General features: G+C 33.3%; 31 protein-coding genes, 5 long non-coding RNA genes and 11 pseudogenes across 57 annotated transcripts; 21 read left to right on the top strand and 26 right to left on the bottom strand.

Annotated features, from left to right (window-relative positions):
- The first annotated feature begins 7,014 nt into the window (after nucleotides 1-7,014).
- On the top strand, nucleotides 7,015-11,312 carry LOC146918523 (uncharacterized). The gene is made up of 2 exons (XM_085722066.1): nucleotides 7,015-9,154; nucleotides 9,271-11,312. Exons 1-2 carry the CDS (start codon nucleotides 7,079-7,081, stop codon nucleotides 11,254-11,256), a joined length of 4,062 nt encoding a protein of 1,353 aa, XP_085578192.1. The 5' UTR covers nucleotides 7,015-7,078; the 3' UTR covers nucleotides 11,257-11,312.
- A 64,350-nt stretch (nucleotides 11,313-75,662) lies between these two features.
- Nucleotides 75,663-76,694, top strand: LOC146918522 (uncharacterized). The gene has a single exon (XM_085722065.1). The coding sequence runs from the start codon at nucleotides 75,663-75,665 to the stop codon at nucleotides 76,692-76,694; it is 1,032 nt and encodes a 343-aa protein (XP_085578191.1).
- Nucleotides 76,695-84,239: 7,545 nt separating this feature from the next.
- On the top strand, nucleotides 84,240-85,739 carry LOC146918521 (uncharacterized). The gene is made up of 2 exons (XM_085717442.1): nucleotides 84,240-85,146; nucleotides 85,334-85,739. The coding sequence occupies exons 1-2, from the start codon at nucleotides 84,372-84,374 to the stop codon at nucleotides 85,696-85,698; spliced, it is 1,140 nt and encodes a 379-aa protein (XP_085573568.1). The 5' UTR covers nucleotides 84,240-84,371; the 3' UTR covers nucleotides 85,699-85,739.
- Nucleotides 85,740-88,169: 2,430 nt separating this feature from the next.
- LOC146918520 (uncharacterized) lies at nucleotides 88,170-91,011 on the bottom strand. The gene is made up of 4 exons (XM_085722064.1): nucleotides 90,780-91,011; nucleotides 89,262-89,761; nucleotides 89,046-89,076; nucleotides 88,170-88,909 (listed from the first exon to the last, which is right to left on the bottom strand). The coding sequence occupies exons 1-4, from the start codon at nucleotides 91,009-91,011 to the stop codon at nucleotides 88,170-88,172; spliced, it is 1,503 nt and encodes a 500-aa protein (XP_085578190.1).
- A 4,608-nt stretch (nucleotides 91,012-95,619) lies between these two features.
- LOC146918519 (uncharacterized) lies at nucleotides 95,620-96,791 on the top strand. Its single transcript, XM_085720153.1, has one exon. It carries the CDS (start codon nucleotides 95,761-95,763, stop codon nucleotides 96,355-96,357), a length of 597 nt encoding a protein of 198 aa, XP_085576279.1. The 5' UTR covers nucleotides 95,620-95,760; the 3' UTR covers nucleotides 96,358-96,791.
- A 4,257-nt stretch (nucleotides 96,792-101,048) lies between these two features.
- On the top strand, nucleotides 101,049-102,005 carry LOC146918518 (uncharacterized). The gene has a single exon (XM_085720152.1). The coding sequence runs from the start codon at nucleotides 101,050-101,052 to the stop codon at nucleotides 101,638-101,640; it is 591 nt and encodes a 196-aa protein (XP_085576278.1). The 5' UTR covers nucleotide 101,049; the 3' UTR covers nucleotides 101,641-102,005.
- Nucleotides 102,006-109,647: 7,642 nt separating this feature from the next.
- Nucleotides 109,648-110,755, top strand: LOC146918517 (uncharacterized; annotated as a pseudogene).
- Nucleotides 110,756-129,969: 19,214 nt separating this feature from the next.
- On the top strand, nucleotides 129,970-130,833 carry LOC146918516 (lachrymatory-factor synthase-like). Its single transcript, XM_085720150.1, has one exon. The coding sequence runs from the start codon at nucleotides 130,062-130,064 to the stop codon at nucleotides 130,569-130,571; it is 510 nt and encodes a 169-aa protein (XP_085576276.1). The 5' UTR covers nucleotides 129,970-130,061; the 3' UTR covers nucleotides 130,572-130,833.
- A 10,116-nt stretch (nucleotides 130,834-140,949) lies between these two features.
- Nucleotides 140,950-141,591, bottom strand: LOC146918515 (uncharacterized). Its single transcript, XM_085722062.1, has one exon. The coding sequence runs from the start codon at nucleotides 141,589-141,591 to the stop codon at nucleotides 140,950-140,952; it is 642 nt and encodes a 213-aa protein (XP_085578188.1).
- A 6,288-nt stretch (nucleotides 141,592-147,879) lies between these two features.
- On the top strand, nucleotides 147,880-150,344 carry LOC146918514 (uncharacterized). Its single transcript, XR_015014329.1, has 4 exons — nucleotides 147,880-148,020; nucleotides 148,844-148,900; nucleotides 148,976-149,032; nucleotides 149,893-150,344. It is a non-coding gene; the product is annotated as an uncharacterized LOC146918514 (long non-coding RNA).
- Nucleotides 150,345-185,618: 35,274 nt separating this feature from the next.
- LOC146918513 (dehydration-responsive element-binding protein 3 pseudogene) lies at nucleotides 185,619-186,947 on the bottom strand (annotated as a pseudogene). The gene has a single exon (XR_015016238.1). The product of XR_015016238.1 is annotated as a dehydration-responsive element-binding protein 3 pseudogene (transcript).
- Nucleotides 186,948-208,528: 21,581 nt separating this feature from the next.
- Nucleotides 208,529-210,938, bottom strand: LOC146918512 (uncharacterized). The gene is made up of 6 exons (XR_015016239.1): nucleotides 210,706-210,938; nucleotides 210,099-210,158; nucleotides 209,915-209,984; nucleotides 209,258-209,323; nucleotides 209,061-209,171; nucleotides 208,529-208,870 (listed from the first exon to the last, which is right to left on the bottom strand). It is a non-coding gene; the product is annotated as an uncharacterized LOC146918512 (long non-coding RNA).
- A 10,751-nt stretch (nucleotides 210,939-221,689) lies between these two features.
- Nucleotides 221,690-222,589, bottom strand: LOC146918511 (uncharacterized). Its single transcript, XM_085722061.1, has one exon. The coding sequence runs from the start codon at nucleotides 222,587-222,589 to the stop codon at nucleotides 221,690-221,692; it is 900 nt and encodes a 299-aa protein (XP_085578187.1).
- Nucleotides 222,590-229,099: 6,510 nt separating this feature from the next.
- On the bottom strand, nucleotides 229,100-230,216 carry LOC146918510 (ethylene-responsive transcription factor ERF037 pseudogene; annotated as a pseudogene).
- Nucleotides 230,217-238,364: 8,148 nt separating this feature from the next.
- Nucleotides 238,365-240,182, bottom strand: LOC146918509 (uncharacterized). The gene is made up of 2 exons (XR_015014327.1): nucleotides 239,628-240,182; nucleotides 238,365-238,597 (listed from the first exon to the last, which is right to left on the bottom strand). It is a non-coding gene; the product is annotated as an uncharacterized LOC146918509 (long non-coding RNA).
- Nucleotides 240,183-246,177: 5,995 nt separating this feature from the next.
- LOC146918508 (uncharacterized) lies at nucleotides 246,178-253,249 on the bottom strand. Its single transcript, XM_085722060.1, has 5 exons — nucleotides 252,027-253,249; nucleotides 250,992-251,079; nucleotides 246,820-247,017; nucleotides 246,686-246,777; nucleotides 246,178-246,427 (listed from the first exon to the last, which is right to left on the bottom strand). The coding sequence occupies exons 1-5, from the start codon at nucleotides 253,247-253,249 to the stop codon at nucleotides 246,178-246,180; spliced, it is 1,851 nt and encodes a 616-aa protein (XP_085578186.1).
- Nucleotides 253,250-258,239: 4,990 nt separating this feature from the next.
- On the bottom strand, nucleotides 258,240-259,598 carry LOC146918507 (F-box/kelch-repeat protein At3g23880-like; annotated as a pseudogene).
- A 4,271-nt stretch (nucleotides 259,599-263,869) lies between these two features.
- Nucleotides 263,870-265,105, bottom strand: LOC146918506 (F-box/kelch-repeat protein At3g23880-like). Its single transcript, XM_085717440.1, has one exon. The coding sequence runs from the start codon at nucleotides 265,073-265,075 to the stop codon at nucleotides 263,870-263,872; it is 1,206 nt and encodes a 401-aa protein (XP_085573566.1). The 5' UTR covers nucleotides 265,076-265,105.
- Nucleotides 265,106-269,087: 3,982 nt separating this feature from the next.
- Nucleotides 269,088-270,332, bottom strand: LOC146918505 (F-box/kelch-repeat protein At3g23880-like). Its single transcript, XM_085717439.1, has one exon. It carries the CDS (start codon nucleotides 270,309-270,311, stop codon nucleotides 269,088-269,090), a length of 1,224 nt encoding a protein of 407 aa, XP_085573565.1. The 5' UTR covers nucleotides 270,312-270,332.
- Nucleotides 270,333-276,750: 6,418 nt separating this feature from the next.
- On the bottom strand, nucleotides 276,751-279,421 carry LOC146918504 (F-box/kelch-repeat protein At3g23880-like). The gene is made up of 2 exons (XM_085717438.1): nucleotides 278,046-279,421; nucleotides 276,751-276,990 (listed from the first exon to the last, which is right to left on the bottom strand). Exons 1-2 carry the CDS (start codon nucleotides 279,419-279,421, stop codon nucleotides 276,918-276,920), a joined length of 1,449 nt encoding a protein of 482 aa, XP_085573564.1. The 3' UTR covers nucleotides 276,751-276,917.
- Nucleotides 279,422-285,300: 5,879 nt separating this feature from the next.
- LOC146918503 (sugar transport protein 14-like) lies at nucleotides 285,301-288,663 on the bottom strand. The gene is made up of 4 exons (XM_085720124.1): nucleotides 288,350-288,663; nucleotides 287,348-287,670; nucleotides 286,380-287,009; nucleotides 285,301-285,942 (listed from the first exon to the last, which is right to left on the bottom strand). The coding sequence occupies exons 1-4, from the start codon at nucleotides 288,489-288,491 to the stop codon at nucleotides 285,505-285,507; spliced, it is 1,533 nt and encodes a 510-aa protein (XP_085576250.1). The 5' UTR covers nucleotides 288,492-288,663; the 3' UTR covers nucleotides 285,301-285,504.
- Nucleotides 288,664-298,257: 9,594 nt separating this feature from the next.
- On the bottom strand, nucleotides 298,258-301,509 carry LOC146918502 (sugar transport protein 14-like). Its single transcript, XM_085720123.1, has 4 exons — nucleotides 301,223-301,509; nucleotides 300,463-300,785; nucleotides 299,496-300,125; nucleotides 298,258-298,882 (listed from the first exon to the last, which is right to left on the bottom strand). The coding sequence occupies exons 1-4, from the start codon at nucleotides 301,362-301,364 to the stop codon at nucleotides 298,445-298,447; spliced, it is 1,533 nt and encodes a 510-aa protein (XP_085576249.1). The 5' UTR covers nucleotides 301,365-301,509; the 3' UTR covers nucleotides 298,258-298,444.
- A 12,135-nt stretch (nucleotides 301,510-313,644) lies between these two features.
- On the top strand, nucleotides 313,645-322,635 carry LOC146918501 (protein phosphatase 2C and cyclic nucleotide-binding/kinase domain-containing protein). 2 transcript variants are annotated; one of them, XM_085720149.1, is made up of 15 exons: nucleotides 313,645-315,108; nucleotides 316,161-316,292; nucleotides 316,406-316,636; nucleotides 317,018-317,143; nucleotides 317,313-317,375; nucleotides 318,112-318,194; nucleotides 318,720-318,951; nucleotides 319,027-319,340; nucleotides 319,619-319,694; nucleotides 319,772-319,838; nucleotides 320,156-320,433; nucleotides 320,538-320,603; nucleotides 320,876-320,997; nucleotides 321,305-321,461; nucleotides 321,787-322,635. In XM_085720149.1, the coding sequence occupies exons 1-15, from the start codon at nucleotides 314,083-314,085 to the stop codon at nucleotides 322,030-322,032; spliced, it is 3,219 nt and encodes a 1,072-aa protein (XP_085576275.1). In that variant the 5' UTR covers nucleotides 313,645-314,082; the 3' UTR covers nucleotides 322,033-322,635. The 2 variants fall into 2 exon arrangements, with proteins under 2 accessions (XP_085576275.1, XP_085576274.1); XM_085720148.1 differs by having other exon boundaries at nucleotides 320,153-320,433.
- Nucleotides 322,636-332,237: 9,602 nt separating this feature from the next.
- Nucleotides 332,238-333,892, bottom strand: LOC146918500 (putative RING-H2 finger protein ATL12). The gene has a single exon (XM_085720122.1). The coding sequence runs from the start codon at nucleotides 333,822-333,824 to the stop codon at nucleotides 332,691-332,693; it is 1,134 nt and encodes a 377-aa protein (XP_085576248.1). The 5' UTR covers nucleotides 333,825-333,892; the 3' UTR covers nucleotides 332,238-332,690.
- A 3,994-nt stretch (nucleotides 333,893-337,886) lies between these two features.
- On the bottom strand, nucleotides 337,887-341,548 carry NINJA (Putative interactor of JAZ). Of its 8 annotated transcripts, none has more exons than XM_085720141.1 (4): nucleotides 341,475-341,548; nucleotides 341,115-341,293; nucleotides 338,960-340,197; nucleotides 337,887-338,615 (listed from the first exon to the last, which is right to left on the bottom strand). In XM_085720141.1, exons 3-4 carry the CDS (start codon nucleotides 339,936-339,938, stop codon nucleotides 338,131-338,133), a joined length of 1,464 nt encoding a protein of 487 aa, XP_085576267.1. In that variant the 5' UTR covers nucleotides 339,939-340,197; nucleotides 341,115-341,293; nucleotides 341,475-341,548; the 3' UTR covers nucleotides 337,887-338,130. The 8 variants fall into 8 exon arrangements, with proteins under 8 accessions (XP_085576267.1, XP_085576271.1, XP_085576265.1 ...); XM_085720145.1 differs by having other exon boundaries at nucleotides 338,960-339,956; XM_085720139.1 differs by having other exon boundaries at nucleotides 341,115-341,229.
- A 1,942-nt stretch (nucleotides 341,549-343,490) lies between these two features.
- Nucleotides 343,491-348,246, top strand: LOC146918498 (putative lactoylglutathione lyase, chloroplastic). The gene is made up of 9 exons (XM_085720121.1): nucleotides 343,491-343,768; nucleotides 345,064-345,262; nucleotides 345,354-345,478; nucleotides 345,608-345,672; nucleotides 346,084-346,296; nucleotides 346,386-346,433; nucleotides 347,010-347,117; nucleotides 347,423-347,563; nucleotides 348,016-348,246. Exons 1-9 carry the CDS (start codon nucleotides 343,660-343,662, stop codon nucleotides 348,055-348,057), a joined length of 1,050 nt encoding a protein of 349 aa, XP_085576247.1. The 5' UTR covers nucleotides 343,491-343,659; the 3' UTR covers nucleotides 348,058-348,246.
- Nucleotides 348,247-359,623: 11,377 nt separating this feature from the next.
- LOC146918497 (casein kinase 1-like protein 3) lies at nucleotides 359,624-365,779 on the bottom strand. Of its 4 annotated transcripts, none has more exons than XR_015016236.1 (18): nucleotides 365,542-365,779; nucleotides 365,403-365,443; nucleotides 364,639-364,708; nucleotides 363,957-364,105; nucleotides 363,688-363,783; nucleotides 363,492-363,562; nucleotides 363,239-363,300; nucleotides 363,090-363,153; nucleotides 362,899-362,983; nucleotides 362,680-362,806; nucleotides 362,117-362,199; nucleotides 361,981-362,038; nucleotides 361,775-361,890; nucleotides 361,425-361,613; nucleotides 361,211-361,320; nucleotides 360,644-360,747; nucleotides 360,306-360,393; nucleotides 359,624-360,212 (listed from the first exon to the last, which is right to left on the bottom strand). XR_015016236.1 is itself a non-coding variant. In XM_085720138.1 (15 exons), exons 1-14 carry the CDS (start codon nucleotides 365,615-365,617, stop codon nucleotides 361,437-361,439), a joined length of 1,275 nt encoding a protein of 424 aa, XP_085576264.1. In that variant the 5' UTR covers nucleotides 365,618-365,779; the 3' UTR covers nucleotides 360,908-361,320; nucleotides 361,425-361,436. The 4 variants fall into 4 exon arrangements, 1 of the variants encoding a protein (XP_085576264.1); XR_015016235.1 differs by having other exon boundaries at nucleotides 360,644-360,724; XR_015016237.1 differs by lacking the exon at nucleotides 360,644-360,747.
- A 4,867-nt stretch (nucleotides 365,780-370,646) lies between these two features.
- Nucleotides 370,647-374,813, top strand: LOC146918496 (uncharacterized). The gene is made up of 3 exons (XM_085722059.1): nucleotides 370,647-370,962; nucleotides 372,886-373,449; nucleotides 374,259-374,813. The coding sequence occupies exons 1-3, from the start codon at nucleotides 370,647-370,649 to the stop codon at nucleotides 374,693-374,695; spliced, it is 1,317 nt and encodes a 438-aa protein (XP_085578185.1). The 3' UTR covers nucleotides 374,696-374,813.
- Nucleotides 374,814-375,752: 939 nt separating this feature from the next.
- LOC146918495 (putative xyloglucan endotransglucosylase/hydrolase protein 26) lies at nucleotides 375,753-379,472 on the bottom strand. Its single transcript, XM_085720137.1, has 4 exons — nucleotides 379,013-379,472; nucleotides 378,383-378,483; nucleotides 378,033-378,226; nucleotides 375,753-377,141 (listed from the first exon to the last, which is right to left on the bottom strand). The coding sequence occupies exons 1-4, from the start codon at nucleotides 379,254-379,256 to the stop codon at nucleotides 376,733-376,735; spliced, it is 948 nt and encodes a 315-aa protein (XP_085576263.1). The 5' UTR covers nucleotides 379,257-379,472; the 3' UTR covers nucleotides 375,753-376,732.
- A 2,946-nt stretch (nucleotides 379,473-382,418) lies between these two features.
- LOC146918494 (putative xyloglucan endotransglucosylase/hydrolase protein 26) lies at nucleotides 382,419-385,011 on the bottom strand. The gene is made up of 4 exons (XM_085720136.1): nucleotides 384,785-385,011; nucleotides 384,128-384,228; nucleotides 383,838-384,031; nucleotides 382,419-382,958 (listed from the first exon to the last, which is right to left on the bottom strand). The coding sequence occupies exons 1-4, from the start codon at nucleotides 384,945-384,947 to the stop codon at nucleotides 382,550-382,552; spliced, it is 867 nt and encodes a 288-aa protein (XP_085576262.1). The 5' UTR covers nucleotides 384,948-385,011; the 3' UTR covers nucleotides 382,419-382,549.
- A 3,008-nt stretch (nucleotides 385,012-388,019) lies between these two features.
- LOC146918493 (aldehyde oxidase GLOX1-like) lies at nucleotides 388,020-395,844 on the bottom strand. Of its 2 annotated transcripts, none has more exons than XM_085720119.1 (4): nucleotides 394,541-395,844; nucleotides 390,167-390,342; nucleotides 389,420-389,872; nucleotides 388,020-389,229 (listed from the first exon to the last, which is right to left on the bottom strand). In XM_085720119.1, the coding sequence occupies exons 1-4, from the start codon at nucleotides 395,093-395,095 to the stop codon at nucleotides 388,497-388,499; spliced, it is 1,917 nt and encodes a 638-aa protein (XP_085576245.1). In that variant the 5' UTR covers nucleotides 395,096-395,844; the 3' UTR covers nucleotides 388,020-388,496. The 2 variants fall into 2 exon arrangements, with proteins under 2 accessions (XP_085576245.1, XP_085576246.1); XM_085720120.1 differs by lacking the exon at nucleotides 394,541-395,844 and adding an exon at nucleotides 391,138-391,949.
- A 10,956-nt stretch (nucleotides 395,845-406,800) lies between these two features.
- LOC146918492 (mediator of RNA polymerase II transcription subunit) lies at nucleotides 406,801-409,386 on the bottom strand. The gene is made up of 5 exons (XM_085720118.1): nucleotides 408,917-409,386; nucleotides 408,625-408,735; nucleotides 407,717-407,787; nucleotides 407,474-407,537; nucleotides 406,801-407,170 (listed from the first exon to the last, which is right to left on the bottom strand). The coding sequence occupies exons 1-5, from the start codon at nucleotides 409,130-409,132 to the stop codon at nucleotides 407,057-407,059; spliced, it is 576 nt and encodes a 191-aa protein (XP_085576244.1). The 5' UTR covers nucleotides 409,133-409,386; the 3' UTR covers nucleotides 406,801-407,056.
- A 6,574-nt stretch (nucleotides 409,387-415,960) lies between these two features.
- On the top strand, nucleotides 415,961-417,016 carry LOC146918491 (uncharacterized; annotated as a pseudogene).
- A 6,593-nt stretch (nucleotides 417,017-423,609) lies between these two features.
- EMB2726 (elongation factor Ts family protein) lies at nucleotides 423,610-493,985 on the top strand. 3 transcript variants are annotated; one of them, XR_015016230.1, is made up of 7 exons: nucleotides 423,610-423,770; nucleotides 425,520-427,140; nucleotides 427,302-427,376; nucleotides 427,496-427,684; nucleotides 428,163-428,874; nucleotides 492,209-492,924; nucleotides 493,390-493,985. XR_015016230.1 is itself a non-coding variant. In XM_085720130.1 (6 exons), the coding sequence occupies exons 2-6, from the start codon at nucleotides 425,577-425,579 to the stop codon at nucleotides 492,381-492,383; spliced, it is 2,715 nt and encodes a 904-aa protein (XP_085576256.1). In that variant the 5' UTR covers nucleotides 423,610-423,770; nucleotides 425,520-425,576; the 3' UTR covers nucleotides 492,384-493,005. The 3 variants fall into 3 exon arrangements, 2 of the variants coding, with proteins under 2 accessions (XP_085576256.1, XP_085576255.1); XM_085720130.1 differs by lacking the exon at nucleotides 493,390-493,985 and having other exon boundaries at nucleotides 492,209-493,005; XM_085720129.1 differs by lacking the exons at nucleotides 492,209-492,924; nucleotides 493,390-493,985 and adding an exon at nucleotides 429,809-430,776.
- Nucleotides 427,256-428,222, bottom strand: LOC146918490 (uncharacterized). The gene is made up of 2 exons (XR_015016234.1): nucleotides 428,087-428,222; nucleotides 427,256-427,729 (listed from the first exon to the last, which is right to left on the bottom strand). It is a non-coding gene; the product is annotated as an uncharacterized LOC146918490 (long non-coding RNA).
- LOC146918489 (disease resistance protein Roq1-like) lies at nucleotides 432,451-437,948 on the top strand. Of its 4 annotated transcripts, XR_015016226.1 has the most exons (8): nucleotides 432,451-432,995; nucleotides 433,173-434,289; nucleotides 434,383-434,661; nucleotides 434,775-436,117; nucleotides 436,417-436,525; nucleotides 436,625-436,904; nucleotides 437,045-437,116; nucleotides 437,340-437,948. XR_015016226.1 is itself a non-coding variant. In XM_085720128.1 (7 exons), exons 1-7 carry the CDS (start codon nucleotides 432,496-432,498, stop codon nucleotides 437,543-437,545), a joined length of 3,702 nt encoding a protein of 1,233 aa, XP_085576254.1. In that variant the 5' UTR covers nucleotides 432,451-432,495; the 3' UTR covers nucleotides 437,546-437,948. The 4 variants fall into 4 exon arrangements, 3 of the variants coding, with proteins under 3 accessions (XP_085576254.1, XP_085576253.1, XP_085576252.1); XM_085720128.1 differs by lacking the exon at nucleotides 436,417-436,525 and having other exon boundaries at nucleotides 436,720-436,904; XM_085720127.1 differs by lacking the exon at nucleotides 436,417-436,525 and having other exon boundaries at nucleotides 436,720-436,904; nucleotides 437,021-437,116.
- On the bottom strand, nucleotides 473,832-474,558 carry LOC146918488 (uncharacterized). Its single transcript, XM_085720134.1, has one exon. The coding sequence runs from the start codon at nucleotides 474,404-474,406 to the stop codon at nucleotides 473,876-473,878; it is 531 nt and encodes a 176-aa protein (XP_085576260.1). The 5' UTR covers nucleotides 474,407-474,558; the 3' UTR covers nucleotides 473,832-473,875.
- LOC146918487 (lupeol synthase-like) lies at nucleotides 476,304-484,294 on the top strand. The gene is made up of 15 exons (XM_085720131.1): nucleotides 476,304-476,593; nucleotides 479,353-479,538; nucleotides 479,729-479,818; nucleotides 480,861-481,058; nucleotides 481,152-481,236; nucleotides 481,337-481,503; nucleotides 481,628-481,930; nucleotides 482,246-482,488; nucleotides 482,591-482,746; nucleotides 482,850-482,896; nucleotides 483,010-483,153; nucleotides 483,290-483,467; nucleotides 483,540-483,620; nucleotides 483,727-483,810; nucleotides 483,911-484,294. Exons 1-15 carry the CDS (start codon nucleotides 476,399-476,401, stop codon nucleotides 484,040-484,042), a joined length of 2,289 nt encoding a protein of 762 aa, XP_085576257.1. The 5' UTR covers nucleotides 476,304-476,398; the 3' UTR covers nucleotides 484,043-484,294.
- LOC146918486 (uncharacterized) lies at nucleotides 479,822-486,061 on the bottom strand. The gene is made up of 3 exons (XR_015016233.1): nucleotides 485,425-486,061; nucleotides 484,415-484,531; nucleotides 479,822-480,291 (listed from the first exon to the last, which is right to left on the bottom strand). It is a non-coding gene; the product is annotated as an uncharacterized LOC146918486 (long non-coding RNA).
- On the top strand, nucleotides 486,184-489,823 carry LOC146918485 (disease resistance protein Roq1-like; annotated as a pseudogene). The gene is made up of 3 exons (XR_015016228.1): nucleotides 486,184-486,755; nucleotides 486,984-488,090; nucleotides 488,194-489,823. The product of XR_015016228.1 is annotated as a disease resistance protein Roq1-like (transcript).
- A 14,611-nt stretch (nucleotides 493,986-508,596) lies between the features above and the next one.
- LOC146918483 (disease resistance protein RUN1-like) lies at nucleotides 508,597-513,494 on the top strand (annotated as a pseudogene). The gene is made up of 6 exons (XR_015016227.1): nucleotides 508,597-509,327; nucleotides 509,499-510,600; nucleotides 510,715-510,978; nucleotides 511,094-512,394; nucleotides 512,640-513,104; nucleotides 513,298-513,494. The product of XR_015016227.1 is annotated as a disease resistance protein RUN1-like (transcript).
- Nucleotides 513,495-515,266: 1,772 nt separating this feature from the next.
- Nucleotides 515,267-515,867, top strand: LOC146918482 (polyprotein of EF-Ts, chloroplastic pseudogene; annotated as a pseudogene).
- A 628-nt stretch (nucleotides 515,868-516,495) lies between these two features.
- Nucleotides 516,496-518,499, bottom strand: LOC146918481 (hydroquinone glucosyltransferase pseudogene; annotated as a pseudogene). The gene has a single exon (XR_015016232.1). The product of XR_015016232.1 is annotated as a hydroquinone glucosyltransferase pseudogene (transcript).
- Nucleotides 518,500-519,696: 1,197 nt separating this feature from the next.
- Nucleotides 519,697-521,550, bottom strand: LOC146918480 (uncharacterized). The gene is made up of 2 exons (XM_085720133.1): nucleotides 521,442-521,550; nucleotides 519,697-521,313 (listed from the first exon to the last, which is right to left on the bottom strand). The coding sequence occupies exon 2, from the start codon at nucleotides 521,270-521,272 to the stop codon at nucleotides 520,448-520,450; it is 825 nt and encodes a 274-aa protein (XP_085576259.1). The 5' UTR covers nucleotides 521,273-521,313; nucleotides 521,442-521,550; the 3' UTR covers nucleotides 519,697-520,447.
- Nucleotides 521,551-524,742: 3,192 nt separating this feature from the next.
- LOC146918479 (uncharacterized) lies at nucleotides 524,743-526,062 on the top strand. The gene is made up of 2 exons (XM_085720132.1): nucleotides 524,743-525,000; nucleotides 525,192-526,062. Exons 1-2 carry the CDS (start codon nucleotides 524,879-524,881, stop codon nucleotides 525,928-525,930), a joined length of 861 nt encoding a protein of 286 aa, XP_085576258.1. The 5' UTR covers nucleotides 524,743-524,878; the 3' UTR covers nucleotides 525,931-526,062.
- Nucleotides 526,063-527,961: 1,899 nt separating this feature from the next.
- LOC146918478 (uncharacterized) lies at nucleotides 527,962-528,923 on the top strand (annotated as a pseudogene).
- Nucleotides 528,924-541,855: 12,932 nt separating this feature from the next.
- LOC146918477 (uncharacterized) lies at nucleotides 541,856-542,702 on the top strand (annotated as a pseudogene).
- The last annotated feature ends 6,147 nt before the right edge of the window (nucleotides 542,703-548,849 follow it).

Raw genomic sequence — 548,849 nt, 5'->3', positions numbered from 1 at the left:
TCCTGCAGCTATTACATAATATAACATATAGGCTGCTCAACACAGAATGGTTCAGAAGGCCAATATCCATTTACTTAAGCTTCACTCTGTCGTTGGGAATTTGGTCTTGGTTAGGCTTCAGCCTTACTGGAAGATTAGTGTCACACAAAGCTGTCACCACTAGCTAGCTTTCCTACTCTTTCGGTATGGCCATTATTATTGAAGTCAAACATGTTGGTTTTAAGATCTTCAATTCTTACAATTTTGATTCCAAAAATAGTGTGCGTTTATAGGATTGCGAGGGGCTCACCTCTTGGATCAAAGTGTCTTCACCGAATAGTTTTTGCAGTTTTGTTACTTATTCAAGGTGTGTAGAGAAATTTTTTGTTCCTTGTTTGCTACACAGTGTTGCATCTTTGTTACTTCCACAGTAGTTGGGGTTTAGTAAAATGCTTAGAACATTTTTAACAGGTCCAATTTTAGCAGGAAATACAATTTTCAAATCATTTTTTGTTTTTATTCTACTGAAACATCCTACCGGTATGAGATCAACTGCAACATCTCATTGAGTTTTGTGTTTTGCAAATTTCGTTTGAGTTAACATTTCACATGGAATCATCATCATTTTTATTAGAACCTTAGGTTGGGAGAATTGCATTTAATTTCAAAATTATTGAATGGATTGCATCTTTGGATAGAATGGGAAGGTGGCTGTGATGATGATGTTTTCTTGTGCCGAGAAGAACTGCACATGAAGAACAAGACAAGCCTGTTTCTGCCGCATCCCGCATGGGATATTTTTACTGTCCCACATCGACTGTGCTCAAACAAGAAGAGGAAAATTTACCTATAAAATAGCCTTGTATGTATGTAGCTTTAGTAACTGCATGGATCCAATAATCCACATAGTGATATGCACGGATCATTAGTTAAGATTTTTGGTCCATTTGTTTATGCCAAAATTTTGCATACGAAGAATAAGAATTATTGTTGTTTATAAATCTTTGTATGCAAGTTTTTTCATAAATTAATGCATCGAAATAATCAGAGTTTAAAATTGTTGGTGATATGTAGGGGTTTAGGAATTTTAGACATCTCACTTTATCTTATTTAACATGTGATAAAAAAACAAAATAGTTTTTCCAGCACTAAACAAATTATCTTATTTAACATGTTTGCATACGTCTCTTGCACTCGACTAGAAATAGTTTTTCCAATCCACAGAAAACGATGAATTCTTATTCAAAAATGAAGGTCTCTCTATATTTGTTTTTGATCCGGGAGTCACCTGCTGTGAGGTTCTCATCAATGAGAAGGCTTTCATCCAGCTACGACAAGATACAACAATACTTTCAAGAGCTATACAATTCCAATGAAAACAGTGGTGGCATTATTGCTTTAAGTTACCGAAGAATAGCATATACAAATTATCAGCACCAAGACATATAAAACAAGAACAGACATATAAAATAGTTTGGTTAAGATCCTTGTATACATGTTGTCGAAGTATAACAATTCGGACCCAATATTCACATTGTGATGTCCACTTAACTGATTTATCATTAGTTATAATTTTTGGTTCTATGATGGGAAGGATCTCCCATGAAAAGCAAGTTCTTTCATAGTTGGCTAAGTTGACAAAGAAAACATATCTACATGTGACTTATACACTTTCATATTTACCTATAAAAGTTGCTATGCCAAAGTCTACACTTTCATTTCTGGCCTAATCTATAGTCAATAAGAATTTTGATATGAGCAGAGTTGTTATGAAGAATGTTACATTAATAAAACCTATTTATTTAGTAATTTTTTTGATATATTTTAGGAATCACATGAAGTAGATAAACTTTCTTATTAGTCTTCTGCTCTTGTGTTCCATTTGTCTCGAACTCACAGAAACCTTCAATCCATTATTACCTCTGCTCAGATTCAAGCACACAAAACATGTTGCTAGCTTCGAAGCCATTTTCAATCAATCAATTGAATCTGAATTGAATCAAATGCTAGCTTGTCTTGTCTTTGGATTCACTCAACGAGGCAAGCAAAACCCGTTTCTGCCGCATCCCGCATGGGATATTTTTACTGTCCCACATCGACTGTACTCAAACAACAAGAGGAAAATTTACTTATAAAATAGCCTTGTATATATGAGGCTTTAGTAACTCCAAAGACCCAATTATGCACGTTGTGTTTTTTGGGTGAATTTGTTTATGACAATAATGGTGGTACAAAAAATTGTTGTAATTAATCAATTTTTGTATAACCCAAGTCTTGTCATAAATTAATTCACCGAAATAATGATAGTTTTAAATTTTTTTTTGAAAGAATATTTTAAGTTTGAAATTGTTAGAGATATTGTATCATATCTATATACAAGTTTTTTCATTAATCAATTCACCTAAATAATTAGAGTTTTAAATTGTTAAGAGATATTATATGATATATGTAGAAGTTGAAGTTTGAACTTTGGACATCTTACTTTTTTCTATTTAAACATGTGAGTTTCAGCCAAAATAGTTGATTGTAAAATTAACTTTCCTCTACTAAAACATGGATCCTTAGAGACTATATTCAATAATAAACTGAAATTGAGCTAAAAATGAGACTATATTCAATAATAAACTGAAATTGAGCTAAAAATTAAATTTGTTAGCTAATTGTTTTGAATTTGAGATTTGGCTCATAAATAAAATTATACATATAGTACTTAATTTTTTCAAAAGAAGTTAAATATCTTAGCTCTAAAGTCTCAATGACTTACCCGTCCTAAAGTTACTGAATCTTAATTCAATTATGTTAAGGTTCTAAAAGCACGCTAGTCCAACATAGAAAACATTGACATGTAACTACACTTGGCTTACTTCCTAACTTGGCTCTGATACAAATCAATGATTCCTATAATATTTCTATTACTTTATCAAATATTGCTACCACTTATACTATTCTGGTCTCATTTATATAAGAATTAATTTTTTTAGATTTATTCAATAAATGATGTATGTAATCTATGTTAGGAATTATATACATCATTCATTGAATAAACCTAATATAGACTAGATACATCATTCATTGAATAAATCTAAATAGTAAATTTTCTTTTATTCATTGAATAAGGCCCCGTTATTGGCTTATTTTGAGCTTATGTGAGCTTATCTACTCCCATAAGCCTTTTTAAAGATGTTTGGGTAAATAAATAAAAATAGCTTATCATAGTTTCATAAGCTGCTTATGCCATATTTTAATAAGACTAAATTTTCAGCTTACCCTCCGGCTTAACAAGGAGCTTATGAATTTATGTAACCTCCTTCGATTCTCTCTGGATCCACTTTTTTGAAACATATATTTTAATTATAATGTTAGTTATTTTTGGCGGTGCATGAGTAACAAAATTGCTATATACTTATCTTAAGTAACACACGTAACTAAGATTTTTTTCTTGAAGAAAGATTTTTATTATTTGAAGATTTTTATTATTTTTTTGTTACGTAACAAAATGAAACTGAATAAAAAAACAAATTTAACTTGTCTTTTTTTGGTAACAAACTGTACCCTAATATCTATATATGGTAAGTTTATTTACACCTTTAATGTTAATTTTGTGTTATATGAATATTGATATTTTTTTAAGGACGAATATTGATTATACTATATATATAATTATAATTAATATATTATAATATTGTTTTTTACATCTTGATTAATTTGATAAAAAAAAATCTTGATAATTGTGGTTCGATTCTTTGATTTTTTTTGTTAAATTAAAATTATTTAAAATTTCGATAATTGCTTATGTAATGTCACATCCAAACACTTCAATTTATGTAAGTACTTTTTAGTGTATATATCCAAACATAAATAGCTTATCAAGTATAAGAGCTTATGATGTAAGCTCTAATGTTATAAGCCCTAATGCTATAAGCATCTATATAAGTTGTTTATCCAAACGGGGCCTAAATCTAAATACCAAATTTTCTCTTATAAATGCAGAATTTTCAGTTTTCATAAGCTTACTTTAACTACTGCAACGGTGGAACCATGCCGCCTAACTTATATTTGGTAGCATGTTGCATTATCAAAAGATTCATGTAAATAAGTTTGATTGTGTGATTAATAGATTTCTAATCATTGTGTGCAATATCAAAAGATACATGTAAATAAGTTTGATTGTGTGATTTTAGGACTATAAGAGTGCTTGATTTACCAACTTTTTTTTTTCTCATTGTGCTATACGTTCTTAATCTTTATATCTCTTATACAACAAATGTGTGATTCATTTTTATGAGATTTAGGGATTTGAAATTTAAGGATTTGGGGATTCAATTCGGGATTTAGAGGTTTGAGATTCAATTTCAAGATATTGATTTTCGGTTCAGGGACCAAAGTAACCATTTTCTACTTTCACTTTAGTCTCTATGACAACTCATGCACGCCACCTCATCAGTTAAAAGAAATTTTTAACGTCAATGACTAAACTGATAACGAAAGTGTATATTCTGGGACTACTTTGTATTTAATCCTGAGTTAGGGACCTTTATGACAGCGAGGTGCAGAATCATGGACTAAAGTGATCATTTACTCAAATAAAATAAAAATAGTGTTAGTGACACAACCACATTTCTTTTACCTTTTTCTAATAAAAAAAGTACATGGGTTTTTTTTTAATGAAATGTTTAAATAATGGATCTTGACCAAAAAAAATATTGTTAATTGAATTCTGCCAATTTTTTTTTTTAAATATTCATTTGTACTTACCAGTTTGCATTTATATAGACGACGTTAACCAAAATATACTTAAGCCTTGTTTGGATAAACAACTTATATAAATTATTCTATTTTAACCTCTAAATTTTTTTTATACAAATGATTATAGTATTAGAGCTTATAACACGAGATTTTGAGCTTATAGCGTGGTTTGAACCAAAATAGTCTAGGATCTGTCTTTCTATTCATTTACTTATGTACTTAAAGGCTTAATATGATACATCAAATGAGCATGTCACAATTTACATTTTTTTTAGGGATGATACAATTTACATATCGACTCAATAAAATTTTAACTCAACTATTAGTAAAAAGAAATTCCGACCAAAAACTAATCAAAAAAGCCTTACCAAAAAATCTGCTAGTTTTTAGAAAGAAAAAAAAACTAATCAAAAAGTCTTACAAAAAAAAAAGTCTTTCCAAAGCATTTCAAAAACCGCTATTTTTTAGAATAATATTGCAGAAATTGAGATTGTTTTAAAAACTAATTTTTGAATTTTTTTTAAAGAAATTATGTCAAGTAATAATGAATAAATTTCTTTATAATAAGTTTTAGTTCCTAAAAAAACATGATCCTCCTGGCTCTTTGATTCAGGATATGTTCAACTTTTATATTAGAATTTTAAGTATTGTATCACTATTATGAGCTACATCATCACCCATATACTCAATTTTTTCTTGATCCATATTTTGATTGGATCCACTTCATGGATATCAGAAGCATTCTCTTTGACAAATTTGCAGAGGTAGTAGTGGTTATATCAACATTAGTAATCATTATCGTTTAAGAAGACTTGATGTTCAATTTCATCTATAAACATTTTGTTCTAAATAACAATTATTCGATGCAATGAAGACATAAAACTGCTAGAAACATGAGCAGGTTGAAGAACAAGACATATAAAATACTCCCTCTGGTCCTATTTATAAGAGAAAGTTAGGTCAACAAAAGTTAATGTATTTGGAGTGAATTTTTAACTAGATACATTAACTTTTGTTGACCCAAGTTTCTCTTATAAATAAAACCGGAGGGAGTAGTTTAGTTCGGATAGTCCCACATCGAAAATTCTCAAACAACCAAGAGGAAAATTACCTATAAATTACCCTTATACACATGTTGGCAAAGCATAACAGTTGGGACCCAATAACAGTTCAGTTGGGACCCAATTATTCATGTTGTGTTGTCCCTAATTTTTTTTATTTTTGTTAAATCAATCTTTTCTCTCTTCTATTTAATAGAATGTGGGTTAGAGATATTAAAGAACATTATGCAACAAAATGAATCCTTTGGACCTTGCTTTATATATAAATGCCTGCATTATATGTTAATCAGAATAAATGGTCATTTGTCTAAATCTTTTGTTTAAGAGACTACAATCCATTGAATTTGGTTAATAATCTAAATGAGTTTGTTAACTAGTTAGGTTGAATTTAGTTATATACTCATTTGATTCACAAATTAGCTCATCTACTAATAATTGTAAGGTATGATAATATACCTTAATATACCAAGGCACAATTTTCAGAACATTAACTTGTAACTTACACTTCTCTTCAACATTATTGGGTGCAATGAAGTCCTTGGTCAATTCTGTAGATTTCAAGGATATTGCAATCGAGTGACCAGCTAGGTTGAATCTTTATTTCATCGGGAGAGCTCATACCAGCTCTCTGAATATCAGGCTGAAGTACAACTGTAAGTGTTTGTTCTAGAATAATTCCTGAATCTAACCCATCTGCAGGAGCTCTGGATGCTGTCAGGTGCAATCGTCGTGAATGATAAAAACTCGTGTAAATAGATGGTCTATCCATTAAGGCTGAAAGTCCAGCTTTATCTCGACAAGGAAGGAGCTTCACGCGGCAGTAAACTATATCTTAGGCTCAGAATAAGAGCTAGAAGACTCTAGGAAGTTTATTGAAGCACAGAAGAGACCTGACAGAGAATTTGATGTAGGAGGGCTTTCTTAGTAATTTCATAGTATTTTATTTTAACCAAATCTTAGTAATTTTCTAGAACTTTCTATTATTATTTCGTTTTGTTTTATTTTGGCCCACGGGTTTGTTATTTCTTTCCCTATATAAGCAGAATTTATGCAGCCTAAGAGGCACACTTTTGATTCAATAAAATTATTAGAGATTTTCTCTCAATTCTGGTGGATTCCGGAACCCTTATTTTGATAGGTTTGTCGCTTGCAACCCTATTTTCACAAGTTTGTCGCTTGCAAACTTGTTCTTTTATATCTAGGTTTAGCGTTTGCTAACCCTACGCTTCCGTACTGCGTCAGTTGGCATCAGAGCAGGTTTCTCCTGTTCTTTTTTTCTAACGTGATCAGCCATGGGAGATCAACCAGTTACCAGGACAGATTTTGACGGTTTAGCTGCAACCATCAAAGCTCTTGCAGATCAGATTGCAGTGATATCCACAACAACAACGGCAACGACGGCTCAAATAACGACGTTGACGGCTAGGGTGGACGACCTCGCCAACAAAAACAACAACCGAAACAACAACAACAACCGAAATAACAACAACAACCGCAACAACAGGGGAGGAGGACCAACTCCGGATATTAGGGTTCGTTATGTCAACAACCCTTCTGATGATGATTTGAGTTTTGATGAGGATGAAGTCGTGATCGATGATGGGAGTGAACGTGGGAATCACCAAGATTACCGCGTTAAGGCTGATATTCCCCTATTTCACGGAACGATGGGAGTAGAAGAATTCTTGGACTGGCAGATCGATGTTGATAGATTTTTCGAAGTCATGGGCATCCCGACAGACAAGCAGGTTAAGATGGTTGCGATCAGGCTGAAAAGCACCGCAGCTGTTTGGTGGGATAAGCTCGTTGTTCAGAGGCGTAGACAAAATAAACCCCCTATTCGAACTTGGAGAAAGATGAAACAGTTGATGCTTGACAGATTTTTACCTGAAGATTATGAACAGATTCTATATAAGATGTATATTGAATGTGTTCAGGGCAAGCGATCAGTGACTGAGTACACGGCTGAATTTTTGCGTTTTTCTGAACGTAATGAATTAGGCGAGTCCGAGAATCAGAAGGTGGCTCGGTATATTAGCGGTTTGAAAAGTTCATTGCAAGAAAAAATGGGATTACATACTGTTTGGACCGTTGCTGAAGCGTCCAACCTAGCTTTAAAGGCGGAATTAATAGAGAAATCCCCTAGAAATTTCTCAAATTTCAGAAGATATTCTCCACAGAACCAAGCTGATGACAAAGAGAAAAGTGCAGCAGTCAAAGATTCAAACCATGTTAGCAAAGCAAGCAGTTCTGGCAGTGCACCTCCAGTCAAGGCCCCCGTTCAAAAGCAGAACAACCCTTATGCGTATCCTAGTGGTGATAATTGTTACCGCTGCGGTAGGAAGGGTCACAAGTCCAATGTTTGTCCATCAAGGAGGGTTGCTGGAGTAGCAGAAGGTTTTGATGATGGTGATGAGCAACTTGACGAGGAAGATGAATATGTAGGAGTTGAGTTTGCTGAGGAAGATTCTGAAGAGAGAGTGAACTTTGTGATTCAGCGAACGTTGCTGGCATCCAAAGAGGAAGGCCAACGCAAAAATTTATTTAAGACTCGTTGTTCCGTCAATAACAAAGTATGTGACCTGATAATTGATAATGGAAGCACGGAGAACTTGGTGTCAAAAAAATTGGTGGATTATTTCAAGCTGCCCACGGAGCCTCATGAGAAGCCATACTCTCTTGGCTGGGTCAGCAAGGGATCCCAGGTACGAGTGACGCTGTCCTGCAAAGTTCCTATATCCATCGGCAAACATTATAGAGAAGAGGTACTTTGTGATGTTCTTGATATGGATGTTTGTCATATTTTACTTGGTAGACCTTGGCAGTTTGATAATGATATTACTTATCGGGGACGGGATAATGTGATGTTGTTTACTTGGGGAGCCCATAAGATTGCTATGACACCTGTTTTACAATTTGATAAGAACCCGAAAGAGAAGAAAACGAGTTTCCTAGTGATGACTCAGAATGAAAAGGAACTTGATGATGCTGTTAAGGAAACTGAGTGTTTTTGTCCGGTTGTGATCAAAGGGCTGATGAATGTGGTGAAAGAAGAGATTCCGATACCAAGTGAAGTCTTAGAAATTCTAAAAGATTTCAATGAGCTGATTGCAGATGAGCTTCCAAATGATTTACCTCCTATGAGAGATATTCAACATCAGATAGACTTGATTCCAGGATCTAGCCTACCAAACCTTCCTCATTACCGCATGAGTCCTAAAGAGAACGATATTTTAAGGGAGCAGATTGAGGATTTACTAAGAAAGGGATTCATCCGTGAGAGCATGCCTTTCGGATTGTCAAACGCCCCTAGCACCTTCATGCGATTAATGAATCAGGTTCTACGCCCCTTTATTGGATCCTTTGTGGTAGTTTATTTTGATGATATTTTGATTTATAGTAAGTCCAAGAAAGAGCACTTGGAACATGTGAGGCTGGTTTTGCAAGTTTTACAAGATAATCAGTTGTACATTAATCTGAAAAGTGCACATTCAGTACCAACAAGTTACTTTTCTTGGGGTTTATAGTTGGTGAAGAAGGAATCCAGGTTGATGAGGAAAAGGTGAGGGCTATCAGAGATTGGCCTGCACCCACATCAGTTACTGAAGTACGTAGTTTTCACGGACTGGCCACTTTTTATAGAAGATTTATCAAAGATTTCAGCACTATCACTGCACCAATCACAGAATGTTTGAAGAAAGGAAAATTCAAGTGGGGTTCCGAGCAAGATCAGAGTTTTGCCTTGATAAAAAAGAAGTTGTGCACCGCCCCAGTCTTAGCTCTTCCTGATTTTGAAAAGGTGTTCCAAGTTGAATGTGATGCTAGTGGAATTGGAATAGGAGCTGTTTTGTCTCAAGAGAAGAAGCCAATTGCTTTCTTTAGTGAGAAGTTGAGTGAAGCTCGCCAAAAATGGAGTACTTATGACCAAGAATTTTACGCCGTTTTCAGAGCCCTTCGCCAATGGGAGCATTATTTGATTCATAGAGAGTTTATTCTGTTTACTGATCATCAAGCTCTGAAATTTCTCCATAGTCAGAAAGTAATCAACAAGATGCACGCTCGGTGGGTGAGTTTTCTGCAAAAATTCCCATTTATTATTCAGCATAAATCTGGTGCTCTCAACAAGGTAGCTGATGCTTTAAGTAGGAGAGCTTCTTTGCTTGTCACTTTAGCACAAGAGGTTGTGGGTTTTGAATGCCTAAAAGAATTATATGAGAGTGATGTTGAGTTCAAAGAATTATGGGCCAATTGCAAGGAGCATCCTTGTGCAGATTTTCATATTCGAGAAGGATACCTTTTTAAAGGAGACCAACTGTGCATTCCTTGCTCATCCTTGAGGGAGAAATTAATTAGGGACCTACATAGTGGCGGTCTTAGTGGACACATGGGGCGAGATAAGACCATTGCTAGTCTAGAAGAAAGGTTTTATTGGCCGCACTTGAGAAAAGATGTTGGAACCATTGTCAGGAAATGCTACACTTGCCAAGTTTCTAAAGGTCTGTCGCAAAACACTGGTCTTTACATGCCTTTACCCATTCCTGATGACATTTGGCAGGATTTATCTATGGATTTCGTGTTGGGTTTGCCTCGTACCCAGCGAGGTGTGGATTCTGTGTTTGTGGTTGTGGACCGATTCTCCAAGATGTCCCATTTCATTGCATGCAAGAAGACTGCGGATGCATCCAACATAACCAAATTGTTTTTCAGAGAGGTTGTGCGCCTTCATGGGGTTCCTACATCTATTACCTCCGACAGAGACACCAAATTCCTCAGTCATTTTTGGATTACTCTGTGGAAATTATTTGGAACATCACTGAACAGGAGTTCTACCGCTCACCCCCAGACTGATGGACAAACTGAGGTCACGAACAGGACTTTGGGAAATATGATTCGCTGTGTTTGTGGTGACAAACCGAAACAGTGGGACTTGGCTTTACCTCAGGTTGAATTTGCTTATAACAGCACCGTGCATTCTGCTACCGAAAAAACACCTTTTGCACTTGTTTACACTTCTGTCCCTAGACATGTGGTTGATTTGATTAAGTTGCCTAAAGCTCCTGGAGTTAGCGTAGCTGCTGAAAAGATGGCTGAAGGGATTATGACTGTGAAAGATTCTGTCAAGGCCAAGTTAGAAGCTACCGGGTTGAAAAATAAAGCTGCTGCAGATAAACGGCGAAGAGTCAAGGTTTTCAATGTGGGGGATGATGTGATGGTGTTTCTGCGAAAAGAGAGATTTCCCGTTGGTACCTACAGCAAGCTACAGCCCCGCAAGTATGGTCCGTTCAAAGTGACTCGCAAGATCAATGATAATGCATATGTGGTAGCACTTCCAGATTCTATGAACATTTCCAACACTTTCAATGTGGCAGACATTCATGAATACCATGCAGATGAAGTCCTTTATCAAGATGAGAACTCGGGGTCGAGTTCTTCAGAGGTGGAGGAGACTGATGTAGGAGGGCTTTCTTAGTAATTTCATAGTATTTTATTTTAACCAAATCTTAGTAATTTTCTAGAACTTTCTATTATTATTTCGTTTTGTTTTTTTTTGGCCCACGGGTTTGTTATTTCTTTCCCTATATAAGCAGAACTTATGCAGCCTAAGAGGCACACTTTTGATTCAATAAAATTATTAGAGATTTTCTCTCAATTCTGGTGGATTCCGGAACCCTTATTTTGATAGGTTTGTCGCTTGCAACCCTATTTTCACAAGTTTGTCGCTTGCAAACTTGTTCTTTTATATCTAGGTTTAGCGTTTGCTAACCCTACGCTTCCGTACTGCGTCAGAATTGCTGCCATAATTTTACCAAGAAGCATCAACCTGATGTGGAGGGACATCAAAGACTATACACTTGGCTATTTTACAAAGAAATGATTCATATAACAAGGATTGCTGCCATAATTCTTTTACCACTGTACTTGTTTAGTGATCATAGTCAATAACCAGCTAGTTGTAACCAAATATGAGGCCAATATAAGTTTTGCATATGTTAAAGAAACTATCCATGTGTGCTTAGAGCATCATGTTGGATTGGATCTTTGGATAGAGGACATGACATTATGAATTTTCAGGAGCTGATGAATCTCAGCAAGGATAAAGGATAGATTGACGACTTCTCATTCCGCAATTGAAGAAAACTTGTGAGTCTCATCATAGGTTGTTCTTGTCATCCACTTGGATCATACAGTAATGAGAATATGTCCTTGTAATGTGCTGAAAATAAGGTAACCTTATATCATCTGGCAACTAAAAAAGGATGAATGGTGAAATTGGTTGATTAAAGTGAATCCAATACCATAGGCATTAACAACATTACCATAAACTAAAATTATAATGAGAACATGTCAGTGTTATTATGTGCTGAAAATAACTACATATAATATGCATACCACAATCTATTTTAAGTGGATTGCTGCTAAAAGAATTTGATTTGTTTGAGTAATTGGATTTATTTGAAACATTGATTTCCTTTTCCAATTGCTGATTGAATTTGAATGGTTCAAAGTTGTAAAGAATAAGCAGGAGGAAGAAACAAGACATGTGGTAAAATAGTTAGTTTGGTTTCAATAGCTAGTCCCACATCGATGGTATTTGAAAAACCAAGAGGAAGATTTATATATAAATGGCCCTTGCATACATGTGGTCTAACATAATAATTCATTCACTAGGTGATGATCACTTAATTTATAATAATTAAGTTCTATATAATAAATATAATAATTTACGGTGCATTGATTTTTGAGGATATTGCGAATGGAAGAAAATAATTTTAAAGTAATTTTCTTCCATTTGTAAATATCTTCTAAAATTAATGTACCTAATAACCAGTAGTATTTTTTTTTTTTTCCATATTTCTAACTTGCGCTGGAGTTTGTGGTGTTTATTTTGGCATTTTTTTGACAAAATCTTTTGGCATTTATCTTGCTCTAATTTACTAACTTTGCTCTGATACAAAACAATGGTTACTTTATCATACAACTTAGCGAACTCAAAAATTATCACTAGATAGATATTATTAGTTCATGCAACTTGGTTCAAATTTGAGCTATATTTTGACAGCTTCCTTGACAGCTTTTCTAACTTGCGGCATAAAAGTATATGGTCTTAATATTTGCACCAATAATCACAATCACACAAATAGTGTCTTAATGTTTGTTCTTGTGAGTTGTGAAGCATAGTACTCCCTCTATTTTAAAATACATGTCGCAGTCAACCACTGCACACATGACAATATACAACTTTGACCATTAATATCTTTAATTATCTTGAATTTATAACTACATAAAATAGAGAACGGAGAGTAAGTAAACTTATCGAATTTGATTGACACGTTGAAAAACACCGAGCAGTTGCTCTCAAAGCTAGACAATAAATAAAATTATTGAATTTGATTGAGACGTGCAAAGACACCGAGCAGTTGGTCTCAAAGATAATATTCTTCAAACAATCACTTTTTACTAACACCACACATGAATTGTGGTGAAGTTTGTTAGGAGACAAGCGAACATGGTTGCTCATACTTTAGCTAGGGCGGTCTGTTCTTGGGCTCGTCACCGTATTTTTTATTCTTATCCTTCTTGTATTGAACATTGGTTGATTAATGATAATAGTTAGATTTGCTTTGGTCAAAACAAAAAAAAACACCACACATGAATTAACAATATTTTAGAAATTCATTGTGGATGCTAAAAAAACTTATAATTTGTTATTTGTTATTAGTGATGAAATTAAATAAGAGATAGAAAAACAAAACCATTTTTTTTTTTGAGGGAAAAAACAAAACCATGTTTATATACTATATATAAACTTAAAAAGAAGTTACGATAAGAAAACCGATAATAAGGTAAATAACTAAGGGTAAAAGCTTCCCAAAAAAAAAAAACCTAAGGGTAAAAACTAAAAGTTATATATTGTCAAGCTTGCAATGCTAATGTAACATTGAATTAGGGAAAAAAACAATAACGTGTATGAGTCAAAACAACAACAATTAAAATTTATCCCTAAGAAGGTTCGGCTACATGAATCAAACGATCTCATAATGTTTTATAAAATACCATGTGTTTCCAATTCATTAATCTAGTTTCTCTTATAATTTTTTTAGGTCTTCCCTTATCTGTAGTGATTTGACTCACCTTAATTTGATCTACTTTTCTTACTACATAATTCACGTGTCTTCTCTCTACGTGTCTAACCACGTAAGTCAAGTTTCTACCATCTTTTTTACTATAGGTGCTAACACAATTGTCTCTAATGTTGTTATTTGTAAATATATCTCGTCTAATCTTGTCACACATACAACACAACGTCTTCATCTTTGTTACACTTAGTTTTTTTTTTTATTGGTTCATTTGCTTTTACAATGTCTTGGGATGGTTCAATCTAAGCTAAGCTTATCGCACCGTAATAAATTCTAAAATTATGACCAGATAGATATTAGTTCATACAACTAGTCATGATATAGTTTTCTACAATGTACCAATCACTCAACCCTTTAACATGTGGATGCAATGCGACATAGCACGTGGTTGCTGCTCCATGCGATAAAAGGAATTAGACATAGTATCCTAGTTCTAATTACATAAGTGTTCTCACGTAATTGTTACTAGTAAACTGTTAGAACTCATGTTGGGAGAATGTGAAGATCTATTTGAATGTTGATGGGGCTCTCAGAGAGGGATTGGTTTCTTTGTAATTCTCAACTGTGTATTTAATTAAAAAAGAAAGAGACAAACAACGGATTTGAAAGAAAGAAAGATCAAAGGCATAAGTGAATCCAATGCCATAAACAACCTGATAAATATAATCTAAAGCAATATAACTAGACTTTAAACAAGACATGAAACTTAATTTATCTCTAATATCTCTCACTAATGAAAACTTATTTAGACATTCATTTGCAGAGTTTAAAAAAAAATTGGCACACTATCCTTACCAATACATAGACCGTTGATATCCCCCGCTCGGAGGTTGCTGCTTCTGAGTTCGTAACCTTGTGTATTGTTTGTTTGTCTTTTTATGGTTGCGGATTATGTTATATGTGACAATGTTTTATGTGCATCTAAAACAGCATCATCGTCATTCTCCTCTTCCTTAACATTAGTCTTTCGATTCTCAATATTTTTCTCAAGGACAATTTTTTTTATCACAATCTATATTAACTGAATTGCTGTTAAAAGACTTTGATTTATTCTACAAATTGGATTAATTTAGAACACTGGATTGCTTTACTACTGGCTGTTTGGAAGATTTGGTCAATTTTCCAATGGGAAGCCCTGGGATTGGATTTGATTGAATGGTTCAAACTTCAAAGTTTTAAAGAATAGCATATACATATTCTCGGCTAGCACTATTGAGTTTGGTTTTAATAATCCCACATCGATTGAGCTTTAAAAACCAAGAGGAAGACATACCTATAAAACACCCTTGTATATATTGGTACAAGTATAACAATTCGGGCCCTAAAATATATAGTGTTGTCAATGTAACTGCTTATAAACAGTTCATTAGTAATAATTTTTGGTCTATTAATTTCTGTATACTCATGTGGGATTAAAATTTGATCTTATAAATTAATTCATTAATTTTTAATCCCCTTGTTTTTTCAGAAATTAGTGTACCGAAATAATCGTGCCTAATTTTTTTTTCTTCTGTTTGTATTGGATTAGTATTAGTATTTTAAAAGACAATTTTTGCATGAAAAAGTCTGGTGGATTTTAAAAGATTTTGCAAGATTTTCATGACTTTTATGATTTTAAAAGACTATCAAGATTTGTCATTTGGATTTTAAAGGATTTATATCATAAGATTTTATAAGATTTTAAAAAACTATCAAGATTTCAAAGGATTTATAACAAGAAGGCAATTGTGTTTTTTCTAGATGCTTATGTGTTAAGAATTATGTGTTGTGATGTTTTTATATTTTTCAATACTGTTTTTTTTTTTGAGAGAATATTTTTCAATACTGTTGATTACACTATTATACTCATTTCCGACTTATTACAAAATTTGAAGCCAAGTGTTCAATATTAAGAATGGTTTTATACATTGAATTGTCTTAAAAAAAATTAAGATTGACATAGAACTAATAAATTTAAACAAATAGCTAAAATTTTACGAGAATGAAATTGTAGGAAGCCACCAGCATGATTCCGATGATGGCTCTAACTGTATACGTAGATGGGAAGGTTTATACCCCATTACAGAGTAACAAACAATATTTATTTTGTGCCGAGGAAGTCAATGAGAAAATGAATCTCATAGGACACCACGAAATGAAAATTGTGAGAGTCTCACAAAGTCTTGCAAGTTTTTGTGAGATTGTTGAATGAGTATTTTGTTCATTTTTTTTTCCAGATACATGTTCAGATACATTTTTCTTCTATGTAACCTCGAATGATTGCCAATGCATGTTCAGATACATTTTTCTTTTTTCCACCAAACCTTTTGATTTGTGATTTGTATGTTATCATTGTCCCTATAACTGTGATGAGACATTTTTGTTGTTGCTAGACATCCTTGTATACCTCTAAATCTGTAGTATGTATGCAAATATGAATTATCTGAAGTATATATGTCACAAGAAATTATGTTAGTATATATATGTTAGTATTTAACATCCATGATTTCCTGAAGCTCATGAACTTAAGTAGCTTTCACACATAAAAAGCTTTGTAGTTAATTAGTTTGCTAAAAATTTGTTGATGCTTGGGAATCACTTGTTTGAAAACATATTAATATCATTTTATGAATTAATCAGAACATATTAATACTCTATGCTATTGTTAATACTCAAATATAACTTACGCATATATATGATCCCATTTCAAAGACACTGTAAGTCTGTAACAGGTTCTGTAACTTGATCCAATGTCATGTCTGATTTCTAACTTGCAAGAGTGTGGCCTTTCTCTATTGTCCTCTTCTTTGATTCCGGTAACGGCAACGATGTAGCTGAATCATATAAAATATCTGGAAACATGAGGAGGGGAACTTGACATATAAAATAGTAATTGGTTTGGGTACGTAGTCCCACATCGATGGGTGCTGAAATAGCAAGAGGAAAATTTACCTATAAAAGAACTTTGTAATGTATACATGTGGTCAAAGTAACTATTCTGACACAAACAATAGTCAATGTTTTACTGCCCATAGTAATCATTAATCATAAACTTTGGTGGATTGATTTTTCTATGAATTCCGCTGTTTTCGAGAAATTTGTTTATTTGTTTGACATAAATAATTTTTGGGTAGTGTTAATTTGTGCCCTTGGGTACATGTTAAGAAACTTAAAAAAAGAAACTTTTTCTAAAATTTTGTGCATTTAAATGATTAAAAAGTTAAATATTAAATGCAACGTACATATTTCAATAAGTTTTTTCGAATCATTAACTTGTGCCTTGAGGGCACAAGTTAACATTTTTCATAATTTTTTTGAAGACTTTGGGTTCTTAAAAAAGTCAATTTACTTTTAGAGTCCATAAATAATTTTTCTTTTCTTATAAAATTGCATTAGTTATTGTGACCCTTTATTAAGTCCATATATATATATATATTTTGCCATTCAAAAAAAAATAAAAAATTACTATTACCCTTTATTAAAATCAACGCACAATTATTTTATACATAATCTTATTAATAATTTTTAGATATGCTTTCTCCCATATTATCATATGTTGTTACTTCAGTTAATGAATATGAAAAAACCGTACATCATTTCGAAAGATGCTTACAAAGTTTATGTGAGGAGGAAAAAGAAACTCCAAACATACTAGTATATTACTTAATTTTTCAAGTTTGGATCAATAATTTTAGAAGAAAAAAATAGTGAATTTTAAAAACCATAGGGTGAAAAAAGTAGCTGATCTCTTAAAAAATTCATATTATATTGGTAAGAAAATCAAACAAAAATATCCATGCTTAGATGGATTTCAAAAGGCCAAAATCTTATAAAATTGGATAACTCTCTATCTTTAAGGTTTGCTACTTACTCCCCCACTGTTTTACTTGCCACAAGTCTCTCCACTTCACAAAGTTGATTTTGAGGCCCATATCTCATGCTTTCTTTCACTAAGTTTCTTGCATACCAATTTTTATTTTTTTTCATTTGATATGAACTAATTATTAGTCTTTAATCTTGCTTCTTCTCATCTCAACAAAGGAAGAGAATTGTTCTTCTCTCATCTATTTTTGCTCAATTCATGAATTAACTCATGTTAAAAATACACATGCATGACTTAATTCACGTTCGACTTTTTTTACAGGAACGAACAATTCTAAATGGGAGAAGAGCAATTCTCATAAAAGAATATTAGATTCCACTTTGTATTTAGCCTAGATCCTAAATGTCCTTTTCTCTTTGGTCCAAAAAGAAGAAACCATGATCCTTCCTATTACAATAAGCACCAAGAATCAAATATAATACGCAACCTAATATCTAGCTTCAAGAGATTACCATTGAATTAGTAAAAATAACAATTCTATACAAATCTTAAATATGAAGGGTTCCACATTACATAAAGTATATACATAAGGTTGTTTTATATGAAATGAGCTTTTGTCATTCATATACTACTAACTGTTTATTTTTACTCCTCTGCAGCTTCAAAACTATTATATTATTTATCAGATTGAGTTGTAAATGTTAAAGGTGTCTTAATTTCTTGGTTATATGAAGTGATGTCTATCTAGTGGTTATTTTAGAATTCATTAAAACATAAAAGAAGAAAGTGACATATTCAATTCATCTTCACCGATGAACCATCCCAAAACATTGTAACATCTCATTTTCTCTATATATCTCTCACTCCAAGTTACATCACCAACTTATTACATATACCACGTCACACTTATTTTTATTTTTATATCAAGATGTATACATTCATGTGGGGTGTATAGGGGTGGGCATGGTTCGGTTAACCATGTTAACCGAACCGAACCGAACCAAAGTGTTGAAATGGTTCGGAAAAACTGAACCGAACCGTTTAAAGTTTGGAAGTATCCGAACTGAACCTAAGTTATAGTTTGGTTAACCCTTTTCTTACCTATTAACCAAACCGATCCGAACCAAAACATATTTTTTTATCCAATGAATAAAACCACTTTTATTAAAAAAAATAACAAATTAGAATTAAAAGCTAGAATAGTATATTTCTTCAAAACAAATTATCTTATGCAAAACAACTTATTACGATCTCTTTTATTTGAAAAAAAAATAGCTTATTCAAAACAACTTATTTTATGAAAAACAGCTTATTACGATATCTTTTTAAAAACAATTTATTCAAAACAACTCATTTATGCAAAACAGTTTATTATGATCTCTTTTTTTAAAAAAAAAAACTTATTCAAAACAGCTTATTTATACAAAACAGCATATCAAGATCTCTTTTTTCAAAATAACATATTCAAAACAACTTATTTACGTAAAACAGCTTATTGTGATCTCCTTTTTCAAAATAACTTATTCAAAATAGCTTATTTATGCAAAACAGCTTATTAGGATCTCTTTTTTAAAAAAAAAACTTATTCAAAACAACTTATTTATACAAAACAGCTTATCAAGATCTCTTTTTTCAAAATAAATTATTCAAAACAACTTATTTACGTAAAACAGCTTATTAGGATCTCCTTATTCAAAATAACTTATTCAAAACAACTTATTTATGCAAAACGGCTTATTAGGATCTCTTTTTTCAAAACAACTTATTCAAAACAACTTATTTATGCAAAACGGCATATTAGGATCTCTTTTTTCAAAATAACTTATTCAAAACAGCTTATTTATGCAAAAACAGCTTATCAAGATCTCTTTTCAAAATAACTTATTCAAAACAGCTTATTTACGTAAAACAACTTATTAGGATCTCCTTTTCCAAAACAAATTTTTCAAAACAACTTATTTAACCAAAACAACTTATTAGGATCTCTTTTTTTAAAACAAATTATTCAAAACGGCTTATTTATGCAAAACAGCTTATTAGGATCCCTTTTTTCAAAATAACTTATTCAAAACAGCTTATTTATGCAAAACGACTTATTAGGATCTCTTTTTTCAAAACAACTTATTCAAAACAGCTTATTAGGATATACTTTTTCAAAACAGCTTATTTATGCAAAACAACTTATTAGGATCTATTTTTTCAAAATTACTTATTCAAAACAACTTATTTATGCAAAACAACTTATTACGATCTCTTTTTTCAAAATAACTTATTCAAAACAGCTTATTTATGAAAAACGGCTTATTAGGATCTCTTTTTTCAAAACAACTTATTCAAAACAACTTATTTAAGCAAAAATAGCTTATTAGGATCTCCTTTTTCGAAACAACTTATTCAAAACAGCTTATTTATGCAAAACAGCTTACTACGATCTCCTTTTTCGAAATAACTTATTCAAAAAAGCTTATTTATGCAAAACAGCTTATTAAAAACTGTTTTGAAAAAGGAGATCGTAGTAAGCTGTTTTGCATAAATAAGCTGTTTTGAATAAGTTATTTTGAAAAAAGTGATCCTAATAAGCTGTTTTGTGTAAATAAGTTGTTTTGATAAGTTATTTTGAAAAAAGTGATCCTAATAAGCTGTTTTACGTAAATAAGCTGTTTTGAATAAGTTATTTTGAATAAAGAGATCGTAATAAGTTGTTTTCTGTAAATAAGCTGTTTTGAATAAGTTATTTTGAAAAAATAGATCTTAATAAGATGTTTTGTGTAAATAAGCGGTTTTGAGTAAGTTATATTGAAAAAAGAGATCGTAATAAGTTGTTTTGCATAAATAAGCTGTTTTGAATAAGTTATTTTGAAAAAATAGATCTTAATAAGATGTTTTGTGTAAATAAGCGGTTTTGAGTAAGTTTTATTGAAAAAAGAGATCGTAATAAGTTGTTTTGCATAAATAAGCTGTTTTGAATAAGTTTTTTTTGAAAAAAGTGATCCTAATAAGCTATTTTGAAGAAGTTATTTTGTAAAAAGTGATCCTAATAAGCTGTTTTACGTAAATAAGCTGTTTTGAATAAGTTATTTTGAAAAAAGAGATCATAATAAGCTGTTTTGTGTAAATAAGCTGTTTTGAATAAGTTATTTTGAAAAAAGAGATCTTAATAAGATGTTTTGTGTAAATAAGCGATTTTGAGTAAGTTATATTGAAAAAAGAGATCGTAATAAGTTGTTTTGCATAAATAAGATGTTTTGAATAAGTTTTTTTGAAAAAAGTGATCCTAATAAGCTGTTTTGCGTAAATATGCTGTTTTGAATAATTTATTTTGTAAAAAGTGATCCTAATAAGCTGTTTTACGTAAATAAGCTGTTTTGAATAAGTTTTTTTTTTTGAAAAAAGAGATCGTAATAAGCTGTTTTGTGTAAATAAGCTGTTTTGAATAAGTTATTTTGAAAAAGGAGATCGTAATAAGCTGTTTTGCATAAATAAGCTGTTTTGAATAAGTTATTTTGAAAAATATGATCCTAGTAAGCTGTTTTGCGTAAATAAGTTGTTTTGAATAAGTTATTTTGAAAAAAGTGATCATAATAATCATAATAAGTTGTTTTGCATAAATAAACTGTTTTGAATAAGTTGTTTTGAAAAAAGAGATCCTAATAAGTTGTTTTGCATAAATAAGTTGTTTTAAATAAGTTGTTTTGAAAAAAGAGATCCTAATAAGTTGTTTTGCATAAATAAGCTGTTTCTAATAAGTTATTTTGGAAAATGAGATCCTAATAAGTTGTTTTGCATAAATAAGTTGTTTTGAATAATTTAATTTTAAAATAAGTTGTTTTGCATAAAACAATTTATTTTAAAATAAGTTGTTTTGAATAAATTGTTTTTAAATAGATATGCTTAATGGTTCGGTTTGGTTCGGTTCGGATAATTGTGGTTACTAACGGTTCAGTTCGGTTAGTGAATTGTTATCAAAATAATGGTTCGGTTCGAGAATTGGTTAAATGGTTCAGTTAATTTTGATGTGGTTCGGTTCGGTTAACCGGTTCAAAATGGATTTTGGTTATTTTTGCCCACCCCTAGGTGTACATCAGACATCTTTCTTTCTAAAAAACTAACGAAGAATAATCAATTCCAACGAAGAATAACTTCTCCAAAATTAAATTATTTCATTTTCATTTCATTCTTTTCTTATTAATATTATTATCATTTCTTTTCTTCTCACAATTGAACATAATTAAGAACAATGACTGTGTTATGTGCATTCTATAATCAAAGTGACGTCGTTTTACAATGGACCTTTAAGTGCAACTAAATCTCTGTTTCAACCATGGTTCTATTAAATACCGATGGTAACATAGAAATAGACCAGTAACACTTGTGTGGTCACAACGCCAAATATAATTTATCCAGACACACTCATAAAACTTGAAAAAAGCTGCAATAAAAAAAATAATGTATATTTTTGACATAATTAAATGAAATGTACTGTTATGTTTTTGTGTGTGCGTCTAATTGATTTTTATTTAGGTGACCAGACAAATATTTCTCCTTTGAGACTTGCTATTCTTGCTCTCCACCGTTTTACTTGTCACACATCTCTTTCCACTTTTTAAATTTCTTTTGTCCAACACATATGTCTCTTCGAAAACTAGTTTTCCAATGCATTGCAAAAACTACTAGTTTTTAGAATTATTTTGCAGAAATTTTGAGAGTGTTTTGAAAACTAATTTTTGAAATAAAGAAATTATGTTAAGTAATAATGATAAATTTCTCCATAATAATAAGTTTTACCTCCTAAAAAAACATCACCGTCTTGGCTCTTAGAATTCACGATAGGTTCGGCTTTTATATCAGAATCTTTGATTGGATTCACTTCATGAATATCAGAAGCATTCTCTTTGAGAGACTCATTGTTATTTGCAGAGGTAGTGGTAATATCAATATTAGTAATCATTATTATTTACTAAGACTTGATGTTCAATTTCCTCTTTGACATTTTGTTCTAAATAATAATTATTCGATGCAATGAAGACATATGAAACAGCTATAAACATGAGCAGGGATCAAGAACAAGGCATATATAATAGTCCCACATTGAAAATTCTCAAACAACCAAGAGGAAAATTACCTATAAAAACCCGTATACATGAGCAGTAATTCATATTGTGTTGTCCATTTAATTTATCTAACTGTTTACTAGTAATAACTATTTTGGACTATCGATTATCATAGAGCTCTTTCGGATCAAAATTAATGTTATTAGTTGATTTTTGATCCATTGGCTTTTTGAAAATCAATACACCAAAACAGTCTGAGTCCCTAATTTGTATTTTTTTTTTTGTTGTTAAAGCAATCTTTTTTCTCTCCTGTTTAGCCAGTTTGGTAGCACGGTACAATTGAGAAACGTGCGTCGTCAGGAGTGGTATTCACCGCAATTTTTAAAAGCTACAATTCTAAGCTTCTGCTGCAACGTGGTTTTGGAACGTGGTTTTGGGAAATTAAACGCTAAGGCAAACACACTAATAGTCTATAAGTCTTAACTCAACAATTAGTATAAAAAAAAGACTTACCAAAGCCTAATAAAAAAAGCCTTACCAAAAAATCTGATAGTTTTTAGAGACAAAAAACTAATAAAAAAGTCTTTCCAAAGCATTTAAAAAACCACTAGTTTTTAGAATAATTTTGCAGAAATTGAGAGTGTTGTAAAAACTAATTTTTGAAATACTTCTTTTTTTTTTTAAAAGAAATTATGTTAAGTAATAATGATAAAATTTCTCCATAATAAGTTTTACCTCCTAAAAAAACATGATCCTCTTGGTTCTTTTGGTTCAGGATAGGTTCAGCTTTTATATCAGAATCTTTAAGTATTGTATCACTATTATGAGCTACATCATCATACATATACTCGGTTTTTTCTTGATCCATATTTTGATTGGTTCCACTTCATGAATATCAGAAGCATTATCTTTGACAGAGTCATAATTTGCAGAAGTAGTAGTGGTAACAGCAACATCAATAATCATTATCGTTTAGGAAGACTTGATGTTCAATTTCATCTATAAACATTTTGTTCTAAATAACAATTATTCGATGCAATGAAGACATATGAAACTGCTAGAAACATGAGCAGGATGAAAAACAAGACATATAAATAGCTTAGTTCTGATAGTCCCACATTGAAAATTCTCTAACAACCAAGAGAAAAATTACCTATAAAATACCCTTATACACATGTTGGAAAAGCATAACAGTTCGGACCCAATTATTCATATCGTGTTGTCCTCTTAATTTATTTAACTACTTAGTTTACTAGTAATAACTTTTGGTCTATTGTTTTTTAAGCTTCGGTGTAGGATCAAAATTAATGTTATGAGTTAATTTTTGATCCACTTCGGTGTTTGAAAATCAATATATCAAAACAATCCGAGTTCCTAATTTTTTTTTGTTAAATCAATCTTTTCTCTCTTCTATTTAATAGAATGGGAGGGTAGAGATATTGAAGAACATTATGCAACAAAATGAATCCTTTGAACCTTGCTTTCTATATAAATGCCAGCATTATATGTGAATAAGAATAAATGGTCATTTGTCTAAGTCCTTTGTTCAAGAGACTACAATCCATTGAATTTGAGTTATATACCCATTAAATTTGTACTTATTAATGTAAAACTCTTCATAACACCTCTGCTTTTTCATATACATGCTCTGATTATGTTAAGGTTCTGGAAGCTTGCTAGTCTGACATAGAAAACATTGACATGTGACTGTACACTTGGCTAACTTGGCTCTGATGCAAAGCCCCCGGTGCAATTGGAAACCCGAAAGGACAAAGATAAGTATCTTTTGAAGAATATTAACCATAGTACTTGCAAGGATATTGCAATCAAGAGACCAGCTAGGTCAATTCTGTAGATTTCAAGGATATTGCAATCAAGAGACCCGGTGCAATTGGTCAATTCTGTAGATTTCAAGGATATTGCAATCAAGAGACCAGCTAGGTCGAATCATTATTTCATCGGGAGAGCTCATACCAACTCTCTGAATACCAGCTAGGTTGAATCTTTATTTCATCGGTTATTTCATCGGGAGAGCTCATACCAACTCTCTGAATACCAGCTAGGTTGAATCTTTATTTCATCGGGAGAGCTCAGTACAATTGTAAGTGTTTGTTCTAGAATAACTCCTGAATCTAACCCATCTGCAGGAGCTCTGGATGCTGTCAGGTGCAATCATTAAGGCTGAAAGTCCAGCAGCTTTATCTCGACAAGGAAGGAGTTTCAACCATGGACTGGAGTAAGATTCTCTGTGCAGACAGCTTGATCACGCGGCAGTGAACCATATCTTAAACTACCTACGGCTGTCTGAGATGCCCATTTAGGCGCAGAATAAGAGCTAGAAGACTCTAGGAAGTTTATTGAAGCACAGAAGAGACCTGACAGAGAATTGCTGCCATAATTTTACCAAGAAGCATCAACCTGACGTGGAGGGACATCAAAGACTATACACTTGGCTATTTTACAAAGAAATGATTCATATAACAAGGATTGCTGCCATAATTCTTTTACCACTGTACTTGTTTAGTGATCATAGTCAATAACCAGCTAGTTGTAACCATATATGAGGCCAATATAAGTTTTGCATATGTTAAAGAAACTATCCATGTGACATGACATTATGAATTTTCAGGACCTGAACAATCTCAGCAAGGATAAAGGATTGATTGACGACTTCTCATTCCGCCATTGAAGAAAACATGTGAGTCTCATCCTAGGTTGTTCTTGTCATCCACTTGGATCATATAGTAATGAGAATATGTCCTTGTAATGTGCTGAAAATAAGGTAACCTTATATCATCTGGCAACTAGAAAAGGATGAATGGTGAAATTGGTTGATTAAAGTGAATCCAATACCATAGGCATAAACAACATTACCATAAACTAAAGTTATAATGAGAACATGTCAGTGTTATTATGTGCTGAAAATAACTACATATAATATGCATACCACAATCTATTTTAACTTAATTGCTGCTAAAAGACTTTGATTTGTTTGAGTAATTGGATTTATTTGAAACGTTAATTTCCTTTTCCAATGGCTGATTGAATTTGAACGGTTCAAAGTTCTAAAGAATAAGCAAGAGGAAGAACAAGACATGTAGTAAAATAGCTAGTCCCACATCGATGGTATTCGAAAAACCAAGAGGAAGATTTATATATAAAAGACCCTTGCATACATTTGGTTTGACATAACAATTTGGACCCGACGTTACTAGTTTGTGTTGTCCATAAGTAAAAAAAAATCTGGTTCATTGATTTTCTGTATATTTCCGCTGACTTAATAAGTTAAAGTTATTAACTACTTTTTTGTTTAAAGAAAAAAGAAGTTTTTAGTTTTTCTTTTTAAGTTCATGGTGTATCCAAAAGTCCATTTATCAAAATAACCGATGTCTAATTTTTTGTTTTTTGGTCTAATAGTCACCATTTTTGGTAACTTTTGGAACAACTATGTTATCTCTTTTATTGATAAAAATAATAGAGAGAGAAAAAAGAAGAGGGAAAATAATAAAACAATGTGAGTATAAAAGAGAAAGTTGTTAAATGTTGTATCAAAATGGTTGTTTAAGTATCTTAAATTGATTTTCTAAAGTACAGACCAATTATGTTAATATATGTTTAACTATAATTTATTTTAATTCCAATCTTGTAATTCTTCAGAAACAAGAAGATTCTCCAGAAATAAAATAGCTAGATTTACACAAAAAGATTCTCCAGAAATCCAGAAATAAAACAGCCCGTAATCCCATATTTGACTGTATATTTGAGCTGACATGACACGCTGAGTCATTATTTTTTGATTACGTGGTATGTTCAATGCGTATTGTTGATTCTTTTAGCTATATTTTAATTCCATTTAGCTCTTTCACAATTAAATCAATTAAAAAATTATAAAATTTTCTTCTCTTCTCTTCTTATACACACAATACTTTCTTCTCTTCTATTCTTCTACATAAGAACAACAACAACACATCAACACAATTCTCTTCTAGAAACACCCTTGAAGAACAAAAGTCATCCTTTTTCCACTCTTCAAATCCCTCGCAACCCTTGTCAAATTCCCCTAATAGAAATGCCCAAATCCATCGTAACCAAAAACCTCAAAAACAAAATTGTGAGAGATCTGTGGCATTTGAATGTGTGTGAGAGAAATAAGAGAATGAAAATGATAAAAAAGAAAGAAAAAGAAATAGAGTAAGATCTTGAAGATTCTAGCGAGATAGAAGGAAAAAATCAAATAGAAGTTTCTCAGTGTCGGACACGCGTTGGTATCTGATACCGACACGATATCGACACATATGATTAGACATAATTACATGATTTTCTCAAATTATTAACAATATCTATGTATCGGCATCCGTGTCGTATCTGTATCCGTGCTTCATCATCAGCCCCACAAATTTAGTGTTTTCTTGATCCATATTTTGGTTAGTACGCATGGATTGGTGGTTAGGGTCTTTAATTCCTTTGGGAGAAGGAGATGCGTTCTCTTTGACTAAGGTTGAAGTTTACATTGGTACTCATTTACTAAGACTTGATGCTAAATTTCCTCACATACATCTTTTTCTAAATCCAAAATTGATTAAGTTCAAAGTTGTAAAGAATAGCATATAGATGTTGTCATCAGCAAGACATAATACAAATTTATTTAACAATAATACAAACAACTACTGCACAACAAATACCACCAAAATGTTACCATGTCTTCATTGTATTTCTGGTTTGTCCATTGAACATGAAAATTCAAATTAGATTAAGAGATTTCTAACCATCTGTGTGCAATATCGAAAGGTACATGTAAATAAGTTTGACTGTTTGATTATAGGACTGTAGAAATCTAACCATCTGTGTTAGAGAGTACGATTTGTTATTATCATCGACTTGCATGCTATAGTAATGAGAACAATAGTAATTCAGGAACATAATACTACATATATATGTGCAACTTTCTATTAGTGCCAAAAACTCAAACTGTATATCCTGTATCTATCTTATTGTTCAAGGAAATACAAAACAAAGGATAAAACTTAATAAATCGACCATATTGTTATATTTGAAACACGACAAGCGTTTCCTATTTGAAACTTACAAAATAGACCGTTGATATCCCCTGTGGCTACTTCTGTGTTCGTAACTCCGTTGAACCATATAACTTGTCCATTGTTTTTGTGGCTGCGGATTACATATATATATGATACTAATAAATATGTAAATGTATTTACAATGATTCTGTTAAATGTGACAATGTTTCATGTGCATCTAGAAAAGCATGATCATCATTATCCTCTTCCATTGGAAATTGTCTAGTTATTGTTTGGCCTTATTTTCAAGTTGATCCTTTACTTTTCTTGGGGAAGATAACGGTTTTATGATACTCTTGGCTCTTTCGATTCACGATAGTTTCAGCTTTTATATCAGAATCTTTAAGTATTGTATCACTATTAGGAGCAACATCATCAAACACAAATTGCTTTTATCTTTAAGTGTTTTCTTGATCCTCTTTGGTAATTTGATCAGTACTCGTTATTTGCAGTGGTAGTGGTAACATCAACATCAGTATCAATGTATCATTTACTAAGACTTAATATTCAATTTCATCTCAGACATTTTGTTCTAAATAACATTTATTATATGCAATGAAGCCCAAAATTGAACAAGTTTAAAGTTGTAAAGAATAGCATATACAAATTCTCAGCACCAAGATATATAAAATAGCTAAAAACATGATCAGCGACGAAGAACAACACATAAAATAGACTCCTGTCAAAAGTCCCACATTGAAGGGGCTGAAAAACAAAGAGGAAGATTTACCTATAAAAAGACCCTTCTATACCTCAAAGCCAATTAATCTGTTCTGAACCAATAAATCACATTGTGTAGTCCACTTAATTGATATTAAAGTTCATTAGTAATAACTTTTGGTGAAATTGATTTTTGAGAATCTCAATACAAGAGATAAATTATTGTTATTAATAATAGTATTTTTCTTGTTTGATCTTTTCAACAATCAATTTACTGAAAAAACTAAGAATCCATAATTATTTTTTCTTTCCGTTTAACAGAAGGATTTGCAATTGATTATCAACTTGAATCCTTTGAACCTTTCTTGCCATTATAGATACTTGTCATCCCAAGGAGAAATACACCGGTTTATTACACAAACCAACCAATTTACGTACTTAACTTAATAGTATATCTGAAAATTGTGCTAATGAAGCATTTAAAAAAAAAAGTTTAGACATAGTTTAAAGAGTTTGTGGTAGCGTTATTGCATTAAAATTGTGCTAATGTACATCACAATATATCTGACTAGGTTTTTGCAACTGCTAATTCTTCTTTTGGGTTAGGTTTCAAGAGCTCCAAAGGCGATGCTAAGTTTTGTCAATTTTAGCTTTTTGGAGTTTTGTGTAACTGGTCTTTAAATTATTGGATTCATCTCTGGATAAAATGAGAAGATTTAGTAGGGTCCTGGTGTCATGCTTGATTGGATGACTTTTAAACTTACATTTGGTTATGCATAAAATTTTAAAGTAAACTTAGTTCCTTAAACATGATTTTCATTTCAACAACTAAACTTTTTTTTTTATATGTTTTCATAATCAATGGTTCATTTGCCTTTACAATGATTAGAGCAGATGAACTGAAAAGTCACTGTTCAATATAACTTGATAACTTCAAGATAAAGTGGTCAAATTTCATCTATAATCAGAAGTGGTACTACATTATTATTGAGTCTATTTTACAAGGTGATGATAACTTGATTTGGAAGTTTTCCAATACCGACTCTTTTCAATTTAGAGATGGCTCATTATTATAAACCAACATATATTCCTCCTTCTAAATCTTCGGTTATTTGCATATTCTGGTTTCACAATGCAACCTGCGTTCTATGAGTGAGAAATCTATTCAACATGTTTTCTTGCAGAATGAGGTGACAAGTTATCAAGTTTTTTTTGGGTGCAAATAAGGTAGATTTCATTACTCAATAACAGCAACTCCAATGAGATTTCATTGTTTGGCATCATCAATGAGTCTCCTCCTAGTTTGTTCTTATCATCCACTTCCATCTTATAGTAATGAGAACATGTCACTATATGTGCTGAAAACAATTACATCCAGGTAAGGATTTGAACCACATATATACCTTGTGCATTGTTTGTTTTTGTGGTTGCGGATTAGATATAAGATAATGGTAAATTCATCATGTATTTGAAATGATTTTGAACCATATATATATACCTTGTGACATTTTTTTCTTTCTTCAGTTTCTCTTTTTTGTCACAATCTATGCAACTAAGCCCATCATCTTAATACAAAATTCTCATCACCAAGACATATAAAACAACTAGTTAGTAGAAAAGCAGATAGCAATTTGGAGTTTGGTTTAAACAATCCCAAATCGATGGTGCTTAAACAACCAAGAGAAAAATTTACCTATAAAACACCCTTTTGCTGTAAGTGTTTGGAAAATATAATGCACATTTTGTCGACCACACAATTTTATAAAAGTGGTCATCAGTAATAACTTTTTGGGGCATTGACTTTCGAGAATGCATAGCATCTGAATAATTAAATTTTCATATTTCATATGCTTGGTATTTTCGAAAATCAATTCGCTAAACTAAATAGAGTTTCAAAATTATTTTCTTTTGTTGAAGAGAATTGGCTTTAAACTTTTAGTCCAAAAAATGAATATTGAAAATAGTCAAAAGTCATAACTAGTCTAGTTATATATATAATACTTAAATTATTTGGGAAAAAACTTAAATAATTTAACCTATTTGTTAAGTTAAATATTTTGAAAAAATCCATTAAACATCCTTTGTACGATTGGGATAGTTTCTATTTTATTTTAATTCAATTTGTTTTTATAAAATAAAATTGACTTTTACTTTATGTAATTGGAGCAGAGGAGCTAAAGCAAATTGTTTTCGAACTTGAAACGAGCCAAGTTCAAGCTAAAAAAATATTCGTTTCGAACTTGAGTTGAATTTTGAGTTTGAACTAATTCTTAACGAGTCGAGTACAATTAAGATGAGTTCGATTCGACTCATCTTTAGGGTCTTACCCACAACTTAGAACCCGATACATTGCAGACAACAATGTTTTTCGCTTGGCCAAAAATAAACACTCACCCTTATTAGTGGTGGTCGATTAAAAATATTTCATATTAGTAGCTATTTAATATTATGTCGACTAATCAATATATTACATCTGATCACTATTATAAGAAAAAAAAAACTTTTTAAGTTTATTAAATAATTGACATATATGGTCATCACTGTGCACGTACATAAGGTATTCAATGTACCTAAAAATTGACATTTTGCTTATGATAGTGATTGGAGGGAAAATATATTTCAGATGCCTAAGTTTTTCAATGAACTTAAAAAGTTTCTTATCATAGTGACTGGAAGGAGTACTTTGTTGAAGCTATAGTTACTGATATTTGAGAAGAATAGAGAACTAACGGTGTAACCGATACATAATAGTAAAGGGGAATGGATAGTTTACTTGATTGACCAGGTTTTAAAAAAATGAATGAGTTAAAGTCTTGTAAGAATCTTGACGTAGCTTTGATTTTAGAATGCACACAACACTCCCTTTGTTCTCCATTTGTTCTTAACGATTATGTTCAATCGCGATAATAATAATCATAATGATTTTGAAGAAATTATTCTTGTTTTTTTACCAACTTATATTATTTCATTCATTACAATAGAGGTAATGCATGATGAAATCAAATCAAAAACATTGCGACTAGCATACAATTTTGACATCCTTACTAAAGCATGAGCATTTTGAAGAAATTATTCTTGTTTTTTTACCAACTTATATTATTTCATTCATTACAATAGAGGTAATGCATGATGAAATCAAATCAAAAACATTGCGACTAGCATACAATTTTGACATCCTTACTAAAGCATGAGCGGCAAAATTTGTTTGTCTCCGAGCAAAATTTATCTTAAAGTTTGAAAAATGATAAAGAAGTGATCTATGATTAGATAGAGTACGGCCAAATTCTGACCCGTTGTTAGTGTTATCAACAATACCTTCCACCACTAGCTTGCAATCTAGTTCAATTATTTGCACCCTTGCTAGAGCCAATTGACCAAACCAACATACAATTTTGACATCTTTGTTAAAGGATTCAACCCGAATGAGCCTAATATAGAGCAAAAAGACAGACTTGAAACTACCTTCACCATCGCGTACGACACCACCGCAGCCAGCAAATCCTCTCCGATCGCCACAACTCCATCAAAGTTAAGAGCCACAAAATCTGCTGGAGGTTTTATCCAGCGAGAGACACAAGCAGGTTGTCGGTTCCTTCTAGTATTGGTAGTTCAAATTACAAAACACAAACAAATTAAACAAATCAAGTATCTACTATCTACTCCATATATACATAATCAAGAAATTCCATTTTACTATATACTGATTCCAAAACCCTGTTAAATCTATTTATTAGAAAAGTAATGGAAATGAAAAAATAGTCCAAATTCATATTCTAGTATTCTTCATTGATAAGTACTCAATAACCCAAATACAAACGTAGGAACTAAAGAATAAATACAAACATGCAAGATAAAAATAAGATCAACGTATGGAATTTTAGACAAACAAATGACTTTTCATTGTTTGATATCATCAGAGCTGATCGATCTGTCTACTTCCCTTTCATTGATAAAAAGAAAAAATTGTTCTTATAGTATTAATAATGAGAACATGACACTGTAATGTGCTGAAAATAACTACATCCAGGTAAGATAATGGTAAATTCGTAGTGTATTTGAAATGATTCTGTTAAATGTGACAATGCTTTATGTACATCTAAAAATATATCTTCATCATTCTAAAAAAGCATGGTTATCATTCTCCTTTTCCTTACCATTAGACTTTCAACTGTCAATCACAATCTATCTGGAAGATTGGGTTAATTTTCCAGTGGGAAGGCTTGGGCTTTGGAGTGATGGAGTAATTATTAAGATGAAGTTGAGGTACTTCAGATCCTCCATTAATCCAAAATTGAACAAGTTCAAAGTTCTAAAGAATAGCATATACAGATTCTAAACTTGATTTGATAGATAATTCATTAAACTTGGTTTATAAATTAAATGAGTAGAAGTTGAACTAAAAATTAAGTTATATAACTATGATATAAAAAACAGCTAGAAACTTGAGCATGAGGATGAGGAAGAGTAAGACATAAAATAGTTTGGTTTGAATAGTCCCACATCGAAAGTTCTTAAACAACCAAGAGGAAGATTTGGTTATAAAAGTAACCGCTCGGATACAATCCAATAATTCAATTCACTAGGTGATGTCCACTAAATTCATAATAATAATTAAGTTCAACATAGTAATTTACAGTGCATTGATTTTTGAGGATGTTTGGAAGGAGAAAAAATTAATTTTAAATTATTTTTTTCTCTTTTGAGTCATCTTTTAAAATCAATGTACCCAATAACTAGTAGTATTTTTTCTTTCAACTCTGTAACTTGCGTCAGAGTTTGTGGTGTCAGTTTTTATGAAATTTTGTTTTCCTATGATATCTTTAGCCATTTATTATTTCACCTCAATTATTTCTCTCTACATAATAGGTAAGAGTATTATTTCACTTCATTTTCATTTGAGTTTTTTGTTCATTTAGATTTCATTTCAGTTGCATTTAGTTTGTTAGAAGTTAGTTATGATGAGGTGTCATTTCAAGCTTCTACATATACCTCAAGTTGTAACAGATTTCATTCTATGAATAATAATCACTTTCTTCCATTTTTATACCTTTTCTTGCTTATGGAATTCTCTGAGTGTTCAATTTCCTCACATACATCTAGTTCTAAATCCAAAATTGAACAATTATTCTCTATGAAACGATGCTTATATTAACACAAAAATGGAACAAGTTCAAAGTTCTAAGGAATTCCATATACAAATTCGAAACTTGATTTGATAAATAATTCATTAAACTTGGTTTACACAATCACTTTACTAATTCTACACTTTCATTTCTAGTAATTAGACGATATAATATAATGAGAGACTCTTGTGATCGATAAAAAAAAAACTAGCAGTGTCACTGAAGGTTGATTTTCTACTTCCAATTCTCCTGGAGTTGAACTCTATATTTGAGCTATATAAATGAAAATAAGAATTTGAGCACACCTTATCAAACTCTATACTTTGTCTTCAGAAGGTGAAACACTCATTTTCTCAACAAAGTCTGTGTCTGTTTTAGGCTTTTCATCTACTAATAATTGTAACTTGTAAGGTATGATAATATACCTTAATATACCAAGGCACAATTCATATAACAAGGATTGCTGCCATAATTCTTTTACCACTGTACTTGTTTAGTGATCATAGTCAATAACTAGCTAGTTGTAACCATATATCATATATGAGGCCAATATAAGTTTTGCATATGTTAAAGAAACTATCATGTTGGATTGCATCTTTGGATAGAGGACATGACATTATGAATTTTCAGGAGCTGAACAATCTCAGCAAGGATAAAGGATAGATTGACGACTTCTCATTCCGCCATTGAAGAAAACATGTGAGTCTCATCCTATAGGTTGTTCTTGTCATCCACTTGGATCATATAGTAATGAGAATATGTCCTTGTAATGTGCTGAAAATAAGGTAACCTTATATCATCTGGCAACTAGAAAAGGATGAATGGTGAAATTGGTTGATTAAAGTGAATCCAATACCATAGGCATAAACAACATTACCATAAACTAAAGTTATAATGAGAACATGTCAGTGTTATTATGTGCTGAATTTTGAGTTAAACTAATTTTTATTGAGTTGATCACAAATAAGACTTGTTTAATATGATTAAACTAATTTTCTGTCTGTCCTACCCACAAGTTAGAATGTGGTACTTTGCACACAACAATATTAGTCGCACAGCCAAAATTAAACAATGGCCTTTATTAGTGGTGATGGATATCCTAAACATGTTTTATATTAATGTTTATTCAATATCTTGAGGGTCCATTGTAAAACGACGTCATTTTGATTTTAGAATATACACAACACCAATGTTCCACAAATAGAGTGTTATCTCGTGAACTCGTGCGAATTTACGTTTTTAAGTGTCAAAAACGTGTTAACTCGGAGATAAACTTGGTTTTTGGTGAAATCGGAATGTTTGACGAGTTTGACCGAGTTAACACTCGTTAAACTCCGTAAACTCATGTAAACTCGACCAAATTTACGAGTTTACGTTTAAAAAACACTTTTTTTTTTTTTTGGGCCATTTTTTTGGCCCATATGTCTAAATCCTTTGTTTAAGAGACCACAATCCATTGAATTTGGTTAATAATCTAAATGAGTTTGTTCTTCAAAAAAAAAAAAATCTAAATGAGTTTGTTAACTAATTAAGTTAAATTTGACTTATATACTCATTTGATTCACAAATTAACTCAATTATATATATAATACTCAATTTTTTTGTAGGAAATATAATTCTTATCAGGAGCTATAGTTACCTGCATTCAAAACTGTTGTTTCTAACTTGACATAGGTCCAAATCAATTCAACTATAGAGACTGCACAATGTAGATTATATGTTCCAATACAATCTTACTTTACCTACTGCAAAGGTAAATAAAAATAATCATAAAAAAACTAGCAGTGTCACTGAAGGTTGATTTTCTACTTCCAATTCTCCTGGAGTTGAATATTTGACCAATATAAATGAAAATAAGAATTTGAGCATACCTTATCAAACTCTATATTTAGCACAACAGATTTAATCTCACAAGAAAATGAGTGATAGTTTGTCTTGAGAAGGTGAAACACTCATTTTCTCAACAAAGTCCGTGACTACTGTTTGAGGCTTTTCATCTATCTACTAATAATTGTAAGGTATGATAATATACCCTAATATACCAAGGCACAATTTGCAAAACATTAACTTGTAACTTACATTTCTCTTCAACATTATTGGCTGCAACATACGTAACTCTGTCGTTGCTGATTCCTCGTGTAACTCTGTCGTCGCTGATTCCTCGTATGCCGCTGCCTCTCAATTTATGCAAGTTACAAAATTGAAGACTTGAACCATATGACTTGTGCACCATTTCATTATATGCGCTTCTTCGGAATTCATGAATATAATATTCCTAACTGGTTTTATTTTGGTCTTTTTTCTTAACCATTCTGACAATGATTGATGAAAATTTGTTCCATAAGCCTGTTAAATCCCCTTTATCTCCAGTTTGTTCATTGAACATGAAAATGCAAACTAGATTAAGAGATTTCTAACAATCTAGGTACATGTAAATTAGTTTGATTGTGTGATTTTAGAAAATGTACCAAATTTTTCCTCATTGTGCTATACATTCTTAACCTTTACCTCTATTATACAACAAATGTGTAATTTTAGGACTATAGAGTGCTTAATTAGTGTTAACATGAATGCATTTTTCAAACAAACTAATAATTAATTTGTAGCTGTTACTATATTATCTAAGCTATGAGTTTTGAGTGTTTTTCCGTTATATACATCTACTGTGACATCTTGCAGTAAAACCACCAGGGAGAAAAAAATTGTCGCCACCTCATGAATTAGCAATCAGAATGGACATTGGCACATCACCATGCTGTGTTTCAGTGTGGAATGATTCTCAAGTGGAGATTTTGAAAAACACGATAATGAGATGATTGAGAGAGATCATGTGAAACTTTCAATGAGCATGAGGCTTTAATTTTCACCTTGGACAATAGTCCCACATCGAATAAACTGAAACAACCAAGAGGAATATTTACTTATAAAACAACCTTGTATACATGTGGTTTGAGTAATTACTCGGACCCAGTTATTACTGATTAAGTAGTTCATAAGTAAAAAACTTTGGTATGTTGATCTCTGATGTGTTAAGCTGATTAAAAAATTAATAATTAATTATTTTTTAATTGGCTAACAAGATCAGAATTCAATGTATTGAATTAATCCAAGTACTTAATTTTTTTTGGAGAATAGAGAGATTGAGGAACTAAAACGTTCCCAATGGGCCTGGCTAATGGGCCATATTTTGGGTTGGGCCGAACCTAAAAAAGTTGAAAACTTCTCTTCTCACAACAAAAAATACATACTCTCAATTGAGTGGACGAAAATATTCTTGTGTGATGTAAGTCACGCTAGGTATTATCGGCGAGAGTTAACTCACGTAAGTTATACCGGCGTGACTTGCACGCTGCGTGTTGTTATAATTAACACAGCAAGTCAGAAATATGACCATTCAGTTTCAAAACATCCAAAAACTTTCCAAATATTATTTTTTCCTCTTCAAGTGTGATTTTCGTCATTCTTGCACTATTCAAACTCAATTTCTCCCACAAAATCAAGTAAGTATTTGCATTGCCCTTTTTTGGTTTAAATTTTGGTATTTTTGGAGAAATTTTCAATTTTAGGTTTATATAAATTTGGTTTGCATGTCGTTTTTTTTTTTTTTTTTATGAATTAAGTTATAAATTGTTGTTTAGAAGTTGATTAGAGTAGGTTTGATTGAAATGTGGTAGGTTAGAGTTAGATTAGAGTTTAGGAATTGTTAGAAATTGTGTTGAACTCTAGGTATTTGGTAAAATGTCTCAATCAAAATTTGTTTGTTTTTTTGGATTGTTAATGATGAAAATGGTTAGAATGCATAATTTATGTTTAATGTGAATACTACCATAACATTATACATAATTTACCCTCTAGTTAGAATACTACCATAAATACAGGGTAAGTATAATCTAAAGAAAATCAACGGTGAATACATAATTTATGTTTAATGTGACTGTTTCATGTGCATATAAAAGAGCATCCTAATCATTCTTCTCTTCCTTAACATTATATTTTCTATTCTTAATTTTTTTGTTAAATATTCATTTCTACTTACCTTGTTTAGATAAACAACTTATGTAAATGATTCTATTTTAACCAAAAAGATTTTTTTTATACAAATGATTATAGTATTAGACCATCCACAACAGAGCACCCTAAATTGGGTGCTTAAATTGAATTCATATGTTCAAATCACTCATTTTACCGTAATACTTAATAAGCATCAATTTTCTCCAACCTAGCACCTTAAAAGAAATTATTAAATAGGTCTCACAAATAATTTTATATCATTACATTTTAACAAAATTTATTTATTTTATTAAGATTTATTAAATGAGACCCATGAAAAATTAAGAGAGAGGGTGCTTCTATAGCCACCCTTCTCCATAGCCACCCATGTATTATACTCCACAATGGGGGTGCCTATTTAATGTGGTGCTAAATAGGTGAAACACCCACCATTGTGGATGGTCTTAGAGATTATAACCAGATATTTTGAGCTTATAGCAGGGTTTGAAGGCTTAATAATGAACTTAAAGGCTTGATGTGATACATCAAATGAGCATGTCACAACTTACATTTTTTTTTAGGGATGGCACAATTTACATATCAACTCAATAATTTTTTTTGGACATCTTATGATAAAATTGTTTGTAATTGCAACTGTACAAGGACTAATTAGTCCTTAAAGATCTAAGTTTTATAGCTAAACCTGTAAAAAAAGTTTTATAGACAAAGTAATCTCTAATGTCATGACATAAATGTGAAATTGATGTAAAGAGTCTACATATTTAATTAAAGTGCCATATCATAATCTTTAACGATAAAAATCAACAAATATGATCTATAAGTCTTAACTCAACTATTAGTGTCGCGTCATTTTTTGGAGATCAAGGCTATTTGATTAGCTTTTGACTCACTTATTATTTCACGACTTTGAAAAAATTTATTTAAATTGGGGGGTCCGGGGGTTGGTTATATTTAGGGAAGGTATTAGCACCCTAAATATTCGTAGTACTCTACGAGAACCTTTTGGTTTTATTTAACATTTTGTGCTATAAACTTGCTTGCTTTTATTTTTTAAAAAAATGAAACTTTGAAATGATTAAAAAAAAGAAGACCTAATTATCTACATTTTATTGATTTGGAAGGACGAGTGTCCTCTGCCTACGTACCCGTGAGGGATCAAAACCTCGTAGTTCGGGGTTAAAAAATGACGTTTGATTGGTTATGTGTTTTTTATTAGTTTTGAAAAAAGTTTTAAAGAGAAAAGCCAAGTGGCAAAAAGAATTTGTTTGTGTTTTTTATATTGAAAGAAAAATGACTCAAAGTATGATTAAAATTGATTGAAAGTTTGATTAAGAAAGAAAATAAAAAAGGACGCTCACTTGATTGAGAAATCAAGGTTTATTATGAAAATATTTTTTTGTATTTTTGGTTATTTGAATGTTTTTGTTTTTTTTGAATAATAATAAAAAAATAAAAATAAACTAACGTAGCAATAAAATAAAAGCGTGAGAATTTTGTAGTGACGTTGGATCACCACAAAATCTCCTATCCTAATCTAATTTTTTTTGTATTTTTCGATATATAAGGCAGTAAAAGAAATAAAAGGACACACACACACACACACACACTTTTTCTCATTTATATTTATACAATTGACCTAATTACATTCTAAATTCATGCAATAATATAAATGCCGGAAAATAAATATGCATGATGATATAATAACATAAAATTGATGAATGAGATGCAAAAGAAAATAAAAATAAAAATTCAAGAGAAATGCATGGAAGAAATGAAAATGAAATGCAGGGTCCAATCATAAGGTGGGGTGTGTAGATTAAATCCAGGCCATCTGATTGAGATCATACGGCCTTGATTTAACTACAGTGTGAAGCAACACAGGTCAATTGGATCAAATCAGACGAACAGGGAGCGTGGGTGCATGGTCTTACCATGCACCCTGGAGCACTGGATCATAGGGTTATATATATAACCCCAGCGCCTCTCTCTCCTCATCTTCTTTCTCGTTTTTTCTTCTTTCCTTTTCTTTTCTTTCTTTCTTCTTTTTTTCTTACGGCTTCTTCTACACAAAAACAAAAAAAAGAAAAAAAACTATATATACATGAATAAAAAAGGATGAAAGTGGGTTGTACCCCTTCGATTCAGATCCGAATTTGTTTCAGATTACTTGATTCTGGATTTGTGGTGTTGGTGAAGTTGTGAGTCGATGGCTTGGTGTGATGTGCGAATCTGGTGCTGGTTTTCAATGGTTCACAACGGTGATTCGTGCTGTTGATTATTTGGGACGGTTTTGTAATGGTTTTGTTGTGAGGATGTGTTTCACGATTGTGTTTGTGACTGATGATTAGCGATTTGGTTTCAAAAGGGTTAAGGGTTTGGCCGATTGGAATTTTGTGAATTGGCGGTGGACTTGTTGTGTGTGTCGAAACTGCTTCCTGGTTTTTTTGCTTTTGCAGGTGATGAGGGTTTGTGATGGATTGAGCGTGATTCTTTTTGCAGGTTTGGGGTCCCTCTTCTGTGTTGATGATTCTGTCCTTCTTAAAACAATTTTGCAATCCTCAAATTGGACAGAAATTAACTCTGATTAAAAATGCATTGAATGGGTTTGAAGAGCATTGAAAAGCTGAAACGCGTTTGGAACAGGTTTGGAAAGAATGACTCTGTGAAACTGCCTATAATTGAGGCGTGGAAAAGAACAAGAAAATTGGACCCCTGGACAATATTTTTTCTAACCTATTGACACTTTTTAATTTTTTTGACACTATTGATTTTTTAGGATTTTTGGATAATTGCTAAAAAAAATAAAAAATGAAGTGATCAAAATAAAAGAACAAAAATGACTAATTAAAAACTAAAATAAAAAAATTGAAATTAAGAAGAAATATTAAAAGATGGAAATTTAAAAGATAAAAGTAAACAAAGAGAGAAGATGGTCCGACTCGGAACTAAACATGATGTATTTTAAAATACCTTTCTGCCTAATTTTTCTCTGAAAAGTCAGAGACTAATCAGGTCAAAGGACGCGTGTCGGTGTATGAATGCAGGATCCTTAGGTCAAAAATTGGGGTATGACAGATGCCCCTATTTAAGTTTCTTCGTCCGAGGATTTGAAGATGAAATCTTTGAGTTGACAGGACGAAGAGACTTAAATACAAAAGTACACCAATTTTGGACCTAAGATGCTGTGAAATGATGCAATTATGAATGCAGGACGACAAAGATGATTTGACTGGGGACGAGAAACAACAACGGGAAACCCAAATTCGTTGAAGAAAAGGGATCCGACTCCGCTAGGGAATTGCAGTTTCACTGGGGAAGAGATTGTTTACTACCGTATCAGTTTGGAACGATAGCTTAGTGAAGACAAAACCTTTTTTAGCGACATCACTTGAACAGATACGCTGGGGATGACACTGGAGAAAATAAAATGTGATTTCAAACTGTTCATTGGTTGGAACTGACCGTTTGAAACGTGACGAAAGGTGAACTCAAGCGGTCCGTTGTTTAGGACTGGCAGCTTGAAACAAGACAAAAAGGAAACTCAAGCGGTCCGTTGTTTAGGACTGGCAGCTTGAAACAAGATAAAAAGGTAAACTCAAGCGGTCCGTTGTTTAGGACTGGCAGCTTGAAGCAAAAAGTAGACTCAAGCGGTCCGTTGTTTAGGACTAGCAGCTTGAAACAAGATAAACTCAAGCGGTCCGTTGTTTAGGACTAGCAGCTTGAAATAAGACAAAAAGGTAAACTCAAGCGGTCCGTTGTTTAGGACTAGCAGCCTGCAATAAGACAAAATGAAACTCAAGCGGTCCGTTGTTTAGGACTGGCAGCTTGAAACATGATAAAAAGGAAACTCAAGCGGTCCGTTGTTTAGGACTAGCAGCCTGAAATAAGACAAAAAGGAAACTCAAGCGGTCCGTTGTTTAGGACTGGCAGCCTGAAACAAGATAAAATGAAACTCAAGCGGTCCGTTGTTTAGGACTGGCGGCTTGAAACAAGATAAAAAGGAAACTCAAGCGGTCCGTTGTTTAGGACTGGCAGCTTGAACAAGACTAAAAGGTAGATTCAAGCGGTCCGTTGTTTAGGACTGGCAGCTTGAAACAAGGCAAAAAGTAGACTCAAGCGGTCCGTTGTTTAGGACTAGCAGCTTGAAATAAGACAAAAAGGTAAACTCAAGCGGTCCGTTGTTTAGGACTAGCAGCCTGCAATAAGACAAAATGAAACTCAAGCGGTCCGTTGTTTAGGACTGGCAGCTTGAAATTAGATAAAATGTAGACTCAAGCGGTCCGTTGTTTAGGACTGGCAGCTTGAAACAAGACGAGAAGTAAACTCAAGCGGTCCGTTGTTTAGGACTAGCGGCTTGAAACAAGATAAACATTTGCGAGAATCCACTCGGCGTTTGCGAGAATCCACTCGGCTTTTGATAAAAGTTTGACAGAATCCACTGGGCTTTTGATAAAAGTTTGCCAGAATCCACTGGGCTTTTGATAAAAGTTTGCCGGAATCCACTGGGCTTTTAATGAGTGACATCTCTGGACCAGACACACTGGGGATGACACTTTAATGATGAGAAGGTAAATGTCAGATGTTCATGTGTAGAAACTTGCGGCTTGACGCAATGATAAGTAAAGACCGAACTGAAGAGACACGACCGAAACAAGATTTTGGTGACTAACGCAATCATGTGTGAATGATGCCATGCATGAGTGTATGAATGTGTGAAAACATTAATGTATGAACGTATGATTGTATGAATGTTTGAAAGTTATGAATGTATGATTGTATGAGTGTATGAATGTAACTTGTATGACTGTATAAACTGGATGTGACAGGCGACTCGATGAAACGAGGCAGGACAGGTAAGATGGGAGGCAGACTGACATCGCAGTACAAACACTCGGCAAACTTCCTTGGAGATGATACTATTGTGAACAAATCGAGCCGTTGATGGTGTAAAACCCGGCACAAGGTAGCAACCGATGAATATAAACTGATGAATCTTGAGGAGAAAGCCCATTGTCGTACCAAAAATCTGGAAGAAGCCGCCATTTGTAAACCGACGCAGAGTGCTCTTTACCTAGCATGCTTCAACAGTCATTTTTTTTTGTATATATTTTTTTTGAAAATCCCTAACTTTTGCCTGGACCACCCTTTCGGGTTTTCAGTCCAACGGGAATATATTCCTTTTTTATGCCCCTAATTTTTGCCTGGACCGCCCTTTCGGGTTTTTCAGTCCACCGGGACGCTCTCTATTGCCTAAGCCGCCCTTTTCAGGTTTTCAACTTAGCGAGCATTTATTTTTGTATTTCTTTTTGTATTTTTTTTTTTTTGACTGTGAAAGCATCTTACTCGAAGCAGAGGTCCTCTCCACAGTGTTTAGCCATGTTTCTCTTCTGGAATGTAACCGTTCTCGAGACGGATGTTGATGTACGTTTCAACTACTCACGAGTTCAAAGAGGATGTGTTTGTTGTTCACACTTTTCAAAAGATGTAAAAAAGGTTTTGTATTGTGAAATTTTTTGCTTCAAGTATTGCCATCAAAAATAGAAGAAAATTTGCAAATAGAATAAATGAGAGTTCCAAATAAATGGGCACAGGCTCAAATTTGATGAATTGAGTGGTGGCCTGCCAATGGCGTGGCCCCACTGATCTTTGAAAAATTTGGAAAATGGTAAATATATGGGAAGGTACATTGAACACAATAACCGTTATTCTCCCTAACAACTTTGAATGCCCCAGTTCTGAGTCTTTGGTTTGCAGATGCTTTGAATCGGAGGTTCTTTTGACGACTGGATGCCCCAAGTGGACTGTGCTGACTGATGCAGTTACTTGTCATGATCCTTAACTTTTGCATAGATCGCCCTTTTCGGGTTTTCAATCTATCAGGATAACCATCATTTTTTTTTTTCTCTAATTTTTGCCTGGACCGCCCTTTCGGGTTTTCAGTCCACCGAGACGCTCATTTTTGCCTAAGCCGCTTTTTAAGATTTGCGACTTACAGAGCCTTTTTTTTGACAGAGTATTTCTTGATTGCACCGGCATTCATAGGACGTGTGAGTTTGTCACCATCCATAATTGTAAAAGTCATTGCACATGGGCCTTCGTAACTAGGCATCCACTTGCCCCTGGAGTCTGGTTGGAAAGTAGTACAAAGTTCCATTCTTGAAATTCATGGGGACGAACCTTTTTGTTAGAAGCTTGTTTCAAACCTCTTTTGATATATTTGCACAAGGTCGTCATGCATTTAAATTCGATCAAGCTTGGACTTTAGCAGAAATCCTATTGACGGGACTTCGACCTTCACGGAAAGCACGACCTCCATGTTGCATATTGGGGAAGGAGGGGGGGCTGCCCCTGTTGAAATGTGTACTGAAGTACGATATTTGAGCAAAGCGAATGGTAGCACGCCGAGCCAGTCTTTGTAATTGAATGTCATCTTCTGGACAATCTCCTTGATATTTTGTTTGCAGCTTCAATGGCTAAGAGGCCCCAATATATGAGAGATCTCGTCGGGAATCTCTTCATTTTCCTTCTTCAGCTTTGGACACAGGGAACTCAAAGTTGGAAGAGAGTACATGGTTAACGTGTTCAACGGGTTTATTAATGCATGATTTGATTATTGATTTTGACAAGTGTAAGTTATGATTATGCAGATATTTGAGAATGATTATATTTTTTTGGTTTTTTGTATTACCATTTTTCCAGAACAAAGCACAAAATAAAAACAAAGTCGGGGTCAAAACGACCTTTTTATTAATGATGGAAAATACATGAAGCAAAAAGCCATACAAAACTTCACTTTCGTCTCGGGCGGGATGAAAGGATTTTTTTGAAAAGTAGCAAACAACAAACCAACGCATTATTTGAACAGATAAGTAGTAGAAGGAACATCAAAAACGACCCAAATGTGGCATGCAAGTCTGAATTCAATCCTCGAAGAGCAGTATATTGGCTTCAATCAGCTTTTGGACTTCAATCTTCAAAGAGAGACAGTGTTCAATGTCATGGCCGGGTGCTCCTTGATGAAAGGCACATGAGAGGTCAGGTTGATACCGACCCGACAACTCGTTAGGCACTCTAGGAGGCTTTCTCGTTTGGACAAGGTTCTTCATGAGCAAGATGGGAAGCAGCTCCGCATATGTCATTGGGATTGGATCAAACTGCATCCTTGGAGCCTGTTGTCGAGGCTGCTGTTGATGTTGGCGTTCGGGCCCTTGCTGGAACTGTTGCTGATTCTGTGAAGCTACCAGTTGAACCACCAAGGTGCCTAGTCTCTTTGACCCAGCCTGGAGTGTTGTGATCTCTTGCTCAAATTGATACGTTCTCTCTTTTTTGCTTGCACGAGTGCTGTAAGTGCGAGTTGACTTTGAATGAGGACGTCAGACCACTTTTGACTAAGACCGAATGACCTTTTATTGAAAAGACACAGTGTGAGACTCAGACTTGAAACTATGGATGCAAAATGATGCATGCTATGCCTATGCAAAAACAAACATGAATTTTTTTATTTATCGAAGAACTTGTCAAAGTAATTGTAAACATCATAAGGTACATTGTTTCATTTGATAATTTGAAAAAAAATGGTTCCCTTAGGAATAAAAGCAATGCCAAAGACAAAGTCCCCGATAAAGCTGAGGTCTAGTTTAAGACTTTTGAAATTGTATTCCTTGGTGTTCCTCTTTACAAGGTCCACACCTCTGATGTTTACAAAAATTTATTGAAGTCCTTCGGTATTTAATGAGAAAAATTTTATGAATGTATGCATGTATGCATGATTATGCTGAAGAACATGGAAGGCATGGTGAGGTTAAGTCCACATGTTGGAGTCAAGGGTAACAACGCCATATGGTAAGGACTATGGTTTCATTTGCACTTGTAACAAGGGTTCTACCAAGTTCCCAAAGTCTGCAACCACTTCCAAATATTATCAGGTTACAAGATTACTCTTGATCCAATGACATTTGTAGGAAAGTCTCGTTTGGGTGTAGTATCGCGTATCAACTAATTCAAGATTACTCTTGATCAGCCACCGCACTACGTCCTAAAAGGCCAAGATGGGTTAAAGGTAACTAAAGGTCCTCAACTTCGACGGTTACTTGAAAATAATAGTGCCAAACACGATTACTCATGTCAACATAGTATTACTTCCAAGAACCTCCATTGAGCGGGATTATCACATGTACTAACACTCAAGATTACTCTTGGAATAGCACTTTGATTATATCACCATCCTATCTTAATGTTCCCTCAAGTCCGGGTGTAGGACTTATCTCACCACTCACGTTTAAGAAAGGAGAAAGAAGAAGGATGAACAAATATATACACGGATTTCCATCTTTTATTTTTTGTTTTTTGATTTTTTAAGCAAGTTATAGCACAAAAATTAAATAAGACCAAGTTAGGCTCAACCCTCAAAAGATGTCCCCAGTGAAGTCGCCATTTCTGTCGCGTCATTTTTTGGAGATCAAGGCTATTTGATTAGCTTTTGACTCACTTATTATTTCACGACTTTGAAAAAATTTATTTAAATTGGGGGGTCCGGGGGTTGGTTATATTTAGGGAAGGTATTAGCACCCTAAATATTCGTAGTACTCTACGAGAACCTTTTGGTTTTATTTAACATTTTGTGCTATAAACTTGCTTGCTTTTATTTTTTAAAAAAATGAAACTTTGAAATGATTAAAAAAAAGAAGACCTAATTATCTACATTTTATTGATTTGGAAGGACGAGTGTCCTCTGCCTACGTACCCGTGAGGGATCAAAACCTCGTAGTTCGGGGTTAAAAAATGACGTTTGATTGGTTATGTGTTTTTTATTAGTTTTGAAAAAAGTTTTAAAGAGAAAAGCCAAGTGGCAAAAAGAATTTGTTTGTGTTTTTTATATTGAAAGAAAAATGACTCAAAGTATGATTAAAATTGATTGAAAGTTTGATTAAGAAAGAAAATAAAAAAGGACGCTCACTTGATTGAGAAATCAAGGTTTATTATGAAAATATTTTTTTGTATTTTTGGTTATTTGAATGTTTTTGTTTTTTTTGAATAATAATAAAAAAATAAAAATAAACTAACGTAGCAATAAAATAAAAGCGTGAGAATTTTGTAGTGACGTTGGATCACCACAAAATCTCCTATCCTAATCTAATTTTTTTTGTATTTTTCGATATATAAGGCAGTAAAAGAAATAAAAGGACACACACACACACACACACACTTTTTCTCATTTATATTTATACAATTGACCTAATTACATTCTAAATTCATGCAATAATATAAATGCCGGAAAATAAATATGCATGATGATATAATAACATAAAATTGATGAATGAGATGCAAAAGAAAATAAAAATAAAAATTCAAGAGAAATGCATGGAAGAAATGAAAATGAAATGCAGGGTCCAATCATAAGGTGGGGTGTGTAGATTAAATCCAGGCCATCTGATTGAGATCATACGGCCTTGATTTAACTACAGTGTGAAGCAACACAGGTCAATTGGATCAAATCAGACGAACAGGGAGCGTGGGTGCATGGTCTTACCATGCACCCTGGAGCACTGGATCATAGGGTTATATATATAACCCCAGCGCCTCTCTCTCCTCATCTTCTTTCTCGTTTTTTCTTCTTTCCTTTTCTTTTCTTTCTTTCTTCTTTTTTTCTTACGGCTTCTTCTACACAAAAACAAAAAAAAGAAAAAAAACTATATATACATGAATAAAAAAGGATGAAAGTGGGTTGTACCCCTTCGATTCAGATCCGAATTTGTTTCAGATTACTTGATTCTGGATTTGTGGTGTTGGTGAAGTTGTGAGTCGATGGCTTGGTGTGATGTGCGAATCTGGTGCTGGTTTTCAATGGTTCACAACGGTGATTCGTGCTGTTGATTATTTGGGACGGTTTTGTAATGGTTTTGTTGTGAGGATGTGTTTCACGATTGTGTTTGTGACTGATGATTAGCGATTTGGTTTCAAAAGGGTTAAGGGTTTGGCCGATTGGAATTTTGTGAATTGGCGGTGGACTTGTTGTGTGTGTCGAAACTGCTTCCTGGTTTTTTTGCTTTTGCAGGTGATGAGGGTTTGTGATGGATTGAGCGTGATTCTTTTTGCAGGTTTGGGGTCCCTCTTCTGTGTTGATGATTCTGTCCTTCTTAAAACAATTTTGCAATCCTCAAATTGGACAGAAATTAACTCTGATTAAAAATGCATTGAATGGGTTTGAAGAGCATTGAAAAGCTGAAACGCGTTTGGAACAGGTTTGGAAAGAATGACTCTGTGAAACTGCCTATAATTGAGGCGTGGAAAAGAACAAGAAAATTGGACCCCTGGACAATATTTTTTCTAACCTATTGACACTTTTTAATTTTTTTGACACTATTGATTTTTTAGGATTTTTGGATAATTGCTAAAAAAAATAAAAAATGAAGTGATCAAAATAAAAGAACAAAAATGACTAATTAAAAACTAAAATAAAAAAATTGAAATTAAGAAGAAATATTAAAAGATGGAAATTTAAAAGATAAAAGTAAACAAAGAGAGAAGATGGTCCGACTCGGAACTAAACATGATGTATTTTAAAATACCTTTCTGCCTAATTTTTCTCTGAAAAGTCAGAGACTAATCAGGTCAAAGGACGCGTGTCGGTGTATGAATGCAGGATCCTTAGGTCAAAAATTGGGGTATGACAATTAGTAAAAAAAAAGTCTTATAAAAAATGTCTTGCATAAAAAACTGCTAGTTTTTAGACCAAAAACTAATAAAAAAGTCTTACCAAAAAAAGTCTTTCCAAAGCATTTCAAAAACTACTAGTTTTAGAATAATTTTGCTGAAATTGAGAGTGTTTTAAAAACTTATTTTTGAAAAACTTTTCTTTAAAGAAATTATGTTAAGTAATAATGATAAAATTTCTCCATAATAATAAGTTTTACCTCTTAAAAAAAACATCATCCTCTTGGCTATTTTTGATTCAGGATAGGTTCAACTTCTATATTAGAATCTTTAAGTATTGTATCACTATTATGAGCTACATCATCACCCATATACTCAGTTTTTTTCCACTTCATGAATATCAGAAGCATTAACATCAACATCAGTAATCATTATCATTTACTAAGACATGATGTTCAATTTCATCTTAGACATTTTGTTCTAAATAACAAATATTCGATGCAATAAAGACATATGAAACAGCTATAAACATGAGCTGGGATGAAGAACAAGACATAAAATAGTTTGGTTCTGATAGTCCCACATCAAAAAATTTGAAACAACCAAGAGAACCATTACCTATAAAAACCCTTGTATACATTTTGACAAAGTATAACATTTCGGACCCAATAATTTATACTGTGTTGTCCACTTAATTTAATTAACTGTTTATTAGTAATAACTTTTGGACTACTGATTTCCAAAAAATTGAGTAGGATCAAAATTAATGTTATTAATTAATTTTTGGCTTAAATATGTCATCGGTCCTTGCACTTTCACCATTTTTTGGCTTTGGTCCTTACACTTTTTTTTGTTTGGCTTAAGTCCCTGCACTTTGAAAAAGATTTGGCATTGATCCTTCTGTTAACTTCAAGTTAAAAAAATGTTAAAACTAACGGTGTGCCACGTGGACCAATTATTTCACGCCATGTGGCACAATAAAAGACAAAATTTTCATAATTAAAATAAATAAAATAAAATTATTGATTTTTAAATAGATTTTATATTACTATAATTATTTAATTAGAAATAACAAATTATTGACCTTTGTCCTTAAGGTTATATGAATCAGTGCATTGTATTTCGTAATTATTGGATTGCATCTTTGGAAGATCTAGCTGGGTCCTGATGTCATGTTTAATTGGTGATATATTTGAATGCTTCTAGCAGTATTCTTTGTTCTTTGTATCTGTGTAATTCTCAACTTTGTATTCTTTTCCTTGAAAACAAAATAACATAAACTCTTAATAACATAAAATGTAAATCATGTTAGTATCTATCTTATTCTTCAAGGCAATACAAAACAAAAGATAAAACCTACTAAAACGTCTCTATCATTATATTTCAATGACACCGATCTTTCCAATGACCTGCAGAAGGTTGATATCCCCCGTGGTCTTTGCTTCTGCATTCGTAACTCTGTCGTCGCTGATTCCTTGTGTAACTCTGTCGTCGCTGCCTCTCAATTTGTGCAAGTTACAAAAGTTGAAGACTTGAACCATATGACTTGTGCACGATTTCATTATATACGCTCCATTGGAATTCAAGAATATAATATTCTTATAACTGGTTTTATTTTGGTCTTTTTTCTTAACCAATCTGACAATGATTGATGAAAATTTGTTCCTTAAGCGTGTTAAATGCCCTGTCTCTCCGGTTTGTTCATTGAATATGAAAATGCAAACTAGACTAAGAGATTTCTAACAATCTAGGTACATGTAAATTAGTTTGATTGTGTGATTTTAGAACAATAAAAAGTGCTTGATCTACCATCCTTTTCCTCATTGTGTTATACGTTCTTAACCTTTACCTCTGTTATACAACAAATGTGTGATTTTCGGACTATAAAGTGCTTAATTAGTATTAACATTTCAAATAAAGTAATAATAACTTAGTAGTTTTTACTTTATTATTTAAGCTATGAGTTTTGAGAGTTATTCTGTTATATACATCATGTTGTTTTGGTAGAAAATGTTGTGTTTTTGTGTGTAATGATTCTTAAGTGGAGGTTTTGAAGAACACAATAATGAGATGATTGAGAGAGATCATGTGAAACTTTCAATGAGTATGAGACTACAATTTTCAAAATGAAACGCTTGATGGACTTAATTGACAGTGATCTTGTAGAACATGCAAGTACCAACTTCCCATTTATGATTCACAACTTGGACATTAGTCCCACATTAAAGAAACTGAAATAACCAAGATAAAGATTTACTATATAAAACAACCTTCTATACATGAGCTATGAGTAACTACTCAGACCAACTTTCAATAATTATAATGGATTATTTAGTAGTTCAATAGTAAAAAGATTTGGTATATTAACTTCTCAAGGTCCCGAAGATTCGAAAATTAATGTTTTAAGTATTTTGAATCTTTTGGCATCTTTAGAAGTCAAGGTATTAAATTACACGAGTCTCTATTATTTACTACCTCCGTCCCTTATTAGGACCCTTTTCCATAAAACACGGGTATTAAGAAAGTTGATTATTGTATTAAATTTGTTGACAAATGATATTTTTTTTCCTTTTTTACCCTTCTAATATTTGAAATTAAAACTCATTATTTTCCTATATTAATTGCCCACTACTACTTGAATAATGCACCAAATTATGTTATCATTGTACCAAAAAAATAAAATCAACGTGAATGAATATTGGAAAAGTTTGGATTGAATGTAGACTAGTATTAGAAAGGCCATGGCACAAGAATTTGGAACCTGAATGAACATTCACCTTCTTTTTTTTTTTACTAAAATTTGAAATCAATTATTTTTTTTTCCTTCTAAAGTTTAAATTTTGAAGGTTCCAAAATTTAAACTTTTAGGAATTATTTTGCAAATTTCTGGGCCATTTTTTTTAGGAACAAGGAGCATGAAACAGGAGTATATACATATAGAGATTAGGAGACGCCATTTTGCAAGCTCTTTGATTGACATTAGGAGTAAAACAAAATTATCTTTATAAAGGCAGCTTCAAAGAATGAAGAATAATGCATGAATGAGAGTTACTGGACTACTCTTTTTTCTCATGAATGAAAGTTCCCACGTTAAAATTTAATGTTGTTCTTTTAACAAAGAAAAAAAGAATTTATTGCTTTTCAAAAAAATATGTAGAGTAAATAGGGGTAATTTTGTAAAGAAATCATTAATGTAGTTGACAATTGTAAAAGGGTCTTATAAAAAGGGACAACTATTTTTTCAAAAGGGTCCTATAATAAAGGACGGAGGTAGTATTTTTTTTGTGAATGGATGTGTTATCTAAAAAAATAATTCCTTTTTAATTTAGACAGAAAGGAATTATTTTTTGTTTTAGAGACTCTATAATCTGAAACTCAAACTTGAATTTCGTTAGGGTAGATAGTTAATTGAATTTGGTTGGTTAATAAACCGACTGAATTGAGTTGGGTCGAAGCTGAATGTTATAACGCTTAATTTTTTTTTTGACGGAAATATATTACTTCAATTATTTTCTAAAAAAATTGAATGCATTACCCTTTAATTTGTTAGATTAAATATTTAAAATTACATTAAATTACGCTTGAGATAGTTTTTATTTGAGTAAATTACACTCTCATTTTCTAAGAAAAGTTTGAATTACACTTCTCAATCCATTTATGTTAAAATATACACTCCTCTCCTTCGAAAAGTAAAAGTTATACTCTCTTTTTCTATATCAGCCACATATACAAACTATATAACTAACATTAAAGTTTATAAAGTCCCTTTTATCCCATTCTTTACAAATTGAACCGACAATTCTATGTTTGCCTCCCTTAAACCCCAAAAAAGGTTATATGTTCCTCTTAGTAGATTGTTCATCATTGTCAATTGTTCATTTCCCTTTACAATGTTTTGGGATGATTCAATTAGGAGCATAAGGCAGGCTTTCTACGAGTTTATTTGAAAGTATCATAGTTTATTTTAAACGGTTCATTAGTAATCATTTTTGGTGTCTTGATCTGCCTTATTTTTGTTTTCTCTATTGAACAGAATTGGCTGGAAATTGGAGGATTCTACACTTGATTATCCAAAAAGTGAATCCGTGGAACCTTGTTTTCTCTATGAATGATTGCATTATGCAAATTAATTAAATAACAGAATAGAATATAGCAATTCTCAGCACCAGGACATATAAATAAAACAACTTGAAACATGAGCAAAGGAAGAAAGAAGCAACACCTTGGAAGTTTAGTTCAACAGTCCCACATTGATGGGCTTAAAAGACCAACATAAAGTTTTACCTATAAAACAACCTTCTATACATGTGTGCTAAGTAAATTGTTCCAACCCCAATGTTTAACATTGTGTCGTCCATTTAATTTATTAAGGTGGTCATTAGTAATAATTTTTGGTGCATTGATTCTTGAAGTTGCCAAGTCATCCGGAAAACATTAAATTTTCAGATGTTTGGGATTTCAAAAATCAGTCTGCTAAAATAATTGAGTGCCCAATTTTTCCCCTTCTTTTATTGAATATATTTGGTTGTATACTTTGTACCTACAAAAAGTACTTGATTCAATAATTAATTATTGAGAAGAACCAATGATTCACGTACCATAATCCTTCATATTACAATAAGATCCACTATAAAACTAACATTAAAGGTCCCGTGAGCATAGCTCAGTTGGTAGGACAATGCATTATTATATGCAGGTGCCGGGATTCGAACCCCGGACACCCCACTTATTCACCTTATAAGGTATAAGGTGAATTCTAGCCACTAAACTATCTGACCAAAAAAAAAAAATTTATAAAGTCCCTTTTATCCCATTCTTTACAAATTGAACCGACAATTCTACGTTTGCATCCCTTAAACCCGAAAAAAGGTTATATGTGAGTAGTAAATTTTATGTTCCTTGTAGTAAATTGTTCATTTCTAGCCACTAAATTACCTGACCAAAAAAAAAAAAAAAATTTATAAAGTCCCTTTTATCCCATTCTTTACAAATTGAACCGACAATTCTATGTTTGCATCCCTTAAACCCGAAAAAAGGTTATATGTGAGTAGTAAATTTTATGTTCCTCATAGTAAATTGTTCATCATTGTCAATTGTTCATTTACCTTTACAATGTTTAATTTTGGGATGATTCAATCTAAACTAAGCTCATCGAACTGTAATGAATTCTAACATTATCACTAGATAGATATTAGTTCATACAAATTTTAAGAGTCATGATGTGACATAAAAGTATATATGGTCAGGAGCATAAGGCAGGCTTTCTATGAATTTATTTGAAAGTATCATACTTACATATTTGTTCTTACGTAATTGTTATTAGTGACAAATTTATTCCTTAGTTTATAGATAAATTTGTCTCTAGTGAACTGGACTGTTAGAACTCATGTTGGGAGAATGTGAAGATCTAGCAGGGTCCTGGTGCTTTTGATTGGTGATCTATTTGAAATTTGAATGGTGATGGGGCTCTCATAGACGGATTGGTGTCTTTGTAATTTCTCAAATGTGTATTTAAAAAATAAAGAGATAAACACTAGATTTGAAAGAAAGAAAGATCAAAGACACAAGTGAATCCAATGCCATAAACTACATGATAAGTATAATCAAAAGCAATATCATTAGACTTTAAACAAGACATGAAACTTAATTTATCTCTAATATCTTTCATTAATGCAGACTTATTTTAGACATTCATTTGCAGTGTTTCCAAAAAAATTGGCACACTATCCTTTCCAATACATTGACCGTTCATATCCCTAGCCCCGCGGTTGCTGCTTCTGAGTTCGTAACCTCATGTATTGTTTGTTTTTGTTTTGATGGTTACGGATTATATTAAATGATTATGTTATATGTGCATCTAAAAGACTTTGATTTGTTTCGGGAATTGGATTAATTTGGAACATTGAGTTCCTTTACTACTGGCTGTTTAAAAGATTTGGTAAATTTTCAAGGGCTTCCCATTTGATTGGATTGATTGAATGGTTCAAACTTCAAAGATTTAAAGAATAACATATACACATTCTCAGTTGGCACTCTAGAGTTTGGTTTCAATAGTACCACATCGATGGAGCATTAAAAACCAAACGGAAGACATATCTATAAAACACCCTTGTATATATGTTGTTAAGTAACAATTTGGACCCAAATATTCACATTGTGTTGTCCAAGTAACTGATTAAACAGTTCATTAGTAAATTTTTTTGGTCTATTGATATTAGGGGTGGAAATAGGCTAGGCCGGGCCGGGCTTTGTAAGGCCTAAGCCTGGCCTACTTCAGAAATTATAGGCCTGAGCCTGGCTTATTACCTGTCATAGGCTCATTTTCGAGGCCTGACCTGGCCTATTTAAAGGCCCGATAAAGCCTGAAAGCCTATTTAAAAGCCTATTTTACACCAAAACCTAGCAACACATGTAAGCCTACTACTAAATAGGCCAAAATTTACGAAGGCTTAAAACACATGAATATATCTGCAACTAAATAATGAAATCTTATGAAGGTATAATCACAACAATATATGTGCTACTAAATAACTAATCTTATGAAGGCTTGAGTTTATGAGAAAAAAAACTTCAACGATATCAATAATGGAAGATATATTATACATAAAAAGCTTAATAGGCCGGCCCGACGGGCTTAATAAGCTTTTTTGTAAGCCTTAGCCTGACCTATTTAATTAAATAGGCTTTATAAAAAGCTTGAGCCTGACCTTGTTAATAAACGAGCTGGGCCGAACTAGGCTTTAAATAGGCTAGGCCATAGGCCCCTGTCGGACGGCCTGGCCTGTTCCCACCCCTAATTGATATCTAAAATACAAGTTTGGGATTTAAAATTGGTCTTATTAGTTGATTGATCAATCTTCAATCCCCTTGTTTTTTTAGAAATTAATGTACCGAAATCATTGAGTCTCTAATTTTTGTTTTGATAGAAATATAACACTTTAAAGATATTCTCGAAAAGAATTGAAGATCTTAGCCCGAAATTTGTTAAATTAAATATTTAAAGTTACATTATACTATATCCTTCCTATTATTCGGATTGTTTTTATTTTAATTAAATTTTAACCTTTTAGTGGTGGATTAATTCAACTTCTAATTTTCTTCTAAAATAATTAGACACCTTAGCCTCTTAATTTTTATTCAATATTCTTCGACCGATCCAATATACTCTGTTGGAGCTATAGTTACTTGCATTTAAAATTGTGTTCTATAAAGGGAAGGATCTGATTATGTTAAGATGTACTGAAAGCTTGCTACCCTGACATAGAAAACATTGGCATTGACATGTGACTACACTTGGCTAATATGATACAAAGCATTAATTCCTATCATAATTCTATTACTTTATCAAATATTGCTACCACTTATACTATCACTTTACTAGTGTGAATGAATTTTTAAATATCCAGTTGTAACAATACTTATAGGAAGATCTAGATATGTTGAAATTAGTTAGCTTTTGATGTACTTGTTCTTTCACATATCAATGCCTTGAAAAAACTAAGTCCTTATTTTTGTTTTCTCTATTGAACAGAATTGGCTGTAAATTGGAGGATTCTATACTTGATTATCCAAAAAATGAATCCGTTGAACCTTGTTTTCTCTCTGAATGCATGCATTATTGCAAATTAATTAAATAAGTCATAATTGAAAATGAAGTCCGTTATTGAACTGAGGTTTTATTCCTTAAGCTATGAATGTACTTGTCATTGTTGAACCTGGTTTTCTTTTGGTCTTTTTTTTTTTTTTTAATAAGTATGATAATTATTGATGAAAACTTATTCCTTAAGCTTGTTAAATGTCTTGTATTTCCGGTTTGTCCATTAAACATGAAAATTCAAATTAGATTATGAAGAGTGTTTGATAAGTTTGATTGTGTGTTTTTAGGACTATAGAAGAGTGTTTGATCTACCAACCTTTTCCTCATTGTGCTACATATTCTTAACCTTTACCTCTATTATACAACAATTGTGTGATTTTAGGACTATAAAGTTCTTAATTGGTGTTAACATAAATGAACTTTTAGAATTCAGCAGAGTTTTCTTTGTGGAATTAAAAGAAATGGCTCAAACTCAACTGGAATTAAAAGAAATGGCTCAAACTCAACTGAAACAACCTTAAAGTAATGGTAGTGTTTACAGTTCCAGTTTCATTCACTCGGTTGCAGTTTAATACCAGTCAAGATACAAAAATTATAGTGTACAATGAACCATTTTCCTCCCTAAATTTGTGACTTTTCGGTGAAATTACAGTTTCTTTCTCTCTGTAGGGACCAATTTAATTGTAGTTAGTAGCAAAGCAGCTAGTACTATAGAGTTTTTTCTTCTGGGTTTCTCTTTCTCTTTTCACAAAATTTAACAAGTTCAAAGTTGTAAAGAATAGAATATAGCAATTCTCAGTACCAAGACATATAAATAAAACAACTTGAAACATGAGCAAAGGAAGAAAGAAGTAACACATTGGGAGTTTAGTTCAACAGTCCCACATTGTAAGTGTTTCAATGAGATTAGATTTTAACTTCAAAACGTTTCTTTCTATCTTGATATTGAGACTTCATAATAGGGAGTCATGATATCAAGTTTTGATAAGCTTATTGCATTGTAATGAACTCTAAATCTTAGGAGTAATGATATCAAGTTCGGACTAAATTTGAGCTATATTCCAGCTTCTTCTGATGTCAAAAAACTAAATTAGAATGTAGCAGTCACTGAAGCCTTTAACTTGTGGATGCAATGTGTCATAGCATGTGCGGCCTTTTCTCGATTTCTGCAAGTTACAAAAGTTGCTTCTGCATTTGTAACCCTGCCATCGCTGCTTCCTCGTATGCGGCCTTCTCTCGATTTCTGCAAGGTAGAAAAGTTGAAGACTTGAACCATATGGCTTGTGCACCATTTCATTTTATGCGCTTCATTGGAATTCAAGAATATAATATTCTTAACTGGTTTTATTTTGGTCTTTTTTCTTAACCATTCTGACAATGATTGATGAAAATTTGTTACTTAAGCCTGTTACATGCCATGTATCTCCAGTTTGTTCATATAACATGAAAATGCAAACTAGATTAAGAGATTTCTAACAATCTAGGTACATGTAAATTAGTTTGATTGTGTGATTTTAGAACAATAAAAGAGTGTTAATCTACCAAATATTTCCCCATTGTGCTATACATTCTTAACCTTTACCTCTATTATACAACAAATGTGTAATTTTAGGACTATAGAGTGCTTAATTAGTGTTAACATGAATGCATTTTTCAAACAAACTAATAATTAATTTGTAGCTGTTACTTTATTATCTAAGCTATGAGTTTTGAGTGTTTTTCCGTTATATACATCTACTGTGACATCTTGCAGTAAAACCACCAGGGAGAAAAAAATTGTCGCCACCTCATGAATTAGCAATCAGAATGGACATTGGCACATCACCATGCTGTGTTTCAGTGTGGAATGATTCTCAAGTGGAGATTTTGAAAAACACGATAATGAGATGATTGAGAGAGATCATGTGAAACTTTCAATGAGCATGAGGCTTTAATTTTCACCTTGGACAATAGTCCCACATCGAATAAACTGAATACTTATAAAAGAACCTTGTATACGTGTGGTATGAGTAACTACTTGGACCCACAGTTATAACTGATATTAAGTCACGTTAGTTATTTTCAGCACATTCAGTTGCCGTTAACCAAGGATAAATCGCGCTTGTGCGATGGTCGGTGTGCAATGGTCGGTGTACATGTTCTCAAGCTGGTTCCTCAACTAACAGCAGTGGCTTTGTTGCATGCACCACAACAACTGCATGTTTCTGCTTCTTTTCAAGAGAATATGGACAGTGAATGCAAGAAAATTGCTCTCATGTTCAGTATGGATGTTGGTTTGTGTGATTTTAATGTTATTTAGACGTGAAATAGAAATGCGATGTGTCATCTCTTTCCTGATTATGAAAATATATTAAAAAACATGTTCACGAGGAAGGAGTAATTAAGTCGATGGCTCTTCTTCAAGGTACACTCCAGGAAGCGATAACTTTGCTTTCGTCTCAGACAAGTGTTGAGGTTGATTTAGCATTGGGATATGATTTGACGATACAACTAGGTGTTTGAGTAGTGTGAAAGACTAATATCCCAATGATTTACAAGATGCAAAGGTAGAAGTTGAGAACATAAATTGATGAATGTTATTTGAATAACCACTTTTTGATACAACTTTTGGGACAATTAAATTTTAGAAAGAAATATAGATATTAGCATAAAAATCAAAACAATAGAAAGAGAAAATAAAACATAATGTGAGTATGAGAGAAAATTGTCGCAAAATGAATGTTTAAATATCATTTATCTAAATAAAAATTGGTGCTACAGTCCAAGAATAAACTCACCCTTATTAGTCCCACATCGAAGATGTTTAAACCACCACAAGGAAGATATACCTATAAAATACCCTTGTATACATGAGACTCAAGTAACTGCTTGGGCCCAAATAATTCACATTGTGCCGTCCACTTCTGCCTTTGGTAAAATTTTATTACCAAACTAGTTACAAACCCGTGCTTCGCACGGGGGTTCAGTAACGTATTTGACAAAATATTATATTGGAAGGATAGATTGTGAAATGACAGATAATTATAAACCATATTTAGAGTACTCTTACATTACGGATTACAAAATTAAATCTTTAAAATGGTTTGATCACAAGTAACAAATGAAAACATATTTTGTCAGCTGTAGAAACACTTTTCCAGTAATAATTGATATCTATCTATAAACCAATGAAAACCCTATTACCAAAGCTGCCTGATTTATATCATTTTGACTTTCAGCTTCAACATATATAAATCATTTCACATGATCTACAACAAAGACAGATATTAACTGCAATTTAGTATCTAGTTCTTTCAGGCGAACAAACTTCTGCATCAGATAGATAGCTGAAAGTCTCTCTACCTAATTTATATCATTTTGTGTTTTTAGCTTCAACGTATATAAATCTTTTCACATTATCTACAACAAAGGCTAGGGATGTCAATGGATACCCATGGGTACGGATAATATGATACCCGTCCCCGCCCCGTTGGATAAGTATGATACCCGTGCCCGCCCCGTATCCTCGTGGGTACTCACTATACGGGTACCCGTGGGTATTGAGGTATCCATGGGTACCCATGGAGTTTTGAATTTATTTATTTTTTGGTACAAATAATAACTTTTTTTAATTACCAAAAAACTTCAACTTTTAAACATCCATACATAATCCACTCAAAATTTCATAAATCATACATAATTCATAGAAAATTCATGATTCTTATATAATCTATATGTTTTATGATGTGAATGAAGTGGAAACGGTGAACTTAATAAGATGAATTAAAAAAATTTAAAATAAAAATAGGTTATTATTGAGGATTTTTAGGTGGGGGGTAAAATTTTCTTCAATAAGGTACCAACTTTAAGTAATAAGATATGATATATAAAGATATATTAGTAATTTACTTAATTTATTATCGGGTATGGGTACCCATAGGTATGGATACAATCCAATCCGTGTTTGTGTCCAGATAATAATGGGTAGTCAAATACCCGTTTATTATACCTGTGGATACCAGTTTAGCTACCCGCTCCATACCCGTGACGGATTTTACCCACGGGTACCCGTGGGCATGGGTATTTTTGCCACCCCTAGCAAAGGCAGATATTAAATGCAATTTAGTACCACGTATATAAATCCTTTCACATGATCTACAACAAAGGTAGATAGTAACTGTAATTTAGTATCCATTCCTTTCAGGGGAACAAACTTCTGAATCAGACAGATAGTTGAATGCCTCTCTACTTGATTTATATCATTTTGCCTTTCAGTTTCAACGTATATAAATCATTTCACATGATCTACAGTAAAGGCAGATATTAACTGCAATTTAGTATCGAGTCCTTTCATGTGAATTATACGCACTTTTAAAAACTTGTTTTAAAGGAGAGATGTTCAAATTACGGAATATTACCATTCTTAGTAAATTTGAGAATGAAGTTCGCATAATCCAAATATTTGTGATGCATGGTTTAAGGCATGGGGTTCAGTAACGTATTTTGTAAAAAAATTGTTCCGAAGGAAAAATGAACAAATTAATGAATATTGCACAAAAATTAAGAAACTTTATCAAAATATTTATGAAAGCTTTATCAAGAGCAGGAAAACATCATAAATTACATAATAGTTAAAATTATAAAAGTGAGCGCTACTGTCATAGAGTTACCAAAAAGGGATTAACACCAATATTTATATGACACAAAATGAACGAAAGAAACACATTAAACTCTTTAGCGTCTTGTGTAGGAACTTGTTATTAATATTTTGACCGTTAAAAAATAAAAAATCTCTTTGACGTCAAAAAAGTAATATCAACAGAGCAATATTCAGTCTCTTCACATATGCTTAGTAATATTCAGTCTGGAAGATTACATTGAAAGGATAGATGGTAAAATGACGGATAATTGTGAATCATTGTAATATGTCAAAATATAAACCTTAAAAACCATGAACCATCAACTTAGTTTTAAATAGTTAAAAATAAAAAAATTGTAAAATAGTTAAAAGTTTTTAAAAATATAAAAATTGGAAAATATTTAAAAAAATTGGTGAGGTAGCACTCAACCAAGCAACACTAAAAAAATTATATGCATTAGCGTAACAAAAAAACAGACAGACGGACATAAAATATTACTCTAAACGTTAATGTGTGTATATATTCGCGAGGTTGAAGAAAGGAGATAAAAATATTTGGGATCATTAAATGACAACGTGAATAAAAATATTTGTGACATTGTGATGATTAAACGATATTGAAATTAAATATATAAGTGATAAAAAGATAATAAAATTCCTTTGAAAAAAGGTAATAAAATTAAATGGAATCTCCTTAAAAAATTAATGGAACGGTTAAAAAAAAATAAAGTTAAATGGAAGAAAAAAACATATTGAAATATAATATTAAAAAATAAAGAAAAAGTTTCCGGCGTGAGTTGAAAAGAGGTGCTTGTGAAATAAATTGTCGAGAAGTAGTTTTTTAAAGTAACATTCAACAGCTTTTGGTCAAAGCTCATTCCATTCAATTATGCGTTCAAAAAAAGTACTTTTTTTAGTAAGTACTTAATTGATATTGTATTCGGCCTAACTTCTCCTTAAAAATGTAGAGAAGTTTGAAAAAAAGTCGGGTCAAACGATACCTTAATCTCCCACAATGGCAATGTAGAAGCAATTGAATTTGGGAGGAAAAATTGAAAAAATAGTTAAAAATATAAAAATTGGAAAATAATTAAATGTTATTAAAAATATAAAAATAAGAAAATAATTAAAAAAATTGGTTAGGGGCAAAAATGGAAATTCATAGGTCAAACCTTAAAAAAAAAAACCCTCCAATAATTGAATTACCAAAATGCCCCTCATAGGGGCAAATTGGTAAATTCAATGGACATTTCCTTTCTTATATATATAAGTAGAGTAACTGCTCGGTTCTTTAGTAATATTTTTTGGTCCATTTGTCTTTCGTAAAATATTTTTTGGGTCCTGAATTAATGTTATTAATTAATTTTAGATCCAGAAGTTTTGCGAAAAACAATGTACTAAAATAAAACTAGTTTAAATTTTTGGAAAAATTATAACAATCTCCCCCTCAATTTTATCTAAATGCAACTAAGCTCCCCTTTATTTCTTTTTACAAGCATCACAAACCTCTCTTTTCCTGTTTCTTAAAACATAAAATCGAACCCTTTATTGTCGTGCGAACTTCTTTACCAGGTAGCTTCACTTGTCATTATTCTCGCGATGTTCACACTGTTGTTCTCTTTGTTTGCGTTAGTATTTGCATCTTCGTTCCCCCTAATTAGTGTGGCCGTTATTGATATACGCGTCATTCATAGTTGCGAATTTGAATAAATCAATCGTCACTATATAGACTTTACAGCCAACCCCATCTTAGGATGTACTGCTAGAAAGGTCGCAACCTGTAATAAATCATGAAACAAAGTGTGATTGTCACAGAAGAAAGCCAAATTAATCACTCATTTGTGTTACCATTTAATTGAGCAGCTCCAAAATCCTAATTGATTCACTTGCAGTCTTATTAAGACAATACGAATTCCTTCCTATTACAGCTGAGGTGTTGACTTAATTCTATTTCAACTCTTATGTTTCTAAATCTTAGTTTAATTACCAGTTAGTGGTGGTTATGAAGAGGGAATAAGAAACAAGTGCATGATCATAGATAGTGAGAGACATAAGCACGACCATCGACATTTCTTGAGAAAACAATGACACTGGTTTTGTATTTTATATTACCCAACATTCATTGATCATTCACAGTTGTATCTGACGAACTAGTCTTTCATAATTTTATACGGAAAACAAATTAGTTCTAACTTATTATAATAAAAGGACTATTTTGTCTCCGACAAATTAGTTGAATTTGAGTTATATATAGTTCGACTCAATATTCTGCAACCTAATCAATATACTATGTAGGAGCTATACTTACATTTAAAGTTGTGTTCTATAAAGGGAAGGATCTCCCATGAAAGGTATGTTTGTTTTTTCTGGCCTTCTATCATACAAGATATAAATGCTCTGATTATGTTCTGGTTCTTGAAGCTTGCTAGCTTGACACAGAAAACATTAACATTTGACTACAAGTGTGCATGTTTGCATCAAGTGTGCATGTGTCTGCATCACATACTCAACATTACGTTAAACTATCCATATTTGTTTTGCATATGTTCCTAGTTTAGTATTCATCTTTTTCTCTTCTGTCAGATCAACATTCCTGTTTTAATTGCTATGCAAGAAACATAATGTTGAGTATGTGATGCAGACACATGCACACTTGAGTCTTGAGTATGGAATTCAAGAAACATTGATTTGGAATTCCATTAATTGTTCTCTTATGACCATGTCTTCATTTTTATTCAAAACTGTGCACAATTTCATTCTATTTGCTTCATGGAAATTCAAGAACATAATATTGTTAACTGGTTTATTCTGGTCTTTTTTCTTAATCAGTATGAGAATGATTGATGAAAATCTGTTCCTTAAGCCTGTCTGCATTTCCGGTTTGTCCGTTGAACGTAAAAATTCATATTAGATTAAGAGATTTCTAATCATCTGTGTGAAATATCAGAATACATGTAAGTAAGTTTGATTGCGTGATTTTAGGACTATAGAAGAGTGGTTGATCTACCAACTTCTTCCTCATTGTGCTATATGTTCTTATTAACCACTCTTCTATAGTCCTAAAATCACAAATGCAACAATTACCATCTTCCCATTCCGATGCATACCTTGGACATTAAGGTTCACCCTTTTATTGCTGAATTTGTGTGGGGATTCACAATTGCAGTGGATCTCATTGAATATTTTGTGTTTACAGTTCCAGTTTCATTCACTTGGTTGCAGTTTAATACCAATCTAAGTTACAAAAATTATAGTGTATAATGTACCATTTCCCTCTCTAAATTTGTGACTATTTGGTGAAATTAGTGTTATTTTTATCTATCTGTAGGGACCAATATAAGTGTAGTTAGTAGCAAAGCAGCTAGCACTCTAGAGTTTTTCTTTCTCTTTTCACAAAATTGAACAAGTTCAAAGTTCTAAAGAATAGAATATAGCAATTCTCAGCACCAAGACATATAAATAAAACAACCAGAAACATAAGCAAAGGAAGAAGTAACACCTTGGAAGTTTAGTTCACCAGTCCCACATCGATGGGCTTAAAAGACCAATAGGAAGTTTTACCTATAAAATAACCCTTCTATGCATGTGAGCTAAGTAAATTGTTCCAACCCCAAAATGTTTAACATTGTGCTGTCCATTTAATTTCTAATGGTGGTCGTTAGTAATAATTGAGTGCCCAAATTTTAGTAATGTCCTATGTAGAAAATAAAATAAAAAAATTGCTATTCCAAGCTCTAATTATGTTAAGGTTCTGATAAATGATTATCTTAAGGTTCTGGAAGCTTGGTAGCATGAAATAGAAAACATTGACATGGGTTAACACTTGGCTATAATACAAAGAATGATTCCTATCATAATTCGATTACTTTATCAAAGATTGCTACTCCACTTATTACACTGTCACTTACTATTGTGAATGAATTCTACACTTTCATTTCTAGGCTAATCTATAGCAATAATTAGAGACTAAAATAAAAGTTGTGATCATAGTCAATAACTATAGTTATTCGTATAAGCATATATGAAGCCAAGAGTCCTACCATAATTCTTTCACTAGTGTACTTGTTTTGCATATGTTAAACAAACTATCCATGAAGTGAAATCAGTTGCAATATGAGAAAGCAGAGTTGTTATGAAGAATTTTAGAGACTATGCAATGTAGATTATATGTTCTTAGTAGAAGAATTTTCAGCTTTCATCCGATTGATGCCCCCCATAATCTTAGTTTAAGTACTGCAATGATTAACCCATGTCCGCTAATTAACTTATATTTGGTACTCCCTCCGGTCACTATTATAAGCAAAAATTAATTTTTTTAGATTCATTCAATAAATGATGAATGTGGTCTATATATAGACTACATACATCATTTATTGAATGAATATAAAAAGTGAACTAAATTAGAGACTAAAAAAACATTGCAAGCATTATAGCTTATTGGAAGATAATCAAGTCAATTTGTTTGGAGTTCATAAGTTCGACTCTCACTAAGTTTATTTTTACAAGTAAATTTTTTTTTTTATGTTGTTTATATTATCATGAAAAAATTATTAAAAAAATGCAAAAGTTAAAAGTTGAACCGACAACAGCCAAACACAAACAGAAACACAAATGTCCGCCACTAGACCAAAGAATAATGTCACATTATGTTTCGAAATAGAACATATATATTATATAATTATGCTCTATATATTTCAAAAAAAACATTATGCTCGGTATATAAAAAAATAGTTCGACTCTCACTAAATTTATTTTTACAAGTAATTTTTTTTTATGTTGTTTATATTATCATGAAAAAATTATCAAAAAAAAAAAACGCAAAAGTTAAAAGTTGAACCGACAACAACCAAACACAAACAGAAACACAAATGTCGCGCCACTAGACCAAAGAATAATGTCACATTATGTTTCGAAATAGAACATATATATTATATAATTATGCTCTGTATATTTCAAAAAAAAAAACATTGTGCTCGGTATATAAAAAAATAGGGTTTTGCTAACCAATGCCCTTAGGGCAATGATTAAGGAATCAAAAAAGGAAATAATTGTGAAATTTCATGTAGAAAAAGTTGTTTTTTACTATTTCAATAAGTTGAATGCACAATTTCCAAGATAAAGTTACTACTTTAAGTTTCTTATCAAGTGCCCTGAGGGCACTTGTTAGCATTTTCCAAAAAAATAAAACAAAATTAAAAAAGAATGGGCTGGGCTGGTGTGGCAATAGCCACACTCAGCCTCACACAGATCCGCCCCTGCTTATAACCCGAGATTTTGAGCTTATAGCAGGGTTTGAACCAAAATAGTCTAAGACCTGTCTTTCTATTCATTTACTTATGTACTTAAAGGCTTAATCTGATACATCAAACGAGCATGTCACAATTTACATATCAACGTACTCAATAAAATTTTATAGACATCTTACGATAAAAAAGTTGGTAATTGCAACTGTACAAGGACTAATTAGTCCTTAAAGTGAAATTGATGTAAAGAATCTACATATTTAATTAAAGTATCATATTAATTAAAGTACCATATCACAATGATTGTTCAAAAAAAAAAGTACCATATCACAATCTTTAACGATAAAAATAAAAAAATATAGTCTATAAGTCTTAATTCAACCCTTAGTAAAAGAAAAGTCTTACCAAAAACAAATAAAAAAAGCCTTACCAAAAAAACTGCTAGTTTTTAGGAAGAAAAAAAAACTAATAAAATAGTCTTACAAAAAAAGTCTTACGAAAAAGTCTTTCCAAAAAAATCAACAAATATATAGCCTGTTTGGTAGCACGGTACAATTGAGAAACGCGCGTCGTCAGGAGTGATATTCACCGCAATTTTTAAAAGCTACAATTCTAAGCTTCTGCTGCAACGTGGTTTTGGAACGTGGTTTTGGGAAATTAAACGCCAAGGCAAACACACTAATAGTCTATAAGTCTTAACTCAACAATTAGTATAAAAAAAAGACTTACCAAAACCTAATCAAAAAAGCCTTACCAAATAAACTGATAGTTTTTAGAGACAAAAAACTAATAAAAAAGTCTTACCAAAAAAAGTCTTTCCAAAGCATTTAAAAAACCACTAGTTTTTAGAATAATTTTGCAGAAATTGAGAGTGTTGTAAAAACTAATTTTTGAAATACTTCTTTTTTTTAAAAGAAATTATGTTAAGTAATAATGATAAAATTTCTCCATAGTAAGTTTTACCTCCTAAAAAAACATGATCCTCTTGGTTGGATAGGTTCAGCTTTTATATCAGAATCTTTAAGTATTGTATCACTATTATGAGCTACATCATCATGCATATACTCGGTTTTTTCTTGATCCATATTTTGATTGGTTCCACTTCATGAATATCAGAAGCATTCTCTTTGACAGAGTCATAATTTGCAGAGGTAGTGGTAACATCAACATCAATAATCATTTAGGAAGACTTGATGTTCAATTTCATCTTTAAACATTTTGTTCTAAATAACAATTATAAAAAAAAAACAATTATTTGATGCAATGAAGACATATAAAACTGCTATAAACATGAGCAGGATAAAGAACCTGACATATAAAATAATTTAGTTCTCATAGTCCCACATCGAAAATTCTCAAACAACCAAGAGAAAAATTACCTATAAAATACCTTTATACACATGATATATAAGTATAAACAGTTCAGACCCAATTAATCATATTGTGTTGTCCACTTAATTTATTAAGCTGTTTACTACTAATAACTTTTGGACTATTAATTTCCAACAGACTGAATATGATCAAAATTAATATTTTTTTATCTAAAAAAAAACATTAATTTTGATCCATTCGATTTGTTGAAAATTAATATACCGAAACAATACAAGTACCTAATTTTCCTCTTCTGTTTGATGGGTTAGAGATGTTTAGAACATTATTCAACAAAGCGAATCCTTTGAATCATTTTTTTCCTTTGTTGAATAGAGTACAATTTTTCGATTAGAAAATAATTAAATAAATTGGTTAATAAACTAAATTCGATACTTATTTTTATTTGTAGGAAATATATTACTTAAATTATTTTCTAAAAAAATTTGAATGCCTTAACCTTTAATTATTAAATTAAATATTTAAAAGTAGATTAAACTACATCCTTCAAGGCTTTGAGATAGTTTCTATTTTAATTTAGTTTTTTTGCCCTTTAGTGGTGGATTGAACCTCTAATTATTTTCTCAAAAATTAGATACCTTAACCTTTTAGTTTTTATTCAATTTTCTGCAACCTAACCAATATACTATGCATTTAAAATTGCATTCTATGATGGGAAGGATATCCCATGAAAAGTATGTTAGTTTTTTCTGGCCTTGTTTCATACAACATATACAGGCTCTGATTATGTTAAGGTTCTGGAAGCTTGCTAGCCTGACATAGAAAACATTGACATGTGACTTTACACTTGGCTAACTTGTCTCTGATACAAAGAAATGATTCATATATCAAGGATTGCTGCTATAATTCTTTTACCACTGTAATTGTAATTGTTTAGTGATCATAGTCATTAATTAGCTAGTTATAAGCATATATGAAATCAGCGGTCCTACCATAATTTTTTTCACTAGTGTACTTGTTTTGTATATGTTAAATAAACTATCTATGAATGATTTTTTATTGTAGTGAAATCAACTGCAATATGAAAAAGCAGAGTTGTTATGAAGAGTTTTACATTAATAAGTACATTAATAAGTGTTTCAATGAGATTAGGTTTTAACTTCAAAACATTTCTTTCTGACTTGATATAGAGACTTCATAATAGGGAGTCATGATATCATGTTTTGATAAGCTTATTGCACTGTTATGAACTCTAAATCTTAGGAGTAATGATATCATGTTTGGAGCAAATTTGAGCTATATTCCATAGCTTCCTTGACAGCTTCTTCTGATATCAAAAAACTAAATTAGAATGTAGCTGTCACTGAACCCTTTAACTTGTGGATGTAATGCGTCATAGCATGTGGTTGCTGCTCCGTGCGATGAAAGGAATTAGACAAGGCATAAAAGTATATGGTAAGGAGCATAAGGCAGGCTTTCTATGAATTTATTTGAAATTATGAGAAAGAAGTACTGCACAAGTCAATCAAAGAACTAATTACTAGTTCTAATTACATAATTGTAACTGTTATTAGTGAACTCACATTAATATGAATTGGTATCAAAAGCGGATTAGAGCATTAAGTTGAGAGTATTACATTTAATTTCATAATTATTGGATTGAATCTTTAATTTGGATAGAATGGGAAGACCTGATATTGTAATTCTCAACTGTGTATTATTTTCTCTTGTTTCTTGGACACTTTGTGTTTCAAACAAGTCTTATTAATATTATTTTGCCGTTTAAAAAAGAGATAAACAACATATTTGAAAGAAAGATCGAAGACATTACTCAAAAATAGCAATTACAATGGTCTGTTAAGCAACAGAAGACTTCTCAGGAGCTGATGAATTTCAGCAAGGATAAAGGATAGATTGACAACTTCTCATTCCGCAATTGAAGAAAACATGTGAGTCTCATCCTAGGTTGTTCTTGTCATCCACTTGGATCATACAGTAATGAGAATATGTCCTTGTAATGTGCTGAAAAACCAAGACATGTGGTAAAATAGTTAGTTTGGTTTCAATGCTAGTCCCACATCGATGGTATTTGAAAAACCAAGAGGAAGATTTATATATAAATGGCCCTTGCCTACATGTGGTCAAACATAACAATTTGGGCCCAACGTTACTAGTTAGTGTTGTCCACTAATTCATTCACCACTTAATTTATAATGGGGTTTGCTAGGATACATTTATTAATTTTTATTAAGTTGTGTTTTAGTAAAGATATAATTAAAGTGTAGTTAAATACACTTTAAGGGGTAGCTTGCTAAAACACTTTTACATAAAAATTAGTAGTTGTGTTCTAGCAAATCCCATTTATAATTATTAAGTTTTATATATTAATTTACGGTGCATTGATTTTTGAGGATATTGCAAAGGGAAAAAAAATAATTTTAAATTAATTTTCTTCTATTTGTGAATATCTTCTAAAATTAATGAACCCAATAACTAGTAGTATTTTTTTTTTTCTTCCATATTTCTAACTTGCGCTGGAGTTTGTGGTGTTTATCTTTTGGCATTTTTTTTGACAAAATCTTTTGGCATTTATCTTGCTCTAATTTACAAACTTGGCTCTGATACAAATCAACGATTACTTTATCATACAACTTAGCAAACTCTAAAATTATCACTAATTAGTTCATGCAACTTGGTTCAAATTTGAGCTATATTTTGACAGCTCTTCTAACTTGCGGCATAAAAGTATATGGTCAGGAGCATAAGGCAGACTTTCTATGAATTTGTTTGAAAGTAACATAGTTACAATTGGTATCTAATAAGAAAGAAAGAACTAATTACTAGTCAAACAATTATGTAAGAAAGCATGGTAGTTCTTACATAATTGTTCTTAAGTAATTGGTATTAGTGATAACATAAATGAACTTTTCAAACAAAGTAATAATAACTTAGTAATTGTTGCTAATCTAGTAGTTCTGAGTGTTATTCTGTTATCTACATCATGTTGTTTTGTAAAAATTCTCAACTTACTTGTCTTTTAAGTGCATGATGACAGAACCTGCATCTACTGTGGCATCTTGCAGTGAAACTATGTCCATCTTGACATTGGCACATCACCATGCTGTGTTTCAGCGTGGAATGATTCTCAAGTGGAGGTTTTGAAAAACACAATAATGAAATGATTGAGAGAGATCATGTGAAACTTTCAATGAGCATGAGACTTTAATTTTCACCTTGGACAATAGTCCCACATCGTATGCGGCCTTCTCTCGATTTGTGCAACTCATGAATTGTCAATCAGAATGGACATTGGCACATCACCATGTTGTGTTTTAGTGTGGAATGATTCTCAAGTGGAGGTTTAGAAAAACACAATAATGAGATGATTGAGAGAGATCATGTGAAACTTTCAATGAGCATGAGGCTACAATTTTCGAAATGAAACACTTGATGGACTTAATTGACAGTGTACCAACTTCCCATTTTTTATGCACAGCTTGGACATTAAGGATCACCCTTTTATTGCTGAATTTGTGAACAAAGTTTGGGGTTTGGAGTGATTGAATTGTTAAAAGTTTTAATGGATACAGTATACACCTTCACACCTTGGACTTTAGTCCCACATCGAAGAAATTGAAACAACCAAGAGGAAGATTTACTTATAAAATAACCTTGTATATATACTTGAGGTTATAGTAACTACTCCGGCCCACTAATTCACATCGAGTCTTGTGAGTATTAGTAAACAATTTTGGTATGTTAACTTCTTGAGGGAGAGTCAGATTAAAAATTAAAAAAATTAGTTATTTTTTAATCTACTTTTTAATCTACTTCCTTTAGAAGTCAATGTATTGAAATAATCCGAGTCACCAATTTTTTGGTTAATAGAGATATCGAGGAACATGCAACCTTATTGTCTTAAAAATATAATCCTTTCTTGCATAATGCGTAAAAGGTCATTTCTAAATTCTGTTTTAGAGACTATAATCTGAAACTGGATTAGATTATTAACCGAATTTGGTTTGTTAATAAATCAAATGAGTCAAATTGAATTGAAATGAATTGCTATAACTAAAATTTTGTTTTCTTCATAATGGCGTGCACGATAATTCCAAGAGTGGATCCTCTCTTGTTGAAATAAACATAAGGAAGTCATGTTTCGAATATCTACCTTCAATCTCCCTATCCCTATTTTTTAACATAATCCTCTCTTATAAAATTGAAGTGATGTTTCTAACATCTCCCTTCAATTCATTCCCGGTGATTTCAGCCTGTTGTCGGTAATTTACACAACTTTTCTCTAACTAAAACTAAACAATATTTACCTGTTCTCTGACTGTAAATTGTTAGGAAACCATCTATCGTCATCTGGCTATTTGCATTCCAATACGATATGTCTAAAGGTCGGTTTGATTTGAAGAATGGTGTTTTTGGAGTTTACACTGATAGTGAACTTTGTTAATTATCAGTTTGATTTGCCATGCCGGTGGATGGTTTTGGTAATTTTATCAAGTGATGCCAAGATGCTGTTTTCAGTTTTGGTTCAGCATATTTCCATCATGAGCTTGAGACATCAGAGCTTTTTGTTTCTACTCCTCAACCATCTTTCTCAAACATTGCCAATATGTATCCGTTTACGCGAAACCGTTCAGAAGCTTGGAACCAATACTTTGATTGCCGAGATTCAGTACTACATCTAACGCATGTCCGAAATTTACTAAATGGATGGCTTGCATGCATGACACAGTACTCGTATGATTCGAGGACCCTATTTTTATATCAATGTGACAATAAAAAGTTCCATATTCGAAACACTCCACATGGCCTACTTGATAGAGCTTCATGCAGGTTCTTTTGAAATATTTTAGCATAGTGCTTATATTATTTCATGTTGCTGAAAAGAGATAAGTGATTATATCATGCTTTTATATCTAAGGCATCGATCATAACATGTTTTGCAGTATCAACCGATATAATTCTCAGTTTCTATGTGTTGCCTGACCAAATTATTGCATGCAATCAACATAACCACAGTTTCTAAAAGCTTGTAGAAGCAATAGGAAACATTTGTAACTGACCCAATTGTTGTATGCTTATGTCTCTCTATTTGTGCATCTAAAAAGTTGAAGGCTTGAACCATATGTTTCAGTGCATCTAAAAAAGCACGATCATCATTCTCCTCTTCCTTGACATTAGACTTTCTATTCTTAAATTTTACCTCAACTTCTCTTTCTCTATTACAATCTATTTTAACTGAATTGCGCCTAAAATACTTTTATTTGTTTGAGTATTGGATTTAATTGCAACATTAGATTCCTTTTCTAATGGCTGATTGGAGTGATTTGGATGGTTCAAAGTTTTACCATATCGTCTCAAGGACAGTCCCACATCAAAGGTTTTGAAATAACCACGAGGAAGATTTACCTATAAAACACCCTTGTATACATGTCAACAAAAGTAACTATTCAGATCCAATAATTCACATTGTGATGTCCACTTGATTGATTAAATAGTTCATTAATAATATGTTTTGATGCATTGATCTTTAAGATATTGATAGATTAAAAATAGATGTTATCAATTAATTTTTACTCTATCTGTGTTTTAAAAATTAATGAATCGAAATAATTGTAGTTAATTTTTTTTCTTTCTTTTCGGTTGAATAGAATTGAAAGGGATATTTGAACAATTAAAATAAAATAAAATACAATAACTTTTTATAAAATAAAATACAATAATTTTTTGAGATTGTATAGAAATACAAGTTAAGATGTAGAAACATTTGTTATTAAATTAACAATAATGGTATAAAATACGGTGAAATAACGTTTTAGTTGTAAAAATAACCTTTCTCTTATCCACAACATATAAAATGATTCTCCTCTTCCTTAAAATGATTTTGTAGTGGATAAACAAGAGTGAAGACTGAAGAATGGAGCATTTGGTGTAATTGGTATAAAAAGTGGACTGTTAGAATCTCATGTTGGAAGAATTGCATTTAATTTAAAAATTATTGGATTGCATCTTTGGACATTGAATAACACATGTGAGTCTTCTATAATTTGTTCTTATGAGAACATGTTAGTGTTATTATGTGCTGAAAATAACTACATATAATATGCATAATGTATTTAAAATGATTATGTTGCATCCAAAAAAACATAGTCATCATTCTCCTATTCCTTAACATTAGACTTTTCTATTCTCAACTTTTTCCACAATTTCTCTTTCTCTATCACAATCTATTTTAACTGAATTACCGCTAAAATACTTTGATTTGTCTGAGTTATTGGATTTATTTGAAACATTGAATTCCTTAACCACTGGCTGATGGAGTGATTGATCGGTTCAAAGTTTAAAAGAATAAGCAAAAGGAAGAACATGAGTAGAGGTAGAACAAGACATATGAAATAGTTAGTTTCATTTCAATAATCCCACATCGAAAGTTCTTAAACAACCAAGATGAATATTTAGCTTCTAAGTTTCTGGTTCTGAGATATCAGAGCTTTTTGTTTCTACTCCTCAACCATCTGTCTCAAACATTGCCAATATGTATCCGCTTATGCGTAGAAACCATTCGGAAGCTTAGAATCACACTTCGCATGGATTGCCGAGATTCAGTACTCACCTGATTTTTTACTAAATGGATGGCTTGCACACATGACACAGTACTCATCTTGATTTGAGGACCCTATTTTTATTGTGATATGACAAAGATTTAGCATTGGTCATAGCTATAGCTATGCAAATGCATATTATACTCAGTTGTGGAATAATATTTTCAGGCCAAAAGAACCAAGGAAAGGAAGCCTAGTGCTGAGTGTGTCATGAATAGTTGAGGTGATATTTTCTGAATGTGTGCTGGTAATCATTCTCCCTCTTCGTCAACACTATACTTTCTAAATTCTCAACACTTTATTCTCCTCTTCGTCAACACTATACATTTACTAGTGGTGGATTGAACATGTTTTATATTAGTACCTATTCAATAGTCCTACCATAATTCTTTCACTAGTGTACTTTTTTTTGCATATGTTAAACAAACTATCCATGAAGTGAAGTCAGTTGCAATATGAGAAAGCAGAGTTGTTATGAAGAATTTTAGAGACTATGCAATGTAGATTATATGTTCTTAATAGAAGAATTTTCGGCTTTCATGCGATTGATGCCCCCCATAATCTTAGTTTAATTACTGCAATGATTAAAACATGTCTGCTAGCATGTTGCATTAAATGTGAAAGTAAACTTAGTTCCTTAAACATGCAATACAACACCTAAACTTTATTTATCAGTCAGGTTTGGAGAGATTGAAAGGAGGTGTTGAGTTTTGTCAATTTTAGATTTTTTGGAGCATCTTGTATTAGAACCTTAGGTTGGGAGAATTGCATTTAATTTCAAAATTATTGAATGGATTGCATCTTTGGATAGAATGGGAAGGTTGCTGTGATGATGATGATGTTTTCTTGTGGTATTGTCTTTTCTGGTGCCGAGAAGAACTGCACATGAAGAACAAGACAAGCCTGTTTCTGCCGCATCCCGCATGGGATATGTTTACTGTCCCACATCGACTGTGCTCAAACAACGAGAGGAAAATTTACCTATAAAATAGCCTTGTATATATGAGGCTTTAGTAAACTGCTTGGATCCAATAATCCGCATTGTGATATGCACGGATCAGTAGTTAAATTTTTTGGTTTATTTGTTTATGCTAAATCTTGCATGCAAAGAATTATTGTTGTTAATAAATCTTTGTAGGTAAGGTTTTCATAAATTAATGCATCGAAATAATTAGAGTTTAAAATTTTTAGTTTTTTTTTTTTGGGTTACAGTTATGTAGGGGTTTGTAAATCAATGCATCAAAATAATTAGAGGTTAAAATTGTTAGAGTTATGTAGGGGTTTAGGTTTGAACTTAGACATTTCACTTTATCTTACTTAAAATGTGATAAAAAAACAAAATAGTTATTGTAAAAGTAACTTTTCTCTATCAAAACATGATCCTTTGAATCATATGTATATGGCTAAATCCTCTATTAATAGAGACTATATTCAATAATTAATTATTTGAATTTGATTTGTTAACTAAATAAACTGAAATTGAGCTAAAAATTAAATTTGTTAGCTTGAATTTGAGTTTTGGTTCATAAATTAGATATATAGTAGTTAATTTTTTCAAAAGAAGTTAAATATCTTATCTCTAAAGTCTCGATGACTTACCCGTCCTAAAGTCACTTATTCTCAACCCGATTATGGTGGTTCTGAAAGCATGCTAGTCAGACATAGAAAACATTGACATGTAATTACACTAGATTCATTCAATAAATGATGTATCTATTCTATATTAGAAATTATATACATAATTCATTGAATAAATTTAAATAATAAACTTTCTCTTATAAATGCAGAATTTTTGGTTTTCATAAGCTTACTTTAACTACTGCAACAGTGGAACCATGCTGCCTAACTTATATTTGGTAGTATGTTGCATTATCAAAAGATTCATGTAAATAAGTTGATTGTGTGATTAAGAGATTTCTAACCATTCGTCTGTTGGAACTACCTCAGGAGTATTGGATGGAACGAACTCTACGTGAAATTGCAAGTGCGGTAGGCACTCCGATTATTATTGATAATGCCACTACCAAACGCATTTTTGGCCATTATGCTAGAATTCTAGTGGACATGGATTTTACTCGCAAGATTTTTCATGAAATCGTGGTGGAAAGGGTCGGTTACTCTTTTACTGTGAAGGTTGCTTATGAACGTATGCCGGATTTTTGCACTCATTGTCATAACATAGGCCATGATGTTACTGCTTGTCGGTGGCTTTACCCCCCGAAGGAAAAAGAAAGTGTCAAAGAAAAGGTAGCTCAGGGTAAGAAACAAGTTCCTCAACAGAGACTAGAGTGGATACCTCATAAGGATAACCCCTCATGTATAGGCTCCTCTACAGCTTTTCAAGATCCGAAGCATGTTCCAACTCCCACTGTAGTGGAAAAGCATTCAGAGCCGGTTGTTCCCCCATCACCGCAGCAACAATTGGAAACACATCCAGAGCCGGTTGCTCCCCCATCACCGCAGCAAGAATCACTCGAGAAGGAAGTGCCTGAGCAAAACAACACATCAACCGAGACTTTTATAGCTTTGGAAGCAACTTTGCAAGCTGATGATGTTGCACAACATACCATTGCAGATGAAAATTTGGCGCAACAAGGGGATACATCTTCTCCTCAGGAAAATTTGATCCCTCAGCGTACACTGCCTCAGTATACTGAATCTGTTCTTACTTTAGTCCGAAAGGATGCTTGTAAAGAAGATGATGCGGCTGTTGATGGGGCCTCTTTATTCCAACACGCAGCAAACAATATCACAAATGAGGCAGAGGTAAATTTATCGATTCCGGTCCCACCCGTACAGCAACATGTTAGCAAGAACATTCAAGATGGTCTTGATTTATGGGCCAGAATCCGTGAATATGACCAACGAATGGCTGATGAAGGCTTCACTCAAGTTCTTACCAAGGCTCAGAAGCAAACTCGTAAAAAGCAAGTCCTTGGCACGTCCTATCAAACCCGCGCAAAGGGTGCTCTTCCATCTTCCAAATGATTCTGTTATATTGGAATGTCCGTATCAGCTGTGCAGACAAATTGACGACTATGAGTCATGAGATTCAAAGTTATTTTGGTTAGATACTCTTCCGACTGATCGTCAGTTGCATATGGATTTCTTCGTGATAGAGTTGGTTTGTTTAACTACAGATTTTCTTAGTCTGTAGTAGTTTTTTTTTCAGTTTTTTTTTCTTTGTTTTTCTTCTGAGGGTTTTGGCCTAGTCCCCCCTCTTCTTGTATATATTTTTTTCCTTTTTTTAATAAAATTTTAGAGTTTGGCGGCAAAAAAAAACCATTTGTGTGCAATACATGTAAATAAGTTTGATTGTGTGATTTTAGAACTACAAGATTGCTTGAATTACCAACTTTTTCTTCATTGTGCTATACGTTCTCAACCTTTACCGTTTTTATACAACAAATGTGTGATTCGTTTTTATATGAGATTTAGGGATTTAAAATTTAAGGATTAAGGGATTTGGGGATTCAATTCGGGATTTAGGGATTTGAGATTCAATTTCAGGATATTGATTTTCAGTTTAGGAACCAAAGTGATCATTTTCTACTTTTACTTTAGTCTCAGTGACACTTCATGCATGCCACTTCATCAGTTAAAAGAAGTTTTTAACGTCAGGGACTAAAGTGATAACGGAAGTGCACATTGATGGACTACTTTGTATTTAATCCTGATGTAGGGATCTTGTGGCAACAAGGTGCAGAGTCGGGGACCAAAGTGACCACGTACTCAAAAATTAAATTAAAAATAGTGTTAGTGACACAACCAGATTTCTTTTACCTTTTTTTCAATAAAAAAATATGGGTTTTTTTTTAATGAAATTTTTAAATAATGGATCTTGACAAAAAAAAAATAATATTTTTAATTGAAATGCTGCCAATTTTTTTTTTTTTTAATATACATTTCTACTTACCAATTTGCATAAACATAGACGACCTTAACCAAGATATACTTAAGCCTTGTTTGGATAAACAACTTATATAAACGATTTTATTTTAACCACTAAGAATTTTTTATAGAAATGATTATAGTATTAGAGCTTATAACCCGAGATTTTGAGCTTATAGCAGGGTTTGAACGAAAATAGTCTAGGACCTGTCTTTCTATTCATTTACTTTTGTACTTAAAGGCTTAATGTGATACATCAAACGAGCATGTCACAATTTACATTTTTTTTAGGAGTAAACCCTCAGTTGGGTCCTTGAAAGTGCACCTCGCTATCAGCCACGTCCCTGGATCAATTAAACGAACAAAAAACTCCCCAATGGTTGTTCCGTTAGTCAATTTCGTCCAAAACGTTAAGCTGCTGTTAACATAGTCACCACTTAATTTAGTTGCGATGATGTGTCCGTTAACTTAGCACTTCAGCTGCTTTCATAAAAAATAGATTATGTTTTCTTTATCACCGTCCATATGGTAAATAAAAAGGTAGTACTTCTGCAAAAAATTGACATAGACACCATGTTCTTTATTTATATTATTCTACATTCAACTCTTTAATACCAAGTAAAATATTTTTTCAGATGAATAAAATACTATTTATGTATCTGCAAGCCTATATTATAAACTATTCTTATTATTTGGTACCATTTTTTTAATGGAATTGGTAGTATCTTAAGGTGTTAGGTTTATAGGGTATACGATTCTCCTCAAATGAAAGTTTTTTCATCCACTACTGCTTGCACCGCCGTTGGTGGTGGCGCTCCACGAAACCCGTCGCCTAATTTTGATACAAGGAGTCGATTGAACTCTGTGTTGAACCTCGTCTCTGATACCATTGTTGGGTCATTAGGTGGTCCGGAGAATCATCACATCTGCTTTGAATAATCATACAAGTCAAAGACATGCCACACTTCAACTCAAAATCTTAAGGTGTTAGGTTATCTCCCTTATAAAGTCTTTAACATTCACTTTTCCATCCAATGTGAGACATTACTCGCTTGATATACCAACAATAACATAATGCAATATATAGTAGGTTCGATTCCGACTCAAGATTCTACAATAGTGATGAAATTCTTGTCTCTAACTACTAACAAAAAAAAATTGATTATCTAATAAAAATTAATCCTTTGAACAATGAATGGCTTGTACGAACTTGAATGACTAATTATTTCGTTACGTTTGATCAATGAACTGAATAAGTTGAAAATTAAGTTTGTTTACTATTTGAGCTCAACTTGAGTTATATAAAATTTGATGAGAAGTGGTACATTTTGGAGTCTATTTTACAAGGTTTTTCTACCGTAGTGCAGATGTTGCAAACACTTCCATGTTCCTACTTTTCAAGTGAAGATAAGTTGATTTTATGTTTTTTCAATAATTACTCTCTTCATTGTAGAGATGCTTATCTTTATTATAAACCAACATATTCCTCTTTTTAAGTCTTTGCTTATTTGGAGATTAATTCACAACAAGCTTACCACTATTGAGAATATAGTTAACAATCTGTTCTTGGAGTGTGATTTTGCTACTAGATTTGGACCTGATGGTCCTCAATTATTAGGATTCACATCAAACACTAGTTCGATAATCGGTGTGCTGGATATTTTAAAGAAGTCTTTGGTTCCCTCAGGATTAGTTAATAATATACATTCCTTTCCTATAGAGATATGAAGGGCTGTGGAAGAAAAAAGAGATAAAACAGAAGATATCAAGTGGCCGAGCAATACAGTCGATCACGATGCTTTCGTGATTGTAATATTCACAATATCTAGAATTTTCCTCAATAATTACATGAAATGCACTTCTTCTCTTTCAAACTCACAAAAACCTTTAATCCACATTGTACTGCTGCACCAGTGATCAGATATGTCACCTTCACCTTTGTCTCTTCTGTCATATCAATTTTCTTGTTTTTAATTTCTATGCAAGAAAAACAATCTTGAGCATGTTTAGTTGTTCACACTTGAATATGGAGTTCAAGAAACTGTGCACCATTTCATTTTAGAATTTGTTATAGTAATGAGAACATGTCACTGTAATGTGCTAAAAATAAACACATAAAGTAACCATATATTATCTCGCAACTCAAATAGGATGAATGGTGCATTGGCTTGACACAGTTTCATGTGCATCTAAAAAAGCATTTCATCATTCTCAACTTTCTTCACATTAGAATTTCTATTTCGATTGCAACATTGGATTCATTATCCAATGGCTATTTGGAAGACTTGGTAGATTTTCAGGACTGTTTGAATGGTTCTGACATATAATATAGTATGGTTTGAATAGTCCCACATTGAAGGTTCTTAAACAAGCAAGAGGAAGATTAGTTATAAAAGTAACAGTTTGGATTCAATCCAATAATTCACTGGGTGATGTCCACTTAATTTATAATAATTAAGTTCTGTATAGTAATTTACCGTGTGCATTGATTTTTGAGGGTGTTCTGAAGGAAAAAAAAAAATTAATTTTACATAATTTTTTATCTTTTGGTATTCCCTCTAAAATCAGTGTACCCAATAACTAGTAGTATTTTTTTTCTTCAACTTTGTAGCTTGCGCTGGATGTCCTCTATCATCTTGTATTTTGAACAAGGCAAGTGAAATACGTTCATTTTTCAATTATCATTTAAAGACTAAGTTATAGATCGTGCCACATGGTTTTCCTCTTTACACATATTGTTCGACATGAATGTACCTTCGTCGTTATAGATCCTATAAATATCCTGACTTGTTAAAAGGACTTGTGCTCCTTTGGACGACCATCTTTAACCAGTTTGATAGCATTTAAGGACTCTGATTCAGGGGCGGATCTGAGATTGAATTATTAGTGGGGCTAATTTTTTCTTTGAAGGAAGTAAGACTAAATTTTTTGGAGAAATAAATATTAATAGATAATGCACAAAGTAAGTTACAAAATCTTATTTAGAACTCGTGCGTGCGCGCGCGCGCGCGCACACACACACATACATACATACATACATACATATACACACACACACACACACATATATATATATATATATATATATATATATATATATATATATATATATATATATATATATATATATGAGTTTTGCTAGAAGCCATCCATGAAGATGTCTTTTAGCAATCCACACCTCAAGGTGTGATTTCGACTTTTTAGTTATGAAGGTGTCTTTTAGCAAATGTTCATAGAATAACTTGCTAAAAGACACCTTCATAAAAGATGTCTTCTAGCAAAACCATATATATATATCCGAGAAGTGAACCTAAGTTATGAACAGGTTTCTAGTCCACCTAAGTTATGAACTGGGAAGTGACTACAATGATGTGAACTGGAGAAAGCAAAGAGGAGCATGAAAAGAAGCATCTCGTAGGGAGGTTGATATTTCATCCTTGCTTTGAGAATATATCCGGAGATGAAGCAATAAAGGTTGACCTTAAGTAACTATGTTATATTGACATTTGTCTAGAATCGAAACATTTTCCAAAATAGTATTTACATATTACCACCTAATAAATCTTGTGTTAAACAGTTCTTGTCACACAGGGATCCCGGAGGAAGTGTTTTCCATCCCAGTTCTCTTGGTCCTTCAAATCTTACTCTGACTCTTAAAATTCAAGATGAAGGGTACGCCCACATAAATATAATTGAAAGTGGCAAGTGTCCAAAACGCGTCCATAACATTTTGTCAATTGGGAAGAAACTACAGATCGGAAAGGAGACTTTTGAAGATTTAGACGAGGTAAAGTGCACTTTGGAGGATTTAGGTTCTGGATATCTTTTTTACGTTTTAATGATTTGTTCCTCCATATTCATTCTTTCTTAGGTTATGGACCGTTATGTTGACCCAACAGTGAAGAATATCAAATCAATCTTGAATCATCAAAAATTTAAGAAGGGAATGAAAACTGAAGTTGACGATCAATTAAAGATCGAATAAGTAGAGCATCCCATGCTCATAGTCTACAGCTTTGGCGTATTCTATGAACAGGGCGGATCTGAGATTGAATTATTAATGGGGCTAATTTTTTCTTTGAAGGAAGTAAGACTAAATTTTTTGGAGAAATAAATATTAATAGATAATGCAGAACGTAAGTTACAAAATCTTATCTTAGAACTCGTGCGCGCGCGCACGCACACATTCACGCACACGCACGCGCGCGCCACACACACAAATATATATATATATATATATATATATATATATATATATATATATATATATATATGAGTCAGGATCGTTGACACCAAATCTCAACCATCGATTTTATTTAATCAAAAGGCTCATATTTTCTTAACTAAATCTCACGTGGTCATCACTTCATTGGATTCTTGCTCATCCTTTCATGTTTCACCAATCTTCATCTTTCTCATTTTCGTTATTGCTATTAATATTATTACTGCTAAGATTTTTCCTTCTTTGCCATCGGTTCTCCTATCCCAAATCAAATTCACAGCTTCCTCATTTCAATATTTTTTACGGGTTTAAACTTGAGCATTAAAATACTAAGGGATAATTATAATTTATTCCCCTAAATTACAATTCAAAATTGTGATTTATCAATAAACTGAGTAAATTTCAGATCAAACACAATTGTCACACCTAAAATCATACAAATAAATTAAATAAAACCCATCCAAAATACCCCAAGAATCCTAGATTCATTGCAATTCAATTGCAATCGTTTTCATAAATATGACATAAATTTGACTTAATCATCTATGATCGATAGAGGATCAAGCCAAGAGGGAAGAAGATGCAAACAAAAATATTATTATTGTGCCAGAGAAAGATAGTAAAAAAAAAAAAATCAAGAAGAGAGAATAAGGAGTATCATGAGTTCATGTTTTTCAATGATTGAACAAAATTATATATTATGCGGTTGAGAAAATGGATATGCACAAAATAGAAATATGGATTAGTTACAAGCCCTTTGATCAAATAAAACTGATGGTTGAGATTTGGTGTAAACGGATCCGTTGACACCTGGTGTCAACGGATCCTGACTCTCTCCCTGTATGTATGTATGTATGTATGTATGTATGTATGTATGTATGTATGTATGTATGTATGTATGTATGTATGTATGTATGTATGTATGTATGTATGGGTTTTGCTAGAAGCCACCCATGAGGGTGTCTTTTAGCAATCCACACCTCAAAGTGTGATTTCGACAGATTTCGACTTTTTAGTTATAACTTTGCTAAAAGACACCTTCATAAAAGATGTCTTCTTTTTTTTTTTTTTTTTGGTAGTGGCCGGGGTTTGAACCCCGGACCTTGCATATTTTATGCATTGTCCTTACCAACTGAGATATACTCACGAAGACATAAATATATATATCAAAGTTGCAAGAAAAAAACATTGCAAGCATTATAGCTTATTGGAAGATAATCAAGTCAATTTTTTTGGAGTTCATAAGTTCGACTCTCACTAAGTTTATTTTTACAAGTAAATTTTTTTTTTATGTTGTTTATATTATCATGAAAAAATTATCAAAAAAACGCAAAAGTTAAAAGTTGAACCGACAATAACCAAACACAAACAGAAACACAAATGTCGCGCCACTAGACCAAAGAATAATGTCACATTATGTTTCGAAATAGAACAAATATATTATATAATTATGCTCTGTATATTTAAAAAAAAAACATTATGCTTGGTATATAAAAAAATAGGGTTTTGCTAACCAATGCCCTTAGGGCAATGGTTAAGGAATCAAAAAAGGAAATAATTGTGAAATTTCATGTAGAAAAAGTTGCTTTTTACTATTTCAATAAGTTGAATGCACAATTTCCAAGATAAAGTTACTACTTTAAGTTTCTTATCAAGTGCCCTGAGGGTAGTTGTTAGCATTTCCCAAAAAAATAAAACAAAATTAAAAAAGAATGGGCTGGGCTGGTGTGGCAATAGCCACACTCAACCTCACACAGATCCGCCCCTGCTCTGATTCAACCCTAATGAATATATGTCCCTCTTTGCCACACCAGATTTAGACCTTTGGAAGTCCCCCATATCAAACGTCCTAATGTAGAAGGAAAAGGCAACCTTGATCATAAGCTAGCTCGATTATAAATTCTTACTGTATATATTATATATTTGAGATAGCCTTTATGTTTTACTTTTTTTAATTTTTTTTTATTATAGTTTCACATCTTTCATGCCTATGCTTACATAACCATGACTCTGTATATTATAAATTGAGAGAAATTAATGAATCTCATTGTTTCATTAATTGGAAAGGTTCAATATAACATCTATATATACAAACTAAAGGGCTTATGCTAGTTTACAATAGACTAGCATGTAGGAAAGTACAACTCCACTAGTTACTTGCTAAGCAAGATAACCCTACATACAAAGGAAAGCTTCTATATATTGTAATACTGTACAAGTATTATAAGTATATTATGCTTACATAAATTAAGCCACCTTCATTCCAAAAAAAATTAATGCCACTGTCACTGAATCATTGAAATTGGAATAAAAAAATGGCACTGAACAATCATGCAAAAACAAGACAAGTTTGTTAAAAATAAACACCAATTAAAAGAAACTGAAACAGTATAAATAAATGTTCAAAATCTTGTCTATATATGTGTGTATGTGTTTGAGTTAGCCTTTTTCTTTTTTTCTTTTTTTATAGTTTCAGATCTTTTATTTTTTTAAAAGATCTTTTATTTCTTTTTTAGCAAGAAAGTAGTAATTTATTTGCTACGTACCCTAGTATGGAATCCCTCAAATCCTCAAATATATATCCCCGCCACTCACTCTCCTCTCCAATTTTTTTACTCCCAAAACAAAGAAACAATCTTTCTTCTCTCGCAAGCAAGCAATGGCTGCTTCCTCTCTTACGATTCTCTCCTCCTCCGGTCTCCTCTCAAAGTCTCTCCATCGCCCCATCGTCTATTCTCTCCTTCGCCCCTTTGCTTTTTTCCGCTTACCGTTATTTCAAATCCAATCCCCATCACCTTCGCCCCGTCGCCTGTTCTGCTTACCGCTCTTTGAACACCAACACAAAGCCCCCCCTCCTTCGCCCTGTAGTTGCCTCTTCTTCTTCTTTCGCTGCTTACCGCTTTTTTAACGCCAAGGCTGTCGCCGACCGTCTCTCTCTCTCTCTCTCCCATTGCTCACTCGCTCAAATAGATATGTATCCTCACTTACTCTCCTCTCTTACGGTCTCCTCTGCCGGTCACATCTCAAAGTCTCTCTTTCTCCCCATTGTCTTTTCTCTCATTCGCTCAATCGCCCTCTCCTCTCTTACCGCCTCCTCCGTCGGTCTTATCTCAAAGTCTTTCCTTCGCCCCATCGCCCTCTCATCTCTCACAGTCTCCTCCCCCGGTCTCATCTCAAAGTCTTACCTTTACCCCATGGTCTTTTCTGTCCTTCGCCCCTCTTACCACTATTTCAAAGCCAATCCCCATCTCCTAAGCCCTGTCGCCTCTTTTGATACCAATGGCATGCCCCAAAACGCTGACACTCACCGCAATGGTCTTGTATCAGGTAGATCTTATCGCACATTCTAATCTTTATTTTTTCTTTTATAACCCACTTGGATTGGCCTGATGGTGTTGGTTTGGTATCTTGGATTGTACTCCTCCTCACCTGTGCCAATTTGGGTCGACTAGTTTAATTTCTTCAAAAGAAAAATCTATCGGTATTTAACTTTATTTTTTGAAATTGTTTTTAGCTGTGTTTGATCTGATTTCTCCAATCACGAACCAAGTCGTCTTCAAAAAGGTGATTCGAATCATTCAAAGTCGCTACCATTGGAGAGAGACAGAAGATTATATGCTTATCCGTATGTATATGCCTGAACGCTTGAAGGAAGATGTGAATATCAATGTGTATCAGAACACTCTTAGCATTAATGGCGAGAGAGGTGGTCGTAAATCCTCTTGCACGCATGATTTAACAGGGAGACATTACAAGATTGATCATATTAGAGCTAAGATGAAATGTAGTGTGCTCAAGGTTGTTTTGCCTAAAATGAAGGATGGGGAAACTATAGAGGAAAGGAACAACAATGATGTGATTACTGTCAAGGTTGAATAGAAGAATATGGTCTTTTCATTAGTTATCTTTTATCTTCCTTTTTCAGTCATTTTTTGTGTCTTTCTTTTTAGTACAAATGAATTTAGATTTTTTGTGTGTTTCTGTTAAACATTAATGACTGCTTGAAAACATTCATGTGATTACGCAGTGATTATTATCAGTTTTCTTAGTAAGAGGTTTTGAATGCTATATAACCGATAAATCTTTAATGCATAGTATAACGAAGTAAACAAAATTGTGCATCAGTATTGACTAATCAGTGAATACAAGAGGTATTTATAGATTGTTGATATTGTAAACTCTAATGTAGAATACAATACAACAGATCATAGTAAACTTGTCTAAGCTAAGCTAATGGTGAAAAACGTTTTTGTTGGCTCAGATTAAGGGACATGGAAAAATAATGCAGGAGGAATGAAAACGTTTTTGTTGGCTCATCAATTGGTAATCAAATGTGGGTTATGGACGGATTAACAAGAAACATAAATTTGGAAAGAAAATTTAACTTGATTAGAAATCTTACTTACTAGATTAATTTGTTTCTACATTTCCTATTGACAAATTAGTTACAAATTTAACTTGAGAATCACTTATTTGAAAAAGGTATTAATATCATTTTATGAATTAATCAGAACACATTAATACTCTATGCTATTGTTAACTACTCAAATAGAACTTATACATGTTTATGCTCCCAATTTGAAAGGCACTGTAAACAGGTTCTGTAACTTGATCCAATGTCATTTCTGATTTCTAACTTACAAGAGTATGGTGTGTCTCTAATATCCTCTTCTTTGATTCCGGTAACGGCGGCGATGTAGCTGAATCATATAAAACATCTGGAAACATGAGGAGGAGGAAGAACAAGACATATAAAATAGTTTGGTTTGGGTAGTCCCACATCGACTGTGCTAAAATAACAATAGGATGATTTACCTATAAAAGAACCTTGTATACTTTTGATCAAACTAACTATTCTATTCGGATGACTACCAAAAAACTAACTATTAGGATACAATAACCACGATTTTGTTGTCCACGATGTTAGTTAGTTATAATTTTTGGTGTATTGATTTGTTAGGAAACCCGACATCTAGAAAAAATAATTTTTCGTATAAATTATTTTTTTTAGTATCTGGTTTTCTAAAAAATCAATTTACTTTAGAACATAAATAAATTTTTTTTTGGATAAAATTGCACAATAAAATTGCACTAGTTAATATGACTATTTATAAAAGGGGAAATAGTTATTTTGATCCTTGAATGAGTGACGGGTAGTCATAATAGTCTCTTAAATGTATTAAAATAGCAAAATAGTCCCTGATTGTGTACTTTGTTAGTAAAAATAGTCATTGATATTAAAATATTTCGTTAATATTGTCATGTTAGTCCTTCAATAGACTTACTAATTGTCATATTAGTCCTTATACGTACTTACTTATTGTCATTTTAGTCCTTATATCAAAAGAGTTATTGTGAGTATTAAGGGGTTATTTAAGCTTTAGGGACTATTTTGACTAACAAAGTGGACAATCAGGGTCTATTTTCAAATTTTGATATATTGAAGGACTATTGTGACTACTTGCAACACATTCAGGGACCAAAGTGACTATTACCCCATTTATAAAAATTAATGCACAATTCTTCAAAAAAAAATAATAAAAATTAATGCACAATTATTTTATACATAATCTCATAGAAATATTTTTTACATATATTGTTAACATATGATGTTACTTCAGTTAGCTAATGAATATGAGAAAACCTTGCATCCTTTCAAAAGTATACTTCCAAAGGGTACGTGGGGTGGAAAACGAAATTCCTAACATACTAGTGTATTACTTAATTTTTCACGTTCGGATCGATAATTTTAGAAGAAAAAAAATAGTGAATTTAAAACCATAGGAATACAAAAGTAGCCCTCCTAAAAAATTCGTATTATATTGGATAATTCTTTACCGAGGTTTGCTACTTACTCCCCCACTGTTTCAAGCTTGCTTTTTTGACAAAGAATACTTCCAATTGACATATGGAAATGACCATATTGCCCCTGGCGGTTGTTAATTGCCGCTGGGAAACACGCCGGTAGTTAACTACCGCTGAGTGCCAGCGGTTGTTAACAACCGCCGAATCTGAAGTCAGCGGTTGTTAACTGCCGCTACGTGCTTTTCCAGGAGCTCATTTCCATTTTCCTGATGGTTTCCTAATCAATTTTCATTTTCATATTCATTTTCATCTAAATTTTTTATCAAATAACCAATTGAAAAATTTTCTAAAATTTTCATCTAATAATACCTAAATATATTCATCCAATATTTAACAGGAACATGGTAAAATTAAAACGCAAGAAATAATATAAAACGAACGTACATATATGTCATAGAAATAGGAAAAATGTATGGAACATATGTCATAACAATACATCATGATCATCATACTCAAAAAATACATAAAAAAAATCCTAATACTAATCAGCCCTGCCTACCCTGCCTCTGCTGCCCCTTGCGCCGCCTGGAAATCTGATAAGTAAGGACAGACTCAGTAGCACTAACTATCCGCATGACCTCCTGGACAACCTCCTCTTTGGTCATATCGCCATGCCTGGCCGCAATATCTCGGGCTATGTGAGCCATATCCCGGACGATGGTCAGTGTGTCAGGCATCTCCCTGGAATGCTCCTCCTCAATCAGCTGCTCCACGTTCGCCGGCTTGGGAGGGGATCCCTCATCAGGTGGGAGAATGCGAGGGTGAGAGACTCTGGCATACCAAGCCATGTAGCCAGGAACATGCTGCCATGGTGTCTGACACCCATGTACCCAACCACCTACTAACCATGCAGCAGCGTCCATCAACACAGTAGTCAGCATCTGTGTAGGCACCAGAGGGACAGCTGAAGGATGTCTGGGAACGTCCTGGACAAAGGAGAACTGCCTCTTCACCCGCTCAGGAAAATGACGGTACACCCTCTCCTTCCCGCACATGAGCCATCCCAAGTAAGTCCACAACATATTAAATGGGTGCACGTCTCTGCGATCACCATAGGTAGAAAACCTGACGTCATCCACCTCCATGCGATCCAGGCGTGAGCGGTAATGGTGCACACTCTTATGGCCTTTGCTAGTGAGCCATCTCCCAGCACATGGTGTCCGCGGGTCCCAATCCAGGTTACGCTTCCTTGGGTAAGGACCTGACAAATGCTCCAAAATCCATCCTTGCAACAAAATAAATAATACACAAAAATAATTATTCGATTTAAATATTCAATAAATCTAAAACATTATAAAATAGTCTAACATGATAATAAAATTTAGAAAATAAATTCATAAAGAAATTAAGATAAATATTACCATCAAAAGAGTCGCAGAGCCAGCCATCGTTCTGTTATTCAACATAAGAGAATCATCCAGATAATCGTAGAGGTAGGTTAACGTCATCCCTCCCCACGACCACTTCCCAATCGCCCCCAAGTCCGCCATGCAATCCAGATATATCAAGTCGATGTGTCTGTTCGTTTTGTTAGTGAACAGCGCACAACCGACGAGATATAAAAGGAAACTCCTCACACAACACGCCCTCCTCCTGGCTCTCTCCTGCATCTCCTCCCTCGACTGTGCATGCTCAAGTCGTCTAGTCTCAGTCAGATGCTGCTCATAAAGCCGCTTCAGTGCGGGATAACTGATATGACCAAGAGATTCATCCCTAACCTGAGCTCTGGCATCAACATCTGACATGCCCAACAACCTGGTCATCATATCAATAGATCTGTCCCGATCCATCGACTCATCGTGCTCCAACATGCGGCCGTAAATAGGAATGTGCAGAAGATTATGCACATCGTCCAGAGTGATCGTCATCTCCCCCACAGGTAGATGAAAACTACTCGTCTCCATGTGCCACCTCTCGCATAGAGCACGTATCATCGCATGGGTCACAGTCAAATACCCAACGTGTATCAAACCATGGAGGCCAGACCCCTCCACGGGCTCCCAAAACCACCTCAAAGCCGCGTCCGGCTTATCAAGCTCCTTCAACCTTTTCCCCGCGTTTACGCACTTATAACCCACTGCATCATGCCACATCTGAAATTCAAATTAAATAAGACATTGTCATTATTTTAAATAACTAAAACACTTACGCTACATTATTTTAAATAAATAAATCAGTTATGCTACGTTATATTAATTAATTAAATCACTTACGCTACGTTATTTTAAATAACTAAAACACTTACGCTACATTATTTTAAATAAATAAATCAGTTACGCTACGTTATATTAATTAATTAAATCACTTATGCTACATTATTTTAAATAAATAAATCAGTTACGCTACGTTATATTAATTAATTAAATCACTTATGCTACGTTATTTTAATTAATTAAACAACTTACGCTACCTAATATTAATTAATTAAACCACTTACGCTACGTTATATTAATTAATTAAATCACTTACGCTACGTTATTTTAATTAAATAAATCACTTACGCTACGTTATATTAATTAATTAAACAACTTACACTACGTTATTTTAATTAAATAAATCACTTACGCTACGTTATATTAATTAATTAAACAACTTACGCTACGTTATATTAATTAATTAAACAAATTACGCTACGTTATGTTAATTAATTAAATCACTTACGCTACGTTATTTTAATTAATTAAATCACTTACGCTACATTATTTTAATTAATTAAACAACTTACGCTACCTAATATTAATTAATTAAACCACTTACGCTACATTATATTAATTAATTAAATCACTTACGCTACGTTATTTTAATTAATTAAACAACTTACGCAACCTAATATTAATTAATTAAACAACTTACGCTACGTTATTGTAATTAATTAAACCACTTACGCTACCTAATATAATTAATTAAAACATTTAAAGAATTTTAAACAATTTAAACACTTACATTATTGTGGTTCACCCAAAGAGGGTTCGCCACGTGCCTCGCGTAGTCAGACAACAATTATGTGGTCTGAGGTCCTCCAGGAAAGGGAGCCTCTCCAGCAGGATAGGGCGGTATCCGCGGAACACGACCACCTCGTCGTGGCTGAGGCTAACGCTCAGGCACAACATCCTCCATATAATCTGCCAAAACATCCTCTGGCACCCCCTCACCCTCATCCTCTGCCTCGTCCTGCGGCGGCGGCTGAAAATACATACTCTCCTCCTCCATCCGATCATAGCCAACAAAACCATCATCCGCATACCCAGCATAATCATGCGCTGGTGTCGGATCAACCACCTGGGAGGAGTCATCCACATGTGCTTGTGAGCCCTCTCCATGTATCATCGGGTCCCTGCGCCTCCGAGTCTTAGGACATACGGGTCATCAGCCCTCTTTTCTCTCCGAGCACTAGCGGTACTCGCCTCTTTACCTCTCCACATCCTATCCTCTCTAATAACCCGCTGCTGCTCATCCGTATCCCTAGCCATATCTGTACAAAACACAAATTAAAAGAAGGCATAAATACGTGGGCAATGTATACTTTACGGTAACATGATTCTAAGCCATTGAACATATCATAAAAATCCAAGGCATTGAACCTAAGGCAAGTAACATGTAACATATGACAAATTTAACTTAGGCATTCATAAAAATCCAAACTTAGAATCATTCAACTTGGGCATTTCATAAAAAAAAATTATGTATCGTATAACATTATGTCATTCTTAAACTTGCCAAAAAAATGTCAAAATCCAGGCTTATAATAATTACAACATCTATACATTATAAAATTGAACATACTTGAAAAAAAATTACACAAAAAAAGCAACAATTTCTCACTTAGGCATTTCGTCAAACACCTTATGTGCATTCTAAATTAGGAGCACAATTAGTGTTATTTGAACATCTAAACAACTACATTGTACCTACACTTACTCTAAACAACAATTCCAGCATAAACAATACATTAAAACATCTAAATCATAGTTAATTTTCAATTTTCTAACCTAACCTAAAACTAACATTTTGCTCAAAATTATGAAAACTAACACCCTAAACAAATACATTGCATGTAAATAAGAAGAAGAGAACTTACTTGTGAATTAATCGAAGAAATTGGGCTCAAATTCGATCAAATGAAGTTTGGAGAAATTTGGAAGAGTGTTTTCTTGTGTTTGTGTTTCTGGAAAATGAGAAAATGAAGGTTATGTTCTTGTTTAATCGCAGAACTCAGCGGCAGTTAACAGCCGCTGGTAGCCAGCGGTAGTTAACTGTCGGCGCTTTAACCAGCGGTAGTTAACTACCGCTGGGGTAAAAGCGTCATTTCCATGTGTCAATTGGAAGTATTCATTGTCAAAAAAGCAATTTTCCCACTGTTTTACTTGCCACAAGTCTCTCCACTTTACAAAGTTGATTTTGAGGCCCATATCTCATGCTTTCTTTCACTGAGTTTCTTATATACCAATTTTCTATTTTCATTTTATATATAAAGTAATGAGTTAATAGTGTTATATCCCCTGTAATATAGGTCATTTTTGGTTTTTTTTATCCATTAATTTTTCTTTTTGTTTTCATCCTTATAATTTGAAGATTTTTTTTGTTTTGGATTTTTATTGCAAATTTCGGTTTACCTCGGGTTATGTCATTTATTTTGTACCGTCAAAATTCATGAAGGTCTAAAACCAAAAATCTTCAAATTACAAGAACGAAAGTTAAAAAAGAAATTACAGAGTGAAAAACCGAAAATGACCTATATCATAGGAGATAAAACAATATTAACCTTTTTGTAAAAAAAAAAACAATATTAACCTTAAACTAATTATTAATCTTGCTTCTTCTCATCTCAATAAAGGAATATTAGATTCCACTTTGTATCTAGCCTAGATCCCAACGTCCTTTTCTCTTTGGTCCAAAAAGAAGAAACCATGCTCATTCCTATTACAATAAGCTCCAAGAATCAAATATAATACGCAACCTAATATCTAGCTTCAAGAGATTACCATTGAATTAGTAAAAAATAACAATTCTATACAAATCTTAAATCCATTAAGATACCCTTCAAAAAATTTCTCTTTTGCATAAAGTAGAGAGGGCTTTCCATGTGTTCATAGACAAGCACGGATACGTATACAAGCCACATATACAACTATATAATAAGCAATAAAGTTTATAAAGTCCCTTTTATCCCATTCTTTACTAATTGAAGCAACTATTCCAAGTTTTCCTATACGATAAACCAAAGCAACATGTCTTTTTTGTCTTTATGAAAATGATTCCACTAATGCCACTTCCACTGCTTTCAATATTTCTTTATTGTATAAGAAGTGGACAAACCAATCCACTACTACCTAGAAATAGTTTATCACTAAATAACGGTCCCTTGTCAATGCGACTATTGTAAAGTTTGCTAGATATGAGAAGTCTTATGTCTTCACAATTATTCCCCTAAATATAGGAGTACTTGTTTAATCCAATGTGTGTTTTAATTTTCTTTATTATTTTTTTAATAATACCACTTCATTAGGTTATAGTGAGACAAGTGTGCATATCAATGTCAAATTGAATGTGATTGATGTTCAAAAAAATGATATTGATGTGACTACGTGTCTTAAGTCAAGAATGATTAATGTCCATATAATTTGCATGCCATGTGTTGAAAAATGATTAGCTAATGCAAAAGTATATCTCAAAAATAACTCTAAGAATTAAAAAGGTTAAAAATATCACCAATATCTAAAAGCAAAACTTATGGTTCAAAGTGATAAGTTTGTTAGGTAATTGTATAAGTAAGTTACACGTTGGTTATGTGCATCAAGTATCAACTAGTTTATAATGAATCAATGAAAACAATGAGAGGAAAAAAGTGCCACTTATAGTGATTGCCTTCAATTATAGGGCACTACCATCTCAATTTCTCACTAACTTTTTATTAGAGTAATTTTATCCACTAGCTAGTGTTTTGCTTTTTGCTTTTTCTTTTGTTAAATTGCTACTTTTCTTCATGTATTCTTTTAACGTAAAGCTGCTAACAAATTGCACACAAGTTCCCCTAAAAAAATGGACACGACACGAAATTTTGTTTGTATTTCATCAACCAAATGCCCTGAATTACAATAAATGTCTATTTTTTTTTCGACAAAAATGTATGTGTCTACTTATAAGGAGCCCGAAATACTAATCTAAAAAAAATTAGGGGAAAAAAGAATTAATTGTTTGGATTTACTTCAATTTTATTTATTTTTATTTTTTGACGAAATATCTTCAATTTTATTTATAGCATCTAGCATGTACCAAAAATCTCCATCAAACAGTAAAGTAAACAAAACACCTTCAAATATCAACCCCCATAATCCTCGTATATATCTAAAGCAAACTAAATCGCCAGTCTTATACCAAGCTACAGCAATAGTAGAATTTGGAAGAGTTTCAATATTAATTTGAATCTCTAATAACAACATTAGTGGCGGAGCCAAAAATTAAAAACTCACACACACTCAATGGTGAGACACCAAAATTAACTTTAAAATATAGACGTAAGGCTTATGTTCTAATAAGTATTAGAAACAAAGTTGATCATCAAAAAACTAAATTACATATTTTAAAATTTTAAAATAATACTCTACATGTTTTGAGTGACTTGAAATCATAAATAATAGACTCATAACTAATATTTTCACTAACTTACCCTTCAATATAAACTTTCATGTTATCACTTAGAAACTCACCTCCCATCTTGTTTATCAACCTAATCTTGATAATCCTCATTACTGAAAATGATCTATCAGTTGTAAATATAGAAACCGGAAGAGTCATTATAAGGCAGAGCAATCTATCAATCAATAAGTAAATTTCATTGATGTTAGTTGCAACCAAACACTAGGATAATTCTTTAAATAGTTGATAAATCAACAATCAACAAGTGGAAAACAACAATGAAACACCTTTCAATTCAATAAATCAACTAATGTAAGAGGGTTTCCTTAGTATTATTATTTCATCCCAATTTTAATAATTTCCGCTTTATTTTCTGTTTTGAATTTTCAACCCATTAGAGTTTCATTAGTATTTAAACACTTCAATTGTAGCGAAAGAGGTAGTTTTTATTCATTCAATATTAATAATATTTTAAACGGTTTTCTCAAATTTTGTTGGATTCTGAAACCCTAATTTCACAGGTTTGTTTTGCGTTTGTTATTCCCGCTTCCGACAGCGTCGGGTGCCTGACAAAGGTGATAATGAATCACTCTTTCTCATACTTCTGTGGGTCAAAAACGGTTGACAAAGGCCACCATTCCACAAAACTGAAAAAGGACATATTCAAAACACAATTCATGATCAACAAAATCAGTTACCGATGAAAATTCATGCCATTCAAAACTGCCTTAAGACTATCTAATTTCAATCCCATATAACCACAAATATTATCTAATTTTTAACAAACGGTTAAAAAGGCTCAAGTTTTTGTCATTACTCATCACGTTTAGCACCAATTGAGGGAGATATTATCTTAGATGCAAATGATTAATATCATCGATATTAATTTAACATACATTTTATCTACATATATATATGTATGCGTCCTTATTTTTGATAGAAAATATGTACAAGTCTTTCTTTCAAAAAAAATAAATGTACAAGTCTTGAAGGAGTAAAAAATATAACTATCTATGTAAATAACATTTGTCTTTTTGCTCATGAAGAAAAATATACGTGTACTATTTTTCTGACAAGGTAAAAAATAGTGTGCTATTGTTTTGACCAAATTTTCAACTGTTATAAATAATTTGGCAACTGCGATATAACTGAATTTGTATGGCTATGAATAGTCAATGCTCATTCATTGGAAAAGTTGAACTTTTAAGTTAGGGTTGTTATCTTTGTACAATTAATTATAAATTGATTATAATCTAGTAATTCCTTAATGGATAATTATAATTGGAACCCCTTTATATACCACCAAACTCTAACTCTCCAATCACAAACAATATCAAACAAACATATCCCATATCTATCACACACACATTCACACATTCTTATTCTTTCTCAACAAAACGAAAACAACACAAACTCATCAAATCATTACAACAAACAACAATGGATATTGAAACAAACCAACCAATGGTAGTAACTAAGAAAGTATGGAACACACTACGTATAATTTTGCTGATGTTTACAAAAAACATAGCCAAAAGCAAAATGGTAGCAGAATTAAATCTCTTGCTAAAACGTAGCAAACTCGCCGCCATCAAAGCGATGGCCAACACTCTCACTTTCCGTCACCACTCGTCAGCTTCCTTCGTCTCTCCCCACGACTACGAGTTCAGCTGCAGCAACAGCCCCACCGTCATTAAATTCCACAACAAAAGTAAAAACCACCACCGCAGCCGCGACCACAAGTACAACGATGTTTCCACCATTCAAAAGGTTTTAGAAATCCTCAATGATGTTGATGCTTCTTCATTTTCTTCTCCTTCTCCTTTAGTGACATTTCCTGGATTTGGAAAAAGTCCCATTGGGAAAAAAATTAGAGTCACTGATTCTCCATTTCCTCTAAAGGAAGAAGAAGTTGATGATCATAGTCATGTTGATGTTGCAGCTGAAGAATTTATCAAAAGGTTTTATAAGAATCTCAACTTGCAACAGAAATTAGCAGCGATTCAATCACCTTACACCAACGCTCGTAGTAGATAGAACATTATATTTATTAGCCCAGTCAAATATCCACGGTTGATTTGAATTGATGCTCAGATTCAATTCAACTACCGAGATTTGACCGGACTAAAGGAAAAAAACGATGGACTAGTTTTTATTCTATCTATTTAATTAGTCACAGGTTACAACTTCTTTTTCTTTCTTTTCAATATGTATAAGCACCTTATACATTTTACTACTTTGTTAAGTAAAAAAGTCACGTGACGATGGTTTTCATATCACGTGATTTGATTTAATATGATGGTGTGGTTTTTTCTTCGCCCCCTCTTGGATCATGGTTTTTCAAGATGGAGAGGTGTTGGTGGTGCTTATGATGTTGGTCTTCTTGTAATGGAATAGTGTTTAAATCACATTATGGTTTTGGAGCTATGTAATACTTGTCTCTTTGTATATATCTTATGTATGTTTTTCCATTTTCTTGTGTTGATAGTAAAAAAAAAAGTTTTATTTTCATCAGTTATTATCAATTGATATGAATTAATCTTGCTTTCTCTAAAAAAAAAAAATGAATTAATCTTGCTTCTTCTAAAAAAAAAAGAAAAAAAGGATAAAAAATTTCACTTTGTACCTAGTCTAGATCCCACACATCTTCTCTCCTGTCCAAAAAGGAGAAACAATTCTCCTTCATATTACAATATACTCCACGATCAGATAATAGCTTCAAAAGATTATTATTGAATTAATACAAACAATTTATAAAAATATATTATGCACAAATCTTTTTTTTTTTCAAGAAATATTCTATACAAATCTTAAATCCATTAAGCTACACTTCAAAGCTCCTCTAAAAAAAAAACTCTTCAAAGCTTCTCTCTTTTGCATAAAGTAGAGAGGGCTTTCCATATGTTCATAGACACGCACAGGTACGTATATGAGCCACATATACAACTAGTATAATAAATAAATAAATAAATATAAACTAGAACATTAAAGTTTATAAAGTCCCTTTTATCCCATTCTTTACTGTTTGAAGCAACTATTCCATATTTTCCTATTCGATAACCCAAAGTGTTGTGAATTTGTTGCTTAAAATCACACTAATAAACATAGATGTGTAGAGTAAAGAAAGAATTAATCAAAATCAAAGTAGCTCAAAGCAACAACATCAACAACAACAACAAACTTAGATCTACGTGTGAAGCACCCCACAAGTATAACCAAAGCAACAAAGATAAAAGAGTAGTAAAAACCAACACTAAGAAATTTGTTTACCTAGTTTAGACAATTTTATTTTACATTTATGTGAGAGAGAACAACTCTCCAATCCACTATAAAATGTGTGGTACAAAGAAGTTTCAAGAAATTAGATCCCAAACTCAAAAAGAACAAACCCTAATTTCTATCTATTATTCAAGACACTCAAACCCATAATAATTCCTAAGCAAAAACAATAAAGAAAGATTTTTGATCCTTTCCCTAATGAGATCTTACTATCCAAGGTGTTTGTGAAGTGTTTCACAATTCAAGAATTTCTCCCAAAGATACTAAAACCATAGCCTTTTACCCTAAAAGTTACATCCTTTTGTTTTGACAAGATTCTCTCTTGAATCTCCCTGAAAAATAGAAGAATGAAGACTTCTATAGTACTCCAGACTCAAGCAAATCATGCCACGATTTGCTGGATTGCGTCACGATTTGGAGCGCATACCACATTATAATACTGAACTTGATCCGCAAATCGCGCCACGATTAGATTTCTTGGTGCCAAAAAAATGTGAATCAAAACCTCCAAATTTCAACACAAAGCAACTTGTCTTTTTTGTTTTTTAGAAAATGGTTCCACTATGCCACTCCCATTACTTTCTATATTTCTTTTTAATATAAGAAATGGACAAACCAATCCACCACCACCTCTAAATAATTTCACACTAAATAATGCTCCCTTAACAATGCGACTATTGTAAAGTTTGCTATGTATGAGAAGTTTTATGTCTTTACATCTATTCCCCTAAATATACAAGTACATGTTTAATCCAATGTGTTTTTATATCATTGAGTAGCTATTTCCTTTTTAAGCAGGAATACATGGTAACATATTCTAACTATGTCAAGATAATGTAACATCTTAGCCTAATTACTTTTAGAGGTTATTATTCATTAGTAGCATGTTCAGATACATGAGACATATGCTGATTTGGTAGTACATGAAACATCTGCACATTTAGTTAAAAATTCAATCTCGACCTTACTACTACTAATATTTGCTATTAAAAAAAGTTATACTGTCTAAAAATAGTTTAAAGAGTTGTGGTAGAGGTGTTGCATTACAATTTTCTGCTATAGATTATTTAGTACTTTTTCAGTAATTAAACTTTTATCATTTGCTTCGATAATTTTTCAATTAAAAGCAATGGGATATATTAGATATGCTGGTAAGCAAGAAGTGAGATTGTAAAAATTATTTAGAACTTTATCGTTTCCATCAATAAAAAAATTCAATTTAAATTAAGCAATGTGGTATAGGTTAAGAAGTGGGATTGTTAAAAAAAGAATTCCTCAAAAAGGAAGTGGGATTATTAAAAAAAAGAAAAAGAAGTTGGATTATTAAAAAAGCATAAAGAAAATTAAAACAAAATCAATTTATATACTCCATCTGTTCCTTTTCAAGTGTCTCTTTTCGAGAATTTTTTTATTCCTATTTAACTGTCACTTTCAAACTTCAGTGCAACGTTAAATGTTGTTTTACCAATATTAACATTAGTTATTTATTGTTATTGCACAGAGAGAAATATATGAAATGAGATATTAAATGAATAAGGTCATTATAGTAAAAGATAACTTATTCCATAAAAAATATTAACATTTATTGGTTGTCTTGATTTTTTTAAAATATTAAAATGTGAAAATTAAAAAGGAACGGATGCTTTGAAAAAAAAAAAACGGAACGGATGCAGTAGATTTCAATGAGATAGATTTGCACATCAATGTCAAATGGAATAATGAATAATAATATTGATGTGACTACGTGTCTTAAGTAGTAATGTTTTTTTTTTTTTTGAAGAACTAAGTAATAATGGTTATGTCCATATAATTTGCATGCCATATGTTGAAAAATGATTAGCTTATGTAAAATCAAAATCAACTCCAAGAATTAAAAAGGTTAAAATATCTCCATTGGCTAAAAGCAAAACCTATGGTTCAAAGTGATGAGTTCGTTAAGTAATGTATATGTAAGTTACACGTTGGTTACCTTACGTGCATATCAACTACTAGTTTATTATAAATCAATGAAAAACATTTAGAGGAAGAAAAGAGTCACTTATAGTGATTGTCTTCAATTATAGAGCAACCATATCTCAATTCTCAACAACTTTTTATCAGAGTAATTTTATCCACTAGCTAGTGTTTTCTTTTTGCTTTTCCTTTTGTTAAATTGCTACTTTTCTTGTTGTATTCTTTTAATGTAAAGCTCCTAACAAAATGCACACAAGTTTTTGTTTGTACTTACAATGAATGTCCACTCATATAGGGAGCCCGGAATAATAATTTAATAGAAAAGAATCAATTGTTTTGATTTACTTCGGTGTAATTTATAGTATCTAGTATGCACTGAAAATCCCTTTCAAACAGGGAACAAATCACCTTCAAACATTCCTTAAAAAAAATCACCTTCAAACATCCTCTGAACAAAAAAGTACCTTCAAATATCACCTGGAAGTTTGCCATAGGAAATATCGTGGCACGATGGAAAGGCATCATGACTCAACTAATAGATAGAATGTAGCACTATACTTGCGTAATAACTACAATCGTGGTATGAATGGTGTCTAACATGGCACGAATTCTCTCTAGATCTGACACTATATAAGACTTCATTATTCATGTTTTGAGAGATCTTGAAGAGAGAGAAATTTGAAAAAACCAAATGAGGGAACTTTAAGGTTGAATGTCTTTGGTGAGATTTTATTTCTAGGGTTGGAAAACATTTGAAAACACCTTAGGTAGTGAGATTTCATTAGAGGAAGTTTTCTCATCGAATTCATTATGAGTGTGTGTGACTTTAAAAATGGGAAGAAATTAGGGTTTGTTCTTTGTGAGCTTTTAAGCTAATTTTTTGTAACCTCTTTGTATCACTCTTATCATAATGGATCGAAGAGCTACTCTCTCCCCCATACAATGTTATTTTGGACCGAATTGGGTAAACAATATTGGTGTATCACTTGAAAATGAGTAGAAATTAGGGTTTTCTTTTTTATCTTTGTTTCTTTGAATATGCTTGTGAAGTTGCTTCACACTTGGATCTAGGTTTGTGTCACTTTGCTCATTAATTATTACTTCCTTTAATTTGTTCCACACATCTAAGTTTATTGGTGCAATTTTTGTTTGAATTCGCAACAAAACATCAAATTAATCACAAAAAAATAAATAAATAAACTTGTGTTTTTGCTCATGAAAGAAAAAGTAGTGTACTATTTTTCTGACAATGTAAAAAGCAGTAGTATTATTTTGTACAATTTTCAACTGTTATAATTTGGCAACTGCGATATAACTGAATTTGTATGGCTATGGTAGTCAATGCCCATACCTTGGAAAAGTTAAACTTTCAAGTTAGTGTTGTTATCTTTTGTTTTTTTGACAGGTAGTGTTGGTATCTTTTTAGAAACGCTTAATTATAAATTTATTATAATCTAATTCCTTAATGGATAATTATAATTTATAATTGGAACCCCAATGGAAATTGAAACAAACCAACCAATGATAGTAACAAAGAAAGTATGGAACACACTTCGTATAATTTTGCTCATGTTTACAAAAAACATAGCTAAAAGCAAAATGGTAGCAGAACTAAATCTCTTGCTAAAACGTAGCAAAATCGCCGCCTTCAAAGCCATAGCCAACACTCTAACTCTCCGCCACCGCTCGTCCGCCTACTTCGTCTCACCCCACGACTACGAGTTCAGCTGCAGCAACAGCCCTGCCGTCGTTAAATTCCACAACAAAAATAAAAACCACCACCATGGCCGCCACCACAACGATGTTTCCACCATTCAAAAGGTTTTAGAAATCCTTAATGATGTTGATGCTTCTTCTTTTTCTTCTCCTTCTCCTTTAGTGACATTTCCTGGATTTGGAAAAAGTCCCATTGGGAAAAAAATTAGAGTCACTGATTCGCCATTTCCTCTGAAGGAAGAAGAAGGTGATGATCATAGTCATGTTGATGTTGCAGCCGAAGAATTTATTAAAAGGTTTTATAAAAATCTCAACTTGCAACAGAAATTAGCGGCAATTGAGTCACCTTACAACACTTCCCGCAATAGATAGAACATTATTAGTCCAGTCAAATATCGATAATTGATTTGGATATTGATACTCGGGTTTAATTCAACTACTGAGGTTTGACTGGACTGGTTAATTAGTTAACCGTTACAGTTTTTTTTTTATCATATGTGTAAGCACCTTTTACATTTTACTACTTTGTCAAGTAAAAAGTCACGTGATGATGAGTCTGATAGCACGTGATTTGATTTGCTATGATTTTGTGGTTTTTTCTTTGCCCCCTCTTGGATCATGGTTTTTCAAGATGGAGAGGTGTTGGTGGTGCGTATGATGTTAGTCTTTTGTAATTGAATAGTGTTTAAATCACACTATGGTTTTGGAGCTATGTAAAACTCTGTCTTTTGTATATATCATCATATATGTATGTTTTTCTACATTTATCTCATAACGATTAAATGACACACGTTCTAAGATAAGATTTTGAATTTTATTTTACTCGTTGAATCTTGAAACATGAGTTGGTTGATCGAATGTCTAAAACGACCAGTTATTTAGCATGTATATGCGACGTTGAAAGGATGCATAACACCAATTATTTATGATGTTCAAAATCGAAAATCGTCCACATAACTCAAAATAAGTCGTGTCTAATGCTAACTCATTCCGCCTAAAAATCATAAGGCAGATGCCAATATAACTGAATCATACTAGAAAATCAGTGTACTATTATTTTTTAGTGTGAAATCAGTGTACTATTTATTTCTGACTAATCAGTGAAAAATTCACAATGATATTCATTTGTAGATAGAATTTTCAACTGAAATAATTTGGCAGTCAAACATTGCTATATCACTCAAATTTTATGACTGCCATGTAACTGAATTTTTGTATGACTATGGTAGTCAATAGTCATACATAATTATACATCGTTGTACTCTAGGAGTCCTTGTATATGAGCTGTATTTAAGACCCATAGACATATCATATCCGCATAATGAAACATATAACCGTTGGGTGTAACATTTGCAATAATAATTGTCCAAGAAGAATTGTTTCTTTCATTATTCCAATTAAGGTAGATATAGTTGTTTAAGGTACCAAAAAAAAAAACAGAGAAATTTTTAATTATTTTTTAATTATTGAGTTGTTTAAACTTTAAGCATATTTTGAGGGATTATGTCATTCCCATTAATTTCCATTTTATCGTTATAAATTAACCTCTAAAGATAAATAAGTGAGGTTTTCGAGATTCGAACCGCGACTCTGCATATTACAATTGGTATGGATAATTCACTCTAATATGCAGAGTCGAGGTACAATCAAAGGAAACATTTACAAAGTGTAAACCGACCAAAAAACAAATTAAACGCACAACAAACCGTCCAAACCATAGGTTGTAACGCCACCATCCACAATCCGAGATGCTTCAGATTATATAATTTGAAATCTTCAAAGATAGTTCGGATTATATAATCTAAATCATCCCAAACTGTTTTAAAACTTGAGGTTTAAAGAGTTTTATATATATGGTTCATAGCAAAAAAAAATTAAACGACACAATTCAACAGCATAAAACAACGTAATAAGATGAGTGATGTAAAACAACATAATAAGATGAGTGATGATATAAGTTCATCACTCATATAAGGTGTTTCAAGATATTTTTTTGAGCTTGATAATGCTATCATACGAACTGACATAGGTCTATTGGTAGAGCAGTAAGATTAAGTTCATGACAACCTCTTGGTGTTTAGATCTACTAGATAATTTTTCATAACTTTGTGTTTTGTTTTACATCAGATGAGCCAAACACATCTATTTATACAAGTTTTTGTGCATTGTGAACTACAGAAACTGTCGATGCAATATGGACTACCGAAAAATCATGCAATATGTGCTTCCACCATTGGCCTTTGATACAAAAAATGACTACTCTAATATTTTAAGGGGCTTAAATATGTTATTCGTCCCTGCAAATAGGGGTCGCTTAAAATTTCATCCCTGCAATCGCTAATCCTTTTTTTTTGCCCCTGCAAAGTTTAATCAGTTAAAAATTCGTCCCTTGACCAAGTTAATGACTGCCACGTCATCAAATTAACAAAATGGCATGGGAATTGACGAAAATACCCCTGGCTTATTTTTTTTTTGTTTTTTTTTCCTTCAAAAAAAAATTCAGTTTTTTCCCGAATTTTTTTTACGATTTTTTCCCGAAAATTTTTCAGTTTTAATTTTAACAGTTTTTTTCTGAATTTTTTTTTTACTTTTAATTATTTTTTCAGATTTTTTTAATTTAAAAAAGAATTTTCAAAATTTTGAAAAAAAAAATAATTAGCCCAGGGGTATTTTCGTCAATTCCCATGCCATTATGGTAATTTTGATGACGTGGCAGTCATTAACTGGGTCAAGGGACGAATTTTTAACTGATTAAACTTTGCAGGGGCAAAAAGAAAGGATTAGCGATTGCAGGGACGAAATTTTAAGCGACCCCTATTTGCAGGGACGAATAACATATTTAAGCCTATTTTAAGGGTTGTTTGAATGGTTAAAGGGAAATGTGTCACTTTGTAAATTTGCACCATCCGTGCAGAGGTAAGGTTAATCTGTTTGGGTGTAAGGTTGACCATCAACCTCTCATTCTTCCTAGAGAGAAAAGAAACCTTACCCGTGCCTCCTTCCCTCACAAATTTAGCATTAGGTGTTTAATAATATTATTTTTTTACAAAAGATGTTTAATAATTTTGTGAAGTAAGTTTCAATGTTAATGTAATGTAATAAGAAATATATGATCTATCAATAAAATGAAAATTTGATTCATTTTTGTCTCTTTAAACTAATTTTATTTTTGGTCATTTTCAATTATGTCTTTTTAATATTATATGTCAATGTTGTTCTAAAAATCTAGGCAATATTGTTAGCGTAACTTCAAAGCTTGTTCTTCAAGCTAGGGTTTCTAGGGTTTTGATTTTATTGCAATTGAGAGAATAAGAAGAAATAGAGAATGAGGAGATTAGAATTATGAAGTATGTGTTCATTTAGGTGTGAATCACACAATACAATTGCTTTTATACAAGGTGTTGTTGAGTTGCTTGAGAAACAAGTCATCTCTCAAACCCTAACAACATAATGCTAAAATCTAGCAAAAATGTAACTACTTTCATAACAAACAAAACTAACTTGATTACTATGTGATCTTAACCAAACAAACTTGATTAAGTCACTAATCATTTATTCTAACTTGAATTAACAAACTAACAAATACAAGGTTCCAGATTGTAAAATCAAAAAAAAAAATCACTATAAAAAGTTTTCGATTATATAATCCATACAAATGGTAATTTGATAAAAAATAGAACGTGTGAAAAACTTATAAGGCAAAAAAGATAATACTTATTTTAGTCTTGTCCAATACCAAATTTAGATTGACATGAATTAGTCTAGACTTCTTCTCGAAAAAGGATAAGAGATTCCACTTTGTATCTAGCCTAGCTAGATCCCACACGTCTTTTCTCTTTGGTCCAAAAAGGAGAAACCTTGCTCCTTCCTATTACAATAAGCTCCACGGATCAGATATAACACGAAACCTAGTATAGCTTCAAAATTTTACTATTGAATTAGTAAAAAATTATATTATAGTTCTATACAAATATTGAATCCATTAAGATACCGTTACAAAGCTTTTCTCTCTTGCATAAAGTAGAGATCAGGGCTTTCCATGTGTTCATAGACACACCACATATACAACTATATAATAAATAAATAAATATAAACTAGAACATTAAAGTTTATAAAGTCCCTTTTATCCCATTCTTTACTAATTGAAGCAACAGTTCCAAGTTTTCCTATTCGATAAACCAAAACAATTTGTCTTTTTTGTCATTTAGAAAATGGTTCCACTCCTGCCACTTCCACTGCTTTCTATATTTCTTTTTTATATAAGAAATGGACAAACCAATTCACTACTACCTCTAAATATTATCACACTAAATAAGGGTCCCTTATGGCGACTATTGTAAAGTTTATACATATGAGAAGTCTTGTGTCTTCACATTTATTCTCCAAAATATACAAGTACTTGTTTAATCCAATGTGTGTTTATATCATTGAATAGTCATTTCCCTTTTACAGAGTTATATAAAAATATGTTTTAATTATTTCCAGATAATGTGACAATCTTAGGCTAACTACTTTTACCAGTTATCATGCGCCATTCACGGTGTTACCATAGAAAATACATTATTTGAAGATGATGATGGCGCAAATACATTATGTGCTTTTAACGCAACTTAAGCGGATTCAATGGTCATTGCTAACCACTTTTGGTCACAAATCTTTGGAGTTTCTTTTTCCGGTAAATGTTAGTTACATTTCTCTATGTTATTTGTACCAGTAAGTAATTGGTTTATGGATGAGTGCTCTTGGAGTAGTCGGTCTGACCCTGAACCTACGTGTCTACGACTTCGTTTCTTAAGAAATCCGTGCAACGGAAGATCCTGAATTTGAGACTTTCTACACCAAAAATATTCTCTTAAATGAAGGTATTCGTGCGTGGAAGGCAGCCCAAGAACAACCTCATGAAAGCTTTATACTCCCTGCGGAGGTTCTACCACGTGGAAGCGCTCTTTAATGGAACTTTACCTTTAGCTAGTCGTGACCAAGAAACTATTGTTTTTGCTTGTTGGCCTGCCCGACTTCTCAATTTATCTAATATTAAAATTAGTTAGTATTTTTTCATTAATTAAGACTTTATCTCGTTTCTTTCAATAATTTTTTTTCAATAAGCAATGTGATATATATTTCATGTGTTGGTTAAAAATAAGAGGGATTATATTTGTTTAAGAAAAATGTGAGATCATTTAAAAAATAATTCCTTAAAACAGAAATGGGATTATTAAAAATAAAGAAGTCGAACTATTAAAAACAATAAAATCAATATATATTTATAGGTTGTTACGGTGAGACAAGTTTGGATATCAATGTCAATTGGAATGTGATTGATGTTCAAAAAATGATATTGATGTGACTACGTGTCTTATGTCAATAATGATTGATGTCCATATAATTTGTATGCCATGTGTTGAAAGATGGTAAGTATATATCAAAATTTGAGTAATGATATTTTGACATCCATTTGATGACAACTTTGTTGACAACCTTGTTTTTCTCACTTCTTATTGGTCAAAAACAATGGAGAGAGAAAAAGGAAGAGAGAGGATAACAACATCATGTGAGTATGAGAGAGAAAGTTGTTCAAAAGTTGTCAAAAAGTGGTTGTCAAAATATCATTTCTTTCAAAATTTTAACTCAAGAATTAAAAAGTTTAAAAATATCAACGATGGCTAAAAGCAAAACTTATTGTTTAAAGTGGTGAGTTTGTTAAGTAATTGTATATGTACGTTACACGTTGGTTACGTGTAACAAGTATCAACTAGTTTATAATGAATCAATCAAAACATTGAGATGAAGAAAGAAAGAGCCACTTCTAGTGATTGCATTCAATTATAGAGCACAACTATATCTCAATTTCTCACCAACTTTTTATTAGAGTAATTTTATCCACTAGCTAGTGTTTTACTTTTCCTTTTTCTTTTGTTAAATGGCTACTTTTCTTCATGTATTCTTTTAATATAAAGTTGCTAACAAAATGCACACAAGTTTTTATTTGTATTTCATCAACCAAATGCGCACGTACAATGAATGTCTACACATAGGGAAGTCGAAATAATAATTTAATAAAAAAGTAATTGATTGTTTGGATTTACTACAATGTAATTTATAGTATCTAGTATGTACCCAAAATTCCCTTCAAACAGTAAACAAATCACCTTCAAACATCACCCGCACATATCCAAAGCAAACTGAATCGTTAGCCTTAAATCATCTTTCGACGATAGTAGAATTTAGAAGAGCTTCATTACATTAATTGATCTCTAATAATAATATTAGTGACGAAGCCAGAAATTTAAAAGAAAAGAAATATGGGTGAGCCACTAAAACTATTTTAATATATAAACGTAAAATTTATGTTGTAATATATAACATTAAACACATAGTCGGGAGGATGGTTTAGCCTGATCTTTTTTTTTTTTTTTAAGTCAAAAGTATTTTGATGATTTCCGCTGTAAATTTTTTTTTTTTTTTAGGGTGGGTTCTAACCCATCTGGGCCTATACATATCTCCGTTACTAAGCACAATACCCTGCATATCATTAAATCGGGCGACTATCATCATCATTAACTTTCTAAAATGGTGAACGGCGTGGGTTAAGAAATAAGGGAGTTAAAAGACTTAGAATTATGTTATATTATCTTTATGTTCAACATTAAGTTATAGTCATCCAGTACCGTCCAAATGCAACAAAAAAAATTCTCGACAAGAAATTATTCTCTATCAAAACAAGACTAGTTATTAGAAATCGTGGTTGGGCCTAACACAACCCCACAAAACCGGCTTGTGAGGTGAGCATTGCCCCCACTTATAAACAAATTGTCAGGCCAACTCCTAACCGATGTGGGACTCTTAACACACCCCCTCACGCTCAGGATTGGACGTCTGAAGCGTGACCATAAATGACGGGTAGCCTGGGACTCTTAACACACCCCCTCACGCTCAGGATTGGACGTCTGAAGCGTGAACATAAATGACGGGTGGCCCGATAACGGAAACCTGACAACAGGTGGCCCAGAATCGTGAAGAGGCTCTGAGGTGGCCCGATAACGGAAACCTGACAACAGGTGGCACAGAAATAAATGACGGGTGGCCCGGGACTCTTAACACACCCCCTCACACTCAGGATTGGACTGGACGTCTGAAGCGTGAACATAAATGACGGCGGGTGGCCCGATAACGGAAACCTGACAACAGGTGGCCCAGAATCGTGAAGAGGCTCTGAGGTGGCCCAGAATCGTGAAGAGGCTCTGATGACAACAGGTGGCCCAGAATCGTGAAGAGGCTCTGATACCATATTAGAAATCGTCGTTGGGCCTAACACAGCCCCACAAAACCGGCTTGTGAGGTGCGGATTGCCCGCACTTATAAACAAATTGTCAGGCCAACTCTTAACCGATGTGGGACTCTTAACACAAGTTATGAGGAAATTAAATGTCACGAGAATGAGTCCCAAGTATTTTGATTGTCTCCACAATATTCAAATGGATCCATCTTTGGAAGTTAATTTTCGCTCATTATAAATATTTCTTCTAAAAGAGATCTCCCTGATTTGTCGAAGTTCACAAGTTGACTAGAAGAATATTGTTATAGTTGGAGAATACCTTGAATACCGATATCATTTGGCTGGTTCGCTCTACAAAAGATGAGGTTGTCATATGAAGAAAAAAAATGTGAACATACAAATGCTCCTCTTGCAATATGGATTTCATGGAGAGTGTTCCTTTCAATAGCTCGGAAAAAAAAAATCTGAAAAAACTTCAGCACACAAAATAAACAAATAGGGTGATACTCGATCGCTCTATCTTAGACCTATGTAGGTCACAAATGGTTGACAAAGACCACCATTCAGTAAAACTGAAAAGGACACATTAGAAACACAATTCATTATCAAGAAAATCAGGTGTTGATGAAAATTGATGCTATTCAAAAATCAAAACAACCTTTAGAAAAGACTACTCAATCATGCCATAAGCTTTGGACATATCTAATATCAAGCCTACATAGCCAAAAGAGAGATCTCATATTAGAAAAACAGTAATTGATCAATAATATTAATGCAACATACAATTTTTCTTCATAAAAAATGAAGAAATCTTGAAGGAATAAAAAATATAAAGTTATCTATGTAAACAACATTTGTTTTTTTGCTCATGAAGAAAAGTGAGTGTACTATTTTTCTGACAAGGTAAAAAAAAAGTGATATAACTGAATTCGTATGGTTATGGCAGTCAATGCTCATACATTGAAAAAGTTAAACTTTTAAATTAGTGTGGTTAATCTTTTGTTTTTTTGACAGGTAGTGTTATTATCTTTTTAGAAACGCTTAATTATAAATTTATCATAATCTAATATCTTAGAGGATAATTATAATTGGAACCCCTTTATATACCACCAAACTCCAACTCTCCTATCACAAACCAATCACATACGTTCACACATTCTTATTCTCTCTCTCAACAAAACAAAAAAACACACACATACTCATCAAACCGTTACAACAATGGAAAATGAAACAAACCAACCAATGGTAGTTACAAAGAAAGTATGGAACACACTACGTATAATTTTGTTCATGATAACAAAAAACGTAGCCAAATGTACCAAAAAAAAAAAAAAAAAACGTAGCCAAAAGCAAAATGGTAGCACAATTAAATCTCTTACTAAAACGTAGCAAACTCGCCGCCATCAAAGCCATAGCCAACACTCTCACTCTCTGCCACCACTCATCCGCCTCCTTCGTCTCTCCCCACGACTATGAATTCAGCTGCAGCAACAGCCCTGCCGTTATTAAATTCCACAACAAAAATAAAAAGCACAATCATGGCCGCCACCACAACAATGTTTCCACCATTCATAAGGTTTTAGAAATCCTAAATGATGTTTCCTGGATTTGGAAAGAGTCCCATTGGGAAAAAAATTAGAGTCACCGATTCACCATTCCCTCTAAAGGAAGAAGAAGATGATGATCATAGTTATGTTGATGTTGCAGCTGAAGAATTTATTAAAAGATTTTATAAAAATCTCAACTTGCAGCAAAAATTAGCCGCGATTCAGTCACCTTACAACAATTCTCGCAATAGATAGAACATTATTAAGTTAGTCAAATATCATCGGTTGATTTGAATATTAATACTCAAATTCAATTCAACTACTGAGATTTGACTGGACTAATGGAATGGAACTAGAAAACTTTAGACTTATTTTTATGCCATCTATTTAATTAGTCACACGTTAGAACTTTTTTTTTATCATATGGATAAGCACCTTTTACATTTTACTACTTTGTCAAGTAAAAAGTCACGTGATGATGGTTTTGATAGCACATGATTTGATTTACTATGATGTTGTGGTTTTTTCTTTGCTTCCTCTAGGATCATGGTTTTTCAATATGGAGAGGTGTTGGTGGTGCTTATGATGTTGCTCTTTTTGTAATTGAATAGTGTTTAATTCACACTATGGTTTTGGAGCTATGAAAAACTCTGTCTTTTGTATATGTCATATATGTATTTGGTATAGATGCATATATCATATATGTATGATTTTCTATTTTCTTGTCTTGATAGCAAACAAGTTAATTTTCATCGGTACTATTATTAATATACACACGTTATAAGATAAAATTTCGAAGTTAATTTTACTCGTTGAATCTTGAAACATGAGTTGTCTGATCGAACGTCTAAAACGACCAATTATGTAGCAAGTATATGCATTCTTGAAGGATACATAACACCAATTATTTCTGCTGTTCAAAATCAGAAATCTAAGTCATGTCCAACACTTCTTTAAAAAAAATTAAAAAAAAAAAAAGTCGTGTCTAACACTAACTCATTTGGCGTAAAAATCGAATACACATCACACGCAGTTACAACTTGCGCTGTAATGAATATGAGCCATCTGATATTAAGTCAATGGTAGGGATTGTTTAGTACTGGTTTTATGAAGATGTAATAAGTACCGACCAATTTAAAATCGATGGCTGAGATCTAAAACCGATGGGCTTTTTTTACGGCAAGGGAACCTGATCCCTAAAAATTATAAGGCAGATGCCAACATGGCTTTCTTTTTGCTCATATTATAAAATCAGTGTACTATTATTGTTTAGGGTGAAAATCAGTGTACCATTATTTTCTGACTAATCAGTGAAAAAATCACTGAAATTCTTTTGTAGATACAATTTTCAACTGAAATAATTTGGCAGTCAAACATTGCTATATCACTCAAATATTATGACTGCCATGTAACTGAATTTTTGTATGACTATGGTAGTCAATAGTCATACATAATTATGCATCGTTGTACTCTAGAGATAGAGTCCTTGTATATGAGCTGTACTATATATGACCCAACAGAATTGTTGCAAAAATAATTTGTCACAAAAGAATTGTTCTTTTCATTGTTCCAATTAAGGTAGATATAGTTGTTTAATGTACCCAAAAAAACTAACAGTTTAGCATTTTATCGTTAGAAATTTATCTCTTAAAGATGAATAAGTGAGGTGTTTGAGATTCGAACATCGGCTTTGCATATTACAATAAATTGTCCGTACCAATTAAACTAAGCTCACAATGACGAATGTGGATTTTTATTGACGGCAAAGAAGTTCCATAAAAAAATTTGATGACAGAAAAGCCATATTATTTTTTTCCTAGAACAAATTCAAACCACAATCATATGATACTAAATTTTTATTCATGTCAACGTCTTTAATAATTAAAAAAATTCAGGAATGTTTGTAAAGTTTATTTTGTTTAATATTTGAAATGTTTTGAACTATATCATTTCATTTGCACCATTTAACATCAAAAACCAATTCTTTAAAAAAAATAATCTGAAACAAACATTTTCGTAGCTCATTATACAAAGGCCTTCAGTTATATAAACATATGCATAAAAGTTTTGCGACAATCAAAATACAATAAATTTAATTTATTCATCTTACATATATGTTTGTTTTTTCTCATTGGTTAGCCTTGTAACCAAAAAAAAAAATGTATAAAGAATGTGATTGAATTGGTTTAACTTTTTAAGAATCAACAGTTACTATATTTTTTTATAGTAACAAGTGGAAGAAATAGAAGACATTGGAAGGAGAGGGTTTTGGAGGTTAATTTTTTACTCATAATAAAAAATCCCCCTCATTTGGGGGAACTCAAAAATTGTATTGGGGGAGGGTTTTGGGGGGTTATGGAGGGTTTATATGAATTTTTCAAATCCAGTCTATGTTGTTATTATATTCTTAAAATTAAAAGTATATTAATCATAAGTATTAGTTTATCATTCTCTAAAAAATTGTTCTTTCAAAAAATATGTGAATTTTTTGTCCATTTTTCTATATATTTCCAACCCCCCAAAGCCCTCACATCCCTTCCCCTCCAAACTCCCAAACAAAGCCTTAGAAAAAAAAATTGAATTACGCCAAAATCGTACTAGCCGATGCTAAAAATCGTAGCACGATGAGATTTCATCGTAGCATGATTTTTTACGTAGAAAAAGCTCCCAAAAGCTGTCTAAAATCGTAGCACGATGCCAGAAACCGTACCACGATTTTTTCTTTGCTCCAGTACTTAAAAACTTTCCTTTTGTAGCTTCTAACTCATGTAGAATCATCTGAACTCACCTAACATTGCATAAAAACTATACAAAAATGATATATGACCTAGTGTCATCAGCTGGCTATCTAAAGGACGTGGTTTAAGTTATTTATGTGTTATCACCCTGGAGATAGCGGGTATGTTCATATTCATGTATAACTATCTGATCATATGTCATAGAAATAATCATTTATCTTGTCATAGATGCATTGGAAGTCAGTTGTTTCCATGGATCTCGCATCGTTAACCTTAGCAGAGTACGCTGAGGGATAGGTTGAGTTATATCTGAAGTATAAGAAGTATAAGAAGTATACGATTGATTAAGAGGAAACATACGAGTAATATTTATTGAAATTCGATCTCAGCACAACTTTATCTATTTTGTTTCAGTTTAGTTAGAAAATCTTTGTTACAAACTTAACAACAAGGATATAACATTCCACTCAAACTAAACAACACAACATTGATATCTATTCAAATTATGTTTGAAACAAAGCAATCCCTCTAAAAGTGTCTTTATTTGCATGGAGAAATTTTAAAAGGAGAATTTCAGCTATGGACAATTTAATTTGGCGTGGAATGGTGCTTTTGGTTCTTTGATTTGTTTAGGAGGTTGTGGAAAATATGAGTCAATTAATCTTCTATTGTTCGGTTGTGATTTCTTTGACAGTATTTGATATCATATTCTGCGGTAGCTGGGTATTTACATTGTACACCCAGATGACATTTGAGACCATGCACAAGAATTTGGTGGTGCACACGTGTTCAACAAGGATATTCGTTTTTGTCCTCAAATTGGTTGGATGACTTGTATCTGGATAATTTGGAATGAGTATAATGCTAGGATTGTTTTTTTTGGTAACAATTAACAAAAAACTTACGTTGGAGCAGCTTCTTGCTTGCATCAAGCTTCATTTGTGGTGGTCGTCGAAGATACATAAGTTATTGTTTGCGTCAATTTACAATTGTGGGTGATCTGACCCCTTGGCTTGCATTGGCTATATTTTAGTTTAAATTTTCCCTTCACTGTTTCTCTAGTTTGTTTTTAAGGTTTAATGGTAGTGGGTCGACAATCTAATATATTTTTTATTTTTTTTTACGAACACAACCAATCAAAACATTTAGAATCGTCATATCTATTAGTGTTTTTAATTTATGTGGTAATTCAAAATGTTTTTGTTGGTTGTATATGCAAAGTTATTTTATACCGTCAACCCACCATCATTAAACTCTTTCGGCTTACATGACCTACTTAAACTAAATTAATTTAAGGTCAAGTAAACCGAGTTTCCTCTTAAATTAATGATGGTACAACTTAGTCTTTCAGTTTAAGTAGATTATGTAAACCGAGTTTAAACGTACATACTTAAACTGAATTTAAGTTAACCTCAAAATGATCACTTAAATTAAATCAAGTGCGTGTTGCACCATCAAATAACGTGCAGAACATATCAACGTTAAACATCAAGAAGAAAATAGAAACTCAGCATCATTGAAAAAAAAATGAAATTCACTTACCTATATGCATTAGAGTATGGATTTAAGACGTTTTGATTTACTCCTTAATCTTTCATTTAGATTGACTGAACATTCATGATTGCTTGTGGGTGAAAGAGGTTGAAAGTTTAGAGTGACAATGAAATCAGTGTTTTAAGAAAAATTATACATAAAGAACAATTTTGATATTATTGTAAAATTTTATGTAAATTTAGATGTAACCAGAAATTTATGGGATCTGACTAGAATTATTCTAAATTTGACTATGGCCCCGTTTGGATAAATAGCTTATAGAGATGCTTATAGTATTAGAGCTTATAGACTAGAGCTTACATCATAAGCTCTTATACTCGATAAGCTATTTATGTTTGGATATGTACACTAAAAAGTACTTACATAAATTGAAGTGTTTGGATGTGTCATTACATAAATAATTATAAAATATAAAAAATATTTTTAATTTAAAAAATTAAAGAAACAAACCACGACTAAAAAGCTATAAAAAAACTATTAAATAATTTTAATATAAATAAAAAATTATCAATATTCGAATAGAAGAAATTAACATTAAATAATCAAAACATCACAATTCACAAGAATTATATATATATATATATATATATATATATATATATATATATATATATATATATATATATAAATCAAACGTATGTAAAAGTTTAATAGTCATAGTTCATTGTTGACAAAAATATCTGATAGAAGGAGAGGCATGACAGAGGGATAAATATTGGTCGTGCCTTTTCATTGATATCAGTGCTATATATATACATCATGTGTGTCTCTGATGATTCTCAACAACTAATGAATATCCCTAATAATTCTCAACAAACTAATGAGTAATTATTTACAATAATCTCTAATAATATTCTTTCTATATTTACATAGTCTAATACACCCCGTAGTCGAAACTAGAGGTGGACGAATGTTGAGACTATCCCTAAAATCATCAAACAGTTGTAGCGGAAGCCCCTTTGTGAAGATATCAGCAATTTGATAACGAGAGGGAACATGTAATACGCGCACCTGACCACGAGAAACTTTTTCCCGCACAAAGTGTATATCCATTTCGATGTGTTTGGTGCGTTGATGTTGAACTGGATTGTCGGATAGGTACACGGCGCTGATGTTATCACAATAAACCAAAGTTGCTTTTGTAACAGGGCAATGTAGTTCTAAAAGTAGATTTCGTATCCAGCATGATTCAGACACTACATTAGCCACTCCTCGGTATTCGGCCTCTGCACTCGATCGAGACAAGGTATGTTGACGTTTTGCGGACCAAGAGATCAAATTGTCACCAAGATATACACAGTACCCAGAGGTAGATCTCCTTGTGTCTGGACATCCAGCCCAATCAGCGTCTGTATAAGATATGAGCTTGTCGATGGATGAAGGATACAAGTGGAGGCCGAATTCAACAGTACCATGAATGTAACGAATGATCCGTTTTAAGGCAGACATGTGTTGTGTTTTTGGATCATGCATAAAGAGACACACTTGCTGAACTGCATATGAGATATCTGGTCTTGTAAATGTCAAGTATTGTAATGCACCTGCAAGACTACGATATTCTGTTGGATCACAATAAGAATTGCCTAAAGATCCACTTAGTTTGGATTTGGTATCCACCGGTGTTGGGGATGGCTTACATGAGGACATTCTTGCACGTTCAATAATTTCTTCTGCATATTTCTTCTGAGAGAGAAAAATACCTCCGGAATGACGAGTAACAGAGATGCCTAAAAAATAACTCAAAGGACCAAGATCCTTCATTGCAAATTCAGAACTCGGCTTGGACATGATATTCTCACGAAGAGAATCAGATGAAGCTGTGAGGATAATGTCATCTACATAGAGAAGAATGTAGGCCATGTCATTGCCATTTTGATAAATAAATAATGAGTGATCAGAAATGCTGTGAGAGAATCCCATCGTAGCGACATAATCAGTGAACCGCTGATACCAGGCGCGCGGTGCTTGTTTAAGTCCATAGAGAGATTTTTTGAGCAAACACACGTGGTCCGGAAATTTAGGATGAAGGTACTAAGTGTAGCCGGTTTAACTACGGGGCTGAAGGTTTCACCACAATCAACACCTGTTTGTTGGTTTGCTCCATCACCTACAAGACGAGCTTTGTACCGCTCGAATGATCCATCTGAATTCTTTTTATGCCTGAAAATCCACAGACTTCGAATAACATTAGCATTAGACGGACGAGGAACTAAGTCCCACGTCTTATTTACAATAAGAGCATCATATTCGTCTTTCGTGACCATTTTCCAATTTGGGTCATGTAATGCATCTATTGGGTTTGTAGGTAAGGGAGATATTGAATTTTGAGAGGAGGTATGTAGGTTAAAAAGCTTGCGGGGTTTAACGATACCATGTTGGGCTCGGGTAGTCATCTGAGGTGAGTGTTGTGGTAATATTGGGCTCGGGTATCAGTGCTATATATATACATCATGTGTGTCTCTGATGATTCTCAACAACTAATGAATATCCCTAATAATTCTCAACAAACTAATGAGTAATTATTTACAATAATCTCTAATAATATTCTTTCTATATTTACATAGTCTAATAATATCATGTAATTTTGTCAAGTTGTGAGTTAAGTACTCTTTATACTTCTCTCGTTTCTAATAAATTTGTTTGTAAAAAAAAAATATCAGCAAAAGGGAAAAAAATATAAGAAAAAATGTATGAGAGAAGAAACAAAACAACTATAAAAAATTTACCTGGTATTTGTATTTATATTGTGTCAACTCTCTGTGTAAATTATTTTGAGAAATATGTTTGTATAAATTGAATGAGTGTAACATATATCATATATGCATATACTTTGTAAAAAAAAAATATATGTACATATAGATTAATTAAAGATACGTGTGTTAATTAAAGAATAAGTTATTCTAGTTAGGTATTCTACTCATCATCACCAACGTATAAAAGACATGCATATAATAAATAAAATTAAAAAATATAGGCTTTGAAGAAAAATGGTAAAGCGAGTATCGAAGGAGGTCATATGTATAATTGGCATAAGCTCCGTATAAGTTATGTATAAGCGGCTTATGAAATTGTTATAAGCTTTTTTTATTATTTATCCAAACGCATTTGAAAGGGCTTATATTAGTAAATAAGCTCACATAAGCTCAAAATAAGTCAATCCAAACGGGGCCTATATTTATTATCCGTCAATGCTACATTATCATTTTTATCATTATCAATTGTGATCCTTCAAAAAATCATTATCAATTGGGTTATTATTATTAGAAAATTCACAAGTGCTATAACAAAATACAACTTTTCATTCATAATTAAAAATTGTAGCAAATTTATTTTTATTTGAAATTACAATTTTCCAACTTATTTTTATAAAATTCATAAAGACTATGTTTGAAGATATACGTGTTCAAACATATTGAAAAATTGTAATGATGATCAAACATAAATCTATCCAATATTATTGCAACAACATGTGGAATCGGCATCGTTTTTTGCACACTTTCCTTCATCGATGCCTTTTGTCGTTTTACAAAATTGGTGGCATTTTGAATCATCTGGGACTGAACATGCTCCCAAAACAAAGCAAGGTCCTGGATTTTTCACAACATCTTTTGCTACAGGAAATAAAACACGTTTAGAAATATCATCTAATATTCTGGAGAAATATTTGGCATTTCAAACTTGTTATATAATTTTTCATAAAAAACATAGTTCCTACAATTGAAATAAAGCTAAAGAAATATGCATTTTTGACCAAAAAAATAAATAAAAAATATACATTTTTTTTTTGGTTACATATAAGAAAATATGCATTTAAAACACCACTCTCGTATTATACAATTGTAGTTATTTCATTGAAAATATAACAACATTTAATTATGGAACTGGTTTGTTACCTGCAATCACAACAAAAGCAAGACACATAATTGCCAAGGTAAAATGAAGATAATTGATGCGGGATGCCATTATTCTTTTCAGGGGTTATTTTTTGATAGGTTGACAAGTAACACTTTACAATAGACTATTTAAGATGACTAAAGGTAGTTAATGCAATAAATTAAAATATAATTTGTTAGTAAGTAAGTATTTTTTTTCTTCGTTAGTAAAAAAATATATTTTTTCTTTGACTCAATCAATGTTTTTGAGTGGATATTTAATTTAATAAATTAAATACCTTATTTGAACAATAACTTATTTGACTCAAATATTTTTTTTAAGAAAATATTTGACTGAAATATAATATTGCATTTCTCTTTGAAATATAATATTGCACTTGCTTTTTCTTATTATATGGTAGTATTCATTATAAAAACAATAATGCTAAATATCGCGAGAGATGTCTTACGAATGCATCGCAAATTGATCACAACTACTTACCTTTTATCCCACCAAATCCGGAATTAATTGGGATAATGTGGTTTTGTGCTTCTCTACATAATAACACCCTCGTGAAAATTTCGGGAAAACTGAATTCGCTGCATATAGCAAGGCTCGTATAGAAAATGGAAAATGCTTAACGGTGCAAATTAAATTCGACAAAAACTTGTACCAAAAAAAAAAAAAAAAATTCGACAAAAACTCATGAATGATGTGCACGCTAATGGAAATTGTGGCCAACCTCTATGACACATCATACACCTTCTCTAGTGGCATCAAATGAACAGTTATGATGGAATATTCAATTTTAGAAAGCTGTACGTTTATGAATCATTCACCAAGGCGCCTTCTACCAAAAAAAAACACACAAAGGTGTCCCTTCTCCTTTTATCAATTTACTCACATCCAAACCCATCTAAAATAAAGCCATAAAGTGATTCAAAAAAATTGAAAAACAAACTCGATAGAAATTTATTGGATGAGTTTAAATGTACTTTTGTAACTATCAAATTTTGGATTTCTTTTTCGAAATACATGAAATTGCATTAGGTTTCCTCAAAAAAATAATGAAATTGGATTAGATCAATTTTTTTAAGAAGTTATCTAAACCAAATCGAATGTCTTTAAATTTTTGGATAAGATAAGTTTTTGCTTCGTAATCGATCTAAACCACACTGCGAACACAATAGTTAGATACTCTATCCATTTCATATTAGATGTTCTTTTTTTGTCACAAATTATTTGTTCCGTTTATAATACAAGTACATGATTTATTATTATTTTTTATACTAACACTGTTAATCATTTTCTTAGTAGTTGTGTATATCTCAAATATTACACCAAATGCGAGATAGAGAATAGCTTGATATCATAGCTGAATTCCTATGCAAGCATGAGAGAATTTAATACATATGGAACATAATGAGTTTGATGGAGTTAATTATCTTTCTTTTTGTAGAGTTGATAAATAAGTGATAGACATTGTTTCACTTTCATTGATATGAATCATTATGGCTGCAGTAACGGTGGAGGAAACAAGTTAATGTGTGAGTTGAATACGACGAGCTCTTGACATTGACGCCAGATATTTAATTAGATGTGTGTTATTTGAACAATAATTTGTGTGACAACTTGTGTGACCACCATAACTTTACAACGAAAAGTCAATATTGACACGCAAACCAACGCAAGAGAGATAGAAAGTAAAAACATAGAAATGTGTTATTTAAACAACCATTTGGTTCATAACTTATTTGACAACCATATATTTACAAAGAAAAATCAGGTATTGACATGAAAACCAAAGCAATAGAGAGATAAAGTAAAAACATAATGTTAGTACGAAAGAGAAAGTTGTCACAAAAGTTGTCACAAAATGGTTGTACAAATATCATTTCTCAAAAACATAATATAAGTATAAGAGATAAAATTGTCACGAAGTTGTCACAAAATAGTTGTACAACTATCATTTCTCTTTAACTAAATTACTTCCTGTACTTTTGAAAATTAGAAAACTAAAAGTTTTGCACCTGCGTAACGTTTCGTGAAATTTCGTGGAACCTTGTTCGCATGATATAACAGTTCTGATAAAAAAACATATTTTAGTCTTATTACATAAATAAATTACGTCTTTTATTTAATTTATAATTTTTAATAACACCCTTTTTATTAATGATATGAAATAAAAGTGGTGTTATAAAAGATTATTTAAAGTCCTCAAATAATGTAAAGAAGAGGGTTTGAGAACCACTCAAAATTCATACAAAGTCTTCCTTTTTTCTTAGTTAGAAACAACCTTCAAGAGGTTGTTAGAACAATATTAGTAAAAGAATATAAGCCCTTAAGCTTTGATAATACCAAAGTATATGAGAACAACTATGATACTTTAACATGTTTTCATGTGTACAGGAAATTCTAAGTAAATGAGTTATGTTGATGGACAATTTTGGTAAGTGCATCGAATCGTTCACAATTAATACAGTGATAAGAAAGATCGTCTCTACAAAGTTTGTTGTTTCAACTCAGCAACTAACGTTACTTGTTAGGGTAGAAAATAAAAATAACTAAATTAAATAAAGCGAGTAAATTAGGGGGGTTTTGCAAGTTCAATTTGATTGCGGAAAACAGTAGTGAGTTGGTGATGGTTGGATTTCGGCAAGTGTACCAAATTGTTTACCAAGTAATAAAGTATACGTAGAGTATTTTATCCACATGAATTGTCGTTTCAACTAGGCAATTCGCGTTACTTATTTTTGAACAGAAAACAATTAAATAAAACAATAAAATAGAGTAAATGAGGGGAACATTTGTGCAAATTGATCTGTTTGCTCAGAGCGAGAGTATAGAAGTAACCAGTTTTGATTGTAGAATGTTATCGGTAGTTAGGATTCTTCAAATCCTCTATATTCATTTGTTGGAATTAATTAATGGTCAAACAATATTCAAAAATTGGTTATATGTCTTCTATTTCAGTGATGAGTTTGTTGGGGTGTTATTCCCCTCTAGCTGTCGAGTTGTAACCTTACACCGGAGTTCCTACGTGTGTCAATGCTTAGGGCCGTTAATCCTATAGGGGGACGCACCTTCAAACATAGATGTATGTGGGGTTCTTACTCTCTTAGAGGTAATTGAAACGCAAACTTAAGTTAGAATTCCTAAATTCTCAATGGTCCTAAAGGTTGTCTTGTCTATGAATCTTAGAAGTTCATCAAGATACTCTCCCTCTCGGTAGTTCTACAAAAGGGCAACCCTATCTCGTCTACCTTAGCAAAGATATAAGAGGAGTAAAGTTATTACGCTAGTTCCTAGGTTTACTTACCGTTGTTAGTATTATTCCCCCAATTAAGGTGGTTACACCGTTATCTTAGTTACTTCCTGATTCGGGTAGGTTTTCATCGATATTAGGTATGTCACTTCCCTAATCACCGTTATCTCAGGGTTGGTTCACATTGGGTGATAAAAAGAAGTTGCATAGTAAAATTAAATAGAATTCATAAAATAACTGAATAAAGAACTTAAATTAAAATAATCCAACAAATAAAATAAAGGTTCATCTTATAACCCTACTCTTATAGGGTTTAGTTACTCATGGTAACTAAAGACAAATTACAAAAGAAATAAAACATACCTTAGAGACTTAGAATAAGGAGAGAGACCCCTCCCTTGAAGCTCCCAGTGCTTTCCTACCTCTTGAACCGCTTCGTTCTGAATGAAAAATTATGAAAGAGAGTAGTTGTATTTATAGGTTGGATTTCCACTTGACTTTAGGCCTAGAAATTGGGCCTTTCAACTTAAAAGTAGCGAAAAATAATTATTTCCCGAAGTCAGCATGTCTTGGGCGCCTGTGTTACACGCCTCAGGCGCACAAGTGCTTTTTCAGCATGCTCGGGGTACATGAAATACTCTTGGGGGCGCCTGCCTAGGCGCATGGCTCATACCAAAGGGGCGCGTTAGTGCATTTTCTTGCACATAATCGCCTGTTTCTTCGATTATCATTACTGCCACGAATTTCCGTGCGCCAAATTATGGGTTTACGGATGAAGGTGGTGGACATTGCAATCCTCCTAATAAGCATTTTGTTCTTCTTATTGATGCTTTTGAGAAGATCGCCATTTGAAAAGCTGGTAACATGCCTCTTCAATATCGTAGGTATATTAAATAACCAACTACTCATTCATTTAGAGGTTTGCATTTTGGAAATTGCAATGATCGTTGATTACTTGAATTGAAACTGTGTTTCATTATGAAATGTTTTGATATTTGAAGTTAATCTAATTGTTTGAAATGATTAATGATCGTTGCTAGTATTTAACGGACACTAACACTACACGTCAAGGCTATAATAATTTGAGAAAATGACATATTTCAATGTAATCATATGTGTCGGACACAACACTCTGACACGTCTACGTTTGACACATATTGGACACCTGACACAACCTTGATCATAAGTGTTCAATTACAGATATTTACGATATCACTGAACGACTTGTTTTGTGGCAGGAATCTGTTACATCTGTTTCCCATTCATTTTTATAGGTTTTGAGCGTGACTACACCAATATGGAGTAAAAGAAGGCAAACACACCATTTGATGTAGGAGGGTTTCCTTAGTATTTTATTATTTCAGCCCAATTTTATTATTTGTTTGTTTTGTTTTAAGTTTGTTATTTTTGGTCCATTAGGGTTTTTTTTTGTTGGAGTTATTTTTGGTCCATTAAGGGTTTGTTATTTCCCTTTTTAAGCTTAACAGTTGTAGCCTAAGAGACATAACTTTTATTCATTCAATAATATTTCAAAGAGTTTTCTCAATTTCTGGAACCCTATTTTCACAAGTTTGTCGCATGCAAACCTGTTCCTTTTCTATCTAGGTTTAGCACTTGCTAACCTACGCTTCCGACTGTGTCACCATTGGAGGGCTAAATAAGCTTGGAGACAAGCTTGTTTATGTTTCCTCCACATCTATCAACTCTCTTGTGTTAGTTATGCATCTCATGGGGTAGTGAACTCTCTTTTGTGAAGGAATTGGATGTAAAAAGATTGGAATCTATGTAGTAATCTTAATGTTGTGAATTCGGACTCAAAATCACACCAATACAAACTATGATGTGTGGAGCAAAGGAAAGTAGTAACCAATATCAAAGTAAACACAAGCTATAACAACAATAACAACACCTAGATCTAATCTAGGAATCAAAGTGAAAAGCACAAAACCACAAGCAAAAGATAAAGGGAGAAAAGAAACAAAACACACCAAGAAATGTTCACCCAGTTCAGTCCAACTTGACCTACTTTGGGGGAGAGATTGATCTCTCCAATCCACTATCAATGAGTTCTTACAAAGGGATACAAATGGGTTACAAGAAATTAGCTTAAACAAGCTCACAAAGAACAACCCTAATTTCTACCCATTTTCCCAATCTCACAAATGAACAAGACACTCAATGATTTTCACTCACCCAAGGTGTTTACAATGTTTTCCCAACCCAAGAGAACTCTAATCAAAGACCCTCAACCCTAATGTTACCTCCTTTGATTTCCCAAGTTTTCCTCTCTTGAAGTTCTCTCTCCTCCTTCTCTTCAAAAATGAGCTGAAACACTTAAATAGTACACAGTGACAGACAAAACCGCGTCGCGCCTCTGAAAATCGCCCCACGGTTGAAGCGTACGACCCAGGGTACGACATCCTTATCCACAAATCGCGCCACGCCAGCACAAATCGCGCCACGATTTGACTTCAGCAGAAACCACCCATTCTGCCAGGAAAAAATCGCGCCATGCCTCCCAAAATCGCGGCACGATTTTGGGTTTCACAGCATCACAATTTGAAGTCAAATTCAACACTTAATCTTGCTGGTTGTATTTGATTTATGAATTCAATATAATACTTAGTCTTTCTTAATGTTTTGTCGATGATGTAGTGTTCCGTAATTGATCTTTTGATTTAGGTTGAGCCTAGACAGCCTTACTATCTAAAGGATGTGGTTTAAATTATGTATAGGTATTATCACCCTAGAGATAGCAGACAGGTCTATATTCATGTATAACTATCTGAGCTTATGCCATAAAAATAATAAGTTATTTTGTCACAGATGCATTGGAAGGCGGTTGTTTCTATTGATCTCGCGTCGTTAACCTAACCAAAGACGTACTGAGGGATATGTTAAGTTATATCTGGAGCATATAAAGTATACAATAGATTAAGAGGGAATATACAAGTAATAGTTATTGAAATTCGATCTCAGAACAACTTTATCTATTCTGTTTCAGTTTACTTTGATTCAAATCACTAAAACACTTTTATAAATACTTGTTCAAAAAATCTTTATTACAAACTTAAATCGAGCTTAGCGAGATCTCTGCGGATTGGTTATTTTAATTTTTGATAAAAGCCAACAAGGATATAACATTCTCACTTAAACTGAACAACACAACATTAATATCTATTCAAATTTTATTTGGAACAAAGCAATCCTTCTGAATGTGTCTTTATTTGGATGAAGAAATTTTAAGAGGAGAATTTCGGCTATGGATAAATTAATTTGGCGTGAAATGGTGCTTTTGGTTTTTTGATTTGTTCAAGAGGTTGTGGAAAATATGAGTCAATTAATCTTCTATTTTTCGGTTGTGATTTCTTTGGCAGTATTTGACATCTTGTTCTTTGGTCGCTGGGTATTTACATTGTACACCCAACCGACATTTGTGAGCATGCACAACAATTTGGCGGTGCGCAAGTGTTCAACAAGGATATTCGTTTTTGTCTTCACGTTGGTTGGATGGCTTGTATCTGAATAATTTGGAATGAGCATAATGCTAGGATTTTTTTTTTTAAACAAATAGCTTAAGTTGGAGCAACTTCTTGATCACATCAAGCTTCATTCGTGGTGGTGGTTGAAGACGCATAAAGTTATTGTTTGTGTCGATTTACAATCGTCGGTGGTCTAACCTCTTAGCTTGCATCAACTATATTTCGGTTTAATTTTTGCCTTCACTGTTTCTGATTTGTTTTGAGTAGTTTGTATTGCATACTTTTTGATCCCCTTAAGCACATGCTTCTTCAGAAATCTATCTTCAATTATTTTTTTAAAAACTTGGTATCCGATTCAAGAACCGATTAATTCGAGAAGACTAATCCCACTGTTTACTTGCAGAAGTCCCATTTAAAATCAGAGCAAAACCGCACTTATAGCAATATTATTTTTATTTGAAATTACAATTTTCCAACTTATTTTATAAAATTCATAAAGACTTGTTTGTAGATATACTTGTTCAAACATATTGAAAAACTGTAATGATCAAACATAAATCTATCCAATGTTATTGCAACAACATGCATTCGTGTCTTTGTGACACTTTCCTTTATCGATGCCTTTTGATGTTTTACAAAATTGGTGGCATTTTTCTGAATCATCTGGACATGCTCCCAAAAAAAAGCAAGGTCCTGGATTTATCACAGCAGCTTTTGCTACAGGCAATAAAACACATTTAGAAATATCATCTAATATTCTGGAGAAATATTTGGCATTTCAAACTTATAATATAATTTTTCATAAAAAGAAAAAGAAAACATAATTCCAACAATTTAGAGATTAAAAAAATATGCATTTGTTTAGAAGTCATAACTCAACTGAAAAATGTCAAAATTACATGGTCGGATGTCGTGACTCGAGTTCGAACCTAGGATCACACAGTTATGTGTGAGCTCAATTTCAGTGGATTACCACTTTATCAAAAAAAATATATATATATGCATTTAAAACACCCCTCTCGTATTATACAATTGTAGTTATTTCATTGAAAATATAACAACATTTAAATATGGAACTGGTTTGTTACCTGCAATCACAACAAAAGCAAGACACATAATTGTCAAGGTAAAACGAAGGTGATTGATGTGGGATGCCATTATTTTCTTATAGTTTTTTCAGAAGGAGTTGTTTACTGATAGGTTGACAAATACTAGTAACACTTAACAATAGACTATTTATGAAGGAGTTCTTTGTTAGTAAAAAAATATTATTTTTGTCTTGACTCAATAAATTAAATACGTCATTTGAACAGGATCTTAATTATTTCAAATATCTTTTTTTTAAGAAAATATTTGACTGAAATATAATTATTGCATTTCTCTTTGAATACTTTTCGTTTCACTTGCTTTTTCTTATGGGTTATCCTAGGGTCATGTTAAGGTTTTCATAAAGAACAAATATTATTGTAAAACATTAAATTTCAATTTTGTAAAAAATATATTGACACAATTTCCAACACATAATTTCTATCTTTTGTTTTTAACATATGTCATTCAGGCACACATTGGCATTTTCCTTTTCTTATTATATAGTGGTATTCATTATAAAAAAAATTATATTTTAGAATTATTACATAAATAAATTACGTCATTTATTTAATTTATAATTTTTAATAACTCTATTAATAATATGGAATAAAAATGGTGTTGTAAAAGTTTATTTAAAGTTTTTAAATATTATTTAAATAATGTAAAGAAGAGGGTTTGAGAACCACTCAAAATATATGCAAGGTCTTCCTATTTTACTAGTTAGAAACCACCTCCAATAGGTGGTTAGACCAAAATTAATTAAAGAACATAAGACCTTAAGTTTTAATGATACAAAAGTATACGAGAACAATTATGATACCCTAATATATATTCATGTGTGTTTTGAAAGTGCCTCAAAATTGGAATTCTGGAAGCAGAAAATCGGTGTCCGATTTATGGAAATCGGGGCCCGATTTTGACAGTGTTTCTCAGCCTTTTGGTACGACATAAATCGGCGGCTGAAGAGCAAAAATCGGTGCCCGATTTCACGAAACAGAAAATAAAACAGAATCGTATTTTTGGCTTAGATTTGTTCCAATTTGTTTAGGGATAATTTTACTACTCCCTCCGGTCCTATTTACAAGAGACACTTAATTTTTTAGATACATTAAATAATTTATGTATTTGGTTTAGATTCTTGACTAGATACATAAATTATTCAATGTATCTAAAAAGTCAACTTTCTCTTGTAAATAGGACTGGAGGGAGTATAAATATAGACCTTGTATCAGATGTAAACCTTGATGTAGAGAGTCTGAAAACAAGGGTTTAGAAGTCAACAAGAAAACTAGGGTTTGTATAGAGTTTGCTCTTGGCAACAAACACTAGGGTTGAAATTGATTCACCTTAAGAAACACTATTAGGATTGAGTCTCTTGGTCACAGGAAGAGATTGAGACTTTGGGTAGAATTAGGTTTGAAGACTTATTCTTGTAACTCTTTGATATATCTTTATGTAAAGTTACTCATCATTATATTGGAACGGAGGGCTGCTCTCTCCCCCAGACTAGGTCAGTTTTGGACTGAACTGGGTAAACAAATTTCGTGTGTTCTCTCTTTCTTACTCTCGTTGTTTTCTACTTTTGTTTGTGTTTATAATTGTCACCCACGTTGATAATGGTTGCTTAATTATTTTGCTCCACACATCAAATATTTTATTGGTGTGATTTTTGCAACAAATTGATAACAATGTGCACATAAAAATCTAAGTATATGAAGTTTTACATATGGAAAATTTCGGCAAGTGTACCAAATCATTCACAAGTAACGACATGATAAGTAAGATCGTTTCCATAGAGATTGTCGTTTCAACTCGGCAACTAGCATTACTTATTAGAACAGAAAATAAAAATAATTAAATTAAATAAAGCGAGTAAATTAGGGGTGTTTTGCAAGTTCGATTAAATTGCACAAAACAATAATGAGTTACACAAATCATCATTCAATTATACAACAACAGTTCTATATAACTTTTGAATTTGTGGTGCAATATGCCCCTCCAGCTATAAAGTTTCACATGTTGATCATTCTAAGGTTATATGCAACAGTAAAAGGTGCAGGGTCCTCAAGTCTTACTCTTTCAAAGGTAACTCAAACATAAAAGAATTGAGATTCTTTAATTGTCATCTAAAGAATTAAACTTTGTTTATAAATCTTAGAAGTTCATAACATACTCTTTCTTACTTTAGTCATTCTATAAATGGACAACTTTATCTCATCTTCCTTACCGTGGGGAGAAGAATAAAATTATTATGCAACTTTCGAAAAAGAGTGTTTGATCTGTTTCTATCTTCAGACATATGACTTAGGTATGCACACTCCTTGGTTCAGTGAAAGCCTTAAGACTTTTGTTGATTCAAAGTCTTTTTTAAATAAGACCTAATAATTAATCGAATTTTGCTCTTCACCTGCACATTTTGCTCGCGCCCTGCAAGCCTTCCAAATATACCCTTGTGTTAGTTAAGTCACGCACCACTGGCCTATGCGCGAGTTAACTAACGCACGTTGGCCGGTGGTCTGTCCACAAGAACAGACGTTTTTGTGGAAGGTGGTCACATTTTCAACCTTCAATCCACACGTTTTTAACAAACTTTACACGTTTTTTTTTACCACATTTATGGCAGTTACAACCTAGGCTCCCATTTCTATCTATAAATACATCTACATATTTCCCTATTTCCTCACACCATCTCACTTTCTCCCCCTCCTCACTCTCTCCCTCTATTTCTCTTCTTTTTTTTTTCTTTTCAATATTCTCTTTGGGGTAAAAAGTAATCAATTTTCGTCGGGGTAAAGTAGTGAGTAGCTGACTTGGGGAAGTGATCGACCCGTGGGATAATTTTAAACCTGTTTTTTTAACCGCAGAAACTTTTTACTGTGGGTAAAAAGAACTTCTTGTGGTAAAAAAAAAACCAGATTTAAATTTAGCCCAAGGGTTGATGATGTATTTTTCCCAAGAAGGCTACTCACTATTTTACCCCACGAAGATTGATTACTTTTACCCCAATGAGAAAATAAGTAGATATAGTGAATAAGTTCAAAATTATTGTATGAATTATTGTAATGTATGAATTATTAATAAAATGAGATATTATTTATGCCTCAATTTTGTTCCTTTATTTTATATTTGCTTTTAGTTTCTAATGTTGTATTTACCTTTATTTATATTTGTATTTATTTAAAGAATAATATCGAATCAATAATTTAGAATAAAGTTAAGAAAATAATTTAGATTAATGTAAACAAAATAATTTCAAAATAAAGTTAATAAAATAATTTAGAATAAAGTTAATAAAATTAAGAAAATAACATAATTAAGTTAATATAAACAAAATAATTTTGAATAAAGTTAATAACATAATTTGAAAATAGTAAATAAATTTAAAAAAAAGTAGCATTGCGCCACTTAACTTGCGCCGCGTTACTTAACATGCGCGTTAATTTACACTTGCGCGAGTTAACTAGCGCAGGGGCATTTTGGGCATGGCTGCAGGGTGCGAGCAAAATGTGCTGGGTGGAGAGCAAAATTCTAATTAATCTCTAACAAGGTAAGAGAGCCTTTGAATCACGTGGAACTCGAGACTCGATATGTTCAACAAAAGGTTGGACCGACTACAAAACTAATGTTTGGACAAAGAATTAGTCACACTAAAAACTCGTTGTCCTTTCTCAAATATATATATTATATAAAAATCAAACTTTGTTGATTCCACAACAAAAAGTAGCGTGTGCTGCCAACTGAAGTACAATAATTGGCCAATATCTTTTTATTTGCTTTTAAAATAAATAGAAGCACATTTTAATCAATGATTATATTATAATCATGCATAGATTCTATAGCACACAAATATATTTAGTGCACTACAGCTACCTAAGTTGAAATTCATATATAAAAGCTTAGGCTGATAAGATATGTATAAATAATCCTAACTTATGTTTGTGAGGCATTGCAACTTCCTAACTTGAAATCATGAACACTATTCAACAAACAAAAGAAAAATGGCAAGGCAAGGCCAAAACAGAATTAGTAGGATGCAAAGCAGAACAAGTATGGCCTCTCTTGGAGGATTTTTTTGGTCTTGATAAATGGTTTCCAACTCTCTCTTATTGCATTCCAGTGGAAGGAATATCTGGCAATCCCGGTTGTGTCCGATTCTGTGCCGGTTTCAAGACTCCAGTTGATAAACATGGCAAACAAAACTTGAATTGGACTAAGCAGAAACTTCTTTCAATTGATCCAATTCAAAGGGTGTTTAGCTATGCAATTGTTGATGGAAATGTTGGATTTAATTCCTATGTTTCAACTGTTAGGGTTTTGCCAAAAGATGATGGATGTGAGATTGAGTGGATATATGAAGTTGAACATGTTGAAGGGTGGAGATTGGAGTATCTTGATTTATTCATTGGTTCAGGCTTGGATGAGATGGGTCAGAGAATGCAAGGAGCTTTGAAGACAATGGAAGATGCAATTAGAGCTTAAAATTGAAGTAGTCATTATTTGACCCACGAAGATATGAAATTTAACCGTTGGATCAAAATCGGACGCTAATGATTTTAAACTCGGTATTTTAGTTTTTTTTTTCTTTTCAAATGATCAAATAATGTATTGAAATTTGGATCTATCGATCTCAAATCCAACTATTGTCGACTACATGAATGCAAAAAATTACTGACCGGAGGTAATGTGAATTCCGAAGATATAGTACATTTTATGTTTTTATTTGGATTCCATTGATCATAAATGTGTGTGTGTGTGTGTGTTTTTTTTTTTACGGTAATTGATCCTAGATGTGTTAGAATATTAGCTATTTGATTTATGCATCAATGGTTAATATTACATATTATTAGTGAAAAATTAAGGTGTGTTTAAAGTTGTGTTGTTTTGATGTGTTTTGTATTTGTAGAATAAAAATAAGCTTGATCGATTTCAAAGGGTGTTATGATTCTATTGCCTAAGCTGATTATTTCTTCAATCTGAAGGGGTCCAAATTCATTTAGGGTTGTTGAGATTGCAATGATTTGTTGGAGATAATCAATAGGGGACTCAGTTGTGTACTACTACCTTTTGTTTTGAGATGAACTTGAAATTGAGTATAAACTATGAACTACTATAAAACATTTGCACTTCATTGGTTTGTTTGGCCTTAAGAAGAAACTCATGGAACAAGATAGATAGAGTGAAGAGAAAATGATTAAAAAAAAATAGAGCATCTTCAATTTGATTAATCTTTTTTATTGCTACATTTTTTAATTAAATCGATTTTGGAGATTTAAGATTGAATTTAGGAGTCTTTGAGAGGAGAAGAGATGATGCTTGAGCTTTTTAAAAAAAAATTTGAGTTTTAAATTTTCTGGGTGTTTTGGGTTTAAAAGTTTGAAGATTGACAAATGTTGATGAATGTTATGTTGAAGAAGATGAAGAAGTGAAACATAGAAGATGAAGAAAGGGAAATAAAAAAATATATTAGTGTTGGCACACCGTATGGTAAAATAGACCTGCATAATACAATGATCTTCTTAAAAAAAATCAAATGGTTTAAATTCCAAATATTAATAGGGTCTATGGTGGACCATTTTTAAGGTTGGTCCACATTAGACATTTGGAGTTAAAATTAACATAATAGAACCAAATTGTTTGACATAGTTAAGAGACTATTATGTACGTTTTAAGTGTTTTGAGACGAAACTCAAAAATTAACTAAGGGGCCAAAAGACCAATCAAGCATTAAATATTTGCATTGAAAACATCTACAAAAAATGAACCAAAATATTTCAATAGATTTAAAAAAGAAAAGAAATCATTATTTAAACCTAACAACCGCCACTCACTACTCTTTCTTCTTGATCACTTGAGAGGGGTGGTTTAGAGCCTTTTTTTTTTTTTGAAGCCACCCCTCTAGGTCGTTTTTTTTCCATCCTTTGTTTACATAATTGAGTTTCCATATATTAAATTATTATTTTTTATTTGAGATGTCGTTCTACTTTCCCGTGTTGTTGTAGTATCTGTTAAGTTCAGATTAACTAATTAACTCATATTCAAATCATATTCATTCAATGATTTTGACGTATTCAATGTTATGAATCCGGATGTACGAGTATTCGATCCGAACAGTTTATTGTTACATTTGTAGATTTTACCATAATTGTACACATTATTTCGTTGTAAGCTATTAATCTGGCTGTTGTGCGCTTGTTTGTAGATTCATTATGTACTGTTGTAGACTTTTTTAATTTTGTTTTTTGATGCATTTTTATCAATTTGAATGAATGCCATTTTTAGTAAAACAAAATAAAAATAAGCAGACTACAAATATTTAAAAAAGAACATATTTAAAGTGAAAGGAAGTTTTTCATAATGAAAAAGAAAAAACACTCTATAAAAAATGATTTTACAAGTCAAACAAAAAAGACCCACCACAAATAAACTTGAAATAAAAGTTTCTGTTATTTAGTTTTTCTTATCTTATAAAAGATCCACCGCAATTTTTTTCTTGGTTGCCTTTTTTTCAGTTCTACACAAGGGATCAAAAAATAGTATTTCCCAAAATTTTAACCTCATTTTTATGAATACACCAAATTTACCTTTAGGATCTTGTACAACCATAATTGATTGTGATATGCCAATAGTGAAAAATTATTTACACAGATAATATATAAAATTAAGCTCGTAAAAAATTCATATATTTAATTATTTAACATGTGTATTTGGGCCATTGTTAGCAAAATACTTTTTAACTTAAAATGAAAAGTCAATATTGGCAAACCAGTGGACGACAAGGAGTACAGAAACAAATGTAAGTGGGCATTGTTTTATGAGAAAATGTAAGTAGTTACTTTTAAAGGAGAAAGTGGTAGCAGGAATCTGAGGAAGTGTGGAAATGTCACTTTTTAGTACATGACCAAATTATACTTAATTATTATTAACTTTTATCATTGGTTGTGATATGCCTAAGATATTTATGTGGGTTTTAAACCTTGAGTTAACAAATTCAAACCAGTTAAATTCAATTTTCAAATCAAGATTATAGAGGAATATATTCTTCACAAACAGCATAAGAGAAAACAAGTTAAAACTAGGGAGGTTTTGGGTTTAGGTCTCAAAACATAATCTTACTTAAAACAAAGGTCTTATATGGTAGCAAATGCTCAACTTACCTCTCTCACTTAAAGCAAAAAGGTGTATCGAAATTTGCTTTTGTCTCCACTCACTCTTGAGTTGGCCTTCCATAAGACTTTTGATTTGAGATCGTCATGACCAAAGATTACAACCTACGAAGATTGATTTTTATTATCTATATTTGACTAACCATAGTTAGTATAGAGGTTTGACTTTGTTTGTACTTATTACACCTAGTTAATATAGAGGTCAGACTTTGCCTGTACTTATTACTCCTAGTTAGATATAGTTAATCAGTACTCCCTCCGGTCTCAAATATAAGAAAAGATTCCTTTTTTAGGTTCATTGAGTAGTTAATGTATCTAGTCTACATTGTAAAGCAAATACATTAATTATTCAATGAACCTAAAAAAAGAATCTTTTCTTATATTTGAGACCGGAGGGAGTATATAATTGTACATATCTGACTTCATTTTTTAATTCACAGAGTTATCAATGAGAATATAATTTTCCTTCACTCTCTCTCTTTTCCATCATGTGTGTATGTGATGCTAAGATGGTATCAGAGCTCAAATCTTGAGTTCTGGTTCTGTCATCGTTCTTCAATTTCCTTCTTTCTGCAATTCGATTGAAATTGATTTCTTCAATTTTCTTTCAATCGGTGCAATTTCTTCAATTTTCCCTCTTCTTTCCTTCGTTGTTTTGCAACTCGATTGAAATTTATTTCTCCAATTGTCTTTCAATCGGTTCAAATTCTTGATTTTGTGATTTACATCACAATGACAACGAGCCAGATTCTCAATCCCTATGCCGATTTTGCGACGAACACCACGAATCCCTTTTACCTCCATCCTAGTGAAACTCCTGCAGTGGTTCCTGTCACGCCTTTACTCGAAGGAACGAAGAATTTTCAGTCCTGGATTCTCTCTATGTGTGTGGCTTTGGTTTGCAAGAACAAGTTAGGGTTTGTTGATGGCACAATCCCCATTCCTGAGAAACAGGATTCTCACTACAATCAGTGGCTTCGCTGCAACAGCATGATTCTTGCCTGGTTGCAGCGATCGTGTTCACCAAATGTGCAAAAATCCATTATCTTTTTTCGCACAGCATCAGCAGCTTGGAAGGATCTACATGATCGATTTGATCAAGGTGACATGTTCGAAATTGCTGATCTTCATGAAGACATATACAAATTGTCGCAAGGTAGTCGTGATATTTCAGATTATTACATTCAATTGAAGTCACTTTGGGATGAATTAGAGAGTTTCCGGCCATTACCGCAATGTAAGTGTTCGATTCAATGCTCTTGTGGTGCTATACAATCTATAAGGCTGTTTAGGGATCAAGATTATACCATTCGTTTTTTGAAAGGTCTTAATGATGAGTTTGGTTCATTTTTGCAGAACAATACCAAGAGGATGATTGGTTCAGCTAGCCTAAGTCATGGACTATACATGATGGAAGTTCCTACATCTGAGTCTGGTTCTTGCAGTTCTGCTCCTATTTATAATGTTCCCCAACACAACATTCATGTAATTCAATTTCTAAATCTTCAAAGGATAGTTTTCTGTGGCATAGGAGATTAGGCCATCTTTCTCTTGAGAGACAACAAAGTATGTCTACTCAATTTCCTTTTATTTCTTTTCATAATAATAAAGTCCCTTGTGACGCTTGTCAATTTTCCAGACAAAGGATGTTACCTCATTTTAGTAGTATCAATAAAAGCTCTTGTATATTTGAACTTTTACATGCTGACATTTGGGGACCATATGCTCATACATCTATCTTTGGTCATCGATATTTTTTAACCCTTGTAGATGATTTCAGTAGGTTTACTTGGGTCATCCTAATGAAATCCAAAGCTGAAACAAGAAAACATATCACTCATTTTATTGCATTTATTGAAACACAATTTCATACAAAATTAAAATGTCTTCGAAGTGATAATGGTGTTAAGTTTCTCATGCATGACTTTTATTCCAGCAAGGGTATTGTGCATCAAAGAACTTGTGTTGAGACTCCTTAACAAAATGGCACTGTTGAGAGAAAACATCAACATATTTTAAATGTGGCTAGAGCCTTGTTTTTTAAGCACACTTACCAAAAACTTTTTGGAATTTTGCTGTTCAACATTTTGTGCATCTCATTAACAGAACCACTACTCCTCTTTTAAATAATAAAACTCCATATGAATTACTTTATAAACAACCACCCACATTTTTGCATCTTAAGGTTTTTGGTTGTCTGTGCTATGCATCCACTTTGCATGCTCACCGCACTAAATTTGATCATAGAGCTAGAAAAACAGCTTTTCTTGGTTACAAAGAGGGTGTAAAGGGCTATATTTTGTATGATTTGCAATCTCATCAAATGATCATTTCTAGGAACGTTATTTTCTTTGAGGATGACTTTCCTTTTCATATTTCTTCTTCTACTAACCCTATTGATCCTAATACTACTTCTGCAAATGATATCCCACATGTCTTTCTTGATACTAATGTTACACCTTTAGATTCTTTAGAACCCACACCATTAGAACCTGTTATTGTTCCCCCTTCTCCCATTGAACCCGAAATTACACATTCAGACAATCATGTCCCAAACATAACTGAACCTAATCCTGGACTTCCACTTAGGCATTCAACGAGAATCACGACTAGGCCCAGTTACTTGAATGACTATCATTGTTCATTGGCTAGTTTCTCCAATCTCTCCTCAGGTGATGTTCCTTCCACTCCTTATCCTTTATCTTCTGTCTTATCTTATCAAAATTGTTTTCCTGCATATAAAAACTTTTGTTTGGCAGTTACTATACACACTGAACCCAAAACTTTTTTACAAGCTTCTAAACATGACTGTTGGCAGAAAGCTATGAAGGCTGAACTTGATGCTTTGGCCTTGAATAATACATGGTCCATTGTAGATCTTCCTAATGGTAAAACTCCCATTGGTTGTAAGTGGGTCTATAAAATTAAATATCATGCTGATGGTTCTACTGAAAGGCACAAGGCTAGACTTGTTGCCAAGGGCTACACCCAGCTTGAAGGTGTAGATTATTTTGAAACTTTCAGCCCTGTTGCTAAATTGACTACGATTAGAGTTCTCTTAGCAATTGCTGCTGCCAAAGGTTGGTTTTTGGAACAACTAGATGTGAACAACGCTTTTTTACATGGGGATTTAAGTGAAGAAGTCTACATGACACTTCCTCCTGGATTATCTTCTTCTACCTCAGATTTATCCAACAAAGTTTGTCGATTACATAAGTCATTATATGGCCTTAAGCAAGCTAGTAGGTAATGGAATCACAAACTTACTCACACCTTATTGTCCCTTGGATATAAACAGTCTTCTGCTGATCACTCTCTCTTTATCAAATCCAAAGCTACTTCCTTCACTACTCTTTTAGTATATGTTGATGATATTGTGCTGGCAGGAAATGACATGTCTGAAATTACCTTTGTTAAATCTGTCTTGGATCAGAAGTTCCGTATCAAAGACCTTGGTGCTCTTAGATTTTTTCTTGGTCTAGAAATTGCTAGATCTAGTCGTGGCATAGTCTTAAATCAAAGGAAATATACATTAGACCTGCTTGATGACAGTGGTCTGCTTGCGGCTAAACCAGCCTCCACTCCTTGTGATCCTATTTTTAAGTTCAGCAACACTGGAAGTGGAGTATTTCCTGATGTAACTGCTTACCCGAGACTTATAGGTAGATTGATATACTTGTCTACTACCAGACCTGGCATAGCTTATACTGTGCAACAACTTAGCCAGTACTTGTCCAAGCCTCTACATTCTCATTTTCAAGCTGCCACTCAAATTCTTAGATATCTCAAGTCTGCTCCTTCCCAAGGACTTTTCTTCCCTGTTGCGAATTCTTTTCAGCTAACTGGATTTACAGATTCTGATTGGGCATGTTGTATTGATACCAGAAAGTCAATCACCGGATATTGTCTTTTTCTTGGTCCTGCCATCATTTCCCGGAAATCCAAGAAGCAAGAAACTGTTTCATCTTCATCTTCTGAAGCTGAATACAGGGCCTTAGCCAAGCTCACAAGGGAAATTCAATGGATTCACTATCTTTTGGCAGATTTACTTGCTCCTATTACTGCTTCTTCAGTTCTTTACTGTGATAATAAATCTGCTATTTACCTTGCACATAACCCCACTTTCCATGAAAGGACCAAGCACACTGAAATTGACTGCCATGTTATACGAGAAAAGATTCAACAAGGAATCATCCGGTTACTACCAGTTCCCTCAGCTTCTCAACTAGCTGATGTCTTCACCAAACCATTACATGCTACCTCTTTCAAGTCTTTTATTTCCAAGTTAGGACTTTGCAATCTACACAGTCCAACTTGAGGGAGGGTATTATCTATATTTGACTAACCATAGTTAGTATAGAGGTTTGACTTTGTTTGTACTTATTACACCTAGTTAATATAGAGGTCTGACTTTGCCTGTACTTATTACTCCTAGTTAGATATAGTTAATCAGTATATAATTGTACATATCTGACTTCATTTTTTAATTCACAGAGTTATCAATGAGAATATAATTTTCCTTCACTCTCTCTCTTTTCCATCATGTGTGTATGTGATGCTAAGAATTTTGTCATTCAAAAAGGTCTAGCAGTGCAACTTATTTTCCGCTTGCCTTCTATTTATGTGTAAGTAATCCTTGATATTTTTAATACATGACTGTATAATTAACATAAAATATTAGGAATATAGATAGGTTCTAATCCAATAATTTTATCGATGTTTTCATAATCTAACTAAACAAATATTGATTATGTAATATTAGCCTTCGTTGATATATTTGAAAAACATAATGAGGTTACACCAGTTGAAACATGAGAATTATTTAAAAAAAAATATTGAAGCATGAGAATATCTTTTTCCACCATCGACTCCTCCCATGCACCCTCCAAAATCTTCATTTTGCCTTACTCAAATTCTATAATCAGAAGTATTTTTTTTTTTAGCTATTTCGAATTATAGAATCTAAATTTGCCCATAACACCAAAATGAAAAACTCAACCAAACAACAATGTTGTAATTTGAATGTATTTGGAAATTGCGTAGATGCTTGTTTGCTTGTGAGGAAGAACAGTTGGGGAGCTTAGTTTATTGGTAACTTCTACTATTTTACCACTTGTGAATTTTCACCAAAAAAAAAAAAAAAAAAAAGAAGACAACTTTTCATTAATGATTTAAAATTGTGGCAATATTATTTTTATTTGAAATAACAATTTTCCAATTTATTTTTATAAAATACATAAAGACGGTGTGTATAAATATACTTGTTCAATAGAAGTGCTATCTAGACTCTTCTTAACACTCACTCTTATATTAGGAGAAATCAATGTAGGTCTTTCATTTTAAAAATGAAACCCTATAAAGTGATACGACTTACGTTGATTTCATCCAATAAAAAAATAAATGTTAAAAGAGAGTGTTACTACTCACTTATATTCAAACATATTGAAAAATTGTAATGATAAATATCAATCTATCCTAGGGAAGGCAATGGGTACCCAATGGATAGGGTACCATAGTACCCATCCCCATACCCGCGTTTGTAAACAATACCCGTATCCGGGTCCGTACCCTCGTGGGCAACAACTTTAGTGCCCTTCCCCCATACCCTATGGGCACCTAAGTGCTCATACCCGCACCCATTACCCGCACTTTAACTATGAAAAGACAATAAAAAACATCACAATTGAAATAAAACTATGATAATTTTTTTTAAATCAACTCATAAAATAGTACGAATCGTAGTATTTAGCCAAAAAGCAAAGAAAGGCAGGCAACGGCAGAGATTTAACGCAGCAGGAGGGGTATGGTTACTGTATTAAGTTGTTTTAGGTTTAGGTTTAGGCTTAAATAGTTAAATAAATAAATTAATTGTACACAAAAAATAAATAAATTATTTATCATATTATATAAATACATATATGCGGGTTGCGGGGTTGGGTAGTACGGTGTCCATACCCGTGCTCATACCCATTCAAACTACGGATAACTACCCATACCCAAGCCCATACCCATTAAAGCGGGATTTTACCCTACCCATAGCTGATATTTTTTGCGGGTGCCCATAGGGTATGGGTCCAATTGCCATCCCTAATCTATCCAATATTATTGCAACACCATTTCCCCGTCTCTAGTGAACACTTTCCTACTTGGATGCCCTTTGACGTTTTACAATATTCGAAGCAATAATCTGAATCAACTGTACATGGTCCTATATCAAAGCAAAGGTCATGGATTTTTCACAACAGCTTTTGCTACATGCAATAAAACACATTTAGAAATATTTGGAATTTCAAGCATATTATATAAGTTTTGATCAAATCTACTTTACCATCATCCACTAATTTTGAGATGCTTCTGCTTAAGACATCTTCTGCTAGACAAAATAAGAGAGAGGACAGTGGATCTCCCTGTCTCACTCCTCTATTACAGTGGAAGTAGCCATGCTGGCTACCATTAATGCTAATTGAAAGTGTTGCTGAATTAAGAATAACCTCTATCCATTTGCAAAATTTATCATTGAATCCAAAGCATTTGAGGACTGTTAGAAGAAACTGCCAATCTAAAGTATCAAATGCCTTAGAGATGTCAATCTTTAAGGCTAAATTTCCCCCAAATGACTTCTTGTGGGGAAGATTTGCAGCTTCAGAAGCTAAACAGATGCAATCCTTGATGTTTCTTCCTTGTATGAAGCCTCTCTGCTCAGTTGAAACTATATGTGGCATGATTGTTGCTAATCTGTCAGCTAAAACTTTAGAAATTATTTTGAACTTGAAGTTGGCCATTGCAATTGGTCTATATTGATCTACTGTGTCTGAATTGTTGGTTTTTGGAATTAGAATCAGTGTGTTTGCATTGAAGTTTGGAAGAAGCCAGCTTGTGGTAAAAAACTCAGTAACTGCATTGATGACATCAATTGAGACTATGTCCCAATAAGTTTGAAAGAAATAGGCTCCAAAGCCATCTGGACCTGGTGCCCCATCAGTGTTTAGACCAAAGACTGCATTCTTTATTTCCAAATGAGATGGTAACATAGTCAGCATTGTATTTACACTATCATCCACCAAGTTAGGAATAGCTTCCTGCACAAGTAACTGGTCCTGCAAAACAACAGAGTTAGTACCAAACAAATTTTTATAATATTGAACCACATGATCTGAAATTTGTTCTGGATCTGTGACTAAAGTATCATGAATTCTGAGAGAAGAGATGAGCTTATTGGCATTCTTGATCTTTGTGAGTCTATGGAAGTATGCAGTGTTTCTGTCTCCCTCCACATGCCAGTTAATTTTTGCCTTTTCTTGCCAAAACCACTCCTGTTTTTTCAATTCAATTTCTAACTTCAACTGGGCCTCTTTTTCTTGGTTCATCAATTCATCAGTATGTCCATTTTGTTGGATAGTGTGTTAGATTGCAGCAACTTTACTTTCAGCATCTTCCACTAGAAAATGAACATTTCCAAAAGTGGAATTGTTCCAATCTCTTAAGGTGTTCTTCAGTAATTTAAGTTTCTTGTTTAAAACATACATAGGGCAACCAATGACTCTATTGTTCCAACAAGAAGAGATGACTTCTTTACAGCTATCATGAAGAGACCACATCTTCATAAATCTAAATTGAGACTTGAAAGTGCAATCAGAAAATTGAAAATCAAGAAGTAAAGGATAATGGTCTGAATTGGTTCTAAGGAGAGTGGATCAAGACAGGGATGTGCAAAAATCTAACCAAGCATGATTGGAAATAGCCCTATCAAGTCTTCTTTCAGTGTAAAATCTGCCACCTCTTCTATTTTCCCAAGTGAAACTGGCTCCTCTAGTAGGTAAATGAAATAAATCATTAAGATTGGACCACTGTTGAAAATCATTCATAGGTAATCTTGCTGGAGCAAGCCTACCTCTATGCTCATTGGCTTCTAGGATGGTGTTAAAGTCTCCTATAAGACAAAAGGGAAGGTTAAGTTGGTTGAAAAGGTTTGTAAGATCATTCCATAAGGTTCTTCTTTTGATATAGCAGGTAGAAGCATAGATTGCAGCCATACCAAAAGTTTTATTATGTTCAGTAATAGTAAAAGCAACATACTGGTCAGAGAGGGAAATTACTGTGGGGTTTAAATGAGTAGAACAGATACACCAAAGGTTAGGGTTCAAGTTATCTCTATGGTTCACAGAAAACAATTTTAAACCTAACCTGTTAAGCCATCTGCTAGGGAATTTATCATAAGACATCCAAGGTTCAGCAATAAACACCAACTCAGGCTTATTGACTTTAATCAATCTCATAAGAGCTAATTTAGAGGGGGAATTAGCCAAACCCCTAATATTCCAGAAGAGTGTCTTCATTTAGAAGGTTTGGTTTGACAAACCTTTGATCTGGTTATTGGAATATTAGATGAAGCTCTTTTCTTTTTTGGAGATTTCTTCTTGTTTTGCACTATATGGAAGCCATCAGAAGCGCCAGCCTCATCCTGCTCCAAGTCTTGAAGTAACCTCTTCTCAGCAGGTTCCTCTTCAGCCATATTGGCCCAAGATGCTTTCAAAAACTCCATATCTTTTTGAACTCTAGTAGGGGTGATCTGTTGCTGAAACTGAGATTCCTCACCTTCTGAGCTTTCTTCTTCATCAACAAATTGAGTAGCATCCACAAAGGCTGAATCTTCATGACTTGTATCATCCACTTCAACAGTGAAGTTATCATTGTTTCTATTGCTTCTAGCTATCACCACTTCATGATGATTTTCTGCTTCCTCTTCACTATCATTCTCTAAAGCTGCAAAGCTATTATGCTGTTCCAAATCATATCTATGTGCTATGTCTTCATTGTTATCTCTGTTTTGTGACTGTATCAATTCAACTTCAATCACTGCATTGGCCATCTGCCCCTGACTATTGCTTAAGTTCCCATTCAAATCAGCTTCAGGTTCAACTGAAAGACTGTCTTTGTTTCCTCCATTCTCAATGCCCTGCTGCAGATTACCATTTTTCTTCTGGGCATAAACTTTTGCTTTGGTTCCTCTTGTTATAGGGTTGCTTCTCTTCTCATTTTCAGGCATCCTTTCATCAGCAGCATTTAACTTCTTGTAGTTATTCATAGAATGTCCCACCATATTATAATGATTGCAAAATTGTGGTAAATTCTCATAGTCCAGTTCCACGAAAAAAGCATAACCCTTCCTTTCAACTAGGACTTGATAATTTAGGGTTTGTGAGATGTCTAGATCAAAAAGGACCCTAACATACTGGCCAAAAGTTCTTTCAAACATAGGTTTGAAAGCTATGGCATCTATGGTGATGGGAGAGCCAATACTACTGGCAATAGCTGTAATGATCTTTGGTCTCCAATACTCCTGCGCCAAACCATAGATACGGACCCAAACTTGTGCAGAAGTGGTTTTTTGTGAGTTAGGGCTAAAATCATTTTGCCATGCAAAAAGCTTCAGGAATCCTGGGTTCAGGTTCCAAGAGGCCACTGACCTAACCCTCCTGACATCCTCAACAGATGAAAAGGAGAATTCGTAGTAACCTTTACCAATAGAAGTCACTCCCCATCTTGAAAGATCTTTCCACATCGAAGCAAGCTTGTTTTTCAAACCCAGTGCAGTCAGCGGAGTAGAACCCTTAGGCCAAATGATTCTCCCATGCAAGTTGTGTTTGCAGCCATTAAGACCGGCTAAGTATTCATCTTCTGGAATTTCGATGGCTAAATTTCCTCCTTTAACACAGGGTTGGGGTAGTTGAGATTCTGGAACAGTACAAACATTGTTAAGGGCTTGTGCAAAGGTTTTAGTTGATTTAGATAAGGGTTTAGGTTGGATTACGGCTGGATCAGTGTAGTCTAAGAAGGACCAAGGGATGTTGAAGGGTTGCATGATGGATCGGGTGAAGGAAAAAGATGATCGGTGATGGCGGTGGGGAAGATTACTGTTGAAGAAAGGTTAGTAGGTGGCGGGTGAATAGTGAAAAGTTGATCTCCAGAGCCTCTCTCTCCTCTCTCTAGAATTCATTTTTCTCAAAATAAAAAAAAAAAAAAAAAAAGAAAGAAAGAAAAAATTATCATTAGTGCTACCGTTATTGATAATATTTTTTATTATAAATATTTATTAAAAACTACCAGTAAAATTAAAACAAATAAATAAATAAAAGAAAGAAAAAAATTGCGTGTAATTAAAATTTTGAAAAAATATTCACGTACATTTGCATGTGGAATATAATAGTGAAAAACAGTAAAGATGAAAGAGACATTTTTGCTATTTAGTTTTCTTATAACAAGATCCATCACCAATATTGTTCTCACCTTCCACTTTTTGGTTCTAAACAAGAGATAGAGAATTACTATTTTGTAAAGTTTTTACACATAAACTTCCCTTCTCATATTGTACACACATGAATGATTATTTTTTTTAGGGGACACATGAATGATTCTGTAGCAAGATCCTTTAAATTAAAATGAAACACCATTCATATGGAAAACTGGTGGACCATATAATGGAAGTGATCATTGAGAAAGTGTACTGGGTTTGTTTTGTTCCATATACTAGTGGTGCCAAGAAATTGATGAAGTACTGTCACTTTGTAGTACATGACCATAACATACTTTCTCAATTATTGTTTGATATTATTAACTGGTATCGTTGGTTGCGATAGCTCCAAGATATTCTGTGATTTCAGAAACCTGAGTAAACAAAATTCAAAGCACTTAACGAGGAACTAGGAAGGTTTTGAACTTCTTTACAGACACACATGACATGCATTATGGTTATGCTTTCACTCTATAAAACATAGTCTAATAACAATGAACTAGTGTTTAATTTATTTTTTCAATAGGAAAATGTTTGGTGTACATCTATATGTGTGTTTACACATTGAAAGAAAGAGAAAACGGGAGTAACGTGATAAATGTAATGTGTTGGTTATGTGATAAGAAGAGGGAGATAAAAGATAAAATGAGGTGTTGAATATACGTATGAAATTTAGAGGTGTTGAAGTATCATTGTTGTTTTCTTCGGTTTACGCGAAGAAGCAAGCAGCATTAGTAAAGATTACTAATCTCAACTAGGTTGACACCACCGACTAAAACTGACAAACCACAAGCAAAATCGAAACATGGAAATAGTAGGGTTATGAATAGGCAGCAAAATTTGGAAAACCTAGCGTGGCATGTGTTTTCAATATTATACCTATACAGGTAAAGTGTGTTAGAATTTTGAGAGCACAACTTGAGTTCAATTGTACAAGTGAAAAATGAATCACATATAAGTTCTAGCACTATAAGGATGAGAACATAAGAATAGCAACATGCAATTCTTGAAAGCAAAATACAAGAAATGGTGCAGTTCTAATACTAAAATCACATAGAGAAACCACAACAAAACTGATATTATAACATATCATGAAAGTATGAAACAATAGAGACTTTACTGCAGCACCACTTTGTAACTGAAGTAAATGGACCTTCAGTTGTTGGATAATATGTAAATATTACTTTGCTATTATTATTGTTAATTAGCCTTGTATTTCTAAGAATTTTTGCTTTTGTTATTGTTACTTAGCAGAGCCGTTCTTGGGGGGTGCAAACAGCTCTAAGGAGCTGGGCCTCCAAATTTTAGGGGTCCAATTTTTTATTTTTATTTTTTATATATATAATGCATGAAAAATACGCATATATGTTGGAAGCATCCTAATATTTTCATAATTGAAGACGTGGCCGAGCGGTAGAATTTGGTTGTGGTTGTGCTTTCAACTCCCATCATAAAATTCCTCCCATCATGTCCATTTTCTTATAATTTTTCGTCCATACTTAACTATAAAATAACAAAACTCTTATTTTATTGAAACTTTGAGAGTGTGTTTGGATAAGAAAATTTGTGATGTAATATATGATTTTGTAAGGAAATTCAAATTATTCAATATAAATTATTTTATTTGGATAATAAATTTGGAAAATGTTCAAATGAAGTGATATTCTGAGGTATCCTGTTAAAGTTAAATTTAGGGAATTTTAAATATTACCTAAAAACTAACAATTTTAAATTCTTTCTTTAGCTTATAAAATAAATGAATGAAGAAATATTTTCTACAATTTTCTCATTAATTGGAAGGAATAAAAAACATTTTTCTTAAATTGCAAATTTGTCCTTATACGCTTCAAATTTTGTCGATTAGTCCCTATAAATTTTCCAATTTTGCAAAGCGGTTCCTCTTAATTTTAAAATTTTCAAAATTGGCATCTCCCAACTTTCCCAAAATTTCAAATTTGGCACAGAATTTTAGAAGTTTTCATTTTGAACATCTTTTCTTTACATAGTTATATTTTTACCCAAAACTTTTGAATTTATAAAAAAATAATTCACCTTAGCTAATATGAGTATATGTGAAGTGAATTCACTTTGGCACAGATTACTCTATCCAAACAAAAAAAGTTATAAATGAAGTGAATTCAATTGAAACATTTGAATTACTTTTAATTTAAATTACCTAGAGTTTTCAATTTCTTCATCCAAATACATCGTAAGATATTTACTTTACTTTGTTTTCCTTTCTCTTCTGTTCTATATATCATCACCTTGGCTAATATGATATCTCAAAACAACGTTTGATTTTGGATAACTTTAGAATGATCTTTAAGTTATGCCTGAATTATACTTATGGTATACACTACAAGAAATCTTGCATATTGCCAGGGAACAATGCCAGGAGCAAGTAGTCCTGGCAAATTTGCCAGGAGCTATGCCAGGGAAAACTCCTGGCAAATTTGCCAGGGGCAACCCCTCACAAATGTCGTGGCAAAATGTCTTGATCAGAAAAGATTCTTGTGTGGTCAGGAAAAGCAGGACGGTACAACACTTTGCCAGGGGTTGTGCCACAAAAAACCCCTGGCAAATTGCTAAGCCTGCAAATTTGTCAGCACAGCCTGCAAAGGCTACGTGAATAGCCATTATTGTAGGGCTGAAATGAGTTGACTAGAGCTCTGTGGCGGTTTGCCAGGGGCAAGACCCTCGGATAACCCCTGACAAATTGCATCTATACAATCATTTAGAGAATCGTTCCATTTCATTTCGGTCACAACACTTAGAGGAAAAAATTTCTCTTCTTAACAGAGAACATAAACCACCAAAAATTACTCTCCACAAAACACTCTTCAACAACACTAATTTCTTTCACTTTGGTAAATTACTACACTTACATTTTTATGCTTCTATTTTATTTTCTTATATTGGCATATAATTTTATATATGTTGTTGTATTTAATAATAAATATGCATGTTTTTTTTTTTTTGTGAAACTAAGTATTAATGCATGTTGAATATATGTTTGTTTTTGTCTAGATCATCTCTTGAATATATGTTTTTTTTAAATGTATGTTGAATATGTGTTTTTTTATTAGATCTATTAGTTTTTTTATTAGATCTATTAGTTTCTTTTTATTTGATATATATGTTAAAACAAAAGAAAAACCAGAATCGAATTTTTTTTTTTTATAAAAAATGTTTTTATTATTTAATACCGTATTTTTTAAAGTTTAATTAAAAAATATGTTATTTATTAAATTTTTTAATTTATTGGTGTAATAAGTATTAAACTGATGTTATTATAAGTAAATAGAATTAAAAAATTAATTTAAATGAATAAGTATAAAACTGATTTTATTATAAGTAATTAGAATTTAAAAAATAATTTAAATGAATAAGTATAAAACTGATTTTATTATAAGTAATTAGAATTAAAAAAATAACTTAAATGAAAAAGTATAAAAAGTGTTTATTGAACGTGGATGACAACGAGCAATTCAACGATGAACAATTCAACATGATGAATGATATGGTCGCTGATGCTTTATGGCGTGATCAAACATGTTTAAGAGTTATTTTACAATCAGGATAAAGTGGTGTTATTTTATTGTGACTGGTTTGATCCCTCGCCTAGGTGGACAAAAATGAACAAAATAAGCCACAATGTTGACATTCGAGTGGACAAATAGTATAATGTGTATGATCCGTTTATCATGGCACATAATGTTAGGCAGGTGTACTATGTTCCTTATCCCCCAACGCAACCACGCAAACGAGGGTGGTCGGTTGCAATCAAAACAAAACCAAGGGGTCGCATTGAGACTGAAGATCCAACTGATGAAGTTGAGCAAATTGATGAAATTTCAAATGTTAATGAGTTAATTGAAGTTGAGCCGGTCACAGGTTGGCGTGATGCACAAGTTGAAGGGGATCATGTTGATTCAGCTGTTTTGTTAGCTCCTAATGAAGATGAAAATGACGAGGATGATGTTGGTTTGGAAGAGCCTAATATTGAAGGGGGTCTGGATGAAGGGGATCAAGTCAATGAAAGTGTTTTTGGATTATAATTAATGTATTGTTGTATTATTATAATTGGTGTATTGTTGACTTAGTTTTATATTATTCTAATTGCAATGATATTATTTTTAATATGAATGAATATGTGCGTTGTTTAATTCATAGTAGTTAATAGCGGCCAATAACGGCGCAACGTTACGTAGCGGTTTATAACCGCTATTGCATTTTAAGTGAAAATACAAGGTTGTCCTTGGGTTTAAGAAAAAAACAAGGGTATTTTTGACATTTTCATCAAACCATAAAATCCCTAAAAGCTTCACCGTTTCTCTTCCTTCCTTCATTCTTCATTCTTACCAGCGGCGCCTTCCTTAAGCTTTTCTCTTCCTTCCTTCACTCTCTCAAGAGCGCTGCTTCCTTCTTTCACCGTCAAACGCCGTCGTTGTTCCTCACCGCCGCCGTTCATCAGGTTTGTCACTTATTGACCTCGTGTTTTCTCTCTTTCCGAAATGTTCTCTAGATCTGTAACTTCTTGAACCCTTTCAATGTGATGCTTATTTTAATTTGTTCATAGATCTGTAATGAGTAGCTTCTTTCAATGTTATGCTTATTTTCTCGAACCCTTTCAATGTGTAACTTCTTTAGATCTGCAATCTTCTTTATCCTGATGAAAATGTGATGCTTATTTTGTAACTTCTGTAACTCGTCACCGCCGCTGTCGTTCCTTGTTCACTGTGATGCTTATTTTGTTCATGATTTCTCAATTGCTTTATTTTGTAACTTTTGTAATGTTCCTCGTTTACTGTAATGTTTACTCTTACTGTTATCTCAATTGCTTTTTTGCCCTAAAACTGTGATCTTGAATTAGTGACAATAAGATGGTACTGTGATCTTAGTTTTTTGCCCTAAATTTTTTTTTTCTGTATAAGTTTTTCTGTACAAAATGTGCATGATTCTGTTTAGAGATTATTGTTGTTTTTCTATTTTGGACTGCAGTAGTTGAACATTGTGATGATTCTGTTTCGCTAGTAGTAATCTTCATTATTTATCAATATAACTAGCTTGAATCTATCTTTTGACTTACAACAGTAAAATATTGTGCAAGTTATGTCTTGAGATCAATGCTTTACACCCATATCTTCACACCCATGTCTTGAGATCAATGCTTTACTTTTGGGGATTTACATTTATTATTTTAATTTCAAAGCTGAACTTGATTTAGGCTATTTTAACATCTGATTTTAGTTATACGATTTGTTGAAGCTACATAATGACATGAAATTGCATTTTAGGTTAATCAAGTGAACTTGAGAAAATTCCGAGCGTTGTCGTCGCAGTCGCAGTAGCAGGTAACAGCTTTTTAACATCTGATCTTAGTTATACGATTTGTTGAAGCTACATAATGACATGAAATTGCATTTTAGGTTAATCAAGTGAACTTGAGAAAATTTCGAGCGTTGTCGTCGCAGTCGCAGTAGCAGGTAACAGCTTCTCACATTTGAAGTATCTTTGCTGCTTTTGGTTGCTCTCTTCCTGCTTATGTGGATGGTCATGTGAAATCTAGCATTAACGACATATAATATTTTATTTTGATTCGGTTGATTATCATTAGCATTTATATCTGTGGCTATTTTGATTCGGTTGTTATGTTCATATTGTTGTTATGGTTTTCAAGTATCACTTTTAAAATGAGATTTTTGTTTTTTCTTGTTGTGCTTTCAACTGTAAAGTAGTCAATCAATTCAGAGAAAGTAGTCAATCAGTATAAGTGGCTGCATTTCAACCATTATATTAATTTAGCAACCAAGAGATAATACTCTTAGTTCTAAGATTAACCCAACAACCAAAATGTGATTTCAAGGTTACATAGATAATAGAGAATCCAAGTTTTATCAATCATATTAGTTTCTCAACTATCAGAATTATGCTCATAGTCCTAATCCTAAATGAGTATTTTGAGTCAAATTAGTCCTCAAACTCAAGTCAAGTATTGAAAGTGAAATGAGTCCTCAAGTCAGTCCTCAAAATCATGTTAGTTTTTAATTCAATTTAGTCGAGATAAGCTCAAGTTAGTTAAGATAGAAAGTGGTTAAAAAAGTTTGATTTTGAAGCAAATTTTTGTGTGTATGAAACCTTAATCGTGTTTGATTGCGCTTGTTGATACTAGAATTGTTCCGAATCCTATTTGTTCCAATTGGTATAGGTTTAGGTTCAGTACCCTGCCCTGGATAAGTTTAGTTTTCAGATGATTTTTTTGCCAAGATGTTAGAATTACTATGTTAATTGTGTTATGATGATTTATTGTTTTGATATGATGTTTTTCTTATTGATAAATATCTAGGAATGCCTCCGAAACATAAAGGAAAGAGCAAGGGCAACAACATGAAGCAGTATAGTACACATGTTGTGGACGCAGCAACAGAAGCGGGATTAAACCCCATGCCTGTCAGTTCTAATGCATCTTCTAGCCAGGGATCATCTGCATCCTCCCAGGGTAGTGCAGCTGCTCCTGCTATGACTAAAATCTTCTAGTTCAGTCCCAATGTTGAGCCTTATCCGGTTGATAGAGATGAGGAGGATGATCAAGATGATGAGGAGGAGGATTGAAGTCCCACTGTTATTTTTTTTTTGAAGTCCCACTGTTATGTATGTCTCTTTATCTATTTAATTTCTTGGTCGGTAATATTTGCGGAAGTTTCTTATACTTCCCGGTACAATTTCTACCTATTTGATACTTATGTATGTCATATTTTGCACAATTTTAATTTCAATGCTGCTGGACTTATTATTTTATGTGTGCTATTACTTTAATTTGCATTGTTAACTTCTTTTTCTAAACCAATTAAATTAAAATAACATTTTAAAAATGTTTTTTTAAATAATTTTTATTATTAAATCAATTTTTAAAAAAGAAATAAAAAACAATTTAAAAACGTTTAGTTTAAATATTTTCATAATTAAATTTAATTTATTTTCGAAAATAAAATTTAAATTCTTTTTTAAAATTATTTTAAATATTAAATTTAAATATTATTATTTTTTAAACGAATAAAAAACGTTTTTTTAAAAATTAAACGAACACAATTTGCCAGGGGTTAACCCCTGGCAAAGTCCCTGTCATGTTTTGAAAAAGACTGATGTGATGCTGACACATCTGCAAAAGCCTGCGTTGAGTAGACAATGCGGCAGAGAAGTCTGCAATTGTGCAGATACATTTTGCCAGGGGTTGTGCCAGGGGCTGTGCCAGGAGCGCATTTGCCAGGAGCTAAAGCCCTGGCAGGGTCATTTGCGATGAGCGGATTTGCTAGGTATTCTGCCCCTGGCAAAACTCCTGGCAAACGTCCATTTGCCAGGGCTTTCTGCAGTTTGCCAGGGCTTCCGCCCCTGGCAAAATGCAAGATTTCTTGTAGTGGTAATGCCTGATATACATTATATTATAGTGTATACTATAGTGATCTTTAGACTAATATCTTGAGTCAGATATAACCATCATAGATACCTTAAATATATGGTTTACAATGTTCATTTAAAAATAATTTACAATAACATAAAATACAGGGGTGACAAAAAAGACAAAAAAAATGCATAACAGTATTTTCTAAAAGTGTTTAAAGGCCTATTTAAATAAACAACTTGTTTGCATCTTATAGCACATACGCTTAACATTATATGCACTTACGCATAACCTTACGTAAACTATTTTTATAGAAAAAATAAATAAAGTTAAATTATTTTTGCATATTCAAATACGTAAATTCAAATATGTCTTGAGATTGATAGCTGTGTTTAGTCATTGAGATTTACTTTTCCCATCCTATGGTCTTCTCACGCGCCCTATGCAAATTACCAACATGCCCATTCGGATTATATAATACGGAAACATCTATATGTATTCCGGATTATATTTGCCGGACAATTGCGAAGTATAAAAGGAACTTCACCCACTATTTTTACAGTTTTACAGTTTCACTTTCATCATTCTCTCTCTTCTCTCTCTCTCTCTCTCTCTCTCTCTATCTATATATATATATATATATATATAGAGAGAGAGAGAGAGAGAGAGAGAGAGAGAGAGAGAGAGAGAGTTTTGCTAGAAGACACATTTTATGAAGGTGTCTTTTAGCAAGTTATTCTATGAGCGTTTGCTAAAAGACACCAACTAATTTTTATGAAGGTGTCTTTTAGCAAAGTTATAACTAAAAAATGGAAAACATACATTGAGGTGTGGGTTGCTAAAAGACACCTTCATGGGTGGCTTCTAGCAAAACCTATATATATATATATATATATATATATATATATATATATATATATATATATATATATATATATATATATATATATATATTATCCCAAATTCCGTAAACCAGAGATCTGCACCAAATTTGGAGTTTTCTTGCTTAAAAGGACCGCATTTCAACCCTTGTCAAACATCATGGAAGGTTAGTTCGATTTCTGTACACATGCATGGTTAATTTGTCCGATTTTTTTTTTTTGGAATTCTGGTCTGGAGCAATCCGGGTTTCGTTTTCCGGACTAGATTGTTGCAGTCCGGCAATTGAAATCCGGAAACCCCCAGAATGTTTTTTTTTTGCTTCTGTTTTGTGCTGTTTGATTACCCTAATTTGATTACTCTAATATGCATGTTACAGAAGGTTCGTCCTCTACTCAGCGCGGAAGGGAGGCAGGGCATGCTTCGCGTAGGAGGGAGTGTACCCAACGGATGGAGGAGGAAGGTTTGGTTCCTCCGAGGCGTAGGGTGGCAGAGGACGCCGTGCAAATGTCGAGCCTCAGCTGGAACCGGAGTATGAGCAAGAGCATGACAATATGGACGTTCAACAACAACAAATGGAGGAGGAGGAGTTTCAGGAGGAGCTTGAGGCAATGCAGGAGGATATGGAAGACGCGCAGCCGCTGCGAAGGCGGACGAAGAAGAAGCGTGTGGTAGACCCTGAACCACTTCATGACTACCCCGGTGGTCCACACGACACTAGCCTCCTGTGGAGGTACCATGTGCACGTGGCCAAGAAGGCATTTGATGACGAGGTATTTATTAATGTTAAACTTACTTTAATATGTTGTTAATCTTTGTGAAAATGATGTTTATATTCTTGAAACTGATGTTTATTAATGTTACTTTAATAAATTGTTGAACTGCTCTGTTTGTGAAGCCATGAGTGTAAACTGATGTTTAGGTATCATTTTTTATTATTTGCAGTGGCGTGGCAATATAAAATGCATCAACAACGGAAAGAAGATTATGACGATGCATGATGACGATACAACCCCTATCATGGTTGCACGGTGGTGGGAAGCCAAAATGCAGTGCAGCGGTCTTGGTTGGCTTTAGGATACCAGCTACAGTCTGATTGACCACGGTATGATTTGTGCTTTTGTGGAGAGGTGGCACGAGGAGACTTTGAGTTTCCACCTTCCGTTTGGGGAGATGACAGTGACACTTGATGATGTGTCCAGTTTGCTGCATCTCCCCATTGATGGCATGTTTCTGTCCCATAGTTCTATCACACGGGACGACGCGGTGGAGTGGATGGTGGAGCAGTTGGGGTCTGATCCGGGTGAAGCTCTAGATGAGGTGACTCGCACCAAAGGTGCACATTGCCGATTCAGCTACTTGAGGAGGATTTTCAAGAACCGTATGTTGGAGCAGTTGGCATTGGAGACTGAGTATGGTGTGACTCAGGAGGTGCGGAGGTTGCTGGATCAGGCTGTCCGCATATATTTGCTATACTTGGTGGGGATCACGCTCTTCACTGATAAGAGTGTCACTGCTGTGGGGATCTTGTTGATGGTTATTTATGGGGAGCTGCGACACTAGCTCACTTATATAAGGAGCTTAACAAGGCTACATGTTGGAACTACAGTCAGGTGTCAGGATACCTGACTTTGTTACAGGTATAAATTTAAATTCATGTTTTTCATATTAAATGTAAGTGTTTATTGTTTGTATATTTATATGTGGTTGTCATTGTTGAAGGCTTGGGTGTATCAACACTTCCAAGGTATAGGAAACAAGAATGTCTAGGCATCATATCGGAAGGATCGGGATCCATGTGCGATGCTTTTTATACCACTGTTTGGTTTTGGCGCACCAGACAACTACAGAAATCATCTGGATAAGCTGGATCTGAGTGGGGTTGTCATGGCCCCATATAGAGAGCACCGTCAGGCACGTCCGTTTGAGCGGGTCAGCCTTTTCTCTGGATGGCTCAGATACGGAGACCGCACAGTGAGATATCCTGTTGAGGTGGGTTCTTCGTGAGTTTGGGTGGGTTCAGACCATACCGAGACATCCTGTTGAGGTTGCACCTCCTAAGACTAATTTGGGGACAATCTCACTCCGCTTTCAGCATGCTCTTGTTCATATGCTGACACCTGAGCAGTTGGGGCAACGTTCAATTCATTGCATTGAGGCAGTAGATGGATACATCGAGTGGTTTTACTAGGTGTCTCATTCACGCATGATTCTTCCTGAAATGCCGATACTGGTGCCGAGGCCACCAGAGCGTGAGGTCCTTGATGCGTTTGCTGCTCAGGAGGATGGTGAGCATGGGTACTCACAGCTTAGCGGAAGGATGAACCGCATCAGAGACCATTTGTATGTTGTGATGTCCAGTGGTCTGGTGCCGCGAGGGTCTGAGGAATGGCAACATTTGGAGGATGTGTTGAAAGAGGTGCATGATGGGAAGGTTTACCGTCGTCGGGGAGCTACTGAGGGTGGCATTGGTGCCAGAGGTGGCAGAGGTGGCGGTGGTCCGGGTGTAGTTATTATTGATGTAACATTTGGATAATTTTTAATTATATTTGATTAATGTTATGTTTGAAAATTATGTTGTGTTAATAATTGTTATGTTATTGGTTGAATTTACTGTTAGAACACATGGTTACTAACATGGTATGTCTGTTTAGAAGCAAGCTAAATGCTCTAAAATAGAGGTTCAACCAAAATAGATGGCTTCTGCCTATGTTCTGGTGCAGTTCGGATTACATAATCTGGACAGTTTGACACAATCCGAATTATGTAATCCAGAAACATCATTTCCCACCCCATTTGTTGACTTTCAACGGGGTGATCTACACATTTCGGATTACATAATCCGGAGTTTGTACAGAATTTTCGGATTATGTTCTCCGAAACCATCTATCCAAAACTGACATCATCATCCATCAGGGTGGTTGAAGTGCCAAAATCCACGAATTCGTCCGGAATTTTGTTTCCGGAAGTTGTTCGGATTATATATTCTAGACTAGGGGTATTTTTGGAAAAATAAGGCGCGCGAGGAAAGGCATAGGGTGGGAAAAGTAAAACTCTTAGTCATTTATTGTGAGCCTTGAATTTTCATTCCAAACATTTCTTTGGGCTCATATCTAATGTCCAAGCAAAGGTATGTCTCAAACAAACTCGAGACATATTTTGATTTGAAGTGCTTATTTTCACCCTCCAATATTCTTGCGTATCATATTTTATACTATAAAATAAAATAAAAAATGAAGGGTTTTAAAGACTTTTTTAACGTGTTATATATATATATATATATATATATAGAGAGAGAGAGAGAGAGAGAGAGAGAGGAGAGAGAGAGAGAGAGAGAGAGAGAGAGAGAGAGAGAGAGAGAGAGAGAGAGAGAGAGAGAGAGAGAGAGAGAGAGAGAGAGAGAGAGAGAGAGAGAGATTCTTCGTCTTACAAGAAAAAATAGGATTTAGTTTGATAAGAGCTTTATATATATAGAGAGAAAGACATTCTTCATCTTACAAGACATATTTATAATAATACAAGTTAGATTCAATATAATAATTTAATCAGAAATGATAAATGAACACACAAATACAAACACAATACTGACACCGTCTTTACTGTTCCTTTATACCATATTTAAAAAAAATTAAAAAATCATTTTCTTCTTCCTCACACGCCTCTCTGCCCTTATTCCTCACTCGCCTCCCTCTCTCTCGACCACCGGCGTCGTCACCGGTGTTGTCTTTCTCCGATCTCATCCTCTACGTCGCCGTCGCCGTCACTTACAGATCTGAACGGTTCATCAATGGCGTGAGGAGATGGTGGGAAGGCGGTGTCGCGAGATCACCGGCGGGAGGAGGTGGTGTGAAGGCGGTGTTGCGAGAGGGCCTTCGCCGGCGTGGTTGTGGTGAGGATGGTGAGGACGACGGAGGTGTTGTGGAGCATGGTGGTCTGAGCCTGTGAGGCGTGGCTAGGAGAAACAGAAAACGCAGAGAAAAGGAGAGAGGAGGAAGATGAAAGAGAGAGAAGGGACAGCTGAAAAATCAATTATGCCCCAGCATTTTATTTAAAATTACAAAAATATCCTTGGTGTCGTATTTGTGTTATAAAATTTGTGTCTGGTTATCACTGCTGTAATTTAATAGTAGCCCCAACTCTCATATTATGTGTGACTGTTCTTTAAGATTTAATTAAAACTCCAAAAAATGTCAACATAGTTTGAAATTCTAATCATGAATTTTATTCACTCTGAATTTTCTGTTTGAATAATGACACTTTTTTCCTTTTAAGTTTACTCAAGAGTCACATAGCTATATGAGATTTAGGTTCCACGTGAATAAATATTGTCATGTTAGTGTTAAAAACCAAATCACAAATGAGAAAAACGAAAGGAGATACATTCGTTAAAAAGAAAGTAGAAATCCGAAATCACACAATCACACGAGAGGAGAAAAGGAAATTGCAATTTTTTTTTTTTTTTTGTGTGTGAAGAAAAACAGGAACAACAAATCTATTTATCAGAGATTTGAGGAATGTTAACACGATTGACGATTCTTTTTTAACACTTTCTCTAACAATTATTTTATTATTGGATGAAATTGTTGTATGTCCAACTACTTTACGTGAGTTCTATTTCCAAAATACAGACCCATATTAATTTAAAAAATCAATAAAAAGATAAATGTTAAAGACGGTGTTTAAAAGAGAGTTATGCTAACTCTACTCTATCAAATAATCTAAACTAAGATATCAGCTCCCTCCTTGACTAGTTCGTTAAAAAAACAAAAAATCAGAACATGCATCGACTGAACATCAACCATGACACAATCAATCTAAATAATTTAACGTGCAAGATTATGATAGATACTTGATAGAAGAACACCACCTCAATCTGCACATATATAACACATGCGGCACCAAAAAGGTTCATGAAAACGAAATTAACTTTGACGTTTTATTCATGCTCCTAAAAGGCTATTTAACCATACCGACACTGCCCCATTATTTATGGTCACTTGTTCAACTTGTTAGATTTTTTATTTCATAGTTTAATGGTTAAAAGTTCATCTTTTAAAAACTGAGCTAAAGGGATCAAGATAAAAAAAAAAAAAAAAAAAAAAAAAAAACAATATCAAAATGTCAAATTGTTAGACCGAAAATCAAGATCACGGTTCAAACCTAACTCTTCTACTTACATATGTGGTTTTTAATGGTTTATTGTCACTTGTTCTTCTACCAAAATAATATACTCATGCACGGTTAATAATTTTATACTCCATCCGTTCCAAATTATAAGTCGTTTTGGAGAAAAAAATTGTTCAAAATTATAAGTCGCTTAACAATGTTATAACAATGTTATTACATCATTAAATACTACTTTTCCTACTATACCATCAATTATTTATTCCTCTATCTTGTTTCAATTCTTTAATTTATCTTTCATATATCGTTAATGAAAGATAATGTTGTAAAATGTCTTATAATTACTCCTTTTCATACTTAATTTTTTTTAAGAACGTAAAATGGAAATATATTAACAAACAACTTTACTTACATTCTTATTTTGTGTGGAATGATTAAAACATCAAATAATTTGGGATAAAATATGTATGCATTTTGGATAATATGACGCTATTTTTATTTAACTAAAAGTAAAGGCCCTTGTTCAAAAATATTCCAAAAATTACTAAAATAAAAAGGAAAAATGAATAAGACAATAAAATTTAGAGGTCACAAAAAAACAAAAAATGATTAGGATTATTTTTGAAAATGTGATTAAATAGTATATAGTTCGGAGTTAAGTTTATTAATTACGGGCCTTCCATTTTCATTCCAAACTTTTAGTTGGGCCATGTCTGATGTCCAAGCGAAGGTTTGTAGTAAACTGACTAAAAATATAGATATATAGTTGCTCGATATGCCTCTTGGATTGCTAATATGCCCCCAATCAATTAGATCGTAAATCTCAATCGACTTTCTTTGTGTGAAAACTTCGACCTGGTCGTAACTCCCAATCGATTTTTTTTCATAAAATATGAGCAATTTAAGGGTCCTATAAAGAAATCATCCAAAAATACGCTATGGATTTGTAGTTTTTTTTAACATTCTTAGACCCATTTTATATTATTCCCTCATAATACTTATCAGACTTGTATCTAAATAGGCAACAAAATATGATTGTTTTTTACTACATGTGAAAACTGTGAAAAATAAAAGATTAAAATTGGCACAAAATCATAGCCTTTGGCCCTTCTTGTACCCAAAACAAGCGTAACTGCACTTGACCCAAAAGCACGAAGATATATCGATTTTAGCCTCTACATGTTTTGAGCAATTTTGATTCTTTGTATTTTCCCTCTATGATTTGGTAGTTTCCTTCCATTCTAATTTTTCTATGAAATTTATGTTGAGGTAACATTATTTAGTATTGTCTTGGACTCCAACTCTTATTGTAAAATAAGTGTATACTCACATAATATACTAATGAGAAGTGCTAGCACTCCTCATATACTAATTAAATTCTTATTTCTAAAACTAAGGTGTTGTTTTTTCTGAAAACTTTGAGTACTTCTATGATCTGTCCCCATTCTTCATGATATATTTACAAGAAATGTAATAGTTTTATTTGTTGTTTGTGTTAAACAAAAGTCACAACAAACGTTTAAAAAATCACAAAGGAACTAACAGGAGTTGGGTCTTTTTTTTTTTTTTTTTTATGAGCACAACACTTGTGTCTAGTGAAAAGGGATATACTCTCACAATGTAATAAACCAATATAGTTTGGAGAGGTATTCACATTTGGTGTCTCATATGAATCAAAGAGAATTTCCTCCAATGAAACCATGGGAAAAAAAAACTAAAACATAAAAGAAAGCTTAATGTGGTCTTTCTACAAAAAACAAATTCAATTTTGATTGAAGAAGAAAAAAAAAATTGTTAATAGTAAATGTTAATATGTCAATTGTTATGTTAATATTTTCATTGTCTATATCCTTAACTCCTTTAATCTTTCGGTTGAACTAAGTGAGCCACCCATCTTACACACACAAAAAATATATATAGAATTCACACAAAATATGGGTCTTAGCCCCTTTCTACAAAAAAAAAAAAAAAAAAAAAAAAAAACTTAATTGCACTTGAGCCTAAAAGAATTATGATTGAGCGAGCATTTATGGCTCTCTATGTTTCTCTCATTGTGATTTGGTATTTGTTGGTTTTGGAAGGACGAGTTTGACCAAATATAAAAGCTTATTATGGCATGAGAGTTCATCCACCATTTATATCCACACATCAAGTCCAAAGTGTTTAACGTAAGGGGATATTATGGGAAAAACCTAAACATAAGGGTTTATAAAGAGAGACACACATCACCTTATAAGACAAATTACCTATTAGTGAACTCCAACTCTCATAATCATTGTGACTTTTCTCTAAAATTTAAAATTGAAAACTCCAAAAATGTCAATAAGTTAGAAATTCTAATTATAAATTTTATTCACTCTCAATTTTCGATTTGGATATTTAGATTTTTTTTTGTAATTTAAACAAAATAGAAAACCCTAGAAAAAGCAGCTCCAATCAAGTCAACCTGAAGACACGAACATAATGAAAAACATTTATTGGCAAATCTAAAAACCCTAAGGAAACCGAAACAACATGAAAATTGAAAAACATTTATTTGGAAATATAAACTAAGGCAATATTTAACAAGAGCATCAGCTACTTGATTAGTATTACAAGCAACGTCACCAATGACACGGTCGATCTCAATAATCATAGCAACTTTGTCAAAAAATAAAAACGATTATCATATATAGATATAGATATATATACTTGATGGAGAGAGTTCATGAAAAGGAAATTAACTTTGACATTTTATTCATGCCCTGAAAAGACTATAATCATACCGACAGTACAGTCCCATTATATATTGTCTCCTGTTTAAAAATATGGAAAGATTACCCATTAGTGTTGGCATGGTAGTGTTGGTTTGGACTTTAGAATGTGTTTTTCCCGATATCTTAAATTTAATTTTTTTCGATGTTAATTTTAATTAATAGACTAGTTTGACTTTTTCAAAAGCAAAATCAAGCTTAACGCGACTTTTTTCTTGATTTTTGTTCAAATTCAATTGAACATACAAATAAAATTATTCGAATTTGCACAAAAACATGGTCCTTGGCCCCTCTTCTACCCAAAACAAGCCTAATTGCACTTGACACAAATACGAAGATTTAGTGATTTTAGGCTCCTATATTTTTGAGCAATTTTGACCCTTGTATTTTCTCTCTTTGTGATTCGGTAGTTTTCATCTCAATTTTTCTATGAAATTTACGTTGAGGTGCCATTATTTAGTGCTGTCTTGAACTCCAACTCTTACCGTAAATGTAACTTTTCTTTAAAATTAAAAACTCCAAACTTAAATGTCAATAAGATGCTGCATTAATAAATGTTGTCACATTAGAGTTAAATTTAGAGAAAATTGTCGAGTTTTGTAAAGCAGGTTTGTGACCTAAGTAAGAGCGTTAAAATGTTGAAAGAGGTCATTTGATGTCTTAGAAATCGTGGTTGGGCAATCCTCACTCAAAAGCCGGTTTTGTAGGATTGTGTTAGGCTCAACCACGATTTCAAACATGATATCAAAGTCTATTCTAGATCTATCATTGGGCTTCCCACATCGTCCACGCTTCAGGTCCATTGGGCCGGGTTGAAGCGTGAGGAGGTGTGTTGAAAATTCCGCCTTTATTGCGATCCCCTCCTAGTCACCTAAATTGCGACCTTTGGTTTGCCTTCATTGCAGCTTCCAACACATTCATTGTGTTGGCTTTGAACGGGTGGATTTAGTCTCATATTAGATAGATAAGACTCCTGAGAAAAGTTTATAAAAAGGAGGCACTCATCACCTTACAAGCCGGTTTTGTAAGGATGAGTTAAACCCCAAATTTCAACATGACGTGTCAAAATATTTCTTCTTTTAGAGAAAATTGGAAAGGAGACTACAAAACCACATTCGAGAAAAACATATATGGGTCATAATAGACAAAACAATGGAAAGTCAAAATCGCACAACCACGAAACTTTGATATCAAAATGCAATCAAGTAAACAAAGAAAAGAAGAAATGGCAAGAGATAACACATGCAGCACCAAAGACCTTAATGAAAAGGAAAATAATTTTAACATTTTATTCATTCCCCTAAAAGGCTATAATCATATATACTGACACCGTCCCATTATTTATTGTCTCTAGTTCAAAATTATCAAAAGATACTTTCCATTGTTGCGTGACTGTCATGTTGTCCAACCCATATGGGAGCAACTTGGTTTTAGATTCCACAGGGATCATTCTCAAAATCATTGCATGCAATGGATGCATCAGTTTTTGAAACTAAGTGGTGATCATGTGATTGATTGGTAAGAGGTATTTGACTTTTAGTGTTACTATGTGGTACATTTTGTTATATAGAAACCAAATGATTTTCTCGGGGAAAAGATTTGAGGTGCAGCAACAAATTAGAAATCTTTTTGCTTATGTGATAAATAGCAATGCAGCATACCCTCACATGATTCAAAATCATTCTATGGGGATGGCTGGTTGAGATTTTCCTACGAGACCGGATAAAATGCAATACCAATGGACAGTTAGTTAAAAATAGAGGAATGCTAGCAACACTCTCTTTTGAACACTCTCTCTAATACTTACTCTTTTATTGGTTTAAATCATTGTTAGTCTACACTTTGGAAATAGAACCCACAAAAAGTGATGGGACATACATGGATTTCATCCAATAAAAGAGTGAGTGCTAGAGATAGTGTTTAAAAGTGACTGTTGCTAACACTCCTCTTAAAAATGATCATCACGTTGCTTGTGGAGGAGTTACTTGAGATGAATCGGGAGCGTGGTGAAACATATATTAAATAATAAATATATAAAATAAATTATTAATATGTATTTTATATATAATTCATATGTAATAGATTAGTAATGATGTATTGTTATGTGATCGTACCTGGCTGCCGGTGTGTAATATCCCGCTTATCAGTATCGGAATATTATCAGTCGATCGTGCCAGAGGATTAAGTGCATGAAAAGTATGTGTAATGGAAAATATCTATTATGGAATGTCAGCTTAATACGAGTTAAGTATCAGAGTCGTATTAAACACGCTTAAGATAAGGGCATTATGGTAATTGCACATTGAAGAGATATTTATTTGGTTTTGGCACCAAAATATCTCATTTTTTCCATTTTCCTTCTCTCTCTAGGTTTGAGAGAAAGAATTCTCTCCTCTCTCTCTAGGAGGCCGCCCCTTTTCCCTCTCCCAATCCACTCAAACTCTTCCAAGATCATCAAGTGATAAGCAAGCATGGATCAAAGAAGCTTTGTGAACAAGAAAACATCAAGAAGGAGAAGTTTGGTATGATTAGAGAAACTTGGAAGTTAGGGTTTGATCTTGAACAAGATGATGTTGAAGCTTGTTAGTTGATGCAAATATCATGTGAGTTCTTAGATAGAACCTACCTTGGGTTTATGTGCTTAATTTTGCAAGGAAATCATGACTTTAGTTAAGTTTAGAGAAATATGATTTTTAGTACCCTAGCTTTGATCTTGTTTTGTACATGTTAATATTGCCATGAAAGGTGTTTTATAATGATATATAAGTTGCTAGATGTTCATAGTGCATTGCAGGATCGATTTGAACGAGTTTTGGGTTAAAAATTGGAAATTTTGTACCACAAGCCCGAAGAAACTCGCTATTAGCTCAATTTTCGCTAATAGCGAATTTCTTCAGGCAGCTGCCCAGAAAATTTCGCTATTAGCGCAGCTCTCTAGATGGGCCAGCATGCTTTTGGCATGTTGGTCCATTCCAGGGTCGGTGGTGCATTCCGAGGCTTTTCATTCTTCGTTTTATGACTTTGTAACCCCAAAACAACATCTAGACAATGCACATAACATCAAATGATCCTTGAATCAAGAATCATGGTAATTCTTAACATGTACACCAAGAAAGGCGCCGGAGAGTTTAAGCCAATTTACTCGGGTAGCAAAGAACTAAGCAAGGGAATGAAAGTAGAGCCTTGACATAGCTTGTCAAGAACTAGAATAGCTTGTAAAGAATAGAATTCTATGCATGAGCGTTATGCTTGATGAGACGCGAAGTGATATAGAATATTATCTTCGCATAGGAGCTAAGTGTCGTACGAGTATGGCAAGATGTGAATTGATTAGATATCTCTTCACATAGAAAGTTAAGCAAGCATATAGATTACCTCTAGTGGGATCGTTTTAGGATCCGAGGTAAAAGAGATAATATGTATAGATTTATACTCATGCATTTATAGATTTAGACTTTACTAAAGCTGTGAAGCGATTAGATATCTATTCACATAGAAAGCTTTAACAAGATGTAGGTGTCGTGTCTCTTGTGATCCACACTAGGTTGGACATAAGGGGTTTCCACTAGGTGAAACGGGGTTAGCCGTAAGGAACCCGCACGCCACTGAGGGAGTGCCGTTGGTTATACCTTAGATAGGTTTCCATCGGTTAGTAAGGGATTGTGCTCGGGTTTACTCCACCCCGGGGCTCTCCGTAAAATGAACTCAGTTAATGCTTGTTTGTTAAACGCTAACATAATCAATGAATCTGATTATACATATTTATTAGACATGTTTATGCTATGCCTTAGAGCCTTGGCGTAGATCGTCAAGAACTAGCATGATAGCGAGATAAAATATGTTGTTAGATACAACATAGTTATGCATAGAGCAAGTATAGAGAAAGTTATGCCGATGACGATCCTAGGTTTCCCCTAATCGTCCGGTTTAGAACCGTGACATGATTATGTTATGTTTAGGCCTTGAAACGTAGAGCGTATTCTTGGCAATGCGGTTTTAGATTTCCCTTGACCGCCATGACACGTATAGAAGTGAAGCCTATAACAAGTTAAGATGAGAATATGACGGCCCTAGTATGCACGACCGTCTAAGTAAGCAAGTTCCCACACACGTATAATCAACCGGCAGGTTGTCTTTTAGACACGTGGTGACCGTAGGTTTTCCCCGAGGTTACCTATAGCCTAGGATTAGGTATAACTCACTGAGACATTATGTCTCATCCCAATCCTTATTTGTTTCAGATAAGCAGGTTGGATGGCAAGCTAGTAGCTGAATGGATGTTTCAGCAAGTGTTCGTTTGTACCCGTTGCAGGATGATATGGTTATGCAAGGACACATTTACTACGTTTAGAAAAGTTGAGTTGTAATATTATAGTACGAACGCACAATTGTTGTATAAGATATTCATTCGAAGTTTTTATTGATGTAAATTTTTAATGTATCCAGTACTAAACTAACACACATGCTAGACTTTCTAGATACGTCTAGTGTGGGTGTTACATTTCCTTTTATTGTAACAGCCCAGGCGGGTCCCGGCTAGGCACTGTACCCCCCGGCACTGTTACTCACAAGCTTAATCACTACCCCCCCCCCCCCCCCCCCCTATAGTAGTGTTTTTGCCTCCCGTGGGAATCGAACCTAGTACCTGGGGATAAGTACTAGTTCAATGCATTCCCACTACCAATTGAGCTAGCTAATAATTAAGGTGACATTGTTTGTAGGTATTTTGATTTTGAGAGATACTTAATGGTATGAGACGAAATTCGACGATAGACATGGCAATCATCTTCACCGTTTATCAAACTATCCCATTCACCACATGGCTTTTATTCCGCAAAATCCGACTTTGATAATTTCCAAATTCACACAAAATAAATTTTTGTTGTTCGTGGATTGTAAATATTGTCGTACTACATAGCAGCACTCTTTGATTTTTGGTTATCAAAATTGAAGAATTAATTTCTTTCACCAAAATTGAAGATTTTATTTTAAAATATTTAATTAAAATTCATATTTAAAATATTAAACTTGTGAAAACTTCACTTTTCATTTAAATCTTTTAGTCCAACATATTTCAAAAAGTGGAATAGCAATCATATAAAAACAGGCATATAAAAATATGATATCAGACAACTTTTGAATAATTGAATCAACTCTCTCTTAAAAATTACCCTCGTAGGAGGATGGGCCTAAACTCCACTACAAGTTTATCCTTTTGTTGGGTCCAATATTTCAACTATTCAATCTCTATTAACAACTTGTACAGCCGCAAAAATTGAGTGAAGCAAGACTAGAGAAAAAGAGATAAAAACGACAAGTGGAGAAACTGTAGACAGAGATACAATGTTCTTAGAATCCACAGGAGTAAAGAACCAGAAAAGGGAATGGGCCCTTAAATGTCTAGCTAGCAGTATTAGCAACAGTATTTCTTAGAGCGCGACATTTTTCTACCATTTTCTCCATAGTTTTAAAACTCGGCTCGGTCATCGACTCGGCTGGGGTACTGGGTCACTGAGTTAATGGTCGAACCACTGAGTCACTGGTTGAACCGCATGACTGAATCGGATTAAACCGAATAACTCGGTTAGATGACTCGGTCTTACGATTAATTTTTTTATGGATATTTAACCAAATTAAATCGGATTGAATCAATGACTCGGTCACTTAAAAACCAAAAAAACTGACATCAAATATGTATATTAATAAAAAAAATTGAAAGAATGTATGTTAATATCTTTTTTAATAACGTATACAATATATTAATATTTTATTTGTATAGCAATATTTCAAAGACGAAAAATTTATTGTTTTACATATATATTAATATTAGTATAATATGCAGATATATATATATATATATATATATATATATATATATATAATGTGTATTTTTTTGGGGAGAGATGATATTATTATTATTATTATTATTATTATTATTATTGTATTAATATTATATTTAATAATGATGTGGTCTTTTGAAAAGAAAATAAAATCATGTGTTCATTCCTTTTAGAACATGAAATCGTATTATATTTATACATATAATATATTTCACTTTAATTTGTTTCATTGGTTAAGTTTTCTCCCATTCAAACTGAGGTGCATGGTTCGACTCCTACTCTCCCCATGTTTGTTTTTTCATATATTTTCATATATTTGATTTTTCTACGTTTTAATTTCTATTAATTCTGCTTAATTGAAATAATAAATGACTAATTATGATAATAAATTTGAAAAAAAAATATTAAACCGGATTAGCTCGGAAAACCGGCCGAGTCACCGGTTTTATCCGGGTTTTAGCGAGTTTAACCGGTTTTCACTGGGTCAATTACATGACCGAACTGGCATACCCACCGGTTCCCGGTCGGACCGGTTCGACCGGCCTGTCCGAGCCGGTTTTCAAAACTATGATTTTCTCTAACATTCGTTTCTCTTAAATGAAATAAATACGGGTCTATCATTTTTAAATTCACCAATAAAAAATGAATGTTAAAGATACTCCGTCCGCTTCATATTATATGACATAGTTGACTCTGTTACATATGACAATGCATAATTTTAATCTTAAATATCATTAATAATCTATAACAAAAAATTATAAAAATTCATATTTTGAAAAATATTCATTGAGATAAATCCAACAACATCGTATATGCTACAATTTGTTTTTATATATTATTCCCTACAGTCCGATTTATAAGAAACATTTGACTTTTTTGATTCATTGAATAAATGATATATTTGATCCATATTCTAGACAAGATATATTAATTATTCAATGAATCTAAAAAGTCAACTTTTTCTTATAAATAGAACTGGAGGGAGTAGTAGAAAAATATGATCAAAGTATGTTATATAAATATTACACATTTTTAAATTAGGTTATGGAAAATGGGATGGTGGGAGCAATGTGTTTAATCTTGAATACACAATTTTTTAAAAATACTTTTATCTTTGGTTTATTAGCATTTCCCTTTTATTGATCATTGTTCCATAAAACAAAATATTATTCATCGTGATTTACAACAGTGAGAGCAGCAGGTATTTATCATGGCATGCATGCATGCATGTGCATGTACTTACAACAGTAGTTTCTGCTAATTCCTAAAGGTTTCTAAAAATGCTCACTCAAGACATTATCTTCAATACTTCTATGTTCTATCTTATTAAATGAAAGCTTATATAAGGCATAGTAGTTTTATGTTCAATCTATTCTAAAAATAGTTTGGAATTTTTCTTCATATAACAAGAAGACACTCCTTAATGCTAGTCCTGAAAAAGAAAAAAGACACACTATATTGGAAGAGAAAATGAGGTGGTTGCATGGTGCATGCACGTGCTGTGACGGTTACAATGCCGACAGACACATCATTCTCTCACCTGAGCTTTCTCTTCTTTTTTCGTACAAATGCAATTCTATGTTTGATAGTAACATATTAACCGACGGGGTTCCACCGCCGACGATGTGTCTCTTCCTCGTCACTTCAAACCCCAATGTCCATATAATTGAAAATATAATAAGACACGTTAATATGAGTCCCACGTTGAAAGAAAATTTGTTTGAAATAAGTGTTTTATAAGTTAACTATATCATCCGCTTACAAACCGGTTTTGTAAGCATAAGTTGAATCTAATATAAAATATGATATGGTATTGCAGTCTCTATCAAGATTTGTTAGGTCATTTGCTATCAAGTTTTTCTAATCGATAGAGAAATGCTCCTTATAGCGAACAATTACCTAGCGAAGTATCACCAGCGAGTGTTTATTTAATATTTTTTCCTAATCTATAACAACTACCTCCGTTGTTTTTCGGCATAGTAGTATCTATAATTTATATCTACGCAACAAGATTATATATAATATTCGATAGAGAAATGCTCCTTATAGCGAACAATTATCTAGCGAAGTATCACCAGCGGGTGTTTATTTAATATTTTTTCCTAATCTATAACAACTACTTCCGTTGTTTTTCGGCATAGTAGACATGTTATTAGTTAATTGCTTTTCACTGATATCCGCTTTGTGGCGGATCTAGGACATTACCTTGGTTTTCCCCTGGTGAAAGGTAGAGTCTCTAAAGATGTGTATAATGATATCTTAGATAGAGTTCAAAAGAAATTAGCATCTTGGAAGGGTAACTTGTTAAATAAAGCTGGTAGGGCTTGTTTGGTGAAATCTGTTACTACAGCTATCCCAGTATATACAATGCAACTCCACCACATCCCTACTAACGTGTGTAACCAGCTTGACAAAATAGCTAGAAGCTTTCTTTGGGGCGGTGACGGGGTATCAAGGACTTGGAACCATGTTAATTGGCATACTGTTACTACCCCAAAACGCTTCGGAGGCCTTGGTATTCGTGAGGCTAGGATCATAAATGTGTCTCTTCTTGGAAAACTTGTGTGGAGTATGTTGCATCATAAGGAGAAATTATGGGTCCAGGTTCTAACTCACAAATATTTGGACAAAAAATCTATTTGGATTGCGGACAAGAAATCGAGTGCATCTATTACTTGGAGAGGGATTATGAAAGCTGTTGCTTCTTTTGCTCATGGGTATAAGTTGCGTATAGGAGCTGGTGAAACTTCATTTTGGTATGAGGATTGGACCAAACTAGGCCCTCTATGTAAACTAGTACACTTTGTTAACATAAGTGATACAGAGTTAAAATTACATGATGTGTGCAAGGATGGTGGTTGGGACTTACAAATCCTGGCAACGATGATGTCATCTGATATCGTTCAAGCTATTCAACAAATTACACCTCCTATGATTTTGGATACTCGCCTAAATGATGAGTGGGCTTGGCAACCGGAACAACAAGGGAAGTATACTTGTTCAAGTGGTTACTTTTGGCTTCTTCAACAACAGAGAGGTTGGGATCCTAATTGTGATATGAGATGGATTTGGCGGCTTAAAGTTCCTGCAAAAATACAACATTTTATCTGGCTTTGTTCTCATAACGCTCTTCCAACAAATGCCCGTCGGCACTACTGCAACATGGCAGCTTCACCAGGCTGCACCCGTTGCTCATCCCTTATGGAAGACCATTTACACTGCTTACGTGATTGCCCTCATTCCAAGGAGCTTTGGCTTCGCTTGGGAATGGGAGGACAAAGGGATTTTTTCTCCCTAACAGAAACCACAACTTGGGTCAAGCAGATGGCATGTGGTACTCTATCGCTCTTATTTCTTGCAGGTTTATGGAAGGCTTGGTGCTGGAGAAATAATAGTATTTTTGAGGAACAACCTTGTCAGATTCATGAAGTGGTGAGGAAGACTCAGGCTTTGCATGACGAGTTCATTACTTTCTGTCAACCTACGGGATCTAACACATCTATGGCCCGAATTTTAGTGCATTGGAAACCACCTCCTGAGGGTCTCATCAAACTCAATGTGGATGGCAGTTTTCTTGAAGATGGCTTTCGTCTAGGCGCTGGTGGAGTTCTTCGTGGCCATGAAGGGAATTGGATAGCAGGGTTCACTCATTTTGGAAATGGCGGTGATGCACTCTTGGCGGAACTTCGTGCGATTCAACTTGGGATTGCAACTTGTTATGATCTTGGCTATACACACTTCATTTGCGAGAGTGACTGTTTGGAAGCAATAGACCTTATTCTCAATGTGACAAATGCAAGTTTGCATGTGTATGCCTCTGTGTTACTAGAAATCTCAGATGCCTTGCACCATGGGACTATCAATTTAGTTCATATTCCAAGGGAGCAGAATATATGTGCTGATTTTATGGCTAAGAAGGGTGCCCATTCCGCTTCTTCAGCTCATTGGGATCGTCCTCCAGATGGCTTAGAGTCTCTCCTTCTGAGAGATAAACTAGCTATGTAGTGTTTAGTTTTTTTCCTTTTTTTTGTTTCTTTTTGCTTTGTTACTTTGTAACACCACCAAAAAAAAGTTAATTGCTTTTCACTAACCCTTCAGGACAATTTTCATTGGGATAAATAGCACTGTTGTATTGGATATGATGAAGCGTGTCAGAGTTAATGGATGAAAGATAGTCTCACAAGTGCTTATAAATGACAATAATTCACGGTTCATAAACCGATTTTATAAAAGGATAAAATATGGTTTTAGTCCTTGCAAATACGCCTCGTTTTGGTTTTAGTCCCTGTCAATTATTTTTGTAGTTTTTGGTACCTGTAAAATACTGTTTTTGAAAATAGTCTCTGACCCCACTTTTGTGATGATTTGCATACGTGGCACATTATAACTGAACCAATTTTGTAGTTTTTGGTCCCTGCAAAATATTTTGTTTTGGCTAAAATATGGTTTTAGCCCCTGCAAATATGCCTCGTTTTGGTTTTAGTCTCTGTAAAAAAAATTATTGTTTTTGATCCCTGCAAAATTTTTTGTTTTTATTTTCAAAAACAAAAAATTTTGCAGGGATCAAAAACAATAATTTTTTTTACAGAGACTAAAACCAAAACGAGGCATATTTGCAGGGGCTAAAACCATATTTTAGCCTTTATAAAATTGTGTTAGAGTCAACCACATATTCTAAAATGAAAGCCACATTCAAGATCAGGGGCGTAGCCTTTCACGTAGGAGGGATAGCCTTGGCCACTCCAAAAATATATTATTCTTGAATTGGTCGGTATGCATTTATACCCGGCTACCTCAGATAATAAACATTGAGCTACCTCAAATAAGTTCAGTTGCCAAAAACTAACATAAATAATAAATAAAAAATTACTACATGATTGATAGATTTATTTGTATTATTTTCATACTTCCGGTCTCAATAACAACTATAGCGAAACTTTTTTCAACAATAAAACTTATCAAGACAATAGTCTTAGACATATTAAGAAAACAGAGTTTCTTGCAAATAACCTATTTATTTACATTTGAAAAGAAATTATTAATCTATTTATTAAACAGTCAATTATACATGAAATTGGCTTCTTGAAACGCATTTTGCCCAATGTTTCTAAATAGCGATTTTTATGTTAAGCTCCAAAGATTTGTTAATTTTAGTCCTTAATTTTTTTGTTAGAGATTAAATGCAAGATTAAAAACACTTTTTTTTGTAAATTTTTTAAAATTTGAAACAAAAAATGAATAAGTTTTTTAAGGACTAAGCTTAAAAAATTATAATTTATGGAACTAAAAACATAGTTTATCCTTAAATTTAATGTTTGACTTCAAAAAAAAATCTTTATAGTTGGCCCTGCATAAATTTTTTGCGAGCTTCGCCGCTGTTCAAGATCAAGTAGAATATCCCCTATCAAATTTTTCCATAAAACTGAGTTAGAGTCAACATGAAATAAAATGGTGATGCAATATTACGAAGTTAAAGACAAGAAATGTTGATTAAGTTGAAGTCAAATGTTTCCTTTGGAAGCAATAAGCAATTATTATAAAAGGAAAAAGACATTGGTCAAAGAAAATAAAAAGGATTGCGGTGTTGTTTGCGGCGGTGTGTGGTTGTTGTTGGATGTTGTTTTGTCTCAAAGATTATGAGTTGTATATGTGGCCAGTAACCCACGTCTTTCACAAATTTTCTGTTCTTTCTACCCAAAGACAAAATATGTACTTTTTTTTTGGACAAAATATCCCTGCACTCTTATGACAATTCTTAACCCAAATAGTTGTTCAAACCTCTATAATAGGTAACTACCGACGTGAAATACTTTTATTAGTTTCGTTGATGCATTTAAACTTAGATCACATTATTTATTTATTTATAGATGTTCATATTAAATATTGTTAAACAATCTAGTTAACGTGTCATATTAGGTTTTCAGAAGGTCAGACTCATGTCTAAAAATAAGACTAAACTCAGTGACAACTCGAAGTCATATTTAGAACTTAAATTTTTTGATAGACCAAACTTAAACTTTGCAAAGCCTAATTCAGTCTAACTTATTCCCACAGATATAGGTAAGGCACATAAAATCACGCCTTACTATAGTAATCAAAATCTACTCCCCCAATAGCAAAAAGATAGATATATAATGGCGATAATTAATGCATGATTCTTGCAATGTGTGCAGAATAATCATCTCGATTGGATTGACGTACACCATCACCCCGTTTGAAAATATGCGACTTAGTTTACTGTTTTATAAATGTATAAGTGACTTAGTTGACTGTTTTATAAATTGTTAATGCATGATTTGACCTTTATTATATTTAAGGAGAATGTTAAATAGTGTCATCAGTAGACATGACAACAAAACCCGCCCCCACCAGACCCGGCGGCTCCGCCCCGAATTTAACAGGGAAAAGTCGATTTAACTAGGTGCGGGTGTGGGGGAAATCTGGATTTTTAGTACGGGGCCGGGGGATGCTTAAACCCGCCCCGATCCGCCCAGTTGTCGTGTCTGGCCCTCAGGACATTGGTTAAGCAACCAAAATAAGTACTAACTTTTTATAAAAGTAGTGTAATTATTACTAAATCAAAAGTCAAAACTTATATTTTCAAGACAAATTTTCTATTTATGGTTTCCTTAATCATTGCCATGAGGGCACTGATTAGGGGTGGGAATGAGCCGGGCCGAGCCGAGCTTTGCTTAAATAGGCTAGGCCTAGTTGAAAAAAATAAGGCCTAAGCCTTGACCTTTTACCTGTCAAAGGCTTTATTTTAAGCCTGGTCTGACCTTTTTAAAAGTTTGGCCTGACCTATTAGCCTGTTTAAAAGCCTAGTTTGTGTTACAAATTTCAAACAGAGTATGTTCATCAATTTTTTTTTTCCTTTCAATTTGTGCAACGTACTTAATATAGAGATAAAACATTAATTAGATACAGATTAAACTAATGAAACACAATTGTAAAATTTATAGATGGATAGAAACTCAAGAATAATCATGTCTGATAACAGCAAAGATTTCAATTTCAAACTTAATCTAATAACTATATTGACCGTAGGCATATTAGTAGCAAGCTTTAATAGTTCACACAAATATAAATAAATATATCAATAGCAATGTCATACAAAATAATAATGGTGGTATGAGAATTTGAAGGATCACTAATTCTTTTTGATATATATATATATATATGGAAAAATGTAATATACTCGTATACGGGCCGGCCTGGTAGGCTTGATAGGCTTTTTTATAAGCCTAAGTCTAGCCTAATTAAATTAATAGGTTTTTTAAAAAGCTCAAGCTTGACCCATTTATTAAACGAGTTAGGCCGAGCCGAGCTTTTAATAGGCCGAGTCATAGGCTCCTGACGAGCGGCCTGACCTATTCCCACCCCTAGCACTCATTAACAAGACCCTTTATTTAATTGTCATTTAGCAGAAATTATATAAAAAAATAATATTTTGAAGATATTTTGCATATTTTTGAAGTTATTTTGACCTTTAATATCTTGATATTGTTTCTTTGTGCGACTGATGGAGATTTAACATTAAGCATTCTTAGGGACCATTATATCATTAATGGTAGCAGCTTTGTTCAAATCAAGTGAGTTATTGCGGTTTCTTGCAGGTTTGAATTATGGTAATATATCTTCCATGATTACCAGGAAGGAGATAAAGGGAAACAAAGAGTGTACAAGACAATAAGAAGAACTAAGAGAAACACTTACAAACATAAGAAATAACTACGTTGATCCTAGTTATCACATCGAGAGATCCGTAAATAAACAAGGGAACCAGAAATAAAGCGAACGAGATTGGAGGAAACATAGACGAGCATCAAGAAGAAGGAGAAATAACGGAAAGCGCCGATGGCGATTAGTATATTGGGTTAGATTCATGAGAGATGAATCCAAATCTTGAAAGATGAATATAAATCTTGGAGCATTATGTATTGTTTGCATGTTCCACCCAATTTTACCATTGCATTATTATTTGATAAAGAGTATTGTTATATGTCACGAAATTCATTAAAGTTAATTATGTGTTATTTTTTAAAAGATTAGTCGATCTTTCAACGCATTTTAATAAAAAAATTCAAAGCAGATGAAAACCAACCACCATCTAACGTTAAAAAAATTTAGGCTTAATTACGGTTTTGACTAAGTATTATAAACTTGAGATTTTGGCCCACCATTTATCATATTTTGCAAAAGACAAATTCGCTGCATATCTTTTTCCCCAGGCAAATTTCCGTCAAATATTTAGTGTCAAAAGGTTGGTTAAGGATTCTAATTTTGCAACCTATATTTGGAAATTTGTGGTTGGTTAAGGTTGGTTAAGGGTTCTAATTTTGCAACCTATATTTGGAAATTTCGAATTAACTAAATATGAACATATTAATACATTGAAATTGATGGACCAGCTATATATATGCTTGAAGTTGATGAGCCTTGAATGTGTCACCTATCTTAAGAACTCAAAACCTGAAAAACCGTATTTTGGACCACAATGAAAGTGAGACTTACATAGAGACATCTTCCATGTTAATAATTGCTCACAAAGCAAAAGAAGATGCTGAAAAATTAACGAAGGGCGTTGGGGAACAAAGATCTACACATCTCTATTGCATTAATTTTATACTTCCATTTTTTTATGAAACTAATTTAAACCACCACAAATAGTATGAAAAGTGTCTTCAAAAGAAATTACCAAAAAAAGTGAAACTTCTAATATATATATTAAAAGACTTTAGTTAGTACCCTTTCAACTAACAAGATCCCAAACAAATTACTGAAACTCCTACAAAAACAAGTAGGGCTAGAAAATTTTAATTAATAAATATTTAAAACTAATATTTGAACCCATTCTGGCAATAGTTGTTTTTGTCTATTGAGATTTTGCTCGCACCTAACAAACTAGTATCAGTTAATCATATATGAAAGAGATTTTGCTCGCACCAAATAATTTCATATTGAGATATCTTTTCTTATGTCCTATATGTTACTATTGGAGCCTACTTGTCTTATAATGTCTATTTAGATATCAGATTTTGTGTAGCACATGCCAAATATTTGCCACTACGTTCTTATTTTGTAAAGATATATGTATAAAGTTGATGGTTGTTTATTTATAGTATATCAAATCAAAATGGAAGAAATTTTTTGAAGTTGAAAGAATCAAAGGAGTAATTTTTTTGAGACAAATTAATAGTTTTATAGATTCTGTACTTGCTGAAATTAATTATGAGAGCCAAGTGCTAGTTAACAATTAGTAGGTCAGACAGTGATATCTCATGCATCTTGAAATTATTTATAAGTTATTTTCTAATTCCTAATTAAAGCATATTATACTGATTTTGGTCATTTGGAGCGGTTACAACGGAATGCAGAAGCATGTGACCATGGAATCTCAATGATTCACCATCCTCTTTATTTTTTTGGTGTGAATATATGATTCATCATCCTCTAGGAAACTTGGTTGAACATAATCACATCACATGAATATTTAAAGAAAACATTAGTCTTACATCTAAATCATGGAAACGAAAACATTAGTCTTGAATCTAAATATTTATATGATTTTTTTGGTTCAAAATATTCATATGATTTGCAGATCTCTTTGTCTCGTTTTAAGTGTACTATAAAGTTAATTATGCAAATTTTTAAGAAAAGTATGGAGTGTGTTATTTTTTTATGATAAAATTATTTTTATTGACTAAAATACCCTTATAAGTTATGATGTAGATTAAGAAACACTGGGCCACAGTATTAACCAAAAAAATTGATACTTATAATAATGATAAATAATATGAGACAAAAAAAAAAACCAAATGTTACACTTAAAACATCTCCAATGGTCTTTTTTTTTTTAAACCTACTATAAGTTTCATACACTACTAAAAATCGATCTCTCGATGTTACATCATATTTATGGAACTCTTACCTATATATTGCTCTAATAGTAAAATAATTATACAACTCATAAACAACCCATACATACATACATACATATATGCATACATACATATTTGTATCCAATGTTGGTCTTTAGGGTAAATTTGGTTGGAGAGGAATTGAGGAGAAGAAACAATAAATTTTAAAGGCTTAATTGTATGTTTGGTCTCTTTTGTTTATTTTAGGTTTTAAGTTGGTCTCTTATGTTTTAAACGTTTCAAGTTGGTCTCTTATGTTTTAAAAGTTTCAAGTTGGTTTAAAACGTTACTCACATTAATAAGTCATTTTAAAAATACTCTCTCCAGTTTATAAAAAACAACTGACTTTTTAGATTTATTGTTTAATTGATGTATCCAGACTAGAATATAGACTAAATACATCAACTATTTAATAAATCTAAAAAGTCAATTATTTCTTTTAAATTGGACTGGGGGATTATTATTTTATACTTTTCTTGCATAAAAATTCATCCCCTCACGTCATCAAACCAAAAACAATTAAAAATATCTTCCATTCCCTCTCCCTCCCTTCCCCTTTCATCCAATAAGATCCCTTCCCTCATGTGTTTGTAACCAAACATGCATTTAGAGTAACGACTAGTTTATGACGCATAAGTAAAATAAGTGTTGTATCTTGTATAAGTTGTTTTTTTTTCTTCATTAAATCAGTAAGTCTTTATTATCGGATCAAGTGAAAAATGAATAAACTTAATGACTTGACGGTAAAAAAATAAGTTTGTACATAGTAAATTAAAAAAGTATCTTATTTATGTACCTTTGGTCTAATTGGCTATGATGAGTTACTTCTCTCTACCTCCTTCTTTTTCTTGTAGTTAGGTTATAGAACGGTTGTATTCAGTGAAGTATCCATCATCCACTTTTTTAATATAGTTTCTTTGCTTTTAAAAAGATCCTCACTATATAAACTAATGAATGACCCGTGAGAATTGATAGTGTTTTGTTATTTTTTTATAATTAAGACAAGATTAGACAGTTTCATAATACTAATCACGTCATCGGAATCCATTTCCAATAAGGTAGTACATGACTTAAACTGAATTTAGATGGAAAGTGAGTCAAATAGATCGACCTTTTCACATAGGTCAACTATAAGATGTTGATTAATTTCATGATTTGCGTTTAACACTTTTCTTTTTGTTGACAAATCGTAGTTTCAACAGTATCTTAGTATCAACCGTAAAAAATAAAATATTACTACTAATGCTCATGCTCATGCATGTATGGCACGTGAATCCATTTTAAATCTTAACTATGTTTTTTTTTTTTTTTTTTTACAAATCTTAACTATGTTTTTTTTAGAGAAATGTTAACTACGTCATCTGTCTTTATATCTAAACACTCATTTGATTTCATTTTTTTCCTTAAATGTAAACCCCTTTTCAAATTACTAGATGCATTTATTATTATTTTCCTAAACATGCCCCTAATTAATACTACTAACTTGTCTTGAAATATGAAAAGTCAAATTTAATACACATACAAACAAAGGACAATGTAGTAATATTAACACACAAAATAGACACATTAATTGCACTAACAACTTTTTTAAGAAATATGAAAAATGTAAAAAGTGTTTAGATACAGAGACGGAGGAAGTATGTTGTAATTCCCAAATTATTAATCTAATATGGTGAGTCAACTTAGGCATCAAAGAGCACGAGTGAAACATAAAAAACAAGTTTATGTTTTTTTTTGTTGGTTAAACAAGTTTATGTTTACAGTTGAATTAATATACATTGTCAGTCTATAAAAGTTATCCACATCCACTAAATGATCTAAGCAAGTTCGTCACGTCAATTAATAAATTATGATAAGTTATATGTTTTTTACTTATTAAATGATATACCGCTAAATTATTGAATGCATTTATAAGTGGGATGTTCGGAGTTCGAACCTCAACTTCTGTATATGTTATACCATGTCTCTATCTGGTGAGTTTTTTTTTTTTTTGAGGGACTCTATCTGGTGAGTTAAATTCACGTTAATTGATTTAAATATGATTTATGTAGCCGTTTCCAATTAGTGGAAATAAGCTTGCTTGTTGTTTCCTAAAGAAAAAGCTTGGTTGTCTTTGTCAAAAAATATTTAAAATAATTGAAAAAAATACAATCTGAGTTTCGTATATTGCTATTATCATTATATTAAATTTTTATAATAAATTATAAATTCACTAACACTTTCAATAATTTAAAAATGTATATTAACCTACGTTAAATTTTTACTCATTAATATATATTATTGTAAAATAGAATTGTACTTCCAATCTTCAACCAGGTACAAATAATACATCCAATACTGCTCCGTACTAGAAAACACTAGAAGACAATATTGATGGTATTCAAAGCAATGGGTCCATTAATTTTGATTCACATCTTACAGTTATATGTGATGGGGTCACGGATTTTTGACTTTCACATAGGTGATAGATATTTAGAAATGAATTCAATTAATTAGTTGGGAAATCAAATTTGAGTTGATAAAAAAATACTAGAAAATTGGGTTAAGGGTAGTGCTCAATTATTCAAACAAAAGTCACTATTTGTTATTGAGTCCAGCTACCATTGAGTTTCCTACCAATAATTGTGTTAGAGGTTAGGAAATAACCTTATGAATTCAAATTATATACACCACAAAAACACCTTTTGGGAACAATATTTGTTGTGCTAAACTCTAAAAATATTTAGCAATTTGTTCAAATAGGGGGGTCAAATAGTAAACAAAGGTGTGCGGTGTGCCATTGAAAATGGAAGGCAAAAAAGTGGCATGGTCATGGTATTTGTAGAATAATTAGCAAGATGTTTTTTTTTAAAGCCAAAAGATATATTAAAAACAAGGAAACCCAATTAAGCAAAAGATGTACCCAAAAAAAAGTCAGAACAAAGTTCATAATACAATATTTTTTTTTTTAAGAAGTTAAATTAATCCATCCAGTTTGACACCGTTCATAATACAATAATCAGAGTGCTAAAATCAACAAAAACACCAAAAAAATGACATTAGAATGTGGAGAAGCCTAAGCAAACAAACGACTTACTCCACAAAGCATGAAAATCGTAAAAAACATTAGGCATATGAGCCTTCAACCAACATCAAGATAGAGATTTAATCATGTCAGCCAGATGATGTAGAGACGACTTTTTTTCCTAAAAAATCCAAAGGTTACACTTCTTCCAAATAACCTAAATACAAGACAATCAAATTATTTGAAAACAATAACGAAACTCCCTTCTGAACAACTGGGTCCCACTGAACTGCATAACATGCAAACCAATGTCTGGAGGAGGAACACTACAAATCCCTAACCAATGCAAGAGAGAAGACCAAATTTTGCCAAAAAAATCACAATCCATAAACAAATGATTAATAGATTCTTTCTTCCCAAAACCACCAGAACACTCTAGTGACCCTTAATGAAGAGCTCCACGACGAATTAAATTGTCTTAGTCATTATTCTTGTATTCAATAATCTCCACGCAAGAGGCACCATTTTATTTCAGATCATTATGTGAAAGGCGCTTGAACAAACTGTTCATTAAAGGTGAACATATTATAGACTTCTTTTAACGTATAACCTTGTTGAGGATCATGTTTCCAAGCTTAGGTGTCTGTCACACAATCCTGCAAAACAATGTTATTCAACAAAGAACGACTATACATATAACAAATGTTATCCTTCAGAATTAGCAAGTATTACAATGTACATATAATTTGCTGATCATATTTAAAATCATATAACAAATGTTTTCTACAAGAAATATATATAATGAATTGCATGTTTATTCAGTTATCAAAACAAAATATTGATATGCATAGATATTATTCTTTTTAGACAATTCGTCTATCACCTCAATTTGTACCTTCAAGGAGATCTCTATGTATAATAATGTATGTGTCCATTGGGGGTCTACAGACACATATAATGTACATGTGGTCTACTGATATAGTGTCTGTTTACAAACCTAAATTTTTCTGTGGACTTTTATGGTTGTGTGGTTACTATGAAATTTAAAAATATTATTATTTAGAATATTGAGTACAACAATTTTCCTTACCAAAAAAAAGGTATGCAACTATTTTTAAGAGTTGCAACTGATTAATTAGTAGACAAAAAAATAGGTATTGGAAATAAGCAATAGATTATAAAACAAATAGGTATTTTTAAGAGTAGCAACTATTTCTAATGTGCTCTACCTTTTAGGATGTCTATGGATTAAGTAATTAGAAATAGATTTTAATGCATTGGATTGATGTATCTACTAATACTACACTCTGATTAAAATATTTTTGATTATACAAATCTAAGAACATAAACAACAGCTAAGAAATTAATGACAAAAACACTGTCACTCATAGAACCCCACAATAGCACATTTTGGTTTTAAGAAGTAGACAAGGGTAAAACGGTAGTAGACTGTAGCATTACTTTTTCCTTACGTAGCCATTATTAGTTGCTTCAAGGTGAGAGGCTAATGGGATTAATAAAGTGCTCACCAAAAACAAAAAACTTAATAAAGTACAATCAAGTTACCTTTTCTTTTTTTCTTTACAACAAATTTTTTTATTGAATGAGAAGAAATAAGTTAAAATGGTAGTAGATCTATAGAATAATGTTAAAAGAAATGCCGAAGAGTATTCCATCGACAACCGTTAAACATACAAAACAAATAAGTTTTCATAAAAAAATGGTGTAAGATATTGTTACTTGATCAAAAGTAACACCTTATATTTTAAAGATAAAATTTTTATTTATAGATTTCTTAACCAATGTCCCGGTGACGGCTGGTTAGCAAGATCCTAATATTAAATATAAGCAGTACTCGTACCTCCCAGAAGAACATCCAATAAAGACATATCATCAAAATACATCGTACAATCTATTGGAAACTTGAACCATATTCATAGTAGATACAGGAAAAATATTCATAGTGGCAAATCCCCACACAAAGCAACATCACAACGAATAAGGATTCTCTTCATTTATAAAGATAAATGAAGTAAAGATAAATGAAGAATGCCATTTAAAAAGAGATACACAAAAAAAAAAAAAAAAAAGTTGTGGGTCGTACCATTGAGTGTGTCCCACCATCATTAATGATTTTTTTACTTTTTATGTGTCTTTGTCTCTCTAAATGGAACAAATGGAGAAAATCGTAAATGGAGAGGATCTTAACTCCATACCAATAGTCAGCCCTTCCACAGAGGTGGCCTTGAGTTTGGGCAGGAGAGTCGGCTGCCTAGGGCACATTTTTTTAGGGACAACAAAATTATTGTTTTCCCTTAGCAGTTAATAGTATATTCATAATTTTATATTTAACTTGTTTTGATTAATTCTATTAAAAATATTTTTTTTAGAAAACCTTAGTTATGAATGGACATTTTGCAACTAAAAATATACGAAAATAAATATTTGAATAATTAAAAGAGAACAACTTTATATCGATTCATCCATGACATCAAAAGTCTTCGGATGAATGTTCTCCGTGATTGTACAATTTCCTTTTAATAAACAAGAAGAACTCACATGTATCATGCCTTTTAATTTCTCAAATATATAAGATAAGATTCTTTTCATATCATTGAAAACTTACGTATCCGGTATATAACATATAAACTAAATACATAACTTATTCAATTAATCTGAAGAAAAAAAAAATCTCTTATATTTAGAACCGAAACGTTATTCGATTAATCTAAAAAAAAAAAATTTCTTATATTTAAAACTGAAACGAGTACTTGTTTAAGAGGCAAATCTCCACACCAAACATCCTACCAATACGAGTCCATCCCCCATTGCCTAGTTTCTTTTTTACTAATTCATGGAACCAACCAACCATCGTACCTTTAAGCACTGCAATTGTACACTAGACTTTCCACCACATACATGTCAATCTATGTGGAAGTGAATAGAATCACGTTACTAACATTGTCACATGTATCATGCCTTTCAATTTTCAAATACGCTTCTTCATATTTTGATGCAATATTTTTAATCAAACAACCTCACATCTTTGTAAACTAAATTAGGCTAAATTATATCAAAAGTCTTTAGTTATTTAATTGTAATAAATTGGTATTTTAAGTTTTTTTCATACAACTTAAGTTTTTAAGTTAATTAATTGTAACAAGTTGGTTTTTAAGTTTTTTCCGTACCAATTAAGTCTTTAAGTTATTTAACCGTAACAATTTAAGTGATTTCAGATCTTAAAAATGTAAGTTATTCGAAGCCTAAAAGTTACAATTAAATAACTTAAAACCTAAGTGTTACAAAAATAGTACTATCGGTAATCAAGAGGTCTATTATTTGATCAAATTTAAAAATTAAGTAGACATATATATGCCTTATGTAATTTCGTACCTTCAATATTTGATAATACACAAATCTCAGATATTGGATTAATCTACTAATTGATAAATTAAAGCAATTGATGAGTACAGAGTACATGCATGGGTTGCAATGTACACCCTCCGGTCACTATTATAAGCAAAAATCTACTTTTTAGATTCATTCAATAAATGATGTATCTGGTCCATTAAATATACCACATTCATCATTTATTGAATGAACCTAAAAAGTAAATTTTTGCTTATAATAGTGACCGGAAGGTGTATATATGTTATGCTGATGTAATGCTGATTATGGATCAAAGCAATTTTTGTAGATTAGAGAATAGGGCATCTACAATAATTGGCAGGACTGACCCAAAGGTGAGGTCACTGAAGTCCTTACTCCTTAGGTCTCAATAAGAGATGAACCCCATAGCTAGAGACATTGCAATCAAAATTTAAATAATGGTAATATTTTAAAGTTTCACGTACGTATCAACAGGTGAAACCTGTTCACACATTTTTTCCATGCGACAGTGTCACTGCCACCACATTGCAGCTATGAAATTTTGAGTGTTTGGTTCCAACTTAAAAAATAAAGCTCTAGTAATTATTTACTTGTTATAATTCTTTGCCCTACTAATTGCAAAATCATTAAAAAAAAAAGTGCTAGCTCGTAAGCAAAGCTCTTTAAATAAATCATTTTTGGTATAAATCATAGTAATAAAAAGGGAAATGTTAACTTGTGCCCTTAAGACACAAGTTTAGAAGTCAAATGTAGAAATAATGTATTGGAATGCGTGCATTAAATTTAATTTTTAATGTTTTAATGAATTGAATGCACAAAGTTTAAGACTTTGTTTGCGAGTTGGGTTTTGGAGGGGAAAGGAGGGGAAGGAAAGACATATGGAGAGGTAAACTCTTGTTTGCGAGTTTTAAAAAACAAGGGAAAGGTTTTGGGGGGTTTAGAAGGACTTCATTTGTTCAATTTTAAAGTTCCCCCAAATTGGGGGGTTTTGGGAGGTTAGGCATACAAATTGACAATTTTGCCCTCATAATAATTCAAATTGACAATTTTAGATATAACCTAATTATTACGATCTCTTTTCAAAACAACTTTTTCTAAACAGCTTATTTATCAAAAACAGCTTATTACAACATCTTTTCAAAAAACAACTTATTTATGCAAATCAGCTTTTAACGACCTCGTTTTCAAAATCAGCTTATTCAAAAGAGCTTATTCATCAAAAACAGCTTATTACGACCTCTTTTTCAAAAACAACTTATTGAAAACAGCTTATTCATCCAAAACAGCTTATTACAATCTATTTTTCAAAAACAACTTATTCAAAACAGTTACTTATCCAAAATAGCTTATTACGACCTCTTTTCAAAAAACAGCTTATTCAAAACAACTTATTTATGCAAAACAACTTATTACCACGTCTTTTTCAAAAACAGCTTATTTATCCAAAATAGCTTATTACAACCTCTTTTCAAAAAACAGCTTATACAAAACAGCTTATTTATGCAAAACAACTTATTACCACGTCTTTTTCAAAAACAACTTATTCAAAACAACTTATTTATTCAAAACAACTTATTACAACCTCTTTTTAAAAAGCAGCTTATTCAAAACAGCTTATTTATGCAAATCAGCTTTTAACGACCTCTTTTTCAAAATCAGCTTATTCAAAACAGCTTATTCATCAAAAACAGCTTATTACGACCTCTTTTTCAAAAACAACTTATTGAAAACAGCTTATTCATCCAAAACAGCTTATTACAATCTCTTTTTCAAAAACAACTTATTCAAAACAGCTTATTTATCCAAAACAGCCTAATACGATCTATTTTTCAAAAACAACTTATTCAAAACAACTTATTTATGCAAATTAGCTTAATACGATCTCTTTTCAAAAACAGCTTATTCAAAACAACTTATTTAACCAAAACAGCTTAATACGATCTATTTTTCAAAAACAACTTATTCAAAATAACTTATTTACGCAAATTAGCTTAATACGATCTCTTTTCAAAAACAGCTTATTCAAAACAACTTATTTAACCAAAACAGCTTATTACAACCTCTTTTCAAAAAACAGCTTATTTATGCAAATCAGCTTTTAACGACCTCTTTTTCAAAATCAGCTTATTCAAAACAACTTATTCATCAAAAACAGCTTATTACGACCTTTTTTCAAAAACAACTTATTGAAAACAACTTTTAAGAGAATATTTCTTTTTTTAGATTTCTTAACATGTGCCCTAAGGGCACAAGTTAACACTACCCTGATAAAAAACTCCTTAGCTTATGTTTACTTTGGTGGTGGGAATTTCACATTAGGCCAAAATCACTGCAACTAACCACGTTTGCAGTGAATTTATGAATACCAGCTTCTTAGAATCACGTTGAACTTTGCATAGGGATGCGAGAATACAAGGTTCAACGTCAATCCATGATCTATTTGTGACATTGTATATTGCAAATAGAAATTTCATTTTGTAAAGCTTAAGATCTTTAACGTGATTTTAGTTCGAATGTAAAAATCTCTCTTATATTTGATTTTCAATTCTTCAAATGCATATTCATATTCAAGAACGAGAGGTTAGATAACTCAACTGATTTGAGCTAAGAGTTAAAGACTTCGAGATTCATGGTTCAATTGCTGATTTAAGGAGAGCTCGTTAACGAATTGAATTCAATCACTTGATTTAATTAAAAATGTTTTAGTACAATCACTTGAATTTCAAATTCCCATACATGTAATAGCAAGTGAAAATAAAAACACGAACTTCATCCCTTCGTGTGCTTAGAAGATTGATTATATTAACTAACAACTTATATATAACTAACTTCATTAGTACAAAATAAGAAAAACTTATCACTTGCTTGCTGTATATGGAAAAATAAGGAAATCTTATGTTATATAAATAAAAGGATTTGTCAATCATTCAAATATAATCATTGTTATTTTGTTACCATCTCAAGGTGGAAAAAAAAACAAAAACTGTGCAAGAAAAGGACAAATGGGCTACAAAAATAAAAGATGAAATAGAAAGTCTTTCTTTAACCTTTATTCTTGTCTTTATAAAGCAAAACATAACTATATATAATGTATATGCATGATCAAAAGCACTTTCTATAAATTAAATATTACTCCATCCTTCAAATAAATATATTAATATTAATCCACTTCATTTGCATGTCACACCTAAGACTCCATTTTCCAAGACACTAGTTTTTACTGTTTCAAATTATTATAAAATTATAACCAAAAAAGATAAAACTTAACCACACTAGCTAGTTCACATAACCACGTGAAACTGTCTCCGTGAGCTTAACTCAGTTGATAAGGACAATGCATAATATATGCAAGGTTTGGGGTTCAATCCCTGGACACCACCAAAAAAAATAACCATGTGAAACTAAACATAAACCAAAGAAAAAATGAGTGAAAAAAATTATAATACAAACTAACACAAACTAAGTTTCTAGCTTGAGAAACAAGAAAAGTTATATACTTAAATTTTTGACAATCATGCATGCAAGTGGAAGAATTAAGATCACTGGCTTACATTCAATAATCACACGTATTTGCAAACATAACACATCGATAATGGTTGGATCGAGATCAATTGATCTAGATTTCAAACTCAATATTGAACTTAAAGAAAAACAAAATCATCTTCGAAAATTAGACACCTCGATCTCAACTCAACGACCACTTATATGTTAAATATGTGAAATTATCAAGTTGTCAAACTACACAAATGACTGAGATTGTCGATAGTTGTCAAAAACAATCCACAATACATGCAAAATCGATAAAGTACATTACATAAAACATCCAATCAAATTAAACTTTCTCAACCACATAAATATAAACAAAACCCTTAAAAAAAATATAAACAAAAGTTACATATATTTAGCCCCCTTGAAAGAAAAATTGCCAAAAGGACCCCTATTAAAGGTTAAGTACTAAAAGTAGTACTATATGCAATAATTCAAATAAAAATAAAACCAAAAATAAAAATAAAAATCACACACACAAAAAAAGGGTAGGTGACTAATTAAGAATAGTAGTTCAAGACCACAGTGAAAGTAGCGGGTTTTCTGGGTCATGCATTGATATCATGTTCAAATATCCACCATCACCATAATAACCATAACCATTCTCTTCTTCATCATCATAAATGCTATTATTATTGCTATGATACCAATAATCAACTGGGTCAAAAAACACAAACTCAGGGTCTAGTGACTCAAAACATGTTCCTAGTCTTGGTAACTCAACAATCTCACCAAGATCTTCCGGTGTTGATGAAGAAGACAACGAGGACGAGGACGAGGACGAGGAGGAAGATGAAGAAGATGGTGCTGGAGACGGAGGAGGAGGAGGAACCATAGACGCGGCTTTAACCGCGGCAGCTTGAACATCTCTTGGAGAGTTGGAAGCTGGTCTAGGAAGTGTAGCTGAAAGTTCGGGGAAGTTAAGGATTGCAGATGAACCTTTTATAGTAAGTGCAGCTGCATCATGTGCACGAGCTGCCATTTCAGCAGTTGCGAATGTTCCCAGCCAGATTCGGTTTTTCTTCCGTGGTTCGCGGATTTCAGATACCCATTTTCCCCATGTTCGCATTCTTACACCTCTATAAACTGGATGCTTGGTGTTAGTACTATTGTTGTTGACATTGTTATTGTTGGTTTCTCTTTCTCTCTTTTTTCCTCTTTTTTCTTCATCACTTGAAGAAATCAATGGTTGTTGTGTTGGTGATGAAGGTGAAGAGGGTAAATCATCAACCATTGTGTTGTTTTTGTTTTGTTGATTTTAAGGAATAGAGGGGGTGTAGTTTGTAATGATAGTGAGAAAAGGGGTGTATTAGTGTTTTGGGAGGGAGGGAAAGTTATTTAGGAAAGTGTATTGATGTGTGTGAGAAGAGATGATGGAAAAGGGAAGAAAGGAGAGGTTTTAAGTAGAGAGGGAGAGAAGAGTAGGGTTATGGAATGGAAGAAAAAATAAACGTGGGGTTGAATACTGTAATTTTAAGGACCCCTCAAGAAAGACCCACACGAATGGCTCTCATTTCTAAACCACATCATGGAGTTTGGAACTTGGTGGTGGTTTAGTGTGGAGTGAGATATCGTATCAATATCAAATATTTGTCAAATATATATGGGCATAGACCAAGTATATGTAATATATTCATGCTTCCACATGTATTAATGCATGTGCAATCTCTTTTAATAATTTGATATCTAATTTGTTAGAAGCTTCCTACCAAACAAAAAAGTATGTTAGATGCTTATAAATCAAACATACCAGAGATTTCGGTTTATTCTAATTCAAATATGACACAAAATTTGCTAGTAAAAGGAGTGATATACATTTCATTTTAAGATCATATATATTTCATAAGAAACAATGAATTGATCGAAGTAATAAGAAATTTTAACCCATTAAACATATGGTTGTCAGTCTGATCTTTGACGTATACGTCCTGAAAAGATACACATATTGTTAAATTACAAGAACAAGTTAAATTACAATTTAAGAAATTATAATTAGAGTTTTTTTTACAAAAGAAATTATAATTATTGGTGGGTCAAATGAGAAACACTTGTGTGGATCAGGACCAAGAATTTTGGTTTGGTCACACACACAAATTTTTTCCTTCTCTCTCTTCTCTTCTCTCTTCTCCATTTTCTCTCTCTTCTCTCTTCTCTCTCTTCTCCATTTTCTCTCTCTTCTCTCATCTCTCTCTTCTCTCTTCTCTCTTTGTGTGTGACCAAACCAAAATTCTTGGTCCTGGTCCACACAAGATTTTCTCATCATAGAGGTGGTGAAATAGGGAGGAAGGTGATGAAAATGCCTCTAAATGTTGTCACAAACAGACAGGCTGGCAGATGCAGAGACGGCTCTGGAGACTTTGCATGGTGGCAGACATCAAGTATTATTCATTAATATATACGTAATAAAAAAATATATTAAATATAATAATAACAATAATAATATTGAATATATACAACCTCCGGTCACTGATATAAGCAAAAATTCACTTTCTAAGTTCATTCAATGAATGATGTATGTAGCCTATAATAAAGACTACATACATCATTAATTGAATGAACCTAAAAATTGGATTTTTGCTTATATTAATGACCGGAGGGTGTATTGCATAAGCAATCCTTTTCTCTTTATTCTACTTGGAATATTTCTATCATTATCATCATAATTAATTGATCACTTACCTCTACAACTATTTTAGTATTATTAATTATCTTTACAGTTCAGTGATTATTCAGTCAGAAGCTCAGTGATCGGGTTGAATATTAACTATTCATTAACCTTTCTTTTCCTTTTTCTCACCTATATGTATGACCCCTATGTCTGTGTGTGTACATTATTTGGACAGTGATAATACTATTCTTGTCCTAACCCCTGTCTCTTTAAGATCTGAATTCAGAGCTACAAACTGCATGCAGTAAATATATCAAGGTTATCTGATCTTAATTAGATGGTGTAGATTTTAAATTTTCATTTTTTAAAATTTATACTAGTTCAAACTTAAATTTTGAATTGTTTGATGTGATCAAACGGTTTAAATGTGACTATTGCAGTGCAGCCATAAGGGTTCAAGTACACCCTATTCTGATCCCTCTCTTTATCTCTTCATTTGGGTACCCATTATATAAAAGATTAATGATATTTTTTTTAGGAAAGAGTAATGATATTTAAACAACTATTTTGTGATAACTTTTGAGACAATTTTTTTATTCTCTTTCATCGCTCAAAAATGATAAATAGAGAAAAATGAAGAGAAAGGAATAAGAACACAGCGTGAGTATGAGATAGAAAGTTGTCCAAAAATTGTACAAATAAATCACTATAGGAATTTGAGGAAGAATCTCTTTCTTCAAGGCGTCGCCTGGTATTATTTCTCAACTAGAGTCTCTTTTTGAAAAGTTTATTTGGGGGTGTGAGAGCGAGGAAGCGAGAAAAATATATTGGATTAAATGAGATAAAGTGTGTAGACCAAAGAAAAAAGGGGGGTTTATGAATTACGAATTGGAGTCTTTAATCTAGCCCGTCTTGGTAAGTGGTGGTGGAGAGTGAAGGTATAGACCGATTCATGATGGAAATTGGTTCTAAAGCAAAATATGGTCGTAGATTGATAATGATAAACAAAAATAACTCTTTGTGGTGGAAAGATTTGAAGTCTTCTGTTACTTTACCGGGTAGGAGTAGGGTGTTGGAACAAAATGTGTTTAACAATGAACCTTAAAGGGTTTTGATGATAACAAGGTATTAAAAATTGTAAATTGGACTAGCTAATATTTGTTCAAGTGTACAGGACCATAATTATAAAGTTACATCATCATTGGTTCTGAATGAGCAAATAAAGAGCTATGGAAACAACAAAAATTTGAAGCTTGGACGCTCCTGAAGGCAACTTGCTACTGAAGAGAAAAAGCGCTCCTGAAGTCAAGTTGCTCCTGAAGAAATAGCGCTCCTGAAGTAAGCTGCTCCTGAAGAATAGTGCCTCTGAAGACAAGAGGTCCAGAAGCCACATCATCAGAAGCTGCGTCATCAGAAGCTGCAGAAGTCATATCATCAGAAGCTGCATCATCAGAAGCTGCCTCATCAGAAGCCATTTCACCAGAAGCTGAATATCAACTGGATTTGCAAAGAATCAAGAATTGAAGAATTATCAATGCAAAAGCTGTCTATTGGATTCGAAAACACAAACAAAGGATTAGTGGAGTTTGCAACGGTCATTTCAAAGGTGTTTGAAGGCGTGTGTTTGCAATTTGGACGAAAGCGTTGACATTGTACTTTGTACGAATTGTACAACCACGTTCTCCACTACTCTGTTTTGTGTCCACGCTACAGGACAAGAAAACAGCTCCAGAATACGGTTTCGCCTGCATAGATGTTCCTTTGGATAAGGAATGGATTTCAAATTTGTTCTTCATAGGACAACAACCAAATCAGGCAATATATCATTGGTGAAAGATCAAGCTTCAACAACGACTCTTTGGTGCGCTGGCAATTTCACAACGTCTCTTTCACACCTCTATATAAAGGAGTGAAGACCTAGAGATTTGGTAATGCAAGAACGCTGAACGAAAGACTCACAAGATTTTCACAAGTACCAAACCTCTGCTGAAATTGTTCTGCATTCACTTAGAATTTCTGTGTCTCAAGTCATATCTTAGAAATTCTTAAGTCCATTGAGTCTGTATCTGATTTGTATTGTGAGCACCTCTGATTGTATATCAAGTGTTCAACCTTAAACAATTTTCTGTGTAATTTTGTTTAGTTAAGAAGTCTCTTGCAGTTGTGCTTGAGCAGGAAGTCTCTTGATTGTGTTCTTGAGCAAAGGAAGTCTCTTGCTTGTGTGCTTGAGCATTGGAAGTCTCTTGCTTGTGTGCTTGAGCATTTGTAATCAGATATTACTCATAGTGAAATCTCCTTGGAAGTGCAAGGGGGACTGGACTACTTCCGGATTGTGGAAGGAACCAGTATAATTGCTTTGTGTCGTTCTTCTTCTCTCTCTCTCTGTTTTATTCCGCTGCATTTAGATTCTGATTATCACTTCAGAAGCTGTCTCACTTAGCTTCTGATCAGTGTGTTCAGTTTTTAGGAGAAACGAAGAATTTTTCTAAAACACAATTCAACCCCCCTTCTTGTGTTTTTCTCACCTTCAATTGGTATCTAGAGCACTGGTCTGTTGTGTAACACTTAACCGTGCAACAGTCAAAGATCTGAGAAAAACATGTCTACTCCTCCTCCTACTGGTTCTAGTGATACTAGCTATAAACATGTCTCACATGATTATAGTGATAGTAAGAAAACCAGTGTTGGAAAAGTTCCAAAGTTCAATGGAGATGCTGAAGAGTTCTCTTGGTGGAAGACCAACTTTTACAGTTACATCATGAGCCTGGATGAAGAATTATGGGATATTCTGGAAGATGGTGTTGGTGATTTAGTCCTTGATGAAGAAGGAGCTGCTGTGGATAGAAAGAAACATACTCCAGAACTGAGGAAACTTTACAAGAAGCATCATATTATCAGAGGAGCTCTTGTCACTGCCATACCCAAAGCAGAATACATGAAGATGAGTGACAAATCCACTGCTAAAGCTATGTTTGCTTCTCTCTGTTCAAATTATGAAGGGAGCAAGAAGGTCAAAGAAGCAAAGGCTCTCCTGCTTGTACATCAGTATGAGTTATTCAAAATGAAGGATGATGAAACTATTGAGGAGATGTACTCAAGGTTTCAAACCTTAGTTTCTGGTCTACAGATTCTAAAGAAGAGCTATGTTGCTTCTGATCATGTAAGCAAGATTCTCAGAAGCTTACCTGCCAGATGGAGACCGAAGGTGACTGCCATTGAGGAAGCTAAAGATTTAAACACTTTAAGTGTCGAAGATCTTGTTAGTTCTCTCAAAGTTCATGAGTTAAGTCTTAATGAACATGAGTCTACTAAGAAGAGTAAATCAATAGCTCTTCCATCCAAAGGCAAGTCATCAAAAGCTCTCAAAGTAGTTGAATCTGAAGAGGAAGAACAGTCAAGTTCAGATTCTGAACCAGATGCTGCTGAAATGGCCATGCTCTCAAACAGACTTCAATATTTGGCCAAGAAGAACAGAAAGTTTCTCTCCAGAAGGGGTAACTCCAGAAGCTCAAAGAAAGAAGATCAGAAGGGATGCTTCAACTGTAAGAAGCCAGGTCACTTCATTGCTGAATGCCCTGATCTTCAAAGAGAAAAGTCAAAGGACAAGTCAAAGAGGTCTACATTCAAACCAAGCAAATTCAAGAAGCAGATTAAGCAGAGTTTAATGGCAACCTGGGATGATTTGGGTAGTGAATCTGGATCTGATAAAGAGGAAGCTGATGAAGATGCAAAGGTAGCTGTTGGGTTGGTAGCAACAGCAACTTCAGAAGCTGGGTCAGATTCAGACTCAGAAGATGAAAACGAGGTATATTCCAAAATTCCCAGAGATGAACTTGTTGAGTCACTTAAAGAACTTCTTACACATTTTGAAGTAAGAACCAATGAGTTGAAGGATTTAAAAGAAAAATATGCTGATTTGGTACGACAGCAAAAATCAACTTTATTGGATCTGAAAGCTTCTGAACAAGGACTTAGGGGCTTTGACTTCATGTGTAAAACATATGAAGATCAGCTCAGGTTCTTATGTCAGAAGCTACAAGAAAAGTGTAATGAAAAACCTTTAAGTAACCATGAAATTGCTCTTGAAGATTTTATTATATCTGGCATTGACAGAAGCAGAGTGGCTTCTATGATTTATAGCATTTACAAGAACAATGGCAGAGGAATTGGCTTTCCAGAAGTGAAACTGGAGAAAACCAATCTAAAGTCTTGTTGTGAATGCATCAAGGAAGGTCTGAAAACATTCTTTGTACCAGAAGGGGCTGAGTTGGAAACTGTTGTTCAATCAGAACCTGAAGCTTCTAGTTCTAAGGCTAAGATTACTTCAAAGCCAAAGAACTCTAAGTCAAAGGCTATGATCAAATCTGATTCCAAAACTTCAAAGGTTAGGATCCTGAAAAGATCAGAACCTATTCCTCAGAGTCTGGTGAAACCAAAATCTGGGGTTCTGAAGTCTAAGTTTCAGAAGAAGACAGTTACTGCTTCTGAAGTACCAAAACCTAAGGTGATGGTTAATCAGAAGCAACCCAACTCACAGCACAAGGTACAAGAAGTGAAGAGTAAAGCCTTAAGTACTAACCTTCCAGGACCCATAGAACAATGGGTACCTAAATCTAAAAATGTCAATGATGCAGGTATGTCTAAGAGCAGTGCCAAAGCAAAGATCATGGTACCTAGACAGTGGTTGCTCAAGACACATGACAGGAGACAAGTCCATGTTCCTCAGCCTAACAATGAAAGAGGGAGGAAATGTGAAATTTGGAGGCAACCAGTCAGGCAAGATCATAGGTACAGGAACTATTGGTAACTCCTCTACCTCAATTAATAATGTATGGTTGGTAGATGGTCTTGAACATAACCTTTTGAGCATTAGTCAATTTTGTGATAATGGTTATGATGTGCTTTTTGAAAAACCCAACTGTACAGTAATCAACAAGGAAGACAAATCCATTGTGTTCAAAGGAAAGAGAGTTGACAATGTCTATAAAATCAATTTTTCTGAACTGGCTGATCAGAAGGTGATGTGCCTACTATCAGTGAATGATAAGAAATGGATGTGGCACAGAAGGTTGGGACATGCTAACTGGAGGTTAATCTCTAAGCTTAGTAAGTTACAACTTGTGAAAGGGCTACCAGACATTGACTATCATTCAGATGCACTCTGTGGTGCATGTCAGAGAGGGAAAATTGTGAAATCATCTTTTAAAACCAAAGACATTGTTTCAACCTCAAGACCTTTAGAATTACTCCATATTGATTTATTTGGACCAGTGAGTACTGCATCCCTATATGGAAGTAGATATGGATTAGTCATTGTTGATGATTACAGCAGATGGACTTGGGTGAAATTCATAAAGAGTAAAGATGTTGCGTGTGATGTATTCAGTAGCTTCTGCACTCAAATTCAATCTGAAAAAGAATCAAAAATTTTGAAAGTCAGAAGTGATCATGGTGGAGAATTTGAAAATGAGCCATTTGAAGCTTTTTGTGAAAAACATGGAATTTTCCATGAGTTCTCTTCTCCTAGAACACCACAACAAAATGGGGTTGTAGAGAGAAAGAATAGAACCTTACAAGAAATGGCCAGAACCATGATTCATGAAAACAATTTACCAAAACATTTTTGGGCAGAAGCAGTGAATACAGCATGCTATGTTCAAAACAGGATCTATATTAGACCTATTTTGGAGAAAACAGCATATGAACTCTTTAAAGGAAGAAAACCCAATATCTCTTACTTTCATCAATTTGGATGTACATGTTACATTCTGAACAACAAGCTCTACCTAAAGAAATTTGATGCCAAGGCCCAAAGAGGAATCTTTTTAGGTTACTCTGAAAGGTCAAAGGCATACAGAGTGTATAATTCAGAAACACTTTGTGTTGAAGAATCTATGCACGTTAAATTTGATGACAAGGAGCTTGAAGATAAAACTTCAAAGCAAGGTGAAAGTTCTGCAGAGATACAGGTTCCTGAAGCTACTCCAGAACCTGATCAGATAGCTGAATCTGAAGATAGTTCAGAAGCTGAACCCACATCAGAAGCACAAGATGAAGCTGCTTCTGATGAAGCACAAGATGGCTCACATCAAGCAGATCCTCCCAGAAACACATTCAAACACAAGTCTTCACATCCTGAAGAGCTAATCATTGGAAACAAAGATAGTCCAAGAAGAACAAGATCACATTTCAGACAAGAAGAGTCAATGATTGGACTAATCTCAATGATTGAACCTACAACAGTTGATGAAGCACTTTCAGATGATGGATGGATCCTAGCTATGCAAGAAGAGTTGAATCAATTTCAAAGAAATGATGTGTGGGATCTGGTACCCAAACCTCAGCACAAGAACATTATTGGAACAAAATGGGTATTCAGAAACAAGCTGAATGAGCAAGGTGAAGTAACAAGAAACAAAGCCAGACTTGTTGCACAAGGGTATAGTCAACAAGAAGGCATTGATTACACTGAAACGTTTGCTCCAGTTGCAAGATTGGAAGCAATCAGGTTACTTCTTTCCTATGCAGTTAATCATGGCATAATATTATATCAAATGGATGTCAAGAGTGCATTTCTAAATGGTGTCATAGAAGAAGAAGTGTATGTCAAGCAACCTCCTGGATTTGAGGATATTAAATATCCTGACCATGTTTTTAAACTGAAGAAATGACTATATGGCTTGAAACAAGCTCCCAGAGCTAGGTATGATAGACTAAGTAATTTCTTAATCAAAAATGATTTTAAAAGAGGACAGGTTGATACTACACTCTTCAGAAGGACCCTTGAGAAAGATATTCTTGTTGTGCAAATATATGTTGATGATATAATATTTGGTTCTACTAATGCATCTCTTTGCAAGGAATTTTCTGAGTTAATGCAGGATGAATTTGAAATGAGCATGATGGGAGAGCTGAAGTTCTTCCTGGGCATTCAAATCAATCAATGCAAAGATGGAGTCTATGTTCATCAATCAAAGTACACAAAGGAGCTTCTGAAGAAGTTCAAACTTGAAGATTGTAAAGTGATGAACACTCCAATGCACCCTACGTGCACCTTAAGCAAAGAAGATGAAGGAGCTAAAGTAGATCAGAAGCTGTATAGAGGTATGATTGGTTCTTTGTTATACCTCACTGCATCCAGGCCAGATATTTTATTCAGTGTATGCTTGTGTGCAAGATTCCAATCAGATCCTAGAGAATCTCATATGACTGCTGTCAAGAGAATCTTCAGGTATTTGAAAGGAACAACCAATCTTGGACTCCTTTATAGGAAATCCTTAGATTATAAGCTAATTGGATTCTGTGATGCTGATTATGCTGGTGATAGGATTGAAAGAAAGTCAACCAGTGGCAATTGTCAATTTCTGGGTGATAATCTTATATCCTGGGCTAGCAAAAGACAAACAACTATTGCTATGTCTACAGCAGAAGCAGAATACATTTCAGCTGCAAGTTGTTGTACACAACTACTTTGGATGAAACATCAGTTGGAAGATTATCAGATAACTGCTAACAGTATTCCCATTTATTGTGATAATACTGCTGCTATTTGTTTGTCTAAAAATCCAATTTTGCATTCAAGAGCGAAGCACATTGAAATCAAACACCATTTTATCAGAGATTATGTTCAAAAAGGAATTTTAGATATACAATTCATTGATACTGAAAATCAATGGGCTGATATATTTACTAAGCCTTTAACTGTTGAAAGATTTGATTTCATAAAGAAAAATTTGAACATGCACTTTGTATCTGATTAAATGCTTGCTTGCTCCTGAATAGGATTTTAGGTTCTGAAGTTAGTTCAGAAGCGGTAGTCCATCAGAAGCTCTTTATTGAGGTTCTGAGGAAAACCCGCTTCTGATGATGACGTCAGCATCTGAAGTCCAGAAGCTGGATTTGTTGCTTCTGAATAGTTGAATTAGTGGAAACGTTGGAAGTTACCTTTTAAAAAGTAACTTCTGGCCCACTAACTTGGTAGTTACTCTGTGAACTTCTTACGTGGCCTGTATGTGTTGGTGTATAACTAAAAGGGCAATGATGATTTAAAAGCTTTGAAAGTACTTTTCACGCGCCCCCAATTTTGTCATTAATGTTATGTTTGTTTGTCTCTTTTGAATTGCAATCGTTTTACTTTTAACACTTTGTCAATTCACACACTACTCACTCACAACAAACACATTTGCTCTCAAACCTCTTGCGAAGTAAGCGCATTCTCTCAACCTTAGAACCCTAAAATCTTCATCTTCTTCAAATCTTCGTCAATCATCAAATGGCATCATCAAGCTCAAAAGTTTCAGAATCTACATCAAACAAGCAAAGCGTATCAGAATCTGGGTCCATCTACAAAGAGAAGACTATGGATATTCCATGGAAATCCTTAATCGTCCAAGTAGAATCACCAGTGGACTTCACTTCACTCAAGAAGTACGAAGTGGACATGGAAGGCTACGTAGAAACTCAGAAACTGTCTGGCTACTTCAACATGCTAAATGGGCCAACATATGTGAACTTGGTCAAAGATTTCTGGTTAAGGGCTGAAATTGTCAATAGAAAGTCTGTGAAGGCAGCAGATAAACCAGCTGGGTCGAAGAAAGGAAAGAAGGAGATTGAGTTGAATCCCACTTCCTTCAGTAGCCTTGAGATAAGGTCTGAAGTGATGGGTATTCCCGTAATCATCACAGAGGAGATTGTTGCTAAAGCTTGTAGAATGGATGCAGAAGGGAGGTTTCAAGAAATTGTTAAGAAGGATGATGTCCTGCTGCAAAACTACTACAACACTCTTCTGGGTGGTAACAAGGATGCTAAGCCTTCTGAAATGGAGATTCACAATAGAATGTTGGTGAAATTCAGCAACGATTGCTTCTTTCAAAGAGCAGGTGGGTCTGATCAACCCAACAACCAACAGAAGCTAGCAATCTACTTCATGACCAATCTGGAAAAGATAAACTTTCCAAGATATGTATTGGATCATCTCTGCTGGGCTATTAATGAAAGCACAGTCAAAGGAAGGAAACAAGTGCCCTATGGAAGATTGCTCTCTGAGATCTTTTATCAAGGGAAGGTGCTGGATTTGTTGAGAAGAACAAGGGATGCTTCTGATAAATGCTTCGAAGTTTCTACTGCAGAGAAGACTATCAGTAGCAAGACTTTGCATTCAATGCACTTTTTCAAGACAGCTCCTAAAGATGAGAAATGGTTGGAGTTGACCACAGAAGAATCTGAGATTATCAGGGACTTTCCTTCCATAGTTAAGGAAAGTAATCCTGAACACTTAGCTAGATTAGTAGCTGAGTACGTCTTGGAGGAAGATGCGAGGTCTCAGGAGGAAGCTGCTCTTGCTAAAGGGAAAGGCAAGAAGGCCAAAGCAGTTGCTGTGTCAGAAGCTGCTGTTTCTGATGCACCTAAAGGGAAAAGGGCCAGAACTAGTTCTGAATCTGATGCTGCTCCTACTAAAGGAAAGAAGGCCAGACCTAGTACTGAGTCAGAAGCTGCTAAACCTGTTTCTATCAAGGAAAAAGGAAAGATGCAGAAGGTTGGTGCTGCCTCTATTCCTCAGAAAAGAAGAAAAGGTAAGGCAGATTTGGTAATCACCCAAGAGCAGCTGGAGGAAGCTCTTGAAGAAATGGAGAAAGAAGAGGCTGATCCCAAGCTGAAGAAGAAGAAGGCTCCTCTTCAACTTGTGAGTCCTATGGTTGAGATGACTCCAATAAGGAAAAGGATGGCAGATGAACGTGCTTCTGATCTTATATCAGACAGAAAGGAACAAAAAGCACAATACATTCATCAAAGAGATGAAAAGCTCAAGGCCTTGGGATTGGAAGATTGTGATAGGTTCTACAAAGATAAATTGGCTGAAGTAAGAGCCATTGCTGGTAAGCCTACTGAAGACAATGAGGAAGACGATATGATGCTCATTTTTGAAAATGCTCCAGAAGAGGGAACTTCAGAAGTAGTTCCTCAAGCTGCTGATCCACAAAAGATCACTTCTGAAGCTGGCCCTGCAGATCAGGTAATTCAGATTCCAGTCACCTCTCTCCCCATTTCACCCTCTTCACCATCAGCACCTGAACCAATAGAAGACACTTCTGTCTTAGACAATCTTGCTCTCCACTACTCAGGTGAGTTACCCATAGACAAATTTACTTCAGAAAAGGCCTCTGAAGCAACTCCAGAAGCAGCTGCTTCTGAATCAACAAACACCTGAACCACATAAACCCACAACACCCCCACAATCACCAACAGCTACCATTGACCCCCAACTCAACACTCAAACATCATCTTCACCACAACAACCACCAACTGAAACTGAATTTCAACCTTTACCTGAACACTCCCCAGAACCAACTCCCATGGATGTTGACATCTCTCTAGTCAATGTTCAAGCCTCAACCTCTACCACTCACATTGCCTCTGACCAGCCTTCATCTTCAAACACACAAACACACTTTACCATTCCAGTTCCTAACCCTGTTCAAGATTTGGAAATCAGTGATTCTGATCTTGAAATCCTTGAACAACCACCCTCAAACATCCTGGAATCTAGATATATTAATTCTGAGCTTCTCTCAATCCTGAGTCAGTTGCATAATCTTGTGGATCAACGAAAGAAAATTGATCTCACAAGTGCATATGATGACTCCTGGGCATCTCTTCAGAACCGGGCAACTGAGCTAATTGAAAGCATAAGGGCTAAGTGCATCAGAAGCAAGGAAGCTTCTGTCAGGAAGTTAATGGAGCATCTGAATCAGAGTCTCAGAGTAAGAAGTTCTACACTGCTCCTGGCAAACCAGCCTTTCTTCTCAGAAACGGACTACTTGACCAGAGAAGCCAGGTTGTGTAAGCTTCTGAAGAAACAGATGGCACAGCAGCAGCAAGAAGCTAAGGAAAGGGAACAGGCTCTTCTCCAGAGGCAACAACAGCTTGAAGAACTGTTGCAGAAGAAGATTGAAGAAATGGAGGAGATGAAGAAACAACATCAAACCAACCCTTAGTTGCACACCCTTGTGTTTTTCTTTTTGTTTGTTGTTTGTTTTAAATTCCTAGTCCTTGCTTCTGAAACCATTCTGATTTAATTCTCTTTGCTTCTGAATGCTTACTGATTCTGACTGTTTAGCTGCTTCTGATATTTTAGATATTCATGTTCATTTATTTTTGATCTGATTAATTTCTTGTATACTCTCTTTTGTTTGAGTTTTTCTCAAATCTTTTTGTCTTTTATGCTTATTTTAATTTTGTTTGATAATGACAAAAGGGGGAGTATATGTGACAAGTATTTAAAGGCTCTGAGCCCCATTAATGGCATTTGAAATTTTTGAAAAACTTCTATCATTTTTTCTTACCTTATTGGTATAAGCTATGAACGAACGAAGGAGTATCAAAATTCAAGTAAAATTAATTGAACCATTCTTCTTATCTATAAGTTAATTCTTTCAATGATTCAATTTTGTTTTTAAGCTCTGATAATTTTATTGCGCGAAAAATGAATTTAATTAACCTGGATAGAACTTAGGGGGAGCTTACAAACCTCACCTTAAAGACTATCAGACTCAGGGGGAGTTTGAGCTTACAAACCTCAGATTCTGAGCTTACAAACCTCAGAACCCCAAAGTCAACTTGTTAATTAGATTAACAACAATTGATCAATTTTAAATACTTTTGTTTGTCATCATCAAAAAGGGGGAGATTGTTGGAACAAAATGTGTTTAACAATGAACCATAAAGGGTTTTGATGATAACAAGGTATTAAAAATTGTAAATTGGACTAGCTAATATTTGTTCAAGTGTACAGGACCATAATTATAAAGTTACATCATCATTGGTTCTGAATGAGCAAATAAAGAGCTATGGAAACAACAAAAATTTGAAGCTTGGACGCTCCTGAAGGCAACTTGCTACTGAAGAGAAAAAGCGCTCCTGAAGTCAAGCTGCTCCTGAAGAAATAGCGCTCCTGAAGTAAGCTGCTCCTGAAGAATAGTGCCTCTGAAGACAAGAGGTCCAGAAGCCACATCATCAGAAGCTGCGTCATCAGAAGCTGCAGAAGTCATATCATCAGAAGCTGCATCATCAGAAGCTGCCTCATCAGAAGCCATTTCACCAGAAGCTGAATATCAACTGGATTTGCAAAGAATCAAGAATTGAAGAATTATCAATGCAAAAGCTGTCTATTGGATTCGAAAACACAAACAAAGGATTAGTGGAGTTTGCAACGGTCATTTCAAAGGTGTTTGAAGGCGTGTGTTTGCAATTTGGACGAAAGCGTTGACATTGTACTTTGTACGAATTGTACAACCACGTTCTCCACTACTCTGTTTTGTGTCCACGCTACAGGACAAGAAAACAGCTCCAGAATACGGTTTCGCCTGCATAGATGTTCCTTTGGATAAGGAATGGATTTCAAATTTGTTCTTCATAGGATAACAACCAAATCAGGCAATATATCATTGGTGAAAGATCAAGCTTCAACAACGACTCTTTGGTGCGCTGGCAATTTCACAACGTCTCTTTCACACCTCTATATAAAGGAGTGAAGACCTAGAGATTTGGTAATGCAAGAACGCTGAACGAAAGACTCACAAGATTTTCACAAGTACCAAACCTCTGCTGAAATTGTTCTGCATTCACTTAGAATTTCTGTGTCTCAAGTCATATCTTAGAAATTCTTAAGTCCATTGAGTCTGTATCTGATTTGTATTGTGAGCACCTCTGATTGTATATCAAGTGTTCAACCTTAAACAATTTTCTGTGTAATTTTGTTTAGTTAAGAAGTCTCTTGCAGTTGTGCTTGAGCAGGAAGTCTCTTGATTGTGTTCTTGAGAAAAGGAAGTCTCTTGCTTGTGTGCTTGAGCATTGGAAGTCTCTTGCTTGTGTGCTTGAGCATTTGTAATCAGATATTACTCATAGTGAAATCTCCTTGGAAGTGCAAGGGGGACTGGACTACTTCCGGATTGTGGAAGGAACCAGTATAATTGCTTTGTGTCGTTCTTCTTCTCTCTCTCTCTGTTTTATTCCGCTGCATTTAGATTCTGATTATCACTTCAGAAGCTATCTCACTTAGCTTCTGATCAGTGTGTTCAGTTTTTAGGAGAAACGAAGAATTTTTCTAAAACACAATTCAACCCCCCTTCTTGTGTTTTTCTCACCTTCATAGGGAATGTGGGTTTGATGAGAATTTAAGAAAAGAAGTTGGTGATCGACGGGAAACGCACTAGATCTTGGTTGGATCCATGGACGGATGGAGACATTTTCTGCCATCAATTTAATAGACTCTTTGATGTAGCGGTGAATAAAGAGATTTCACTGGAGGAGATGGTTGTAAATGGTTGGGGGGGTAACCATGTGAGGAGGGGGGGGGGGGGGGGGGGGGGTAACCATGTGAAAGGGAGTTGGTGAAGAATCATGTTTCATTAAGAGGAAGAGTTAATAGAGGTTTAGGGAAAGCTTGATCCTACAGGCTGTTAACTCGGTAGAAGGGGACGATTAATGGAAATGGAGGGAATTTCGTGTACATAGTTAAGGAAGTTTTGTTTTTATTTGAGTGAAGGTGAAATCGGGGATGTGTTGTGGGTTAAATATGTGTGGAACCTAGTGACACCATTGAGATTGGCGCTGGTTTGGAGGTTATTCCTTAATAGATTATCCACTAAGGATAATCTAAGCCTTAGAGGTACGAGGTTGAATTCATCGTTATATTCCGTTGGTGGCTACAATATGCTTGAGACTGTGAACCATATCTTTTTTAATTGTCCTATTTTGTCGTCAATTTGGTATGAGTCGTTGAAGTTGGTGATTATGTTTAACAAATTAATATCAAAGAGGTCTCTATATTTAATAATTTACTATCAATTTAATCTCTAACATATATATTCTATATAAAAAAAAAAAAAATTACGGGTATCATGGCATCTTTAGACACTTATGATGCTTCAGTCGCTGCCTATATGAATGGATTGTGGAACCTATTTAGAGGAAGTAATCTCGATCTACTCCATATGATTTTTTTTATTTTTTTATTTTTATTTTGATGTTTGGTGCTTATTCTTCTCTATTTCTTTGTTAACTCTTTAATTGTATTTGTGTAATATTTAGACATATAAAAAAAGGGACAAATTTTGAGTAAAATATTGTTGAATTAAATACGAACCTACTACAAAAATTACTTTATGAGAAAAAGTTACTTTATTACTATCAATTTTACAATAAAATTGGCGAGTTTTAATTTGTTGTTAGTCCAACAATAAATGTGAAAATTGAGTAAATAATTTGATTAAATTTGGAATGTTTCTAATTACACTACAAAATGAGAAAATTACGTTTAAATAAAATTTAATTTTCAAATTCACCCAGAAAACTAAAGCTTATTCCTTCTTTCTTCTTCTAAAACCTTGAAAACGCCTCTTCCTTCTTTCCTCCTCCAAAACCATACTTCTCCAAACAAGATTTCTTCCTTTGATGGAGAGGACTTCATTCTACTGTAATTGAAATTGAGTGAAACGAAACCTAAAGGAAAAAAAGGACTTGCTTTAACTGAAATTGAATGAAACGGAACCTAAAGGAATAAAAAAAAGGACTTGCTTTAATGATGGAGAAGTCTTGATTCTACTGTAATTTAATCTTAATCTCAGTTTAAGTAGGTCATGTAAACCGAGTTTAAATGTAAATACTTAAACTTAGTTTAAGTAATGTAAACTTAGTTTAAGTGTACATACTAAAAGTTAAATTTTGTTTTAAACTCTTCAACCTTGTTTAATGATTCTACGTAATCTTATTTTTTTAAGTATGTACATGTAAACTCAATTTATGCAGGTTGTGTAAACTATATGTTTACATGTACCTAGTTAAACTGATTTTAAATTAACCTCAACAATGTTAATTAATGTTAACACGTGCGTGCTGCACCATCAAATAATCGTTGTGTTGAGTTTATAAGATATCAACGTTGAACAACAAGAAAAAAAATAGAAACTCTAGCATCATTGAATGAAAAGAAGAAATTCGCTTACTTATATGTAGTATAGTATGGATGACAATTGTTTTGATTCACTCTTTAATTTTTTTATAGAGATTGATTGAACATCCATGATTGTTTGTAGGTGAAAGAGAGTGAAATTTTAGAGTAACAATGAATGAAATCAAGATTTTAAGAAAATTTATATGAAAGGACAATTTTGATATTATTTTAAAATTTTAAATAAATTTAGGTGTAACCAGAAATACATGGGTGTGAATAGAAAAATTCTTAAATTTGTCATCAGTCAATTTCACTGTTAATTGGGATAATTTATTTCTAGTGATCTAACACAAAGTTTGAAATATAAGATTTTTTATCTATAAAAATAAACGATATTTTTTAGAGAAAATATAATAAAAACAATATTTATTCATTCGAAATGATAAACTACATCGATACAATACAAATTCAAAGTCGTTGAAAAAATAAAAGATGAATTTGCAAACAAACTCACATAATCTATGTTAATATCATAAAACGACATAATAAATATGCCTACAAATATGAATATATTGTCTCTGAAATAGTCATTTCTCCGGATCTACAAAGTCAACGACATCAAAGTCATTGATTTTGGATCTACACTTGATCAAAACTGATCTTTCAACCATAACAAATAAACACCGCCCTAAGACAGAAAATAAAGAACATATTGCTCAAATACGGAACATCAAAACAAATAGAGTCATGCTAAAATGACAAAATCACAAAACAAACGAAAAAAACTAGAAAATATGTGGAAATCACTTATTTAAGTAGAAAACAATTTGAATGGGTGATTTCAGGTAGAAATTGACCTTAAAACATCTCTCTTTAATAAATAAAAAGATGAAAAATAGTGACAATCAAGGTTTAGAAGAAGGAGAAATGAGATAGAAAGAGAGAGGAAAAAGGTTACGACTTATAAGAGTATATATTTTTGAGTAAATTACACTCCTCTCCCCTCAAAGATGCTTGAATTACACTCCCCTCCCCTCAAAGATGCTTGAATTACACTCCTCTCCTTTCTTATGTTAAAATATACACTTCCTTCCCCTCTTATTCAAAACATATTAGAAAATATTTCACTCCCCTCCCTTGAGAGAAGCTTGAATTACATCCCCCCCCCCCTTTATGTTAAAATCTACGCTTTAGTCCCTCAATATTTTGTTTTATAATTTTTAATAATCTACCAAAAAAATAATCTAACACACTTGAAAGAAAAATTGCATTGCGGATTCATTTTAATATAATCAAATTTTGAATACATATCTTTCTCTATTTTTTATTCACAATTTCATTAACATGTAGTTTTAAGCCCTATTATAAAATATGAAACAACCCAAAATAAAATTAAAATATGTGAAAAATTACTAAGTATGGTTATTTAAAAATGAATTTTATACTCTAAATTATAAAATTAATAACAAAATATTTAAATTTAATTGTTATTGACATTTAGATTATAAAGAAACGAATTTATATTTTTTAAATGGTGATTCAAAATTAATATATATTATACAAATATTTATTTATGTTAAAGTAGATTAAAGTGTAGTCCATATTTAATTATTAAGGGAGGGAGTTGTAATTCAAGCATCTTATAGGGGAGAGGAGTGTAAATTTTACTTTTCAAGGGAGGAGAGTGTATATTTTAACATAAGAGGGGAGGGGAATGTAATTCAAACATCTTTGAGGGGAAGGGAGTGTAATTTACTCTATATTTTTTTTTGGAAGAAAAAGGTTGTAAGAGTTAAATTATTAAAAATAAATCTTCTACGTTTTAGCTTAATGGTTTCTTTAACATGCATATGAAACATTTCGAATTAGGAGGTCAAATAAATTTACCTTTTCTCTCACATGCGATGTTCCTTAATGGATGATAGACATGACTCTCCACACTTCTTTTGTTATCTTGAAACTATTAAACTTTTTCTGAATGAAGCAAAATGAAGCTAACACTTGTCATATCGACTTCTTGTAATACTGCATAGTAAGTTTCTTTTGGACAAACAAAAAATGATATATCGAAGTTTGGACTTTTTGGTTTAGCCAAAAAGACTACTTCCTTCGTGTTCTGTATGTCTCACACTAACGGGAATCATCTAAGGAGCACTCTTCATTCAAACCCCCCATCAATGTCATATCAATCTTATTTGATAAATTTGAGTTCTGATCAAAACATTGGCTTCCACAAACGACATATTCGGGTGTTGTTGGTTTGGGATCTTTTCTGTTTGCGACTCACGGTTTTGTCCATCGTAGGTGTTTCGGTGAGTTAAGAGTGTAGGTTTTGTTTATAAACTATCATAAATATTAATTCTTAAACAATGTGAGATCTTTTTATGTACTAGAACAGTTGTCCTCCAACTGAGATTAAGGGACTAGATGACATATGGCTACGACCTCAAGTCACATTTTTGAGATATTATATGCTTTTAGGTCTTGTGTGTAAGTCCTAGGTTGTGGATTTGTATGCGTTGTTAAAAAATAACTTAATCGCAATTTTTGAGCAATGTGATACTTTTTGTTGTACCCAAATATAACACAGATACAAGTAAGGAGTTAACAAAGAAAGAGAGAAGAACAAACACCAAAAAAAAAAAAATATGTTAACAAGTGTTCTTAGGACACTTCATAAGAAGTTTAAAGTACAAATTTTTTCTTGAGGTTTGTGTAGTCAGCACATTGAAATATCAAAAATCAACTTTTTCTAGGTGAAAATTATAAATCGTTTAATTTCTACTTTTAAATTTTTAACAAGTGCTTTTTGGGAACTTGTTAACGAGAAAAAAAATCATATAAAATAGGAAGAACGAGATTACTTCCTATAAATACACCATAGGTTCCACAATTCATTCATATGGGCAGTGGCGGAGCATCATAAGTGTCTAAAGATGTCAAAATACCTGTAATAAGTGATTTTTGGGAACTTGTTAACGAGAAAAAAAATCATATGAAATAGGAAGAACGAGATTACTTCCTATAAATACACTATAGGTTCCACAATTCATTCATATGGGGGCAGTGGCGGAGCATCATAAATGTCTAAAGATGCCAAAATACCTGTAATTTTTGAGTATATGGTAGAGATTAAATTGATAGTAAATGATTAAATATAAATACCTATTTGATATCAAGTTTTTAAACATAATGACCAACTTATCAATTCAAAAGTAAATGTTTGATTCAAGGTGATATGAGTAATGTCCAAGTTCTTTTTGAAATATTCACAATCTTAAAAACCTTTCAAAAACATCATATGAAGTCAATAATTCCCTGAAAAAAATGAATTCTATAACAAATTTGATAGATACTCTTTTTTTTTTTCTTTCAATATACTAATTACCCCAAAACAATTGACATTATTTATATTCTAGGTTCACATCTCCTTTTATATATTTTGTTTTGGTTTTGTATTGATTTACCTTTGAATTTTTAATAAAATTATATATGACCTATAGATTTCAATTATAATATTTAAATCTGTATTTGCACCCCCCCTAACATTTAAGGCAAACTCAGTCATTGCATATAGGAGAAAACTTGAAGTTTAATATGTACTTCCTATGATATTCTTACCACTAATCTCATGGATGAAGATCATCACTTTCATCCACATGTAGAGTAATATATAGCAAAGATTCAATAATATATACCACAACCGATGGAATTACAGATAAATTGGCGTTGGCATAAGGTAGTCCACATGAGGATGAAGAAAGTAAGACCCATCATGTCACCAGAGATGTTTCATAATTTCCATTAATTTCATATCCAATCATGCATATTCCCATGCCTTAAATCAACAACCCTTCTATCATCAATCAAATAAAAATAGTACAAGTCTCAGATCATACAAATCTCAAATGAAGCAAATTATTTTCCTCCACATGTACATACAAATAAGATAACAGTAACTTGCTAAAAAATAGATAACAGTAACAAAAATAAATATCATGTCATGTCATACACACTACTATAATTTTGTATGTGGAAAACACCATAGAAAAGGGATACCAAGTTTGTCGTCTCTGTTCATTCTCTAATTTTGTCGTATACATGATTTTATTTGAAGTGTAAAAATCCAAATCAGTACAAATTATTTGATTCCCCCTCTCTTTCAGATCATATGTTTGATTATTTATTTTTTTAATTCGATTTAATTTTAATTGATTTTCTTAATTCACAAAACCTGAAATCCAACTCAGTAAAACATGGATTGGTTCATTGGTGTCAAAATCACGATTTAAATAGTAAAATGCATGGTTTTTCAACTTTACTCACCTTCAATGAGTCTAATCCATTGCAAAATCCAAAAACAAGAAAAACTTTATTAAAATCGCATCGAAATCACAAAATCGTGAAACCCCCTGCGAAATCGCAGACTTTTATAGGATTTTGAAGGATTCTATAGAAAATTTTTTATACGAGTCAATTTTGACCTGGTTCGTCCATTGACTGGTTTATACAAATGACTCTTTCTATAAATTATCTCAAACCAACATTTTTTTTTCATTCTTTCATCACCAGAGTTTCGCTTCACTATACAATCTCATTCAAAATGAATCAAACATAACTAGTTTCATTCTTTCCTTTTGTCTTCAATCATCATCGTCTAGCTTCGTCAAGCTCAATTTCCATTTCACCATCTTCGTCAAGCTAAGTTTTTCAAACATCTTCGTCTTCTTCATTTTGTAACAGTCACTTATGAAGTGGATAAAATAGTCACAAGGAAGGGGGGGGGGGGGGGGGGGGGGGGGGGGTTTGAATTGTGACCCTTTAAAAATTAACCTGTAACTTAAAAAGTAATTTTCAAGTTGAAACTTGGAATGGTTAAGTTAATAACAGACTTCAGAACGTTCTGATGTCTGAGTGCAGAAACAGTTTAACAAGATAAATGTGTATGTGTGTGTTTGTGTTTGCAGTAAATAAAGAGTATATGGAAGAGAGAATAAACACACAGAGATTTATAGTGGTTCCCCCAATGTGGGTTAGTCCACTCCTCACAATCTTGAGAGAGTTTCCACTATGATGTTTGAGATAACTTCTCAAATCCTGCACCTTACAATCTTTGTTCACCTGAACAGTTACAACCCTGTATTCTCTAAGCCTCAGCAGGCATGCACCTTCTTGCTAACACTACAAGAAAAACATTGATTTGGGACGGAATTTTCCGTCGCACAATAATGTAAATTTCCGTCCCAATTAAAATCTGGGACGGAATTTGCGACAAAATTGTTTAGTCGCAAAATCGACTGTCGCAAATTGATAGGGACGGAATTTTATCATCTGTCGCAGATTTGGGACGGAATTTGGGACGGAAATAATTATTTGTTTTAATACAACTTTTTAATTCCGTCCCAATATTGTGACAAAATTCTATGATTCCGTCCCATTGTGGTGACGAATTTTGTGACGGAATTCGTTAATTTTCAATTTGATTTATATTTTAAAATAATTGTTGGGACAAATTTATATAAAATATTTCTCACAAATATATTATGTGTGACAGATGTTATTTATAATATTCTGCCAAAATTTTAATATTTTTATATCATGCTAATTAAATTGTGTGATATCCAATTCAAAAATTCATTCCAAATTACAAATCAATGTGTAAACATCAATTGTTACATAAAGAACATATAATATCTAATATCTAAGTATCTCGAATAACAAAATGTATTATCAACATATCCAACTTCCAAATGTTGAAGTTCTAATCACTTGTATGTCTACAAAATATCAAACTCAATATTTTGTAAATTCCAAAGCCATCAATTAACTCATCTGCATCTATACCATCATTTCCATTGTTTCCACGAGTAGCATTACCAATAGAAGGATCATCATCCAAATACACACCACCCTGACAAAAAAAAATAAACAAGCAGCAAATCCATAAAACTAAACTAAGACCAGTAATGCAGCAACAAAAAACCATAAGGCCAAAACCTGATTCTAAAACTTCCTCTTCAACCCTCTATTAACACCTATAAGATTTTTTTTGATGAACCTATAATTTTATTTTACCAAGCCTATGTGTAATTTTGTCATACCATAGTTGGATTACCAAGCCTATGCAGTATAAGAAAATCTGTTAAGTTGGATAGTAGCTCATTTGAAGAAAGCTTGAAGAAGAACACCCAAATTACAGCCAAACGTGCAAACTACAAAAGAATTTGGTTTCAGTATAAACTCTGCCTTAATTGAAGTGGCATAAAATTACAATATAAACTCACAATTAAGATCTTACACTATACGCTTCCAGTCAATCGATTCCACTGTTTCCAATTTCGTAAGAAAACTTCTTTCAGCCTTGCTTCTTGGTTTCAAGTAAAGTGTGTGAGTTATGCTAATGGAATACTTTATATTCAAGTTTAATCAGATCTAAGAGTAACTAAAACAGGCAAAACATGATTTGGTACACCCTAGTAGAAAAATATCATGCATAAATCATTCTCAACCCAAATAATCCCTGCATAAACCAGTCCCAAAATCCTACACATTAGCTATGTCCAAAGCACTGTTGATACACCCCAGTAGCAACCAAAGAAGTAAAAATTCAACGTGCCTAATGAAACTATTGAATAGTAATTATGTGCCAACTTAACAAGCAGCAACCTTGTCAAAATTTTCAAATTCAAGGTAACAAACCCCTTCACATTATTTATTGTAATGTTACTTATTATGTCATAAAATACATCATAATCACCCACACTACCTCATACACAACCACAGATAGAAGCTTAGTTAAAATTCAAACAAACTATCACATTTGGAATGACAAATCACAACTGATAAAAAAAGTTTCATATGATTATACCTTCTCAACAAGCAAATGAAATTAAGTCTTAGCAAAAAAAACATCACAACAACATAAGAGATTTGAGGGAAAAAGAGCCCAACATACATTAGAGAATCATAGTCTGCCACTGTTCCACCAAGGAAATTTAGGACCAAGTCACCCCTGTTTTCTTAACCTGCATATCACAGAAAATGAAGAGTTTTGACATCACCAGTCCGCACAAGTCAAAACAAAATGTACTTCTACTTTATCCATAAATTGAACCTTTGAATTTGATAGTGATACTCACCATCTGATCCACTTGGATGCCATAAGTATCCAAAATATATTCTGATTCCATGGTCTACACCTGTCACATAGGATAAGTAAACAACATGATGAATAATGCCACTGATATTTTGCACTAATACATGAACTGCAACTTTTACTAAGAATTAGTGGGATTGCAACTTTTTAACCTTGAGAAAGAGAGTGTGTTGTTCAACAACTCGACTAATTATACTTAATGGGTGTAGTTAAACTAACCTACCAAAGACATTCCAAATAAACAGAAAGCTGGAAACATGGCATACATATTAGACAAAAACATGGCTATGGTAACAAATATCCATTAAAACTGGAGAGAGAAAAAAATCACAAACAATTCATAAATCAATTCGAGGATACTGTTTTGAAACCCAATGAAATCGGTAGGGTATGCATTTTTGTTTAGATCTACCCAAAAATAATCACAATCAAAAACAAGAATCAGATTAGATTTACCCAAAAAATTAGTTATTTAGTAAAAACCCTAAAAATTGCATAAACCATAAAAATAAGAATCAAAGACTCTAAACAATCACAATCACAATCACAAACACAAAAAGGGGAATAAATCTGAGATGATGTGAACTAACCATTGTTTTTGCTGTTGGTTATGTGGCCTTGCGGTGATGCGATGGTGAAGAGAGCGTGTTAGATTTACAATGAGAGAGAATGAAGAGAGAAAGGGATCGAAAGAGTGAAGGGTTTATATTTTATTTTATTTTTAATAAAAATAAAACGGAGCGAGAGGGATTTTAGTCCTTTTTTTTTTTGACAAAGAGGATTTTAGTCTTGGTGAGAGGGAAGCCAAATATTTGGCATAAGAGCGCTTTTGAGTTTCAATTTCGATTGCCGCTATAATATTTTTTACTCAGATGTGTGACGGAAATACAAAATCCGTCTCAATATTGAGACAGAATGAAAATTCCGTCCCTAACAAAGAAATAAATTTGTAATAAAATAATTATGACAAAAATTCGTCACAAATTCCGTCTCAATTTAATTATTTTGGGACGGAAAATAATTCCGTCCCAAAATTCCGTCTTAATTTGACTATTTTCTTGTAGTGTAAGTTACCCACTTAGACTTTTACACCTTCCGCTCAAACTAACACTTTAGTACCCCTAAAGCTAGATGAGACTTTCTTTTCTTCTTGCTAAGTTACCCACTTAGACTTTTACATCTTCTGCTCAAACTAACACTTTAGTACCCCTAAAGCTAGATGAGACTTTCTTTTCTTCTTGATAAGTTACCCACTTAGACTTTTACACCTTCAACTCAAACTACACTTTAGTACCCCTAAAGCTAGATGAGACTTTACAAGATGTTTGGAGTTTGAATGTTTGTGAAACAAACAGAAGAAGAAGAAGAAGAAGAACTTATCTTTGAAAAGATAAGAGAAAGAGAATTGATTTACACTTAAAAAGACTTCTTGGAATCTTTGTGATGATCAATTTTTTGCTAAAGCTTCACAACAATGCTCATGTTGTTTTTCTTGTTGCTTTGCAATGATGCAAGTTATGCTGAGCCTTTCACTTCTATTTATAGAGTTCTTGGGCTCTTGTAGCCGTTGGAGGGTGACCAATGGTGTTGTGCCATGTGTCCTGGGCCCCACTGACTTTTACTTGAAATTCTGGGTAAACATTCTGAACTTCAGAATGTTGTTGTGTTCTTGAGAATACTTCAGAATGTTGTTGTGTTCATCATGATATTGTTCCTGGGTTCATGTGGATGAAGGCCAGATGTGTTTCTGGGTTTAATCATATGAATACCACATGAATTTCTGGGTTGTACTATGAAGATTGTTCTTGGACGTACTTCAGAATGTTCCTGGATCAGATCTTCTTTGAAATCTGTCTTGGAACTAGTGCAGAATTGATAAAGTGGAACTGTCACTTCAAGCCCATGCTTTAGGGGATTTGGTTTGCTTTGTACAGTACCAACTCCCTTATGTGTCAAATTCCTGTTGAATCAGACTTGATCTTGCTTTTGGATTTGCTTTTTACTTTCCAACCACTGTACTGTTCATGTCAGAAAAAGCATGTAGCAGGATCGAACTTTCTGAACTCAGGGGACTTCAAAATGTTCCTTTTGTTTCACTTAGGATGATTTGTAAGACTCTTATTTGATGTAATCAAATCCTAATAGTGAAACATCTATGAAGTGCAGTATGAAAAACATCTAGGATGATATTCTTAATGGAATATTCCTAATGTTTTGTACTTCAAATGTTCATAGTCTTGAATGAACATTGAAGATGCCCCTTTTGACTTTAATCAAATAAATGCCTTTATTCCTTGATTGATCTTAGTCAATGTACTTTACTGGGCTTTTATTTAAGTCACGTGAACCTTGCATGTTCTTCATTTGGTTCATGAATTTCTGGGATTGGTTCTCGATGTTCATCAGAACAACCTTCTGAACTCTGTAAAACCTTCTGAACTCTTTTAACTTTCTGAACTCTAACTGAGTTCTTAAGTCTTTATGTCCTTTGATTTCTTGTTTCTTGGTATGATTTAAACTTTGCTTGTGTCTTGGTTAATCACTCAAGAACACACAAATATCAAGAACTATCAAAGTTCATTAATCCTTTAATCACCATAGATGTCTTTAATGATTTCTTGATCCAAAGTCAAAATCATTGTCTGCATAAGATATGTTCATGTCATATCTGTTCTTGCATGTTCTTGGTGTGGACATTTGTTTTATCTTGGTTTTCGGGTGTCAAACATTGATTACGTTTGAACCTTTTTAACCGGTGATATCTTATTTTTTCTTGGGAAGGGAAAAAGTAAGCAAAACCCTTGAGAATCGAGGTCCGGGAGTTGTTTTCGCTATGGGAAGGTGTTAGGCACCCATAACGACTATAGTATCCTATAGGAACCGTCTTTAATTTCTACGCGCGCGCTTTATTTTTAAATTCTATTTGAAAGATGATATTTACACCTAAGAGTTTACTAAGTGAAGAATTGGAGGGAGAAGAATGTTTTTGAATTTTTATTTTATTTGAATTGAAGGAATTTTGTTCCTTGCCTACGTACCCGTTTAAGGGATCAAATCCACCGTAGTTCTTTTCCAAAAATGTTTTTGTTTTTTGTTGGTTGATTTTAAGTTTGAAAATTGGAGTTTGAAGAATGGAGATTGAGAGGCCTCAAGGGCATGAGATTATGAAAAGAGTGAGGTGGAATTAGTCAATTGCAAAAGAACTCAAAGTATGATTAACATTCGTTAAAGTTTGATTAAGAAAATGAAAGGAAAAATTACAATGGGATTTTGATCCCAAGGTTTATTATGAAAAAGAGTTTGAGTGGTATTGTTCATATTTTTTTGGAAAGAAGATTTTTTCTCTAAGTGTAAATCCTAGGCATTCATCTAAACATACAATCCTAGACATACATCTAAACATGCATATTCTAGCTATATACCTAAAGTGAGGTGTGTGCATGTGTCGGTGCTTGTGTCGGTGTACGTTATTAGAGTCCATTGTCCTTATTACATCATTGGCCTAGATACATTCTATGGTCTTGCAAGAAATTTTAAAATTGCATGAAGTAAAATATTACAAGAACTCCTAAGTCTTTACATTCTAATTTTTGCATGAAATTAAATTGCAAGAAAATAAAGCCAAGAATGTGAAATAGGATATGAGATGCTCATGGGATGCATGAAACATGAAACAAGATGGTTAGTAGCACATGATAGAATAAAGGGGAATAAGGCAAAGGATATTATGGCTAAAGTGTAGAAACTAACACAAAATAAAGCCCAAAGCAAGTGCAAACATGACTAAAATTCACCCCAGAATGTAAAAATCCTATTGCCTAAAATCCTCACATTTTCATGCATTTTCCAAGGGCTTAGAATCAATTCTTAAAGTGAGAATTAAGGTAATATGATGGACTTGACTTTTTAAGGTGGATTTAGACATATTTGCATTGTTTATTCACAAATGTGACTTGTAAACCAAGTAATTACCCAAGATACACACACAAACATCAAAGTTATGTACAAACAGTGGCTAAATATTCATAAAAGCACATATCATGTATATCAAGTAGCCTTCAAGAACATGACATAGAATTGAACAAATTTTTAGAGGCTTTTCACATAAAAACAAGAAATAATGCAAGAAAATGTGTCAACACCTCTTGGCAAAATTTTCAGTGAACTAAATGCATAGATGTATCACAAAATTACCAAGAAACATACAAAAATTTTTATAGAAATTTTAAAGGATTTTTAAAGGCTCAAGAGCATATGAAATTCCACTAACTTCAATTAAAATAGTAACAACTAGCAAGAAAATACCACACATATTTTTTAACCAAGGATTAACACATAATAAGGATCTAGAACACATAGGAATTTTTTTAGGAATTTTCAAAGGAATTTTTGATGAGACAGGGGTGTAAAAAGCATCAAGCAGTGTGGAAAATAGCAAAAAAATCAGGTCAAATCGAAGGGACTAAGCCCAACCCAGCCCTGCATGGATCCTGGATCATCCAAACTCATCAGGATCGTTGGATTGATCCAGGATCCACAAACCCTAGATCAAACGGTTAGGGACATGGTTCAAAGGCAAACCAGACTGGTTCAGGTGAACCGGTCTGGTTCACTCCCTCTATATATCCTAAGAGGCCGGTCTAGGCCTCATTCGTTCCATTCACTTCTCTCTCTAACTCTCAGACTCTCTTCTCTCTCTCTAAATACTCTGCAACCTTAACCTGGCCGGAAACTGGGAAGGACGGCGGAGGAACGGCGGAGGAAGATGAATCTTCATCTTCTCCGACGATCTGAAAGAAATTTTTACACAGAAATGTCCGTCTTCCTTCCCTCTTTACGAATCTGAGGTTACTTTTGTGAAATCATAGTGGAAACGAAGTAGATCGGACTTTGTATTCACAGTTTCTAGGGTTTTCAAACTTTCCTAATCTTTTTCGAAACTAAACCCTAATTCGTCCTATTTTCTTCACTGATGATGATTATACACTCTGATTTGGAAAATAAACGGTGAATCTTCATGATTTTTGAAATTAGGGTTTCGACTTTGAAATTTTTCGAAAGCTTTCAGGATCTTCACTTCGATTCACCATTTATCTTTCACTACGAACCTTCGATGATGATTGAAAGTTAAAACGAGAAGGATTTGTGTGTTTACCTGAGTTTGATTTGGAGATTCGAACGAGATAGATCCTTGCAAGCTTTTGGCTCTCCTGGTAAGCTTCGAAACCGAAAATAAATCGGTGTTTGATCTTCTTCTTCTTCGAACTGGTTTGATTTGGCTTTGATTTCTCTTCTTCTCACCTCTTCGAACTGTGATCGCACAATCTCTTTGATTCGTGCTTGAATTGCAGTTCCATCAATTCGATGATGAAGATTCGAACACGAATCTCTGAGGATTGTAGCGAATTAGTCTCAGATTGATTCAATTCTTTGTTTTGGCAACTTAGGGTTCTTCACTGTGTTCTTCGTGTTCTTGGAACTTTTGCTTTTGATCGTAACAGAATAGAGAGAGAGAATGTGGAATCTGTTTGTGTGATGTGGCTTATTGTGATTGATCCTGGACCTGCATTGATGAATTGGCTCCTTTTATAGGCTGCCAAGTGGCCTTGGTGGCCAATGGTTGCTTGCCACCTGTCTGGACTTGTAACTAATTCGAAACTGGACTGAAAATTTGCCTGAGTACCTTTGTGCAATTTCTGGACTTTAAGGGACTAACCTGCAAAATTGTTAAGACTCTGGACTAAAATGTAATTGACCAAAAGAATTAAGAAGTTTGACTTAAAAAAAATTCGAATAAAAAAAAGGACCTAAAAGAAAATAAAGTGACTCAAGGGATAAAAATGCAATTTTTTTGGAATTTTGAGGATTTAAAAGAAAATAAAAAATAAAATTGGATTAAAAAAATGATAAATTTGACCAAACGTAAAGTGAAACGATTAAAATTTGACAAAACGGACTAAAACAAACCAATGGCTTAAATGAGGTACTTTAAAGTAACCTCTCTCTGCCGAAATTTCGTGTGAAATGACCAAAATGCCCCTGGGGCTAACACGACTAAAAATGACTCAGATGCAATTTTAAAATGGATTTTTAACAGAGAATTGAAGCAAAAGTTTACTTAAACCAATTTTGAAAGACTCAGAGACAATTTTGAGAGTTTAAACAGAGTTTTGACACATGAAAAGACCAAAATGCCCCTAGGGGCAAAACTGACTCAAAATGACTTCAAATGCAATTTTTGAACTGGGTTTTGACATAGAATTGAAATGAAGACTTATTCAAACTACTTGAAAGGACTCAAACAAAATTTTTTTTTAAAAGACTGAAAGAAATCTTGACATAGGAAATGACTAAAATGCACTTTTATGTGAATTTTGCAAGTAATTGAAATAAAATGCAAAGAAAGATGTAATTGAACAGAGACAGTTCAAATGACTTGAAATACAAGAAAAGAAGAATTGAGTTAGTATTTTTAGGTCCAAAATTAGGGTATAACAACATTGATTTACGGGTTTGCTCTAATGAACCTTCTGAGCAACCTTCTGACCAACCTTCTGAACTCCTTCTGAGTTCATACATAAGAACTTCAGAATGTTTCTTCTGGGCTCCTTCCTTTTTGACAGTTGTACTTTGTGCTGAACATTCTGATGTTCTTCAACACTTTGAACCTTATGAAGGTTGTTTATTTATTTACTTCAAGAACTACTTGAAGCATATAAATGAGAGATCATTTGTTTTGACAAACAAGATGATTCTTTCTTTGAAGTCCAAAAGAATATTTCTTTGCATCTAGTTCATCATTGCATGCAACTGATGACTTTAAATATTCTTGTTTATCCATGAAGTAATCCTTTATTATTTCTGGATATATTCAAGGTTAATGTTCATGATTATTATGAACTCCATTCACATGAACATTCTGATCTCTGTTCATATGAACATTCTGAACTCTGAACTTTTTATCTTCAGAAGCTTTGGAAGTGTGATACTTTGAGGAGGTTATGAGAATCTTCCTAACTTGTATGCATATTTCCTTTTATCTTCTTTACCCATGGTGGATCTTCAAATCATATAACATAAAACTCAATGTGAGTTTTGTCACATAACTTCAAACACATTCTTGTGTAGCTTGTGATGTAAGTTCTTCCATCATGATTCAAGTTCTTCCATCATGATTCTTGAGCTATGAATCTTCATGGAGATATGATCTTGTTGTTTCAACTGATGATATACTCATTCTTTCATTGTTGAGTAGATATGATGCACTTATCAACGTGGGTGGCTTCTAGCTTATCCACTTATGTGATTCCTGTTCTTTTAACAAAAACTCAAGTGCAAACATCAGTAGATCACCATTCATAAAACTTATCATTTATTCCATGAGGTTTGTTATCATTAAAACATTCATCAAAAAGATTTTTGCTTCAACAACTTACTCACTTATGATCAAATATTTTGTCAGACATCTAGGATTTGCCTTTAAGTATTTTGTCAAGGGTCAAAGGTTGTTTAAGATTATTATGACTACTAAAGAATATTTGACATCTAGGCTTTGAGTCATTTATGTATAAGTATTTTGTGGACTTGAAACTTTGAGTCATTTATGACTATATGCCATTTATAACATATATTTAACATTATTTTTCTTTTGCAGAATCCATCGATTTTGATTGCGATTTTATGATTTTTGATTTTACTATCCTATATCAATTCTACAAAAGTAGTTGAGTAAATCCTTCGATTTCAATTGCAATTTTACAATTTTTAATTTTGTTATTCCCTTTCGATTTGAAGCAAATCCCGATTTCGACAATCTTGAATTGGATGGTCTAAGGTAATGTGTATCACATTTTAAATAGAAAGGAAAACCAAGTTTTTTCCCTCTATTTTTTTCTTCATACTGAAGTGAAATCTAGAGCATAAATTAGCCTTTCTTGTAATTTGCTGCGACAAAATCAAGCTTGTTTATAGGATTTTGGCAAGTGTACCAAAATTATCGAAGTAATACTAAAGATCGTATCACGAGGACCGTTGTTAACTTCTACTTAACAATTTCATTATCGAAAGGATGTGTTAAATTTATGGTTGCCCTAGGCAGTTGGATTGGTTTTTGTAAAATAAACTGTTTAAAAAATGATAAAAACTTTGGTTTTAAAAATCAAAGAGAAATATGGTTAAGACTTTCGAATCCCCTGATGTTCTTATATGGTAATCTGCACCCCAATTCAATCAATGTTCATATAGTTTAATGACAGATTAAAAAAGTAATTATACTCAATCTCTTGAACTAGAATTCTCTCCGCAAGTGACAACCTTAAGTGAATTCGAGGCCTTTGGAGGTTTTAAAGTCCGTTAATCCCTAAGTCATACCGTAATAATTGTCTATCTCTATCTTAATTACTTAGGATAAACATATTACCTAGATTATATTCAAAAGCCAGGGCTAGTGGTCATTCAAATTCTACGATCAATTTACAAATTCAAGATGCTAGTGATAATAGTCAATCATAAACATATAAACAACATTAAATTAAACCCAAGGTAATATGAATTAAACTAGACTTTCATTGATATTCAAGGGAGTTCATACAAATTAGGTATTCATGGAATTACATCAGATTCATCTAAGTCTCAACCACAAGGAGACTAGTTACTCATAGCTAAAGTACAAGATAACTAATCCAAAATAAAGATTCTTACATGTATTGGATAACTGACTATGTGTTTTGATGGTCTCCCACCAGATCTTCAGTTCTTTAGCTCCTAAATATGCCTTTACTCTCCAAAATTTCGAACCCTTCTTCAGAAAATGAGTTTGCCTTATATAGGCACCGTGAAAATTGGCCACCGAAGTCATAAATCGGCCCCCGAAAGTCCTCATAAATTCAAATTTCAACTGCACGCTCATGCGAAATCGGTGGCCGAAAATTGTCGAACCTAAATGGTTCCTGGTGCCTCGAAATCGGCACCCGATTTATGCTTTCTCAAACTTCCAACTTTCTGTTCTTTTTGGCTTTTAACTCCCAAGATCACAATGAATTCCACATTAAAATACATAAAAAATGACTAAGAAAAGACAGATGACAGAGTGTCATCATTTGTTCTAGAATTTTTTTTATCTTTCTTTCCATATTCAGGATTTTGAATGAATGTAAACTGTTGCTTAAAAAAATCTTACCAACACTCATATCTAAAAGTTCATTGGTTTTAAGACCATGTCCAATGGCAAAAAATATTCAATAACCTTCAACACCCACTTTTTCAATTCCCAACACTCCACATCATTTTCTCTCTCTTAATTCAACACCCATTCAATTTTTACCACTCCAATAGTTTTCATTCAACACCCTACCCCACCACTTTTTATTTCTTATTCTTATTTAATTTTTGTTTTTATAATTGCATAAAATTATAATTATCGATTATAATTAAATTAAAATAATACAAATAATTTTTTTAAAAAAACAATATTTTTTTAAATAATTTATTTTTATTTTCTTAACTTAAAATGCAATACAACAAACTACGCACGCGACACACGATTAGCTTAAAATGCAAGACAACAAAAAAGCACACAACACACACGTAATTTATTTAGTACGATACAAATGATCTTCAAACTCAAAACATTCCAAACTTTGTCCATATGTGCTTCACTAGATCTGCCTGCAATGCGTGGTGAACATTTGGATCACGCAACTCGGATCTAGCACGCACATGATTTGCAAAAGTGGGTAACACCTCGGTCGAGTATGGTTGCGGTGTACTAGATCCACTTCCCTCAGATTGCTCAAAATCGCTCCAACGTTGAGCATATGTATCTCGTTCATCCTCAACAATCATATTGTGTAATATGATGCATGACCTCATGATGATACCCAAATCGGCTATGTCCCACAAGCGAGCTGGTTCACGGATGATTTTAAATCGAGCTTGAAGCACTCCAAAAGCACGTTCGATGTCCTTCCTACAGCTCTCCTGTTGTTTTGCAAATAACTTATCGGGTTCACTTTGAGGAAGTCTAATTGATTTGACGAAAGTTGGATAAGAAGGGTAGATACCATCAGCTAGATAGTATGTCATATTATAGGGACGTTGATTCACGAAGAAATTCACCCTTGGAGTCTTTCCCTGTTCCACATCATCAAACACTGGTGACCGGTCTAGAACGTTTATATCGTTCAACGTTCCCGGACATCCAAAAAAGGCATGCCAGATCCATAGATCATGAGATGCAACTGCTTCAAGAATAACTGTGGTGGTTCCCTTATCCCCCCTGGTAAATTGACCTTCCCATGCTTTAGGACAATTTTTCCACTCCCAGTGCATACAGTCAATACTCCCGATCATCCCTGGGAACCCCCGCATTTCACTAACATGTAGTATTTTTTGCAAGTCATCTTCGGTTGGTGCTCTCAAGTACACTTGCTCATACAGTCGTATGATTCCTTTGCAGAATCTAAGTAAGCACTCTAATGCTGTACTACTTCCTATTTTGATGTATTCATCGACCGCATCTGCTGCCACACCATATGCTAACATTCGCATTGCTGTGGTACATTTTGCTAATGGTGATATACCTTCTTTGTTGGTGGCATCAACTCGCTGGGTGAAGTAGTTATCACTACTTGAAAGGTCTCCAACGATTCGAAGGAAAACGTGTTTTTGCATCCGGAACCGACGACGAAACATTGCATCGTCATATGTAGGCTCATTAGCAAAGTAGTCGTCAATGAGTCTTTGGTTAGCTGCTGCATGATCTCTATTTAAATATTTTTTTTTACGAGATCCACTACCTGATCCACTACCTTCCTCTAGTTTTTTTCGACGCTGAATAAATCGGTTGACCATATACGTGTCTTCAGCATCACGTTTTTCGAAGTAGGCTTTCATATCAAAACCAAAAGGATCCATTGATAGTGTTTGGAAGTAGATATTGGAAGTAGATATTGGAAGTAGATATTGGAATGCAATTTGAGAAAGGAAATAGTTTAAACAATATTCAAGTTGGAAGTAGATATGAATGTTATTCAAGTCCCTATATATATAAGCAAATAGGTGAAGCACGGGGAGTGAAGCAATACCATGGGCTATGGCATAGTAAAGCAATACCATGTGTTGTGGCATAGTAAAGCAATACCATGGGCTGTGGCATAGTAAAGTATGCATAATTAAGTTTGTGAATGCATAATACCATGGGCTAGTAAAGTAAAGCAATACCATGGGTTGTAGCAATACCATCACGATATATATTGGAATGCATAATTAAAGCAATACCATGGATGTAACACTGACAAAATAGTGAAAAAAGTTTGTGAAATTAAAGCAATACCATGGGCTAGTGAGGAATACCATGGGCTGTGAAATTAAAGTTTGTGAAAAAAGTCACGGGACAAATATTATGCATAATTATTTAAAGCAACATTGACGACTAGACAACACTGACAATTATTTAAAGCAACATTGAGGACTACACAACACTGACAATTATTTAAAGTAAACATTGGGGACTAGACAACACTGACAATTTTGACCGAATACAAACAAATATTAGTGAATTAATTTCCAAACAGCTCACGCTCCAAGTTTTCCACCATTTTTTTTTTTCCTGTCATCGAGATGCTCTTGGGAAGTTAACTTTATGTACATGTCCATTTTCTTCAATTTGTTTTTCTCTTGTTGCACTGCGGTGTACTTTTCCATTTTTTCGGTGTACTCTTTAAAGTGTTCCATCTCTTGCACCTTCATTTCTTTGAATTGAACCCACTCCTGTTCCACCTCCTCGAAGCCAGCGTCCTTGCTTTTCTTTTTTCCTTTTCCTTTTTTTTTAGCTGCCTCCCTACCCATTGGACGAGCACTAGATCCTACAGAGTCATCGTGAGATCTCTTAGATCCACTACTTCCTGAGCCAACACTTCCTCCCACTTGACTGCCATAACGAGGTTGATCACGGAGAGCACGCCATTCTTCCTTTAAAGTAAATTGAACATTCTTCCCACCTGCATATATTTCTTGGGCTTTTGCCAAAACATCATCTTCCGACCAACCGCTTGCTTGCTGACGCTTAGCGGTATCATAAGCACCAACCCATTTATTTATTAATTTGCTCATATAATTAAAACGGTTTCGGCATGCAATGACATCGCGTGGAGAATCGAATGAGCAATGGTCATTACAATACTCAGCAATTTTACCCCAATATGATTCACTTGTCTGGTTTCTCCCGACAACACTGCATGTTCCATATTTTATCCACCCACTAATTAACACCAAATTTTGTTCAGTGTTCCATGCTGGTTGCTGGTTTTTCTTGCTCTTAGGAGTTGTATCCTCTGGAGTGACTTCATTAGCTATTGTCATTCCATCACGATTTATTTGTGATGAAAATTCAGGATATTCACCAACACTCTGAAAACTTTCATTCATCATTGGCATATAACCGTTAAATGGGGGTGTTTGAGATGAATATCCCATCATAGATCTAGAATATGGATGAAAGTTGTTTGGAACAGAGGATGGGTGATTGAAATTTGAGGCATAACCAAAATTAGGCATGTTTTGAGGATTTTGGTTGGGAAATTGATTTGGGTTTTGAGGATGTTGGTTGGGAAATTGATTTGGGTGTTGATAATTGTTGGGATTTTGGTAGCTAAATGGGTAATTAGAAGAATTTTGGGTGTTGAATTGATTGTTGTTGGGATCCATTTCACTAATCAAAGACTAAAATTTCAAAAGAAAGGCTAATAATAAGATTAAGAGAGTGAAAAACTTGATTTTTTTTTCTGTGTCCAAATCAAATGATCCAAGTCTCTATTTATAGAGAAAAAAAAATTACGAATTTTGGTAAAAAAATAAAAAAATTATTTGCAATGAAATAATTGAGTCCAAATTATTAAGAAGATAAAAATCCAGGCAGCCAACCATGTTGCACCACGTGTCACTGTTTTTATCCAAACAATCTTCTCTCTCCGCGTTCAGTAGCTACTCACGCGCCCTGTCGGGCCGTGTAGTCCACGCGCTCGCCTGGTGCAATAAAACGCTGCCACGTGGCCTGGCTGGTGCAGATTAAACAAGGTTGAATGCTTTCATCACTTCCCTCCTCCATCTCATCTTCAATACCCTCTTCTCCAATCATTCAACAAGTCTAAACACCCATTCAATACCCCCATTGGACTTGGTCTAAGTAAACCACTTATACCCCCATATATGATTATATGTTGGACCATATTTTAGAAAATTTCAGAAATCAAGCTGTTGTCCATCTGCTCCTGCTGGCATACTCACAGTAATAAACATTAAGAGCATATGTTCGCCGGTTATTCATAAATCATGAACGTTAGGAATATAAAATTTTGCTTCGTACATGTTTTTCACATACATATCACGAACGTTATATATAAAATTTTGCTTCGTACATGTTTTTCACATACATATCATGAACGTTAGGAATATAATTTTGCTTTTGTAAAAAAAAGGAATATAATTTTGCTTCGTACATGATTTTCACATACATAGATGAGAAGAATATAATTTTATTTTGCTTCTTACATGTTTTTCACATACATAGATGAGAAATGTGTTTTTTCTTAGAAAGTATGCTTGGACCTAACACAATTTCACAAAACTTGCATATGATATGAGGATTCCAATTGATCACGGATGTTCTGATATGTGGGACTCTTTAACACCCCCTCACGACCATCACTATTGGCTTGGTTCGTGGAGATAAATAGTGGGTTTGGTTCGTGGAAAATGGTGGGTGGCCCGAGAGCGGAGGCTCCGATACCATCTTAAAAATCGTGGTTGCGCCTAACACAATTTTACAAAACGAGTTTGTAAGGTGATGATTGATCCTACTTATAAACACATGTTCCAACTATATTTTATCCGATGTGAGACTGTTTTGCATTTTTTTATACCAAAATCCGACATTAACCCAAAATATTTTAACGCTTTTTAAATTTTATATAATATGATGATGATGATGATGATTTCCCTTTATCAGAGTCTGATATTCACGCTTATTTGTATTTTCATTACCCTTGGTGCTTTTGCTGGTCTTGTTGTAAAACGCTTGCATATATCACTCTTTTTTTTGTTAATATATTTCATTCTGTCAATAATTTTTTTTTATATCTTTTGTCAAAAATAAAAAAATCTATATCTTTTTGAAGAGGGAAAAAAAATCTATATCTAAATAATGTTACACCAATGTTACATCGCCTAATATTGTTTTACTCGATTCATATTTTTAAAATTTTACCTTTAGATTGTAAATTTATATTATATAGATCATCCAACAACACACGTTGGCTCAGTTGGTAAGGAACGGGCCACTTCCTTGCAGAAAGTTGTGTCTTCGATTCCCTCTGCCGATGTGAGGGCAGTGTTAGCGGGTGATCTGTAAGTACCTCTATAAGTGCCCTTTGGGTCCGGAAGCGTGCCCTGACCCTGGTGGTGACCGGAGCCGAACCCACCTAAACTTTTTGTAACAAAAAAAAAAGATCATCCATATAAAATCTTATACAAATATAAAATTATATGATATGTTTTTAAGAAGCACCAAAATTAAAGATGTTTTATAAAAACAAATAAACCGTAATCATGATGAGTCTCAATAACATATCAAATGATTTCGGGTTTATTTAAAATTTTACATAAATGATATATATGATATAAACTTTTTTTTTTGAAAGAATATATGATATAAACTTACAATCTAACGGTCAAAATTAAAAATTATGAATCGAGTAAAACAATATTGAACAGTGTAACATTACATTAGTGTAATTTGAACCCTCTTGTATATGAGACATTTTGATACACCCATGATTTTTTTTCCTATGTGTCATGTAATTTTGATCATGATTGGTACACCCATGATTAAATCATGCTTCTTGTTTTCTTACAATTTTGATTGAAAAATCTGAGAAGAGTACACAAAATTTCATCGTAAGTTCATATGAGATAGGATTCTATTTTGTAAGAGTCACATACTGATGATCAAATTTTGTCAGGCATCTAGGATTCACCTTTATGTATTTTGTCAAGGACCAATATTATTTAACGTTATTATGACTACTAAAGAATATTTGCATCTAGGCTTTGAGTCATTTATGCATAAGTATTTTGTAGACTTGAAACTTTGACTATATTCAATTTATAATATATATTTAGCATTATTTTTGTTTTGGTAGAATCCATCGATTTTGATTGCGATTTTACAATTTTTGATTTTGCTATCCTATATCAATTCTACAAAAGTAGTTGAGTAAAATTCTTTGATTTGCAATTTTACTATTTTCGATTTTGTTATTCCCTTTTGATCTGAAGCAAAATTTTGATTTTGACAATCTTGAATTGGATGGTCTAAGGTAACGTGTTTCACATTTTACACAGAAAAGAAAACCAAGTTATTTCCCTCTATTTTTTTTTTTTTCATATTGAAGTGAAATCTAGAACATAAATTAACCTTTCTTGCTGCCAAAAAATCAAGCTTGTTTTAGAAAAAATTATCTTTCTTTCCATATTCTGGATCTTGAATGAATGTAAACCGATGTTTAAAAAAATCGTACCAACACTCATATCTAAAAGTTTATTGGTTTCAAGTAAACCACTTTTATCCTCATATATGATAATATGTCGACAATATTTAAGAAAATTTCACTAATTAAGCTGTTGTCCATCTGCTCCTGCTGGTATACTCACAGTAAGAAAAATGAAGAGCCCACGTTTGCTGATTATACTTCACAACTATGATGCATAGGTACGGGTACGGTATCAGATACGGGTATGGGTACCGGTACGTAATATGACAAATTTTAAAAAATGAAGGTACGAGTACGTTGGTATAAAACATCAAAAAAAGATTTTTCAAGTGAATTACTACACTTCTATCATCATGTTGCTTGAGAGTTTTATTTTTTTGTGCATCCCCTCTACAATTTTCATCAAAAGCAAGATAATTTTGGTTATTTTTTCAACGCCCGTACATTTTTGCTGCACCAAACTACCATGAAATAACTAAGTAAAAATAGGTACGGTTCGGTACTAAGTTACGAGTACCATACGCGTACCCGGTACGGGTGTGTATCCAGTACCGGTACTCCATGTTTGGAGTACCCATGCTTCAGAGCTTCACAAATCATGAACATTAGGAATATAATTTTGCGTTGTACATGTTTTTTCACATACATAGATGAGAAATGTGTTTTTGACACCAAAATCCAACTTGAATCCAACATCCACACTTATTCGTATTTTCGGGTACCCCTATTGCTCTTGATAGTCTTGTTGTAAAAGGTTTGTATCGCTCTTTTATTGGTAATATATTTCATTTTGGTATTTAGAAAGAAAAAAAAATCTATGTTTAAATAACAAAGTTTTTTTTTGAAAGAATGTTTAAATAACAAAGTTGTGTATATAAACATGGCACATTTTGATACACCCATGATTTTTTTCTTGATGTGTCATGTAATTTTTGATAATGATTGGTACACCCATGATTAAATTATGCTTTTTGTTTTCTTACAATTGATTGCAAAATCTGAGTACAAGAGTACACAAAATTTACAACCACACACATTAGTATTAGTGTACAGTAGTTAGAATAAAGACGTAACATAACTCCTTTTGCTATCTAAGAATATATCCCCCTGTTGTTATGTATCTTAAACAGTAGCAGCTTAATTAGTCTGTGACATGTACACCATAAATCTTCAAAATAAAGATTAAAATCAATATTTTAACAATCATTTTAATATGAACAAATAGTGTGGGTTCTAATACAAAACACTAATGACCAAAAGATAAAAGTATTATATATAAACTTTAAGAGATTAATGAATTTGCAGTTTACTTTCATGTTTCAATTCTCCACTTTGTTTAGTCTGACAAGATAGAAAATTCAAAAAAATCAAGTGTTTGAATTCAAGTGGTTAATGAACTTTCACACTAGGATAAATCGTTCGGGAAAACTCTGATTCAATTCATAGTGGAAACAATTTTTGGTGAGACTTACTGACTGAAATCTAAATATATTTTGCTATTTGATTCTTTGGCTTATAGAAAGAACAAAAATAACATTTAAATCAAATATATTTTGCTATTTTATTCTTTGTCTTCTTCTACGATTTTCAAGAAAACACATATATTCCTTATTGATCATGGCAAGAAATTTTGGTAATATTATTGAGCTTTACCTATTGCAAAACTGTGTGTATACTAATAAACATCCAAATCCTTGATGTCTTTAGCAAGGTTTCTGTTGTTCTCAGCCATATATTCTACCAGATTAATTGTACCATTTTGCATGAACTGCATCATAGAACTCTTTGTTCAATAATAAGTGGTACTATGTACTTATCTTCTCTTGGATTGGACATGGCATTGGATTCATATATTTGGTTTGCAGGCATGTCAATACAAAACAAAACCCTCTTTCTCGTGTACATTATATAAGAGTCAACCATACTTGGGTTTCCATTCAATGAAAGAAGAGATTCAACTCGAAGAAGGATGAAATGGAAAATACAATCCGATAACCTAAACTACAGTTTGAAAATATAATCCGATGTGTCAAACCTCGGTAAGACCATTTCAAAGACGAATTGCAGTGTTTAAATTGAGACATTTCAGATTATTTAATCCAAACCGTATCAATACAGAAACATAAATTTTGTTGATTAGTTGACAACTTTTCATATCAGTAACCACGGAGAAAAGTGTGAACAACAATGATTTACAAAATTTCATCATAAATTGATATGAGATAGGTGAGTTAAGATCCTCTCCATTTGCAAAAAATAAATGGACAATGTCATTTAGTGAGAGATAGATACAAAAAGTATGTAGTAGGTCCTACCACTAAGTAGGTCTCACTCGGGTTAGGATCATCTCCATTTGATAAAATAAATGGAAGTACACAATTTGGAGAGAGATAGACACATAAAATAGATAGTGGGTCCTACCACTAAGTGGATCCCACAATCATTAATTATTTTTTACTTTTTCCAAATTTTTTTGAGTCTATATCTCTCCAAATGGAGAAATGGAGAGGATAAAATGGAGAAGATCTTGACTCGTCTCACTACTATTAATTATTTTCAAACTTCTTTGTGTTTTTATCTCTCCAAATGGAAGAAATGGAGAGACTAATTAATAAATAGTTAAATATTTTTTTGGTCCTTAGAAATATGTCAACTTTAATTTCATTTTAGTCCCTCTAAAATTTGTCTTCACCTTTTAGTCCCCAAAAAGTTTTCCATCTTCACTTTTGGTAATCCTTTAAAGTGAACTCATATGTAGAATTCATATTTTTGAATAAAGTTTTGAAATTTTTTTATAATATTATAAGAATCTCTCCAAAAATAATTTTGAATTTTTTAACAAAACATGAATTAAATATGAATTTTATATTTTTTGCGGTTAAAAATTCATATTAAATTTATGTCTAGTTAAAAAAAATCTAATTTTTTTAGGAGAGATTTTTTTAATATTCTACACATTTATGCACAATTTCATTAAAAAAATACAAAAAATTAATTTTAAAATAGAGACAAAAAGTAGTGATTGAAAATTTTATAGAGACTAAAATTTGAAGGAAAATTTTAGAGGAACTAAAACGAAAAATTGATATATTTATAGAGACCAAAAACATATTTAACCCATTAATAAATGGAGAAGATCTTGACTCATTGAATTTTAATATCGTCTCCTCTGAAAGTTTGAACATTAAACATACTTTTTATGTTAAGATATAAACAAACTCAAATCTATGTATTTTGTTATAAAACTGGCTACAACTTTTGATAATTCTATATAGCATATCCATATTGTAAAATCTATCGTTGAATATTGGAAACTATTATCACATTGATCATGTCTATAAAATTTAATGTTAGTTTAAAATTATTTAATGTGTCAATGAGACACATTAGAATTCACTAAAAAAAAAAAGAGATACATTAAAATTAATTCGGTTGATAAAAGTTCATAAGACACTTTTTGTGAAGGAAAAAAAAAAAAGTTCATAAGACACTTTATTCTTAGACATTCACATACACCTTATTTTATCTATATATCTTTACATACCATCGATCACATATATCACTTCATTCTTTTTTATTTTATTCTTTCTCAAGGTGTATACAATGAACAAAGGGTACACTAAACATTTTCCAAACTAAAAAGGGTAAGTAACATTAAGAAACGTATTTTCTGGGTCATTCATTGATTCCAAGTTGAAGTTGCATCCACTACCATAACCATTATCTTCTTCATCACCATAGATGCTATGATACCATGAGTGAGAATAATCAACCGGGTCCAAAAACACAAACTCGTTGTTCGGGTCGGGTGACTCAAAATAAGTTTCAAGTTGTGGTAGTTCAACAATCTCACCAAGATCATACGGAGTTGAAGAAGAAGAAGATGTTGGCGTCGGAGAAGGAGGCGGAGCCACCATAGAAGCGGCTTTGGCTGCTGCGGCTTGAATATCTCTTGGCGAGTTAGAAGCTGGTCGAGGAAGTGAAGCTGAAAGTTCAGGGAAGTTAAGGATTGCCGATGAGCCTTTCAAGGTAAGTGCAGCTACATCATGTGCACGCGCCGCCATTTCAGCTGTGGCATATGTTCCGAGCCAGATTCGACTTTTCTTTCGTGGTTCGCGGATTTCAGATACCCATTTTCCCCATGTTCGCATTCTAACTCCTCTATAAACTGAGTGACTAGGGTTTTGACTATTACTGTTGTTGTTGTTGCCATTATCTTGCTTTTTTCCTCTATGTTTTTCTTCAATTGAACAAGCCAATGATTGTAGTAGTGAGGTATTAGCATCAACCATTGTGTTTTTATTTTTGTATTTAATAAACAGAATATTTATGTAACTCTTGAGATTTGGTATTTTAATATGTCTGGTGGGTGTAGTTAGTGATAAGTGAGGAGGGGAGTAGTAGTGTTATCAGATGAGATGAGTAGAAAAGGATGGGAGTAGAAAGAGTTTTTCAGGTACCTATATGGAGAGAATGGTTATGGAAAAAAAGGAAAGAAAAACGTGGGAATGAATCTTGTAATTGTCAAGGACCCCTCAAGAAAGACCCACAAAGATGGCTGATCTCCTTTCATAACCACATCGTAGAGTAATTTGGAGGACGTGGTTGTTTAGAGTGGAGTGATATTATTTTTTTGGTGTCAATCAAGTGAGACACGTCATTTTCCCAAAAAAGAAAAAGTGAGACATATCATATCAAATATGGGCATATATATACGTGTGTATTTATATAGATGGAGGATTAAATTAAAATTACACAACTTAATAAGTTTTTAACGAATACATTTTCTACAAAACTTGTTGTTAAACTATGTTTATTTTATATAGATATGTCTATCAAATTTATGCAATTATTTGATATACCATCGAGGCACCGACGGATCCAGGAATTTCGCAAAGTGGGGGCACTATGTATATTACTCCCTCTGGTCCTTAATATAAGAAAATTTTCAAAAAAAGTTTTGGTCCTATTTATAAGCAAATGTCACAACTTTTAAGGATAGTAATTGCTTAAAAGACTTTTTTATCCCTCATTTAATATTTGTCTTTTTAATATTAGTTGATGTATTTAATGTTTCACAACATTCTATAAGGGTATATTTGTAAAAATGTTTAAAAAGTTACAACAATTAATGCTGACATTGGTTTTGATGTTTTTTGGTTTTTCTTCTTATATTAAGGACCGGAGGGAGTAATTCAAAGCATTAAATATACATTTGAAAACAAAGTTGTGTTATTGTGTCATGTGTGATATAAGTGTGGGCTAAAAGAGAAATATTGTATCATAAATGTGGGTCATTTGATCAAAATATCAACTATTACTACAATATACTACTTAAAATTAAAATTATAAATAGTTTGTGCAGGCACAAGCCTACACAAGGATGCACATGCATCCGTCCCTGCATCGAGATGCATGCATAAAGATTAGGGGGCTTCTACGATGTAGTCAGAAAACTGACTATTTTGGAAAAAGTTATCTTGTTTAACCAATAGTACAACTGTCGATGTCATGTCAGCTAGTGTCATGCTGGTGGACCACTCTAAAACTAAACTTTACCTTATTGCAAATCAATCCTCATACATAATATTAAGGGGAATTTCAATCTTAGTGCACAAATTAGAATCTATGTTTAATTTTGATTTAATCAGAGCAATTAATAAGTAAAGATATAGTGACACACCTTATGGGCAAATATGCAATACACCATATAATCTAACGTGACATGAGTTAAAAGAATAAAATAAAAATCTCAATTACATGATCAGGAACAAATTGAAAGTATACAACAGACTAATATGATGAAGATCAGAAAAGTATATATGCATCACTGTGAGGTGAGTCATTATATTACCAACAAATAAGTCCATCTCACAAGGTGTGAGAGAGAGAGAGAATTTAAAAGAGAGATTCACAATTACATTACAATAACATCAAAAAGAGGAAACAGAGAAACTAATTAGAAACAACTGTCAAACAGGAAATGTGATGAACCCTCCAAAATGGTTAATAAAATCAAACATGACATATTTCTAATTCAACCACCAATATATATAGGTCGAGTTTGCTCCCCATTAGGATTATGCATATGACTATTTTATAAGTGGGAAATAATAGGTTGAATTAGTGGTTCTATTTAATTTTGTGGGAAATATTTCATTAATTGGTCATTTTATAATTGTCTTTGAGGGTATTGAAACCTTGAGATTACAAGCTTAAACGCTTCAAGTGTGGAAACAATCCATCGGTTGATCGGAACTATTTTGAAGAAATCATTGAAATGTTCTCTTTGTTTCATTGAAACTTCATATCTGCAAACTTACACTATAAATGACTATACCTTAAAAAGAAATGTTTTCATCGTAAATAAATGTTAACATCACTTGAGAGTGAGACTTCATTAGGTACTTGTCTCCTGCCAACACAACAAATAAAATGATTGTCATATTGAAGCACGATTCCTTCATTTTCAGCATGTGTGACTAGCAATAGAATGAATTTGTTCGTTTTTAATCATCGTTTTAATTAAATTTATGTTCCTTTTAAACCGTCCTTGAGGGGATTGAAACTTATCATCTTAAAGCTATAATGCTTTCAAAGCTTTAAGCCAGATACTGGCTGGCTGAAAAAATGCCCTACATATATAGAAAAATAAAGCAAAAAATAAATAAAAAATTCCATATGTGTATATAATGAAAAAAATTCATGGACATCCTATAGAGTTTATCCACCATGAAAGATGATCTGATACATGTGATATCATATGTTGATGATGTGATATGAAGAGAATTGAAAAGAAATAGAGTTGAATGAATGTTAAAAACTGTCCAAAGTTGTGATGTATGAAACTGACCAAATCTGATCAAATTTAGGTCGGGTTTCAAACACCAAATATAAACGACGTTATTTTTTTAATACAACAAAGATGAAGAAACCAACCTACTTTGAGAGACAGTGGGATATGTGGTATGAACTCGGATTTTGATAATACTTTGGATGGTCTTCGTAGTACGATTTCAGATTTTGACGTTAGCAGTTTTATTAGCAAAGACATTGTCCCTCCTAAAGCACAACATGTTTTGGCGAGTTCTCTTTTTAGTAAAAGTGTTCAAGAGATATGAAATTTAAGTTTGACATGACCACGAGACAGAAGACAATTTTAGGATGTTTGCAAGCAGCACATGCTCAAGATTTTCTTCTAGCTATCCCGATTGATTGGTTAGGTCAGCATATGTCACCAAAGGAGTAATTGTACTATCCTTAGATATCGCCTTATAATTCCACTATTTCCTATTGATGAGGTGTGCCCTGTTTGTCGTAAGATGTGCCTGAATACTTTTGGGGAGCATGTTGTTCATTGTAATAAGCTTCATGCCTTTAAGTACAAACATGACTTTGTTAGGGATGTACTTTTTGATATATTCAGACGTGCGGGAGTATCAGTGAAGAAGGAGACGCCTGTGAATTTCCTGACTGACCCACTAGATAGAAGATCAACACTTAGGCCTGCAGATGTTATAGTGTATGGATGAGTAGGAAGAAAACATGCACGTGTAGACTTGACTGGGGTGTCACCACTTATGGGATTAGTTGTCGGGTCTTTTACGGTAGAACTGATAACCATAAAAACGGCGTCAAGCAAAGTGGCCAAACATGAGAAAGCGTGTTTTGACAATCAACAAGCGTGTTCTGACAATCAACATGCTTTTATACCATTTTCTTTTGACACTTTCGGTTTCCTAGCACCAGAGGTTGTTGACCTTCTACATAGAGTTCAAAAGATCATGCATAGCAATGTCATGTCTCCTAGGTTCATGAATGTTGTGTTTACGAGGATTGAATTTGCCATCAAAAAGACTTGGCGGCGCAGCTTGTTGTTCGCTTGCGTTCTATTCAAGTGTAAATAATGGTTTATAATTTGAACAACATGATATTATGGATGGATTTGTTCGTTTGGCCTATATTATTTTGGCAAGGTGAGTTGAAATTTTTAGCCCACCACTGCTAGTTTGTTGGCCCCGACTAACGTGCTAAAATGCAAAACTGATTAACCCAGTCAATTAAAATAAAAGAAAATATTACACTTCTTTATACTTACAATTTCCAATCTATTTCTGGATTTTCTCCTCCATAAAGCAGGTGTAAAAGTCATTAAAGTTAATCACTTTAGTTTTACGATTTTAGCCTCGCGATTCTATTAGTGTGGTAATCTCATAAAATTTTTGTCACCTTGTTGACATATTTTAGGTTTTTAGATGAGAAATCATAGTTGTTTGAATATAATTTTCATATTTTGAATTGACTTATCGGTTAGATATGTCATTTTTTGTTTATGACAATTTTGTTTATTTTTTACACATTTTATGCTATTTTTGCAACGTTTTAAATTAATATATTTAAAAAAAATATATTGACGGGTCTAACACGGAAAGTGTTAGACACAAGGTTGATTTGTTTTGACATTCTTACCAAATAACCGTTTCCTGTTTGTTTTCTCCTAGAAAAATATTACTTGAGTTTCGTAAACACAAATGTGGAAATCTCTTCTTTTTTTCTCAGTGCCCTACCGTGAGATATGCATAGGACCCAAACTAGTTAAATAGAAGAAAGTTGACATTGAGCTTGCAAGTTGCAAACACCGATTGTTACAGTACATATAAGGACCCAAACGATTCAATGATTGGAAACATCTCTTATTGGCTTTCGTTTTCTTACTATATTGTTATTCACATGCTAATATTGGAGGTTCTCCCGTACAAGTAGGGATGTTATTTTTTTGTTGTTGTTGAGGTAATGTTGTTTCTTTTATTTTATTTTATTTTTTGTTTTTTATAAGAGGATGATGTTAGTTCTTCAAATATGTGTTTTTTTCCAGTTTTCCTTTGTTACACCGACCGTCTAAAACTTCTATTAATATATGTATTCAATCAAATTATTAATAGGCAGTAGGAAATGACAATGAGCATCTCAATCCCTCTTAATATAAGAAAAGAGTATGTTGTGGAAAACTAATTTTTGCCCATCAATGGTTGGCTGCCACATCTCACAATTGAGGGTAAATTATGTCTTAAAATTACTTTTTATGACTGAATGAGGTCACTTAACTAATAGCCTATGTGCTGGTTGGTTTGCTTATTTAAAACATAGTAACATTCAATTGCAACTAGAGATAGCTGAGTCCGTTTGAGAGGGAAAGAAGATAGTTAGCTTTTACTAAAAAATTGCTACTACCAACAATTTCAGCTGATTTGTGTCAGTTTGTCTCAAATCAATACTATATTTTGGGTGTACTTGTTTTATCTTGGTTTTCGGGTGTCAAACATTGATTACGTTTGAACCTTTTTAACCGGTGATATCTTATTTTTTCTTGGGAAGGGAAAAAGTAAGCAAAACCCTTGAGAATCGAGGTCCGGGAGTTGTTTTCGCTACGGGAAGGTGTTAGGCACCCATAACGACTATAGTATCCTATAGGAACCGTCTTTTATTTTCTACGCGCGCGCTTTGTTTTTAAATGCTATTTTGAAAAGTGTTTATTAAACCTAAGGATATTCTAAGTGAAGAATTGGAGGGAGAAGAATGTGTTTGAATTTTTATTTTAGTTGAATTGAAGGAATTTTGTTCCTTGCCTACGTACCCGTTTAAGGGATCAAATCCACCGTAGTTCTCTTCCAAAAATGTTTTTGTTTTTGTTGGTTGATTTTAAGTTTGAAAATGGGATTTTGAAGAATAAGAGAGAGGCCTCAAGGGCATGAGATTATGAAATTGTGAGGTTGAATTAGTCATTTGCAAAATGTGGTCTAAGTATGGTTAAAATCCATTGAAATTTGATTAAGAAAATAAAAGAGAAAATGCAATGGGATTTTGATCCCAAAGTTTATTAAGAAAATGGTTTGAGTGAAGTTTGTTCAAATTTTTTGGAAAATTGATTTTTCTAAGTATAAAGCCTAGGCATTCATCTAAACATACAATCCTAAACATACATCTAAACATGCATATTCTAGTCATATTCCTAAAGTGGTGTGTGTGCATGTGTCGGTGCTTGTGTCGGTGTACATTATTAGAGTCCATTGTCCTTTACATCATGCCCTAGTTTACATTCTATGGTCTTGCAAGAATTTAAATTGCATAAGAAAAAGGAAAATATTACAATATTTCCTAAACTTTACACTCTAATTTTTGCATGAAATTAAATTGCAAGAAGATAAAGGTGAACATGAGATGAGATGGGAATGCTCATGAAATGATGAACAAGATGGTTAGTAACATAAGGCACAAAATGATAGAAGAGATAGGCAAGAAAATATTAAGCAAATCAATGAGAATTAGCGCTAAAAAGTGGCAAAGACATGCCTAAAATTTACCATGATATGAAAGCAAGATCATGACCTATAATTTTCATGTCCTTGCAAATTTCCAAAGGGTTTTATTTCAGCATATGACATGAAAATCACAAGGCCACATCAAGCTTTCAAAGTTTTGGCATACTTTAGACCTATTTTTGCACTAATTTTGCACATAGTAATATTCAAACAAATCACAACACAAGAAAATAATATCATACACTGCAAACAGCACCAAATATTCCAGATCAATAACAAATAATGCCCCAAAATTACTCTTCAAGCACCAATTATCATGAGCCAAAATATTGGAATTAAAATGTGCAAAAAGACTTCACAAAATATGATAAAAAACAACACAAATCACTCACGACTTCACATGTATGTTTTCTAACAATTTTCAACATGCAAAAGGTCACAAGAAACAAGTCTTAATCACTCAAAACAAATGTAAAAGAAATCGCAAGGTTTTTGCAAGTTTTTCATCAAGACTTTCAACAAAAATTAAAGAAAAAACAATAAACCAAAGTAAAAATAATTCTCCAGTATTCCTTGATCAATCTTGACATGCAATATGTCAAAATTGATCAAAAAGTACAAAGAAAATTATAGGAATTTTCCAGAATTTTTAAAGGACTTTTTGAACATGCAGGGGTGCAATTAGCAAAAAAATTAACTAAAACGTACAGAAAAGGGGGGTGTAAACAGCATACTGAAAAAAATGAAGCATTTTGGGCTGCAAGATGGGACCAAGGGAGGTTGGACCGGTTCAGGAACGGGTCGGTTCAACCGAACCGGGCCAACAAGAATATCATACAAGCAGCGCTGCTGCTCTTCTCTTCTCCTTTCATTCATTCTTTTTTTTCACCAAAAACATGTTCATGCTCAAAGTTCCCATAACACATAGATCCAAACAGTCAAATTCAGCACTTTTGAAAACAAATTCTTGAATGAAAATCACAACAAGGAAAGGATTAACATGGTTACCTCTTACACCAATTGGAGAATACTTCTTGCTTGCTTTGCCGGTTCTTCCTTCTTCTTCGTATGGTCCGATTCGTTCTTCTTCCCCCTTCACGTTTTGTTCCTCTTCAAAAATGGCTTATGTGTTGCTGTTCTTGATTTGTTCTTGCTGCACCATTCTTTCTTCTTCCTTTCTCACTTCAATTTCGGTTTTGGAATGGATGTGTTGGTGATGATGATGATTGTGATTGTGTTGAGGGTTGAATGCAGATTTTGAAGATGTTGTTGATGCCAAAAGATGAATCCAGAATTGAAATGATGAAGGTTGTTGTTAGTTGTTGAAGGTTTGGTTATGGAGAATTGGTGAAGGTTGAAGATGAAGTTGTAATGATTTTGTGGTTGTTTATGGTGGTTATGGAGGTTAGAGGAGTTAGTTAGGGTGGAGGAGAAAGTTTGTTGTGGTGGTTGAAAGTTGGTTGTGGTGGTGGAAGTGGTGGAGAAAAAAAAAGTGGTTATGGTGATGGTGGAAAATTGCCACGTGATTGAAGAGAGGAGAGGGAAAAGAAAAAGAAAATTTTGTGACTTTTTTGTGGAATTTGTAAAAAATGATTGAATGTTGAAAATTGACCATAGGTTTGACTTATATAGGTGATGTGGTAAGCCTTGGGCCAATTGGAGTGGGACATGTGGCACTAGACTTGTAACAAACTCTTAAGGACCAATAGCATTTGGACACATGGCACTTGGACCCTAACAAACTAAAAAGGGATTAAAATGCAAATAATAAAAGTGTGAGGACTAAAATGAAAATTAAAACTAAAATTGAATTGAAAAAGTAAATTGAAAATTAACGTAAAGCGAGACGATTAAAAACAACAAAACCGATTAAAATGAATCAGCAATATTATGTGAAATGACCAAAACGCCCCTGGAGGCTTAAAACGACTAAAAATGACTCAGATGAAATTTTAAAATGGATTTTTAACAGGAAATTAAAGCAAGAACTTATACAAGACTCAGAGACAATTTTTAGAATTTAAACAGGGTTTTAACACATGAAAAGACCAAAATGCCCCTAGGGGCAAAACTGACTCAAAAATGACTTCAAATGCAATTTTAAAATGGATTTTGACATAGAATTGAAATGAAGACTTATTCAAACTATTTGAAAGGACTCAACCAAATTTTTTAAAAGACTGAAAGAAATTTTAACATAGGAAATGACTAAAATGCCCTTTTTCATGAATTTTGCGAATAATGTCGAAATAAAATGCAGAGAAAGATGTAATTGATCAGAGATATATCAAATGGCTTGAAATGCAAGAAAAGAAGAATTGAGTTAGTATTTTTAGGTCCAAAATTAGGGTATAACAGTACTCTACACAATTACCAACCAAATTTGGGGGAAAGTTCTCAAATTCAAATTTCAAATTAAGTTTGAATATATATATACAAGTGAATACTCATATACTCTCTCCATCACCATTCTCTTATTTACATCTTCTCTCATTCAACACAATTCAAAAAATGTTCTACACATGAGTAGAAAAGTGGAAACCATAAAATGAAGAAATCATGAAGATTTTTTCAACTCTATCATCTTCAAGCTTCAAATACAAAATGAGCATCACCTGCAATAAACATCAACATCGAAAACAGAAGAAAAAAGAGGTAGCAACATATTTGTTTCAAATAAAACAACTTCAGTATAAGTATTTTCATATTTTTTTCCCATATCATCATGTAAAACTAACTACACTTTTTTTTTCAGCTGATTCAACATGACATGTTCTACATCCAATGTATACAAAACATCAAAAGAAATACATGGGTAAATAAATGATGAGAAAACAACCAATAAGAGTTTGATTACGAATTTGTGAGTTTGTAAATGTAATTTTTCACTTTAGCAAGTACTTTTTTTTCCTACTAAGGAACCCACTGTTATAAAGAAAATAAATATATAATTAAAGAAGAATTTTTATTTGTGGGAAATGATACTGACTTAGTTTGGTTAAAAAATTATTAAATAATCAATAGATAAAAAATCCATTTTTTAGAGAAATAGATAAAGAAAAGTCTATGTATAATATATAAATTGATGATGCAAAAGATTATTAATATATATATATATATATATATATATATATATATATATATATTAAATAAGAGAAAAAAAGTGATGACCTAAAAGGTTTTTTTTTTGTATAAGGTGTGGTTAAAAAAATTCTTTTTTATTTTTTTTGTAGATAAGAGATGAAGTGGGAGATAAATCCATGATACTAACAGATGATTTTTGCAGTAAAAAAAAAGTAAAAAAAGTGAGACACAAGAATATTTAATCATCTGAACCATGTAAATAATTTTTAGAATTGGGTTAGACAAGGGTTGGAATCTCACATTAAAATCAAATATTTATGATTTATATGCACAAACAAAGACAAAATGATATATTAAAACAAAATAATATAACAATAGTTTTTTATTGTTAAAAAAAGAATAGTTTTTTGTATGTTTAGATTTAGATTTCAATCGGGGATTTAATAAAAAGAAAGTTAGAAGTTTACATAAGATCAGAAAACAATCAATTTATATGAGAAATATGAGAAGGTGGAGTTATGGTACCAATAAAATAATAAAATAGAGAATGAGAGGACTTACCAAGAAACAGAAAGAAAATAAGATGGTGTGGTGGTTTCCGGCGATGGCACGGTGGTTTCCGACGAAGTTTGTGAGACCATGGTTTTTCTTTGGGGTTTCTGTTAATCAGCTGGTCAAAAGTGTAGATCCAAATTTTGTTTTCACAAAGAAACGTCGAAATTGCCTGAAATGGCCTCTAAAACTGGCGTTCTGAAAAATCATATTGATAAATCAGAAAAATAAAGTGTGCTTTATAAAGGAGGAAGTGATTAGTTCAGTGGTGGTGGTGGTGCATCCAAAGGTTGTCAACGGTGGCCGGAAATCTGATTTTTAAAAATGAGAAATTATCAAGCTTTTTCCTTTTGAAAATCTAATTTGACAGAAAGATAGAAGAGAAGGAGATGATGAATAATATATAAATTTTTTTAAATAAAGGTCGCCGGAAGGACATGGATCTGGTCGGAAGATGGCCGATGTTGGTGGTTTATGGTGGAGAAGAAAAAGAGATGAAGAGAAAGTGGTGGTTTCCTAGCAAGAGAGTGAATGGAAATAGTGACTGAGAGAGAGTCAAAGATATGGAAATTAATTGGTTTTGTTAAAAGTAAATAAATATGTTAATAAATAAAAAGTTAATTAACATGTCCATTAACGTGTGATTGTCAAAGGAAGGACACGTGAGGATTTAAGAAAGTGAAGTGGCATGATGGAAAGAAATAAACTTTTACTCCCTCTGCCTATCTCAGCCCCATTTGACTTTATTTTTGTCTCTAATTGTAAATCCTTTTTCAAATTACAAGATGCATTTATTATTTTTTTCTTAAACATACCCCTAATTAATACTACAAATGTGTCTTGCTATATGAAAAGTCAAATTTAATACACATACAAACAAAGGACACTTTGGTAATTCTAATACACAAAATAGACACATTAATTACATTGACAACTTTTCTTAAGAAATATGAAAAATGCAAAAGGGACTTACATATAGGGACAGAGGGGGTATTAATTAAGTTAATAAATACACACTTCGATCACTATTATACTCTATCTGTCTCACAATAATTGTCTCTTTACCATTTTTTCTTTTTCTCAAAATAATTGTCACTTTAAAATATCGATGCAACATTTATTATTATTTTCCATTATTATACCCTTATTTATTGAATTTCATCCAACTTAACTACTTCACTAACTACAATTAATAAGGGTGTTTTAGTAAATGATACTAATTTTACCATCAAAATCAACACTTCTTAAAAATCGTAAACGGAGTATTTTCAACACTCCTTAATCAGAGTATTTTCAATCATAAACGGAATGCTACACTTCTTAAAAATCGTAAAATAGAATGGATAATAAATTATCCTTCAAAATTATTCAACTTAATCTTTAAAACTACGCAGCGGAATTAGTTTAACATCATAAAAGTCTTTGGCACGCAGGCCTCATCATAAAAATCTCATAAAGTCTTTGTTCATCATTTATTTCATGAAAATTCAAAGCAATACGTAAGGAACAGAAAACTATAGCAAAATCCCCATCCCGTTACGTATCAGAGCACCTAAGACACACTTGTGAGGAGTCCACTCACGACCGCAACTAATCTTAGTTACCTGCAAGTTACCCATACGAAGAGCAACATTTTCAAGCAAAGGGGTGAGATGTCTTAGTCAACAAATTAAACATATAATTCATCAAAATGCATTTAACAACATAAAACATCATTAACATATCAAACATTTATCACTTAGCATCATATCAAATATCATCATTAATTCATAAGCAAATATCATCTTTAAAACATAAGCAAACATCATCTTAAAATCATCATACATCTTATTCAACTCAACATTTGACTCGACGATGCGACTCAACTTGACAATGCAACTCTTAACATCTTAAACCTTCGTAAAAACTTCTTGATATGCAAATGCATGTGGTACCATTCAGGGCATCAAGCCCCCAACATATATGAGCGTAAATAGGCTCTTCAACAAAGTGAGCATAAAGCTGCCGGGCCTCAAGCCCCCAACGTAGTTTGAGCATTAAGCTGTCGGGCCTCAAACCCCCATCTTTAGTTTGAGCATTAAGTTGTCGGGCCTCAAGCCCCCATCTTTAATGAGTATGCAATGGACTCAATCTTCCTACAACTTAGACAACATCATGAACATCTCTTATAATTCCATTAACATGGACCACTTCTTAGATATTTGCAACTTGGACCGACTCATACAACTTTGTAACATTAAATGGTCAACAACAGCAAACAACGACAAATGCAACATATAACAGTGCTTGAATAACATATCATCATTAAAGGAATGAATCATATCAACTTAACATCATAAAACATCATAATATCATGTATCATACAATACTCACATAATGTATTCCAACATATCAACAACAATAACCACATATACATTAATCAATTACATTCATATCAAAGTCCAAAACATTCTTCAAAAGCAAATCAAGTTTGATCAATGAGACATAAGCTAAATACTCATAAAACACCTCAACTAAATCCCTAATACTTAAGTTGAAGTTGGGAAACCAACCATAAGTTTTTGGACTAACTTAGGATTAATTATGCTAAGTTTTCTTAAAGTTTTCTGAAGACCCACTTGGACTATTTTCTTCATAACTCAAAATTTACACATAATTTTCTAGTCACTCCAAAGCCATTAGAAAGCTAACTCAATTATCTACAACGTCCATGTTTACACCAAAAGCTAATTCAACACGGAAACGGGTGAACAAGACACAAGAACATAAAAATCGAAGTTCTGACAGCGCCCAACGAAAGCACAACAAGCAGTCACCCATGAGGGGCTGCCTTGCTTCGCTCAAGCGTGGAAAGCTGCACCCAGGCGTGGGAAGGCAGTAGCCAGTGACCTGCGCAACAGCTCTGTGCAGTCCTGGTTTTTCCCGGTTTTACCGTTTCGTCCGTAAAAACCTAACCGTTACCCCGATTCCAATTCTGTTTTCGCCTACGCGTTCTATTTGACAAATCCTATCATATTTTACTGAAAAATCATATTTTTAAATCTCCAAAACAGCTTATCCTAGAATCACTTATTTCTCAAAAACACTTAAAATCACTTTTTCTCAGAATCTCAATTTTCATCAAATCTCATGGTTCTATCATCCAAACAGCATCTAATTATCACCCTATGGAATATCTAAGGTAAGGGTGAGACTAACTTTCAAAATTATTAAGTGTATGATTCTGAAAAATGGATTTAGCATGAATTAGGATGAGTTTTGTGAGAATTAGAGCTTAGTTCAGTGGGTATGTACAATGCATAATATATGCAAGATTTGAGGTTCGAACCCCGGCCACCACCAAATATAAAATTGGAGGCAAGTTTTTATTAAAAAATATTTCGTTAATTTTAAAAAATATTTCGTTAATTGGTCATTTTAAAATTGTCACACATACTAAGTCTAGATAATCAGAATCATCTGTAGAACCAACTTAAAAAGTCTTCTAGAACTAACTAAAAAATTAGTCACTTATACATGAATTATACATTATTTTAATCATCATATAGAACTTCACCTTACTAAAAAATAAACAGTCCTATGAAAAACAAATTGACTAATAATAGTGAAATGTTTTCTTTGTTTCATTAAAACTTCATATCTGCAAACTTACACTATAAATGACTATATACCTTAAAAGAAATATTTTCATCGTAGATAAATGACTATATTACCTTAAAAGAAATATTTTCATCGTAGATAAATGTTATCATTACTTGAGAGTGAGACTTCATTAGGTACTTATCTCCTGCCAACACAACAAATGAAAGGATTGTCATGTTGAAGTACAATTCCCTCATTTTCAGTATGTGTGACCAGCAATAGCATGAATTTGTTCATTTTTAATCATCGTTTTAATTAAATTTGTCCACTCAAAAAAGATAATTAAATTTTATGATCCATAAAAAACAACAGAGAGGATGACGTTGGCAGAATTAATAATTAATTTGTTCCATTTTAACAGTACTTGAGGGGATTGAAACTTATCACCTTAAAAATGCCAGTTACTGGTCGGCTGAAAAAATGCCCTACATATATAGAAAAATTATCAGAAATTAGTCGTGTTTGGAAAAAATTATCAGAGATACAAATTTGAAATAAAGCAAAAAAATAAATAAATAATTCCATATGTACGTATAAAAAGAAAAATATTTCATGGACATCCTATAGAGTTTATCCACCATGAAAGATGATCCGGTACATGTGATATCATATGTTGATGATGTGATACAAAGAGAGTGTAAAAGAAATAATGTTTGAATGAATGTTAAAAAAAATCCAAAGTTGTGTGTGATATATGAAACTGACTAGATCTATTCAAGTTTGGGTCGGGTTTTAAACACTAAATCTGAATGACACACCTATTAGATTAAAATGCCTAACCCGCTAAAATGCAGGGCTGGTGAACCCCAATAGATTAAAATCAAAGAAAATATTACACTTCTCTTTAAGTACAATTTACGATCTATTTATACTTCTCTTTAACCCCAATAGTTTAGCTCAGTCGGTATGGACAATGCATAAAATATGCAAGGTCCGGGGTCGAACCCCGGCCACCACCAAAAAAAAATTTACGATCTATTTTTCAATTTTCTCATCCATAAAGTAGGGAGTAAAATTCCATTAAAGCTAATCACTTTAATTTCATGATTTTAGCGGGTGTGGTTATGGTGCATAAGGAGATCCTTATGCACCGTGCATAATTGCTTTCTACACCCAACATAATTGCTTTCTACACCCCAAGTGAAAAAAATTATTTGGGGCCAAGCCCACTATAAAATCTATTTATTTGTGGGCCTAATAAAGCCCTATATTATAATTTTTTTCTTAACAATTTATTTATGCAAAATAGCTTATTCGAAATAGTTTGTTTATGCAAAACAACTTATTAGTATGATTTTTTAAAAACTGCTTATTCAAAACAACTTATTTATGCAAAACAGCTTATTCCGATCTCATTTTAAAAAACAACTTATTCAAAATAGCTTATTTATGCAAAACAGCTTATTCGAAACAACTTATTAGGATCACTTTTTTTAAAACCGCTTATTCAAAACAGCTTATATATGCAAAACAACTTATTTGTTCAAAACAACTTATTTATACAAAATAGCTTATTCCGATTTCATTTTAAAAAACAACTTATTCAAAACAACTTATTTATGCAAAACAACATATTTATGCAAAACAACTTATTCAAAACAGCGTATTTATGCAAAACAGCTTATTCGAAACAACTTATTTATACAAAAAAGCTTATTTGTGCAAAACAACTTATTCAAAACAACTTATTTATACAAAACAGCTTATTTGTGCAAAACAGCTTATTCAAAACAGCTTATTTATACAAAACAACTTATTCCGATTTCATTTTAAAAAACAACTTATTCAAAACAACTTATTTATGCAAAACAACATATTTATGCAAAATAACTTATTCAAAACAACTTATTTATGCAAAACAGCTTATTCGAAACAACTTATTTATACAAAATAGCTTATTTGTGCAAAACAGCTTATTCAAAACAACTTATTAATACAAAACAGCTTATTTGTGCAAAACAACTTATTTATACAAAACAGCTTATTCCGATTTCATTTTAAAAAACAACTTATTCAAAACAACTTATTTATGCAAAACAACTTATTCAAAACAGTTTATTTATGCAAAACAGCTTATTCGAAACAACTTATTTATACAAAACAGCTTATTTGTGCAAAACAGCTTATTTATACAAAATAGCTTATTTGTGCAAAACAGCTTATTCAAAACAACTTATTTATACAAAACAGCTTATTTGTGCAAAACAACTATTTTGCACAAAATAAGCTGTTTTGAATAAGCTTTATATGAGTTAGAGAGAGAAATGAGTATGGATTATGAGTTTCTTTACTGGAACGTTGTTTAACATGTTATACACTGAAATTATTACTGAAACCATAATTATGGTTTAATGGTTTTGATAATCATGTATGTGAAACCAAGATAATTGTGTAATGGTTTTTGATGAAATTATTATTGTTAGATGGTTTTGAATAATGATTAAGATGTTATACACTGAAATTATTACTGAAACCATAATTATGGTTTAATGGTTTTGATAGTCTTCTATGAGAAACCAAAATAATTGTCTAATGGTTTTACTATGGGTATGGTTTCTGTGAGTTGTACTTCAAAACCATTTTGCTGTGAAAATGGTTTCTGTGAGTTGTACTCCAAAACCATTTTGTTGTGGGAATGGTTTTCGTGAGTTGGACTCCAATACCATTTTGCTGTCGAAATGGTTTCTGTGAGTTGTACTCCAAAACCATTAGATGTACTTAATGGTTTTGAATTTTTTTTTCATCAATTCACAGCAAGAAACCTTCGCCGGAGAAGACAGAGGAAACGAATCCATCGCACACAAAGTCCATTTTCGAAAATCAATATCTCCATTGTTCATCATCAAAACCGTAAAACTCTTTGATTTGAACTGTATAAACTCTTTAACACCTAAACCTCATCATTTTGCGAATCAAATCATCCAGAAACCAACATCAATTTTCGCAACTGTTCATCATAAACAACACCTTCTGGTCTATTCTGGTGAAACTCGAGGTCACCATACAAGTCACAGACTGTATCGAGATTTAACCACTCAATATGATACGAAATGTTAACATCGGTATTCCCATCAACAGCAGATTGGAAAACACCTCCACTTGATACACCTTGATTATATACAAAATTGCCCAAGTCACCCGAGAACGAATCAGTTTCTTCTGGACTCCTACAAACCATGGAAGAATACGGCTAAATTATTGCAATTCGCAGCATCATATTCCAATTTTAGTAAATTAAAATAAATTTTGAACAAAAAGAATACTCAAAACAAAGCCAAATAAAAAATTAAACAAATAATGTAACAAAGACTTATACTAGTTTAGAAAGCCTTGATTCGTCGCCATTAACCTAAAGGATCATGCATTTCATCAAAAACTCATAAATAAAATGGTAACATTAAAACCTCGATCGCATTCATACATACCAAACTTCATCATCTTCTTCGTCAGAATCACCTTCACGAAACAAGTCTTCATGCGAGGACCAAAAACCGAGTCCACCGGAGTCACCAAACACCTCAGCATAGTCAAAAGCGTGTCACCGGAAGTCAAACAAAACCTCACCGGCGTCAACCGCCGGAAGATCCAACACCGGAATGGAAGAAGACCGTCCGGCATGAAAGTTGGTGAAAATCTCGCCGTAGTCTTCAAACCTCGGCGAGATGGAAGAACCGGTGAACTTTGGAGGACCACCGTAAACGTTGTATAGAGTACCGTTGGAGGTGAGTTTCTTGGGAAGCGTGAGAGAGACTTTGTTCTGTACAGTGTGAGAGAAGAGGGAGTGGTTGTGATGCAAAACAATGGGAAAGAGCTGAAACACAAGATTATAACACGTGTCCCTGATCTGATGGTTGTGATTAACTTATGCATGGTGCATAAGTTATGGCTTATGCACCATAACTTTTGCCGATTTTAGCCTCACAGTTCTATTAGTTTGTCAATTGGTAAACTCATGAAATTTTTGTTGTCTATTATAGGTTTTTAGATGAGAAATCATAGTTGTCTGAATAATAATTTTTATATATTTAATGGACTTATCAGATAAATATATATTTTTTTGTTTATGACAATTTTGTTTATTTTTTACACTCTTTATATTGTTTTTGTGAAGTTTTTAATTAATATATTTTAAGAAATATTCACGAGTCAACTCATCAATCCGACAAGCCCAACATAAATTGGCTAAGATGAATATTTTTAACCCTACATCTCTAGTTGGTTCTCCCAGTTCAACCTCTTTTTAAATGAATTAATGACGGAACACGGGGTTGGTCTGTTATGTCATTCCTACGAAATATTGACGTACAATTCATTTCTATAAAATAACCTATTCACGTTTATTTTCTCCTAGAAAAAATTACTTGAGATTCTTAAACACATATGTGCAAATCTCTTTTCTTTTTCTCATTGCCCTACTATGAGATATGCATAGGACCCAAAATAGTTAAATAGAAGATTGTTGACATTGAGCTTGCAAATTGCAAACACCGATTGTTACAGTACATTCAAGGACCCAAACGATTCAATGAGTGGAAACAACTCTTATTGGCTTTCGTTTTCTTAGAATTACTTTTGGATGGATACTATATTGTTATTCACATGCTAATTTTGCGGGTCCTCCCGTACAAGTGGAGATGTTATTTTTTGTTGTTGTTGAGGAAATATGTGTTTTTCAATTTTCCTTTGTTACACCGACGGTCTAAAACTTATTTTTTATATATGCATTCAATCAAATTATACTAATGGATATTTACAGGGATGTTTTTGGAAATATGAGGATCAATTTTGGAAAAATGTATAAAAACCAATATGACACTCGCATTATATAAAGAAGGAATTTTAGAATTTTAATTTTGAAGTGGCATTTGAAATTCTATAAATTTAGCCAAACAAAATATTTCATAAATTCCTATCAATTTAAAAATTCTCCTAATTCATTTCCTAAACAATTAAGTTGATATTCAAATTATAGACACAAATCATTAGTTGGTGCAGTGGCTGGTCACGACCACCTAAGCGAGGCTTCAAACCTGAACAAAGAAGTAAAACAAAGTTCCTATGTGCAATATTCAATATTCTGGGTTTCCTATTTTACTATCAGGCATCTAGCAAGGGCTATGGTTTTTTTTTTTTTTTTTTTTACTTATAGGTGAATTGTCGAGTGACTTCTAAGGTAAGGACTCTAGTAAATATATCGAGTAAGTGAGCATATTACATACATTGATTGAATTGTTGTTTGGTGACATTTTAAGCTTCCTAGCACTAGAGGTTGTTGGCCTTCTACATAGAGTTCAAAGAGACATGCATAACAATGTCATGTCTCCTAGGTCCATAAATGTTGTGCTTACGATAATTGGTTTTGCAGTCCAAAAAGACCTAGCGCCGCAGCTTATTGCCCGTTTACCTTCTATTCATGATCATGTGTAAGTAATCATTGATATATAAAAGTTTTAGGTTTAAAATAAAGTTTTATTCAGCTTAAATAACTCTTTCAAGTATTCCTTATGTTTATGTACATACTTGTCTCTCTAGGGTTTCTCTTTTTTTCTTAATGATATTTTCATTCTTCATATAAAATATTAAGCATTAAGGTAAGATGTGGGTTTAGGGAGATTTTTATGCTATGATTTCTTTCCAATGAGTTTAAACCCATTGTTATGCTATGATTTTTATGTTATGATTTCTTTCCAATATATAAATGTAGTTTTGTGATTTGCTTGAATTATATATGTAAAAACACTTGTTATGTGATTTATAGATTCAAGGCGGTGGATTGAGTACAAAAACTCATTGTTAATCCAAATTTTCTAATATATTTCAATTAGTAACATTTTTTTTTGGTGGATTTATAATTTTTTAGTCTAAGCAATTTTGTGACAGTTTTTACAACTTCTCAAAAGGTTATAAAACGTTACGTTTTATTAGCATTACTAGTAATACAAATAGTGTTATAAAAAAATATAAACAAGTAACACATTTTGAATGTTACTAATAATGCTATAAAATACTACTAAAACTCTTTAGTAACACGAGCTTTACCTAACAACTGTTCAAATGTTACTAAATTTAACTAGTAACATTTTTCTGGATTTAGTTACATTTTTTAATTGTTACTAAATCTCAATTATGTTGTAGTGTTTATTAATTGTCTATAGCTTATCGAACAGCAGTTGCAGTACATAAAAGTAAGATTTGGGTTTAGAGATATTATTATGCTCTTGTTTCTTTTCCAAACATACTAAAACGTTCTTTGATTTTCATTTAAGATTTTTGCTATCATCAGTCACTACATATTACAATTGATAATTGACTCAGTGTCATCAAGCAATTTTAAAAGATGCCGAGTAAATTTATGACAGGTTCCTTCTTCGTTTTTGTTACATTAGATTAGATAGTATCATCATGTGCAATGTTATATCCTATTGAATATCTTCATTTTTAAATAAGTTTTTGCCCATTTATATTGCATTATAAATACAACTGATTATGCCTAGCCTTTTTTCCGTAGGCAAAAGGTAAACCTGTACATTTGGCATGGACATCACAATAACACAATTATCCGTCAAAAAAATTAGATATGACACAGACACACAACTTCAACTTCGAACTGGCGAAGAATATGAGATCTAATATATACCTTTACAGTGAGAATCTACGGAACATATTGAATGGAGAAAAAAATAGGAAAACTACATTGATTTTACAAAATGCTCATAGAACAATATTAATGATTTGAGGAGGCATACCGTTGATATATACAGCAGCAAGCATTAACGACTCTTTCGAGTTCACACCGTTCCATTTCAAACTTCTGTCAAAACCGAACCATTGTGTCTTCTCATGACTGACAAATCTCAACAATCCTGAAACTTTGAAACCCTGCAGATCTCAACAAATCTGGAATAAAATCAGGAAAACAAAGCCAATAATGAATCGCAATCATCGTGCAAGTGAAACACAAAACTGTTGCCACCTCTAAGGAAAATATCGGTGACTTTAAACAGCAACCAACGAAACCGACCCAGATGTTGCAGATCTAGCAACACCAGGTTTTCAACCATCTAGGCCAGATATGTAACTCAAGACCACCAAAGCAATCTTGACCTAAAATACCTTCTTTTTGTCAAAAGACCCGCACCTCGAACCACCAAGTGAGAACGACGAGACAGTGTTGTGAAACGAGTCATGGGGTGCAGCACCAATGACTATGAACGAGCTCAAATCGACCGGCGGCAACGTGGGCACCAGATCGACTCTATCCTCACATGCGGAGTGTTGAAGTGGTGCAACGGTGAAATGATCGCAACACTCACACGGCGGCTACATGATGACCTTAAAGGAGAGGACACAGCAGGGAAGGAAGTGGGCAGCAGCTAGGGTTATGTGTTTGAGAGAGATATTCGAGAGAAAAAAAAATTATCAATCGGGAAAAATCTTTTCAGAATACACATATAAGATTCACATCATCTACATACACATCTACATACAAATATAAGATTCAACATGTATTTCCTCCACCCTAAATCAAACAACTGAACAACAATTTGAATAAGAAAATATATAAGTTCATGTGTCATATATGAACATCGACGTAACTAAAGAATAACGATCGAAGTCAAACAAAAAACTGTTTAGGATTGCAAACTACAAAATTCAAGTTTTCAACCCCAAGCTCAATTAATGTCACTTAGTTAAGCAGTATCCTCAAAAAAACAAATCCCATCCATCAACCCCAAGAGCAATGTGACTTAGTGGATCCTCATCCTCTGATAACAAATACCTTTCCTCTTCATCTTTGCCTTCCTTTATACCTCCAGACCTATAATTCAAAGAATCCTTTATACTAGACGTGAAAACACGACATAAAATTAAAAAAAAAACAAGGAAATATTGAATGCATAATGATAATGGTTAAAGGTGCGGTAATACCAATCTAAATAAAAATAAAGAACATAGTTTTAATCATGATATGGTGAATCAAAGCATGTGTAACATGTTTTATCTGAGTCGTGCCATTGACGTGAATCAAAGCATGTGTTACATGTTTTATCAGGGTCGTGCCATTGAAAGATTCTATTACAACATCATTATTGTAAAAAAAAAAAAAAATCATTGTTGCTATTAAAATTAGCATGGACGTAAATAAAAATATACCAAGAAAATCCAATTGGCCCAAGTATACAGCTTAAAATAGAAACAATAGGCAATAGCTGAGCTCTCGAAACTTAGTATTAGGATCACTTTGTTTATTCAACTAATATATAACACAGTTTTGAAGTAAATGAAATTAATACAGCTAAAGTACAAAAATGGGCATCTCGGTGCACTAAAGCTCTTGCATACGCAGGGTCCAAGAAGAGGTCCCAAGTATGAAGAATTTAAATATTTATGGTTTTTGCTGCTCGTTTATCTATAGATCTATCTGTGCAATATATATGTACAAGTCTTCCGCTTGATCATAAACCTGTTTACCCTATCCCCCCTTTCACTTTGTTTTATTAAGGTATTTTTCAGCAATATGCAAGTTTCATTTGCGTTTAGATTTTTCTGTAATATGCAAGAGGGAATAACTCGTCATTTGTGAGAATCATCTTCTAGAGTATAATAATGAAAAAAATCCAATCCAGTAGATTACCAAAATATTGGAAATGACTAATAAATAGCATAGGAAAAATCCACACAGGTTATTATAACATGACAAATATTTTTAAACAACATATGAATTACATAGATTCAAACAATTGTAACCAGTAGAAGAGAACTTACTTCCAAGTAGTCGAAACCAAGCTTTCAGCGTAGCCATAATCAATGACAGAGAACATGCTTACATTGTCGGAAATTGTAAGTCTCTCTACTCTCCTATCTCTCTGATTATAGATAATTACTCGTTTCCCGTCAAAAGTTGTTAATACGAATGTATCTCCATTCATGGAAAGGTACCGTGGCAACAATGTAGTAGTACGTTCCATCAATCCAACAACACAATCTTTGAGATCAGGTTTGTGCAATTGAAGATTAACGTATTCAATTCGAAATAACTGAGTCCAAGACTCTTGAACTCCAAACTCTTTCATTTCCCATAAAACGATTTCAGTTCCCTTAAAATCATACGAAAAACAAAGACAGTCCCTCAGAACCTGAATAGATGGTTCCACATATGGTACCTCATTAAAACCCTTAGGAAGCAAAATTTGTGTGTATGTCTCCGTTGAAAGATCAAGCGAAACAATCACAAATTGTTCAACATGAGGAATATAAACTTTTGATATTTCTCCACCAGAAATATCATTGCCACCGCGAATAGATATCCAGTTAACAGTTCCACACAAATGCACATCATGGTTCCATCTAAGAGGAGCTAAAGGAAAACTTTGAATTTCTCTCCAACAATCATCACCAAAACTAAAAACTCTCGCCTTGTTACTTTCTTTATGAAGCGCTACTACCTTGTAAGTTCCGGTTAAACAATCACAGCCAAAACTGAACTTTACAACGGATAATAAGCTAGGCCAATAGATAAAAACCCCAAAATTTTCAGATATTGTCCTCATGGCAGGGTTCCATAAACAAAACCAATACTTGGTCTGTGTCTTTGAGATATAGTCGAAAAAAAGCAAGCAAATCAATCCGTTACAGAAACCAACGATTTGGCAATTGCCATCCTTCAATTTGTGGCAACTGTTGCCACCAAATGTAATTGGCGGATTCTCGAGTGAAGGATTGATGGGAAAGGATACGGCATTATTCATAGGGTAATATGGAAGAGGTGTTAGTATGTAGTGAGGTATTTGTGACGATTTCTTGAGGTGCATTTTGATGAAAGTTGGATCCGAGATAAGAGTGTTCCATGATTTGCATGCGCACCTGAATCGCGAGATAGTTTTCACGTCAAGGAACGATAGGATTTCGGCGATGAGTTCATTGGGAATGAATACTGACGGCAATAGCGCTTTGAGCGGACACTGATTGTTAATTGGATGTATATCCATTAGAGCTTGAAAACCTGTAGAAAAAAAAAACCTAACACAAGTTATTCGATCCTGAGACAAACCAATTGTGCAATAATAGAAAGAAGGTAATCATAGACACTAATCTTGTTCTTGGTTACAACATGCAATAAAAAAAAATTCTAATAAAAAAATAAAGTTTTCCCTTCCACTGTTACTATTTCCAAATTAGTATAAAATCTCACACATATGCACAAGTAGCAAAGTGTGTGTGCAAAGAGTAACCTAAGGATACACTAACCTGCAAAGAAAAAACGGTTCTGACGTAGAGAAAACGGCAGTGAAGTTTAGGCAGAAGTAGGGCAACCTAAGCATAAGAAAGTAATATTAAAATTTATGTTAGGGTAATTTTGTTCAAATAATACTTGTATCTTTTAGCGTTTAGGATTCGTGTTTGTTACGAATTAAAAAAAAATGACAATCAATAAACCTATTTGTTCTATTTTAATTTTTTTTAAAATCATTTTAAAAAAATTAATCATTTTTTAGATTATTGTATCTGTTTTTTTACTAAGTTTAACAAATTCCGAATCTAACAAAAAAATAATAAAACAATTTGAAATAAAAAGTTTTGTTATAGGTGGCTTCTCAAAAATATTTTTTTAAAGGAGAAAGAAAAGAAGATAGAGCTATCTTCGAAAAATAACAAATATTCTCATCATATACTTTGTTTCCCTAAGTGTTTATCATAATTTTGTGATAAAAAAATACTTTTATATAGTTGTATCGAAATAAGTTAAAAATGACTTTTTCCTAAAACTGTAATTTTTATTATGGTAAACTAACAAAAACAACTTCTGTTTTTTAATAATATAAAAGATGATATCTAAATTATTGATACATGCTCTAATTTGAACTATAAATGGCTATTTTCTTTACTATTCAAAGAGATATACGTTACACATAACATTACCGTTAACAAAAAAGTGGATAGAGGTAACCCATTTGAGTTGCCACAAACCAAAATCATCAATTCATCTATTTATGTTAATAACAAAATATAGTGAGTGAGAAATGAATAGTTTTGATTAATATCAACGCAGGTGAGTAACCTCTATCAACATTTTGTTGATATGTAAATAAGAATTTGCTCACACATAAATGGATAGGTCTATAAAGAACCAAGCAGAGGAAAAGAAATAGAAATATAACTTAAATTCACTAATATATAAATTCTTTCGATAAAAAAAATGTTAATGGGTTATTTATAGGCCATCAAGTATTCTCTATTATCCCTAAAAAAAAAAAAGGATTCTCTATTATCAACTCCTCAATTCTTCCAACACCTAAGTTTTTTGGAAGCTTGTTTTCAAACAGCAAAAAATATTCTGTTGAGAGTATCCTGTCAAAGAAAAATACTATAATATGTTACACTACTTCAATTTCTAGTTAAGGTTTTAGTCTTGCTATTATTTTAGTTTCTCAAAGTGCTGCTTCAATTTATTGACATGATGGTAATAGTCAGTTCCAAGCAGAATAGGTATCCGAAAGGACCGCAAATTTCAACTAGTACTTAAACATGTCTGCTAACCACAACCCATCAGGGATACAACGCATAACAACCAAACACAACGTTCCGGATAAAAAATCCATAAAAATCTGCAGCTGAAACTCAAAATCTTTCTGCAATTCTGGATACAAATCGACCGCTTAAACAAGTTCCAACCAAACACAACGTCACAGACGGCTACTGCACTAAACTAGACGAAGAAAACCATCTGAGCCGGAACAGATCTGAAACAAGCAGCAGCCAACCCCACACTAGGCGCTCACCAACTATCCACACCAAAATTGAGGATAAATTAGCCAACCATACAACTAATCGGATTCCACCGCCATTCTTTTTCGGTTAGCACCAAATTATTGAACAAACGACTGTTCCTCGCCCTCCAAATAAATAGCAAATATCTGACTACAAAAATGAAATCGTTCACATGGACAAGTGGTTTATGTTGGTGAAGATTATGCAGTATCTCCATTAAACTTGTCATGAAAAGTCATTTAAGATAAGAGAGCTTCGTTTACACCCCCGTATGTATTTCAGATGGTTAAATTTGGAAAATACAGACCATTTAACGGTCCTTCAAATTTGTAGATCCAAACAAAAACAGTGTTTTTTCCATCCAAAAATGTACTTACCGACAGTGTTGATTTGGAAGACAAACGTCTCTCAAAGATAAATTAATAAACATCTTAATAAAATGTTGTTCACTAGTTTTTAGATCAATGATATTGCTACTTGATCTGTTTTTCCATATAGAGTGAAGAATCATATTAAATAAGTCATACTTAACAGGAACTTTGTCTCACAGAAAATGTTGCTGAATATGTTTTACTTCCAAGTGCAGTTCCAAATACTTCTCTTATGGGAGTGTCTAAAACTAGGAATATGGAAATTTAGCATAGCGAATAATAGTATTCCATGACTACTATAAAATGTATTTGCATGGCTATAGTTATGACCAATGCTAAATATTTGTCACATCACTATAAAAATAGGGTTCTAATCGCAGTAACGAGTCTTCTTAATTAATCGAAGTGAAGTGAATTCCGACCGTTTCTGCATGTAGGCGACAACATATCAGCAATGTTTGAGAGAGAAGGTCGAAGAATAGAAACAAAATGTTCTATTGTCTCAAAGCCCATAATTGACATATAACTTACAACTGAAAAAAGCGTTCCGGTATGTGTTGAACTTATGCACAATGCATCTTTATTATCCTCTTTTGACCAAATAAAAGGATTGAATTTCGGAAAAAGAAAATACGATCCCCCACAATTTATCAAATTCCAAACAGAAGTATTGACAAATCACAAGATCCAACCACATCACAACAATCTTCAATTCAAATCATAGTCAAGTTAGGACTTTATTTTTAATGAAAAGAAAACTATGAGCATTTTTTAGTCAAACAAGTGAGCAACAGTTTGCATAAGCTAATATATAAGTTCATATGTCATGTATTGACTTTAAGAATATCTAAAGATCCAAGTCATATATAAAAAAAATCACAAAGATGAAAACTCCAAAAAAATATAACTAAATATCCAAGTTATGTAATCATAATTTCGAAAAACTCATCCGATCTATCAATCACAAGATCAATGTCACATTTAGTTGATCTTAATATTCTCAGAAAGAAAACTCCTGCCACTTCCTCTTCTGTCATATCTCTAGATCTATGATTCAAAACGTTATCCATCAGATTAAAAATGAAACAACATAACATAAAACACAGGAAAAAATCAGTGCATAACGATTATGGTTAAAATTGCGGCCATATCCGCTATATGTGCGATAAAAAGTGATCCTTCACCTCTTCACAATTTTAAAGTTTTCAAATCCACATGCATTTGAATAATAGAAAATTATGATTAACTATTTTCAGATTTCTGATTAATGAAGTTATGTTAGTAGTTACTATTTTTTATTACACATTATGTTTAAAATAGAGGAACGTGAAAATAAAACAAAAATCATTTAAAGTGTCTTTGAGTGAATCTATTCTTTATACTTCGTCCAATTTTTTCTTTTTGCAAGAGGAAATTTCATCCGAATTTAGTTAGATTCTGAATTACTTTCTTCTCCATCTCTTTGTAAAAGCGCAGTTGCTTACCAATCTTGCTTGTTTCCCTTACTTTTACCAATCTTGCTTCTCCTTCAAAAGAATATTGAAAAATGAGTGTTTTTATTTTTTGAAATGATATATGTTGGCTGTTATTTTATTCTTAAAGAGAGTTGAATCATTGACATCATTAACATCAAAACATATTAAGAACTAAATGAGATTTCATCAAAACAGATTTCTATATTAAGTACATCATCAACTACTTGTGTTCTAGGTCCTATCAAATCAAAATTGCATTACAAATATAAGTGATTATGCCAAGCCACTTTCCCTAGGCAAAAGGTAAACTTTGTACATTTTGCATAATTGCATTGACATCATAAAAACACAATTATCAGCTAAAATACTGCTTAAGATACACAACTTCAACATCCAATTGTGAATCATTTGATGGGACATACTGCTGATACTAGAATCAAACCATAACTGATGAAGACTTGACATGTTTTATTTCTTTGGAAGCCAAGAATTTTAAAGTAGATAAAAATGGAAACACAAATATTAAAAACTTGTAGTAAATGGTAAGTGTCAAGACACAAATTCTAAGACAACGATACAGGCTACATCAGCAGCAACTTAGGTCAGAGACACTTTTAAGCAATTATTCTACTTCAATACTTTGGTTGATGAAGATATTTTAAAAGAGAACCTTATTAACACTATCCACTCATTTTATAAACCTAAATTCCTCTTAGCTTTGGTTGATGAAATACTGGTTTTCTCCTTCTCTATAATTCCAGAAGAACAGATGTACAAATACACTTCAATTATCTGTTGACAGAACGATATAATCGACTAATATGTGTGCCAACCGAGAAAACTTGCAAATACCCCTCTTGGAATTTTAAACATTGCTAGAAAAGTGAAGAAAATATTGGTTGTATTTCCCTACATCCTAAATCTATAAAACAAAAATATTAGCATTTAAGTCAAACAAGTGAACAATAATTTGCATAAGCTAATATATATAAATTCAAATGTCAACTATTTTCTATTTCCATTCTATGCTTTTGTTATAGTACATAATCATAATTTGCTACAAATCGTCTTATCCGTCAACCTCAAGATCAATGTCACACTTAGTTGATGCGCATCCTCTCATAACAAAAGCCCTTTATCTTCCTCTTCCATTTCCTCTATATCGCCAGACCTACAATTCAAAAGTTATCTATTAGACTACAAATAAAACAACAAAACATAAAATAAAAATACAAAGGGAAAAAAATGAATGCCACTTGTTCAGCAACCACATTCTCGTGCCCCGTAAATTGTAAACATTCTAATTTTAAAACAACACACATGAGTTACCATAGATCCAAACAATTGTAAATGGTGGAGACAACTTACTTCCATGGGGTCGGATTCAAGCTTTCGACGTAGTTAATGGGACAGTACCAATAATTGGGAACTCCAATTCTTTCTGCTCTCTTATTTCTTATATTATAGATAATTACTCCATTATCATCATAACTGTGTCTTAACATCAATGCATTTTCATTCTTAGAATGGTAAATAGGCAACAATGGAATATCAGCTTCCATGTAGTCAAGAAAGTAGTCACTTGATGGAATATGTGTTTGAAGATGAACATATTCAATTCTAAATAACTGAGTCCAAGACTCTCGAATTCCATACTCCTTCATCTGCCATATAACAAATTCAGTTCTCTTGTAATCGTGTGAAAAGCAAAGACAGTCCATCAAAAACCCGAAGAGATGGCTCAACGTAAGGAACCTCGTCAAAACCAGTAGGAAGCAACAACCTCGTGTCTGTCTCGGTTGAGAGATCAACAGAAACAATCTCAAATTGATCAACATGAGCAATAGAAGCTTTAAATATTTCAACAACATTCATTGTTCCGTAGTCACCATGAATAGATAACCAGTTAACAGTTCCACTCAAATGCACACCATCACTCTCTAGAAGAGGAACCAAAGGGAAACTTAGAATATTTCTCCAATAATTATCGCCCAAATTGAAAAATTTGACTTTGCTCACCCATAAACCTTCGTTCTTGATCTTATTCTCTTTATTTATTTTCGTATATAACACAACTATCTTGTAAGTTTCAGTTAAATAGTCACAGCCAAAACTGAACTTGAAAGTGTCTAATTGAGGCTTTTTATCGCAAAAAAGCCCTAATTTATTAGATATTGTCCTAGTAGCAGGGTTCCAAACATAGAACTTGTACTCAGCATGTGTAATTAAGATTGACTCGAAAAGCAAACAAAGAAATCCGTTGCAAGAACCAACAACCTTACCAAGTTCCCTTATGGGACAGTGGAAAGTGTCAGAAGCAACACTGATGGACAGATTCTCGTGTAAACTACGCAAGGATATGACACTAGTATTAGGGTGAGTATCCTCTGTTATCAATTGAGGATTTTGTGACGATTTCTGGAGGTGCATTTGAATGAAAATTGAATCGGAGATGAGAGTGTTCCATGATTTGCTTACGCACCTGAATTTTGTAATGGTTTTCACTGTTAGGAAAGATAGAATTACGGCAACGAGTTCATCGGGAATGAACACCAGCGACGCAGCATTGGATTGAAGGTCTTTCTTATCTGGAAGGAAATCCATTGGAGTAGTGATGTTGAAAAACCTAAAAGCAAGCGAGAAGAAAAATAATTGGGAGAAGAGAAGCTAAATTGAGTAAAGTATTGAAAATATAGAAATTTCTGGTGTATTTAATTTATGTTATCACTATTGGAGCAGGCGTTGAATTTGAGAACCTGTAACCCTAACTCCAAGCCAGCAAGAAGAATTTAGGGTATCTTTCTATTTATAATGTTAATATTTTTTTTGGGTACAAATATTGTTAGTGATGTTGTTACCGATATTATACCCCCTATTTTGCTGATTTTTGGATTAGACTCCTTTAATCGTGGCCCACTAAGGTTTGATTTGTTAAAAAAATTCACGAATTCTAAAGTTAAGTCACGCCGCGAGAATTAACTTACGCTAGTTTTGAAATTCCAAAAGTGCATCATGTATTTCATACACATCAGTTAATGGCATATGATTCTGTTTTGCTTCATAATTGGAAAACGGGAGAGATCCAAAACTGGATCTAAAACAGAAGCACTACAACCAATCTATCATTGATGACACCACAACAGGATCCAATTATGAATTAAATGGAAGACTGTGATGTTGTTCATTCACGAGTAACCAATCATGAATACTTTGATCTCAAGCAGTCTATTAGCAACGATCAAATTTATGATGTCTCACACATACTTACAAGCTATCATTCTTATGTATTAATTGATCGGTTAAGAAAATGAAAGAGAGAGTTGGCTATCAATGTTGCTAACGTGAGTTAACTCACGCAGCGTGACTTAAGTCACGCATGTGTAAAAACTAAGTCACGTTTTTTTTTTTTTATACTTGCGTGTATTTTGGGAAGTTCAGTTGGATGCGAGCGTTTTATGTTGGGAGAAGAGCAAAATTCAAGATTCATAGATGGTTATTTCGTAATAAAATAAAACTATAGATGGTTTCTTAGCCTAAAATTCACATGCGCAGGGGTATGACTTATAAAACCTATTGATAGTAAATTAATTGTTCATCCCCGTGAGTTTAACTCATTTGATAAGGACGATACATAAATGCAAGGTTTGGGGTTCGAACCCCGGACACCACAAAAAAAACTGTAATAGTTTGTTCTTAACATACTTAAAAAGTGTAAGGTCATAACATAATACATTAATTGATTATTTTTTTTAACAATAAAAAATGGTATATATTAACAATCATAGGAGGTCTCTAAAGCACAAGGTGTACCAAGCACAAATGAGCCAAACTAGCTGCAAAAAGGAGCTACGAAATTTTCTACATTTTTTAACATTCTATTATTATGGTCGTCATTCCATATAGTCCAAGCACAAAGTAACCAAACCAGCTGGAAAAAGGAGCACCTTGTACGCAAGCCACATGCCGAATGAGTAAACTGATACAAATGTTTGGAGATACTATGAGGGTCCCGTCCCGACACACCAAGCCAAGACTGCACCTCCTGCCATTAAGAGTCGTAAAAATCACATGATAAAAATAAATGTTGAGATGTCTCCAAGTGATCACAACCCGCATCAACGTCTGTAACAATTTTATTTTATTTTTATTTCTATTTTGTTTACTTGTGAGTGTTCATTACCTATGCATTGTCCAACACAAGTCTCTTTTTTTGTATGTTATCCCTTTGGTTCTTAGAGGAGGCGGCTCTTGTAATCCGAAGTTCAATCGTGAGGTAAGTAGGTATAGTCTGACCATGACGAATTATTCTTTTCCTATAAATAGGTGACGCCTCAGTTAAAAGTTATTTGTTGTATATTTGTGAGACTATATCCCTTTTTTGAGTTTGGATTGGACTAAATCAAGTTTTCTTGTGACGATAGTTCCCTAAAGCTTACCATTCATCTTCTCTCTAGAACCTCGAGTTGAATGTCAATCCCTCTCCATTTCTTTCTTTTTCCATTTTCCTCTTGTTTCTAATTAATCTATCATTTTCACGTTCTTATAATATTTTGTTTCATGGACAATAGAGAAACTAGGGATGACAAGGGTAGGGTACTGCGATTTCGAAAATTGCCTTATTCGAGCCCATAACTGCGTGGGTATCAACATTTGTATTTGTGTCCATATCCCCTGGGTATCCAACTACCCATACTCATTGTTGTCAAAATCGCGACTCAAGTCCCAATATCTAGGATTTTGAGACTTTACTTAGCTTCAATGACTCAACTCCATAGCAGAATCCCAAAAACAGGCAAAATCCTATCAAAATCACAAAAACTCTTGAAATCCATTCAAAATCGCTTGATTTTGAAGGATTTTGTTCATTTTTTGATACGGGTCAATTTTTCGTGATTTAGGATTGCATATAGGCTTTGCCTTTAAGTATTCTGTTAGACATCTAGTCTTTGCCATGAAACTTAATAGCCACTTACTCACTTATGATCAAGTATTTTGTCAGGCATCTAGGATTTTGCCTTTAAGTATTTTGTTTAGGTTGTTTAGCATTATCATGACTACTAAAGAATATTTGACATCTAGGCTTTGAGTCATTTATGTGTATGTATTTTGTGGACTTTGAACTTTGAGTCATTTATGACTATATGCAATTTATAATGTATATTTAGCATTATTTTTGTTTTGGTAGAATCCTCGATTTTGATTGTGAATTTACGATTTGTGATTTTGTTATCCTATATCGATTCTACAAAAGTCTTTAAGTAAAATCTTCGATTTTGATTGCGATTTTGCCAATCCCTTTCAACCTGAAGTAAAATCCCGATTTTGACAATATTGTCCATACTTGTTACCCATATTTCAATTAAAAAAATTTATCAGTCACAGAAATATTGTATGATATTAACACAATTAATATCATCTAATAATGTCGAACTCGAGTCCACAATTAATATCATATGTATAAGCCATTCTAAATTCACCCAAACCAATCGTCCTCCTAGATCACAAATCCTGGATAACAGAACTATTAGTGGTAAACTGGACAAAGCAATATAATGATATACATATTTTAGATTGATCGCGTTTGAAATATGAGGAATATAAAAATTGGTGATCGAAATAAAGATGTGGAAAAATGAACATTACCAGCATGGTGGACTATAATAGAAAAACCATTTGGAAGGTTAACATTTATAGGATTAATCATGTAAAAAGAAGTAATACAATTAAAAGAATTACAATTGTGGTCATTAGCTTATATATGAATCTATTAGTGAATAATCAGATGAAGCATGAGTAAAACAAGAAATAACACTATGTATACTTGTCTGAGAAGCGTCAATAGGTGAATGACCTAAAGAAGAGACAGTGCTTATAAGATTAGAGACATGGTCGGTAGGAGGTGATCTTGAATAGATTAAATTTGTTTGTTGGAGCAAGGAGAGAAGATGATAGCATATGAACAACTACCTGGATAACTTGTTATGCAAGTTATCTCTATAAATGGTACTACTAGCTTTCTTGTCTTCATGGTGCAATACAAGCGATGTATCGTTTTGAATTCTTTTGATAAGTAAATGTTTTAAGATTTCTAATGATTATAACTGATTCTTTGAGAAGTTTGACCTTTATATATCAAATGGTCTAGTGGTATATAAATATACCAAAATTTGGTTAAGTAAATTACCTTAAGGATATACCTTGAAGCCATTGAAATATTTCATAACACATAATCAAAAGGAACAGCAAGAGATTTACCATCATGTCAAGAGCAGCAAACATATACACATGCCACAATAAAAACATAGAAAACTTGCAAATACCACTCTTTGAATTTCCTAATTTGCCAGAGAAGTGGTAAACATAGAGTATTTTTGAATCAGCTAGATTTACATATATCTTTCAGCATATATTTCCGTCCACCCAAAATCTATCATCCTCTTTCAAACAAATAAATTTCCCTCCACCTTATATCTATAATAATCTTTAAAACAAAAAGATTAGCATTTTTTAGTCAAACAAGTGAACACAACTTGAATAAGCTAATATATAAGTTCATAAGTCATATTTGAACTTAAACATAAATAAAGATCCAGGTCATATATCAAAATCACAAAAAAATATGGGCTAGCTGTACAAAGTTTATGTTTCAACCCCTCAAACAAAAATCAAGATGAAAAAAAAAATTAAGATTACTATTTCCTACTTCCAATGCTTTGATCATAATAATCTAGTGCAAACAAGATCAATGTCATCTTTGTCGAACCTCTTCCTCTCATAAGAATTGCTCTTTCTTCTCATTTTCCTCCGATATAATAAAATAGAAACCATTTAATGCAGTAGATTGCTAGTCCATTAAGAACGAATCATTCTCCGATGTAATCGACCTAAGGCATCAGATAAAATATTAAAACATGTTACTATAACATACAAAAGTTTTAAAACAGCATACATGGATTACTATAGATTCAAACAGTTATAAATTGTAGAAGATAACTTACTTCCAAGGAGTCGAAACCAAACTTTCAACGTAATAAAAGGAAGAATACCAGTATCTTTCGTTGGTGATTCTTGTTCTCTCTACTCTCTTATCCCTCTGATTATAGATAATTACTCTTTGATCTTCGTCATCATTTATCAATAATATCAATGTCTCTCCATTCTTAGAAATGTACAATGGCAACAATGAATCCATTTTCATGTATGGAAGGTTTTGCATTTGAAGATTAACATATTCAATTCTAAATAACCGAGTCCAAGACTCTTGAACTCCAAATTCCTTCATTTGCCATATAACAAATTCAGTTTTCTTAAAATCATGTGAAAAGGAAAGGCAATCCATCAGAACCTGAATAGATGGAACCACACATGGCAACTCATTAATACTCGAGGGAAGCAAAAACTGTGTGTATATCTCTGTCGAAAGATCAAGAGAAACAATCACATAAATCTCAACAAAAGGGATAGTTAACCAGTTAACAAAAATTGATTGCATGTCTTCTGGAATAGTTAACCAGTTAACAGTTCCACTCAAATGCACACCATCACCAGCGACAGGAGGACACAAAATATTTCTCCAACATTTATCACCCAAGTTGAAAATTCTAACCTTCCTTCTCCATAAACCTTTGTTCTCTAAATCTTTCTCTGTACGAAGCGCCACTACTTTGTAAGTCCCTGTTAAATAATCACAACCAAAATTGAAGTTGAAAATGCCTAATGATGGTATATTATCGTGAAAAAACCCTAGTTCTTCAGATAAGGTCCTGGTTGCAGGGTTCCAGATTCGTAACCAGAACTTAGCCTGCGAAGTTGAATTAGATGTGAAAAGCAAACACAGCAATCCATTGCATGAACCAATGACCCGAAAAAAATATTTGTTATCCAACCAATTGTTATAAGTGTCACCGGCAACAGGGATTGACGGATGGTCGAGTAAAAGTTGCATCGGTAAGCATACATAATGTATCATAAAATGTGTGAGTATGAGATGAGGCTTTTGTACCGATTTGTAAAGGTGCTTTTGGATGAAAGTTGGATTGGAGAAGAGACTTTTCCATGACTTACATACGCAACTGAGTCGCGCTACGGTTTTCACGTTAAGGAGAGATAGGATTACTGCGATGAGTTCTTCGGGAATAAACACCAGCGGTAACGGCGCATTGGATTGAAGTTGCTCCTTCATTGGAGAGATATCATCCATTGGAGCAGTGGCGTTGAAGTTGAAAACCTAAAACCCTAACGTAAAAGCAAACATGAATTTACATAAATAAATAAAAAATATCAAGAATATATATTACCTATTATGATGCTAATTTTTTAGATTGGACTCCTCTATTTTTATATACAAAAATTCAAATATTAAAAAAAAAATATACAATAATTTTGAGATATTTTTAAGAAAACTAAAAAAAAATATTGTACTCAGTTTATCATAATGAAAATTATTTAACAAAATGAAAAATCAATTTTTTATTAAATGCCAAATATATACACCCTCCGGTCACAAATATAAGCAAAAGTCTATGTTTTAGATTCATTCAATAAATGATGTATGTGGTCTTTATTGTAGACAACATACATCATTTATTGAATGAATCTAAAATATGAATTTTTGCTTATATTTGTGACCGGAGGGTGTATATCTATAGGGGCTGCTAACTTGCACCCACATAAAAACACTAAGGTGCAAGTTAGCAAGCTGCACCTACTAATTATTTACCAAAAAACATATTTATAACCCTGAAACCTGTTTTAAGCAAAAGGGTAGATTTGTCATTATATTATAACCCTGAAACCTGTTTTAAGCAAAAGGGTAGATTTGTCATTATATTATTAAATTAATAAAAACAATTTCACACTGCAGAACATGCATCCTAGGTCGTTTATAGTGGGATGCGGCAGCTGAAGTTTGAATAGGCATGGACCCCCTTTGTCTGAGGGTATTTGTATGTTAGTTTCAAATTAGGATCAAGGTTCTACTGTAGACGTAGTTTCAAATTTTGAGATGACTAATATAGTGAAGCAATTTATTTTGTTGCCAAATTGTGTTATTCTAGTATGTATATTCAGCAGAATATTCCCCGCATTCAAAGATATGTTTCTAACCTTTTTGTATAACTCCAAAGCATCAAGGGTCACAATTTCATAATCCTACTATATCATACCTTGTAAATTTTCGACCTCAATGGATCTCCTTCTACAGTAGGTATTAACATGGGACATGAGATGAGATCTTATAGAACCATCCAGTGTAAATAAGATCGACTTGTTAGATGGTCTCCATAAATGGCCCCTGAATTTCTGCAAAGCTAACATGTAATAAGTAATCTTGAAATGTCTGATCGATGCGATAAGCATTGTGCTCTTGTGTAATGGATGCAGGGTGTGCTCTCAACATGTCCAGATAGCCTAAGCATGTGCTCTGGCAAGCGAGGAAAAACCATTTGGCGGCTGCAGTTGATCTATTCAGAGAACCAGCTGGTGTTCTCTAATGAAAGCGTCTACAGATGCGCTTCATAAGAAGAAAATATAGCATCATCCACCACTATCCAATCCAAGAAATAATTGTACAAATTAGGTGTCCTATGGCCATTTCCAGGAATGAACCATCATGTATGTGGTTTGGCCTCATTATAGTAAGGGTCAAGTATCTGAGGACATATTTCCTTAAAATTCTACCTCCACAATCTAGTAATCAAAAAAATTGTTACAAAAAACATCCAAAATATCTTAAATGTTTAAGTAAATGCTGATGAATTTGTCACATCAACCAAGTAATTACAGAGGAGGGATAAATTTGTGTTGTTTCATATGCTTACATGAAATTTTTGTTTATAAAGTTTTTTTGATGCATGTTGATAGCATTCCGGCTTTATTGAATAGGAAAAAAACGCGTCATTTTATGAGCATAGACTCTGTTTCTATGTTGACACAGTTCAGATTATATAATTCAAACGTGTGTTTTAGGAGCTCGTTTTATATAATCCTAACAATGTCAACTTATAAACTGGAATTGGTCTTTGAAAAAGTCTGTTCAGGGGTATGATGCTTTTCAGATTTTATAATCTGAACTGATATTAGCTTGATTCAAAATTTATTTTCCGAGTCGTACTGAAATAAGATTTGGACAAACTAGAGCAATTTCTAATTTTCTTTTTACTGTTAATAGGATTTGGATTAAATAATCCAAAATATGGCAAATATAGTTTGAGAAATTCGGAGGGCTCGTGAGAATAACAAAATATGGATTTAATTAGGCATTCCTTTCATACATCAGCGGAGTATCAAGTTGGATTTAATTAGGCATGTATTGTAGATTGTTGATGATTCTTTTGCTTAAAGTCCTACGATTATCTAAACTGTTTTTATCCCTATTCTTTTATGAATATTTCAGTGGGAGTATCAAATTGGTCCTAGTGCAGGTATTGAACTGGTGATTATATTTGGGCTTCAAGGTACATCTTTGATGTAATTTACTTAACCAACTTTAGGTTCATGTATCAAGAAATGTAAAGATATGTTTCAATAATTAGTAAGGGTTCTTGTTCATGTGCAGCTAGATTTTAAGAAGTAGCTATTTACATCAAGCTTGACAAATTATACTATGCATCGTTTTTTAACAGAGAATTACTGTCTGAACTAAATATCTTGTTTTTTTTTAGCTTAGTGCTTGTGTACCTTGCTGAAAGCGAAAAAGGATCCATGATTCAACACATTGTTACTTTACCTCGTCGAATAAATATCCAAGGCTGAATCTCATGTTTTGCAATATTAACACAATGTCATTCATGAAACTGAAGGTCTCCTGTTATCAACAAGCTTAAGAGAGAGAGGTAAAGAGTTAGGAAAAGAAAGGAGAGAAATCTGAAGGAGAGGATCCAAGTCCGTTTTTTAAAGTGCGTTGCAATTTCTTGGCATGATGATAAGTTTGTTGCTTCATAATAACCTAAGCAATATGTTTTTATCAGAAGCTTGTTGGTTCAAAATTATCTCTCTCTTAAGCTTGTTGATAATAGTCCGTTCCAAGCACAAGACGTACTCGGAAAGACAGTTTTGCTAAACACAACTGCTACTGTAAGCAGCAAAACTAGCAGAAAAGAGACTATAAAACAGTTAAACTTGATGGAGCTGCCACTGACACTGAAACAAAGAAGCCATAGTAGACCTAAAAACCCTCTAAAATAATCAAAAACAAAACTTTATAGCAGGAAACCGAACCAACAACAACAGCAGGAAACTACACATCCGATCCAAGCTGCATATCAGGGGGAAATACGCAGTTGAAACCATCAAGGATACAACACATAATAACAATACCAACTCCTTAAACATCTGCTGCTTCAACACCCAAAAACCTTCAGCAATTCCGGATACAAAACCGACTGTTACTGACTGCTACTGCACTATACTAGACTGAATCAAACCGCAGCCAACCTATACTTCGATTCACTAAATATATATAAACTTAGAAAACAGAGAAAAAAGAGTCTAACTAATTCCTAAAGAGTCTAAATAATTCCAATAATACTCACAGAGCAAGCTTAGTGTTCACAAAGTAACAACTATGAGAAAACTTGCAAATACCACTCTTTGAATTGCTTGCTTCGCTAGAGAAGTGGTGAACGTATTTGTTAGGGAGATCAAATATGCACACGTATACATATATGCTTCACCATAAATTTCCCTCCACCTTATATCTATAATCATCTTTAAAACAAAAAGATTAGCATTTTTTAATCAAACAAGTGGACACAACTTGAATAAGCTAATATATAAGTTCATATGTCATATTTGAACTTAAACATAAATAAAGATCCAGGTCATATATCAAAATCACAAAAAATATGGGCTAGCTGTACGAAGTTTATGTTTCAACCCCTTAAACAAAAATCAAGATGAAAAAAAAAATTAAGATTACTATTTCCTACTTCCAATGCTTTGATCATAATAATCTAGTGCAACCGAGATCAATGTCATCTTTGTCGAACCTCTTCCTCTCATAAGAATTGCTCTTTCTTCTCATTTTCCTCCGATATAATAAAATAGAAACCATTTAATCCAGTAGATTGCTAGTCCATTAAGAACGAATCATTCTCCGATGTAATCGACCTTCAGATAAAATATTAAAACATGTTACAATAACATACAAAAGTTTTAAAACAGCATACATGGATTACTATAGATTCAAACAGTTATAAATTGTAGAAGATAACTTACTTCCAAGGAGTTGAAACCAAACTTTCAACGTAATAAAAGGAAGAAGACCAGTATCTTTCATTGGTGATTCTTGTTCTCTCTACTCTCTTATCCCTCTGATTATAGATAATTACTCTTTGATCTTCGTCATCATTTATCAATAATATCAATGTCTCTCCATTCTTAGAACTGTACAATGGCAACAATGAAGCTTTTTTCATGTATGGAAGGTTATGCATTTGAAGATTAACATATTCAATTCTAAATAACCGAGTCCAAGACTCTTGAACTCCAAACTCCTTCATTTGCCATATAACAAATTCAGTTTTCTTAAAATCATGCAAAAAGGAAAGGCAATCCATCAGAACATGAAGAGATGGAACCACACATGGTACCTCATTAGCACTCGAAGGAAGCAAAAACTGTGTGTATGTCTCTGTCGAAAGGTCAAGCGAAGCAATCACAGAAAGCTCGACAAAAGGGATAAAAGCATTTAATGTTCCTCCAACAAAAAATGATTGCAAGTCATCCCGAACAGTCAACCAGTTAACAGTTCCATTCAAATGCACCCCATCACCACAGATAGGAGGACACGAAATATTTCTCCAACATTTATCACCCAAGTTGAAAATTCTCACCTTGCTTCTCCATAAACCTTTGTTCTCTAAATCTTCTTCTGTACGAAGAGCCACAACCTTGTAAGTCCCTGTTAAATAATCACAACCAAAATTGAAGTCGGGAGTGCCTAATAGTGGTATATTAATGTGAAAAAACCCTAGTTCTTCAGATATTGTCCTTGTTGCAGGGTTCCAGATACGTAACCTGAACTTAGCCTGCGTAGTTGAATCAGATATGAAAAGCAAACACAACAATCCATTGCATGAACCAATAACCCGAAAAGAATATTGATTATCCAAGCGATTGTTGTAAGTGTCACCGGCAACAGGGATTGACGGATGGTGGAGTAAATGTCGCACCGGTAAGCATACATATACATATTCTATCATAAAATGTGTGAGTATGAGATGAGGCTTTTGTACCGATTTGTAAAGGTGCATTTGGATGAAAGTTGGATTGGAGAAGAGACTTTTCCATGACTTACATACGCACCTGAGTCGCGCTATGGTTTTCACGTTAAGGAAAGATAGGATTACTGCGATGAGTTCTTCGGGAATAAACACCGGCGGTAATGGTGCATTCGATTGAAGTTGCTTCTTCATCGGAGAGATATCATCATCCATTGGAACAGTGGCGTTGAAGTTGAAAACCTACAACCCTAATGTAAAAGCAAACAAGAGTTTAAAAAAAAATAATACAAAAGAATTTAGGGTATATCTATTTATTTATACTGTTAATCTTTTTGTTATCGATATATATATTCCTCCTTTTTTTTTTTGAGGGATATATATTTCCTCCTATGATGCTAATTTTTTGGATTGGACTCCTTTACTTTTACTGGTGAAAAGATGGGCACCTTTCCTCTCTTTTTATTTAGCCAACTTTGAAAATTATTAACTGTGTTTATTTATGAAATTTTGATTTGGACTAAAACTAAAAAAATAAATATTTGTTGCTCTCAAGTTATAACAAACCAAACTAATCAAGATTATTTATATCAATGACACCAACAATATAACAAAAAAAATATAATCTAAATTCTTTTTTTTAATTACACCAACAATCTTTATGATAGAAAAATTTGTATAAGGGTATAATTGAGATAATAAAAAAGTAAGAATAAATATGCTCGTATAGTTTGTTACACTTTTTAAATGATAAAGGAAAAAAAATCAGACATATACATATATTATATATACATACATATCGTGTTTGTTACATTTTTTTTAATATTTAAATTTATACTTATCTATTTGTTACATGTGTTATTTGTATTCAAAAGTGAGTGCATTTTTGGAAAGAGAAAGTCAACCCAAAAAAGCTGAAAGCGGGTGTTTTCTTTATATATAGTTTTTGGAAAGAGAAAGTCATCCCAAAAAATTTGAAAGGAGGTGTTTTCTTTATATATATATATATATATATATATATATATATATATATATATAGTATAGATATACATATACAATAATTTAAATATTCAAAAAATATATTTTAATTTGTCAAAAAAAACATTTAATATACATTATTTTGAGATATTTCCAAAAGAAAATAAAAAAAATTGTATATGTTTACCATAACGAAAATTATTTAAAAAAATTAAAATTATTTTTTTTAAATGCCTAAAACAATGGAATTCAAGGCACAAGCAAAACATGTAGAATCCCATCAAGGCACACGCACTACCACTACCAAGGAAGCAGCAATGCAAGGCGAGCCACCCTCAACTGATAGACAACCAAAATTTGGGCCACAACCAAACTTTTGAGCACAAATAAAAGGCTTAATAGCAGTTTTTGCCCCCTAACTTTCACGAAGTTGCGATTTTGGCCCCCTAAAAAAAACTACAAAACCGCCCCCTAAGTTTTGCAATTGTAGCAGTTTTGGCCCCCCAAGGCAAAAATAAATAAATAAATAACACGTGGCACCTCACTTAGGGTGCCACGTCAGCGTAGACCGAGTCAAAATTGGCCTTGGGGACCAAATCTGCCACAGGTGCAAAACTTAGGGGTGCGGTTTTGTAGGTTTTTTCCTTAGGCGGCCAAAATCGCAACTTTGGAAAAGTTATGGGGCTAAAACTGCTATTAAGCCCAAATAAAAATAAGAGAAATGATATTTTGACAACCACTTTTTAACAACTTTTGGACAACTTTCTCTCTCATACTCACATGATGTTGTTATCATCTCTCTTCCTTTTTCTCTCTCCATTGTTTTTGACCAATAAGAAGTGAGAAAAACAAGGTTGTCAATGAAGTTGTCATCAAATGGATGTCAAAATATCATTACTCTAAAAATAAATTAAAAATCATCAAACGATATTGGGAGACAGTCGTTGTTTCTGTGACAATGTCTTATAGAATAGGGTATAGAGGATGTTTTGTATTCAGCACAATATTCACCGCATTCAAACATATGTTTCTAACCTTTTTGTATAACTCCAAAGCATCAAGGGTCTCAATTTCATTATCCTACTCTATCATACCTTCTTGATTTTCGACCTCGACGGATCTCCTTCTACAGTAGGTATTAACATGGGATATGAGATCTTATAGAACCACCCAATGTAACTATGATCAACTTGTCAAATGGTCTCCATAAATGGCCCTCGAATTTCTGCAAAGCAAACATGTAATAAATAATCTTGAAATGTCTGATCGATGGGATAAGCATTGTGCTCTTGTGTAGTGGTTACAGGGTCTGCTCTCAACATGTCCAAATTGCCTAATCATGCACTCTAGCAAGCGAGGAAAAACCATTCGAAGGCTGCAGTTGATCTATTCAGAGAACCCGCTGATGTTCTCTAATGAAAGCGTCTACCGATGACCTTCATAAGAATAAAATATAACATCATCCACCACTATCCAATCAAAGAAATACTTGTACAAATCAGGTGTCCTATGGCCATTTCCAGGAATGAACCAACATTTGTGTGGTTTGGCCTCATTATAGTTAGAGTCAAGTATCGGAGGACATGTTTCCTTAAAATTCTACCTCCATAATCTAGTTATCAAAAAAATTATTACAAACACATCCAAAATATCTTAAATGGTTAAGTAAATGGTATTCAAGTTTCTTAAAATTTTACTTAAAGAGGGAACAATATCAAACTAATTTGCTTTTCTGTTGACTTTGTCGCATCAACCAAGTAATTATAGAGGAAGGCCAAATCTGCAACATCCGAATACCACTTTAGTGAGGCCTCGGAAGAAGTTTAGGTACATCACACAAACATATTACTACTATTTTTATTTTTATTTTGAGGGAAACAAACATATTACTACTATTGTAAGTGAAGATAGTGCAGCTAACAAGGTAGACCAAATAAGCTTTGATACACTCAGTCTTAAATATTGATCTCTAACAACCTCTATCCCTTGCTATCAATTTGCAAGGCTTTGGACACATTATGGTGGAAGATTTCTTGAAGCCAATTGAAATTTATATAAGCCCCTTTCAGTCGGCCACACTTAATTATCCTGAGCATCTTGTATCTTTAATCTAAGGACCTCACTCATTATAAATAACTCAGAACCTTCATCTTTAAACATTGGTGGGACATGGCTAAGCAGCTTACCATAAATATGCAAGTGCAACAGGCATGGAACATCTCATCCAACGTGATATTTACCAATCGGCATATGAAAGATATTACAACTCAAAACCATACAAGATTGATTGACGATGTTTGGAGGTAGGCTATCTTTTTACCATTGTTGATGTGTTTTATAGGTTAGACGGTCCTGATAAATAGTAACAAAATCATCTAAAGGAGTATGTAAATAAAATAAATATTAAAAGTGGAGAAATTATAAATATGATTATGGTTTCTAAAATTCGTCAAGAGTGACATATTAGACGGACCGCCACCAAATCCCTGATTAGTTGCTACCATCGATCTCAGCATCTTGTGGTGGTGGTGGTGGTTGGTTATGACATGGTGGTGAGATTCGGGGACGAGGACGGGGAATGTGAAATCCGTCCCTACCCCGCCTATTGCCATGCCTAATCTAGAACAGCCAACATGAAAGGGCAAATTAATCTTTAAATCAAACAAGTATATAAAAAAATAGTATTCACATTCCTAAACAAAATATCGATACCACATTTCACTACTTCACTACCTAAACTACATTAACTGTCACATTCTACTTCATCAACAGCTAAAAAACTCAAACCTTCAACAAAAATATGATGAGATGAAGTTAACACTTACTTGTTGGGTTTGAGAAAAAATGTAACAGAAAATAAAATATATTTGGAGCCAATTTGAGGAAAATCAATGCTTGAAGTGGAGAGTGGCTGGATGTCATGAACTCAAGTTTTTTATGCGTTTTGAATCAAGTGCCACACATATGAGAACAAGGCTTCTGTCTTAGTATTATTCTGATACAGATCTGAATGTATCTTCTGATACGTAGCAACCGGCGGATACCTTCTGATCCCATTGGATTGTTACTCCCGGGGTTTAAAAAAAGAGCAATTTCAGAATTTTGAGGGACATGTGAGGAAGTATATTGTGCACATAGAGCAATTTTCAAAATTTAATGTCCAAGTCTGACATGTAGCTTATCCTATACTTATTTTTAGGTCCAAATCTGACATTTTTGAAAGTTTAATATGACTTGCTAGCCTACTTAAATAATGATAATAACAAAAAAGTCATACAATTTCCTTTAATGTCTAGGCATGATGGTAAGCTCATTAGTTTATAATCTAAACAGTGTGATAGCCGTTATTACATAATTGAAATCAATGACAAAGACAAGTACATATACTTAGATTGTACTCTTACAAAAATTTTAAAACAATTTATTTTGATATAGATATCTGTTTTATGTTAATCACAAAACATCATGCTAAGCATTACAAGTTTCCTTCCCATACGAAGGACATGAACTTGCTTACATCAATCATATAATTACATTATTGATAGCATGCCATTTCGGTTTCTTGGAATTTATGGTTGTGTTAATCCAAGATGACATTCAACTTGGATCCCGGTAATTGATACAATGAAGAACCGGCTATCTAGTTGGAAACTGGAATGGTAGATATCTATCAATTGGGGGCAGGTTGTTATTACAAATCGCCCAAAAAAGTACTTTATGAATTGACTCAAATTCTGTTAGGAAACATGATATCCAATGAAAGAATGAGAGAAAACTCAAATAATCTTTGTATTGATGATAAAAGTGAATATTACAAATGAGTAAATTGACCCACTAATGGGGTGGTTACAACTATATATACTACTAGTACTACTTGAAGCTAAACTATATCTCTAATAAATTCAACGAAGATTTCTTTGGAGAAAGGGTTCGGATGGAAATAAGATTAGTTGGGTGAGTTGGGAGAAGGTGTGTCAAACAGAAGAAGAAGAAGGACTCGGAGTAAAAAACTTGTACTTATTTAATTTATCATTACTAAGCAAATGGTTATGGAGGTGCATTGCAGAAAAGGATAAGTTTGGTCTGTTTTAATAAAGTATAGGTACAGTCCTGTTTTACAAAAAATGCTCCGTCCAGCTATTGTTCAGTCAGGAAGGATAGACTCATTATGGTGGCGGGATTTATGTTCTATAGGAAAGGTATGTGAAGTCGAACCAAACTAGTTTACAAATTCAGTTGGGTGGGTAGTCAGAAAGGGTGAAAACGCTTTGTTTCGGCGAGATCTATGGCTTGGCGATCATCCTTTATGTGATAATTACCCTGCTCTCTTTAATTTGGCAGAGAAAATTGTTTATTAAGCAGGGCTTCATAGGTGGCAGTGGAGGTGGTGTCGAAATTTATCTCTTAACGAGGATGCACGAGTGGATGAATTAAATGTTTCTCTTTCCGATGTTCAGGTGCGGGCTGGAATGAATGACGCAATTATTTTGCTACCAGACAAATTCAAAGGCTTTACCGTCAAGGGATGTTATGATTTATTGCACGGTCTGCAATATTATGCAGCAGCTGATGCAGATTTTTTATCTGCAGTAATAAGGTGACTTTGGGCTTGGCTGTTTCATCAAAAATTGCAGTGTTTGGCTGTAACATACTGTAAGAAAAGCTCCCAAACTGAGTCAATTATGGAGGAAAGGAGTCATTCAGGATATTCATCAACAATGTTGTGTATATTTCTTTGAAGGCATAGAATCGACAAGTCATCTAGAACCGTTTGTATATTGTGTGAAAATCCAAAAGATTTGGGATGCAATGTTCAATTGGTTGAACTGGAAACCAGATGGTTGGAGCTGCGAGATAGTAGATAACTTTCTATTGTTCAATTCGATTTTAAAAGGAAAGAAAGGTTGGAGGGTCTCTCACTTAAGCTGGTTAACGAAAGTTTGGTGCATTTAGTTAGAATGCAATGATATCATTTTCAATGGAAAAGTCGCGATTTTAAAAGGAAAGAAAGGTTGGAGGGTCTCTCACTTAAGCTGGTTAACGAAAGTTTGGTGCATTTAGTTAGAATGCAATGATATCATTTTCAATGGAAAAGTCGCTAATGTTCTTGAGGTGGTTGATCATATTAAGAGAATGTCATGGTCTTGGTTCATTTGCGGAGAGGGTAGGAATAAGAATTTAGTATATTCAGATTGACTGGTCATGTCCACTTGTTTGTCTTCAAACTGTTTAAAGTTTGCCTCTTGTCGGAGAGTTATTACCGGTTGCTTTGGATATTTTTGCATTTGGAGCTGTTATGACCAGTTGTTGCTCGGTATACTACATGGCATTTTCATGTTTTTGTTGCATTCTAATTGCTACAATATGTAGTGGCAGCCTAGTTTTTCTGTTCTTATTGGCTGAGGTAGGTTCGGTTACTTAGTGGCTGGGGGATTATAGTGTTTTAGCAGATAATCCTATTGTTCCATTCTAAGTAAAGAATTATATAAAATAAATCATACTAAACAGGAACTTTGTCGAATCATCTTTGATTCCAAATGCAAGCAGTGCCATGTACTATATTTATGTTGTAGAAGAAAATCACCTTTTCCAATCATAACATTCGAATACTATATTTAAGTCCGCATTAGATTAGACATAAACAAAGAAGAGATCACAACCCGAAATGCACGACATCTTTTCCAATGTTTCATACCCAAACTTCATTAACTTAATAAGACTTTTTTTCATAGTACATAATCATCATAATATAGTAAAAATCGTCCCCAAGATCAATATCACTAGGCTGATCATCATCCTCTGATAACAAAATATTCCAACAATCCTAAGATCAATGTCACTTAGTTAATCCTCTGAAGACAAATACCCTTCCTCTTCCTGTTCATCTTCCTTATCCTCTTCCTTTACATCTTCAGACCTAAATCAAAAAATATTTCCATAACATTAAAATAATAATATAAAATAAAAACACAGAAGAGAAAAACGAATACATTATTATAATAGTTAAAAGTGCAGCCATATCCATCTGCAAACTGAGAAAGATATTAGCTTCTTCAACCATGAAGCCGTGATCAAAACTTGCGGTAGCCTGTACCCCATTCATTAATAGGTATATTGCAATATTATTATCATAAGGTATACAAATAAAATAATTTTCACTTTCAAAATTAGCAAGGATGTGCTTAAACTGGAGTAAATAAAATTAGACCAAGAATAATATTTAATTGGCACAAGTATATAGGTAAAAAACAATTAGATAGATACTATTAATTGGTACAATTATGTAACACAGGTTTGAAGAAATGAAATTTGAAAAGTTTGAAGAATTACATAATTATGGTTTTTTTTTTTTACCATATTATAAGTACAAAGTTTCCACCACCGTTTTGCGGTAACTAATCTCTACGGGAGAACCTTTGGGGCATACAAGGTGAGTTCTCCCCTTCTCACTGAATGTTCTCCATACCTAAGAGTCAGGGATCGAATCCCTGACCCCCGACTTAAGGAGCTTCAATCCCTAGTCACTTAGACCAATTCATTGTTGGTATATTTATGGTCTTTCTTGTTTTCATCTATCTAGAGATATATAGGTGCGGGAAATTTGTACAAGTCTACCACTTGCTCAACAATCAGTTTCACATATTCCAGCTTCCACTTTGTTTTATTAAGGGTTTTCCGTTACCAAATCAATGTTAGTTCATACATAGCCAAATTTAAATGGGCCCCCGCTAGTGGACGATGGGATTGCTCCCCCCGAATCAATCGGTCTTTAGATCGGATAGCGAGTTTAAAAAAAAATCAAGAGAAAAACATTCAATCCAGTCGATTGCCAATTTGTTAACAATGACCAATAGATTATCATTTTCAAATATAATCAACCTAAGGCATCATACGAAATATTTAGATAGATTCAAACAGATTACATAAATTACCACAGATTCAAACAATTGTACACGACAGAAGAGAGCTTACTTCCAAGGAGTCGAAACCAAACTTTCAGCATAATGAAAGGCAGAGAACCAACTGATAGAGTAAAAATTGAAGATTCTAGTTCGCTTTACTCTCTTATCCCTATGATTATAGATAATTATTTCATTGTCATCTTCATCAATTGTGAAAATCAATGTGTCACCATTCTTAGAAAGGTACAAAGGGAACAACGGAGTATCACATTTCATGTATCCAAGTAAATCCAATTCATCATAGATCGGAAGGTTATGCATTTGAAGATTAACATATTCAATTCTAAATAACTGACTCCAAGACTCTTGAACTCGAAACTCCTTCATCTTCCATATAACAAATTCAGTCCCCTTGTAATCGTGCGAAAAACAAAAACAGTCCATCAGAACTTGAACAGATGGCACCACACATGGCACCTCATTAAAACCCTTAGGAAGCGAAAAATGTGTGTATGTCTCCGTCGAAAGATCAAGGGAAACAATCACAAAAAGCTTAACATGAGGAATATAAGCTTTTAATATACCTCCAACAGAAATTGATTCGAAGTCATCACAAACAGCCAACCAGTTGACAGTTCCGCTGAAATGCACGCCTTCATTACAAATATGACGAACCATTGGAAAACTTTGAATATTTCTCCAACAACTATCACCCAAACTGAAAACTCGCACCTCATTTCTCCTTAAACCTTCATTCTTTTTCACTTCTTTTCCTTCTTGACGAAACGCCACCACCTTGTAAATTCCAGAAAAATAATCACAACCAAAAGTGAATGTGAACATAGGGCCAGATGATATAGGCTTAGAGTCACGAAAAAACCCTAAATTTTCAGATATTGTCCCTGTTGCAGGGTTCCATAAACAAAACCAATAGTTAGAATGTGTAGTTGAGAGGGAATTGAAAAGCAAGCAGAGCAATCCGTTGCAGGAACCAACAACCTGCCAATGGTCATCCTTCAAACTGTCGTAAGTGTCACCGGCAACAGCTATTGAAAGATTCTCGAGTATACGATGCACCGGTAAGGATACAACCTCACAATGGTCATCCTTTAAACTGTTGTAAGTGTCACCGGCAACAGTGATTGATAGATTCTCGAGTATACGATGCACCGGTAAGGATACAACCTGACAATGCTCATCCTTTATAGGATCTTCCAGAATTGGTAGTATGAAGTGAGGGTTTTGTGACGACTTCTTAAAATGCATTTTACCGAAAGTTGGATCGGAGATGAGAGTGTTCCATGATTTGCTTACGCACTTGAATTGCGTGATGATCTTTACGCTAAGAAAAGAAAGGATTTCAGCTATGAGTTCGTTCGGCATGAACATCGGCAGCGAAGAAGCGTTGTTAAGAGGACACCGATTGTTAATTGGATGTATATCCATTGGAGCTTGAAAATCTGAAGAAACCCTAACACAAGTTAATGGACGCAAACCAATTGTGAATTTGTGCGATAATAAAAAGAAGGTAACAGCAAACACAAGTTAATGGATGCAAAAGCTTGTTTCACTATTTAAGAATCGTAAATCATAAAACAAAATAACACTAACCTTTGAAGCTTGCAATGGAATGAGGTGCAGACATGAACGGTTCTCACTTCGGTAAAGAATTAGGGTTGTGAAGTTTTAGGAAGAAGTAGGGCATCACAAGGATAAGATTGTAATATTAAAATTTACATTAGGGTATTTGTTCAAATAATATTTCTATATTTTGATATTTATTTTCTCTCTCTCTCTTTAAAAAAATAAAAAAAATCTTTTCAATCACCGGATTCTCCTTTAAATCTTGAGCAATGCTAAGGACAGTCACTTTTACACTCTCCATTTCACACTCTCTCACATATTGGCCCACGTGTCCCACAACACCTTTTTTTGAAATCTCAGTCACTTGTTTACAGGCTCTCCAAGTTTACTACTTTTTTTTTTTTTTTAATTAAGTGCAAATCAAAGGCCTTTGATAAACTATTTCCAGGCCAAAGTGTTTGAAATCTCAGACGCCGTATTCAAGTAATTGATAGCTGATTGCACAATTCAAACACACCAGAAAGAAAGAAGGAGCGGGTTTGGGGGTATTTGGAGTGTTGTGACTGAGATCTAATCTCCAAATCATGTTTGTTTGACATTACAGCAAGATGAAACTCCATACCCACTTTCAACTTTCAGCACCCAAATTAACCCGTTAACAAAAACTAAAAATTAAATCTTTTTTTTCAAATTTCACAAAGGGCCAAATCATATTATTCCAAACAATAAAAATTTTACAATAACGATTCACTTCCTCTTGTCTCCAATAAATTCAGACCATTTTCAAGAATTTTTTTTGAAACAAAAAAAAAAACTATGAACACTCCCAATACCAGAAAAGGAAAAACAAAAGCACCACAACACAACTACCGAAATTATGAGGACATTCGATGAGATTTCAAAGCCAATGGGTAAGTTGTGCAGATGAAATAAATTATTAAAAAAATAAATTAAGAAATGGCTTAAGATGAGCTTCTTCGTCCATTTCTTTTAAGGCAACAATGGAGATGTCTCAAAGATCTACTTCATCCACTGCAACGTGGGAACAATTTTCGAGATTCTAATAATTAAATTAAAATAAAAACATTAATTATATTTTGAACCTGTTCAACCGGTTACCCAAATCTGTGAGAGTGTTGTGGGACACGTGGGCCAATATATGAGAGAGTGTCAAATGGAGAGTGTAGAAGTGACTGTCCTTAGCATTGCTCTTAAATCTTTATCTTTATCCTTTATTATAAAAGCTAGAGTTGTTTGGCAATCATGTTTGCCCTAATCCTCCCTACTTTGCCCTAATTCCCTAACTTTTTCCCCTCCTAAACATTATTTATTGCTCAAGTAATCTCATTCGTTCAAGCACTTGATCACATCCGTTTATTCAAACTTGAAAAAAGTTCTCTCACTTCGTTAATGCAATTGAATACGTATTAAAGCCTAATCAAGTCGGTCAACAATCCCCTACAATAATTGCTAATTCCATTGCCAATCAGAAATAACATAAACATCCCTTGATAATTGCTAATTCCATTGCTAATCAGAAATAACATAAACATCCCTTAGAAAGTGGCAATTAAAAATGTTTGACGCATGCATTTTTTACACTATACTGTTTCACGCATACACTAATTCCTATCACATTATTCTACTGACATTTCAATGTTTCACGCATGCATTTTTACACTATACTATGCTATCCGATATAGAGTGATAGGAAGATATGTGTTTCAAGGTGAAATTTCCCTCGAACTTTTATTTGTTTTTATGCGTTATGCACTAATCACTCTACCAATTACTAACTATTAAAAGCAATTAACTATGTACTTATTACAAAAATTAACATGTATCAAGGTTGGTTCGATTTTGAATAGTAATTATTACGTACTGTTAATGGCAATTAAGAGCAAGGGAATTAACACGTATCAAGGGAATTAACTACGTACTTATTTCAAAAATTAACACGTATCAAGGTTGATTCCATTTTGAATAGCAATTATGACGTAATGTTAATGGCAATTAAGAACGTGGTTAATGGCTTGAAAACGTCGTTAATGACAATTAAAAACTTTTAAGTCGCATATTTTCATATAGAAATTACTTTTAATTGCTTTTATGCATTATGCACTAATCACTCTACCAATTACTACCTATTAAAAGCAATTAACTACGTACTTATTACAAAAATTAACATGTATCAAGGTTGGTTCGATTTTGAATAGTAATTATTACGTACTGTTAATGACAATTAAGAGCAAGGGAATTAACACGTATCAAGGAAATTAACTACGTACTTATTTCAAAAATTAACACGTATCAAGGTTGATTCGATTTTGAATAGCAATTATGACGTAGTGTTAATGGAAATTAAGAACGTGGTTAATGGCTTGAAAACGTCGTTAATGACAATTAAAAACTTTTAAGTCACATATTTTCATATAGGAATTACTTTAAATTGTTTTTATGCATTATGCACTAATCACTCTACCAATTACTACCTATTAAAAGCAATTATCACGTACTTATTTCAAAAATTAACACGTATCAAGGTTGATTCGATTTTGAATAGTAATTATGACGTAGTGTTAATGGAAATTAAGAACGTGGTTAATGGCTTCAAAACGTCGTTAATGGCAATTAAAGACTTTTGATTAGTAATTATTGCCAATGTAAGACTATGATCATTCACATTTGAAACTAACGAAGAGAATTGCCAATTACCTATTTAAATACCAATTAGTTGTGCTAATACATCCATTCTCGACTTTAAGCAAATTTAAGCAAATATCACTCTTTCTTGCACTTGCTAATATGGCAAACATTTTCACCCCCATTGCAGCTGTGACAGGTGGAAGGAAGGATTTGAAGTTGATTGTCCGTGTGCCACATATATGGCTGATCTGTGATAAGGAAAATCCAGACGATATTATCTTCATGAACATGATATTGGTTGATGAGAAGGTATATTATATAAATCGATTGTATAAATAAATGATCCTTTTTTCAAGTTGCCACTATGATAACATATATTATTGTTTATATTTGATGACATGTTATTTTTTGTTTAGCGAGGACGGATCCATGCCACTGTTCGTAAGTTCCTGGTGCCAACGATTCAAGGAATGGTTGAAGAAGGAGGAACATATAAGCTAGAGAATGTCATGATAGGATTTAATGAGGGGAAATTATAAACTCTTGCCACACAAGCACAAACTTAATATGGAATTGGTCTAAGGCTTGGATCAAGTTTCAAAGGAGTAAATTTTTGTTTGTTTTATTTGTAATGACTATTAACAAGAGTTACTTTAAGAGATGGGTTGAATACGTAAAAAAAAAGATGAGTTGATGATAACCAATGATGAATATGAAAATACTAGTGTCACTTCAAATGTCGTTTTTATAGTATTTCGTAATATATGATAACTAATGTAAAATGTACGGTTTTCAAACTATATTAATGTCAAGATGATATGATTAATGTAATACATTTTTATCATGTGAATATTTCATTTTTTTTTATTATTATGATATAACTTATTCGTACATATTTTAGTCGATAGGACCCGTGCGGAGCACGGGTCGATGGTCTAGTATATATAAATGTAGCCCTGAGTAACCCTAATCCCGCCTTTTTTTATTAGCTTAAAAAATCTTTATGAAAAAAACCTCTTCTGAGAATCGAACACCTCTTTTGAGAATCGAATTTCTAAGTCTGAGAATCGAACACCTCTTCTGAGAATCGAACACAAGACCAATAGCTTCTCCTCAACATTTTGACCACTAAGCCACTAACAATTTTTTTGATTTAATTTTGTTTCCATTAATTGATATCCAATATCCCACTATCACATTATCCGTAACTCACTAACCACTTATTAATATCTACCCACACGGTTATTATTATCAACATCATAACTTACCACTAAACCCCGTCCACTAACCTTAATGCATGACTGAACTTTTTGACAAATTGTTTACGTTATTAATCATTATTTTAATATAGCCACTTATAACATTTCTATAAGCAATATATATGTCTCATTTCAAATTAGGGAATATATATATATATATATGTCTGATTTCATTTTTTTTTTTTGAAGGAATGTTTGATTTCATTTTTATTCTTTATTTTTTTTATGGAGTATATACATCATACAGTCAATTAATGAATCACTTTAGTTTTTTTAAAACACTATTGTATTCCATTAAATGTTTCTAATAATATAGTCAATTTGATAACTATACATGAAACTCTAAAAAACCATTCAAAAAAATATATACCCGTGCATCGCACGGGTTATAGTCTAGTTGTTTTCTAAAACAAAAACAAAAAAGGTTTTCTTTTTTTTGACAAAAAAAAAGGTTAGATTTTTTTTTATAATTATATACATATGCAATACAATTCATCTTTTGCTTTAGTTAAAAAGGAATAAGTCTTAGCTCAACTGTCAAAAATGCCGAAATTGTTAAGCCGGACGTCATGACCGGGGTTCGAACCCCGGTACCTCCACTTTGTGTGTGAGTTTTTGTGTGTGAGTTTATGATGGTTTTGCTCTAGCATTAATTGGGTCACACCGTGGGATTAGTCTTTCGGACTTTTAGTCGTAGGAAACCAAAATTTAGTCGTAGGAAACCAAAATAAAAAAAAAAATCAATTTAAAAATAAATTATGACAAATAATCTCTAAAAGTCAATTTGTCTAGGATTAATTGGGTCACACAGTGGGATTAGTCTTTCGGACTTTTAGTCGTAGGAAACCAAAATAAAAAAAAAAATCAATTTAAAAATAAATTATGACAAATAATCTCTAAAAGTCAATTTGTCAAAAAAAATTCTCCAAAAAGCCTGGTGAAACAAAATTGATCAACATGACTTTGTTTAAATGTTTATCCAACATCAATTGGTAGGTATAGTCACCGCAAATAGCTAACCAGTTAGCAGTTCCACTCAAATGCACACTATGATTCCATCCAAGAGGAACCAAACTGGAAATTTTTAATATTTCTTCAACAGTTATCACCCAAAACATTTATCTCAGGCCACCAAAATTCTGAAAATTTACTGAATAAAAATGTTACATGGCAATGGCCACATTTACCATTGTGATCTGAGAACAAGGACTTGCATACATAAAGGTGTAGGATAAGGTTGCATAAACAGCACATCGCATGGTACAAAAGTTGGATGGTTTACAATAGAGAGTGATTTCCCGGGGAAGGTAAAATTTCTCAAGGTAATCAATAATTTGAATAAAACCGTTAATTTCATGAAATTTAACCCTGCTCTCAAATATTAGCAATCTGTTCAGGCATGAAGAAGTGCAGTTTGAAATTAATACATATCCCATCATACACCGAATTCTCTAACTGACCACCGTCAAATACGAGCATGCTTAAGGATAGTTAGAAACACTGGATGGCTTTCGTTCTATTGCTTTTTGAGTTTTTCTTTTCTTTTTTGGAGTGGCAGTGGATTTTGAGACTTGAGTTGTATGTTATCATCATGAATTAATTATTGAAGCTTCGCCTATTATAAAGATTATGTTAGTGTTATTATTCTAAATTTAGTGGTTATTCAAGCTCTTTTGAGATTCGTATTGAAATAAATTTAAAATAGTGTTTGAATGTCATAATTATTTTCATAATTGTTTCTTGCTTAGCAAGCTAAACTAAACCAGTATAGATTGATCTTGGAATCGTAAGATTAAACTCCAAAGCAATGAAAACAGTATCAACACATGAAGAAAATTGCAAAACTCTTCGTAAAATCATAAGGAAAAAGCTATCTCCGAAAGTGGCCTAGTATTGACCATGGAGGTACAAGATTTGATCCTTGTTGCTTACAAAATTTCCCATCCCCTAACTTTATTAACCACTAACATTTATTTTCCTATAAAAAAAATATAAAAAAAAAAAAACAAATTCAGAAGGAACAATGTTCGAGATTTTAGCTTATGCTTGTGTCTCGGACCCCTTGTTTTCGTCTTTGACAATATTCTTCCAAAACCAATGATTCTCAAACAGAAGATAAATCTCTTCAATTGGAACTTGCTTGGTTTCTGGCAAGAGGAAGTAGACAAAGCAGCTCATAAGGACAATCAATGCAGCAAAAAGCAAGAAGATTCCGTATTTGAGGTGGCAAAGTGACACAAGGAAGAATTGTGCGACGATGGCAGTGAAGATCATGTTGACACACACCACAACACTTTGTGCAGATGACCTTATCTCTAATGGAAAGAGTTCACTAGGAACCAACCACCCTAAGGGACCCCAAGATCTTCCATATGCCAAAACAAATAAGAAAATCACTAAAACTAGAAAGATAGCAACTCCAAATGACAGTTGTTTTCCATCTCCAAAACAAGTAGCCAAAACTATAGCAGTGGCAATCTGCAAATTTCACAACCACCAAAAAAAATCCTCAAATTAGCAACAACAGATAAAATAGAGTCAAACTGAAAATAACTTATGAAAGTTTCATAAATTATTTATATAAGCTCTTCCAAACAGTCTTCAAGAGTTTATGTGAAAAGATAAGCTAAAACATGTCCATACAAACAACTAGTATTCTTAGAATAGTTCATCTAAAGTAGGTTAAAAATAGAGAAATGTTAACTTGTTCCTTAAGGAACAAGTTAAGAAACCAAATGTAGAAACATAATTTTGGAAATTGTGCATTGAATGTCTCAAGCATAAAAACTTATTTTTTTCGCTACAAAATTTATGTTTTAATTTTTTTTCTAAGATCCTTAACTTGTGCCCTAAAGGCACGCAGAAAATAGCAACTTATCATGACTCTTAATAATATATATGAAAGATGTAATTACCATGCATATTATCATTTCAGTACCAGCTTCCAAAAAGAAAGCTCTCCTACCGAACTTGTCAACCAAAGCCATTGAGATGAGTGTAGCAAGAACAAGAGCAACACTTGTAATAACAGATGAATATAGAGATGCACCAGAGCCAAATCCAATTGTTTGGAAAATAACAGGAGCATAGAATAGAATAGAGTTGTTTCCAGTTAGTTGTTGAAATGCTGGAATACAAATTGCACCAATGATGAATTGAGGTCTATTCTTTCTCAAAAGGAGATTCTGAAATGGATTCTTAATAGATTTTGCTTCTCGGCTAGCCTCAATAAGATCATCAAATTCAGCATCAACATTTCTGGTTCCTCTAATCTTTTCCAACACTACTCTTCCTTCATCGATTCGGCCTTGTTCAACGAGACTGTTTGGTGTTTCTGGACAAAAAACGCCTCCGATGAACATGAATGTTGCTGGAACTGTTGCTAAACCTAGAGATAACCTCCATCCCCAAGGATGAATTTTCTCAGTACCATAATTCACAAGGTTAGCAATCAAAATTCCTAAACATGTTGTTAATTGGAAGAGTTGGTTAACTGCTCCTCTAATTTTTGCTGGTGCCATTTCTGAAAGATATAGAGGAACAGCCTGCACCATAATAATTAGAAAAATCATGATATGCGAGTAAAATTCGTGACCATATTTTTTATCTTGAGGACATGTTAAGGTAAAAAAAAAGTACTAACTATGCATTAATCACAAAGTATTTGGTGAACAAAAAACGAAAACTCATGTGTTTGGTGACACCATATTAAATTTTTATACTAAGCCTAACTCATTTGTGCAAAAACAATTTGTAAGGTGATGTGTTTCTATCTTTATAAACTCATGTAAGACCTTATCTCTATTCAATCTGAGATTTTGGTTTTTCTCTATATACTCTCTCACGCCCAACAATAGTTATTAAACTCCAAAATTAAACTTACTTGATTTCCAAATCCAATACCAACTCCAAGAAGAATACGTCCAATAATCAGCATTGCTATATTCTTGGCAGCTGCATTGAGAATAGCTCCACAAAAGAAGCTTACAGAACCAACTAAGATACTAGCTCTCCTTCCTTTGTTTTTTGTTAGACTTGAAGCACCAAATGTGGACACAAGAGCAGCAAAGTAGAGAGATGAAGTAAATAGTGTCAATATTTGATCATCATATTTACAATAATCTGTTTCTTGAAGTTTTGCATGCTTTCTCTCATACACATTGGGGAAGAATTCTACGAGGAAATCATCCATGGAAGTAACACCACCTGCGATCATCAAGCAATACTTTCATACCCTTTGTTTCGGAATAATCGTTCAGAATAACTCAAATTTCAATTCCGACTAAAACAATCCTTTGTTGGACTTTTTATCCCTGATTGGACTCTAGATTATCAGGAGCGCGTTCCTTTAGAAATTGAGTGGTTAATACCAAAAAATATGTGATTTTCAAATTACTACCTAAAATTTCCCTAAGGGGTTCATCTGGGATAAAATACGTATACATGTATAATATGTACATATTCATCAATGAAGGTTATATAAACTTTTCAATTTCTCTTTGAAAATGATTCCCTATTCTTTATAAATGGCAAAATCAAAATTTGTATTGGTTTATCATCCATGGAAGTAACACCACCTGCGTGTGATTATCAAGTGATACTTTCATATCCTTGTGAGAGTTGAAAATACTACCTTAAATCTGCCTAAGGGATTCACTTGAAAGGAAGAAAAACAAGAGTCGGGTTATATTTAGCTTGGGATTAAATACGTACACATGTATAATATTGTGCATAATCATATATAAAGGTTATTAAACTTACACATGTATATTAAACTTTTCAGTTTCTCTTTGGAAATGATTCCCTACTCCTATAAATGGCAAAATCAAAATTTGTATTGGTTTATTTTTTATAATAAGGATATTTACAATTAAGTTGAACTCACCTGAAACACCAAGATCATATCCAAATAGGGCCCCACCAAGTGCTCCAATAATGCAAGAAAATATGAGATATCCAGTTATCTTATGCTCATAAAGATGAGCCCTCTTGAGGGTGCTACCATCTGCAAATGCTCCACCTGCCATTTTCCCCTAACTTTTAGATATTTTTTCTTAAACAATCAATTCAAGTGAGAAACACTATCTTGTTGAAATATTTTCAAACTATGTTGTTAAACAAAATCAGAAGAGGATATTTAGAGAACAGTCATGAGTGCCAACTCTAATGAGGATTCAAAAACTATGAGACAAAGTTAATACTAAGTCCTACATGGTTTTCTTTTATTTATTCCCCAAAATTTGCTTGATTTAGGAAATGGCATTGGAAGGCTATTAGTAATTCTATTTTGCAAGCCACTCAAGCACAAGAAAGAAGGCCCGAGTGTAGCAATAGTTAACTAACAATAAACTAAATTAGGTGTGTAAAAAAAATAATATTATAAATTTTTTTGACTAATTCTTTGCATTAAATAAGTTGAATCCATTGGTTTTCTGAATCCCTTTTAGTGTTGCCGGGTCTTTGTCCTATAATTTCTCTAGATAACTTTATGAAAAGTCCATAATTTTGTTTCCATGCATCTTCTTTTCTATTTATTTTCTGTTTTTTTTATTTCTTCACAAGTCAACATTAATCCGCATCTCCTATATATTTCTTGGAGTTAATTTTATTTCATGTGAGTCTTATATATTTTTGTATTTGGATTGCTTTATTTCGAAATCAAATTTCGACAAAAATTTTGATGTTAACGAAGTTTAAGTATGTAGTTATTATATTTAATAGATAACTAAATTTAGACCCGCCCGTTGCACGGGCAAAAATATATTTTTAAAAAAAATTATTAAATTCTTAAAAATTCTAATATTATTAAACATATAAAATATGATTATAGTAGTTTGTGGCGTGTGATACATACCAAAAATTGCTTGTTAGAAAATGAGTTTTTATAACTTTTAGTATGAATTGTTTTCTTTAATAAGTTTGTAGGAAGGAAATAGGTATCTTTTTTTTTTGAATTACATTTAATCACTGAAATGTTAACAATAGAGTACATAGTAGCTTCATTTAGGTACATATCAATAGTGGAAAAAGAAGGAACATGAAAAAGAAGGATCATTAAATAGACAACATAATACTTACTCACCGTTAACCAGACACAATTAATAATTATTTCAAGTTGAACATTGACAACAACATGGATGACAAAGGAAAATAGATGTATTAGAAAAAATGGGGGATGCAAATTGCAACCTTCACCAAGAAAGTGCTTCTTTTGTAAGCAAAATGTGAAACCTAAATGCTTCACAAGAATGACGGTGTTTCAAGTATATTTATTTTTAAGTAGTGACTCAAGTTCTTAGATAAAAATAAATAATGATATGCTGTTTGTTGGTAATAGGTAAAAGAAAATAATATGTTTGTAAATTAAAGGTAGTCAATTTGGGGAAGCTCTACCGTGAGAGACCTTTGTAGGTCTCCTACCCGTGCGCAAGATAGATAAAAAACATTGGCCGTTGGATAATGAAGTCCTATAGATCTTATTATATGCTATTGGTACCTATCCATCTCCCTTTCCATATTCTTTCTCCTCTCAAACCAGATCCGAAGCTATCATATGCACGATACCGAACCACAACAAATTTATCATGATCTAGACAATGAATGCTACTATCCATTGTTACAATGTTTTGATTCTTTAATCTTCAGATTTGCTCTTTTAAAAGAAAGTATTGTTACAAGTTTAGATTTTTAAAAAATCAGAGAGAAAATTCTCTAACCTCTTCCATTTTCATCCAATATTCTCTAATCAGATTCAATGGCTCTATTCAAGATCTGAGCATTACTTTTTTGAGAGAAACGTAAACAATTAATTAAGAGTAGAATGGTGAAGGAAAAAATGGATGTTTACATGGCTGGAAAAACTGCATCAAATTTGTTGTTGATTGTTGTTATGTTACTGTAAATGGATGAAGAATTCATGTTGTATGAATCAAAAATGGGTTTAGCTTCTTATTAATTATGTCATGTGTTCTTCTCTGCTATGATTTCAATTTCCTGTTGGGGGTCTGCTAATCAGCTATGAATTTATGTTCTAGGTTCCTTTTTTTTCAATGGGATGAACAGAAAATTAATTGAAAATGGGTTCAGCTTGTTATATGAATCGAAAATTGAAAATTTAAACCAGAGTGTTGGTTTGTGCACTAGTGCAAATCAGGGATATAAAACCTGCTTTTTAGATATTTAAGACCTATTTTTGAACCGGGGTTATATCAGCAGGTGTTGTAAGTTTGACATACGATACCTAATTTTTAACGGGTCTAAAAAGCGCTTACCGTACCTGTTTTGTGAAAAAACAGGTGTTATATAAGTACTTATCACACCTGATTTTACACAAAAAAAAAAGGTGTGAAATATGACTTTTTATTTAAAAAAAATATTATATTATGGAAGATTAAACTACCATAATAGCCTTTTTTTCAAAAAAATTTTGATGAAATGATGGTTATTAAATAGATAATTAACATCTTAATGGCCCAAAGATAATATAAAATATCAAATTAATGGTACAATCAATTCAACGCAATTTTACAATCAAATTCAACTATTCAATACAATTTTACAAAAAAAAAAAAAAATTCAAACAATCTAAACATAAACAAAAATCAAAATTGACTCGATGATACCCTCTCATGAACAAACTCATTATTGTTGAATTGCCATAAATTGAGAAAAATAAACATTTATAGCCAAAGATACCGCTTAAAGGGCTGGAAAAATCTCAACCATAGAATTCATTGATCCTAACATCAGATATTCAGATCCATAGATATTGAACTTCTCCCACCATTTCAAGTTGTTGTCATCATGAGTTACATTGTCATCTCGAGATAGTCTGAGATCAAAAAAGAAAGCAACCAGTTACTAAACCCACTCCTGAACCTGAACCTGAAACTGCCGCTCCTGAACACATTGTTCCTGAGCTAACCTCTGCTTCCATATCTTCTTCACCAGTTCAAGTCATCAAGATCATCCACCATACTGGTGTATGTGATATGGACACAGACTCTGAGGATGATCAATATGATCATGCCTCTGATATGGTAGTTGACCCCACTCCTGACCAACCATCAACCAGCCAATCATCAACTACAAATGACCAATCATCATCAAACCTACCAATTGTTCCCCTAGCCCCTCCAAAACCCTCTAAACAACCTTCACCTCCCACCATTTACCTGGATTCTCAAGTACTAAAAGATGTGTGGGAAGATATTGCTTCTGAAGTTCTCAGACTAATAGCAAGTAGAAATGACTTGGGTCATACAATAAGCTATCAGAAGCAATGGAGAAGGATCAAAGAAAGGGTCGTCAACCTTATTTCAGCTCTGCATGATTCCTGCATTGAGGCTCAAGAGCAAGCCAAGCAGAAGCTGGAAGATTGGTTGAATGGCATTGAAGAGAATGATGGAGATGTAGAAATTCTTGGTACTTGGGTGAAGAATCCACTCAGTATCAGAGGCAGAGAACCTGATGAATTACTGCCTAAGGAGCTGAATCTGATCATTCCTTCTGAGATTCTGGAAAAGATTGATGCACCTAACCTGGCTCTAGCTCAGGAGAACAAGGTGCTCAAAGAAGAAAATGACAGGCTTGAAACAGAGCTAATAGAGCAGAAGCTGAAGATATCACAGTTGGAAGCTGACATGCAAGAAGCCAAGATCAGAGAAGACAACTACAGAAAAGATATGGACAAGAAGTATGCTGATGTTCAAGAGCTTCTGAAAAAGATTTTAGAGAAATAAGCCAAACCCATAGTTGCACACTTTTAGCTTATTTTTCTGGCTTTTTAGGCTTTTGATATTCTTTGTTCATTTCTGCTTCTGACTTAGTTTTTTGCTTCTGATATTATAAGCTTCTGAATTCTTCCTGCTTCTGAAAATCTTTAACTGTTTATACCTTATGTGTTATTATTTGCTTTGATAATAATGCTTGCTATGCCTTGTTTATTTAATTTTTGAAGATGGTTAATATGCTTTAATTTATTTGAATTATGCTCTGAACCTTTAATCTTGAGTTTTTCTCATCTCTTCTTTTTGTTTATGTCTTTTTGCTAATGACAAAAGGGGGAGTATATGTGATAGTATTTAAAGGCTCTGAGCCCCATTAATTAATGTTTGAAAATTTTGAAAATGTCTATCCTTTTTATCGGTGTATCAAAAAGGGGGAGTATCAAATTTCAAATAACAATTAATTGAACCATTCTTCTTATCTAAGTCAATTCTTTCAATTTTTTTTAGCTCTGATATTATTGTGCGAAAAATGAATTTAATTAACCTGGATAGAACTTAGGGGGAGCTTACAAACCTCACCTTAAAGACTATCAGACTCAGGGGGAGTTAGAGCTTACAAACCTCAGACTCTGAGCTTACAAACCTCAGAACCCCAAGGTCAACTTGTTAATTAGATTAACAACAATTGATCAATTTTTAAATACTATTGTTTGTCATCATCAAAAAGGGGGAGATTGTTGGAACAAAATGTGTTTAACAATGAACCTTAAAGAGTTTTGATGATAACAAGGTATTAAAAATTGTAAATTGGACTAGCTAATATTTGTTCAAGTGTACGGGACCACAGTTAAAAAGTTACATCATTAATTGGTTCTGAATGAGCAAATAAAGAGCAAAAGAAAATGAAGCTTAGATGATTCTGAAGGCAATACGCTCCTGAAAGTAAAAGCGCTCCTGAAGTCAAGCTGCTCCTGAACATAGTAAAAGTGCTCCTGAAGACAAGAGGTCCAGAAGCCACATTATCAGAAGCTGCATCATCAGAAGCTGAAGAAGCTGCACCATCAGAAGCTGCAGAAGTCACTTCATCAGAAGCTGCATCATCAGAAGCTGAAGAAGTTGCACCATCAGAAGCTGCAGAAGTCACTTCATCAGAAGCTGCATCATCAGAAGCTGCCTCATCAGAAGTCATTTCACCAGAAGCTGAAGATCAACTGGATTTGCAAAAGATTCAAAGATTGAAGAATCTACATTGCAAAAGCTGTCTATTGGTTTCGAAAACACAGCAGAAAATCAGTGGAACATTGCAACGGTCATTTCAAAGGTGTTTGAAGGCATGTGCTTGCAATTTGGACGAAAGCGTTGACATTCTACTTTGTACGAATTGTACAACCACGTTCTCCACTACTCTGTTTTGTGTCCACGCTACAAGACAAGAAAACAGCTTCAGAATATGGTCTCGCCTGCATATATGTTCCTTTGGATAAGGAATGGATTTCAAATTGGTTCTTCATAGGACAACAACCAAATCAGGCAAAAGATCATTGGTGAAAGATCAAGCTTCAACAACGACTCTTTGGTGTGCTGGCAATTTCACAACGTCTCTTTCACACCTCTATATAAAGGAGTGAAGACCTAGAGATTTGGTAATGCAAGAACGCTGAACGAAAGACTCACAACATTTTTACAAGTGTCAAACCTCTGCTGAAATTGTTCTGCATTCACTTAGAATTTCTGTGTCTCAAAGTCATATCTTAGAAATTCTTAAGCCCATTGAGTCTGTATCTGATTTGTATTGTGAGCACCTTTGATTGTATATCAAGTGTTCAACCTTAAACAATTTTCTGTGTAATTTTGTTTAGTTAGAAGTCTCTTGCAGTTGTGCTTGAGCAGGAAGTCTCTTGATTGTGTTCTTGAGCAAAGGAAGTCTCTAGCTTGTGTGCTTGAGCAAAGGAAGTCTCTTGCTTGTGTGCTTGAGCAATTGTAATCAGATATTACTCTTAGTGAAATCTCCTTGGAAGTGCAAGGGGGACTGGACTACTTCCGGATTGTGGAAGGAACCAGTATAATTGCTTTGTGTCGTTCTTCTTCTCTCTCTCTGTTTTATTCCGCTGCATTTAGATTCTGATTATCACTTCAGAAGCTGTCTCACTTAGCTTCTGATCAGTGTGTTCAGCTTTTAGGAGAAATTGAAAAAAATTTCAAAACACAATTCAACCCCCCCCCCCCCCCCCCCTTCTTGTGTTTTTCTCACCTTCAAAGTTTTCGTCTTCAAAGAAATTGTTGTTTTTCGAATTGGCAATTTACTAAGCTTATTATGAAAAATAGTAAATTGCACTACAACTTTTAGCCTCACCAACAAAAATTCAGAAGTTGACAAAACTCCAAAAAGTGTTGCCTAAAAGAATAGGGAACAGTTTTCACCCGTCTTCTATATGAGTGTTGCCTATTGTCTTTGTCAACGTTTTTCTTACTCTTTAGGGTATGCAAGAGAGGACGCTTTTCCGGAGAACTTAAGGGTGACAGTTTCATATTCTTGCCATGTCTGGGAACAGTTGGTAAACGTTGCCTAAAAATTGTATTGTAAAAAATAAAAATAAAAACACACTTCGCAGCATTTCAGTCGTGGCTTAATGACTTTTAACTTTTTTCTAAAAAGGCTTAATAGCAGTTTTGACCCCCTAAGTATCAGAAAGTTGCGATTTAGGCCTCCTAACAAAATAAAATACAATCCGGCCCCCTAAGTACTATCTCTTTTGCAGTTTTGGCCCCCCAGACCAATATTCACCAAGTCAATGCTGACGTGGACGTCACATGTGTAATTTTTTATTTTTTATAATTATTAAAAAAATAAAAATAATTATTTTTTAATTAAAAAATATTTAAAAAATTAAAAATAAAAAAATTACACATGTGGCGTCCACATCAGTGTTGAATTGGTCAAAATTGTCCTGAAGGGCCAAAACTGCAAAAGGGGCAGTACTTAGGGGGCCGAATTGTATTTTATTTTGTTAGGGGGCCAAAATCGCAACTTGATATTTACGGGGCCAAAACTACTATTAAGCCTTTTAAAAAAGAACATTTTCATTCTTGTCAATTTAAGCTTTACAAGGTGCTTGTTAAACACAAATAATTTCATGATGAGTTATCTCAAAGTTGCTTAAACAACACGTATAAATAAAAGACTATGATGAGGAACAAGATACAAAATTCAACCATCACATATCAACAACACACCGGTTAACTCAAAAGGTAAGTTTCTGAAAGATTATAACGAAAAACATAGCTCAAACTAACACAGTAAAAGTGCATTTGACTTTCTATGCAACTTTAAACAAAATTGTCAAACACCAACACCGCACTAAAAATCAACAAAGAGCATAAAGATAACACAAGTATATCGCTTAAATCCTCCCATATAGCAAATCTCCAAGCCCTTGCAGCTGCACATACACTGATTTTACAAACCCGTAAGGTCCTATATCCAACTTAAATACTACAAGTTACGTAGAAAAATTTGCAGTCAATTTCTATGCATGTCATCATTACCATGTTCCTTCACACTTTAGTTCATAGCTCCAAAATACACACAACAAAGAAAGAATACCACGATTGTTGATCTCATAAAAACTCTGATATTATTCTAATAAACTGATGCAAGTTTTGCTAAAACATAAACACATACCATTCAAAAAAAACAAAATGATTTTTACATAGCACCATTTCTGGCAACAGCCATAAATCGTTGCCTAAACGAATTTTAGGAAATGATTTTTACATGTTGCCTAAAAAGTGTTTCCAGAGACAACAAATGTTATAGTGTTGGGTAGAGTTTGCAAAATTTGTTTGATTGTGCAAGAAGTGAACAAATTGGGTTGATTCAGAATTTTAGGAGCGATTAGGATTCTTCGAATCTCATTTACCTTCTTTGCTCGATTAATGCAAGTTACTATCAATTGTGACCTAATTACTATATAAATGGAGGATAACCTTGTAGGATGAAGAGTGATCTCAACCCTTTAGTCATGTTGCTCCCCACCACTCAAGGGAAATGTAGGTGCACAGTTGTTGGATACGTCAAACATTAGTGTGATTCCTAGAGTAGGGACTTACACTGCCACATGTAATTGACTCCATAATATCATAATGCTCCTCATTCTCTATTTAAGGGACTTATCCTTGCACGGATGTAGGAGGCGTCAGAATGACAGATTGCTTCCTGAGTGTGGACTTTTTTTTAAAGAAGCTTAACTAACCCACCCAACTTGGCACCAAGGAGAATTGAACATGAGACCTTAAGGAGGATCACACTACAAGGTCTCAAGCCAACACCACTAGAACAACCAAAGTGGGGACTTACACTCACACCCAAGGCAGGGACTTACACTTGCACAAGTGTCACTTCCTAGTTCGTCAAAGAACCAAGTGCGAAACGTATGGAAATTAAATATAACACTAAATAAATAAATATTTTTAATGAATTCCAACAAATAAATAGAGTTTTATCTTAGAACCATAATCAAAAGGTGTTTAGTAACTCATGGTATCAAAATGCATAACCAACATAAAACAAAACATACTCTAAAAAAATTTGAGGAGGTGAGAGAATCCTCTTTGATGCTCCAATAGCTTTCCTTCTCCTTAAAATATCAAGTTCTGAATGCATATTTACATGTACACACCTATGGAATTGTCTGGTTGTGGAAGATATATAATAACAAAATGCTTCTTAAAACTCCTCTAAATCTTGCTGGGAAGGAAAGAAGTTTGACATGAAGGACTTGGGTGTTGGTAAGAATATTCTTAGTATGAAAATTCATAGGATATGAGTGCTAGTAAGTTATGGCCCTCTCAGAAAAACTATGTTGAAAAGGAGTTAGACAGATTTGACGAGGGAAATTTGAAGGTTATAAGTACTCCACTAGCGAATCACTTGAAGCTCTCATTGGATTAGTGTCCAAAGATAGATGCAGAAGTTAAGTATATGTCAAAGGTTCCTTATGTCAGTGTTGTTGGTTGTTTGATGTATGCTATGGTCTGCACTAGACTAGATTTGGCATAAGTTGTAAGTCAAGTTTGCAAGTTTATGTCCAAATCGGGTAAGCATCATTGGGAATCAGTTAAATGGATTTTCAAGTACTTAAAGGGTACAAAAAGCCATGATATCATGTCCATCAATGAACATGGTGATCCTTCAATTGTCGGATATGTTGATTCAGACTACGTTGATGGTATGGATGATAGAAGATCTATGACATGGTATGTCTTTACTTTAGGAGGAGGACATATTTGCTAGAAATCATCAGTTCAATCAATAGTGGCCATATCGATAATTGAAGTAGAGTACATAGAAGCAGTTGAAGCTTCCAAATAAACTTTAAGGCTTTACTGGATTGGTGGGAAAATTGGGTGTTGAGAAAGGTGGAGTTTGGTTGCATTGTGATAGTCAAGGTGCCTTTATTTGGCAAACAATCAGGTGTATCATGTCACGACCAAACATATTAATGTGAGGTTTGACAAGATTATATAATTACTTGCCTCTAGACATATATTATTTGAAAAGGATCATACTTCAGAGAATGCACCTCATATATTGACCAATTCAAACATCAATGACAAGTTCGAGCACTGCTTTGAACTTGTTACACGTTTCTCAATGTTAAGCATGATGAGTACCTTCCCAGTTGTTAGGATGTGATTGTCATGAAGGAAAGTCTTCATAGGGGTTTGATATTTTGCCAAAGTGGAGATTGTTCAGTATGGCTCATATACACAGAAGAGAGGAAGAGGGAGGAGAAGGAGATGAACAAGAGGAGTGTTGCAAACTATGGTTGCTCAATATATATTGGTTGGTAAGACTATAAACCCTAATTCAGCACAGAAATTAAATAGATATATGGTTGCTCTTTAGTCACAGAGGTACCCATCATTGCCGAACTACGTTAACAAAGATAGATTGTCGCCATTGTCTTTTATTTTAGTTTACTTTAATTATTGTTGTTCTAAAAGAACCGTAAGACTAAAGTCCTTAGCAATGAAATTAAAATGTATCAACACATGAAGAAAATTGTAAAACTCTTCATAAAATCATAAGCAAAAAGTCTCTGAAGGTGGCCTAGTAATGACTATGGAGGTACAAGATTTGATCCTTGCTACGTACAAAATTTCCCATCCCCTAACTTTATTAACCGCTAACATTTATTTGTCTATGAAAAAAAAACAAATTCAGAAGGAACAACATTCGAGATTTTAGCTTATGCTTGTGTCTCGGACCCCTTGTTTTCGTCCTTGACAATATTCTTCCAAAACCAATGATTCTCAAACAGAAGATAAATCTCTTCAATTGGAACTTGCTTGGTTTCTGGCAATAAGAAGTAGACAAAGCAGCTCATAAGGACAATCAATGCAGCAAAAAGCAAGAAGATTCCGTATTTAAGGTGGCAAAGTGACACAAGGAAGAATTGTGCGACGATGGCTGTGAAGATCATGTTGACACACACCACAACACTTTGTGCAGATGACCTTATCTCTAATGGAAAGAGTTCACTAGGAACCAACCACCCTAAGGGACCCCAAGATCTTCCATATGCCAAAACAAATAAGAAAATCACTAAAACTAGAAAGATAGCAACTCCAAATGACAGTTGTTTTCCATCTCCAAAACAAGTAGCCAAAACGATAGCTGTGGCAATCTGCAAATTTCAAAACAACCAAAAAAAATTCTCAAATTAGCAACAAAAAAAGTGGTGTATATCAGTCATGTTTTATTTTTCATTTCACGTTCTCTTTGCATAAACATCAAACACGTATAGCATAAGTTTTTATTACATAAATGCTTATTTATAGGTTATTTCTGTAACAAAAAAGATAACAATAGAGACAAACTGTTTTCATAAAAGTAATAAGCTGTTTTCATAAGCTATCCTATTGAGCTTATGGAAATAAGCTGAAAATAACTTATGAATGTGTCATTAGTTGTTTTTATAAGCACTTTTAGACAGTTTTCAAGTGTTTATGTGAGTAGATAAGCTAAAACACGACAATCCAAGCAACTAGTTTATTTAGAAAAAATTATCTAAAGTAGGTTAAATCAGGGAAATGCTAACTTGTGCCTTAAGGCACAAGTTAAGAAGCCTAATGTAGAAACATAATTTTGGAAATTGTACATTCAATATCTTGAAAGCTTAAAAACTTTTTTTTTCAATACAAAATTTACCTTTTAATTGTTTTTTTAGATCATTAATATGTGCCCTAACGACACGAGTTAGCATGACACTTAATAATATATATGAAAGATGTAATTACCATGCATATTATCATTTCAGTACCAGCTTCCAAAAAGAAAGCTCTCCTACCAAACTTGTCAACCAAAGCCATTGAGATGAGTGTAGCAAGAACAAGAGCAACACTTGTAATAACAGATGAATATAGAGATGCACCAGTGCCAAATCCAATTGTTTGGAAAATAACAGGAGCATAGAATAGAATAGAGTTGTTTCCAGTTAGTTGTTGAAATGCTGGAATACAAATTGCACCAATGATGAATTGAGGTCTATTCTTTCTCAAAAGAAGATTCTGAAATGGATTCTTAATAGATTTTGCTTCTCTGCTAGCCTCAATAAGATCATCAAATTCAGCATCAACATTTCTGGTTCCTCTAATCTTTTCCAACACTACTCTTCCTTCATCGATTCGGCCTTGTTCAACGAGACTGTTTGGTGTTTCTGGACAAAAAACGCCTCCGATGAACATGAATGTTGCTGGAACTGTTGCTAAACCTAGAGATAACCTCCATCCCCAAGGATGAATTTTCTCAGTACCATAATTCACAAGGTTAGCAATCAAAATTCCTAAACATGTTGTTAATTGGAATAGTTGGTTCACTGCTCCTCTAATTTTTGCTGGTGCCATTTCTGAAAGATATAGAGGAACAGCCTGCACCATAATAATTAGAAAAATCATGATATGCGAGTAAAATTCGTGACCATATTTTTTATCTTGAGGACATGTTAAGGTAAAAAAAAGTACTAACTATGCATTAATCACAAAGTATTTGGTGAACAAAAAACGAAAACTCATGTGTTTGGTGACACCATATTAAATTTTTATACTAAGCCTAACTCATTTGTGCAAAAACAATTTGTAAGGTGATGTGTTTCTATCTTTATAAACTCATGTAAGACCTTATCTCTATTCAATCTGAGATTTTGGTTTTTCTCTATATACTCTCTCACGCCCAACAATAGTTATTAAACTCTAAAATTAAACTTACTTGATTTCCAAATCCAATACCAACTCCAAGAAGAATACGTCCAATGATCAGCATTGCTATATTCTTGGCAGCTGCATTGAGAATAGCTCCACAAAAGAAGCTTACAGAACCAACTAAGATACTAGCTCTCCTTCCTTTGTTTTTTGTTAGACTTGAAGCACCAAATGTGGACACAAGAGCAGCAAAGTAGAGAGATGAAGTAAATAGTGTCAATATTTGATCATCATATTTACAATAATCTGTTTCTTGAAGTTTTGCATGCTTCCTCTCATACACATTTGGGAAGAATTCTACGAGGAAATCATCCATGGAAGTAACACCACCTGCGATCATCAAGCAATACTTTCATACCATTAGTTTATGATTAATCGTTCAAGAGAACTCAAATTTAAATTCCGACTAAAACAATCTTTTGTCAAACTTTATTTATTCCTGACTAAACTCTAAATTATCAAGTATGTGTTGTGACTGAACTCTAAATTATCAAGAGTGCGTTCCTTTCAAAATTGAATGGTTAATAAAAAATATATATATGTGATTTGCAAATTACTACCTAAAATTTCCCCAAGGGGTTCACTTGAAAGGGGAAAAAAAAGTTGAGTTATATTTAACTTGTGATAAAATACAATCATCAATGAAGGTTATATAAACTTTTCAATTTTTCTTTGAAAATGATTTCCTATTCTTATAAATGGCAAAATCAAAATTTGTATTGGTTTATTTTTTATAATAACGAGATTTACAATTAAGTTGAACTCACCTGAAACACCAAGATCATATCCAAATAGAGCCCCACCAAGTGCTCCAATAATGCAAGAAAATATGAGATATCCAGTTATCTTATGCTCATAAAGATGAGCCCTCTTGAGGGTGCTACCATCTGCAAATGCTCCACCTGCCATTTTCCCCTAACTTTTTGATATTTTTTCTTAAACAATCAATACAAGTGAGAAACACTAAACAAAATCAAAGTGGATATATTTAGGGAACAGTCATAAGTGCCAACTCTAATGAGGATTCAAAAACTATAAGAGACAAAGTTAATACTAATTGCTACTTGATGTTTCTTTTATTTATTTCCCAAAATTTGCTTGATTTAGCAAATGGCATTGGAAGGCTATTAGTTATTCTATTTTGCAAGCCACTCAAGCACAAGAAAGAAGGCCTGAGTGTAGCAACAGTTAACTAAGAATAAGTTAAATTAGGTGTGTGAATATTTGAGAAAAAATAATATTATAAATTATTTTTGACTAATTCTTTGCCTTAAATAAGTTGAATTCATTCCACTTAAAGCGCAATCCAATGGTTTTCTTAATCCCTTTTAGTGTTGCTGGGTCTTTGTCCTATTATGCAAAATCTATAGTTTTGTTTCCATTCAGCTTCTTTTCTGTGTTTTTATTTCTTCACAAGTCAACATTAATGCACATCTCCTATATTTGATAAAAGTCTCTTGGTTTTTTTTTTTTTTTGGTGAGTCTTTACTTATATAATTTGGTATTTGGAGTAGAGTTATACTATTTCGACATCAAATTTCGACAAAAATTTAGATAATTAACATAATTTAAATATGTGGTTTTCTTTAAGAAGTAATTTAAAGATGTGGTTATTATACTCAATAGATGAATATTGAATATAATAAAGTGTTACAATCCATTAGTCTTCGGTTGGTATGGACAATGCATAAAATATACAATGTCAGGGGTTCAAATCCCTGCCACCACCAAAAAAAAAAAAAGTGTTACAATCCATTGACCATTAACTGAACACAAAGTTATCGCCTAATTTGAATGTTATTGGACATTGATCATAGTATAGAAAAAAACAGAATAGGATTGGACATTGATCATAGTATAGAAAAAAACAGAATAGGGGAGCTTAAAAAAAACGGAATACGGGTGTGTTAGAAAAAACTGGAGGATGCAAATAGCAACCGTCGGATTTTATAATCTAAACAGTCCCAGATTGTGTTTCAGTTAGATTTTTTTTTAGGGTTTTTATGATGAATGACATACAAAAAAAAGGTACAAAACATAATTCAAAAGCGTAAAACAACATAATAACAGATAAGTGATGATGAAAAGGAATGTGTTCCAAGAGGTATTTTGTACTTGATCTAGCTGGTTTGCAACCGACATACGTGTATCGGCATATCAACTGTATCAAGTTCACAACAACCTCTTTCGTAATCAGATTTGCAACATAATGATGAAAGGCAAGGTGTGTTCAAAAGGATTGTTTTGAGTTAGATCTTGCTGCCTTTGCCGACTGACATATTTCTATTACCAAGGCAACAAGATCCAACTCATAGCAACCTCTTGGAGTTCATATCTTTGGAATAATTTTTCATAGTTTTTGTCCTATTTTATAGCAAATGAAAACTGAGCACACTAATTTATATAAGTGCGTCATGGACCACAGAAACTGTCGGTGCAATGTGGACCACAGAAGAAAAAAATTGTGCTGAACTGGTTCGGATTATATGATACAAGCATGACTTGCACCCTACAAAACAAGAGTTTTAACACAGGGAATTTAATTTCAGCGACGTGCATTAAATATAACAATTTCAAATAGATCAAAGACATAATTCAACAACGTAAAACACGTAATAAAATAAAACATAAATGATCACAGATCAACTAACTAATTTCTTGGTTTGGTTCCTCCAACAGAGCCCTGATCTCTTTATAGTTCCTGGACTGGATCAAACTTTAATGAATTTCTTCAACATATTTGACAAATGATGCGTCCAACTCGATCGGTCCTTTAGTACTGTACTGACCAAATATTGAGAACATGGTTCTCTTACGTCGTCGTTGTTCCTGAGCTGCATCAAAGTCTCATTTGCCCTAGAAAGGAAGCAAACCTTACCCCCAAACCCTCCTTCCCCCTCCATCATCTTTTCCTTCCCCCTCAATCTTCTTGTGTTGCAGGTTTAGTTTTGGGTTTAGTTTTAGATTTAATAAATTAGCATTGGATGTTTGAAAATTTTGTATAATAAGATTCAAGGTTCAATTTTATTTTAAATGTACTATGAATAAAAGTATTTATATATTAATAAAATGATAATTTTTATCATCTTTTTGTCTCTTTACTTTTTTGTCTATTTACAATTATTTTATGTTTTTTGTCATTTTTAATTATGTTGTAAAAATAATGTACAAAATCTAGGCGAAACATTTTTTCAAATTATATAATCTGAAAACTGCTATCAATATGTTTCAGATTATATAATCCAAATAGAGAGAATTTTAAAAAGGAAAAAATAGAACACATGAGAAATTCATATGGTAGAAAAAGTAATTGCCTATATCTATTAGAACAAATTAATGCATTTTTAAGTTTTGTTTCTATAGGTCAAGTGGCTAACACATACTCCCTCCGTCCCATATTATAAGCAGAAAAAAAATCACACTTATTAAGAAAATCAAAACATAGTAGTTTGCAACATAGTTTCTTGTGTTATCCTTGGAAGAAGTTTCATAGAAAGATGTAAAAACAATTTTTATTGATTATTAGTTATAGAGAAAATGAAAGAGAAAGCATACTGAATGCAAATTGCATTTAATTTCTCCTTGGAAAAGATTATTTTTTGAAAAAACATAATTAAATATGATAAAAGTTTGTCTTTTTTGCTTATAATTTGGGACAAAGAAAATGAGTTTTTTTTCTTATAATTTAGGACAGAGGGAGTACACACGAGGAGAGAGAGAATGTATGGTCTGGTTTTAAATTCGAAATTTTGTATAATATTTCGTCACAATTAAAACTATTAGGTTGTAACAACGGAGACTTCAAATACTTAAATTAATTGTGTTTTGCTTTATTGTATCTATGAATTATTCTTTTTTTCAAGCGTCTAATGGTTAGAGCTCACTAGGGCTGGCAATGAACCGAACCAACTCGAAAATAGTTCGATACTCGATTCGATAATTGATTCGTTGAACTTGGTTCACGAACCAAATGAGTCGAACTTGAGTTGAAAATTAAGCTCGTTAAATAAATGAGTTGAACCTGAACTAAGTATGGTTCGACTCGTTTGATTCGTGAACCAGCTCGATATATATATATATATATATATATATATATATATATATAATTTAATTTATTACAAGCTTCTTCTAATAATTATGTACTTTTTCATAGAAATTATAATCAATGTTAATTATAATATTATAGCGAGAGGAAGAAAAAAAGTTAATACATTTACAAGGCTTTTTAACAAACATGAGCACAAAACTAGTCCCACATCGGGGAGTTTTGAAAATATTAGAGAGGAGGAGTGCATATATAAGAGCAGTGCATTAGAAATACAATGTAAAACCTAAGCGCGTAGTATATGGACTGCGGCAGTTTTATTTAAATTATTTTTCTGTTTTTGTAAAGGTCAAAGACATATGTGTTTGCCAAAAAAATGATTTTTTTTGAAGAAAAAAAAATGTTTTTGAAAAAATGACCAAACGAGTTAAGCCTAACGAGCCGAACCGAGTTGTTCGTGAACTTTAAACGAGCCGAACTCGAGTTAAAAGAAATGGTTCGTTTCGAACTCGAGTCGAGTTTCGAGCCGAGCTAATTCTTATCGAGTCGAGCTCAGACAGGTTCGATTCGACTCGACTCGACTCATTTCTAGCCCTAGAGCTCACACACTTTTTATTGTTTTTTACATATAGGGAGTAAGTTATCCCTTAGACTCTTTCCGTGAGTATAACTCAGTTAGCAGGAACATGCATTATTATATGCAAGGGTCGGGGTTTGAACCCCGGACACCTCCGATGAATTCTAACCATTAAACTAGTGCTCATGATAAAACAAATCAACATGACATACCCCTCAGGTAAATTTTAACCACTAAACTAGTGTTGATGATAAAACAAGCCAACATGGCATACATAGAGAAAGCCAGAAAATGTCAAGGTTATGACTTAATTAATGAGTGACGGTGCCTAATTAATGTGTAAGGGTTTTTGACGATGATGTTTGTCTAAAGTTGATGTGACATTTTGGTAAATGAATGGATGAAAGAAAAGGCAATAAGAATGGGGAAGAAGAGTAGGTAGCTCAGAATAACATGCCAGTTGCTGGTGGATTGAAATGGACGCCATTGGCTAAAATAGAGTTGTATACTTGTATTTTTAGCAAGTTGTATGTTTGAATCCGTTTTTTAGGGACATAAATGTAAATTTATTTGCAAATGTTTTCTTTTTTTTAGGTTGTTTGCAAATGTTTGTTAAAAAAAAAAATATTCTTTTGGTTTGAAAATGTTTGTTAAATTTAAGTGTATATTTTATACTTTTGAGTGAGGAACTATTCGTTCACCCAAAAAAATAAATAATTAAGATCTATTTACTTTTTATTTCATATATCATATGTTATTTACTTAAGAGAGTTTAAATGTGATGATTCATATTTATTCGGATTCAATTAGATGTTCTAAATTTGAATTTAAACTTTGAGAATGTATTAGCATTAAAAAAAATTGAGAGACCCTTTCAAAAAAAAAAATTGAGACAATTTTGTCATCTATTGGATTCTCTTTTTTTTTTTTATAAAAAAGGACCAAAGACCCGTCATCTACTCAATCAAAAATCAAAATGATTAATTTCTACAATTATGTGTCGAGAATATTCAATTCACTCAAAAATACCTTCAACCATTTAATATCCTTTTATAGGTTAAAATCTAGATAAAGGGAAAACGTACCCATATAAGACCAGGAAAACTATCGATATCAATGATGATACATAATGAAATATACATATAACATATCGATAAACATCTCAAAAAATATCGATAAAGAAATTTTGAACTTAAACCCCAATAAGAAAGAATATAGATGAAGAGAAAATTTAACACATATATACCGACCTATTTATAGCTGGCGTGGATCGCATCAAGTCCACGAATTCTTTGGATATGTCTATGTCTTTTAGCATTTGTATCCTATTTGTTTGTCATTTTGCACTGCCCATCCTAGTCACACTCATTAATTTTTAGACAAAAACAAAAATGCATTAAATATATAACAAATTTAAATCCCATGTTAATTTTCTTACGTCTTTTGTGTTAAAATTCAAAAGAGAGAATTGATTTTGATTCAAAAGAGCTCTAAATTTTTAAATAAGCATGAACAATAAGAATTATTTCTTAAATAAAATTTTATTGATAAATATTATTTCAATTTTTATTAAATCAAATGTTAAACTTACAACATTACAAGTTTATTTTTTCGAATTTATTCAATTTCTAAATTAAACTCTATTATGTGTGATTCTCATTCGTATATTTAATTAATTATGACTGATAATGAGCCAACATCACAAATAGGTTGAGAGTTGATTAGACAAGTTAAAATAAAATGAGTTTGGACAATTGATCCATTTGAATAAATGAGTTGAACTCAATACGTGTATAATTCCATTGTTTGATTTATGAGTTGTTGATGGAAACTAAAATTAGTCGAGGTAGGTTGAGTTTTCTCAACTTGAATTCCCTTGATTTAAACGATACATGTTGAGAGAGGAACTTTGTCCACCAGTTGTGGGTTCCATAAAAACTCTAGTCAAACATTAGATAAGGTTGTTTTTTTTTGTTTTTGAGCAACTCTAAAAAATGTATAAATGAGAGCAAAAGGATAGAGGGATAAATTGTGAAAATAAGTTTGTTTGATTGTTGGATGTGTTAATTACAATATATGATCAGAATATATGTTAAAATAGTTGCCGATTAGTTAAATATTGTGGCGTACAGTGTGTAACCCCTTGGTAGTGGGATTCTGGCGCCCTAAGTTGGGCTCCAACTTCCTATCCGCATCATGATCAAATTACAAGGTCCTTTTGTACGCAGCTCCACTTCATATCGTGCCCTTCTCCTCGTTCCTTGAAACAATATGGTGTTGAGAGAAGGTAACGTGGGTAAAACCTCATTATTCACTCCCATTATGTATTTCAATAAATTTTAAACCTTTGACAATGTAGCGGTAATTGTCTTGCCTGTGACTTGGGTCTTAAGGACGTTGTCTTTGAGACTATTTGTCTTGCTCTTTTCCATATGACCATGAAAGATCGTACCACATATACTTCTTTGATCATTTTTCTAAATGAAATCTACATTTTACTTCATAGTTAAGATTGGAAGAGTTTGATTTGTTTTGCATAGAGAAAGGTTAATCATTATGCTCATATGCTCTTCCAATGTGGACACTCATCACCTTCTTCTATTATTGATGTTCATTATGTTTATTCTTTATTTACACCCTATTGTAATATATGATGATGGTGGTGTTCCTCAACATATGAATTAATTATTAAACCAAAGTGAGTTTTAGAACAATGTCTCTGAGGTTTTGATGATAACATTGTATGAAAGAACAATTGAGTACTCTAATGTGTGTTCAAGTGTGCGGGACCATTGACTTAAATTTTGATTCTGAAGTCAACTTGTTGGTTCTGAAACACCAAGCTCTAAACACAATGGAATGCATTTGATACTTAAAAAGAAACTATGATGGCTAAGCATTGAACTCAAGAAAGGTAAACAAAATTTAAAGATCTGATCAGAAGATGCATTAAGTCTTGAAGGCTTTGATGGATGCAGACTCTGATGGAAATAGACTCTGATGAACTGACTTTGATGGACACGTCATTGGTCAACACTCTGATGGACCCTGACTAGTTTTTTCTTCTTTTGAAGAGATGTCGCATTCCATGTTCTACATTATTATTTGTCTTCTTCTGACCACGTGCAGAAACAAACAAAGTTTTTCAAAGGCAAAGAGAATGCAATAGATCATTCCAAAAGAATCATAGGAAACCTCCAGTACTATTCAACGAAATTATCCATTAGAGGCAAAACCTTTAAACCCGATCAAAGCTTCTCAAGAAAGATTTATGAGTTGACACTTCTTCAAACAACAACTCTATTCTCTTATACTATTTAAGAACTTTGAGCATTTGAAAAACATAAGAGACTTCGCGAAACTTAACTGTGTCAAAACTCTAATAAATTTTAAAGCGCATAAACACTTGGAAAAATTCTTACAAACTTTCAATCTTAAAAAATTTTATGGTTAGAAGTTTATTGAGATTTAAGTTAATTAGTTTACCACTTTCTGAGTATCAAAGTGTAAAGATAAATCAAATTTATCTGTCAACTCTGATTGTAGAAGTCCTCAAGATGAGACATGGAAATTTTAGACTCGTGTGTCTAAGTAATTGTAATCTTGTGTGACTATAGTGAAAAAATCTCTTGGAAAATGGAAGGGGACTTGACTACCATCGGCTTGTAGGGTGAACTAGGATCATTGCTTGGGTTGCTCTTTTCTCTGTTTATCTTTGCATGTTCTATTTTGTTTAACAACTAAGAAAAAGACAACACAATTCAACACCTTTTTTGCGTTTTTCTCCCTTTGATTAATAAATCAGCGGGTTTCATGGCATTTGAGCATATGGTAAGGGACCAACAATTATGGACATGTATGGCCCTTTTTCTCTCTGACACTCTCAACCATGTAAGCTTATGCATGAATCAATAGATCCATGGACCCGGTAGAATGATACAGAATTAATGTAGTTCTTATAGAAATTAAGGATGTGGTAGTGTGAGATTGTGAGAGGCAGATAGTATATAGTCTATATTATTTATTCATCAAATGCAGCTTGATTGCAGATATCATAAAGGAGACAATTTTTTCACTAAAGAAGAGACAAGTTATTGTAAAGAAAATTAGTTTCCAATAAAATTAATTTTAATTATAAGTAAGTTCATTGTTTTTCTTGAAATAACTGACGAAGTTTACACGTACTAAATGTAGAAAGGATGAGAATTGGGGGTTCAAACCCGCATATATCACACATTCCGCAACATTTTACCATCGTAAAATTCTTAACTACACTTATGAGATAGTAGGATTTAATTTATATTTACATATAAATTGTTTATTTGAACTTTTCTTACAAATGTATATAAAAAAAAAAAAAAAAAATTGTCAAGTAACATAGTGGTTAAAGTTTAAACTTTAAAATGAATAAGTGGAGGATTTAAGTTACGAATCTCAACATTTGCATATATCACATATTTCAAGTTTGGACTAGAGTATGGACATGCAACAACGCTAAATTGTTTAAGGAGGGTTTTCCGTTTATTTGAATCCTACAAGACTTGATTGATTAGTCTTTACAGTTGCAGACACATGATACTAAAAAACCGGCCATATGAGGATGATGTGCATCATCCAAGAGAAAAGATACCTTAGAATTCATGTAGACTTACAAAAAGATTTACATTTATCTCTCTCCAAAATACATTTATCTCTCTCCAAAATACATTTACATGACTCAAAACCTCCATGTACAAATTAAATCTTTTAATCACAAATTAGTGTAGGTTATCCTCATGTGCAAGCTGGGTTACAAGATAAAGCATCAAAATTTTGAGGGTCCAAATTCTCAAAAAATATTAAATGGAAATATTTTTTTAAAGATTAAATAAAAATATTTAATGGCCCAAATTTTAATCAAAATCTAAAATTTAAACTTAATCACATCAATGCATTTCAAATTTTGAGGGTCTTTAAAGGGTTCAATAGTCTAAATTTATGTATATACCAATTCTTTGGAGTTCAAAATCATATATATATATATATAAAAAATCTCGACACACTCAAAAATTTAAGAGCTAAAATTTCTAGGTATACCAATTTTTACGATTGAAACATGGTCCGTAAAACATTTTTGTATACATATATGTTTAGTATTGTGATGGGTACGCCAGAATCACGATGAATCATGATAAGCTACCCTAATTCTAAGAAACTTATACCTTGATATGAAGCCCATATATGGGTGCAGGTGTGGATACGATACGATATGGGTATGCAGATACGCAAAAAAAAAAAAAATTAAATTTAGAATACGATATGGCTAAGATACGTTAACAAGATTTTTATACTAAAACTTATACGTATGTAAAATACTTGAAGAAAATAAGCATCGATTACCCTTCATTATTATATGTATGTAAAGTTTTCTTAAAAACCATATTATATTTTCATTTGTTGGGATATCAAGAGAAGCATTCAACACAAATGTTATCCAATGTTGATTAATTGAATCATCTCTCCCTCGTTAACTTCATTCAGAAGAAGTATAATTTTAAGTAGTTCATCAAGAAACAATTATACTGATGCATGTCTAAAATTGAATCATATACAAATCTCTACTTAATTAATTTCTACAACATTGTATCACTTTTTTACCCTTCATCTTTTTTCGGATACGTATCTGTGAAGTATCTTATAAGCATTCTTGTGTATCTATGGAGTATCCTATAAGTATCCGATAAAATATATATTAAAAATTAAAATAATTAATTTTGATACTCCGTGAATACGTATCCGCGAGTATCTGTAGAGTGTCGGTATCCGATACATATCCGAAACGGATACATGTCCATTTTCGAATATTCAAACTTCATAACTTGATACAAAAGATAATCGTAATAAACTAAACCGTGGTCCTAATTCTAAGACACCTATATCTTGTTACAAAAGATAGTCATAATAAACTAAACCTTAAAGTAAATGTAAAGCTCTATAAACATGAATTTCATTTAATTAATTTGAACTTTAGGGAAATTATTTTATGTAAAACGAAAATGTTTGACGCGTCCACTTTCCACACCACATTTCAAATCAAACAAAGACAACAAAAAAGCTATGTATCTGACTCTGACCTTACCACACATGCATTGATACGTCTCTACACTACAGCAACACAACACAACACATTCATTCAACTCTTTCTTTCTCTTCTTCCAAATGACTCAACCTCCACCACAAACAACCACCTTCTATTTCTCATTCTCACTACTTTTCATCCTTTTTCAATATTGATACTCTCATTATTCAATTCTCACTTTCCTTTTTGGAGAAACGACACGTACTCCTTCCGTTTTAAAATGTAAAAATAAGTAACATAAGTTAATATATTTGGTACAAATTTTGAACCAAATACATTAACTTTTGTTGATCAATTTTTGTTTACATTTTGGGACGGAGGATATATATAATTATTTATTTTGTGTTAACTTTTGAAAGAACTCTTTTATACTTACATTGTGTTTTTATCCTATCTTGTTCTCTTTTTTCTCTCTATATTGTTTTTCTCCTAAAAGAAGTGGAAATAAATGATTGTTCCAAAAATCATCTTAAAAATAAGAGGTGTATTATTTGAACAACCATTTATGAGACAACTTTTAGGGCAATCATAAATTTTCAAACAAAAATAGATATTAACATAAAAACTAAAACAATAGAGGGGAAAAAAACCATAATATAAGTATGAGAAATAAAAGTTGTCACAAAATAATCGTATAATCGTAGAAATATTATTTCCTTGCAAATAATTGTATCATTCCTCTTTCTTTTTACACTCCTATTCAATTCATCAAACAACACCTAGCCACTAATCCTCCCAAGTCCCATCACTCTTACTTTTTCTTCAGTTAACCTATAAACCATATAAATGTAACAAATAGTTTTTTGGTCAAAAATCAAACAAATAGTTTATAAACTAAACAAAATTCGTTAATTTGGTCTCTAACATTACAATGTTAAGGATTAAATTAACAAACTTTATATACTTAGAGATAAAATTAACAAATTTCATATAATTTAAGGAGATTACATTTAAATATTTTAATAACTAAATTGGAGAAAAGAGTGATATATAGTTTAAAAATTTCTATATATATAGCAATTGTTATGCTTCTTTTATACATTTTTTTAACTCTGTCAAGTATTTTTTTTTTCAAACAAACGTCTATACAAAATTTATAATTTTTTTATTTGAAAGAATATTTCATATATTTTTCTTCAAACAACAGTAAATAACGAAGTATAACGTAAATAACGAAGTATGACAGATAAGTAATCGCATATATTAAAAGTAATTTTTTTTATTCATAAGTTCAAACTCAATTGCTAAAATTACTGAATTGATTTGCTCAAACATTGTGATGAGATTTAAACTTCAACTCTTTTACTTATGAGTTTTTAATGACTATTATCATTTTGTATATTAAAAAAAAAATGTAAGTTTGAAAACAATAGTGCAATTTTACAATTTTTACTAGTATAATCAATTTTATTATTTTATTATTTCAAAATTTAGACAACGGTTTACCACATGTAAAAACGGATGTAATGTTAAATACCAAATAAGATTGTCCTAATAAGGTAACTCAGCTTGGGGGGGGAGCTAAAGGAACATTGAATGAGTATATATCCAAAGGTGCAAATTCAAACTAGATAATGCATATATAGTTTGGTTGGTGGACTAAAAAGAGATTGAAGGGGATTTTGGAAGAATGTTTTAAGTCATGATGAATTTAATTAAACTTAGTTGATAACGATATTGTATAATATATGAAAAGATCGATGTTCAAATTTCAAACATCTCATTTATATACAAAAAATAAATTTCTAATTGAGTGTTTGACCAAAAAAATATTCCCAATTTGATTCATTAAGATTAATTAACATTTCTCCCACCTCTAACAATTTATAAACATCTTACATTTGTCTCCTAAAATAACCATGCAAAGTTTTATAGATTTGCATTTGACTTTTAGATTCGCTTATAAAAACTATTTTAGACTTAACTACCAATAAAATTTCTTGTTAAATTTTTATGCAAACTTTTATAAATTTACATTTGACCTTTAGATTCGCTTATAAAAACTCTTTTAGACTTAACTACCAATAAAATTTCTTATAAACTTCTATGCATACTTTTATAGATTTGCATTTGACCTTTAGATTCGCTTATAAGAACTCATTTGACTTGACTACCAATAAAATTTCTCATTAAACATAATTTACCATAAACACTATTTTTCTCAAATCAAGTTTCCAAATACTTCCTTCAAAAAAAAAAAAAAAAAGTTTCCAAATACTCTCCAATTTTGAATTAAAAAATATATAAAAATATTCTCCCAATTTTTATCACATCATCATCAACCTCATCATCATATTATTATTACCATTGCAATAATTTCTCTTTCAAAAAAAAGTAAAAAACTTCATTTATTTCAAACAAATTTGTGCCTCATCCTCATCCCAAAATCTTTCTCCTAATAATTGAGTTCAATCCACACACACTTATTAGTATTACCACAAAAAAAAAAAAACACAAACTCAAATTTCAAACACAAAAAAACACACACACTCCTATGTTAACTAAGTGTCTCAAAATTTGTCCAACATCAACAACGTTAATGCAAATCAAATTCTGTCATCTGGGTATTGTTCTTTTCAACTTTCTTCCATCTGGGTCTTGTTCAAAATCAATTTTTTTTCAATTAGTTGCATTTATTCAAGATTATGATGCATAGGTGAAATTTGTAAAGATTGAAGCAAATCAAATTCTATGATCTGAGTATTGCTTTTTTGAAGTTTTTATCATCTGGGTATTGTTCAAAATCAAATTTTGTTTCAATGGGTTGCATTTATTTATGCATAGATGAAAGTTGCTAAGGTTGAAGAAAATCAAATTCTATAATCTGGGTATTGTTAAAGCTTGAATTTTTATCATCTGGGTATTGTTAAAGTTTGAATTTTTATCAATGGGATGCATTTATTCAAGAGTATGCATAGGTGAAACATGTAAAGGTTCAAGCATCAATGGTGACCCAATTTCAAGACATGAGCTTCAACAAGCTTTTTCACCATCCTCTGATGGTGGTGAAATTCGAGACCAATTGAATCAGTTAAGCTTAACTAGAGATCCTGAAGCTGGAATAAGAAGGCTAGCCAGGGTTTCGTCGCAGTTTCTTCCACCGGATGGTTCGAGGATTGCGAAGGTTGATTCGGAGAAGTATGAATTACGGTATTCGTATCTTTCTCAGCGAGGTTATTATCCTGATGCTCTTGATAAAGCAAATCAAGATAGTTTTTGTATTCACACGCCGTTTGGAACGGATGTGAATGATCATTTTTTCGGTGTTTTTGATGGTCATGGTGAATTTGGGGCGGAGTGTTCGCAGTTTGTGAAGCGTAGGCTTTGTGAGAATTTATTGAGGAATTCTAAGTTTAATGTTGATCCTGTTGAGGCTTGTCATGCGGCTTTTTTAGCTACGAATTCGCAGTTACATGCTGATGTTTTAGATGATAGTATGAGTGGAACAACTGCTATAACGATTTTGGTTAGAGGGAAGACGGTTTATGTAGCGAATTGTGGTGATTCGAGGGCGGTTATAGCGGAGAAGAAAGGGAAAGATGGTGATATTGTTGCAGTTGATTTGTCTATTGATCAGACACCTTATAGGGTCGATGAGTTAGAAAGAGTGAAACTTTGTGGTGCTAGGGTTCTTACTTTGGATCAAATTGAAGGGTTAAAGAATCCTGAAGTTCCGTGTTGGGGTAGCGATGAAGAAGGTGATGATGGTGATCCTCCTAGGTTGTGGGTCCCAAATGGAATGTACCCTGGTACTGCTTTTACAAGGAGTATTGGTGATTCTATTGCCGAGACTATTGGTGTTGTTGCTAATCCGGAGATTGTTAGTTTTGAACTCACACCTAATAATCCATTTTTTGTTATTGCTAGTGATGGAGTTTTTGAGTTTCTCTCAAGCCAAACTGTGGTTGATATGGTAAGCATAACTTTTTCTTTTCACTTTTCTTTCTCTCTCTTGCTTTAAATTATGATGCATGAGAAAATATGTCTTGCTTTTTACTCTTTATATGATCGAAGTTTACTTTTTACTCTTTAAGAAAGAAAGTTGTTGGAATGGTAATTAAATTATCATATTTCAGTCAGTGTTGTTGTCAATTGTGAAAAATAGTGGTTTTTGTTCAAATCATGGTAGTGCTATAATGCTGCTATAACCGCTATTGTATTGCGGATTAATATGGATTTGTTCCAATTGTTCTACGCTGTTGCCGCTATTCGACAACACTGATTTAAGTAATCAGGAACTGGCATCATTGATATTAGTTGGTTAGTTACTGTGCCTCTCCTATTTTGAATTAGGAAGTAGGATTTAGGAATGAGAAATTTTCGCTTACCATTATGAGAAGCACTTATGCAACAAGTGACTCTTTTGGAAAGCAAGTTTGTCTCATAAAACGTGTGAAGAAAGAAATTTAGTGTAAAAAATTCTGGAATAATGCAAGTGAAATTTTCGGTGGGATTCTACGCAGCCTCTTGTGTAAAAAACAGGGTAAGATGCGTACAATACACCAAATGGTGGGACCCCTTCCCGGACCCTGCGTATGCGGGAGCTTTAGTGCACCAGTTTGCCCTTTTTAATGCAAGTGAAATTTTCCCAATAAGCATTGGAATTTTATTGGTTTCAATCTCAAATTGTTGAATTTAATATTTTGTTCTTACTGCAAAGTTGCAACCAACTAATCATGGGTTAATGTGCCCTAAATTGTTTACAATTTTGTGTCTAAATTCATTGCTGTAACTAAGACTAATAACTGAAAAGTGTCAGAAAATGAATAAAACTTAATTCTGAGATCCATATTATTAAAATGTGTTATACTTTTGGTAATTCATTGCGGTGTGACGATATATTTATCTAGTAAATCTTTCTCCTTTATAGAACTAATTTATGACAATTTTGATTTCAAGCATATGTGAACCTAGGTTTGGTTTATCATTCAATTACGTCTCTTAAATTTTCCGTCTTTCTTCCAGGTTGCAAAATTTAAAGATCCACGTGATGCTTGTGCAGCGATAGTGGCAGAATCTTATCGACTATGGCTACAGTACGAGACTCGTACAGATGATATTACAGTCATCATTGTGCATATAAATGGACTAAATGAAGTATGGTGTTTTCCTTTTCTCCTGCTCATACTCACATATATTGTTTCCTCAAAACGTTGAGTATTCATTTCCCCTTGTTTAGTGTTAGTAACTAATCTAGTTTTTTGAACCAGCCTGCTGTCGCTCACTCAGAAAGTTATCATGAAATTTTACGAACCCCTGTCCCTCAAGTTGTAGAGGTGACAGGTTCAGAATCTCCTTCCACATTTGGATGGAATGCTAGGAATCATCGTGTAAGGCAAGAATTGTCAAGGGCACGCCTCCGAGCAATTGAAAATTCCCTCGAGAATGGACAAGGTTGGGTTCCTCCATCTTCAGCTCACCGAAAGACATGGGAGGAAGAAGTAAATCTCAATTCAATTTTTGCCTTTCCTGTTAATGAGCTCCTTTGTTTTTCATTTTGTTTATTGACATTAACAACAACATCGGTGTCTTAATATAAAGAACAAAACTTAGATGCATTTCCTCAGTTTTTTTTTTTTTTTTTTTTTTTTTTGCTGTTATTCACTTAAAATATACCTTTGTGGTTATAACAACTTTGAGAAAATTTTGGATTTGAGGAAACTGTGGATAGTCATGAATATCTTAACTGAAGAACAGCAGGAAAAACACCTAAGGAAATGCACCTAAGTTTTGTCCTTATATAACTCAGATTAATTTTCTCCTGTTGCCAAGTTCATGAACTGCAAACCTTGATGGTGCTTCTTCATCTTTATATGCAACAGGCACACATAGAGCAGGCGTTGAATGATCATTTTCTCTTTCGAAAACTTACCGAATCTCAGTGTCATGTTTTATTGGATTGCATGCAAAGAGTTAACGTCGAACCTGGGGATATTATAGTCAAACAGGTTAGTTTTCTAGTTGAAGCTTGAAAAATTGTATTGTCATTTAGCTTTTGTAGATTCTTCTAGCAGAACATTAAGATTACTACATTTCAATGGATCTTATAAAAATTTCAATTTATTTTGGTTTTATTTGTTTTTATGGGCGTAGAGTGACAAAAGTTATACTTTGCAGGGTGGTGAAAGTGACTGTTTTTATGTTGTTGGCAGCGGAGAATTTGAAGTCTTGGCAACTCAGGTATATAAAATTTGTCACTTGATTGCAGTATTGATTTCATTCATCTTTGTGATGGTTCAACAGCTATCATTTTAGGAAAATTTTAAAAATTATCCTAGCCAGAGACAAAGTCAAGGTCCGTCCGTTGCACCTACAGGCTTCCAAAGCTTCTGAATATTTCTCAGTTTCAAAGTCAGAAAATTTTCATTTGTGCTATTATTATCCCCCAAATGTGACCTCTTTTGAAAACCACCCTTGTTTTATAAGTAAAAAATTTAGGTCAACTTTCTTATATCCTTGCCATCAAGTAATGAAACGAGGACAGAGTTTTTTCCCTTTATTTATTAAATTTAACTGCATGCTATGAAGCATTGGCGCTGACATGGACACCGGTAATAATTTGAGAAAGTAAAGTATTTGAATGTGAATTGTGACCACATGCGTCGGTGTCGGTTCTACATAGACAGCATTTCTTAAAGGCCATCTAATCGTATAAAGAAATTCTGCACGTGATTATTTGATTTGAGAACTTGATGAAATTCTGCAAGTACTTCGATTCAAGTTTTGTCATATTTTTAAACTCCGAACCTGCTCTTATAATTGGATTTTCTTCCCCTTGTTATATTTGAGATAAAACCGTGTTTCTAAAGTCTAGGGCCATATAATGAATGCTGTTTGTACCTAACTCCATTCTAGAATTCTGTCTGTTTCTACGAGATGTGTTTCAATTGTAGTTCCACATTTATCACAATGACAGGAAGAAAAAGATGGGGAGGTACCTAGGGTTTTGCAGCGCTACACAGCTGAAAAACTATCATGCTTTGGAGAACTTGCTCTGATGTGAGTCACTCTACCACTTCTTTGATGGTCCTTCTACTAAATTGTAGTTATTTTTTACTTGAAAAATATCTGACCAAAGCCATTCTGGTTTCCTCTAGTTTAGACAGTGTTGTTAGATAGCAGCGCTATAGCACTATAGCGTAACGGAATTTGAACAAATCGCCATTGTTACACTATACGCTATTTAGTACAGAATGTTGTCAAACAGCGGCTATAGTTGCTCTATAGCACTGTTGAGTGGCAGAATTTGAACAAACCACTATTTTCCACGTTTGTGATTGACAACACTGAGTTTAGGTGTTGACTTTGAGGACTGTTTTCCAGACACGCATGTAATATTCAATTATAATTGCAATATTCCAGAATAAAATTTAAGCAATAATTGTGTTGCTTTTTTGCTTTTCAGTTTTTGTAAGAAATATTTAACGTTGTATGTATATCTTTTCTTATTTTTCCATTTGTAGGTGCTGTAGTTTTTTCATGGCAAATTTGTAACTTTACTCTGCCTGAAATGTGGCATTACAGGTACAATAAACCACTCCAGGCCTCTGTGCGTGCGGTAACAAGCGGAACTCTTTGGACTTTAAAGCGAGAAGATTTTCGTGGGATTTTAGTGTCAGAATTCTCTAACTTATCATCATTGAAGTTACTTCGGTCCGTAGATCTCCTCTCCAGATTGTCCATTTTACAACTGAGTCAGATCTCCGACTCCCTTTCTCAAGTTACCTTCTCAAGTGGACAGACAATAATCAATAAAGTAAGCTTTCTAGCTTCAGTACTTTTGTGCTTTTATTCTCCATTCTTTTCTAAGTTCTTTGGCATGTTTTTGCAGAATGAAGTCCTTGCATTGTACATCATCCAAAAGGGACGTGTAAAATTAACTTTCGATGCTGATTTATTGACAAGTCCAAATACCTACAGCCTCAAGTCCGACATCGAAAATGAGGACGATGATGTACAGAGCGGAACAGAACTGTCAATAGAGAAGCCGGAGGGAAGCTATTTCGGTGAATGGTCCCTTCTTGATCAACACATTGGCTCCTTAACCGCTGTTGCGGAGGATGATGTTGAATGTGCTTTACTAACAAAGGACAAACTTGAATCAGTTATTGGCTCCTTGCAAAAGATTTCTCAGGAAGATCACAAGTACGTCTTAATATGTGCATGTATCAAACAATGGCTTAGTGGTTTCTGCCTATGAAGCACTGACACAGGCATGGACACAACAGTGACATTGACACATTGACACTGATAATAATTTAAAAACTGGAATGATTGAATGTAACCACATATGTCGGTGTCGTGTTGCTGTCAGTACCGGACACGCCTTCAATCGGAAGTGTCGGTTTCTACATAAGTTTCTGCTTATTATGTGCTGCACTTGAAATAAAGCTTTGTTGTTCACTTCATTAATTTGACAATAGGTTGAGGGATAATTCCGAGGAATTGAATAAAAGCTTTGAATTCTCATCGTTTGATAAAGTCCAGCTCTCAGATTTGGTAAGAGTATTTTCTTGCTTTCTATTAATTGGGATTGAGATACATGAACTAGCTTATTGACCTTTATTCTTGGTTAGGAGTGGAGAAAGACGTTATATTCCACTGACTGCTCTGAGATTGGACTTGCAAATTTAAAAGACTCAGGTAGATATATACTTTACCGATTTCTCACTTAGAATGTGATTAATGAATGCTTATTCCCAGAAATAATGGATTTAAACAAATTTAGTCCATTTTTTTCCATAAATCCATTTGATCCCATCAGTCTCCAAATTTGACTTAATCAAGTCTTTAGGAGTGATTGGTATAAACCTGTTCTTTGGAGGATTATTGGAAGTTTTCCAACTTATTTCTTTTGGTGTCTTGGTTTCCTTTTCCTACATCAATTGGTAAAAAAAATAATGTATGTTTGATTTTGTTTTTTCTAACCAATTTGCGGCATGAAATAATTTTTCTAGCAGAAAATGTGCTTACTTTGAAGAAATTTTCCAAGCCGAAAGTGAAAAGGCTAGGAAAGGAATCACAAGTCTTGAAAGAGAGAGATTTGATTAAGGGTATGAGCTCCTCAGTTTGTGTACCGCAAGTTTTATGCACCTTTGCCGACCGCATATATGCTGGAATACTGCTAAATACACGTCTTGCCTGCCCTTTGTCTTCCATACTATCAACTCCTTTTAGCGAATCCGCGGCCCGATATTGTGCTGCTTCTGTTGTGATTGCCTTAGAAGACTTGCACAAGGTCTTTTGCTAAAATAATTTATATTTTTGCCTTGATTTTTATTTTTCTAGTGGCTAAGATTCTCTAACTTTTTCTCCTCGGTATGTTTCATATTTGAATTGCAGAATGGTGTTCTGTATAGAGGTGTCTCGCATGATGTTTTGATGTTGGATCAAAGAGGACATATACAGGTTTGGAAATTTTTGTTTTTTTTATTCATCATATTCATGTTCATCGTTGTTATTAATGGCAAACCTGTGTAGAATTATGACAGATGGTGTTGCGGAAAACGTTTGACGCATGATGAACAAGTTAAAAACCATAAAATAGTATAAATAATACAAATAGAATAGCTTGTATCACGAATAATGAAGATGATTAAGTTATATTTTAGCATATAAACTTAATTATTATTCTTATTTTATCATGTTAATTATTTTTAAATGCATGTTGCTGCTTGTAGTTGGTGGACTTCAGATTTGGAAAGAAGCTCTCTGATGAGAGAACATTCACAATTTGTGGGAGGGCAGATTCACTAGCTCCAGAGATTGTTCTCGGAAAAGGCCACAGTTTCCCTGCCGACTGGTATACTTTTTGAAATCTGTATATAACCATTGATTCTCTGTTAAGCGTTAACCACACAATTCCTGGTGTCAGTAACACACTTCTTTATTTCCTCAACACGTAAAAACAACTTGAAGGAATATTATTTCATTTGCTGAATGTAAATATGTTACAATATCACCTTACAAGCATTAAATTAAATTGGAGTGCATGATATTTAACATACATTGCTTTGTTATATTATGAATCTCTATAATACAAAGCATTTATAGTTATTGTCCGATGCTCCTTGACTATGTGCTAATATGCTTCATTGACGGTAATGCAGGTGGGCATTGGGAGTTTTGGTATATTTTATGTTATGTGGTGAAATGCCATTTGGATCATGGAGAGAAAATGAACTCGATACAGTTGCCAAAATTGCAAAAAGGAAACTAAATCTTCCTGAAACTTTTAGCCCCGACACTGTTGATCTCATCTCCAAGGTATTGAATACGTGATATTTATAGCAAGAAATAAGCCTCATTCTCTCAATGTTATCAAATAGTGGCTATAGTAACACTACAGCGTAGTGTAATTTGAATTAATTATTATTTAGTACAAAGTGTTGTTAAACAGTGACTATTGCGACACTATATTGCTGCATCGTAACGGAATTTGCAGAAACCTCTATTTTCAATGATTTGCGATTGACAACATTGCTTTTTCTTGAACATCATGTGTAGTTTGCATGCTTAAAAAAGTATATGGTGCATGCATGAGATGAGAATACCTATGTATACTTACCTCTCTTTATTTGATTTTTTTCAGTTACTTGATGTCGAAGAAAATACTAGACTTGGTAGCCAAGGTTCTGATTCTGTCAAAAGTCACTCGTGGTTTAACGGTATCGACTGGGAAGCTCTTAGACACCATACTTTTCCCGTTCCTCCAGAAATTAGTTCTCGTATAACACAATACTTGGAAGTTCGTTACGAGGATTCTTCTGCTTCTGCAGAGTCTCCATTAGAAGAGGTAGAAGAACTTAATGTGCCTGAATGGCTTGAAGATTGGTAGAAAAATGAGCATTAAGCTTTGTCTACTTTTTGAAGTTTGGCTCCACATAAATATTTACCTTTTCTTGTTATGAGCTTCTTTTCCTCCATGCTTTCTAAAAGATCATACGTGTGTTCGGAAATATACATCCGGACATGAATAAAATTGTGTTTTTGTCCGAAAGTATACTTCCAGAGGGAAAAAGAACAATGTTTTTCTTTTCTTTCTGGAAGTATACTTCCGAAGCGACCGTGGAAGTGGAAAAAGAAGCTATTTTCTTGGACAAATTGCAATCTAAGAATGCAATTGACCATAAAATGCAAAGAGAGAAATAGATCCATAATATCCTCCCTAGTTCAATATTTTAGTTGCTGAATGGGTTGGATAGGTTTAATATGTTCTTTATTATCTCTTTAAATGTTTTAATTTTCTATTTTTTTTTTTTATAATTCCTCTTTTTTGTAAATATTATATGTGTTCATGATTGAATTTGTTTTTATGTTCAGTTGAATGTTAAGCTATTTAGAATTTTATATATCATGGACTAATGTCCATATTTACACTCACACATAATGTAAAATTGATTTTTAAGGCAAAAATAATGTATTACTTGTTTTGTCCTAATGTAGCTATTTTTATTTTCGTAGAAAAAAGCTTATAACATTTCATTCATAATAATATCTTGAATACACGTGGGAATGTCGGTAATATATGAAAACTGGTTAAGGATATGAAAATTGGTAAGAACAAGAGCGGTCTCATTTTTTTGTCTCTTGATAAATTTGACATAAAAGTTTGAAAAATGGAAATTAAAAATACTCATATAGTGGCTGATAATATTCTTTATAAAAATATGTATTCTCAAGTTGACAATTCTAAGTGATCTTTAGTATGAAGAAGGATAAGATCATGTCATCACATCACATAATTTATAATTGGGCAGCTCACATGCATTTTTATCGTTTTTCCCAATACAATCAACCAAAATATTTCAATATGATAATGACATGAAATAACCTACCCGTGACAGAAATGCAACTAAACTACTACATTGACAAAGGAAAATATTATGTAGAAAGTTTATTTGAACAACCATTTTTGGATAACTTACAGGACATTCAAAGATAAATGTTTTGTTTGCTTTCATTATTATGTATATCCACATTGCTTTGTATATATTTGGTTATCTCGTAAGTTGTTATGTTGTTTTAAAATTGTTATTTAAATTATAAGATGATATAAAATCGGACACCTACATCGTGTTAATTTGTAATCGGTAGGTCTTTCATTTTGGCTTTTTAATAAAAAAAATTCTCCTAGTGATTTCCATATCAATATCTATGTTCTCTTATCTACCTCGGTTGTCGCAAGAGGTTTGTTCAAATAGTATACTTTGTTATTATAAGATGATATAAAAAAATGGAATTAACGTTGGAATAAAAAATGGTTAACAACACCCTTTAAAACACACTATTCAACAATAATTCTACAAGTAGATGAAATTCAAATAGGTTTATTTTTACATTAATTCATATAGATTTTATCACTTTTAAAAAGATACTAGAAGGAGAGTACAACAAAAGTAATGGTCGGTGGGTACATCATCTACTCATTCTACATCTCTCAGATAGAGCCCACACTCCCATCATCTCTTGTTGCTTTGTTCCCCGCATGGTATGAAAATGAATGTGAGCTCTATCTTTAAGTGTAGAATGAGTAGATATGATGTCCATCGAACATTATGTGGCGCACGAGATGTACAAAGAGGCTACAAGAATGTCTAGACCCACACACGTGGGAAAGACTGAAGAAATAATGATACAATAGAGTCCAGACCCACACACGTGGGAAAGAATAAAGAATAATGAGGCCAACCCTAACAGCTACAAAGACAGTGAAGCCAAAACATTGGCTGCTGCAAAAATAATAGGAAAATAATACTATCCCTAACCCCAACAAATGTAATAGTTGAAAAGGCGCTCTAAATTGTTTGGAAATCAACGAAATTATTGATAGAAAACTAGCAAGAAAAACACATCATTTCTAAGTTGCAATATTCACTATTCAATCTTGTGGTCCTCGATTTGAGATTGGACGTCTTTTTAAGCAAAAAAGTACACATATCGGAAATGAGACCCCCACCAAATATCCACCAATACAAAATCTCTGTAAGGCTTCATTTGGATTTCACATTGCTCGAGAATTAATCACTTTAGTTGCTTGAGAATTAGTCATTGAACCCCATAGCAAATATTTTGTTGTCTCGACACTACATCTTCTAATCATCAACTCTAATTTGGTCATTGAAAATTCAACTTAAAATTACAAGTATTCTGTGCATTTATTATTTATCCATGCCATAAAATTTTAGCTAATTATTTATTTAATCGATTAGTTCAATATATATTTTCACGTTTTTTGTATTAGTGAAGAAAAAAAAATCTGAATCTTCCCATAAAGAGGAAACTAATAAAGGTGATAAATATGTTGATAGTTTAGAAGCAAATATTGCTTACAATGACGATGGAACATAAGGTTGGAATGATATTTAACTCTAAAAATGAAGTAGTATTACAACAATTATGCTGGAAGTATGAGTTTTGGGTTACTAAAATTTGTACAGAAAAATGTGGATGATAGAAACAAAATATTTTACTTGTGCATATAGTCATGAATGAAAATATGTGAGCGATTCAAAAAAAAAATCGAAGTAAAATCCTATAAAAAGAAATCAATATAAGACTAGATTGAATGTGTGTATTTGTTTAAATGGAACAATTATAATTTGAAGATTTATTCTTGAGCATAATCGTAAACTTGTCCAACCAAGGTGCGGTATTTTAGATCCAACAAAAATTTGGAACCACGTATATAAATCATATAGGTTGAAAGTAAATGACTAAGTTGGGATTAACATAAGTAGAAATTTACGATCTTTAGTTGTTGTAACAAATAGGTATGAGAATCTTTACATTTGGAGAAAAAGACTGTAGAAACTATATAGACAAAGTAAGGAGGCCATGATTTGGAATATGAAATGCTGAAACAATTCAAAACTTTTTCGGTAGAGAGTAAAATAGTCAATTTTATTATGTAATAGACATAGATGATAAAAGTCGTTTACAAATTGTATCTTGGACAGATGCAATGCAAATATTTTTGTCAAGTCATAATTTTCAACACCACATACTTAATAAGTATATATGACATTCCTTTTGTCCTTTTTGTCGGAGTAAATCACCATGGTCAATTTGTGTTGTTGGGTTGTGCTTTATTGTCAAATGAGTATGATTAAGTTTTTACTTGGTTGTTCAAAACATGGTTAGAGTGTATGCATGAATATGCTCTAAATGTCATAATTACTTATCAAGACAAAATAATGAAAAACTCAACCTTGTTTGCTTTTTCCATTGCTTTGTCTTGATCAATAATTATGTCATTTAGACACATTTATGCATAAATTATAACCATGTTGTGAACAACCAAGTAAAAGTTTCACCATCCACATTTGAATATAAAGCACAACCTAACAATACATATTGACTATAGTGATTTACTCAAACAAAATGGCAAAAAGGAACGTCATACTTATTTCTTAGTTATGTGGTCTCAAAAGTAACGACTTCACCAAAATATTCGTAAACAGCCTACCATCTTGGATTTGTCCAAAATACATTTTGTAAACGACTTTTATCATCCATGCCCATTACATAATTAAAGTGACTATTTTATTTCTAACAAAATAGTTTTGAATTGTTTCGACATCTCAAATCCCAAGCCGTGGTTTTCTTACTTTATCTATATAGTTTCTACAATCTTTTTCTCTAAATGTAAGATTCCTATACATATTTAATTTACTGCCACAACTAAAGATCAACATTTCTACTAACATAAATCCCAACTTAATCATTGAGTTCCAACCTTTATGTGTATGTGGTTCCAAATTTTTATTGGATCTAAAATATCGCACTTGGTTGGACTAGATTCATGATTATGCTTAAGAACAAATTCTTGAATTGCAATGCTTTCATCTCAACAAATACATCTACTCAATATACCATTATATGTTGAGTTTTTGTCATAGGATTTAAGTTCAAAATAATTTTTGAATTGTTCCACAACTACACCCTAAATAAAATAAACAAATAAAATTCCATCATCTTCATTTTTTGTACTAATTTTAGTGACCAGAAAATTCATAGCATAGTTGATGTGATACTCGATAATTTCAATCTGTAGATCAAAATATCATTCCAATCATATGTTTTCCATAGTCATAAGCAATATCTACTTCTAAACTATCATCATATATATCAATTCCTTCATTTTTTTCTCTTTGTCCGAAAATAAAGATATTAATTTCTTCCACTAACAATAAAAATTTAAAAACATAATAAAATAATCGACTAAATCCCCTCAAAAAAAAAATCGACTAAATAATAATTAACAACATTTTATGGCATAGGAAAATGATAAATACATAAAATACTTACCTGTAGTTTTAAGTTGAATTGTAATTCCAATGAACAAACAAATGGTGGTGATTAGATCAGTGGTGTAATATGTCGAGACAACACAAGATTTGCAAAAAAAATCAATAACAAACACCATCAGAATTTGCTACATCAGCCATATAATAATATGAAATTCACGTAAAAAAATTGTGTATGAAATTAACGGACCAAATAATGAAGGAGGAGCAAATGCAAACAGGTTTGTGGGGTGGTGGGCATATGCTGCGCTAATTAGGGTTTAGTGGGCAATACAACACAAGTGGTGGCTGCGGTATACGGTTGATTACCTTTTTATATATTTTAACTAGTGTATTTACCCGGCGTTGCCCGGGTTAAACATATTTAAGAAGATCAAAAAATTCTATGTATGATATCCGCAAATAAAATTTATCACGGATTGGTATGTGACAAATATCTTAATAAATACACAAGAATATAATAAAATAAACCATATTATAAATACTCGTAAATTTATAGATGCACATACAGATAAAATTAACGGGATTTAGTAAAACTATTAACACATATAGAATAAAATTAACTTTTTTTTAAGGTTTCGGACTCACATAAATATGGATTCGTTATTAAATTAATAAAATTATACAATTGTTGTGTTACATAAAATAATATATAACTGGATCTCCTAATTAAAGATTTTTGTTTGATTAGTAATTTGCAAATACCTCGTTTGGAGTTAAGTAAAATATTTATTAGATAAGCTCCAAAGTTTGTTGAGATATTTATACCAAATTAAATATTGGTTTTAAAATATAGAAAAATAATAAAAATATCACTAATAAATGTGGAAGTGACACATGACATAAAAAACCTTACTTTATATATATACTATTGATTTTAATTTAATAAAATAATAAAATATAACTTAAATTTATTGCATATTATATGTAGGGGCCGAGGTTCGAACCCTGGACACCCCAATTCTCCACGTTTAATTGTGTGAGCTCTGGCCACTAGACTACTTGACCAAAAAAAAAATATATAACTTAAAAATTTTTCATCGAAAAAAAAAACTTAATTAGTCTGAGTTGAACTCAATTGATATGACATTGCTAATATATGTCGCAGATCGGGGTTCGAACCCAAATACCTATTGTTCGATCGATTTTTATCTTTGAACTAGAGCTCTCAACCGTTCCGTTAAGTCTTCGGATTGAACCTGCGTGTATAACACGTTAAACCGGTTATAAATTTGAGTGGGTCGGTAGAACTTGGTTTGCAAGTTGGATTATGGAGGGTTAAATCTATATTTTGATATATATTTGATTTTTAAGAAAAATAAAAATAAATGAACACCATGATTCAACCACACTTATTCATTTTAGAAAATGTTTGACGTAACTGCAATTTCGGTTCTTCTATTTTCACCTTTTTGTAAATTTGGTCCCCTATTTAATCTGCATTGATGAAATTGTATGAATACTATAAAATAAAATAATATAAAATATTGTCTTGAAAGCCGTCTTAATTGAGAAACATTGATATTAAGCTTTTTCTTTATTTAGATCTTTAATGTGGGGTGTAAGTGAGGAGGCTCGAAAAATTCATCAGGTTCATTGTGACAAAGCCTGTTTACCAAAAGAAAAAGGTGGTTTATGGGTGAGAAATTTAATAGATTTTGTTTAACTCACTTAGCAAAGTGATGTTGGAGGTTAAGGAGAGAAAATTATGGTCTTTGGCATAAAGTCGTTGTAAATAAACATGAACTTCTAAATGGGTTCGCATGTAGGGAAGGAAATAGAAACTCATTGGGGTGGAGAGATATTTATAATATTGAGAGGAATGGTGAATGGAGTGGTGGAAATTGATTTGTTGATAGGGAATGGTCACAATACTTTATTTTTGTATGAGTCTTGGTTGGGCATGGAGATGTTAAAAGATCATTTTAGTATATTATTTAACTTCTGAGTTGATAAAAAAAAAAAAAGTTTGTGTAAATGATATGCTGATTTCAAGTGGTTTGGAGGAAGGGGGCTGGAGGTGGAGAATGGGTTTGTTTGTTTGTTTGGGATGAAAAGTTAGTTGATGGTGTAGGGATATAGGGTTGGATAATTTTTCCCTGCAAGATGATGTGGACAATGTTTAAAATGAGACATTAATCCTCATGGCATATACTCGGTCAATGAAGCTTATGATTTGATATATAATAAGTTCAACTTAATATTCGATTCTCCATTTTTCAAGTTTTCTTGGAATAATTTGGTTCCACCTGATGTGTCGCTCTTTGTTTGGAGCTAGTTAAACGATCATCTTTCAACTATTAATAACATGATTCATACAGATGTTTGTAATATAATAGCCCTTTTGTGTGTAGAATGATGTATCATTAATGAAACATCTAAACATTTGTTATGTTTATCGTCATGTTTCTTTTAAGTTATGGTCGGATGTTTTTCCTTAGTTAGGCATTAATTGTGTTTTGTCAAACAACTCTAGTCATGTGACTCAAGTTATAGGTTTGTTTTTCCGTGGTAAAAAAGTGAACAACGGGATGACTTATTTGTGGATTACTTGGAAGCGGATAAATTAAGTTGTTTGTTGTAGACTTCAAGGTCCTCGTGTTGATTTGGTGAAACTTTTGATTTGATTTTGGATTAAAAATAAAGTTGAGAGTTTCTCTACAAATAAAATGCATCCAAACTATTATCTTAAATAAAATGTATTAAGCTTATTCCAGTAGGGGAAAAAATAACATAAAAAAAAAATAGAATGGAATTAGCAATGGAATAAATTAATTATTCAGCCGTCAAGACAATGACATTGGGCTTAAATATTTCTAGCGTATTTGAATTGCATGAATTATTGCATAATTTGGACAGAAGAAGTAATATATTTTTTAATGTAATTGACTGCCTCTTGTTTGGAAAACTTCATAAGTACTTAATCAAGCTAATGACTTAAAATATACTTACTATTTTTTCGGTTGATTCATTTTTTAAAAACAGTCCTCAAATACTATCAAAAAATTTATAGAAAATGATCAAATTGAAATTATGAAACATTTAATTGACTTTTTAAGAAATTGAACTAATTTTAGATAATGTGTTCAAAAGTGTCGATTGTCCGTAACCAAAAAAAAAGTGTCCATTGTCAGCATATTTCTTTTTCATTGATTGATATTGACATGAAACAAAATTGTTAAGTTACGTCTATGATTTAAATTTAAACCATATGGAGTCAAATTCAATGAATAGTGCTAGACTTTGGAAGTGTTTCTAATATTGGTTAAGCATATATGCAACAATATCAACACACTTTACACGTATGAGTATTAATGTATTATAGTTTCTTGAACTTACTTAGATCTTTTGGAATCCAACATATATGTAGGCCAAAAACCAGCATTAAAAGATATTCTTCTTTTTTTGGAACGCCTTCAAGCCATTGGTCTCTCCAAAATAAGGTTGACAACTGACACTATTTATTTTATCGACTAACCAGTAACCACCCTTCATTCACCACACCAGCCCCCTTTCTAATTTTCTAGTTAACTATGATGAATATTTACATAAAACCTTTAACACTATCGACATACTCCTTTTGATGTTAAATATAAACGATATTTGATTAAAAAAAATGTGATGTATTTGGTCCAATTTTTTTTTAAAGGATGCCCAAATTAATTAAAACTTGACGTACAAAATAATAAAGAAGAATTCAAGAGTGATTTGGATGAGTTAACACATCTCTCCAAATTAGACTGAAATCTCTAGATTTAAATTTGAATCTGAGCATGCGGCCTCTTTAAAGTTCTCAAGATGAACTTGTTGTGTCACTTAAGTTTTACAAAACTCGAAGAATTAGTCACTCTGCGCCATGAATATACACCAATTCATTTAGGTGGAAAAATATACACTAATTTATATCAAACAAATATAGCATAGCCTATCACAATTGGGAATGGAATAATTTATTCAGCCGTCAAGACAATGACATTGGCCTTAATTAATTCTTGCGTATTTGAATTTCCATGAATTATTGCATAATTCGAACAGAAGAAGTAATTGACTGCCTCTTGGTTTGGAAAACTTCATAAATACTTAATCAATCTAATGACTTAAAATATAGACTTGATTCTATTTTTCAGGTGTGCTAACATTGTTTTGGACCCATCAAATATATATACTATTTTTGTGATTGATTCATTTTTAATAAAAGTCTTTAAATATTATCAAAATGTGTATAGAATGAAAGTGACTAGTTTATGAAACACTTAATTGGCATTATAAGAAATTGGACAACTTTAGAGATTCTGTTCAAAAGTGTACATTGTCAACATATTTCTTTTTAATTTTCATCCATATGAAGGCAAATTCGATGAATAGAGTTAGACTTTGGAAGAGTTTCTAATATTGGTTAAGCATGTACTACAATAATATCAACAAACTTTATCAAGTATGAGTATTTTTAGTTTCTTGATGTGGTTTAACTTTTGGGAAGCCAACATAACATAGATTAAGGCCAAAAACCAGCATTAAAAAGAGATTCTTCTATTGCACAAAAAGAAAGAGATTCCTTTATACAATAATTGATTAAAATTTGTATAATTTTATATGAAGTTTATCTTTCAAACTTTTTAGAATACAAGTTTTCTTATTAAATTATCATAACAAGTAGGTGATTGATGTTAATATAAGTATTTTCATTTTAATATATAAGATACTATAAATAATAAAATATTTTTTTGACAAAATAAATAAAAACATACTTGTACTCTAGTTAGAATCAATAGGAAGTAATAAAAATATGAAAAACAAAGAAATTGCTAGACTAAACCATCAATTTAGTCCTCTAACTCCCACTCTCTCCAATTTACTCACAAACTATATTAATATAATATGTAGTCTCTAAAATATTTAAAAACTCGTCAATTTAGCCCATAATATGAAGATGTTAAGGTTATGGAATATATTGACGAATTTTTTTTATACTTTAGAGATTAAATTGTTGTATTTTATATATTTATCTTAAAATTCTCACTTACTTTAACGTTAGAGTTTTTGTTCATACACAACCCCTACACACAGTAGTAACAATGTCCTCCGTCTCACTCAACCAAACTCTAGTCGTCGTCTTAGGTCCACTCTAAATCACATAGGATGTGAATTGTATGAAAGTATATATTTGAACTCATGTTTGGATGTGTGCACTTTTTTCTTTTTTTGAAGAATTAATGTGTACACTTATAAATGGTACAAAATTAGTGTCTCTATTTTTTATTTTTATTTTTGCATATATTCAAACTGATATTGGGTGATGAAAGTTTTTTCTTAATTATAACTGTGAGGCTTGTGAAAAATTAAATATTGGGACTAAATCTATGGCTTTGCTTGTTCATCTTGGTTCATCCTTTCTATATTATTTAATTATTATCACTAATCCTCATCTTTTTTGTCTTTTTTTTTGTGTTGACCGGAATTCGAACCCCGGACCTTGCATATATTATGCATTGTCCTTACCAACTGAGCTAAGCTCACAGGGACATCATCTTTTTTGTCTCTTACTCAAGAAAAGAGATAAGAGAGAGGAAATAAAAAGAATATATTTTTTTGGACAAGCCTAAGTTCAGTTGTTAATAATGCACAATTTTATATTTTAAAGCGAAAGATAAAAAAGTCATAAAATATGACCAAGATAATTGATCACAGCAAAATTAAGCTGTCTTCTTGTTGTAAATCAATACAAAATCGATTATGAATTGAAAAGAAAAATAAATAAATAATCCAACTTTAAGTCTACAAATGTTTCTAATCTTTTCTTTTGCTATCATGGAAAGACTAACAAAGTTTCTATGAAGATCATAAAAATTTATAAAACAAATTAAGGAAGTAAAACAAATACAATAAATATGTGTACATAATTTTCTTAACTGTATACTTAAACTGCGCTCGAGTGTCCAAGGCTCCAACTGCGTGGAGTCTGAGGAGGATAGATGTACACAATCTTACCTCATACTTAGAAAGTTGGTCCAGTCGATAAGAATTCAGCTCAGATTCTACAATGACATGAGTTTTAATCCCGATATCAATGTGAGAACCTCGTTTGTAGAAAATATGTATTTACCTCTGTAAGCATTCTATGAGTTTTAGGATTTTCTCTGACCTTGGTGAACCTCGAGGATAAGCCTAAAAGTAAAGTGAAAACGGACTATACATCAACAAATGATTGTTGTTTATTCTGAGATTGTTGAGACCTTTTTTCTCTATTCACAAACCATTCAGCTGTTCTTCTTGCAATTGGAAACCAAAGCTTCCTCCTTCTTTCCTCTTTAAGATTATTTTCAACAAAAGAAGAAGAATCTTCAAACACCCTTTTCTTCATGTCAAAATCTCTAAATCTAGAAACACCAGTGATTTCTGACACTGATCTTTTCTCACCATCATAATCTTGAATTTTTGATTCCATGTTATTGAACCTGTTACTTGATGAAGCATTAATCATTTCTGAATTCAAAAACATAAGATCAGAAGAACTAACATTGCTCCATCTATGCTTAAACACAACATCAGATATAGTAATCTTATGATTATGTTTATGATAAGCCTTATTGTTAGAATCACTTTTTTCTATAAGCAATTCTTCTTCCTTTAAAATAATACCTTTTTCTTCTTCCTTTAATATAGAACCTTTTCCAAATTTTCTAAAGCTGCTTCCAATACTAAACCTTGATGAACCATGTTGATCATTATCTTCTTCTCTTTCAACAAAGATCTCTATGTTTGATTCTTCACTTACCAACATCCTTAAACTATTTGAATATGCAAAGGTTGTTTGATCTTCAATGTTGACTTTATGTCTACAAATAGGACAACTTGAGTGTTTCTCAAGCCAATGATCAATACAATCAATATGAAAAGCATGTTTACATTTTGGTAACAATCTTAAAATTTCTATGTCTTCGAATTTCGACAAACATATTGAACATTCCAACCCTTGTTTTGAACCTTTGAGAGAAGAGAATTTGAAAAATGGAAGTGATTCAATAGCTGTTTTGTCAATTCCTGAAAATCTTGATCTTGATCTCATAAGTGTTGCTAATTGATTATTTGGATCATCACTTATAGGAAGTAATTGTCTACGGTGACATACTTTGGCAAAAATAAGAAGAATGAATGTTAAGGAAAACATGAGACCTAGGATTCCTATGACAACAACAAGACTTGGTTGGAAATTTGAAACAGCATCTTGTGAATTTGTAGTTTGTGATGTTGGTGATTGAGCTCTTACATGGAAGAATAAGGTAGAGAGAATCAAAAGGGTGATACCAAGTTGATTCATCATGGTTCTAATTCTCTTAGTTCTCCAAGCAATTTATTGTGTATAGCATAAGTACATAAATTCTAATTGATGAGTTGAAACTTCAAAATTAACAATTTTTATAATTAATTTTATTTTGGACTTTTTTTATATCTTGACTTTAACCCTCCGGTTTTTAAAGAAACGAGTCCTACTGATCAGAGGTTCGATCGAAAGTATATAAAGTCTGACCAATAGTTGTTTTAATCAATATTTTAATTTCGGTTCTTCTAAAAAATTCATCTTTAAATAAAGCTTAATAACCACTTGAACTCAATCACTATGTAATTCATTATTTTGCCAAATCACCCCAATTTGATAAGAATATTTAAAATTATTAGTATAACATGGAAAAATGGCGGTTGTTGTGCATGCAACATTATTATATGTTTCTACCTCAAATAGAAGAAACCTTCCCTTATGTCACTTTTCTTGGTTTCTTCTTAGACTTTGTTTAGTGTCTGAATTTGATTCTTCCTTTAAAATATGACAATAAAATATTGATAAATTGAGTAGTGATCCAAAGGTGGAGTGACCAACGGTTGTATTCAACTCTGGTTTTTGACTTTAGTAGGCGTCTATGTCATGTCACATATAATACATGACATTGCCAAATTTACTAGTTTAATCCACACGCTATCTTTCTCTTCCTAAGACATGGAATAGAAATGACAATTGTATCCGTAAAATGTCGATATTGTTAGATCAAAAAATTTCATCGGAGTTTGAAGATGAAATCCCTCAATTGTATGAGTAAATTATATAGAGTGTTTATCACTTCGTCTACGAGGAAAAGGTCTACTCTAATCTTATCATTTGATAAAGACAAAAATTAAAACAAAAGGTGTAGATATGGATAAGGAAATCAATATATATAAATCGAAACAATCAAATTTTAATCGAACGACTCAAATTTTGAACTTGTTTTTGCTTACCGATCTTAAAATATGAGTGAACCACCATAGATCATATGATATCGGCTTGTTGATTTCATCACTACACAAATTTTTTAAATGTATGAAATTCAAATCCATGTAGAAGTAGTAGCTTTGAATAACAAAAAAAATAATTATAATATATATATACGGAGCTTTTACGGTATATTGACAAATTAAATAATTTTGGTAAGATTGTTTTATGAATGTAGAACATAGTTATCAAACTCGGACTAAACCGACCAATCGAACATATTCATACAACATCCGTTTGAAAAATAATGAAAATGACAAAAGTTGTTACCCTATCACATTCCACAAATAGGAGGTAAAGTCTACTTTTGCAGCTTCTCTTGTAGCTTAGCCAAATTATCAAGACATGGATTTTAACTTACCATAAATGTGACGTCCTTTCATAAGATACTACTCTCTTCCGTCTTAGTTATAAGAGACAGTTTGATGAACAAAAATCGATGCATTTGTTTCAAATTCTAATCATCAGCCAAAAAATGACAAATTACATTGAAATTGATGCATTTTTCACTCTCCTTCCTTACAACTTGTTATATTTTTTTTTTTTTTTTTGGAGTTTTGAAACTTAACAATAGAGACCAAGTTAACTGTATTAGTTTCGTTGACCTAGCATAAGAAACTGTTGAAAAATTATGTCAATAAAAAACAACTCCAAGTTGATTTTGTGAATAGTATAATACACTAATCAATAAAGGACATGCATGTCTTGCTGGTACTACATATTTAATAATGTTACCTAATTAAAGCTGTAATGTTTCAAGACTTCGTAACAAAGTGGTAGAAGGAGATCTATTCCATCCGTCTTAAAATAATAGCCGTTTAAATTTTGGGTATAATTTTTAAGAAAATAATTAATTGTGTTGAGTTTATTGATAAAATTAGTATCATTTATTAAAATATATTTATTAATTGCAGTTAGTAGAGTAGTTAAGTTGGATAAAATTTAATAAACAGGGGTATAACAGTCTAAAATATATATATTCTACATTGGTATTTTAAAGTGACAATTATTTTAATATAAAGAAAAAAATGCTACTAGGACTATTATTCTGAGACGGATACAGTAACACTCTTGGTCAAAACAATTAAATTTTTTCCCATTGTTTTTATGGTGACAAGGGACAACATAAGAAGAGATAATGCTAATGATACGTGATACACACGAAATAGTTATGCTTGAACAATTGTTCTTTTCTCTGGCATCTTGTCAAATAAAAATTAAACTAAGTAACCCTAAATTCAACAAGTTATTGATGATTATTATACATTACTTGAAATAGAAGGAAGGGATAATGGTAATGATACGTGATATATACATTGCTTGAAATATTATATTTAACTATTGAGATTAAGTCATGACAAAATCAGCTTAAAAAAAATTGATAAGTGAGATGTCTTTTGAATAAATAATTTAATTAAATTTTCATTAAACAGTCACTTATTACATAAGAGATCATATATAACTTGTTTTTACAAACGAAGAGGAAATTGAGATAAACTCTATCTAAGCTAAAAACAACTTATGTCAATAAGCTATATTAAGAAGAGTTTATAGGAATAAGTTAGAGAAAAGCTTGTAGATATATTACAACTTGTTTTAACAAGGTCTTTCAAGTTACAAACATTTACTCACTATTTTAAACAATAATTTAGGTTTTACCAGGACATAAATTAAAATTCAATCTTTAAAGTTGCTGAAGGTGTAATCTAGACATTGAAAGACTATTAAGAATGAGGTATATGATTCAATTTCTACTGCTAACAAGTTTCTCATACTCCTAACAAATTAATCACTATATTTGTATATAAAAGATCGATCTCATAATAAAATAAAGGGAAATGTTAACTAGTGCCCCCAGGGTACTGGTTAAGGAATTATAAAAGGAAATGTTTTTTCGAAATTGTGTATTTTACTTTTTGAAACTTGAAAAAGTATTGCTTTTAATGCTGACTTTCTTTTTTCTTTCCACTTTTAGCTGCTTAACCAGTGCCCCCGGAGCACTGGTTAACATGACCCTAAAATAAAATAAGGTGTATGTGTAAAACAATTATTGCTTGGAGCTATAGAAAAATGTGATATTGCCACTACAGAAGCACAACACTTAATAAAAGATTATGGATCTCTCTTGGAATCTTACTAAGATAATTACTCCAAAAAGAAAACAAGAATAAAAGTTGGCACAAGCCTTCATCTCTTTATATATTACTATCTCTTGCAATAAATGAGGCTCCGTTTGTACGTGGAGAAAACAAAGGAGAATGGTTGTTGGATGGGGTTTTTAATTCCATTTAAGAAATAATATTCTAAGGATTCTAAAATTGAATCTACAAAATTTTATAAAATCTTATCATTTAAGGTTTTTAAAGAGTGTCAAGAGGACCCTTATTAACATTTCTCGTATTCTAAAACTCACAACATTAATACACCATTCAAACCAATCATGTGCGTTAAACCTTAGTGAGGTATTTAACCTTACAAAATAAATGGAAGACACGTGTCTGACAATAGTATACTATCGAAAGACAAAAAAACCTATATTTTTGTTCTCAAAAATGTACTTTCGAAGTGACTTTGGATTGGAGCATAAAAATTATCTTCAATTGGTAGGTTGACTCATACCCTACAAAGACATAGCTTCAACTCTCGTTGTCAACATTATAATCACGTTTATAGATGATCTATGAGTTCTATTAACGCTCTATAAATCGTAAAGCTTGCCATAACCCCGTTTAATCTTTCGTATTATAGTTTCTAGGCATAGCTAGTAAGTCTCTTGAAACCAATCCATTTCAAATATTTTCAAGTCATTTTTTTCTCTTTTCTAAATCCTCTAATGTCAAGGGAAAAGTTTAAATTCAAATTGAGTAAAACGAGTTTAATTAGTATACTCTCTCGGTGTACAATTATTTTACACATGTATCCAATGATGTGTTGTCATGTAAATGAATGATGAATATGACGACTCATGGGTTCTCATGAGTCAAAAAATTGTTGTGGCAAAGCATCATCGGATGCATGTGTAAAATAATTGTATATCGACAGAGTACTAATTCATAAAAATAAAAAATTAAACTTACATGACAAAATTACATGCTTAATTACTATTTAATAGAATAGATGATGCTATAAAGCTCAGCCATTATTAAATACAACTACAATTTTGATTGCAGCTGCTGCAAGTAATTAAAGTGAAATAGGCAAATAGAAAGAAAAAAAAATGGTAATAAACTCATTCATCTCCACAAAAATTATGGAAATTCCAGATTCTCTTGTTGAGAACTACAATATATAGAGTACAACCTGGAGGGTAGATGATAGTAATCTAACTGTGAGAAGATGAACCAAGATTACCATTCGGCAAGCTTCCCAAAACCGAATTGCTATCTGAATTGGTTTGTTCGTCATTTGCATGACGAACAAAATCCTCAGGAGTCATGTGAGAACCATGACACGCACAGACGATTCTGATTTGGTTAGTGTTGTACCTGTAAGTAACACCTGATATTGTCCTTCCATTTGAGCTTGTGGTGGATACCCAAGGCAGATTTGGGTAGGAACCACTTCCTCCGAATTTCACATCCGCGGTAAGCCCTGGCTTAATGTTTGAAAAATCAATGGTGGAACCTTCACCTTTCGACTGTTCTGGTGCATCTTTGCCCCTGAGGTTTGTGCTGCTTCCTTTCACGTCTTCAGGTTGTGAAGAGGAGCCTTCTTCGGTGACACGCTGTTTCCCATCACCTTTGGTTCGTTCTAGCGGCCTGCCTTCATACGGCATGGCCTCGGATATATTGTTTAGATGTAACGCAGCTGCATCGACACAATAATGACATAATGTAATTTCCAAAAAAAACTCAGTAAGTATCAAGCTACAACAATAGAGCTTGCGCATGAAAAAGAAAAACAAATGTCTATAACAATCGTTAACTTTTCATATATAAATCAGATCCAACCCAATTCAATATGCCAGTCTTCCAACCAATTTTAGAATATTTGGTTCAGTTTACAAAACTTGCGGCCATAATGCAGTCAGGAACATATGCACATTCCAAAACATTTTAACTAACAATTTATGAATTTGACTTGGATCTTTGAAGTTCTGAGTCGGGAATATTGGATTAATTAGAAATAATGTCCATTCAAATCACAATTACCTGAGTTAGCTGGGCCTCTCCCTGCAAAGGAAGGATGAAACTGTTGAGGGCGTCCCCATGAGCTATCCTTGTCCAACATAGGAAGCTGAACATACGGATGTCCAAACATCATCGGCAAGCTTCCATTACTCACAGATTGAGCTCCTGCACGTTCACCGGTTGTAGTTGGCATCATATGCATCACTCCAGGTATTTGAGGGCTTGGTGCCCCAACAGAGTTTGACTCTTTTGCCGAAGTGTAAGGTCCGCTCATCATATTCACTTGTTGAGCAGAAAAAGGAGCACCATAAGTCATGTTTGCATGTTTGAAATCTTTTTCTGTGGATCCGGTAAATCTCTTCTGCCCATTGGCACTTGAGTCAGCAACTCCACGAACCTCTTTCGAAGCATCGGAAGAAGCACCGACCCTAATGAATCCTTTAGAACCATCACTATGGTTGGAGAGAGGCCTGGAGGTAGAGTTCTCAGCTTCAGAATCAGCCACATCTTCATTTTCTGCAGTTGAACCATCTTCTGTTAAAGAAATATGAGATGCTCTTGCCCTGTCATGTAAATCACCATGATGAACATCGCTGTCATGCCTCTTTAGATTCCGTATGTCATCAAAAGACATTCTTCGCTTATTTACTGCCTCTGACTGTTTATTTTCCTCAATTTCAATTGGTTTATTATTGTTGTTTCCAACCAGAAATCCTCTTCCATTTAAATTCAAAGAAGCATTATCATCATTGACCTTTGAAAGGTCACTAAAGAAATTCTCCTCGGGCTTCGAGGAATCAGCCCTTCGGCTCCCACCACTTGATTCTGGCTTCTGAGGATCGGTATTAAACATGCTCTTAAAATCATCAACCATCTTTCCACCTCTACCGTTTTCTTCTCCCCTAGTATCCGAGGAGCTTCCATTCTTACTCTTTGCTTTGGCTGATGAACCACCAAAAGATAAACCCAAACTGAGCTCAAGCCCGCTATCGTCCTCCATATTGCAATATCTCTAAACCTATAAAATCCAAAACAGATCAAATAGCTAAATCATCATATCTTCCTCACTAAACCCACGCATCAATTTTTAACCGTCCTCAAATATCTGCATTCAGTTTGATTTTAAACAAGGCAAACCATATATCAGTTGCATGTTACACACTCAAATAACTAAAATATTAACAGTTTTGTAAACTAGCAGCTATATCCAAACTGAGCTAAAGCCCGCTATCGTCCTCCATACTGCAATATCTCCAAACCTATCAAAATTCAGAACAGATCAAATAGCTAAATCATCGTATATTCCATACTAAACTCACATCAATTTAACCATCCTCAAATATCTGCATTCAATTTGATTTTAAACAAGGTACGCCATGTCAGTTGCATGTAACACACTCAAATAACTAAAATATTAACACAGTTTTAATTTATATACAATGTCAATGGAAAATTATTTACACTGGTAATCAACTGGAACAGTGGAATCATTAAAAATGTTCTTAAATCACATTTAGAGCTTGTTTGATACAACAAAATCCCTTTTTTAAACAAAATAATCACTTTTATAAATTTTCATTTGTTTGTTACATAATTTCAAAAAAAATGAGAATCTGAAGGAAAAAAATCTAAAAACTTCCTCGAATGTGAAGCTGTTTTTAGCAGCTTCTCAGAAAATCATTTTTTTATAACTGAATTTTTAAAAATAAATAAATAATAAGTGATTTTCATTCTAGTAAACAAACACAAACCAGCTTCTGCTTTTTCTATAAGCTCTAAAAATTAATCTTTAAATTATTGAGTATCAAAATCACTTTTTTTATAATCCCTAACAAACAGACCCTTACTATTAAAGTCACACATGAATAGTTGTCATCCATTGACGAAGTAAAACATTTTACACTGACTGCGTATCAAAATTCAACGTTTATCACAATCATAGTTTTTCATATGAGGCATCAAACGAAAAATTACAAAATTAACAGTAACCAACTTGTTGCTATTTCTATACTCAGTGACAGATCAGATTCCATTAATAATCCACAAAATCAAAACACAAAACTATCTCCTTTTGAAATAAAAACAACAAACAAGTAAACAAATTCAACTAAAAAAAAAATCATCCAAATTTAGAAGCATCAAAAGCAAGTATATATGAATCAAATAAAAACCTCACCTCAATCCTGATCTAAATCCTCCCCTTTTTCACCAACTCTCTTTCAACTGATTTCAACAATTTGTTGCTTCCAACTCCAATCAGAAGCAGCTCAAAACCCTAGAATACACAAAATCTGTAGCTATATGATCAACCACTTTTGTTCATCAAGATCAAAACTTTATAGTATCAATTCGTTACTTGAATGGTAACAAAAAATGGGTCAGGATCCGATTTGAGTTTAAAAGCTTAATTTGAGAGATACATAATTGGGGGAAGATATTAAATAAAAAAATTTGTGAAAAATTGAAATTAGGGTTTATATGCAAATTATTGGGGAGTGCAGAAGAGAAAGAGGGTAAAAGGGGAAAATGAAAATACCTGAAATTTGAGAGAGGATTGATCAAACCCTAATTGAGCTTTCCATTATGCAGATATCAGTGGAAATTGATAGTGGAAGCTAAAATATAGGGAAAAATGTGGTTATAAGGATAATATATTTTTTTGATAAAAAAATATTTTAAAATTATAAAAGAAAAATTGTCAATGTTTATTTGCCAATGTGATTCTCATGGTTTAGTGAAGCTGCTATGAATAATGACTGTACCATGTCATCAAAAATAAAAAATAAAAAATAAATGTTTTATTTACTTTTTAAATTAAATAATTTATTAAAAAAAAGTAACTAATGGAGTTTAATATAGTAAAAAAAAGTTAGACTCTAATCAACCAAGTTCGAATCCTAATTGAGAGGGAGATGTGTCCATGTTAAAAAATATTTGGTTGGTCGCCTGTATCTAGACACATCATTTAGATTTAAATAATTTTGTTTTTATTGGACACACATTCGAGAAAATGTAGAAAGTGATAAAAATTAAATAATGTGTATTTTAAAATAATTATATGATATATATTTTTCTTTAATAAAAAAAGATATTTTTGTACGTGTATTAATAATGTTTTCAAATGATTGTTATCTAATAAGACTTCGTCGTTCATATTTAGTGTCTTGAATAGAATAAAATTCAATCCAATGGAGGAAAACTTATGGGAGGAGATTGTGTATTGTTCTTTTTTTTAAAATAATTTACAAGATATAAGATTGGCTTAGTGGTTAAAGTGAAAGTGTTATAAGATTGGCTTAGTGGTTAAAGTGAAAGTGTTAAGAAGTTAACCGATATAAGTAGATCAATAATTCGATCCTCACTCACATTATAATACTAACAAATACAAAAAAAAAAAAAAATACGTAGATTGAGATCTTTACTTCTCATCCGCTTCATCCAAATGTTAATATTAAACGAGACAGTCTACATCGACAGGAAAAAGTCTCTTGATGGCGGTATAAAGCCCAACAGTGATGGGGTCTGCAGAGGACATGGTGATACTTCAGGGTGTGGTAGTTTATTCAGAATTCTATGAGGACATGAATAAGAGGTTACATTAAGAAGATTTGAGCTTATGATGCCTTTCATGTTGAAATGTATATGTACCATGGCTTGGATCTTGCATGGAAGGAACGGTTTCTCATCTCATTATGATTACAAATGACTACAAATTTAGTGGGAGGATTCTCACTTTGGTTTGGCGCATTCACAATCTTTTATCTTTGGACTAACATAGCCAACTTCATCACACTTTGGAGGGAGGACAATTGTTGTGTTGATTGGCCGACCAACTTTAGCCTTCTTTGAATTCTTCAAATTGTACTATTACACATGCTCCTCCTAATGAGCTTCTTTGATGATGTTTTCACGATTTACATGCTTAAAAATGTTCGTTTAATTTTGTACTTTTGCTTTGGACTTCACCTCTCTTTTGTACCTATTGTACCTAAAAAACAAATAATTTGGGTTTTAAATTTTTAAATAGTATATTATTAGATCCTTGTATCAATTATAAATTCATAAGGGAATCAATTATAAATTATTTGAAAGCTAATGAACTCGAATAAAAATTCTAAGTTTCATTAATCTAATTAAATATTTTTACAAATTCAATAACTTAATTACAAAATTTATTAGTTAAGTTACCAAGTACTTTTGTCAATGAAAAAACTATATACCAAAAAAAAATTGTTGCAAAATTTTAACTTCACTTTCTCACATTTTTTAAGTGTAAACCAGACGCGCATCTTCCTCGAGTATTATAGAATTTAAATGGACAACAAGCTCTCGCTACGAATTTTAACGTTGTTGCATGTCTACAGTTAGATTCGAACTCAAGACTTTGGTTAAAGTAAACGAAACATGTGTCATCTCATCTAAGCGTTAGCGTTATTGATTCATTTTCTCACACTTACCTTCTCTCTCCTCTAAAAAATTAATTATTATTATTTAAAAAAAGATTGTTTTTCCTAAAAAAAACTATAACAATCATTTCTTAATTAAACCAATCATCTACCACTATTAGTTAAACCATTTTTATTCCTTTTTCACACACAAAAAACGAATTAAACCCTATAATCTTGCAAATTCAGTTTCGTATTTCTATATTCATCTCATCATCTTCATCTTCCACATTCATCATCTCATCACATCACTCTGTACAGTCCTTTTCCCTTTCCATGGCTTCTTCTTCAATTCGTCCCTCACTTTCTTCACTCAACAGATTGCCCTCTTTCTCTTCTTCACGCAATCTTTCTCAGAGATTCTCTCTTTTTCATCTTCGTAATGGTAAGTTTATTCGTTGACCCTTTTGCAAATACTTCTCGAAGTTGTTGTCTTTTTCAATCATTCTTTCGTAAATTTTAATTTTTATGGAAAATTTAAAAATGGTTTTTTTTTTTTTTTTGCATGATGAAGTTATGTTAATTTGTGATTAGATTGCATTTGGTGTTGTATTGATAATTTGACACAATGGAATGTGTTTTTGGGAGTGATTTTGTATTAGTATTGTTGTTGCATGTTGAGTGTGTGTATCTAGGTGGGATTGTCACTTCATATTAGAGACATTTTTGGTGTCCAACATGTGTCGGTGTTAATGAAACATTAAACCGACCTGGACACTGGACACAACACTGACACGTCGATAGCAGTAATAGTTTGAGAAAATTGAATAATTGAATGTATCACATGTGTATCCTGACACTTCATATTAGAGACATGTCTGGTGTCCAACATGTGTTGGTGTTAATGAAACACTTAAACCAACCCAGACAACGAACACAACACTGACACGTCGATATCAGTGATAGTTTGAGAAAATTGAATAATTAAATGTATCACATGAGTACCCTGACACTTCATATTGAAGACGTCCGATGTCCAAGTTGCAACACTTGTTTGTGTTGGTGCTTCATTGACACCAACACTGACACAACACTAACATGTCGGCACCTGTAATAATAATTTGAGAAAATAAAATTAATCTAACATGCAATTAGATTGCATTTTGCATTATGTTGACTATTTGACATAATGCATGTGTTTTTGGAGTGATTATTTTGTATTATTTCTGTTGCATATTGAGAGTGTGTATCTATGTAGCATCTGCATCGACACTTCTAATTGAAGACACGTCCTTTATCAATAAACAAGCTTAGGTTCTTCGTAGGTGTGTACTATAATTTAATGAACTTCTATTGTTTTTGGGTTGTAATTCAGGTGTCTACGTTTTAGTATAATGTTCAGCATTTGTGTCTGTGTCACTGGACACATTGAATCACTTACATTTCCTTAAAAATTGGTACACATTTTCTTAAAGTTTTACTGAATTATAGGAGTTTAATTTTCTTGAATCAATTCATTATGTCAGTGTGTCTAGCGTATGTGTCAGTGCTTCATCAGTTTGTACTATAATTTAATGAATTGTGATTGTTTTTGGGTTGTAATTCAAATGTCTATGTGTCAGTTTTGTTTCGTGTCTGGTGTTTGTGACGGTGTCGGTGTGTATTTAGTGTTCATGTTGGTGCTTCATAGGTCTGTACTATAGTTTAATGAACTGTGATTGTTTTTGGGTTGTAATTCAGGTGTTAGACTACTGCCCCAAAATTTTGGTCTTAAAGCATCTAGGTTGTTGAGACATGATAGTGGAAGTATGAGAATGATGGCTTCAAGGAGCATGTCTCAATCTGTTACACAGGAAAATGCATTAGATTGGGTGAAACAGGACAAGAGAAGAATGCTTCATGTCGTATATCGTGTTGGCGACTTGGACAAAAGCATAAAGTATGTTGTATCTAAGATTGAATTGGTTGCAAACTTATTTGTACTGTAATCTTTTTCATAGTAAAAAGAAAAAACTTGTTGGGGATTTCAGATTTTATACAGAGTGCCTTGGAATGAAGGTGCTCAGAAAACGTGACATGACAGAGGAGAAATATACTAATGCCTTTCTTGGATATGGCCCTGAGGATGCACACTTTGCCATTGAACTAACATACAGTGAGAACCTGACTAACTTGTTGACATTCCTTATAATTACAGAACTTCGCATTTTTTGTAGTTACTTTAACATCCCCGAGCAGTGGAAATTCTTATGTTAAAACTGTTTTTCTCTTGATGATGTTTCAGATTATGGGATTGAGACCTATGACATTGGAACCGGATTTGGCCATTTTGGTATTGCTATGGATGATGTTAGTTTCTCAAGCTTTTATGACTTGTCTATCTTCTATGCCTACTCTCATCATTGTATATAAAACATAAATTGCTTAATTAAGTGCTTATCATATTATTGTCTCTAGTTTATGTTTAACAAAAGATAAAATAAAAGCGAACTGTTTCGATTTAAGTTATAAGCTGTTTTCGCAAGCTATCATGTAGAGCTTATGGAAATAAGTTGAAAAACAACTTATGCACATGTCATAAATTGTTTTCTTAAGCTCTCTCAAACAGTCTCACAAGTGCGTATGCTAGTAGATAAGAAACCCTTCTCCCAAACATATTTGTAGTTTTGGACTTTTGGTTATTTCTTTGAATTTTCTCTCTATTGATCTTTTGATCAATGCATACAATGTAATTTCCTTGTCCTTATAACCATTTACTAGATTTCAAGAGTTGTGGACATTGTGAGAGCTAAGGGTGGCGTAATAACCAGAGAGCCTGGTCCAGTCAAGGCAGGCGACTCAGCTATTGCAGTTATTGAAGACCCTGATGGTTATAAATTTGAACTTTTGGAAAGGGCTCCCTCTCCCGAACCCCTGTGCAAAGTAATGCTTCGGGTTGGTGATCTTGATCGATCCATAAAATTTTATGAGAAGGTGAGGATCAATGCACTTTATGTTGGCTTATGGTCTTCTCATTTCCTATACAAACCATTAATTTGTTTATGTGATTACTTGTTGTGTAGGTTGTTGGTATGGAGTTGCTTCGTAAACAAGATGATCCAGAATCCAAGGTACCTTGGCATCATTTTTCTGTTATATATCCTGGCCCTGATGTCTTTTTTGTAACTAATATGCCTAGTATTCAGCAATTAAGATGATTAGAATTTATTGTTTATATCTAATTATGAGAGGGACTCTTAATGCCTAAACTTTCTTATAGTAAAATTTAATCTGAATGGAAAAGTTTAGCTTAGGGTAACCAACCCCCCCTCCCCCAGCACCTTTAACAATTAACCACTAACATTTGCCTATAAAAAATAAAAGTTGTCTCATGTTTTAACTAACTAGCGGCTGAATGTTCTTGTATTTCATAAGGCATCGATCTTCACCTTGTCAATTACCAAACATTATGCTTCAATGGTTTTATATTGATTGGTTGCGAAAGTATTGATTTATGATGACGATCCAATTTATTCTCATTTTTGTTCACATTTCCACTGTGTTATGCTGATAGATTCTCCCAATTTTGAATTATATATATTGACTAATGCCATCTTTACAATTATTAGTTTCAACCTTGCTTTAGGCATTTGATCTCTATCACTTCATCTGCAACCTTTTAATGGCTTCCCTTCTCTTTTTGGCAGCGTACCATTGCAATAATGGGTTATGGTCCAGAAGAAAAAAACACTGTTTTGGAATTGACTTACAATTATGGAGTCACAAAATATGATAAAGGAGATGCATATGCTCAGGTAGACAGAAGTTCTCCTTTTTTACTCTTCCGGTCTTGTTAAATAGATTAGAGGCTATAGGCTATAGTACTGCAGAATTTGGACAAACCACTATTGTTTCATGATATGTGATTTGGTACAAAGTGTTGTCAAAATTGCAGCTAAAGTGAGGCAGCGTTATGGAATTTAAAGAGATGGCTGATTTTTCATATTAATATTTTGTTGAAATGCTTCTTAACTTGTATTTGTTAATTAATAGCTTTTTGTCATTCAGTTAAGTTCATTTCATTTGTTTATTCGCTTGTTATGCTTGTTCCTTTTTACAGATTGCAATAGGGACAGATGACGTGTACAAAACTGCTGAAGCAATTAAACTTGCTGGAGGAAAGGTTACTCGTGAAGCTGGACCAGTACCTGGTTACAGAACAAAAATCACATCATGTGTGGATCCCGATGGTTGGAACACGGTATGCCTCAATAGTCATTTTCAACATTACTTCCAGTATGTTTGAGAGTGAGCATTGGCACAATGGTGAGGTTGCTGCCTTTTAACTTAGAGGCGCATATTCAAATCCTGGAAACAGTAGCTTGTTTTCCATACCTTACCTAGTGGGAGCCTCGTGCTATGGGCCACTCATTTTATTTCTAATATGATGCAATGTTTTAAAAATTGAATATTGAACTAGCAAGACCTCTGGGTCAAAGTTCAACCGCCATAAAACGCTCGAATTGAGACAACCATAATCAAACCACCAAAATAACCAAACCGTTCCAAAGGCCAATTCATGGCTGCACCGTCCGGTTTGATTTCTAAAGCACGAAATGATGCATAATATCTCACATTTCGGTGCGTGTTATATTTTCTGGTTATGGAACATTTGTGACTAACTAGTTCTCTCCACCTTTCTAATGTGTGCAGGTTTTTGTAGATAATCATGATTTTCGTAAAGAGGTTGAGTAATTTACGTTGTTCACCGTGACAATCTTGTGAAGAAATAGTGTTCTTTGTAGAAGCTGTTTGCGTCGGGGAATGTTCATACTCACATCCAATTTTTTGTAGATGATAGAATAATAATGGCTACACCAATTGACCCTTGTAGCAAATTTCTTTAACTTTATATAATTGAATGGACAGAAGTATTTACCCTCATCCTTGCACCATTTCCTTTCATTTTCTTTTGAGCTTCGTCTCAGTTTCTGGTTCATTCATTATCGCTATGTCTCAGTTTTTGGTTCATTGTAGTTTTTTTCTGCGTCGAAGTGATGTCAATGCACGCTTGAAGTCAATTTGCATGTGTTCACGTGAAATCAATTCATGTACGCTTCACCCACTTCATGAACATATTTGAATTGAGTTCACATGAACATACACAAATTGACTTCATATATATTCTATGTAACTTAATTCACATACTTACTAGGGATGCATTGATGGAAAAAATTAATTAATATTTTATTGTTAATCTAAAATGATAATGGTGTGTGACAAACAAATACTTTAAATGTGACTCAACGAATATTTATATAATAAAATATAATTTAATGTGTTCTCGTGAGCATACTTAAGTTGGTAGGGATTTTGTATTATATATCAAATGTTGGGGTTTAAACTTTAGATTCTCCACTCATTCAGCTTCAAAAGGTAAAATTGTATTCATTAAGCGACTTAGACAAACAAAAAATGTGATTTAAAGCATATGCAAAAAAAACCAAATTACATTTGAGTACCATTGTGTTTTTGATTGAAATATACAACAAAATAATCAATTTTAGATCTTTCTTAATAATTTTTTTATTTTTTTTTATAATTTTTCTAGATGTCTTGTGAACTGCTTCTTTTCTAGTGGTCTTTTCGGCACACCTTGTGCTGTGGAGACTACTATTGCAGTGTTAATATAATCAATTTTTGCTTGTTAAAAAAAAAAAAAAATTTCTAGATCTTCATACGTCTCTATTGATTTGACAGGAAGCAATTATATTCAATTCAATCTAATCCAAAATCATGTTTTACCATAATACTAGTTGCTATGTAGTACTATGTAAACATCATTTAGAGGGTAGAAGACAGAAAAGGACATACTTGATTCCCATTCATGGCTATGCTTTAAAGTAATTATTATTATTCCATTCTGTCTTATATAATTAATATGCATATGTTCACCTGGTCCTCACTTATCATGTCCACTTAGATTTCAATTCGAATATAAAGATTTTAGTTTCTACTCCTCCAGAGAGTGGTATATTTTACGAGTTTAAGTTTTATACAATGTCGGTGTAATATATTTTACAATACTAGTATATCACAACCATTTATGACTGTGATTTTTTTTGGCATTCCCACCGGTTTCCGGTCCACCAATGATGGGCGACTAATCCAGCTCGTGTTTAGAGGCATGCGCACTGGTCAAGCGTTGTTACCCCTGAACCCTGTATTTTCTAGGTATGTCCTTGGAAGGAGCTCCTTGCAACTGAAACCAAAACAACTTGGTTATTTATGACTGTGATTTTAAAATAGCTAAAATAAAACTTGTAATATTTTTAATAATTAATCACACTTAATTGACTTTTAAATCAAAAGAGAAAATTAAATAATTTTTCTCTTCTCCTCCAAAACCATCTATCCAAATATATCCTTAGTTTTTTGTCAATGTAATCGACCATTATCAGGTGACTTTCATATATGAAGCTCTTTTTTACAAGTTATATACAAAGCCTCTTGAAATGAATAATGGTATTCTTGACAACTAACATACTAATTGCATGTTTTTTTCCATGGGAGAACCACAACAAACGCATGTCTGTGCTGAAGCTCCATTTTGTAGCTTATTACAAAACGTGGCATTGAGATGTGCAACCCACTTGTGGAAAAGCCAATCCAAACATACTACAAGAGATTGATTTCTATACTCTAACGCTGTAAAATATTTTACACGTGCGTGGAATAAGGACCGTCCCTATGAAACTGGAGGCCGTCTGTAAAAATAGATCCCTAATAAAAAAAAGCGTACAATTTTTTTAAAAGATTAATTTTCTATTTAAATTAAAAATAACACTCATATAATGATTATTAGCCACCGAAATCAAAATTAGCAATTATTTTTACTAAAGACGTGTTTTTTAACTTAGAAATAGAAACATGGAACATAGCTTTTTTACTTAGAAATTGAAACATGAAACATGTTTATTTTTCTTTTTTGAGTGGGGGTGGGGATATTGAGCAATATTTTTTTTTACTTAGAAATTGAAACATGAAACATGTTTATTTTTCTTTTTTGAGTGGGGGTGGGGATATTGAGCAATATTTTTTTCCAGAGACCCATCACTTTATGATGCCCAACTCGGTTGAGCTTTTTACACTCCCCAAAGAACGACCCTGCGTGGAATCAAATAATGTCACATATATTTGTAGTGATGATTTAGAAACTAATCCATAACAACTAAAATACTAACATTAGTCTTTAAAAAAAATAACTAATCTAAAAAGCGACATGATTTGATTAGATGCACGTATAAAAAAAATTACATTTCGATGTATATAAATTAAATTCGTGTGTCCCCGTGAGTTTAACTCAGTTGGTAGAGACATTACATAATATATGCAGGGGTCGGGATTCGAACCCTGGACACCCCACTTCTCCACATTTAAAATATGTGAACTTTAGCCATTAGACTACCTGACAAAAAAAATTAAATCCGTGTAATAATCATTAATATTCTCAATGTGTGCAAAATTCCAAACTTATATCCAATAGTGTGGTAGACATCTTGGAAATAAGTATGTCTGTGTTTTTACTAGAAAAAATTAATCAATCATCACATAAAGGAAAAAAAACCTAACAATGACCTTTGCCTTTGAACCTATACACGGTTGTAGAATCTAAGGTTCATCATCAATCATGTATGTACTAAATTGTGTCTGCATTTAAATGTGTGTGAGTGTAAATAAGAGAGTGGAGTAGGGTAGCTTATGGGACCTCATTAATGTTCATATAGTATATAGAATAACAAAAGGAAAACATTTAATATATTTTCCAAATCTACAGAAGTCAGATATAGAAAAAACAGCAGTGTGTTTTTACAACAAAAATGAAAAGAAAAAACAGAAGTGTGCAAAGATGGGCCATAATTACTTAAAAAGGGTTAGACCTAACCAAAATTTCAAATACCAGGACCCAATTGAATCATGGCCATAAGTACCTTGTTTCTTTCTTTGGTACATAACATAATCACCAATTAGTTTTGAGTTAATCAGCATTTTAGTAGCTGAAATTGTAAATGTTGGTCAATTTGGTCTTTTAAATTTGTGAAATAGCAATTTAATTTTTTAAATTGAACAATGTTAGTCAATTTAGTTTTTTTTTAAAGAGTGGTGCTATTTCTTTCGAAGAAATCCATCACGAATGAAGGATAGGCGTTTGATTTTGGATTTTTTTAGAATACATCGGTTGATGAAAATGAAATAATCTTGTTACTGTTACAATTAAAATTGTCGTGACAATGTCGAGACAAAAGTTTTCAGGATAACCAGCAATATCATTTTTTTTTTTTAAATTTAGCACCACAATTTTAAATGTTCTATGTTGGTTTTGGTGCATCAAAAAAATTATTCAAGTCGATATATATGTCTTTCATTGGTCTTTTTTCATAAATGTTTACTAAAGAGATATACTAATGAGAGGACTAAATTAACTAACATTATTTTATTTATGGGATTAACCAAAATGATTATTTACTATATTACTTTTACTCTTTAGTCCTTTCTTTACTTATATATCTATTCTTTTGTTTGTTGTTTCTAAATGTTCCAAAGCATCATAGCAATGAATAGCAAAGAAAACTCGAAGGTACATCAAGAAAAAAGCACTTCATCAAATTTTTCCTGCTCTTCTTTAAGCAAACAATGCCACATGATTTCTACCATGGAATGCAATGAGCTAAACAATGTAAAGGCTGAAGCTGAAAGTGAAAGTTCATTTTCCTTCACACAAAGTGAAGATTCATCCATCGAGTCGGGTAATAATGCATTGGATGATGAAGAAGAAGAAGAAGATGAAGTGAGTTTGAATGAGTTGCTTCTTGATGGAAAAACAAAGAAAAAAATTGAACTTTTGGCAGCAATGGTTGGAGTTGACACTACTGAACCAGCAATTGTGTTGACTGAAGTAGTAAGAATTCTTAGGGTTTTAAAGGCCATTAGTCACCATTAATCAAGTTTATTTTTTTTCTTCTCTCTTAACCCTCTGTTTTCCAAATAAAGGGGACTTTAGTAATCTAAAGTTCGGCGAAAACATAAATAAAGTTTGATCATGTATCAATCAAGTCTATTGAGTGAGACTTAAGAATTTGAAGTTTTATTCTATATAAAATTGGTGTAATTTCTCTATTCCATTTTTCTATGTATTGTAATTGACTCTAGTATTCCAAACTTCAGGAAGTAAGTAACATCCTACCAAGTTTATTATATTGAATGAGACTTTAGAATTTTAAGTTTTCTTCTATAATTCGTGTAATTTCTCATCCTTTTATTTGTGTATTTTAAGCTAACACCTATGTAATATTGAGTTTTTGAGAATTTATATATTTAGTATTTCAGCTTTATTGCACGAATGAAGACGTCTGACAGGAGCCTATAACCTAGCCTATTTAAAGCTTAACCCGGCCCAGCTTGTTTAATAAGAAAGTCAAGCTCAAACTTTTTATAAAGTCTATTTAAGTTCCATTTGGATTGACTTATTTTAAACTTATGAGAAACATCTTATGCAAATAAACAAACTTTCATGTTAATTTATATGTTTTCACTAACAAAAGTTTTATCTTCATAAATAGTTTTTTCATAAACTATATTGACAAACTTATGAATAATACATAAAAACTTATTTAGTAAGAAACTTTTTTTTTGAGCAAATTTAGTAAGAAACTTACAAAAAAGCCTATTAAGCTTTTTATATAATATATCTTACATTATTGATATTGTTGAAGTTTTTTTTTATAAACTCAAGCTTTTATATGTTTTGGTTATTTAATAGCACAACTATTGGTGTGATTAGACCTTCGTAAGATTTCGTTATTTAGTGACAGATTTAGACTTATTCGAGTGTTTTATGCCTTCATAAGATTTAACATGTTTAGTAGTGTGCTTATGAGTGTTGTTAGGCCCTAGTGTAAAGATAAATGATAATTGCACAACTATTTTGTGACAACTTTCTCTTTCAAACTCACATTGTATTTTTACATTCTTTCTAAAGTTGATTTTTGTGTCAATCCTTACATTTCTTTGTATATTTTGGTTGTCCAATAAGTTGTTTCAAAAAGTGGTTAATCAAAATCAAATAACATCCCTCTAGTGTAAAATAACCATTTAAATAGGTCTTCATGCTTCATCAAACCTAAAAATGAGTCTATGACAAGTAATAGGCGAGATCCAGGCCTATAATTTTTAAATTATGTCAGACTTAGGTCTTACAAATCATGGTCCGGCCAAACCCATTTTCGCCCCTAGTTACGGGTAACAACAATCGCGAACCACATGCAAAATAAACACCGATGAAAGAGTTGCTCTTGAGTTACTTTTAGTGGGTCCCACATTGTCGCGTGATCTTGCATTATCAAATTCAATTTTGCAATCCTTTCAATCAATTCAAGAAAGTTGACATTACTATATTGATATAATTTTTTTTTTTTTTAATCTTTGAAAGACAAGATTAAGATTAATTTCTCTAGTAGACTCATTTTCAACTAAAATAGAATTTGTTTTGTTATGAAAGCTATCCCAATTTCTTGGATAATAAATATCACCAATATTTTTAATATTAGTGAGAGACATTATTAGGAACAAAGGGCCCAAAAAATATCACCAATTCCTTCGAAAATAAATTTTTTGACACATTATTAAGAACAACAAAAATAATTATAGGGAGGGTGCATATAGAAATATGTGCTATACGGGAGTATATATAGCAAATTGTGCCAAAAACATTAATAGACTTCAGTCCAACCCTTCATCATGTCAATGTTTTGGGTCTTTCAATGAGATTTGCTATATATACTCCCCAAAAACCAAATATTTATATATACACCCCCTCTTAAAAAAATTGGCTCCCCTACTGACATGAGCCCTAGGTCGTCGCACTCCAGCCTATCCCTAAGGCCGGCCCTACGTTAACCTCTGACATGGAGTTTCAAGTCAGTTTCCATGTATACAAAGACGAATTTGATAAAAAAAATATTAAAAAGTGAAACTTTTTCACATAGGCTATTTTGACCGATTATCTAACAAATCTTATCTAATTGATTATCTATCTGTCCATCTAATTAAAAATTAAATTATATAAGAGATGAGAAACATATAAAATATAAATGGTTACTTAAGTGTTTATCTTATTACAACTAGAGTTTAATCATTCATCTCTACCTTCCTCTTCTCTTTCTCTCTTCTTGTTTTTTATTTTGCATTTTCTATCTTATTTCTAAATTCTAATGCAACTTCTCTGAAAAACTTAATTTTCTTCTCTGTTTGATTCTTTAACTCTCCTTTTTGGTACGTCTTGTACCTTAAATTCTTTTATATGATAGTATTTTCTTAAAATTAAGTTTTTTCAAAATATTATTTATCAATATCTACTTTTTAAATGTGTTTACATGTACTCCTAACTAAGAATTTGATTTTGAATTTAACTAAAATTGAGTGTTTTGCTTGAAATTGGAAATTTAAATGTTACGAATTTTAAATAAACAAATAATAACAAACACAATTTAATCTATCATTAAGTTAATTTTATGAAGTCAATTTTCAATATTAGATAAAATAATTGTGTGTTTTTGTATTATTTTTTTTTAGATAGAAGAAATGATAAAACCATCGTAGACTCACACACGGAAAGTGGATGTGTCGGGGTTCGAACCCCGGTCATATATTAAAGATTATTCTTCATACATATGTTAAATATTATTTTTACAACCACATTGATTTGATATGTGTCATGAGAATCCATTATTCTATTCTTTTCATGTATTGAATATGACTTTTATTGCCATAACTTTCATGTGAAAATGGACATTGTATATTGTTAAAATTACAATTTGATTTTAAATTATAACCCAAATTCATTTATGCATATATCTATTATTGCCATAACTTTCATGTGAAAATGGACATTGTATATTGTTAAAATTACAATTTGATTTTAAATTATAACCCAAATTCATTTATGCATATATCTATTATCTAGTAAATAATTGAGTTTCTCTTTTAAATAACCACATAAAATATTATAACATCCATTGTGTTTTTTTATAATATTTCTTAATGCTTTAATGATTTCTATCATTTTCCTCTTTAAACTTAGCCAGGAAACATTATCGATGTCAATTTTTTTTTCGGTCTCTTATTTCACTTGATCTATTTTTTCTATTTTCCATTTTTTGGTTTGCATCTTCTTTGCACATATGTGTAAAAATGAAAGAAACCACATTAAGAATGCACGAGTACCTTACAAGTTAGATTTGAATGTCGTTCACCACAATATTGTCAAGCCAACGATTATAGACGCATAAAACAAAGTCAAATACGCCTTTTGAATACAACAACAACAAAAATAATAGTAGTAGTAGTAGTAGTAGTAGTAGTAGTAGTAGTAGTAGTAGTAGTAGTAGTAGTAGTAGTAGTAGTAATAATAATAATAATAATAATAATAATAATAATAATAATAATAATAATAATAATAATAATAATAATAATAATAATAATAATAATAATAATAATAATAATAATAATAATAATAATAATAATAATAATAATAATAATAATAATAATAATAATAATAATAATAATAATAATAATAATAATAATAATAATAATAATAATAATAATAATAATAATAATAATAATAATAATAATAATAATAATAATAAAAATAATAATAATAATAATTTCTCTCAAAAAAAATAATAATAATAAATTTTGAAAAATTATGATATTTTGAAAGTTTGATTTATTTGAAAGTTTAAAACAAACTAAACATTTTTTTGGAAATAAAATATTTAAAATTGGTTACTAATATAATAAAAATAAAATATTTAAAATTGGTTACTAATATAATAAAAATATATTTAATCAAGAGTCAAATTAATATATATTCACTCACAAAAATAAACAGAAAAAGCCAAAACTACATGTTTTTTACGATAAGTTTCAAACTTTAACATATATTAATCAGAACTCCAAACTCAAAATCAATGTAGAGAGGTAGTTCACAATCACTAACTTCATCATTAATTTCACGGATACTCACGAGGTTTTCCGCTCTTTTTATTTGGGCTATCATTTTTAAATTATGAACGATTTTTTTTTTTATGAAATTTTAATTTTTATTGAAAGTATAAATATAAATATTTGCGACTTTCAATTTATAACAAGCCCAACAAATTATGTTTATCTATTTGAATGACACCATTAATATATCAAATATAATATCAAATATTATCTTTTTTAGTCACATCAACAATAAATATTATTGTAGGAAAACTTGTGTAAGGGTATAATTGGGATAGTGAAAAAATCAAACTAAAATCCCCTATTCCATTTATATATAATATAACTAACGTTCAGACAAGCACTTCGTGTTTGTTCTTCCTCTCATTTTATTACGTAAATGTATATAAATTACGAATAATAGTTTTTTTTATCAAATTTTAATTTTGAATAAAATTATAGTTACTAGCGTTTAGACGGGAACGGAGTGCTCGTCTATCCACTCTTCTTATTGCGCTAATGCCTATAAATTAGGAACAAAAAAATTTATGAAATTTTGATTTAAATTAATTTGGCTTTTATTAAAATTATAGGTATAGATAATATATATTTTGCAAAAAAAAGATAATATATATTTTGCACTTTCATATTTCAACAAATTATACTTATCTTTTTCAATGATTCCAATAATATAACAAATATAATATCTTTCGAAAAAATATAACAAATATAATATAAATTCTTATCTTTTTTAATAACATCAACAAAATAGCATTATTATAGTCAAATTTGCTTAAGGGTATAATTTAAACAAGAAAAAGTCAGTCCAAAACAGTATATTTTCTTTATATATAGTATAAATTTTTTTTTTTGCATTTTCATATTGTAACAAACTAAATATGACACCAACAATATAACATTGTTTTTTTTTTTTGAAGGGAACAATATAACATTGTTATAAACAAATTTATTTAAGGGTATAATTAGAAAAGAAAAAGTCACCTCAAAACCATGTATTTACTTTGTATATATAGATATAGATTAAATGCTCAATTTCCACCAAAACCACAACGAGTGCCAATAGGTTTTTCCATTAATATTTGCGCCCAGGGCCCGTCCGGTCATATCCACCGTACGGTGTTAGTGGACTTTAAAATAGATCATTCCCACAAATTTTGACGATGTTAGCTGCTACAGCTAACTCTTACTTAAACCGATGGCAACGGTAACCTACTGAAATATTTGATTTTAACCTTAAACTTTATCTTGAAAATTCAAATTTTGTTTGCTCCATTGTCAAGGCATTGATTTCAAACACAATTTGATTTGTGTCGATTCTATTCACTTTCCCAATTGATATTTCATATCACATCTTTAATATTTTGACTGGTAAATACCATTCTGGTTGGAGGGTTTTTACCATTCCGATTGGAGGGTTTTTTTTTTGGACAAAATGTGTATGACATGAAGAATAGGAACAAGATTGTCAAATTTTGCAAGTCTTGTTTGTAAAAAGAGAATTGTAAAAACAAATAAAATTGAATTATATAAATACCATATTATTTTCTTTGTTTGGAATCAGCTTCTTACTTTCATTTCTATTGGGGTGCATGTCTAGTATACTTCCTCTAAACCTACCTTGGATTTTATTTTAATTACAATTAAAATTGAAGTGCATTATTGATTTGTGTGTTGAGATATTTGGTGTGGGTGCATCTAATTGGCCTTTGTAGAATTAAACATTAAGTTCTTGCTTAATTCTTTATTTCATTTTATGATCTGATGTTGCTTTACCAATAGAAGGGGAAAATATGAATTTCATAGTAAGGCAAAATAAATTAGGAACTTGAGTAGAGAATTCACAAAAAAAATGCCAAACACTTACAGCAGTGAGACAAAACAAATTAGGAAGTTGAATAAAAGAATTCATAATAAAGTGAGATGAAGTAGAGAGCCACACATAAAGTGAAATCCAAAAATAACCTGTGCATGGGAATATATATGCCATGTTCAGTTCAGATGTTACATTTTTCTACCTAAAACCCAATTATTAAATTCATCTGCGATTTTAATTTTCATTAGCAGAAAGGTAAGACTTTAGTGAAAAGATAATTTATATATGGAAAAACTGAAATAGAATTAGCCCACAATAGGATATTTCTTTACTCGTATCATTCTCACACTAAGTGTATAACAGTATAAACTCAATAAAGAAATAAACAAGCATGCGTAACAGCCTCCCTCAAAAAAAAAAAAAAAGCATACGTAACAGCCATTTCAATTTCAAACTCAACTTGTACCTAAAACAAAGTGTGCAGCAAATAGGTTGTACCCTTCAAATGGCAGTCCTCAAATATACTAAACATTCAATTTGACAGTCCCTAAAAAGCAGCAATTGAAGATAATGAAGATGAAAGTTTAACCATTCCAGAAGCAGCAAGAGAGTACGACGAGTGTCAATGTCATCTTCGGAGAAGAGCCATGATGGAGAGAAGATAGTTATCACCATTCATTGACTCTGGAATTTGATTCAGGTCCTTAAACAAACTTTCCTTGCTATGTTTATGTTTCAACAGATGCTTGTTATGTATCTATTGCAAAACTACAGTGTCCTTAACTTTAAACTAAGTAAGTTTTGAACAGATCCTTTATTTTCTTCTATCATAATGACTGCTACAATATTAAATCTATCAATGAATATGATCTTTTCAAATTTTATCCAAAATTGCCACTAATGTTGTCCACTAGAGTCTAATTATAGTACTGAGTTGTGAAACATTCTTTATAGTAGATCATTAAATTATGAAGTGAACGTGTACACAAATTTACAACCGAAATAAATTAAGAATGAAAATTGGTTTTACAATGTAAACACTTTTAAATATAAAAGACTAATTTGACATAAGATAAAAAATAAAATAAAAAACTTTGTTTAACGCTTCAAATTAAGTTAAAGAACTCTAGATATAATTGTCTATAAATAAGACTACATATCCATCTATATAACTTCAATTATAAGGTCATTTGGTGATATTGTTGAAGCAGATTACGTGAGAGATATAAGACATCAGGTTCAAATTCAATTCCCCTCTATCACTATCTTATTTTGTCATGTGGCCATGAACAACTCGCCTTTTCTAAAGCTATCAACCCCAAATTACGTTTTACTAATGCTAGAGTTCAAGCAAAAGTTCTAGCAAAGATTCACATTGAGATTTTGGAGACCCCAAAAATATCTTCTATGTTCGGTCAAAAGTTTTTTTCAATTTGCGGTGATTAAGAAAATTTTAATTTATTTTTTTTTTTCAGTAGAAAGAAACATACACTTCAACTTGGTAGCAACGTTATTTTTCATGATACAAGAACTAGCACAAGACCCGGTGACCTAGTATTATCCGCATTGACGGGGAAACTAAAATCTCAATGTCACAGGTATGTCTTCAAAAGACAGTAGTAGCCAACAAACATTATGATCAAAAACAATTCTTATTTCGGTCCTCAAGGGTTGAGGATCATATGTATGAAGAAGGGGATAGATGCTCTCAATATTTTTTTCCCTCATATTTCCATCTTTCATGATCTCCACCATTAAAACTCACTTTTTTTCCTGAATTCTTTCTCCTTTTCAATGGATGTGGACATTTCAATAGACCCTCATGACACGAGAGGATCCATCCCCCGTATGAAGAGATATGATTTAGATATGACATCCACCTAGATGTCATTTACTCTACATATTTCATTCTTTAACCCATATAGGTTAAAAAAGGAAATCCTCCAAAAAGAAAAAATGTAGATGGCATCCATATAAATGCAATAGTCTTGCATATTTCATCCATTGCTATATAGATTAGAAAAAAAGAGACCTGCAAAAGAAACAAATGTAAACTGAAAATAGTATCACTCATTTGCAATTAGCTTTACATAGGAACATCAAAGATATTGCAGTTTGTCCACACCTTGGTCACATTGAAATAAAACAGATTGAATTCACTCAGCCCAAGAATGACAATACAAATTAATCTGGCTGACTGTCAAATTCGACACCTACAAATCAAGAAATGTTTGAGCATCATGTTCAAAGTAAAAAAAAAAAAAAAATTAACAAAACATGAACAGAAGTTGATTCAACAATTTACATATTTTTTTATTGTTCTAACTACCTTTGAAAATGTTCCTTTAATAACAAGATTTAAACCTAAAGTTTAAATATTAAGAGGTGCACATAGTGACCTCAGACTAACGTTAAACCACAATCGAATGTTTGGAAGCGTTGAAAATATACCACCAAAACTACCTTCGATGTTTGTGAAGAAACCATTATTTCGGGAGTCATCCTGCCAAAACTTTTGCATCTGATTCATTGTGGTCATACATTCTGAAAACAAGGTCACCGACAAGCTGCTTACCATTTCATGGATTGATGATTCAAAACATGATATACAGACAACATAATTACAAGTGCACTGTATCTTATGCAGGCAGTCAAAATATAATGAGATAAAATTAAATAAGCAACAAAACGATAAACTGAACTCAAATGTATCTTAACAAAAGCAACTGAAAACAAACCACCTGCAATTTGTAATATTATCAATCAATTTAAACCAAACTATGTCACCACTTATTATACGGCACAAATCACAAGTGGCAAGAGGGGCAAATGGTGCCACATCACACATTAATTTTACATTGAAACATAGATACACAAGATTGTTGTGTGCCATATTTGAAAATTATCTACAACGAAGAAGCCAAGCCTGTGCAGTCTGTATTTTATACCAAACAATCATTTGCAGTCACCTTAGGGGGAAAATGAGCAACATAAACTGGCCTCAAAAGATGAGCTAAGAAATTTATCAACCTTGTAGCACATTTGTAGTCTCCATGGGCAGATCACTTGCAAGCAATACCCCATAATATGCAGCTCCATGTTTGTATGCATGCCGGGAATCTTCTTGATCAGATTCACACCTAGAAACATAGCACAATATAAGCAGTGGTCAATGATATGAGTGGGCCATACATAGACAATAGTACTCAATGCAGCACACACGCAGTATAAACCAGAAAATTACCATATTCAGCATTTATTTAGCAGAACTTATGTGAAGAACATTCATCCGACTACTTGAAGGACCAATTTTACTACTCCCTTGCCCATGTCTATGGTTTGCAGCTTCAGTGGATGGGGAAGGCTTCAAGGAGTTCCTTCTTGATGCTTCAAAAGAGTGTGAAGTAGAAGGGATAGTTGCTTCACCAAAAATCTACAAAAATAATAAACAACAGATTAAAATTTGGTCATTAAACACTCGTCTATTTCACAAGTTTGAAACACAAAGGTGCGCAACTAAAGAATTGTGACTCAGTGCTGCACAGATTCAGTAGAAAGGAATGAAACTTTTTTACTCCATGTAAGACGACTTACATTCTTGCCAAGAGGATTCTCAGAAGCCAAATTTTTACCGCCTGATGATTTAAACTGGAACTTAACACCAGAAGAAGTGGCATTGTCTGATCTAATTTGCTCTGCAGAGACATTCCCTGTATAAGCATTAATCCTTGTCAATTAGTAATAATGAACAAGACATTTTATTATGCAGCACAACAAAATATGGTTCAAGAAGCACCAACCTTGTTGGTTATCAATATCCATGGGCATTGCCCGATTGTTGCTCGCTACAGGAACCGGCTGCAATATGACAAAATAAATATTTTCAGATGCATGGGAAGACTCAACCCAAATCTACACACACACAAATATACTTACGGATATGTGAGTCTGAGCTCTACTCTTTTGTGACTGCTGGTACTTCAAAATTGTCCAATCAAATACATAATCAAATTTGTAACCTGTCATAAACCGGAAATGAGTGGGGATGTTACATTTCGGCGTAGATGTGAAAACAAAGACAAATTCAGCTAACTTTACCACAAAAGAATATGAATTTTGCGTATGGAGGAACACGTAAGTTGATCAAAACAAACTGCCCATTTAACATCAGTTTTTTTATGATTTTTTTTTATTTTTTTATTTTTTATGAATGAAGTTTAGGTGGATTGAGTCCCGCAGGCTCAATATGGGTTATGGAAAGCCTCAAGGCTCACTAAGCGCTATAAAGGCACTTACATATTACCCACTATCAGAGTCCACAAATCGGCCACGGCATTTGAACCCACATCATTGTGGAATGGAATATAAGTTGAATCCATACCAACTGAAAAAGCATTTGTTGGCTTGTGATTTACGCTTTGAACAAGGCTATTGTTGCACAACACTAAACATGTAAATGTTAAGATTATAAAGATGACTTGATGAACATTTATAATCACCTTCTCGAGCAAATAACTCCCGAAATAGGCGCCTCAGGAATCCATAATCAGGTCGCTGATCAAAGGTCAAAGAATGGCAGTAATGGAAGTATGAAGCAAACTCTACAGGATGAGATTTGCATAAAACCTACACAAAACAACAGACAAATAAGATTGTGATGATAACAAAAAAAAAAAAAAAAAAATGCATTCAGAATAGATATATGTGCAGATGCTTACCTCAATAGGAGTTGATACTTTCTTTTCACATATTTTATCATACTTTTGCTTCTTTGTCGCAGCCTTTAGGTTTTGCCATGGAAGGCTAAACACAAATATTAAGTAGCGTAAAGATCAGAACATATATTTATGTTGCTAGTAAATGCAAAAATTGCTTCTCGAAGCCAAATAACTAGATAAGAATGCCATACCTTCCTCTGAGGAAGTACAAAAGCACATATCCCAGTGACTCCAAATCATCCCGGCGGCTTTGTTCTGCAAATAAAATAGAGAATTAACATAATGAAAATAACTGCAATTTGTTTGACGTGAAGGGCTTAAATAATTTCTTCTGACATACCAATCCCAAGATGAGTATTGCAGCTTGCATAACGCGCAGTCCCTGTTAAGTTTTTGTTCTCCCTGTGAGGTAAAATTCATTAAGTATTAATTTTGGGTATTTCTAACGGATGAGAAGAGAAGAGGTAAAGGAAAGAAATCTACACGCAAAATCAGAAGAAATTTTCAATATTAACATCAAACCCAGTAAAAAAAGAGGCCGAAGATAAAGTGAATGAATTAACAATGGATTACAATGATAGAAAGTTCAAAACCTGTATGGGATGTGGCGATTGGTTGTGGAGTCCCGATATCGTTTTGCAAGCCCAAAATCAATTACATATACCTGACATGTGCAACACAAGCACACGTATACAGCACATCAATTCGATCAAACAACTAGTTCAAGGAATGACAGGATCAGTCAATTCTAAATGTAAGGAAACAATTAAAAACTGGGTATTCACTCACCAGGTTTGCCTTCCGACCAAGTCCCATGAGAAAGTTATCCGGTTTTATATCCCTATGGAGGAACCCTTTAGAATGCACATACTCTATTCTGGTCATCTGCACCCAAATAAAAACATGTTAATACCTTTACAAATGCACACTTCTCTCGCTTGGCATCATAACCACATGACAAGATATATAACAGTGGCACAAATGACATATACTCTGGGACTGACACTAAAAAACACCGTAAGGCTACGAAAGAAGGAACTAAAAGGGATGGGGGTTACCATTTGATCAGCCAACATCAAGACAGTTTTGAGGGAGAATTTTCTTCCACAGTAAACAAAAAGATCCTCGAGACTAGGCCCCAACAAATCCATAACAAGCACATTGTCTTCCCCGTCTACACCACTCCATCTTATGCTTGGGATACCACCTGTATTAATTAAACAAAAATCCAACATTTTCAATTAAATCCCAACAACAATAACAATAGCAAGAACGCAAATATACTTACTGCTTAAATGTGTTATTGTTATTAGAGTAAATCAATGTTGTCAATTGCAGATTGGGAAAAAGTGTTTTATTTTTTCTTTTCAAATTGCTATTTGACAAACATTTTGTACTAAACATTGTATTGTAGAACAATAGCAATTTGTTACTACACCCCAGCGCTACAGCACCACTATAGCGGATACTTGACAACACCTGAGTAAATACATGAACACCTATTTAATCCAAGAGAAATGAAAAATGTCGACTCAGTCCTCTAAAATGTCAAATATCGGACAAAATTGTCCTTGACAGAAACAAAAATATCCCTAAAAATTGTATTTTTAGGGACAATTGAGACGTTGGAGGATCCAAACTGACACATTTCATTTCTCAACAATCAAATAAACTCCGCATTTAATCTCAAGTTGTGCCCACAACAATGAAAATAATGAAAGGAAAAAGAAAGAAGCATACTTCCTCCTTGAAGAATATTATAGAGCTTGGCTTCATAAAGCAATTGTGGATGCTTCGTTTTACCAGTCTCCTGCAACACAACAGAAAAACAACAAAATTAAAAACTAAGCTAAAACTAAAAGTGTGTTTGGTATCACAAGGAGTATGCCAAAATCACGATAAACCATACAAATCACTATGGTTCACAATGATTCTGACAAATCATTCGGACACCAAACATGCACTGCGGTAACAAAAACTGATTTTGAATGAATTGATTTTACTAAAAAGTGAGTTGAATGTAAAAATGAGTCAAACAATAAATTTCATTGTAAAAATCACATCTTAGCTTCTGTAGACAAAATCAATTCGACTCAAGGACAACAAACACATCAAAATCAATTTTACTCGTATTGATACAAAACATGCCAATAACATAGTTAAATAATTTTATTTAATTAGCAAATTTGTTGAAAGTATGTTTGGTATCCCAGTGGATATGCCAGAATCACAGTATCTCATGGTTTACTGTGATTCTGGTAAATCTACCATGATACCAAACATGACAATAACATGGCTAAACAATTCAATTTAATTTAGCAAACTTTCTTTAAGCATGTTTGGTATCACCATGGATATACCAGAATCACAGTATCTTGAGGTTCACTGTAATTCTGGCAAATCTACCGTGATAAAAAAACATACACTAACAAGTTCAATTCAATTTACACAAATTCAAATTAAATTACAAAAAAAAAAAAAAAAAAGAAATGGATGAAACATACGATCTTGACAGCAACGATCTCGAAGGTATCAATATGAGTAGCTGCAAAATCATAAAATTGAATCAAAATCAAAATCAAAATCAAAACCAATAATAATAATAAAAATGAAAAGAGAATTTGATTGATTGAAGGAAGAGACCGAGATAGATTTCACCGAAGGATCCACTTCCGATCTTGCGTCCTAACTTGAATTTATCACCGATGATTCGATCCATGAATCTGAGATATTACTCGCGCTTAGCGTGAAGAAGCAACAGAAGAAGAAGAAGAAGAAGAAGAAGAGAGTAGCCACCGCAATGGAAAAGGAAAACTATGAATGAAATGAATTCAACACGCGGACGGATGGACGGATACTTTTGTCTTTTTATCAATCAATCTCTTCTTACATCTTCTTCCCCTTACTTATACTCCCTCCGGTCCGATTTATAAGAACAATTGAATTTTTAGATACGTTGAATAATTTATGTATGTGGTTTAGATTCTTGACTAGATACATAAATTATTCAATCTAAAAAGTCTATCTAAAAAATTATTTGTTTATTGTAAATAGTACCGAATGGCGAATGGAGTACTCATTTAACATTGTGTTAATTACATGGTTAAACACGTTTTTATCCTAGTAAATATATTAACTTTACGTTTTAATCGTTATAAAAATTTCCTTCAACTTTTAATTCATTTAAAATTTTCAATCCCCGTTCACTCATGATTAGTTAAAAAATTCTAATTTTTTTTAGAGATTCTTTTTATGCAAAATTTTATTCAAAAATATGAATTATATATATGAGTTTACTTTAAAGGATGGACAAAAAGTTAAAATGAAAAACTTTTAAGAAACTAAAAGCTGGGAATTTTTTTAGAGGGATTAAAACAAAACGTGGACTTATTTATAGGGAACAAGAACAATTTTAACCTTTAATTATATAAAATATGTCCACTCGAACATACCGTAAGAGCGGTGTATTTAAAATCTGATTTGTTCTTGTGTCAAAAACATACCAGTTGAAATTCTCATTCCAGTCTTTCGTGTTTGGCTTAAACATGTGAGCAATCTTGAGAGCATCCCACATGATTTGCACTTCTGTAAGAGGTTGTAGGCGAATAGTGTCTTGAGATAGTTTCCCTTCCATTAATCACTTCCTTAGCATTCCATAAACTTCTACCGACATAGCTTAGATTATATCCTATAGAAGCGCTAAGATAATCACCATGCGGATAATGTAACATCCCAGACGACTTTAAGCATTGTCGACTGACCCTACAAACCAACACGAGTCTTTTCAGCGTGTTTTGTCCTTACTTGCACGCTTACCGGGAAACTTCCCGGTAGGTCACCCATCCAAAGACGAGACTACTCCAAGTCAAGCACGCTTAACTGTGGAGTTCTTATGGAATGGGCTACCGAAAAGAAGATGCATCTTGTTGATATAGGTAGTACCTAACAATTCTTATAAGCCTTCCTTCAACCATGTAGCCCCATACCTACACGGCCTCAGGATCCCTCTCATTCCGATGTGATTTAGTTCCTCTATAAGCTGTCGGGAGCCGCTCATTGTCGTGCCTTGTGCACCGGCGATCACTCCCCTTGCCCTCATCAGCCGTGGGTGTTACAGATAATATCTAACTTTGAGTAACTTATATTTGTAAATTTTATGTCTTTATATTTGTTAATACAAATTTTTATTTATCGACATAATTTTTTTCTTTTCAAAATATCAACATTGATGATGTATTTTGCTGATAAATATTTTTTTTATTTTATATGTAAACTAATTAGATTAAAAAAAATGAGTAATTTAAAATATACTGCTTTATTATAGTTATTGTATAAGTGAAGAGGAAAAGAAATATTTTTCTATATTTGTCATAATACATTCTTTTTTTCTTATTATTTAATAGTAAGTTAGCCATGTTTTTTTCTTATTATTTAATAGTAAGTTAGCCATGAAATCCGTCAAATTAGTAAGATTAAAAGTTTAACCGATGACATTTTAGAAAATATGGTGGATATTAGTTTCAATATATTGGTAATATATTTTCTATATATAAAAAATTTTATTTTATAAAAATAACATACACCTATGGAAAATCGCTTTTTTTTTTTTTTTTTTAGAATTTAAAGGATATGCTCTAACATTCAACGAAAAATACACTATTTTGATTCGTTTGTCCTATCTCAACCAACACACAACAAAACTGTTCAGATGAATATTCGTGATATTCTAGGTTAGAACTTAAATTTTCACATTTGTGTGTATGAATTGCAGGTGGTATTTACTACTATGTTAACATAAAAAATAAAGGCTAAATTGCATTTTTGGTCCCTTAACTATTTAGGTGGTATCGCTTGTGTGTATGAATTGCAGGTGGTATTTACTACTATGTTAACATAAAAAATAAAGGCTAAATTGCATTTTTTGTCCCTTAACTATTTAGGTGGTATCGCTTTGGTCCTTTAATTAAAATTCGATTTATTTTGGTCCCTTAACTTCTCTTCGTTACACATTTTGGTCCTTTCCGTTAGTTTTAATTCAAAAAGGTTAGTTTTTCTTCTGGAATTTTTCTGGGATTCTTATTGTTGAAGGCTGATGGAGATGATATGAAGATGAAAAAGAGGAGAAGAAGATGAAGAAAACCTAACGTTTTTGAATTAAAACTAACGGAAAGGACCAAAATGTGTAACAGAGAGAAGTTAAGGGACCAAAATAAATCGAATTTTAATTAAAGGACCAAAGCGATACTACATAAATAGTTAAGGGACCAAAAATCCAATTTACCCTATAATAAAACTATTTTGTCACGTGATGAATTGGTCTATTTTAGGCGTTTAAGGGCTCATTTGTAAGTCTTATAAAAAAAATTCATTGGATACTCTCTAATTTAGAGATCAGTTTTTATAGATTATTTAAAATAGCTGGAGTTAGTTTTAGTTTACTAGAATAAAAAACGCTTTTTAAACATTTATCATAAAATAATGATTTTTTAAGAAGCTACTTAGTGTAACATTACAAAAGACTTTATTGTCGATTAAACCTACACACATTAACATGAGTCTTTTCAACGAGTTTTGTCATCATTCACATGTTTTCCATGAAACTTCTAGGACGACACCCATTCCAAAAAAAATTCAAAGTCAAACACACATAACTGTGAAATTCTTATGTAATGGGCTACCAAAAAGAATATGCATCTTGTTAGTATAGGTAATACCAAACAAATCTAATAAGTCTTCCTTTAACCATGAAGTCTCGTACCTACATGATCTTAGGGTCCCTCTCATTCGGATATGAATTCGATTTGTCTACAAGATGTCAGAAACCACTCATTGTCATTATTTGTTCAACGACAACCACTATCCGCCCTTTTCATTCTTGGGCCTTACATTTGTGGTCTAGATTTCACTGTCTTTTAAATTATGTGTTGATAGTAGTGTTAACGGAAATAAGGAGGCAAATATGGGGTGTTGTTATGCAAGACGACTTTTTGTCTAGGAGGAGCCGCAGTTGGTTCATTGTGTTTCTTTGTTAGCCAACATTAATTTGTACGACGATGTTGTTGACAAATGAGTTTGGTCTCATAACTCAGACAATGGTTACTCGGTCAAAGGTGCTTATCGCATTCTCTCTCTAATTGAGCAACCTAGTATTGATATTCATTCAAATTTAATATGGACACAAGGCGGTCCTCATGAACGTGTCTTAATTTGCTTGGAGAATTTTTAAGAAAATAATTCCAACAATGGATAATTTAATTCTTCTTGGGTGGTGTTTCAGATCTATTGTTATGTTTAGGTGGATGCGAAAAAGTTGAGACAATTGATCATTCATTCCTTCGTTGGAAGTATTTGACATCTTGTTCTTCGGTGGTTGGATATTTCAAATGTAAAACCAGCTGAAATTTGTGAGCATGCAAAACAATTTGGTGGTGTGCATGGGTTCATCAAGGATTCTCCTTTTTTTTTTTTTTCTTCAGGTAGTCTAGATGGCATGTATCTGGATAATTGGTTAGGAGTGTAATGCTTGGATTTTTAGCGAGCTTACGCTGAATCAGTTACTCGATCACATCAAATTTCATTCATGATGATGGTTGAAGACGCACAAAGCCTTCTTTTATGCCAATTTATATTCGTGGTTATATAGACCTTTGGCTTGCATTGGTAATATTTCTGTCTAATTTTGTCTCTATTGTTTCTTTAGCCTATCTTGTCATGTTCGTTGAGCTTATTGGGGTTGTTTTATTATATTATTTTGGTTTAAATATGTAAATCGTCCCTATAAGTTCACATGTTTTTTGTTTTCGTCCACGTATCTTTTTTTGTTCTAAAACAGACTCTGTAAGTTATAAACGTTTTGCTTTTGGTCTCTGCCGTCATCATCTGTTACAAAAATGCTTATGTGTCAAACGACAGCTGACGTTGCGACATGGCAAGTGAGACTTATCTGTAGTTCCAGATGTCTAGTGGCAAGGTTATAAGGACCAAATCCAAAATCGAAAATTTATAGAGGGACGGAATTCAAAAATTTATGCACTATAATTTTTTTATTTTTATAGAAGGGTGTTTTTGTTTTCTTTTCCTACTTAATGTTATTTTTTTCTACTATTAAGTCGATACTTTTATGATAACTATACTTACCTATTAATGTCTCTCATACTCAATATAGTTATAAATTTCTATACTTACCTATTAATGTCTCTCATACTCAATATAGTTATAAATTTCTTTAAAAAACAAGAAAATATTAGTTTAGGCCTTTAGGGTTTCTTATATATCTTTTGCATTTAAAAAATTATTTTTTAATCAAATTATGTTCCTTGTTCGCTAAAAAAAAGGTTCCGTATACTCGTTCCCCTTAACTTTGAATTCCTGGCTCCACCTCTGCGCGCTGGATGTACCGAACATGACTTAAGTCATGTAGATTGTATTTCAACGTGACTTAAGTCATTTTTTTTTTGAGGGAAACGTGACTTAAGTCATGTAGATCATAGTGAGTTAAATCACGTAGGGCATTTTGGGAAGTTCGGTTGAGAGAGAGCAATTCCTGCCGGGAGAAGAGCAAGTTTCAATAAAAAAAAAGTAGGGTTAACTTATTATAAAAGAAAATTAGGGTTATGATATCGTTTTACTCGTAAGTACAACAAAAACAACTCACGCATCCGATTAGAATCTTGGATTAGTCGCTTTCTTCAATTTAGGATCGGTTTCTTCTTGTTCTTTAATTCATCAAATTGAGCTAAGCAACCTCCATGGAAAACGAACATGGAATCACACTTCCAGTTCTAAAATCTGAAATAGGGTTTCTCCACGAAGTAAAATCTGCGTTTCATGGTAAGAGAGAAAAGTATGAAGAGTTTATAAAAGACATACATGCTTTTAAGACCTGGATGGATAATAATTATCGAATCACCAGACTTCCAGTTCAAAAATTCAAAGAAAGGATGAATAAGGTACTTAAAAGGCATAATCATTTGATTTTGGGATTCAACAACTACATGAAGCATTATCGTATCACACTTCCAATTCCAATCAATGATGATGAACAACGAGGAGGTCATAGAACTGGTTAGTAGTTGTTTTTATGATTCATGGACTTCACATATGTTGATTTTTTTTTTTTTTTTTTATATTATTTACACTATCTTTGCAAACTCGGCTGTCTGCTTTTTTTTTTATGTCGTGGTTAAACTCTCTTGTCTGGTCTCAATTAAACTATGAAGCACTGATACAGATACACATGACATTGACACGCCGACCCAATTAATAATATGAAGAAATAACATAATTCAGTGTAATTATAAGTGTGATGTCGGTATTAGACACGACAAGTGTCCGACACCGGAACACAACACGGGAAGTGTCTTGCTTTATAGCTAAATTAAAATACAACAAAACTCAGGTGTTTCCAGATTTCTTTATATCAATTGGAAACTTATTTCACAAAAGCCCGTAGAATAGAGAATCTCATATATTTTTTGAGGGAAAATTTGACTCACTTCTGGTGTGATATGTCTAGATGACACATACATCTCTATTTTTTTTTTGGAAGACACTGATCTTCTTTCATACACTTACCATTAATATATATTTGCAAAATTGAAGAGTGTGTCATTTTAGCATACACACACCAAGGAGAGTTGAGTACAATTTCCCCAGCAAATAACAGTCTGGTGTTTGTTTAAATATAAGGGAAGGTCGTATATTATTTGTTTGTAGCTATGTATGGTAATGGATGAGTTTCCTACATTTACATGAGTCTGCAATGTTGGTGTCAATTATATTTCATTTTGTTGTCGAGTAGTTTAGTGGATAGTAATTCATCGATTAAGGTAAATTTGTGTTGGAAAGACCTTTATTTTTTCCTTAAAATGCCACCACTTGATAGCCACATTATGGCTTCCTATGGCTTCTTCTCTTCACTCTCCTTCATTCATAGCCAACACTCTATGTTGAGCAGTCAAGCTCTCTCTAGGTATGACTTTACGATCCAAACAAATTTTTATGTCTGATTTCCTAATATTAAAGAAATCTATCTTAGAACATTTCACAAGACTCTTGTATATGATAAGATAAGGTGTTCCTCTCTTTTCCTAAAGCAAGTATTAGCTAAAGTACACGAAAAATCTATAGGATGAATTTACCTTCCGCATTTATTACTCCAAAGCCACACCCCCTTCGTGTAAACCCTCAAAACCACTCGCAACACTCCCAACATGTCCATTTAAATCCCCTCACTAATAAATTAAAGGTGTCTTGTCCATAACAACATCAACCCCCGCGATCTAACTTTATCCGTGTACCAAAGCTTAAATCATGAACCATCATCTAATTCTTTTTCCTTTTCACCAAACCATTTAGTTTCTTATATGCACAAAAATAATCTTCCTTCTAGTCATATTGTCCACTATTTTCATAGACTTTCCCGTAAGAGTGTCTATATTCCATGTTCAAAAATCAATCCTACTTTCACGAACCGACGTCTTTACCCACACCCATTCATGAAAATGTGGAAACCCTTACTTGTTTTTCACTGCATCGAGGTGGCGATGTTGCATCCTGTTCATTTGACATTGTACTTAAGCTATACAACACATTGCTTCCGGGATACGACCTATCATTCACACTATTACGAATTTGGTACATGACAAAAGTTTTACGGTTGTTGTTGAGGCTTAACACAACCCTATCCTTCCATCTGGAAATGGGACCGGCTATTCATAGCAAAGCTATAACTAGGTAGGATTGGAAATTAAACTACTTACAGAAAAACATAAAAAAATTAGGATAATACATAATTATATTGTATTATATTAATATGTTTGTCTCGATATTTGTTTCGAAAAATTGGGAAAATAAACATTTCTTTATCTCCTCATTTTCTATGATATTATGGGACCATAATAAAAAAAAATCATATTTTTTAGAAATATAGAAAAAAAAATCATGTTTGTAAGTCACCTAACATCGTCGTTTGTTGTTGATATAAAGGACAAAAAAAGAAGAAGGTAGAAGAGAACTGTCAACTTCCTTGGGATTTGCTTGACATCATTTCGAGGAATCTAGATTTTGATGACCTCTTTCAATTTGGTAGTGTATGCAAAAGTTGGCGAGAATTTCATAAACTTTATTGGAGGAATTTCATGGCATCCCAAGAACCATTACTTGTCCAAAGGTGCTCTTTTAAGAAATCTTTCAACTTCTTTAGCTTACCTCACGATAAAGTTTATCACTCAAAGATGATCAATAACTACTTCCGATTTGCCTATCATGGGTCTTCTAGCGGATATTTCATCATGACACGAAAAGATAATTCATTTATACTTATTAATCCATTTACAAGAAGAAAGATGCTAATCAATAACCCGGTCTTCAAAGTTGCTTTCCAGTTTTTTTCTTGCAAAGTCTTGCTTGCTTTTTCTAAAGGCTCGGAGGAATTTGTCTTGGTGGTTTTATGTACAAATTCTGATCATTTGCATGTCTATCAATCTCGAAGTCTTTGTTGGACTGCTTATTCGACACCACATAAGGTTGTTGACTTTGTTGTTTTAAATTATACTCCCTCCGTTTCAAAATGAGTGTCGTTTTAGGTGTTTACACACATATTAAGAAATGCAATGATTAAGAGAAAGAGAATGGTTATTTTACCAAATTATCCTTATTAACTATTGGTTAGTTTAAAAAGTAATACTTTGGAAGTGGTGTGCAGAGTATTAATTGGAGGGTACAATTGAAAAGAAAAAGTTATTATTGCATTGGAAACTGAAAGCGACACTCATTTTGAAACAATTTTTTTTGGCTAAAGCGACACTCATTTTGAAACGGAGGGAGTATCATATATGTTGTCACTGACAAGGCCAACATAGGGATACTCAGCTTGAAATATGTAAATATAAATTTTTTAGAACTGAAGAGTACTCATGGTGTAATTTCTACTAATTATTGGTCACAAGTAGGGTTGGTTAGTTGTGATGGATATCTTTTAGGGTCTGTTTGGATGATCAAAGAAAGTGAAAGGAAAGATAGTAAAAGGAAAGATTGTTGAAGGAATGAAAGTGAATAGAAAGTGAGTGGAAAGTGAGATGATTATTTAGTTGTTTGGTTTGAGTGATAGTATGAAGAAAGTGAAAGGAAAGATAGTTATATTGTTAGTAAATTGACATAAATATCCCTACATAATAGATATAATATTTAAGTATTTATTTATACAGGGATATTTAAAACTAAGGTTATATTTGACATTTCATTAAAATGATGCCTTTCCATCACTTTCTGTCCAATTTTGTGTAGAAACATTTCTGGGTGTGGTCCCCACCAAAAATGATCTTTCCTTGCCTCATCACATGTGTTCCAAACGATGGAAGCTCTTGTTTCAATAAACTTTCAGTCCTCCACCCTTTCTTTCCACAGACAATCTGTGGTTCCAAACATACCCTTAGTGCTTAATATTATTTCAAAGGTAACGTTTAACGTGCACAAGGTAGACTTCTCTACCATGGATTATGTCAAGTTGGAATCTTTGGGTGACAGTGCAATATTTTGTGTTCCGCCGAAAAGGTATTATGCACTAAGCAACCCGCACATGTGGGGTTATGAGAACAATTCTATCTATGTCATCGATGTTCCAAGTGGCAAATACAAGGTGTATAAAGGAGATAACAATAAGATGCCAGAATTCATTCTTCCTGGTTTTAAACTTGGTGAACTTCCACATCCTAGTTATTGCTGCTCAAAACAACATTACATAGATTGGTGTTTTAGACATCTACAATATGAGGTAGATTATACTCTTGTTGAGTAGCATGCTTATTATTCTACACTTTGGGTTGGACCTTGTTCTTTTTGTTTTTCTTTTGATTTGCGAATCAATGGACTGGATTGAAAAATGTTGTAATGGTTTACAGTTTTATTATTAGACATATTCAATGTACCTTTTCCTAACCTGTAGTTGTAGCATTGCTTGTTGTGGATTGTGGCACATTGAAGAGAAGCATATCATGCACCATGAAAGTTTTAAATATGATTTTTTTTGACTTGGAAGAGAACCGATTTTATAATAGAACTTTGATATCACTCGTGATTTTTTTTTTTTTTTTTGGACATTTATATTTTTCTCGAAAATGAAATTAATAGTGATTCCTTTCCCCTTGCCTTACAATACAACAAACATTTCAGGCATGGGTCGATTCCCTTGCTACGGGTTACTCTCAAAAGAGGATTTTATAGGATTTTTGGTGGTGGACGAAGTCTTTCAACTTATTATATAAGGACTAGTAAGGGTACATATTTTAATGCAGAATATTAAGCTTAAGGGCACATTTCATTAGGTGTCCTTGCAATACATGCCTATTAAGTAAATATCTAACAATGTCAATTTTACATAAGACCAATTTTTTAGAGGGTGTTCATGGTCTCTCTATTTTACATAAGACCAAGTTTTTTTATATATGTTGGTCAAAATGTGTGTAGTTGATGGTGGGTAGGTGTTTTCTACTTGTGGAGATGGACTTTAAGTTTTCTATTGCCACATGACACATGTTGTAAACTTTCGTTGGCCAGTTGGATAGAGTTAACAATGAGGAGACTAAAGTTGGTAACACCAAATAAATGAATGACTAAAAGTCAAAATATCTTTCTTTTTTTCTATTGATATTGGTACAAACTTTCTATCATATATCTTTCTTTTTTTCTATTGATATTGGTACAAACTTTCTATCATAGCTTAACAAAGATTAATCTTCGTCAAAAATATATAGAGCACACAACGTGAGTTCTTCTCTTTCAATCGGATTTTTACCATACGTAAGAGGTAAAAATTGAATCCCTACACCCACATGCTCAAGGAACCAAATCCTTAATTTATTTTTATTTTTTTGGTAGACGTATCTATTGTTGATAATTTTTTAAAGACTACAATAAAAATCTATTACATTTACAAGGACTTAAAACTTATTTAACCTTATATAATATATCAATTCTCTTTCAAAAAAACTAATATATCAATTCTCAATGATATGGTGATACATGACGTAATTGTTAAGGAGTTACCTGTTCTTTAAAAAAATCTTCAGTTTTCTTTAAGGCTATTCATTTTCATTAAATCTAAAACATAATCATCTATTTCCTAGCTTTTTCCAAATGCAACTTTATGCCTTCACAATTGTTTTCATCCTGCCGTGTATCCTAGGACTGTCAAGTTATTCTTTTTCATTTGGTGGATGTCTCCCCCTATTATCTAGGGAAGAAGATGAACCTCGAGGTTAAATTGCAAGAGGAAGAAAATATTAGTGACAACATTTAACCAATTTTATTATTTGTAAATATAAATGATAAAATTGACATAGTAGAATGACTAAAAAAAAAAAAACAAAAGAGAAATGATAATTTTGCCTTAATCTTATTCTTCCTAATAAATAAGATCACATTAAAACATCCACAGGAACAAAATAAATAACTGAATATTGCAATAGAAAAACAAGTATAAATAACTGAATATTGCAATAGAAAAACAAGTATATCTTATCTTATTATTAACTTTTTGACAAACAAGAAGAATAAAATGAAATCACAAATTTTATAACATCAAACAAATATGAAAAGAAAAAACAACATAAAGACAAAAGCATCCTTTTAGTCAAGACCGTTCTTTTTTCTACCATGAGTTTCTCGCGCGTCCTATATAGTTCGGATTATAGAATCCGAACAACATAAACACCCCATGAAAAACCTCCAAAAACACGTTGAAATATTTCGGATTTTAGAATCTGAATAAGGCGTACGAGAAACTCTTAAGATGAAAAAAGTAACGTTGTTTATTCAATCTTATTCATTCTCAAGTTTAGAATTGTGCCTTGAAACATTCAGGAGGCATTTGACCATTAAATCTTTTGGTATCACGACAATAATCATAGATCATATAATTATTTCTGACCCAATTCATTTGACCTAATTGAGCATAACCCAATTGTTTGTATGAAGGAGAAGTCCACCAATTTGCAGCTATATTTAAAGCACATTGATTAATACTAATTGCTCCATTCCATTTACAAGCTCTTGCTCTAAAATGATTGAATTTGGCTACAAATGGTGCATTAGTCCAATTTGTCTTAACAAGTCCACCTCTTGTGGCCCAATTATCTGCATTCCATAAACTTGTGTGAACTTTCATTCCTTGCTTGTTTGGGTATGCAATGCCCTCATTTTCATAGTTTCTGAATACCCTAATTGGTATACTATCAATATACCACCTGTGGAAAAAAAAAAAACCAATGTAAGCCATGATTTATAAAACATTAGAAAGGTGTAACCAATACTTTCTTATAGAAATGAAAAGGGAAAATCATATCACTATCAAAATAATATTTTACAATGTCAACTGATCACAAATAGTTTTATGTGATTTTTAAGTACTTATTTTGTAATTTTAACATAATGAGTAGTATTTTTAATGACTTTTTGCAAATCAATCTCTAAGTGCTTGTTTGCTTCTGCGTTTTGCAAACCACGTTTTCTATAAAACCACGGTAACTCACCACGTTAACCCAAAAACTTCAAGTGTTAGCTTTTAGAAATCACAACAGTTTTGCTTTGAAAATCCTGCATAAGTGCGTTTGTGGTTGCAAACTCCAAACTAAACAGGCACTAAATCGGACACAACCTCATTTAGCTATTTAGAGATTGCTTTCGCAATGAATTGAAAAAATTCTCGTTAAATTGGTCGTTAGAAGCTTACAATGATTAGTGTGTCCATTTTATATAGGAGAGTATATTTAACTATGGATTTTCATCTTTCAAAACACTTAAAAATAATAATCATATATAAAATTTGAAATGCGAATCATTAATAATCATTTTACAACAATATCATATGATATTTGAAATCTGTACATTAAGGTTATAGAGTCAAACTCTTATCACGAAGTTGACACCTCGTGAATTTATATTCAAAGACGATTTTTTTTTTTCTTCCAAAAAGCTTGTATACATAAACAAATGTAGAAATTAATATTAAATTCAACACCTCTAATGATATAAAAATTTAAGATTAGTTGATAGTATACTAAAAATCTTAAGAATGATAGTGGATTAAAATTAAACTTAATGAATGCTTAGTAGAGTTTAGTATTTTATGAACTTACACAATTTCAGTGGGGTTCCAATGGATAGTATAGTTATGAAAATCAGCAGTTGGGTCAAACCAAAGATAAAATTGTTGCTCTCTATCTCCATTTCCTTGTGTGTATACATTTGTATGAACAATGTAAGGTTGTCCAGAACTATTTCCCAAGAACTCAAAATCTATCTCATCATGTTGGCTTCCTATGGAAGATAGCTGCACACATTTTTATGAAAATGAAACATTAGCATATTTTGTACCTTATGTAAAATCTCATTTTCACATTTTTATTAATATAATATGAGATTAAGTCGATTGTTCTAATGGAAATTTAAATTTATGTTATTTATTGGATCGTTTAGTTGAACTTACATAGTAGGATGTAACTGTTCCTGCAGAATTTCCAGGGACCAATTTGATTCGTGATTCAATGGTTCCAAATAAGAATCGTTTCTTTGTTTCTGCTGCAGATCCTGCAATTCAAATGTAACACCACCATATCTTACATGTTAAGTTGACACAAGAAAAATTCATTTGCTTATTTATATTCAAATATATAATTAACACATTGATTAAAGAAAAATTCACATTGTTATTATCGGGTATGATTCATAATTACTGATAAGTAGCCAAGGTTTCTAGAGCGACCGTTTTTCATGCTTGACCCAATCGTTTATTGGGTTGTGACCGGGGTGTGGGGGGTGAAACCTCCCACTATCCCACGTTATGATTTAGGGGTAGTATTGTAGATTGAATAGTCAATGAAAAAACCTATGTTTGATTAATAAAAAAAAGTTTGAATCACAATTTTTTTTTCATTTATTTGACATTCAATTGCCAAATATTGAAAGATGCACCATGCTTACAAAGTTACAACTATAAATTATCTTCTTTATAAAAAATTTAATGTATTACAAAGACAAACATATAATCTAATTAATATTTTTATTAAATAATCTAATTAAATTTGATGCAAGTTATAAGTACAAAATTTAATTCTACCTGAAGTTTTATCCAGCACAAGTTGAAGATCTTCACCCTGAAGTATTGCATGTTGAGCACCCCATGTAATATACATGCTTTTGGAGAAATTTGCGTCAACTAGGACAATGTTGTGTATAAGAGCAAATAAGAACAAAGTAAACAATTTTTCAAAATTTTCCACGTTAACTCCCTTGATTATAAATATTCTATGCCTTTGTGAATTTGATGTTCTATGGGTTGTCAAGTATATTGACATTTTCATAGAATTTTATAATTTGAAATTGTTATTTGAAAGTGAGAGCCATTAAGATTTATGTCAGCTATATAAGTATAAATAAATAAAGCTCCTGATATATGACAACTATTTGAACCAACAAATCACCTAGTTTTTTTCCCAAAAAAAAAAAAAAGAATAACCAAGTTCTTTTACCATGTAGTCAAAATTCAATGTTAGAACAAAGTGTATAATAGCTCAACTATAACATAGTGTTGGAAGTAATTATATTAAATCACTTACCAATGAGATATTTATGCAGGTAACAAGAAAATGATCCCACATTCTTGCGGAATATGAGTCAATTTATTATCATGTGAATCATCATGTGTTTGACGGTTTTGTTTTTCTTTATCTACCCTCTTTGTCATCCATTATATATTTCACATATATTAAGGAAAATTGATAGTATAATTAATGTGTATATTTTGTGTGTAATTATAACTTTCTAACTTGAATGCAATAAATCTTGAACTTTTATATAAGGATGTTGTGCCAATAAAGTCCTTTAGAGAATGTCCTTTGAATGATAGTCCTTAAGGGTACATATTTTAATGCAGAATATTAAGCTTAAGGTCCCGTATAAATTGGACCCATAAAAAATTGGTTCATAATGGACCATTTATTTTTAATGTTAGATTAGAGTATTTTTGGATTTTTAAAATTTTTTATTTATTTTTTCTTAAAAAAAAAACCACTTTTGTCATTTCTAAAATCTCTAAAATCTTGAACTTTTCTTTTGAAGGAAAAATCTTGAACTTTTGTCATTGCATCCTGGAGTAATTTGTAGTTTGTGAGAGTTCTATAATTCTACAATATTGAATCTGAAAAGGATGTTGCAGTAATATTTATTAGAAAGAAGAGGAAAAAAAAATGGCCAAAGGCAATGGATTGTTACTAGCTTCTTCAGCTCAAGGTTTCTATCATGTACTAGTTTTTTTTTTTTTGAACAAGTTTTATGAACAACCAGATCCTTACTCAAGACGAACAGAGACCGGTGAAACCGAGAATACAAACAAAAGGCGTCGTATATAGGCGGAACACCCGAAAATAAACACCCTAAAAACACCCATGAAGACAAAGCCCACCAAAATCCACGTCACAACCTAAAACAGACTCCTTCACGAAAACGATCACTGTAAAAACGATATCCAACACCAGTCGTTGTCACTACTCACCCCCAAAGAAAAACACCTCTCAAAATTAAACTCTCAGTCCTAAACACCAAAGTTGAACCACATCAAAAAGCGCCCATCCGAACATAGGGGTGCCCTCTATTATGTACTAGTCAGGGCCGTCCCTGAGAATTCGGAGGCTCGGCTCTGGGAATGAAAAGAGGCCAGTGATAAAATCAAAACGTATTTTTTTTAAAAGAGCAATGCTCTATTTATATTTTTTAAAAGATAAATACAACGTGCCGTATATATGCGATACACCCATAGGTGAAAATAACTACCGTATACATGAGGAATCCCCACCTAACACCAAAAACAAGAGGAAAATTAAACCTGCACAAAACAATCAAAAGTCATGCGCAGTTTGCACCCCCTTTATTGCAGGATAGTATACTACTGGGTATATTTTTTTTTTTGAGGCCCATCCTTGGGGGAGGCCCAGCTCGGTTGAGCTGTTTGCACCCCCTCAAGGTCGGCCCTGGTACTAGTATATAACTATATATCATCCATGTACGTTAAAAAATTGGTCCAGCATAGACCAATTCTTCAATAGGTCCATATGTAACCTAAGCTTAATAGCACATTTCATCAGTCGTCCTTGCATTACATGCCTATCGAGTAAATATTTAACAATGTCAATTTTACGTAGGGGTGTTTGCGGTGCGGTTTGGTTCTGTTTTAAGGCTAAAAGTCATCCGAACCGCAAGATAAAAATGCATGCGGTTTGGTTTGGTTCGGTTGACTTTTAAATTTCAATCCGAACCAAACCAAACCACACCAATGCGGTTTGGGTTGGATCGGTTAGTGCGGTTTTTCGATACAATACAATTTTTTGTTTCCGACATTAAAATCAAGTTAAAAAACTAAAACGCAACATATTTTCATTAATGTTTCCAATAATGTTTTAAATTTCATCGAACATTACAATTTTATTTTTATCCAACAATGTTCGCAACTTTTATATTTTCCATTTTTTATTTCACTTTATCTCTTCTCTGTTTTAAGGTGAGTGATATGAACTATGTATATGTTGGTCAAAATGTGTAGTTGTCTAGTTGATGATGGGTAGGTTTTCAATTTGTGGAGATGTACTTTAAGTTTCTATTGCCGCATGACACATGTGGTAAATTTTCGTTAGCCAATTGGATAGAGAGTCAACAATGGGGAGACTAAGTCGGTAACACCAAATCAATGGTTGACAAAAAGTCGAATTTTTTTTTCTTCCTATTACCGTAATATTGATATGAAGTTTCCACCGCCATTTATCAGATATCACCATTTAAGAATTTGTACCGCACATAAGGTAGGTTCTTCTCGTCGAACTGAATATTTTTCATACACAAGAATCAGGAATCAAATCCATATGCACATGCTTAAGAAACCTAAACCCTACCGCTTGCACCAGTCCATTGTTGATAATATTTTTTAAAGACTACAATAAAAATGTATTATATTTATAAGTACTTAAAACTTATTTAACCTTATATAATATATCAATTCTCTTTCAACAAAAAAAATAATATATCAATTCTCATTACTGATAAGGTGATACATGACATAATTGTTAATGAGTTATATGTTCTTTCAAAAAAAGATAAACCCTAAGGAATACTTAATTAATCTTCCATTTTGTTTGAGACTATTCATTTTCATTAAGTCTAAAACTTAACCATCCATTTTCTAGCTTTTTTTAACGCAATTTAAGGCCTTCACAATTGTTTTCATCCTGTCGTGTATCCTAGGACTTTCAAGTTATTCTTTTTCATTTAAGTTGCAAGAGGAAGAAAAAATTAACGACTATCAATTAGTGACAACATTTAACCAATTTTATTAACATTTGTAAATATAAATGACAAAATTGACATAGTAGAATGATTAAAAAAAAAAAAATTAGAAATTTTCCCTTAAACTTATTCTCCCTAGTAAATAAGATCACATTAAAACATCAATAGAACCAACAATAAATAACTGAATATTGCAATAGAAAAACAAGTATATCTTATTATTAACTTCTTGACAAACAAGAAGAATAAAATCAAATCACAAATTTTGTAACACCAAACAAATATGAAGGAAAAAAAACAATATAAAGACAAAAGCATCCTTTTAGAATTGTGCCTTGAAACATTCAGGAGGCATTTGACCATTAAATCTTTTGGTATCACGACAATAATCATAGATCATATAATTATTTCTGACCCAATTCATTTGACCTAATTGAGCATAACCCAATTGTTTGTATGTAGGAGAAGTCCACCAATTTGCAGCTATATTTAAAGCACATTGGTTAATACTAATTGCTCCATTCCATTTACAAGCTCTTGCTCTAAAATGATTAAATTTGGCTACAAATGGTGCATTAGTCCAATTTGTTTTAATAAGTCCACCTCTTGTGGCCCAATCATCTGCATTCCATAAACTTGTGTAAACTTTCATTCCTTGCTTGTTTGGGTATGCAATGCCCTCATTTTCATAGTTTCTGAATACCCTAATTGGTATACTATCAATAAACCACCTGTGGTAAAAAAAAAATGTGAACCATGATATATAAAACATTAGAAAGGTGTAACCAATACTTTCTTATAGAAATGAAAAGGAAAAATCATATGCACTATCAAAATAATATTTTACAATGTCAACTGATCACAAATAATTTTATGTGATTTTTAAGTACTATATCCCTCATGCTTATTTTCTAATTTTATCATAGTGAGGAGTATTTTAATGACTTTTTGCAAATCAATCTTTAAGTGTTTGTTTGCTTCTGCGTTTTGCAAACCACTTTTTCCATAAACCCATGTTAACCCGAAAGCTTCAAATATTAGCTTTTAGAAATCACAACAATTTTGCTTTGGAAATCCCACATACGTGCGTTTGTGGATGCAAACTCCAAACTAAACGGGCACTAAATCGGACACAATCTCATTTAGCTATTTAGAGATTGCTTTTGCAATCAATTGAAAAAGAGTTCGTTACATTGGTCGCTTCAAAGTGGTCATTTGGTTAATGTGTCAATTTGATATAGGAGAATATATTTAACTCTGAATTTTCATCTTTCAAAACGCTTAAAAATTATAATCATATATAAAATTTGAAATGCGGATCATTAATAATCAGTTAACAACAATGTCATATGATATATTTAAGTTTAACTATTGAAAATATATCATATTTAGATCATTAAGATTAAAGTCAACATTTTTAAGTCCCCATGAACATAACTCAGTTGGTAGGGACTTGCATTGTTATATGCAGGGGTCAGGATTCGAACCTCAGACACCCCACTTATTAAAAATTTACGTTTAGTTGACGGTATAAAAAATCTTCATAATGATAGTGTATCAAAATTAAAGCCAATGAATACATAGCAGAGTTTAGTATTTTATCAACTTACACAATTTCAGTAGGGTTCCAATGGATAGTATAGTTATGAAAATCAGCAGTTGGGTCAAACCAAAGATAAAATTGTTGCTCCCTACTTCCATTTCCTTGTGTGTATACATTTGTATGAACAATGTAAGGTTGTCCTGAACTATTTCCTAAGAACTCAAAATCTATCTCATCATGTTGGCTTCCTGTGGAGGATAGCTGCACACATTTTTATGAAAATGAAACATTAGCATATTTTTTACCTTATGTAAATTTAAATTTATGTTATTTATTGGATCTTATAGTTGAACTTACATAGTAGGCTGTAACTGTTCCTGCAGAATTACCAGGGACCAATTTGATTCGTGATTCAATGGTTCCAAATAAGAATGGTATCTTTGTTTGAGCTGCAGATCCTGCAATTCAAATGTAACACCACCATATATTTCATGTTAAGTTGACGCAAGAAAAATTCATTTACTTATTTATATTCAAATATATAATTAACACATTTTTTTTGAACATATATAATTAACACATTTATTAAATTTGTTATTATCGGGTATGATTCATAATTACTGATAAGTATAGCTAGCAAAGGTCGCTAGAGCGACCGTCCTTCATGCTTGATCATTCATTCGTTTGTTGGGTGTGACCGGGGTGCGGGGGCGAAACCTCCCGCTATCCCACAATATGATTCAAGGGTAATATTATAGACTGAATCGTCAATGAAAAAAAAACATAAGTTTGATTAATAAAAAAAGTTTGAATCACAATTTTTTTTTCATTTATTTGACGTTCAATTGCCAAATATTGAAAGATGCACCAAACTTTCAAAGTTACAACTATAAATTATTTTCTTTATAAAAATTTAATTTATTACAAAGGCAAACATATAATCTAATTAATTTTTTTTATATAATCTAATTAAATTTGGTGCAAGTTATATATAAGTACAAAATTTAATTCTACCTGAAGTTTTATCCAACACAAGTTGGAGATCTTCACCCTGAAGTAATGCATGTTGAGCACCCCATGTAATATACATGCTTTTGGAGAAATTTGCATCAACTAGGACAATGCTGTGTATAAGAGCAAATAAGAACAAAGTAAACAATTTTTCAAAATTTGCCATGTTAACTCCCTTGATTATAAATATTGTATGGAGTTGGAAACTTGCAATTGGACATTTTTTCTTTTGGTTTTTAATGTCTTTATATAGGAATAATTTGACAGAATTCTAAAGAAGAAATCCGCGTTATATGTTAATAAATATTTAATTAATTGGTTGTCAAGTATATTGACATTTTCATATAATTTAATAATTTGAAAGTGAGAGCCATTAAGATTTATGTCAACTATATAAGTATAAATAAATGTAGCTCATGATATATGACAACTATTTGAACCAACAAATCACCTAATTTTTTTCCCTAAAAAAAAAAAAATAACCAAGTTCTTTAAGCATGTAGTAAAAATTCAATGTTAGCACAAAGTGTATAATAGTTCAACTCATCAAATATAACATAGTGCTAGAAGTACTTATATTAAATCACTCACCAATGAGATATTTATGTCGGTAACGGAAGTTGATCCCACACTCTTGCGGAATATGAGTTACTTATTATCATGTGAATCATCATGTGTTTGACAGTTTTTTTTTTTAATAATATATCATTTTCCTGCGGATTTACATACAGATTTTTGTGTTATTTGCTGCGGAAGTACCTGCGGATATGTACACGGGCAGGAAAACCCAGAAAACGCTGCCCAGATGTTTCCTGCGGATTATCAATGGACTATTTCCGCAGGTACATTTCCTGTGGTTTCTAAAATCCTCAAGAAACAGTTACCCACGAAGGTATTAGCTGGGAACCTGAATCCTTGGCAAATTTCGCAGGAAATGGATTTCCTGCGGAAATATACCTATAATCCGCAGGTAAATCCGCAGGAAAATCGAGAGTTTCTAGTAGTGATAATTAATGTGTGTATAAGTATTATTTCTTCTTCTTAAAAAAAAGGTATTACTTTTGTTCCCTAAAAAAAAAAGTACTACTTTTGTTAAATGAATTTAATCAAAATTTGCATGTTTTTAGAAAGTTTGTATGTTGTGTAGGTGAGACTTTGCTGGAACACGGAGAGAGAAAGTAGAAATGTCGTGGGTAGGACTAGTGCAAAAGATGAATATTGGACTACCCTTACAGCTTTATTTGAGTATTGATTAATTGAGTGATTACTAGAATAGACATAAAGAATTTCATACATCAACGTGCATACCTGATTGAGGAAAAAAACATTGAGCTAGTTGTACCCTATATATCGTTACCGTAATTAAGGACACTTATTTATTCTCACTAACTCTATCTGTTTTCTCCTTAGCATGACCATGTTGCTACAAATATATGTTTGAATATTGAAATGCTTATTTATAATTTCTTTGAAGGTTATTAGATTAGATTACTCATTGTCTTCGGGAGCATAACTTAATTTAATAGAGACATCATATTTGATATGTATGGGTCGTAATTCGAACCTGTTAGACTAATTTGACAAAAAAAAAAAAGAGAAGGTTAGACTACTTGATAAAGAAGTAAAATGAAAATAATTATATGAAAAATGAGATTAATATTGAATACGTATACCATTTGAATAGGTTAAATCATTGTTCTCAAAACTGGACCAGTTAGTAAAACTGGACCAACTAGTCTGGTTGGTTCAATCATAGTTCTTTCTCAATCATACATAGTCGAATCGAACTGGAATGAACCACAATTAGTTTAATCGGTTCAATATTATATGGAAAATGCTTCCAATCGCGAGAAGATTTCTAGCGAAATTGTCCGGAACAGTTGTATTCCGACATGCAGATTACTGTAGCAGAATCCTCTTTTGCATCCCACCATCCGATTTTTCCGCTAAAGAACAATCTAACGTTGGAAATTCTTCTTGATGAATTCGCTATGCTGTCAATCGGGACATATAGCACTGCTGATATTATATTAGTCATCCAATTCAACCGTGATTCAATCAATTCATTGAACCATGACTTAAATGTATCATCAATTCAATCGATTTTTACCACATTGTGTTAAATTTACATATCAATCATATTTAGAATAAATAAAAGTAGTTATATTAATGAAGACGTTCAACTCATGACTTTTTTTTATCATTTCAATACATATATCTTTTTCAAACCAACTCCTCCATCAAGAATGTTCATATTCTGCTAATCTGCATTAAATGAACCATAAACAGAATTACAATTTGCAGTATGGATATTAGCTAACCAAGTGTTGGAACCTACACTCCTAGAAAATCTAGCATGATCATGAGGTACTTTCTTTAGATGTCACCTTATACACGAGTGACTTTAACACACTCTAACCAAGTCATTAATAATGGAATCATTTTAAAAAATGCTTAAAGTAGAATTTAGGCAGTTAGCTACATTAGCTGCATCAATTGAGATTGTTACTTTCTGCAGATTGAGCTTCTTTACCACTTAAAGGTTCCATTTCAATTTCCTCCCTTTTGCAGGCTAACATAGTGACAACCCCAGACATATCGTAAATGTCTAGTCCTCAACTAGTTGAACCATTTTCTAAACATCCAACATCAATAAATATTTTGACATGTTAGCTCTTTAGTAGGGACTAGGGAATATGATTTTTTTGCAAGCCACCAAAGGAAGTTTGTTTACTCTTTTGGGATTGAGGTCTTCCAAATTTCGCGCCACAAATTTTCTTGGTAATTAGATGATGGTATTGACCATTTTTCTCACAATGCTAAATTACTTTGTCTCGCGCTTCTCCAAGATTAAAGCAAGAGGTAATTAAGTCTCTTTTCGACTGCTTTGTGTCAAGATCAATCAGCTCACCCATTGTAAAATCTAATAGGTTTGAAATCCAATTGTCAAATGAAATTCTAACATTCTCGCACTTAGCTCCTTTTCGATCACATTTCTCGCAATTAGCATACTCCTCCAAGCGTAGGTGGGTTGATAACATGTCTTGGCTTCGACACAAACATGCAGAGAATCGATAGATTAACGTTTAGAACTATATTTGTGTTTCTAAATAACTTAGTGTTTGAAAATTAAATGGATTTCAATTCCATTATAAGTCAAATCCAGTAAAGAAGAAATTGTACACTATTGAATCAATTCTAAACTAACAAGTGAACATCTAAGAAGTTGAAAGGTGACTTGCAGAAGAAGAAAAAAACCTTCTCTGGTTTCTTGCAATATATTTTACAACATTTACATTGTACAAAAAAGAAATTGTCCTTTATACATGATATATGTAATTACATGTATAAACCATACTAATTTTTGTGCAGCAAATTAACTTTTACATGACTAATAGTAACATCACTATTTCCCTCCATATTTTGTACATCAAAATTGAAGAATCTCAAACCAATAAAACAAAAACTACAATTCAACCAACTACCTAAAATATACATATGTAACCCAAAACTAAGTAAAAGTTTTGAGTAATTTTTCAAAATACTATCAAACACTATTTGTCGGTGCGTCTGAATTGATTGAACACCACATGTTTAAGATATTTGGATCAGTGTAGCACAACGCAGAGTCGTTGGATCTAAGAGAAATATTCTAAATTTAGCCCTCTCTTAGATCTAACAGCTTCGTAGCGTGCTATACATAACTCCCAGATCCCTATTGAATGTTGACCCACATTCCCTTGCTAGGCACGCCACGATGGACAACAAAGAGTATATAGTGTCCCGGAGGAGCAACTTCACCAGACGGCGGCGCCAATGATTCAATACTAAAAAGTCCTTGGACATTTTTGAACATAGTTCTACTCTTGAGAACTACAAGCCTTTGACTCATACTATACCCATGAGTAGTAAAAGGTGGAAAATACATAGTAATCTTAATGTCATTCTTAACCAAATTATTATTAATATTACCATCTTGTGGCAATTTAAATATTGTCTCTAATTTGTGACCATACTTTAAATTCTTTGTTGAAAATACCTCATCAATTATTGGTCTATACTTGTCAAGAGTTGGATCTAAATATGGTGGAGAAAATCCTTCAACTCTAGTCTCAGTTGGGAATTTATCTACATCCTTGTATGTATCATGTGTATTACTTCCAGCTACCCAAATTTTTCCATTAGGAAGCAGTGCTGAAGTTGAATGATACATTCTTGATATTTGTGTTGGATTCAATTGTGTAAACCTTTGACCCTTTGGTTTCTCTGGATTATACAATGCTGGTGTTAGGTTTGGAGTATCAGCATCCCACCATCCTGCTGTTCCCCTTTGTGCACCATTGATGAACAAAAGTTGTCCATTTGGGAGGATTAGACAATCTCCCATTATTCTCCTTGATGGCATGTCTTCAGTTTCCCATCTCGCGATTTGATCTGTGATTACCATCCTGATTTATAAAAACAGAATGTTATATTAGAAGAAGCACTGACATAGACATCAGACACGACACTGATGTCGATAAATAATTTAAGAAAATGACCTAATTTTAAGTAATCACATGTCGTTGTCAGACACTGACATGCACCAGACACACCTTTGATCATATAAAATTCAAGACTATATATAAGATGAAATACCTGTTACAATCTATGGAAGCAGGCAGGAATACTTTATTTTTTTGTTCAGCCAAATAGAAAGCATCAGGTGAGTTGCCACCACAAACAATGACCTCTGCCTTGATGGGTGCATTAGTAGCTAGATTTATAGGTAGGAGGGCAGACATGCCGGAAGCCGGATAATTCCGGGAACCACCATTGAGGACCGGAAAGGTGCGGACAATTTTGTTGGTGGCAGGGTTAAGGAGGAGAGACCGGTTGTTCGAGAAGATGAAAAGATTGCCATCAGTTGAGAGATGAACGAAAGGATAAAGATTGTTTTCTTCAAGGTCTGAAGTTTCATATAGAAATGGAAAGAAATAGGGTTTTAGAGGTCTTTGGCCTTCTATTCTTGGGAGGTACTCATAGCTAAATGCTCTACGTCCTCCTACTACAATGAAATCTCCATTTGCAAGGATTACTTGAGTTCCATACCTAATGAAACAATAAAACATTGAAGCATCATTTTTGTATATCAAACCATTATCTTATACTTTATTATACTAGTTCCTAAAATACATGATAAATTATATTTATACAACCATTTTAAAAAAACTTTTGTGACAACTCTCTTATATAAGCCCTAAACCAAGGTCAGAGACTTCGGGGCCCATATATTTTGTCAACCAATACTATATTTGGGAAAAAAATTTAGAAATTTGTTTTCGGTCAAAAAATTTGAATCCCTTAAGCATGTGATCTGAGTAACATTTTAAAGGTTGCACGTACCATCTTGCCTCTTGCAATGCATTGTTATATTCCCTCCAATCACAATTGTTGCCTTTGCAAGCAGCAGGACCACCATAGTATCTGATTGTTTTTGCTCCATCTAGGAAACCACCAGTACTTATGAGGGTCCCATCAGGTGCAAGTCCTCCACCGGAGCACCATGGATCTGCTGTTACCTGCACCAAAATTTTCAACATATGTTTGTTTAATCAACTCATGATATTTATGGGTTGTTGAATTGGTTTACACTAAGGTTGAAAGAGTTGAAAGGCTCAAGTTTAAATCATAGTAGAGAAGAAAATACTAACAATAACCGTTATTATTTTTTGAAGTAATCTAGTTATTAAAAAATTATTTTTAAAATGAATAAGTGGAGAATTCAAGTTTCGAACCTGACTTTTACATATTGTAACATTTAGATTAATTGAGTTAAGCTTACATATACTATTCAATAACTATAAATCCTTGTTACTAGCATTTGCATATCTAAGAATATGCAAATGCTAGTAACAAGGAAAATCTCCTTGTTTAAACTAAGATTCTAATTTTAAACCATTAATCATAGTAGACGACTAATCTAAGATCCCGAGTTTAAACTATTTTCAACGGTTTTAAATATCTAATTACAATGCATAACTCTCTTGTCACTAATTTTATGAAATATAATTATGAGATAGTAAAAATAAAATTGGTGATGAGAGACAAAAAAATTAAAATAAAATTTGTCACTAATTTTCTCGTCACAAAATTGATTGGAGGAATTAGAGATGAATTTCATGTTTATACTTTTTAATTTTATGTCTGTAAACTTATTTTTGTGGTTTTTCCATACATTTTCTTTACAAGAGATAATCATATTTGAGATATTGTCAAATATTAAACGTGGGCACCGCTCCGGACCGAAATTCAAACTTAGTTTAATTGTTCATAGTATTAAAAATATATTCGAGTTATATAATGATGATACCAACCTTGAGTGGCCTAACTTGATTTGTAGCAAGATCATATTCCATTGAATGAGCAAAACAATCAACTTTATTTTCTTTGGTCTTTAAATCTTGGAAAGGAGCACAAGGTACCCCCTTTGGTAATAAAAGTCTAGAGATACGAAAAATGGTAGCATCATAGACAACAATCTTGTTTGTTGGCATCAAATTGATTTGCATTGCAGATACACCTGAATTTTGAGAAAGAATCTCCCAAAGTCCTTTAGAATTTGTTTCAAAATCAGGCTTAGGTATTCCTGGATCTTGTCCTAAGATTGGAATTTCAAATGTGGGATGATTTTTTTTGAGTTTAGCCTCCACAACAAAGACCAAACATGAGAGAGACAAAAGTGTGACAATCAAAAGAACCTTGTGAAAAGTCATTTTTTGGTTTTTTTTTGTTTTTTTGTTTTTGTTTTTGGATTACTGGTTCAATGTTTTTTTCTTAGCTCATATACAACTTACTTCTCCTACATAAGAATTTTAGTGTCTAATAAACCTTTGTATGAGCTTTAACATAGCCACTGGTTGGATAAGCCATTTGCTTAAATATAGCAAATTGATATCTTCGCCATGTTTGTAGGAGAAGGACAACCCTCCCTTAATTTTCTGTTTAGGGAATTATAGACAAGTATAAAGAATAGAAGGCATTTTAATTTTGTGACAAAAAAAATATGCACCTTCCAATTCATGTGGCAAATGTATAGAAATCAAACATCATTTGTAGCTACAAACCATGCATAACATTGGGTCTCCCTTTTTTGTTTGTTTGAGGGAGATGGTTCATATACTTGGTTCTTTAATTTTATTTACATATATTGTTGAAGGCATATTAAACAATACATCAATATACATCTCCCTTAATTATAACTCTATATTACACGTTGGCCCAATATGTGTAAGATCCAAAAGAGGATTTAGTCCTCTACTCTATATGCCTCTCGAACGCCCTCTATTTTTTTTCTTCAATTTTACACTCGTTTAGATTATATAATCTGATGCCCTCTGTTTTTTCAATTTTACATTCGTTCAAATTATATAATCCGATGTGAGCTTTGAATTTTTTGGATTATAGAATCCAAAAAACCCAGACTCGCCAAACAAAAATGCAACTTATACATATGTGTATGGGCGTGTGCGGGTATGTTTAGTTCCCTAATGGTATACAATTGAACTAATCTTGGGTAGGGTTTATGTTAACTCATTCAACAGTTTCAAGACTATCCTCTTCAACTATTACTACATCCGCAACCTTCTTATCATCTTCATCCTTCTCAAGCAGGGGCGAATGGCTGTGTTGACATGGGGTAACATTGGCTACCCCAAAAGGAAAAAAAACACTTGAGTATTTAACCTAGTTTAATATATAGCTACCTCATTAATATATTCCCTCTGTTTCAAAATGAATGTCGCTTTAGCCAAAAAAAATTGTTTCAAAATGAATGTCGCTTTACATTTCCAATACAACTTTAATTTTTTTCTTCCAACTTTACCCTCTCCAACTTTTCTCTCACACAATTTTCAATGCAACTTTAAGTTTGTCTTTTTCTTATAAAGTAAGGGCAGTTTAGTAAAAGTGTATGTCTAATGATTATTTCATTCCATTCCTTAATCTGTGTGCAATGGACTAAAGCGACACTCATTTTGAAACGGAGGGAGTAGTATTTGGCCACTCCAAACAATTTTGTTCGTTTAAAGAGAGATGATATTAAAATAATATAAATGATCTATTTAGTTTAGTGTCCATTATGGATAAATTTGACTTCTTAAAACTACATATAGCTCAACTTTTATAAATAACTATTGTTAACTTTAATTTATTTTTGTTTTTTTTTAAGAAAGCTTTTATTTTCTTTGTTGGCGTTTCATTAAATATAAGGAAAAAAAAAATTGTGAATTTATTTTACTTATTTATTAAGTTTAATATATTATTTTTAAAATAATTTTATTTCTTCTTTATGTTTGACCCCCTCGTAAAAGTTGTGGTAGCTTCGCAATCATCTTCTCCAATAACACATTACTTGCGAACTATGTTACTAACCATCCTATAGGTAAATATCTACGCTCTCAGGCCGTGACATCATCTTGACGATGGCGATCCCATATTGGGGACACAGGAGGAATTAAACATCTGTCCTTCATATATATTTGTAATAATTATGACTACTATACACAAACAACAATAACACTAAATACAAACTTCTCTCAAAAAAAAAAAAAAAAAAACTAAATACAAACTAAAAAGTGAGATTCCACAAGCAACTTGACCATCATAAAACAATTTTCCTTCACACATGCAAGGCACATATGAATCAATTACTTTCTACTGGTGGACCGCTCAAAAGAGGAAAAAAAAAAAAAAAAAAAAAAAGGTTTTGAGTGCCATGTTCAAGACAATATAACTACCATATACTTTTATGCAATAAAATTCGGTATATGGCACAATCACGCATCTGTCCCTAAGTGGATAGCGAATTCCAACAGGAGTCAGAGCATATGTTTGACCTCGCTTAATTGATTCATTGTCCCAAATAGGCAAATATAGCACCCACATTCATTGTTTAACTCTAGTGTAAGATAAAGATGGATAATGTGATGAGCATCAAGAGACTAACCAAGCATACTTGAAACAACATAAAATCCACAATGACCGTCATCTTAGACACATCCATCACATTTTAAATAAGTTGATGCATTAACGACGAAATTTGCTTCTTATGTAGAAGTCACGTTGAACTAAAGGAGAGCTATGAGATATAATACTAGCACACATACTCTTTAAACTTTGACTGAGAAACTGATGTATCTGAATGTGTTAGATCATGGAAAAAATATGAAACAAAACTTTGTTAGGTTACTTGGAGATTTTAGTTTCTATAATCCGAAACCAGTTTGTGAATGTTGCAATTAGTTGCAATCCATCTCAATCTTAATTATATTGGGCCTAAACAATTAATTCCTACAACACAGTCGGTTCAAATAATAGGTTTCATTCTTTATAAAAAAAAAATTAATTAAATTGGCCTTACATAAATATATATATATATATTCTTCAAAATATATATATATATATATATATATATATATATATATATATATATATATATTTTAAAATAGCTTGTTCTTTTTTTAAGATTTTTTTTTTTTTGAACAAGCTAAAATTGTATATATAAATATTAACAATGAATCACCCCGCACAAGGTGTGCAAAGGGTAAAACAAGCAAGAGTATTTACAATGTCAAAGTGCCGCAAAGAATAAAAGTCACATCAAAACAAGCAGAACTAATGGACACCCATACACAGTAAAGGATGTTTCCACCCGTCATGATAGCTGTAAGAGAAAACCGCCTGTTTTGATTTTAACCACAAAAAAGAATTGAGCTTGACCTTTTCTAGGAGAACGGAAGGACTTGAAGACGCATTGTTGAAGACGCGATTGTTCCTTTCCTTCCAAATCACCCAAACAGATGCGAACCAGATTACTCTTAAAAAAAGAAAAGAGAACCTAGGCAGACCAGCCATATGAATAAACTGCATGAAATGCTGGCGAAGCTCTCCAAGAAGAACCGCTGAAATACCTAACCAATGCAACACAAGTAACCAAAGAGAGCTGTGAATGTCACATCCTAGAAACAGATGTTTAGCCGTTTCTAAGTTACCGCAAGATGCCGTGCAAGCCGTATCTGCTGCTTGAATGACTCTCCGCCTTGCCAAATTATCTTTAGTAGGCAATCTGTCGTGAAGGAGACGCCACACGAACAAGGACACCTTTGAAGGAATGAGCTTGTGCCACACATCATCAACCAACGACCTATCAACTGCTTCCCCTGATGTAGTAAGAAAGTGATATGTGCTTCGGACCGAATAACCATGGATAGGGTCTAACATCCATCGCCAAGTATCGGTCGATGTTTCCTGCAAAACAACATTATGAAGCAACATGACACTCCCCCACACTCTCCTCCTCCCAAGCTAATAATCGACGTCTCCACTCCCACACCCTACCATCCACACCCCACCCTAACCTCCTCATCTCCTCCATTGTTCGCTCTTTATATACAGCCAAATCAAAAAGGCGGGGAAATTTCAATCTCAAAGGTAATTCCCCCACCCAAGTGTCGTACCAGAATAAAGTGTCCCTCCCATCACCCACCGACCTCCGGATATTCTCCTCAAACCAACTACCTACACCATCGCCGACCCCCTCCCGTACCCTACATAACGTCCTCCACCAAACTGAACTCAGGGCCCCCCCCCTCCTTCAACCGCCCCCTCCTCCCCGTATCGCGATTTCAAGACTCGATACCACAACCCCCTTTTATCAATCAACATCCTCCAACACCACTTCCCCAGTAAAGAAATATTAAAAGCACCCACCCTTCTTACCCCGAAACCACCATCCTCCTTAGGAGTACATATAGACTCCCAATTAATCCATGCTATTTTTCTATTATCCTCACCACCCCCCCCCCCCCCCCCCAATTTTTTTTTTTAAAAATAGATTCAATAGAAGAAATTATACCTGCCGGAGCTTTGAAAAAGGAAAGAAAGTAAACCAAAAGAGAGGACAATACAGACTTCAGAAGTACCAGACGACCACCAAAAGAAAGGAATTTATTATTCCACGACGACAGTCGAGTAACAATGCGATCGACAACAGGTTTCCAAAAAGACAACTTCCTAGAATCACCACTGTCATACCCTTATTTTGGACCTAAAAATACTAACTCAATTCCTCTTATCTTGCATTTCAAGTCATTTGATTTGTCTCTGATCAATTACATCTTTCTCTGCATTTTATTTCAATATTGTTTGCAAGATTCATGAAAAAGGGCATTTTAGTCATTTCCTATGTTAAAATTTCTTTCAGTCTTTTAAAATTTGTTTGAGTCCTTTCAAATAGTTTGAATAAGTCTTCATTTCAATTCTATGTCAAAATCCATTTCAAAAATTGCATTTGAAGTCATTTTGAGTCAGTTTAGCCCCTAGGGGCATTTTAGTCTTTTCAAGTGTTAAAGCTCTGTCTAATCTCTTAAAATTGTCTCTGAGTCTTTTAATTTTGCTTGTGTAAGTTCTTGCTTTAGTTCCTTGTTAAAAATCCATTTTAAAATTTGCATCTGAGTCATTTTTAGTCGTTTTAGCCCCAAGGGCATTTTGGTCATTTCACACGAAATTTCGGCAGAGAGAGGTTACTTTAAAGTACCTCATTTAGGTAATTGGTTCGTTTTAGTCCGTTTTGTCAAATTTTAATCTTTTCACTTTACGTTCAGTCAAATTTACCAATTTTTAGTCCAATTTTTATTTTTTAATTTCGTTCTTTTTCCTAAAAGTCCTCAAACTTCTAAAAATTGCATTCAAGTCCTTTTTCTTGTTTCCAATTTTATTTTCAAGTCCTTTTTTCGAATTTCCTTTTCTTACGTTTTTTTTTACAAATTGCAAAATAGTCCTTTTTTGTCCAGTTTTCTCTTTAGTCCATTTGTCTCAATTGCAGATTAGTCCTTTCATTTCAAAGAATTGCAGAATAGCCCCTCAAGGCAAAGAGTCCAGAATCCAGTCCAAAATAAGTCCAGGGTACGTGGCAGGCCCCCATTGGCCCAGAAGGCCACATATCAGCTTATAAATACAGCCACATCACCAATCACAAGAAAAAATCACCATTCAATCACTGACACATCATCAGAAAACCCTAACAGACTTTCTCTCTCTCCCAAACCCTAACCACCGTAACTGAATCAAGTCACCACCGTAACAAACTCAAAACCACCGCAACAACCCTCAGATTCATACCAATTCGTACCAATCATCATCAGAAAAACTCAATTCAACAACATTTACACAAAATGGATACAAATTCGTAGAAGATTCTCAGAGAAAATCTCATCACTGAATCTCCACCTTCGCAATTCAAGCAAGGATCCGTCAAGGACGAATTTGCGATCACGAAGGATTTGTTGAGGGAAGAGAAGAGAAGAGATCGAAGCAAGAATCAGACCGGTGAAGAAGGAGAAGAAGATTCACCGATTTATTTTCGGTTGCGAAGGTTTTGAATGCTTACCAGAACAATCAAGAACGAACGCAGGATCTTTCTTGTTCGAATCTCCAAACAAATCCAGGTAAACACATGAAAACCTTCTCGTTCTCATTCATAATCATCATCGAAGGTTCATAATGGAAAATAAACGGTGAATTGATGTGAAGATTCGAAAAGATTCAAAAAAGTTGAAACGAAACCCTAAAATGCAAAATCATGAAGATTCACCGTTTATTTTTCAAATCAGAGTGTATAATCATCATCAGCGAAGAAAATAGGTTAGAATAGGGTTTAGTTTCAAAAGGATTAGAAAAAGATTGAAAACCCTTAGAAACCGAAAGTTCAAGGTCCGATCTGCTTCGTTTTCACCACAAATTCACAAAAGCAACCATAGATTCGTGAACTGGAGAGGAGGACGAACATTTCTGTGTATTTTGTTTGAAAAAAGAGCTTCAGATCATCGGAGAAGATGAAGGTTCCGATGAACCTTCATCCTACTCCGCCGTCCTTTCCAGTTTCCGTCGAAGCTAGGGTTAGAGAGAAGTGAGAGATTCTCACTAGAATGAGAGAAAAGAGAGAAGTGAAAGTGTGAAATGGATTGAACCGGTCTCTTCGCCCTTTTATAAACTCCTGAACCAGACCGGTTCAGTCCTGGTTCAACGCTGGTTCGCTTCTCAGTCGTTTGATCTAGGGTTTTTGGATCCTGGATCAATCCAACGTCCCTGACACGTTTGGATAGTCCAGGATCCGTATCCCTTTGGGCCTGGATTCCTTCCCTTCGTTCCTTGAGTTTTTTTGCTATATGCACCAATTTTCTGCTATTTGAACCCATGCCTTGCCTAATTTTCTTATAAAAACTTCATAATTTTTTCCATGTGTTCTTGATCATTTTCTTGACATTTTTGTGATGTTGTTATGTGTTAAGTCTTGATTAAAAAATATGTAGTATTTTCTTGATAATTATTTACTATGTTTGTTAAATTTGTGAAAGTTTTATGTGCTCGTGTCCAAAAATCCTTTAAAAATTCAAAGTATTTTCATACACATTTCTTGATAGTTTTGTGGTATTTCTAGCCTACTAAAATTGATAAGAATAATGTGGTGATTTTCTTGCTATTTTGTGATGTTTTGTATTAAAAATGGGTGAAAACTTGCTTGATTCTAATTCCAATTTCTTGATGAATGTTTGTGACCTATACCCCTTGATTTTGTGAAGTCTTAGCTACTGTTTGTGTGTGTTTTTTTTGCTGCATATGAATATGTAATTAGTTTCTTGTGTTACAAGTTATGTGAATATTGCTATGTAAAAATAAAGTGTAAAATGTGTCTAAAAGTGTGTCATAACTCATGGTTTGAATATGTGCCTATAATTACCACATTGTGGCTGCAATAAAGTCTCTTGAAAAGTGCTATGATGAGAGAATTATAGGTCATGTGCATATTGAGAAGTTATGGTAAACTTTTAGTGTATTTTAACACTTTATTCTTGTTGATTTTACCACTTTTGTTTAACACTTTCTTGCCTTATTTCTCTATCCTATTGCATCTTGTGCTACTAACCATTTTATTTCATGTTTCATGCATCCCATAAGCATTTCATCTTCCATCTCACATCCTTGGCCTTTTTATCTTCCTACACTTTAAAATTCATGCAAAGCTTAGAATGTAAAGACTTAGGGAATGTTGTAATATTTTACTTTATGCCTTTAAATTTCTTGCAAGACCATAGAATGTATCTAGGCCAATGATGTAATAAGGACTATGGACTCTAATGATGTACACCGACACAAGCACCGACACATGCACACACCTCACTTTAGATGCATGCTTAGAATATGCATGTTTAGATGTATGTTTAGGATTGTATGTTTAGATGAATGCTTAGGCTTTATACTTAGAAAAAATCTTTTTCCAAACAAATGTGAACAACCTCACTCAAATCATTTTCTCAATAAACCTTGGGATCAAAATCCCATTGATTTTCTTTTCATTTTCTTAATCAAATTTTAAAATGAATTTTAATCATACTTAGACCTTTTTGCAAAGTAACTAATTCCACCTCACATTTTCCAAATCTTATGCCCTTGAGGCCTCTCTCTCTTATTCTTCAAACTCCAATTTTCAAACTTAAAATCAACCAACAAAAACAAAAACATTTTTTGGAAGAGAACTACGGTGGATTTGATCCCTTAAACGGGTACGTAGGCAAGGAATCAAAATTCCTTCAATTCCAATAAAACAAAATTCAAACACACTCTTCTCCCTCCAATTCTTCACTTAGCAAACTTTAGGTGTAAATATCATTTTTTTTCAAATAGCATTAAAAAATAAAGCGCGCGCGTAGAAAATAAAGACGGTTCCTATAGGATACTATAGTCGTTATGGGTGCCTAACACCTTCCCGTAGCGAAAACAACTCCCGGACCTCGATTCTCAAGGGTTTTTCTTATTTTTCCCTTCCCAAGAAAAAATGAGATATCAAAGGTTAAAAAGGTTCAAACGTAATCAATGTTTGACACCCGAAAACCAAGATAAAACAACCACCAATAGGGAGCCCTAGATAAACAAAAGGAATGGTCCCCCGACGACAATTCATCACCGAAGAGGCCTCCGACAACCAAGAATCCGAGATATTCACACCTGTCAACATGATTTTATGAAAATTCACCTTCAGCCTTGAAACCTCCTCAAACAGAAGCAAAATCGCTCGCATAGTACGGACGTTCTGCCAACTCTTGTCACCAATAATCAAAGTGTCATATGCGAATTGGAGGTGAGTCAAACTAACCTCTCCAACCGTGCCAACTCTATAACCACTGAAAAGCTGCGCCCCCACAACTGCTGACATCAGAACATTAAATCCTTCAGCGGCTAACAAAAATAAAAACGGGGACAACGGATCACCCTGCCTAAGACCCCTCTCAATAGGAAACTCATCAGTTGGACACCCATTAACTAAGACTGACGCCGTCGCTGTTCCCACACACTCAAATATCCATTTTCGCCATAGAGTTGGAAAATTCATTTTAGCCATAACAGAATCCAAATAATTTAAGTCCACTGAATCGTACGCCTTTTCAAAATCAACCTTAAACAAAAGCAGCTCTTTTTTCATGCGTCTCGCCTCATCAACTGCTTCATTTGAAATTAAGATACCATCCAGTATTTGTTTCCCTTTGACAAAAGCAGATTGTGAATTAGAAACAACACTGCTGACAACTTTGCGTAACCTGTTAGCAAGAACCTTCGCAAGCACTTTATACATACAACTCACTAAAGAAATAGGCCGAAAATCGTTGAGCCTTTGCGGACTGGTCACCTTCGGGATTAAAGCAATAAAAGTAGAATTAACACCTTTTGTCAGCTTCCCATTACGATGAAACTCCGTTAAAAATCTCATAAAGTCATCCTTGATTAACTCCCAAAATTCCTTTAAAAAACCAAAGTTGATACCATCTGGACCCGTGCTTTTAAAACTGTCACAATCCATAATAGCTTGCTTGACTTCCACCTGCGAAAACGGTTTGATTAAAGACCCCGCTTCCTCACCTGACAACTGACTAAAGTGTAATCCATCCACTCTTGGCCGAGCAGCTCTCAGTGATTTGTAATGTCCCGTAAAATGATTATATACAGTTGAACGAACATTATGCACCCCTACGACAGTTGCACCATCCACCGTCACCATATTAATTGCATTATGGCGACGGCGACCAGACATAACTCCATGAAAAAATTTCGAGTTAGCATCTCCCTCCTTTAGCCTAATACTGTTTTGAACCTTCGCCAAGGAGTGCAAATTAACAGACAAATCATGAAGCTCCGTCAACTTCTCATCAAGCAATGCTGACAATTCTGCTTTAGAATCTAAATTAGAGATTTGATTTTTAACCTCCATAATTTTGCTATCCATATTCTTTGCGTGTTGCACATGCCACTCCTTCAGACATATTTTCATCATTTTTAGCTTCTTTTTCAGTACATGGCCGCCCCACCCTTGACATTGGAAAGAACTCCACTTTTCACAAACAAAATCACCGTAACCAGGAAATTCAGACCAACATTTAAGCATCCAAAGTGGCCAAGGTCCCCAATTAGCTTCATCAGTTAGTAACATCAACGGAACATGATCTGACAACCCCCGTTGGTAAGCAACTTGAATTGAATTCGACCACGTCGCACACCACTTTTCAGACAATAAGAAACGATCCAACCTACTCATAGAGACCCCATCACCTCTATACCAAGTAAAGAGTCGACCACAAATAGGCAGATCAACTAAAAAACTGGCATCAATAAACTGATTAAACATGTCTGCTTCCGCTTGTCTAAAAATCAAAGCCCTTCCTTTTCTCTCCTCTTCACTACGCACAGCGTTAAAATCCCCACACACACAAACACAGACATCATTGTTATGAAGCACCTTAGTATTCAACCTATCCCACAAGTCCCTTTTAGCCGCCATATCACACGGTGCATACACATTAAAAATCATAAATTCTTCCGAAGTAAGAATAACCTTGCCTTTAATCACCAACATGTTCCCATAACTCATAGTTGACCAAACAAGAACACTAGAAGTATCCCAAACAGTAACCAAACCACCAGATGCCCCCACCGACGAATGATAAGAATGGTCACAAGGAACATCACCCCAAATATTTTTAATCATCACATCCGTCACCACCTGCCATTTACTTTCTTGTATACACAACACAATAGGTTGCTTTTCAGTAACCAACCTCCGCCCTTTTCTCACCACCCCCTAAACCCCGCACATTATAAGATAAAACTTTTATAAGATTTTTTTAAAATAGTTTAGTGACTAGAATTCACCTCTTAAAACGAATAATTAAAAAAATCTAGGGTTCAAACCTCCAACTTTATATATCAGAACTATGCTCGCTCGAACTCGAACTACCTTACATCTTTATAATTATGTGAAACTCGGATTTTTTTTTCTATACATATCCTCATTTTTTTTTAAAGACCCTCACTACTTTTATATTTAGTCAAACTCGTCATTTGAAAATCGATTATAAAATTCACATATTTAATTAAAATTTCAACTAAATAAAAATATAAAGAAGCTCTCCAAAAAAATATAAAGAAATAAACGATCTCTCTCTAATCGAAATCCTTTATTATAAAAGCTAGAGTTGTTTGGCTACAATGTTTGCCCTAATTCACCATATTTTGCCCTAATGCCTAGTATTTTTCCCTCCTAAACAAGTATTAATTGCTACTCTAATCTCGCCCGTTGTTTAAACTCTATTTTCACATTTGATCACACCCGTTGATTCAAACTCTAAAAATGTTTCCTCATATAACTTCGTTAATGCAATTAAAGACGTATTAAATGCTAATCAATTCATTCAACAATCCCCTACACTAATTGCTAATCAAAAAAATCATAAACATCCATTAAAACGAACTTATATCAATTGGTCACGAAAAATAAAAGCTAGAGTTGTTTGGCTACAATGTTTGCCCTAATTCACCATATTTTGCCCTAATGCCTAGCATTTTTCCCTCCTAAACAAGTATTAATTGCTACTCTAATCTCACCTGTTCAAACTCTATTTTCACATTTGATCACACCCGTTGATTCAAACTCTAAAAATGTTTCCTCATATAACTTCGTGAACTTTGTTAATGCAATTAAAGACGTATTAAATGCTAATCAATTCATTCAACAATCCCCTACACTAATTGCTAATCAAAAAAATCATAAACATTCATTAAAACGAACTTATATCAATTGGTCACGAAAAATAAAAGCTAGACTTGCTTGGCTACCATGTTTGCCCTAATTCATCCTATCCTTTATTATAAAAGCTAGAGTTGCCAAGCTATCATGTTTGCCCTAATCACCCCCTCTTTTTCCCTCCTAAGCAATTATATGATCTTAGTAGTTGATGTGAATTCCTTGCTAATCTAATCTCAGCCGTTGATTCAAATGATATGTTTCAAACTACTCATTTCCTATCTCATACAGATGCGTCATAATGTCGATTAAAATCGTAGTTAATTCCAATCAAATCACCCTAACTCCCAACGATTAGTAAACTTTTCTATCCTTTATTATAAAAGCTAGAGTTGCCAAGCTATCATGTTTGCCCTAATCACCCCCTCTTTTTCCCTCCTAAGCAATTATATGATCTTAGTATAGTTGATGTGAATTCCTTGCTAATCTAATCTCAGCCGTTGATTCAAATGATATGTTTCAAACTACTCATTTCCTATCTCATACAGATGCGTCATAATGTCGATTAAAATCGTAGTTAATGCCAATCAAATCACCCTAACTCCCAACGATTAGTAAACTTTTCTATTTAGGGAATCATATCGTATGTATTCATTTAGCGAATAAAATCGTAACTACTCATTTCCTATCTCATACAAATGTGTCATAATGTCCATTAAAATAGTAGTTAATGCCAATCAAATCACCATAACTCCCAACAATTAGTACACTTTTCTATTTAGAGAATCATATCGTATGTATTCATTTAGCAAATAAAATCGTAGTTAATGCCAATTAGTGCCCTAATCACCCCCTTTTTTTTCCCTCCTAATCAATTATATGATCGATGCCATTGATGTATTCATTAATCAATGCAAATAATGCAAATAAAATCGTAACTACTCATTTCCTATCTCATACAGATGCATCATAATGTCCATTAAAATCGTAGTTAATGCCAATCAAATCACCATAACTCTCAACGATTAGTAAACTTTTCTATTTAGGGAATTATATCGTATGTATTCATTTAGCGAATAAAATCGTAGTTAATGCCAATTAGTGCCCTAATCACCCCCTTTTTTTTCCCTCCTAATCAATTATATGATCGCTGCCTTTGATGTATTCATTGTTGGTTACCGTGGTTGATGGAAAACTATCTTGCAAAAGATGCTAGGAATGCAAAAGCGCTGTTCCGAGGTAAATATGCCGTTTTTTATATGAAACATATCAATGCAAATAATTAAATTGGATTATAACTGATATCATTAATCAATCCATTGTAGGTTCAAGCTGCATGTCATTGTCATGGATGATTCAGGCTCGAAAACATTTGTTCTCTTTGATCGTATTGTCACCCAGTTCATAGGAAGGAATGTCCAAGACTTGATTGCAGAAATTAACAAGGTTGCTTTCTTATTCTTAGTTTTATATTTTATATGCAGATTCAAGTCAACACTAATCACTACAAACTCCCATTTGCTTGGTGCAGCCTGAGAACAAGTCAATTGGTTATCCTATTGATTTCAACTTTTTTGTGGACAAAAAAATGCTCTTTAAGGTGGAGGTTAGTGATGGAAATATCAATAGGAAGTGGAGGAACTATGGTGTCAAAAGGGCTACTGATGATGTTGAAGTCATCAATGAATTCATCAAGAAATACAATCTCAAGTTTTTTTTTGTTTATATTTTTTTGTACTATCATATCGGTATATATTCTTGCGCATGCCGTTATATATTAGAATTTTGACACAGAAGAAACTGTCTTTTTAACAGGATTCAACTGATGATGATGGTGTTGATAAGGAATTAGAGTTGACTGCGCTGGGTAGTGATGCCAATAATTTGGTGATAAATTTATAAGCAGACTAATTGATCTTATGCTTTTTTAGCATTCTGATGGCCGAATTATATCATCCTGATATGCCTTTATTCTCCTTTTAGGATTTGGCTGAGTTAGATGATTCTTGTAGCAACTCCAACAAACTGGGAACTCCGTCAACCACATCTGAAAGAAAGAGATCTTCTGATGGTAATACTTCAGCTGGAGGTGGTGTCATAGAAATTGGGGAGGAATCTATAACCAAACCAACTAAAATGGTTCGTGTGAAAGTTGAGCCAAAAGAAAAATAATGAGTTTCTCTTCAGTAGTTTTTTATGCGTTTCTCTGCGAAATAATGAGTTGAACCTTCATACAAATATTGAGTTTCTATGAAAGTTGAACAATTTTAATCTGCTTTCTTTTCTGCGTTTTTCTACTTAGATTGAGTATTTATCTTTTTCGTTTATGGTTTTGTAATCCAAACAGCATCTATGGAGTATATTTACAATTCTGCATTTCTAGCAACCAAATTTATCTAGCAACAATTCTGTTTCAAGTTATATTTACCGAATTTATCAAGTAATATATATGATCTGTTAATAGGTCAAAAATGGCATGGATCCAATTTGAAATTTACAGTTAGGCTATAATTATGAAAATATATATTATTCGAAGCATATTTCGACTCGACAACTAAGGATTTGTAGATGCTCACTTTTTAGTAGTAGTTTCTGAAGTCTAATATTTTTGAAATATATACAATATCGTATTATTAGCATGTCAAAACTTTTACAGATCCCTGAAACAATCACATCTATATGAAAATCAATCGTTTTTTCATAACGTAAACTTTTAAACATTTCAGTCACTTTTGCGCAATCACAACTATATGAAAATTAATCGTTTTGCATATATCCTCTCTCAGGTGGGGTGTAACATTACTGCAAATACCTTTGTCAACATGTTGCAGGTTTCAAAAATGATTTCTGTAGTATTTCCTTCCCACGAACATATAACTGTCTATTACGTTTTAAATGTATAGTTTTTTTCATATAATGTCACAAGAAATTTATAGAATTCTCCTAACCGTTTTCTTATGACTTTACAAAGCAATACGCGGTTAAAACTTTTAATTAATAGGAATTACTACCAATTGATTTACACTGATCATTTACATTAAAAAAATTCTATAAAGCCATACACGGTACAAGTGAGAATTTCCATGAATTATTTCTTATGACTTTACAAAGCAATACGCGGTTAATGCTTTTAATTGTTGCAATTAATAGGAATTACTACCGTTTGATTTACAAGGGCCATTTACATTAAAAACTTTCTATAAATCAATGCGTGGTGCAAGCGAGAATGTCCATGAATTAACGTTGTGAGTATTTACAAAGCAATACGCGGTTAAGGCTATTAATTGCTGCAATTAATAGGAATTAATACCAATTGATTTACAATTGTCATTTACATTAAAAACTTTCTATAAAGAGTTGTCTTCTCCCTATAACTTTGTGCAGATTTTCGATTCAATGGGTGCGATATTCGGCGATGTACGCGTAAGTGAGTTTCTATTTATATATTGAGGTCATATTTATACATCTAGCCATTATAAACTAACCTATTGGCGCTATATAATATATATTTTAATTTTTTGTTGTTTTGCTTTTTTTCAATTCCAGTGATTTATACGATTGAGTTTCACACCTTTTTGTTATGTATGCTACCATTTCATTTTGTTATATATGATATAAAACTTCTATCGCCAATGTATGGTTACATTATTTTTATTGTTCCGATCAACTTTTATGTGGTTGGACCCGTGCGGTAGCACGGGTCATTGGTCTAGTTGTTACTAAATTTTGATGGTGGAATGTTAGATGGATTCTACATATTTTTTTCTCTCTAAACTTTCATCTTTAATTCGATTTATTTTAGCATATGCAGAAAAATATGGTGGACCCTAAATAATTTTATGACCATTATAATAACATGCATCCAATTTAATATTGGCTGAAGTAGTTAAAGAAGATGAAGCATTCTCAATTCTGAAATGAACCCTTACCTCTTTAGCACATTAAAGAAGATAAATTCATGATTTGGTCATGATTCTGCATACTAACTAACGTAAATTTTTGCATTGTTTTTCATGCAATCAATCTATATATTTTTCAATACACAATGAAACTTGAATTAAAAATAAACACTCTGACTTGTTCACTGTGCTTTTTTGCAATTCTTAAATAATTGTATATAAAATCATTACAATTACTAGAATCACCACTCTTTCTATAATGGAAGATCAAAGAGATAATCTTAGCTCCAAATCTGGTTCTTGATTGTGATCACTTGATTCTGAATTCTGACTGCTTGTGGAACCACTTCTATGCTTCTCGGTATCTATGTATTGTGAGTCCTATTTATAGAAGAAAAAATTATTAAAGTTTTTTTTTTTAATTTATTGGTAGATTATTAGAAGCTAGGTATATTTTCTATGATTTACATTTTGATACATTATCATCCTAAAATTTTTTACACCGTCAACAAATCACAATTAATTATATGTGTAACCTAAAACCGATTATGATTAAAATCAGACGTTTTTAATGATCTGACGATTATAGTTGATTGATAGTGTAAAAAAAATTTACAATGAGAGTGTGTAAGAATGATTGTGTTGTATATATGAGATATATATATGCTGAAAATGAATCCTTACATATAGGTTAAGTAATGGTTTAGTTGTGTTGGATTGAGAAGTGGCATTGGCATGCTCCCATAATCTGATTTGAGATAAAGAATTAAACATATAAGCAAGAAATTCATCATGGCAAATCATTTATATATAGAACAAGATTAGAAGAAAATAAAATTCAATATTGCAACTTTGCAAGTAAAATTAACACATTTTGCTTTGATTATCAATAATAATGGAACTAATGTGGATGGAAAATTTAAGTACCTTGATGAATCAAATACTGGCTGAGAATCTCCAAATCTAATGTTTGTTCTATCATATTGTGGTAGACCCATCTGCACAGAAAAACAACATTTTTTTAATATCTGAGTGAATGATATTAAGAAGAGATTACAAGGAGCAGTATCATAATTGAATACACAATGATAAATACAAAGAATCAAAGAATCAAAAAAAGAAAATTATGAATGAAATGTTTTTACATCTTAGATGTAAGAATTAATTCTCTAAGGTATTTTTCAATTTTATCTGATTGGAATTGTCTAATTGAATTTTCCACAGTAGCACACTAGGCATAAAAAAAAAAAAAATTGTCTAATTGAATTTAGAAAAGACTTCTTGTAAATTGACATAGAAACTTTGATTTTGTATATATACAGATTAAAGCAACTTTTCCTTCAAAACTTTTCCTTCAAAAAAAAGATTAAAGCATCTTTATAATTCATTTAATGTTAGTTTTTCTATATAAACCAATTTCTTCTCACCTAGGGTTAGTAATACACAATTGTACTTTCAAATTCAACCAACCAGACCAAAAGAGAGTCAGCCCAGATCCAAAAATAACATTTCTAGGGTTATTGGATATGTTATATGTTAGTAAACTTTTGAATAATAAGATGATAAGTATCATGTCATGTCATTACAACAAAGGAAAGAAAAATCAAGGGTTAGAAAAATAGTTACCTTGATTGCTATGGTGACATTACAACCCACTTGAATATATTGTTTTTGTAGTCATAGTTATAGTACTAGTAATTAAACATGACATATATGACAATTATGAAAATATGTGCAAAACTACTCATCACAAAAGAATGAAAAGGAAATATATAGTACCATTAAAAGCATAAATAAAAATTGGGATCCAAGAAAAGCAAAAAAATTACACTTACCATAATGTTTGGTTGAAAGCCATGTGAAGTTGAGTATGATGTAGATGAAGATGAGTAAGAAAAAGATGATGATGGTATTGATGAATATGGTGTTTGTATTCTTGGATCTTCCTAGATGATCATCAGAAACAAATTAATTAAAACTAGATGAAATTAATTAATTCCTTTATTTAATCCAAGTAAAAAAATATTTTTTTATAAGCAAAATACAAGAAAAAAAATAATTTAAAAAAGTAAAAATTGCTAGAGTAGTTTGATTTGAGCAAAGGGAGAGAGAATTTAAGAAGCTTACATTGATAAAATTAGATGGATGAGGGTTGTGTAGAGGAGGATGAAAACCATAAGCCATTTCACCATGTAATCTAATTTTTTCCAATTGAGCAACACCTAATCCTCTTTGTGGTTGCTTTGGTTTATCTTGATTGTTTTTCTTCCCTTTTCTTGATGAAGATCCACTTACTCTTTCATTCCCCATGTTCGAATCTCCAAAATAATTACTACCATCCATATTCTAATTCCTTCTATATATCAAGGTAGAGATATAAAGGTATATGATGGCTTTTCCTTTGCAAATCCCTTAAAACCTTGCTTGGAAATGAGATCTCCTATGCTATTTTTTAAGCTATTAGCACAAAACTTAGGAATAATTGCATAGCTGGATCAGATTGTGTTTAGATTTCAATCTTAAGTTATAAATATACGCCTAGATTCTATATGATCTTTATCTCTCTCAATACTTCAATTATTTTTCTTGAGTCATGTGAGAGAGACTATATATAATTTCTCTCTACATATAATCACGCGTTAAAGACTATAATAACTCCTATAAATAAATAAAAAATGAAAATGAAAGATTACATGTGTTAGTTTTCACATTGTACCGGGTTGAAGTATCTCTTGTATACGTATATTTTTTGTTATTGTGGTGTTCGGGGTTTGAACCCAGACTTTCCATATATTATGCATTATTCTTATCAACTGAGTCTTGTATACCTATCTATTTGTATATTATTCTCCTTTTTACCGTGTAAACAATTAATTAATGATTACATTTTACGAAACCGTAAACCTTTTATTCAACTAATACATAAGATTAACATATATGGTTCGACCTTCCACTTGTACAAACTATTAGATTCAAATTTATTATTTTCTTGTTGGTAGATTATACATAAATTTTTGTTTAAAAAATAAAGGTTATACTTATAGGCAAATTTCAAAACTTTCAATGAGATTGATGATTCTACCTAATCTAACATTATTTATTTTTTGAAAGAAATTTATTTATATATGAAGGGATATATTTTTCTTTAGTCATCAAATATAATATATGATTACATATGATTTTTATTAGTTTTTTTTTGGTTAACCAAGTTTCATTCACTAAATTTTAAGAAGCGAATTAAATATGAATACATCTCTTAATCAACATTCAAATCCTAATTCATCGTATTATAGATATCTAACATCTTCCGTTAAACTCAACCGTATTAATGATATATTAGCTATTTATTATTGGTCCTTTGGAGACTATCTTTGAAAGTGATTGTCTCTAATTTAAAAATGTTACATAAGCTGTATTGGTATAGGCATGTAGCCACGCGCCACAAAGGTAGGGTGCAAGTGAAATTTTTAATATTTTTTGTGCATCTTTATTTATTGCTCATATGATATTGGTGATTGAATATTTGCATTGTTTTTTGTAGATGTTTGCTCAAACCTTCTTTCTATTAAAAAAATAGACTAAGGTATGCTATGATCGATGATGATGAGGTTGTCACTTTTATCACCAGTCTATATCTAAGCAATCAGCATATATAATCTAAAGTGGCATATAAGTAATTAATTATAAATTAGTTGTCTCTGATTCTTGTCCACTTGATGCATTTATTTTATGGTACTTTTATATAAGATTATTTTGATTACACTGATCAAAGTAGATTACATAACTTCGTGTGCCTTAGGAAAAAAAAAATATTTATCTGGTCAAGAAAAAAAGGAAAAAATATTTATAAAAATTTTAAGAAATTAAGCCACGAGGGAGTAGGTTCCACTATGCATGTGGTTTCCTAGTTCTCGGTCAATTTGTCTCAGCTGATAGTACCTTTGAAGGGCCTAATCTAAAAAGGCCTAGCTGTAAAATTCTATAAAAGTAGCTTATTAAGGAGGAAAAGTAAATCAAATTTGGTAGTGAACTTTTCAAGGTATGAATTGATTGGAGAATTCTTATATAGTTTGGATAGGTACCGACATTTCGTTGGTAAGTTTATTCAAAAGAGCAATGTTATATGTCAAGAAAGATTTTATCAAAAAATATTCAAAAACGATATGGCAGAATAATCACCTTTAGATTTTATCAAGAAATTGTTTCGAAATTAATGTTAGCCAATAAAATCTCAGTCTGACCGGAAATCATGGGGTGGTGGGTGTTATCTATTTTTTTTTATGAAAGGTTAATAAATAAGATTGAAATCTAAGGGTGATTATTCTACCATGTCATTCTTGAATCTTGATAAAATCATTCTTGATATCCAGCATTTTCCTTCTTCAAAACTTCATTTTATGACATTGTATAATTGGATGATAGATACATGGTTAGCTCAATCAAATTGGTCGTTAACTTTAAATATTGAGAATGGATCTCAAAATATAAGTTATGGTTCAAGTATGACTTTTACCTTTAGACAAATATACATTAATTGGCAGTAAAATTGTTGTGCGTAGAAGTTTTTTTTCCTTTTTGTTTTGCAAATTTGAGCCCCCCGCTAAGGGCCTTGTTGCACTTGCACAAAGTCAATTTTAGATAGGTACATAATCAACCAAACTTCAGGGATATAACTGTTAGGAAATAACAGGGCTGAAGAAGAAAAATAAACAAACACAATCACAACACAAGAATATAACTTGGAAACTCCAAAACCGGAGAAAAAACCACGACCGTTGTCTAAACCGACAAACAGAGAATTATTACTATGTGAAATTTTTTACAACACATAGACTTCTCTCACTCTCACCCCAATGCCCCGGTACACCAACACTCTCACAAAGCAAATATTTAAACTAAGTCAGATATAAGCTTAAAGTGCTACTGACTGGTGCATCTAACAACAAAGAAACTAGGTTCAATATATAGCATTGGTCTTCCCTTTGCTTCACTAACCTAAGCGATGTGGGACATAATCACCAATAACTAATATTTTTAACCTCCTTCTTTATTCAAGAAACATGACAATCAAACCCAACAATCTCCACCTTGATTGTAAGAGTTTCATCTTCTGCTTCCATTGTTTATACCGACAATCATACTCCACCATAAAGAGTATACTTCACTTGAAACTGAACCATTCCAAGAATTTCTTCACATCAAAACCTTGCTGAAAGATTATGGTGCAACTCCCATATTGGCTTCCAGGAAGTTCTTCAGCCATCGACGTATCTCACCACACACCATGCATCAATGCCAACCAATGCCCGTGTGTTGTTCTGAATCCGCTGGCAATAACTTGTCCTTTTGCATGGTAAAGCGGAAATACAAAAAAAAAAACACTTTATCTTCTAGATAAGATCACCATCATCTCCCAAAACAAGGGAGACATTGCTAGCACTTGCCTCGGGAAAATACCAAAATGACACACTTTATCTTCTAGATAAGATCACCATCATCTCCCAAAGCAAGGGATACATTGTTAGCACTTGCCTCAGGGTCTTTTTCAGGTACTTCTCCACCTAGACAATTTCTCTTAAAATGCCCAGACATTCCACACTTAAGCACCTTGTGTAATCCTGATTGTATCAGCACATCCTTGACTTGTACTTTCCACAAGGCAAAGTTGATTCTTCCATCAAACTTCTCTATGTCAAACTTCATTGCGCTTGAATAAGACAGCTGCACAATAATACCCTTCTTCAGCACCTTCACAATATCACACTTCTTTTTTCTGATGTGGAAGATCAGACAATGCTGCAACCACAGAGCATACTAAGAATTGTGATATCTCACGGAACCGAAGCTCTTGATACCACTGTTAAGGGCTGAAGAAGAAAAATAAACAAACACAGTCACAACACAAGAATATAACGTCGAAACTCCAAAACCGGAGAAAAAACCACGACCGTTGTCTAAACCGATAACCAGAGAATTATTACTATATGAAATTTTTTACAACACATAGACTTCTCTCACTCTCACCCCAATGCCCCAGTACACCCACACTCTCACAAAACAAATATTTAAACTAAGTCAAATATAAGCTTAAAGTGCTACTGACTGATGCATCTAACAACAAAGAAACTAGGTTCAATATATAACTTTGGTCTTCCCCTTGCTTCACTAAACTAAGCGATGTGGGACATAATCACCAATAACTAATATTTTTATTCAAGAAACTTGACAATTGATTATTCAAGAAACTTGACAATTGACATTGACAATCAAACCCAGCAATAACTATGTTGTCATTAGCTGTTGTTAATTGTTGTTATTTGTCATTAGCAATAAATGCTCTACTCATTGTTGAAATTTGGGGTCTAACTCATCCTTACAAAACCGGCTTGTAAGGTGAGGGTTGTCTCCTCCTTATATACCATTCTCAAGAGTCTTATCTATTCGATGTGGGACTTGGATATTTCCCAATACTCATGTTATAAGGCAACACAATTCATAACTAGTCCTCTTTCTAGGGAAACACAATTCATGACTAGTCCCCAATTTTTTTACCACTGCACTGCACCCCTTTGTATTGCTCAGCTATTAGCATGTGAAATGTTAACAAATGTCCAATGAATACTTATTAAGAATTTAAATTTAGGAATAAAAATATTTTCTTAAAAGTCAACATCTTAAAAATAGAAATTTAATCCTTTCAAAATATAATTTTTCTTTTATTTCCCTTTTTGTTCTTTAACTAGTGTCCCAAAACACTTGTTAGCAAGAACCAATATGCTCCAAGCTTCTTTATTCATAAAAAAAATATTATAATTAAATTACTATTACTATGCATAGATGGGTACATAAATGAATTATAGTCAAATATTTAACTATATTTATATAATTAAACTATTAGTGGATACTTATTGAACTTTATCCCTCAAAAAAACTTATTGAACTTTAAGGATCTGTTTGATTTCATGGAGAGAAGAGTAAGAGAGTAATTTTAAATAGTTTCTGTTTGATTCAACACGAAGAGTTGAGAGATTTTAATAGTGCAAAAGTGTAAAATTACATTTTACACCATTGTAATATTTAATACATTAAATTACAAAAAAGGGCAAATAAATAAGTCCCAATATAAAATAACTCCTATCTCTCCCTCCAACTTCCCTGTTTTGGACTGATTTAATTTTAGTTTAGGAGAGATTTTGATTCACTGTCTTCCACCTCCTTTTCCTCTAAATAAAACAACTCAATTTTAAAATAATTCCTCCCAATTCCCTCCATTTTATTTCCCTTCAAACAAACACACTCTAAATGTTAGACGTGCCGGCGCGCGCATACATATATACATATACATACATATATACACATAAATATATATATATATATATGTATGTATGTATATACATACATATATATATATATATATATATATAGTGTGTGTTTGTTTAGAACATATATAGAGTTTCTTTCAAAATATATAGAGTTGAATTTGTATGCAAAGATGTTGTACAATTTTTGTACACGCATTCAATAAAATATCATCGTTAAAATAAGCAACAGTCTTTTATAAAATATTTATACAAATTCTAAATTTTGATATATTATAAATGGTTGTATGCGTTATATCGTCAGTGCATATGATTTGTTCAATAGTGCAAATTAATAAATTCTTCTATTACACCATATGATTATATATAATATTGTAATGTAATAATTCTTATTAGTAAATTCTTCTATTGAACTAGGTGGGTCATAATGATATATCTTATGAGTTGTATGTGTAGTGGAATAAGAATAGCCTCCAATTTATTGGCCAGACATGTGAACCCTAGCAAATTACAATGGACCCCACAAACCCCAACAAAAGCATGTCATTTGTTGCTTAATTAGACGACAGAATATAATACAAAGGTGTTAATATTAAAAAGAAAAATATTATGATTTTGTTACTTTACGTTATTTAGGGATCTGCCTCTTTCCTTAATTTCTTTTTCTTTTCCACTTTTCTTTCTTTACCTTTTTTGTTATTCCTCTTCTCTTCTAATGATTTTCTTGGACACTATGGTTGGGTTGATGGAAATGCTGACCTAAAAGGTACTACTTAATTATTATATTAGTTCTAAGTCTCCACTTCTGCATCCACTTAGAACTAATCACACTTAGAGCTAATTAGTTAGTGACTTGGAAATGGAGACACTTAAACTACCTATCAATCAAGAAAGAGAATCGCTCTTCTCACATCTGTTTTTGTTCATTCCCGTTGAGAAATACACATGCGTAAGTTAACTCACGTTGAGAATACACATGCGTGAGTTAACTCACGTTCAGCTATTTTGACGTGAATGAGGAAAAACAGATGGGAGAAGAGCAATAGTCATCATGAAAAGCCCTCGGTTCAGTGCTTATATATGATGCCCTTTGGTTGTTCTGTCTTATCGATTCGTGTTGGTCTTGTACTAGGACCTGATTATTAATAAATTTTACCGTTAAAAAAATACAATTAGTTTGTTTAAAATTGCTACATATTTTTTCATCAAAAAAATTGTTACATATTTAGATTGTTTTTTTAGTTTAGATTAAGTTGTATCTTAGAAACTTTTATAGCAATGTAATGTATAAAAGTGTATAAAAAAAGTAAAAAAAAAAAAAAAAAGAAAGAAATGCATTCTACTTCTAAAAACATCTTCAAGAACCTATAAATATAGGAACAATTGTACCTCACTATATGAACTTGTGCCCTAGCTAGAAATCACTTTCAGGACCTAAGGGCTATGGTTTACAAAAATAGAGTCATTCCTCTCCCTCTAAATGATTTTGACTTCACATTTATTCAAGATCTTTGAATTCTAACTTTTCAGAATTTTTTTTTCCGACCCTGTTTCCAAAAAAAATTCCAAAGTTGACCCCCTATGAGAAAAATATACAGAAATGACCCACTTTCTATTTTTGGTGGTTTTTTTTGTCGTTTTGTGCAGTCCCGCCATTTGAAACGGCGGGAATGAGCCGTCTTCCTGCCACTAGTCACATCGTGACAGGCTGCTGCAGGTTTTTGTCATTTTTTTTCGGTACCGCCATTTGAAATGGCGGGAATGAATATTTTTATTTTTTTTTAATTTTTTTGGTCATTATTTGTTTATTTAAAACACAAATAATAATAATAATAAATGAAAATTAATGATAATGATAATAAATATTAATTTGAAAGATAAAATTAATTTGAAAGCTTTCCACAAAATTAATTTGACAAAAGATAAAATTAAAGGCTCGTGGAGAGATAAGCATCATCGTCAAGTCCAAAACTGGAACCAACGACATCAATTAGCACTTCAGGGCGTTCGGTATAACCATGAGGTTTATCCAAATCGTCAATATTTTGCATGGTATTGGGAATTTTTCGAAAATCATTTGTGGCTTTCTAGAGAAGTATTATTGACAAACCCAAGGCAATCATGTGCAAGAATTTTACCACAATTGTCGCGTGACTATCCTGCAGCGCCAGAAACCTATACGGTGCCAGATGAAAATATGTCGTCAAATACACCTCCACCATACAACCAATTTATGACACCTCCACCCACTAACTTTGACCAAAGCTTTAACCCATCCACCAACTACAACTACAACCAAACTTACCAATCACCGCCACAACCCACAAACCAAATCTTATATAACACCCCAATCCCATATCCAACCTATTCTCAACAAAGTCATTATGGAGAAAGCTCCCGAACATCAAACTATTCATTTGATGACTTCAATCCAACTCAGTACACCACACAAACCAGTTACCCAGACCAATCACAGTACTCCTCGTTCAACCTACCAACCCCCCCACACATTGTAAACTATCCCCAAACAAACTACGCACCTCATTGGCCAAATTCACAAACTAATACTATAGAAAGTCTGGCAGCAGGGTTTAATGACGATGATTTCGTTAACGAAATCTAGACCAATTCAGCTCCACCAGTGCAAAATGAAGTCACTATGGAAACTAATGATGATGCTGAAATTCCTAATGAGGATGTGGAACAGGAAGAAGATGAGGAAGAGGAAGAGCAAAATCAACGACCCGTACGAACTAAAAAAGATAAATTATGTGCTACGGGAGGTCATAGTTTACATTGGCGTAAATGGTTGCCGAGGAGAAAGTAGTTTTTGTTTTTATCTTGTATGAATAAAATAATTAGTGTTTTAAAATTAATAAATTAATATTTATTATCATTATCATTAATTTTCATTTATTATTATTATTATTTGTGTTTTAAATAAACAAATAATGCCCAAAAAAATAAAAAAACGAAAAAAAAATAAAATATTCATTCCCGCCATTTCAAATGGCGGTACCGAAAAAAAAATAAAAAAAAATGACAAAAACCTGCAGCAGCCTGTCACGATGTGACTAGTGGCAGGAAGACGGCTCATTCCCGCCGTTTCAAATGGCGAGACTGCACAAAACGACAAAAAAAAACCACCAAAAATAGAAAGTGGGTCATTTCTGTATATTTTTCTCATAGGGGGTCAACTTTAGAATTTTTTTGGGAAATAGGGTCGGAAAAAAAAAATTTCAAGATCTTTATGGTTTACAAAAATCACTTTCAGGACCTAAGGGCTATGGTTTACAAAAATAGAGTCATTCCTCTCCCTCTAGATGATTTTGACTTCACATTTATTCAAGATCTTTGAATTCTAACTTTTCAATGTGTTTCAGTTTCTCTTTATTTTTTTTGACTCTTGTGCAAAATGAAGATAGTCACATTCACTAGGGGACTACTGCTGAGTAGTGGCAATGGTATTAATGTTGGCCCACTGAGGTCAGAGTTGTCAATATTAATTATTAACCCCACTACTAAAATTTCTTGATTTAGCAATCGATTTAGTGATTAGATGATTTAAATTTCCATTTATAGTGTACGAGTTTTGTAATCGGTTTCGAATGTAACAGATGTGATAAAAAGAGTGTTAATAAGGAATTAAGGGATACATATTTTTAGATATATTACTCAAAAGAATCGACACAATACACCTTAAATGTGTTTGAGACCAATTCATGTTAACGACTGATTAGGGACCGACTTGACATTCTTAGTCTATAAATCATTCACTATATGATAAGTTTTTTGTGTATTAGAAAATTAGAAAAAGAGAAAGAAATCATCGATCATATACCAAATCTCAGATAACGATAATGATGATTAGATGCAAAGTAAGGATTAAAACAAGGGATTATGTTGATCCGATTTGATTTTTGTGTATTATTATGGACAGAGATTTGTGCATCTTTATGCATGATGTAAAATATAGAAATAAGAAAACGTTGACAAAAGGAAGTGGAGAAAGATGTAGGGAATATATGGTATTACCTACTATATACATTTGTGAGGGCACATGCAAACTCATACATGCATGTTGCATACCAAAGGATTAGAAAAGGAAAATTATATCATTTGAAAATGTTGTATGTATTCAGTGAAGCCTAAGTTTCATATCAACATAAATCAGCCATAACTTTATCGTATATCAGATTTCCAAAATTTTATTCTGTCAGATGTATCACTCACACGGGGACTTGAGCCTAATTTTTTTTTAAAGAGCTAAAAGTAACTTTAACGCGTAAGTGCGGAACTGATCTATATAAGAGGTTGATCTCTCCTAACAAATATTTTTTCATACACACTAGATATGAGTCAAACAGAAGCAAATAGTTAAATGATTCAAGTATCTACTATCTATGTTGCACTATGTTGGTTGAGTCTAATTAACTCTCACTATGGTCATGCTAAACAATTAATGACCCGAAGAACTTGAAGATTCAATTCATATCAATTAAATAAAGGTTTTTCTCACAAGTATTCTTAGAGGATCCACATACACTCATTTTTTTGGTACCTAATTACGTCACACTTTTACACGCCCTTATTTTTTTTTTTTTAATAATAATACCTAAAAAACAGTCAATCACTCCAACCTAGGCCTAACATCTCTAAAAAAAATGACTAAATAGATCTTACCAATAACTTTATATCGTCTATCACTAACTTTTATTCATTATATTTAAATATTTTTACATAAAATTATTGTGAGACCCACAAAAAGAGCGAGTGCTTATTGTAACATCTCTTCTCTATAAGTATCATTTTGTATTTCTCTCCAATGGGGTACCTATGAGGTAATGTCCTATGAAGTGAAGATTCTTTCATTGGAGATGGTTTTTGAAAATTTGTTGAAGAATCTAAAAAGCCGGAAGTCTTATATTGAAAATTATATTTTATTAACTTTTAAAATATTTTATTATACAATTTGATGTCATGAAAGTTCAAAACTAAATAATCTTCAAATTACAAAGACGAAATCTAAACAATTTTTTTTACAGGGTAACCTAAAAATGACTGATATTACAGGGATAAAGCACTATTAACCCATGAGATAAGTTGATTTATGTAGTTGATCCCCTTAATAAGAAAAAGCTTGCTTGGTTTGTTCCATTTTTTTTTCTCCCCAGACGTAAACCAAATCAACCCGTAGTCTTCAATAAACAATATTTAAGTGCTTCTATGATCTTTCCCTCAAAAAAAAAAAAGTGCTTCTATGATCTATATGATTATTTTATATGATTCAGGACAGAGAATTCAAATCTTTCGATCTGGCACAAACATTTTGAGATGGAAAATTCAGCAAAGAGAATCTTCCAAAATTCTTTCAAGATCATGGACCCTGAATCAAATTAATTTTCATAGCTTGGTCTTATGTATATGCATAAATATATAAAATTGAAATATATATTACACCACCCAAGGTTTGGATTGCAGTTGCAGAGTTATGCACCCAAGGATGTGTGTATTATAAGTTTGTACATGTGTACTTCGGATTTCAATCATCATTTCAATAAAGAAGTTCAATCACGAAATCATTCAAAAATCCTTAATTAAAAAAAAGGATTAAAACTAGGAATCTGTTTATTTTTTAAGATTTTTTTAGAGTCAAGAATTATTTTGGTTTCTCACAAAATATTACATATTCCTTATTAGTCTTAAAGAAAAAAAAATCATTTTAGTCCTTTATAAAAATAAATAGGATCAATATAGTCACTAAACTAATATAATTCATTGAAACGTCCTTTATAAAAAAAATCATTTTAGTCCTTTATAAAAATAAATAAGATCCCAAGTCAACCATTAGGCCAACTCCAAATGGGTTAAGTGTGAATGATTAAGCATGTGTTTGGAATACCGGTGCACAGCTACAAAAACCACGTTTTGGCAAAAGCTGGAATTTCCAGGTTCATAAAATCACGGTGAAAGTGACATTGGAAAGCGTGCACCGTGGAAAAAACGTGATACCAAACACGTTGTAAGTCTCACATAGTCTAAGAATGACTAAAATGTTGGATATGTAAGAGAGATGATTCATATACCTAATGTCTTAAGATTTTTTTGTCAAGATGTGGTATCTTCGTCTCTTTTGATCCTGGACCAGTTGCCTGTTGTTGCTCTCTGTTTCCCTGGACTACCCAACAATATATTGATGAATCCCTTTCAAGATACGTTGGAAACCTTAATGTGTTTTGTACAAGCACACTACACGTATCTTTCGATGGTAATTTTTTTTAAAAAAAAAAAATCTTACACTCGACACATGCATTTGAGAAGAGGAAGTTGATTCAAATATTGAAAATGGCTGAGAAATATGGTTAAATTCATGTAATTTCTGATGTGCACAAATCATGTATTTATAACACAACCATTGGAACACAAAAACATGAAAAAATCACACAAAACACAAGTTTCGCATTGCCCAGAGAAAACATGAGAAAACTGTATATGGGCTCCCAATGTAATTTAAGGCACTTATTGAATTATTTGACAAGAAACCTAATGGCAATCTCCTAATTCAATTTAAATATTAGATAGATAGCTAGACCCTAAGTTTTATTTCATGTACTATGACCTTTTATTAATGCAATTGTAGTGTTGAACGATCATGAATGGTGAGCAAAGAAAAATGCCAAGAAAGTTGAGTACAAGTCAATTCTCTAAGGCTTTGTTTGGGAGTTTGGAGGGGAATGAAATGAAAGACTTTGACGGGTGCAAAATATGTGGAAAAATAGATAAATCTTTCAATTTTTTTAAAAGAGTAGTTTTTTAGAGAATGATAAATTAATACATATGATTACTTGATTTTTAATTTTAAAAATGTTATAACAACATAGATTAAATTTGAATAATTCTTATTAACCCTTCAAAACCCCCCAAAACCCTCCCCCAATACAATTTTTTAGTTCCTCCAAATGAGGAGGGTTTTGTATTATGAAGAAAAGTTAACCCCCCAAAACCCTCCTCTCTCATTTTCCTCTATTTCTTCCACTTGCTCATTCCTTTTTTCCTAAGCCTTCCCCTCCCTTCCCCTCCAAACTCGCAAACAAAGCCTAAGTGAGAAGAAGTGTTATCATAAAAAATCGAGTCAGAAAGTGAAGTCTAGCAACAAGGCACCGTTCGCTGTATCAAATTTCAATTTTCCTAGTGAATTATGGTAGGTTAGTGAGCCAAGTAGATGGGGACAACTCAGTCACGATTTGAGGCATTCTATCATACTTTTAAAGGGAGGAACACAGAGAGCTCATGAGAGACAAGGGTTTATCAAAGTTGGAACGTTGGATCTTGAATCTTCAAGCATTTGATGCAACATCATATCTTTGTATAAATTGCCATGAATACATTATTTGACTCTCGTTGTGTTGGGATTATACTTTTGACATAAATACTTGACTTGACTGGTTATATGTATGTTTTGTCTTGTTATATTGATGTTTCTATTTTTGCCTTAATACTTTTCCGACGTTAAACTCTCAAACTGATCATTTGATTTTGAAAGTGCTAGACATAGACTTTGTATTTGAAAGACAATGAATATAAGCATTATTAGAATGTAGACTAATAAAATAAGATAGACTAATAAATATAAGCATTATTTGAAAGACAATGAATATATGCATTATTTGAAAGATAATGAATATCAATCATGTTGAGTCGAACGAAATAAGCTAGACTAATAGAATGTGATAAACCAAAATTTGAACAATAGTTAAAAAGGTTAATAATATTTAATATGCGACACATCTCAAATAAGATTACATCTAATCTGATAGTAGGAACTTTTAAAAAATCAGGTAGTAGAAACTTGTGGAGAAAAAAAAGAGCCCAATATAATATTGTTAATTGATTAAATGTTGTTTATGTCAGTGCATAAACTTTCCTGTATACATACTTGAACCTATTCCAAAAAAAAACACTAGTTTGGCTAAGATAAGTTTGGTAGCATCCATTACTACAATAATAGATAGATTCATAAGTAGTTAAAAATAGGAAAATGTACATTTGAACGTAACGTGTCTTCTTAATTATAGAACTAATTCATATTTTTCCCACGTTTTTTTATTCTTGTTGAATGATCCTATTATTTAAATTTGAAGGTATAAATTAACAATGTGTATATTTCATGATATAATGTTTTACTGTGTTGTAGCTGCTGGGCTCACACCACGTATATTTCTTTAAGTTGTTTATGATTTCTTTCACTTTCTGTACTTGCCTAACTAGTGTGAATATAAATAACCGTCAAAATTAAATATTGAAAAAAAATAATTTAATTGTTTTATGCACGTGTTGGTATTATTTTTTTGTTGTTGCTATATTTTAATGTTTTTGACTTAATAATTTTGATTTGTCTCTTAAATTATTTGGAGCTAACTACATCTCTCTATCATTGAAATTAAATAAATTTAGTTTTATAATTGATATTTTCTATTGATTTCTTTTCTTTTTTTTGGTGTTAACCCTGGAAAACAAGCCATGACAATTCGAAATTTGATCTAAAAGTAAATAAAGCATAACAAAAATTTATTCCAATCAAATTCAGTTTTTTCTGTATATGTTGGTAATGTCTCTCATGATTAAATCCTGGTCAATTTGATTGGAATATATCTTAGCGTTTTCCAAAGTACCATATCTCTATTTTTCTTTTATTTTAAGTGTACAATTAAATAGTGACGCATTGTTCATCTTATAAGGTGAATTCTAGCCAATAGGCTACCTAACCAAAAAAAATAAAAAAATAATGACGCATTATTCTCGTAAGTATACCTCACTTGGTAATATAGTTCAAATATGCGATTCTTCGTTTCTATGCACTTAATATGTGTGATTCCGCTCCTATAAGTTATTTGATAAAAAAAATACGCAATCATCTCCATATTATTTCTTTAATACATCAGATCCATCAAAACCTACATTTTTTTGTTTTGTTTTAACCCTATGATTCTTCGGAAAAATAAGCCATAATAAGTTAGAGCATAGTTTAAGACACAATTCAAACCTGAATTCTTTTTTTCTTTTTTTGGTACAATTCAAACTTGAATTCTAACAAATGATTTGCCTTCACCAAAGTTCGTCAACGGTTTAAGTTCAACCACTTAATTTAAACTTAATGTTTTTTGTGCACTAACATTAAAATAATGTATATCGTAAATATGACATTTACAATATATAATTTTGGTTGCTCAATATCACTCACTTAGTTTAAAAGAGTTGATCGAAAGTTACGACCAGATCAAATTTTACACGCAAAAATATCAGATTAAAAACTTAATCGGGAACGAAAATGAGGTGTTTATTAAGCAACATCCTAACTTCTGTAAAATGATGGATAATATGGGCTTTCAAAGCCCAACAACATGGGCTCTATAACCAGACTCAACCCAAACCTCAGCTTCGGAGTTAGGTTCGGTTTATCAGAAAAACAAAAAACAAAGAAAACTGTGAAACATTGAAGATAAGGATTTAAAGCCACTCCATTCATTTCCCTCCTTCTATCATCATCACAACCCATTTCCATTTTCACCAAAAAGATTACATTTTTACACTCAATACTTCAAAAACCAATCTTCATTTTCATTCTTTTTCTTCTTTCTTTCTACCCTTTTGAAGCTTCCGAGGTATATGTTTTGTTTCATACCATGATGTTTTTTGTTTTTATGTGGCAATTCTTTGAGTTAGTTTTGTTTATTTTACTGTATTAAGTTGAAAATTGAAGTTTTGTTAATTGAAATTTGGACTATGGTAATAGATTATGTTAGTTACAAAGCATGGATTTTTATTAAGCTTGGTTGAAATTTCATCTTATTAATGCATTCTTGTTACACTGTGTTTGAAATTGAAGTTGAATGGCTAATTGAAGTTAATTCAATAAGTTAATTTCAATAAGTTAATTGTGTTAATTTTGAAAAAAAAGTGCTTTTTTGGTTTCATGGCCTCAGCTAATTATGTATATGAATGAATGTGATATTTTTCCATAATTGAGTTTGAAGTTTGAAAGTATGTTACACTGTGCTTGAAATTGTAACAGAATGCTCAATTCTAATTAATTCTTCACTATGAAGCACAAGCACTGACACGGACACTCCAACACCGCTAATAATTTGAGAAAATCACATAATTTGGTGCAATTATAAGTGTCAGTGACACCGAGACACACATGCCTGATCAGAGGAGTGTCCGTGCTTCATAGATTCTTCACTAATTTAACTTAATTGTGTTAATTTTTTTTTTTTTTTTAAAAAGTGCTTTTGGGGTTTTATGGTTTAGCCAATTATCTTTTTGAAATTTCTTCAAAAAAAAATTTATCTTTTTGAAATGAATGTGATATTTTCATTAATTGAGTTTGAATTTTGGAAGTATGGTATTTTTTTTTTTTTGGGGTTCCATTTCTAAGAGTTAATTGTGTTTATTTCACTTTACTATGTTGAAGATTGAAATTGATTAATTGAACTTTGGAATCACTTGAGTCTCTTTAGTGCATTGTTGGTCCACAATTTGATTAAAATTGAAACTGAATGCTCAATTCTAGTCAATTCACTAAGCTATTTGTGTTAATTTAGAAAAAAAAGTGCTTTTTTGAATGTCATGGCCTAGCCAATTATCTTTATGAATGTGTTATTTTCATAAAGGAGACAATTGAATTTGTCTTGAGAGTTTTGATTGTGAAATCCAGATATTGAAATTCAACAACTTCAAGTTTTTTTGATATTGATTGAAGCTTTGAACAATTTTAATACACCATGTATGAATGAATTGATAAGTAGTAACCGATAATGTTTTGGGAGTGAATAACAACATATGAAGCACAAATACTTTTTGGATTAGGCATGTCCTGGTGTTGGACACTCGTCGGTGTCTGACACCAACACATATAATTACATTGAATTATATCAATTTTTCAAATTATTAGTGGTTTCGATGTGTTAGTGTCCATGCAGAGTCCAGTGTCTGTGTCGGTGCTTCATAGATAACATTTTAAGGAGCACTTTATCATTGAAATCAGCATTCATGAACTTAAATTCCCTTGGTACACTTAAGTGGAAGTTCTTGAATACCATAGGCTCCTAAAAATTTTAACGTAGATTAATTTATTGACGATCTTTGTTGCAGTAAAATTCAGTAGGGGTAGTTTTCTTGTAGAGATTTCTCTACAATGTAGTCATTTTGCATATTCACTCATAATTTGTAGAAGAAGTGATTATGCTTGAAGTAGGTGTGAGGAAATTGATGCAATGCTGTCATTATGCAATACTGTCATTGTACATATTCACTCATAATTTGTAGAAGATGTGATTATGCTTGATGTAATGTAATGTGATTTGTGTATTTATGCAATACTTATTGATATTCTTCATATGTTTCTGAAGGTGACACAGGATGAACTGATCCTGAAAAATAAGAAAGTTTCATAATTCAAATCCAACATGAATCCCATAATATCATGCTCTGTCGGAAATTCTTCGGTTATTCCTGGAGTTGCCTATTTGACAAGAAAGAATAACTCGTTAACCAGACTCAACTTTTCAAGGAGTTCTTTAAGACACGGGTCATCAACTCGGAGATTTCTCTTTCCTTCATTTGTCGCCAATGGAGTTTTTCCTCAGAACAAGCGAATATGCTCTTACCGGAAAAATTCTCGAACTTCCATATCAGCCACAGAAACGGAAGTATCCGTGGAGGTACAAGATTCACCTGTTGCCAATGAAGTTTCTGGTGAATCTCCTTCAAATGAAGTTGGAACAAGTGAAGACTCATCTCCTAAGTCTGATGCCAACACTGGTTCTACGAAAGCCAAACGTTCAAGACCTGCAAGGAAAAGCGAAATGCCTCCTGTAAAGAATGAGGATTTGGTTCCCGGGGCAGCTTTTACGGGGAAAGTAAAATCTATCCAACCATTTGGTGCGTTTGTTGATTTCGGAGCTTTCACGGACGGACTTGTTCATATTTCAATGTTGAGTGATAGCTTTGTAAAGGATGTCTCAAGTGTTGTGTCTCTTGGACAAGAAGTTACGGTGAAGGTGATTGAAGTGAATGCTGAAACTAAGCGTATATCTCTATCTATGCGTGAAAACACTGATACTGGTAAACGTAATGATGCATCGAACAATGCAGAGAAATCCGGCTCTGGGAGGTGGGATTCTCCGAAATCGGGTCCAAGGAAAGATAAGAAAAACACGAAATTTGTTGTAGGTCAGGAGTTGCAGGGTACGGTGAAGAATATGACGAGGAGTGGTACTTTTATATCACTTCCTGAAGGAGAGGAAGGATTTCTACCATTAGCTGAGGAAGATGACGATGGATTTGGGAAGATAATGGGAAAATCTTCTTTGGAGATTGGTCGAGAAGTTAGCGTACGAGTTTTGCGTATCACAAGAGGACAAGCGACATTGACCATGAAGAAGGAAGGAGCTGTTGCAGAATTGGACAAGGCACTTGCACAAGTGGGTGATGACGTCGCAACAAACCCTTTTGTATTGGCTTTTCGTAGAAATAAGGATATTGCTAAATTTTTGGATCAGAGGGAGAAACTTCAGAGTGAAGTTAAATCATCAACTACAGAAACTGTGGAAGATTCACTGGTCGATTCCTCGACAACTGTTGTGGACGCTGAAAGCAACCAAGAAGGAAGTATTATAAATGGTGCCGCTGAGAAGGAAACAGAGGCGGTTGCTGAAAGTTTGGCTTCAGAAGAAGAATTAGATGCTGTAAATTCAATTATCGAGGAAGCTATTCAGACAGATATTGCAACAAGCAACGTTGAAACTGACTCACCGGTTGACGTGGCTGATGAAAGTTTAATAGAAACTGACTCACCGGTTGAAGTGGCTGATCAAATTGTTGCGGAAGATGAAAAACAATCAGAAACTGACAATGGAAAGGAAGAATTTGTAGCTGCAACCGAGGAAGATAGTGATGCAGTTGAGCCTGGCCCTGTTGTTACAGAATCAGAGATTACGTCAAGTGCACCAGCTCCTCAAGAAACACCAGGTTCTTGTTTTCTATCTCATTCGTATTTATATATGGAAATATTGGTCGCATGTCACTATCCGAAATTATAGCTAAAATCAAACATATTTTGTGTAGTAAGATGCATGTTTAAGACTTTCTTATTAACTTAACTAATAATATTTCCTTTGCATTTCAAATAGATGACAATGTTGCAGCTGTTTCAGAGAACAATGAGATTGATGCTAGTTTGTCCCCTGAGGAAAGCTTGAATAAAGGTTATGAATGAAATTGACAGAAAGTTTTTTGAGCTTGTTTGAACTTTATATTTAAATCATATATTACACCCCTTTCTTTTCCTATAGTATCCTATTAACTTTGAATCCTCAATCGGCAGATGTAATTGAAGAAACCAATCAACTTCCCTCTCCTGAAAGTCCTGCCACTGAAGAGGTGCAAGAACAAACACCTGTATCAGCACAAGTTGAAGATGAAGCAGTTGCAATTGCATCGGAGACAAACAGCAACTTATCTAACTCTAATGGACAAACTGGCATTACTGCTTCAGATGAAGGATCGAGTAAAGGTTTCCATTTCATCTTATTTGCTTCATATTTCAACTCTCATTTTTCTACATCAAACACACGTACATATATTTGAATTTATACATGTATTTCAGTTTTTACATGCAAAAGAGAAGAAAAAAAGAATATACACCCTCCGGTCACTAATATAAGCAAAAAACTACATTTTAGGTTCATTCATTTAATGATGTATGTGGTCTATAATAAAGACTATGTGCATCATTAAATGAATGAATCTAAAATGTAGATTTTTGCTTATAATAGTGACCGGAGGGTGTACTTCCATTTATAATATATTTTATCTTGTTATAAAAATAGCTTATACATAAGCACTTATATAATAAGCGCTTATCTTATAAGCTTAAATTAGGTTGTTTATCCAAACAAGGTCATAGTTTTCTAACCTGTTCACCTATCTTTGAATTCTTAGATAAGACTTCTAATTGTTAAATGTCTGTTCCGCTGCCCTTTGGATTGCAGCAACTATATCACCAGCACTTGTGAAGCAACTTCGGGACGAAACAGGAGCTGGAATGATGGACTGCAAAAATGCTCTTTCTGAAAGTGAAGGTGACATTACCAAAGCACAAGAGCTCCTTAGAAAAAAAGGCTTAGCGAGTGCAGACAAGAAAGCAGCCAGAGCAACTGCCGAAGGAAGGATAGGTTCTTACATCCATGACAGCAGGATCGGTGTTTTGGTAGAAGTAAACTGCGAGACAGATTTTGTCTCTCGAGGTGAAATTTTCAAAGAGCTTGTCGATGATATAGCCATGCAAGTGGCTGCGTGCCCCCAAGTAGAGTATGTTGTTACTGAAGACGTTCCCGAGGAATTCGTGAAGAAAGAAACGGAGATAGAAATGCAAAAAGAAGATCTTGCGTCAAAACCGGAGCAAATTAGATCAAGGATTGTTGAAGGACGGATAAGGAAAAGACTTGAGGATTTAGCATTGCTTGAGCAGCCCTACATCAAGAATGATAAAGTGACAGTAAAGGATATGGTTAAGCAGACAATTGCAACTATTGGAGAAAATATGAAAGTTACAAGGTTTGTTCGGTTCAACCTCGGAGAGGGTTTGGAAAAGAAAAGCGAGGATTTTGCTGCTGAAGTCGCTGCACAAACTACAGCAAAACCGGTAACTACTCCAGTGAAAGAGGAGCCTGCTGCCGCAGAAGCCAAGGAGACTGAACCAAAGTAAGTGTGGTTCAATGAATTTCTACTTGTTATTGAGTTATTTAATTATGAAATTTTGGTAATTAGTACCTGGAGTTTCAAACAGGTCCTTGACTTTTTTTTTCCATGTCAAACTAGTTATTTCTTCTCCGTGTTAAGTTAGTTAGTCCTCTTTGTTTAAAAACATCAACAATGTTGGCCCAAACTTCATTTTTGTTTTTAAAAGGTACATTACATATTCAATTAATCAAGGTTACATCTAAATTACATCACAATGACTGTTACAATATCTAATCCATTAAAATTGACATGATATATTTTTGTTTTTATGTAAATTTCTGACCTTGTTGTCAACGAAAGGCCAATTGTGGTACTGATCGGTGAAACATTCTTTATAGAGATAAAAGACTAATTTGACACAAAAAACGGATAAAGGATGGCTTTTAAATTAAGTTAAAGGAACCCTGGTGTCGTTTTTCCCATTATGAAATTTCCATAATTATGCCAAAGTAAACACTTTTGGTGATTGCATTAACTTTATGTACTAATTGGCTCAGCTGTGTGCTAAAATATTCCAGCAATGGGTTGCATTTCTCATTTTCCTACTCTTTTTACAAATGATGTGAAGAACTGACTGACTTTTGAAATCTACAAACTGTACAAGGGTGCTAAATTTTCCTGAATATTTTAACCCTAACCTTCTCGAGTTATTCTTGCTATAGACAAAACTTAACCTAAGCTGTGACTGTATGATTTGTGAGCTGAAGTCTATGAAAGCACTGACACAAATACGGACATTTCACATGACACTAACACTGACATGCCGACACCAGTAGTAAGTTTACAAAATGCAACAACTGAATGTAACATGTGTACGTGCTAGTTGTACCCAAACTTTGAGAAAAAAATGGATGTGTTTGACGCAAATATTAAATTGTTCAATGTTGTGGTGCAGGAAATCAGCAGTAGTGGTCTCAGCCGCTTTGGTTAAGCAACTACGAGAAGAAACCGGTGCAGGGATGATGGACTGTAAGAAAGCCCTTGCTGAAACTGAAGGTGATCTTGAAAAGGCGCAAGCATACCTCAGGAAAAAGGGCCTCTCATCCGCTGATAAGAAATCCGGAAGACTGGCAGCTGAAGGAAGAATCGGTACATACATTCACGATGCACGCATTGGTGTTCTAATTGAAGTGAACTGTGAAACCGACTTTGTTGGCAGAAGTGAGAAATTCAAGGAGTTGGTTGATGATCTTGCAATGCAAGTTGCTGCTTGTCCACAGGTTCAGTTTGTATCTATTGAAGATATTCCCGAAACTATTGTGACGAAGGAAAAAGAACTTGAGATGCAAAGAGAAGACCTTGCTTCGAAACCCGAGAACATTAGAGAGAAAATTGTCGAGGGAAGAATCTCAAAGAGGTTAGGAGAGCTTGCTCTTCTAGAGCAGCCTTTTATTAAGGATGACAGTGTTATAGTGAAAGACTTGGTTAGGCAAAGTATAGCTGCTATTGGAGAGAATATTAAAGTGCGGCGTTTTGTTCGGTTCACTCTTGGAGAAACAGTTCAAAAAGAAACAGCTGTACCAGCATAGCTTACAAGGTTTTCAAGAGAAGTATTTGTTGCATTTTCATAGGAAAAAGTATGCGGCAATGTGAGATCAATTTTGAAACAGAAATCTGGTTCTTCATAATAACCAAATGTTGATTAGGCGCGGACACATTTTACTGATCTGTATCTGTATTGAGGATACACGAGGACTGAATTTTGTGTAATTCTCTGTTGTTTATGTGTTGAAATTAATAGTTGATACATTTTTCAATTGCAAGTTTCATTAAGGTTTGAATTGTTTGTTTCATTAATTTTTCACATTTGTTACTTCTCATGTAAATGATAATAATCATTAATCATTGATCTGTTTGAAGGTAGGCACTCTTTGCTTATAGTATGCTGGCACAGTTGAATATTTCGAAGGGTTAAAGATGTTTTTGGTCCCTATAAATATGTCAACTTTTCGTTTTAGTCCCTCTAAAATTTTCCTTCAACTTTTAGTCCCTATAAAATTTTCAATCTTCACTTTTGGTCCCTCTTTTAAAGTAAACTCATATGTAGAATTCATATTTTTTAATAAAATTTTCCAGAAAAATTTAAAATATTATAAGAATCACTCCAAAAAAAATTCAGAATTTTTTAACAGAACATGAATGTAATATGAATTTTTATATTTGTTAAGGTTAAAAATTCATATTTAATTTGTGTTTTGTTAAAAAAATCTAATTTTTTTTAGGAATTTTTTCTAGAATATTTTACACATTTCTGCATAATTTCATTAAAAAAATACAAAAATTAAATTAAAAATAGGGGCCAAAAGTAGTGATTGAAAATTTTATAGGGACTAAAAGTCGAAGGAATATTTTAGAGGGACTAAAACGAAAAGTTGCCATATTTATAGGGACTGAAAACATATTTAATCCTATTTCGAATATTGTAAAATATGCTCGATAAGTTATGCGTATATCTAAGAAGTGGAGGCTTAAAGGGAGCGATAAAGTGGCTTTAAAATACTTCGCATATATGATAATAGTGAATGCAGCAATACTTAACAAAAAACATAAAACTATTTTTCTCTTTCCTTCACTTATACATTTTTTTTTAATATGTGTAAAATTAGCAAATGGCTCGCTTAATCTAAAACGGAAAGAGTATTATTTAGAGTGTATTACTTTTCCCACCTTATAGGATTCTCGCGCGCCCTGCGTTTTTTTCCAAAAATGTCCATGAGGTTTCCAGATTTCATAATCCGAAATGGTGTTTTCCTTTGTTATAGGGTGAAAAATGGAATTACGGATTTTTCCGGATTTTGTAATCCGGAAACTTCAAAAATATGGCGCGTTACATGATGTTTCCAGATTACATAATTCGGAAACCCCCTAAACACCCTTTTTCAAGGTAAAACAATTCGGGTTTTCGGGCTACTTGATCAGATTGCTCTGAAACTTCCCCAAAAAATCAGAAAAAATTCGAGGACCATGACACCCTTAGGAGGGACTTCTTATGGGGCTCCGCCCCTCAAAATCCAAAATTCCATCGTTTAAACCCATTTTTCATTTTTTTTAATTATTCATATTCTCAGAAAAATCCGAAAAAATTTGCACTAGTTTATTTGATTTTTAGAATTTTTTGATGGTATTTTTATATTTTTATGATTTTATTAGACAGGTTTTTAGCATTTTTTACTTAGTTTTTGTTGTTGTTTTTAAAAACAAAACTCAAAACTGCTGAATGTGAGAGAATCTGATGGCTGATTATACATAAGAAGTGTGCGGATTATAAAATCCGAAATAATAAACATGAATCCGAATTAAAAAAACGCAGGGCGCGCGAGAATCCTATTGAGTGGAAAAAGTAATACTCTATTATTTATGTATTGATATAAAAAATGGATATAATAAAAGACTATATGGCCCACCGGAAAGCTGTCAAGAAGCAACCAGTGAATTCCAAACCTCCATTGTTGACTAAAACACCATACGGCCCACTTGGAAGCTGTCAAGAAGCAACCAGTATTTGGTATGTATACGGGGAAGCTGTAAAGTTCATTCACAATAGTTGCCATATCCAATCCTCTAAAAATTTAGCTTAATCAGATGGCCAACAGTAGCAACTCATCTTTAGCTCTTGTGACTTCTTCAAGAAGAAATTATTATGATGTGTTTGTCACCTTCAGAGGTGAAGACACTCGCAATAATTTCACTGATTATCTTTTTGATGCACTTGAAACCAAAGGTATTTATGCATTTAGGGATGACACTAATCTTCAAAAAGGTGAAGCCATAGGACCTGAGCTCCTACGTGCAATCGAAGGATCTCAGGTTTTCGTCGCAGTCTTTTCAAGGAACTATGCTTCTTCAACATGGTGCCTGCAAGAATTAGAGAAGATCTGTGAATGTGTTCAGGGACCCGAAAAACATGTTCTTCCTGTTTTTTATGATGTTGATCCGTCTGAGGTGCGGAAGCAAAGTGGGATTTATTGTGAATCTTTTGTCAAACATGAACAAAGATTCCAACAAGACCCTCATAAGGTGTCAAGATGGAGGGAAGCTCTAAACCAAGTGGGGAGTATCTCTGGTTGGGATCTACGTGATAAGTAAGTTATTTATAGTTTTCTTTTTTTCTTTTTTATTGGTAAAAAATATAAGGTGAAGGGATAGTGCACGGGTACAGAATCTAGAACAAATATTTGGAGTTCAAACTAAATAATTTTTTGTTTTTGTTTTTGAACGTGATGATATAATGTTATTGAACAACTTTTTTGAAATTTTAGGCCACAAGCTGGAGAGATTAAAAAGATTGTTCAAAAGATAATAAATATACTGGAGTTCAAATCTTCACGTGTTTCAAAAGATTTAGTAGCGATTGATTCTCCTATACAAGCAATACAAAATCATTTGCTTTTAGACTCAGTTGATGGTGTCCGTGCTATAGGAATTTGTGGAATGGGCGGAATAGGGAAGACAACCCTTGCTATGACTTTATATGGCCATATATCTCATCAATTTAGTGCATCCTGTTTTATAGATGATGTAAGCAAAATTTATAGATTATATGATGGTCCCCTCGATGCACAAAAGCAAATCCTACTTCAAACTGTCGGCATAGAACACCATCAAATATGCAATCGTTACAGTGCAGCTGATTTGATACGACGTAGGTTACGTCATGAAAAGGCCCTTCTGATTCTTGATAATGTGGATCAAGTTGAACAATTGGAAAAAATAGGTGTGCATCGTGAATGGTTAGGTGCGGGTAGTAGAATCGTTATCATTTCTAGAGATGAGCATATATTGAAAGAGTATGGAGTGGATGTAGTTTACAAAGTTCCACTTTTGAATAGGACAGATTCTTACGAGTTATTTTGTCGAAAAGCTTTCAAAGTTGAGAAAATTATTATGAGTGATTATCAAAATTTGGCAAATGAGATACTAGATTATGCTAAAGGTCTACCGCTAGCAATTAAAGTACTGGGATCATTTTTGTTTGGTCGTAATGTGGCTGAATGGAAGAGTGCATTGGCTAGATTGAGAGAAAGTCCGGATAATGATGTCATGGATGTGCTGCAGTTAAGTTTTGATAGGCTAGAGGAGACGGAAAAAGAAATGTTTCTTGATATTGCTTGTTTTTTCAACTCTTGGTCCGAGGAATATGTTAAAAACATTCTAAATTGTTGTGGATTTCATGCTGATATTGGATTAGGAGTTCTCATTGATAAATCACTTATAAGCATTGTGGATGCATATGATGGCAGTCCATTGATTGAAATGCATTCTTTGTTGAAAGAGCTAGGCAGAAAAATTGTGCAAGAAAATTCAAGCGAAGAGCAAAGAAAGTGGAGCAGGGTATGGTCCAAAGAACAACTCTATAATGTTACGATTGAGAAAATGGTAAAGTTTGCTGCTTTAGAAATAAAAAAACACATTTCCATTTTTATAAAAACTATAAATATTGAGAGTAATTTATTTTTTGCAATGCATTAGGAAAAGCATGTTGAAGCCATAGTTTTGAATTCTAAAGGGATTGATATGAACGTTGAACACTTATCAAAAATGAGTAATCTTAGATTGCTTATCATCCACAAGGATCAGTTTGAATATTCTTGCTTTCGTGGAAAACTGAGTTGTCTTTCAAACAAATTAAGGTATTTTGACTGGCAGCATTATCCTTTCTGGGAATTGCCATTAAGTTTTCACCCTAATGAACTTGTTGAATTGATCTTGAAGAATAGCAGCTTCAAACAACTATGGAAAAGCAAGAAGGTACTATGAATTCTTTTGTAATTAGTATTTATCTTAGAGATATTAACAAATTCAAAACAATTCTGTTGTAATCAAAGTAATGTCTCTATTTTTGTTTGTTTTTCATGTCACAGTATCTTCCCAATTTGAGAGCACTGGATCTAAGTGACTCCAAAATAGAAAAGATAATAGATTTTGGAGAGTTCCCGAATCTTGAGTCGTTAAATTTGGAAAGATGTGAAAAACTTGTGGAGTTGGATCCATCGATTGGACTTCTAAGAAAGCTTGTTTACTTGAATTTAGACTATTGCATAAATTTAGTAAGCATACCCAACAGCATATTCTGTCTTAGCTCTCTTGAAGATCTATATATGTGTGGCTGTTCCAAAGTGTTTAACAATTCAAGGAAGAATGATATAAATGAAAGTTTCCACAAATGGATCATTTTGCCCACTCCCACGAGAAACACATATTGCTTGCCATCCTGGCATAGCTTATATTGTTTGCGTCAAGTTGATATTAGCTTTTGCCATCTAAACCAAGTTCCTGATGCAATTGAAGGTTTACATTCGCTAGAAAGATTATATTTAGGGGGAAACTATTTTGTGACACTACCTAGCTTGAGGAAGCTTTCCAAACTTGAATATTTAGATTTGCAGCATTGCAAGTTGTTGGAATCTTTGCCTCAACTTCCTTTTCCTACCACTACTGAACGAGATTGGATTGGTTCACAGGATTTTGCGGGATATAGGCGGACTAATCATGGTCCTGCTTTAATAGGATTGTTCATTTTCAACTGTCCAAAATTGGTTGAGAGGGAACGTTGCAGTAGCATCACAATTTCATGGATGGCACATTTCATTCAGGCAAACCAACAATCCAACAAATTGTCTGCGCTTCAAATTGTAACTCCAGGAAGTGAAATACCAAGTTGGATCAACAATCAGAGCGTGGGTGCTTCAATATCAATAGATGAATCTCCTGTTATAAATGACAATAACAATAATATCATTGGCTTTGTAAGTTGTGTATTAATTTCCATGACACCTCAAGATACAACAACGATATATATGAAAATGGGTGCTAAGCGGAACCGTAGAAAGCTTCCAGTAATTATCAAAGGTCATCTTATTACGACCAAATCAAGTCACCTATGGCTAGTCTACTTCCCCCGAGAGTCCTATGATGTTTATGGAACTCTCCGTGCGAAATGTTATGAGGGTGAACTGGTGAAGAGTTGCGGGTATCGTTGGGTATGTAAACAAGACCTACAAAAGTTCAACTGCACAACGATGAATCATGAAAATTCCTTGGCTCCGATGTCTAAGATTATGGCAATTGAAGGCGAGACACAACCACAACCAGAACAAGAATCATTCATCTCACAAGTCATAACTACTTTGAAGAAAGAAGAAACAACAGATGGATCACAAGAAGGTCACAGAGAGTTTCAACCTGACACGTTTGGATTTTTAAAGTAAGTTTTTTTTATTTTTTTTTAAATTCAATTGTTGAGTTCCTTGTTCAAAAAAAATATTTGAGTTTTAATTTTTTATAAGTTTTCTTTTTTGGGTAAATTGTATGAAACACTGACACGGACACATAACTCGACACAAATATATTGACATGTTGACACCAATACTAATTTTAAAAAATGAGACAATGCAATGTTATCATATTGGATATCTTGTCCCTGGGTAGAACTAGGAGTTTGGACATATCGTTGAATTCTTACATAAGATTTCTAATTTTTAAAGACATTTCTTGGTTTTTCAGCCTGTTGACATATCCTTGAATTCTTACATAAGATTTCTAGTTGTTAAATGTCAACAAGTGATAACAAGTCAACCGCAAAAACAATCTCTGTTGTCAACCGCTAGCAGAGGTACTGAAGATAATTCAAAAAAAATTTGTTAACTTTATATTATTAATTTTTAGACTGAATTTTATGATTTACGGGGTGGGGGTTTTAAATTTGTGTTAGGTTGTAATTTCCGTGCCGTGTCCGGTGTCTGTGATTCATAAACAACATTTTAAGGAACACTTTATCACTGAAATCTGCATTCATGTCATCCGCAGAAATAAATCTCAAACCTCTACAGTTGAAGTGGCGGATGAAAGTGTAACAGAAAATGGAGTTGATCAAATTGTTTCCGAAGATGAACAACAATCACATATAGATAATGAAAAGGAAGAAGTTTCAGCTGCAACACAGACAGACAGTGATGCAGTTGAGCCTTGCCATGTTATCACAGAATCAGAAGGTTTCTGTTTTTTTATCTCACGCTTTTTCTGCTAATTTATCACATTCATAATTTACATATGGAACTACTGATTGTATGTCATATTCCGAATAATATTTCCTTTCCGTTTCAAGTAGATGACAATGTTGAAGATGTTCCAGATAGCAATGAGACTGATGCTAGTTTGGCTGGACAAAGTGATGATTTGTCTCCTGAGGGAAGCGTGAATAAAGGTTATGCTTTATTAATTTTCAAGTCCTGCTTGCCTCAATGAATTTTGGTTAATGAATTGAAATTGATCGCATATTTTCTGAATTTGTTATGTATAAACCACATATTGCATGATATTGTACCCCTTTCATTTTCTACACGATCGGAATCAATCAATTTTATGCAACCAAAGCAATTGAAAGACATCATTATAGTTTTCTTTAACTTTGGATCCTCTATTAATAGATGTAACTGAAGAAGTGCAAGAAGAACAAACACCTGTAGCAGCACAAGTTGAAGAGGTTGCAATTGCATCTGAGACAAACAGCATATCTAATTCTAATGAACAAACAGAAGGCTCGAGTGAAGGTTTCAATTTCAGTCGCCCGGTGATCATCTTGTTTTTGTCCCTACCTGTGTTGAAATTATTAGGGATGTGGGTACGGAGGTGAAGAGCTGCGGGTATAGTTGGGTGTGTAAACAAGACCAACAAGAGTTCAACTTAACAATAATGAATCATGAAGCTGGGAATTGAAGATGGGAGACAACTGCAGCGTCAATCAAAATCTTTCATAAGTCATAACTACCTCAGAGAGAAGAAACAAGACATGGATCACAAGTTCATGAAGAGTCTCGACAAAATGGACAAGAGATGTTATGAATTCAAACTGCAAGCAAATAAGCATTGACATGATTTGCATCTCTGTTGTCAAAGGAATCTTGTCAACAATTTTTCCTTTTGTTTTTTCTTACATGTTTTAGTTGTAATGTTCACCAAAGAGTGATACAATTTCTGCTCTATTTTCTAAATGATACCACTCGGATGAGTTTTATGACTAATGTGTTTTTGATGCATCTTGTTTCTTATATTTTGGACAGTAGTAGTATGGTTCTTGGTTTAATCTTGAAAGCAACTTGAAAATATCTTTTTGTTGAAAAAAGTCGATCAATAGGAAGTACAGCAGATGCTATGACATATTTATATATTTATCTTTATATACTTTAATGTATGTGTGTGTTGGATTGGTTATATTGATTTAGCAGTATTGATGATTGAAAAGTAACTTTGGGACGAAACAGGAGCTGGAATGATGGACTGCAAAAATGCTCCATCAGAGAGTCAAGGCGACATTATCCAAGCACACGAGCTCCCAAGGAAAAAAGGCTTAGCGAGTGCAGACAAGAAAGCAGTCAGAGCAACTGCTGAAGGAAGGATAGGTACATATACTCCTGAAAACGTGCCAAGCATGCCAAAAATCGTGTCACGTTTTGCCTCCAGGACCAACCATGCATTCAACATCAGAAATCGTGACACGGTTGGCAAATCGTGTCACAATTCTTCACTTTTTCACAAACTCATTTTTGAGTCAAATTGCAACAGCCAGGATTTTGCTGCTGAAGTCGCCACAAACTTCAGCAAAACCAGTAACTACTCCAGTGACAGAGGAGCCTTTTTCCGCAGAAGCCAAGGAGACTGAACCAAAGTAAGTGTAGTTCTATGAATTTCTACTTGTTATTGAGTTATTTAATTATGAAATTTTGGTAGACATTTAAAAAAAAGATAAAGGAAGTTTTCATTCCAAGGTACTGATGTCTTGCATGATTCTCTCTTCAAAAGTTTTTCAAAAATTCAATAAGACTCAGGCATTTTTCAAGAAAACAAGTTTTGGCATGAGAGAACTCCCTGTTTCTACAAAATCGCGCCGCGCCTGTATATGGCCGCAGCGCGATTTTTCTCCTCAGCCTATAAAAACCTCACTATTCATCATCATTTTCATTCCATTTTTCCTACTTTTCTCTACCAAAAATTTCCCTAGACTTCCCATTCACGAATTTTTCCCATCTTAATCTACCTTATCACTTCCTAAACATCATCAAACCACAATCCAATCACAAATTCATCAATCCAAACCATTATCATTCACAATCCATCACAATCCATCATAATTTTCCCAAACTTCACAAAACTTCCTTTTCACCATCTTCCTTAACCACAAATGGCCTCCAATCCACGAAACACCCGCTCAAAGAAAGCCACCAACCCCAAGCCATCCACAAGCAAAGCCAAACGCCCTTGTACCGCATCCGAACCACCCGAAAACGCCATTCATTTTATCAATGACCAAGCCCAAGAGTTCCACAAAGCCATGAAAAGTTTTGAAGTCATAGGGGAGAGGAAGTTTGATTTCACAAAGCTTGTGAAGTATCCTTTCTTTGAGTCTGAATTACGAAGGAGGGGGTGGACAAGGTTGAATGAGATGATCGACGAAGCAAACAACAAAACGGTGATCGTCGAATTCTTTGCAAATGCAAGGGTGTCCGATACACCCTTTCAATCTTTTGTTCGAGGAAAGTATATTGATTTCAGCCCAGATGCTCTCAATGCATGGCTGAATGTTCAAGCACCGGAGGAGTGTTGGGTTGAAAAATTGAGGCGGGAGAGATTTGCCATTACGGAGGATACTTTTGATGAAATCATTACAACTATGTGTAGGCCTGGGTCAACTTGGAAAAAGTCCCGTATGCTTACCTATGCGGAGATGTTGCCGATACCCAAGGCGTGGGTGTCCTATTTGGTCCAGACTCTTGAGAGTGCATCTTGCACTTCTGAAATTCCTCTCAAGAGGGTGCTTGCTGCCTACGCCATCATCAAGGAGCACCCTATAGATATTGGCCGCCTCTTGGCCAATAGTCTTCATGATCTAGCAACCGGGGACACCGCACAATTGGGGCATGGAAGTCTAATTAATTGGTTGTGTGAGAAAGAGCTTGTGCCGGCTTATGATAGTGATCTCAACACCAGCAATATGAAGCCAATCACGGACTCGGTAATGGATGGATTTGTGAAGAAATATGAGGGCTATATGAAGGAGAGAGAGAGGGAGGCAGCAAGGCAACAACAAATGGAGCAAGGAGGGAGTAGTAGCCAAGGGGGTTATGCTCCTCTTCACCCAAAGCTTGAGGAATTCATGCATGTGCAAGCTAATTGGATGAATGAGACTTCGGACCAGCTGTGGGTGAACCGTCCTAGGTTCTCAACTGCGTTTGCTGCGGAGGCTCAATTGCATATGGGTCCGATTAGTGGGTCTTATGAGAGGTTTGTAGGCTCCCGTGAGCGCATGGAGCAATATTTTACACATCAAAAAGAGTATGGTCTGCGCATGAGGAGGGAAATCACTGATGATTTCAATGCCACCGAGCAAGATCAAGGGGATGGCATCTTTGAAGGATTGAGGACACCGGGGACTGGACACTCGGATGATGATGTGAACATGGGCTGATCTACTGATGGATTAGCATTTTCTGCTTTGTATTTTATTTTCAGTTATTTTTCTTTTGATGTATTTTCTTTATTTTCTTTTTAATGTCGAAGTCCATTGAACTTATTTCCCTATTGTAATTGCTCCTGCACTTGTTTATTATTAATGAATTTGTTTTGTTTCATGTGACCTATTCCAGTTTAGTAACAGTTGTTTGATGAAACGGTATTCCAAAAGTTCTAAAGAAGGGGTGACTTGATTCAAAGGCGAAGTGTACGGCGTTGCTAGGTAGTCACATACTCCCAGAAATCTCAGCCATAAGGTTCATTGCCAAATTTGTTTTTCAATTTACTTATATTTAGATTAGTTTTCCATGCAACTACATTTCTAGAACTTGCATTGTTTCTCTATTATTGATTGGTCTTTGTCAATTACACACTGAGGCAAAAGTGCTTGGTCCTGTGAGCCTTTTTGAAGCCTACCCTGTTTTAATTTGTTGAATTTATCATTTCTTAACCAATTGTGAGCCGGTAGGATTAGAACTTCTTGCTCGGTGACAAACTACATTACAAGCCTAGAGACTTTTAGGACTTGTCCCTTAATGTATTTTCTGAGTTAAGGCATGGTAGAATGTTGCTAAAGATTAAGTTTGGGGTTGCTATTGGAATTTGCAACCAACTAAGTTTGGGGTGGGGGTACTAGAGAATAAGAGAACAAAAATGAATATGAAATTGTCATGCAAAATACACACAAAAATGGTGTATAAAAAAAAAAAGAAATTGAATGATGAAAAAGGGACAAAACATTTAAAATCCGAGTAACTTCAAACTCGATTGTCCCTAAATGTTAAAAATGTTCTCTAGTACCTTTGCATTGATTGTATTTCCACAAGGTGAATGATTAGAGGATTGAATTTTGTGATTTAACTTCCGTAGGAATGCCTAACTCAAATTTTGTGTAGCCTACTTATCCAAATATATCCCACCTTTCACCTAAGCCCCGTTATAACCCTAAAGACCACAAAAGTGTGTAATGATATTGACTTTGATTGATGTTTAGAAACTTTTCAAGCGTATGGTAATATGTAGACCTGCATGTCGACTGGTAGAACCCTATTTCAATTTGAATGCGTGGAGTTGTGAATTGGTGGATGCGAACAAGTCAAACTAGCTCATCTTTAGCTAGAAGGAGAATGAACTTTTGGGTACTATCGTTTTGTCAGGTAACTGTTATTTTACTGTCGTGTGTCATTGTTGCAAGCAAATTCCTTGAGGACAAGGAATGGTTTAAGTTTGGGGTTGTGATGACATGCTGTCATTACGTAATTTTTAGGACTTATTGTGACATTTTGTTAGAGTTCTCATGCAATTTTCACTATTCCGGGGTACAAAAAGATGAAAAACTGAAGTTCTGCCAGACCAAATCGCGCCACGCCAAAATGGAGCCTTGCCGCGATTTTGGAACAAAAAATACACACTTCCTGTAAAGAGGAAATCGCGGCACGCCTATATACATGGCGCGACGCGATTTTGCTAGGTCAGGCCCATAAATCTCTATAAATACTGCACTCAGCCAGAAGAAAAAGAGTGACGATTTTGGAGAGCAAAGTGCGATTTTGAGACATCGGAGATGGCTAGAAGGGCGATTTCTTCATCCTTTTACCAATTCTTGTATGTTTTAATTATTTCATTGATTATGCTATTTGTAAACTCGATTATGAGTAGCTAAATCTCTTAGAGATTAGATCCGAGATGAATCTTTGTAACCCTAATTGACACATGTTGCTGTGAAACTCTATTTTGTTTATGAATTCAATTCTAGTTTATTCAATTCAATTGTTCTTAATGCTTTTTATATCTTGATCACATATAACTTGATTTCGTGAGAATGAATGACCACTGACCATGGCTTTCAACTTAGACCTAATTGAATTGTTCTAATAAACAGGGTTAGTCTAGGAATAGATAATCGTTTGTTAGTGATAATAGGTTAACGTTCGGTAAAACCTTCAAGAATTATTAGACCACTTAAGGAATTAGGGGCTGTAGTTTAAGAAGAGGGTCCTAACTCAAGGGATTGATTAGGGCTATTTTGTTAATCATCGTAAATTAGAAAAGGATTCATAACAAATAGGTGCAGTAGACCAATTAGGGGAACTTAGAGGATTCGACGGATCTGATCTCATCTTTCTCTCATATTTTCTTAATCAAATCTAATTTCTTTTATTTGATTTCGTAAAATCAAACCAAATCTTCTGCCTAGCGGCAAACTAAAAATAAACTTTACACATCCTAATTATATAACGCAATTGAATTATTGAAGTTAAAAACAGTCCTCGTGGGATCGATATTTTTACTACTTCGATAGTATTTGGTGCACTCGCCAAACTTCTATCAAGTTTTTGGCGCCGTTGCCGGGGACTGTTGAGTCATTTCAATTTGGCAATTACGTTATTATTTAGGATTTCTGTCTTTTATATTTTTGTATATATATATATTAAAAAAAATATATTATGCTCTTTGTTTTCTTCTCATTGTACTGTGCTACTGAAAAGTTTATCCAAGTTTTGCAGCTATGATAGACAGGGTACTCCTCTATGACACAGAAGAGATTGCTAAGTTGCAGTATGAAAAATATATGCTATCTTTTAAGATCAAAATTTTGGACAACAAAATCTCGAGTTGTGATCATCATGAGGCAAATCAACCAGGTAGTGATGGTGAAGGGAAGAAAGAGGTGATCAACATCGATTACAATACTCAACTTCAGAATATTTTTGATGATTTCTTGGTGTCAAATCAAGTTTTATTTGAAAAGTTTGATGTTCAGTGTGGTGATCTTGTTGAGAAAGCACATGAGTCTCAGAGGAAGCTGGTTCAGATGGAGATTGAGTGTCACAAAGTTGTGATGGAAGAAAATCCAAAAGTGAGGAGTGCTGACATTTTTCCGAAGTCTGAACAAACAGGGGTTAAGGAAATCACTCGTGTGCAAATGGATGAATGTCCTTCTCTAAGGTGGGAGAGTTCAAACTCTAAAGGTTTAACAATGAGAGCATGGGAGCATCTACTTCTTTGCTACAAATTCATGGAATTCCTACCAAACAAGAGGAAGAAGAAGGATGATATATTCTTTCTGACATATTTGCCACCCTAACAGTGGTTGAAGCGTCAAGCTCAATGACGTAAAAGAAAGCGATGGGTGGGAGGCAACCCACTGTTTAATTTTCAGGTATGATTTTATTGCTTTCAAAAATAAAAACACAAAAATATTTTTCTTTTCTTTTTAATATGAGGCAGGAAAGTTTTCGAAAAATTGTTCTAGTACCTCCTATCAAGAAAATCATGCAAGGTACTGATGTCTTGCATGATTCTCTCTTCAAAAGTTTTTCAAAAATTCAATAAGACTCAGGCATTTTTCAAGAAAACAAGTTTTGGCATGAGAGAACTCCTTGTTTCTACAAAATCGCGTCGCGCCTGTATATGGCCGCAGCGCGATTTTTCTCCTCAGCCTATAAAAACCTCACTATTCATCATCATTTTCATTCCATTTTTCCTACTTTTCTCTACCAAAAATTTCCCTAGACTTCCCATTCACGAATTTTTCCCATCTTAATCTACCTTATCACTTCCTAAACATCATCAAACCACAATCCAATCACAAATTCATCAATCCAAACCATTATCATTCACAATCCATCACAATCCATCATAATTTTCCCAAACTTCACAAAACTTCCTTTTCACCATCTTCCTTAACCACAAATGGCCTCCAATCCACGAAACACCCGCTCAAAGAAAGCCACCAACCCCAAGCCATCCACAAGCAAAGCCAAACGCCCTCGTACCGCATCCGAACCACCCGAAAACGCCATTCATTTTATCAATGACCAAGCCCAAGAGTTCCACAAAGCCATGAAAAGTTTCGAAGTCATAGGGGAGAGGAAGTTTGATTTCACAAAGCTTGTGAAGTATCCTTTCTTTGAGTCTGAATTACGAAGGAGGGGGTGGACAAGGTTGAATGAGATGATCGACGAAGCAAACAACAAAACGGTGATCGTCGAATTCTTTGCAAATGCAAGGGTGTCTGATACACCCTTTCAATCTTTTGTTCGAGGAAAGTATATTGATTTCAGCCCAGATGCTCTCAATGCATGGCTGAATGTTCAAGCACCGGAGGAGTGTTGGGTTGAAAAATTGAGGAGGGAGAGATTTGCCATTACGGAGGATACTTTTGATGAAATCATTACAACTATGTGTAGGCCTGGGTCAACTTGGAAAAAGTCCCGTATGCTTACCTATGCGGAGATGTTGCCGATACCCAAGGCGTGGGTGTCCTATTTGGTCCAGACTCTTGAGAGTGCATCTTGCACTTCTGAAATTCCTCTCAAGAGGGTGCTTGCTGCCTACGCCATCATCAAGGAGCACCCTATAGATATTGGCCGCCTCTTGGCCAATAGTCTTCATGATCTAGCAACCGGGAACACCACACAATTGGGGCATGGAAGTCTAATTAATTGGTTGTGTGAGCAAGAGCTTGTGCCGGCTTATGATAGTGATCTCAACACCAGCAATATGAAGCCAATCACGGACTCGGTAATGGATGGATTTGTGAAGAAATATGAGGGCTATATGAAGGAGAGAGAGGGAGGCAGCAAGGCAACAACAAATGGAGCAAGGAGGGAGTAGTAGCCAAGGTGAAGCGTTTGCGTGGCAAGGAGATCTTTTTGGTTAAAGTGATTTGGGTTGGACCAACTGGTGAGAGTGCCACTTGGGAATCGTTTTATTTCCTTCAGGTAATTTTTGAGAGCGAAAATTTTTTTTAGGGGGAGAGTTGTATGTAACAACCCGATTTTCGCTTGATGTAATTTAATTATTTTTATGTGTGTTTGTATGTGCTCATATGTGATTTATTGCCTCTGTGTGTATTTTTGTTGGAATTATTAGAATTCGGTGTTAGAAGGGTATTTTAGTCATTTTGGACTTAGGGGCATTTTGGTCATTTTGTGAGTAGGGGTAATTTAGTAATTTTGATTAGGATTATTTTTAGTGCTTCATATTACAAAGAGATATATGCCTAAGATCTTTCATATTATCCGGGTCTTCGCACTTCGGAATCAAACATATATTTGTTTCTAAAAGGTTTGAAGGGAAGTTACCGCGATCCAACCAAGAGACCACTGCTTGAAAAATATCATCACCACACACATGCCAAAATCTCTGATAAAATGCCGGATTAAAACCATCTGGACCTGGGGACTTGTCCGGTTGCATCTGAAAAAGGGCTTGACGCAATTCTTCTTTTGTAATAAGTGTTGTAAGCATTATATTGTCATCCATCGACACACACTGACTCATCAAATCCAGCACCTGTTCATGCACACCTGCATTCGCAACAAATAGTGGCTCAAAATAACCTTGTGCCACGATACATGTAACATCCCGATTTTCGCTAGATGTAATTTAATTATTTTTATGCATGTTTGTATTTGCTCATATATGATTAATTGCCTCTGTGTGTATTTTGGTTGGAATTATTAGAATTCGGTGTTAGAAGGGTTTTTTAGTCATTTTGGACTTTGGGGCATTTTGGTCATTTCGTGAGTAGGGGTAATTTAGTAATTTTGATGAGGATTATTTTTAGTGCTTAGTGAGAGCCGTTATTATTTTACTAAGTACTAGGGAGTTGTAGTGAATTGTTTTATAACCGGTAAGTGACCTTTATTATTATATTTTACCGTTAAGTGGGTAGAAACATTTTGAATTGGTTAGTAAATGGGTTAAGCCCATTAAGGCATTGTGAGTTAAGCCCAATTATGTAGAGCCTATATGAACTCTAGTCTTTAGAGAAAATAGGGTTCCATAATCATTTTACACATTTTTGAGAAGAGATAGAGAGAGAGAGAAAGAGCAAGAGAAGAGAAGGGTTTGAAGAGGAAAGCTAAAGAGAGCTAGAGGAAGGTAGAGGTTCAAGGATTGGAGCTAAAGTGAAGCCTTAGCTTGAGTTTGTGAAGAATTAAGGTAAGAGGGTTAGATTTCAATCCTAATCTTTAGTAGTAGCTTCTTCCCTAATTCCTTGCTTAAGTGCTTATTTGAATAAGTGATTGTTTTGAACTTAGTTGTTAAAATATGTGCTCTTGTTATGATGATATGTTTGGGTACATGAATTTGATGATATTTGAATTGTTGTTGTTGAAATTACATGTTCATGATATATATAAATGGGTAGTTTGTGAATTATGCTCAAAGGATGAATTATGACATTTTGTTGTTGATTTGAGGTGGGATTCTTGATTATAGGTTGTGGTTGTTGATGATTGTTGTTGTTAATGTCATATCATGAATTGGGTATGAATTATGTTGAGTTGTTGTTGTTGAATTGTGTTCAATTGGAGAGATGAATTATTGTTGTTGTTGTTAAGACTTGTTGTCTTGAGAAAAACCATTTTATATCAATTTCTAAACTTATTCAAATGCCGCGTAACGAGTGAGTTCAACGTGTTAGAGCATCGGGTTATGCCTCAGATTATTTTTGACAATTGAGGGTTTCAAATATTCGATTTTGGGGCAAAAATGGCAAAAACCGCGGCCAAAACACTCGAAAACACGCGTTACAGAGCGCTGCGCCTGAGTAAGGGCGCTAGGCGCCCATAGTCAGAGAGCTAGCGCTAGGCGCTGCACCTCTGGCGCCAGGCGCCCAGGACAGGGCAACACGCTTGTTGCTCCGTGTCCGGGTGCTTGGGGGCAGTGGTGTGGGGGCTGTGGCGACCGTTTGAAGGTGTATTTTTACTGTTTTCAATCACCTTCCTACTGGAACATGATTGGCTTTGTCGAAACTTCAATTTTCCAAATGGTTTGAAACTTGAGTTAGTGTCATTTTTGTTTTTCAGAAATTGTTGGAACTTGGAATTTTGTGAACAAAAAGGATTGCAAGCTTAGTCTACAATTCATATAGGGCAAGGGCTGTAAAGTTGGTACAATGTCTTAATCGTGTCTAACTTAATTTTCGGGTAGAATTGTGGAATATGTGAACTTGGGATTTTCTCATACGAACTTAGGCTAATCTTTGAACTTAGGCTTATTTATGTGTGTTATATGTGCTCTTATGTGATTATTTGCCTCTGTGTGTATTTTTGGTTGGGAATTGTAGAATTCGGTGTTAGAAGGGTATTTTAGTCATTTTGGACTTAGGGGCATTTTGGTTGTTTTTGAGAGTAGGGGTAATTTTGTAATTTTGGTTGAGGATTATTTTAGTGCTTAGTGGGAGTTATTATTTTACCAAGTTACTAGAGGTTGTAGTAATTATTTTTAATTACCGTTAAGTGACCGTTAGTGTTGTATTTTACCATTAAGTGAGTAGTGACATTTTGGGTGTTAGAATAGAAATGGGTTTGGCCCATTAAGGTTTGTGAGATAAGCCCAATTGAGTAGAGGATATATAAACTCTAGTTGTTGGTGAAAATTAGGTTTACAAACATTTCACATTTCATTTCATTGGAAGAAGAGAAGAGTTAGAGCATAGGGAGAAGAACAACAACAAGAGTTAGAGCTAGAAGAGGGGATTCCTCATCTATGAGCTAAATTGAAGCTTGGATTAGTGATTCTTGGTGCTAGAGGTAAGAGGGTTAGAATTCAACCATAATTCATAACTTTTTCATTCATACCCATTTTTATGAAATTGATAAATTGAATTCAATTGCTCTAAATTCGTGCATGATTGTTGTTGTAATGATTGAGAACATGATTTGTATGATAATTGCATGTTAGTATGTGAATTAACATGTTAAAATGTGCATTTGTGGGTATATTGTGTTCTTGAGCAAATTTGATGGGAAATGAAGTTGTGATGTTGAATTGTGCATGAATTTGTGTTCATTAGTTGTTGTTGATGATTGTTGAACTGTTAGAATCGAATTGGTGTAACTGGAATCGTTGTTTATGGATTCATGAGGAGAGTTGTGGTTATGTTGGTGTTTTGAGAAAATTCTGTGAATTTGATGAAATGAGCTATGTTGTTGTTTTTAATGCTTGAATCATGTTTGTTTAAGTGTAATGAACATATTTTGACCCATAAACACTTACTGGAACTTGAATTGGGAGTTGGGGGTTTGAAAATTGGGATTTTGGGTGAAAATGGTGTGAAAACCCGAAACTTCTGAGAAATTTCGCAAGAACTGCGCTAATAGCGAAACTGTCTGGATGAATTTCGCTAATAGCGAAGTTGTCTGGAGAATTTCGCTAATAGCGAAAATTTCGCTAATAGCGAAATTGGCCAGAAAAAGTTTTTCTGTTTTGATTGTTTTGAGCTTCTGGGGACCAATCCAATACTTCTAAAAAATTTCTTTGGATTTAATTAACATCTGTTTATACTTCTAATCCTACTGGAACATGATTTGATTTGATTTGGACTTGAATTTGTGAAAATCGTCTAACTTTTGTAAAAACGGTCCAAACGTCGATTTTTTCAAAAAATCGTTTTCTCTGGAAATTGAAGTGGGATTAGAGTTGTATAATGTTTATATGATTTCTAAAAATGGTTGTGATTGGTTTCCTCAAGTTTGAACTTGTTTTGCTTTGAAAATGAGAATTTTTGTGAAAAGTGAGAAAATGAGACGAACTTTGAGTTTTTCATGAATCAGTCGCATTTGGCCGATGAAATGCTTATGTAACCTCTACTGCACATATATGTGACTTGTGAGAATACATGGCATAGGCAATTGAGCTTGTTTACTTGGTTTTGACTTAAATGTTCAATTAATTTAATGTTGTGATTTTGAGAGACGAACTCGATTAAAGATGACTTTTGTGAACCAATTGATTGTGAATCCTCTATGGAGATTTGTTATATGTCATGTGAAGATAATTGGTGGTGTATTTGTGTGACAACTACATGTTGTGTGATTTTTGGATGTTGTTGGTGATCATATATATGTTAAATTGGTGGTGAATTGTTGTTGATTGCATATATACAAATATTGGTGATGGTGAGGTGATTATTGTTTGTGTGAACATATGCATTTGTAGTTGAGTCATATGTTCATGCATTCATGACTGATGGTGGTGGATTTTATATCCAAGACTGATGGTGGCGGATTTTATATCCAATTGAGGTGATTACGATGTTTTTGTTGCATCGATGGTGACGACCTTGAGGTGTTTTGGTACCACATGCATCTAGATGAGTCTAGAGTCATTGCATAAACTGTTGGTGAATTGAATTGCATTGAAATGTGTTTGGTGGTTGATTTTGCTAATTGTAATTGTGGATTGAATTGTTAATTGTTGATTGATAAGGTGAGGTTGTGATATGTGTATAATACACTTGTTGAGGTGAACTTGGAGTGATGATAATGAACGATATGAATGTTGTGAATACTTGTGAATACATGTATGAATTGTTATTCTTGAATATGTTCTTTCATCTCCAATGTTCTTATTTAAACCTTTTTGAATTATGATGATGTAATGCTAACCCTCAGTGGTTTACCACCTACCTTTCCGGATGGACGGGTAGATGGAGTGTAGGACGCTTAGTTGTTGCTTGATGATTGTCGAGGAGTGGAGTTCCTCTTTTATCTATGCAAGTGTCTAGATTAGGGCTCTGATCTAGGGTAATACTTGCATGTTGTTTTTATTTTGACTATGTATTTGGAGTTGAGATGTTATTGTTGTTGAGATTGGAGGATGATGACATTCTGTCATCACGTAATATTAGGGACTTATTGTGACATTTTATTAGAGTTCTCATGCAATTTTCACTATTCCGGGGTGCAAAAAGATGAAAAACTGAAGTTCTGCCAGACCAAATCGCGCCACGCCAAAATACTGCCTTGCCGCGATTTTTGAGACACTTCTGCATATGTCCCTGTTTGAGGGAAATCGCGGCGCGCCAATTACAACTGCGCGGCGCGATTTTGATTAGGTCAGGCCCAAAATCTCTATAAATACTGCACTCAGCCAGAAGAAAAGAGTTACGATTTTGGAGAGCAAAGTGCGATTTTGAGACATCGGAGACGGCTAGAAGGGCGATTTCTTCATCCTTTTACCAATTCATGTATGTTTCAATTATTTCATTGATTATGCTATTTGTAAACTCGATTATGAGTAGCTAAATCTCTTAGAGATTAGATCCGAGATGAATCTTTGTAACCCTAATTGACACATGTTGCTGTGAAACGCTATTTTGTTTATGAATTCAATTCTAGTTTATTCAATTCAATTGTTCTTAATGCTTTTTATATCTTGATCACATATAACTTGATTTCGTGAGAATGAATGACCACTGACCATGGCTTTCAACTTAGACCTAATTGAATTGTTCTAATAAACAGGGTTAGTCTAGGAATAGATAATCGTTTGTTAGTGATAATAGGTTAACGTTCGATAAAACCTTCAAGAATTATTAGACCACCTAAGGAATTAGGGGCTGTAGTTTAAGAAGAGGGTCCTAACTCAAGGGATTGATTAGGGCTATTTTGTTAATCATCGTAAATTAGAAAAGGATTCATAACAAATAGGTGCAGTAGACCAATTAGGGGAACTTAGAGGATTCGACGGATCTGATCTCATCTTTCTCTCATATTTTCTTAATCAAATCTAATTTCGTTTATTTGATTTCGTAAAATCAAAGCAAATCTTCTGCCTAGCGGCAAACTAAAAATAAACTTTACACATCCTAATTATATAACGCAATTGAATTATTGAAGTTAAAAACAGTCCTCGTGGGATCGATATTTTTACTACTTCGATAGTATTTCAACAAGGCAATTACGTTATAATTTAGGGTTTTTGCAATTTAATTTTCTGTTTTTAATTTTTATTTTTCTGTTTTCATATTCACTTGATTACTTTGCGTTGTGCAGTGCTACTAAGGTATTTTGCTGTTTATGCGAGGTAAACAGAGCTCTGACGACTTAGAGTACGATCCGGAAATTGAAAGGACTGCTAGAGCACTTCGGAAAGCTGTCCGATCGCAAAGGGTAGCTCAGTCCGTTCCACCGGGTGTTCGAGAACAAATACCGGAGCAACTCTCAAGTGAATCTGAAACAATCTCTTCTCCTAAATCTGCAACTATGGAAGGAGAAGGAGTTGTACCACCAAGACCTAAGCTTGGAGACTACGGGTTAGCCACTCATCGCGGTCAACTGACCCACACTTTTCAACCAGCTAACCCCGTAGCGTTCGACATCAAGACAACTGTCCTCAACGGTTTGAGGGACAAGCAATTCGATGGGACTGAAGCTATGAGTCCTCATGAACACTTGAGCCGCTTTGCTGAAACCTGCGAGTTTTGTGTGCAACCAGCAACCGTAACTGAAGCACAAAAGAAGCTAAGGCTGTTTCCTTTCACCTTGACGGGAAGAGCAAAAGATTGGTTGCTAACAATTCCAAACGGGACTGTCCAAACATGGGAAGAGTTAGAGCTGAAGTTCTTGGAGAAATATTTCCATATGTCTAAATATTGGGAAAAGAAGATGGAGATCTCTAACTTCAAGCAAGGAGAAGGCGAATCATTGTATGATGCTTGGGAGCGATTCAATTTGCTTCTTAAGAGGTGCCCTAATCATGAGTTCACTGAGAAACAATACCTCCAAATCTTCACCGAGGGGGTAACACCAAACACTAGAATGTTCTTAGATGCTTCCGCGGGAGGTAGTCTCAAAAGTAAAACTGATCATGAAGTTCAAGCTCTAATTGAAAACATGGCTGGCAATGAGTATCGTGATCAAGCTAAAAAGAAAGAAAGAGGAGTGTTTGGGGTGAGTGAACAAACTGCTATCCTTGCTAACCAAGCAGCTATGAACAAACAAATCGAAGCTCTAACTAAGGAGTTTCAAGGCTTCACTTTGGCTCATAAGCAACAACAAGTGGCTGCAATCAAATGTGACTTATGTGGTGAAGAACATCCCAACGGTGAATGCGTTCCAGAAGGATCAAGTGAAGAAGCTAACTTCATGGGAGGAAATCAAAGGCAGAATCAATACTACAATTCAGGCATTAATAAGCATCCCAATCTAAGCTACTCAAATAACAATGCTTTGAACTCTCAGATGCTCACTCCTCCTCAACAACAACAAAGGAAGCCATCAGCTCTTGAGGAAACTATGATGAACTTCATGAAGATGACTCAAGGCAACTTTGAAGAGATGAAGAAGAGTCAAGAAGCTGAAAGAAAGAACAATGAAGCTTCTAGGAAGATGCTTGAAACTCAACTGGGGCAATTAGCTAAGCAGTTGGCTGAACAAAACAAAGGCGGATTCTCAGGTAACACTAAAGATAACCCTAAGAATGAGTCTTGTAATGCTATTGAATTGAGGAGCAAAAAGGTTTTGACACCTTTAGTTCCAAAAGCTCCAAAGAAGGATGATGAAGTGGTTGAGGTGGAGGAGAATGGTGTAGTTGAAAAAGAAAATGATCATGGAGTAGTTGAAAACGAAAGGAAGAAAAAAATAGAGGGAGAAAAAAGTGAGAAATTAATTGATGAAGATTCAATCTTGAGGAAGTCGAAGAGTCAAATTTTGAAAGATGGAGACAAACCACAGGTTATTCCATCATATGTGAAGCTTCCATACCCTCACCTTTCGAAGAAGAAAGAAAAGGATGAAGGCCAATTCAAGAAGTTCATGCAACTTTTCTCACAACTTCAGGTGAATATTCCTTTCGGTGAAGCTCTTGATCAAATGCCGTTGTATGCTAAGTTCATGAAAGACTTGTTGACTAAACGAAGGAAGCCTAAGGATGATGAGAACATAGCACTTTCTGAGAATTGTAGTGCTATTCTTCAAAAGAAGCTGCCACCTAAGCTGAAGGATCCTGGTGCTTTTACTATCCCTTGTTCAATTGGACCGGTAGACATTGGTAGAGCTTTATGTGATTTGGGAGCAAGTATCAACCTGATGCCTCTTTCAATGATGAAGAAGCTTAAGTGTGGGGAACCAAAACCAACAAGAATGACCATTACTTTAGCTGATCGGTCAATCTCTTATCCCTTCGGTATACTTGAAGATGTGCTAGTCAAGGTTAATGACTTGGTGTTCCCAGCAGATTTTGTGGTCTTAGATATGGCTGAAGATGAAGACATGCCACTCATTCTAGGAAGACCTTTCCTTGCAACTGGTCGTGCTTTGATTGATGTTGAACGTGGAGAGCTAATGTTGAGGTTCCATAAGGAGCAGGTAGTCTTCAATATCTTTGAGGCAATGAAGCACCAAGATGAGAATCCCAAGTGTTACCGGATTGACGTTGTGGAAGAAACAGTCGAAGATAAATCCCTTGAATCTCAACCTATTCAATCTACGGAGGTGGAAAGTGTGGAATCTATAGACAGACAAGAAGTGATTGAAGACGTTGGAATAATAGAGGATGTTAAGCAACTGGAAGTAAGCAAAGGACAGATGCAACAGCAATCATTAGGAGACATCCGTGACAACAAGTATGGGGGATTGACAGCTGGTAACAATGAAATAAAGACTACTACCACTGGTCCAGGTGGTAAATTGGCTTATAAGAGGATTCCCTATGGGATGCGTAATGGGCCTGCTGCTTTTCAATGGTGTATGCTTTCAACTCTCTCTGATACTTTAGAAAGAATTAGGAGGTACTGTGACGAAGGGTTGGCAAGAAACAAGCCTATTGATGAAGCTGTGGACCTAAGGAAGTCTGGTGCACAAGGAACTTTCAAGGGTAAGGAACAAAAGCTGAAACGGTATCGTAAAGGAGGACTCCCTTACAATGAAGAGGGAGAGACATCAACAGATCCTTAGGGATGGTCATCAGTCAAGCTAGTGACGGTAAAGAAGCGCTGAGTGGGAGGCAACCCACTATTTATTTTTCAGGTATGATTTTATTGCTTTCAAAAATAAAAATACAAAAATATTTTTCTTTTCTTTTAATACGAGGCAGGAAAGTTTAAAAATTTGTTCAAAATATATCTCTTGCCAAGAAAATCATGCAAGGTACTGATGTCTTGCATGATTCTCTCCTCAAAAGTTTTTCAAAGATTCAATGAACTCAGGCATTTTTCAAGAAAACAAAATTTTTGGCCTGAGGAAGCAAAGAATGCTCCCTGAACATTCAAAATCGCGCCGCGCCTATATATGGCCGCAGCGCGATTTTCAGAAGCAGCAAGGTGACCCCCCTGTTTCGCCAAAATCGCGGCACGCCTGGTATCTACCGCGGCGCGATTTTGGCTGTTATGTGAAAAAAAATATCCGTTGGAACTATCCGTTACTAGCCGTTACAAATTTGCCCGTTATTGCCCGTTACAATACAAAATCGCGCCGCGCCTTGCATTTTGGCGTGCCGCGATTTTGCCCAAACAGCCCTATAAAAACTTAACTGTTCATCATCATTTTCATTCCATTCTTCCTACCTTTCTCTACCAAAACTTCCCTAAACTTCCATTCACGAATTCTCTTCATCTTCATCTCAATATTCACCTCCTAACCATCATCAAACCAATATTCCAATCACAAATTCATCAATCCAAACCACCATCAAACCACAATCATTCAAAACTTTCCCAAACTTCACAAAACTTTCCATTCACCATCTTCCCAAACCACAAATGGCCTCCAACCAAAGAAACACCCGCTCAAAGAAAGCCACCAACCCCAAGCCATCCACAAGCAAATCCAAACGTCCTCGTGCCGCATCCGAACCACCCGAAAACGCCATCCATTTCATCAATGACCTAGCCCAAGAGTTCCATCAATCTATGAAGAGTTTTGAAGTCATAGGGGAGAGGAAGTTTGATTTCACAAAGCTTGTGAAATATCCTTTCTTTGAGTCTGAAATACGAAGGAGGGGGTGGACGAGATTGAATGAGATGATCGACGAGGCAAACAACAAAACGGTGATCGTCGAATTCTTTACAAATGCAAGGGTGTCCGATACACCCTTTCAATCTTTTGTTCGAGGCAAATACATTGATTTCAGCCCGGATGCTCTCAACGCATGGCTGAATGTTCAAGCACCGGAGGAGTGTTGGGTTGAAAAATTGAGGAGGGAGAGATTTGCTATTACGGAGGATACTTTTGATGAGATCATCACCACCATGTGTAGGCCTGGGTCGACTTGGAAAAAGTCCCGGATGCTTACCTATGCGGAGATGCTGCCGGTACCCAAGGCGTGGGTATCATATGTGGTCCAGACTCTTGAGAGTGCATCTTGCACTTCTGAAATTCCTCTCAAGAGGGTGCTTGCTGCCTATGCCATCATCAAGGGGCACCCTATAGATATTGGCCGCCTCTTGGCCAATAGTCTTCATGATCTAGCAACCGGGAACACCACACAGTTGGGACATGGAAGCTTAATTAATTGGTTGTGTGAGCAACAGTTGGTGCCGGCTTATGATAGTGATCTCAACACAAGCAATATGAAGCCGATCACCGACTCGGTCATGGATGGGTTTGTCAAGAAATATGAAGGCTACATCAAGGAGAGAGAGAGGGAGGCAGCAAGGCAACAACAAATGGAGCAAGGAGGGAGTAGTAGCCAAGGGGGTTATGTTCCTCTTCATCCAAAGCTTGAGGAATTCATGCATGTGCAAGCTAATTGGATGAATGAGACTTCGGACCAGCTGTGGGTGAACCGTCCTAGGTTCTCAGCTGCGTTTGCTGCGGAGGCTCAATTGCATATGGGTCCGATTCGTGGGTCTTATGAGAGGTTTGGAGGCTCCCGTGAGCACATGGAGCAATATTTTACACATCAAGAAGAGTATGGGCTGCGCATGAGGAGGGAAATCACTGATGATTTCAACACCACCGAGCAAGATGAAGGGGATGGCATCTTCGAAGGATTGAGGACACCGGGGGCTGGACACTCGGATGATGATCAAGACATGAGCTGATCTACTGATGGATTAGCATTTTCTGCTTTGTATTTTAATTTTCAGTCATTTTTCTTTTGATGTATTTTCTTTATTTTCTTTTTAATGTCGAAGTCCATTGAACTTATTTCCCTATTGTAATTGCTCCTGCACTTGTTTTATTAATGAATTTGTTTTGTTTCATGTGACCTATTCCAGTTTAGTAACAGTTGTTTGATGAAACGGTATTCCAAAAGTTCTAAAGGAGGGGTGACTTGATTCAAAGGCGAAGTGTACGGCGTTGCTAAGTAGTCACATACTCCCAAAAATCTCAGCCATAAGGTTCATTGCCAAATCTTGTTTTTCAATTTACTTATATTTAGATTAGTTTTCCATGCAACTACATTTCTAGAACTTGCATTGTTTCTCTATTATTGATTGGTCTTTGTCAAGTACACACTGAGGCAAAAGTGCTTGGTCCTGTGAGCCTTTTTGAAGCCTACCCTGTTTAAATTTGTTGAATTTATCCTTTCTTAACCAATTGTGAGCCGGTAGGATTAGAACTTTTTGTTCGGTGACAAACTACATTACAAGCCTAGAGACTTTTAGGACTTGTCCCTTAATGAATTTCTGAGTTAAGGCATTGTAGAATGTTGCTAAAGATTAAGTTTGGGGTTGCTATTGGAATTTGCAACCAACTAAGTTTGGGGTGGGGGTACTAGAGAATAAGAGAACAAAAATATGAAATTGACATGCAAAATACACACAAAAATGGTGTATCAAAAAAAAAAAGAAATTGAATGATGAAAAAGGGACAAAACATTGAAAATCCGAGTAACTTCAAACTCGATTGTCCCTAAATGTTAAAAATGTTCTCTAGTACCTTTGCATTGATTGTATTTCCACAAGGTGAATGAATGAAGGATTGAATTTTGTGCTTTAACTTCCGTAGGAATGCCTAACTCAAATTTTGTGTAGCCTACTTATCCAAATATATCCCACCTTTCACCTAAGCCCCGTTATAACCCTAAAGACCTCAAAAGTGTGTAATGATATTGACTTTGATTGATGTTTAGAAACTTTTCAAGCGTATGGTAATATGTAGACCTGCATGTCGACTGGTAGAACCCTATTTCATATTGATGCGTGGAGTTGTGAATTGGTGGATGCGAACAAGTCAAACTAGCTCATCTTTAGCTAGAAGGAGAATGAACTTTTGGGTACTATCGTTTTGTCAGGTAACTGTTATTTTACTGTCGTTTGTCACTGTTGCAAGCAAATTCCTTGAGGACAAGGAATGGTTTAAGTTTGGGGTTGTGATGACATTCTGTCATCACGTAATATTAGGGACTTATTGTGACATTTTATTAGAGTTCTCATGCAATTTTCACTATTCCGGGGTGCAAAAAGATGAAAAACTGAAGTTCTGCCAGACCAAATCGCGCCACGCCAAAATACTGCCTTGCCGCGATTTTTGAGACACTTCTGCATATGTCCCTGTTTGAGGGAAATTGCGGCGCGCCAATTACAACTGCGCGGCGCGATTTTGATTAGGTCAGGCCCAAAATCTCTATAAATACTGCACTCAGCCAGAAGAAAAGAGTTACGATTTTGGAGAGCAAAGTGCGATTTTGAGACATCGGAGACGGCTAGAAGGGCGATTTCTTCATCCTTTTACCAATTCATGTATGTTTCAATTATTTCATTGATTATGCTATTTGTAAACTCGATTATGAGTAGCTAAATCTCTTAGAGATTAGATCCGAGATGAATCTTTGTAACCCTAATTGACACATGTTGCTGTGAAACGCTATTTTGTTTATGAATTCAATTCTAGTTTATTCAATTCAATTGTTCTTAATGCTTTTTATATCTTGATCACATATAACTTGATTTCGTGAGAATGAATGACCACTGACCATGGCTTTCAACTTAGACCTAATTGAATTGTTCTAATAAACAGGGTTAGTCTAGGAATAGATAATCGTTTGTTAGTGATAATAGGTTAACGTTCGATAAAACCTTCAAGAATTATTAGACCACCTAAGGAATTAGGGGCTGTAGTTTAAGAAGAGGGTCCTAACTCAAGGGATTGATTAGGGCTATTTTGTTAATCATCGTAAATTAGAAAAGGATTCATAACAAATAGGTGCAGTAGACCAATTAGGGGAACTTAGAGGATTCGACGGATCTGATCTCATCTTTCTCTCATATTTTCTTAATCAAATCTAATTTCGTTTATTTGATTTCGTAAAATCAAAGCAAATCTTCTGCCTAGCGGCAAACTAAAAATAAACTTTACACATCCTAATTATATAACGCAATTGAATTATTGAAGTTAAAAACAGTCCTCGTGGGATCGATATTTTTACTACTTCGATAGTATTTGGTGCACTTGCCAAACGTCTATCAGAGGATACATTTGTATTTGTTATTTGAGACTTGGAGATGTTTATGAATTATATGTATGTTCCGCTGCTATGTTATGTAAACATGATCTTTATGCATGTATGTTTTGTGGTTTATTCGAAGACGTAGCATCTATTTCTAGATTATGTCTGATGTATTCGCGCGTTTTACCGCTTATTAGAAATAGGGTGTTACAAGTTGGTATCAGAGCCTGGTTAGTCTTGTCTACACTAATAGACTAGTAGACTAGTGTTTGTTGATTTACCCTGATAGTATGCGAATGGTAATGAGTTACATTTGGTACTTGTTCTTGTGTTGTTGTGCTGTTGTTCTTATCTGTTGGTTGTTTTATGTAGAAGTGAGATGGCTGGTGGTAGAGATGATGGAGCTATTGCTCAGGCTTTGACTTCGATGACTCAGGTGTTCGCTCAGGTTAATGAGCAGGCGGCAGTTGGTCATCGCGATCCGGGAGAGGCAGAGGAGCGGAGGTTGGATCGTTTCTTGCGAAACAGTCCGCCGACGTTCAAGGGTAGGTATGACCCGGATGGAGCTCAGAAGTGGGTGCAAGACATGGAGATGATCTTTCGTGCTATGGTGACTAGTGAGGATCAGAAGGTCAGGTTGGCTACTCACATGCTTGCGGAGGAGGCTGAGTATTGGTGGACCAATGATAAGGGAAGGCTTGAGGCTGGTGGAGCTGTGACTTGGGCTAGGTTCAAGACTGAGTTTTTGAGGAAGTACTTTCCTGAGAAATTGAGGACTAAGAAGGAAGTGGAATTCTTGAACTTGAAGCAAGAGAACCGTTCAGTGGCTGAGTATGCAGCAAAGTTTGAAGAGCTTTCGAGGTTTTGTCCGTACATCAATGCGGAGGATGCTATGGTTTCCAAGTGTGTGAAGTTCGAGAGCGGTTTGAGGGCCGACATCTATCAGTACATGTGTATTCAGGAGATCCGTGATTTTGATACTTTGGTGCATAAGTGTCGTATGTTTGATGATGCTGAAAGAGCTAAGGTTAATCACTACAAGGCTCAAAATGAGAAGAGAGGAAAAAGTCATGGATTTAGGAAGCCGTACAACAAGGACAAAGGCAAGAAGAGAGAATCTGGTGGAGACTCTAAGGTGAATGTTGCTGAGGTGAGGTGCTACAAGTGTGGCACATTGGGTCATTTTGCTAATGATTGCAAGGGTGGTGAGAAGTGCTACAAGTGTGGAGAAGCAGGTCACAAGGCTTTTGAGTGCAAGAAGGAGATCACTTGCTACAATTGTGGTGAGAAGGGGCATATCAGTACTAAGTGTACCAAGCCGAAGAAGGCGGCGGGGAAGGTGTTTGCATTGAATGCGGAAGAGGTAGAGCATCCAGATAATCTCATCCGAGGTATGTGTTTTATCAATAGTACTCCTTTGATTACAATTATTGATATTGGTGCTACTCATTCTTTTATTTCGTTTAGTTGTGTTAAACGTTTGAGTTTGGTTGTGACTCCGTTGTCTCGTGGGATGGTTATCGACACCCCGGCTAGTGGTTCGGTGACTACTTCTTTTGTGTGTGCTAAGTGCCCTGTTAGTTTTGGCAATGTTGATTTTGAGTTGGATCTTGTGTGTCTTCCGTTGAAGCATATGGACGTGATTTTCGGTATGGATTGGATGATGACTTTTGGTGTTAACATTAATTGTTTGACCAAGAGTGTAACGTTTTCTAAGCCAGTAGTTGAGGAAAGTAGAAGGTTCTTGACCGCGGAGCAAGTGAAGAAGTCTTTGGACGGTGAAGCTATTGTGTTTATGATGTTTGCTTCCTTGAAGGAAAGTAGTGAGAAAGGAGTTGGTGATTTGCCGGTAGTGCAAGAATTTCCAGAAGTTTTTCCAGACGACATTACCGAGTTACCGCCGGAGAGGGAAGTTGAGTTTGCAATTGATTTGATACCTGGAACGAGTCCTATTTCGATTGCGCCTTATCGGATGTCTGCGTTAGAGTTGGGTGAGTTGAAGAAGCAATTGGAAGAGTTGCTCGAGAAGCAGTTTATTAGACCGAGTGTTTCGCCGTGGGGTGCTCCCGTGTTGTTGGTTAAGAAGAAAGACGGAAGCATGAGGTTGTGTGTGGATTATCGGCAGTTGAACAAGGTAACAATTAAGAATCGGTATCCGCTTCCGCGGATTGATGATTTGATGGATCAGTTGGTTGGTGCAGAAGTGTTCAGCAAGATTGATTTGAGATCAGGATATCATCAGATTAGAGTGAAGGCGGAAGATATATCCAAAACTGCGTTCAGAACGAGGTATGGACACTATGAGTATTTTGTGATGCCATTTGGAGTGTCTAATGCGCCAGGTGTTTTCATGGAATACATGAATAGAATATTTCATCCTTTTATAGACCGTTTTGTGGTGGTGTTTATAGATGATATTTTGGTGTATTCGAAGTCTGAAGAAGAGCATGCCGAGCATTTGAGGATTGTGTTGGGAGTCTTGAGAGAGAAGAGGTTGTTTGCTAAGTTGTCGAAGTGTGAGTTCTGGTTGCGGGAAGTGAGTTTCCTTGGTCATGTGATTTCTAAAGGTGGTATTGCGGTGGATCCGTCGAAGGTTGATGCGGTGTTGCAATGGGAATCACCTAAGTCTATTTTTGAAGTTAGAAGCTTTCTTGGTTTGGCAGGTTATTATCGGAGGTTCATTGAGGGATTCTCTAAGTTGGCATTGCCATTGACGCAGTTGACTCGGAAAGGACAAGCTTATGTTTGGGATGCTAAGTGTGAGAAGAGTTTCCAAGAGTTGAAGAAGAGGTTGACTTCAGCTCCAGTGTTGATTTTGCCGAATCCGAAGGAATCGTTTGTTGTGTATTGTGATGCTTTTAAGATGGGTCTTGGTGGTGTGCTTATGCAGAATCGTCAGGTTGTGGCTTATGCTTTGAGGCAGTTGAAAGTGCATGAAAAGAATTATCCGACTCATGACTTGGAATTGGCAGCTGTTGTGTATGTGTTAAAGATTTGGAGGCATTATCTGTATGGTTCTAAGTTTGAAGTGTTCAGTGATCACAAGAGTTTGAAGTACTTGTTTGACCAGAAGGAGTTGAATATGAGGCAGAGAAGATGGTTGGAGTATCTTAAGGATTTTGACTTTCAGTTGAGTCATCACCCTGGGAAGGCTAATGCTGTTGCTGATGCTTTCAGTAGGAAGTCGTTGCATATGACTGCTTTGATGGTGAAAGAGTTGAAGTTGATTGAACAGTTTCGAGATTTGAGTTTGGTTAGTGAGTTGACTCCAGATGGTGTAAGATTGGGAATGTTGAAACTAACAAGTAATATTTTGGAAGAGATTAAGAATGGTCAGAAGGAAGATTTGGAACTTGTTGATCGTGTGGTGTTGGTTAATCAAGGTAAGGGTGGAGACTTCAGGTTGGGTGAGAACGGCGTTTTGATGTTTCGTGATCGTGTTTGTGAACCGAGAGTTCTTGAGCTTAAGAGAAGGATTTTGGAAGAAGGTCACAGAAGTAGTTTGAGTATTCATCCAGGAGCGATTTGAGTATTCATCCAGGAGCGACTAAGATGTATCAGGATTTGAAGAGGTTGTTTTGGTGGCCTGGAATGAAGAAGGATATTGCAGAGTTTGTGTATGCTTGTTTGGTTTGTCAGAAGTCTAAGATTGAACATCAGAAGCCGTCAGGTTTGATGCAACCGTTGTTTGTGCCAAAGTGGAAGTGGGATAGTATATCAATGGACTTTGTTGGAGCTTTGCCGAAGACTGTTAAGGGCTTTGATTCTATTTGGGTGATTATTGATCGGTTGACGAAGTCGGCACATTTTGTTCCTATTAAGACCGGTATGTCTGCGGCGAAGTTGGTGGAGATCTACATTGAGCAGATTGTTAGATTGCATGGTGTTCCTTCTAGTATTGTGTTGGATCGGGATCCGAGGTTTACTTCTAAGTTTTGGGAGAGTTTGCAAGCTGCTTTGGGAACTAAGTTGAGGTTGAGTTCTGCTTATCATCCGCAGACAGATGGTCAGACGGAGAGGACTATTCAGAGTTTGGAAGATTTGTTGAGAGCTTGTGTGTTGGAGCAAGGTGTCAGTTGGGTCGAATGTTTACCGTTGATTGAGTTTACTTACAACAACAGTTTTCATTCTAGTATCGGGATGGCACCGTTTGAGGCTTTGTATGGTCGGAGGTGTAGGACTCCTTTATGTTGGTATGAGTCAAGAGAAAGTGCTTTGTTAGGACCGGAAGTTGTGCAAGAGACGACCGAAAAGGTTAAGATGATTCAAGAGAAGATGAGAGCGTCTCAGAGTAGGCAGAAGAGTTATCATGATAAGAGGAGGAAAGATCTTGAGTTTCAGGTTGGTGGTCATGTGTTTTTGAGAGTGAATCCTGTAACTGGTGTTGGTCGTGCTTTGAAGTGTCGGAAGTTGACTCCTCGTTTTGTTGGACCTTTTGAGATTGTTGAGAAGGTTGGGGTCGTAGCGTATCGGATTGCGTTACCGCCATCTTTGTCGAATCTTCATGATGTGTTTCATGTGTCTCAGTTGAGGAAGTATGTGTATGATGCGTCTCATGTGATTCTAGTGGATGATTTGGAAGTAAGAGATAATTTGACCGTTGAGAGTTGGCCAGTTAGGATTGAGGATCATGAAGTGAAGCGTTTTCATGGCAAGGAGATCGTTTTGGTTAAAGTGATTTGGGTTGGACCGACCGGTGAGAGTGCCACTTGGGAATCGGAGAGTAGGATGAGAGTTGCGTACCCAGAGTTGTTTCCGTCAGGTAATTTTCGAGGGCGAAAATTCTTTTAGTGGGGGAGAGTTGTAACAGCCCGATTTTCGCTACTTTTATTTTATTATTTATTTATGTGTGTTATATGTGCTCTTATGTGATTATTTGCCTATGTGTGTATTTTTGGTTGGGAATTGTAGAATTCGGTGTTAGAAGGGTATTTTAGTCATTTTGGACTTAGGGGCATTTTGGTCATTTTTGAGAGTAGAGGTAATTTTGTAATTTTGGTTGAGGATTATTTTAGTGTTTAGTGGGAGTTATTATTTTACCAAGTTACTAGAAGTTGTAGTAATTATTTTTAATTACCGTTAAGTGATCGTTAGTGTTGTATTTTACCATTAAGTGAGTAGTGACATTTTGGGTGTTAGAATAGAAATGGGTTAGGACCATTAAGGTTTGTGAGATAAGCCCAATTGAGTAGAGGATATATAAACTCTAGTTGTTGGTGAAAATTAGGTTTACAAACATTTCACATTTCATTTCATTGGAAGAAGAGAAGAGTTAGAGCATAGGGAGAAGAACAACAACAAGGGTTACAGCTAGAAGAGGGGATTCATCATCTAGGAGCTAAATTGAAGCTTGGATTAGTGATTCTTGGTGCTAGAGGTAAGAGGGTTAGAATTCAACCATAATTCATAACTTTTTCATTCATACCCATTTTTATGAAATTGATAAATTGAATTCAATTGCTCTAAATTCGTGCCTGATTGTTGTTGTAATGATTGAGAACATGATTTGTATGATAATTGCATGTTAGTATGTGAATTAACATGTTAAAATGTGCATTTGTGGGTATATTGTGTTCTTGAGCAAATTTGATGGGAAATGAAGTTGTGATGTTGAATTGTGCATGAATTTGTGTTCATTAGTTGTTGTTGATGATTGTTGAACTGTTAGAATCGAATTGGTGTAACTGGAATCGTTGTTTATGGATTCATGAGGAGAGTTGTGGTTATGTTGGTTTTTTGAGAAAATTTTGTGAATTTGATGAAATGAGCTATGTTGTTGTTTTTAATGCTTGAATCATGTTTGTTTAAGTGTAATGAACATATTTTGACCCATAAACACTTACTGGAACTTGAATTGGGAGTTGGGGGTTTGAAAATTGGGATTTTGGGTGAAAATGGTGTGAAAACCCGAAACTTCTGAGAAATTTCGCAAGAACTGCGCTAATAGCGAAACTGTCTGGATGAATTTCGCTAATAGCGAAAATGTCGCTAATAGCGAAGTTGTCTGAAGAATTTCGCTAATAGCGAAAATTTCGCTAATAGCGAAATTGCCCAGAAACAGTTTTTCTGTTTTGAATGTTTTGAGCTTTTGGGGACCAATCCAATACTGCTAAAATGTTTCTTTGGATTTAATTAACATGTGTTTATACTTCTAATCCTACTGGAACATGATTTGATTTGGTTTGGACTTGAATTTGTGAAAATCGTCTAACTTTTCTAAAAACGGTCCAAACGTCGATTTTTCCAAAAACTCGTTTTCTCTGGAAATTGAAGTGGGATTAGAGTTGTATAATGTTTATATGATTTCTAAAAATGGCTGTGATTGGTTTCGTCAAGTTTGAACTTGTTTTGCTTTGAAAATGAGAATTTTTGTGAAAAGTGAGAAAATGAGACGAACTTTGAGTTTTTCATGAATCAGTCGCATTTGGCCGATGAAATGCTTATGTAACCTCTACTGCACATATATGTGACTTGTGAGAATACATGACATAGGCAATTGAGCTGGTTTACTTGGTTTTGAATTAAATGTTCAATTAATTTAATGTTGTGATTTTGAGAGACGAACTCGATTAAAGATGACTTTTGTGAACCAATTGATTGTGAATCCTCTATGGAGAGTTGTTATATGTCATGTGAAGAAAATTGGTGGCGTATTTGTGTGACAACTACATGTTGTGTGATTTTTGGATGTTGTTGGTGATCGTATATATGTTAAATTGGTGGTGAATTGTTGTTGATTGCATATATACAAATATTGGTGATGGTGAGGTGATTATTGTTTGTGTGAACATATGCATTTGTAGTTGAGTCATATGTTCATGCATTCATGACTGATGGTGGTGGATTTTATATCCAAGACTGATGGTGGCGGATTTTATATCCAATTGAGGTGATTATTATGTTTTTGTTGCATCGAAGGTGACGACCTTGAGGTGTTTTGGTACCACATGCATCTAGATGAGTCTAGAGTCATTGCATAAACTGTTGGTGAATTGAATTGCATTGAAATGTGTTTGGTGGTTGATTTTGCTAATTGTAATTGTGAATTGAATTGTTAATTGTTGATTGATAAGGTGAGGTTGTGATATGTGTATAATACACTTGTTGAGGTGAACTTGGAGTGATGATAATGAACGATATGAATGTTGTGAATACTTGTGAATACATGTATGAATTGTTATTCTTGAATATGTTCTTTCATCTCCAATGTTCTTATTTAAACCTTTTTGATTATGATGATGTAAAGCTAACCCTCAGTGGTTTACCACCTACCTTTCCGGATGGACGGGTAGAAGGAGTGCAAGACGCTTAGTTGTTGGTTGATGATTGCCGAGGAGTGGAGTTCCTCTTTTATCTATGCGAGTGTCTAGATTAGGGCTCTGATCTAGGGTAGTACTTGCATGTTGTTTTTATTTTGACTATGTATTTGGAGTTGAGATGTTATTGTTGTTGAGATTGGAGGATACATTTGTATTTGTTATTTGAGACTTGGAGATGTTTATGAATTATATGTATGTTCCGCTGCTATGTTATGTAAACATGATCTTTATGCATGTATGTTTTGTGGTTTATTCGAAGACGTAGCATCTATTTCTAGAATATGTCTGATGTATTCGCGCGTTTTACCGCTTATTAGAAATAGGGTGTTACAGTTGTTGTGGATTAATGTATATGTGGCAATCGATGTTGGTGTTTGTTGATAACATGGTGAAGACTCTTATTTGAATTGTGATTGTCGAATGTGTGGACATGAATACTTGATAATGTAATTGTTGTTGGATTAGTCAATGTAATTGGAGGTGTACTTTTGCATTGTCATTGGTGGTTGTTTATGTTGGAAGTTTGCATTATTGGGTCGTTGTCATATGTCCATGCATCATAATCATATTGAGTCATATGAGAAACGTAAAAGGAGGTGTACTTTTACATGTTTGTAAGAGGAGGTGTACTCTTACTTAAGATGTTCGGTTGGCATCTAATGGTTGTTGATATGGTACCACATGCATATATGTGTCAAGTAGGTGCATATCATATTGGCATGATGTCGTATATGTTGCTTGTGAATGATGATTGTTGGTGATAATTGTGTTTGATGTGTACATACTTGAATACTGGAATGGTTGTATGTGTTTATGAAAGTTAATTACTTCTGTGAATTATTGAGACTTGATTTGTTTATGTCCAACTATTTATATTGATTATGATTGATGTAAAGCTTACCCCCAGTGGTTTTGACCGCCTACCTGTCTGTATGGATGGGTAGATGTTGTGCAGGATTAATGGATTTGGTGAGTTGCTCGGTGGTTGCTTGGATAGCGGGAGCTTTCTCCGCTATCGTGTGTTTAGAGTCTAGGATAGGCTCTGATCTAGGTGTCTGTTTGTGATTACTCTAGATTATCTATTTTGGATTTATTTTTTACTGGAGATTACCCATTTGTCGGGACTTGGAGAACTTTTTAATTATGTATTTTGTTATCATGGAATGTATGCTTGAAGTATGTGGTTTATATCCGCTGCGACTGTTGAGGTTTTATACATGCCTGTTGTTTTGAATTTTGTTTGATGACGTGACGTCTATTTCTTGAATAATTATATTATTCGCGTGTTTTATCGCTTTAATAGAAATAGGGTGTTACAATACACATATCCTCTTGAGACGTAGCAATCCTCCCATCATCCGTTCGGAGCTTACTAACCTTCTTCACTTTACCACAGGCTACCACAGATGTATGAAAGAACTTAGTATTCATGTCCCCTTCCTTCAACCAGTGCATTTTCGCTCTTTGCTTCCAAAAGGCCTCCTCCTGTACAAGTAGTCGAGCATGCTTCGCCCGAGTTTCGACATATTGTGTACACATCATACCATTCGGCTGGGCACGAAGCTCCTCTAATATACGAACACATTATTTAATTTCTTCCTTAAACCGAACTCTCTTCCTCCTACCCCAGCTTTGCAACTTCGTAGAACAATTCACAACTCTATCACCGAGCTTCAACCCCCTAGTACCACCCCAGCCATCCACCACCACCTCCTCAATATCGTCCTCTAGGAGCCAACTGTTTTCAAATTTAAAAGAATAATTATACCTCTGACGAACCTTAGGTATAGTATCAAGCAGTATTGGAGTGTGATCTGAGTGAGAAGTAAGCAAGTTTGTAAGTCTGACTTCTGGAAAACGTTGCAGCCATGCAGAGTTTCCCATAGCCATATCCAATCTTTCTTCCAGCACTCGATTGGTACCCGGACTCTTGATCCACGTAAATGGGTGACCATGCAATTTAATATCGGATAAGGCACAATCTTCAAGCGCTTCACGGAAACCCGTACACAACCAATTAGGATGAGGATGAATACCAGCTTTGTCTTGTTGAGACAACAAATCATTAAAGTCCCCAATGATACACCATGGAAGAGATGACATATACCACAGCTCCCGAAGTAAATACCAAGCATCACGACGACGCGCACGTTCAGGAAAGCCATAATAACAAGTTAACCTCCAATCACCAGCTTCTCTATCCTCCACAATCAGATAAATGAAATTTCGAGAGTAATTTAACACACGACAATTAGAAACATCATTCCAAAACACTGCCAGCCCACCGCTCATGCCTTCCACATCAACTGTTAAGCATGAATCATATCCCAACATGACACGAATATTTTCCATGTTTCACTTATTAGCCAATGTTTCAGATAGGAAAAGAATGTTTGGTTTGTGTCCCCGAGCCAGGTTTCGAAGATTTGGAACTGCACTCGGGCTACCCAATCCCTGACAGTTCCAACTCAAAATAATAATTGGTCCCGGCAGTCCTGGCTGCCAGGACGTGTCGATAAAAAATGCTGAAGTGTCTGATTTGTGGAATCCTCGACAGGTTGTTTGTCCTCTCGCATATGCTTTCTCTGAAACAGATATTCCATGTCTGCATTATTTTCATTCTCACTAGTACTATGCACCTGGTTTTGGTTATCAATAGTTGAGGAAATGACTGAACATGATGTACCCGACCGTATATCTTTAGTCAAAGTCAATAAAGGAGCCTTTACATGCCTTAACTCCTTCACGCCATTGCTGGCCCCACATGGCACAAGCGTAGAACTAGTATGCTTACCCACCAGTACCTGAGACGTGGTCATCCTCTCCACAGAAGTCGGAGACGCCTGTTGCCTACCGAACTCATATTGCCCATCTGTTTCGGCTCTCCTACATCCCTCCTTTTCCACATTAGCCTGAGAACCCCCATCTTCCCGCAACCACTGTGATGACTCCCTCCCCCCGGCTTCCATGGATCTGCCCTAATAGCGTTTCACCACCGTTTGGGAATTGTAACGTCTGGCTAAGAGAACCTAACCTCTCACTTGTTCTCGCTATGTCCTAGCACCTCACACACAAAACAGAAGGTTCCTAACCTCTCATATTTGAAATTCACCACACACAATTCACCCCCATTCGCCTTGATCTTCTTCCCTATCTTCAATGCCTGTCTGATATCAAACCTCACCTGCAACCTCATATACTCACGCCAGAAGCTAGAATTGTTATTTCCATCATACTCCAAAAACTCTCCAATATAGCTCCCTAACCCCATTCTGACTTTCTCCTTCATCATACCAGTTGGCAAATTGTAAACCCTAACTCAGAGATTCATATAGTTCAACTATATATCCTTTAATGACACCCCTATTCACAGCTTTTCCAGAACCAAAGAATGATTGTCATATGTCCACGGACCACCCTTCAGTACCTCCTCCATATCCAGTTTGTGAAAAAATTGGAACAAGAATAGCCCTGGTTGCGCTTCCTTCACCGCCACCCCCTTCACCGGTCGCCACACCTCAGACATCCGTATCTTCATCTCCTTAAGGCGAACTGGACGGTTGACAAGAAAATGTCCCACCAAACATAGGCAAGGATCATGTTCAGAACTATCTTCCTCTTCAATGTCGAAACCGAGTCCCTCATCATCACTTAGTGACAAGTCTTCGAAATTTATCTCAGTCATCGTACCCACGCTTGAAAGAAAACCAACACCACAAACTCTTACAAGAAGAGAAACACAAAAGCTCTCACAACGGAGAGAAAACCGACAGCAACCGGAAACCTTAATCGAGCAATTTAGAAACCAGAAGCAATCGCAAAAGCCTGAAAGACTCACAATTGCACTATCGTAATTGGACGTCACGTATTCAGCCAATGTCCCTTTTTGCTATCGGTGCACAGTAGTTGAAACCATCATGGGTACTATATATTATAACATAATATATTGGAATCGCAGAAGCAGAAGCACTGATCGCAAAAAAAATATTGGAATCACAAATCGTAATCGTAATCACAATTGGTCGATCAAACTAAATTTGGTTCTGTTGGTGAGAACTATAGGGTGAAACTTTTAATTACTATCGTAATCGCATATCAAATTGAATCACTATCTTTTTTTTTAAAGAACACAATCTTGTTTTTATTTTCTTGCGAACTTTATTTTGTACGTGCTATGATTTTCTTTTAAAAAAATATTTGTTTATGAAATTTATGAATTTTATTAATATATTATGGCTTGCATCAATTACTAATGAAATTTAAATTTTTTATTTTTTTGTCCTCCTGAACATAACTCAGTTATTAGGGACAATGCATAATATATGCAAGATCCAGAGTTTAAACCTTGGCCAGACGGCCACCACAAAAAAGAAAAAAAATTAAATTATTTTTATTTATTTATTAATTAATCGGTTCAATCTAGATTGAGCCGATAAAAATGATTGAATCATGATTTAAACATCTTGCCAGTTCAATCTTCACTCAAAACATTTGGATAACTTATTTTCTGAAAGATAAACCTTCCCAAATCAATTCAATCTCTTTTATCTAAATAAAATCAAATAAATCAATTCAACCTCAATTTTTTTTTTGGTAAGAAAGCTAACAAACAACAGAAAAAGAAAAAACAGAAAGCAGGAAGAAGAAAAAAAAAACAGCAAATCAAGCTCTAGGGAACAAAGTTCCCATGGCATCAGCTCTAAGCAAGTTGAGAAGATCCTGAGGGGCAATCAGATGGAGAACGAAGTCAGAATCTGATGACGCTCCTCAATATCCATAGCTAACCAAGTCTTCCAGCCCCATATCCATAGCAAGCCTCAAACATTTGAAGATAGCCGTGAGTTCAACCAGAAGAATGCAATTCGATCTTGGGAGGTAACCGGAGAAGCCTGAGAGAAAGGACCTTGCGCTATTTCGGAATAAACCACCATAACCTGCACGGATTGGAGAACCCAAACAGCTCCCATCAACCTCAATTTAAGATACAAATTTCAAACTCCTTTCACTTTAATTAATAAAAAATTTCCTATTCTTTAATTTAAAATATTAAAAACCCAACCTCAATTCAAGTTCGTTTACTTCTTGAGCCAACTAGTTACTTAATGGTTAGTTGTTAGCAGGTTTAAGACTGATGGTTCTTGTTTAATACCTTTTAAGATCAATAACGTAAACTTAATGCACATGATGTGCTCGGACCATTGTTAGTTTTTCTTTTGAGTAAATTACACCCATCACCCTTCAAAGATGCTTGAATTACATTTCCCTCCCTTCTTATGTTAAAATACACACTCCCCTCCCCTCTTATTCAAAACTTATTTGAAATTTTTTCACTCTCTTCCCTTAAGAGAAGCTTGAATTACATTCCCCTCCCCCCTTATGTTAAAATCTACACTTTACTCCCTCAATATTAATTTTTTTAATTTCTAATAATCTAGCAAAAAAATAATAATCTAACACACTTCGAAAAAAATAGTATTGTGGATCTATTTTAATATAATAAAAATTGAATACATATTTTTCGCTATTTTTTATTCACAATTTCATTAACATGTAATTTTAAACCCTATTATAAAATATAAACAACCAAAAATAAAATTAAAATATGTGAAAAATTACTAAAGACAATTTAAAAGTTAATTTTATACTCTAAATTATCAAATCAGTAGCAAAATATTTAAATTTAATTATCATTGACATTTCAATTATAAAGAAATGAATTAAGTTTTCTTAAATGGTGGTTTAAAATTAAAATATATCATAAAAATATTTATTTATGTTTAAATAGATTAAAGTGTAGTACATATTTAATTATTAAGGGAGAAGGTTGTAATTCAAGCATCTTATAAAGGAATGGAGTATAAATTTTATTTTTCAAGGGAGGAGAGTGTATATTTTAACATAAGAGGGGAGGAAAGTGTAATTCAAGCATCTTTGAGGGGGGAGTGTAATTTACTCTTTTCTTTTTCTTTTGTTGAATTGTCAATTTAAGATCATTACATATTTCACACTATATATATTTCTTTGCGTCCTATATTTCCGTTAAAATACTTTTTGTTCGAATCATAGAATATTCGAACTATGTTCATATTAGAGAACTTAAAATATGTTTATATGTAAGCAGCAATCAGAATATCTTTTGAATGTCGCTTTTAAAAACAACCAAAAACAAATTAAAAAAATGATAAAATCTTTCAAATAAATAAAAATATATATAATAATAGCAACGAAAAATTCTAAAAATCAAATAAAGTTAATGCAAAAAAAATTCAGATTTTTTCTGAGAATATGAAAAATTAAAAAATAAAATAAAAAATAGGTTTAAACAATAAAATTTTAGATTTTGATAGGCGAAGTCCCATAGGAAGTCCCTTATAAAGAGTCTTTATTCTTGATTTTTTTTCTTATTTTTTGGGCAAGTTACGGAACGATATGATCAAATAATTTTAAAATCGGATTTTTTTATTTTTAATAAGCAAGGTCTCATAGAAAGTCTCATAGGTTTAAGATTGATTTTTTTTTTTGAGGAAAGGTTTAAGATTGATGGTTCTTGTTTTGTACCCTTTTAAATTTTCCCCACCCTATATGTTTCGTACCCTCAATTAGGTTTAAACTTAATGCACATGATGTGCTGGGACTATTGTTAGTTTTTTTTTAATTATCAATTTAAAATTGTTACTTCTTTTACCTTGTAAGTTTTTTGCGCATCCTATTTTTTTTTCTCCCAAACACTCTTTGTTCAGATTATAGAATCTTCGAACTATGGTAGTATTATAGAATCCGAAATATGTTTATATATTAGCAGCAATTAGAATCTTTTCCGTTTCAGCAGTTTTTAATTTCGCTTTTAAAAACAATAAAAAAACAAAGTAAAAAATAATCCAATTTCGAAAAAAATCCCCCAAAGAATTTTCCAAAAAAATAGTGTGTGTGAGAAGACAATAGGGTGGCAAAAGTAAGGGCCTCAATTTAATTAAATATTAACAGACAATTTTTTTTTGTCAAGTTGTCTAATGGTTAGACATTCACCCTTAATGAATAAAAGTTGTAATTTATAAATTTTTAAAAGTTATTTATAAAAATTATAAATAAAAGTTATTCACAGACACGTATCTTACAACTTTTTTCATGAAATAATTAGATGATTTTGTTGTATTATTTTTTAAAAAAGTTGTAATTTATTAAAAATTGTAGTTATAATTTTTTTAAAAGTTATGATCACATGTATTATTTTTTAAAAATTACAACTTTTAAAAATTTATTTTGTTACAAGAGCAGGAACGTAAGATACGTGTCTGTGAAGTATCTTAGAAATATCCTTGTGTATCTGTGGATTATCTCATAAGTATCCGATAAAATATTTATTAAAAATTAAAATAATCAATTCCGATACTTCGTGGATACGTATCCGCGAGTATCCGTACAGTATCGGTATCCGATACGTATCCAATACGGGTACGTCTCCATTTTGGAGTATCCGGACTTCATAGCTCTCAATATTAGATTTTAGGCTAAAATATGCTTTTGGTCCTAGCAAATATAGCCAATTTGGGTTTTGGTCCCTGTAAAAAAAACTTTTGAAATCAGTCCCTGCAAAATTTTTTGTTTTTTAAAAAGGTCCTTAGCCCCACTTAACTGATGATTTGGCCCATTTTTGCATATGTGACAGGTGTTGACTGTATTATCTTGTACATGTGGCACAAAAGTGGCATTTTACATTATTTTAAATATTTAAAAATCATTTTAATTCATAGAAAATTAGTTTTTAAAAATAAAAAACATTTAATTTTTAATCGAAATAAATAACCAGATTCCGTTTTTCTTCTTCATCAACTCCCCTTCATCTTTTTCTTCCTCTTTCTTCATCCAAACTAATTCATCATTCAACAAGAACAAAGAGGTACACATGGCAGATTATGTTTCGGATCTGCATCTCTCTGTACCATACATTACCAAATGTTGCTGACAGAAACACAAATAAAATTTGTTTGAAACTCAAAAACAACACGTCAACGGAACAAGTTTGAAAAAACGAGACAAGAGAAGAAACCGACTAGATCTCGCCGGAGAGGACTGAATCGAACCACTACGAGAGTCAAAACCTGGGTATTTTCAGAAAATTGGAGCAGAAATGCAAAGATCTGTGAAGGTGAATCTGCAACGAAAACAACTGCAGCAGCAGATCCGGCAAAGGTGAATCTGTTCAGAGCGGCGGCGGAGTTATCAGAAGGTGAAGGTGCTTCAGAAGGAGGAGTAGAGATCGATGATGGAGTAACAGCAGGAGAGAGAGCGGGAGAGTCAAAGGAAGCAGGAGGAGGAGATGGTGGAGAGTTGATGGCAGACGGTGAAGGAGAGGGAGCGCTTTTCACAGGTACTGGAGGAGATGCCACCGGTGACACAGCGGAAGGAGATGGTGCCTGAGAGGATTTGGGTGGAGTGGCAACATGGGATATGGTGGGAGATGAGGATGGAGATTGAGCAATGGTGGAACTAACCAATAGTGTGGCAACAAGCATCAACACAACAGTGTAAGAAGCCATTGTAGAAAATTGATAAAGGAGAGTAAAATTTTATGGTTTATAAGAAGTTTTGAAGTAGGGAGTACAAGAATTGAAGGAATTGTTTGTTTGTGATTTGATGTCGAAGAATATGGATTTTGGTTAAAAAGTGAATGGAATGATTTATGGAATTATTGGGGAAGGGTATGAGAAGAGAAGCTGCATATATGTTTGCTGGGTTTCAAAGCTTTCTTCCCCTTTTTTATTTTAATGATTTTAAAACAAACAAAATCTATTATAAAAATAAATAAAAACATTTTTTGATTTATTAATTTATTTTTTATTTATTTAAATCAAATTAATGCCACGTGTACAGTTTATACACAGTCAGCAAGTGACACCTAAGCAAAAACCTGCCAAATAAGCAAGAAAGTGTGCCCAGGGACTTTTTTAAAAAACAAAAAAATTTTGCAGGGACTGATTTCAAAAGTTTTTTTTTTACAGGGACCAAAACCCAAATTGGCTATATTTGCAGGAACTAAAAGCATATTTTAGCCTAGATTTTATTGTCACTATTATCCATCATCATCTCTCTCCCTCATCCCCACCAACCCACCACCACCAATACATGATTAAACCATTGACTGAAAATTAGTTAGAATAAATTAATGGAAATGATAAGACAATAAGGAGCATAATCTACCCGTTGATGTTGTTGCACTGTTGCTGGTGGTGGGTTGGTGGGGATGAGGGAGAGAGATGATGATGGATGATAGAGACAATAAAATCTAGTATTGAGAGTGTATGATATGGTTGTATTTCTTATTTGATATAATGGATGAAATTAACTTTCCCATGGTGGAAAATGATTGACCTTTTCCATGTTAAATGCCACCGTAAGGAGCCAACTTTATATATTAATTTCTTAGTCTTATGATATTTTTGGTTTATAGTTGGAATAGTCTTATGAGATTTTAATGATGAAATGGTGTTCAAACCTTGTTGATGTTATTTATTTTTTCGAATTTAAAAATAATATTAATAATATTTTTTTTTACTACAACACAAAAAGATTTGAATGATGACATTTTTAAAGAAAAAACGATATTATAATATGATGTGGTAACATTGTTATGTTGTGGTTAAGTGACACCTAATCTAAGGTAAGTAATGGTGGTTTTTATAACATCAAGATCGTAGCTTAATTTAGGGAAGGGGTCAGTACCTACAAATGCCCCTCCTCTTGATCTATCTATAATAGTAATGTACACCATTTAGCTTGCACACTTGTAATACAATTTTAGATATTTTTGAAATTTTATTTCAATTATTTAAAGAATTTAATTTGTACACATTAGTGACAATACAAACATTTTTTATAAATGTATTCAATCAAATCATTTTATGATATGCTGTGTTTTTAAATTAGTTCTTAAAATATCTTTATAAATATTTTTTTTAAAAAAAGTTAAATTAACTCATTCAAATTGGCACGGCGAAAATCAGACCTTACAATTTGAAAATGAGCACACTCCCGGATCTCAAATCAATTCGACCGCACTAACTATCTCTCCAAATATCTATTGACACGTTTTGATTGTCAGCAAGTGTCAGAACATTTTAAATGCATTTGTGTCAAAAAAAAAAACATTTTAAATGCATAGAAATTACTAGTTAATATCTTATATAAAATCTAATACTTCATTTTGTCAATATATCTTTCTTCTTTTTTTTTGGTGGTGGAACACTATATTTTTTTGGTGGTGAATATATCTTTCTTCTTATCGAATCAATCATTTTACTCTAATAGTATAAATTGAATCTTAATTAATTACTCCATGCAGTCCTTTTTGGTTTACTGAATAGTACTCGATGATTCACAGCTTCACATATACGTGTGACTGTGAGTATATATATATACACAGACAACTCTTGAGCCATGGCAGAAACTAATAATTAAGGCGTCGTTAATATTATTAAGGTTTTTCATTTTCTTTTCCAAATTATCAACACATATATAGAGTAAAGAAAAAGATGTGGAAGTTGAAGATAGGAGAAGGAGGAGAAGGGTTGATTTCTGTGAATAACTTCATAGGACGTCAACACTGGGAATTTGATCCAAATGCAGGAACACCAGAAGAACATGCTGAGATTGAAAGGCTACGCAATCAATTCACCAAAAACAGATTCTCCATCAAACAAAGTTCTGACCTCTTCATGAGAATGCAGGTATTCATTCATTACTATGTCTATGATCTATTAAAACCTATAGATACATGGTGAGTATCAATATAGGAGACTGACACCTATTATCTTAAATCTTGCTGCTTTCTTTTTTTATCAAGTAGCTGCGACAAATTCACTCATGAATAAGTAGGAAATCCAGAGTTTAAATCGGATTCATGCATATATAAATCATATATACTACTTGATAATATATAGTTAATGTAACTACTTTCTTTTAAGGAAATTAACATGACTTTTTTAAGATGGGTTATGCTAACAAACGATGATCTAAGGACACTTGTTAAGATGTTAAAAATGAAAATAAATGATAAATTCAAGGTATTAAATGCATCGTTTTTAAAATAAAGTTTCTTTTTTAAAAATCTTATCAAATGTTTTTAGAGCATTTGCTAGCATTTTTTTTAAAATTTGATATATAATCAAAGTAATTAGTTTTGATACGTTAGATAGCTACTGGCTAGTGGAGTATTTTTTTTTTTTTGAACAACTAATATTATTAAAGAATCCAATCAACTCAAGGAGAGCAGACGGGACATGGGAGAAAATGGCAGAAGCCACCAAATAAGCAAAAACAAGCTAACCACTGATCTAACAAAAGCCTATGGCAGTAGCATAAAAACAGTGCACCCTGTAGCCAAAACTGAAACAAAACAACACCAGGCAGAATAACAGCAGCCTACATAACTGGAGCTATTCTTCCATAGTCACAAGACCAAATAAATAGCAGAGAATATATACGGTGGCTTGTGAAAATCTTGGTTTTAAATATGTTTTTAATCCATATAAAATTACAAACTTTTAAGTTTAGTCCCTACATAAAATCACACTTTTTAATCCTTCTAACATTTTCCTTTAACTTTTTAGGGACCAAAGTTTCAGACTGAAATTTTTTACAAGGACTAAAAATGTTGATAGAAAATTTTACGGAGACTTAAAATGCTAATGGAAAATTTTACAAGGACTAAAAAGTATAATTTTATTTTCTAGCAGTAAAAACAAAATTATAGATATTTATAGGAAGCATTTACTTATAATTAACCTAATTTTAAAATATAGTGATCAATTCCTAAAAAATGTAAAACTATAGTGACCAAAAAAAGTATCAACACCTCTCAAAAAAAAAAAAATATCAACAATTAGAATAGGAAACTACCTCAATACCTTACGTTAAGACGATTACATAACATAACTAGATTGCGTTACTTGAAAGAAATTGAAGTAAACAAGTATGTAATCTTCTTTCAAAATAAAAAAAAAAAGTATGTAATCTCTGCATTTTTAGTACTTACCATCGACTTCATAGGATAAAGATTACGTGCAAGTACACCCCTAGACTAACTAGATCGTGTCTGATTTATAGTTAATTAGTGATGACACATCATTCTCCAAAACATCATTTTTAGTATTGTTGCAGGTCTTTTTTCTCACCATTTTGGCACGTAAAGTTACGTACGGTTTAAGTCGTTAGTTATAAACCATAAAACACTTCAACATCTTGTTTTTATTGAAAAGATTAGATTAGGTTTGAAGAATTGTAGAAGAGATATATATAGTAAGGGGTGGACCCAGACTCGAAAGTTGAGAGGGGCCAAAACAAAACCGAGGCACTAACCTACATGCTACAATCACGTTGCACTATCAATTCAACTTTCATTGCTTTCATTCGGTGTATGTTGCTTTCACCTTAATGTTACAGAAGTTATATCTTATAGCTTTTAAAAAAGAGAGATTAGTCACTTTAGTTACTGAATATGAAAGGAGTCGTCACTTTAGTCTCTGAATGTAGATAAAATGCAAAATAGTCTCTGAATGTAGACTATGTTAGTCAATTTAGTCCTTGAATGCAAACTCCATTAGTCAATTTAGTCCCTGAATGTAGACTCCGTTAGTCACTTTAGTCCCTGAAATTGACCAACAGAGTCTATATCCAGGGATTGTTTTGCAATTTCTCTGCATTTAGGGACTAAAGTGACTACTCATTTTTCATTCAGGGATTAAAGTGACTAATTCTCCTTTAAAAAATTACAATGATTACTCGTGATTCTGCATACGTGACATAATATCAAACATAAAATTAGTTTTGCATTTATAATAACTAGCGAAAAGATGGGCACTCACGTGCCCGTCTTTCCGCTCTTTTTACTGCGTTAAAATTTGAAAATTATGAACTATTTTTTTTTATGAAATTTTGATTTTGATTAAAACTAAAAATATAAATGTTTGTTGCTTTGTAGTTATAACAAAACAAATTAAACATGATTATTTATTTCAATAACACCAGCAACAATCTTTATTATAAAAAAGTTGTTTAAGGGTATAATTAGGATGATAAAAAATTTAATATAAATATACTCATTTAGTTTGTTACATTGTTTAAATGATAAAGAAAAAAACAAACATATATATATATTCATAGTGTGTTTGTTACATTTTTTAAATATTTAAATTTATTCTTATTTGTTTGTTACATGTGTTATTTGTATTGAAAATTGAAGACGTTTTTGAAAAGATAGAGAAAATTAGTTTTTTTAGGAGATATAAAAACTAGTTTGTAAACGGTTTTTTTAGCCTTGTAGTAAAAAACTTTTTTTTGTTAAACTTTCTTGTAGTTCTAAAAAGTAAACTTTGTTCCTCAAAAAAAAAAAAAAAAAGTAAACTTTGTTGCAGTTCGTAAGAAGTACAGTTGATTAATTTCCAATGTCATTTCTAAATATGGTGATTGAATATTGACCAACATGCAGCTAAAAAAAGAGAATCAATGTAGCCCCATTCCACCAGCAGTTAAACTGAGAGATGAAGATATCATAACAGGGGAAGCATTGATTACAACAATAAGAAGTGCTATAAGTTTCTATTCCTCAATTCAAGCTCATGATGGTCACTGGCCTGCAGAATCTGCTGGCCCTTTGTTCTTCGTTCAACCATTGGTGAGTGAAGTCCCTTTGATCTTCAGTTGAAACTCTCTGATCTTTATACAAAAGAGAAAATTTGGTCAACAAAATATCAAATACATCAATTTTTATTGATCCTGTTTTTTCTTATATATAAAACCGGAGAGATTACTTGGTACTTGCTGATATTGATGACCACTGGACGTATTGATATTTGTATATACAGGTAATGGCCCTCTATATTACAGGATCCCTTGATGAGGTTTTAGGACCTCAACATAAGAAGGAAATTGTTCGGTATTTATATAATCATCAGGTATTATGTAAATCATGCATTTTACTTCTATACTAAATAAGAATATATTTTTCCTCAAAATAATTGAGATCAAATAAAGATCCTGAAAAGAAACAAATAATTGTAATCCTAACAAACTGGGATAATAATAGACTCAACATAACTGAATGAAAAACATTTAAACAAGTTTGAGTTAGGAAAGTTGACAAAACATCATGACCATTGATCCCTCTCTTCAAAACTATAATTGTTTGTTGACACTGGCAGATGCCTCACCATCACATTTGCATTCCTTTTCTACTTTGACTCCTTCCCCCTACTCCTTGCTATATACTTGTAAATAAGCACTTCATTGAGGCAAACCTCCCTTTAGATGAGGATCCCTTCCCCTGCTCAGCATCAAACATGTTGCTTCTGCCTCCTTCACATCGGTAACATAGATACTATCTCTTCCATATAACATGGTATCAATGAAGCTTTGATGTCACTTGTTACTGAAATAGACAAAGATATACATCGTAAACAAAACAAATAAACATCGTAAACAAAACAAATGAAAGAGAATGCAACTATACGTGTTTCTGCCAATGTAGCCTGTCTCTATGGGCAGCTTTAGAATATACAGAGGTTCATCTTATTACTTTTTCAGGGAAAATAGGTTCATTGAGTAATTGCTAAAAAATACAAGGGGAAAATTCTTAAACCTAAATAAACATCCTTTACATTCTATCACAAAGAAAGCATCATAATAGGTAGTACCAAGAAAAAACAATATTCACCATTTTATTATTCAGTAATAACTTATATGTGAATTGTGGTTGGCGATGCACAAGTTAGAAATCCCCTTTTCTTAATTGCATTTTGAAAACCTAAGATTTTCTTGCATTAATTTCCACATATGATTCACACAAAATACCCCTTTTGTCTAGTAAGTATTATTTTAGTGTCCCTAAACTCACCGATAAAATGATGGAAGGCAGTAGCAAGAAAGTCATATACTGTCAAGATTCATAGAATAATCACTCAATCAGTTATTTCGATACCATTTGTGATGAGGTGACAGAACGAAGATGGTGGATGGGGATTCCATATAGAGGGACATAGCACAATGTTTGGATCAGCATTGAGCTATATTGCACTGAGGCTACTTGGAGAAGGACCTGAAGATGGTGAAGACAAGGCAATGGAGAGATGCAGAAATTGGATCCTTGACCACGGTGGTTTAGTGGCTATTCCATCGTGGGGAAAGTTCTGGGTCACGGTAAATTAATTTAATTCATTCATTTTGTATATACAGCAGTGCATTCTATTCTAGAGAAATATGCATCAGAATAAGCAACCACGCTGTATATAGGTACTTGGAGTTTATGAGTGGCGAGGCTGCAATCCACTTCCACCAGAGTTCTGGTTTCTACCAAAATTCACCCCTATTCATCCAGGTGCATATCTATCTAGGTCCTACATTAATTTGGGTTACTTAGCTTCTATATGCAACCATTATCTTGTCTAATGCCTTGGTCAAATTAAATATGCATTCAGGGAAAATGTTGTGCTACTGTCGGTTAGTTTACATGCCCATGTCATATCTATATGGGAAGAAATTTGTGGGCCCTATCACTAACCTAATCAAATCACTAAGAGAAGAACTGTACAATCAAACTTATGATCAAATCAACTGGAACAAAGCTCGGAATACTATTGCTAAGGTTTGTACGTGTGTGGAACCAATCTATATATATATCTCTATCTTTAATTGATATGTATACAATTTTTTATTTGATGCATACATGCATATAGATATATGAAACTGACAAGGGTATGCAATTTCAGGAGGATCTGTACTACCCACATCCTATGATTCAAGATATGTTATGGGGATTTCTTTATCATGTGGGAGAGCCTTTTCAGAATTGCTGGCCTTTCACCAAGCTTAGACAGAAGGCATTAGAAATCGCAATTAATCATGTGCGTTACGAGGATGAGAACAGTAGATACCTTTGCATTGGAAGTGTAGAGAAAGTTTTATGTTTGATAGCGCGTTGGGTTGAAAACCCGAACTCAGAGGCATACAAACTTCATTTAGCTCGAATCCCTGATTACTTCTGGCTTGCAGAAGATGGCTTGAAAATCCAGGTTAATATTGTATTTTTTTCACTTGACCAACTAAGGCCTGCGACATTTCATTTAATTTTGTTAAGATATATAAATATGATTAGTATCTTTAGGATATTGTGTTATTATGCCTTGATTATATTTCTTTAGCTTTCCTTTCTTAGTTGATTCTTTCTCAATTATTGGAACTGAATAGGAGACTCATGTGTACATATACATGCATTCCCCATATAATAGAATCAGATTTTCAGTCTCAAGTAATTTAATATAAATTAATCATGGTATAATATTACTCCACTAAAATTAACAGTTGTTAAATAATAATAATGAATGCAGAGCTTTGGGTGTCAAATGTGGGACACAGCATTTGCTATACAAGCAATACTTGCTTGTAACGTGAGTGAAGAGTATGGTCCTACACTTCGGAAAGCACATGACTTCCTGAAGGCCTCACAGGTAGTTGAAAATCCATCCGGTGAGTTCAAAGCAATGTACAGACACATATGCAAAGGATCGTGGACATTCTCAATGCATGACCAAGGTTGGCAAGTCTCTGACTGCACCGCAGAAGGACTCAAGGTTTTACTAATTATATCGTCATATATAAATGTTAACTATTTTTGTAGGTTTTTCAAAATATACATACATGGCATGACATGATATTCATGAAAACACATGCAGGGCGCACTCCTGTTGTCAAAAATGCCAACTGATCTTGTTGGAGAAAAATTGGAAACAGAGCGACTCTACGATGCTGTTAATGTCATCCTCTCGCTACAGAGCAGTAATGGCGGGTTCTCTGCTTGGGAACCTCAAAATGCTTACAGTTGGTTAGAGGTATGCTATGAAGTTACTCTTATTCGACAAACATATTATTATATAAAAGAAAAGTTTGTAAGAATGACAACCAACTAATTCTATGCATGCATGTCTGCTGCAGAAATTCAATCCAACTGAATTCTTTGAAGACACACTGATTGAGAGGGAGTAAGATATATAGCAACATCAATCATAAACATATATGTGTGTGTATACATATTCATTGTTGAAGCACATATAAATTTCTCACTGCATATATGTGTTCATTGTGAAATTAATAGGTATGTTGAGTGCACTGGTTCTGCAATGCAAGCCCTGTATCTCTTCACAAAGCTACACCCAACTCATAGAGCTAAGGAAATACATCACTGCCTTTCCAAAGCAATTCATTTCATTGAAAACACACAAAATCCTGATGGATCCTGGTATTCTATCTTCTACTCTCTATTTATTATACACCACCTAATGATCTATTGTGTTAAACATGAGACTTTCTTTAATTTTTGTTTGGTTCATGATTTAGTATAGATAGACATAATTAGTACATACACTACTCCACAGGTACGGCTGTTGGGGAATTTGCTATACGTATGGCACTTGGTTTGCTGTAGAGGGACTAACAGCTTGTGGAAAGAATTACCGTAACAGTCCTTCCTTGCGAAAAGCTTGTCAATTTTTATTGTCAAAGCAGCTTCCTAATGGGGGGTGGGGAGAAAGTTATTTGTCAAGCCAAAACAAGGTATATATATTATTGTATATTCATTTTGCTTTGAATGAGAACTCACTTGTTTTTCCTTGTTAATTTAAATAGGTATATACAAACCTAGAAGACAACCGTGCAAATTTAGTTCAAACTTCGTGGGCTTTGTTGTCCCTTATCGGTGCAAGGCAGGTTAGTATTGTGAAAAATAAAGCTAGCTTAGCTCCTGCCTCTTGGTAATTATAAATTATGTTAATAAATGCGCTTTTCTAATTATGAATGTTTTTGTTACAAAAAGGCTGATATAGATCCTACACCCATACACCGTGGAATGAAGTTAATAATCAATTCACAGATGGAAGATGGAGATTTCCCACAACAGGTAATTAGTGTAACACTTCTCTCCTTCCATCAATCTTATATACTATTCTTATTCATTAATTAATTATAAGTTGATAACAAATTAAAAAATGCAACTACAGGAGATAACCGGAGTATTTATGAGGAATTGTACCCTGAACTACTCATCATATCGAAACATCTTTCCCATATGGGCTCTGGGAGAGTATCGTCACCGAGTCTTGTCTGCACAAATTCCAAATGCTGCACCTTGAATTGTAACTACTCACTACCCAGGTGCTAATTGGTTGTACACATCAAGTTATGAAACTATAATTTGATTATTATTTTTCCGAATTTTGTATTTTCTGGCAGTTTGTAAAAAACATGTCGATTGGTTCTTTTTAAAATAAGTCTTTCTTCAAGAATATCATCGGTAACTGTAAGCATATTCATTTCAGCAACTTATCATGTAACTTATTCCTTTCAGAAAGGCAATATATATTTTCAGTTCTATTGCATTTTAAGATCTTGGACTTCGATTCTATATCCCATCCCAATGGCATTTATAACCTGATTTAAATTAATGTTACCAAGACAATTGGTCTTTGAGGAAATTAATACAAAGCACAATTGAAGGAACTTACCAGGCAAGTGAGCTGCACCACCAGCACCAGCATATTAACTTTTTTCCCTCACTCACAGCATACAAGGCGTAAAGAGAACATCGTTTCTGGAGTACGGCGTGCTGAAACTATTCTCACCTAAAGTTTGATTCAGGTACATTTACGTCAGGATAAACAATTTTATACAGTACAACACCTTTACAAGGGAAATTAAAATGATGCACACCAAACATCTCCAAGATTTCAGCATAACTTTCCATAGCAGGCAGATCCAAATCAGAACCCATTGAGATCCACACTCGTGGACCAACTACGTTTAATGAACAAAAAAGAATGACAAAGTGTGCGAGTATCAAAATTTTCACTTCTTAAATATCAAACAAAGCAATATTAAGAGTAGTAGTTTCAGTAGTCACCTAAGAGTGAATAGAAAAATAAAGGATGATTTAAGCAATACCAATGAAACAGATAACAGTTTATTTTCACAATTTTATTTTATTCACTTTAAATGTTGGGAAGAAACAAGTAAATTGTTTCACTACTGTAAGCATAAAATGGAAGTAATATTCTAACTGTGAAAAATTTATGAAACACAACTGAATGATATTGTTTTCATAATAGCCTATTAATTTAAAAAGAACAAAATGTCTAAATATATGAAACAACTTATATTATAGAAATGAATACAGTTTTAAGTATAAAACAATCTTTTTTTTTTTTTTTTAAATTAGAGAAAATATGGGAGGCAGTTCAATATGAAGTGATCAGCCTATTTTTAGGGATAAAAATATGAGTTGCATCTTAAAGAAAGGTGATAACAAATTTACTAGGGTAAAAAAGAAACACATCTTCAACAGCTTGTGCTTTGTTTCACAACACTCAGTCCTTACAAGCACCAGACTTAAAAGTACTTCATAAAAGTAATTTGTTAACTGGATTTGATCTTCTGATTGTTTATTAGATCCACTAAGTTGTCTGAATCACGCACACCCATTATAGGACATGATAAAGATGAGGAAAAGATGCCTTACACGATATTGAAACAATCTGGAATTCTGTGTGAAGACACACGAAGTAGTATGCAATGGTGGCAAAGAGCTGGTGATCTGCTGAGTCTGTGAGCTTGTATTTAAAAATAAGCATCATCCGAAGTAGGAAGAGTGAGGTATAAATTAATAGAAGTTGGTGTTCAAATCTTGCTCTTTCGTCTATAGAATCAAATTCTCATAGAAGTAGGAAACTACATTAGGCGATATTTGAGGAGTTCTCCTCCACTCACCCATCTCATGTAGGCAGACCAATTTTGGACCGAAAACTGGAAAAGTCCCCAACTCCTCCCGGGCTTCCATTGCCATCCACCTCAATGGCACTACATCCTGGCACCTTTCTGATATGCAAATCTTTCATCTTACTTCTCGTTTTGCTTGCATCTTCCCATCTGTCAGCAGAAGCATAAATGCTAGCAAGGAGTGAATGAAGACTTGAATCGCCGGATTTCACTTTTGCTAGTGCTGTAGCAATCCTTTCACCCATATGAGTATTGCCGTAAGTTCTGCAGGCACTAAGCAAAGATCCATAAATTGCAACTATTGTCTCATTCTTTCGGTCCGGCAACTTCCTTATCAATTCCTCTGCCTCATGTAACAGTCCAGCTCGACCAAGAAGGTCTTGTTCCAACACGTGATTGACCAGTAAACCAATCAATTATTGTAAAGAAAGTGCCACGAAATCTACACTTGAAGTTCATTGTTCATAATATTAATATATGCTTTCTCTGAAGTGATAGATTCACGTTGCCATATTGTAACCAAAAAAAGACTCACGTTGCCATATCCAATCCTCTAAACACTTCGTATATTGAGATGGCTATCAGCAGCAGCTCATCTTCAGCTCTTGTTACTTCTTCAAGAAGAAATCATTATGATGTGTTTGTCACCTTTAGAGGTGAAGATACTCACAACAATTTCACTGATTTTCTTTTTGATGCCCTTGAAACTAAAAACATTTCTGTATTTCGGGATAACACTAATCTTCAACAGGGTGAGTCCATAGCACCTGAGCTTCTTCGAGCAATTGAAGGATCTCAGGTTTACGTTGCGGTCTTCTCAAGGAACTATGCTTCCTCAACATGGTGCATGAAAGAATTAAAGAAGATATGTGAATGCGTTCATGGATCCAAAAAACATGTTCTTCCTATTTTCTATGATGTTGATCCTTCTGAGGTACGAAAGCAAAGTGGGATTTATTGTGAAGCCTTTGCGAACCATGAACAAAGATACCAACAAGACTTTGAGATGGTGTCAAGATGGAGGGAAGCTCTAAAACAAGTGGGGAGTATCTCTGGTTGGGATCTACATGATAAGTAAGTAATTTATAGTTTTCTTATTTTTTTGGTAGAAAATATAAGGTGAAGGGACGGTGCACGAGTCTAGGATAGAAACTAAAAGAGTACTTTTTTTTTTTCCTCTAGAACTAGAACAAATATTTGGAGTACAATTAGAAGAAAAAAATTGGAGGACAAACTAAATAATTTTTGTTTTGTTTTTGTACGTTATATATAATGTTATTGAAGAACTTTTTAAACTTTCAGGCCACAAGCTGGAGAGATTAAAAAGATTGTTCAAAAGATAATGAATATACTTGATTGCAAATCTTCACTCGTTTCAAAAGACTTAGATAGAAGTATTACAAAATCATTTACTTTTGGACTCGGTTGATGGTGTTCGTGCTATAGGAATTTGTGGGATGGGAGGAATAGGGAAGACAACCCTTGCTATGGATTTATATGGCAAAATCTCTCATCGATTTGGTGCATCCTGTTTCATCGATGACGTAAACAAAATTTGTAGATCACATGATGGTCCACTCCATGCACAAAAGCAAATCATACTTCAAACTCTCGGCATAGAAAACAACCAAATTTGCAATCATTACAGTGCAACTGATTTGATACGATGTAGGCTACGTCATGAAAAGGCCCTTCTGATTCTTGATAATGTGGAACAAGTTGAACAACTAAAAAAAATAGGTGTGCATCGTGAATGGCTAGGTGCAGGTAGTAGAATCGTTATTATTTCTAGAGATGAGCATATATTGAAAGAATGGAGTTGATGTAGTTTACAAAGTTCCACTTTTGCATTGGACCGAATCTCACAAGTTATTTTGTAGAAAAGCTTTCAAATCTGAGAAAATTATTATGAGTAATTACCAAAATTTGGCAGATGAGATATTGTCTTATGCTAATGGTCTACCATTAGCAATTACAGTATTGGGTTCATTTTTGTTTGATCGTAATGTGACTGAATGGAAGAGTGCATTGGCTAGATTAAGAGAAAGTCCAGATAAAGATGTCATGGATGTGCTGCAATTAAGTTTTGATGGGCTAGAGGAGACGGAAAAAGAAATGTTTCTTGATATTGCTTGTTTTTTCAACAATTTGCCTTGCCCTGAGAAAGAAGTTAAAAACATTCTAAATTGTTGTGGATTTCATGCTGATATTGGATTAAGAGTTCTCATTGATAAATCATTTATAAGAATTGTGGATCTATTTGGTGACAAGGGTCCAGTGATTATAATGCATTCTTTGTTGGAAGAGCTAGGCAGAAAAATTGTGCAAGAAAATTCAAGCAAAGAGCAAAGAAAGTGGAGCAGGGTGTGGTCCGCAGAACAACTCTACAATGTTGTGTTGGAGAATATGGTAAAGATGCTGTTCAGAAATAAAAACAAATATTTCCATTTTTATAAAAACTATAAATAGTGAAAGTAATTTATTTTTTCTTTTATTTTTTGCATTGCTTTAGGAAAAGCATGTTGAGGCCATTGTTTTGGTTGATAAAAAGGTGGACATTGAACACTTGTCAAAAATGAGTAATCTTAGATTGCTCATCATCAGGCACTGTGGACATATCTCAGGAAGCCCATTGAGTCTTTCAAACAAATTAAGATATGTTAAGTGGAATGAATATCCTTTCAAGTGTTTGCCATCAAATTTTCATCCCAACGAACTTGTAGAATTGATCTTGGTGAGAAGCAACATTACACAACTATGGAAAAACAAGAAGGTACTGAGCATCGTGTTATTATTAATATTTATCATCTTAGAAATACGAACAAATTCAAAACAATACTCTTACAATCAAAATAACAACTCTGTTTTTGTTGGTTTTTCATGTCACAGCATCTTCCCAATTTGAGAAAAGATAATAGATTTTGGAGAGTTCCCGAATCTTGAATGGTTAAGTTTGGAAGGATGTTATAAACTTGTGGAGTTGGATCCATCTATTGGACTTTTAAGAAAGCTTGTTTACTTGAATTTAAACAATTGTGATAATCTAGTGAGCATACCCAACAACATATTTGATCTTAGCTCACTTGAATATCTAAATATGCAACACTGTTCCAAAGCGTTTAAGAATGGATCAACGTCCTCTGTCTTCAAATATTTGTTGCCATCCTTGCATAGCTTAGATTGTTTGCGTAGAGTTGACATTAGCTTTTGCAATCTAAGCCAAGTTCCTGATGCAATTGAAGATTTACATTGGCTAGAAAGATTAAATTTAGGGGGAAACAATTTTGTGACACTACCTAGCCTGAGGAAGCTTTCCAAACTTGTATATTTAAATTTGGAGCATTGCAAGTTGTTGGAATCTTTGCCTCAACTTCCTTTTGCTACCACTCTCGTGCGGGATCATGGTGAGAAGAACTATTGGCAGAATAAAGGATTGGTCATTTTCAACTGTCCAAAATTGGGTGAGAAGGAATGTTACGGTAGCATGACATTTTCGTGGATGATGCAATTCATTCAGGCAAACCCACAATCCTCTGATTACATTCAAATTGTAACTCCAGGAAGTAAAATACCAAGTTGGATCAACAATCAGAGCATGGGTGATTCAATACAAATAGACAAATCTCCTATTATGCATGACAATAACAATAATATCATTATTGGCTTTGTATGTTGTGCAGTATTTACAATGGAACGTCATCCAGAGTGCTTATTATCATGGGCCAATATGGAAGTTAGTTTCAATCGTCCTATGAAACTGTTGAGAGTTCCAGTCATTCTCAATGGAGGTCTTGTTATGACCAAATCAAGTCACCTATGGATAATCTACGTCCCTCGAGAGTCCTATGATTATTTTAAAGAAATCCAGTTTGAAGTTCTTGGAGGTCCATTGTTTGAACTACTCAGTTTTGACATTGATGGGGATGAATGTTTGGGTATGGAGGTGAAGAGTTGCGGGTATCGTTGGGTATGTAAACAAGACCTACAAGAGTTCAACTTCACAATGATGAATCACAAAAATTCCTTAACTCGGAAGCAGAAAATTTTGGCAATTGAAGATGAGACACAGCCACAACCGCAACCATAACTACTCCACAGTTAAGAATGTCAACAACCTGCAAAATACAAACATATTTTCATGGGTATATGTTCTGTTTCATACCATGAAGTGTTTTTTTTTTTTTTTTTTTTATGTGGTAACTCGTAGAGTTAATTGTGTTTATTTAACTTTACTAAGTTGAAAATTGAAGTTTCTTAATTGAAAATCGAAGCTTCCCATGAATTTTTATTAAGCTTAGTTGAAATTTCATCTCCTTAGTGCATTCTTGTTACACTGTGTTTGATATTGAAACTAAATGCTCAATTGCAATTAATTCTTCACTAAGTTAACTTAATTGTGTTCATTTTGAAAACAACGTTCTTTTTGTGTTTCAAGAAATCGGAACAGAATGCTCAATTGCAGTTAATTCAATAAGTTAATTAATTTTGAAAAACAAAAAAGTGCTTAAGTTTTCACGACCTTGCCTATTATATGAATTGAATGTGATATTTTTCCATAACTGAGTTTGAATTTTGATAGTTTTTTTTCTTTTTCTTTTCCATAACTGAGTTTTCATGGCCTTGAATATTGAGCTAATTGTTGCAGAAGATAAAAAACAATCAAAAAGTGACAGTGGAAAGGAAGAAGTTGCACCTGCAACTGAGACAGATAGCGATGCATTTGATCCTAGCCCTGTTGTTACAGAATCAGACATTACATCAAGAAACATAAGGTTCTTGTTTTTTATCTCACACTTTTTCTGCTAATTTATCGCATTCGTATTTTACATATGGAAATACTGATTGTATGTCATTTTCCGAAATTACAACTAAAATCAATCATATTTCTTTTGCAATAACATGCATATGTACATGGTTTTTCCGATTAACTTACCAAATGCATATGATAGCTTAGCGAAACAACTTATGACATGTCCATAAGCTATCCATGATAGCATATGAAAAAAGTTATAGCTTGTATGTAAACAGTTTTACATTATTTTATATTGTACTATAAAGATAGCTTATACATAGGTTATGTTTGGATAAACAACTTAAGTGCTTATAGCATAAGCACTTATCATATAAGTGCTTAATTAAGTTGTTTATCCAAACAGAATCGTCTGTGACGATTTTCAATTGGATATCTTGCCCCTGGGTAGAACTGGGAGTTTGAACCAGCCTGTTGACATATCTTTGAATTCTTACATAAGATTTCTAATTTTAAATGTCTGTTTCGCCCCCCATGGATTGCAGCAACTATATCACCAGCACTTGTGAAGCAACTTCAGGACGAAACTGGAACTGGAATGATGGACTGCAAAAATGCTCTATCAGAGAGTCGAGGTGACATTATCAAAGCACACGAGCTCCTAAGGAAAAAAGCCAGGATTTTTCTACTGAAGTCACCTCACAAACTTCAGCAAGGAAACTGAACCAAAGTAAGTAGTTCTAAAACGAAAAACTACAACTGGGTCCTTTAACTTAATTTAAAGTTTCAAACAGGTCCTTGATCTTGTTTTCGTGTTAATTTAGTCATTTCTTCATGTAGGATCAAACTTCATTTTTCATGTATGTTACCAAAACTGTAGCTGACCATTTTAAAAGATACATTACATCTTAAGTTCATCAAGGTTACATCTAAGTTACATCATAGCGACTGTTACAATATCTAATCCATCAAAATTAACACGATAGTTTTTTGTTTCTATCTAAAACTGTGACCTCGTTGTCATTGTCAACAGAAGTCCAATTGTGGTACCGATCGGTGAAACATTCGAATTAGTATATCATTGAACGGATATAGGCTAATTTGAAGTTGGTTGAACGTTGTAAATATTTTTAAAGATGAAAGACTAATTTGACACCAAAAAAAGATAGTAAACTATCTGTATGAAAATTTCAATTAAAGTTAATGGCCCCCTGGTGTAGTTTTGCCCATTCTAAAATATCCATATTTATACCAAAGTAGACATTTTTTGGTGATTGCATTAACTTTATTTACTAATTGGCTTAGCTGTCACGCAATAGCTTGCATTTCTCAGTTTCCTACTATTTTTCTTTCACTTAAAATTTATATACACTCTCTTCACAAAGGATGTGAAGAACTGACTCACTTTTGAAATCTATTGATGTCACTAGAACTACAAACTATATCAGTGTGCTAAGTTTTCTTGACAATTTTCATCCTAACCTTCCCTTCAAATTTGTATACATGTTAAATATTATCTATGAATTATTCTTGGTATAGACAAAACTTAACCTAAGTTTTGTCTGTTTATGACATGCGAGTGTCAGTCTATGAAAGATCCAACACAAACACAGACATTGGATACGACACTAACATGTCGACACCGGTGATAATTTCAGAAAATGCAACAACTGAATGTAACCACATATGTAGGTGTTAGTTGTGCACAGAAAGAAAATTGGGAGAAAAAAATAGATCTGTTTGATGCAACTCTTAAATTGTTTTAATGTTCTGTCAGGAAATCAACAGTAGTGGTTTCGGCCTCATTGGTTAAACAATTAAGGGAAGAAACCGGTGCAGGGATGATGGACTGTAAGAAAGCTCTTGCTGAAACAGAAGGCGATCTTGAAAAGGCGCAAGCATACCTCAGGAAAAGGGTCTCTCATCCGCTGATAAGAAATCCGGAAGACTAGCAGCTGAGGGAAGGATCAGTACAAACATTCACGATGCACGGATCGGTGTTCTAATTGAAGTGAACTGTGAAACCGACTTTGTTGGCAGAAGTGAGAAATTCAAGGAGTTGGTTGATGATCTTGCAATGCAAGTTGCTGCTTGTCCTCAGGTTCCGTTTGTATCTATTGAAGATATTCCCGAAATTATTGTGACGAAGGAAAAAGAACCTGAAATGCAAAGAGAAGACCTTGCTTTGAAACCCGAGAACATAAGAGAGAAAATTGTTGAGGGAAGAATCTCAAAGAGGTTAGGAGATCTTGCTCTTATAGAGCAGCCTTTCATTAAGGATGACAGTGTTTCAGTGAAAGACTTGGTGAGGCAAAGTATAGCTGCCATTGGAGAGAACATTAAATGCGTCGTTTTGTTCGGTTCACTCTCTGTAAAACATGGTGGACCACAGCAGCACAGCTCATTTGACAGAAGCATAAGGCGAACTATATGTTGGTTTTGTTCTATGTCAAGTTAACAAGTCCATTTTACTTTCATAAAAACATTAATCTTGTAAGTTTTTTAATCTCTAAATTAGTTCCTGAAAACATCAAGTGTCATTATAATAATCATTCAGTGGATCTTTTTTTTGAATTAATTGGTCATCAACTCCATCAAACTGGTTGTTTAAAGTAACAACAAAAAGATAAATTTGGCAGTAGCATCATTTGAAGAATTAATTTGGAAATCATGGGACCAATATGATGGCATAAATATTTAAAGGACCAATTCGACATAAGTCATAACTTGATCTTAGGAAAATAAAACTAAAGATTTAATCATAAACTTTTGTGGAGAGAAAAAAAAATTGGCAAAGTATCATTCACAATTCTGAGAGGAATCACTCAACTCTGAGAAGAGCCTGTATTAGAGAAAGAGGAAAAACACATAAATATCTTTCTTATACAATCTAATCATCTATTGGAATATTACACAATCTCTGTCTGTACTAAATTCCTTCGCTTTGGCGACTTGCAGGTAAAAAATGCCATAGGTCTACATCAATATCCACCTCTTTATTCTTACGAAATTTGTACAATTTTGGTACATTAAACTTAAGCTGCATGCAAACTATACAAAACATATCAGATTTCAACAATATGAGAACAGGTCCAGAATTGCACCATGGTTACTTCACAGAAAACCGGAACAGGAAAAGTAACCATGTGTTCGCGACAAGGAAATGAGTAATATTCTTTTTTTTATTTTCATGCTCAAATTTATTAACTTTTACAATGCGACTCAGAAATATCCTATATAGTAAACTGCACTCACCTCTCAGATAACTTCAGAACTTCTAGCATTGAAATCCCTTAAGGCTGCACGTTTCACATGCTGCAATCGTATAAAAATTAACCTATGGTATTGTCACATACGAGGAAAAAAATCACTCATGTTGAAAAGCAACATAGATTAAGGATCTGTTTGTTAGAGTTATAAAAAAGTGATTATGATACTCAATAATCTTGAGATTAAATTTTAGAGATTCTTTAAAAAAGTCGAAACTACTTTGTATTTGTTTACCATAATGAAAATACTTTTTTTTTTTTGAAAAATAAACCAGTTATTGAAAATGATTTTCAAATGAAACTACTTGTTTGAAAATTCACTCATCAATGAATGCAATGTAATGTCAGGTATGTTTTGTAAAACTGCAAGAGTTCAAACACCTTACACAAAGAAGAATAATAACTCGTGAATAATAGTGTAAAAGAAATAAGGACGATCAACTGGTATCTTATGACATGGAATAATGTGTTACAGTTAGTAGCGGCCAACTTTAACATAACAATTTCTTCTTATTGTTATAACTTGAACTTTCATTTTGTTCTTGCCCACACTCACACACTTTGATTCAGTTTTTAATATTGTTATCAGAGAAGAAGATAAAAGAGAGAGGAAGGTTTTGTGAGAGAGGGAGTGAGAAGAAAAGAACACAATGAATCACCTAGGTTTTGACTGTTCTCATTAATATAGAAAGTATATATATATATATATCACACGGTAGAGCTATAATCTCTCAAATGCATAACAAACTATTCTTACAAACTGTCAAAACAGAATTTCTAACTCTATCACTATATTACTTGCACTACAAGTAATCTCATTATTTTGACTAAATTGAATCAAACTTTAACATACCACCTTAATTCAAGTTAGCCACAGTTTTCATTCCCATTTGATCTCTTAGCTTCTGAAATACTTGCACAGCCGCGCACAACTTTTGTTAGCAAATCTGCAATTTGCTCTTTACTATTTGCAGAATGTAATCTGGGTTTAGCAGGTGACACTGCACACATTGCAGTGTTCTATCTCAAATTACTTCAAAAAATTTCTTGCATACTTGCTTTGGTGCATTAGAATGCCATTACTTGTTCTCAGAAATTCTATTGGTAACAGATAAAATATAGATTCAAATTTTAGTATAAGCCATCTTTCTTCACAAGATTATGTTCAAACATGAATGAATGCAACATGATCAGACTCATTACGAGTTCAATAAATTCATGAATGAATGCAATGTAATCTCAGGTATGTGTTGTAAAACCGCAAGTGTTCAAACATAAATCAATTCAACACATAGAAAACATTGAAACGTCATACACATAGGAAAAATATTAACTCTTATGACTTGGAATTAAAGTGGTTATAAGCTTGTTTAGTGTCAACTGCAGTTTTAGTTGAATAACAACTTTCACATGATAATCACTTCAGATAAAATATAAATATAATGCATTTATTTAACGTCCTTTTATGTCCTATTGTTCCATTAAAAATCAAAACACTGTCCTCGATCTTTCTTACTCGACGTACGTACAACAATGAAAACATATTGAGCATTATTATTCTTTTTCTTCAACAAGAGACCTAACCTAAGCATTCATTCATTCATTCCCCAATATAATCAGTAAAAGGGCAATACCTCAAGTTCATCTGCATTAAGAGATGCTATTTCCAGAGATTCTGGATCAATGTCAATACCGAGAACAAGTTTGATCAATGTGAGATACTGGACCTTATTCTTCTTCTTTTCATAGAGCACTAAGTCATAGAGTTTAGCTTCGGTTTCATAGAGCTTGATTGTAAGCAAGTGGGTAGACGACATCTTTTGTAAGCTTAGTACTAATTCCATGTTTGGAGCAATTCTAAATGTTTGTAAAGAATCACTTAGTATTTCAAAATAAATTATATTTAGAGACAAACAAACAACGTGACCATTTATTAGCAATATTTCAAATTCATGATGATTTGTGTAACGCTCTCCTTTTTATTTAATTATTTTTATTAAGTTAGAGTCTATTTATGTGATTTATTTATTTATATGAGGTGTTAGTATTTTATTATGTGGCATTATTCTATTATTTATTAGAATATGAGAATTATTAGAGTAAGTAGATTTGGAGGTCGTTTTGAGATTAGATGTCTTTTTATGATTTAGTCGATTTATTTTGATGAGTGATATTTTGTTATGTTATATGTTGGTATTTACTATAATAATATATATTTGTTATTTGTTAGAGATATATTTGTTATTTGGTGTAGAAATATATATTTGTTATTTGTTACAGATATATTTGTTATTTAGTGTAGAAATATATTTGTTATTTGTTAGAGATATATTTGTTATTGGTGTATTATTATTATTAAGTGGGGGAGAGATATATTTAATTTAGAAATAAATAAGATTATGAGGATTATTAGTGTGAGTGGAATTGGGGGTTAGAATAGAAAGAAGAATAAGTTGTTGGGCCTAAATAGATTTGGAAAGAATATTTTAGTATTATAAATAGAGAAGCTTAGGTTAGAAAGAGTTTACCGGAAACCGCTTTTTGGAAAAGAGGAGAACAAGAAAGAAGAGAAGAGGAGAGAAAAGTCAAGAGAAGAGGAGAAGACCTTAGGAAAGAAGAACGCTGCCGCTGATTCAGGAATTAATCTAAGGTGAGGGTGAGACTATCTTGCATTAATATTAAGTTGTTAAATCATTAGATTACATCTAACAAGTTGGGGAGAGTTTGTGAGAATTTGAGAATTAGGGTTTTGGGAGAGTTTTGATGATTAGATGATGAAAACTTGTTGAATTGATGTAGAAATTATGTACAAACCTTAGATAATCCATAGGATGATTATTGGAAGTAGTTTTGAGGTTAGAACCATGAGATTAGGTGAAACTTGGAGAAAATCTGCATTCTGCTCGAATTTTGATATTAAAACCTGTATTGATCAGTGCGGAATTGGTCTTAGGTGTAAACATGAAAGTTGTAGGTATGGATGTTAGCTTTCTAATGTCGTTGGTCTCACGTCAATAGGATTTATAGAACTTGAGTTATGGTCAAATTACTGCACGTAGGTCACAGTGAATTTTTATGGACTTTCAGCACAACTTTTCCGAATTTAAAATCAAAACTGGTATTGATCGGTACAGAATTGGTCTTAGGCGTAAACATGAAAGTTTTAGATAATTTTGTTAGCTTTCTAGTGGCTTTGGTTTGACGTGAAAATAATGTTTGGTCTTTGAGTTATGATTAAAATACTACAGGGAGGTCTTAGCGAAATTGTACGGTGACAGCATTCTCTGTTTCATGTTTTTGCGTTTTGTTCATATGTTTCTGTTTTGAATTGATCTTTGTTCTAAACATGAAAGTTGTTGATATTTGTGATATCTTTCCAGTAGCTTTGGTTTGACATGAAAATATGTTGTGGATAATTTATTATGTTTTTACAAAGATACATGGTGAATTATTGTCGATGTTTAAATACGATGTTATATGAAGTTGTTTATGATTGATGAATTTGATGTTTTAAGATGTTGTTTATTATCATTTGATATTGTTATATTATGATATGACATGAATTATTTATGTGATCCATATGTTGTCAAGATGTTAAGATGTTAAGACGTTAAGATGATATGAAGTTGTTAAGTCGTCGAGTCGTTATGAAGTCGTCAAGTTGTTAAGATGTCATAGATGTTCATGAAGTTTCTAAGACGTATGATGTTGAGTCCATGCATACTCATTTATAAATGAGGGCTCATGCCCTGGAGCTTTTGCTCAACCACGACGATGGAGCTTTTGCTCAACCACGATGATGGAGCTTTTTGCTCAACCACGACGATGGAGCTTTTGCTCAACCACGACGATGAGGGCTTATGCCCTAGGAGTATATTTATGCTCAACCACGATGATGAGGGCTTATGCCCTAAAATGGTACCACATGCATTTGCATTTTCATGATGATCAAAGATGGTTTAAGACGTTAAGAGTTGCATAGTCGAGTCTAGATGCATTGTCAGGTCAAGTTGTTAAGATGTCAAGTTATCGAGATGTTAAGATGTTAAGATGTCAAATTGATGAGCTATTAATGAAGTGCTTTATGAATGATTATGATGCTTAAGATGGTGAATGATTATGATGTGTATGATGATTGATTACGAAGTTGCTTATGATGATTGATTATGAAGTTGTTTATGATAAGATGCTATGTGATTTATGATAAGATGCTATGTGATTTATGATATGATGCTACATGTTTACTAATGATGATATGTGATGATGTATGTGATATTATTGATAATATAAGATGAAGTGTATAACTAATGTAGGAAGATTAATGATACTAGTTAAGGAAGTTTAAGTTGTTAGATACGATTAATGAGTTATAAGATGTTTAAGTTGTTGAATGTACTTTATATGATTTATATGTTTAATATTTTTGTTTTGAGAAATCTCACCCCTCTGCTTGGAAATGTTGCTCTTCGTATGGGTAACTTGCAGGTAATCAAGATTAGAGGCGTCGTGAGTGGACTCCTCACATGTGTGTCTAGGTGCTCTGATACGTAACGGGATGGGACTTGACTTTACTTCTATTCCTTACGTATTGTTTATGAACTTTTATGAATAAATATTGAACTAAGACTTATGAGATTTTCTGACGAGGCCTGCGTGCCAAAGATTTTTTATGTTGAATGAACTAATTCCGCTGCGAAGTTTTGAATTACTTATGTTAAATGATTTTGAAGAATCAATTGTTATTTATTCAGTTTATGATTTTTTTTTAGAAGTGTAGCATTCCGTTTAAAGTTGAATTACTCTGATTTTTAATTATGAAAATTTTACATTGGGAAAACGGGGTGTTACAATTTGTCATCCTGTATTAAGAATGATATTATAAATGAAATGAGTTTCTTTTGTTTTTGTAAAAAAAGTTATGTGAATATATTTCGTATAAATAAAAGGGGACTGCTATGGTGCAGTTGTTTTTATGACTTTTCTGGAAAAGTCGCTTATGTGGCTTAATAAGAGAGTGCCACGTGGATGTCTTTTTAAATCGGTTATTCGGAAAAACGATTTTAAAAAGCTTTTGTTTTATATAAAAAATATTTTTTAATTTCTTTTTTATCTTTATTTTCATGTTTATCCCTTAGGATTGTGTTTCCTGCTCTGATACCAGGTTTGGAGTGGGGTTTTCAGCGGAATTTTTTCGAACTTCGTTTAACATTTGTTCGATTTTAGTTAATCCTTGAAAAGGTTTTAAAAGTGTTTTAGCTCTTTGTTTTTGTATCTGAGTAAGATTTTCTAAATCTTCTGTATCTCTTAATAGATCTTCAATATATTCTATATGATATATAACAAATTCTCTAGAATTGTAAAGAGTTTGTTTAAAAACAATTCTTTCATAATATAATTCTATTTCAAAGACTATGTCTTCTAGCCTTTTCTTGAAGAGTCTTAATTCTGTTATAAGATCTAGTCCAGGCATATCTTAATTGTTGATTCTCCAGCGGAGGTTTTCTTGTTCTAGCATTTGATCAGTTTTTATTTGTTTGTATGATATTAGATCATAATACCATTCTATATCACTTACTAGATGTTGTAACCTAGTTTTAAAAAGTATTAATTCTGATTTAAGAGTTAAACCAGGCATTTTGACTTTTTATAGTCTTTGATTAATCTTATTAACCTGTATCGATAGAGTTTTTATAGAATCATGCAGATCCTTAAGCTCTTTTTCTCTGCTTATTTCGAAATCCTTTCTAGGTGGTTCGAATGAAGATGAAGTATCATCTTCAAATATGGTTTGAGAACTTAATGATTTGCTAAAATCTTTTTGATCTTTGTTCGGTGATGTTATTCGAAGACTTTGGCTTCTAAACAACGGTTTTTCTGTTTCTTCAAACATATTCTTTTCTGCTTCTATCAGAGAAAAACTATTTCTCGTGATATCTTTAAATATTGGTGTTTCCAAAGTAATTAATGGTGTAAATAGCTCATCAATATGAATTGTCTCTTTTCCTATAAATTCTATGCTATGATGTGAATTACTCAAAGCATAATTAATTCTGTAGTAAATTGTAAAAGGATGATTACCTTCTTTCATAAATGTTGAATCTTTTAGCTTATAATGAAAAACTATAGATTTATTCAAATCTATATCTTTTAGGGATAATCCCATCTGTAAATTTATATCAAATTTTATCTTTCCATATTTTAGATTACAATTTCCTTTTGCAATTACTGCTTGTTTTTTATTTCTAATTCTAGAATCTTCTAGAGCTATTTCTAGAGGTGAATCAATACCCTTCATGAAGGTACTTTTGATTAGAATTTGAATGGTTGATATATGAATATAACCAATCCTTTTTCTCTCGTTTTCAGAAAATTTTCCAAGTCTTTTATCGATTTGTTGTTTATCTATAGTTGATATAACTATTTTTCCATTAGTTGTTTCAATTGGAATTGCTTCCTCTCCTACCATTATTCCGAATTTTAGAATATTTTTTCTTGACAGAAATTCCTTAAGTTTACTAAACTTTCTTTTAAAATTTTCTTCAGCAGTTAAAGACAAATCTGCTTCTTCAATTTTATTATCTATTATGCTATCAGCATGATAACTAGATGTTCCTTCAAAATATGAAACTTCAGACATATTTTATAATAATTCTTGATAAATTCATACCTGATCTTTCTTCAGAAATATGGGTTGTTGTGCTTCAGCAATCTGATCTTCTTCAGCAGTTTTTTCTGCTTGTGTTGAGTTTATCCCAACTCAGGGCGAATTCCTCCAGAGTATTACCTCAAGAATTCTCAGCTATAGTGTTTTACCACTATAGGACCACTAGTTCTAAAAACTAAGAGGCAAGCTCATATCAAACGATATAACTTATATTGCTTCAAAACATGGTGAGTACAAATGAGCTTCAAGGCTCTTATTTATAGGCATAGAGACTTACAGATAGGTACTACGTCTCCATCCTTACAGCTGGCTACAGCTTACTATACGACAAAGGAAGTAAAGAAAATACAGAAAAGTAGATTACATAATTGCCTTAGAGATAAGGCTTATCTCTAAATGGGTCCCATGCCCACTAACTTTCTACATTTTCTTCATTATTTGGTGATATGTCACTATCATACAACGATTCTTTGTCGGCCACGTTTTTCATGTCTTTTGCGCACCACTTGCATTGGTGTCCTTTGTATTTTTGAAAGTGTCGGCAGCATTCCTGTTGGATTGGGTCGGGTAGATGGCCCAAGTCTGCTTCAAGCCCACTAAAGTTTTCTTCAAACTTTAGGATTTGCTGAAGATGCTCTTCTTTTGCTTGTTTCCTTGAATCACTATAGACTAGAAAACTTCCTTTTACAGTAATTACCCTGAAGTTTGGTAATTTTACTCCAAATCTGATGAGAGCATCATAGAATTTTTCCATTTGATGCAGAAAACATTCTGGTCTTGGATCTACATCTCTTCCATCATTTGTTGGATATGAATGATTTGAAATGCCAATCTTGATTAAGTGTCTGGCTTTAATAACTTCATCGTCTTCAAACCATGGATAAGTTGAAGTAAAAGATAAAAAGAACTCTTTACCTTTTGCGAAGCTATTGTTGAACTTATAAGCGATTTCGCCTATATCTTTTGGAAGAAGTTCTAGTTCATGAATTTTTCTTCCTGCATCTTCTTGAAGATACATTGTTTTAATCATTCCACAATCATAGAATGATCTGACTAATTCTTTTCCTACGCCTGGGACTGTTACAGCTTTTACTTCTATCCCGTTGTTGCTAGGATAAAAACATTCTGTTTTTAAGTCTTCTGAGTAGTTGGTTAACCATCTCCAGTTTTTGTAGTAGTCTCCAATGGTGACTTCTTTAACAAATTTGCTTTCTCCATAGATAATTCTATCTACAGATATTTTCTTCTTAGTCTCCATTTTTGATGGCTGGACTATATTGTTTGCTGTTGCAACTTCCTTGTAAACAGCGTTGTAGGCTGTTTTTGCTTCTTCAAGGGTCTCATACCCTTTGTATCTGACATTTTTGCCGTTTGTATGTAACTTTGTGGTTTCCCAGTTTTGGTAGATACCTTTCATAGGTCCATCAAAAATTACATAAACTTTCTTTTTGCCTCCAAGTTGACTGTCAATCTTTTGACTTGTTTGTTGATCAATGGGTTCTTTTTCTTTTCCATTTTTTCTTTCATCTTCTTCGACTTTATCAGCCCAAGATGTTTTTGGTAAATCTGCAAGGACAGTTGTTGGGGATTTCCATCCTTTTGGTTCTATTGACTCAATTGGGATGTTTGACTCTTTTGGAGCTGAGTATTTTACATAGTAGTTGAACTTTCCAGAATCTTGACCAAGCAGATCCCAGTTTTCACTATTTTTAGATTCTGAAACTGTTGATGTTTCTTTTTTACAGAGTTTTTCAAGGTTTTGAATTGTTAATATCATCTCCCCCTCTTCAGAAAGAAGAGTTTCTAGACGATTTTTTGCAGAGGCAATTTGCTCCTGTTTTTGTCTGAGAGAATTCTGTAGCGTCTTTATAGCTGCTTCCATTCTCTTGTCAGTGCGTCTGCAAAGCAATTCTTTTCAGATTTTATATATTCAATATATGGGTGAAACGGTTGAAGTTTCATCTGCCATCTTACAAGTCTTCCATATTTATAATTGACACGAAGGTCATATTTCCAAAATCCAGTTACATATTTGGAATCTGTTCTTAATAAAAATCTGGTTGGAATTAATTCCATTTGCCATTTTGTTAAAACTTTAACACAACTCAATGTTTCTAATTCATGAATTGGATATCTTGTTTCGGTATCTGTAAATGATCCTGAAACATATTTACAAAGTAAAAGATCTTCATCTTTTATCTTATTTTTAATATTTTCATAAGAATAATCAATCTTAGTATCTCTTGATACTAATTTTTCTGATGAATCAGAGAGTTTGTCTAATTTCTCTTTCGAGCTACTAGACTTAGCGTACTGGGTTGCTCCAGTATCTTTCATTCCTTGTTGATGGGTTACATCACCAACATAGTTTCCCGAATCATCAAGATTCAGTATCGCTTTACCATTAGGTAGAGCTCTCATACAACCTGCCCAGGTTGTTTTATCAGCATCAATCTCAACAATTAAAAAATCGTTTTCTGTTGGATTGTATAAGCTGGGTAAAACTTTAATTTTTCTTTTAATAGTTTTTACAGTTAGAGTATCTTGTTCAGTCCATGACCATGGAACTTTCTCAGATATCTTTTTCTGTAAAATCTTTCTTTCAGTTGCCAAATTTTTGAAAAATCCTTCATTGGCAATATAATTCAAACATCCTAAAAATCTTTGAATTTGTTTTCGATCTTTCAATTCATCAGGGAAAGCTTGAATTTTTTCCTGAACATGTGGAGATAAATCGAGGGTGCCATTTTCTTTAAAAATAAGGCCCAAATACTCGATTTCTTTTTTGGCTAATTGTGATTTCTTTTTTGAAATAACAATTCCCTTTTCTGAAATTCTATTTAAAACAATTTCTACATCTTTAAGATGTTGTTCTTTAGTTCCTTTTGTAAAAACTAAAATATCATCAATATATGCCAAACATATATGTTCTAATCCTCTAAGAGCATTATCCATAAATCTTTGGTATATAGATGGTGCTTGTTTTAGTCCAAATGGAAGAACATTCCATTGGTAGTGTCCTTGTGGACATGAAAAAGCTGTTAAAGGCTTAGTTCCTTCTGAAAGTCTGATTTGATAGTATCCTGATTTTGCATCAAAAGATGAAAACCAATCACATCCTTTTATTTTTTGCAAAATATAATCCTTTCGTGGTAATTTATAAGAATCTCCGATTGTAGCATCATTGAGTTTCTTATAATTTATCACCATTCTAGCTTTTCCTCTTTTTATTTCATTGTGATTTGTCACATAAAAAGCGGGTGCCGAATGTGGACTTGCAGATGGAGTAATTAACTTCTTTTCTTGAAGTTCTTTTATATCCTTTTGAAATTCTAATTTATCTTGTACTGAATAAGGCATTTTATACTTTACATTAATCTCCTTATTAGGATCTCGCAATTTGATGGTAACAAGTTCATGATTTGTATTTTTCAGATTATCCAAAGGATCTTCTGAACATACAGCATCAAGTTTTTGTTCTATTTCTTCAAGATTTAAAAATAATTTACCTTCTTCCCAAATACTCTTTAGGTTTATAAGATTTTCAGAAATTAATTGAATAATCTCATTTCTAGTTATAATTTTTGTCGTTATAACTTTTGTCTTTTCTTTGGGGTTTGCTAAATTTTTCCAAAGTAAAGAAATAGTTTTAACATTTTGCACAAACGGTGCATATAACTTTAAAAAGTTATTTCCAATGATTAAATCTAATCCTGAATCATGGAGATAAATTGTTGGTATGAAGAATTCATGACCTTCTATAGTAATTGAGATGTTTTTCAAAACAAACCATATTTGATGTTTTGACTTATCTGCAACAATTATTTCTTTGGGTTTTCCTAATCTTTCCCAATTTCTTGATATGTTTCGTTTTCCAAAACATAATGTTGCGCCTGTATCTAAATAGGCTAAAATCTCCTTCTTACGAAGTTTTATTTTAATAAAGGTAGCACTAGGGTTTCCTTTACTCAAAATCTTGGTTTTGCTCATCTTCGGAATCTGTACAAAGTTCATAGAAACTTTGATGTTCCCAATCAGAATCTGAGTCTGATTCTACTGGTTCATAACCTATTCTATAGATCATGTTTAATACTTGTTTCTTTTCTTTAGAAACTTTCTTTGGACATTCATTAGCATAATGTCCTATTTCATGGCATAACCAACATGTACATGATTTTTTACCTTTAGGACAGGTTTTATTTTTCCTAGGGTATTCTCTTTTTCTTCTATAGAATTTTTTCTTCCTATGTTTCTTTTTATCATAGGAAAATCTTTTAAATTTCTTTCTTCTAGGATATTTCCTCCTTTTCCTAGTTTTTTCACAACCATATGCTCCAATTTTCCCTTGGATTCTATCACAGCACAATCCTATTCGTGCTTCTCGTTTTGATTGTTTCTTTAGGCATTGTTCTTGTATCCAATTTCTAAGAATAGAAATTCTAGCTCCTAAAGTATTTTTAACCGTTCCTGAGGATACTGCACTGTTAAATTCATTTTGAATTATTTGGGACATAGACATAGGTAATTTTTGGTAAAATAATTCAACAACCTTTTGGTTTTCTCTAGTGTCTTTATTTAAATCATAATACAATTGTGAGAATTCACAAATATAATTTTCTATGTAACAAGGATTACATATGGATAAATTCATTATTCTCCATAATTTTTCAGTGTTAAAGGCGGTATTTGAATCTACCGTATCTTGCCATCCTTTGAATTCATTTAAAAGCCATTCAAAGATTTTATTAATCATTCCCATACTGTTTTCTGCAGTTTGTTCTTCTTCAGGTTTTTCGGCCAGAAATTTATATGCATTACCTTCTGTTCTACACAAAAGATAATTAAAAATTTGTTTTGGGCTTAGACCTTTTAAGTCACTATCTAACTGTATCTGGATAGTATTTTTATTATACCAACTTCTTATAGTTTGGACAAGATTGTCAACGCAATCAATATTTAAAATTCCACTTCCATCGTTTACACTATGTTTGGGAATATAACTCATAGGAATTTTTTGGTATTTAGCTTGGGAAAATTCTCTATGGAATTCTGCATTCCAATTATAAGAGGGTTCTCTTTTTGTTCCTGAGCTTTCGCCCATTTCTAATTGTTCTATTTTAACGAAATTTCCATCGTCTTTTGAATCATCATCGGAACTAAAGTCGTAGATAATATCTTCTAGATCTTTAGGTTCAGGTTCTTCCTTAATGGAATCTTTTTCGCTTATGTCTAAAGTAGCCATAAGTTGATCTAATTTTTCGAGTTGATACTCTATGTTTTCTTCTATACTCATCTTTTATAATTAGCAAATAAGGTTTTTTCTTCGATTTTTTCCTTATTCTTCCCCCCTTCTTGAAGAGAAAGATGTTGTATACAACAGTTTTTTATCAGATAATTAATCATATCAGTGATATTGTTTAACTGAGGATTAAAAGAATGATATATATGAGGATATTTATTATTCTCATTTTTATTGTAACACGGAAAATCTTTTTCCATATTTTCCCAAGTTTCATGGGGTCTTTCTAATCCTTGCTCATAATCTTTTGTAAACAAATTATTTTGTTTATAGATTTGAGGTAAGGTTTCAAGAAAAGAAATCTGCTTTTCAAATCTCTCATTTAATTTCTTGGTTTCGTCAAGCAAAGCTTTGACTCTGGTTGTGAGTGTATTATTTTCTTCACTCATCTAGCTATTTCTTTAAGTTTATTCCTTAAATCTTGAGCTAGTCCTTTATATTCATTATATAAAAAATGATCTATATTTTCATGGCTTTCATATAAATATTTGTCTAAAAAATATTCAGCCGTTGTATCACACCATCTAATTTGTGCTTTAACTAGTGTAATATCTTGATAATTTGGACATAATATAAAGGGTTGTAAAATACATTTCCCTGTTGGTCCTTTAATAAATTCCATTTTTATTTAGACTTTTAAAGCCGGTTTTCCACAAACTGATTTAAAATGTTTGACTTTATTGGAAAAGTCATTTGGGTGACTGTACCGTAGAATTCTCCTAAATAAAAATGGTGGCATGAAAAATGAGAGAGATGCACAAGAGTATTCAACCATTCAAATCAAGCTAGGTGTTAATAACTTCTTCGGTCCATTAATATTTGAGAATATGTATTTTTTTTAACTCATTTAATAAAATTAAAAGGTTAATATTGGAGTATGTTTTTAGTGCTCGAAAAACTGGAAAAAAATATAATTATATATTGCGTATATTTTTTTTAACTGCATATATATTGATAAAGGGAGGCACACAAGGTTACAAAGGAGAAAAAGGTCCCCACACACCCAAAGATACAGTGTATATCAAACATATGAATTAGAAAACAATCTTCTTTCATTTCAGTTTCTAAAAAAAAATAGAGGTTTTGCAAAAGAGTAATTTAGAGTTCGATCGCAATCGTTTAATTGTGATTTTAACTTCTCATCCTTATGTAAATATTCCTATTCATTAAATGTAGTTAATTTTTAAGTAAATTCTAAACTTAGTCTTCCAAATATTGTAATGTTACCACATTAATATTTTAATACTGGTTTAACCATAATTTTTTTTTGTGGTGTCTGAGATTTGAATTTTTTTGTGCTGTCCGGGATTTGAACATCAGACCTTGCATATATTATGCATCTTAATTAGTCTTCCAAATATTGTAATGTTACCACATTAATATTTTAATACTGGTTTAACCATAATTTTTTTTTGTGGTGTCTGAGATTTGAATTTTTTTGTGCTGTCCGGGATTTGAACATCAGACCTTGCATATATTATGCATTGTCCTTACCAACTGAGCTAAACTTACATGACAGACCATAATTTTCTTTAGAAGACATAATATTTCGTTATATATAGGAACTGATTTTTTTTATTTTTTTTTGAGGTAGTATATAGGGACTGATTTGTTGAGATAATTATATAAAAACTAAATGTAACATAACTTTAATCTTTGGAGGATAAATTTATAGATTTATTCATAAGTTTTTTTTTTATTTTTATATGTGTCTAGTGGAGACAAAATTTTGATAACAATTTTGAAAGGAGAGATTATATCTCATTAACTTTTGTTTTCTTAGTTTTTTTAAAATGATTTTGTAAACCTATTTTAAAAAACTAATTTTAATACGTAAATAAAAATAAATGTTTGACAATTTTTTTTTTCGAACCTATTCTATTTTTCAGTTTTCAAAACTAATAATTAGTATACACTTGACCAAAAATAAATAAATAATATTAATGAGTAATTTTTTATAATGTATCCAGTGGAGACAATAAAGTGGGACATCAATCCCTCTGAAAGGGACTAAAACAACCGGGGAATTCCAAACCATTAAAAGGTACATTACATCTTCAACCTATCAAGTATTAATATTGACAGCAAGAAGCATTTTAATTTGGTCTGAGTTTATTTTAAAAGGTACATTACATCTTCAACCTATCAAGGTTACATCTAAATTACATCATAACTGTTGTTACAATCTAATCCATTAAAATATTTCTGACCTTGTTGTCAATGAAAGGCCAACTGATCGGTGAAACATTCTTTATAGTATATCATTGATTGATTATGTACAAAAAATTGTAACAGAAGTAGGTTAAGGATGAGTTGGTTCAACATTGTAAATATTTTTAAAGATAAATAAAATAATGAGTAGTGTATTTATTAAAACAACTTGTAAAATTGGGTTATCCAGCGTATAAATTTATATTTTTTTGAAGAATTGTTTTTTTCAAATTTAATATATTTAAACGATCATTGTAAATTGTAAAGAGTTTTTACACCTTCGATTAAACATAGGGAAATTTAATATGTATCATAAACACACATATTAGTAGAACCAAAAGTTGAAATTATGTATCAAAAATTGTGTCAATTTTTAACATGTGATATAGGACACATATCAAATATTTGTTCTTTGTAAAATTTTTAACATGCATGTGTCTTAATGACACATGCAATAAGATATTTTTAGTTGAATTGTAAATTGTCACACAACTTTAGTAGTTAAAACAACGGATCTCGAAATTCATAGGTAAATGATTTGTTAATGCTCTTAAAAGGAGATAAATATTAATACTTTCTGAGCTTTAAGATTTTCGACTAAACCACCATATGGCCCATGGGGAAGCTGTCATGAAACCGAGCTCCATTATTGAAAAGAAGCAACCCCACTGGAAGTGACTAAAGCAGTATATATATGGTCCATGTGGAAGCTGTGAAGAAGTAACCAAGCTCCATTATTGAAAAAAACCAACCCGTGAACTCAATCATATACAGTAACACTAGTAAATTACCTTTCAAATTTCAAAGAAAGTGCCACGAAATCAACGCTTGAAGTTCATTGTTTATAATATTAATATATGCTTTCTTTGAAGTGATACATTCACGTTGCGATATTGTAACCAAAAAAATATTCACGTTGCCATATCCAATCCTCTAAACACTTGTATATTTACATGGCTAGCAGCAGCAACTCATCTTTAGCTCTCGTGACTTCTTCAAAGAAAAATCATTATGATGTGTTTGTCACCTTTAGAGGTGAAGATACTCGCAACAATTTCACTGATTTTCTTTTTGATGCCCTTGAAACAAAAAACATTTTTGTATTTCGGGATAACACTAATCTTCAACAGGGTGAGTCCATAGGACCTGAGCTTCTTCGAGCAATCGAAGGATCTCAGGTTTACGTTGCGGTCTTCTCAAGGAACTATGCTTCCTCAACGTGGTGCTTACGAGAATTAGAGAAGATCTGTGAATGCATTCATGGATCCAAAAAACAAGTTCTTCCAGTTTTTTATGATGTTGATCCTTCTGAGGTTCGAAAGCAAAGTGGAAATTATTGTGAAGCGTTTGTCAAACATGCAAAAAGATTCCAACAAGACGCTCAAATGGTGTCAAGATGGAGGGAAGCTCTAAAACTAGTGGGGAGTATCTCTGGTTGGGATCTGCGTGACAAGTAAGTAATTTATAGTTTTCTTTGTTTTTTTCTTTGTACACGAGTCTAGGACAAAAACACAGTACTTTTTTTTTTTGTGCCTCTAGAACAAATATTTGAAGTTCAAACTATTTTTTTTTTGTTTTTGTACGTGATGATATAATGTTATTGAACAACTTTCTGAACTTTCAGGCCACAAGCTGGAGAGATTAAAACGATTGTTCAAAAGATAATGAATATATTGGATTGTAAATCTTCATTCGTTTCAAAAGATTTAGTTGGGATAAATTCTCGGATAGAAGTATTACAAAATCATTTACTTTTGGACTCGGTTGATGGTGTTCGTGTTATTGGAATTTGTGGAATGGGAGGAATAGGGAAGAGAACCCTTGCTATGGATTTATATGGCAAAATCTCTCATCAATTTAGTGCATCCTGTTTTATACATGATGTAAGCAAAATTTATAGATCATATGATGGTCCCCTTGATGCACAAAAGCAAATCCTACTTCAAACTGTCGGCATAGAACACCATCAAGTATGCAATAGTTACATTGCATCTGATTTGATACGACGTAGGTTATGTCGTGAAAAGGCCCTTTTGATTCTTAATAATGTGGAACAAGTTGAACAATTGGAAAAAATAGGTGTGCATCGTGAATGGTTAGGTGCGGGTAGTAGAATCGTTATCACTTCTACAGATGAGCATATGTTGAATGAGTATCGAGTGGATGGAGTTTACAAAGTTCCACTTTTGAATGAGGCCGAATCTCGTGAGTTATTTTGTCGAAAAGCTTTCAAAGTTGAGAAAATTATTATGAGTAATTATCAAAATTTGGCAAAGGAGATACTGAATTACGCGGAAGGTTTACCACTAGCAATTACAGTAATAGGCTCATTTTTGTGTGGTCGTAATGTGACTGAATGGAAGAGTGCATTGGATAGGTTGAGAGAAAGTCCAGATAATGATGTCATGGATGTGTTGCAATTAAGTTTTGATGGGCTAATGAAGACAGAAAAAGAAATCTTTCTTGATATTGCTTGTTTTTTCGACGGTTCGTCTGAGAAATATGTTAAAAATGTTCTAAATTGTTGTGGTTTTCATGCAGACATTGGATTAAGAGTTCTCATTGATAAATCACTTATAACCATTGTTAATTCAAAAATTAGAATGCATTCTTTGTTGGAAAAGCTAGGGAGAAAAATTGTTCAAGAAAATTCAAGCAAAGAGCAAAGAAAGTGGAGCAGGGTGTGGTCCAGAGAACAACTCTACAATGTTATGATGGAGAAAATGGTAAAGTTGCTGTTTAGAAATTAAAAAACATATTTCCATTTTTTTACATAATATTTCCTTTTTTTTATATAAACTATAAATATTGAAAGTAATTTATTTTTTGCAATGCTTTAGGAAAAGCATGTTGAAGCCATAGTTTTGTGTCAGAGATGGATGAATATAAACGTTGAACAATTGTCAAAAATGAGTAATCTTAGATTGCTCATCACCAGTTGCATAAATATTTTAAGAACCCCAAGTTGTCTTTCAAACAAATTAAGACATGTTAACTGGTATGAATATCCTTTCAAGTATTTGCCAACAAGTTTTCACCCCAATGAACTTGTAGAATTGAGATTGCAGAGAAGCAGCATTAAACAGCTATGGAAAAACAAGAAGGTACTATAAATTCTCTTATTATTAATATTTATCATCTTAGAAATATAACCAATTCGAAACAATTCTCTTATAATCAAAGTAATTGCTCTATTTTTATTGTTTTTTCATTTCACAGTATCTTCCCAATTTGAGAAGATTGGATCTAAGTCACTCCATCCAGCTAGAAAAGATAATAGATTTTGGAGAGTTCCCGAATCTTGAGTGGTTAAATTTGGAAGGATGTATAAGCCTTGTGGAGTTGGATCCATCTATTGGACTTCTAAGAAAACTTGTTTACTTGAATTTAGCATATTGCAAAAATCTAGTGAGCATACCCAACAACATATTTGATCTTAGCTGTCTTGAATATCTAAATATGTGTGGCTGTTCCAAAGCGTTTAAGAATGGATCAACGTCCTCTGTCTTCAAATATTTGTTGCCATCCTTGCATAGCTTAGACTGTTTGCGTAGTGTTGACATTTGCTTTTGCAATCTAAGCCAAGTTCCTGATGCAATTGAATGTTTACATTGGCTAGAAAGATTAAATTTAGGGGGTAACAATTTTGTGACACTACCTAGCCTGAGGAAGCTTTCCAAACTTGTATATTTAAATTTGGAGCATTGCAAGTTGTTGGAATCTTTGCCTCAACTTCCTTCTCCTACCACTATTGGGCAAGATCACCTGTCCGAAGAGTGGTGGTGGGAACGAAATGAGAATGAAGGTTACGGGAAAACAGGATTGTTCATTTTCAACTGTCCAAAATTGGGTTACAGTAGCATCACATTTTCATGGATGTTACAATTCATTAAGGCAAACCCACGATCCTTTTGGGAAGACATTCAATTTGTAACTCCAGGAAGTGAAATACCAAGTTGGATTAACAATCAGAGCATGGGTGATTCAATACAAGTAGATGAACCTCCTACTATGTATGAGTATGATATCATTGGCTTTGTATGTTGTTCAGTATTTTCTGTGGCTCCTCAAGATGTAACAATGATGGGATCGCATACAGCGTATGTTCAAGTTTTTGGTTTCCCATTCAAAACTCCAGTAATTATCAGAGGAGGTCTTATTACGACAAAATCAAGTCACCTATGGGTAATCTACTTCGCCTCAGAGTACTTACATGAATTTGGAAAATTCAGTTTTGATGTTATTGGGAATAAAAGTTTTGGTATGGAGGTGAAGAGTTGCGGGTATCGTTGGGTATGTAAACAAGACCTACAAGAGTTCAACTTAACAACGATGAATCACGAAAATTCCTTGGCTCGGAAGCCCGAGATTTTGGCAATTGAAGATGGTACACAACCACAACCGCAACCAGAACAAGAATCATTCATCTCAAAAGTCACAACTACTTCACAGAGAAGAAAGTCAACAAGTGATAACAAGTCAACAACAAAAACAATCTCCGTTGTCAACCGCAAGCAGAGGTACTGAATATAATTCAAAAGAATCTTCTTAACTTTATATTATTCGTTTTTTTTCCATGATTTTGTTGACTGAAGTGAGACTTTGTTTGTCTGATTTGCATTTTAGTCTGAATTTTATAATTTGCGGGGTGGGGGTTTTAATTTTGTGTTTCGTTGTAATTTCCGGTGTCTGTGTCTGCGTTTCATAGACAACAACATTTTAAGGAACACTTTATCACTGAAATCTGCATTCATGTCATCCACAGAAAAAAATCTCAAACCTCCATATCAGCCACAGAAACAGAAGTATCCGTGGAGGTACAAGATTCACCTGTTGCAGATGAAGTTTCTACTGAATCTCCTTTAGCTGAAGTTCGAAAAAGTGAAGACTCATCTCTTAAGTCTGACGCCAACACTGGTTCTACAGAATCTCCACAGAAAAAAATTTCGAACCGCCATATCATTGGTCGATTCATTGGGTTCCTCAACAACTGTTGCCAACAAGGTAGCACGGATACAGACACAGACACGGACATTGTAAATTCAGAATCTGAAGATATTGCAACAAGCAATGCTGAAACTGACTCACCGGTTGAAGTGGCTGATGAAGTGTAATAGAAAGGAAGAAGTTGCAACTGCAACTGAGACAGACAGCCATGCAGTTGAGCCTGGCCCTGTTGTTACAGAATCAGACATTACATCAAGTGCACCAGCTCCTCAAGAAACACCAGGTTCTTGTTTTCAATCTCACACTTTTTGTGCTAATTTAACTCATTAGTATTTTACATATGGAAATACTGATTGTATGTATTTTTTTTCTTTCGAATTTCAACAAAAATTAATCATATTTTGTTGCAATAACATACATGTGCATGATTTTCCCGATTAACTTACCGAATAATATTTCCTTTGCATTTCAAATAGGTGACGATGCTGGAGCTGTTCCAGAGAACAATGAGATCGGTGCTAGTTTGACGGGACAAAGCGGTGATTTGCCTTCTGAGAGAATCTTGAATAAAGGTTATGCTTAATTCATTTTCAAATCCTGCTTGTTTGATTGAATCAGTGTTGTCAATCGTGTATCGCCAAAAGTAACAGTTTGTTACCGCTATACAATAGTTTTATAGCGCCTCTATAGATGCTATTTCACTACATTTTGCACTAAATATTGTAATTCTGAACAATAGTAATTTGTTCAAATTCTAATCGCTGTAGCACTGTAGCTCTGCTATTTAACAAGACTGGGTCGAATTTTGGTTAATGAACTGAAATTGATCGCAAGTTTTCTGCATTTGTTATGTATAAACCACAGATTGCATGATATTGTACCCCTTTCATTTTCTACACGATCCGAATCAATCAACTTTATGCAACTAAAGAAATTGAATGACATCATAATAGTTAGTTTATTTTACATATGTAACAGAAGCAACTGAAGAAGTGCCAGAACAACCACCAGTAGCAGCACTAGTTGAAGTTGCAATTGCGTCCGAAACAAACAAAAACGTATCTAACTCTAATGGACAAACCGGCATTACAGCTTCAGATGAAGGCTTGAGCATAGGTTGCAATTTCATCTTATTTGCTTCATATTTCAATTCACAAAGATGTATAAACAAGCATGTAATTGAACTTATATACTGATATAAGCACTTGTGAGACTGTTTGGAAGAATTTATGGAAACAGCTCATGACATGTCCATAAAAGCTGTTTTCAGCCTTTTTCCATAAACTGTCTAGAAAAGCGTATGAAAATAGCTTATAGCATATAGGAAAGCAGTATGACTTCATTTTATCTTTTGTTATACATAAGCTCTTATATGTTAAGCGCTTATCTTATAAGCTTTTAATTAGGCTGTTTATCCATACAAGGTCTAAGGTTTCCAGCATGTTCACCAATCTTTGAATTCATACACAAGATTTGTAATTGTTAAATGTCTTCTCCACCTCCCTTTGGATTGCAGCAACTGTATCACCAGCACTTGTGAAGTAACTTCGGGACGAAACAAGAGCTTGAATGATGGACTGCGAAAATGCTCTTTCTGAAAGTGAAGGTGACATTATCAAAGCACAAGAGCTCCTTAGAAAAAAAAGGCTTAGCGAGCGCAGACAAGAAAGCAACCAGAGCAACTACTGAAGGAAGGGTTCTTACAATTTCCGAAGGAAGGATAGGTTTTATGAATTCCTACTTGTTAGTGAGTTATTTAATTATGAAATTTTTGTAATTAGTTCCTGGAAAACTGCATTCTAAAAGGACAAACTACAATTCAATGTAATCATATTTGATGTTTCGTGGGTCCTTTAACTTAAAGTGGCAAACAGGTCCTTGATCTTGTTTTCGTGTTAATTTAGTCATTTCTTCATGTCAAGTTGGTAGTTTTGTTTAAAATGTAGGATCAAACTTCTTTTTTCATGTATGTTACCAAAAATCTAGCTGACCATTTTAAAAGGTACATTACATCTTCAGTTCATCAAGGATACATCTAAGTTACATCATAGCGATTCTTACAATATTTAATCCATCAAAATTAACACGATAGTTTTTTGTTTTTATCTAAAACTGTGACCTTGTTGTACTGATCATTGATTGATTGTGTACTAAAAACTGTAACAGAAGTCGGCTAAGAGTAAAGTTGGTTTAGTGTTATAAATATTTTTAAAAATAATTTGACACCATGAAAAGACCTTGTTGTAGTTTTGCCCATTATAATATTTCCATAATTCTTCCAAGTTTTATTAGGGTGCTAAGTTTTCTTGAATATTTTCAACCGAACCTTCCCTCCATACTTATATATATGTTAAATATTATCCGAATTATTCTTGGTATAGACGAAACTTAACCTAAGCTGTGAATGTGTATGACCTTGTTGTACACAAGCAAAATTGAGAAAAAATGGACGTCTTTGATGCAAATATTAAATTGTTCAATGCTGTGTTGCAGGAAATCAACGGTAGTGGTCTCGGCCTGTTTGGTTAAGCAACTGCGAGAAGAAACCGGTGCAGGGATAATGGACTGTAAGAAAGCTCTTGCTGAAACCAGAAGGTGATCTTCAAAAGGCGCAAGCATATCTCAGGGAAAAGGGTCTCTCATATGCTGATAAGAAATCCAGAAGACTAGCATCTGAAGGAATAACCGGTACATACATTCACGATTCTTGCATGGGTGTTCTAATTGAAGTGAACTGTGAAACAGACTTTGACCACAGGTTCAGATTGTACCTATTGAAGATATTCCCGAAACCCTTGTGACGAAGGAAAAAGAACTTGAGATGCAAAGAGAAGACCTTGCTTCGAAACCCGAGAACATAAGAGGGAAAATAGTTGAGGGAAAAATCTCAGAGAGGTTGGGAGAGCTTGCTCTTCTAGAGAAGCCTTTCATTAAGGATGACAGTGTTATAGTGAAAGACTTGGTGAGGCAAAGTATAGCTGCCATTTGCGATAAAATGAAAGTCCGGTGTTTAATTTGTTCGGTTCACTCTCGGATAAACAGTTAAAAAAAAACATCTGTACCAGCATAGCTTAAAAGGTTTTGAATAGAAGTAGAAGGCGAAGCTGCAGATTGCTCATCAGCTCGTTTTCCCATTTGTGCAATTTGAATCTGACAGTAGAGTATAAGAGAAGGCAATATTGAACCAGATTGCTTACAATTTAGGTAATATCATAGTCCATAGACCAATGTGTTTCAATTTTTCTTTCTCATGCTAACTATATGTTGGGATTTGTACGATGTCAAGTTAACAAGTCCATTTTACTTTCATAAAAACATTAATCTTTTAAGTTATTTAATCTCTAAATTAGTTTTCAAAACATTAAGTGTCACTATACTAATCATCAGTTGATTTTTTTTTTTTTCGAATTAATTGGTCATCAACTTCATCAAAAATGGTTGTTTAAAGTAACAACAAAAAGATAAATTCGGTAGTACATTATTTGAAGAATTAATTTGGAAATCATGGGACCAATATGATGGCATAAATATTGGTTATAAGTGAGGCAACCATTATCCAATGAACTAGATTCTGAATTTGAGCCAAAATAGTTTGTTCCCTCAATGTGGTTAGACACCAAATCTCTCATTTGCTTAATATTTAGTGCAAGCAAAAATATAAATAATCAAAAATATTGAAAATGTTTGACATCAAATTCATTATAAATAAGAAGTTATTACATAGCTTTAATACCAGAAATAATATATTTAAAAGATAAAAGAAACAATAAGAAAAATGTAAGATAAGTACAATATTAATAATTTATTGAAACCACTCAACATGTATATTATTGCCACTTCAATGCTAGAGTAGAGAGTGCTTTCCTAGAAGAACCATGCTCACTTAGTACAGTTTCAGCACCAACACTCAATTCTTTGATTTTCTTTCGAATTTCAAAGCTTTCATCTCCTTCCATGATTCTCTTTATAGCTTTGGCGACTTCCTCTCGTTTTATTATCCCGGTTTCATCATCAACCTTTGGCCTTACTGCCACTTTGAGCACATCAGTGAGTAATTTTGCATTCATCCTTTGCTCTGCAAACAATGGCCATGCAATCAATGGTACGCCATTAACCACACTCTCCAAAGTTGAACTCCAACCACAATGACTTAAAAAACCACCAATTGATCCATGACCAAGAATCTCAACTTGCGGTGCCCATGATGTAACCACTAATCCCTTATCTTTTGTTCTTTCTAAAAAACCATTTGGTAAATACTCTAATGGATCATTGCTTTGTCCACTAAAATAAGCAGAACTAGAATGTTTACTTGGAGCTCTTACAACCCACAAGAACTTGTGACCACTCAATTCTAGACCAAAAGCTAACTCATTGAGTTGATCTTGAGAGAGTGTTCCACCACTTCCAAAAGATACAAAAATAACAGAACTTGGTGGCTGATTTTCCAACCACCTTAAACACACTAACATGTTTGCTTCATTATTTGACTCATTTCTAATGATAGGTCCAACCGGATAAACACTAGGTTTTTCTCTCTCTTGAAGAAACCTTATGGCTTCCGGTTCCAAATTACTGAAAGTATTGATTATAACACCATCAAACAATGATGATTTTTGACACACATCAAGAATTGATTTGTAGGTATCACTTGATCTTTCACAGTTAAACGGGCCGGGAAGCTCTTTGACATGGAAAGGAATAGAAAAACCAGGAACATTTACCATTTCATAACTTGACTCTAAGAACTGAGTACAAGCAGCTTCATCAAGGTTTGGAAGAGTGAGAAAGAAAGAGAATAAAACAGCTCCTGAAGAAAAGAAAAGGTAAGACAAAAGGTTGAAATGTTTAGCAACATCGTGTGCATCGGTTGAAAACATGCTGCAGACTAAAGCAACAAGGTTAGTTTTTGAAAGGAGTGATTTTACTTCATCATGAAGAAATGGAATAGAGTATTTCACTATGAGTTTCATTTGTGTTGCAGGTTCAAGATTATGTGGAAGGTCTTCAATGTTGACTTGGGGAAGAACAATGAAGTTCATGTTTGGTGGAAGAGTATTCAAGATGGATTGCATGGAAGGAGTTAGTGGACCGAGTGTGGGAATGAGGAATGTGATATGGTACTCGTTGTGATGTTGGATTAATAGTTTTGCAAACTCAACTTGTGGAATCAAATGGCTCAGTCCAGGTGAAGGAACCATAGCAATGCATGTCTTGTTCTCCATGATATGTAATTGTATTTGAGATGGAAAATGAAAAACAAGATATCTTTGTAAGATGGATATCTCCAATATATATTTTTGCCTATAACTCTTCAATTTGTTGACGAAAACGCTCTGGTGGTAATCTAGAGTACAGTCGGAAGATAAATAATGTCCGAGTAGAAATTGCTTTAGGTAGATTTCAAAGTTGGGTCCTACCAAAAGACATTAACCGTTAGAGTGTACCAATTATACAAGAATGTTTAAAAGTATATCAACGCAATGCCTTTCAAGAATATTTTAAGGAATATAATTGAGCTCTTTGTGACAAGTGATGTAAGCTCTTGCGTATGTGATTGTTTCTATAAGGAAAAAAACATTGTCTACTTTGAATGCTCAATGGTAACTTAGGAACATGTAGTAATGGATGGACTTTTCCTCATGACTAATCATCCACTATTAATACCAAATCCTTCTCTTTTTTACAGCATTCATCAAGCATGTTTGAATGCGCTTTCAATATAATTTTTTTGGATCTCCTGTTGAATGATATATACAAAAATTGATGATTTTGAGAGAAAAAATTCATCTATTTTTTCGGAAAATTATTAGACCATTGGATTTCATAGTAGAGAAAATGCAATTGATCATAGATATTTTTTTTTGAAGCAATCATTGATCATAGATGTCGTCACCATTGAAGCGACACATGCTCTGGTTGAAGCGGTAGGGAGGGAAGAAATGGTGTGCATAGAAAAGTGACGGTGGGTCATTGTTTGTTGAGATAGGCTTTTCATTGAACGGTCGTTAATAACAGTTTTGTGAGCGAATAACAATTAACGATCTCGTTCGAAAGCAAACAGTAATTAACTGTTGTTGGAGGTATTTCTGTTAATCCGGCGTGCTGTAAACAAATCATAGGTGCGTAACGAGCAATTTTCAAATGTAAACTCATGTTTAATTTAGGATCGAGGAATCCAAAATATAGCGTTGGATCTAAAATATCTAGGATAGAGATTTTGTTTACTTTCTTATCACCCCATCTTGGTAGATACCCAAAAAAAAAATTGTCAAGATTAGAATTTTTTATGTAGACTAAAATTTTAAAAACATATCTTCAAGTTGTCTATTAAATATGATTTCTTTTTGGCACATCGAATTAGTTTATGTTGATTACACGACAAGTTATATATCCCTAGCCATATTGTCTAAAAGTTATTCAAGACATCTAACTGATACTTCTGATAAGAAAAAATATTCTTTATTTTATAGTCATCATATGAACCATGTCAATTTAAACGGTCCTTCGGAAAATTATGAAGAAAATTTCTCTTGGACTGCCTCATTTGCTCAAAGAAACCTCAAAATACTGAAATTGTCCTTTTTATAATGATCAGAAGTTACAATTCGATGTTGTCATGAAATTGGAAGTTGAAACTCGATTGTGTCTGATTGTATATTTAACAGGTTTCATGTGTATTGAAAATTGTAACGTCCCCAAGGTTACATACAAATGAGAAGTTATTTTCAGGTCTTTTTCCCTCTTTATAAACCCATTAGAAGTTATTTCGTAACACAAACGTATAGATCGATCAAACACAAATTAGATTACCCAACACAAAAGTTAAACAGTACATGGAAGATAACATAGTGAAAGTACAACACAATCCGAAAGGACTAAATATGCAATTTAGCCAAAATTAAACAACACACATTTTTACATTACAAACTGCACTCAAACATCTTATATCACACACCACCCACTCTTGACCTCACCTCTCAAAACACTTTTTTCATTCGCAAAAATCAACTCAATAATCAAAAATCATTAGATCCTCTCATCTTGTTTCTCCCTGCTACGTCCACTAGTCTAAGCTGGGAGACGTGAATAGAAACAAGACATCAGAGACGATCGGAGAAACAGTTTCCGTTTACGACACTAGAAACGAATGAAGACAGGGTCGACTAAACATGTTTAAATGCCTAAAACAATTTTATTAGAGACCCTTTAAAATTAAGAAATTTTTTAGCACAAGTAAAGCTACACTCACAATCTCATACATAAAATAGTTTATAACATTATTGTTTGTGGCAAAGATTCTCAATATACTAGTATATACTTGCATATTATTACAAATGTATAGCCTAAATATGGACATCCTAGGTTGTTGGCAAACATCAACATATATATATATATATATATATGTATATATATATATATATATATATATATGTATATATATATATATATATATGTATATGTATATGTATGTATGTATGTATGTATGTACGTATGTACGTATGTATGTACGTATGTATGTATGTATGTATGTTTTAAAATTATTAAGATAAACTAAATTACCATTATGGTTTTCTATAGCCACACCTTGATTGTTGGCATTAAGATAGACTAAATATGGACATCCTAGTTTGTTGGCATATTATTAACATATATACGTGAAGCAGATACAACTAAATTACCATTATAATCTCCTATAGTCACACCATGATTGGAAATACTATTTCCTCTGCTTTGCCTAGACCGTTCCATTTCTTCACCATTATTCTCCGTCTCAAATTGTTGCATATGAGTTTGAGCAGCACAATGGGAGCATGCTGTCCACTTCCAAATCCATGTTCTCGATACTTGTTGAAACATTTGAAGCAATACTAAATAAGGGTGTTCATAAGGATCCTTCATTGAAACATTCAAATCATTGTTTAACACTCTAATATCTACCATTATTGAAAGTCCAACCTCACTTTTTTTCCGACTTAAAAAGCATTGTTTACTATAAGCATAATAGTGTGCCACTCTGATTGCACAAGGCTTTTCAACTCCCTTCTTTCTCTTCTGCTGCACCACAAGAAGATTCCCATCATTTTTATCTCCACGGTATGCAACATCCGTTTTCGTAATCCCTCCCCAATGGTTCTTAGTCTCATTATTAAAATTTGTTTCATAAAGTGAATCGATGGGATTAGTATGACAGCAATTAAGAAGATTGTTTTCAGCTTTATTTATAATGAAGAATGTAAATACGGATCCAGTAGGTCCGTAGAAAACGAAATTTAAGTCCTTAATGAGACCATCTTCGTGATATATTATCAATAAGTAGAGTATAACAACCGATTTACCATCTACGTAGTGTGACACTGTATATGCCTTCCTCTCTACTGAAACTGCGTGTTCAAGTTTGATGCTTGCATTCGTTCCCACGCTCTTCTCCGATGGAAAACTATTTCCCATGTAAATAATAATCTTTTCAGAAAAACAATATTTTCTTCTTCCTGTCAAAACAAAAACAAAATTATTTTCTTCAGTTGATTTGCACTAGAACCATTAAGTCCAATACTTGAAATATTGTTTCGCAATAAAAATAAAATAAATAAATCTCCCCAAACTGAAATTTACGTACCTTGACTACACAAAGAGAGTTGAGACTTGAATCTAGCTGCTAACTATATATGTATCTCTCTGGTTTGGAAGGCTGGATTTATAAGGGAAAATTTTAATTGCAAAGTATAAAATATTTTCACTGTCTCCTAAAAAATATATTAGCAAGTGTGATTCTTATTCTTCACTAAGATTTTTTAATTAAAATTATAAGAGGGTATCTAATTCCATTCATAAAAAAATTTGGTATCTAATATTCTCGTTGATATCTTTCATACATATGCTTTCTTTTCTTTTTTTTTGTCTTCATCTCTTCATGTCTATTGTTTCTTGCTCTTTCAACTAAATTATGGTATCTTGTTGGACATGAAGGGAGTTTAGGGGATCATCCACATTGGATCAAGAGCAACCATATAAGTGAGTTGAAATAATTGAACATCACATTTTTACCCAAAATATTAAGGTGTAGGGTTTCTCGATCCTCTCTCACTTATATAATCTGCTATGAGAACTAGAATAATGATGAAGAAAGGACTATCTTCAATGTCGACCTGGGTAAATTGGAGAAAATGTTCTTGCCAATCAGGGTGTGGTTACAGGATATAATTCATAATGGCAGTTTCTTTGTGAATGAACTTATCTTTAGAGGAGGGTAATTAACTCAAAGCACACTTTTTTTTATTACCAAGTAATTTATGTATGCCAACAGTGAAGGATTTTCATATATAGTATATCCTTTTGTAACTGTGCATCAATATGGTTTTTCTAGTAAAAACAAAAAACCAGAATTAGATGCTATGGAGTTTTTTTAACAGCGAATTATAAGCATTTTTTTTTTTTGCTATGGAGTTTTTTTAACAGCGAATTATAAGCATTTTTTTTTTTTTACAGTGGAGAATTAGATGCTGTTATTATTATTGCGGAAGAACAACGCTTGATCACCTTGAGTTGTAGGGAAAATATTCTACAACTTGGGCCTCTATAAATTTCCCATACCTTGGCAAGCATGCAAACCAAAGAAGACAAAAGTAGCAAAGCTCAATTTTTTAGATATAGTACCATGTTTCTTTTTGAATTTTCCATTTGGAGCGGCTGTGTACAATGTTAGTTAGTGTTTAAACATAAAAGGTGAGTTGTCCACAATGTTTATGTATACTTTTTTATTTCTTCGTTTTACCGATGTAGGTGTTTTTTAGTATTTAGATCTAATATTGTATTTACCAACGATCTGTAAATGGGAAATAGTTTTGCTAGTAATAGGAATATAAAAGTTGGAAGTAATCTTACCATGAAATTCCAAAAAAGAGATATTAAGGATAAGAGTTTAGGAAAGACGAACTGCTGTGAAGTGAAATACATCATTGACGGGTCAACTGTTTGTCTCTCCTTAACTAGAGTATTTGATAGAGATGGTAGCACTCAAGGTTTAATACTCCATTTCAATGATAGCAGATATAGAAGTCAATTTATCTTTTTATATATAGCTAAAGCTGAAAATGATCTGCTCAAGAAAATTAACTTCTCTTCAACACTACCGCTTTCTGATAACGTGACCTATGAAAGTCGCGGATTCTTTAAGGAAACAAATTTTTTCTTTCATGGAGGAGGAAGGGGTCTTATTGTCGTTGAACAGAATAGCATGCAGAGAGGTATGAATCCTTACAAAGTTACTGTGGAACACTATTAAGCTGTTCCCAATGAAAATGATTTTAGTGGAAATAAAATAGATATTGGACTTTCAATGGTTGTAAATATTTCCATATCAAATAACATATTATTTGTTTCAGCGGAGGGTCTTGTTCAACACCCTTCTTCAACATTGCTTCGTATGATTAAACAAGTTTCTAGAACAGGGTATTGGAAGGGTTTTGAGACTACTCATGAGCATTATTCTGACACTGGGAGTGTAAATAACAGAGTAGCTGTTGTAAATAACAAAGAAAATATATTTTGGGGAGATAATAATGCTAGTGTGATTACTAATTATCACTTTCATGAATATAAAATTATCGATGGGAATACTAATCCCTATCATGAATATAAAATTATCGATGGGAATACATCGAATAAAGTACTTTAGGTACTTTTTCCACTTTACATGAACTTAATTCAAATGAAGAGAAGACTCCAAATTTAGTTGATAATATAGTTAGAGGAGATTAGTTACACCTAATGACAGCTGTATTGTTCTTGATTTAAAAAAGTTGTTACTTGTATTGCAAGCTATTATACTCTGTTAGACATAGCTTAGCTTATTATACAACTAACATCTTATATACATACTATGTAGTCTCATTCAATGAGTCAAGGAGAATCAATATATCAATCTTTCTTGTTTACAAGCTTTCTCTCTTAAATTGAATTCATAATATGACCCCAATGGAAGCATTTGCTAACTATAGGCTTCCTGTTGAAGTTGCTTTAATGACAAAAATATATGTACTCACGGATATCGATGGATAAAATTCGCCACAAACACAGACGATACTACAAATAAAATAACAGATATTTTAATAACCAAATACATACTGGATATGAATTTGATGATATTCATGTCCGCAGATATCTATATCCGTTGTTAAACTAAATAAATTACATAAATATCCTCCCTTAAATATAAAAGGGAGAATGTTAAAATTTCTTCTAATATTTTGTGGGTTGCAATCAATTGTTGGTTTTGGTTTTAATAAAAACGGACTGTTGTTGTGATCCATTTGATGATGCTTAGGCCCTAATAAAAGTGATCAATAAATAATGGGTCTTTGGGCACTTAATCTGATTTGTGTAGAAAAATAGTGTAGGCCCAAACACTAGGGTTGAACGGTTATAAATAGAGAGGCTAGGTCCCCTTTGCCATCACTCTGACAATTTCTGCTCATTAGTGGTTTGCCCCATCGAAAGCCCTAAGTTCGGAGCATGTGAAAGGCAAAGGAAGACTTCTCAAATCTCGGCGAATCCGGTAATCATTTCAAGTAAGTGTGTTCTAATTTCATATATAATAACTCGATCTTGATGATGAAATTGTTTACATGTGGTTCTCATGTTTTATTTAATAATCAGTTGATTGCTCAACCCAAATTATTTAGCAGTGTTAACTCCTTTGGTTTCTAAACCTAAATCATTGAGCTACTGATCATTCGTGGACCAGAGGAAAAGACATATTAAAGGTATATGGAAATGTATATGATAGAGAGAATTAGATGCTATATAATTAAATAAGCTGCTGAAGAATAAAGCTTCCCTCTCAATTCCAAATTATTAATTATACAGGAAAAGATTCCATATTTGGCATGTTTATAAATTTCCCAAATGAAGTACAAAACTTTAAACTAGAGAAGACCCTTTCTAGTAGTATTGTGTGTGCGTGTGAGTGTCTTAATCACATGGGAAACCGTCTTGGTGGTGAAGAGTACAATGTAACACTTGAAAATAATGCTACCATCGACATGATAAAAGAAGATGATGAGAGTGACGATGATGGAGGATACAACAAGGGATGGACTACGTCATACACCACGGGTGATTCAACTTGTACACTCGACCTCGAGAAATATGCTGATGAACATGGCAAAATCAGCGAGGTATGTCTAGAACTTGAAGACGATATATGTTTCGGTGGTGGTATCCAATTGTGGATAAAAAGAGTTCAATCCGATTTTCTTCACTTCAGCTACAAGGGCGACCAAAGATTTCAAGTTGTTACAACCTTCAAATTCAAAGAGACCTTTAATTCTCATGGTTGTATTATGACTTGGGTTTTTTGTTATGGTAGGGCAGGCAAAGGGGGCCTTATTGTTGTGGAGGGGAAGAAAAGAAGTAAAGAGGATAAATACCTCTATACAACAACTGTGGCACACTATTATGCTATTAGTCAGGGAAATATGTTCACTCAAAATAAAATAGATATCGGTCTTTCGATGGTTGTTAATTTTAATGTGTCTAATGGTAGTATAAATTGTACAGTTAAAGGTCCTGATCAACACCCTTCTGCCGCATTATTTTACATGTTTGAACAAGTTTGTAGAAGTGGGAATTGGAAGCTCACTGGATGCTCTCACTGTGCGATCGCAGCTCAAGGACAGTCAAGCGAGATCAAGCATAAAGATGACATACACAAAAATATTTTACCAACAAACATGGATGGCTTGCGGTCCTCAAACACCACAAACGCAAAATCATGCAAATTAACACAATTCGTGCAATATGTAACCACTCGCAAGGTAAAATCAACAAATTATCAATCTCAATTATCCGCTTTTAAACAACAATCAAGAGCACAATCACATATGACCGTAAGAAATCCGAATATTCCACCAAGAGTGCCGAATCATGGTCTTCGGGAAAATAAGAGATTAGAGTTGATTGACAATAAAGACATCAACGGGAATGGGATCAATGGTAATAGAATTGGAGGGGATCAAAAGTTTAAATTTTCTATTCCTTTTAAAATTGTGAATAAATTCCTAAATCAGAATTATTGGGAGACAAAGCTTGATGTAAGTGAACCTTAGGATATCCCTAGCTATCTAATAAGTAAAAACCTAGGAGATCTAATGATCTTGTGTTCAATATGAACCTATAGAAGATGTAATAAACTTGTGTGTGCTTTCTTACTACATATAGTCAATGAACCTACTACAAATTTGGTATGTGTGCCTAATGTTTCATCTGTATTAAATCTGTGGTGAATCTGCTCTCTTTTTTTTTTCGATACAATCCGCTCTCTTTTACATTCACATGATACTCGCGAGAAAACACAGTGCAACAATTCCACAAGGTGAAAATTAAAACAAAGATAAGTGGTGTGTGGAAATGAAAATGCTAAAGCTCGTGAGAAAACACAGTGCGACAATTCCACGAGGTGAAAATTATACCCACTACTTGCTGTTTTTTTCCAGCAAGTCCCAGAGTTGAAAATTTGACCTTCATTCCAAAAAAAAAAAAAGGGCAGGTAAAGCTTCGGGATAAATTCGAGAAAAAACTTTCACAAGATATAGCATTGCTGGTGTGGAAAATATAGTCAACTGAATTAGATGCCATCTCCTGTCCTAAAAAGAAAAAGAATTAGATTACAAGGAATCAAATAAAATTGCTGAAGAATAACACTTATCTTCTCTTTCCCTTCTTCATCTCTTACTTATACATTTCCCATGTGAACACAAGAGTGCAAAACAAAAACATCTATGAGAGTTACTATGTAAATAATTTTTCCCTAGCATATGCATGCAACTAGTTAGGTTCAGGATTATACTTTGATATGTAGCATTAAGCTTCCACTCTCATTGTTAAGAGTCCCACATCGGTTAGGAGTTGGCCTGACAATTTGTTTATAAGTGGGGGCAATCCTCACCTCACAAGCCGGTTTTGTGGGGTTGTGTTAGGCCCAACCACCATTTCTAATAGATATCTAAATATTAATGAAAAAAATTGTGGAAGAATAACGCTTCCCTTCACTTTTGAGTTGCAAAAAATTACAGTGCTATCATTCTTCATCCTTTATTTATAGATTTCGCATGTGAACATGAGTGCAAAACAAATAACATTGAATTATATATCAAACAAATATTTTATTTTCTCTTCTTTAAAATTAGTTTCATTATAGAATATTTACCAATTTTTTATTCTTAAGTAAAAGTTTGCAAAAGTTGATTTATAAAATAATATTAAAAGACTAAAACTAAAACAGAAATAAAAGCACAATCAAACAGCCCGAGCTATATAATTAACATTTTTTTGGGTTACAATTAATAGGTACGAAATTTTCATTTTCGTCGTCTACTGGTGAATAATCTCCGTCGAGGAACATGAAAGCTGAGTTATCTCCTCCCAACTGAATTTTCGCAACACGCAATCTAATCCATTACCAGTTATTTTAGGGGTCAATTTTTTACTGCTTGAACCAATCTGTTGTTGTTGTTTAAAATTATTATCATTTTAGCTGAAAAAAAAAGAAACAAAGAATGAAAACGTAAAGACATAAAAAAAATTAAAAAAAAAGTGCGTGGAAGATATGAACTATAATTAGATGCCATCTTTTTCTTTTTTAAATTATTTAAATAAACTTTGCTGGAGAATTTTTTATTTTTTATTTTGAAGGAAAACTTTGCTGATGAATAACGCTTGAAAATATTATCTTTTTGAAAACAGTTAAAATATTCTTCAATATGTGTTTCTATTTATAAGTTTCCCATGCAATCCTACCAGTCCAAACCAGAGAGAAACAGAGTTGGCACCTATAGAATTATCCATTGATCTATATATATGTCACCATCCATTTAATTAATTCATATGCATGGCATACTATTTTTCTTTATATGTAATGCTCCTTGCTAATTGGCATTCAAGTCTCCTCTCTTATGGTCTAGTCAAGGTATGTAACCTATTATAATTTCAGGTTGTGGAGTTGTGTATTGCATTAGGAAAATATTTCATGAGACTAGAGATGGGGTGATAGATGTAATATTTTGGGAATGTGATGAGAAGAGAGATAGAGATGAATTTAAGTGTAGAATGAATGTTGAGAAATTGTGAGTGTCGAAATATCATTGTTCATTGAATTATTTGCATGATTGTGCAAATTAAATTTACGATAAAAAATAAATAAAAATTAAGTTAACGTTGTTGTGAAAACATTTACATATTCAATGGGAAATAGTCTTCGCCATGAAAAATAGAAGATTTCTTAACCATTACCAGGAAATATATGTGGGAACCGATGCTCGTATAGGAATAGATAGAGGAATAGATATGGATTCTGAGACTTGGTCTGTGTCATACTCCGCACGTTGGTCAGAAGTTCGATTCTCATTAATGATATTATATGACAAAAATGGTGACATCAATCTCTTAAAGTTCAATTTTGAAGTACCAATGTTTATTACATTTGTTATAGACAGATCTAATAAAACATATCATTACTTTGACCTTGATCTTCTTAATCCAATTGAAATCAAGGACTCTGGAAAATCTTACGGAACAAGGTTTGTTAATGAGCCTAAGAATCATTGGGGAGGGGTTACAAAAACGAATGTTATATACTTTGGGGATGAATATGATAGGAACCTTATTGTGGTGGAGCAGAAGAGAAAGAGAGGAGTTGAAAAGTCTGGTGAGTAGCACACTATTATGCTACTTGTAGAGATAGTTTTTTTTATAATAATGCCGGGATTTTTTCAAAAAAAGTTGATGTCGGGCTTTCAACGGAAGTAGTCATTACTGTGTTAAACAATAATGGTTTGGATGTTTCAATGAAGGGTCCTTCTGAACACCCTTCTATGACATTGCTTCAAATGTTTCAACAAGTATCTAGAACAAGGATTTGGAAGTGGAAGGCATGCCCTTATAGTGGTGCTGTAACTCAAAGAAGGCAGCACTATTATGAGAACAGATGATAAGTGCTCAAAAGTAATATATTTCATGTGGAAAAAGAGGCATTTTTAGTGACTTGTTATGCAAGTTATCTACGGAAAAGCAATCAATTGTTGTAATTATACCATTTATGCTTTATATGCCTAATTCTACCCAATTTATGCAGGAAATGACAAGCAAGGACCAAAACTCAATTGTGTGAACCAAGCAAATCTCGCTTACGCGAGGTCATCTCGCTTACGCGAGATTCCTCCAGGGAGAAACTAAACATTCGCTTACAACTCGCTTCCAGGTCGCTTGTGCAATCTTAGAAACTCGCTTACGCGAGATCATCTCGCTTACGCGAGATTTCTCCAGGGATCAGATGAGCATCTCGCTTTCCATCTCGCTTCCATGTCGCTCAAGCAGGATTCTAAGGCGGTTTAAGTTTCAAGCAACCTCGCTTACGCGAGGTCTAACTCGCTTACGCGAGATGCAACTTCATCAAGGAGCAGGGCTACGTGGCAAGACTTCATTGGCCATGATTGGATATTTAGGCTTCTCGCTTGAGCGAGATGTATCTCGCTTAAGCGAGATTACACGTTTTTAGCCCATTTAAATACAAGTTTTCCCTCTCTCTAGGACTATTCACTATTCCATTGAAACATTTTATACATTTCTAGAGAGAGGTTAGAGCTATTTCATAGAGAGAAACACAAAGCAAGTGATTAAAGAGTAGATTCAACCCTAGATTCATTGAGACATCAAGGATCTTGGCATGGAATCTTCATCTTTCCTTCATTCCTTGCATTAGTTTACATGTCTATATGTAACTAACCTTCTTTGTAGTATTGAGGTAACAATCAAGCTATTATGTAATCTTTTGATCTTTTAATATATAAGGTTCTAGCTTAATGATTCAATATTGTTGTTATTCTTGCTTTTAATGCTTTCAAAGAGATTCAAGATGATTTGGACACAAACCCTTGAATCTAGACCTAGAATAACAATCTATCTTATGTTATATCATTCTTGACAAGTTTGTAAACCTTTGATAATTACTTTTAATCAAGCTTTTAATGCTTCCGGATACTTAATCAGGCTGGACACGGTCGATTAAGTCATCCGATCGACTTTGTTATCGTTTAAGGAATTTGGACACGAATGTTTAAACGATAACCTAGAAATAACGATGTCGCTTTGGACACGAAGGATATTGTAGAAATGATTGTAATAATATTGGTTATAAAGCTAGAGTCTGTTAATCGATCGAGAGATTGCTGCTGTTATGCTTGCTCGTTATCTTATACCGCAAGCGAAATAGTTCGATCCCCTCTCGTTTTTACTTTAGTGTCAAATATGGATATAGTGTTACAAACAAACAAATTATATCCAAACCCTTAATGTGAACGATTGTGTAAATGCTTATGATTAAACGTAACTCCCTGTGGAAACGATCCTATATATACTCACGTGTACATAGTTATATGACGTGTAGGAAAAATCTTACATCAAAATGGCGTCGTTGCCGGGGACTAACGGAAATTTTTATCATAAGTATCGAAACAATTTTGTCATGTTAAGTCAATTTTGCACAAAATTCTTTCATGCATATACTTATACACTTATGTCATTCATTATTTTTTATGCTAACCACCTGGTATAGTCTTGGCGAACTTTGTTTATGCGAGGTACCGTTGATAAGGAAGACCTACAATTTGATCCTGAAATTGAGAAAACTGCTAGGTTACTTAGAAAGCAAGCAAAGGAAGCTAGGAGATTAGCCAGGCTGGCTCAGCCGGAATCTTTACTTTTTATTCCTTCTCCGTCAGGTTCGGTGCATACTATATCACTAGGTGATTCTTCATCACATTCTTCTGCACATTCATCTCCGAGGAGTGATCCAGAAGTAGTCATGGCTAATGAAGATGAGAATGCTCTACCTATGTGGGTTAGTCCGAGGAGGCTAGCTAATCTTGGCAACCGTAATGCCAAATCTTTTGAGCTGAAGTCGGGGTTGATTAACTTGATTACTCATAACCAGTTTACCGGTATGGATCATGAGGATCCATATAGACATCTTACCAACTTCTATGTTACCGCCGGTACACTTGGTATGAAGGAAGATGAGGAAGAGGGTGTGTTTGTGCAATTGTTTCCTCATTCTTTGATCGGGAAGGCTAAGGAGTGGTATCTTGATCAACCAACTTCTTTGATGGAAAATTGGGGTGAGCTAGAGAAAGCATTTCAAGAAAGGTTCTTTCCGGAGGATAGGCATCTTGAGGCTAAAACTTCAATTACAACTTTTGCTCAAGGCCAAAGTGAGACTCTTTGTGAAGCTTGGGAGCGCTATAAATCATTGCTAAGGAATTGTCCAAAGCATGGTTTTGATAGCCAAATGCAACTATATCTTTTTCGTCAAGGGCTTCAAGACATGTCCAAGACGATGCTAGATGCAAGTGCTGGAGGTTCTATTGCTTTGAAAAACCCAGCTGAAGCTGTCAAAATCATTAACCAAATGGCGCTCAACACAAGAAAATCTTCTCACAATCGGAATCCTAATCAAAGGAAAGCCGGTATTCTTGAGCTTGAAGCAAATGATGCAGTCTTAGCTCAAAATAAGCTTCTCACTCAACAAATAGAAGCTATGCAAAAGGAGATGAAAGCTATGCCTAAACAAATTCTTGAATCTCTCAAGCAAGAAGGAGGAACCGCTCAAGTCTATACTTGTGGACTTTGTACGGGGGATCATCCCACCGGCTATTGTCCCGAGCCCGGTTCTTTTGAAGGGGAAGAGGTCAACTATGTGGGAAACCAACAAAGGCCTAACCAACCACAACAAGCCGGAACCTCACAACAAAATCCGGGTACTTCCAACTTCCAAGGAAGGTATCCGGCCAACCAAAACCAACAAAGACCTTGGAGAACACCGTACAACAATAACTATCAATATCCACCATCAAACTACTACCAACAACCTTACCAACAACCATTCAATAATCAATACCAAAATCCACCACCAAATAACCCCCAACATCCAAATAATTCCCAAAGCACCGAGGAGGTCTTGAAACAATTCATGCAAGTGTCCATGGCTAACCAGAAAAACACCGACGCATCCATCAAAGGCCTTGAAACGCAAGTTGGTCAGTTAGCTCAACAAATGGCTCAAGGTCCTCCGCAAGGTGGAGCTTTCACCGCTAACACTCAACCAAATCCTAAGGAGCACAACAAGGCATAGCAGTCAAAAGCTATAGCTACAAGGAGTGGGAGAGTAGTAGGTATAGGGGTAGGTGATGATATTGTTGTTGAAGAAAAGGATGATGAAGTTGTCAATGAGGAGGACAAAGAGGAGTTCGAGGAGGATAGTGTAGAGATAGAGGAGGAAGTGTATATAAAGAATAAAGAAGCATTAGTTGAAAAAGAAAAAAATCAAAAAAGAGATCTAGAGTTACAAGAGGAGATGGAGAGGAAGAATAAAGATGTGGGGAGAGATAAAGGGAAGAAACAAGTAGTTGAGAAGCAAGTGGTGGCTCAACGCTTACCATACCCACATGCTCCATCGAAGAAAGACAAAGAGCGGCAATACGCAAGGTTTCTTGAACTCTTCAAGAAGTTGCAAATTGATATACCATTCTCGGAAGCCTTGGAGCAAATGCCGGTCTATGCAAAGTTCATGAAAGATATCCTTTCCAAGAAAAGAAGAATCAACGATGAAGAGACGATCCAAATCGATGCCAATTGTAGTGCTATTATTCAAAGAACAATGCCAAAGAAAGAGCAAGATCCGGGAAGATTCACTCTACCGGTAGCTATTGGCACAACACATGTAGGTAAAGCACTACTTGACCTTGGATCAAGCATCAATCTCATGCCTTTGTCCGTTGCCAAAAGAGTTGGTGACCTTTGTATAAAGCGGACTAGGATGATGTTGCAATTGGCCGACAAATCCTTTGCAAAACCACTAGGTATGGCCGAAGATGTTCTTGTAAAAGTGGACAAATTTATTTTTCCGGCTGATTTTGTGGTTATGGATGTCGAAGAAGATGAGGATGTGCCTATCTTAATGGGAAGGAATTTCATGCAAACGGCTCGGATGATGATTGATCTTGATGATAATATCATGAAGATGAAGGTCAAGGTAAATGATGAAGAGGTTACCTTCAACATCCGAGAAGCTTTGAAGTACTCGAAAGACAAGGGTGCATGTTTCAAAATGGATGCAACCGAAGAAGTCATCTTGACTACTCGGAAGCAAATGCATAATAGAACACCCCTAGAGAGTGCTTTGGTGGACGCACTCAATGCTATTGATGAAGACGAAGCAAGTGCCATTGAAGAGTGTTTGAAGGAGCTAGATTCCTTGAAGGAGGTTCTTCCTAATCAAGCCATACTTGAAGATTTGAAAGAAGAATCCAAGGAAGAAGCCAAAGTTGATGACACCAAGGTAGAATTAAAAGTTTTACCATCTAATTTGAAATATGTTTTTCTTGAGAAAGATGGTACAAAACCGGTGATCATTAGTAGCTCCTTGTCCATCGATGAAGAAACAAAGTTGGTAGAGGTTCTCAAGGCCAACAAGGAAGCAATAGGGTGGAAGCTATCCGACTTGAAAGGGATAAGTCCATCTTATTGTATGCACAAGATCATGATGGAAGAAAACTTTAAACCGGTAGCACAACCGCAACGCCGCTTGAATCCAAACATGAAAGAGGTGGTGCGAAAGGAAGTAGTGAAGTTGCTTGAAGCCGGCATGATCTATCCTATCTCGGATAGTGCTTGGGTAAGCCCGGTTCAAGTAGTTCCCAAGAAAGGAGGAATGACGGTGATCACTAATGATAAAGATGAGTTGATCCCAACTAGAACCGTCACCGGATGGAGGATGTGTATAGATTATAGAAGACTCAATCAAGCAACAAGGAAGGATCACTTTCCCTTGCCCTTCATGGACCAAATGCTTGAAAGACTCTCCGGTCAATCCTTTTATTGCTTCCTAGATGGTTACTCCGGCTACAATCAAATCGCCATGAACCCAGATGATCACGAGAAGACGGCTTTCACTTGTCCCTTTGGTATTTTTGCTTATCGAAGAATGCCATTTGGCTTGTGTAATGCACCAGCAACTTTTCAATGGTGTGTTCAAGCAATCTTCTCCAAACTTATTGGTAAATGCATGGAGGTGTTCATGGATGATTTCTCGGTTTTCGGTTCGTCATTTGATACGTGTTTGAATAGCTTGGATACCGTGCTGAAGCGGTGTATTGAAACTAGCTTGGTGCTCAATTGGGAGAAATGTCACTTCATGGTTACCGAGGGTATTGTCCTTGGTCATAAGATTTCTGCTAAGGGTATTGAGGTAGACCAAGCAAAGGTCGATGTCATAGGAAAGCTTCCACCACCGGTGAATGTCAAAGGTGTTCGGAGTTTTCTTGGTCATGCCGGTTTCTACCGGAGATTCATCAAAGACTTCTCAAAGATTGCAAAGCCTATGAGAAACTTGCTCAACAAAGATAAGTCTTTTGTTTTTGATAATGAATGTCTTGATGCATTTGAATCTTTAAAAGAAAAGTTGACCACCGCACCAATAATCATTGCTCCTAATTGGGATTTAAATTTTGAATTAATGTGTGATGCAAGTGATTATGCTGTTGGTGCGGTCTTGGGTCAACGTAAGGATAAAATTTTTCATGCTATTCACTATGCAAGTAAGGTTTTAAATGAGGCACAAATCAATTATGCCACAACTGAAAAAGAGTTACTTGCAATAGTTTATGCAATGGAGAAATTTCGTTCTTACTTTGTAGGTTCCAAAATTGTTGTTTATACTGACCATGCAGCTATCAAGTATCTCCTTACTAAGTCCGACTCAAAGCCGAGACTCATCCGGTGGATGTTGTTGCTTCAAGAGTTTGACTTAGAGATCAAGGATAAGAAAGGCACGGAGAATCTTGTAGCTGATCACCTTTCAAGGTTGACAAACAATGAGGTAACCAAGAATGAACCGGAGGTTCGTGAAGAATTTCCAGATGAACGGTTGCTAGCAATCAATGTGAGACCGTGGTTTGCCGACATGGTGAACTACAAAGCAACCGGGTTCATTCCGGAAGATTTTGAATGGCAACAACGCAAGAAGTTCCTTCATGATGCTAACCACTTTGTGTGGGATGAGCCTTATTTGTTCAAAATTGGAGCGGACAATCTCTTGCGTAGGTGTGTGGATGATGAAGAGGCAAAGAAGATCCTGTGGCAATGTCATAATTCGCCCTATGGAGGTCACTTCAACGGGGAGAGAACAGCCACCAAGGTACTTCAATCCGGGTTCTATTGGCCAACTTTATTCAAAGATGCCAATTTACATTGCAAGTATTGTGATGAATGCCAAAGAACCGGATCAATGTCAAAAAGAAATGAGATGCCTCTACAACTCATCCTTGAAGTGGAAGTGTTTGATTGTTGGGGTATAGATTTTGTTGGCCCTTTTCCTTCATCATATTCAAATGAGTACATCTTGGTCGCTGTTGATTATGTGTCAAAGTGGGTGGAAGCCGTAGCATCGCCTAAAGCCGATAGCAAGACGGTGGTGAAGTTCCTAAAGAAGAATATTTTCACCCGGTTTGGTACACCAAGAGTTCTCATTAGTGATGGAGGGTCACACTTTTGCAACACACAACTTGCCAAGGCCCTAGATCATTATGGAGTCAAGCACAAAGTAGCATCACTGTATCATCCGCAAACGAATGGACAAGCCGAAGTTTCTAACCGGGAGGTCAAACGCATACTTGAGAAGACGGTCTCTACATCTCGGAAGGATTGGTCGGCTAAACTTGATGAAGCTTTGTGGGCATATAGGACTGCATACAAGTCTCCTATAGGCCTCACTCCTTTCCAAATGGTTTATGGCAAATCTTGTCACTTACCGGTCGAGCTCGAACATAAAGCCTTTTGGGCATTGAAGTTCCTAAACTTCGATCAAGAGAAAGCCGGTGAAAGAAGAAAAGTTCAAATGCATGAGCTTGAAGAATTGAGAAATCAAGCTTATGAATCTTCAAAGCTCTACAAAGAAAGGACCAAGAAGTATCATGACAAGAAGATCATTCTGAGACAATTCATGCCGGGACAAATGGTATTACTTTTCAATTCAAGACTGAGGTTGTTTCCGGGCAAATTGAAGTCTAAGTGGTCCGGACCTTTCATGGTTAAAGAGGTCAAACCGTACGGAGCTGTGGAACTTGAGGACCCAGTCACCAAAGCCAACTGGACTGTTAATGGGCAAAGGCTTAAGCCCTACTTCGGTGGTGAAATTGATCGGTGTTTGACGACAATTTCACTAATCGAGCCATGATTTCTTCAAAATGCGTCAAGCTAAGGACGTAAAACAAGCTCTTGCTGGGAGTCACACCCAGTTTTGTAAGTATTTTCATGTTTTAATGCATTTAGGAATAATTTCATGAGCAAAGCAAAGTAAGAAACATATCTGGAGAAATCTCGCTCAAGCGAAGTTAATCTCGCTTAAGCGAGATTGTTGCATTTTCGAATTGTTGGTTCTGGAGAAATCTCGCTTAAGCGAGATTATCTCGCGCAAGCGAGATGAGTTTTTTTATTCAAAAATGGTAACGGTTTCCAAGGGGATTAACTCCCCTTAACCACTCCCCCATCCACTCATTTCCACTCATTTACGTTTTCCAACTTTCCTTTTCTCCATTCTCTCTAAACTTTTCTTTTCTTCACAAACTTTAACCCTAAAATCAAAACCAATTCAACCATAGTCAAGCACTTGCATATTTCTTCATTCATCATCATTTGCTTGCTTCATTCATCATCATTTCAACAGGTTTGATTTATATTTTTGTGCCATGCTTTTCAATTTCAAAATTCATGCTTTATGCAAATTTAGAATGGCTAGGGTTAGATGTAGGTGTTTGTGACTAGAGACTGTTTCCTTAGGTTCATAACAATGAAAATGAATCAAAATCATCACTGTTTTTATTCAACATTCAATTGTGTAAATTTTGACCCATTTTGGAATCTTTGGAAAATAAGGGTTTTGATTTAATGTTGAACACAAGTCTTGATTTTGGTTTCTTTTCATGAGTTGGTTTTATGAGGAGAGGACTGCTAGCTTGCATGGTGCTCATGATCCAGATAGGACTGCTAGCTTGCATGGTGCTCATGATCCAGAGAGGACAGCCAGTGTCCATCTGTCTCAGGATGATATGGATGATGATGCGGCACACTGACCGCATTCTTTTGATGCTTAGTTTACTTTGACTTCTGCTTTGACTTTTTAGTTTATGTTTTTATTTTTATACTGGAACAATTTATTGCTTTTGAATTTATACTTTTTGAGCACGGTTTTGGGTGTTCAATACTTTGGTTTAATTTTAATTTCGTTTTGGGTTAAAATAGCTTAGCTTGTTGTTTGGTTTTTAACTTATTGCTTTGGATGAAATTTTTGATTAATCTTGCTTGTGTTTCGTTAAAAGAAAAATTGCTCATGAACATCAAAGTTTAAAGTGCTCCATGGAGCCAATTATTGAGCAAAAGCAGGTGAGTGATAATGATATGAATTGTGAGAAAGCGCAATGTCAAGGTATTGGTTTCCTGTTATTCTAGGTGTTACTATGAATGTGAAATTTGTACTGTGCACAAAATATAGATCATTTAAGTCTTTTCATAAACATGAATATCTTTGAACCACTTAGTACTTAACCTAAATGTGAGGTAGCTTCAATCTGTTGTATATATGCTGGAGACCGATAATCATCGTCTAACTTGTTTTAGTTATGTTAAATCTGATAATTATTTTGAACTGTTTGAAAGCATGGAAAGGATCAAGGCACTTTTTGAATCGAGAGTAACCTACTTGACCACATAAAGCCTACATGTGAGAAGAGTGAGTATCTGATACCCCAATCTGAGCTAAATGAATCAAGTCCTCAAACATGAACTGTCAATATTCATAAGCACAATGCTTGTTGAATTTGCCTGAAATTTTTCAAAAATTCAGTTCATGGTTGAATCTTATAGGACTTTGATAATGTTACTTTGTTGAACCCTTAACTTTTTTGTACTTTGTCCCTTGCCTTAGGATAGGGGAACATTCAATTAGAGTTTTGTTGTATTCAAGTTGGGGAGAAAAAGGAGGCATTATATGTTAAGTTCTGGTGAAGTTGTAAAATAACCTGACAACATTGAATCAAAGAAAAAGTTGTACATTTGAAAAAGAAAAGAAAAGAAAAGAAAAAGAAGAAAAAGAAAGAAAAATCAAAAATAGAATAAGTTGTCAAGGTTATTGTTTTGATTGTTAATCATCAAAGGTTGTAATTTTTGGTAGGGAAGATTTTGAATTTCAAGTTGAATTACAAAGAATGTTCCTCTTTGATAGGCTTTCTGATCAACTGCCCCACATATGACATTTCTTTTGTAGCCCGGCCAAGTTATAACCCTTGCAAGACCTTTTGATCCATGCTTTTATGCTTTTTGAGATGATATTTGGATGGACACCTAACTTAAATAGTATGTTAGCATGATTGTTGGATGTGTGTTCATTACCTCATTCATTGTTATCATTATATTGCATTTACTTTCAAAGAAGTGTGTTAGGTGTGGTTCATAGATAGATATGTTTATACTTTGAAGTTTATGATGTGTATTTTGTGCTTAGGACTTGTTTCACATTTATAGCTGTGCTAGGAATAATGGAGAACTTCAGGCTTGCCGGTGCATTCACATTTGAATCACCACTTGAAAATTTTTATTTGATTTGAATTGCTTGGTACTGTGCTAGAAAGCTTGTCCAAAGCCTTGTGAGTTTCCTTTTTATTCTTTTGTTTGAGGACAAACAAAAAGCTAAGTTGGGGAGAGTTTGATAAGTGCTCAAAAGTAATATATTTCATGTGGAAAAAGAGGCATTTTTAGTGACTTGTTATGCAAGTTATCTACGGAAAAGCAATCAATTGTTGTAATTATACCATTTATGCTTTATATGCCTAATTCTACCCAATTTATGCAGGAAATGACAAGCAAGGACCAAAACTCAATTGTGTGAACCAAGCAAATCTCGCTTACGCGAGGTCATCTCGCTTACGCGAGATTCCTCCAGGGAGAAACTAAACATTCGCTTACAACTCGCTTCCAGGTCGCTTGTGCAATCTTAGAAACTCGCTTACGCGAGATTTCTCCAGGGATCAGATGAGCATCTCGCTTTCCATCTCGCTTCCATGTCGCTCAAGCAGGATTCTAAGGCGGTTTAAGTTTCAAGCAACCTCGCTTACGCGAGGTCTAACTCGCTTACGCGAGATGCAACTTCATCAAGGAGCAGGGCTACGTGGCAAGACTTCATTGGCCATGATTGGATATTTAGGCTTCTCGCTTGAGCGAGATGTATCTCGCTTAAGCGAGATTACACGTTTTTAGCCCATTTAAATACAAGTTTTCCCTCTCTCTAGGACTATTCACTATTCCATTGAAACATTTTATACATTTCTAGAGAGAGGTTAGAGCTATTTCATAGAGAGAAACACAAAGCAAGTGATTAAAGAGTAGATTCAACCCTAGATTCATTGAGACATCAAGGATCTTGGCATGGAATCTTCATCTTTCCTTCATTCCTTGCATTAGTTTACATGTCTATATGTAACTAACCTTCTTTGTAGTATTGAGGTAACAATCAAGCTATTATGTAATCTTTTGATCTTTTAATATATAAGGTTCTAGCTTAATGATTCAATATTGTTGTTATTCTTGCTTTTAATGCTTTCAAAGAGATTCAAGATGATTTGGACACAAACCCTTGAATCTAGACCTAGAATAACAATCTATCTTATGTTATATCATTCTTGACAAGTTTGTAAACCTTTGATAATTACTTTTAATCAAGCTTTTAATGCTTCCGGATACTTAATCAGGCTGGACACGGTCGATTAAGTCATCCGATCGACTTTGTTATCGTTTAAGGAATTTAGACACAAATGTTTAAACGATAACCTAGAAATAACGATGTCGCTTTGGACACGAAGGATATTGTAGAAATGATTGTAATAATATTGGTTATAAAGCTAGAGTCTGTTAATCGATCGAGAGATTGCTGCTGTTATGCTTGCTCGTTATCTTATACCGCAAGCGAAATAGTTCGATCCCCTCTCGTTTTTACTTTAGTGTCAAATATGGATATAGTGTTACAAACAAACAAATTATATCCAAACCCTTAATGTGAACGATTGTGTAAATGCTTATGATTAAACGTAACTCCCTGTGGAAACGATCCTATATATACTCACGTGTACATAGTTATATGACGTGTAGGAAAAATCTTACATCAACAGACAATTGGTTGAGATTGAACCTGAGACCGAGCCTGAGAATGATTGATAGAGGATTGGCAAGTGTACCAATTACTATCGAAGTAGTAAAAATATCGATCCCACGAGGACTGTTTTTAACTTCAATAATTCAATTGCGTTATAAAAATAGGATGTATAAAATTTTATTTTGTTTTGCCATTAGGCAGTAGATTTGGTTTGATTTTAATTAAATCAAGTAACAGAAAATAAAGATTTGATTAAGAAAATATGAGAGAAAGATGAGATCAGATCCGTCGAATCCTCTAAGTTCCCCCAATTGGTCTACTGCACCTATTTGTTATGAATCATCTTCTAATTTACGATGATTAACAAAATAGCCCTAATCAATCCCTTGAGTTAGGACCCTCTTCTTAAACTACAGCCCCTAATTCCTTAGGTGGTCTAATAATTCTTGAAGGTTTTACCGAACGTTAACCTATTATCACTAACAAACGATTATCTATTCCTAGACTAACCCTGTTTATTAGAACAATTCAATTAGGTCTAAGTTGAAAGCCATGGTCAGTGGTCATTCATTCTCACAAAATCAAGTTATATGTGATCAAGATATAAAAAGCATTAAGAACAATTGAATTGAATAAACTAGAATTGAATTCATAAACAAAATAGAGTTTCACAGCAACATGTGTCAATTAGGGTTACAAAGATTCATCTCGGATCTAATCTCTAAGAGATTTAGCTACTCATAATCGAGTTTACAAATAGCATAATCAATGAAATAATTAAAACATACATGAATTGGTAAAAGGTTGAAGAAATCGCCCTTCTAGCCGTCTCTGATGTCTCAAAATCGCACTTTGCTCTCCAAAATCGTAACCCTTGTTCTTCAGGATTAGTGCAGTATTTATAGAAGTCATGGGCCTGACCCATCAAAATTGCGCTGCGCCATGTATATAGGCGTGCCGCGATTTCCCTCAAACAGGGAGGTTGTTATTTCACTTCAAAAATCGCAGCACGGCTTGAAATTGGCGTGGCGCGATTTGCTTCAAACAAACTTCAATATTTCAGCTTTTTGCACTCCAGAACAATATAAATTGCATGAGAACTCTATCAAAATGTCACAATAAGTCCTAAAAATTACGTAATGACAGCATGTCATCAATGATGATGAAGAAAGAAACGATCCTCAAATGCATATGCAAATTGGAGGATGTATTATTAAAAACGAAGGTGTGATTAAAGGCAATAATAATTGTAATGTGTTTGCCAAGTATTTAAATATCTTTCGGTTTGGCTCAACGAAGGAGAGCGGAGGTATTTTAATGGAATGGATGGAAAAAAAGTTAAGAAACAGGAAGGAGGGGATTGATTTTAACAAAGGGAAAGTCTAAAATTATATTTTTCTCAATTGTAGTATTTAAAATGATATCAAATAAAGTAACGTTTGGTTTGTTTTTCAATTGTAGTATTTATTTTTTTATTTGTTTACGTTCTTTATATATGGAACAAATGTGAAATGTGGATGCACTGGTGAGATTAGACTAACTTTAAATTGTCAATCGATATCCATTGATCTATATATACCTTCAATCTCAAAGAATTAGCATCGACTGGGAATCAAAAGGAGGAATAAAGCTTCCTTTTCAATTCCAATCAATTAAGCAAAAGAAAATATTCGATTTTTGTTATGATTATAAATTTCCCAAATAATGAACACAGCCTTAAACTAGTTAAGACCCTTTCTAGTGTTGTACATGTGTGTGTAAGTCTGTAATCACATGGGAAACAGTCTTTGTGGTGATGAGTATTGTGTAACACTTGGAAATCGCGAACATCAACATGATAAAAGAAGACGATAAGAGTGAAGATGATGGAGGATACAGCCAGGCATGGACTATGATATACAACATATATGAGTCAAGATGCACACTCATTCTTGATAGAAGTGTCGAATATCGTGACCGTGTCAGCAGCGTATTCCTCAAAGTCATTGACGACATATGTTTTGGAAAATGGTGGTTTGAATTATACATTGAAGGGTCCTGATCGACACCCTTCTTCAGCATTGTTTTATATGTTTGAACAAGCGGGAACTGGAAAGCTCGCGTGGTGCCCTCATTGTGCTGGTGAATCTTAGGGACAGTCCAGTGAGATCATGCGTAAAAACAACATAAATAACAACAGTCTACCAGCAAACATGGATTGGTTGCGGTCGGCAAACTCTACACACAAACAATTAGCCAAATCAACACAGTTAGTGCAAGATGGAACAAATCAGTCTGAACCACCTAATTTACACCAGCCGTACAATCATCCTCAAAACAAGTTTTAGCCAAAAGAAATTCAAATTTTTCACCAAGTGCCCCGCAACATGGTCCTACGGAAAATAGGAGATTAGAGTTGATCGACAATAAAGACATCAATGGAAATGGGAATGGTAATAAAATTGAAGGGGATCAAAAATTTAAATTTTCTATTCCTTTTAAATTTGTGAATAAATTCCGAAATTAGAATTATCCGGAGACAAAGCTTGATGTAAGTGAACCTTTGGTTTTAATTTATTTTCTCTAGTTATGTTGTCTTGTGTTGTGATAAATATAAATCTAAAGAAGTTGTAACAAACTTGTCTGTGCTTTCTTGAATCTACTATCAATTAAATATGTTTGCTGCATTTTTATGTGTATTACATATGTGGGTGTGAGGAATATTATCATGAACCCAGGGACGGACCCACATAGAGAGCTATGTGGGCCAAGGCCCTCACACCAATTTTAATTTTTTTCATTCATATATATATGTTACTTGCTTGGTTTACCTTGTAGTTTGACTTTTAATGTCATATATTTATAAGTATAATAAAATATAGGGTTAAATATGTTTTTGGTCCCTATATTTTGCGCGATTTTGCAGATAGTCCCTACATTTTAATAAATGTTTTTAAAATCCCTACATTTTTCCTCCGTTATCATAAATAGTCCCTGGTGTCAATTTTTTAACGGGATGCTGACGTGGCAGATGGTGGACCCCAATTATTTTAAATGAATTTAAATTAATAAAATGATTAGTCTTAATTTGTAGTTAATTTAATTAATTAACACAAAAGACAAAATTAAAACAAAAAATGAAGAAATTGAAGACCCTAGAACACTAAAAATTTCACAAACTCCCTTCATCTTCATCGTAACATGCTAGTGGCTCATATCACCACTACCCTCACAGTCACAGACACTTCCACCAACAATTCTCGGCAACCTCACCCAACAAATCCTCTTCCACAACCTAAACCCTTTTTCTCTTCACCTTTCCCTTCTAAAAAACAACAAACACACACAACCTTTGTTTATATTGTTTCACCTCTGACAATTTTAAAGCCAGAATCCGCCCAACATCATTGTCATCTTCCTTCCTTCCTTCCATGGCGGCTGGTCCAACAACAACCAAAACCACCGATTGGCTTTATTTGATTTGATTTATTAACAAAAAAAAACTTTTGAGTGAAAAAGTGAGAAAAAGAAAACCCTAGCTGGCGTCGGATGAACGTGGAAGAAAGTGAAGGGAGGATGAATTTTTCGGCTGAAGAATGGTTTTATAGAGAAGCAAAATCTTTGTGTTGTGTTGTGAGGAGAAGAAGAAATTTGGGAAATGAAATATCGTAAAAGAGGAGGAAGAGAGGGAAATTAGGGATTGGAATCCCATGAAATGGGTTGGATCCATGGGTCGGGTCTTATTTTACCCATTTTGTTTGGCCCAGTCCATTTAAAAATAAAAAAATTGCCACATCACCATTCTGTTTGGTGACTGGATAGAAACTGACGGCAGGGACTATTTATCGTAACGGAGAAAAAATGTAGGGATTTAAAAAACATTTATTGAAATGTAGGGACTATTCTTTAAAGTCGCGCAAAATATAGGGACTAAAAACATATTTAACCCTAAAATATAATAATAGGGTAATGATCTTTTTGGTCTCTAGATGTGTAACAAATAGTCACAATAGTCCCTAAATATATCAAAATTTTAAAATAGTCATTGATTATACACTTTGTTAGTCAAAAATAGTTTTCTTTGTAGCAGCACATCATTGGATGTATGTGTAGAATAATTATACACCGATAGAGTACGCTAATTAAATTCTTTCCAATTTTATTCTTCTTTTACTTGGTTTGATTTTTTAAAACATACTTTGTTTAATATTTTAAACCTAAATTGAATTTACTTATTCATTATTTTAAATACTGCCCTCACTACTCAAATTTCCTGGGTCCGTCACTGCATGAACCCAAAAGATTGTCGTTTGAGATAGTTTTTATTGCTTTCGTTTGGGTTTCTTTTTAAGTTGCAGCATATTTACGGTGCTTGTAGCTCTTTTCTCTAGCTTTGCCGTTCTTCTTGTGCGGTGTATAGCTTTTAATAATATGAAATAGAAATTAAACTTAAGGAAAATATGTAGAGTTGAGAGAAAGAGAAAAACACTTGTGCATAAGAGAGATATTATTTGTCAGAAAAAAAAGAGAGAAATTTTTTAAATTTTTTAAAATATTTAATTTTAACGTGTTGTAGAATTTTAATAGGTTGTTTGTAGAATTAACTCCTAGGTGGCTTCCCACCTCAGAATTTCTCCATTTTGAAATCAACTATACTTTATTATGTATTTATGACAATAATTAACAACATATGATTAATAAAGTCTCGTGTATGGCTAGCTCATTTGAAATATAGCTAAGGTTTATAATATATTCATTCATACATAAATACAAACCTTAGCTAACATACGAATTTTAATAGGTTGTTTTATTACTACAGAAGATCATGTATGGCTAGCTCATTTGAAATATTTAGATCCATGGGTTCTTCTCTTATATATAAAGAATGATTAAAATGAAAAGTGCTCTTCCCACCGTCATTTTTGCTACAAAACACCCTAAAAAATATACAGAAATACCTTCTGTCGAGGGATAATTTTGTATTTTCTTAGTGTTTTGGAGCAAAAATGATGGTGAGACGAGCATTTTTTCGATCAAAATTTGGTATTGTGAGCGGAGTAAATTACGCCTAAGGATCGAGTACCATCTATCACCAATGGGCCGAATATTTCTAATGAGCCCATTAGCTCACGTCCAGACACAAGGTGAGGCCACCTGCTTAATTGGTTGGCAGAGTACACATACAATGATTTTTTTTTCTTTATCATTCCACAAAATTGAAGAATGCTTTGTGAATTTACTTCTCTTATGATTTTATCCATTCAGTTACTTAATTCCCATTTCTATAATCTAGGATTTAGCCACTTGCATATGATCAACTTCTTAGGTAATGAATGTTGCTAGGGAAATGATAGATAGTGACAAAATTTATAAAAAAATGTCAAGACAGTGTATTTGTTAACACTTTTCCTTAATTACACATCATTACCTCCCTTGATTTCCGTCAAATAATAAATTTAATTGGTTGAGACCTTTTCTTAATAAATTCTTGATAAAAACTCTCTAGATAAATAGCAATGCTCATGTTGCTATCTTCTTTTTGTTTTAAAACAAGAATGTTGCTATGAAAAGCACACGTTCAGAACATTTAAGGCATAGAAGTATGAACAATGAGAACATAGAATAATTTTGGTATACTTTCTTTGCTCGGTTTTATGAAGCCTATTAATTCAATGATTATACCATACGAGGATTGTTGTTACATGGCTGAAGTAATAGGCATATTGTTTGTGTTCCATTTGACAAGATATTTAACAATAATTTTATGGTGTACAAGTAAAATAGTGGTGTATCCAGCAAAAAAAAAAAAATCTCTTCATATTTGTTTGATTAATAAACCTCTTCCTATCTCACTTGACATACTGATTAGCTTATTGATGTAATATCAGAAACAAACTCGTATATGATACAACACCTTCTATATTTGTGCATTATATATACAACTAGATCTAGGTTTGACATCTAGTGCTGACGAAGGATTATTCTTGTATGGTTACAAGATCAAATATAAATCTCTTAGGCACATTCACAAAAACATTAATTCTCATTATTCTTACTAGCGTCCAGACGGGCACTCCCGTGTCCGTCTGTCCGCTTTTTCTACCGCACAAACACACATATCAATACAAAAGTGATAGGTTGAAAAAGAAAATTTTACTTTTGAGTAGTAGTTATTACATGAATGAAATGATATAAATTGATATTAATTTATTAATACAAATTTTTTTAAACATAAGATAATTGACATATCTCTCACTTAACACACTTCATACTACCCAAGACGCTCACAATAATTAGACATAAAATATTGACAAATCTTTTACTTAACCTATCAAACACGCTCACAATAAAATAGATTTTTTTTTTTTGAAAGACACAATAAAATAGATATAAATGAGATATAAGGATATTATAATATCATACCTTTGTCTAAAACATTTCATTGTTAACTCAAAAAAAAAAAAATTCATTGTGATTCCAAATGCACAATTAATCTCTTTAGTGTTTTGCGTTTCAGAACCCCTAAATGAAATTTGTTACATATACCTCATCACAGTAATTTCAAAACATTTATACTTACCTTTTCAACTTTCTCCTATATCCCCTTCAAAAAAAAAAATGTTCTCTTAATCATTGTGTTTCCTTTTCTCTATTATATGTGTGTTCTCTATATCAGTGCACATAAAAAAAAAAAAGTCGAAGGTGTTGAAGATTATGTTAGATCGTAGTAGGAAATAGAAAATGCTTTTGAGCACTTTCTTCTTGATTTAGAGAAATCGGTTCTGTAGAGAAATAGATTTTGAGCATTATAATGGTAAAACCTTGATGCACTATGTTTTTCTTCGATCATGGTAGAACCACACTGATTTAATATTCATGTCTTCTGCTATGTCACAAACTTCCTTGACATGACTACCCAATCTCAACATGAATGCATAATATTTCACCTAAGTACCAATAACATGTACAAAAGAGATGAGATTAATGAACCAAGGAATGAACAAAGAGTGAAATACATTTAGTCTATAATTGCAATCTATATGTAAACAATAAAAGTATAAAAATTGAAGAATATATTGTTAAAAATAAAAATAAAAAAATGAACAATAGAATTGAAGAATATCAAACTCCGTTTATTAGACTACTCCATTATGTGGTGCTGAGCGGATACAAACTTAATAAAAAGGAGAAATAAGTAACAACCTATAATAGAAGGGATAAATGAGCATATAAAAAAGGGAATGAGAATAATATAAGTGAGGAAAAAATATTGAATAAATAAATGGTAGAAAACCCCTACAGTCGTAGCGGTTATATCGCCATTGCAATTACGATTAGCTGTTGTACTCACAATTAGTGATGCCTCCATGGTCGGTTAATCGACCACATTGCTACTTTTCATCGGTGGCCAAGGGTACTGCCACCCTTCCCCTTTTGTCATCTCTCTATCTCGAAGGTGAAAGACCAACGTTCCAACACCGACAATGTGCGGATTTCATAGTGTTGCCGCCTTTAGCACATATCCCAATCTTAATTTAGGATTTAAAAAAATGTTGTTGCCATGCTCCGTCCATATTTTCTATTTCTTTCTATTTTTGTTATCTCTCTTTTTTGTGTCATTCCTCAAGAAACGATAATCCCTCTCATATCTTTTTTTTTGGTATATATCACTCTTAATTACTTTGTTTATAGTGGCTTCCATTGCTCTTTTTCTTGATTATTTCCTTGTCGCCGTCTTCTTCTTCTTCTTCATACCCTTGCCTATGTACCTCCGTTAAATTAAGCTTATTTCATTTTTTTTTAATAGTAAACCATTTGAGTAGCATATCAAAAGCAAAGTAGATATTAAAAGCATAAAGTATGAGTATTTTTTTAATAGATGGTCAAAAAAAGGCAAATGAAGAGGAAATAACTCGAACATTGCATTTGTGAATACGAAACCCGGCAAACTGTAAAAGTAGAATGGACGTCACACTGCCTATTCCAAACGCATACGAAAATATTGATGGTATTGAAGACTACTGCAAAACTAAAATGTCTATCCTATACGATGAATGAGACCGAAGAGTTCAACATCGTTCAAAATGATAAATATAATCATCAGTCATACTAAATTCGAAGATATCCATTTTGCTTACAAAATTCATGCCTTCCACGCTGGTCATAGAATTAGAGGCAAAACTTGTCAATACAACTATGAAACCATTATTTTTATGTCTCTTCTTAAAGAATATCTAAGAACTAAGTAAAATAAAAAAATGAAAATGACATTGTTATTTATGAACTTCAATATTCAAAGGCTAAAGTCAGAAATTTATACAGACTAAAAAAAAACTTAGTACAAAAAAAAAACTTAAAAGCAATTTTACAAACATCTAACTCGATGAAAATATAAAAATGAACATAACAACCAATTCTGATTCATATGGTGGCAGAACCAATAATTAATCAACCAAAAAAATCTAATCAACCCAAAAAAAAAAACCCAATAATATAAATGCTTCATATATAGTAGAACACACTCTTCTCAAAATTGTTGTTGTTGATGACGAATAAAAACAGAATGAAAGGAGTAAAAAATTAAGTTGCAATGGAGAGAAACAAATAAGAGGTATCATAGAAAAGAAATTAGATTTCAAGTCACAACCTTTGATTTGAAACATGCCATAGAATTTACCATTTCCTTTCAACTCCTCTCCCTTTAGTTTTTTTTGGTTATCTCTTTCCATTAGTTTCTTTGCGTAGAATGGAAGGGAAAAAAAATAAAGATATTTGTATACAGTTATGAGAAGAAAG

This window comes from Medicago sativa, chromosome 6 (genome assembly GCF_051527215.1).
Source record: "Medicago sativa cultivar Bolivia chromosome 6, Bolivia_mono, whole genome shotgun sequence".
NCBI classification, from domain to species: Eukaryota; Viridiplantae; Streptophyta; class Magnoliopsida; order Fabales; family Fabaceae; genus Medicago; species Medicago sativa.
The sequence above is the reverse complement of the archived record's forward strand: the minus strand, read 5'-3'. Positions and strand labels throughout refer to the sequence as shown.

Bases quoted from the DNA above. Each gene is read 5' to 3' on its own strand.
- LOC146918523 (XM_085722066.1), top strand. From the start codon at position 7,079: ATGGGAGATCAACCAGTTACCAGGACAGATTTTGACGGTTTAGCTGCA. The intron at 9,155-9,270 runs GTAGTTTATTTT...TAATCTGAAAAG, and splicing joins CCTTTATTGGATCCTTTGTG to TGCACATTCAGTACCAACAA.
- LOC146918522 (XM_085722065.1), top strand. From the start codon at position 75,663: ATGGAACGAACTCTACGTGAAATTGCAAGTGCGGTAGGCACTCCGATT.
- LOC146918521 (XM_085717442.1), top strand. From the start codon at position 84,372: ATGGAATCCCTCAAATCCTCAAATATATATCCCCGCCACTCACTCTCC. The intron at 85,147-85,333 runs GTAGATCTTATC...AATTGTTTTTAG, and splicing joins CCGCAATGGTCTTGTATCAG to CTGTGTTTGATCTGATTTCT.
- LOC146918520 (XM_085722064.1), bottom strand. From the start codon at position 91,011: ATGATACATGGAGAGGGCTCACAAGCACATGTGGATGACTCCTCCCAG. The intron at 89,762-90,779 runs GTTAGCCTCAGC...GGCATGATGCAG, and splicing joins GGAGGATGTTGTGCCTGAGC to TGGGTTATAAGTGCGTAAAC. The intron at 89,077-89,261 runs GTGAGGAGTTTC...GTTGAATAACAG, and splicing joins CCAGGAGGAGGGCGTGTTGT to AACGATGGCTGGCTCTGCGA.
- LOC146918519 (XM_085720153.1), top strand. From the start codon at position 95,761: ATGGATATTGAAACAAACCAACCAATGGTAGTAACTAAGAAAGTATGG.
- LOC146918518 (XM_085720152.1), top strand. From the start codon at position 101,050: ATGGAAATTGAAACAAACCAACCAATGATAGTAACAAAGAAAGTATGG.
- LOC146918516 (XM_085720150.1), top strand. From the start codon at position 130,062: ATGAACACTATTCAACAAACAAAAGAAAAATGGCAAGGCAAGGCCAAA.
- LOC146918515 (XM_085722062.1), bottom strand. From the start codon at position 141,591: ATGAAGACACTCTTCTGGAATATTAGGGGTTTGGCTAATTCCCCCTCT.
- LOC146918511 (XM_085722061.1), bottom strand. From the start codon at position 222,589: ATGGGATATTCATCTCAAACACCCCCATTTAACGGTTATATGCCAATG.
- LOC146918508 (XM_085722060.1), bottom strand. From the start codon at position 253,249: ATGGATATACATCCAATTAACAATCAGTGTCCGCTCAAAGCGCTATTG. The intron at 251,080-252,026 runs GTAAGTTCTCTT...TTTGAATTATAG, and splicing joins TTGGTTTCGACTACTTGGAA to GTCTGGAGGTATAAAGGAAG. The intron at 247,018-250,991 runs GTTGATGGATGG...CACACTGTACAG, and splicing joins TAAGTCACATTGCTCTTGGG to AACAAAGTCTCTCTCACGCT.
- LOC146918506 (XM_085717440.1), bottom strand. From the start codon at position 265,075: ATGGATGATATCTCTCCAATGAAGGAGCAACTTCAATCCAATGCGCCG.
- LOC146918505 (XM_085717439.1), bottom strand. From the start codon at position 270,311: ATGGATGATGATATCTCTCCGATGAAGAAGCAACTTCAATCGAATGCA.
- LOC146918504 (XM_085717438.1), bottom strand. From the start codon at position 279,421: ATGGATATACATCCAATTAACAATCGGTGTCCTCTTAACAACGCTTCT. The intron at 276,991-278,045 runs GTAAGCTCTCTT...TTTTTGATTTAG, and splicing joins TTGGTTTCGACTCCTTGGAA to GTCTGAAGATGTAAAGGAAG.
- LOC146918503 (XM_085720124.1), bottom strand. From the start codon at position 288,491: ATGGCAGGTGGAGCATTTGCAGATGGTAGCACCCTCAAGAGGGCTCAT. The intron at 287,671-288,349 runs GTGAGTTCAACT...TGATGATCGCAG, and splicing joins ATATGATCTTGGTGTTTCAG to GTGGTGTTACTTCCATGGAT. The intron at 285,943-286,379 runs GTAATTACATCT...TGAAATTTGCAG, and splicing joins CTGAAATGATAATATGCATG to ATTGCCACTGCTATAGTTTT.
- LOC146918502 (XM_085720123.1), bottom strand. From the start codon at position 301,364: ATGGCAGGTGGAGCATTTGCAGATGGTAGCACCCTCAAGAGGGCTCAT. The intron at 300,786-301,222 runs GTGAGTTCAACT...TGATGATCGCAG, and splicing joins ATATGATCTTGGTGTTTCAG to GTGGTGTTACTTCCATGGAT. The intron at 300,126-300,462 runs GTAAGTTTAATT...ATTATGGTGCAG, and splicing joins GTATTGGATTTGGAAATCAA to GCTGTTCCTCTATATCTTTC.
- LOC146918501 (XM_085720148.1), top strand. From the start codon at position 314,083: ATGGGATGCATTTATTCAAGAGTATGCATAGGTGAAACATGTAAAGGT. The intron at 319,341-319,618 runs GTACGTCTTAAT...ATTTGACAATAG, and splicing joins ATTTCTCAGGAAGATCACAA to GTTGAGGGATAATTCCGAGG. The intron at 320,998-321,304 runs GTATACTTTTTG...ACGGTAATGCAG, and splicing joins CACAGTTTCCCTGCCGACTG to GTGGGCATTGGGAGTTTTGG.
- LOC146918500 (XM_085720122.1), bottom strand. From the start codon at position 333,824: ATGATGAATCAACTTGGTATCACCCTTTTGATTCTCTCTACCTTATTC.
- NINJA (XM_085720141.1), bottom strand. From the start codon at position 339,938: ATGGAGGACGATAGCGGGCTTGAGCTCAGTTTGGGTTTATCTTTTGGT. The intron at 338,616-338,959 runs GTAATTGTGATT...GTGTCGATGCAG, and splicing joins GAGAGGCCCAGCTAACTCAG to CTGCGTTACATCTAAACAAT.
- LOC146918498 (XM_085720121.1), top strand. From the start codon at position 343,660: ATGGCTTCTTCTTCAATTCGTCCCTCACTTTCTTCACTCAACAGATTG. The intron at 345,673-346,083 runs GTTAGTTTCTCA...ACCATTTACTAG, and splicing joins TTGGTATTGCTATGGATGAT to ATTTCAAGAGTTGTGGACAT. The intron at 347,118-347,422 runs GTAGACAGAAGT...TCCTTTTTACAG, and splicing joins AAGGAGATGCATATGCTCAG to ATTGCAATAGGGACAGATGA.
- LOC146918497 (XM_085720138.1), bottom strand. From the start codon at position 365,617: ATGGATCGAATCATCGGTGATAAATTCAAGTTAGGACGCAAGATCGGA. The intron at 362,984-363,089 runs GTATGGCATTCT...ATTTGTGTTTAG, and splicing joins TTGTACTTCCTCAGAGGAAG to CCTTCCATGGCAAAACCTAA. The intron at 361,891-361,980 runs GTTGGTGCTTCT...ATGCTTATACAG, and splicing joins GGATATTGATAACCAACAAG to GGAATGTCTCTGCAGAGCAA.
- LOC146918496 (XM_085722059.1), top strand. From the start codon at position 370,647: ATGGAAAACGAACATGGAATCACACTTCCAGTTCTAAAATCTGAAATA. The intron at 370,963-372,885 runs GTTAGTAGTTGT...GTTGATATAAAG, and splicing joins ACGAGGAGGTCATAGAACTG to GACAAAAAAAGAAGAAGGTA. The intron at 373,450-374,258 runs ATACTCCCTCCG...AAACGATGGAAG, and splicing joins TGACTTTGTTGTTTTAAATT to CTCTTGTTTCAATAAACTTT.
- LOC146918495 (XM_085720137.1), bottom strand. From the start codon at position 379,256: ATGAAAATGTCAATATACTTGACAACCCATAGAACATCAAATTCACAA. The intron at 378,484-379,012 runs GTAGAATTAAAT...TTTGAATTGCAG, and splicing joins TGTGCTGGATAAAACTTCAG to GATCTGCAGCAGAAACAAAG. The intron at 377,142-378,032 runs GTAAGTTCATAA...TTTTTTCCACAG, and splicing joins TGGAACCCCACTGAAATTGT to GTGGTATATTGATAGTATAC.
- LOC146918494 (XM_085720136.1), bottom strand. From the start codon at position 384,947: ATGGCAAATTTTGAAAAATTGTTTACTTTGTTCTTATTTGCTCTTATA. The intron at 384,032-384,127 runs GTAAGTTCAACT...AAATGTGTGCAG, and splicing joins GAACAGTTACAGCCTACTAT to CTATCCTCCACAGGAAGCCA. The intron at 382,959-383,837 runs GTAAGTTGATAA...TTTTTACCACAG, and splicing joins TGGAACCCTACTGAAATTGT to GTGGTTTATTGATAGTATAC.
- LOC146918493 (XM_085720119.1), bottom strand. From the start codon at position 395,095: ATGTTGCTTCATAATGTTGTTTTGCAGGAAACATCGACCGATACTTGG. The intron at 390,343-394,540 runs GTCAAGCTCAAT...ATTTTGGTGCAG, and splicing joins CTTCCGTTCTCCTAGAAAAG to GTAACAGCAGATCCATGGTG. The intron at 389,230-389,419 runs GTATTTCATCTT...TTTATAAATCAG, and splicing joins GCTTCCATAGATTGTAACAG to GATGGTAATCACAGATCAAA.
- LOC146918492 (XM_085720118.1), bottom strand. From the start codon at position 409,132: ATGGATGGTAGTAATTATTTTGGAGATTCGAACATGGGGAATGAAAGA. The intron at 407,538-407,716 runs GTACTTAAATTT...ATCTCAAATCAG, and splicing joins CCAGTATTTGATTCATCAAG to ATTATGGGAGCATGCCAATG. The intron at 407,171-407,473 runs GTAAGGATTCAT...TTCTATAAATAG, and splicing joins AACCATTACTTAACCTATAT to GACTCACAATACATAGATAC.
- EMB2726 (XM_085720129.1), top strand. From the start codon at position 425,577: ATGAATCCCATAATATCATGCTCTGTCGGAAATTCTTCGGTTATTCCT. The intron at 427,141-427,301 runs GTTCTTGTTTTC...CATTTCAAATAG, and splicing joins AGCTCCTCAAGAAACACCAG to ATGACAATGTTGCAGCTGTT. The intron at 427,377-427,495 runs GTTATGAATGAA...CTCAATCGGCAG, and splicing joins TGAGGAAAGCTTGAATAAAG to ATGTAATTGAAGAAACCAAT.
- LOC146918489 (XM_085720126.1), top strand. From the start codon at position 432,496: ATGGCCAACAGTAGCAACTCATCTTTAGCTCTTGTGACTTCTTCAAGA. The intron at 434,290-434,382 runs GTAAAGTTTGCT...GCAATGCATTAG, and splicing joins ATGTTACGATTGAGAAAATG to GAAAAGCATGTTGAAGCCAT. The intron at 436,118-436,719 runs GTAAGTTTTTTT...TGTCATCCGCAG, and splicing joins GACACGTTTGGATTTTTAAA to AAATAAATCTCAAACCTCTA.
- LOC146918488 (XM_085720134.1), bottom strand. From the start codon at position 474,406: ATGGCTTCTTACACTGTTGTGTTGATGCTTGTTGCCACACTATTGGTT.
- LOC146918487 (XM_085720131.1), top strand. From the start codon at position 476,399: ATGTGGAAGTTGAAGATAGGAGAAGGAGGAGAAGGGTTGATTTCTGTG. The intron at 481,931-482,245 runs GTTAATATTGTA...TAATGAATGCAG, and splicing joins AAGATGGCTTGAAAATCCAG to AGCTTTGGGTGTCAAATGTG. The intron at 482,489-482,590 runs GTTTTACTAATT...AAACACATGCAG, and splicing joins GCACCGCAGAAGGACTCAAG to GGCGCACTCCTGTTGTCAAA.
- LOC146918480 (XM_085720133.1), bottom strand. From the start codon at position 521,272: ATGGGAAATAGTTTTCCATCGGAGAAGAGCGTGGGAACGAATGCAAGC.
- LOC146918479 (XM_085720132.1), top strand. From the start codon at position 524,879: ATGATGAGAGTGACGATGATGGAGGATACAACAAGGGATGGACTACGT. The intron at 525,001-525,191 runs GTATGTCTAGAA...TTGTTATGGTAG, and splicing joins AACATGGCAAAATCAGCGAG to GGCAGGCAAAGGGGGCCTTA.